At 35.8% G+C, this 465,360-nt stretch overlaps 1 protein-coding gene across 3 annotated transcripts; it reads right to left on the bottom strand.

Annotated features, from left to right (window-relative positions):
• Positions 1–39,623: 39,623 nt before the first annotated feature.
• Kank (KN motif and ankyrin repeat domain-containing protein 2 kank) lies at positions 39,624–407,000 on the bottom strand. Of its 3 annotated transcripts, none has more exons than XM_081762311.1 (14): positions 406,732–407,000; positions 292,677–292,769; positions 256,162–256,439; positions 241,457–241,649; positions 213,538–213,734; positions 163,080–163,160; positions 138,726–138,939; positions 94,019–95,522; positions 74,586–74,795; positions 73,195–73,318; positions 65,109–65,219; positions 60,255–60,467; positions 55,843–56,043; positions 39,624–50,058 (listed from the first exon to the last, which is right to left on the bottom strand). In XM_081762311.1, the coding sequence occupies exons 2-14, from the start codon at positions 292,729–292,731 to the stop codon at positions 49,834–49,836; spliced, it is 3,606 nt and encodes a 1,201-aa protein (XP_081618437.1). In that variant the 5' UTR covers positions 292,732–292,769; positions 406,732–407,000; the 3' UTR covers positions 39,624–49,833. The 3 variants fall into 3 exon arrangements, with proteins under 3 accessions (XP_081618437.1, XP_081618438.1, XP_081618439.1); XM_081762312.1 differs by having other exon boundaries at positions 406,736–407,000; XM_081762313.1 differs by lacking the exons at positions 213,538–213,734; positions 241,457–241,649; positions 256,162–256,439; positions 292,677–292,769; positions 406,732–407,000 and adding an exon at positions 187,833–188,033.
• Between the last annotated feature and the right edge of the window lie 58,360 nt (positions 407,001–465,360).

Below are 465,360 nucleotides of genomic sequence, written 5' to 3'. Positions count from 1 at the left end.
CATTCTGGGAGAAGAAATGAACTGCGAAATGTAAGTCGGAAATTGAATATTACCGATAACATAGAAGTTAGTTTTCAGTTTAACGTCCCACGATTATGCCCTTGAGGCTGAGGGAGACGAATGACTAAAGCAAGTGAATGATGATGGAAGAATTGGTGGAATGAGATTGTGGGAGGAAACGGGAGTACCACGAGAAAATACACGGACATAATTTTGTCCACCACAAACTTACTTGGCTGGGGATGGAACCAGTGACCCAACTCACCAGCGATAAGCGCTCTACTATTGAGCTACTGTGACCACAAAAATTATTTATTTTTTATCCTATATATACACAGTACTTTAATTTCCGATAATATAATGTTCCCTTTTTGCTTATTGAAGGGAGCATAGCACTATTCAGCTTCTTCGGCATTTATGTGCTATTCGTCTGTTTCACGATAACTATCGTGAAAATTGTCGAACCTTAATGAAACTTTCTATATTCACTCCTTTAACTTACAGAAATAATCATTTGGTTAGGGGTTGCAATCCATAAAGTATAACGGGGAAAAACGAGGTAAAATCAGTGGCAAATTAACGCATCATGCGCCCCAAAGCAACTTTTGACCGGATATCTTTTACCGTTCATTTCACTTAACCCGTGATAAGTTGTCCACTAATAAAACCATCCCAGCATATCTTTGATAGTTTTGCTACAGCCACAGACTGTTTTACGGTACATTTACTCTTCAGTAAAATTTATATTTTTGGCCAGTAGTTTGTAGACGACGTCACAAAACACTTTCTGACTTGTGTTGGGAGCAAACTACAAAGACGTTTTGACATAAAATTTAGGTCTTTTGCTGATTTGACTGCTAGAAGAATCGTCCCTGGGATGCAGCGGAAAGTTCTCCGCCGATCGAGCTGAAATTTAGTACACACATGGAGACTAAGAAGTGCTAGGTCTAAAAGAATGCTACTAAATATAGATTAAGGGGATGGTTAATAAAAAAAAATCTTATACATAAGTGGCGCCACCTACATGTGTGATATAGTAAAATGTTAAACTTTTTTTTTTACTGAATTAACCCTTTCAGGATTTTTGGTAACTTTTGTTACCATGGCGTAGTATCGTCTTTGACCGCTTATTTAGGTTCTATAACAGGTATTTAAGCCGCTTTTTATTAGTGAAGTCAAGGATGGACCAAAAAACACCCCAGATGCGTTTTGGAAATGCATGGTCAACTTGACGGCGCTAAGTGGATGCGAAGGGGTGTGACTTTTTAGTTTTTCCTTAAGGCAATTTTTTTTTAATACGCTTTTAGTTTTCATGAAATCAGATTGGAACTTTGCATACGGATTGTGCGTACCTTTGGGTATTTTTCAAATTTTTCTGAGATTCCTTCGTGAAACCGGGCCGGACCCGAGGGGCACAAGTGTTCCGAGGGGGTGATTTTTCAGAAAAAATTCCGGTTTTTCCCAATTTTTCCAGTTCAGGTATATTATACGGACATGTGAGTGGTACCATTCGAAAGGACTCGTTATACCAAAGAAAATATCATGACTCTAGGTTAACTAGTAATGACGCAGTGATTTTCTATAATATGTGTATATATGTGTGTATATATAGATAGAGACTAAATTCCGAATTTCAACAATTTTTTCTGCCTTTTGTTTTCAAGATATAAAATTGAAATTTTGTACACGTATTATGTATATAACATCGTATCTTTGAAAATAAATGTCCGATCCCTATGTCAACCCAAGCCTGAGACAGAGGGACAAAGTGTTTTGATGGGATTTTCAAAAAAAAAAAAAAAAAAAAAAAAAACTTCCGGGTTCTTCCCTAATTTTTAGTTCAAGTGTATGATACGGACATGTGAGGGGTACCGTTGGAAAAGACTCCTTATACTGAAAAAAATGGCGTTTGAACCAAGTCAAATAGAAATGACGCAGCACATTTTGAAGTATATTTATATATGTATGGCCATTTTCTTCATAGGTACATACATACAGGGTGGCCCAAAAATAGGTATATAGTTCCGTACTGATCAACTCATTCCTTTTTATATTATTTCTTTTTGTTATCCATCAGGTAGACTTAATGTCTAATGTCTTTTTGCTTATATCTTAAGCCCAGAGCAACCGAAGTAAATAAACATATAAACTAGAATGTTATTCTTGATCAATCCTGTATATGAAAAAAAAAGGTCACCTTCAGACTTTCAAAAATTTCTCTCGACCTCAGTTTTCAAGATACAAGAATGAAATTTTGCACACGTATTATCTGCATAACAATGTATGTTCCCTAAAAAAATCAGATCCCTACGTGACCACAGTCTCGGGTCAGAGGGGTCACTATTTTTTTAAAAAATCGAAAAATCTCATGTTTTTCCCTTCAATTTTCCAATTTCTGATGTACAATATGGACAAGTAAGTGGTACCGTTGACAAGTATAATTTATCCTGAAAAAATAGAGGTATGAACCATGATGCTACGATACACAGTAAGGAACCAGTAGCTATTTGAATGAAAGTCTAAAATTTACCTAAAAAAACGGAAATCCTACAAGGGGTAAACGATATACAGGTTAGTATGGTTCATGCCTATATTGACCTATAGCCTACAGGGTGGATCATTTATCTTAATACGCTTTTGAAACTTTTAAACTTATACAAAAAAAAAAAAAAAAAAAGATGAAGTTTTGTAGCATGAAATATCAGTAAGCGGACATTGTTTAACATACTTTCGATACTACTAGGTTAACAGTGTTGTTTGATTTGATTTTGATTTTTAGTTTAGCGTTCCTTTCAACCGTAAAGCTATATGAGACGTGGGCTTACAACTTAACGTGGAATCCGAATCACATGAGCTCACCCCAAAAATGTAAGCTGGGTCTAACAGGGTTGCCAACACAACGTAAAGTTACTTTTTTTTCGAATGCCACTATTTCAAGTTATTACATATTCCAAATATGCATGCTAAATGAAAACTTACAACATAAGATTTATTATTCAGTGTTGCAAAATTAGGACGCCACTGCCAGAGTTGGCGTGGGTCAATGAAAACTTGACCCACGACCCACCATGACCCACCACCCACGGTGACCCACTCTGACCCACCACCCACGGTGACCCACTCTGACCCACCACCCACCGTGACCCACCACCCACCATGAACCACTCTCATCCACTATGACCTACTCTGACTAACCAAAATCCATCGTCATCAACTCTGAACACGATTCACGGCCTCTTCTGTACTGACTAAAGAGTTTACACTTGTAATAAAACATGACTGTGAAATTGTCACTAATCGGAGTTTGAATTTCTAGTCAATCGCTCAAGCACCGCTCTGTCATAATAACGGTGGATCTGATCTTTATGATATAAAATGGTAAAGTGTTTGTTCGTGAGGAAATTGAAACAGTTCGAGGTGAGGGAAAATTAGTGTGTGTGTAAAATATACTTGCACTAAGAGAGTATTCTTGCAAGCGTTCACGGCCTCTTCTGTAGAATTCAACTTTCCATGGTAGATTGCATATGTTCTATCTCCGAACAAGGTGAAACACGTGCAATTTACTATGGAAAGTTGAATTCTAATTTTTATTACACGAAATAATTTGAACGCATGACTCTTAGCATGCAAGATTGCATAGAAAATTGCATCGCATAAAGTGGGTTTTAGGGACTTTTAGCTTAACAAACTTCTTTTATCTCATTGGTCTTTTTTATCTGATTTATTTGAGAAATCAGGAGAAAGAAAGTTTTCAACTTTTCTACTCAAGGAAAGTAAGACATCAATTTTTGTAAAGATCAATTTACGCGAAGTACGAATAGTTTTTGATACAAATTAATTATTTCGTAAGAGCTAAATATGAACATTAGGCTAATACTTTTAATGTGAATATTAACATTTACGAAATGATTTCTTTCATTTTTAACTTTTACCATCGCTACTCACAATTTCGGGTATACTAATTGAACATTTACCTTTCTTGTTGTTAGTTAGTCATTGGTGCAGACCCTTTCATCTGAATGCATAACTAGCCTTCATATTACAGCTTTGTATGAAAATGTACATATTCTGTTGGCTTGTATCAATGTAATTGTTTAAAGAAAGTAACATGCTTTTACATCAGAATTTCACAACATTGATAATATATTGGTGATTAATACAATTTCTCAACAAACCAATTTTAAATGTTTTTCACTCACACAATTCATTTATCACCTTTGCATAAAATTTTGATTAGTAGAGTTAGAACTAACCTTCATACGTAGGTTCCAATGCTTAGTATTTAACTGATAGACACCTTTATTTAGTTAGTTATTCAAATAAGTGTCGCAGGACAAGAAAAGAGTAGCGCGTACATGTGAATAATTATAAGATATTATGTAAAGTTTGCACCTCTATTCGATTTGCTCTCGTTGTACATTTTGACAAGTTATGCAAATAATGCTTGATAAAACTTTCATTTAAAAAAACAGCAGTAGCATCGTGATTATAGAAGTTACAAAAAACATTAAACAGTAATCCCTTGTTCTAAGAAATTTTTTGCTGTTTACAGCATGCAGCATCATGCAACATCAATAATGCATATTTTTACATAACACGGGCAGCAGCATAATAATTGTACATTTATATATCTGAAGATAAAAGAATATTAAACACTATTTTGTAACAAATTATATAAGATACTAAACGGTACCACAATAATATCTGCCTACCAGCTATAACATCATAGTATTAAACTGTCATTACAAATTACTAGAATTTTGTGGTGTTATGAAAAAACTTTATTGAATTTCGACTGGTTGAGTTTAAACTTGAATGACTAAATTTGAATTTAGTTTTATTTTTAGGCAACTAAGGCTAAAAATAAAGATAAAACTGTCGCGCGAGAGGCGTAGGTGTAAAGATGTAGAAAGGCAGAGTCCTGGCCGTACAGCTTTATATGTAACTTTTGAATAGTTCGTTATAGTTAGTTCTGATGAGACGATCCATGACCTCAGTGCTTTCTTTTCCCATATTATCTCTACTTTATTCATTAATAAAAGTTAAGGAAATTTTTCTCTTATTTTGATTTTTCGCCATGCCATTTTGATTTTTCTTTTTCCGTAATTAAAATATATTTTTAGTATCTATATTTGCAAGTAACAAGCTCACAAGCCAAGCTTTGATTTCGGCGCGATAAATTCGGTGCTTTGAGTACGTCATGTAAATTCGCTTTTATCCCTTGTAGGGTATTATTTCAGATTGTTTAATACAAAAGTGTCTTATTTTCAAAAGGACACTGCTTCATAGCGTATGCTATGCTATGGCATACTGAAATGCCACGAAAACTATACTCTAGTGTTCACGTCATGTTACATATGCACATCAAGCTTTAGTCAACGAAATGATCTATTTATTCACAAAACGGAAACACCTGACTTAGCAAAATAATATTCTGTGCACTATTGCAGATTATCACAAATTAAAATGCCAAGCCATCAACCAACTATCAAGAAAAAAAATCTAGCAACAAAGCACGGACGTCGGTGGGTTGGGAATCATGTTCCTCTTTAGATTATTGACAAATAATTTCTACTTCCCTCCAGGAAGCAGGGGTGTGGGGCCACCGGAAATACTGGTCAAAATTTTTTTCAAATATTTCAGACTATCGTATCCCTTTAATTAATGAAAATCGTATTTTCTTTTAAATGATTCTCTGCCCCTCCTTCAGGTACTTATACTTAACAATGGCCATACAATCAAAAGATATGCAGTTCAATTTCTTGTTAGGGTTGCCTCGTATAAATGGAAAAGGTACAGTCGGTATTCATTTAAAAAGGAATACACAAAGTGGTTTATAAAAAAGGTGTTTCTTGGTAGATAAACCAAACTAAAGGGAAGAACTAGCTCGAATTTCTGTTTTCCGATTTCTGCAACAAACAAAATCACGGAATTTACACCGAATCACTTATGATTGAGACTTTATGGATAACCAGACAAAGTTCCAAATCTTATGCGCAATCGTTCACAGTGAACGGATCTAGAGAATGAAACAAACCAGTTGCCGTGGACCAAAACTCCTTCCTTCAGCACAGCGGAATCAATATCCAGTTTCAAAGCTAAGCTTTGCGCACACCTCTCAGTTCGGGGTAACAGCAAAAATTATTTTTTCAATAATAAGTTCCGGAATGTTTCGAAATTCCGGAATGTTCCGAAATTCCGGAATGTTCCGAAATTCCGGAACGTTTCGAAATTCCGGAATGTTCCGAAATTCCGGAACGTTTCCAAATTCCGGAATGTTCCGAAATTCCGGAACGTGTCGAAATTCCGGAACGTTTCGAAATTCCGGAACGTTTCGAAATTCCGGAACGTTTCGAAATTCCGAAATTCCGGAACGTTTCGAAATTCCGGAATTCCGGAACGTCTTGAAACTGTGTTCCGATTCCGGAATTGGAATTTCCGTTCCGAAAAATTCCGGAATTCCGGAATTAGGAACAGCCCTAGTATATGTGCGCACGTTGCAAGTGTCTTGTGGTATTTAGGCCATGCACGACATTTACAGAATATTAGATATCCCGATGACTAATTGCTAAGTACCACATTAGATGCTGCAAACCGAAATGATGAAAATAATGAACAGATAATTGATGAATTATTTTAACACCGTTCAGCATTAATATATCTGTAGTGGGTTTTGGTAAAGGGCAAGGTTGCAGAATAATTCTACGTGGTGGATAAAGTACCAAGGAATGTTGCGTACTTAAACAGCGATCTAAAAACACTCTAGTCTACTACGATTTGTGGCTTCGACGTTTCTATCCACCATATTGGATCTGCAACATTGAATTCAAGAATTTTGACCTCAGATTCGTAACCAACGACCCAAAATAACCTAGTAAACAGCTATTTGTGGCTACATTCAGGAGTTTCGTGTTTTTGATGCGCCATATTGATCCTCTATCTTCAATTCTAGAACTCCCACCTCAGATTCGTAATCTGCGATACGTGAAACCCATTATATCGTCGGTGAGACCAAAACTGTAGGTATTTCAACACATACGCGCACTATAAACTACAGTAATATGGAACATCCGTAAGGTAATTCGCGGGGGGGGATATGTGGGGACAAAGGGCGGTGTCAAGTGGGGTAGTTTGATAGTCTAACATGTGGTTGTTTGCGGTCCTTGTTGAGTTGATTAAAGCAACAAATTGTTTTACATGCTGAAATCAGTTCAATCCCCCCCAGCTACTTGGAGGCGGTTTTGGGGGGAAGGAGTGGATTTCGGTCTTTGTGTCCTTTGAGACTCTTGATCCACATGTTAAGAACTATCAACCAGCGAAGTTTCAACAACATTAGCCGAAAGCCACTTTCCATAAGAAAAGTGCGAGGTCCTTTAATTTTTGTAATTACACATGAAGGTTTGATGCAATTACGAAGTTTCCTCTCCCGTCTAGAAAGCGAAAGAGAACGTGGTTCCTGGAAAGTGTTCAGAGGTGAATGGGAATTTCTCTCCTTCTTCCCCTTCAATTACCACACTGCTGTTTGCCATGTGCCAAATTACGATGAATTTCAATTAAATTATCATAGTATAATTATTTCCTTGTTGAATTATCAATACTTTTCAGTAGAAAAAAGAATGAAATTTGAAAGTTCCAAATCAAGGTAAGTAGACCAACGTAAAGAAAAAAAAAGTGTAAAATTTTCCATATAATTATGCTTACAATCCAAACTTAAAATTTCCGTGTAATTAAGCTTACAGTACAAATTTTATGCCTATTTTAGTCACAAGATTTTGGGTTGATTGCCCTGTGCTGTAAGTGCTGCATATAATAAACATAAGCTTCAGCAATTATTATAGTAGAAAGCAATGGATATATGAAGCCAAGCACTGTAATTTTTTGTTTCTGATTTTTTTCTTAAATAACATCGATCGTTTTCGATCATTTTTACAAACCAACTCACTACCAATTTTCCATATATAAATGCCCCCTCCATAAAAGAGAATTTAAAAATATGCTATTACACATTTTGTTTATTTTCAATAAAGAGTTAATACACTGAATTTCAGCTCAGTAAGTTTAAAGGCTTGCGAGATACTATTTTTTTTCGCAAAAATTCGGATCCTCACCCTCCTTAGGATATGTAGCTATTATAATGAAAGCAATACAACATCCCAATTTGGATTAAGGCCTAACTACATAACTACATAACATTTGACTTTGTAATTCGGCCGTGATGATCAGGCACATATAGTTACATTCATTTTTTTATATAATAATTTATATATTACAGTGATTCAAAAATGTATTTTTCCAATAGTTAGCTCCTCTAAAAACTCACAGATCTCGAAAGCCAAGTAGTAGTATAAGTCTTATTGTTATTCTTACAATTAAAAATATCAATATCCAAAAGCGCCTGAAGTTCTTTTTTCACTTGGTTAGATATACTCACCTCTGGTAAGTAGACAGAAACAAGTGGAAAAGGAAGGGAAATGAAGGTCTTGGAAGTAAAACGAAGATAAATTTACCAGTCTTCAGAAGATACTGTCTACAATGCAGTGAGCAGAGAGGGTCGGTAGATCATACTGAGTCGGTGGGTCGCAGTGGGTCACGGTGGGTGGTGGGTCACAGTGGATCATGGTGGGTGGTGGGTCACAGTGGGTCATGGTGGGTGGTGGGTCACAGTGGGTCACATGCCGTTGACCCACGACCCACTGTCCCACTCAGAAAACATGACCCACTGACCCACTGACCCACTCCAACTCTGGCCACTGCATCACAAACATTCAGGTTTTGATGGATTTTACAATAGTAATAACGGAAGTGAAACAGATCGGGCAATATATATCCAAAGTACTTTAATGTCTAATACTATGTTTATGATATGACGGATTTCGAATGAATAGAAACAAAATCACGAAAGATTTAAAATCTGGCTTTAGTTTAAAAGCCTTTATTTCGAATAACTGCTTAAGTAAGTACTTCATCCAATTATATAGATGATTTGCAATATAAGTGAAAATTACAATACCACTTACAGCAATTTGATATCTCAATCTGTTCTGGAGCTTAGCAAAGTTTGCAACACTGCTTAAAATTATATAATTCCGAGAACTTATTGTAATTACGCCCAAAAAAGGGATTGTTGTAACGTCATAGGAGCAAAGTAAGTCAGAAAGTGTTCTAAAAAGTTCTCACAAATACTCAATTTTAAACAATATATCATCATCATCATCATAGCTATTCTGCCCTTATTGGCAGGTCACTTGCCGCAGCTGAGAAGCTTCCATGATCCACCGTCTTCCACTAACCTCTTCGTCTTCACATATGATCTTTCTGTTGTTATATCGTCCATTAATTGTAGTCTCATTCGCTCTCGTTCTCTCTTTCCTGCCACCATACCCTCTAGCACGTCCCTCATGATACAAGTTCTTCTATGGCAATGTCCTTTAACCAGTTTCTCTCCCTCTTCTCAATAATACCAAAAGTGTTATTTTCTCCCCAACCATTTCTAATAACCTCTCATTCGTCTTCCGCTCGACCCAAAAACTCTTTCCATTTTTCTGCACACCCACAGTTCGAACGCTTCCAGTCTTTTCTCATAATTTTTACGTAATGTCCATGTTTCCGCCCCATACGGTACAACACTCCACAAGAAGCGTTTCATAAGTCTTTTTCTCAACTCGTTATTCCAGGTCCTACAAAACAAACTTTTCTTCCACATAAAGACTTCTTTCTCGATTCCTATCTTTGCTTTTATTTCACGTTCGCACTTCATGTTATTACTAAAAATGCTACCCAGATATCGAAAACTATTCACTTGTTCTATTTCCCCCCCTTCCAATCTTATATTTGACACAGACCGCCTCGTTCCAATCACCATGGTTTTTGTTTTTCTAACATTTATTTTCATCCCATATTCTCCAAAGCCCTTCCTCAAATTTTCTAACATCCTATTAATTTTCTTTTCCGATTCTGCAACAAGCGCCATATCGTCTGCAAATCTTATACATCTAATCTCCTGTGATATTTATGTCTATTAAAAACCATCTATACAATTGAATGTAATATTCATTTAGACACGTTTTCGAAATAAATCTTTTTGAAAGTCAAATTTTCAATTCCTCTAACTGTATTTCTATCTGTTTGAAATATGTCATATGATGACCATAGAATTCGACATCAAGGTACTTTGGGTGTGTGTCACCCTGTTTGTGTCAGAGATGGAGTGGGTCAGTGGGACGTGGGTCAAGATTTGTGAGTGGGTCAGTGGGTCGTGGGTAAACAGGACGTGGCCCACTGCGACCCACCACCTACCGTGACGCACTCTGACCCACTCGGACCTACTGACCCAGTCTGCTCAGTGCATTGTAGACAGCATCTTCTGAACACTGGTGAATTTCTCTACCTTTTACTTTCGAGGCCTCCTTTTTTTCTTTCTTTTTCATTTGTTTCTTACCTAAGATGAGTAGATCTAAGGGAAAAAAAGAACTTCAGGCACTTTTGAATATTGATATTTGTAATTGGAATAATACAATAGGACTTACTACTTGGCTTTCGAGGCCCAGCCTGTGGGTTTTTAGAAGAATTGACTACTGAAAAAATATATTTTTGAATTACCTGTAATATATGAATTAATATGTAGAAAATTGAATGTAATTATAAGTGCATGATCGTCACGGCCAAATGGCAAAACCAATTGAAATAGCTTTTGGTATAGGCTATAGTTAGGCCCTATCCCAACTGGGATATCATCATATCGCTTCATTTTAGACATCGGATTTTTATGCACTTAAAATTCATGATATATATGTATATAACTGTGTTGTTAAATGTGCTAAAATATGCACTTAATGTTCACTAACAATGCAAAAAGTTACTATTAAAAAAAAAAAAAAACATGCCGGAAAGTTGTAACAAAGTTTTGTGTGTGAAAAATATCGTCGAAAGTGTGGTTTACATTGCAGGGTCTTCTCTTCATATATACTAGGGCCCCCAGACGTCCCAATTTAGCTTGGAAAGTCCCGAATTTACGTTATTTGTCCGCCAAAAATGTTCAAAATCTTCAAATGTTGCGATTTCCCTTTGAAACATAATATTCCATATATATATATATATATATATATATATATATATATATATATATATATATATATATTAGGGTGGTCCTTAAAAAATAATTTATGAAATGTTATACCCTTACCTTATCATTTTATTCTCTGTGATGAAAACCGTCCACACGCAAAATTTAAGAAAGGTTGGAAAATTTTAAACCGTGCCGCACAGACCTTGAAATTTATCATTACTGTCCAATATTACGCATCGGTGAAATAAGACGAAATGCGCTGCCTACAATAGAATGGAAAATAATCTTACTGTGGTATTTATTTGAAGCTATAAGAAAACAATATTGTGTAATGTGTAATGACTGCATTGTTCAATGTTCATTATTGACCCATCTTATCCCGTCGAGGCCTCTTCGCGTCCGGAAACTTGAGCCAGTGTTCTTCCACAACTTGCAGCACGTATTGTTTTAGCTCTTCATCCTTTGTAAGTATGCAGTTGAACTCTTGCATCAACGCAACTCCCCTTTCCGCGAAGTTGTTCACAACTTTTAGCTTTTGTACGAACTCTACCAGCATTATAGTCAGGTCTGGTTTCCCATTCCGAATGCCAGAAAATCGCTTGGAACCTCCAAAATTGCTTGAACCATCTGTCTTTTCAACAAGACAGTTATACTCGGATCAAAGAACGCGGGAGAGACCAGTACTTCACTTTAGTACCACATGTGACGGGAGAAGGCTGTGACCGCTGCTTTAGAAATATGCTTATCCTCATATGAAATAAGTTGCTTCAAAAGCGAGAGATCATTGGAAGGAGCAGCTGCAGCAAGAGGGGCCTGGAACCATGAGCAAATGTACACTCTGACGGAAAGCAAAGCAACTCTCTGCATAGCCGTGAGCTCTCTCTTATTCATAGAGAACTGAGAGCGGAAAAGCCAAATTTTGATAGCGTATATTACTCTCACCATCCACCTTGCCTGGTGGAGTGCTCACGGCTTATACAACCGTATCCCTCTATGAGGAGTACCTCCCAGGTATATTATTGCCAGTTTAAGCATCTCCCGACAGTCGTCACGAGGTAGGGTGTTGATTAGCTGATTCTGGCAAAAATCAATTATGAGTTCTTTCTCATTAACTTCTTCCTCGATCGGTAGATAAGCTTCATAATTTATATTCTTCCACGCCTGCTGGAAACGTTGGAAGATTGCGATGTTGAGGCCTGATGAGTACTTATGACATTCGATGAAGACCGCACTTGCGATGATCTTCATGATGTGGTGTCTGCATGTTAAATGGAGTAACTCCCTTCCTAACTTACTTTCTCTCAGAGTGCTAGCTCCGCTCTTTTTTACAGTATTGCTGACGGTTGTATCAAAGCACAATCCTCGTACTTTGTCAATTAAATTCCACTCTTTCAAGCATCCTATCACTGCATTTGCCATAGCTAAGTCAAACCCTGTACCGGAAGGAATACTAGGAGCACCGAGTAACTTGTTTACTTCTCCCCCAGACACAAGCACTGCAATGCGGTCAATTTTAACGTTGCCAGTTACAGCTGGTAAGATCTTTCCATCAAAGTATACAATGAGGGGGATATCCGGGGAGAAAGATTCTTTCACAACGTCAGCTGTTGTTTAGCGATTGTGCATACTCTTCCTGCGTATTGTGCTTCGATTAAGTGCCAGTTCGTCGACGTCTTGGCCAAGGCTGGAAGCAGCAGCAGACAGAATATGGACAGCATCGCGACCACTCACTTTCGTACGGTCCAAGGCAGCTGCCAAAGCCGGTGTAACAACGGATTTCGTCCCTGGTTTCTTTCTTTCGGTTCGAAAAGCGCTGTTCCTTTCTCCTCATCGTCGTCTTCAGTACTGCTATTGGAGGAATCTAGTTCAGCTAAGGCGTTCATCCCCTTACTATTTTCTTCCTCTTTCTGTTTCCTTTCTCTCAACCGTTGGTAATTTGCTTCTCTTCCTTTCTTTCGGTCTTCCTAGTCAGCCAACTTCTTGTCAATTCCCGCCATGTACCCTCTCCTTCCTTCCTCTCTCTGGGCCATCAGAAACTCTCTATCCTCTTCAATTCTAATCATTTGAAAGGCATTTGCATGTGCAATATCAAATCCGTTTTCAAGTCTGTTTCCATTTTTACCTTTGATGCCAATCGTTGGGATTTGCTTTTCTGAAGAGTTCGCCACTTCTCATACTCCTTCTGAACCTTCGAGATTATGTTATATGATACCTTGGTGGGTATTCGATCCATCTTCCAGAATTTCAGCACCTCGTTGACCACATAGGTGTAAGCGTCTCTCAGCATATGGCCGTCTTTTCGAATTAGAAAAAACAAACGTCGAAGGACATCGCCTTTGGAAGGAAGTTTCTTACCACCAATCGAGCTAATTGGTTTCCCGATTAGCCAAACCTCCGTATTTGTCCGCGTGCTTGTGCTTGGTCCTGCTGTTGGTTCCTTGGTGGGAATTTCAATATTGTATAAAAGATCACTAACTCAGCTTCCCAATTATATGTAATGTAAACGTTTATTTTACACGATTAAACCTTTTACCACTACGACAAAATTATAAGGAAACCCTTCTAATACTAAAACAAGAACAACCACTTTGCTGCCATGAGTATTACCGGTAACAGTCATTTCGAAATCACTAATTAATATACAATGAGTATCACCGGTGATACTCAAGCAACATTAGGATATACACCCTTTTTATGTTCGATATGCAATCACAGTTTCAGTCGTATCAAGATTGGTTCCTGAATAATCTATTCTACATGTAACGTGGCTGCCTTCTATCGTCATTTTTTTTTCGAAATTTCGGGATTTGCTTACCTATTATTTGCTTTCTTTTATTATCTGCTTCTGGGCCAATGCTAACATTTTAGCGCGAATAAATGGAGGGAACAAGTGTTTTAAGCGGTGTTTTTCTGTCAATTAGGTTATAAATAACACGATTCTACAAAAGTGTCCAGTGTTCACAAGTAGTAGAAAATGGATCGATCTGGCTCAACATCGCTCAACTCAGGAGCCCCTGGGAAATTGAGCACCTTACACCGTGAACCCACGGTCTTTTACGACCTCCATTTTAGGGGTGAATTTATTCCCTTTTATGAGCACTTTTTAGGGGGTGTACTCGTTCCCTTTTATGAGCACTTTTTAAGGGTGAACTCGTTCCCTTTTATGAGCATATTTTCCAACCCCTACGAACACATAGCAAAGCAGATAATACATAAGACTACGGACACAGCACAGCTAATAAAAGAGTATGGTATATTTTCCAACCCCTATTTGAACATAGCACAGCTAATATAAGAGTATGGATTATTTTTCAACCCTTATTTTACGTGAACCCACGGTCTTTTACGACCTCCATTTTAGGGGTGTACTCGTTCTCTTTTATGAGCATATTTTCCAACCCCTACGAAAATATAGCAGAACATCAGACTATGTAACATAACAGAACTAGTAAAAGAGTATGATTTATTTTTCCACCCTTAATTGAACATAGCGCATCAGACAGAGACTACGAAACATAGCAGGGGTGAACTCGTTCCCTTTTATGAGCACATTTTCCAACCCCTATTTTAATTACGAACACACAGCAGATACATAAGACTCGTTCCACCCCTATTTGAACATAACGAACATAGCAGAGAATAGAGGTGTACTCGTTACCTTTCATGAGCATATTTTTCAACCCCTATTTGAACTATGAACACATAGCAGAGCTACACACAGCAGAGCGGCTCACCCCTATTTGAACATATAAGGGGTGTACGAACACACACACACACACACACAGCAGAACATAGCAGGTGTGTATTCATTCCAACCCCTATTTGAACATAGCAGAGAATAGGGGTGTACTCGTTCCCTTTTTTGAGCATATTTTCCAACCCCTATTTGAACATAGCAGAAATTATATAAGACTACGGGGGTGTATTCAACCCCTATTTTAACATAACGAACATAGCAGAGAATATAGGTGTATTCGTTTCGGATTCCACCCTATTTGAACTTCGTTCCCTTTTATGAGCATATTTTTCAACCCCTACGAACACATAAGACTACGAAACATAGCAGGAGTGTTCTCGTTTCAACCCTCTATAGCAAAGATTCTTTTAAGAAGTGAACTTGTTGTACCCTCTATTTGAACATAGCAGAGATTATTTAAAGATTGCAAAGGAATGCAAAACTTCCGTGTTTTATTATCAGTTACATAATAACTTCCGTCATATGTGGATAATTCTCATTACGTCATTCATCCGGATTTTAAAAACATTGACCTAGTTTTCTCTTTAACGGACAATATTGATTTAATAGTATAACTTGTCATTCAACGATAGGATTAAAAAAAGGGGAAACCCCGACCGTGACTTGATGATATCATCTCTATTGCGCAATATTACGCAATGCAATCACACAGATATATGTCGATCGCTCGCGGTATAACTTGTCATTCAACGATAGGATTTAAAAAGGGAGAAACCCCGACCGTGACTTGATGATATAATCTCTATTGCGAAATATTACGCAATGCAATCAATCACAAAGGTATATGTTGATCGCTCGCGATTTGTCTTGTCATTTAAACCTTGACCGTGACTCGGTGACATCATCCCTATTGCGCAATATTGCGCAATGCAAATTACAAAGGTATAAAAGACTGATCGAGAAGTTCTTGTTAATCAGTTCCTTGTTGGTGTTTCAGGTGTAAAGTTCTGATTTTTTGTGTGTGTTTATATTAGTGTGGTTTTGTTTTTAGGTAAGACATCTTATAACAATAATATCATATTATAAAAACTCACTTTTGAATTATTATAGTAACATTGCGTTATTTTTTAAAAAAATGGCAACGAAAAAGGTTAAACCAAATACTATCAATTCACCAACTGATACTCTATTTAATAATAATTTGAAAAAAAATCATTTTAAAATGTGATACTGTTTTAAATGAGAATAGTGGATGCTTTTTAAATAATAAAAAAAGACTGTTTAGATATATTAAAACAGGAACAAACTAATACATCTTTTAAAGTAAATTTTTCTTTGGCTACAACTTTTGTAAAACCAGTAGATTTAGAAACATGTAGATTCTTTGTAAATAGTGGTAACGAAATTATTTTACCGAGTACAGATGTGAATGTCATAATTGAAAAACTATTTAATAAAATTTTAGTTGAACAAGAAAACAGAGCAATTAAGAAATCAGGGTGGTCTTTATGTTCTGAACCAAACCATCTCTTAGAAATTAAAATCAGTAAATATGATCCCCTGTCAGCATCATCTTATATAAAATTGCCTCAATGGATTTTATCTAAAAAGGATTGTGTTTTAAATATTCAAAATAACGATAATAGATGTTTTATGTATTGCATTCTAGCTGCATTGTATCCCGCAAAAGATAATCCACTGCGTGTAAATAATTACATACAATATATTAATACTTTATTACCGTTATTTGAAAAAACGAATATAAAATTCCCTGTTGAAGTAGCACACATAAGCAAATTTGAACATATGTATAATTCCGTATTTACTAAGGAACAAATTTCTATTAATATATATGGCATTGATTATGATAATGAAACAATTTTTCCGTTTCGTATAAGCGAAAACACAGCTGTAGATAAACGTATAGATTTACTGTATTGTGAAGAAAATTTCAATAGTCATTATTGTCTTATAAAAAATCTCAATGCGTTATTCAAAAGTCATAAAGAAAACACTTATGTAAAATTGCCTCAATGGATTTTTTCTAAAAAAAGTGTTTTAAATATTCAAAATAACGATAATAGATGTTTTATGTATAGCATTCTAGCTGCATTATATCCCGCAAAAGATAATCCACTGCGTGTAAATAATTACATACAATATATTAATACTTTATTACCGTTATTTGAAAAAACGAATATAAAATTCCCCGTTGAAGTAGCACACACAAGCATATTTGAACATATGTATAATTCCGTATTTACTAAGGAACAAATTTCTATTAATATATATGGCATTAATTATGATAATGAAACATTTTTCCGTTACGTATAAGCGAAAACACAGGTGTATTTAAACATATAGATTTATTATATTTAAACTCTCATTATTGTTTAATTACAAATTTAAATGGTTTAGTTAGACATCAATTAGATATTTATCAAACATTTATTTGTAGACGATGTTTAGTATCTTTTTATAACAAATCAAAATTAGATGAACATGAGAAATTATGTAAAGAACACACTCCAACCAAAATTAACATGCCAAAACAAGGAGATGTTTTAAAATTTCGAAATATGATATTGTTATTACAGAATGATGTGATAATAGTTGCAGATTTTGAAAGTTTATTAAAACCTATAAATAAACAATTGGATATAATACAATACAATTTCAGGAACATATATAATGCAGTTTTGGTTATATTGTGTGTTGGAGTAACAAATATATGAAATCAGATCTAGTTATTTATCGGGGCAAAATGTATCGATTAAGTTTTGGCTCCTATGGAGAATGAATTAAGAAAAATAATAAACATATTAGATCAACAAAAACCAATAATACCATTAAATAGTTCTCAGTTACAGGAGTATAATCTATCCACTGAATGCTCTGTTTGCGATAGTAAATATATGAGTAACAATAGAAAAGTTAAACATCATAACCATTTAACTGGTGAATATATTGCCACGGTGTGCAATAATTGCAATTTGCAAATTAAACGTCAGAGTAATTTTATCCCTGTATTCTTCCATAATTTATCTGCCTATGATGCACATTTATTTGTGAAAGAACTAGGTTGCACACCTGGCAATATATCTGTAATTGCTGAAAGCACTGAGAAATACATCACATTCTCCAAACATTTTAATTTTAATGGTAGACCTATCGAGTTACGTTTTGTAGACTTATTTAAATTTCTTCCGTACAGTCTCGAAAATTTGGTGTCAAAATTAAAACCTGAGCAATTCGTATATACAAAACAATATTTTTCCGATGATAAGTTCCCTTTAATTCTCCGTAAGGGAATTTATCCTTATGGATACATAACAAATTTAGATACATTTAAAGAAACTGAATTACCTGGAAGAGAGGCGTTTAGTAGAAAATTGAATGGAACACAAAGTTCCGAGACCGACTATCAATTTGTAAAACTGATTTGGCGTGTGTTTAAGTGTCAAAATTTAGGGGACTACCATGATCTATATTTAAAATGTGATGTACTTCTCACAGCAGATGTATTGGAAAATTTTCGAAAGACGTGTTTAAATGCTTTTTGTATTGATCCAATTAATTGTTTTACTGCACCTGGTTTGGCATGCCAAACCATGTTATATAAAACAAAAATTGAACTTGAACTTTTATCAGATATCAATATGTATATGTTTGTAGAAAAATCGATTCGCGGAGGCATCACACAAGCTGTATTAAGGTATGCCAAAGCTAATAATCCTTACATACATGATTTTGATGCGGAAAAAGAAAAATCTTATTTACTGTATATTGACATGAACAATCTGTACGGACTATCAATGATTGACTATTTACCATATGGTGGTTTTCGGTGGGAGGATAAAATTGACAATTGGCAAGACAAGAATAAAATTATCAATTGGCCCACTGATAGTGAATGTTTTTTTTCTAGAAGTGGACTTAGAGTATCCAAATTATTTACACGAATACCATTCTGATTTTCCGTGTGCTCCCACTAATGAAGTTCCACCGAATGGTAAATACTCAAAATTACTATTAACACTTAAATCGAAATCGAATTATATCTTGGATTATAGAGTATTACAATTTTATCTAAAACAAGGTTTAATATTGGTAAAAGTACATAAAATATTATGGTTTCGTCAATCTAAATGGCTTGCATCTTATATACAAGAAAATACTCAGCGTCGTGCAAATGCCACAATTGAATTTGAAAAAGATTTCTATAAGTTATTAAATAATTCTGTATACGGAAAGACAATGGAGAATGTACGAAAACGCATTGATATAAAATTAATTAACAATGAAAAAAGTGTAAAAAATTAGTAGCGCAAGATCAGTTTCAAAATTGGGTAAAATTAGGAGATAATCTTGCATTATTCCATATGTTAAAAAAATCTGTAACTCTAAATAAACCGATCTATGTAGGAGCTACAGTTTTAGAATTATCAAAATTAGCAATGTATGAATTCCATTACAATATAATGAAACCTCGATATGGAGATAAGATTAGAATTACTTACATGGATACTGACTCTTTCATTTACTACATTAAAACCGACGATATTTATAAAGATATAAAAGACATGAACGAATATTTTGATACTTATAATTATGCGGAAAATCATGCTTTATATAACACAAAATATAAACACGTTTTGGGTAAAATGAAAGATGAACTAAGTGGAGTTCCTATCATTGAATATGTTGGTTTACGAGCAAAAAATTATGCAATAAAACTGATGAAAATAAAGAATTGAAAAATGTAAAGGGATCAAGAAAAATGTAGTTAAAGAACAAATTACGTTTGACAATTATAAATCATGTCTATTTCAAAACGAAACGATTCATAAAACTCAATTTGAATTTAAAAGCAAATATCACAATATAACAAGAAATCAGGTAACAAAATTAGCGCTAGATCCGTATGATGACAAAAGAAAAATTTTAAATTGTAATATAGATACTGTTCCTTGGGGGTATCATAATAAAGATTCAACATGTGAGATTTGTATATTGTAAATATAATATTTTAGTTTTTGTATATATAGTATTGATAAACAAAAATATGTCACAATCAGTTCGAGAACAAATAGTTGCAGAATTACATAAAGGTGCAAGACGAAACTATCCTCGAATACCCGTTATAACGAAAGGGATTCATGATTTATGGCAAGCTGATTTAGTTGAAATGAATAGTGGAAAATTGAAAGGTCTAGCAAACATTAATCGAAATTTCAAATATTTATTAACTGTGATAGACACATTCTCTAAATATGCTTGAGCTATTCCTGTGAAAAATAAAACTGGGAAAGAAATTACACAAGCATTTATAACAGTACTGAGGAAAGCAAACAAAAGCCCTAAATTTTTACAAACTGACAGGGGTCGAGAATTTTATAATTCAGAGTTTCAGAAGGCGATGAACCAAAATAACATTAAACATTATTCCACGTAAAGTGATGTGAAAGCAAGTATTATTGAAAGATTTAATAGAACATTACGTAATTTAATGTGGAGACAATTTACACTGCAAGGAAATTATAAATGGATTGGCATTCTGCCGGAATTACTAAATAAATATAATAATACTATTCATTCCACTATTAAAATGAAACCTATCGACGCTATTAAAAAAGCAAATGAAAAACATCTATTGACAAACATCTATTGCAAAAAATTTTCTGTGATAAAAAGAAAAAGTAAATTTAAGATAGGTGAATATGTAAGAATTAGTAAACTTAAGCGTCCTGGTTTTGATAGAGGTTTCACACGCAATTGGAGTACAGAAATTTTTTGAATTGCTAAAGTTTTCTTCACTAATCCTCCAACATATCACTTAGTAGACTCAAATAATAAACCTATTGAAAAAAGATTTTACGGACACGAATTACAATTAACGAAATTTCCAAAAACATATTTAATTGAAAAAGTTTTGCGAAAGAAAAATAATAAGGCCTATGTGAAATGGTTAGGTCTGCCAAAAAGTGAAAATTCTTGGATTGATTTAAAACATACTATATTGTAAAAAAAAAGTCAAAAATTTATAGGTGAGCATGTCGTCACAAGTATTTCTTGTAGATTTTATAATTTCAAAAGGTGAATTTTATATTTTAAATTCTAGCAACACTGTAAATTTTCGTTGCTTAGTTAAATTGTCATCATCATCATCATCATCACGAGGTCTATCAGTATCACAAGTAAAAAGTATACTAAATCAAATTTGTTCTCCCACAAACGCTGTTTTTTTATGTAAAGGAGAAAAGAAAGCAAAATATTTAAAAACGCTATTTAAAATAAATGTAATATACCTGTAATAGAGAGAAAAAATATGGAATGGAAAATTCTTTTTACATGTATGGTAGCAGGTCCTACAGGCTGTGGAAAATCATATTTTGTTAAAACATTTCTTGACCATTATAGTAAGTTATTTAAAAATATTGTATGGTGTTATGGTGAATGGCAGCCGTTGTATGATACTCTTTCAAGCTGCACGTTTAAAGAAGGTTTACCTCAAAATAATGAATTTCAAGCACACGAAGGTCCACATCTTGTAATTATTGATGATTTAATGCGTGAGTGTGACCATCGGATTGTAGATATTTTTTACTAAAGGTAGCCATCATAGAAATATAAGTGTAATATTTATAACACAGAATATTTTTCATCAACAAAAAGGAATGCGGGATATTTCGTTAAATTGCCATTATATTGTTTGTTTTAAAAATCCTAGAGACCAAGTTCAAATTAATTATCTCGCACGACAATTGTATCCAGGTAATACAAAATTTATTCAAGAAGCATATCAAGATGCAATCGAATTGCACATGGTTATTTACTTTTTGATTTAAAAAAATACTCCTGATGAGCAGCGAGTTCGAACAAATATCTTTCCAACAGATTCTTTTAATTATGTTTATGTTCCTGTAAAAAAATAATTGCAATATGGTTTATATTCTAACAACTATTTGTGCTTTAATAGCCGTAAAAATGATTAGTAAGGAAAATGCACATTTGTTAAAACTTTTAGCAAAGTCAAAACCGAAAGCTCGTAAGGCAATTTTACAAAATGCAGATCCTGATTTAATTCGCTCTATTTGTGAATGTTCCTATAACGTATTACAGGGAAATGTTCCATTAAATGAAACAGAGATAAATAAGCTAAAAATATAAAAAGGAACTGAGATATTTGGTGAAAAAAGGTCCGTCATTAAAACAAAAGAAAAAACGAATAATTATACAAAAATGTGGTTTTCTTACTGCATTGCTTGCACCTATTTTAGGAGGTATACTATCTAGTTTAATTAAATAATTATGCAAAACGCACAAAAACTTATTTTAATCTCATCAGAAAAATTACATCATCATCAAACGATATCTAATCTTGATGATGAAATGAAAGAAATTTTAAATAATAAAAGTTTAAATCCAGAAGAAAAATGGATAAGATATAGAGAAGTTTTACAAAAATATTTAAATATAATTCAAAAACCGGCAGCAGTTACAACAACAGCAACTACTACTACTACTACTATTGATAAAGAGGAGGAGGAAGAAGAAGGAGAGGAGGAGGAGGATGATGATGAAATAATATCTACTCTCCCTGAAATTTGTAAACGTAAAGCAAGACCTTCATTACGTAAATTGAAACAAAATCCTAATATTCAATGGGACGATAATGGAAATGTTAATATTAATAATAAATTAATTCCAGGTGCAAATATAGTGGATTTGATATCCGATTTTGTTAGATGTCATAAGAAAAATATTTCAGTTGCCGGTTGGAAATCCTTTGCTACATTATTAGCAAAAGCTAATATACCCTTAGAGTACATTGGTAATCCTCAACGAATAGATTATATTAGACAACTAACAGAAGATGAAGAGGACGAAGAGGATGGTCCTCCACCCCGTAAACGCAAGTGGTGTACTTATAAGCAATAATAATAATATTCTATTGTTATCTATTGATATTTTTAAGTATATAGAAAGAAAGATGAATGATCCGTACTTTAATTATTACACGCATCAAGCAGGAGGTGGTTATAACGTGTATAAAGGTACAGCATATCAAGAAGGTTATGGCATTGGTAGTTTTCTAGGAGGTTTATTCTGTACTGTATTTCCTTTATTAAAACAAGGTGCAAAAACTGTTGGTAAAGAGTTGATACGTACAGGAATTAATGTAGCAGGAGATGTACTAGATAATAATAGACCTATTGAAGAGTCTTTACAAAATCGGTGGCAAGAAGCTAAACAAATTTAAAAAACAAAGCTCAAAATAAATTAAATCAGGTGTTGGAAAGATCTGGAAGAAAAAGAAAGAAAGTTCATTTTAGTGGTGGTCTGAAACGAATAAAAAGATCCCAAGATATTTTTGATTGATTATGGAGCAAAGTGATAGTTTTTATCTCACACTTCCTAGCAATAGTTCTATGGAATATTTTCCTCAAAATACTCTTGCTTGTTATACTACTAAATTATATAATACTATTGTACTGGGGAAGGGAGTGTGGGAAACAGCTGTTGTTGAAATACATTACACAAGTTCATTTCAGAATGTTTCCAAATATACAAATAATATTTATTACCGTATCATGAATACAAAAAACTGGAACATAACTCAAATCTTACCAGGCCACTATTATCATGTTGATGATATTCTATCTCAAATTAATCATAAAAGTGATATATTAAATTTACAATTAAAAGTCAAAGCATCTGTAAAACGAATTGAGGTTAATAGAGTAATAAAAGATCAAGAGAAGCATATAGAAGTACGCCTATCTCCTGAACTAGCCAGAATACTAGGGTTTGATCATATTCAACAGGAAGATATTGCAGTTGTTCATCATGCTCGTTATCCACCTGATTTATGAAAAGCGCTACCTACACTTATGTATATTTACAGTGATATTGTAGAACCACAAATGGTAGGTGACACCATAGCTCCATTGTTACGTATTATAAATACAAATATTACAGAGCATGGTATTAATAATGTACATATTTTTGACAATCCTCATTATGTGCCCGTGCAACGTAAACAATTTGATCAAATTATTATTGATTTAAGAGATAGTACAGGTAATCCACTTAGTTTCCAATATGGCAGTGTATGTGTAAAATTACATTTTCGTAGACGTAATACAGTATTGTAAATTTTACCATGTGTGAATATTAATAGTAAGAAAAAGAGAAAAATACAGTGTAAGTGTATGAAATCAGAATTAGATTTATTTGCTGGTTTACCCACTCAAACCAGTATTATAGGTAATAAAATAGTTCCATATAAGCCTGTGTCTTCAATATCTGATAATGCACCAATAGAAGTTGTTGTCCCCGGTCATGGGGATGACTATATAGACTTACCGCACACAATGTTTTATGTTAAAGGTAAAATTACTAAATCAGATGGTTCTAATTTAACTTCTGCCGATAAGAAAATTGGGCCTGTAAATAATTTTCTCAATGCAATGTTCAGTGAAGTGCAATTATATTTAAATAATCAACTTATTTCCAACTCTTCACATACATATCCATATCGATCGTATATTGAAAAACTACTAAATTAGAATGCTGAAGCTATATAAACGTATCTTCAAACATCAATGTGGTTTAAAGATACTGCAGGGCATATGGACAGTGTGGCCGATAGTAATGTAGGATTTAAACAACGTTTTCTTCTCACTACTTTAAGTCAGTCATTTGAATTATTGGGTTATATTCATGCTGATATTTTCAATCAGGAGAAATTTTTACTGAATGATGTACAACTGCGTATTAAACTAATTCCAGCTAAACCTACATTTTGTCTAATGGGTGACGCAGATGCTGATGGAAAAGTTGTAATTACAGATGCAACATTGCTTGTAAAAGAGGTTGATGTATCACCAGCAGTTAAAATAGCACAAAATAAAGTATTACAAAATCCTAAATTTAGAATAAAATATCCTATAACAAAAGTGCAGGTGAAGACAGAAACTCTGCCACAAGGAATTATGGATAGTACACTTCCAGATCTGTTTTCAGGCATAGTGCCTAAACGTATTATTATTGGGTTTGTTAGTAATACTGCTTTTAATGGTACTTATCAAACAAATCCATTCAATTTTCAACATTTTAGTATGTCGTTTTTTACACTGTATGTTGATGGAACGCCGGTCCCATCCAAACCATTACAACCGGATTTTGATAATAAGCTATATATACAAGCATATTCTACGTTATTTACAGGTTCAGGTATTTATTATTCTAATCAAGGTAATGATATTTCACTTGATGAATATAATAATTGTTATACTCTACTGGTGTATGATTTAACTCCTGATTCTAGTGCTAGTGCTTCATTTCATACTAGTCCACAACGGCAAGGAAGTGTACGTTTAGAGGTTCATTTTAAAGAAGCACTGCCATCTCCTGTAACAGCAATTATTTATGGTGAATTCTCTTCAGAATTAGAAATTGATTTCCAGAGAAAAATATAGATTAATTAAATAAAATGTTAAATACAATTGAACTTTATGAAGCATTACAACAAAATTTGCCTAAAGATCATTTTAGTGGTGTATATGCTGCAGATGAGTTGCCTTTGTTTATTCATACATTTCCAGCCGCCATAATTGTAAATACTGATTCTAATGATAAGCCTGGTGAACATTGGGTTGCTGTTTATATATCTAATATGTGTGTGGGAGAGTATTTCGATAGCTATGGTATACCTCCCTATATACAACATCATATAAGGTTTTTAAAACGAAACTGTCTGTATTATACATGGAATAATAGACGTATTCAAGGTGATTTATCTCAATTTTGTGGACATTACTGTTTTTTTTTATATCTAGCATGTCGTGCATCTGGTTATTCACTGCACGATTTTTTAAACAAATTCTCACTTACTACTATTGATGCTAATGATATTATGCTTTATTCATTTATGAGAGTATGATGATGTTATTTTTTTAAACTCCGCCATTGCCGGTCCCAAGCCCTGGATGAGAAAGGAGGAGGGTTGGGGGTTGCTACCCCCGTAAAAGAAAATGATCTCTGTTATGTTCAAAGAGAGGTTAGAACAAGTTCACCTCCGTAGTCTTATGTTCTGCTATGTATTTGGAATTTCTGCTATGTTAAAATAAGGGTTGGAATGAATACACCCCTGCTATGTTCAAATAGGGGTTGGAAAATATGCTCATAAAAGGGAACGAGTTCACCCCTAAAATGGAGGTCATAAAAAGGGACGAGTTTACCCTGCTATGTTAAAATAGGAGTGGAAAGAATTTGCTATGTTCTGCCATGTTCAAAGGGAACGAATCTAAATCTATGCTATGTTCCAATAGGGGTGGAACGAATCTTATGTATTCTCTGCTATGTTAAAATAAGGGTTGGAAAATAAGTCATTCTATTTTACTAGTTCTGCTATGTTAAAATAAGGGTTGAAAAATATGCTCATAAAAGGGAACGAGTACACCCCTATTTTCTGCTATGTTCGTTATGTTAAAATAAGGGATGGAAACGATTTCACCCTTTAATCTTCACTATGTTTCGTAGTCTCTGTCTGCTGTGTGTTACGTAGTCTGATGCTAAAATAGGGGTTGAAAAATATGCTCATAAAAGGGAACGAGTTCACCCTTAAAAAGTGCTCATAAAAGAGAACGAGTACCCCCCTAAAAGTGCTCATAAAAGGGAATAAATTCACCCCTAAAATGGAGGTCGTAAAAGACCGTGGGTTCACGGTGTAAGGTGTCCAATTTCCCAGGGGCTCCTGAGTTGAGCGATGTTGAGCCAGATCGATCCATTTTCTACTACTTTCACATACCCATCTAAATCTCAGAAGGACTTCCCAATTTCAGGGTCGATGCGGCACGGTTTAAAATTGTGTAAAGATGTTAAAATTTCGTTTCTTTACGTTTTTCATAAGAGAGAACATTTTTAGGGGGTAAGATTCGCAATAATTTAACAAGAAAAAATTTGTTGTATATAAGGACCACCCTAATATATATATATATATATATATATATATATATATATATATATATATATATATATATATATATATATATATATATATATATATATATATATTATCCCGAACTCAGACTCGGGACTGTTGACCTAGTTTAAATTAGTTCTTACATTTCAGCAAGCACCAAATCCGTAATTATAAATTTGTAATGAAATTTCATAGTGTGTTCCAGTTTTCTAGTTTAGAAACGTCACAGCCATGCATAGTGTCATTCTATTTTCTACTGTCCTCACAAGGGACCCTGTTCTGGTGTCACACGAAATGTGGAACGAGACTAGTCAATCGATTTGTGTTAGTGAACAAGAAAATTTATAGGCGGGAAAAACCCTCGATCGCAACCGTTCCATACTCATGGGGGGGGGGGGACTGACAACCAAGCCCGTATTTAGATAAATACTGTTCTGTGCTTGAGCACAGGGCGGCAATTTTTTTTTATTTTTAAAAAATAATATGAAATATCTACGTTTTACGTCCCACGGTTATGCCGGAGAGGCTAAAGGAGACGATGATGATGAGGATGAATGAAATGGTGGAATGAAGAAAGGGAGGAAAAGAGAGAACCACGAGAAAACCCACGTATACGGTGTTTGTCCACCACAAAGCTCACTTGGCGCGAGCTGCGATCGAACCAAGGACCCCCTGCACCAGAAGAGGTGAATGCTCTACTACTGAGCCACAGCGGCCCTCAGGATTTTTTTTAAAGATTTACAATAAAGTAATATTAAAACTAGCAACCGCGAGAAAATATGTTAATGTGTTTAATTCGCTCTAATTAGAGTAGTTACTAATTAGCTAGCTTATCTGATTAAATTTAAAAAGTCACCCTCTCCCTCCCGCACTCAAAGGGGTGAGAATGAACTTTAACATAATGAAAACTGATACCGTTAAACTCAGCGATCTCGAAAACTATGAATTCAACACTAATATATGTGGTTTTCGATTAGTTTTAAAACCTCACCCCTTCCTTGCGGAGTGGGGTATGATCTTGAAGTTGAATTGGACTAAAACTTTCACTATTCATCTCAGCGACCCCAAAACTATGAATTCAACTCTAATATTGGTCGTTATCGGGGGCATGGGGCCGGAAAATTATTCAGAGCACAGGGGCGCACAATATATAAATACGGGTCTGCTGGCAATAAACACATTGTGGATAGTGAGATGAAATATGGAGCGAAATATGCATAGAAACTCAGTTAAACATATACTACAATGTGACATTACATTCGACAATACTCTGACAAGTGAGGGAAGAGGCGTAGCACGTAACGACAGAGGAGGACAGCGAGTAAGCGTAGGAGAAGAGTTCCATAAAAGATATGAACACATACGAGCCGACTTGAGGTGAATAGCATTGTAGTATATCATGGACATGGTCAAGTACATGAGTGGAGAGTAGAAAGGCAAGGGGACAACGCCCTCCCCACCTTTCTGAACTGATCTTTCAATGTAGAGTGGTGCATTGGACTTTCTCTGCCTCCCCTCCACTGCCAGCATTCAAATGCGGTCCGTCGTCCCTGCCACTGTAGCATCAAAGTACCAGCACTAATCAATTACAGTGAATGTAAAAAGTATTCATACACCTCGGAAAATTATAACATGTAACTTATCACGGTGGACAAACACCACTTGAACTGAAAATTTGTATTTTATTTCTTCAACTGTAGGAAACATAACACAAAAATACACTGATATGAAACAAATTAGGACTGTAGTAAACAAAGAAGCAGCTATTCGTGCAGGAAATTCAAAAAGATAGTGAAAAGAAAGAAATACCAATCAACAAAAAGTATTCATACATTTCACTTTGTGTCTTTGTTTTCGTCACATTGGGCCACTTTAGTACTTCGTAGGATATCCTTTCGATGCTATAATAGCTTTAATACGCTTTGGCATTGACGTTACTAAAGCCTTGGTCTTTGATGAGGGAATTTTCTGCCATTTCTCTTGCAGAGCATTTTGCAAGTCTTGTTTATTTGAAATCGGTCGTTTTCTAATCTGTTTGTCAAAGGTGGTCCCATAGATGCTCAGTCGGATTAATGTCGGAGGATTGGGGAGGTGTTAGTATACTTTGGCGTATTGTACAAGATTCAAAGGCATGTGTTTAAAGCGAAATGCTTTGGATCGTTGTCCTGCATGAATATGAAGTTTTGTCTAATGCCCATTTGTTCAGCAGATGAATGGAGATTCGATTTTAAAATATCAATGTACTGATAATGGTTCATCGTACTGATGATGGTACCATCTATAAAGTGCATGGACCCTACACCAGATGCACTCGTGCACCCCCAAACCATAATAGAACCACCACTATGTTTCACTGTAGGTTTCAGGTTTTGTTTTCGAAACTGTATTCTTTTGCCTCCACACCATGGTTTGTCCATCCGATGGAAAAATGTTGAATTTGCTTTCATTCGTAAAAATTACACGGTTCCAGAATTCTTGTGGTGTATTTCGGTGTGCTTTGGCAAATGTTAACCTTTTCTTCCTATTGACTTCACTCGCAAAATATTTTCTTCGGGCTACCCGACCATGAAAGCCACGCTTTCTCAAGTAATTGCGAATCGTAGAATGTGAGACATGCACTTTAAGATTATTATAAAGTTCACTTGCAAGCTCTGGCATACTCAGCCGCGGATGCTTTCTTATTTTTCGAACTATCAATGACAGACAACGCGCATTTACTGTTACCGGACGACCTGTTATATATGCATTTTTCAACGTTTTTCTTTGTCCCATTCTACGTTGAATAGTCCCTGTAGGCCTACCACCAATGCTTGCGATTTCAGAAAGTGACTTACACTGGTTATGCAGACGAACTATAATTCTTCGTTCCTCTTCTGTAGTTTCACGACCTTTATGCCCCATACTGCCGCACTTTCAAACTCCGCGATAATGTTGTGATCTTCAATGCACTCCAAGGGAACGTAGAACAAACTAGAGTACCCTTACAGGCCTGTCATTCGTTTCTGTACGCGGAGAGTGAGGTATTCCTGTGAGAGTTGTGGTACTGTATGAATACTTTTTGCACATGAATTTTCAGACTTTTCCATTTTTTGTCTCTGTAAACCAAGGTCAAAATAGCATTTGTTGTTTATACTTCCCCAAGTCTTCCTTTCCCGAACACCTTTTTCAAATTGCCTAGTGAGTTGGATCTACATATCATGGAAGCGGGACAAGATCACATTTTTTACAAAAATATTGCCTGTATGAATACTTTTTACATTCACTGTAAGTCATCAAATATAATAAATCACAAACGATAGTCAGCCTAGAGATGATGCTCTCTCATTAAATGTTATCACAGCTAGCTATGTACACTCATGTCCAAAATTATTGTCGCATTGAATATAATTTGATAACGAATTCTTTCGGTATTTATTATAATGTTAGTGTGTGTATAATCGGCAAAGGCATGTATTTGGCAAATTTCATGTCAAAAGAGCAGTAAATAACAACAATAAAACTAAAATAAAACTTTCTTGTCCATTTAGCAACATTTTGTTTTACTCACTCTAATTTTCGTATTTATATATTTTTCCTATGAAATTCACCACAAATACACATTTCCCGATTATACACATAGTATCAGTATTAAAAGTACACTGCAAAATCATTATCAAATTATATATTATTACAAGAAGACAGTTATAGATATGCGACAATCATTTTGGACGTGAGTGTATATGTGCACAGTTGTATTATTTATCTGCAGTATATTGTGCTTCTTTGGTGCTTTGCAGTGCATTCACACAGGAGCATATATTGTTGCCTTACTTTTATACCATCATCATCATTATAAACCGTCGTCGATCCATTGCTGGATGAAGGTCTCTCCAATACTTCTCCACAACCATATATCGTGAGCAGTCCATAATGTTGCACTACATTTCTTTGTACCTCATATTTTTAGTCATACTTCTCGATCATTCTTTTTCTTGTTCAACGTATACTTGCAACCAGGCACGTGGCAAGTCAGGACTTTAGGGAGAAGGGAGGATCCTAGCAATGTTGGGATACACAGACAGTATCACGTGCGACAAACATATGAAAATGAGTGCTTACATTATACAACAGTCTATACACATCGGACGTTACGAGGGGAGGGGGTTCGGACCCTACAGATAATCCCCTCCATAACTCTCTTTCTTCCATTTTTGCTTCACGGTGTAGTCTACAGGCTGTCTATAGTTTTTGGTTGATTACTTGACCATGTATTATTACTGTAGCATTCCCCTGATGTATTGCTTCTTCGTTTTCCTCAATTATATGACCATTTTTACTTGCGCTTACCCACCCCCTCCTATGTCGTTATGTGCTACGCCTCTGCCCTCACTTGTCAGAATATTGTCGAATGTAATGTCACATTATAGTATATGTTTAACTGTGCTTCTATGCATATTTTCATCGAACTTTTTCCATATTTCGTCTTACTATCCACAGCGTAATTTATTGCCAGTGCCAGTGCCTGTACCGCTTCCAAAGAGACGGTTACCATCACATGTCTTCTTTCAAAGACTTTTGTTCGCCTGCGTGAAACAGCATCTCTACTACCCAGTAGTGGGGACCGTGGAAGACCCCGAACTGTCCGCACTGTGTAATTTGAGGAGGTAGTAACGGACTGCCCTAGCACCAGCACACGTGCCATTGCTCTCCCGACACATCGAGCATACAAATATACTTCGCGTTCTGCAGGAGGAGAGAATGCACCCATTCAAGTTGCAGAAGGTGAACGACATATTGCCTACAGACTTTCTCTTGCATATGGCATTTTGCAAATGGCATGTAAAATAAACGCATACCAACCCGCAGTTCCATACATTAGTTTTGTGGACCGATGAGGCTATGTTCACCAAGGATGGCGTGTTCAATTGGCACAACAGCCACGCCTGGGATACAGAACATCAGAACACCATTGTTGTTCAACATCATCATCATAGGTTCGCTGTGAACATGTGGTGTGGCATAATATGTAACCATTTGCTAGGACCTTACATGTTGCCCCATCGTTTGTGTGATGCGATGCAGTGTTTAAGGTGAGCTGGTATGAGCAGGTTATGCATCCGAAAGTTAGAAAATAGGCCGGTATGACATACCGGTAGAAATAATTGCTTTAAATTGTAATTTGCGTGTACAAAAAATGTACCTTGTACGCATGTTTAATCCTGAGCCGTATGTTGTCTTGGTTACGAAAAGAAAGGCGTAGTGCAGACTACAGAACTGTCAACTGACATCTTCTAAGATGTCACAACGAGAAAAGAAGGAATATGGACCTTATAAGAAACTGTGGCAGATACTATGACTTAAGGTTCAGAAGCCAGATTGATAAAAATAGTTTAAATATTCTAATCGTGTTCTAAAGTAGGCCTATGTACAGTCCGCAACAAAAAAACCTGCAACATGAGCATGTAAGTTTATTGCGAAAGGATGAAGTCTTTTGCTCCAAAATAAGTGTGTATTGGACGACGCCGAGGTTTCTCCTGGCGTGATTCGTGCCACTTAGACGTTATGTTGATTTCCTGGGCTGTTAGGCGTAGTTTCACAATATACTTATATGCTCTTTTTTTTCTTTTTTTTTTTTTTTTTTTGCTGCGGACTGTACAATGTGTTTTGTATATTTTTAGAGGTCCACACTTATATAGAAAGTATCAGAATTTTGCACTTTGAGCTGACAGAAAATTCAGTTTTCATGTAAACCGGCTACACAAAACATTTTTCTGTTCATTGGATTTGTATTATGTGCTGGTAATTATTTATCGAATACTGTGATGATTAGCATAATTCAAAGTTTTCATATTATTGAATGAAATACAATACAATACAATACAATACAATGAAATACAACGGAAAACAATATTCATTGATTTATAAATATTTATTTCTATTAGGCTGATGATAGTGGGGAACATAAACATTTACATATTAGTCCTCACTCACTCACTCTCTATCTTACTTTCTATAGATTTTTTAATTCGAAAATGGTGCAAAAATGTCAGGAGTAGAGATGCTGTTTAGGGTTCTGTCAAAATCATTGCTAGGGATGGGCACTAGTCGAGCTAAAACTCGACTCAAATTCGAGTCGGATCAAACGTAATTTTCTCGAGTCGAGTTTGATATATGGCTCGCTCGTTCAGCTCGTTTCGAAATCATAACCTGATTAGCCTGGAAAGCGACAGCCATGAGAAATGTAAGCAGTAATATGGAATACTTTTAGTGTTGTTCACGACAGGGGACACTGCTCACATCTCGTCTCGTCTCCATAACGAGACAACAATAGCTTTTTATAATGAGACAGCCTCAAATGTTGTGAGCATCAATATAAGTATATACTGTAGTTCTTACCATCAAAGCTGAGACCTGCACGGTTGAATTTTGAGCCCAAGTAGAAGCTGAACCAGGTTGTGATGTCAACCGGTTCGGCTTGATTCACCTGAGCGAACAGCTCGAACCAGCTCGGTTTGGATGAGCCATTGGCTCGGCTCAATTGAGCAGATGGCTTGAGCAGGCTCGGTTGGGATGCGCCATCGATTCGGCTCAATTGTACAGATGGCTTGAACCGACTTGGTTATAATGAGCCACCAATTCGCTTCGACTCGGTTTGGGCAAGCCATCGGCTCGAACTGGCTCGGTTGAAATGAGTCCATCGGCTCGATTTTACTCGGCCTGATAGTGCGAGTCGGCTCGGTTGGTGTGAACAATCAGCTCGGTTAGGTTCTGCTCAGGTGGGCCAGAGCTCGAGCCGGCTCGGTTGGAATAAGCCATCGGCTCGAGCCGGCTCTGTTGGGTGAATTGTTGGATCGGCTCGCATCTCAGTTCGGCTCGATAGTGAATGAGCTGTGAGCCGAGCCGTTGACAACCCTAAACCCGGGCCGAGCAGTTTTAAACATGTTTGGCCTGCACCCTATAACTTTTAATAATTTCAGGCTCGAGCCCGAGTACTTGCTTCTCCGGAACTCAAATCCAGAAACACGTGAATGATGTCCTTTCCTCCTAGACTTCAGGACTACCGATGTCGGCAGTCAACTCGTTTTTAGTATTCAGATACGAACCGCCTATCTTTCATGTTTATACACGGTGTAATAATAATAATAATAATAATAATAATAATAATAATAATTGTAGAGTAGAAAATTGTATCATTGATAATAGAATATTTATATTGTCCATGTAGGATACCTGAAGAGAGTACTTAAAACTACACACATATTTGGCTCGTTTTGACTCGACTCGACTCGAAACTCGTGTGAGTTGGAGGAAATTTTTCGAGCCGAATTCTCGAGTCGAGCTCAAATATCTGTTTCGAGTCGAGTTTCTAAGAAAACTCGCTCATGTATATCCCTAATTTCTGCTCTAAGTGGTCATATTTGTTCCATACCTTCACCTCGTCTGATGTCACTTTCAGCGCTGGTCCGATGTATCGTGTCTTTCTACGTGATATACTGCCGGAACTCTTAGAGAATGTACCACTGGAAACTCGACGTAACATGTGGTTTCAACATGATGGTGCCCTCGCACTTTTTGACCAAGGAGCTAGGGCCTTTCTTGCCTATGCGTTTGGCGATAGTTGGATTGGCAGAGGTGGATCTGCACCGTGGCCACCTCGACTCCTCGACCTCACACCGATGGATTTCTTTCTGTGAGGAGAAACGAAACGATTGGTGTATGACACCCCGGTGACAACTGAAGATGATCTCCTTTCTCGTGTGATTGCAGCTGCAGGGGAAATGCCAGATGTTTTTCCTCGTACCAGAAACTCCTTACTTCGCCGATGTCATATCTGTATGGACATCAATGACGGACAATTTCAACAACGTCTGTGAGGTGCGTACGTGCTCAAGACACATTAGTGGTGTTTATGTATTTCTGGATTGAACTGTGGAATGTTTGTTCATGGGGAATATGTTCCACCGTAACACTGTTGTTTCTTGCTTCCCATGTCTGATACTCCAATCGCATTTGTGGTTCTTCCATACTCAGTAGTAGGCCTAATGACCAGCCTCGATTGTCTGTGGTTTGGAATGCTTGCGGCTTGACACTTTTGTCACAAACATAGATGAAGCTGTAGTGCACTGCACTGGGTCATACGTTAGCTATTACGCCTTACTATTGTGCCTACTACTGTTAACCTGTCACTGTGTGCATATTTCCAACATTTTCCTCCATCATTTATCTGATGATTTCACCTATCCTTTGGTGAGTTCTCTGCGCACAAGTGTTTACAGCATTATTTTCTTCAGGTACGACTTTCTCTGTTTTTCTTTTATCTACCTATGATATGTTCATTCCTTCTCGCCCTACTGCTACTTTCTGTCATTACGAACCGACTTTCTCATGGCTTTCGCTCGCAAACGATTTCGGTAAAACTCACGAGCGTTCTTTGGCATTCGCTGTCTCCTTCCTTGCTACCATGAAATGTGTCTGTAATAAATAGAATTAATCTTTTCAATTAAATTGTAAGTTTAAAAACTTTCAGGACATCAGGTCCAAATGAATAGCGTTTACCTATTTAATTCACAAAATAGATAAATTTCAATGGATATATGAGACACAGATCTATAGTTTGTCACCTTGAGTCCCAGATTTTTTTAGTGTAGCATCCATTTCAGCAGCAAAGCTATATGAGATGTGAACCTACAGCTTAACGTGTGATCCGAACCATATGAGTTCCCGCTTGGAATCGAATGCGGGTTTCCCATGCCAAAGACACTTGTGCTAACTGCTTAGTCACGAGGGAACTCTTTAGTCCAAGATGAGTCTTCCACTTAAAAAAGCGAGAATCGTAATCGCTTTTTACGACCGAGGAATACAGTCTTGCTGACAAATGCAGTGGGAGCTTCGAAGAGTCGATTTTCTCTGTATGTGTATCTTTCCTGGACATAGTGGAAAGAAAACAAACATTCTGGTTGATGAACTAACGGTTAATTAACTAACTTTGGTTAATATCATTCATCTTATGTGCATAAGAAGAGGGAAAATCTAGATGAAACTAATGAAAATTTTCAATGAGGATTGCATCCAGAATTATCAAAATAACGAAACTCTGAAAGCATCCACCTCTTCAATCATACAAAAAAGAGCACCTTTATTACTTTATATCATTTGTTTACTAGACATTTTCTTGTGTTAACATACTTTATAACAATTTGAAGGATGACTCTACAATGCACTGACAAGGGACCTTGTTCTGGTGCCACACGAAATGTAGAACGAGACTATGGTCAATCGATTTGTGTTAGCGAACCAAAAAATCCAGACGGGGAAAACCCTCGATTGCAACCGTTCCGTACTTATGGGGGGAGGGGCAGAGTAGGGGCACTGGCAATACAATACGCTGTGGATAGTAAGACGAAATATGGAAAAAGTTCGATGAAAATATGCATAGAAGCGCAGTTAAACATATACTATAATGTGACATTACATTCGACAATATTCTGACAATTGACGGCAGAGGCGTAGCACATAATAACATAGGACGGGATGAGTAAGCGCAAGTAAAAATGGTCATATAATTGAGGAAAACGAAGCAGCAAGACATCAGGGGAATGCTACAGTAATAATACATGGTCAAGTAATCAACCAAAAACTATAGACAGCCTGTAGACTACACCGTGAAGCAAAAATGGAAGAAAGAGAGTTATGGAGGGGATTATCTGTAGGGTCCGAACCCCCTCCCCTCGTAACGTCCGATGTGTATAGACTGTTTTGGAATCCATCGTAAGAATGACAAAGAAACAACCACTGCTCTTCAAGCTTTCTCCGAAAGTGGGGAAACTATTTTCAATGGTTACTTTTTGGTATGTTAGACTCGTGGTTTCCACCCGATGTATCGCAACTCCACAGCCCCACAGGATGTTTCGCGAAATTTTAGAATCTAAAAATCATGGAACATTTAATAATTGGTTAAAAACAATTTGGAGACAGTCTCAGTCAACGCCTCTATCTGCAGCAACAATGCTTTGTACTACCAGTCACTACTTCATAGATTTTTAGGCCGGCTATATACTATGAGATAAATCCTAGGAAATACCTTAGGACAAATGTTACGAAATGTCTCGTAGGAAATCCTACCCTTTTGTGCCATACACGTGAAGATTTTTCCTGTTTCACATCCTCCAAGAAGTGCCAGGTCTCACAATGCATACTCCTTGTATGCACTAATAAGTGCGCAAATAGCATCTCTGCTGGCGAGCAGAAAACAAATTTGTTTTCACTTTATCTCACCTGATGTCGCTTAAATTGAAATCTTATGAATTTTCTTTCCGGAATAGTGTGCGCTCTAAACAAGAGAAATCTCATAAGATCGTTCAGAACATAAGAAATGACATGCGATCAGATGCCATACACGTTGAGATTTTGACTGTCGGAAAAATCTTAAGATATTTCCTAGGATTTATCTCATAGCGTATAGCAAACCTTATAGTCTTACACTACTATGATTTATAATATTACTAACAAAAAGTCTAGTAAGAGTATCGTGATATCGTGGGCCTTCAGTAAAGTGTCGCCAGTTAAAAAAAGGTTGGGAACCATGTTAGACTTCTATGTTGCTTCTAAAGTATGATAATGATAATCCATAAATTAATGTGTATACTATTTTGTTACGTTGAAGCTGCATTTTCCTAGCAATCTCACTATCAGGGGACATAAGCTCTGAATACTTGGACATCTTTAGCATCAGTGAGAACTGATATATGTCATTACACTTTGAATGCACAACAGTAACTCTGCTTTTATAATGTATCTTTTACTAAGAATCCTTGTAAACTACTTTCTTTCGTCTCCGAACTCGTACCCACTTCCATCGTAGAATCCACATTTGAGCACGCAATATTACTAGACAAATTCGTTATTTCACAATTTCTGAAAGTGCCTTATGCCTATTCACAGACGAAAGCTCGTTGATTAACATTTATATTTTACACTAAATCAGTATATTAACGTCACACAAACGAGATAGTAATTACTGAGTTAATGATGTAATTACAAAAGGAATGTGAATAAGAGAGGAAACGGGAAAACTCCCCCTACCCGATGTTTATTTACCAAACCAATATGTCGCAACCATGGTTTGAACGCAGGAACTATGGCGCCAGAAATGGACGCTCTACCGACACCACCACCGAATTTGTGTTTTAGTATCAACGTGCAAATTATTTCAAACCTGCATAACATCTGAAGCACGATCGATCCCTTGGATCAATTTCCTTCATTCAATGTAACAAGTGATAATGAACCGTCAGCAAGAAGGAACATATTTACTTTCCTAGTTTCAAAACCCAAGGATTTTCATGAGAAACAGAATAGAACACCAATTTATGAACATGATGGAGATTTTGTTTCTTACATTAAAAGTATGAGGACGTCAGCATTCAACTAGGAATTGTATATCATGAAACATCATTACTAATCCAGTGTACTGGATACAAATGAATATTATTTTAAGATTATAATTAAAGATTCTTCCCATCGTGATTGTGTGTTTATTGTGAATATTAATTACAGTTACTTCTTGGAGAATTTTACAGAAAATAAATTACAAAATCTTTTATTTGCTTTCCTGAAAATATGTTGTTTTAAGAGCCCAACTTAAAATAAATAAAAAATAAAAGAAAGAAAGTCACCTTATGTGCAGGGAAATTTATGACAGTAGAGTACCGAAAACTCGTCCTAATGTTGACCGAAGGGTAGCAGAGTTTGTGAGAATGCCGGGTTATCGGGAATGGGGTTAAAAAAAGAATAAGTACGAGTATTTCCTCAGAAAATACAGTACTGTACTTTGGTATGTATTGGTTGCTTGAGAATACAACAGACAATAAGCTTCCCATTACCCTTAAACAAAGGAAAAGTTCGTACTTTATGAAGGCATAGAGTCTTTACTATACACGAAAATGAAAATTAATTGAATACACACTGTACGGTAGTTTACCTGTTAAGACAGACCTCAAGAAAATACTTGAACGGGTCTGAGCTCGGGGTTTTTCGCCCTGCCAGGGTGTGGCCGAGTTATCCGGACTGCCAGGTTATCGAGTGCCGAGTTTTAGGGGGACTACTGTAACACCTATCAGTACTTCTCCTTCAAGTTTTAGTCTATTTTCTGGTCTGGTTTGTTCTAATATAAGATAATTTTACTGTGGCATGAAGGTTGCAAATGCAAGTAAATGTGCTTTCATTTTGTTCTTTGAGATCTCCAAGTCTTTTGGAAATAACCTCTCAACCTCCTATGCAAAAGGCGGGTAGGATGAATCACATGCTACCAGAAAACAGAATATTTTCAAATAATATTGCTTTTATCCTGCTGATTTCGATGGACTTTCCAGAAATAACTCTTTAGTTTTGACTGCAAAAACGGTAACCTGACAAAAGACATGTTTTGAGGACACTCGGATTGGTAATGAAACAATTAACAAAATCGCGTAAAGCTGATCGTTAATCATTTGTAGTCCATATTCGTAGTTATGCTATTGCCTCTACTTTCATTACTTTTTAAATCGCTTTACATTAAAAATAAAAATCATGTATGAAATTTGCGACTTAATATTACTGTAATTTCCTGTATGGTATTTATTTATTTATTTTAATCTACAACAAAATTATCATATGCATACTGCAATATAATCGTTCAATTTCCGTCCCTGCCTGTGGTAAAAATGCAAGAAAAATAAGTCAGATTTAAAGGGAATTCCTAAGGATCTAGGGTAATTCTTTTAGACAGCTCCTGGAAGACAGTTTAGCATTTTGTGAACAGAAGTGCACAAGGATTAGCAGCACATATTACCAAGGGAACACCAGAAATAATAGCACATATTGAAAAGGAAACACTAGAAATAAAATAAAACTACTTTTCTGTTATTGTGACAGGTTATATTTCCCTCTCTTACAGCTATTACCTGTTATTAGATATGTTAGCACCCCTTCAGCTACATACCTGAACGAACAGTTACAATATTGTCTGGTAAAATTAACTATATCTCTATGGACATTACAAATATAAATACAGGTCAATTGAACATCAGAAGGACAAGGCACGAACATCTGATCATTCCTTTTATCACACAATTTCACCATTTAAACAGACGCAATTTGCTTTCCCGTCCAATATCTACCATTCGTGGTCAACAGCTGAGGAGAGAGAGCCAATTACTCAGTTTCACTACAAAAATAGTTATTTCTATATATACATGCATATACTTAAATAGCTTCTATCACGCAATCCACTAGTTTTACTCTTTCTCTTAACAATTTCAAAATTTCAGTGTGGAAACATCGGAAGCACGTTTTGATATGAACTTTCTAACATATGGTTGCCAGAAAGTACTACTCTTTCCTCTTATCGCCTTTTCAAATTATAATCAAGTAACTGCAAATATTAACTTTAAAACAATATTTCTTCTTTGCTTATCTGTTTTCACTTTTCTGAATATGTAATGCATCATATAACACAATAATGGTAACACATTTTTAGTGCAGGTAACTCTACCTTGCTTTAAAAAACTCCACACACACATATATACAAAAACCAAAACCTGACAATATATTTAGATTACAACATAAATGTTCAGAAAATAATTAATTAAAAAAAAAAATTGCATTCTATTGAACAGGCCATATAGTTTTATATTATAACCTTTGCTGTGGCACATATTTACTCTTTCGTAACACATCATTTTCCCCACACTAGAATTACTTTTTAATAATGTTCTTAATTTCAAGTATTAGGTAATATAATCGAAACACAAGTGGCCTCTGTTCTTCTTAGTTGAGAAACCACCTGCCAACTACAGCCATCTGTATGTCACAATACAGGCTGAGTGGCATAAAGACAATACTAAAGTACTTAGAATGTGAAAGTGCATACTACAATAACATTAATATTCACAAAATACATAGAACGAGTCGATTATTTTTAGATACAACTTGAATTTCCACTTTGAAGAAGACACAACTGTTAACCTTGTAGTTTTACACATTTGTTGTTTACTTTGTTATGTAAATACTCGCAGTACACCCTGACCATCAATAATGCTTATAATTTGGACTAGAATTATCTGGTTTGAAGTTCATCTTGCAAAATAACGCCCTTAAAATGGAAATGCCATGGTGCAACAGTCAACTGAAACTGTGTCGGATGTGTTGTTGAGACGAAGTACTCCAGCAATCAATTTTCCTTGTTTGCTGTCCTAAACTGTTTACGAAACTTCCTGCACTTATGACTGTAGTCGTCCATAAGCAGGAAATTAACTCAACTGTGGTTACAAGTAAAAGAGCATGTTTACCTCATATATTCGTTCTACTGCAAATAACTTTAAATAAAAATTGACTCATTCGAGTAGTTTATTATTCGGAAAAAATAAATGAAATAATAATAAACAATAGTAATAATAACCGAGAGTTATTGAAAAATTTGCTCAAATTACTTATTCGTTCTACAATTATTGACAGGAACTTAAATTGGGTGTGTAGGTTTTTCCTGGCGATTCCAAAATTGCCATTCTTCGTTATTTATGTGTATAACCATTAAAATTATTCACCACATCACAGTAACTGACACCTCAATACAGGAGCTGAGTTACGATGTAAGATGCCATTAAAAGCATACACCTTGTAGTATAGTATGCACTTCCACAAAATAGATAACTGGAATTAAAACGTTCTTTAGTTAATAATGACACAATCCACGTGATACACAAGAATAACAACATACTCTTCATATGGTACAAGTTTTACAATTTCAATGATTTCTTTTACTTATATCACGTTCTATTTCTAGCATTTTAATAGTAATTAAATACTTCGAAATGGTATTATTTTCTACGTATGGAATGTGCAAAGTGGCAGTGATTATGAAGAATAATTACCAAGACAATATTAACTTGATTGTTAAAAATAGTTACAACAGTACCTAATGATTGTTAACGTATGTAGACTTTAAAAAAAAAAAGTGACGGCTACGATGTAGTACATAAAAACACCCAGACATACTATCGATATCTTGCGTACCTCCTGGTACAACAATTGAATAGATATGAAGATACATCTCACATCATGAACAACAAAAGATATGAAAGTATACGTTCCTTCGTATTACGCACTATTCGAGTTGAAGTCCTGTACACCACTGAATAGCCAACTAAGGGATCTTTTTGTCCATTCTATTTAAATTCTCACTTCACAGTTAATTGTCAGTATTACGAAAAACATAACAGATCATTGTGTGCACTAGATTAAAATATTATTCTGTCTAAAATATACGTTACGTATCAATTATATACTTGTTACCAACCGAAATTGCAATACGTGTTAATTCATGTATTTGCTGTTCTTGTTGCCTTTATTTTATTTACATCTGTGCTTCTGTCTGAAACAAGCATCATGCTACATACAATGTTCGTACATTATGAAGAATTTTGAAGTCCATTGAGTTCACCAGTAAAATAATTGCAAGGAGCACTGCATGTAGTGGTGATGCAGAAGTATACCCACGTGTACTTATAACATTAGATCTTAGGATAGGAAGATTTATCATTATTATTATTATTATTATTTTACACCGCGGTTTATTATTTACTTGTTATCTTTCATTATGCTATTTTATTTATTATTGCTCTGGGAGGCACGCACTAATGCCAATGGGAAGTTTTACTTGCTGTAATGGATACGGTTTTGTTCCAAAGTATCTCGTGAGAAGCAGAAAGAAAAATGTTTCTTTATACTACTAAGGTATGGTAGCACTTTGTACCAACAGTTTCCTTTTCGCTTCTCTTATAGACAATATCTACAAAAGCGACTTCTTAAAGTTAAGATTTTATTAAACTGTACACTCACTTTTGCTCTACATACTACTTTTTTCAATATCGAACCGTAAAATAAAATAAGACTTTCGTAGCTACAAATAAATAGGACTATAGCTTCAAATAGTTACAGATTGTGTCAATAATAATAATTTCAACAAAAAGTTTTCAAATCACGGACTGAACGTCGAACAAGATTTCATCACTCGTAGTAAAAGATCGTTGACAAAACTTGATCAAGGTCTAGTGGTCTGGACTTCTTTTTCTACCACAATATCACAATATGTAGTCAGAAACTGAAAAAAAGGCAATTATGAAAATGTGAATTTAATTTCTTGTTGCACTTTCGGTAAAAAATTTTTCTCTAGTAGATCGATCGTTTAAGATGTCTTTTGTTTCTGACAGAATATTTATATATTTTACTTTATATGTACGAGCTCAATCCAATCAAACTTTTCAAACAAAATGAACAGCCTCTTACAAGATTTTCTGTTCCTTAGTATTTTCTACGATTTTATTGTCACTTTCGTGACTGATATATAAAAATAAGCTCGCAAAAATTTTTCGTAAAACATAGTTTTCGTTTTATATGCTGATGTTGATTTTCTTTTAAAATTTTCAGGTCGTTCTGATTAAACCAGCACAGATTAATGCAAGTATGATATCAGTACTTGATGCATCATTTTATATACTTTACGTTGCCACCAGAAAGCAACAATGATGCAAATTATTACAGTACATTTTTTTTCTTTCATAATCACAGTCTATACTACTCGACTAGACATGTATCTACATTTAATATTCGCTAGAAATTCTCTGAAACACATCTATCACCAGGTAAACTTGTACAAAAACGGTTATTATATAGATGCATGGACCTACACACGAACATGCACTCAACTTATTTCTTTCTTTCTTTACACATATAGGCCTTCCAAACAATATGATTGACACCCAAAGGTAGAGAATGTTTTATACATTTCAAACTGATTATCATAACTTAAAAAAGAAATAAAAGGGCTTCCGAAAAAAGGATCACAGTATTGTTCGACAAGTACGAAAATAGAGGAGTTTTTTAATGTAGGGTAGTCGGAAGTCTACTGGAACAGGCTTTGATAAGGAAAACTAGTTTTAAAAAAATCACAGGTTCTGGCATTCAAATTGTTCATTTTAGACTTGACTGCAAGATTCATTCAGTGTATCTAATCTCAATGCACGATCATCATAATTCTACACTATACTGTTTTAAAGACATTCCGACTTTCTACAGTTAACTGAAAATACGTACTTCCACTTATGCTCAAATCGATTTTAATTTCATTTTAAGTGTTGATTTTAATTATACGTTAACACTTTTTGATAGCTCATACAGTCAGCAAATAGTTGCGCCCTTCTTATGAAAACATTAATTGGAATAACTTCATACAACGACAATTGCAAATCTATTTGGAATTTCAGTCTAATATGCCATTTGAGATATGCACGAAAAAAATTACAAGTTGTTCATCGGGAAACTTACACACGAAATTTTGGTTCTGGCAATAAGATTATAGTTGCATGATCTCCCTGATCTAGTTTTTCATATTACTTTATATTGTAACGGAGTATTGCAAATTAAATGCGATAAACGAAACTGATAACTGCTTCACAAATGAAGTTACTCTGAATGCTATTCGCAAATAGATTATTGAAGTTATGTGTGCGAATTACTCAAGGCTAGAAAAATCTACATAAGAAAAATAACATCTCATTTTTTTAGTTTTTAATAATGACTAAGATTACGATTTTTTTCAGTTTAACGTCCAACGATTATACACGAAGGCTAAGGGAGACAGAAGATTTGAAATGAAATGAAATCTTTCAGCTTGATATCCCACGGTTATGCCGGCTAGGCTAAAGAAGACGGTGATGATGATAAATGAATGAAATTGTGGAATGAGGAAAGTGGGGGGGAGGAAACAGGAGAACCCCGAGAAAACCCACGCACACGGTGTTTGCCCAACACAAAGCTCACTTGGCGCGAGCTGGGATCGATCCAATGACCCCATGCACCAGAAATGAACGCTCTACCACTGAGCCACCGCGGTCCTGACAGAAGATTTGTATGCTGTTATCGACAAACACCGTATGCGTGGATTTCTTGGGGTTCTTCGTTTCCTTCCCCTTTCGTCACTCCACCATTACCATCCATATCGTCATCGTCTCCCATAGCCTCCGTGCATAATCATGGAACGTTAAACTCTAAAAATATCGTATGAGAGTGTATATTTACTCTGCATAAATTTTGACGCTTTTGCATCTTACATTGCACTTCAAACATTTTTTTTCTTTCTTTTATTTTAGAAATACAAGCTTTCCAACCGGTTTTCAAATCTATATACATGCTTCATCCATTTCAAGTGTGACGCATAGGATTTTTATTATTTCGCTACCAGAACATTAAACAAACCTTCCCCCATATTTGCTACACCTTTTGCGATACACGCTTAAATAATAGGATGATGACTCACGATAAGTTTATGTGTTAAAAAATTAAAGCGTTGGCTATGAGATGTATGACACAAACTCCGTTCCATCTAAGGAAATTACCTTGTAAATAGTTTTTCTATATCGATTTTTCTGTACTGCCTCTCAGGTAATATTGTTCTTTGAGAAGCAAATTAAAACATATTTATACCTCTACTTTTCACTTTTAGTAATATGGACGGAACTTATTGTGCCGACTGTACATTCTTTAAGCTTCTAATCAAACTAACAGCAAAACTCACTCATGGGAACAAGAGTATTTCTTTTAATTGACAGTTATTACACACACACACACACACACACACATATATATATATATATATATATATATATAAAAACACAAATATTCGTTACATAACTGAAATTGAGTAAGTAAACCAAAGTTAATAAATGTCTCGAATCCAATAAATCTTGCAATAAATGAAACAAATTTATTCAATGTTTTCTTTCTTCCTTACTATTCGGTCAGGAACACAGATAAACAAGATTTTTTAAGTTCTCGTGTAATGAACAATAAGAAATAAATGTATCAAAATACAATTAAATCTAAGAAGGGAAAGAGATAGATGTCTCTTGACATACATGAATAATGGAAGATATAAATATCTACAAAATGCTGTCATAGACGTGCACGCGGTGAGATATCGTTACCAGCATTTATGGAAACTTTAAAATGGAGATGAAGTCTCATGGTCCCTTACTATAAATCATGTTTTAATTCTTTTCACATTAACTTTAAACTACAAAGTTCCTATTGACGTTCTGCATATGATAATGTCAATTCGTCCATTTGTTTACATGTTGCTATACTTTTACTTTTTACCAAGAGGTAGTAGCCTAAAAGGAAACTTTATGATTACACTGGGAAGACATCAAAACCTTTACTATGCTAGAGATTCAGTCCCATTTTTGTTTCACTTTTAACGAACATCTTCAAAAAGTAGTTCAAGAATCAACCTAATGTTTATGAGATTTTGATACACACAGTCACAGTAAAATGACAAACACTTCTAGTCACACAACACTCATTACAAAACCGTTCTTTGATACAGGAATGTATGATATAAAGGTGTACTGTTTTAAATACGAGGGTAGTACGGAGTACGTGTGTGTCTGACGCTCTGCGTCTTTAAGCACCTAGAAATAGGTGACATTTGGTTCCCATTATCAAGAACTTGATGATTCACGTTTCTACAGTAAACGTTAATCAACTGCACCTTACAACACAATGTTTCCTCTATTAAGCAATCCGTAGTATATTTATAAAATTGACATATTCAATCTGGTCTGTGAAAATAAAATATAAATCATTCAAATTCTGGTATTCATCAGGTACAGTTCCTCAAATATTTCCTTGTAGTACTCGTAATTTAACTCAAATTGAACTCACAAGGAAAACACTACATATATGAAATATGTAAAAATCTTGATCAGACACAGTAGATGATATAATTAACACAAATACATGCTGTAACATATACATAATTCCTCGTACTGATTTTATCAATAATAGATTTACTTATTTCATCTGAAGTGTTCTAATTTCCCACAAATTATATTTACTTAATTTGGTTAAAGTAATAGACTAACAACCTGAAATACCGAGTTCAATATAAAGAAAGAAAGAAAGGAAAGAAAGGGAAAAAACAGATACACTGTACATTATTTTGCATATGCTAATTTTCCACACAAGTTCCAACACAAAGTATAATTTATATTAAAGAGTGCTCCACTGTTTTCCTCTTGTCAATATCAAGCTTATCACTTTTCGTTTCATATAAAGTTATCTAATATGTTGTTTATCTTCAAAAAAGATAATATGTCTTCCTGGAAACAAGTCTACGAACATTGTCAACCTAAACTGAGATCGGCTGACCGAATTCGATCCATTTAATATGTTAACTAGAGGATTATTTAGGATACAAAAATACGAATATAAGTTTTGTTTGATGGATACAGAAATTTTAACACACGAGTTTTAATTGAACAAGATCACCTTTCTCAGTCAAGCGCTTTATAATTTATTCATATAGCCTTTCTTTCTATTTATGAGTAATTTTTGTGTACTTTGGATATAAATATATTAAAGAACGCATTTATCTCACAACTACCCTTTCTCTTTCGAGAGCACAATACCACAGAGACCTAACCACACGTCATAAACCATCAGGAAGGTTTAATGTAGGAATCTTTGTCTACATATTAATTACTATTCTGTAATATGCATTAACTAAAAAATCATTTCTCCAATCTAAAAACACTGCATATACTATCTTAGTCTGTCATTCTCATGATGATTTAAATAGCCAAAGATATATTATTAGAATATATTTTGTTACATGTATTGTAAAATATGGAGAGAAAAAATCTCGAACTCAGACGATTTTATGTGACGGTGTTCAATTTGAAGAAATGATGATACAAGATTTATAATCTCTCTCCTCAAATGACAGATACAATCTTTACCTATTACATCAATGTTATATAACGCACTACACACACATTGCGAGTGATATGTGTTCAAGTAATAAAGAATAGAATGTTTTACACTTCTTTAGCGACTCGCTTCGATGATTTAATACTTATCTTAACGATTTAATTTAAATAGAATACAAACTCTAAACAATTTAAATTTCGCATTTATAGATTGACTCTCAAATTTCCAGCACCTTGTTTAGCGCACAGTAATGACTACAGCAATATCGCATCTAAGGAAATCCTGGCGCCCCATGATTCACAAAATGGGAAAATTGACCTGCTTGAAAAAACAGATATAGTGAACATTTCCGCTAACATTCTGATATGAAATTACGTAATATTGAAAAAGAGGAAAAGAGTTTAGCACTTACGATAATATTACAACCATGATCAGTACAGACTAACATAGAAAACAATCAATCCAATACCATTTAATTACGAAGCATTAGATGATAATACCTTTAAAGTATATACAAAATTCTCTTCATATGTACTTCTTCATAAGGCATATTTATCTTTATGTAGGCCAACTGTCATTTCTTTGCACTCTTTTGATGATATTTTTATTGGAAAGATGGTAATTGCATTTCTTTTTTATTCACTTATTGTCATTGTGATAATGCTAATACCTATATTTGTAATATAAATTTATCATCATCTTAATAGCTAAAAGTTTATTTTTTCGCGGTGACTAGTTTTTGTACGGTACTATATATATAAAAAAAAGTATTAAGTTATTCTTCTAAACCAAAGTCCAGTCATTTCGAGACATAGGAGAAAAATACACACGTATCATACTCATAAATTATGAGTACATATAAAACATATACAATGCAATTTTAGTGATGTCAGATTGTTGTTAATTTTTGTATTAATTTGTTATTCTTATTTACTTTTTCGTCTATACGGGTTCCAACTTGTTACTGTTACATTGTTTTTACCATCAAGACCGAAAATGTGCTCAACAAAGAGTTTTATATACAATTTTACCGTCACATCAGACTGCAGTAAAAAAATGCAAAATTTAGAGTCAAGTTGTTGAGATATAATTAAGCAAATTAATACTTGTCCCAAACACAAATAACAGGGTTCATACGAACTTGCAAGCAAGGAAATAAAGTTTCAAAAATTCTTCGAACCATTTGTTTCTATTTATCAAACTGGGTGTGGTTTGATTATTCATCGGCTCATACAACCATTACCACACAATTATTGTCTTAGAAAATGTGAATATATTAGCTGGTTTAGCTCTTATGGTAATTTTGTTATTAATAACGGAGGGTACATAAAACGTAAATATTGTGTATTGAGTAGATACTGTAATGGAATATTTCGGAAACAAATTACAAATATATTTCGAATTTGTTGTCCAGCTTTTCCTGCCTCTGAAAAAGTGAACAAGCGAGTACGGAAAGATGATCTTAAGAGCGGCGAGTCTTAATGTTAATAATATTAGCAGATTTCAAATATTAAGCTAATATTTCGCAGTTTCTTATGCTCGTTGTATTTTTCTGCGAATCAAATACTACAGCCAGAAATGATACCTTGCACATCGGGAACAAGGATGGCCACAAACAGATAATTATGTGGTTACAAAAACCTCTTTCAGTAGCTTTATATCATTATTCATCTTGAGAGAACAGTAACAAATACAGGCGTATATTTTTTACCTCTCTCAAAACTACTACTACTACTACTACTAAAAAATATGTTTTGATATTTTGGAACATATTGTACTTCGTTAGAACTGATATTGCATGCACTGAAACATATTTCAATTCTTTCTTTGTAACACTCGTATGAACCCTATAATAACAGCATATTGAAAAACTATTACTGCAACCTAAGACTGGTTCTACTCAAAACAAATTTTAGTAATGTTATACATTGATTTATCTCCATCTTTTATGAGCACACTTCTGTCTAAAACTTGACAACAGAAGATACAACTGGAAGACCCTGTTAGAGAAAGGTATCATACTTGTGCACTCTTGTTTTAAGTACATTAACAGGTGCAAATACAATCCTGGCATTTATAATGTATTATTTCTGTATAACCAAAAAAATTGATTATTTAAAATAGCTTATCCCTATTTCACTACGATTACTTTTAAAAATGTAAGTATAAATTCCCATCAAAAGATTTCGAATGCATTCATAAATAAATAGCAATACGTTGCTATTGAAACTTCATACACACTGACTTCGTTTTCACTGCACTACAAACACACACACACACACACATCTCTTCTTTCAATTATAATGACTGGTCTTGTCTGGATCTAATAGGACTTGGCGAAGTTGGTGTTCGTGGTGGTGGAGTGACTGCAGACCTAAAAGTGGGTGTTGTGTTTCTTGATCGTCTGAGCCTTAATGATCCATACGGTGAACTTCCCCTGGAGAAATGTTCATGAGCATAAAGAAGAACACCAACATCTCGATGACCAGCTTCCATAGCGATATTTAATGCTGTACTTCCATCCTAAAAAAACAATGATAATAATTAGCATACGGTATACATTATATGAGCATATACAGAGAAGACAAAAAATATGCGGTAACAAGCAGTGGCACAAATCTGTCTTCATTTTTTTTTTTTAAGCGATGTTCGAAATAATTATGAAGTTGAAAAACAATGCTGTTGAGGATCAGGGGAACACAGTTGAGGCTTATTTTTGTCGGGACATCAATTTAAATCTCACTTTCCTTTGTGACAATCGGGCACAAGTCATCACATTTCTCTTCAAAAAAAAAAAAAAAAAAAAAAATCAAATCGGATTATTGGGGGGGACGTTCCTCCCAGTTCCAAGATTGGAGGGGACATGTCCCCCTCAAACCCCCGGGATTTGCGCCAGTGGTAACAAGTATAAACTGTATGGTCAACAATAAGACAAAAATGAAAGGAAATTCGTCAGCTTTACACCCCATGGGTATGCCGTGTCGGCTAAAGGAGGCAGTGATGAGCATGAATGAATTGCTGGAATGAGGAAAGTGGGAACAAACAGGAGAACTGCGAGAAAACCAGTATACACGATGTGTATTTACCATGAAGTCCATTTGACGCTAGCTGGGATCGAACCAGGGACTACACGCACCAGAGGTGAATGCTCTACCACTGGGCCACGGTTACCCAACAATAAGGTAGAGTAAACGAATATATTTAAACAGTTAAATGTAACAAATATAAACTATTAATACATAAATGAGCAAATCAGCAATACATAATAAAATAACGGTATTCAGCGTAAAAGAAGGTTGCCACCTCACATGGAAGGAACACCAAATCAAGGTGAAAGTGAACACCAGAATAATACTAATATTTTCTCGATTTAGTCAGAGTTACTTTCAATGGCAAAATATTACTTTAGTTTGCTGAAATCGGGCTTACTATAAAAAATGTCAGAATGACCAGACTGACAAACACTCAAATGCACATTTTCTTACGCTAGGTTTCAAATTTTCGACTTGGTTTGTACAACATAGCAACTAATTTCACTGGGTCCGTTTCACCAAGTCAGTTTGTCGAATTAAACAGGTCATCAATTTAATTGTACCCACAGAGAATCAAAACCGCTACCCGTATCTGATCACGAGTCAACAGATCTTGTGCTATGGTCGCAGAATAGACTGGAATAGTGATGTTGTCATTTCCTCTTCGTTACCATGGTGATCGCCATGTTTTTTTCTAAACAAATGCATGAACCGATAGAGATACTATGAAGTATACTGTTAATAAGACCACAGAGTTATAATTTTAGAATATTCTGAGTACAAAGTAAAGTTGTTAGGAAAAAATACAGATTAAGAATATGGGTCTACTATTTAGAAAATTTACGATGAAATTTAGCAATTAACGAAGTAACACATAAGGAACCTTTTTCTACAGTAATCTGTGATGTTTTTAATACTGACGGTACAATACTGTTTTGCAAGGCATGTGAGGTAAAAGTGGCAGCATAGAAAAGAGAGACTGTACAGAAGCATATCAGAAGCGAAAAACATTTACGCGCAGTTGAAAACAAGCATAAAACCAAGTGTTCGCAGTTGTTACTTGTGAAGAGTGCTTCGAATAGTAAAGGCAAATCCTCAGTTTTCAAAAGAGTTGTGTGAAGTTTTAGTGTCTTCAAATATTCCTCTTTGGAAACTCAACAATGTGAAATCGCGGGATTTCCTGGAACGTCATACAGGTCGTTCCATTCCAAACGAAACGAATCTTAGGAAAAATGACATGCCAAAGTGTAACGAGGACACAATAAGAAAAATAAGAGGGGAACTTTGGACTCAAGAAAATTTTTGTTTCTTATAGACAGACTAGTGATGTGAAGGAACACTATATAGTCAATATTATTGTTTGGGCAATGAAAACCGACAAACCTAGCAAAATATTTTTGATAACTGGTGAAGTGTTGGAATCTGTCAACTATTTTACAATATGTAGACTTTTCGATAAATCGATATCCCTACTTAGGCCTGAAGGTATCCAACATGACCATGTTGTTTTTGTAACAGATGCTGCTCCGTATACAGGGTGTTAACGAACTATACCAACAAACTAAGAGGTGATTTCTTACATCAAAATAAGAGAAAAAGTTCATATGGACCTATGGTGAAAAGTGCATAGTTTCAGAGCTAAGACTGTACAAAATCGCGAAAAAGCCAAATTTCAAGAGGTCCTATTTCGAATTCGAGAAACTGTGGATGGTGGTCCTTATCAGCGTAAAGAAAATCACGCATGCGCATTCCGAAATTGCATATTTCATTAATGTTCAATGGGTGTACAGAATACTCCATGCAGGGTAAAATTCCCAGACATGTCATCAACCGAATTTTGAGATATACTCTCATTTTATGATTGGTCCAAAGTAGGCAAACGATAAGCCTTGATATCATTGAACATGGAATTATTTGGCGCGATGTCGGAAGTGTTAAAGATCGTCAGCAGCACGGTTTCTCGTACTCGCGGAAACACATGCTGCAATGTTTTCCTCCACGCTTATAAATGAAGGAAACTTGAAATATACCGTGGCGAAATACATCGTATCACACGTTATTCCGAAAACAAAGAAACATGGAGCTGCCGGTTCCTAACACTTTCGACTTCCCTCCGAAGCACTAGATGTCCATTATTGTCAAGGCTTACCTCCTGCTACTTTGGACCCTCCTTGAAATCAGGGTATATCTGAGGGTTCTATTGAGAGGATATCTGAGAATTACACCCTGTAGGGAATAACCTGTACACCTATTGAAAATTGACGAAATATGCACTTTTGGATTGTGTACGTATGCGTGGCTTCCTTTACGCTGATAAGGACCGCCATCCGCAGTTTCTGGAATTCGAAATAGGGCCTCTCGATATTTGGCTTCTTCGCGATTTTGGACAGCCCTAGCTCTGAAACTATGCACTTTTCGCAATAGGTCCATATGAACTTTTTCTCTTATTTTGATGTGAGGAATCAGATCTTACAGTTTGTCGGTATAGTTCATTAACACCTTGTATAATTAAGGCTGCTAATTCAATAAAATCGTAACAATGTTTACAGTTATCTATTGCAATGCTGAATAAGGTATGAGCTAAATTTTCTGACGATTACGAAGTTCCTGCATTAGTTTGTTGTATCATAGCTTATAAAATGTTTTTATGTTACTTAACCGGATATAGGCCTATATATATATATCTGCAATTCAAATATGAAATGCTTAGCTATTTAGTAAATTGGTCAAAGTTTACTTTTAATGTTATTGCTTTGTTTTTTAAACCAAAGACACAAATGATTAATGGACTGCAACTGAAACAAAACTTTTGAAAATGAGTGAGAAATGGTAATTAAAATCCAATAGATATTCAAAAAATGTCAATGTTTTAATGAAATAAACGTTTAAAAAACTGCAAGTTTTGTGAATTTTAGGGTCATTTTACAGGAATTTTAGTGTCATTTTATAGGTCAGATTTTAGAAAATTTTAGGTCAAAAAAATCCGGGCCCTGGATATTAGGGTTGAAAGACGTAAAAGACTTGTTAAATATAAATTTACATTTACATTCTTCAGAAAAATAAACACACTGCTGAACAAGACTGCACTTATTTAATATAAAAACACATTTACACGTGACGTTTCGATCTTCTAGCCAAGATCCTCATCAGACGTACACTGCGGTGTACGTGTACGTCTGATGAGGATCTTGGCTAGAAGATCGAAACGTCACGTGTAAATGTGTTTTTATATTAAATAAGTGCAGTCTTGTTCAGCAGTGTGTTTATTTTTCTGATTTTATTCGCAAGACGTTGACTATGATTGTGTGTCAGTTTACATTCTTCACATGAGGTTTATTGGAGTGTCACGTATGAACAGATCTACCTCACAAAACGCAGGTATCGTTTCATATAGTTGGGAAATTTTAGAATAAGATATTGGTTATATGTTGATGTAAAAGGTAAGTACTTCTCAATAGTTTTCATTACATTTTGAAAGATGAGACTCGGCGCCAAGGTCAGTCACTTTTCTAGAGTAAGAAGAAGAAGAAGAAGAAGAAAAAGAAGAAGAAGAACAACAACATATACATTCTACGTTATTACTAATCATATTTCATAATAACAAACATTTAGTTTACGAGTCTTTTGACCCATGTTCATCTTTCTAGATATACTACTATCTAAGTTCTGCTAGTGTTAAATCGTTTGGCTTCTTAACCCCTATGCATTTTTTTAAACCGTACACTTTAATTACTTTCCATTCTATAGCTACTATATAAGTTGATCGGGAACCTGCGATTCCGTAGCTCCTAGATTAGGCCCTGCCCATATCTCATACATGTAAGCGAATTTTTGAATTCTGTTTCTAGCAATATATAGCAGGATCAACTACCTCGACCGAGTTCGTTAATGGAGTCAATCCGTGACGTATAACAGACATGTTTTACGTTATGTGGAACATCAATTTTGTATTAGTAAAATTGGCTGACTGGGAGAATTTACTGTGCATTGGAATAATTTTTGTGGAGTGAACAGCTTTCTCTCGCTTTTCTTTATTCGTTTAAGAGAATAAGCATTGTTCTCACTTATCTCTAACACTGTGAGAATGTCGGACTTCAACAGGTCCCAGGTTAGTCGCTGCAAGGTTGAACAGTAATAGCCAATAGTGGTGCGCCTGCAGATGACGCATGAATACAAACTACATCATTTAAGGTAGTGAAGTTTTCTATTTCGCATTTTCTAGCAGAAACACTCTGGGTCCAAGATTGTGTGCAGGCCGATAAGCTCTTCTATGTACCATTTCATAAACCTTATCACCGCCCATGGTCCACATTAGCAGTCCCGAATGGGCAACAAAGGTTTCTTTGCCTCCCCTATATTACTATTTTTTATTTATTTATTTTTTTTTTTTTTCGTTTCTAAAATGCACTTCCGAAAACTCGAATAATAAACGAATTCAAAATAATAAAGTTTAATTTAATAACAATGTAAAATTCTTCCCTTTAGTTTTTAATTAGATATTAAATGTGTAGATCTATATGTGGAAATAATTTATCCGTAAATGATCTTCGATTTAAAGTATGTATTAATATATCTTCAATAATGTAATTATACCCATCACTGAAGTCACGCACGTCGCAAAATACACAGAAAAAAAAAATGTCCCCTTTAGGAAGACGTTTACCAAGGCTCATCAGTGGTTATACTACGGGCAGCATCAGTGCCTAGCTAACCGAACTTGCAAGCTAACACGTGGGCAGCCCTATTGTAGCAGAGAAAAGTTGCTTCGGATTGCAAACTTCTTGGTAGAAAGAGGAAGAGGTCTAGCACCCCAAAGATTGAGAAAGGAAAGAATCTGCGTTTACATTTTTAGTTCGAAGGATTTCTAGTTTTTCCAAGAAGAAGTTTACTCTTTCAACAACTTAAAAAATTATATGTAGTGTTTACAGCGCTTATACTAACGCCTCATTCATGGACTCATTATTAAAGAATCAGTAGATTAATATTAAATACAGAGCAACATCAACATTCCATTTAGTAAACAGCAAACCTACAGTCTCAATTTCTCTTCTGCAGGTCTGTATCTAATTCTTGATATTAATAACTAATAACAAAAGGTGGTCACGTACTAACAAACATTATCCTACGAACCACTAAGCTACTGCATTAACTATGAAGAAAATGAATAACTTTTGTAAAATATACATCTTATTCAATATTCAAAATTAGTAAGTAAAGCATCTCTTGACTAAAAGAAAAACTGAACAATAAACTGAGTTAGCGAGTGTAAACTTACGTAATCCACTATTGAAGCATCGCAATCTGGTTGAGCCAATAAGTGTTTCACTATTTCAACATGTCCATGTTCTGCAGCACACATTAGAGCAGTACTACCATCTTCGTCTTGAATATTTATGTCCGCCCCTGCTTCTAACAGAAGTTTCACCATGTCGAGACGACCATGCGACACAGCCAACATCAGAGCAGTTTGTCCATGCTGAAAAAAATTGACAAGTAATATATAAATTTCATTCCAAAGCAATGACAATAACCTTAAACAACTGTCATATTTTCCGAACTTTACATTACTAAGTTTCTAAAAGTAGTAAAATACTCTTTCTCCCAATTTGAGATTACCACTGCTCCCTTATAGAATTCTTAATATGAAACAACTAAAAGTAAACAAATTCGTCTGCTCCCGCAGACTTTCTCAAGGATAGGTAGATTATTGTTATTAGTATTATTAGTGCTCTGTATGACAAGAGTCAACAGGAAATTATAAACGCTCATGTTCCAAGGAAGTAAACTTGAATTAGCAACTCGAACGTCTGACAACCACCAGCCTAAAATGGCAAACTACTCGATTACATCAACAGGGTAAAAAGAAGAAAAACATTAAAAAAAAGTATGGCTTAATGCACAAACATCACGACTTATAAAATCATAACTTGCCTATTTAATTTCTTTTGACTTATGGACTAAGAACAAGGGATGGCAAGTATACACTAAAAAGAAAATATGTTTAATTCGACACCTGAATATGTAACTATGAGAGAGACATTTGGATTTAGAAATATTTAAATACGCATTGTTCCTTCATTGCTGTGAGCCGAACTTGTAATTTGAATTTTTCGTTCTCTCATTATGAAATTTAACCCAAACTAACTTCCTACTACATAAAAAATAAACAAAAAGTCAGGAAGGCAAATTAGTTTCGTGAAAGTATGTCAGTTAAAAAAGAAATTTAACAATACAAAAATGCAATAAAATCTGACTAAGAAGGAATTTTTATAATAAAGAAACTTCCAATTCCTAGAAATCTTATGTCATTTACATATAGACACAACCAAGAATCTTGGCAAATACAAGAACAATTCTGTCTCCACTACATTCTAATTTTATATTTTTTACATCCTAAATTTGACTGTATATTATACTGATGCTCTGAAAACTCTCAAACAGAAATACTGTTCTCAGCTTGTGAATTGTACGCATTATGACAGCCCACAAACAGCTACTAATGTCCTTGTCTTTTTGTGCCTCTGAAAGTGTAGTAAAATACACTTAATCCACGTTAATGAGAGGAAAAAATGAGGTTATCACGACCTTATTACAATTTAATTCATAAAGCAGATGTTTTGATTTGCAAAACTGATCATTTCTCAATTTAAAAAATAAATAATGATAACATGGTTTTGATACAGAAAATTTTTAAGCTATATCAAATACTATACCATAAGACGAAGTCAGATGTGAAATCAGAAGGTGCCCATCACGTCAGGATTGAAAGTTGTGGGTTACAAAGAATATAGTATTTGTACGATTTGAAAAGTAAGAGTGGGCATTTGGTATAGCAATAATCTGGAATGGGTGCAAAATCCACGTTGACAATTGTGGACCTGGGTGCAATAGTTGTATAACCAACATCCACATTTCTAGGTCTGTATCATAAATAAATAAATAAATAAAATGTACGGATAACCGCATTAAACTTTCTCGCTCCGGTTGTGCTGGAGTTATTAATGAAACATTTTCTTGTGAAACATAAACAAAATGATAAAGCGTTTTCGGAAAATTTCGCTCAAAAGAAAACCCACCCCCAAAAGTAAATTATCCCCTGTAAATTAGGTTTATTAATGAGATATTTTTATATAACACTAGCAGCGTTCACCCCGCTTCGCTGCGGTCACCCCGGAACGCAATAAACTTTGTTACTTAGATAATTTTTACTTTTTCGCTTTCAAGTGATATGATAAAAACCATAGAAGATTGCAGTAAATGTTAACATTATATCGCCTGTCATTTATGTTAACCCGCCCCGCTTCGCTGCGGTCACCCCCGAACGCAATAAACTTTGTTACTTAGATAATTTTTACTTTTTCGCTTTCAAGTGATATGATAAAAACCATTATAACGCCTGTCATGTATGTTAACCCGCCGAGTGACACGGTCATGCGGGTTGCATATAAATACGTTTATTTTTATACCTATGATGAACTAACAAAGGATTTGTACGTAATGGACACCTGAATGGTCAATTATCTCAAGACACTGGTAATTGAAAATTAAAGTGATATGATAAAAACCATCTAGGGTCCAAATCCTAATAACCCCCCAAAAATAAAAGAAATTGGTTCAGCCGTATTAGCGTGATGAGCGGACAAAGGATTTGTACGTTCTCTTTTATATATATAGATAATAAAATCGTAGAACTCATATTTCATTAAACTGTCAACAAACTCACCCTAAGAGTAAAGTACCCTTTGCGGGCATTTTCATCGAAGTTACTTATGCAAGATTGTAGAAATATTAATGAAATATTTATTTATGAAATATGAAGAAAAAATCGCCTGAGTCGTTTTTGAGAAAGTAGTCTGGAAACAAACTCACCCAATGAGTAAATTACTGCGGGGAAATTTATTCGTAAGGAGTAATTTACGCAACATTATAGTTATTAATGAAATAGTAACAATATTCTAAGCAGATACTTCATTTGCCGATGCGTCGTTACATTCCCGCACAATGTAAGAACTACTAGACGTTCGTGCCTATTTGCCAACCTCCTCTCCGGTGTCATTGGTAGATATGGATCACTAGATCTTTGCACTTAGAACGACGCCATGTTTCAGGCATTGCTAAGGTTCCGATCTTGTCTACGCATGACTCTCCTCCATTTGAACAGCATTAAAATATTGTTAACAATTTCTAACGGTACACGTAACACAGCACTGATAGCGTGCTGACTTGCAACACACTCCAAATGCGCAGTTATGCGACTTCGACTAAACTGTCAGCTCTCCAAGAGCCACGCTGCCACTTATACCCAAGTACATCAGTTATACGCCGTTCACAATCGGTGTTTGTAAGAAATCGTACTGACATGCAGGTGTCTTAGTTACTTGTTAGGATACTATACAGTGGGCCAATGAGTAGATATAAAATTTAATTTTGTTTTATTTTCTGGTAGACAACTACTAGCATATATTATATACACTACTGGTTCCAATAAGGAACAAGAAAGGCGCACAAATTGACTCCGCCATCGTTTAGGTTCCATCATTTTCATCCGTTGATCGCTGACGTACTTGACAAATGTTTCCGTACAACACAGCTCTTTCCTAGGTAAATCCGTTCCATTTTATTCCTTGATATTTCTATTCTTTTTCTTCGTGTTTTTATCCTCCGTGATCAAGACTGTAGGGGAGTGTCGAAAGCTCGGAAGTATAAAGAAAATTCAGGAATTACACAAATCTGTAAGCAGAATGACATTTACTACGAGTAGTAGTAGACGTGTGCAGCTTCACACGGGAAGAATAATATTTATGCACAATAAACAAGGAAGCAGAATAAATGATGACAAGGCGGTGCCTCTGTCAATATCCGGGCTTGCTGACATCCACGTTCATTGCTAAACTTGAACTTAAATGCCATCGGGACAGTCATCGATCAGATTAGCAATCGCGAAACCTATGGACTCCACACCAATCTCAGTCATTTCGGGCAGTGTATTTTTCACTTCTTCTCACCCCCACAAGCCGATGGGACCGAACTTGGACTTGAACGGATTGGGAATGTAAACTGTTCATCTCAGTGACCTCAAAAACTAAGTGTTCGACACTAATATCAGTAGTTTTTGATTATTTTTACCTGTCACCCTCTTCCTTCCACTAGGGGTGCAAGAAGTGTTTTACCTCCCAGAATCCCCCCCCTTCCCCAGATTGTAAGTCATACGTATATATTCACTGTTTCTAAAAATGAGTTTACATTCCGAGTTCTATGTTCCTAACATGAGGAGCTCCTGATATACTCTACTTTTAGCATATATTTTAAACCAACTCTTCCTTTTTGAAGACCCCTCCACCTTCCTTCGAATATGCATCAAAAAATTCTAAATAGCCTCTGGTCTCTTCGATACAGTTACTTAGAAGTATGTCAAGTAAATGATGTGGATTTGTATACCGGACAGACATAGAAACAAACAAACACTCATTCACTTTCATATGTACGATTTATCTAATTATGAGAATTTTTGTGTATTCAATTATTATAAGTCATGTTCACTCTAAAACAGTCTAAAAGAGAATTCAGACTCTTCTTAGGGGTCTATTGAATACTAGCAATCTTTCAATTGCGCTAAGTTTACCATAGCCTAACTCGCGACCAATCTTACCGAAACCTTGATTCAATTCAGTGCATTTTGGAACTTACTTGTTTTGCTCGTACATTTACGTCTGCCAACTGAAATAGACGACGGACAACTTGTCTGTCCGTCTCGGATCGAACTTGAGCTAAGGATACCAACATTACACAAGTGTATCCAGCCTGGTTGGGTCTATTTATATTGCAAACTTTGGAATCCAGAAGTATAGACACAACATCAAAATTTCCATGTGACACTGCATAATGCATTGCCGTATTTCCCTAAAAGAATAAAAGAAAAGAGATTTAAAAATTAATAAATATTAGCTATTATTTGGATATGATTATTCCTAACCTATAAACAGGGTAAGTTACATACAAGCATACGGAACGAATTCTACAACCACTCACTCACATTCATAAGATCATTCTCCCTGACCGTAAAAACTTCTCAAAACAAATTAGCCTGTAAAATAAAAATATTCCCTACTTCAATAGTTTCACTTTTGGTTGGCTGATTTAGAGTTCCGTTCAGCATCAAGACTATATGAAACGTGGACCTACAGCTTAACGTGGGATCTGAACCACATCAGCTCCAATAAGGAATCGGGACGTATGCTAACCATAATATATGGACATATATGTGTGGTTCGGACCCCACGTTAAGCTCCAGATCCACGTCTCATATAGCCTCGGTGCTAAACGGGACGCTAACTGCAAATCAACCAATCAAAAAATGAAGAGATTTGAAATTGGGAATATTTTTTATTGAATATCACAGTGTATGGAACAATATTAAGAAAAACAGAAAAATCTGATCGTCTGGATGGGACAAAACACGAAAAAATGGTACGAAAAATTGTCGCTGCCTGCTTAGTTGAGGCCAGGCGAAGCAATTAACTTAGAAACTGATCGTGACACTAAAAGCGACAATTGAAGTCAGTATCTACCACCACCGACCACATATCAGATTTTTCTTGCTTTCCCAACAACACTTTCAAACAATGGTTTCCGAAACAATAAAATGAATAGAAAAGTATGGGAGCAGAAAAAAGTTTATCCCAAAACGAAGGTCACATGCCCGACCAGGATTTCACACGAGGACCAGCGCTCCCAAGCGGTAAAAATTTCTTTTTCTGAGCTGCTGGGATCCATAACTTGTTGAATACATCGTTCACAACTAGTTATGAGTATTTAGAAACTTAACACAATACAAGTGAAATTATGGGCAAAAATATGAGACTTCACATTTTAAAGCATGCCTCACAGAGGAATGGGAACAAAGAATCCTGTACATGTTTCATGGTATTCAGAATTGAAATAGCGTGTTTTTAATTTTCACAATTCAGGACATTTTGACAAAAATTTCACATTTATTCAACATCTTAATATTTTGTTTCATATGCCTAAACTGAATTTCTAACTTGAACTCAGTGACCTTGAATCAGCTTCAGATTAAACACAGTTTCCCTCTCTATGGAGAAAGGATTTTTTTCTTTTCTTTTCTTTTCTTATCAGAACAGATTGGTTGTGAAAATTTGGGTTAAATCGGTTTTTTTTTTTTTTTAAGGGACAGTCCAATCCGCCAACCGCACACTTTTACTCTTTTTCTAAAATCACTGTTACATGAACTCACTTGAGCGGATTCCATGAGTAGTGGTTTATTTCGCTATGGGTTACCCAGACAATCAGGTAATAGTAAGTTATTGAAAAGGATCTTATGAAAGTGCACCACAGAGAACACACAACTGTAAATGATTTTTCTTTATGACTTGAAACTGAGTAATTCTGGGCGAAGATGAACATTCTGCACAGCAAAGCATTAACAGTGAATTTCGGCCAGGAATGGTGAACGAACTTACAATCTGCCGTTTGTGAAATTTCGTTCCGGTGACAGTGTAGCAAAACGAGATCCGTGGGTACTGACCAATATCATGTTAGGACGAGCTTCTTAGGAACATCGAGGAAGCGGACCCGCGGTAAAATATTTGTACAATTGAAGATGAGTTAGGCATAAACCATGTCACTGTCGTTCGGGCTCCGTGCAATTGGCAAGGTGAAACAGTTGGACTTATGGTACAACATGAGTTGACAACGGGCAACAAAAATTGCCGTGTGAAGATGCGAAGTTCACTAAGTGTACGCAATAACCAGGAAAGTTTATTACATCGGATTGTCACTTTTGATTAAAAATGGATCTATGACTATCGTAAAGTCAGGACAGTTTCCAAAACACCTAAATGATATTGATCATAGGGTGAGTTATGTTTGGGTTGATTCATCATGTCTTTCTCCGTCAAAGCGTAATCATCACTGCGGATTGTTATAGTGCTGAACACTATGAAATGCACAGTAACATTGCCTACAAGCATTCAGAAACTGTCAAAAGACATGGTATCATGTTGGATGATAGTGCACGCGTAAATGTAGTTCAAAGGACGTTGCAGACTCTTCATGAATTGAAGTATAAAATTCTTCCTCATCCACCGTATTGTCCTAACATCTCTCCCACTGACTACCATCTCTTCTCTTATAATTGGGCGGTGTAACAAGCATTCTTCACATCATAGTTTTCTTTCGCCACGGAGTTTAATCGTTGGCTGAGTGCTGCTAAAAATGTGTGGGTGCAGACGAGGATTACACACTTTTCCCATTATAGTTTTTGATTAACGAGGTATTGTAGTTTTTACTCCTTTCGCCTTTGAAATTCACTTTTTCAAAGATTTTATTATTGAAATAAATGACGTATACCTATGTGTATTTTTCCCCCCAAAATATCAATGAGTACGTAACATATAAATGTAAGGTGATTTATACATATGTGTAAATTCATATTAAATATATATATATCATAAATTTCACATTTTTCGTATTTTCTTCATACTTCGCCTCTCTCTAGTTATAAGTAATATACAAGTTGACCAGAAAATGAAGAAAGCATTCTCACTATTCTTTGGTAGATAATTTGTTTTTCATACACACTTCAAGATTCTTTTGTTCCAAATGTAAATCATTATATACAGGGTGTTTCAAGACAACGCAGACAACGTTTGGGAGGTGATTCCTGATACCAAGATAAGACAAAAAGTATAGACTAACCTGGGTGCACAAATGCTTCCTTTCGGAGCCGCTCCTACAAAAATTGTTGCGGAAGTACCGCAGGATTCTGATTTTTTTTTTTTTTTTTTATAGGGTACATATTAGTTCCTAAGTGAAGTCTCGAACCGACTACGTTAGGTCCCATAGTTTTGGAGCTATGGACTTTTAAAGTTAATTTTTCGTGTTTTCGGCAGCCTATAACTCCGAACGGAAGCATTTGTGCACCCAAGTTGGTCTATACTTTTTGCTTTATCTTTGTGTCAGGAATCACATCCCAAACGTTGTCGGTGTTGTTTTGAAACAACCTGTATATAGTACTATGTATAATATATAGTAAATATGCATTGTAGTTCACCACAATTATTGCATCTGCATCAGAAAGACATTAAAAGTTCTGTCGGAGATAATAAATACTTCCTGTGTAACTATTTTCTTTCTTTCTTTCTTTCATAACGGGTAATCTGAAAATAATCTTGATTAATCGACAGAACACTAATTGGTTCATTCGTTCAGGAATTACTTATGAAAGAAAGTTGATTAAGGTAAACGGATCTGGACCGGACTGTACGAGTCCGTTTCCAAAGAATTAAGAAAGAAAGAAAGAAAGAAAAAACTGTATTATATACATAACAGATTGTAATCAAAATAATGGAAACATCTGAAATTCGCAATATTTAAGATATATGAGGTAGTAATTCTGAGGATACACGTGCAGTGTTTAATCATTGTTAATAGTGTATTCAAGCGGAAAGACGATGGTGGTACAAAATGGAAGACCATTCTGTTTTAAAGAGGTCAAATCGTAGACTGAGGTTACTTGTCTCAAGACCTAAGATGGTCAATGTGTTAGGTGTATCGCCAGAAGTGTCCAAGGTAATAACTCATGGCAAAATATTGATGGAAAGTAATAATGGACGGAAGAAAAGCTCCAGTGAGAGGGATTCCCGAGCACTGAAGAGAATTATAACCAAGGATCGTAGAGCGAATGTGGAAAATCTGGCCGCGAAATTCAATCAGCACCTTTAACAGCCCATTGGAAAGATCACAGTACGACTTGCGAGTTGCAAAATCCAAAGATAAGCGCTCGGAAATACCATTGTTAAATCAAGTTCTAAGAAAGCGGAGAAATAATAATAATAATCCAGGTAAAATATTGACACGTAAACTCTGACAATACGTTACTGAAGAGATGAAGAAAAGTAACGCAACATTGTTACATAGGATTCTACATCTATAATAACACTATCCATGGCTTTGGATTGGATATTATTATTAAAAAAAAAAAAAAAAAAAAAAAAAAAAAAAAAAAAAAAGACCAAAGCTTAAAAACACACTGTATTTTAAAACTACTATGTGTTACAGTTTCGGATATCTACCATATCCTTCATCAGACACCATAGAACATAAATGAAGATACAGACATATATATATATATATATATATATATATATATATATATATATATATATATATGTAGTCATCCTTATGAACAAAGTCTAAATTATATTAGCTGAAGCCTTCAGCCAATCCCGTAGGTCCCCTCTTATAGTGTGTATATAGCGTCTGATGAAAGATATGGTATATATCGGAAACTGTAACACATAATAGTTTTAAAATACAGTGTGTTTTTAACCTTTGGTCAGTATTTCTTTTGTTACAGGATTCCACTTATAAATTAAAATATAGTTTCTAAATAAATAAATATTGTAAAAAAATAAAGTTGCAGAACTGAACTAATTTTAACTAATTTAAAAATATATTTCTCATAATCACGTTACATACGAAAGACAATTCTTAGCAATATTTCCAAGATAAAATACTTACACTAACATCAGTCATGTTAACAACATACTCCAAAAGTTGGAACGATATGCCTTCAAAGAAGTCCAAGTAATCCTCAACATCCAAAGGATTAGCTGAAACTGTGCTTGAAATCTAAAAAAAAAAATAAGCAACTAATTAATGACTGTAATGGAAGATACATTGATTCAATAGTTAACCTACATGCAAAACTCAGAAACAGTTTTCAAAAGTGTTTTCAGTTTCGATGCTTTTGATAAAAGCATGTGTAGGACAGAAGTACACACTTTTCCTGAGACCAAACATATACACAAATTCCAAAAAGTTACGAAAAAAAAAAAAAAAAAAACTGGCCTGCTTACTACCATGAAGGTATTAGGTTACGAAGGAAAAAAGCAGCGAGGAAAGAATGGATCATAAAGGCAATTCTGGGTTTCGTGGATAAGAGTAAGAATATTGAAGAATATCAACAAGAATGAGGCTAAGACAGTATAAAAGAATAAGAAATCAAATAATTCCAAAGTGCAAATTTGCTGAGAAGGAGTGGATACAACAACAATGTGAACACAAGAAGAAAAGGATAAAATCACAAGAAGAGCAGATGTGGCTTATAAGAAGAGTAACTTCAAAATCAACGAAGACCAAAGAACAATGTGGTAAAAGATAAAATAAAAAAAAAAAGGAAGACATAACTGAAGCTGGAGATAAAGTGAAACCATGGAAGAAATATTTAGAAAGGCTGCATGGAAGAGAGAAGCAATTAGAAGAATTAGAAAACATGGAGGAAGTAGAAGAAGAGGCGAACGGAGACTGTACACTGAGATTCGAGTACGACAAAGCATTAGGACCTAAATATCATAAAATTCGAGGCGTAGATGAGATGCCAGTTGCAATCATACAAAGTGCAAGACAGGTAGTTCAAGATAGCATTAACGAATAAGCGCAGGTGCTCCAAGACTTCCAGACGAGCAAAGACGGTGAAAATGCCAAAAACAGTAGTTGCTGAGAAACGCGAGTATCACTGAACAATAAGTTTACTTGCACATGCTTCAAAAATCTTGACAAAAATAATCTATAGAAGATTGGAATCCAAGATCCACTTTGGATTCAGAAAGAAAACCGGAACAAAGGAGGTAATACTTGCTTTAAGAGGATTACTAGAAGAAAGAATTGGAGTGGGAAGAGCTAATTTACGTAGCATTTGCGGGTCTGGAAAAAGTGAAATGAAATCTTTGTTTTACGCCCCAAAATGCAGGGTAAAGGAGACGTTAATTATGCGAATGAATGAAATGGTGGGATAAAGAAAAGTGTGAGGAAATGGGACAATCCCAAGAAAATTAGTTTGTTCATCATAAAGACCACATAGCACGAGCTGAGATCGAACCAGGGACCCAATGTGCCAGATGTGAACGCTCTACTACTTCGCCACCGTGGGCCCTCTGTGAGCCTGAAAAAAGGGTTATATGCAGAATTGAACAAAATATTAAAAATTCTGAATGAAGCAGGAATAAACTATAAGAAGCGATGAATAATATGGGCGGTGTTATGCAACCAGTCAACTCACAAAATTTAAAAAAAAAAAAAAAAAAGGAATGCAGGGTGGTTCGGACACATGTAAGGAATATATTAAAAAATCCTGGTAAAGCGTTTGCGATCGGTCTGCCATCTATGAAGAGAAAAGTCAACCCACATACGGTAATATCTTGGGGAAAAAGAAACCTATAACTGCGATTTCTTCAAAACTGACTCGTTGTGGGTTGAATGGTTGTTGCATAACACCGCCCATATATAACCTGTACAAAGAATAAAAGGCAATAATTGAAGTACGAGAGACAGAAGAAGCAGAAATTCAAAAAAAGGGTTAGACATGGATTCTCATTTTCATCAATTCTGTTTAGTCTGAAGAAGCAATAAAATAAAGCATAAGAATAACTGCTCATAGGCAGAAAATACAAACCCTTATATTTGTGGATGATATCGTATGGTTCGCAGAAAGTGAGAAAAAACAGGTTTAAGCGGTACGCAGCAGGTACTAGCAGCAAATTCAACAAACATCAAAAGGAACAAAACAAAAGTTATGAGATGTGTTATATAATTAGAAAATGAAGACCACCTGGTAGAAGAAGTGCAGAATTCTGTTACTTTGGAAGTAAAACAAAGAGCGATAACAGGTTTCTAAATATTTTTCAGTGGTAAAATCCCAAATATCTCCGGCGAAGAAGCCATTTCAAGAAGAACCGAAACCTCTAACCCGAAGCATCGAGACAAAACAGTAGAAATGGCTGATGAAAGCATACATGTAGAGTACGGCATTGTATGGATGTGAGACATGGGCACTAGGAGAAAAGATAAAACGAAGAATGGAATACTTTGAAATGTAGTGCTATAGGAGAATCATGAAGATTAGATGGACGAGCAAAATATCAAATGAGAGAGTATCGGAAATGGTAGGAGAAAAAAAGGAGTATTTGAAAAAGACAAGATAGATGGACACATTATGAGATATGTGGCCCGTTTTTTCCTCACATTTTCATTTCACCACTTATGCGATAATCAATTATCCACTTTCATTAAACCTTCGCCTCCTTTAGTCCAGTGGTCCCCAACCGGTGTATCACGCAGTCCCATAGGGTGTGTCGTGAAATTTTAGAATTTAAAAGTCATGAACGACTTAATAATTAGTTAGAATCAATCTGGAGACCGACAGCATTAATCACAAACTCAAGCGGCAGCAGTAATGCTCTGTACTACACAGTCATTACTTTGTAGAAACATTTAGTCTTACACTAATATAATTTGTATTATTTGAAAAAAATAAATAAATAAAATAAGTGTGTCTCGATGCCGTGGACATACAGTAAAGTATCTTGTCAGTTAAAAAAAAAAAAAAAAAAAAAAAAAAAAAAAAAAAAAAAAAAAAAAAATTGGGAACCGTTGCTTTAAGGTATAAAGGTATAATCGTGGCACGATCAAGATTTTTATTTTATTTTTATCACATTGTTGGCTGATTTGCAGATTAGCGTCCCAGTAAATCGAGGCTATATGGAATGACCTACAGGTTAACGTGGAATCCGAAGCACATGAGCTCTCACTGATAATCGAAGCCGGATCTTCCGTCTTCCACGCTGTATGCTAATCATATAGCCACGACGGTGTTTTTATAACATTTATATACACAAATTGAACTAATTACAGAAATGCTAATACTCTCCAATGTCCCAAAATCAGAATAATCGGCGATAACCATTACGATAAAAGTAGTGAAGTCACTAAATCTAACTGCTAATTAGGAGGATGAAAATATGTAATGTTATGGAACTCACCTACAAGCACTATGGATATGAAAAATGGTAATTACACTATCAACAATCTATCTAACACTTGGTTGCTGTAAGGTCAATAGCAGAATATTTAGGGTTACCGTAATCTGAAATGCAAAAACGAGGACACACTTCCATCTGGCTAGCTTGTTATATAAATATTAGCTTTCGACAGAAGAACGATAAACTTCATCTTCCCTTTTTAAATTTGCTTTTAAAACATTATGAAAAACAAGAATTTTAGGAATAATCAAAAAAAAAAAAAAAAAATCAAAAGATTGCGATCTTGGCCAATAATTAGTTTTGGGATCAGGGGCCACAAAGGTTTCGACCAGCTCCTAAATCAGGTTTTCGTATGTTTTACGGAAAGAGCACATCATACTGAGTAATATTGTTAGCTTTGTTTAGGCTACACTATGGGTGATATCAATAAAACGGAGAAGTTACTCATTACGCCCAATTTTGAAGTAGTTACTCGCATTGGTATCAATAAAAAGAGAACTGAGCACTAGTCGTCTCGGCTGACCTCGGAGAAGCCCCGCCCTTTTGAAGTAACCACACCTCTATTCTCGAGCCGAGTAACTACTCCGCGTTTGATATCAATAAAAATCAAAGACTCCTCTGTGATGCTAGTAACTTCTCCAAATTTGTGGAGCAAGCTAAATAGGTGACTCCGTGCGAAATATGGCAGAGTATATGATTGTTTTACTACGTAGAAAAACTTATAAACTGCATAGAAATGTTGGAAATGGAGATTACAAAAAGCATTATAAGTTTATGAAAGAAAATGTAGTGATTAGCACAACATTTTTTAAGGAGAATCAACCGAAATTCGGGGTGGTGGACTACGTAATGATGAAAAGATGCGGGTTTTCTTCAAGGGCGCCGATCCTGTGGAGGCCCGGGCCCCCCAAAGCTCATGTGGGCCCCCTATTGTATTTATGAATATACAATATTTGGCATAATTAGAGTGCAATTTGTCTTAAAATCCTGATATATATATATATATATATATATATATATATATATATATATATATATACCTTCTGCATCTGAATGCCCTCTCCCCCAAATTTACAGAGACATCGGTGACCTTGGTTTTCTTGCGTTACGTGAGTGATCCGGGATTCCAGGTCGGAATGTCGGGATTCTGGTGTGGCTCAAAGTACTGTCTATGACTACCTGAAAATGGATTGTTTCCGGAAGTGTGCGTAATATACAAACAGCAAAGGCAGAGTGGCAAGAACAATATACATTTCCGGGTGCTATCGGAGCACTTGACTATATACAAGTGGCATTAAAGAAACCTAGTATTTTGGAGAGTAATACGTTAATAGGAAGAGCTATTTCGTGGCTAAGCGGTTAGCGTACATGGCATAGGAGACCCGCGTTCGATTCCCGGCAGGAGCTCATGTGGTTTGGATTTCACGTTAATCAGTGGGTTCTGTCTCATATAGGCACGCTACTGAAAAGGACGTTAAACTAATAATCAACTCAACTCAACGTTGATAGAAAGGGTGTATACATGAGAATGTATTTTGTTTATGTCAAGGCGAAAGGGGACACGTATGGTGTGAAAAACGCAATCAGATGGACGTGATTTATGACGTGGGTGGCTGGACTTTTTTAAAAAGAAAACAAAGGAGGCAAGTGTCTGATTTCGTTCTTAAAGCCAAACAATCTACAAAGACCTTGGACAACACGTGATATGCGCTTGTCGTGTTAATCTTGATATTGCTGGATTCCAATCAACATCCATCAGCTCAAATAGGTTCATTCCCATGGTTTCAGTATTACTTTCTTCTTTCCCGTTTTTTTTTTTTTTTTTTTTATTTTTCTTCTTTTTTATTTTTGTTTTATTCTCGCTCGAATATTAAAGATTCTCTTTTGAATTTGTGTCTCAGTCGTAGATGTATTTGATATTTCGTTGCATTTCACTGTAATTACCTTCAAAGTTTCGGCTTTCTTTCGTTTACTTTCTGGTAGCTGTGACTTTGAAAGTACCACTGGAACTCTTTTACAATATCCACAAATGCACTTTGAAGCTACCGTTGCTACTTGCCCGTTTCATGGCTTTTAAGATACTACGCCATAGGTTAAAAACAACGAAATTGCGCGATGAATGGGAGAAATGAGTAATCACTTCTTTTATTGATACGACTCAGTGCTACGTGCAGAGGAAGCGCGAGTAAACGTTCATAAATCTGGAGCAGACTAGACCTGAGTAGTGGCTTGTTTTATTGATACGAAATTGAGGGAGGAGATTACTCCAGGCGTAGTTACTCCGATTCTCGAGCAGGACTTCTCAGGAGTAGTTACTTATTTTTATTGATATCACCCTATATGTAGTTCTCAAAATATGGGGCGTACAAGAAAATGTTTGATTCTATGAAATATATTGAATTTTTTAGATCAGGGGTCACAAAATTTTTGAACGGTTCTTAAATCGAGTTTTCGTATTTGTTACGGAATAAGCACATCATACTAAGTAAATTGTTAGTTTTGGTGTGGCTACGCTATATGTAGTGCTCGAGATATAAGACCTACAAGAAAATTTTTACCTGAAATATATTGGGTCTTTTGATCCAATAATTGAAATGTATGGAAAACACTAAAATAAAAGTACTTACCTAGCATCATGCTGACTCTACCAATTCGTATTTTTTTAGTAGATCTGATCATCTGTGACAATTCTTTCTTTGAATATAAATACCCAGACATAAATACCCAGTGCTGTATTTACATGTGAAAGGTTTGAAATTGAATTGACAACACACTTGAGCTTAGAAAATTAGGACAAATCAGGGTGTTTCGGAAAATGTATGAGGACAGAAATGTTTATTCTCAAAATGCGGACATGCACATGAATGCTGATATATTGTAACCTAAGAATAGTACATTTTGGCACATACAATAATAAGAATTATAATATAAATAAATAAATAAATAAATAAATAAATAAAAATAAAATCCCAAAGAAGCATTTACTTATAAAAACATCATTAACAGTGAAAGAAATGAAAAACTATCACTCGGATATATATAGGTTCTTAGTCCAATCTTAATTTGGAATAGGTAGCTGCACGAAAACGCACCACCGAGGATTAGCCTATTAACAGCGACGTGCTAAGTTTCAAATTCGCATTATTATATTTTTTTGAAAAAGCCGCAAGGTAATAGTTAGAAAAAACAGCTCTCAAGAGATTAATAGGTTAAAAAATAATTCACAATTCTTTAAGTGCAGCCGAAGCCACGCTAGAGAACTCGCCCTATATCCAGCCGAATTCTGAGGAACGAACAACGAATTGATTATTGCCATAGTACCGAGGTCCCTACAATTTTTTCTCACAATTATTTCCCATATTCCATTGTTATTATTTGTTTCCAGTGTTACATGCCTATCCGAAACTTTTTTAATAATAAACTGTAACTGTACTACACTATTACAACACTATCATACAACTTATCCTCATAGTCTACCTTATAGTTCAGAATTATGATTCTAATCGCATATAGAAATGAATGAAGGTCTTTAATCGGATCCCTCTTTCAGAATGTAGATCACCCATCACACATAAGATCGGTGAATAAAGTGCTGTATTTACTTATGCCTAGGAAACCTTAATTTATAAACTAGCTGAACCCGCGCTCTCTACACAGCGCATCATTCACATAATGAGCATGAATCTCCATGTCATTCCTCACAACATCTATACGTGTTCCTTCACAGTGAAAGACGTCTTGATAAAAATCGGCGTGGGGTACCATTAAGAGGAAAATTTTTAGTTTTTTTTTTCCCCAATATCTCGCACCGTTTGTAAGATTGAGCCTACTTCCTGTTGGAGTTTCTAATTCATGTATGATCAGTGTTTTTCTTTCTTCTTGCATGCAGTATGTAATAAGCAAATACATTACTTACACAATTAATTATAACTAGCTGAACCTACGCTATCTACTCAGCTAATCGTTCTATTATGACCATGAATCTCCTTCCCACTGTGCATGTCTCCTTACTCACTCAAGTAAAGGATAGGAGACTCACAAAGGAAGTGAATAGCTGTGTATAGATGTTGGAGTGAGTTTGTAGCAAATTTGTTGAAGTAACACGATATCAAGTGGAAATATTTTTTCTAATAAACCCATATCTGTCCGAGTACGCCTCATTGCGTCTCTTGAAGCCTCTGAAGTCGTCAACATGCAATAGCTTTTGCCATTCAGATTTAAGCAAAGCGCCTGGAATGTCCGTCAACCCGCCATACGTAACTTCTCTACTGGTTGCCTAATACCGTAGTTTCGGCCTGCAATAAGGTTAATCTAATGGGTTAAAAACGAACCCTAAAATGATGACTAGAACCATAACGACACTTTTGTTTTATTTTTATTTTTATTTATTTATTTTTTTTTTTTATTTTTATTTATTTGAAAATTTGAATGAGAACTGGACAATCTACACAAAATTGGAATTGACCAGTGGAAACGGTACGTTTCTAGCACGCACTTGTGGTTTTGGAGTTTTCATTGTCGAAAGGATTGCAGACAAACATATAAACTGTTCTTTGGATACAAACATATAAATCTAGCGTTTTAATATACAGATGTGCAATGAAAATTAAAAATGCGAGATTGCGTTGGACTCATTGAATTCGCACCTAAGGGATGTGGTGTAACGAAAATAGGTTGATTCTTCCAATATTCTCATACAATAAATATATAGTTGGTAATCAGAAATTCATTCACCTATGATAATATCCTCATAGTGCACACAAAATATTAAAGACGTTACTACTTACTTTAAACCATTCCTTCTGAATTATATTTGTTGCACTGTCCAGCTGAACTGTTCTACTGGAAGATTTTTGAAGAGAATCATTCAGAACCTTCAATGCTGCTTTCATCTCCTTGGTTGGTTGAGCCCTAAAAAGATAAAAATTATACTCAATCACTAAATGTATTTAGCTACGATTCACAGTCCTAGTAGCATTTGATTTACTTCATCATTCGTTTACAAAGGTAAGCAAGGAATATACACAGTGGTGTGAAAACAAGAAGCAACACGTACTAATTATGCTATTTCACTTCACATGATTTTCACCACCGTAAACTACAAATTTTATACAATTGATCATTCGGTATCACTTGATATTCGGGTCTCACAGTGCTGAGTATTCATTCAATGATCGTCCGAAGATTGTATAAATGTTTTGAAGTAAACGTGAAAAATATTCCTTTAGCATTCCCACAGAAATGCGCCACACACTGTGTGATGGATTAGGGAAGTACATTGCTAATTACACAACTCAATTTGTTAGCTTCTTCAGAAGCAACGCCTTGTTTTTAAGGCCGCCTATGTATGCGGAAAAACACATTACTTGCTGGAATATTTGCTCCTTAAAATCCAAATATGAAGACTGTCAATGCAAAGCAGTCGAAAATGTGCAAGAAAATGAAAGATTATAATTAATGGTTATGACTATTGTAATGCAAACAGAATAATCAGCAAATATTCCTTTCGACAGAAAACTGAAAACATGAACTTCCTTTTTTCCAAATCAATCTCTGAATAAAATTCATCCTTGTGTATTATGATTTCAGGATGAAGTACGGGTTTCCGATTTTTGAGGAACATATATATATATAACATTTTGAACAAGATCGTTCTATCAGTTTTCGAAAATAGTTAAGTTTCAATTTTAGAAGAATTTAAACAAGTAACTGAAATATTTTGTACAAACTCCTTGGTTCCAACTTAATAAATACTATTCACCCAAGCTTTGCACAGGTGTCTATTTAACTTCATCTAATTTCACCACTACAATATTTTCACTTCTATGTTTACTTGTACATAAAACAAGCTCTATCAAGCTAAATTTCAATCTAAAAGAATACTATCAATCGTTTCATAGGATTATACTAATAAGAAACTCAAAAAAGAAAGACAAATATCCAATTCATCTGTTCATTATTACTATACTGCAATATATACTTTAAAAAGCTGTAAAGACATTGTCCATCACTTGAAATTACTAATTTCATTATCTTTCAGAAGTTTATTATGTTTACAACACAAAATTTACATTCTTACTAACGGAGCATTTAGAATACTTAATTTCATAAGAGAAGATACTTTCAAAGTGACTATATAATCTACTCATCGTACCAAACAAAGGCAAGAAATACATACTTTTTCCGCGTTTCTTCGTGAATAGGTTGGAATAGAGCCGCTTCCGGTAGATGATGTGTATTTGGAATTTCATCATCTGAATGTTCTGCTCGTTCTGCATTCCCGTTGTAGGAACCTCCATCGGAGTCAGCATCTGATGCAGGGCCTGACCCTGCTGGAGACTTTTTGCTTTCAGTTGAAACTTCAGCTTCCTTTCTAGGTTCCTCATGTCTGAAACAACAAAGACAGAATATTTGAAACTAATAATAATAATGAAACTGAATTGTGTGTTTACTCAAGTATCTAGAAGCAGAATTTCTTGATGATCTCATTCAGTCATTTGGTCTTGATGAGTGAAGATCGTACGCTACTTAGAATGACTAACAAGACAGTGCCTGTGAAATAATTCAATGTGGCAACCCTGCCCACATCAAACTATTGAAGAATGTCTGCCACAACAACTTGTCCCTCCTCTTTCAAGGAAGGTACGGAGTAACACACATCAACAGGCAGCGCCAGCAAGGGCACACTTGAAATAGAAAGGCTCTAGCATGTGCGCCTTTGGTACACAAACTCCCGATTCGATTCCGGGATCAGGCTTGAAATTTGAACGTCTTATGGCGATTCGGATTCCACCTTAAACTATAGGTCCACGTCTCATATAGCCAGCCTCGGTACTGAAAAGAGACTCTTCCTCGCTCAAACTAAGAAACAACTAGTCGCACCTTTATTGTAATGTTCCACTATTAAAAACATCAACTTGATTGATATTCTGGGTTTACTTATATACACACATAAAATTAAGTATATTAAGGAAAGAAAGGTACTGCTACACGAAAGCAGAAATGGTTCCATTGTGTGCACAGCCCATATTTTTTACTCTATCGGCAACTTCGGAACCAATGAGCCATCTATAGTTACTCTATTCCTGTAGACGACAGGGAATTATTCAAACTCAAAGAAACTGAACTCAATGAGTCCGCTCCGAACTCACTAACAAAGAAATCTGGCCACTGCACATCAAACTGAGAGTTTGATTGTGGAAACTAGTCTGAAAATACAGTTGTTTTCACGCTTGCGTTATAACTTGCTAGCACGAAACGATACTACATTTTTGTTGCTATTCTCTCCACAACTTCCTATGAATAGTGCTTTTATTCTATTAATTTTCTTCAATATACAAAGGCATCCTTTCAATCGAGAAATAAAGATAAACATTACTGTGGATGCACTGGACTGTTTTCGAAATTGACAAGAAGAAAATTTCTAGCACTAACCTAGAACAGCTTATAAACAATGTCAAATCTAAGATAAATGTACGCAGATGAATACATTGATTATTTTCAGCGTATTGTAGTGAATACGTAACTTTAAAAACAAAATAAATAATAAAAATAAATGTTTTATTGACCTGAACATCATTTGCTACGTTTCGAGAATTCCTATATACAGGGTGTTTCAAAACAACGCCGACAATGTTTTGGAGGTGATTCCTGACACCAAGATAAGACAAAAAGTATAGACCAACCTAGGTGCACAAATGCTTCCTTTCGGAGTTATAGGCTGCCGAAAACATGAAAAAATGAACTTTAAAGGTCCATAGCTCCAAAACTATGGGACCTACCGTTGTCGGCTGAAGACTTTACTTAGGAACTACTATGTGCGCTATCCAAAAATACATATTTCAGAATCCTAAGGTATTCACGCAACAATTTTTATAGAGATAGTTTGGCTACAGGCATATAATTTGAAGTACTCACCAACTACCTCTATAAAAATTGCTGCAAAAGTATCATTACCCTCCGATACGATACAACCTTGTGGTCGAAGTTGTGATGATGTTCTAGATTAACGTTGGGCTTATTTTACAGATCATACATTAGATTGGTTTATTTGGAGTTTGTTTCTTTACAGCACAGAAGACTATATAACGCATGGAAAGAGATTTTGTCATCGGATTTGAATCTAAATGCTCTCACCGACAATGAAACGCGAGTCTGCTCGAAGACGAAAATGTTAATTATTTAGCCTCGACAACAACTTAGCTTTCAAACCTTGGTTTCAATTAAATAAGCACAATATTTTCACACAGTCTCTCTCGGAAGTGAATTACATTGACACAGCTCCAAATAATAATGTTTCTCCGATAAAAATGGCTCTTAAAAGCTTGCAGTTCGTAGTAACTTCACTTTCAATTTAATAATCTATATTCCATGTATGGATGCACTTGAGGACAAACGCAAATCCCAATACACATTAAAATTATAGCTCTCCCCGCAGGTCTAACGGTTAGCGCACACGCCTTCGGCTCATGGGGTCTGGGATTCGATTCCTGCTTTGAAAGCCTTGAAGAATGAAAGCATAACACACGCGTTAGACACCAGATCAGCAGCCAGGACCCATACTATACGAAAAAATCACGATATGAATTTACAAACGTTTTTAGGGAGACAGCATAGCATAAAACTGATATAGCATAAAACCAATTCATCCGCGAGATGCATCGAGAACAAAACATTTACATTAAAGTAATTCATTTAATGAAAAAAAAAAAAAAAAAAAAAAAAAAAAGATGTTTGGTTGTTATATTAGAATTATAAAATGATTGCATATTGTATCATCTGAATCGCTCCGAAACCGATGAAGTGCAACAGATTTTTTGAATAAATTGACTAAACTAGAATTCCGCCACAAAAGTAATAAAACTGAAACAGTTGTTCACTTTTATTTCATTGATTAATCATATAGTGCCGTGCAGTTTAAGAATCAGCTTGCCAATATATGAAATATGTATACTCTTTTCATCATCAAACGGACTTCGACTTACAATTTTCATTACTTATAATTCAAATAATTCAACAGATACAGAAATCGTGTGCTACTATATAGTGACTACAAATACACAGTTTCATTACACAATTTGCTATAACACATCAAAAACTATTCTCTACGAATGATTTTCCACCTTTACTATAGTAGTGTAATTCTCATGGAGGATTACATAGTAACGATGCTTATATTGTGTACGGTACTTTTACATTATCGTTTAAAGACATGTCCTCTGCATACGTTCCTTAGAAAATAGCCCTTTTTCTCTGAAGTAATAGACTCAAACTTTTATACTTTCCAAATCTTCGCAAACCTATTTTATCATGCAATACTATTTACATACAAGTAATATATGTATGTATGGATGCATTTGTATAGTTACAGAAATAAAGTTATTGGTGCTGATTAAAAATATAGGGGTTCGTTCTTGCAAAATTTACAGGAAAAATGTGTTTAGAAAGAGCGACGTTTAAGGATCTTATTTGTGTAGGTCACAAACATGTGACTCATATATCAACATTGTTAGAGCACTGAAAAGCTGTTTTTCCCGTAAACACTTTCAAATACCTAGGATCAAGATTAACAGACCAAAACCATATTCACGAAGAAATTAAATGTCAACTAAAAGCAAAGAATTCGTGTTATTATTCAATTCAAAATCTTTGTCGTCGCGAATTCTGTCGAGGAATTGGAAGTCTAAAGTATATAAGAAGATAATAATGCCTGTTATTCTATATGGTTGCGAAACATAATCGCTTACTCTGCGGAAAAAAAAAAAAAAAAAAAAAAAAAAACGTAGACTGAAAATATCTGAGAACAAAACCCTGAAGCGAATATTTGGGCCCAAGAGGAACGTGGATGGGGAATGACGGAAACTTCATAACGACGAAAATACATAATTTCTATTGTTTACCAAACACTGTTAGTGTCATCAAGTCTAGGAGGCTCAGGTGGGCAGGTCATGTAGCCAGAATGGAAGAAAGTAGGAATGCTTTCAAAGTTTTGACTGGAAATCCAATCGGAAAACGACCATTAGGAAGACCTAGGCGCAGATAAGAGGACAATATCATATGAATCTCGTAGAAATAAAAATACAAAGTAGAAACTAGATCCAGTTGGCTAAGGACAGAAGTCAATGGAGAACTTTCGTGAACACGGCATTGAACCTCCGGGTTTCCATAGGCCACGGCGTTACATACTTATACATTGACATTAGTTTTTATTTCAGACTTCACAATGGCTACAACCAAGATGATTCATTGACGGAAGATCCTCTGTCGACCATTATATTTCCATGGAAGAATGACAAGACCAAATTTTATTATCTTTCAAAATATTGCATTCTTCATTTCCAGCAAGAAACTTGCTGTAAAGCAGCGTCAAGTTCTAATCCGTTAGGACCTCCCGAAGTTGTTCTGAGTTTAGACTGAAAACAGATGTATAATTTCCCAGAATTTTCAGCAAGTGCATCATGTATAATGTCAAATGTTTGAAGTTCGTCTAGAAAAAGATACTTAAAAAGTTAGGATCTAGCGGCAATTGTAAAAGTTCCAATTTTTATTGCTCCCTGGTTTCTCTTCCTACTTGTACGAGAAAACGTCAGCCAGTAAATCCAATGTCTATATTTTTGCTCAAAATAAGATTTTCTGCTTATGTCACACCAACAGTACATAGCCCTATAACTATAGATTTCAGCAGTCCGGTTTCATACATCGAATCATGACACCGCTCTATTTTACAAAAAACCTTTGTGAACCCTGTGATACAAGTAAACTTTCCGGAGTTACTGAATAGGTAGTGCAAGCAACGTAGTAGGTTACAAACATTCCAATTCACCGATTCATCGCACCATCATAGGATAAATTCATAATGGCTTCACGTTACAGATATTTTTGTAGTTTATAAGTTATGTATTTCCTCATTTATCAAAACTAAAGCGTCCGCAGAAACTTCAAATTTTCCCCTAACTTTCAATCGGTTTCCCTAGCATTCAATGAACATCTTTCATTTCATTGACTTTCACTGATTTTCCCCTACTTTCCAGTTTGTCGGAATCCTGATTTAACAATATAAGAAAGATAAATTTACGTTTATACACTGAGTATTATAGCACACATATCATTATAATAAACTAAAACTGGTAATATAAGTAGAAATATTTTGCAGGAAGTAAAATCCTAAAAATAAGTTACGAATAACAACGCAGACAATGTTGATTTCAATGGTAGTCATACTGGCGAATAAACTACCAAATAAACATGACCCAAATGAAAGTTAATCTGCATTTCAGACTATGACTTCCACAAGCATACGGATTTTTATACTAGAAAACATTCTGTTGTGCAGCCGATGTCATACCCGGCAGCCAAATTGAGGTTTGATCTTGTGAGCTGATTTCAGGTAAACCAACCCACTTACTGCAACGCTGTCAACACAATGACATAGAAGTCCGCTTCAACACACGTGCTGTATTTTCTTAGTGACACGAGTACTTTTGTTAGCGTGTCGCAAGATTTGTTTGGTCAAGTTAATTTCTTATCGAAGTTTTCGCAATATTGCGCCTTGCTGACATCGGTTCATGTCAAATGTCGATTTCGCTGTCGCGGAGTATGATGACGTATTTACATCTCAGCAAAGACCCGGTATAATGTGGAAATTGTGGGTGCTTAAAATATATATGTAGAGAGACTATACTCCTAATGTATGTTCATTATTTTTTCTCAGTCTATGTAAGGATTACATGAAAAGGTTGTTTTAAATGACCTCAAAGACCGTGTCACATGTAGTGAATGTATCGACTAGTTTATACGGAAATGTTGATTTATGCCCACGTCCACTGTTGTTAACACGACTGCTCGCCACAGACGCACCTATGGTGCCACTACGACAGCTTACCAAGCTTCAGCCTGCCCTTACCGAATATATATTATTCTTGCTTGCAGTTAGCACCTAACACAGTTTAGTGTATCTTTTCTGGTTAAACAATCTTTTTTTTTTCTTTCTTTTAACGGTATACCAGTATGTAGGCTTATTATCAATCTCTACACAATTATTGGAGTTTGCGCTAACAAAAGAACACTGTAAAAGTCATTACAGTATTATTGAAGCAAGAATATAGATAAGAAATAATTTGAAATTGATCTCCATATTCTTAATCCACACGCACTTTTTGTCCTGATAAATACTATTTTTCTCTGCTCTCTGTGACTGCTATCGAATTCTCAATTTCCCACACTCACTGACGGGTCACAAGGAATTCCTCTTGTGCAAGTATCTTAGTGTATACTTTAAGGCATTTTGGGACAAATTTTCCAGAAATCGGTGATCATTACGCTTACACCGTACTAAAGAATGTATGTACCGAGGAAAAGGAAGTCGCACATAAAATAAAAGTTTTGGAGGTACCGGTACTATTTTTTTTTAATTTTATTTTATTTACCGTACGGATCTACATATTTGTAAAATTTACAGGAAAAATTTGTAATAATACTGTACATTAATACACCCATGTGTACGTAATTGAAATATATTGTGTTCTTACCTGTGAGATGCGTACCTACGTAGAAATAAATTAATCAAAATCTAACCTGTTACGCACGTATTCTTCCATACGGTAGCCATTAATCACAGTACACAAAATGAAGTGAAATATCTGAAGTAGTGTGCTAACTCATGACGCGAAACTATACAAGTGTCGAGAGTTAAAAGAGATCCACATATCTATAAAATTTACGCTAGTAATGCATTATGTTATTGTGGAAAAGAAATGATCAAGCACTAAAAACATGGCAGAATATTACCTATAATGTTCTTAGTAACGTACAAATACATAATCTGATACGTACGGTAAGTGTTTTTATGCCATATACAATCTGTTGCGCTATCCTTGTTTATGCATATGCCTGCCATCGCTGACGCGCCTGCTCTCTATGGATGCCCCCCTACGTTACCGCAGTTTTCCTACTGCGCTCTACCTTCGCTCGGTTGGATAGCATTCGGCCTTTTTAGTGGTCACCTAGCACAGGTTGGTTAGTATATTTTCAAGCCTACACTCCTAAAATGATAACGATACAGTCGACTCACTGGAAACTAAGTATACACATAAGCAATGAATTTATTTATGGACCCACACAATAAATCTACACTTTGCTCTAAAGGCATAGTAATTTGCATTGGTAACTTACTTAATCTAGGCAAGTAAAGTACCTTCGAAAGTGTATATAATTAAGTTGTTATTCGATACTTCGTGCAAGTGTTTCCCTTATAGAGAATTATAAGTTAAAGATGCACATATTATTTTATGTAATTTCTACCTTACTATTTTAGTTAGATGCTCAGCGTGGATAGATTAACAGTTCAAGGCAAATACAATTAAATTGTTCGGATTACAAGTGATTAGACTACGTGATGAACCATGTAAACACATCACAGTAATCGGAAACACCATAATCTAATAGACGATGAACTAACCGATAAGTTTACAAAAGTACACGTATCAATTAGAATGAAAAAATCCTTTATATTTGAATGAGAGATGGAAAATAAAAATAAACCAACCCAAGCCTAACTATACCTTTAATACTAAAAGCTAATGTTCCAAAAATCATTTTAATGCCTATATGACAAGTTCAAATGATATAATTAACATTCACGATAAGATAAACTTCGGATATCTTTTAGTTTCTCCCCCAATCTTGCACATATAAAATCTCCAGTGTTATTCACTTCACAAAATACAGCTAAGCGAGCGAAGGGGGTTTGAAGTCCCGCAGAGCCAGTTGTTTTCTATCTTTATCACAATTTACACAAAAGCAAGGTACTCGGTTCTCGAGCCATGAAACGAGTTGGGGGAGATTCTAAATGTCATCCTAAACTTATTCCAACGAAAACTAACCTATAACAAATTAAAGTAGCTACTAATTGGTATTCACCATTCATTTATATTATATATTATATATATATATATATATATATATATATATATATATATATATATATATATATATATATATATATATATATATAGTAAACATCAACATGAAAGCAGAAAAAAATTAAATCTGTTCGTTGACATTCCAAAACATTCTTGATTTGCAATTCCTGTTTCACGAATAAATCTGCTCTTACTTCTATGTTAGGTATTTCATAACATGTAAAATTATTACAGATGATTTAGTAAATCAGTACCGCACAATATTATTCATATAATTTATCACAAAAATAAATCAATTAAATACGACGCAAACCAACCAATGCAACATTTCCAAAAATTAGTAGCAAATGAGCTGATTAATGAATTGTATAGGGACTAGGTTATATGATGACTAGAATCAGAACTGTTTAAACCCAAAAAGAACTTTGAAAGAACTTCCAATGAGGAAAAAGTAACTCAATTTAAAACGTAAAGATATCAAAACCCGGAAGCAACTAGCAATATCAAAAAGAAAACATTGTAATATTTACCGGCACTTGTTATATTTACCTCGCTTTATTTAGTGATTCTGAAACACCTAAATCTTCTTGAAGATCACACTTAGGCCGATCATATACACGGATACTTCCTTCGGAGAATCTCGCCTGACAAGCTGTACTTTCTTCATTGACTATTACAGCCTGACAGTCAAAGCTAGCATTCCCATGACTTGCTGTCAACATTCGTAAGTATGCAAACGGTACTAAGTGATCGTTGCAATTGGAATTTCTCGGTTCTCAGTGTTAATGAAATCTACACGTCAAAATACCCAATTCCTCCTACACCACAAACTACTACTCGTTGCTGTTATTTACGAACACGAACATCAACAAACTCTTCCCTGCGCTGTCGCGCTGTCGTTGCTTCTCTGTTTAAACATTGTTGCCAACTGCACTACATTGACCGAAACAAACTAATTCCTCTGACTCATCAACGTGACAGGATACCGAATCCTTTCCCTGAATTCAAGTCGCATTTCCTTAGAAGTGGCAAGTTGTGTGCTGGTACGTTAAACTGGTTATTGTTTACATCGTTTAAAAAGTTCTTGACTAAATAAATTAACTTGAAATGAATTTACATTTAGATAGACTGAATGAATAAACACACAGCGGATGAAACAGCCCCCCCCCCCCGATTATGCCGGTTATGCTAAAGGAGACGCTGATGATGAGTAATGAATGAAATGGTGGAATGAAGAAAGTGGGAGGAAACGGGAGAACGCCGAGAAGACCCACGCACACGGTGTCAAGACGAAGAGAATAGCCGAGGACTAAAATATATCGAAGTTTCTCAGTTGGAGTAGGTGACCTGCCAATAATGACAGAATAGCTATGATGATATGGTTAGCAATATTGGCCAAAAAAGAGAGAAAAAATTAAAACAATAATATTGATTAATCAAACCAGGTTTAAAGAAATCTTCAAATTTCGAGTTTACTGCTGCTTTAACGGAAATAGATCCTGCGCTTCATTCCTATACACTGATAATTTTTTTTTTTCAGTCCTGAAGTGTTTCTCTTTTTTATTTTTATTGACACTTTATTCTTCGATTATTGCATAATTTGCATAACCCACAGGGATGCTCCCCACTTCTCGCAAAAACTTCGAAATACGCATGAAATTCACTTTTTGCGCTCGCCACTTCAGGTTTTTATTTTGCAGATCAGGAACGTATACAGGAGTGGGTCCTGGATGTCCGGACCCCCCCCCCCCCGAAATGTCTACTTTCGTGTAAATTTAGATTAATTTTAGGGGAAATTTTAGGAATTTTAATATAAAATACCCTCATATTGAGTTTGCACCCCCCGAAATAAATTCCTGCGTACGCTACTGTTGCAGATTTCTTCTTACTGGACGTTTGTGGCGTTTTGCCAGCAGACTGTCTGAGGCAAAGCAGTCCAAATCCCTCTTTTGCTATAATTATCCCATGACGAGTCAACAAACGTTACCAGATCGAAGGTCAAAGATTTAAGTTTATTCCAAATAATACACATACGTAGAATAGTGTCTGATTTCCCGATAAGTAGCAAATCCTCATTAATTAAAAACGCACGGATGCATCGTAATCCAGCACCAATGACACATTTCTTTGTGAGCAACATGCTTTGATTAGAATGACACCTGTGTTGCTTGAAAACGAGTAATAACTACAGAATACGACATACTGTAACTTTATGCTACAGGGGCACATAGACTCACACGGGTTGCATAAACTACTGGAAAAACACTCACTCCAGTTGTATTTCCATTGAAGCCAAGAAATTCAAGTGAAAGATGTGATGACTTTCCCCCTTTTTTTATATATTCTATAAAGAAAATTCAAGTAGTACCGGTATTTGTGCGACTCTTGCCCAAGAGTCTTGGTTTTAGTCTTGCATTGGGATACCTGATCTTGGTCTTGCATGCAAGACTCTTGCAAAAACTGCAAGACCAATACTCTTACGCTCATCACTAATTAGAAGCGAAATTTTCGAAAACGCTGAAATGTGTATTCTCTTACTTTTATTCAGAAGTGTGATTAACTGGATTTCACATCTCAAACTTAAGTGATCACTACCGGTACTTTGTGAAAAAATAAAGGAGCATTTCAATGTTACGGAAATTGGCCATTTTTTCTTCTTAGAAGCACAATATTCAGAAACGCTGAAATTCGTGCTTTCTTACTTTTAATTTCAAGAATAAACCGAATTTCAGGTCCATAACTTTACCAAGTTCTCACACTTTACACTTTCTAATTAAACAAAGGGAAAATTAACTCATTTCCCTCTTTATGAGCGAAAATTTCAAGAACTCTTAAACACGTTTTCCCTTATTTTTTTCTCATCATCTCTGTCAAGTTTCATCTCTTTAACTTCAGTGATTCGTGAGATATACTATTTCTGTGTGTGTGGTGGGGAGGAATCAATCCTCTTTACCCCTTAGGATAAGTATTTCCCCCCCCCCAAAAAAAAATCCTTGTAACATACTTTCGCGACAGGAGGAGTATTGTGTCCAAATTTCAGGTTTCTACCTATAGTAGTATGACCTGAGCAATAATGAATCAGTCACTTCTACTCTTTGATATAATGGTATAGATTGTTGCGAGAGCTTTTACAGAAACTCTCAGATATGGACACAATCTTTACTTATCCTTAACGTTTTAGTACGAGCATCCTCATAACGGACAGGTGATGATCCTCAGCTCAACGCATTTAATACAGAAAATACTTTCCACAATTTGAAAACAAATGGAGGGTATACGTAACTTGTTTTTGGGAGGGGGTTGGAAATTAACGCAAAAGATATTGTAATAAATCCGTAAACAAAACGGTTCTTTCCTTTATTGCTATAACTCATGCTCTGGCACTTCCACGAGATTGTTCGCAAAAGATAGTTTACTGGAGGCGAGTTTGTAAAATACGACTTGTGCGATTTTGTTGATATATTAAAAATATATATTTTATTAGTAATCCTAACATACTGCATAAGATATTTCTCATGGGAAAAAAGCTACAAGGAATATTTTACTTTTAGGGGTGAGTTTTCTCTGCGTAAAGTTTTCCGCAAACGCCTTATTCTTTTCTTATGTCACAAGAAAATTCAATTTATAACCGCAGCGCATGATTTAGTTTACAGGATTGGAGAGACGAAGTTCAATATGGTGACCTGTACGGTTTATTCCATTCAAAGAAATTGTGAAAAAAAAAATCTTTTTTTAAAAAATATGAACAGCTATTGAAAAATTCCCTATACTACCAGTGCCAGGCCGAATTTCCCTGAAAGTTTGAGCTTTATATCCCCATTATCGTATCAAAAGGGCTTACATCTGTTTGAAAGGTAATCGAATGAATACGTCTATTTGTCATGCGTCATTCGTAGAAGAAATGTGAGCCTATATTGATTTATCTGGAATTTAACGTCTCTTTCAGCACCAAGGCTTTATGAGATTGAAACCTACAGTTTAACTTGGGATCCGAACCCCATGAGCTCCCACTGGGACCAAACTCGGATCTCCCAAACCTAAGACGCGTACAGCCACGAAGCAGCTCTAACGAACGAAGAAAACTTCGGACGCGTTTGAGCCATTTACCCAATCAGTATCGGCCCTCATATTAACGCAGGTGAAGTTGCCAGTTTTATGTGCATTTGGTACCTTTCTATAACAAAATGGATAACCTTTATAATATTAAAATTCATGACACAAATGTATCCAATTTTCAAATGCTTGCAATGATTGTTTTTATAGTTTTATTTTGTGGTTCTTCTATCTGGGACTGAACTCTTGAACTTACGATATAGCTTTGAACTTTTTCTCTTCTGTAACGAATCGAAATATCATTTAATCAACGTAAGAAAAATGAATGTTCAATAATTCTACACAACGAACTATCGAGATGCTTTTTTTATTGTAATGATTTGAAATCGTTATTTTAAAGTGAAAATCATTGTCTATTGCATGTAAGTAGAAACTACAATGTTAGAGCGCACAAGAAAAAATATGGCCACTGAACCTAAGCTAACAAGAATAATTACAATACATATTTTTGAAAATAAAGGACTCAGTAATATATATATATATATATATATATATATATATATATATATATATATATATATATAGAGAGAGAGAGAGAGAGAGAGAGAGAGAGACTTAAAACCTGTATATTTTAATCTAGTGTTTTCACGTTTGTGTCAACTCAATTATAGGTTTGCTTTGGGATTTTAAAACCACAGTTCTAATAATATATAATTGACTTGTCTCTATCCATGATTGAGTTCATATTCTTTCACGATTAAATTATGGAAGAAAAATATGTGAATATGGGGGATCTGCGTTTTCAAGAAAACCCACGCCTAGTGTGGACATGACCTGATATACAACAACTCTTGCCAAATTTAGAGTTCTAGCTCTTGTGTGTTCCTAAAAAGAGTAGTAATTGTCGAATCAAGCAAGCTCTTCAGTTGATGACCTTGATCCTTAATTAAATACGTCTAAAGATGTGAATTACAGTGCATTTATTCAATAGCGAGGCATTATACATAGATACAGTATGGATTCTTTGCTCTTTGCAGTCCACTAACATACGCAGACAGAAAATGAAAAATGAACAATCAGAAATCATGCTCCCACATGAATGGATTTTATACACATAATATATAGTTTGTATACTGGATATAATTATACATACAGGGCCCTACATTTATGAACAGATTGACAGTTTGTTGTTACAAAAAGAAGAAGAAATCAGTAGTTTACCCTTCTTCAGCATCAATGCAGACCTGTATTCTTGCATGGAGACATGGAGATTGTAGTCTAAATGCTGTCATTCTGGGAAAACGTATTCTACGATTCTTCAAACTAGGGATACAACTGACTGATTGACAGGGTTTACAGATCGGACCAAATGCCGTCTAATCAAAATGCCACACATGGTAAATCGGGTATAGATATTGTAATCGCGCTGGTCAGCTGAAATGAATAATGCCGTGGAGAGAGTGTTGTGTAACATGAACGGTTGGTGGGTGAGAATTGTCCTGTTAAAAGAGAATATTTCCCTAGTGGTTCAGGAATGGCAACAGAGAGGCTTAGGCCATAGATGCAGTTCCATTTGTCAAAGTTTCCTGTAAGCAGTGGCGTGGCGTGACACTTTGATATTGTTACCGATTGTTGATACTACAAGTATATCTAGTTTTTCAATATCAGAAAATCTAGTACTTTTTTCTTTCCCCGTATCAACTATTTCAAATTATAGGCATTGCATTTAGCATACTCATTTTCAAAAATTTTTTAGCGGGTGGGGTCAAATCTCACTTTATTTACCATGATCTTTTTGAAAGGTGTGGCTTTTCAGGTTCTTCCATTTTTCACTAAATATAATCGAAACTCTCTCTCAATGATCTTAGATATTCTTCAGTCATCAATTTTCTTTCTGCAGTAACTTACATCATGAATTTTCTTTTGTACGATATTGAACAAGATTTTTTATCTTGATCCTACAACAAAAAACTGTTCAAGTAAAAAACTGAAGTTAAAACTTCGAAAGGTTTGATAGAATTTTGCTGCACGAACTCTGGTTTGAGAATCCAATTCGTCGATGTTTTCGTCATGGATTTAAAGTCCTAACAGTTCATCTTTAAAGCTACAAAGCACATCATTTATCCTATTTTTATAGTTCCACCTTGAGTTTGAGGCTCTTGGGGTACTTTTGTTGACTACATAATCCAAAGCATCTGTTATTTTTAAAGACTTCGAGAAAAAAGAAGCAAGTCACGACACAGTTAAAAAAAACAAAAAAAAAAAACTTACATACTTTTGTACAGTCAACGGACTTTTCTAAAACTAAATGAAACCTATGGGCATAACAATGAAAAAATTGACTTCTGTTTATCTTTGTTTAACAAGAGGTTGCTGCAGTTGCCTACCTTACCAACCATAACCGAAACCCCGTCGTATGCTTGAGCAACATGTTTTCCGTATTGAAAATTAGTCAGACTTCAAACACAATTTGGGACAGTCAAACTACGGTATGATGAAGACGATCGCACAGTTCTTTTTCAACATATCAAATTGCATCAAAGTGCAAATTCAACTAGTAGGTTAGAGGCTAGAGCTGGAAATTTGCTGAATAGAAATTATTCTATACTAAATTAAAAACAAAATATATCCAACTTAATTAGCATAAATCCTAAATAATAATAAATATACGAATTAGAAGGAGCGCCGCGAAACATCTTTACTTCTCTCCAATTATCAGTACTATTCCCCCTTGATCTTGAAAAAGTTCACATATAGCACAATGTGCTTCATCTTTGGGCATTCCTGTATATTTAATGACACACTTCAGAGATTGACAATGTCTTTGCTCTTTCAGGAACGTGACAGCTACCATTTAACTTTTTTCTACCGTTTAAACAGAAATAAAATCTCAATAATAATAATAATAATAATAATAATAATAATAATAATAATAATAATAATAATAATAATAATAATAATAATAGTAATAATAATAATAATTGTTATTATTATTATTATTATTATTATTATTTCTCATAGACCAAATTAAGTCAATAAAAACATTATTTTGAACCAAAGCAAACATATATTAAATTTGTTTGTTAGATTATCTTTTGGAATATATTCTTCTTGTTCTCTGTTGGTATATTATTCAAATTTAAAGATAACGTATTAACATACAAAGTCATACGAAAACGATATTTTAGCATATAAATTATACACATCGAGACATACAGTCTCACAGCAGCATGAGTTCAATGCTACTACTATGAAAAACCTGCGACTTATATTTGTCTGAAATTGTATCATGTTAAGACAATGAAATAACCTTACAAATATGGAAATTACAGCGAAGTTTCCGTCCATGGAATGGGAAAGCAAACGAAACAGTATAGTAGAATCATAGCCAGCTCGATCATCTATAGCGAGAGGAGAGCGAGTAGAATACACATGCTGATGATATTCTAGATTCTCCTTGTCTTGACAGGGAACGTTCCTACTTTTTTCCTGATCCACTCAGCCGAACGGTAACATAAGGGCCAATCCGAAAGTCCAAATACGAGCGCGCATGATGCTTCTGGCTGGCATGCTGAAAGGTGCTTCTGGAGTGAATGACTGCTATCGGGGTTTGCGTTACCTCTGAAATCTGCGGTATCAACAATAGTATGTTCCTATTTGGTGCTCGCATATTGCGTTCATTCACATTGTAAATGCGGCGTAGGCCATTCGAACTTAAAAAAAAAAAAAAAAAGAAAAAGAAAAAGAAAGAAAGAAAGAAAGAAAAGGAAAATAGTAAAAATCTTTCCATGTTGATGATGAAATTTAGAGACATATGAAAACAATGGAAAACTGTCGTATTTTTACTGTTACCGCCGGTAACAGCGGTAATATGCACTAATTACATGCCCCTGCCTGTATGGATACCAGAGGCAAACTATTTTTTGTAGTCTGTAACCACCTGTATCATGTTGCCTGGTAATGCTGCTATTCCGTATGTATACTGTGGGTGATGCTGCTAACCCAGTTGACTGCGCACTCAAAAATGACGACGTCACTAGATCACGAAGTCTAGTCCCGGGGTAGGACAGCCTCTCTTCACTAAACAACGACTCGTAATTTCTCTCCATTTGCTTCTTTCGTGACACCATTCGAGAGGGCACGCACGGTGGCGAGACGTCGTGATCATACTTCTGTGTCCGGTAGACGGTTGTATATCATATTAGCTGACAACTAGGTAGGACACTGGCCCAAATCCCTGATGTGACCACCATTCGATCTGCAATGACAGCTCGTCTGATACAGATGTCTAAGCGGGTATCCGCATACTGCTGTTGTCGGAAATGTCCGACGTATGTGTGAACTTTCCTCGAATTAATAATGTGAATATTGATGCATAGCGTGCACACTTTCGTGCAATGCACTGAGTGGTTCTAAGGAACGCTAACCCGCCCTTCAGCAGGATGACAATACACCTTTGCTCAAATACCATTTAATGCACAATGAGCTTGCCTAGGCTTGTTCTGGCCAGGGGCGGATCCAGGACTGACTTCTGGGGGGGGTTGTCACACTGCTACTTAGAGCTATTTTTAAGAGCTTCAAACTCTGGGATGGGTTTTATTTATATATATAAAATAAGAAAGTTTTCTCTTCTGGGTGAAAGTTTTCTCTCTGAATCCGCCACTGGTTCTGGCATTCTACAATCTTCACAACTAATTTGACACACAGTACGGATCTAGTAACATTTGCACCACTTCATTGGCACGTCACCAACTGCTGGAAAGTTTTTCACGAACAGTGTTTGTTAGTATTTACAACGCAATGCTACTGATCATCACAGTGCCTACGCGAATATTGTGTTCCTATGTCACTTTCTTCTAAGTGTTAATTCTTTATTACCAGAATATGTTTTGGTGGCTCCTGACAATCATGTAAAGTAAGCCGAATTTCATTGCCTCATACACATGAAATATACATGAAATATTTAGTTTAGCAGAGAGGCGGCTCGTGAGAGAAGCCAAACTCGTAAAAAATACTTTTTCGCTTAAAACTAAAAGGAGAAAACTTAATGTACTAATTGTTGTATAAACAATTAATTCATTAGATAACCGTTTTTTCTTTAGTAGCATTGGTAGAAAACTATCAAAGACAGATTTTCCAAATTTACCTCTCCCTATAGTAACATAACCCAACATTGTTTTTTGTCTGATACCGTATGCTTAATCACGCTTTGACACCATCTATTTCGATTTATCTAAAACCTTCGATTCCATTAACTATCCTTCTCTCATTTTGCAAAATCTTCAATACAATTCGGTATTCATGGGTTACTTTTATCTCTATTGACTAGCTATCTACAAGGTCGCACCAAGAGAGTGGTCATGGCGGAATCGATTTCTAACTCTCTGCCTGTAACATCCGGAGTACCACAGGGAAGTGTGCTTGGACCGCTTTTATTCATATTGTCCATGGATGACGTAGCTAGTCGCTTCAACTCAACCTGCAGCAGAATCTTGTTATTTGCAGACGACTGTAAAATCTTCAGGGAAGTGAACAGTACAGAAGACTGATTTACTTCAAAATGGCATAGATATTTTGTTTCTTGGGATAAGACATAAGAAGTTTAAACTCAGATTTAAACTTCTTCCTGGCAACAGAATGTTTCAGAGTACCTCGAACACATGCGATATCAAAACATCATGTTACGAACAATAATATTCAACTACCTAACACTCGTCATAAAATCAGTGATCTCATATATCTGTACAAGCTCACACGTGGAAAACTCAGGTCCGAAACGCTACTCTAAGAATTGTGTTTCCAAATTTCATTCAAACAAACACGTCACACATATTTTTCATATAGTACAATCTAGACTGTCAATAGTTCAACATTCTCTGTTCTACATGCTTCCTAATGTATACAACGAAATGTCACATACACCCATAGATATATTTGAATCTTAAGCTCCATATAACTCTGCACTACGAAGTCATTTTAATGGATAAATGCTAGTCAGCTATTGCCAACCTTTCTTGTTATTACTTAGATATATTATTATTAATGCCTTATGTTATCATCTCTTAGATTTCTTAGATATTTCAGTGTAAAATGGTGTTCAACTTTATCTGGAATTATGCTATTAAATAAATAAAATTAAAAAAAATAATCTTAAGGGATATCGAGATAAGGCCATCTTATTATAACAATTGTAACCCCCACCCCTTTTTCTTCTCTTCTAAGCGAAACATTAAAAAAAAGGTTTAACACGTTTTTAATTATTGTAAATTAAAAGGCCAATATCAATTCTGATGCCTAAGAATTTCAAAATATGACCATCTTATTTTAGCAACTGTAACTCCGACTCTTTTTTTTTTTTTTTTTTTTTTGTTATTATTCTCATTTTCTTCCCTTGTAGGGGAAATCTAAAATAGGAATTTCTTTATCATAAATGAAAAGTCTTCAAGATATGGTCATGTTATTTGAACAATTACAACTCCCACCCTTCTTCTTCCGTTCTTAGACAAAGATCAAAAACTATTGAAACACGACTTTATTTTAAATTAAAAGCCTAAACAACAATTTTCATGCCTCTAACCTTAAGGGATTCAATATATGGTCATTCTCTGCTCTTCGTTTTTCCTTTGTAGGTGAAGTATCAAAAAACGCTGAAACACATCTTTAATTATTTTAAATGAAAAATTTAAATACCCAATTGCATGTCCCTAACCTTAATGAGTTTTGAGATATATCCATACGATTATTACAATTGTAACCCCACCCTTTTCCTTCTCGCCCCCTTCTCTTTCCTTCTAGGTCAAATATCGAAAACCGCTGAAAGGAGTATCTAATTATTTTAAATCAGAAATACATATACCGAATTCCATTTCTCTATAACATTCAGATATTCCGAGATATGGACATTTTAAAATAATAACTGCCACCCCTATTTCCCCTCTAACTGTCAAACTTCCAAAAATCCTTCCTTACAAGCCCTTTACATCACAAATCCTATGCCCTGTCCAAATTTCAAGTTTCTAGCTTAAGCAGTTTAGTCTCGGCGTTGATCAGTCAATCAGTCAGGACTTCTTTTATATATAAAGATATAAAATACCATTTATGCCTATTTTTCAATGACCCTTTAGCTCACTGCTTTCAGAAGCATAATATAAAAACTACGTTTAGATTTAGCCAATTTGATCATGCGAGTTTAAAAACTGGGTCTCTTATGACAAGCTGCTGCTAATTGATTTATATGCACACATCATAACAACGCATTTAGTTCTTTGCTGCTACAAAAGAAAAGTCATACATAAAACAGAAAATTTGAAGTCTTACTTTAAAATTACCAAGAAGCATAATACTTTCAAATCATGTATAACTCGAAACTTTTGCGACGAAAGTTCAACATTCTTCTATGGTTTTCGTGTATTACGTCATTTAATTAAACTCTAAGAACTGAAATTGCTCTGCTGATCTCGTCAGTTTCTTCAAGGTTTATATAATTTAAAAATTGTCTATATACGACCCTGAAGAAGTTGATTACAAGATCAGCAAAACGTTCTCAGTTCTTAAGTTTTAAAGTATCTAACGTAATACCTAAATTTCATAGAATTTGAAATCATGCATTAAGTTAATAAGTATAGCTCTGAGTACTTACTTTTGAGTTGCTTCGCTGATAGTTTCTGCTGAAATCTTCGTGTACGTTTCTTGTCTGACAAATCGCCTTTTTTCAGTTGGTGACTTGGCTGAGATTTGAGACGTATGGGAATGAGAAGCTGATGGGGAAGTGGCCATAGTAGGTCGAGGTATACGAGAGGGTTGCAAGTGGCTTGGAGAACCTTCACTTTTGCCCTTAATAATATCTTTAGCCATTGTATGAATGGTCCGATTACATTTGTCACAAATTGTTACTCGACGATTTGGATCAGTGGGTGAAGGTGGGACACTACTCCCAGAGGCGGATACTCGGGTTGGAGATGCTGGTTCTTTAACCAAAACTTCGACATCTTTGACTCTGATGTTATGTCCTACTGCTGCATCAACTAACTTTCTTTTCATTGTGTTCACACTAACGTCTCTCAATTTAACTGAAAAATCTGAAGTATCTGTGGCCTTCGTTCCCGTAACTACTGTTCGTAGTGTGTCAACTGTTCCACAGGCTACTGTTCGTGTTCTCGGTTTAAGTGGAGATTTCGAATATTCGAATGATTTGCTTCTCGTCATTCCTTGAGGTTGTGGTAAGAGAGAATCGCTAGATACAGCCCTCACACTGTGATACCCTACACCTACAGTCCGCTTTTTTACATTACATTTGTCGCAAAGTACGTCATTAATGCTACACTCAGCAACTGCTACTTCGCGTGATCTTGCTTTAGCTTCACACCCAACATCGCAACACCTCGGCTTTACATTTACAGCACTATCCACACGTTTAATTTTTGCCACTTCAACGACACCTGCTTGAATTCCAGCATCTTTTCTCTCCACTATTTGTAGTACAGGCATTGTAGGAAAACTTTGTTCTTGGACTGAAACTTGAATACCAAAATCGAGTCGTTTTGGTTTAGCAAGGTTGACAGATCTCTGATATGAGGATATAGCTTCATTAATACTTGTTTCGAGTTCACGCGAGGAATATAGTGAGTTCATACGGAGATCAGTATTAATGGATGCGTGCCTATTTATTGTTCTCTCTGTATTTGTGGAATTGTCAAAAGTAAGTGCAGGAGGAGCAGCTTGTGGTTGACTCAGTCTTGCCAATAAGGGTGAAGATTTCACAAAATCTGCATATGAATTGTCACGACAAGGAACAGATACTTCTGGAATAATAGACTCAATCTTAACACCACTGAACTGCAATTTATTTTCACTATTTCTCGATTTCAAGGAAGATTGTATCAATTTTTGATCCACCATAGTTCCAAGAGATCTTAGTTTAGGACTTAGGTGCGTTATCCCTATATCACGAGTCAAAACACAACATCCTACTCCCACATCTCTAGTTGGGGTTTTTCTATTAAGGACAAGTCCGTTCTTCTGGTTACCACTCACAGGAAGAGACTGGCTTCTCTCGGTTTTCTGAGCATCTGAATAAGAATTCGATCGTCCTCGAACATCAAATTCCTGAGTTGGAGATGTCAAGGAACGTAAATTTATCTTATCTAGAAAAAGAAAAGGAAAACATAATAAATAGCATGAATTACACAAGGAAGTATTAAAGAAACAGGAATTAATTAAATAATGTATTTTAAATGTTAGTGCGGCTATTCATGGTTTGATCTAAAAACTGTATCACCATCAGCTTCAATGAGCACATGCTAAAGACAATACTCCATTAAAATAGCTAATAGCGGCAATGTCACTATCGATGTCATCTTTTACGTTTTCACAGGGTGTATGAATTTTGAAAAAGGTCCAGTGCTCGAAATGATGGGTATGCGTGGGTATAGCACTCCCTCACCTCAGGAGAATTATGATCAGCATACTTCTACCCCTGATTTTTTTTCGCGTTCGCCATCACATGAAAACTGTTCCGTTATAACAAGGATGTGTGCTTACTCTGAACTGTACTAAAACATACCGCTTCCTTAAATTTTCCAGTTCAAGCATTGAGAGGGTCCATCGACGAAGCAGCATGAGAATAAATGGAAGTTTCTTGGTCGCTAATCTCTGCGTCCGAAGTATATATTACCCTCCCCTTTCCTTCCCACCCGACAAGAGCTTTTGAAAATGACAGTACCACGACGATCAGCTCCTTCCTTTAAGACTAGTTACACTATGATACGTACTAGTAACGGTGATGAGATTAAGTGTTGTTACCTTTAACATGAGGGTAAAGTGTAATAAGTTAGTTATACCAGGATTCTAACAACGGATTTGTTATCCTTACGGAATTCTCGAATTGCATGGGCACATTATATTCACTTGGTACTGATAAAAGCCATTCTTGCACTATCAGATTTACTGTTTATTTCGTTTATTTAGGTCTTGTAATTTTTGGTAAACTGCTACACGTACCACCTTTTTTTCTGAACATAGAGACTCGTACTCACAAATAAATCATCTTTAACGGTCACCTACAACAATATTTACACATCATCTATCTTGGAAGTTAAAGTTGCTGCTGGTGTGTGTACGGAGTTGAAATTGTGTGGTCCTGGGTATAAGTGAAGGATGCCAAAGAAAAAGATCTACAAATTATCTTCTGAAACAGTGGGCTTAAGGTGATGAGACTTTAACAATTCAAAGAGAAAATGCATTTTGCAAAGTGTGTGCTATATAAGTAAGTAATCTTTCTTAGTTTATTGGATTACTAATTTTTGTTTAGTTTAGAAAACAATCGCGAAAAGCGAGATTATTATTAGGATATACAGTGGAACTTGGATAATTCTAAGTTGAAGAGATCACTAAAAATATTCGAATTATTCAAAAATTCAGATAAGAACAGCTACATAATTTTGGTCTAGTTTTAGACCCATTACACTGAAAAGATCATCATTTAAATAAATAAATATTTACTGAGTGAAGCAGTGACGTAAAATAGTTAAACACTATTTAAGCAAATTAAATTAAAATTAAAATACTGTATCGCAACATTTACATTAAATGAAAGTAATACATACACAAAATGGAATGTACTTTTTCATGTGGAAAATTAGTTTTACGAAAAATTGTAAAATTTATGGCTCAGGAACCCAGGAATATTGACTTCTTTATACTGAAAATGCAAACGATATTTTCCACTTGGTATTCCTATTTAGAGTAATTTATTAGCGACCTATTGCTCCAGAGACTTCGAATTAAAGAAGATTAACTTCGAATTATCCACGAGTTTTTTTACACACTGATTTAATAAATAAATTAAGAGACTAGTGAAAAACTTCTATTCTAAATCAACGCCAACAATCATCACTCACTTCGTCCCTACGCATGTAGTAGTTACATACAGAGTATTACTAAACTATACAAACAAACTGTATGATGTTATTTTTCATATCAAAATAAGAAAAAAGTTCATGTGGGAAAAAGTACAGTCTCGAAGCTAGGGAAGAACAAATGCCTGAAAAAATATATCGCAGCACGCATTATTCCGAACACGAGGAACCCGTGGTGCTGGTCGCCGACGCATTCCATGTTTACATGAGTCAAGGCATATCTTTTTGCCTACTTGGACCCACCACCAAGTTCAACCGTATATGGACATTTCGTCGGAAGCATGTCTGGGAATTATGCCCTGTGAGAATCCCTTGCGCCCATTGCACAATGCTGAAGAATGTTTTTTGGATTGCGTATATATGGCTTCCATTATGTTGATATGGATCGCCAAACATCGATTCCTCGTACACAAAACAGTGTTTGTTGCAATGTATTTTTCAGTGTTTTGGGACGGCCCTAGGTCTAAAGCTATGCACTTTCCCCCATAGATCCATATTACTTCTCTCTTATTTTGATGTGAGGAATTACATCTTCAGTTTATCAGTATAGTTCCCTAGTTCCCTGTATATTAGATTACATAATATTTTACATATTTCATTTTATTTGTTTTCTATTCGACATAGGAGTTGTGGTGTTTACGGCTAGTACAAACAAAATGATTGTTGTACTAAATATATAAATGCCGTCTTTTTCAAAATTTTAAACAGAATTCTATAAAATAAAGTCTACTTTTTTCCCTCATAAATTAATCAAAATTTCTTAAGTTCTTTTCTTATTCAAGTTAGTAGGAAATACTTGAACAATTATATTCTTTTATACCGAGTGTTTCAGATAAAACGTTCAGTGGTCATAGATTGCAAACGGTTGGAGATAAAAGGATGATGCAAAAAATGAGATGGGTAAACGACAAGAGACGCATGAAATGAAGGGCTCTCTGTTCGCCCAACAACACTCGTATCATGGAATCTTAAAATCATCCGTAAATTTCGAGTGGTATGATATGTAATTTGATACTTGTACACTTGTGTCCAAAATGATTGTCGCATATCTATAACTGTCTTCTTGTAAGAATATAATTTGATAAAGATTTTGCAGGGTACTTTTAGTACTGATACTATGTGTAGAATCTGGAAATATATATTTGTGGTAAATTTCATAGGAAAAGAATTATAAATGCGAAAATTAGAATAAGTAAAACAAAATGTTCCTAAATGGACAAGAAAGTTTTATTTTCGTTTTATAATTCTTATTTACTGCTCGTTTTACATGGAATTTTCCACATACATATCTTTGCCTATTATACACATACTAACATTATAAGAAATACCGGGCAAATTCGTTATCAAATTATATTCCTACAACGCATTTATAGACATGCGAGAATAATTTTGGACATGACTGTACATCATTGAAAAGATCAAGAAAAAATAAATAAAAATTTGGTTTATCGTGAGAGTCTCCGTTTACAAAATGAACACTACTTAACTGTCGTTCTATCACACTGTGTAAGAATTCACAGTTAAATGGAGACCATTTCATAAACAGTGCTCACATGAACAGCTTTTTACCACGAAAGTGGTGTGCTCTTCCATAAGATTTTCAATTATGTATCAAACTACATACATTGATACTTAAAAACTTTTCGGATGACCCATTGAACCCCATAATAAGAGTCCCCATTGATGTACCCTCAATTATATTCTCCTATCTCACTTTTTGTTTTATTCTTTTACCTCTATCGTTTGTAGTTAATAAGCACTCCACGTTTTGTCTGAAAGACCCGGTGCAAAGCTACCTATTACGGGTTTTGAAAGGAAAGTCTATTTTTCATACAAACCTATATAAAAGTGGACCTGCTTGCAAGAAACGAATGTATAAAATATTCGTTACATTTTTCCTTTAATTGATGCAAAGATTTTACTCTTGTGGTTTGAATCTCGCCTAACGCATTGAATTTACTCTTTGCGATACACGGAAGAACTCTACTTGGTTCTCTTCTCGTTACGTCATGTATAGCAAATTTCGTCTTTGTTTATATGCATGTTGTTTAGTTATGTTTTACATCCAGTTTTTTGCTTAAGTAATTATAGTTGACTATTTATTTCCACGTAATCTTAGTTGACAGCTTCGCACATTAAAATACAAGGCCGGTAGCAGACCATGAAAAACTGATTGTGCACTACAATATGTTCATGAGAGGAGCTTATACGTGTTAAATTCTTTACATGCACAAACAAAGGAATACGTTTTGTTAACGGAGACAATACATTATTAATTCCGAATTTTCTTCTAAGACCAAAGAAATCCTATTGAATAGTTTTAACTTGAAAGTAAGAAATTAAAAGATACAGTGGAGATTCAAGTTAAATAATAATAATAATAATAATAATAATAATAATAATAATAATAATAATAATAATAATAATAATAATAATAATAATAATTATTATTATTATTATTATTATTATTATTATTATTATTATTATTATTATTACCGTTGTGCAATATAACCCATTTTACCAGTGGCTGATTCAATTATTCTTACAATGAACGCAAATAACTAACAAATTTCGAACAATTCAACATTTCAGCATTAAATAAGTCATTAGATATTCATTTCTAAAATCATTAGATATTTTATTATTGTATGTCAATTACTGTAATTTTTCAGTAATGAGATGTACGCGCAATATAATATCTGTTGGAAAACTTGTTAGCTTTCTTTTAATATGGTATGTTCCTCTTGTATAGTAAATATGTTAATGGAATGGTGCATACAATTTACCGTAAAAATGTGTACTAGAAATGCATCCAACACACACTTTCTTTTTCTTTTCACGTTATCAAAAATAATATATTTAAACTATATTTATTGGTCACTGTTGTATTAAAAGGAGGTCGTGGTTGAGCCATTCTCCTTTAGAGTATTTAACACACGGAAGCAACAAAAAACGGAACTTGAAAAATGTAATGCAGTGCTTACAAAATGCTATGAAACAAAATAATCAGCATTATGGGGCGCTGATTTCTGCAGATAAATTTATAATCTACAATATCACGAAGCCATTGATTCTGAATAATAGACAGATGTGTCTCTCAAATTCTCATACGATGTTATTTGCTTAATAGCTGTTTAATCCTATTTCAACTTAAAATATTTTGTGGTCTCCTCTCGAAGTTAAAATTCAATTTCAAGTGTAGATATAACTTCCCTGCTCAGGAAGTGTGGACAAATTATTAGCGAATACTACATCTGAAGTTGCAGAAGGGGTCAGACAAAAGCAAGTATGTCCAACGAGCGGGACGGAGAGAGAGCTTGAATGAAGTATGCAAAGTTTACGAAGGGGGTGCCAGGTAAATGAGATTAGGAACCACTTCGTAGAGTGAAGTAAAATTAAGTACCGGTATACTAAAAAGTATACCCAGGTTATTCCTTCTACCATTAGTTCAGTTGCACGGAAAAGACTAAACTGAAAGCAAACATTCAGAAAACAACATAAATGGAACATACACAATCACAGTGGCACAAGTAAATTCTTTCGATACATATAAAATACGTATTATACAAATACTATTTTTCTTTCTTTTCTTTTCTTTTTTTATTTCTTTGTTTTACTAGTATGTGCTTTTAAGAATGGTATTAATATGAGATGAGACTATACATAGTCTCGGTCTCGAGTGCCAAGTCTCGATCTCGTCTCGAAAGTCTCGAAATATTCGTATTGTGTATTTTTTAAAAAAATGTATAGGTATTGTGATCTTACAGCCTATCGCTTCTTACAGCCTATTTTTTTCACTTTTTAACTGTATCTGTCGAATTATTGTAGGTTGTGTACATCTTCTTCGTTGACTAAGTGGCTTAAAGTTAATACTTCCTATGTACGTATTCGCAGGTAAAATTCCCAGTGGGTGTTTAAAGCCTTAGATGAAACCTGAATAATGTCTCATATAGTCTAGGTTCTGGAAAGCAACATTAAACGATAATCAATAAAATACACAATACTAGTTTGTTTTATGCCTATTCAATAGCTGTCAGTCAACACCACATAAAATAGAAGAAAAGATGTGTTACTTTGCGAAGCGAATTAATGCTCAACGAAATGCAAGATAAGGGTACCTAGGTATAAATGCTTCAGTCATTCATAGTAGACAGTATTCTGAGGGTTGAAATTTAGTTTCTTGATTCTATTTTCAGTGACGTAACTAAGGAAGGGCAAAGGGGGCTTGTACCCTGGGCGCCGGATAGGTAAATATAATAAAATACATCAGAAACTTAACAGGACAACAACGACTCACCATCATTAGGATCATATCCATAGAGCGTAAGTTAGCTTCAAAGCTATCTTTTGAGAACATTGTAAAAATCTCTGCATCCAAAAGAGCCTGCTTTTTATGTTTTCATTTAACTTACACCGTTTTAAGAGATTTGCAAAATGTCCGAGTATAATACTCGGACAACAGCTTGACTGTCATATATAATATTCTATTCTAAAGCAATAGACTGTTGATTCATTCTACACATATGCACATCCCGATATATATATATTTTTAAATGATATTGTGATTTACAGTTATTATGAAACGACTATAAGAATATGTAAAGCATGCTACTCTCAGATTATTTGGCAACCAAATACAAATCAGTTTGGTGTTTTATCTTGTACTAAAAATTAAATTATGTGCTGCAATTTTGAAATCAAGCTTTACCACTTGAAGAAAAATTGGAGCAGAAGAACTACTATGTGATGCCAATATCAGGTGTAGTCGGGGAGCGTTTAAGTTTGGTTGGGCAAGGGGGCCGCTAAGGCGAGTTCTTGCCCCCAGGAGACAACTATCCTAGTTGCGTCGCTATCTATTCTGCATATTATACAAAAACGAATCTGAGTTTGTGTGCGACCGAATCACGTAATAACTACAACAACAATGAAAATTATACGACCGATATTAGTGTCCATCCATAGCTTTCAGGGCTAATGAGATGAATACCGACACTTTCGATGTCCTTTATGTACAAATTCAGCCACTATTGACATGGAGCGTAGGAAGAGAATGACATTACGGATTTTTATCGTTACGCTTTCATTGAAATGCGTATCCAAAGGAGGGAGTGGTTCAAATCCTATCCAGAAACCTATTCTCTCCGTAAGAACAAGGGACATTTTAATGCAGTTCATTTTCTTCTATCAAAAGAACTTACTTTAAATACACAACTCAAATACGAATTAATATGTAATTTTAAAGGTTGCGTCAGAATAACCACGTAGTATACAACGTTATTCGTATACACAATAAGCTAAAAAGTATTTATTTTTGCCAAACAAACAGTACTCTCTCGGTAAAACTAGAAACTAGATGGTAAGACGTCTACCTACGAACAAGACAGCCCGATTTGGATCCTCAACAGGACAGAATTTATTATCCCGTTACCCTGGCTGAAATTTTATCTCAGAGTTCCTTCCAATCTTTGGAAAATGAGTAACTGGCGAAACTCGGAGCTAAAGGCTGCTGGAGCGTGGCGTTGACCCCATCACCTCATCTCAATACCTACTAAAATACAAACATGTCTTCAACAGTTGACAATTTCATGTTCTGCCAAACTCGGTCATAGCGTTAAGAAATACAGGTTTTATTGACTATTTGGTATTCTACCTTAGATGTTGCATGTTTAATATTTATATAGAATGAGTCTGCGTCATTTATATGTACAGTATATTGAGAGATCGGATTTCGTCTGCACGTGCACGGAAAGAAAAACAAATAATTGGGTGAAGTAATTTCTACATTTTGTGACTGAAATTTTGGAAGTTTCTCCGGGGGGAATGAATTTTCTTCGGGGGGGGGGCGATTCCCCCCGGGCTATCCCCTGAATTCATCCCTGCCCACACCAAAGGCGCGTATGCTGACTGTTTAACTACGAGGGAGTTCCTGAGTTTGGTTGAGATCAGATTAGTTTCATTGATCATGTATGATACATTGTGATTATTTACTTTGAAAAAGGAAGAAAAAAAAACTTAAGAACAAAAGTAGCAGACACACAGTTTTCTTTCTTTTTTCTTTTCTTTTATTTTAATGGAAGCCTATCTAGATGGAAGAAAGTACGTCGAAACAAGGAGATAGAAGAGAACGGGATGAAAGCGCGACCTTTCTGCTCTAGTGCATGTGAAACCTCGGAAAACGTGGGAAGTAACAATGAAAAGCAAGGAAGGGAGTACACACTTTTAAAAGCAAGTCCACAAAAGGAAATAAATGTAAACCAGTAAGAAGTCTCTATGTCCAGCACCAGCAATAAAAATAAGTTACTTTGGATAATTTATTATTTAAAATCTAGCAAGAAAATTAATTAATTGCCAAACCAGAAGGAAAAGCACAATACAAAATTTATTATCTGAACATGAAGAAGATCGTAGGGTAAAATACACTTAAAGGCAATGATTTTACGACAATGTATACATGTTTACAACATTTTTTCCTTTTTGACATTGATACTATGTGATCAATCGTTAAGTTTTACATTCCACGCTTATGCCGCTTAAGCTAAGGTAGACGGTGAGGATAAGAAATGAATGCAATGGTGGAATGAAGAAAGTGAGAGAACCCCGAGAAAACCCGTGCGCATGGTGTTTCTCCACCACAAAGTTTACTTGGTGCGAGCTGGGATCGAACCAAGGACCCTATAAACCAGAGGTGAACGCTCTACCACTGAACCACCGGAGCCCCTGATGCTACATGGGTATTGAACCTGTAGTTTAATATGAAACTCCAAGCACACGTCCGTCTGTCACATTTTCTTTACTAAAATGGTACACATTCACACTAGTTTCGCACACAGACACAGATTTGCATACACAGTGTCTAGCATAATTATTCGGACAGTTTTAACGAGATACATCTAACAGTTAGTGACAAAGAAATGAAAAAAAAAATTGCACACAACAGTACATTAAAAAAAAGAAGCAGTATCTGTAGACCTTAAAAACACAATGAGATGGTTAGTTCCTGTCTGCGGTACGAATATAATTAATCGCAATTGAAGCCATATTAAAATTTCTGCCAGCAAAATTATTCGTACAATGCGAAACCTATTAAAATTATACGTACGAATACTTCGAAAGGAGTGTTGGGTTGAGGGTGATGTTAGTCACTGCAGTCATTCGCTGTTGTAGAGATAGGGCAGGTTTGTATTACGCACGAGCAAGGGTTGAAAAGGGAAGAGCACGATGCTTGAACAAATGTAATTAGCAATTTATCATCATGAGAACGGGAAAAGCTGCAGAAAATTCGAAGATTTGCTGCAAATAATAATAATAATAATAATAATAATAATAATAATAATAATAATAATAATAATTGGTCTAGGAATTAATTCGTGTGGTTGGTACGCACACATTGAAGCTGTAGTACAAACACAAAATACATAAATACCTTAAGAAAAATATTGTCCATCGCTAGCCACCACTTTCGCCCATCTGTCAGGCAATGTACGGATTCCGTGGCGAAAGAAGTCCTCATCCTTGGAAGCGATCCAGTCAGAGACCCATGTTTCGATATCTTCTGAAGAAGTAAACCGCTGTCCAATCAAATCGTTGTTCATGCAATCGCACAAGTAGTAGTCCGAAGGAGCAACGTCTGGTGAATACGGCGGGTGGGGTAAAACTTCCCATCCGACATTTTCTAAATAGGTTTTGACCGGTTTTGCGACATGTGGGCGAGCGTTATCATGTTGAACAATAAGTTTATCATGTCTGTTCTCCCATTCTGGTCGTGTTCTGGCCAGAGCTTGCTTCAAACGCATTAATTGTCGTCGATAACGTTCTCCATTTATAGTTTCACCCGGTTGCAGCAGCTCATAGTACACCACACCTTTCATATCCCACCATATGCACAGCATAACCTTTGCACAGTGAATATCTCGTTTTGGTTGTGATGGACCTGGTTCACCTGGTTTCACCCAGGCCTTTTTTCGTTTAGGGTTCTCGTAATGGATCCACTTCTCATTACCCGTAATAATTCGATGCAGAAACCCCTTTCTGCTCTGTCGTTGAAGCAGCAATTCGCAAATGGTTTTTCGTCTTTCAACGTCTCTGTCTTTCAATTCATGTGGAACCCAATGTGACATCTTTTGAATCATTCCCATGGCTTTCAAGCGTTTGGAGACTGTTGTTTGATCAACGCCTAATGCTGCTGCAAGTTGTTCCTGCGTTTGACACGAATCCTGCTCGAGCAATGCTGTCAATTCTTCGTCTTGAAATTTTTTTGGCTGTCCAGCTCGCTCTTGGTCTGCCAAGCCGAAATCACCACTTCTAAACCGTGCAAACCACTTCTGACACGTTCGCTCAGCTAGAGCATGGTCACCATACACTTCCACCAAAATACGATGACTTTCAGTCGCACTTTTCTGCATGTTAAAGTAATGCAGCAGGACACCCCGCAAAAACACTTTATCAGGCACAAATTGCGCCATGTTCACTTAACTACAAACTGGTGTTGTTGACGCTTTAATCCACTGCCCTATACTACGAACGATACGCGATGACAGGGGTTTGCAACACATGTGTGGATACACGGAACTGTGGGACGCTCCGTTCGTTGCGCCATCTCTTGTCCACCCGCACGAATTAATTCCTAGACCAAATAATAATAATAATAATAATAATAATAATAATAATAATAATAATAATAATAATAATAATAATAATAATAATAATATAAAAACACGACTGTAGGCTACACGAAATTATCAAGCGATACAAAATTGAAGACAGAATTGATTTCATTCCTAGCACACGACACCCAGGATCAGTTTTAAAGAGAGAAGAATCGGCAATAGTCCGAAAGGTGCAAAACGATCCACGTAGAAATGCTCAAAAAATCGCCGCTGAGATGAATGCCGTTTAAATCCAAGTTCTGTCCCCGTTAGTAGCCCTTAGGAGGAATGGTAACATGAGGAAAAGTAACCAAAAAAGAATCCATAGTTCTTGATGTTGCTGAGGTCAAAATAATTAAAATCACGATAACGTTAAACGGGGTTGGATGGTTTAAACCAAAGTATTTACACCAGCTGTTAAAAAAAAAAAAAAAAAAAAAAAAACTGGTTTAAACCAAAAAGCGAAAAATGTTCGTAAAAGTGTGTGTTTGTAAAATCTTGATGGACACACAATTGTGGGTTATCACGTTTCAATCCCGTATATTATTCGTATTATATTCAGACCTAAATTCCCCATTCATTACTCAAAGGGATTATACTACAAAAGCAACTTTTATTTTTTGTATAAGTTTATGAATGTTTCTTATGGGATTTTTTTATAGTTTATTATTATTATTATGCAGTTGCAATGAAAGAAAAAAATTAAATATTGTTTCGTTCTAATAATATTTACTATTGATAAAATACATCGAAATGCCGTACTTTGGGAGGGGGTGTCATACAAATCGCACGAGATGCATTTATTGAAATCAGAAGTATCTTTGATATCTATTTATGTATAAATGGGTCAAAATGGACTCAAATAATTCTTATCTTTATTCACTTTTCGTACTGATACGCCAATTAAGTCGTTGTATTTCTTTAACTTGGACTAATAAAAATCGTAGTGAACTAACTTGGACTAAATTAGTTCTTCTGTACTCTGCAGTATTTTGAAACTGTCCATATGTAAATCTGTATAATGGTTTCACTTGTTCAAATATTTATCATTTTGTCCTTCTGAAATGACTCTTGACAATTATACTAACAAGTATGTAAAGATCAGTATAGCGTATCTTTGTCAGGAGTCCTTCGTCAGTGAGTCGGCAGAAGTATCGCAGTTGTGGCCAATTAGTCCCGGTTTCGAGTCCAAATGAAGGGCAATTTCCCTCGGATGTAAGCTGAGAAGCGGTTGGATTCCGCTTTAAGCGTTATGTAACCCCTTCCACCATAACCCGGTTGTTGCATAATAAACTTATTTCTGTCCATATGTGATATAAATACATAGAGCAAATTACTTAAACCAAAAAACCTGTTTTTTTTTTTTTTTTTTTTTTAAATAAAAACCATGGTTTTTGCCAATCCTGGTGTTAAAGTCCACGTTTTGCCCCGATCGGCATGGAAGTGAGAAGAGGTGAAAAATAAAGTATCTCAAATGACTCAGATTAGTGTCCAATCCATATTTTGGGTTCGTCAAGCTATTAGGTTACAATCGTGATGACATTTAATTCCAAGTTTAAAGCATGAACGAACATGCTAGAGGGATTGGGTACTTACAGGGACAATGACAAAGGCGTTACTCGAACTTGGATGTATGTGTATGAGTATATTCCAGCGTAACCCTATACATCAGGATCAACTTTAACCAAACTTGGTTGACATACGACTGTCAATCTGAAAAAGAAAATACTGTGGTAGTAAGACACCCCACGGGGTGGGAGTTGGGAGGAGTGACATGTAAAAAAAATGCAAAACGACTGATATTCGTGTTCAATCCATAGTTTCTGGTGTCGCTGAAATGAACAGTGAGGTTTCCAATGTCATTTAAGTCCAAGTTCTTCCCCATCGGCAGGAGTGGGGGGGGGGGTGAAAAATGAAATGTTACAAATGAGATCTATGTCGTATTCATAGTTTCCGGGACGGGTAAACGTCTGATACGTCTCAAATAACTTTTGCTGGACAAACACCGTGTGCGTGTGTCTTCTCGGGGTTCTCCCGTTTCCTCCCACTTTCTTCATTACACCATTTCATTCATTTCTCATAATCACAGTCTCCTTTATCCTAATCCGCATAATATGGGACGTAAAACTCAAAGATTTCATTTCATTTTTTCAAATAACTTTTGGAAGGTAGTTAGTACCCACTTCAAGCTAGATTCTTTATTCATATCAATTTGATTGAAGGTGAATTTTTTGTGGGTAGGGTATTTCCATATTTGTGCCAAAAGCACAGTATATTCTGCATTTTATCATTAATTTTAATTTAAATAAATATTCTAAGGGGAAGGGAATTCAATTATTTGAAACCTATTATTCCCGTGCGAGGAAAAAGCATTCCAGCTAGCTGAGAAATAAAATAACCTTCATACAGTTTTCAACAAAAGTTAATGTGTAATTAGTCAATTTTACCTAAACTAGTGATTCATTCCTCGTGTTATTTTATTTATTTACAAATTAGGATTATTCCTTTTAAAATAGCTATAAAAGTACTTTCTCTGATAAATTCAATGAGAGTGGCTTAAATCTGCTTCTATGGATATAAGTGCTGGAAATTAATCCTATACATCTCCAGTCGGAGCTGGTGGCGTGGTCCTGTAATCCAGCTATCTGAAGCAAGATAGTGTGGTGGGGAACGGCCTACAATGTGAGAATTGATTTTGCGTGATTGTGCATCCGTGAGCTGCACCAGTTTCATATCCCGGTCGTGGTCCAGAGCCTACGTTAATAGTAGGTCCCGTCCTTTATAACCTCGTGTTGTATAAGGACGCAAAGCACAAAAAAACTGAAACTCATATACTGGTATACCAATGTTTGAATTTTGAGAAATTTTATAGCTTTGGTTTGCCTTTACAGGAAAGAAAGTGAAGTTCCATACATGAACATCAAATCACCAAGAAAGTCGTATTGCAAAAGAAGCACTCACGAGTTTTAGAACAACATATGAAGGATGTTCGATGGTGTTGCTGCCTGTTACAATTATCAGCCACAGGAAACGAACGACAAGTACTTCCGCTTCTGATTGTGGCGTTGTCACGGATCAAGAACGAGACATTGCATTTAACTTCTCTATTTGCAATTAAGTTAACGCTCCTCGCAGACATACAAACAGCTGGCGACTAGAATCCTACACGAAATCACTTTATTTTGTTTGTTTTTTGTTTAATTTAGAACTTTACAAAACTTTTACAACTTTAATACAGACTTCAAATGTAATATTATGAGTGTTGAGTGCATTTGCACTACCAACATAATTTTGCAATAGGCGAATTCTGAATTCAAGTTTCGCTTACATGATCTTTTCAGATTCCATATGAAAATTCCATTGTGAGAGATTGTTACGCGAACCTTGAAAAAACGAAACTTAATGTCACCGTCCTGCTAGTGTTAAAGAATAAATTCAATTTTAAATTAATATTCACTCGTTATAAGTTTATTTCTTTTTCATTATTTTTGAATTAATATTAGTACAGTGAAACCTTCCTTAATGGACGAATTTTTGTTTAGTCCTGGCAAAAATATGTGCACTATTATGGGACAGGACCCTCCCTTTAATCGACACGGGCAGTCTTTCCCCCCTTACCCGACACGGTTTTAGTAATCTCTTCATAACGGACAAGAATTATTCTCAGTTTACTCATATTTACCAGAGACAGAACTTCCTTCATTTCGAAAATAAATGCGAGACAGTACAATAGACAGAAAACCTCTTCCCACAAAATGACATAAATCACAGATGTGGTGGACCATTGCACAGAAAACCTGCAAGCTGAACTTGAAATTCTTCCTGTGTCTGTCCACAATAAATTGCTTTAGAAAACCACGAATGAGTAAAAACTCTCGAGGATTCTATGCAGAATTTACTCGTCTTTCCCCTGTTGTCTGCATCTTCCCTTGCAACTTTAAATATAAAGAAACAAACGTCGTTAATTTTACGATAAAATTTCAACGAGAAATATGTTACCACTTACCCTATTCCGAAAATCCACAAGCAATTCGATTGATTGATTTGTTGTGGTTTAATAGGACGTCATTAACCCAGCAATTCGAACACGTAAGTCTGTATTTAGATACTAAGTTTGTAAGCTATATTTACACTTATAACGAATATACTTAAAGAATCTATATACTACATACATCATGAGCTGTGAGTAATCCAAAATTGTGCAATCTCTCTGTAACGGATATCTCTCAGTACCGAACGAAGAATCACGTTTCTTTGTTGTCTGTTACTCAGAGGCTTCACTCGAGTAGTTTTAGTATAGAACATTGTCTTTCATTTTAAATAAGAATACAGTTCTGTTCCTACACAATATTTAACTTTTAATTAAACAATCTACGAACACAAAATGAAAACCCAATATTGTTAATGTTTTAACAGTTTCTATTCGTATCAAGAGTCTAACATCGGTGATCGTTTATTACAGGAATTAGAAATAATCTCTTTATCTTCATATTGCATTATCAGTCTCACTATCAAACAAGCAGCGTTCAAAACTTAAAATCTAAAAACAATATGATACCAACCTGGTGATACCAATTCTTCCATAATTGCACTGCCTGTTTCTAATGAGATTACATCTGTCTTTTAACTGGATTGTATTATTATTTAACATTTCGATGGACATTTCTCTTTTTTTATATATCTTCCACGATTTCTCAAATCTCTACGTATCAAACCATAATAAGTTTTCTTTTGTGAGTATACAGCCTTTAAAGAGGACTATCCAGAGGCTTAATCACAAAAAGGAAAATTTTGCTACTAATTTACCTAGCAATCTAATGTTGTATACACAATATCTTTACAGAAAATACGTTTGCTTGCTATCATCATGGTTTTATGTTAAAATTCTCTACTAACTTTTAACACACTTCTGAGCTATTCAATATAAATTCAGTAAACTTTGATAACAAAAGCAATAAAAAAGGAAGCCGTTACATTGTGTCGTATCACTGCCAAGTTTACACTTTTATGTATACTGACATTTCGTTGACATTGTTCAAGACATGCACTGTAACACAAATCCGTTATATTCATGAGTTCTTCATAGAAACAAACATTTTATTTCATTTGTTTCTACAGCACACAGAAAACAATTCATTTAATATTTTTATCTTCTTGAATACACTTGAAACCTACGCAACAAACAAACAAATTTAATATAAAATTATGTTTTGATTCTGAAGAGGATACTAAAATGTTGGCATTTGCCTCCCACTCCAGTTGCAACTTTTTCGTTTTGCACCAGTGTGCCAAGTCCTATTAACAATTTTTATTCGTCAAGGTCTCATCCAATAAACAAAGTGATACCAATGTTATAGAAAGACCAGTTATTCAATTCCAAAATTTCTCATTCTTTTTCTTTTCTTTTAAATGATTGATAACTAACAATCGTATTATCAATCTTTCCTTGATTTCTTTTTAGTTTTAGCGCCTCTTTCAGCAGCGAGACTAAATGATACATGGACTTACAGCTCATGTGGTTCAGATTCCACATACGCTGTAAGTCCATGATCATATAGGCTCGCTGCTGTCACAAAATCATCTCGTCAGTTCTTGAAATGTACGATCTAAGGATATAATGTAATTCAAATTAACATTTGAACTGTTCACTAACAGAAAAAAAAAGGTTTTACTTGAGATTTTTTAAACATTTGATTTGTTAAGAAGTACGTATAGTACCAGATCCAAGAATATTAATGCTATATTAACTTTTGATGCAAAGTAAGTTGATAAGGATTGCTCTTCAAAATGTATGCGACTTCCCTCTCCCGGATTGATAAAAGCGCCAGTATCAGCCCCACTATGTTTTATTAGTTTTAACTTTACATACTTTCTTGTGGCTACTTTCAAATATGATATATGCAAGAATACTGATGTGTGTAGTTGTATCCCAGCAGTTCCATACATGTTGAAGTTGATTACGGGCTTAAACTGCAATATTATCATTTTAAAGAAACCATACTTAAGGGAAAAGAAGAAAAAAATATCATTGTGCCCCTTCGTGAGCGAGAGGTTAACACGTGAGCTTTCTTCGTGCGTGGTCCCGCGTTAAGTTTTCGGTGTACTATTTTTTCGATTATCTGGTTCGATCATTAGACACAAACATCAAGTGACAATTCGAATTCCCCTTTAAACAGTAGATTTCGTTTCATATAGCCTCGGCGCAGAACAGGAACGTTAAACTGTAATCCCTTAATCATTCTGTACATACTTAACAGTAATCTTTGTTTGGTTTGTGATATTCCGTGCTTAACCTATTGTGTGTATAAATAATGCATCACTAGATATAAAACTAGGTTTCTACAGGCTCTGATAGTAAGATGCAACATCCACAATTTTTTGTGATAGACTTATATTTTCCCAACCAAACACCAACTCTGCTTGGTTCTATAACGAGAAATGATCAAATAATCACCTTGGAGTAAGAAGTACAAAGCAACTCATTTCATTAACTTTTTGTAGGAGTGATCAAACACAGGAATGAGATACAAAGCTTGTCAATTAAATTCTAGAGAGGAAAGGAAGCAACCTGAGACTTAAACCAAAGTTATTAAAATTTTGTACATAAAAACAGTATAATTTATGAAAGAACAAAGAAGAATGGTAACTTAGTGGTAGAGTTCTCACGTCTGGTGTGAGGAAACCATGGTTTGATCCACGGCTAAGCGAGTTTGTGGTCGGGTGTCTGTGAGTTTTCTCGGGGTTCTACCGTTTCCTCCTACATTCTCCTTCCACCATTATTTCACAATAATCATCCGTTTTCAATGCCTTTCATTATAGAACAACAACATGCTTTAAAAGTGGACGTTGAGTGATCGCGTTAGAATCATTGAGAGACTTTAAATATAGATATCGTTTTAGTGGGGAACATACCAGGAGAATTGAAGGATTACGTCATGAACGTAGAGTGGGATGGTCACCGTTACTTCTTATGGCTTAATATCGTTACCCACTGTTTATAAGTACTCAGGAACTATGAGAATGAAACAAAAGAGATTACAATAATAATAATAAAATTGTTTAAAAATAAAACACATCAAAATTACGTAAAGATAGTACTAAGGACACGCACTTAATAACAAAAAATATCATCTCCCCTAACTCACGACAAACTGACAATTTTATGGCGTTCCCAATTCATGTATTTGAGAAGTCGCAGCAAGACCTACAATGTTCTCTCACCATTTAGCCTGCACACTTGGTGCTCCTGAAACCGTTGCTTCACGGTTTCCTGATGTACCGTATCGAGTGACGTAGCTTCGGCACACGCTATGAAGAACTGTTCGAACGCAGCCAAAGGATTAGAACGCAATAGCAAAACCAAATACAACATAGCACAAATCCGGACAAAAGAAAGTGAAACGAAGCAAAAGTAAATTTGTGCTTCAGGACCTTACTAAAATAATAATTTAGTTGTAAAAAAAAAAAAAAAAATATTGTGCGTTATTAGAAAGATCAGGCGAAGTTGAGGAAAAAATAAATTTGTCAAAATATCAATAAAAGAAACCAAGGAAAGGGATGCATGATTATTTCAATACTTGTGAAACTGATTGCAATTGTTTTATAAAGCTGTACTTGTTCTTCTTCTTCTTCTACTACTACTTCTACTACTACTACTACTACTACTACTACTACTACTACTAATAATAATAATAATAATAATAATAATAATAATAATAATAATAATAGTAATAATAATAATAAGATGGTTATGATAATGGCAGTTTTTATAATTAGCTTAACTCTCAAAATGAATATCCGGGTTCGATTTCCGGTGGGAGCTCATGTGATTCGGATTAGGATTTAGGAATTTAGATTTCTGGGCATTCGGCATCTAAGGTCATTTAGCCCGTCATGTACGTCCCTCGGTGAGCACACTATCCGGGGAAAGGGGAGGAAGAAAGAATTGGGGAAGGAAGGAAGAGGCCTGAGACCTATAAGTTAGGTACCATCCCGGCATTTGCCTGGTGTGAATGAGAAAAACCAGGAAAACCTAATTCAGGATGGTTGGCCTGAAAAAGCTTTCTATACTTTTCGACCGAGTGCCCCCACCGGGAATCGAACCCGGGACCGCTCGCTTATTTGGTTCGGATTTTACGTTAATCAGTAGGTCCCGTCTCATATAGCCTCGCTGCTGAAAGGGAAGTTAAACTCAAAATCAACTCAACTTTCAAAATGAATAAAAGAAAAGCATGTAGCCCTCAAAAGACCTGCAAAGTATGATTAGCTTGATGAGATAAGAACGCCCAGAGTTATACGCGTATTTCATGAATTCGCTTATTATTAACTGGGTTCCGTATTGAAGGCACTATGAATAAAAACTAGGAAGGAAATGTGCAATAAGTCTGTTAGAGTCTACAAGCACAATTTCAGCATTTGCCTGATGGAGCGAAAAAATCTCTCTTAAGAAGCCAAATATTGGGTTGCGGAAGTAAAACGAGTGATTTTCCGATTCCTCCAGTGGCAAACTTGCACATCAGTTATAAGAGGATCATCTTTAATTAATTTAGTTTATATTTTTGATGTAATATTTTTAATACATAACAATGTAAAAAAAAACTATCAAACGTTTTACATTATCAAACACAAATAAATATATTCAACACACTGCATAAAATATAGAGGATCCACCCAATGTATAGCCATAACCAAATTTTTTAAAGAGTTTTATATTTCCCGTAGATACGTGGTTTAGACACGTAGGCTCGCATGAAAAAAAAAATAAGAATACCTGGTTTTGCTTTGATAAACAATTCTGAACTACATTTGATTAAAATATTATTAAACTGTGTTACAGTTTTGGAATTGTACCAACGTCTTCCTTACATGCACTTGTGTCAGGTTTTGTTTACTAAAATTCTGTCTATGAACAAAAGTATAATGTTTTGAAGAAGAAATTTGTCTTCCTTTCTTTGTTGTATCTTCAAATACCTCTGCACTCTCAGGGCTCATAGTGGTCTGGTATCTTCCAAATAGTTGAAAAGTGACCATAATCTCATCGAAAAATAACTTTAAACCTTGATGCCAAACTTGGGAATAAATTGAATTTTACATTTTTTTTTTCAACCAAACTAGGGCCGGCTGGTTCATAGCTGACATACGTAATGTTTTAACATGTAAAGATTTAAAATTATTTTACTTTTATTTGTCAACTAATAATAATAATAATAATAATAATAATAATAATAATAATAATAATAATAATAATAATAATAATAATAATAATAATAAAATGGGTTACTTGTATTTAGAGGTTCATTATTAATTACATACTTTTCACGGTTTTGTATTTCAACTTTCATCTGGATGGGGTAAGGCCAAATTTCTATATTTTAATTATGTCCAATAATACAAAATTAAAGCAATTAATACACAGCATCTAGATTACCATTAACTGGTAATAAAATTTTATCTCATACGATTGGTTTATTACAAATTTTGTCTTGGTACCATATGATCGGTAAACATAGGTATAGCTTCAACTAACATTTTGCATACAGCGAAAACTAAACTGTAAAAAAGTAATATACTAAGTATGTTAGTCTCCTTTAACACAATAAGATCAAAGCAAATAATGTGGATTATGTTTATACCCTCATTATGAACTTTTAAAATAAATTACAAATGTTAACTGAAAACGCAGTTACATACAAAATGAAATAAAAAAAAGCAGCAACAAGAACGTATACTCATAGATTTTCATATTTTCACATATATTTAGTCTATGTGAAATGGAAAAAAAGGTATAAAAACATTCTTCTTTTTCCCCTTTAATTTTACAATATTTTTTTCTTAGAAAACTGCCAATGCGAAACATAAATCGCACGAAAAAATGACTACCCCCAAAAAAGTAACTATTAGTGACAAACTTGAAAAAAAAGTAATTTTTAGTGGTCAACTTAAAAAAAACAACTTTTAGTAAAAAACAACTTCTAGTAAAAAAAAGTGACTCGCTATGAGCTCTGTACTCTTATAAAATTCAGACACAGAGAAACAGAACTTTATAGAGAAACAGAGAAGAGAAAAATCACAATATTTTCCTAGATTTTAATAATGAAGACTAATATTCTTGTGTCAGTCAGTTCCAATGATAACTAGAGAACATGACAAACATAGTGAAATTAGGTCACGAACATCTCAGCAAGACGGGTTCTTCGTCTGTTTAAAATTGTTCAAAGATCTCCTACCTATATTTTCAATATTTCTCACTTTTGCAGAATTCAGAGAGTAATTTCTTGGTGCAATACTATTTGATTTTTTTTTAAAAAAAAGGATGCTTAAGGATCAAAATGTGTTCCGGTCACGTGTGATTTAATAATTCAACCACGTCTTCCTGTGCTGGATAAACTAGAACAGTGTGAGCTATACAGATTATGTGGATAACACTGCAATTGTCAAGTATAAACTGTAGGAAGAGGACGAAATAACGGAAAGTCTTCACAATTAGTGCATTGAAAACTCAGCTGTCTTTTGGTTCAAAAAAAAAAAAAAAAAAAAAAAACTATATCACATTACCAGATGAAATAGAAAGAGGATTTACATCAAAATTCAAGAAATATAAAAGGAACGTAGAACTCAAATGACTTGGAAATTTACTGGATAAGAAAACATATCTGATCATGTGACTAAACTATGCGAGAAAGCACAAACACGACCATAAATAAACTTTACTATCTCCAGTAATGTATACTGCATATCCTGACGTTCATTACAAGAAAATAATTATACTGTTCACTATGTGATATTAGGTCATCATCTGGGGGACACAGACTTCTAGAAAATATAAATAGAAAGTGAATACAATACAAAGGGGGACAATCAATACGCATGACCGGTGCTATGTCTACTATGTCGGTAGAAACATTGCAGATAATAACCAGAGAAGAATCAATGCTATCCAACTATCGAAGCTTAAAAAATTGGAGAAAAAAAACAACATGATTAGAGCAAGATAAATAATTAAGTACAGATCAAATGGAGAGCAAGATATGGAAATTTATTACGTAACCCTGTACCAGAGTTGTTATCAAGTACTCAACCCAGATAGAAGATTGGTGCAATTTCTAAGTGGGCATGGGTAATTTGTAATACACCTAAAGTGATTTACACATGATGAATAATGAAAACTGTAGTTCTGGATAACACGAACAAAAATCGAACACCTGATTTTCGAATGTCAAACTGTATTTAACCAAGCTCACTTCAAGAACAACCCAAGCAACTTAAGAAAAATACGAGAAATGTTAGAAGAGAAAATGCTTGAATAATAATAATAATAATAATAATAATAATAATAATAATAATAATAATAATAATAATAATAATAATAATAATAATAAACACTTGTTCAAGAGCGCAGCACGCAAAAATTAACTAATTTCGAAAAACACAAGTACGATTATTTGTAGATAATGTACCAAATTTCACATAAGTAAATCCCCACGCTAAGCGGGTTTGCATATCCAGGCTCCTAACTATGAAAATATTTACGATCACTCCAACCTCAATCATTTCACAGATTCAACCTGTTGTATATAAGTTATTAGGACATAAAATTGAATGTAATTTATACGAAAAACCCTTTTATGCATTGCAAGATCTGTAACGTCCAAATATTCACCACAAACTTATAGTTGTATCGACATAAACAAACAAACAAAATTAAAAAAAGTGTGGAGCAGGAAACCACTTTACACAAAAGTCAAAAGAGGTTATTGAAGGCATACGAACTGGTCGAGCGGTTTGGGTGACTAGTCTGTCAATCAGAAGTTTATGTGTTCAAACCCTGTAGAAAATATTCGTTTTGTTTTTTTTTTTTCTTAAAAGTGTGTTCCTATTTTCATCAGAGGACTGAGAACATTTCTTTGAATAAATCTTTGGAAACTACTTTTCTCTCAAATTCGATTAGAAGCGAACATTATATGAATTGCAAATCTAACATCCACAGCTGAGAACAAAATATTAAGTATGTTCAATATGTCATTATTATCCTTTGATTTGTAGTGAAAAACTAATTATAAGCATTGACAATTTCAGAAGATTCTCCCCCGGTAATGGTCAAGATATGAATGAGAAAAAACTGATAAAACATTATTAGTCCATTTGAGCATGATCGAAGATAACTTATGGCCACGAAGGGGAAATTTATGTCGACAGGATCTCAAATTCTCCGACAGGTCATGCCCTGAAATCTTCACTGTTTGAAAGGTATCCTTAACAAATAGAATATTATATTTATTTCTCCTTCTACGTTTTGAAATGGAAAAATCATAATTTTAAATAGAATTATAATACGATAAGCATAAAGATTTATACAACTAATGAAGTAAATATCCTTGTGTAAGTTATCGATTTCTATTCGGATTAAAACTCGAATATTCGTTTGCATCACATTTTAAAGTAAATCCTCTCTATATATAGTTCCTACTGGAAAGCATGTTTAACTCCAATTACTTAATCAATATTTTTAATAATATATTTTTATTGTAATACTCTTACTATTCAATGTTGTATGCACTTAATTTCCCAAAGCAAAACCTCACAAATGTATAATTGACTAGTAAATATTATCAAATAAATTATCATTTAGTTTACGTAAACATTGCATCGCCTGATTTGAAACTTCGTATTTTAAATAATAATAATAATAATAATAATAATAATAATAATAATAATAATAATAATAATAATAATAATAATAATAGTAGTAGTAGTAGTAAAATCATAGCCATATCTTTATCAGAATTTCAGGCTTAGTCAATAAATGAATTCAACATAGTCTCTATTCGAAGCTCTATTTAATCGAATCAGATAGAAATACGAAGAGGAACTTCGAGAACAGGTAAAAAAAATGTTACTTTGGTGGGTTTGAAAGTAACTTTTAAGTTTTTTTTTTTTTTTTTTACAATTACAGACAAATGCCTTGGACACTATTTTCTTTTCTTTAAGTTAACTGATTCACCGAACGTATCTGACATCAGTGGCGGCGATAAGGGGCCCGCAGACCCCGCGGCGCGGGGGGCCCCGGACCTGAGGGGGCCCCTACAAAGTACCCTCACCAACGTACCTTTTACACGTCATTTACCCTATAATTTTAATGCATTTTGAAAGTGTTTCCCTATATCTATAACTAATTCTAACATTTTCACTAAATTAAATAATGAAGTAATCATTAAAATTAAATAATAAAGTATGAGTGTGAACATGAATGTCAGGTTGATCTTTGCGATTTTCCAAAGATTTTGTTTTCCAGTGTAACATTTGTATATTGAAATGTTTTGTAGGTAGAGACAAATAGCGGTCCGGGCGTGTCTTTTCTCTTTCACTAATTTTATTATAAAATTTCCAAGTACAATGTCTTTAATTTTCAAAGAGTAATTAATAGTGCATTTTCTCCTAATTGACCAGATGAAGGAGATTAGTGTTTTGCGTATGCCTCCTTCAGCTCACGGCAGCGTTCAGAACACTTGCGATGTTATATGTGAGATTTATGGAAAAACCCCTCACCTCATGGCAGCCTTGCGAGGTTTTTAGTTGTATTTAGGATTCCTAGTCCACTGCGACATAGGGCTTAGGAAAGGTGTACCCCTAGTCCAGTGAGACCTCGTAGCAGGTAATGGTTAGTCGGTCAGTGGTCAAACTGATGCCGGGTTCCTCCGTGGTCCCTCTTTTATTTGTTCTCTTCGGGTGGTTCGTCCTCTTTCGGATTCTTTCATGTGGTCCGTCTCCTTTCGATTTCCTTCGTGTCTTCCTCTTTATGCCTCTTTCACATTATCCGGCGATTTGCCGGATCCGGTTCCGGCTGTTTGCCGGATCCGGTTTCGGCCCCTTTCATATTATCCGGCGTTTTGCCGTGGATGAAAAATATGCGAGCAGGGTTGCTGTGCAACTGAAGAAACAAAACTCAGTGACTCTTGTCGTGTTGTGGTGGTTGTAATGGACAGACGCAAAATGTGTTTTCTACTCGCCTTGTTAAGACACAGGCAGAAAAAAAAGTCAGAGACACATATGGGTTCACCCTTTTTTTAGAGAAGCGGTACTTGAAGGAGATTTTTCTATACTGTTTCCACAATTAAGGGAAGACGAAGTAAAATTCTTTAATTACTTTCGTATGTCTATCGCATCTTTTGATGAGTTGTTGGATCGCGTACGGACCCAGCTGCAGAGGCAGAATTCAAAATTTAGGAACTGTATTCAACCTCCAGAAATGTTGGCTGTAACATTAAGATAAGATAATTTGTATTTTTCATACACATAGATAACGTTAAATTTAATGTAATTGAATAGATGGTTGAAGAAAGGATCTGAGTCAATTTTGTATAGTCATAAGATATTGAACAAAAACCATGTTAAAACATTTCACTACAATATACGAGACGAAACACTCAACACAAGAAGTTAATTCCTTTATCAATAGTACCTTACATATATTCGCAGCTGAATTTCCAAGGTGATGGATCCAGGTCCTTTCTGTAATCAATAGAATAGTGTAGCCAGTGACGGATCTAGCCTGGGGCCAGGGGGGCCTAGGCCCCCCTGTTTTTTGAGTGACAATAATAATTTAACATATTATATATTTTTGTAAGTTTATAGTAAACTCATGATATATCTATGATAGCCTGGGTTCTGGCAGCCCCCCATGTTTTCCCTTCTAGATCCGCCACTGAATTTAGACTAAATTAGTAATAAAAATAATAATGTATGGCTAGGCAGAGTATAATATTTCTATAACATTTTTGCCGGGGCCCCTTTTTCCTTGTGATAATTTCGAATTCTAAGGAGGAGGGGAATAATTTCACGCCAAAAAGTCCTTTTTTTTTCAAAGACCATTGAAAAGGGGACTTTTTTCTTAGGTCTACTAATTCAAAACTTTGGAACCAATTCATCCAATTTGTTTTAATTCTAAATTTTTGATTTTGTTATTTTATTATTATTTTTTTTTAGATCATAATTTTCTCCCAAAATTCGTATTTTTGAGTTAAAAATGTTAGGCTCGGCCATTTTGGATTACTCCTGAGGGCAAAATAAGTTTCCAATCGAAAAAAAAAAGTCCAAACTTGTTGAAAGTAAGCAAATACTACAGGATCCTCAGATTCGACCGTAAATTGACCTGCAAAAGACAGATTGGAAAGACGGGTAGCAACCTCCTTTTTTTTCTTTTTTTTTTAATTTTTGAATATTTTCTTAGAAAGACCTTTTAACACATTTTAGGTCATATTTTTCCCCCTACAATTAATATTTTTGAGTCAGGACCGATTATCACGACCAAGTCACGATGAAGGGGGTTATAAATTAAAGTTTTAAATCCAAATCAAATATTTTGTCTTAAATACAGTCTCTCTTTCAATTCAGTACGCGAATAACTTTCGACGAACATTTGTTGTGTTAAAAGAATTGTGAAGATATAAGTTAATGTTAAATTGTTTCACTTCAATAAAACGAGGGGACCGTGGTGGGTAAGTGGCAGAGGATTCACCTCTGGTGCAGGGGTGCTTGGTTCGATCCCAGCTTGCGCCAAGTGAACTTTGTGTTGGACAAGTAACGTTTGTGTGGGTTTTCTCGGGGTTCTCCCATTTTCTCCCACAGAACCATAGGACGTAATACAAAATTTAGAACCTTATTACTAGAAAACTTAATCCAGTAGTTATATGTTTTTTTTATGTATTTGAAACTACATCTTGATTGTGTGTTGTCATTTCATTCAAAGCTAATGTAAAATTAGTTCTTCAGTTCTAGTACTTCCTTTGCCAGTATAATACTAGTGGAATTCTTCTTACGACAAATAATAGGTATGACCAAATTTAGTGTGTGGTTCTAAAGATTTTCCGAAACCTGGAGTTTTTCCGAAATCCGAATATTTTTTGTCATCATCCTTCTTCTTCTTCTTCTCCTTCTTCTTCTTCTTCTTCTTCTTCTTCTTATTATTATTATTATTATACTATTTCGTGTTTATTCTTTTGTTTTAAGCGTTCCGACTATTGACTCGAGTCTCTTTAAAGCACTGCTCTAGTCTCTGAATTCAGAGGACTATTCAAGAAATTACAGCCAGATAATTATAAAATATATAAAATACGGTATATTTATCAAATATCACATCATGAATTCTCTCTTGCTTTGCGTAGCAAAATAGTACATAAATATATAGCAAAAGACTGTATTGCTGAAATATTTGATAGTGTATATTTCAATTTTGGGTCACCACAAATTTATAGAAGGTCATTTGTCCAGTGCTACACGGACATCTCCCAATCTTCTATTACATAGAAAAATAATAATTTATATTGATTTCGACACTTCGGTAGTATTGGTAGTTTTCAATTAATTTTACATGTCATCTTTCCCCATATATTGTATATACAGATTTGGTTAATTACTCCAGATGTACTGGGCTAGAACATAACCACATACACAAACACACTTCACATAACACACAAAACCACACGCTCCCATATTATAGCAGCCACTTTCTGCTCTTTCCTGGCAACACTTGCTTCCTCCCCCAACACCCATCCGGTAGTTTGCCGCGTATATGTGAAGAGCGCCATTGCTTGTAATGTTCCGCTTGGCTATACACGGCGATTTGCCGCGCCGGATTCTAGCAGGGAGATCCGGCTGTTTTTGCTCGCCGGATGAATGTCCGGTGACCGCCGCACATATGTGAAAAGCTTCATTGCTTGCAATGTCTTTCTACCTCGTCCGGCAATTCGCCGGAACCGGATCCGGCAAATCGCCGGATAATGTGAAAGGGACATTAGTGTATCGTCTGCTTTTGTAAATAATGGCACGTGTCATTATACATGTTCTTTTGTTGTAATGTGGGAATCCTTACAATATTAATCTATTATGCCATATTTTCGTTATCGTGTATCTTAGACTACAATTACCGTGTATCACAATAAATTATCGCGTATTTCAATAAATTATTGTGTTCGCTGGAAATATCTACCAAGAAAACAATTCGAGACATTGCAACTTGTTTATTGAAGAAGACAATTGCTTCTTGAGTAGTTTGCCGGACTTGACTACCGACTTACAGCTGTACCGCACACTTCCTGTCACAACTGCTGCAGCAGACAGAAGTTTTTCAAAATTAAAAATTATCAGGAATTATTTACGGAGCACCGTAACAGAAAGTAGATTGCGTGCGGTTGCCATTTTGAGCATCGAACATAGAAAAAGAAAAAGACGAATAAAATTATAGACAAATTCTTGCTCCTGAAGAACCGAAAGTAATCGAGTAAACAGTTCTTAAAAATTGTGTTCTATTTCATCCCAAGTGAAATATAATGATAATGATGCTTACAATATCTCTCCTTAGTTTTATTATGTGTGTTTTGTGTTTCAGTGTGGGGCCATTCCATCGTCACGGGCATGACATTTACACTACATTTTTGATGCTTTAAAGTTGTATATTTCTAAAAGTACAGCATAAATGCTGTCAATTGTATGATATATAAGCAGTACAGACTTAGGAGTATATGTAGCTGATGTTTTCAGTATTTTTTTCTGTTTATAGTAGAAAATATTAATTCCTAAACGTCTGTCACGGGTGGGGACAAAAAAGAGAAGTGACTTTCAACACACCAAGTGAATGTTACAAAACTCTGTGAATTCTTAAATTTTTTAACAAACTTCACATAAGAGAATTTTGCCAAATATTTATATTAATGAATAAACTAAACTTTACTGTGTCACGGGCAGGACACCGTGTGAATCAACACACAAAATCTCAATAAGAATGATTTCAAAAATGAAATAAAATCGAAAATAAGTCAATTTCTGTTGTTCTCTTATAGAACACAAATAATTATATTTACTTTACTTGAGGCTCGCTTTTATCACATAAAAATAATAATAATACGTTGTACCTTATTTCTCACCACCTACACTTTAGGAAATTGTTTGATTTGCCCATTTACACCCACCTTGTAGGGAAATTCGTACAAAACACTGTCTAAGAGTATACAAAATAGGAGCTGGTATCCAGTGCCCGTGACGTGGAAAATCAGCGCCCGGAGCGAGAGTATACGACGCGTCGCGACGGCGCCCCCGTAAATATAAGTAAGGTCGACAGACCAGCCGCAAAGCGTCTCCATGGTTGGCGCGACGCGTAAGAAAATTTTCAAAAATAAACCCTGCTTTTCCTTGATTTTGAGGACTTTTTAATACTGTTTTCCTTCCATTTTATATATATATATATATATATATATATATATATATATATATATATATATATATATTATTTTTTCCTCCTGAATTTTGCGCCCCCTTACTTTGACGCCCGGGGAAATCACCCCGCTTGCCCCTTTTCCCCAAGGCACAGCACTGCTAGTATCACAGGTATTATATGATCGAAATGCACGTAAGACACATCTTCAACAGTCATGAAAACTTTATCGCAATCGCTTACGGTTTTCATACGAATTTCCTTGACTTCTTCGTCCTCTTCCACTGGACTTTGTGCGATAGTTGCATGTATATGTTTTCTTTTTCTCTCCACTAGAGAAAAATTCCATCAACAAAAATGTTTCTTGTGTTATATCTTCAACAGCTGGTCTAACACAAGACTTGTTAATATGCAAAACTAAGTCGTCGCTCAGGATAGCTTCATGGCTTTCGGAATCATCATTTTCAGAATCTGAATAAAAGTCTGTTAGAAATTTAAAGATTTTACACGGACGAAGCTCTGATTTAAAAGTTCGACGAACTACCAAATTTTCGCTGTCAAATTGCAGCAAAAACTGTTTTGATTGGGGACATTCATTTGACAAGAGCATTTTCCCGTCTTTTATTCAAAGTGTTTTTTTTTTTTTTTTTTCAATTTCTGCTGATGATAATAATAAAACAGATATATTTTGAAACGAAGAGCTTAAAGCTGCTACGAAATCAGCAGCACTTTCTACAATTACTTTATTTTGTTTCACAAAGTTCCATACTGACCTTTTTGTACGTACTCCAATCCCATCCATTTCTCCCTTGAAACGAACAAAAAGGTGACGCCAATGATAATATTTATATGACATTTATTGTAAGTTAGAACATCATACTGACAGTAGTAGATAATCCTCTATTTAAGTAAATAATGTTCATGCTTAGAAAACGTTATTTTAGTACACATGGAATCATTTTCTATCATGAATAACCAATGTACACAAACTATCCCACCAGAGGCATGCCCACTGTCACGGGCAGGACAAGTTTTCAAATTGAAATAAATCGAAATATATTATTAGCATTAGTCCAAAATTTGGTAAATGTGAAGTACACGTGCAAATTGTTACTTCTACTAAGTACGAACCACATTCTCAAATTCGGTAATTCAGTACAAGAACTTCTGGTAGTTTTCTGTCACGGGCAGGACACTCAAGTTGACGTTTATATCTTTAATGATATTATAAACAATTTTTATCCTGTAAACACTTTTTCAACTGCAGCTTGTAGCAAAAAGAAGCATCTTGAATAGCTCGAAGTTACTTCAGCCAAACATGCACAATATACCGTAAAATGTTGCCGAGAACAAGAATAAAATATTTCCTCGCAGCTGACTAGTTACAAACTCCCAACTCAGACTTAAAATTTTACGTGAATTCAAAGTATAAATAAGTTATTTGTGAAAAAGAAAATTTCGTTCTATTTACTTCATATATACGTAAAAATGCATTGGTTTTGACAGTTTTCGAAAATTTGGGTTCAGGCTCACTTTCGCGTGGAATGGCCCTGTGACGATACAAGAAGAGTTTCCATTCCGTTTTATTCTAGGCAATGAAAGTACTATATTTTACGCTAGTACACAAAAATATTCTACATTAATTTTTCCTCTGTGTGGAATGTAGTTACAATATAACCGGATAACCGAAACCCGAATTATCCAAAATCGTAAATCCAAAAAAACATGTACTGTACTGCACGGGAATAATCTAGAGGACGGGGGCGCGCTTGGCTATGGCGCATCACTTCCTAGTTTTCCTCACGACACTGGGCTGATGCCGAAAATTTGGAGTACTCCAGCGGAGGAATGAACCCGGGATTACGTGAATATGAATTCAGCGCTCTAACCACTAGATTATGGAGCTCCTTAAATTTAATAAAGAACGTAAGTGTAGCCTACAAAGAGAGTTTTCTAGTTATTTGATCTTCAAAACATTTCAGATAAACAAAAAATACTGTAGTAAAGGCCCGGTAATAGATATCAATGACTTAACAAACAAACAAATAAATAGCCTATATCCGAAATAATCCCCCTACTTTAGTTCGGTTAACCCTGGTTATACTGTATTATTATTATTATTATTCGTAGTAGTTGTAATCATAGTGGTAATACTGTTAACAATGTAAAATGGTACAGCGGTGGACACTTCTAAATGGTACAGCCATATGGAGATTTACGGCTAAAGTGTACCATTTAGAAGTGTCCACCGCTGTACAATAGTACGCATATAGAAATTGTAAAAGAAGTTCGAGTAACACATGGCCTTTTGTTCAGTTTTTGCGGGGGGGCCCCGAAGCCAGTATCGCCGCCACTGTCTGACATATGAGTAACTTGTCTCTATTCGGTTATACGCGTTTTACAATCTTTTCCATTAACCTTGAACGACAAGAACACGAACACAAAAACATCCACGTAGGTATGACAGTTAAAATTCCTAACTTCCCCCACGGGGAATCGAACCCGGAACCACATACACCTGAGGCACACGTGCTAGCCACTAGACCAGCGGGAAGAACAAATAAAATGTATTTTGTACTGTCTGAAGTTTATAGCTATTTCACCCTGTTGTAGTATGTCTATTGATTTTTTAATGTTTACCGTATTCGTTACTTTGAGGAATGATATATATTATTGATATAGGTTTTCTTACATATTCGGCCATAAATATTATATAAATTATCAGAATTATTCATGATCTTCCATGGAAATTCACTGGTGCATGCGCAGTAGAAACAGAAGAACACAATTTTCTGATGTTGGTCAGAACGCAAATTTCTAACAGGCTGTCTGAATTCCTTGGTGGAAAGCAGTAGTTCCCAACCTAGGGACCTGCAGCTTCCTCCTGAGTAAGCATGAAGAGCGAGTAAGGTGGCGAAAGCTACTGGCATAAAAGAATTGTGTAATAAGTAAATAAAGCACTACTTATTATGACTTTCAAATTCAGCTTGACAATTTTATAATTGCCGTTTTACAAAAACATCATATTGCACTAGGAGGGTATGCAAAAGTTTTGCTGGAAATAAATATAAATTCCTGGGATGATGATGATGATGATGATTATTATTATTATTATTATTATTATTGGTCTCCTACTTCTTGGCCAAGATGTGAAATATTCACTACCTTCTTCATACCGCTAAATCAATTTCTTCACTGTTTTCTCGTCACAGCTCATACCCCTAGCTATCTGAATGGCAATTTGTCTAATTGTTGCTCGACCTATGATTTTCCCTCGCATAGTAACAGATAGTTTTCTACAGCTTTTAGAGCGAGGTATTTTGACAACCTGTAGAAATTTGCATTGTGATTCGTATTAGCAATGACAGTAAAGTGGATATTTCTGTTCCTACTGTGCATCATCAGTATCATTATATCAGAAGTATTCCGCCATTACCAGCGGGTCACTTACCGCAGCTGAGAAGCTGCCATGCTCCACGATCTTCTGTTAACCTCTCCATCTTCACATACGATTTTTCTGTTTTGATATCGCCAATAGCCTAATTCTGTTTCTATATAGTCTAATTCGTCCTCTCCCTCTCTTCCCTGCCACCATACCCCTCAAAATACTATTTCCTCCATCCTAAAGGCTCTTTTCGCCATTTCTATCCTTGCTTTTATTTCACGTTCGCATGTCAAATCATCACTAGTAATAGTACTCAGATATCGAAAACTAATCACTTGTTGTTTTTTCCCGCTCCTACTTCTATATTTCACACCGATCGCTTCGTTTCAATCACCATGGATTTTGTCTTTCTAACATTTATTTTCATCCCATATTCTTCACAAGCCTTTCTCAAGTTTTCTACATCTTATTAATTTTCTTTTTAGATTCTACAACAACAACCATATCAACCCCAAACCGTATACACCTCACCATTCTATCTTCTACGGAAATTCCATCTTCATTATGTAGACTCGTTTTCGTTATCTCTTCTAAATAGTTATTAAATAAAATATAATCGGCGGAATATAGCCCTATAATCTCTGTTGAACTCATCTTCCAATTACACTGTCTGTCTACTGCGCATGCACCAGTGAATTTCCATGGAAGATCATGAATAATTCTGATAATTTATATAATATTTATGGCCGAATATGTAATAAAACCTATATCAATAATATATATCATTCCTCAAAGTAACGAATACGGTAAACATTAAAAAATCAATAAACATACTACAACAGGGTGAAATAGCTATAAACTTCAGACACTACAAAATACATTTTATTTGCTCTTCCCGCTGGTCTAGTGGCTAGCACGTGTGCCTCAGGTGTATGTGGTCCCGGGTTCGATTCCCCGTGGGGGAGGTTAGGAGTTTTAACTGTCATATCTATGTGGATGTTCTTGTCGTTCAAGGTTAATGGAAAAGATTGTAAAACGTGTATAACCGAGTAGAATATAGAGACAAGTTACTCATATGTCAGATACGTTCGGTGAATCAGTTAACTTAAAGAAAAGAAAAAAGTGTCCAAGGCATTTATTTGTCTGTAATTTGCAAAAAAAAAAAAAAAAAAAAAAACTAACTCTTAAAAGTTACATCCAAACCCACCAAAGTAACATTTTTCTTTTATCTGTTCTCGAAGTTCCTCTTCGTATTTCTATCTGATTCGATTAAATAGAGCTTCGAATAGAGACTATGTTGAATTCATTTATTGACTAAGCCTGAAATTCTGATAAAGATATGGCTATGATTTTATTACTACTACTACTACTACTATTATTATTATTATTATTATTATTATTATTATTATTATTATTATTATTATTATTATTATTATTATTATTATTACTATTATTACTATTATTATTATTATTATTATTTAAAATACGAAGTTTCAAATCAGGCGATGCAATGTTTACGTAAACTAAATGATAATTTATTTGATAATATTTACTAGTCAATTATACATTTGTGAGGTTTTGCTTTGGGAAATTAAGTGCATACAACATTGAATAGTAAGAGTATTACAATAAAAATATATTATTAAAAATATTGATTAAGTAATTGGAGTTAAACATGCTTTCCAGTAGGAACTATATATAGAGAGGATTTACTTTAAAGTGTGATGCAAACGAATATTCGAGTTTTAATCCGAATAGAAATCGATAACTTACACAAGGATATTTACTTCATTAGTTGTATAAATCTTTATGCTTATCGTATTATAATTCTATTTAAAATTATGATTTTTCCATTTCAAAACGTAGAAGGAGAAATAAATATAATATTCTATTTGTTAAGGAAACCTTTCAAACAATGATAATTTCAGGTCATGACCCGTCGGAGTATTTGAGACCCTGTCGACATAAATTTCCCCTTCGTGGCCATAAGTTATTTTCGATCATGCTCAAAGTAGACTAATAATGTTTTATCAGTTTTTTCTCATTCATATCTTGACCATTACCGGGGAGAATCTTCTGAAATCGTCAATGCTTATAATTACTTTTTAATTACAAATCAAAGGATAATAATGACATATTGAACATACTTAATATTTTGTTCTCAGCTGTGGATTTTAGATTAGCAATTCATATAATGTTCGCTTCTAATCGAATTTGAGAGAAAAGTAATTTCCAAAGATTTATTCAAAGAAATGTTCTCAGTCCTCTGATGAAAATAGGAACACACTTTTAAGAAAAAAACAAAACGAATATTTTCTACAGGGTTTGAACACATAAACTTCTGATTGACAGACTAGTCACCCAAACCGCTCGACCAGTTCGTATGCCTTCAATAACCTCTTTTGACTTTTGTGTTGTAAAGTGGTTTCCTGCTCCACACTTTTTTGTTTTGTTTATGTCGATACAACTATAAGTTTGTGGTGAATATTTGGACGTTACAGATCTTGCAATGCATAAAAGGGTTTTTCGTATAAATTACATTCAATTTTATGTCCTAATAACTTTTATACAACAGGTTGAATCTGTGAAATGATTGGGGTTGGAGTGATCGTAAATATTTTCATAGTTAGGAGCCTGGATATGCAAACCCGCTCAGCGTGGGGATTTACTTCTGTGAAATTTGGTACACTATTCAACCAGAACCAATTTTGTGAAAATTCCTTTGATGAAGAAATCCAATTAGGAAAAATTGAATCATTTCAGGTTTTGTATATACACATTTAAGTGGATGAAAATGTAAATATAGTGTAAATGCTTTTATTTTGCATAGAAGTGGTAAAACCAGACAACTAGGGAGCTACGAATAAAAAAGAAAAAAGAAAAATTCATGAAACACCAGAGACTGAAATAACGAACGAAACACAACTTTATTAAAAGATCTTACAAAGGAAACTGATGTAACACTTTTCCTCTCTCCTTTGTATGTATTGTTGTTATATTTTTAAAAAAAATGATAAAGGAAGAAGGGAAAAGCTGGTAACTCGAGTACGAATTAAACAAATCAAGCGCTGCTCCAATAGCTCTTGCCGTTACTACTGCTGAGGATTCTGTTAGCGAAAGTGTGGGAAGAAGGCAATAACTGGAGATTTAGAAGAGTAAGGAGCTATTCACATAAACCATCATCCACCGACATTTTAACGCCAGCAAAATTCACTTCAATGTATTTTGAAAATTCTATCGGCCGCCAACTGTGACTAAGTCACATTTACATTGCGTAGAAGAGAATATAATTTGCAGTGAGTGAGTACGTGCAAAGAATGAAGACAATGTTGCCGGATCTGAAAATTTCCATACATAAAGTTGGATTTTTCTAGAAATTTGACCCTGGTATAATTGACAATGGGTTTTACTTTTAAAAAGTATTTTTAACTTAAGCGAGCTAACTTATCATGAAATAACAACTATTCCGAATTTTCTGATTGTACTAAAAATCCCGTTTCCGAGGTTCGGAATCGAGCAAGTAGTATGCAACTGTTGGATTTTTTTTTTAATGTAATAATGGTTTAACTAACATGCGTATCTTCGAAGCATATGTTCTCAGTTCGAATATCGATGAATGCACTTTATGGTTTTAATTCAGCATTATGAGACAGTTCGAAATCTACTCACAGGGTTTTAACTTCATTACTAAAAGACATGTATATAGAAATATACTATTCATTAGCAGTCTATATAGACCTCAAACTCCAGAGAATGACCATTTCGGCCTAAAATGACGTCCCTGCCATAGTAATACTCTTCAAGGCACGTAAAAAATTAACTAGCTATGTAATTATAAAATATGATGAATGTTAAATATTTGATTTTAGCAATACGTTTGTCCTACTTGATTGGAAACCATGTAGGACATGGAACAAAAGACGAAACATTCTTCTGTATTTTGTCACTGCACGTAATGACGTGGCGGCAACAGAAACTGTGCTATATATTTGTGTTCATACTGATAAAAATTATTCGAATTTTGGTACTTGATTTCATGCACAGGTGTTACTAACAAGGGAAACTTCCGAAAATGATAGTTGCAGTGAAACATATGGCCTATGCCAATTGAAAGAGCTGTAACAGAGATGAGCATTCCCAAAAAATTAGCTGCCCATAGCAATAGGCTCAAGAAATATAAGGAGTGGAAGTTCGGGAAACAGCAAGGTTGGACAATGGGGAAAAGTGCAAATTCCACAAAAAAGAGGGGGCACGGCAAAATACAATGCTGAGAAGTGATGTATAGAAAGAGACTTGCCACAATAGGGAACAAATGGAGGCCACCAGTAGGGTTAACAGTGTTGCCAACTGCAATAAAAAGTACATGTTTTGCAAAGAGCACTATATGAATTGAGTGCAATATTCAGTATCATGTAGAACATAAGATATGCGTGTATGATCAGTGGTACAATCTAACAAAAGAAAATAGGAAAAACAGAAGTACGAAAAATACGGAAAAGACGAAGTTGGCCATAATGCGCCATATTTGATCACGAGCTGTGCATTTTAAAATCAACAAAACAAGAAGCACCGACTATGCACGAAACCGACGTACCTAGAGTCGAAAAGAAAAAAGAGTTCAAAAGTTGGCAGCACTGGCCTGAACATCCAGACAAGTCTAATATAGTTAGGCCACTCGCTTCACAAAAAGAAAATTCCGGCAAGAGACATCACTCGGAATGCATCAATGCTAGAGTGATTGAGGCAATGCCAAGTCGGGGAACATGAAATGGTTGGGTTGAGCCAACAACCTATAATAGAAGTAAACATTATGTCATGGTTGAGTCGTATGTGGGAATATACAGGATGTCCCGCCAAACTTTGTGACCTGAAAGATTTGAGAAACGAACAAAAATGTGACAGATCCAGTTGTGCAGGAATGTACCAATGTCAGGGGATGATAAAAGTCTGTGAGAAGGAAGTGCCCCCAGGATCCCCATCATAGGGCCCCAGGAGCCAACTTCAAACTTTCAAATTGCAACAGGGACCGAGTGGTACCTCTCTCGATAGATCATGGAATGTGCAACAACACATATAGGAAACATTTGCTATATGAAGCATGTTTTTCAAAATGGCCGCCACAAATATATGTTGTGTTTTAACATGGCATCGAACATTGTGATCTCAAATTGCTGCGAAGTGAAAAGAGATGTTGCAAATCCAATTGCACAGGAATGTACTCATGTCGAGGGCCAAGAAAACTTTGTAAGAAGCAAGTCCCCAGGGTCCCCATCATAAGGCTCGAGGGGTCAACCGCAACATTTCAAATGGGAACAGGGGGCGGATGATATTTCTCTGGATAGATACAACACCGCCTATAAGAAACATTTGCCATATGAAGCACGGGTTTCAAAATGGCAGCCAAAAATGCACGTTGTTCTTGTCACCGAGCAGATATTTTTGGCGGCCATTTTGAAATCCCATATAGTAAATATTCCTGATATGCGTTGTTGCATATACCATGATTTATCGAGAGAAATATAACTCGACCGATGGTGCTATTTGAAAGTTTGAAGTTGGCTCCTGGGACCCTATGATGGGGGACTTGTGGGCACTTGCGTCTCACAGAAGTTTCTCGCCCGCTTACATGGGTACATTCCTGCACAACTGGATGTGTCAAATTTTTTTCGCTTTGAAACTATTTCAGTCGCAGAGTTAGGTGGGACACTCTGGATACATCATATAGGCGGCGATAGTACTGCAGACAGCAACACACAGCAGATCAAGCCTTTGATTATGTTTGCTTTCTACTGGTGTGGATATGTGATAGAAAGACCACCAAAGGTTCCGACACCTCTAGAGTACTGTTTCGAGACATTCACAGGCGATCATTGTACCATGTATGACGGATTGGCAGTATTCATCTGTGCTCACTGCAAATGTATCTTCTGTTTGGACCATTGTCTCATCGAACAATTGCACGTACAATGTGGACGAGCATCTACAAATGATGCGAAGGCTAATGCCTCTTGCCGAAATTTTCTTTTTGTGAAGCGACTGGCCTAACTATATTAGAATTGTCTGGATTTTCATGGCCAGTGCTGGCAACTTTGGAACTCTTTTTTCTTTTCGACTCTAGGTACGTCGGTTTTCTGCATAGTTGGTGCTTCTTGTTTTGTTCATTCTAATATGCACAGCTCGTGATCAAATGTGGCGCATTATGGCCAACTTCGTCTTTTCCGTATTTTTCGTACTTCTGTTTTTTCTATTCTCTTTTGTTAGATTGTACCACTGATTATACACGTCATATCTTATGTTCTACATGACACTGAATATTGCACTCACTACACTCTTTGCAAAACATGTACTTTTCATTGCAGTTGGCAACACTGTTAACCCTACTGGTGGCCTCCATTTGTTCCCTATTGTAACAAGTCTCTTTCTATACATCACTTGTCAGCATTGTATTTTGCCGTGCCCCCCCTTTTTTGCGGAATTTGCACTTTTCCCCATTGTCCAACCTTACTGTTTCCCGAACTTCCACCCCTTATATTTCTTGAACCTATTGCTATGGGCAGCTAATTTTTTGGGAATGCTCATCTCTGTTACAGCTCTTTCAATTGGCATAGGCCACATCTTTCACTGCAACTATCATTTTCGGAAGGTTCCCTTGTAAGTAATTTGAATACGAAACGCCAACAGCCACTTTCAGTTCGTAATATTTTGTCGAGTGACCAAAATGGATAAAGAGAAGAAAGCTCAATACAGAGTAAAAAATGTCTTTATAATATGTCGCACAGAGATTATTGTAATGAACCACTAAACGATAAATTTTGGTAACAAATATGACAAGAATTAGGACTATCAGGTAACATTATCAGCATAAATACTTGTATATCAAAGCACAAAATACATATTGTATGTATCTGATTCAGAACACACCGATTTTTAGTCTATAAGGGAAAGGGCATTCGGGGATGCGGTAGCTCAGTGGTAAAGTCCTCATTTCTGGTGCTTGGAGTTTCTGATTTAATATCAATTCGCACTAAGTAAGTTTTGTGGTGGACACAGGGCCGGATTTGTCATTAAGACCGGGCCTAGGGGTGTAACGTTCGTAAAAGCACGTCTTGGACAAAAACGTAATAATCAATAATAATAATAATAAAGATTAAAACGCCGTCCAATTGGCTTCAATAATTGGTATTGGAGTCGAACTATTGTGCTGCTGGTACTCGGCGCGCTACTGCGCATGTGCACCTCACAACAAGCTATCACCATTAATATGATATTAAAATTCATTAAATGTGTACAAAAACGTAGAAGCAAAAGTATGCATAAACTAACTTTATTTTTTTAAAAAAATCTATCGTGTTAAAACTTTGTACGTCGGGATGGGAGGCGACCTAGGAACGGCCAAACAATAAATCCAGCTCTGATTGTGTGCGTGGGTTTTCTCCGAGTTTTCCCGTTTCCTCCCACTTTCTTCACTCTAGCATTTTGTTCCTTACCAACACTACCGTCTCCCTTAATCTTGGAGCATAACCATGGCACGTTAAACTAAACACGTGGGTTTCGTTTAATGTGAAGCTACAGTAGAATTCCATACTATGCGAATTCAATACTCAAAGTAGCACATTTATAACTATTGCTTGCAAAAGAGTAATAAGATCAAAGACAGAGCCTGTTCTTTGAACGCTGAATCCATATCGAAAAGTCGCAACTCGATATGCCTCACTGTTTTTGTCCTACGACGATAAAGGTTGAAACAGGAAATCGCTAATTTGAACCACTTCCGGTTTGAACAGATTGTTAAGGAAGGAGAGAAGATAGAGCCTATTCTTGGGAAGCTGAATTGAATGTATAAATTTGCATCTTGATATCTCTTACGGTTTCTTTCTCTACGATCAGTATTGAAATCGAATGGTTAATTTGAACAAATTCTGGTTGGAATAGAGGGCTAATGAAGAAGGCAAAACACTCCTGGGTGGGAAATTGAATCAATTCTAAAACACCGCAACTGAATATTTGTGACCATTTTTATTCTATGGAAATCAGTATTGAAACCAGATGTAGTATAAATTTCAATCATTTCCTGTTTTGGTAATGTTGCAGGTTGTGATTTTATGTTGAGTTGGCACACTCAATCGTTTGCGGAAAATCGCTTGTCGCTATCTAATACCTTTTTGTTCAATAGTGAAAAGTGTTTAAATTGGAAATTGTTTATTTGAACAATTTCCGGTGTAAATAGGGGGTTAGTTGAGGAGATGGATCCTCTTCTTGGGGCGGTGAATCAATTGCAACAACAGCATCTTGATATCTCTTAGCGTTTTTGCTCTACGAAAACCAGTATTGAAACTGGAAGTAGTTGCAAATTTCCACAACTTCCAGATTTGGTAGTATTCGGGACAGTCATAATATATGGCCTTGAGACGCTGAATCGTTTCAAAAAAGAAAAGAAAAAGAAAATCTAACTATCTGTTACCGTTTTTGTTTTATTTCAGTGAACGTTGAAACTGAAAATGGCTAATTCGAGCTACTTCTGTTTTGAATAGAGAGTTAACCTAGGTGATAGAGCCTATCCTTTGGAAGTTCAATCTAAAAAAGTATCTCGATATGTTTGACAGTTTTTCATTCGATACCTGTCGACAGACAGACGGAAGGACAAAGTCGTTTTATATGACTTCCGACACTTATGCATAGCATAGTTTTGAACACAGAAATAAATAAATAAATAAATAATAAAGATTTTAGGTTCATGAAATAGTCTTCAAATAGTGACATTTTAGTATGTTTAATTATACACTATGTTATTATATTACAGCATGTAAGTATTTTTTACATATTAACGCCTAAATTAGGCTATCTTTCAGAATATTCTTCCGGAAGGGTGTGCGGATACTGCAACTGGAACACACTCGGTGATTTTAATGTTAAGCATTGTAATTTATCTCAGATCCAGGAAGGATGTGAGCATATGCCTGAAAGAGCCACTGCTCATAATAATTTTAAAAAAGTATTCTTCTCACGAAAACATTTCTGAGTTTTTCTTTTTCTTCTCATTCTTCAATTTATACATAAATTTTGGAAAGAAATAATAAAATAAGCAAAAAAACCAATTACATTTCTGATATTTAAATACAATTGCTTCAATGTTGTTCATCCGACTCTACATGACCGTCACTAAAGAAAGGAAAGGGGAAGATTCGTTGACTTTATAGTTGACAGTTGTAGGTTGTTTTGCTTTATTATTTATTTATTTATTTATTTTTACTTTTTCACTGAAAATTATCAAATGTATTATTTTCCTACTTCCATCTTTAAGAGTATTTATTATAATAGGGTTTACAAGGGCTTTCCATGATTACAAGAATTTTCGCTCGCATTTATGAAATGAAGATGAAATCTTCTAGTTTTACGTCCCAAGATTACGCCGGTTAGGCTAAAGGAAATGATTATGAAAATGAATGAAATGGTGGAGTGAAGAAAGTGGGGAAAATGGAAGAACCTTCCATTAACGAAACGGTAGGAGTTTCAGTATTTTACTTCCATTTAGGAAGTTTATTTTCACCTCTGTTCGTTATAGCTTTAGTCGGTCGAATGCGGCTGGTTAACATTCTTGATTCGCATTTAGGCTCGAATCGCATGGCCAACCGTATTGATTGGGCCCGCTACTTCCAACTACAACTTTGAATGCTAATAACGATTATGTTAATAATGATAAATACTCCGGATAATTATCTTTTATTCTAAAAATGCTACCTGCCCACAAAGTAGTTTCTGTACGGTTATGAAGTTTACATTTTAATATCTTAAAATTATATTTTGAGTTGAGTTGATTTTAGTTTAGCGTCCCTTTCAGCAGCTAGGCTATATGAAACGTGGACCTACTGATTAACGTGGAATCCGAACCACATGAGCTCCCGCCGGGAATTGAACCCGGGTCTCCCACGACAAAGGCGCGTACGCTAACCGATTAGCCACGAGGGAGCTCAAAATTAAATTTTCATCTAATAGACTGGTAGATCTAGGAGCGTCATTTGGGAAGAGCGGGATTCTGTTGCCCCTGAATTTCAAAGTACATACATTTTAATCGTGTGTATACTAATATAGTAATAAAAGAACGAAATCCTTATGTTGGTGGGGCATCTTGCTGCCCCTAGCAAAATCTGAAATGACGCTCCTGATTTGATCTTATCGTAATGTAATTCACAACAAATATGACACCTTGTTTATAATGTAAAGTATTATTCTGGATTATTATGCTGTCTTAAAATCAGTAGCATCATTTCAGATTTGCCAGGGGGAGAGGCAGGACTGCCCACCGACAAAAACTTTCACGTTTTTATCAGTGTATTAATATGCATTTAAAAAAAAACAAGTGTTTCTCAAACTCAGGGAGGCAATTACCCTCTTGTAGCACTCAAATGACGTCTTATGCTTAAAATAACGTTCAAGTGATTAACACAAAAGGAAAAAAATACACCTGTAACATTTCTTTTAAATGCCTAACAGCCATGATAATCATGTCTTTGTTTATAGAAGTCTTTTATTTCGTAGAAGTATTTTTTTATTTTGCAACTGACAATTTTATCGGTGCGGGTGCAGAGCCTCTAATAGGAGCAGAAGAAAGCGCCCGTAAGTCACTAAGAAAGTAAAAAGGGAAGGAAGAGAGGAAAGTTATTATAAACAAATAACCACAACATTATGTCTGTGTTTTTTTTTGGGGGGGGGGGTACTCTCTTTTCCTCCTACAATCTCATTCTATCAATTCTTCCATCATCATTCACCCTCCTTCATCATTCGTCTCCCTTAGCCTCAAAGGCATAATTGTGAGGTGTTAAACTGAAATATTTCATTTCATAAACAAATAAACAAAAGCAACTATTTTGTGAAACAATTTCTGTTGTTGAGATCTTTCCCACTGTCATAAGAGTTAGCGGTAAACTACTCAACAATAAAATGTAGGAAAAAAATATATATCCTATCTACTAAATATTATTTTGCGAATACTAGAAAACTGATTTTTCCCTGATACTTGCAATATTTTGGACAGTACATAAACGTGGAAGGCGGAAGTAATGACCACTGTTAACAATGAAAATACATCGTGTAAATACAGACTGAACTAAAATAAATGATCCGTTATGAAATTACACATTCAATATTACTACCCTAACAGATTTATTGACTCGAATCAAGAAATCTGTATCACTTACTTTTATTGTTTGTAGTAGTTGGTTGCGGGATGTCGAAGTCCGATATGCATGCTGATTTCTTCTGCCCTCGAGGTGTGGCAACTTCATCTCCTAACTCTGATTGTTTCGTATTTTCCTGAAGATCGCTTATGTTTTTCTTGTTCTTGTTGGTTTGATTCGCTTTCATCTGCAAAAGCAGTAGCCTCTTTTCTTCTTTGAGAACTGACAACTGAACCTAGAAAAGAGAAGAGAGGTTGAGCACAGCAGAATCTCTGAAGAACAAACATTTCTTGTGTCCAACATACTGTATATACTCTACAGACAACAGGCTGTATGACTATTTTTGTAAAGACTAACGCTTCTTGAAATTTCAATTCACTTTTGCTTTCTATGAACAAGAAGTTTTGAGAGAGTATTTTGCCCTACATATATTAAAACTGTTGTATGCATAATAATATACAGAATACCTAATTATGTGATAGAAATAAAATACTATAGCTGTCATTAGTAAAGCAAAGTAACCTGCGGTTTTTCGTTAGGAGGCACAGTATTACACCAGGGTGGTGCTTTGTCTTACGTATTGTCCCATTATTTGCCAATGATTTTCAAGCACACTATCACAAAGCTCCGCTCGTTTTCTAAAGTATAGTCTTTACACCTATCATTTATTTTCAACACAGGGGCCACGGTGGCTCAGTGGTAGAGCGTTTGATCCCAGCCCCCGCCAAGTGAACTTTGTGGTGAAAAAACACCGTGTGCGTGGGTTTTCTCGGGGTTCTCCCGTTTCCTCCCACTTTCTTCATTTCACCATTTCATTCATTTCTCATCACCGTCTCCTTTAGCCTAACCGGCATAACCGTAAAACTCAAAGATTTCATTTCATTTTTTATTTTCAACACAGTATAATTTCTTAGAACTGATCAGCATTATCAAAGAATACTATTGCAATAAAATTGATTTGTGTGATCTATTGTCAATGCCCTAACCTTCGTATCCTGACTACACCACTGGAATCATAACGGAATAACCATTAACAAAAAAAATCACTATCCCAAAGAAACTATTCTTAACTAATAGAATGAATGAGTTGGAAAACAAAACACATTCCAGGATTATATTTCACTTTCCACGTGTTTCCGCAAATCTCAACATAGAGGACCTAAAATTAAGGAGTGTTTACTGTTGCTCAAAAGGAGTGTCAGTACTTATAAACAACAAAATAACTATCTCACTTTAGTTTGTATATTTTGTGGAATGTGTACTTTTCTCTACGAAGTCATTCAATCATGTTTATTAAAAATCTCAGCTTCTTGAATATGGAGATAAGAATGTGAGGTATTTTGCTATTACAGGATGACTGGCAAGTTTCTCACAGTAATTTTTTCAAGAAATTTTCACAATCAGGACAGAGATTGCATCTCACTTGCTGCTTTGTAGACTTCCAAACTATGTTATGCATAAATGTGGGAATCTTAAAGATGGCTATATCCGTCCATCTTTCTGTCTGCCAACAGGTATCAGAGCCAAAACGGTACGATATATCGAGAAGCGATTTTAGCAATCGATTTAGCGTTCCAACAATAGGTGCCATCTCCTCCGTTAGCTTTCCATTCAAACTGGAAGTGTATAAAATTAACAATTTCCGGTTTCAACGTTTATTGCCATAGAGCAAACGGTAATAAATAGCGATAAGTGGTTTTTGAAATCGATTCAGCGTCAAAAGAAGTTATCGTCTGCAATACTCTACAAAAACTGGAAGCAGTTGAAATTTGCTATTACTTTCGGCTTGAATGCTGATTTTTATAGCTTTGATACATCAAAAAATTGCTTTCTGCAATCGATTCAGCATCCTAAGAATAGGTTCCATCTTCTCCGTTAACTTTATATTCAAACTGAAAGTGCTAGAAATCAACCATTTCCGGTCACAATGTTGTTTCCTCACAGAACACAAACCTTAATAGATGTCAAGAAGCAGTTTTTCTGCAATCCATTAGCATCTCAAGAGAACATATCACTACCCACAACACTCGACAGAAACTAGAAGTCCATGAAAATTACTACTTCTGGTACTAAAATACTTCTGGTTTCAGTATTGATTTCCATAGAGCAAAAGATGTAAAAGATATTGACAAGCCGTTTTTGCAGTCTACTCAGCGTCCCAAGAATAAGTTTTATCGCCTTCATTAATCCTGTATTCGAAACAGAAGTAGTATCAATCAACCATTTAACAGTTATATACTTTCCGGCCGGTCTAGGAAGCTAAATAAAAAAATTCTGAGACAATGTGGTGACCAAATGTGACTAACTCAAATATGTATGGCATGGCATAATTATTTCATGAGCTGTAGTTTCTTTCTTAGTACACATATAGTTGAACTTACTGTTTTATATTCAGCCCACCACGTTTGAGAGATTACTCTTCAATGGAAACGCATTTAAGAACACCCATCAGAATTTGAAGCAAAGTTGAAACGTAAGCAGCAGCTCATGGCAGATGATAAGTGATCTCAGCATTGCGTCCGACCGTAGGATACCCCAATTTTCTATACAGAGCGTTCGAAAACATACAGTGCTCATATTAAACAGCTGTTCGGTTAGATAGCCGGTAGTGCAGACGTTGAATGTTTGTCTATGTAATGACATCCCATGCTTAGCCTAGACCTTAGTCTAGCTCAGGGATGGTTGTTTCCGTGTTCCGAGCTCCGGTACTATGCAGTTTCATGTCTCATGCATGCTCAGCAGAATTTAGATCCAACAGGCCGTGGCAGGGCACAATGGGCTGGTATGACAACACGGATGGAAGTATGTTATCCTGCTAGAAGACAGAGTGTTGCTAAGTGTCCATATAAGAACGGGGGACAAGAGTGATGACGTCATGAATATATAACGCATTAGTCATACTCCTTTGAAGATCTGGAAAGAGGAATAGCTTACTGCCACATACTAGTACGCAATCTGGGGGTGCTATGTGGCGAATTCAAACACCACTTTGGATTTTTGCGTTCAACTTCATGTTTACATACATACACATGACGATCACTGTATCAAAGTCAGAAGTGACTTACATTATTATAAAGGTAACCAAGAAAGTTATGTTGCTCTTTGTTGAGATTTGTGTTAAATTGGCCCTCACACCGTGAGTTGAATGCAAATGGTGATAAGGCGAAGGTCAGTTGTTGTTGTGGGTATATCCAACGTAGTACCTGGTTGTGGCAGTTCAGTTACACCGTGAACTTGCGTAAGGACAGAGTGAACATGGGACCTCCACAGAGCGTCATAAATGTGTATCTGCTGTAGAAGTTCAAACTGGAGTCAAACGCCGCTGCAGCGGGGCGGAAGATATGCCAGGTCAAGGATGTTATAAAATAGAGGATCTGCCCATACGTATTTTCATCCTATGAACTCAATAAAGCCAAAAAATTAACAGAGAATCGTCTGAGTCGGCACGCCTGATTGGCTACCCTCGTTTTCGTCAATGATTGTAGACTGGAAACATTAAGAACTTAGTGGCACGGAGGGGGTGGAATGGGTGTAGGGAAACTGTGATGTATGGTTCACGATTTTGTTGCATGGGCAGATCCTCTATTTTATAACATCCCTGTCCCAAGCCTTTGGTGAGGGTGTCGTGACTACGCGGACAGTTCTAACAAGTTTAAGGGAGGTGACAAAACACTTGAAGAAGCACCACGTGCCGGAAGACCAATACGCGTACAAAAGGAAGATCTTCAGGCAGCAATTGAAGCGAACAGTAGCCAGACATGTAAGGAACTGGAACTGCGATTCAGTATGAGTGGAGAAACAATTCGGCAGCACCTCCATCAACTCGGGAAGAACTACAAGTTGGGTCGATGTGTCCACATGATTTAACTCTGGGCCAGAAGGCAACGCGAGCAGACACCTGTGTTTGTTTGCGGTCTCGTCTGAGGAAGGACCCATTTCTGCACACGGTGTTGACATGTAATGAGAAATGGGTCCCGTACAAAGCTCCACGGGCAGTCATCATTGATTAGTATCCCATGAACCAGTTCCGAAACAGCCGGAACCAGCACTGCACCAGAAGAATTTCCTCCTATGTGTTTGGTGAACTGCTCGCAGCATCGTGCATTGGGAATCGCTACCAGCTGGTCAGAGCATCAATGCAGCTCTATACTGTCAGCAGCTGAGCCGTGTTCAAGAAAACTCAAAACTCTGGAGTAAGCGCTTCTGAATCGCAAAGTGGTCCTCCTGTTACAAGACAATGCTAAGCCCCACGTGGCTAGGATACCCAGGATACTATTCTACACCTTGGATGCGAAACACTATTGCGTCCGCCATACTCTCCGGACATTGCACCGTCCGATTATCGCCTGCTCCATTCCTTGAACAATAACCTCAGAGGACGCCAGTTCAAATCCCTAGTAGGGGTGCAAAATGCAATTGATACTTTCTTCGCTTCACGGCCCACCAAGTTCTACCGCGATTGAATCCATGGCCTTCCAGAACGTTGGCAGAAGGTCGTCGATACTGATGGGGACTTTTTTGATCTTCCAACTACGTCGTTGGTGACATATCAATGTTCGAAAGTAGTGGATGAAAAAGCGACAGAACTTTCTCGGTTACTTTTATAAAAACTACTTACCTCCATCCAATTTTCCACCGATGCCACCGAAGACGTTATATGCAATGAACAATGCCAGGTGTAACCATGTAAGAGGAACGCTAAAACATGGTCTTGCCTTCAATAATCGATTGTTCAGTATTCATACACTCAGATGGAGGGTCATAGTAACTTTTGAACGTACTTGTGGTTTGAATCCTACATGTTAGGGGGAGAACAAGATCCTCCTCTGCATGTGTTTCATGATGCGTCAAGGAGGACTGGGAGATACCTCTGCTGTGGAGGATTTCTGCTTCGCGTCGTTTATATCACCAATAAATAGAGGAACGCTGGTTCAATGGTACAACGCTCACCTATGAGGGATTTGATCCCAGGTCGTGAGAGTTTGAGGTGCATAATATCGTGTTCATGGATTACTTCGGGTACTCCAATTTTCCCGCATGGTCTTATTTCAACAACTCTTTTATAATGATTTACTTTCATTGATCTTCCATCTCCTTTAGCCTAAAGACCACAAGCGTGAAATGTTAAAGCTTTCGTTTCACTTTTACCAAAATAAACCACTCGCGAGAATAATAATTCTACGGAACAACCACTCGTTTTTTTGCAGCTCCCCTATGTGGGCATAGTCAAGTTGTTTGCTCGTTTACTGAAATTTTAGATGCTATATGATACGTGGACCTACAGTTTAAGGTAGAGTCTAAGTGATTATAATGCGTTCAATGCTATCCCGCCAGGAATCAGATCTAGGAATCTGTGTACCAAAGGCACGCGCACGAGCAGAGGGCTAAGAAAATTGCTTTCTTACATAATAGGCGTTTTCTAATTGATCTAATATTACAGACACAGACAGTGATTCACACATAAACTGTGCACTAGCCATGTTGTCTGGCGACCTTCAAACTACCCTCTATGGTGGCCAGTGTGTTGGGATCTACAAGCGAAAGTGATTCATGGATCATGGCGGCAGGTTATGTAATGCCAATTTCGATCGCATTGAACGATGCATTCGTTTTCTTAAATATTTTCGCATATACAGAATGTCATGTTCGTAACAACCCGACTACTCACACCTGTTTGAAAAGCTCTGGTTTTTGTCTATAAGTTAATTTAAATCAAATATAAATCTTCTTATGCCAGGTAAAGCATATTTTAACTCAACATATTAAGACTTTCTAAGCAGCATTGCAACATAGAACTCTAACAAGATTAATGAATGACCAGGATTTCTTAAAAACACTGCACATAATACAAATCAAACACATCAATTCCTTGAAATCGAATTGATAAGCTGTGTGCTCATATCGTAAATACAGAACCGCTAAAACTAAGAGCTTTTAAATTCTTTCTATTCCAATCTCCACTTTATAGAATAACCATCACGTCAGCCATTACTTCTCCAATCTTGAAAATCACATGCTCACACATGTTAACGAAGATAAACAACATGCTAACAAGAGTACACTTTCTTTTACCACATATTATACAGCACTAGCAAATGTGCGAGTGTAGTTAACACTGTACATTGAAAACTTATTTTGTGGATACAATTCTGCAAAAGAACTTCCTTTTTACCAGAAGATACAAGAAGTCATCAAAGAAACATCTGATTACTACAATAAGTTCATTATTTATGTTTAACGAAAAAAATCTAAATATGTAACATACTTCAATCCACAAATCTTCAGCTGAACAAAATGATATGCGTGAGTGTGAGAGCTCTCATGTAGTTTACGAGAAAATGGAGGAAAAACTTGTAAATCTAAAAAATGGTGTTGTGCAAGAACCATGTTACTTATCGAGGTGCAACGTACTAAAATATACCCTTATTAAGCTCTTCATTACGATACTAGAAAGATAACATATAGTATCGTTAATGAGATTTGGCCTAAAATTGTCATTAACTAACATGTTTAAGTAACATATGTTCCAAATATAAGGTATATATCAGTCGACAGCTCACATCGAGCTAAATTAGATAAGGGTAAATTCGTTAGCGTAGGTTTTCGGAAAATAAAAAGAAAACTTATGTGGTGCTAAAAGGTAAGTTACTTGTTGCCAATAATAATTGGCAGCTTTTTTATTACATGAAATTATTTTATATTTATGTATCCTACTGGATATATAGCAAAATATGCTGTTAACTAGCAGATTGTTGTCTGTCATATCCTAACAGTTACACACGCACTTTCTTCGCACAAACTACTTGTAAATAAATAGGCTTCATCATAAACAATAAATGTATTCATATGCGAACACGCTTGACACTCATCGCGCAGGTGTTCAAAATCAAAATACAATGCAAGCATATGTTGAGGAAACTGTTGAAAACACGGAAAGATCCTATTACACCTGACGTTTACTATACTATGACTGGAAATTTCCAACAAGATTTTCATTAAAATCAAGTCATTAACACTAAACTAATATTAACATTACCTAGTTAGTTTAATCCCCTAAGCTTCTGGTTTAAACTCCAACGTAGCAAGTGAACAACACAAATGAATAATTATGAAGCATGGTGCAATAACATGAGGAAGGCTGCCTGATTTGAACTCCACATAGCGTGGTTTCATACTAGATTTATCTTCCTGTTTTTCCAAGCTAAATACTGGGAAACAATCGTATATTGAAACCGTAAACTTAACATTTCAATCGAATTTTTACAGTACATGTGGGAGAAAAACGGCTAATCTCATCACAAACCACCAATGAGGAAATTACTACTTTGGCACATGAACCTTTTCTGTCTTAGTATTTGACCCGCAAGACAAGACCACTCAAATAGCTTCGAAACAGGATAGTAAGGATTTAAAGAGATTAAAGCTGACAAACTATTTAGAATTTTATGCAAAAATGAAAATAATTTAGATTTCTTCAAATTGCCTTAGTTGATTTATTTTCTCGTTGATTATTATTATTTTAATTATTCAGGCTCATAATACCATTTTCTTCCAAACAAACGGCAAGATGACTTTCACAATTTCCCAAAAATGCAAAAATAAAAGTTTTAACAAATTATACTGACTAACTAAAGAGGAAACAGCCAGAAGTTGATGTTATTGTTGATTGGAGATATGTTAGTGCAAAGGCGCAGAGGCTGATTAGTTTGTACCGGAACAATTTGCTAACAGCCAGACTATCTGTTAAACAGGACTTCAGAAAGCAGCAAAACTGTGCACACACGTGTATCAATCCCTCAGACGTTCGTTGTTTGATTTGAAGTTTAGCGCCCCGATTAGCTCCGAGGCTATATGAGACACGTACAACGATCTCAACGTGGAATACGAACCATATTATCTTCCACCCAGAATAGACTCCAAGTATTCCTTCTCTAACCATATCGTGACTGAAAAAGTTCCCTCAGCTGTCGTTGAGTTGATTTTGAGTTTAACTTCCCTTTCAGCAGCGAGGCTATATGAGACGGGACCTACTGATTAACGTGGAATTCGAATCAAATGATCTCAAACCCGTCTCTCCCACGCCAAAGGCCACGAAGGAGCCGTTTGGACACGAAGGAGCTCCCTCAGCTATTGTATAGCAAAGTAAAGGTATTGTGCACAATACCGCCAAAAAAGGCTTTTGGAATGACACGTCATGGCTTCTTCCCATAAGCCTTTCTCGCATAGTAGAATAGTGTGGGAGGAATGGTTTTATGGTAGGATGGGCTAATGTTAGTATTATAATTACACGTTATGGAGAACATCATCCTCCACAATTTACATCATCAATGAAATCACATCGAAACAGGGTGTCAATGAAACTCACAAGACCTGTGCTACGGAAGATTCGGGATATGGTGACCCGTGAGAGTCCATTCCCACATGTTATGCCCGAAGGATCACATGTGGTCCAATCAACAATCAATCGTGCAATTCATCACAAATTGTGCCTGTAAACTGTCCACAAGACCATCATGCACACGTTAACAGGACAACATACTTTGGAGCAAAAGAGCAAGGACAGAAGGCTGTACGAACGCCACCTTGCTGATGACCGCTGAACATAACTTGTGACATTGGACGAAATATGGATCTACCTAAACGATTGTGGAAAATTTCAGATCATCTACACAGGTGTTCATGAAATAGACAGATGTAACTTCGTGCATCAATGCAAAGAAAGTTTCTTGAATTTTTTAATGGTTGTTACTGGCTTTTGCTACAGACGGAAGCTTAATATTCGTAAAATCGTACAAGCTGTCAAAATCAATGCTGTTTATTACTAAGAACAGTAATATTCTCAGTTTACACAGACGAAACACCAGCGTTATATGGCGACGACACTTATCGTGTGGAACTGTAGGACAACGATTCAAATTACACTGTCAAAATATCTCTGGTTTTCTACCAACGTAAGGCAGCTGCAACTGGTATCCATGCTATTCCGTTCGAGGATATTCTTGTGAAGAATCTAGACACTAGTCCCACTGAGCACTGCCTTCCGACTTCTCAAGCGGAATCTTTCATCATATCGGGCTCACACGCTAAATGGCATCTGGATAATCTGCACGCAAGTCTGGGAAAATATACCCCTGATAAAGTTGCAACAAAGTCTGTTGCAGTGGAAACTGCAATGAAGTGAAATGGTTCGTACCAGTGACTGTCTCATCAAGCACGATTGATGGGGGCGTGGTGGAATAGCTTAGGTAAGCAGTAACCTCAATTTGTTCCAATGGAAACGACTCACCCTCTATAATTGTGCTAAATCTGATAGTTATGAGCAATTAATTATTGAGAGATTGCAAAACGCCTAAAATTCGGCATTTGAATGTATAACTTTGTATCTATAGATCGAAAAGGAATTTAATGACTCCACACATACTACGGACACTTTATTAAAATGACATTGGACCATATTTGGCCTTTAGTACAGCTTGTATTCATCGCAGAATTAAGATATGAACCTTGTAAATTATATCCAGACGTATGAGTGTAGGCAAAGGGGTAAGTGTCCCTCCATAAATTCCAGTAGATACTCAATTTTTAATTATTTTAATATAAGACCTATTTAAAACGATTTATCAAAATCAATTAACGAATATTTATTTCTTCCTTAAAATATTCAACTATTCAACCTCATTTGTTATATCTACACGTGTGATGGAAGGGAAGATGAATAGTATGAATGTTTAGATTGGAAAGAAATTTAATATTTTTGTTTTAACACAACAACATACACGATTGAATAAAAGCACCACTTCTGTGCTAGCTGATGAATCCGCCCATGTAGAAGGAATAAAGCAGCTGCTGATAGGTATCCGTCTTGTTGATAATTGCGGTAGTAATGCTTACATGCGGGAAGAATTTCTTGGATTTACACCGCTTAATGAGCTGGAAGCTACAATATAGCAACCACGATTACTTGATTTCTAATTGAAGTTGGTGTCGATATGAACAAATTAGTTGGTTGGAATAAGACGGCTGTTCAGTTCAGACTGGTAAAGAAAGTGGAGCTCAAAGACTATTTAGAGATCAATACCCAAAAACTAATTTTTCATTGCAGTTACATAACCAAAATTTAGTGGTAAGGGATCTTAACAGCGTTCCAAAAGTAAGGAACTTGTGAGAAAATTCCCTTCGAAGGAAGTTGCCAACTATACCCTTTGCTTTGCGAAGCTAGGTGCATTCATGGTGCAAGTCAGTTCGACTATTTACTGAGAACATTATTTCTATTTATTACTGAAGCTCTTCGATTTTTGTCAGTGACAGGGGTAGAAAATGTACGGTGATTACAATTTGTATGGTATTCATACGATAATTTCGATGTCTTTACGATGTACGGCTAAAACGTTGCTACCGTACGGTAAAATACAGTAATTTTGTAGTCGCAAATTTGGTACATGATTTACATTTAAATCTAAAATGATTGTTTTATTATTCTACACAGCGCATCATTCACATATGAGCATGAATCTCCTTGTCATTCCTCACAACATCTGTACATATCCCTTTAGAGACACAAGGGGTAACATAAAGGGGGGATTTTTTCGATTATTTTTTTCAATATCTCGTACCGTTTGCAAGGTTGAGCCTACTTCTGGTTGAAGTTTCCAATTCATGTATGGTCAGTGTTTTCTGTCTTCTTGCATGCAGTATGTAATAAGGAAATACATCACACATACAATTAATTATAATATCAGTAATATATAATGTTCATTGTGCAAAACACTCCAAACAATAAAGATTCATCTTAGACTGGAGAAATGGTTATCCTTCGTTTTCAATTATGTGGTCATGAAACAAACGCCTGAGAGATATGCAACTCGTGTACACAAGTATGTTGTTTTGGAATGTATAACCTGTAGGATATGATATTTTTTTAAAAAAATCAACACTTCCAGTGTACGTCTAAAAAATATAACAAAGAAATAACGGTGGCCTTTTTTTTTCTTTAAGAAAAACACTCAATTAGAACTGGACAATCTACACAAAATTTGGAATCGACCAGCGAAAACGGTACGCTTCTAGCACTTCTGGTTTTCTAGACCTCATTGTCGAAAGGATTGGAGACACATATAAACCTATCATTTTAATATATAGACTAGCTGAAACTGCGATCTTTACACAGCGCATCATTCACATATAAGCATGAATCTCCTTGTTATTCCTCACATCTGTACATGTCCCTTTGCAGACACAAGTGAAAGACGTCTTGATAAAAATCGGCAAGAGATACCGTAAAGGGGAGACTTTTTTTGATTACTTTTTCAATATCTCGCACCGTTTGCAAGATTTGAGCCTACTTCCGGTTGCAGTTTTAAATTCATGCATGATCAGTGTTTTTTTTTTTTTTTCATTCAGTATGTAATAAGCAAATACATAAACTAACTAACCCTATGGCCTATGGAACCCGGAGGTTCAATGCCGCATTTATAAAAACTCTTCACTGACGTCTATCCTTAGCCAATTGGATCCAGTGTCTACTTTGTATTCCCATTTCTGCGAGATTCATCTTAATATTTTACTCCCATCTGCGCCTACGTCTTCCTAATGGTCGTTTTCCGGCTGGTCTTCCAGTTAAGATTTTGAAAGCGTTCCTTCTTTCTTCCATCCTGGCTACATGGCCTGCCCACCTGAGCCTCCTAGATTTGATGACCCTGACAATGTTTGGTAAACCGTATAAATTATGAAGTTACTCGTTATGAAGTTTTCGCCATTCCCTCTTCCCGTTTCTCTTGGGTCCGAATGTTCGTCTCAGGATCTTGTTCTCAAATACTTTCAATCTATGTTCTTCCTTTCGAGTAAGTGACCATGTTTCGCAACCATACAGAACAACAGGCATGATTATTGTTTCATATATTTTAAAATAAACTAATACATTACACATACAATCAATTATAATGCCAGTGATATACGGTGTTCATTCGGCAAAACACTCCAAACAATAAAGATTCAACTTAGACTGGAAAAATGGTTATCCTTCGTTATTCATTATAATTTGGCCATGAAAACGCCTGAGAGATATGCAACCCCCATATACTATTATGTGGTGTTAAAATGTATAATGGGTAGGATATGATGCTTTAGTTTTTTTTTTTTTTATTTCAACACTTCCAATGTACCCGTAAAAATGTAATAAAGAAATAATGGCCATGTTTTTAAATATTCAATTAGAACTGAACAATCTACGCAAAATTTACAATCAATCAGTGAAAACGTCATCTTTCTAGAGCCTGAAATTTCCGAGACCTCGCTGTCGAAAGGATTGGCCACAATCATATACGCCCACAAACGTGTAGTTTAAAAGAACTCCAAAGATGTTGGCACAATTCATTTGCATTTATTCTGGAGAAGGTTTATTAAAATGGAAAGGCTTTGAACAATAATTTAAAAGGATGAAAAATACGTCATTAAATAATTTATTTAAAGCACACATACTTTAAAATATTTGTCTTTGTTATAAACGTGAAGTCCCAAATAACCGTAAGTGAAAGGTGTAAAATCGAAAGTTAGAGGTTGGAGCTGATGCGCTTTTATTCCTATTGTAGCATTTTAATAGACAGACTAGCTGAACCTGCGCTCTCCACACAGCGCATCATTCGCATATGAGCTTAGTTGAGTTGATTTTTAGTTTAACTGCGAGTTTAGTCCCTTTTCAGCAGCGAGGCTATATGAGACGAGGACCTACTGATTAACGTGGAATCCGAACCACATGAGCTCCCGCCGGGAATCGAACCCGGGCCTTCCACGCCAAAGGCGCATACGCTAACCTCTTAGCCACGGAGGAGCTCTCGCATATGAGCATAAATCTCCTCATTCCTCACAACATATGTACATGTCCCTTTACAGACACAAGTGAAAGACGTCTTGATAAAAAAAAAATCAGCAAGGAGTATCACAATGAGGAGATTTTTTCGATTATTTTTTCTCAATATCTCGCACCGTTTGCAAGATTTGAGCCTACTTCCGGTTGGAGTTTCTAATTCATGTATGACCAGTGTTTTCTTTCTTCTTGCATGCAGTATGTAATAAGCAAATACATTACATATACAATTAATTATAATGTCAGTTATAAATGGTGTTCATTGGGTAAAACACTCAAAAAATAAAGATTTATCTTAGACTCGAGAAATGGTTACCCTTCCTTTTTCATTTGGCCATGAAAGAAACGCCTGAGACATATACAACCCCAATATACAACAATGTGGTGTCGGAATGTATAAAGCATAGGATATGATGCTTTAGTTTTTTTTTTTTTTTGTTTTTAATTTTAACGCGTCCAGTGTACCCTAAAAAATGTAATAAAGAAATAATCACCATGTTTTTTTTAAATATTCAATTAGAACTGGACAATCTACGCAAAATCTCCAACCGATCAGTGAAAACGTCATCTTTCTAGAGCCTGTAGTTTTCGAGATCTCATTGTCGAAAGGATTGACCGCAAACATATAAACGTCCTCAACATATAGTTTAAAAGAACTCGGAAGATGGAAGCACAATTCACATGCATTGATTTTAGAGAAGGCTTATTAAAATACAAAGGGTTTGAACAATAATTTTATATCATAAACTTTATGAAAAAGATATAGTTAACTAATTTAGACTATTTAAAGTACAAATACTTAAAATGTTTGTCTCTGTTAAACGTGAAATCTCACATAAGCGTAAATGAAAGATTTGAAAGCTTAAGTTATAGGTTAAAGCTCAGGCGCTTTTAATTGCTGTTGTAGCATTTTAATAGATAGATTATTATTTCTCAGGTAAAGAGAGAAAGGCAAAATCATAAGCAGAAACATACTACGATGACTCATCAAGGAGTAATGGTTCAAAATGTCTCACGTGTGCTAAAATAATAATACACTTATCATTGAAAAAAAATGAATAGTAGCCCAGATTTATATGACTGGGAAGTGCTTTCCACAATCCAACTAACATTTTCTGCTACAACATGCAACGTGTAACGATTATGCAGCACTCTCCGTCATATAAAACTTTGACTTCAATCAACTATGGACGATGAACCATTGAATAGACTACATCTCCTGACTGTTCCCCGTGAACAATTAACCCTTAGCACACCAAGCGGAGTCCTCTAGGGACTCCAGAGGGTGGTATTTGGCGATACAGCTGCAACTATAAGAACCAATTTATTTACGATTTTTATGTGCCCTGCATCCTTTTGGGATAGGGGGTGCGGTGGCTCAGTGGTACAGCGTTGGGATCCCTGGTTCGACCCCAGCTCGCGCCGTGTGCACTTTATGATGATGGACAAGAATCGTGCTCGTGGGTTTGTCGGGGTTCTCCCGTTTCCTTTCACTTTCTTTATTCCACCATTTCATTCATTTCTGATAATCACCGTCTCCTTTAGCCTAACCGGCATAACCGTGGGACGTAATATCTAAAGATTTCATTTTTTCATTTTGGGATATCTGCTACATAATTAGATCAATGATACGTTCGTTAAAAAAAGAAAGAAGTTGAGAAATTAAAATAATACTTGGGGTCCCTAGACCACAGCTTGGTAAACAACGTTGACGATTTAGGCTTGGTGCGTTAAGGGTTAAACACCAGGATAAAGACTTCTGTGGATGAAGTCATTTAAAAAATCGCTTTGCAGATCGCCGCCATCAGCTGCCGTTCCCAACAGTGAAGAAGGACAGCTAAGTAAAAACTACATTTATGCTCTCATAATAAATTATTTATTTCAGTTTGGTTAACATTGTCAGAGAATTTAAAATACTGTGCTTATTTAATATCATAAAACATTAACTTGTTAAGAAATAAGCCTGATCGTCTTTGTTTCTACATATATTACAAATAAACGACTGTAACCAAGTTTGAAATGGTCTGGTTTAGTCCTCTTAATAGCCTAACATAAATGTAACCGATATCACATATTTTCCCCCACCCCCATCATTCTCTGAGAGAAATCCTGCTGACATCTATGTTCAGACGAAGACGGACCATTATTCATGCAGTGGAACATAAGTTGCGTCAGAAATTTGGTCTATTGCAACTGATACACCACAATTATCTTGGTTTGTGTGTGCACTGCGTGAAATATGTTCCCATTATCATCTTGCAACTGTTGTCGATGATTCCAAAGGGAACAAATACCTTACACGAAAAGCCTAAAATGTATTTCAAGTATTTTTTTTTAATCCTTCGTGTTCACGAAATTTATACTTCTGATTCTGATTATGATGATGTAACTGTAAATACGGAAAACCAGCTCTATATTCCTGTTAACAGGTTTTCAGACATAGCTTAAGGAATTGTTTTATTGTAAGATTTAATGGAAGAAAGACAGGAAAACGAAATTATCTGGGAATATATAAACGTGTTGTTGAAGGAGACGACGTTGAGATTCAATTCTTGAATCAAACACGTAAAAGGAAGTTCTTTGTTTACCCTTAATGAGATTTTTTTTTTTTGTTTCTTTGTATATCTAAACCATAAAGTAGGCAGTGTTCAAGAATTTAAAATTGAAAGAAACAAGTTTTCTTGTTTTCTTAAGAGTTTGAGAAGTAGTAGTAGAGAGAATACTATAAATCAATTCTACGCATTTGACCTAGCTTTTCGTTCAATTCCTTAGAAGGTTCTACGTATCGTAACACAATAATGTTTCTGTATCTATCCACAATCATTAAGAAGTTTGATTTGCATCTTGTTCTTAAGACTAGCAAGAATTTTGTATGAGAGTAACGTTTATATTTTTATTTAAACACAAGTTCTGAGAAATAATAATTAAATAGTGGTACAAATCGATAATTCTCTCATGATTTGGAATATTATAAACTGTTAAGATATTTTGTTTCTCAAGTGAATAAAAATAATTATAAAAGGAACCTTTGTTTTCAAGAGAAGTGCTCAGAATGTTTCTGATCTTGAATGTATATCGCCCCAGAAAGCAGAAAGGTGCTAAGCGCCACTTTCCTTGATTTCCAACTGTAAGTGCATATCCTGACTACACATTTCGTGTTTAATGTTGTGTAGTAGAAGACAAGTGGCAAGAGATAATATCAAAGGTCTGCAGTGAAAACTGAATTCTAGAAGAAAGAAAGGATCAGAATTAATTAGTGTTTCTTTTGTTTTTATGCTCTCCTGAGAAATTTGCATTTTGGCGCTTAGCACCTTTCCGCTTTCTGGGGGTGATATGTTGTAAGGATTTCTTCCCTTCTCGGCTAATCCCACCTCGCCTAACGATTTATCAGTCACTGATGTCTCCAAGATAAGAATATCCACCATGTTAGACGATATGGGAATTCCCATCTTGCTTAAAATGATGGTAACATGCAAGGAGGAAATTTCTGCACTAAAGAGGGAATTCCCGTACTAGCATTTTAAACAGGCATTTCAATCAATATTGGCAATCTCTGTCAACTACAACATAAATATATAATAAGTACTATATAACAAGAAAGCATAATGCGGAAGGCCATTTAGTGACTTTAGTACACTTTTGGATTGTTTTGGGAATACTGGAAGGTGATTGGCAGACATGAGTTAATCAGAAACAGGATCGATATATACACGGTATTTCAAACAACACAGACAACGTTTGGGAGCTGATTACTGACACCAAGATAAGACAAAAAGTATAGACCAACGTGGGTACACAAGTGCTTCTTTCCTGCGCTATCACCAGTCGAAAATCTATCGGAAAAATGCAAAACAGCCATAACTCGAGAACAAAATGTCGGATCAAAGTCAGAGGAAAGGGAATGTCTTATTTTTAGCCGTAGCTTCAATTAATGCACAATTTGGTGTGTTACAGAAGAGCGGCGCAAGGGTCACCCCAAAGAAATTGAAGAATTCCTGGGATATTTTATCAAACGTTAACTGAGACAAATTGACTACAATTAAATACGATGCCTCAACTAACAAAAGTCTTAGAGCGTGGTCCAAGTTACAAGAACATCGTTAGAATTCGAAAAAGGAAAGATACGCATATTTGATTGATCTACTTTGTCTCAGTACAGAATTGGCCATCGAGGAAGAACTGAAATTATATGAAGTCTATAACGTTTAAATTTTATGCCTTCTGGGTTAATGAAGACAGAGGGGATCACTCATTGCTATGTGGATAGCGATCTTGGCATGGGAGACCGGCTCTGATTCCCGGCGGGAGCGCAATTGTTCGGATCTCAAATTAATCCATCGCTCCATGTCTTACATAACTTTGCTACCAAAGGGGTGCTAAACTCAAATTCGATCCAATAATAGAGACAGATAATAGATGGAGGCTAATTATTGGGAAATAATTCGTGAAATGATAATTTAGGAGAAAGCAGGATAATCCCAAGAAAACTTATGGGTACGATGGTATGCACCAAAAACTTTTATAATCTGATATGGAACGAGGCCCACTTCACAGCAGAAGTAAGCGCTGTATTACTAAGCCATGGTGCCCCTACTTTCGAGGAAGAACTATGATTCTGACAGATGTATCGGTCTGGTAAAAAATTGTATGTAAACCAATATACAAGAAGTACAAACAGTCCGAATGTGGAACTAGTAGAGTTTCCATCGTTCGGAAACGGTTAAGTACGTTTTTCTACGTCAGTTATTCTTAACTGGTTGCCTGCGTCTCTGAGGAATTTGTGGAGGAGAGGGGGGGGGCACGGTGACTCAGTGGTAAACAGTTTGCCTCTGGTATGTGGGGTCACTGGTTCGATTCCCAGCGAAGTAACTTTTTGATTGACACCATCGTATCGTGTGTGGGTTTTCTCGGGATACTCCGATTTCCTTCCACATTCTCATTCCACCGTATATTCTATCATCATTCACTTGCCTTAGTAATTGTCTCCCTTAGCCTAAAGAGCATAATTGTGGATCGTTAAACTGAAATACTTCACTGCTTACAGTTTGTCGATGGATCACCTTTAAGATTTTTTTAATACGTTGTACTATTGTTGCTATTATTTGTAAGGGAGAAAGAGTCTATGAGGCTCATAATTTTCGGAATGCTGAGAACTGCAGTTGTAAGTTGATTATAACTAATGCTAAAGGTACGAACTAAATTCCATTTGTGAGTCTTCTAGCGTTATTAATCGTATTATGGACAAGAAACAGTTCAGACAATTTTCCATTTGGATGAACGGGGAAAATAATTATACAGTGACTGAGTAAAAAGGCTCATAGCCAGGTAAAAAAAAAAAAATGTGGCAGGATAGTGCATCGAAAAATAGCACAGGTTACTTCAATTCATCTTCGATAAGGTCTAGACATTAATATGTGAGGACATGTATTCAGCATTCTTCATATTACGATTTTTCACATTACGATTAAATAAGTGTTTCAAGGTCATTTATACAAGACCTATATAGTCAACAGGTGAACTAACTTGCATTGGTTATTTAGTAAGTAACTATTTCTTAACCTATAACATATTCAGTGAAAAGTATTTTCATTTCGGATGAAATTGATACAGGAACTCACTGAAAGCTTCTTAACAATGACGACATCAGTATTAATTAATTGCGTGGGGGTAAGCGGAAGGACAGAAAAAATTGGGATACAGCAAATGTTTATACACGAAAAGGGTAATATTATATTACTTCAGTTATATCATAATACAATTTGTCACCGGGACGGACGCTTGTGCTCTTATTTCCCTCTAGTAGTGTCACTGATTCTTAACTTTTACATAATTCGGGATATCGCAAACAAATTAGGGCATGAAATGTGGAAGGGCAACGCAAACGAAACGTGTGTATGAAACGTCTACTAGGAGAACTTATGAGTAAGGCGGAAAAGACTGTCAGGTAGCATATATAGAGTTAGAAGTTCGTATGATAGTAAGTTCAATAGTGAATTCGTTCATGAATGTAAATGCACTATGAATATATTCTAAAATTATAAAAAAATGAAAGAAAAAGAAAGATGCGAGAAAGACTAAAGTAATGGATTGGTTATAAAATACAACGCATTCTTAATAATTACATTTACAAAAGCTGTGCTCTTTCATGCAACATACATATTTCAGTATTTTCCAAAAACGATAAGTCATACACTTAGAGAATATGTCTATCGGAAGGGCAGTATCCCTCGGGAAATATATTCTGCTCTGAGGCGAACTAAATTAATCAAACATGTGTTTCTCTTCTTTTTTATGAATTCTAACAGCGTTCTTGTAACTTGGATATTTTTTTTCGTTGACGTAACGTATACTTGATTTTAGCTAATTTTCCACAGTCAACTTATGATAAAATATCCCACAAATTCTTCAGTTTCTTTGATCACTCTTGCGTCGCCCCTGCACCCCATCGAATTTTACATTAATGGACTCTACGGCTAAAATTAATCGGTACTGCCCTTCCGATAGACATATTCTCCACGGAAGGGCAGTACCTCTCGGGAAATATATTCTGCTCTGAGGCGAACTAAATTAATCAAACATGTGTTTCTCTTCTTTTTTATGAATTCTAACAGCGTTCTTCTAACTTGGATATTTTTTTTTGTTGACGTAACGTATACTTGATTTTAGCTAATTTTCCACAGTCAACTTATGATAAAATATCCCACAAATTCTTCAGTTTCTTTGATCACTCTTGCGTCGCCCCTGCACCCCATCGAATTTTACATTAATGGACTGTACGGTTAAAATTAATAAACTTTTCCTGTTACTAGACTTCGATCCGAAATTTTGTTCTCGAGTTATGGCTGTTTTTGCATTTTCCCTACAGATTTTCGGCTGGTCATAGCGCCAAAAGAAGGGATTTGTGCACCAGGTTTGTCTATACTTTTGTCTTATCTTAGTGTCAGGAACTAGATCCCATACATTGTCGGTGTTGTTTTGAAATATCTTGTATACTTTTAATGAATTGTGCTGCTGATATATGAAAATAGCAGATACTATTTATGAGATTGTTCTAAACATGGCTGTGACTTACTTGTAGTGTATACGCGGTACAAAGTTAACCGAATAGAAAACAGAGATTTCAAAAATTGATTGAAATATATTGAAACTATGTTCTTGATTTTATTATGCACGAAAGACTAACACATAGAGTATTTCTTTTCTGAAATGCGCGTATGATTTCACAATTTCTCAGTGTTGGTGGTTAAAATACTAGTATAAGAAGTCCCTCTTTAGTACAGAAATTCCCTCATTGCTACTTACCGCCATTTTACGCGAGATGGGATTAAGCAAGATGGGAATTCCCATCTCGCGCCAAAATGGCGGACATTCTTATCTTGGAGATATCAGTGTCTGATAAATCGTTAGGCAAGATGGGATTTGGCGAGATGGGAGGACACCGTTATAAGTGTATGCCTTTACTAAAACAATGACTAGTTTTTGGAAGCATATTAAACGTTATTGGAAAAGTATATTATTTTCTATATTTATAGAAATGTATTGTGTGGAACAGGTGTTGCACTATATATTATTCACTTGACATCGTATCTTTTATTGTATTGCTTTTTTTTCATTCTGAAGAAATTTTCGAATAAAATGTTAAATTTGTATATTTATTGTCCTGAACTGCAAACTATCCTTTCGGTCACGGCATCGCATTTCAGTCACACTGTGTTAATTTTGGCAACAAGTGATAAAAATGTCAAGCTACAATAAAAATGAGTCACTGAATTTTAAACCTTGTGATAGTATAGAAATAAATATACAATATACTTGAATAATATTACTATAATAAAAAATCGAAGCTTTAAATTATATCCAAAACTACATTTTGTCCAAAAAATAATAAAGATGAAGTTTTAATACATTCTTTAAAAAAGAACAATTTTAATTTATTTTAATCTTGTATGAAGACTTTTTAGAGCAACATGTGTATTTGTGAAGGATGGCAAAAATTTACAAAAAGTATACACAATTGAAATATACAAAAATAGTATAGTATTTGAAACAAATACCCCTTGTTGGAATCTGATTTTATGACTGTGTTAAATTTACTAATCAGACATGTCTATTTACAATTACATTAGTAAATTGTGTTTACGTTCCATTAGTTTATGGTAATTATTTTTTACTGTTTATTACAAAATTATTTATTTTGTTGTGTTCCTTACAAAATATATACAAATATTATTTAAAAAGTAGTTAACAAGGAACCAAGACAACATGATAAACCATCAATTACCGTTAAGTTCATTTTTCTAGTCACTGCCTTAACCTAGATTTTTGGGTAATTCAAATTCTGGTCACACTGTAATTTCTATGGATGACAACACTGAAAATTCTTTTGATTCATATTTTCGGGTGCGGAATAACATCTATCATTGTGGTAAGTTACATTTCATTATCTCTTTTCACTTACAAAAAGTGGGCAGAAGAAAAATGGTTATTTTTATTTTTTTATTTTTTATTTTATTTTATTTATTTATTTTTTTTTTACATTTTTAGTAGTTCGCCCCCTTAGGGAAAATAAGTTAATGATTTACTATTTGATTAACAAATGGAGCTACATTGGTGCATTTAGTATGCTGTAAGAAAGACTGTACGGATATTCTGCAATATTTAGCGCATAAATTTACCCAAGGTTTAAACTTTCTTAATAGTACACAATGCAAACAATTCCTTCTTGTTTAACTCTACAGAACAAATAATTCATTCATGCAGCATCTTACGCACAACAGTGTTAAACGAATTTAATTTGCATTTATCCTTTGTTTGATATTCTGTGCTTTTTTACACTTTCCTTTCATTTGCCTTTTGTAACTATGTCAAGAACTTCAATCTTTTAGTCATCTGAAAGCTACCTCAAATTTAGTGATGCATAAAACACACAAAAATGGTTAGGCAGGCCTATATCGTTGGGTAATTCATAATGTCAACTTGTCTAAGGTCAGGATCTTTTTAGATTACATGGGTATTCGGCATCCTTCACACAGAACTTACGAAACGGGCAAAAAAATTAAGATAAGTCCGAAACCGATTCTGTATCAAATGCATCCTTATGCTTTTGCGATAGCCTTGCGTCCTCGTGACCGTTTTTTTTCCTCACACGCATACTCTAATACTAATACAAAGAGTTCCACTGAAAGAAAAAATAAACGAAATCAAAATCGCAGAAAAGAATACGAGAAACACAGAAGTAAAAGGAAAAGGGAAAATGTCTAACGAAGCCAAAAGTATAAAGGCCAAGGAAGAACTGTCATAAATATAGAGGTAAAATTTAAAGTAAAAATATTCACTAATGCTAAATTAAAAATTTTAAATACTGTTGAAACAAATCCTATGTTGTATAAAAGTTGGCGTTTTAATATTGCATTATTATCCAGTACAGTTGCCAAAGTACTGTACTGTACATAGGTAATTTTTACTAGAATCATATACTTATTTGCTTTGGTGATAAAATCCAAATTACATTTCTTCAATCAAATTATTGAACGAATTTTAACGCAAGATGTTTAATACATTTTAAACGCTGATAAATTTCTATATCCCTCGGTTCCTAGTGTTTTATTTACTTTTATTTCTTACTTTACATGCTATTAAAATATAGTATCTGCAGCAGGTAAGTCTCCCTATACCTGGTTCACACTGCATCTGCTTTACATTTAAGAGGCTTGTTAACTCCAAGCTCACACTCTGATGGCCGATAACTCAGAAATCGAAGGTTTCCACTTGACCAAATTTGAAATGGTGGTAGACCATGACGAGCTCTGTAGGAATTCGAAATAGCGTGATGTGCACTCTCAAATTTGGGATTTGGACTTAGTCAAAATCAATAACTTTTGGTTTTAATGTTGATCCCTATACAGTAAAAATGGTAATAGATATAGAAAAAAAAAGTATTTTCTGCAATTGATTAAAAATCCCAAGAATACATTTCATCTCTATCCTCATGTCTCTAATAAAACTGGAGTGGTAAAAATCCACTATGACTTCCGGTTTCAATAATGCTCTACATAGAGCAAAAATTGTAAGTCCGGTTTTAACGTTGATCATAAGAAAGTGAAAACGGTACCAGATAGCGAGAGACGGTTTTCTGCAATCGATTAAGCGTCCCAAGAATATATTCCATCTCTACTCTAAATCTCTCTATTGAAACTGAAAGTGTTAGAAATCTACTACCACTTCCAGTTTCAATATTAATTAAGAAAATATCACACAATAAAAAACAAACCCCTTCACGTGATGTACGCGTGGCACTGTTACTTGTTAAAATTATATATTCAAGAACATAACTCTTCACAGAAAATTATGTACTAGCCATATTACATTGATCTTCAATAATTTGGTTAACCATTCTTTCATTAAAAACAAAATTACTGATAGAATACAATATACTTTAAGAATCTTAAAATAATACATAACTTTTCATATTATTTAAAATGAAAGGTCATATCGCTCCACTTGCACCTAATCGTGTTCAGCGTAATCAATATTCTAGAAACAACGACTGAACGATCTCAAGCATGTATTGAATGTCGATCATAAAAATGTTACCAATTTCACTAGCAAAAAACAATTTAGAAAATTACATGCTTCAAAGAGCATGAGCTAGGCATATCCTGTTCTGTTTCAATTAGTCATAATGAATCCAGCTTTGTAAAGTTAAAGATATACATGAATGAGACTATAGATGAAAACAATGAAGCCACATGTAAAATTATTCAGCCAATTACGGAATCTACTGATTCGGCACGAATCACTATTCACCTCAGGTTCCATTCTTCTCAGCTGATTCGTAATGAAACTTTTTTTTTAAAAAAAACTTTGTCTTTTGTTTCAAGATAAGGTTAAACTGCTTTTCCCGATGTTTTTTTCTTTTTTCTTTATCTATTCACAGAAGATTCACATATGAACGCAAACTTTCCTCTCTGTAGCTCATTTTATACGTCAACGATCAGCACGATTATATACTGATATTCATCTGTAGACTTTAATTAACTTTACCACGTGAGCTCGTTGAATCTCCTCTGAGAAAATCTTGTAGAAAACAAGAAAAGGACAAGCTTCTTCCCTACTCTAGTGGCTAGTGCATACGCAATTCGCGTATGGGGTTTCGGGTTCGATTATTGGTGCAAGAGCACTGAACGCATTATATTGATTCGGATTCAAATTGTAGGTCTATGTCTTATATAGCTTCGGTGCTCAAAGGCGCACTAAATTTCAACAAACTGGGAAAGGACAACTGACAGAACAAGAAACTTGTGATAAATTAATTTCAAACTCACCATCAACCCAGTACTACAACCTAACTTATTTGGTTCGAATTTCCTCTTTATCAAAATCTTCTTAAACCTCTCTTGCAAAACTAGCTCTTGTTTATCTAGCAAGTTGTCATAATTTGCGCAGAAAAGAAGGAAGAGGAAAAGCAAACAAATGTCCATGACAACAAAATGAAAATTAAGCTGTGTACTTACTTGCAATATAGGAATCTGTTTTACTTTTTCCTCCATCTCTTTCATCTTTTCTAGGCTCACGGCCATCTGCTCACGAATATTCTGCAAATAGATAAAAAGCAAAACTGTATTAGTAACATAGCATTTTCTCCTTCAGTTCTTCATAAGAATTCTTCCCTAAATTGTGGAATATTATTTTACGGTAAGATTGCAAAACTCGAACAAGCTGAAGTGAGCTGTACATTCTATTCATAGGTATCCATTTCATATAAAACAAGCTATTATTTACCGTCACCCGATAAAGCAATAATTTCCAATAAATTTTAGTGCTATGCTGTACAAAATCTAACTTTAATCTCTATGTCTGTCTCAAGATTATCCGGAATTATCTAAGAAAAGATAAGTACTGTGGGTGCCCCTAAGAAAGGAAACTATGTCTTCTTTGTTCATTCTCAAAAAGAAGTACTAAATAGTGTAGATATTTACTACTTTAAAAGTTATAACTGCTGAGAATACAGCCCAATTTGACTGAATGACTCAAAGCAGTGGTTCCCAAACGGTATATTCCGAAATTTTAGAATTTATTTTATTTTACTTTATTTATATTTAACTAGAACCCATTTTGGGACACTGTACTAGCCAATGCCTCTAAAGACAGCAATACCCAGTAAAAAAGAGAGTACTACTTTAGAGAAACTTATTTATCAGTGACGTACGATAGGGGGTTTCGGGATTTAAACCCCCTTAACCACGATATGGAAACAAATGTTTACTACATTAATATATATAGGGTACACCACTTATCTTGATGTGCATTTATATATATATATATATATATATATATATATATATATATATATATATATATATATAGATAGATAGATAGATAGATAGATAGATAGATAGATAGATAGATAGATAGATAGATAGATATAGATATAGATATAGATATATAGGGTGTTATAGTGCGTCCAGTAAGAGAACGTCTCTGACAGGTGGCAGTGACATTGCCACTACTCGCGTGTCAAGGTTTTTTTCGGTGCAACTGTAGTGGCAATTTAATTAATGGTATAAGACAGTGTGATCGTGCTTGGTAACACTGGTATCAAAGTAGGGGCTGCAATGTCCCACCGCATGTGGTAAGAAACGTCAGAGACCATCTCTTGTTGGCCGTGCTATAATGAACTATACCGACAAACTGTAACAGCTGATTCCTTACATCAAAATAAGGGAAAAATTCAAATGGACCTTTGGGGAAAAATGTATAGTTTCAGAGCTAGGGCTGTCCAAAATCGCGATAAACCCAAATTTCAACAGGCTATATTTCGAGTTCCAGAAACTGTGGATGGTGGTTCTTATCAGCATAAATGAAGTCATGCATGTGCAATACGAAAAGGCATATTTCATTAATGTTCAATGGGTGTACAGAGTATTCCGTGCGGGGCGAAATTCCCAGACATGCCTTCAACCGAATTTTGAGATATTCTCTGATTTTATGATTGGTCCAAAGTAGGCAAACGATAAGCCTTGATAGCAGTGAACATGGAATTATTTGGCGCGATGTCCGAAGTGTTAAGGATCGTCAATAGCACGTTCTCTCTTACTCGGGAAACGCATGCTGCAATGTTTTCTTTCACGCTTATAAATGAAGGAAACATGAAATATACCGTGACGAAATACATCGCATCACGTGTTATTCCGAACACGAAAAAAACACGGAATTGCCGGTTCTTAATACTTCCGACTTCCCTCCGAAGCAATGGGTGTCCACTGTTGTCAAGGCTTACCTCCTGCCTACTTTGGACCCTCCTTGAAATCAAGGTATATCTGAAAACTCCATTGAGAGCACATCTGAAATTGCACCCTGTAGGAAATACCCTGTACACCTATTGAAAATTGACGAAATATGGACTTTTGGATTGTGTATGCGTGGCTTCCTTTACGCTGATAAGAACCACTATCCCCGGAACTCGAAATAGAGCCTTTTGAAATTTGGCTTTTTTGCGATTTTGGACATCCCTAGCTTTGAAACTATACACTTTTCGCCATAGGTCCATATAAACTTTTTCTCTTATTTTGTTGTGAGGAATCAGTTCTGGCAGTTTGTCGGTATAGTTCATTAACACCATATATATATATATATATATATATATATATATATATATATATATATATATATATATATATATATATATATATATATATATATATATATATATATATATATATATAGAGAGAGAGAGAGAGAGAGAGAGAGAGAGAGAGTATATGGATAGGTAGGTAGATACGTATAACTCTCTTATGAAAGAAACGATACAAGATAGACAAAAGCATTTTTTTTTTTTTACTGGATACCACAAGTGGCAAGTAGGGACCTACACAGCATCCTAATACAATGTGGTGTGACGAAATTAGGTAGCACTGCAGGTATCCTGGAAACGAATTATCCAAGATGGATGGTTGTCAAAAAGCATTGGAAAGATATTAACCCAGCAATGGATCGACAATTGTTGATAATAGTATGTATGCATTTCAAATATAAATAACCCTCATGACTACACTCATGTTAACCCAGTTCTCATTCTTGATATCTGAGCATTTGAGATTAAGAAATAAACGCTTATACCTTGTTCTGAGAGATCATATCAGGACCTTTGTAGAGAAAGGGCGAATTCTGAAATCGGGGTATTGGGAAATCAAGCTGATATTTTTGCAAGTACATTAAGATAGCAAAGGTGAATCGGTGTTTATCTTGAAACTGTAAGAAAACTAAGGCCGAACCAGGGCAAAAAGCGGTATCTGTGTTGCCCAGACCCGTCCGATGCGAGAAAAAAATTCTATTTTTCTGTTTCACCTTTTTTCTTCCAAGGTCCTGATATGTTTACCCCTGTGGCTGTAAGAATTTCTAAAACAGAGATGATTGAACTAAATTAGACTGTTCCTGAGCATAACTGGGCAAAATTTACTGTTATGTCTGGGTGTAACAAATAGTTCTGCTAACTGAAAATATTTTAACAACCGGTTCTAGCAAACCGGTGCGAACCGGCTGAATAGCAGCACTGAGTACCATCATCATATGACATATTTCGTAAAAGTACAAACAAAGTAACGAGGAATTGAAAATTTGACTTCTTTCAAAGGCAATCATTTCGAAAAAATGTTTGGATAAGTATTACATCCAATAGATGGTTTTCAATAAACATAAAGATCATAATGTCATTTACAGCAACTTCTTATCTCAAACCGCTTTGGAGAAAAAAATATTTGATAGGTTGTTTAAAATGGCGTAGTTATGGTCACTTTTTAAAACAAATTTGATTTATTTTGCTGTTATAATATTACAGCAATAATATCCAGGAGGTTTAATTACACAAGTTCTCGGAATTACACAAGTTTAAGCAGAGTTGCAAATACAATACCATAAGACGGGGTTACTTTGCACATCAGGGGTAACTTTGCACAAAATGTGAAGAGTTGCACAGTCCTCCGTAAGTAAAACCGTGAACTGTAAAGAGAAAGTTTCAATAGTCACCGTAAGATAGAACATCTTTGTGTTTTGGATGTAATGTTGGCGGTTAGAGAATTTCTATTTCAAATCTGCCCCTGCTGGTGCTGCTGTCGATATGTGATTTCCCGTATCTCCCTCGAAAGAGAAGTGACAAGTTGCTTCGGCCGAGATCTTCCAATTATTGGGTGCGGAAGCGTTACCACAATTAATTATTTCACGGACTTCGCTGTGCTCTGTCTTATTAGCCACTCTACCCTACGATCTTAACTCGCCAAAGTATAGTTCGCATATTTTCCGAGGGCACAGGTGGAATAGACAGGCTTTAACATGAGTAATCCCATAGGGTTTGTTGTTGTAGAGGAATAGAAAGCAGTCATTATAAAGGCCGACAAAATTTGAAAGATATCAGCTACAAAAACTTCCGTCAAAGTTAAGTCAGTTTCGTAGAATACTACTGTGCATAATGGCACTTTGAAGCAATAGTTAAAATTGAAGTGTGAAACGTTTTAAAGTCATAAAAAATTAAACTGGGAGAAGGCGGTTTCAGCCTCTAATATGGGTTACTTTGAACATGTCCTTAGATAGGAAATTACTATTGCCGATGCCTCCTGCCTTCTAATTTTATCAATATTTGTAGACTGCATGTAGTTATTTCTAGGAAGTGAAATGTATAAATACTGAAAGAAAACATTACACTGAAACATTATGTTCGTATGTTGAACATACCTTTTTTTGTACGTTGTGCAAAGTATCCCCGCCTATGGGATAACTTTGTTCCAAAGTTTATATTTCAATAACTATGGTCATACTCATGGGCGGCGATTAGGGGGGGCAAGAGGGGGCAGTTGCCCCCCCACTTTTTTGAAGTGACGCCCTAATTTATATAGTTTTATTTGGAAATGTAAACAGATTGTTCACACAATTTGGAGAAAAAAAGCTGACTTTTCCCTGACTTTCCATGACGAAAGTTCCAGATTTCCCTGAATAACATAAAAATAAGGAAAAAAGAAAGAAATCCCAACCTCTACACTCCCAATATTTGGCCTTGTTCTCTTCCGCTTCTGTTTCTTTCTTTTTTCAATTTTCTTTCCAAACGAATGTAAATTTACAAACATGTGCATTAGGCCGATATTGATTAGGCCTACATATTGTATTACACAAATTGTAAAGTTACAAACGAAATTGTGCAGTATAAAGAGTACTTAAGATATTGAAAAAAATACACATTATAATACCAATTACAATATTATAATATTGCCTATAGTAATAAACAGTTCGTACATGATTTTACTGATTATTAAAAAAACATACACACACATTATGTAACACATACTTTTGCTGGTGCAGTTGTTAAATGCAACCCATTTAGAAATTTTTGTTTTCATCCTTTCTCGCATAGTTTTCTTCTCATTGATCTGAATATCCTTCTTGTTGTCTCCGCAGTTTAATTTTCTTTTCTTCTTCCTCCAACACCTTTAGTTGTTGCTGAATCTTCCGTTTCTCCCTCCTCTTCTCGTCTCCAGCATTTATTTCTCTTTTCTTTTCCAAATACACCTGATATTGTCTCTTTGAACTTCTCACTGAATTTGTCATACCTCTTGTAATTATTAATCTTGATGGTCCACCTATTCTCATCACAGAATCATATATGATCCATTGAGCCACCAGAGATTCTTCTTGTAAGTTCCCAACAATGAGAATTTTATTTATTGTGAAACCACTTTAAAAAAATGCGTTTCCGTGAAAGAAGATAAAAGACAATTTCATAACTGACCATAAGTCAACGAAGTTCTTCCCATTTCTTAAGACTAAGTAAAAAACTCATCAAGTCCAATACCATCCGTGTCATTGGGTATAAATTCATACAAGTGTTCTTTAAATTCTTCAGTCTGAGCTTTCACTGTAGAGCTGGAGATACTATTTCTTCGCGTTCTCAGCCACTTGTCCAGATATCCTTTTGGCACCATGCAATTCTTCTAAAACAGCGTCTATCCTTTTGAGTAAATATGCCAGGATGCAGTTGTTCCTCGCAGAAAATTAGTTTCAACAACTATATCAGAGAACACTGACTCCCTCAACATCATCATTGAGAACACGAGATTTTGCATCCATTAACAGTAAAGAAATTAACCCTATTTCATAAATTCAGTAATTGAACAATGGACCTAAATCGATTTTTCCCTGGCCAATCTGCCATTTCCCTGACTTCACCTAATGCATTTTTACTTCCTGACCTTTCCCTGACTTTCACTTATTTTCCAGAATGTGCATCCTGGTAAAGGTTTTGTATGTATTACTGTTTCATAGAAAAAATGGTGCCATATATTTGCCGTTGCGTGAGTACGTATTGGTTATTTGTCTTCGCGTGGAGTTAAGAAAACTACAGGAATTGCGTTTTGATTGCAATTCAAAGCAATTAATATTGCAGCATATGCTTGCAGTACTTACTGTATTTCATTTTCTAAGAGTAAAAACATTCATTTAATGGCATGTGTGGAATTAAAAGTATAAGTAGTTCATTAATTCCTAGTTTCAATATAATTTCTGCAAAACAAGCGTCATTATTCATTACTATGATTAATATTATCCCTTTTATTTATTTGTTTTGCAAATTTATTAAATAATCTAATCACAATTTTCCACACAGATTTTTAAGATGTTCATGAGCAAGAACTCAAATCTCTTCTTACACTTTCGTTGTTCAAGAGTATAAAGGATTAATACCTACGTGTATTGCTTTTATGAATTTACTTAATAAAATAGAAATACGATATGCGGTATTTTAAGTGAAAAAATAATATCCTATTAGTTATACAACCTTTCATGAAACAGTGTTAAAAACAATCAGGAAATGTAATATTGATATACAATTGTTCAGATCATATCTTGCCCCCCACTTTTAACGTCCAACCGCCGCCACTGGTCATACTGAATGTTTATTAATGCACTTGCACGAATGTTTTCCTTATATATTCATTATAAAATATCTAGGTATTATATGTTTAAAATACAGTGTTCTAACTCAGAGCTGTCCAAATGGCGGCCCGCGGGCCGCATGCGGCCCGCCAAACCGTTTTCTGCGGCCCACAATACTCTCACGACATACGATTGTTATTACTGATAATATTTTCATTATGTTCATTCTTTTAATGTTTCCACTCTTCTTTCGAAATAATAAAGCATCCATTTAGCGCTTCTGTACAACAAAAAGGCCCGGACATCCAAGGCAACACTGGAGTCGGTAATGTAGCTATACGCAAAGCATCGTTGCTGAAAGGAACGATTACTTCAATTAACCAAACCAAATCAATTAATCATGAAAATGGTAAAGAATCGCTCCAGAAGCTGCCTTGGAGATTCTTCTCTTTTACATCTTCTGCGGCTCGCAACAACAGGATTGCATGTAGATATCCCAGCCTTTGTAAACTCTCCTAGTCACCCTCATTTATCACATTGAATGTAATTTTTCAAATACACATTTATATGTTTCTTTTGTATAATAATAATAATAATAATAATAATAATAGTATTATTATTATTATTATTATTAGCTGCGGCCCTCCACCTTGCTAGCAAAGACGGTTATGGCCCTCAGGCTCATTATAATTGGACACCACTGTTCTAAATCATTACGTTCGTAAGTTATGTGCAATTTTCTTTAAAATTCTTTAAATCTGGTGCAAAGTAACACCGTCTTACGGTATTTTGAGATTTCAAGTTGCTGTAAATGTCATTATTTATCTTCACATCTATTGAAAACCATTTATGCAATTGAATGAGGAACTTATCTACGAAGTTTTTCGAAATAAAGGTTTTTGAAAAAAGTCAAAAATCCGTCATATCATAGTATTAAACACTAAAGTACTAAGGATATGCATTGCCCCGTCCGTTTAACTTGCGTTAGTTACTGCTACAGAGACTACCAAAATCTCGGTTTTTGTGATACTGTAGGGCCTTACATCGTAAAATTGAATAATACATCTGACATTGTACGTTTTCATTTTAATATGTAGATTTGAAATATGCAATAACCTGATGTAGTGCTATTTGAATATATATATATATATATATATATATATATATATATATATATATATATATATATATATATATATATAACTTTGTGTTGGGGTGTCAGCACTGTTAATCTGGTGGTATCACAGAATAGTACAACATTATTCCCTTGCTTGTATTTGCCTGATACAGTTTTTTGTCTATTAGTTTAAAAGTTACAAGGCGAACCTGTATATAATAATACAGGAACCTGCATAAATGGTCCACCATGTATACAGAAATCTTGCGCGTCTTAAAAGGATATAAGATTGAGTGATTGAACCCCCCTTGATGAAACTGCATACACCAGTGACTATTGTAATTTATATTAACAAAAGAATCAAAAAGGTTGGAAACAACTGACCTAAATAATAACTTGGTGGAAAGAATAGTTTAAGGGAGCACGGTGGCTCAGTAGTAGAATGCTCGGGTATGGTGGGAGGGGTCCCTGGTTCGACCCACGTCTTTTAAGTTTGTGATTAACAACATCGTTTCATTGTTCTCTCCCGCTTCCTCCTACATTCCAATTCCACCAATTATTAACTCGCAATAATCATCCGTGTCTCATTCAGTCCATAACACGTAACCATGAGACGTAAAACTTAATAAAGAAGTATAGTTTATACACAAACAGAACAAGCTTTTTTCCTTAAAGGTCCAAGACCTTCAGATGACCTTGTTCAAAAGAAAACAAGACCAATCTTCTTGTGTCTCGTGGTGACAAAGTGCCTGAACCTTTGTAACGGTGCCAACACTTCACTCATTGACAGTCAGCACTACGTGGCGCTAGTGACCTTTTCAGAATTTAATTTCTGAAAAAAAAAGTTGGTTTAGCCCATAAATTTACTATTTTATAAACTCGCGTTATTATCAACAACTATGAATATTGAGCTTATCTGACGTTAGGGAAAACAGGAACGAATTCAAAGTATCCATACTTTTATACGAGACAGTGTTTCGGGCCCCCGAGAAGTCTGACTGGTTAGAAGTTCTTCAAGAAACCTAGTCCTGCGATCATCCTGGCTGAACATACGCGGTTTGAATCCCGTATTTCAAGACCTATTTGGGCCACCATGGCTCAGAGGTAAGAGCGCTAATCTCTGGCGAGTGAGGTCCCTGGTTTGAACCCTGGACAAGTTAGTTTGTAGTGGATAACATTGTATCCGTGAATTTTATCGGGGTCCTCTCTTATCTCCCACATTCTCACTCCACTGATTATTCCATCATCACTCAATTGCCTTAGATCGAATTCCGAAATAAATTACTTTACAGTGAAACTAAGGAAAATCCCGTTTCTGTTCTGTTATTTCGATTATGGAAGAATGCAACGAGACTCAAATGTATGTACATCACAATATGAAAATGAGTGTTTCATGCAGAGGATAATTAGGGAAAATCCCGTGTTGAACGGGTAGCGGGGAAATCCAGACATTGGGTTTTTAAATCGTTACTTATTCCAACGGAGAAATCACCATCAACATTTAAGATGAAAATTCTTTTGTGTGCGCATCTTTATTTGTTTGTTCCGAGATAATAGGGACATATTTAGAGAGGTCCGATCCCCTCTCCGAAACTTTTTTTTTTTAGATTTTGTAATTTTAGGTGAAATTTAGGTATTTTATATGTATTTCGTGCCGCAAGCTAGTTCCATTTTTCCTTAAATATGCCCCTGCCAAATGTCAGTAACTCTGAAAAGTATCATGTTGATAAACATTGCTGTACTTTTTCTTTAATGCTTAAGAAACATTGTTTGGGATAGAAATAGATTAACGATTGGGGGTTAATTCAAACTTCAACCAGATGCTTTCACTTAAATGGCATAATTAACATCTAATACTAATTCCTAATGTTTATTCTTCAGTTTGCGACTTGTATTATACCAGGAGAAAGATTTGATTTAAAGCAAAAGATCGATTTAAATGAAAAAAAAAATCAAAAATGCTTTTTTTTTTTAAAAAAAAAAGCGCATAATCGCACAACGGAAGTGCATGTCCCTCATTTTATAGAAAATAAACCGAAGACGACTGAAGTAAAAAAAAAAAAAAAGAAGAAGAAAGAAAAGAGTTTGTGGCTACGACATTTCATCTTTGTGAAGTTTATAACTTTTGATCACATAAGCCACGAATGATCATTCCCCCTTCAAGGTATGACGCATACCTGCACTAATATTAGTGGCATGTTCGTCACAAGACAATAACTGCTCTTAAGCTTCCTCATTTTGGTACCTTAAATACTCCCTTCTTCAGGGCACATATTTATTAAAATAAATTATTCTTGTCTTTTTCACTCTCCTTCTAATTTCAATGACGTATTTTGCGTCATGCCCTTCCTTGTAGTGGTTATCCTTATTTGGATAACAATATATTCTGTATGCAGATAAGAAACTTAAATAATAATAATAAAAAAATGATATCCTCCATCTTCCGCTTAAAGCAATAAGTGAAATAATTTTTTTTCCAAATCACAGTTCAAGGAAAACTGACTAGTAAATTCAAACAGTAATCACTTTAGTTTACTTTTTGTTTTAATACTTTTACAGTACACGCTCTATTACATTTCTATCTCGTTCAACACTGAAAAAATCTTATTTGGTCTTTTCAAATGAACTCTTTTGAGATCCACTACATAGTATTTTGTCTTTCATGTCCAAATGAGTAAAACTATGAAAGCACGCAAGCTTAATAAATCTACGTAACGCATGGGTGATCTCCGTGGAGTTTCTAACAATGACCGTGGTAGTAGCAAAGATCTGAGGTAAAGAAAGCAAATGTGTTCATAAAAAGAAGTATATATATATTAAAAAAGGACTTTATGTTATACTGAGAAGTACAAAAACCACAATTTGTTTCAGGGACTAGTTATTGATTTATAGTAGCAAATTGTAATTTCTTAAAGGTTCATCTATATCGTGCATTCCCAATCTGTGCTTACAAGCACTGTGCCTGTCTTTATTTCAAAAGAGAAAATAATCGGTGGTCTCCTATGATAAAAAAAAAAAAAAAAAAAAAAAAAATGTGATCATCAGCGATTCCGACATTGACAATTTTACATGTATCAAGTAACTTTGACGATGTTAGTATTAAAAGAAAATCAGATTCTGCTTCTGGAATGTCCTCACGAAATAAATGAAATCTTCAAACTCTGAAGCCTATGTTCTATACATACGTAGGTTTACATGAAGCGAATTTAAGTGAACGAAGATAACTCTTACTGACGGTGAGTATCGAGTCCGGGACCCACTCATACAGAAAACATGCATGTTAGCCATTTGGTCATAAGAAAACATATGAGTGCCTCTCAGTAAAAATATATTTTAAACAAAATATGAAACGAATTGACATTGACAGGAAGACATGTTACTCCGATGTCACATCCTGGGTATTCCCGATACTTTTTTTCTGTAGCAACACCCTAGTTAGAGAGAATATTCATTGTAGAGTCTCAGTGAAATACTCACAGAGTGGCAACAGAGTAACAACTCTTCCTCTAAATGCAAATTCGTTTCTGATTTTGCTCCAGCAATAGCTTCCTTGGATATAAATTTATTAACAAGCAAATCTCTTTACTAAAACAAAATATTCAACATTAAAACAAAATCCTTCACACACATCTTGATCCGCTAAACCAAGAAATAACGAATAAGACATGAGTATTAACAACGTATGAGAAATATAACTTTTATTAACGAAATTTACTTTTACAACTACTTTAACGTCTCCCTAACATAGACTCTGAAATAGTGTATTTCATACAAAAGCAAACCATGTAAGAGGCGTTAACAGTTTTTGGTGATAAAATAAAATTAACAGTTAACAGCAATTAACAGTAGTTAGTATTACTTATCGAACAAGTTGAATGAATTGTTTCATTGAAAACTAGTAAATGTGCCTGTTACTTTAACAGAAGAGATAAAAGGTTAATAAAAATCAGATGAGAAATGAACATATTTCTGGTTATAATATACTAGTTACAGCAAATTCAAAATTCACTAGAGTTCCGAATCTATGGAATTTCCCTAAATGGGATTTTCCATGATCAAGAACGATTCAAGTTGGATTCTTGTAGCCAGAATCCATAGTTTCACCCCCCTTTACAAAAATTGCGAGGCTTAACATTTACTTCCTTCTTAGTCTGAGATGAATTTTCCCCACAACGCGGTTTTTAAATCATTTTTACCCAAGACAAGACCAAGTTGAATCATTTTCTCAAACCTGGGAAAGTACGTTTACTTAATTCCTTGGAATTCGTTAGCATTCACAAAATGAGTTTTCTCTAATTCATTCGTAAATATAATTTCCCAAAGTACACATCTATTTAAACCAAATTTCCATTAAATAATTAAATGGTGCGAGAAACACGGGTTACATCCCTGGCAAGAGTTTATGTGGCTTGGAAGGTACGTTAAGCTGTAGCTCTCATAGGCCTCCATGGTCAAACGGGGCGATAAATTCCAAAGAACCAGTGGAAGATTAAACCCAATTGCCGGAAACTGTTAAGCAAAACATTTGAGCCACATGAAATGTTTTCTTTAATGACTTTTCACCAAGGTGATATCTATTTAACTCGTTTTCTCGCTCCTGGATACTCAAGATTCGCCTCATTCCAGTCTATTTCCCATCAAATTGATTTTCTCGAATACGCTCTTATATGACTTTCTTTCTTGATGTGCAAGCTAAATAGCTTTCTCGCACCTGAAAATAATATACCTGTATATATTGCTGTTTGTAAAAATTGCAACACTAGGAAGACACGCAAGAGTAGACTCAAATTTGTACCACAGATTCGTTATGTGACTATAAAAAAATTATCACAATCACGAAAGTGTACAATGCTTCTAAACCTGATAAACCAAAACGACGAAACTTCTATGTATTGCAATCACAGTTTCTATACATGGTGACATGGAATCAAACAGCAATTGGATGTAAGCATATTCCTAAAGAATTGCCTGCTACGCTGCTTCTATGTGAGCTTACAATCCATACTGTTTAATAAAGGAAAACGAACTAGGTACCGTCGATATCCTCCAACACATATTCAATGGGCGATGTGTCAAGTGAACATGCTGGCAGGGGAAACATCAGTACCAGTCGTTCCTCGAAGTAGTTCGCAAATTCCGGAATGCATGTGGACGGGCTTTTTTCTGATGAAATACATAAAATCCAGTGTTGTCTAAAGGAAGGGTATAACTTTGGCCTCTTGAATATTCTTGTAGCAGTCACTTGTGAGACTGGACTCAATTCGTACGAATTTTGATCGCGTGTTGTACCGAACAGTGCCACACACAAGCACATATGCCGTCCGACATTCGACGGCTGCAGATTGCACTCACTACAATTGCGCCTAACGTGTATGTAGCCATCACTATAAGATAGGTTGATGCACGTCTATCAAAGCGAAATGCCAGCGACAGTGTATTGTAGACTGTGTCCATTGTGTACTGTGTCCATTGTAGACTGATATTTATACTTCTGGGTCAATGGAGGCTGATGTATACGTGCCGGAAGTTCAACGTTCAAGAGACCGTTAAACCGTCGACGGTGACAAGTATACACAAATCACTGTTGTACTAGCACTGTTGTGGTTGACGTTCTATCACGCTCACGTGACTAGCACTCCTGATCATTACTGAATACGTTATCTGCTCTCCATTCTTTACATGCATGCATCATCAGTATGACAACAAACAGTGTACTTGCATTAAAAGCCGCTTAGTGTAATCCGAAACTGCGATCCCGTTCGAATGTAGTCTTGTGTCTTGTATAATACATACCTTGCCATTAATAGGAATAATGGTCACTGCCTGTTTGCCGACGTTCCACTCCCTTTCGTGGTACTGTTCAGTTACCAATTCAAGGGCGCAGATAGGCTGCGTATGCGCCATCCAATTGAGGTTTTAATCTTTCATACCTCATACCCTGCAGTACAAATCCTGTCGGTTTTGATAGATTAATATCATTCCTTCTCGGTGCTGAATTTTTTACACACAGCAGTGTATTTTCCGTTCGATGGAAACGGTTACGCAAACTAAGACGGACAATTCTCCACGGAGCGACGGTTATTTTGTTACTCTTGTTACTTAAAGATCAAGCAAACTAACTTTGTTGAAACTGAAAACTGTAGACAGATTCATACAACCTGAATATTGTTAAGTTAAAAACCAACTGTTTCACTTGTATTTTATCTGGACAATATTTTTGTTTCTCCCGTTCCCTAGGATTCAATTCGTTCAAATGAATTAGGTGTTCATATTTTGTGAAACACAAATACTCCAAGTTCTTCCCACTAGCCCAACGGCTGGCGCATTCAACTTTTGTGCACGTGGTCTCCGATTCGATTCCGTCGGGAGAGCATTAAAAAAGATAAACGCATTAGAGTGGTTCGGATTCCACCTTAAACTTTGGGTCCACGTCTCAGAAAGCCTTAGTGCTCAAAAGGGATGCAAAATTTAAAAAATAACAAAGCTACCGTATCACATAACGTGTTCTTACGTCTGAAAGTTCAAACATTATGTTTGGGAGATCTAAAGAAGAACCGCAATATCCATCCGGTTCGGCTCGGATACGCCATCGGTTCGAGCCAGCTCGATTAGGTAAACGGTTGGCTCGGGTCATTTCTCGGTTCGGCTCCATAGTGAATGAGCTGTGAGCCGAGCCGCTCGAGCCGTTGACAACCATAAACCCAGGCCGAGCAGTATTGAACATCTTTGGCCGGCGTCCTATACCTTTAACACTTTTGACTCGAGCCGGAATACTTACTTCTCCGGAACTCAAATCCATAACCGCGTGACCGATGTCCTTGCCTCCTGAAGACTTTTCGAAGACCCAGATCTACAGTCAACTAGTTTTCAGTATTCAGATACAAACCGCTTATCTTTCATGGTTATACAGTGTTGTAATAATAATAATAATAATAATAATAATAATAATAATAATAATTTAAGAAGAAGTGGTAATAACATTGATAATTATATTGTCTAGGTAGGATACTTGAAAAGAGTACTTGGAACTACACACAGGTTTTAGCTCGAATTGGCTCGTTTTGGCTCGACTCGTTTGGGTTGCAGTGGCTCACGGTGGGTGGTGGGTCGCAGTAGGTCACATGCTGTCGACCCACGACCCAGTGATCCACTCCGAAAACTTGACCCACTGACCAACTCTATCTCTGGTACGAAGTGTGACATGGCGAGAGGTAAAAATGGTCAAAAACAGGGTTATGTAATACGTGAACTGTCCCTAACTTAATTAGCACGTTTGTATTTTATGAAACAAAAAGCCCTCCTCTTGTAATATTCAGAGACTTTTAAGATATGTCCAGGTGGTCAAAGGACATTTTCAAGTATCGTACAGGTCAAATTTTTAAATGCCCTTTCTTAGCAATCTTCTAATAATTGCGGATAACGCACCAAATTACTTTATTCTGTAGAAAGTTAGTACAGAAGATGCAAGTGAATGATATGAATCAAATAGTTATATTTTATGAAGCAAGAAGCCCTTGTACGCTGAATATCAACCTTACATCCAACGGTTCAAAAGAACCATCCATTAACTGTAAAATTTCTCCACTTTTTCCACTCATTCATGGCGGACTTCTGAAACTCGTGCAAGTAAATGAGTTATTCACAAACCATGTATCAAAAATTATCATATAGCAAATTTAATAGCTGTATGTAAAGTGTTTCAAGAGAAACGCTTAACAGTAGTATAAAATCTATTTAATCTTGGAATTTATCAAAGTTTTGTTTATCTATTAATTATCAAGTATCGAAAGAGACCTTCTGTACAAAATTTCAAATTCCAAGGCACGACATATTTGGAGTGACACGGCTACCCTTCCTTTTACGAGTGGAACTTCGCAAAATCTAGTCTTACTCGTAGCCTAATGTTTAAGGAAAATATTCGTATAGAATTTCAGGTTGATGCGTCTAACGATATTGTAGATTTAGAAAATGGCGAAGACACGTTCAACCCCTATTTGCTCCGTGAACAGAATATTTGATCTTATCCTGTCTATAACATACAATTCAAGTGAAAGTTTCGTACAAACAGTGGAACTTTCTACGCTCAATGGTTTGGGAGAATTTGTGATCACTAAGTCGGGATATATATAGCTATACAGTGCATCATTTCTGAAAACGCTGAACTTAGTAGTGTCGCCGAGAAATCAGAATTAATTGTGGGATTCTTCAACGAGAGCCATTCGCAAGCGATGACAAAATGACCACCTTACGTTTTCTATATGTAATTAAGCATTCAATTTAAAATTAATATTTTAGAGATAGAATATACCTACATGTCAATCTCCTTATGCTAGTCACCGAAGAATGCGGCCAGTAAGATGGTGTACGTCCCATCCCAATTAGTGCAACTCTTCAACTGAGTATGTGGTAATAAGTTAACACCGAAAATGTTATAGTCCCGCCGGGAATCAGACCAAGGATAACGAGGGGGCAAAATACGTGAGTGCACTACAATTACGGTATTAAATAATAATAATAATAATAATAATAATAATAATAATAATAATAATAATAATAATAATAATAATAATAATCCTGTTATCAGAGTCTACGAAAGACCAGAGATTGCCATTTTGCAATTGGGGCTCACTCGAGCTCAGGCTCATATCTCGAATGAGACTCAAGCTCGCTAATTTCAATCAGGCTCATAACTAGGCTCGTACTCGCTTGAATTCTTGATTTGTTATTCTCGATACTGCCTGCCCTAGGTCGATGTCAGTGTAATTAACCTCACTGGACTCAATAGGGCTTGCACATTCTCGTGGCTCGCTCTACTATTCATATTGAAGATCGAGTTTGCTCAGAGTCAGACTCTAGCTTGCTATCACTTTATAGGCCTCGCGATCCCATATTTCGCGCTCAAATATTCAACCCAAGAGCAGTGTAAATAATAAACTACTATGGCGCGAAACCACGCAAAGTGGGGGCGCCCGACACTTCCAAGGGGACCCTTCACCCTATCCTCCTAATAGGTCGAATCAACATGCTCTTCAGTTTCGTATTAGTCGACAATGCTCTTCCACCCTCCCCTTTTTTCGCCTATCTTTGGAAGCAGCGTTGCCATTCCTAGCATAATTATGCCAAACCTAGCATCTTTTCGAACGCTCTAGCACCTAGCATCTTGCTATTAGCATAATTTTAAAATCTAGCATATTTCAGCTACCATTGTTATTTCCTTGCGTTGGAGCGTTGATAGTTGAATGACCGAAGGCGAATTACTCTAGTGTCAAAGCTTCCTACAGTAGAAGAAACTTTAAAAATTAATTTGCGGAAAGGAAGCAATAAAACGATAAAAGAGAACAAACGCATCTTTCTTATTGCAACCAGAAGGGTCCCTACTCTACGAGCTTCTAAGGGCTGCTTGCGAAAAAAAAAAATCTTCCTCATTCTATGTGACGGTCACTTTCTATGAGACTCCCTGACGCCTCCCAAGTCGTGTTGTTTGAGAGGAATCTTGTTAGCCCCTTACTTTTCAATTGAGCCTTACAGTTAAATGAAAGACATGGTTACAGTCTTATTGAGGCCACATCCTGTTGATGGTTGAAATATCTCCTACCCCAATCCCACTTTTAGTTTTGGGATGCGGTACTCTTTTTAAAATTCCTCTTAACTGAAATGAACAAAGTTGTTGTTTCTTTCCATCTTCCCCCTCCCTCCCACTCTTTCTCTTTTATTACTATTGAGGTCTTATATTCAATGTCTTCAATTTCAAAGTTAGCAGGTTAGTGCTGGCTGAAAGAAGTTGTTCGTGTGCTCTTTGCGGTTGTTATTTCATCGTGTGTTAGTTTTTCGTGTGTTAATTATCATATTCTCACGTTCACAGTTTGTGAGTTAACGTTACGACACAATGAGTGATGAACGGAAAAGGAAAGCGTGTGATGGTACTCCAGAGAAGCGAAAAAAAGCGCGAGGAGATTCAAACCGAAAGTGGGAAACATTCGAAGCGACTTGATCTTCAGCAAATTGATCCTATGGATGAAAGACTTTTTCAACCCTTAATGAACGTTTATGTTGGAGTGGAAGTACACAATCAACTAGGGACAGTGCTCAAAAGCCATGAAAATATTAATGATTTCAAGCGAAGGTGCAGGGATTTCTACATTGCAGCCTGCTTAGAAATTAAAAAGAGATTCGATTTTGGGGACGAAATTCTTTCAAAATTATCATGGCTAACTCCCGGTATCGCGCTGAAGATAGATCAGTCACGACCATTATCTATTACGCCTCTTCTATCTAAACTTCCTCGTATAGTTGATGCTAATGATCTTGATCTGCAGCAAAAACTAGACGATCAATGGCGAAAGCTGCCGTATTCTAATCTTCCCGAAGACATGATTTCTTCTGATGTGGATAATTTTTGGCTAACCATTCAAAATAGTGAGGATTTGCTTGGAGAGCGTGAATTTGAAGAATTAGGAAAATTTGCTCTTGACGTACCTATATTTCCTCATTCCAGTGCTTCATGTGAACGGATTTTTTCGAAAATAAATTTGATGAAGACGAAAACAAGAAACAAACTAATCACGTCGACAATAAACGGTCTTGTTTTGACATCGGAGTGCGTAAAACAAACTGGTTGTAATAAATTCCAACCAACAGAACAAATGCTGGCCTCAATGACAAAAGCTTCATTGTATGCCCCTTCGACTTCATCTGCAATTCCGGAGGAGGAAGTGGAAGATATTGAATTTGAAGTCGAGTTTTGAAAATCTGAACAGTTGTGTAAATATTTGTGTAGATATGTGAATGTGTGTGTATATATACTGTATATATATGTATGCCTATGTTATGTGTTGTATAGACTATAGACTAAGCAAGTTTTCATATTTGGTTTTCATCATATATCGAGGACTCCAATCAAGGTTTTTATTTTTAGGTAAGCAAACTATTTTGTTTAAGTACGTTAAATCAATTTACTTTACAAAATAAATTTTGCACAGTAATAATAATAATAATAATAATAATAATAATAATAATAATAATAATAATAATAATAATAATAATAATAAAAATAAATTTCACATTATTATTATTATTATTATTATTATTATTATTATTATTATTATTATTATTATTATTATTATTTGAAAATATTAAGCCTAGCATAATTTTCTAGTAAATAGCATAATTCTGAGCAACAACTAGCATAATATTCCGTGAAATAGTTGGCAACGCTGTTTGGAAGGCTTGACGTGTAGGTCAAGCACCGCGAACAAAAAGGAGGGAAAGTCGGTTCGGTATGCTTTTATAGGCTATATATTTTTCTTCGGCGGGAAATATGTCATTTACGTCTAGCTTTTCAGAACTTATTACCAAGTATTTGTTGTTTTTGACGCTCCCCGTTTCTGTCAGTTGTGCGGAGAGGCCGTTCTCAACTTGATATTTATATAAAACAATGTGAGAAGGACGATGGGCCAAAATAGATTAAGTAATCTAGCACTGTTCTCAATAAATGCGGATGAAGCTGAAAAAATGGATGTACGGGAGTTACTAAAGGATTTTGTTGACAGGAAAGCAAGATGGAAACCATTCAATTAATTCCTGGTACTCTTCATGAAGACTGACATCACTAACTGCAAGAGTTAAGCCCATCTTCCATTCTGAAACTTATTGAATAAATTAAATGTATAACAAAGTGGTTTCCATTTATGAATATTTAGGCCTAGTAATTGCATGCATTAACTCATTATTCACAGATACAGGGAAGTATGGTTATTTATTATGTTATCTATCATTCCACAAAAAATGTTAATTGGGTCCTGGGTATTCTCTTGCAGCAGGGGGAACCATAAAAACGTAGTTACGCCACTGCTCAAGAGTCGAGCTCTCGAGTTTGGGGAAGGCAAGGCTAACAAAACAGCTTATTGGTTGGCTTATGTGTGGTCAGCACGTAGTTCCCATCGCTGTTATTTCTATACGAGGACTTTTTTTTTTTTTTTTTTTTTTTTTACATAGAAGTAAATCCAACCTTATGAATTAAATCCATGCTATTACAATTAGGAATTATATTTCTAAGCATTAATGGAATATAAGGCCGCTACATATGAGGGATGACGAAACGTGGAATTGGGAAAGGAAGGAAGCGGAAAACGACCATTATGTTAAGTACAATTCCGGATTTGCCTTGTGTGGATGACGGAACACCTTAGAAAAAAAAAAAACTCACCCCGACGATAGCTGGCCTGAGAAAGCTTTTACGGTCTTTCGACTGAGCGTTTCCACCAAGAATCAAACCCGAGGCTTAAATCTCGAAAATTACAAAACATATATCACTTTTCTGCCATTTTCTGATTTTTCACTCCGCTAGTTGGTCATACTGAGATCTACATGCTGGAAACATGTGATTACGGCTTAATTCAAAATGCTCTATACAGTAGTACATTATTGTTTTTACCAGTGCAATGAAAGTGTTTTAAATTTAATTCAAAAGTTTGTAATTTTTGTTACTATAGAAAATATCGTAGACTCGCATTGAAACAGCTATTGCATCAATACTGTTCATTGGAAAGTCATGGTTTATAGTTCGTTCTCTTCAGCATTAAAGAAGCTTTCCAGAGGTGCTATGCATTGGCGCCCATAACGTATCTGAACAGGGAAAATTCCCTCCAGAAATTTCTTCCATGAACTTTGAACCCCTCTGGAGTGGCCCGGGTGAAAGCAGACAATCGGAATGTATCTCGAAAAATACTATAGGGGATAAGAAATGTGTGTAGCAAGTTTTGTATAGATAAGCAGAATAGATATGAGGGGAAAGCGTGTATTGGTATACAAGTCTATGATTATTTTTTTTATATACTGACAGAGTTAGTGGGCCCCACGGACTTACTCTGCTATCCATGGCACCTATTTTTTTGTGCATTAACATATCTTTGTTATGTTTATCGAATGGACTAGGTTTGATTCCGATGTCCGGATGGCAGATTTATGTCCGTTGCTTGCATGAAAGATTAGAAAATTGTTTGCCTTCTAGGAATCGAATACAGAACCACTCTAACCATTACCTACTCAGTAGCGATAATAATAATAATAATAATAATAATAATAATAATAATAATAATAATAAGAAGAAGAAGAAGAAGAAGAAGTGAATTTCGTTTCGCAGTGTGATACTACGGTAGACTTCCAAACTATCGTAATTCAATACTCAAACTTCAAGTAGTACATCTATAACTACTGTTTGCAATAGACTAGTGAGATCAAAGATAGAACCTTTTTCTCGGTCGCTAAATATATATCAAAAAGCCATTATATGCTGTCTCTTACGGTATTTGCTCTATGAAGATTAACATTAAAGCTGGAAGCATTCGTTTATGTCTATCACTTCCGATTGCAATAAAAAGAAAAAAAAGAGATAAAACTTATTTTTGGTACTAAATTCATAGCAAAAATCTGATTCTCGTTGACCATTTGTTTTATGCATTATGCGATGTGTTGTAACCGAAAAACCATAGATTATCACAGCATTTACCGATTTTCAACAGATAGATAAAAATCGAGACAAAACTGGGACGCTGTATCTGTATATTAAAAAGAAAAAAAAAGAAAAAAAAACTGTTTTAGCTCTATGGAAATAAGCAGTGTGCGAATTAGATAATCTATGTTCGGGGGGATAAAATTAGGCCAAAGGACATAGTCTGAAGGTTCAAATTTCAAAATGAGACAATAAATGCCTTACCCCCATATATATATATATATATATATATATATATATATATATATATATATATGTGTGTGTGTGTGTGTGTGTGTGTGTGACATCTGTAATAAATAAGAGATTTATTAATTTAATAAATCTACCGACAATAACTATGCACATATATATTGTCTGACATACACACACCCCACTAAACCTTTCTGAACGTGTTTTAATGTTGTACTCTTGTTCCCGTAGCTCTCTAAGGTTTATTTAGTTAATAATTCGCATCGAGCGATGATCACAAGCATATGTTAATTTTTCCACTCATATTGAAAGCTTCCACTTTGCATTAATACCTACAGGTTGCGGAAAGAAACCTACTTCAGTCTTGTGAAAACCACTAAAATTATTAGTTAAACCGGACATTTATTTATTTTTTTTTTAAAGAAAATCTAGATATTAGCCTATCAAATAAGAAATGGATTGTTGCTGGTCCCGATTTCTCACATCAAGGTCAAATCGAAGGCCAAATGTTTAAAATCTCTCAATTCAAATTTCGAGCTTGTGCTTCTACTTCCCGCTAAAGCTGTGCTCATCACGACTTTTTTTCTCCAAATATCGATTCCGTGATGGGCACAGGAAGTCAACACTTAAAAATTACTTTACTGTTAGGTTGAAGATGAGTTGATTCACTATGGGCTACGTTATTCAAATAAAGTAAAACATTACACTGAAGTTTTTCAGACAACATTAATTGCGTGGACAACAAACTGGACAGCGAAAAGATGGAAAAATGAAGGGTTAACTTAAAAAAAAAAAAAAAAAAAAAACGCTTCAGTTTAAATGCTTATACAGACACGGACAATGACACGGAGAACCAGTCGTATTAACAAATGCTGAAACAAATCTTGAATTATTCGCTTATTCACCTAAAAATCACCTTCATTAACATGTCTGGTCACTAGGAGCGTATCCCCCAGCGTGTACGTTAACATATACTTACGAGAGTATACCTATATCTCAGATTTTGAGTACAGTTTCAAAAGTTCATTTCCGTAAACTGTAAAAGCAGTGATTACTATGCTAATTATCACAAATTAAATGCAACTTTTGAGTTGCATACACACAACCTACTAGGGAATGAAGACCATGTGCTAACAAAGAGTACACTGGAAAATGAAATAACATGTTATAACAAAAATTAAAATAAGATGATAATCGATACAAATATAGAGGATGAATATGACATATCCGAACTTCGCCAAGTATGGTAGAAGAAGCTATTTGTTTACTTCTTCTTGGCCAACCGCTAATAACATTTATAAATCTATATGTGGCTTTGTTATAAGCAATTAGTACATTCAAATTCACAAACGATGTCGAACTGAAGGGTACGAAGGTACACTTGCAAGTAACAACCGTAGTCATAATAATATAGTTCTACTAAACAACGTTGAAAATAGGGGGTAATTAGGTGGTAAGTAGAAATGACCAAAACTGAACAGTTTACATCGATCATTTCGAAATACAGCTAGAAGATTAAATTTACAAGAAATAACAAAAATCAGTGAAATTTGGAGTTATACTAAGCATAGTTTGAGGGGGAAAGCGAGCATCCCTGGTGGGGATACTTCAGCTGACTTCTTTGGGGGGGAACAAAATGTAATTGAGGGGGAAAATCCCCCTCATCCCCCCCGGTAATTCGCACCCTGGAAATAAGTACTGAAATAGGAAGTAAAAGCAAATTTAATCAACTTCTGGTTTTAGTAGTGTTATGGATCATGACAATATGTTTTCTTTCGGCGCTGAATCGACTGCAGAAAATAGACTGACGCTATCTATTACCGTTTCGGTTAACGTTGGAAAACGTTGAAACCAGGAATGGGTAATTTCAATCACAACCGATTTGAATAAGAGGTTAATGGAGAAGATGGTCTTATTTTTGGGACGTTGAATCGATTGTCAGAAAACCGCTTCTCAATATCTCTTACCACTCTGATATCTGCCGTCGACAGACAGACAGACATAGCCGTTCAAAAAGACTTCCAACACTTATGCAGAGCATAGTTTGGAGGTATAATAATAATAATAATAATAATAATAATAATAATAATAATAATAATAATAATAATAATAATAATAATAATTATTATTATTATTATTATTATTATTATTATTATTATTATTATTATTGTTATTTACAGTTCAAAACATACACATACTTTCCTATTCATGAGATGAACAGAATTTAAAACTCGTATCACATTATGGTTACAACTTGGAAAGTTACGTATTTATCGTCAGTTCACAAATTTGGTATTATGTCTGGTACTATAGCCGTGTCACCCGAATTGGCGTATGGCATCAGCCAATAAGCTTGCAGTGCCCTGTAACTAAACAGGAATCTAATCATTCATACTTGTCCATAAATATGAACAAAATCAATTATGAATGATTAGATTCCTCCCTGAAGGTTTAGTTACAGGGCACTGCAAGCTTATTGGCTGATGCCACACGCCATTTCGAAGAAAATTAAATGAAACGAAATTTTTGAGTTTTACGTCCCACGTTTATGCCGGCTAGGCTAAAGGAGACGGTGATGATGAGTAATGAATGAAATGGTGGAATGAAGAAAATAGGAAAGCCCGAGGAAACCCACGCACACAGTGTTTTATCCACCACAAAATTCACTTGGCAGGAACAGGGTTTGAACCCGGGACCCCAAGCACCTGAGGTGAACGCTCTACCACTGAGCCACCGCGGCCCCATAGCAATCAGAGTGACGTGGACTATAATGTATGTGAACTATATTAATAATGAAATTCTTCTTTATGTATTGTCCAATTCTGTTCTTATAGGCCTACTATCAACATTAATAAACAAAAAAAAAAACAAAAATAACTGTGAGGAAACTTTACAAATGCAATTGTTGATAAGGAACGTTTTTCATCCGACATGATCTGAGTCATATATCATAGGAATAAAATAACTAGTAGCGCTGGTTATATATCTTAAAAGCAAGAGGTCCCCCTATGGAATTGGACGAAAACCCCCAAATTTACCATTAAATTTCAGTTTGGTTACACAATTTTCAATGAAAAAATGACCCCCCAATAGGCTATACTCATGAGCACAACTTGCACCGTAAAACTCGTCTGTGCGTAACCCTGTTTGAAAAAGATGAACAACTTACAATACTGGTTTGACATCAAGAAAAAAGATACTTCAGTCTTGGAAACACTGAATATTGGTACCGGTAATAGTGCTGTCATTAAAAACAAAATACTGATACACATTAGGAGCATCCTATGATTTTTCGCTATGTTATCCTTTTATCTAAGATGTGTGGCTATATTAAAATTATGGACAATATGTTCTTCGTTTAAAGGAAAGAACTTCCGTAGGTAAATAGCTAAGATACGATCCAAAACAACATTAGTGAATATATGCAAACTTCAAATATAAATGTAAATAGTAAATAATATATATATATAATAGTAAATAATAATGTATATAATAGTAAATATAAAAGTAAATAAATGTAAATATGCAACCTACCTTTCCGCAAAACAAGTGTCCATTTCTAGAACTCCAACTATTTCGTCTCATGATATAGCTTCTCACTACACTTCACTAACGTATGTTTTTACACTCCTTCACCCTTCGTCGATTCTGAACAATATGACAACTTCTGAAGCAGAGAGTGGTGCGTGCTAGATTGAATCCGCACCCTGAGGGCACATCTCACCTGACAGTGGCACCTTGCTAGTTCGCGTTATCTGCCAATTCCAAGAATTGGCGATATTTATATTCAGAAGTTCTGAGAAAAGTCCCACCCCTACATGTTTCAAGCGCAGAACAAAAGGGTAGTTCGACAACAGGTTTCACTTTGAGCGTTCTGAGACGGGTATTTGACAACTTTTAATAAATACGCCGTCTTTTGCATAAGTAAGATGTCTGACCAGATTATGAAAAAAGTAAACCTTTTAAAAACGAACATCGTGTGATATCCCAAGAAAATGGAACGAAGTAAAATGTTTCAGTTTAACGTCCCACGTTATACATGTTAGGCTAAGTGAGACGGATGATTTAGGCATATTAATGATGATGGAAGAATTGGTGGAATGAGAAAGTGGGAGGAAACGGGAGTAACCCGAGAAAACTCACGGACAAGATGTTGCTTACCGCAAACTTACTAGTCCGGGAATCGAACCAGATACCCCACGCACCAGAGGTAAGCCCTCAACCACTTAACTACCCTGCCCCTCTTTGATACGTATCATAAAGAGTACAAACATAAATCTACTATATAATTCCTTTCACTTTCTGTATTTCAATATTCATTACGATTATTTCTACCTAACACATTAATATTATACACTCAAAACTGAGTGCCCTCTCCGCTGGTACAGAGTCTAGCGCGCGCGCCTTTGATGTACGGAATCCCGGGTTCTTCTCCCAGTAGGGGAATCTTGAAAAATTTGAACCTATTACAGGGGGTTCGGATTCCACCTTAAACACGTCTCACATATAACCTCCGTGCTGAAAATACGCTGAACTCTAATGCAACCAGTCGAGAGAATGTTAACCTCTGGTAGGCCTATGTGCTGTTTAAGTTTGTTTCCGGGTATGGTTCTAATCTCCCTATACTGCGTAATTCTGAATGAGTAACGAAATACGGCTCGCGTTTGGTTAATTAATACCTATCGAAGATAGGAAACACAACTGTGTATTTGATGCATTTAGGACCAAACAAATTTCCAGATAAAAACAAAACCCATCTATTTGCTTTTGTGATTTTGCAGGAGGGTGCCTAATCTGTGTTTTGTCTAGAGGAACAAATTACTTTAAAATGCACCTAATTATACGAGTGATGGGATAGTGCCTTTAAATGAAGATACTGATCCATTTTCTTAAAAAAAAAACTTTTACCACTCTAATTGCTGTCAACATTGTAAAATAGCTTCACAACTGTACTAATACTGTGCTAATAAATAAATAAATAAATCTTATTAAAGAGCAGATTATAAGTCAGACACTGTTCAGCAAGACGATTGATTTTAAGTTACAGGAGAAAAAAACTGACATTGACTTATATCAAATATTATTCGACTTCGAAAATATGTTACGCTTAAGTATGAAAAGTGTTATTGAACAACTATATCCGTCTCTGTCTGTCTGTCGACAAGTGTCAGAGCAAAAAGGTAAAAAAAAAAAACCCAGCGAAAAGCAGTCTTTTGAGATCGATTTAGCGCTCCAAAAACTGCTTTCATCTTCTCCTCTAAGTCTCTATTTAAGCCAAAATTGGTAGTAACGTTTCCGATTTTAACGTTGACCGTCATAGAGCAAAAACGGTAATAGCTAGCGAACAGTGGAGCTTTACAAAAATAGATTGTATTTACACTTATATATCTACTAAACCCAGAAGTGACAAATACTATAAATACTATATACAACTTCCGGTTTCAATACTAGTCTTTATAGAGCAAATATGGCATGTTATAATGAGACATGTTTAGCGTCCAAACAGTAAGTTTTATCTGGACCTTTATCCCTCTATTCAGATCGGAAGAGATGCAAAACTACATTTTCTGTTTTAACACTGTTATAGTGAGAAAACGGTAACATACCCTATAGCAAGAAAAATTTTGGTATGAATTCAGTATTACATGGATAGATTCCATCTCTGATTTTCTCTTTCTTTCTTTTACAACCAGAAGTGGTACAAATCTACTACCAGTTCTAGTCCACATACAGCACAAACATTAATAAATGACGACTTTTTTCATATAGATTTAGCGTCCCATGAAGAAGTTTCATCTCAGTTCTCATTAGATTTCCAAACTATGTTATGAATAACTCTCAGAAGTCTTATATAAAACGGCTTTGTCTGTCCGTCTGTCGACAGTTATCAAAGCAAAAACAGTTAAGATATCAAGATGCGTTTTTTTTTCAATCGATTCAGCGTCCCAACAATTCGTTCCATCTCCTCTGGTTCAGGCACGTAGCCAGGATTTCGTGAAGGGGGGGGTCCGTGACTTGAAATATTGTGGTCATCACAAAAGGGTCTCGATCATTCTAAACTATTTTACTGGATCATATATTCGTTCGTTTAGCCAGGATTTCGTAACGGGGGGGGGGGGGGAAGTGATATGAAATTCTGAAGGCCCAGAAGCTCGATCAATCTAAATTACTTTACTATCAACATATATTGGATTGTTAGCACAATAAAATGAGGATATGTTGGCAAGTATTTTAATAACAAACTATGAAGAAATTTCGAGCAAAATAATAATAAAAAAAAAAGTATTCAAAAAGATTTTACAATATTTACGTCCTTCTCCTGTTTATTCAAATATAACAATTTTCCTTTCGTTATGACCTCAATTATTATAAAAAGTACATACTCAATACTGTCTTGTAAACTATCTTCTAATATACCGTCAAATGGGGTGAATAGAAACACATTTTTGGCTATATGAGTATATAAGTCTCGTGATGTTAAAGATTTCGCGTATGAGATTATTCTAAAAGAAAGGTCTTAATATGCTAATGAAGTTCAGTAAACGTCATATTAATTTATCAACTCCAGTTTTCTTCACCTTGATTTTTCTGAATGTTTCTATTCCCCCCTACCCATGGGGTGAATAGAAACAATGACTTTATTTTCATTGTTGTTTCTTTTATACTATTGGAAAGGTAAAAAGAAACAGCGTATTTGTTGAACCGAACTATTTATTTGATACCTGCAAGATATTAGTTCAATAAGACCAGTATTACATAAGTTACAAACTTATAAAACAATACAATGCACAATATAGGTATAAACGACCATACAGTTTTGATGATATTTGAATAAGATTTAAACCACTGAAATCACCAGGGAAACTTATCATGAGTTGAGTTGATTTTGAGGTTTACGTCCCGTTCAGCAGCGAGGCTATATGAGACGTGGACCTACTGATTAACGTGGAATTAGAACCACATGAGCTCCCGCCGGGAATCGAACCCGGGTCTCCCACGCCAAAGGCGCGTACGCTAACCGCTTAACCACGAAGGGGCCCGAAAGTTATCATATAGTTAAAGCGTGCTGATGAACTCCTAATAAAACCCAACAGTTTCGTTCTGAAAATTTCATTGTTTATGTGCTCTCTTATAAAACACTCCCACATATCCATCATGTTCCCATTTTCGCACTTGGGTACTGAATAGTCTCATCGAGTTTTAGCTTCTCACAAACCTTTACCACAGCAAAATCACCAGCTTTAGAAAACCATCATCTAGTTCGTGATCGTCTGGAATGTTGTCTTCTGGAGTGTTGTCTTTCTCCTCTTCCGACAATACAAAGGTAGGTTGAGTTTCGTTGTGATTTAATGAAAATGTATCATTTTCAGAAAACAAACCAAAACTCTTACCAGAAACATCTATTCGTACTCTCTTCTTCCCTTATTTCATTTTTTCATCTTCTCTCATGCTCTTGAGAAGATCCATAAGGGAACGGTTTACAGTCTGAGATGAATTTTGCTGTTCTGTTTCTTCTCGTTCATTGTCTTTTTATGGCAGCATCCTCAGTATTTGGTCTCGACAAAGGGGAAAAATTCCACACTTTTCAAATCCAGCCCTGATATTTTCCTCCTTCAGTTTCACACATTTTTTTTTTCCAGAAGACTTGGAAATTTGTTCTTAGAGATGGTTGATACATTCCTATCAGGTCTTTTTTTCTGCTCCTCAAGAATTTTCCACTCCTCAAGAAGTGTTTCTATTCACCCCACTAATTAAAAATCATAACAATAACCCAGTAAAGTTAAATTTTGATTAAAAATAATTTACAAAAGGAAAACTTTTACTATGAACGTCAGTAAATGAAACAACAAACTACAAAATAGGCATATGTTCAAATGCAACAAATATGAAAATGTCATACTTACCAAGAAAGTTTAAGGAGCGCTAAAATACCGTGTAAGATTTCAGTAACAAATTAATGCTACTGCCGTCTACCTCAGTGTTCCCAACTCAGTAAAACATTTTGTCTCTGCCCTGAACACTTTAGCCGTATAAGACTATGTTAAGAAATTTAAGTTTTCTTCATTAATTTATCGTCCAGATAAATCCAAAACTTATCTGGGAGTTTTGTTTCTATTCACCCCCATGTTTCTATTCACCCCATTTGACGGTAAATAAAATAAAGAGTTTGTGTGTTTGTCTGTCTGTGTGCGGCCTGGGGACCAGACGAGTGTACCGAGAGTTACCAAATTTCGGATAGGGATACCTTGGCCCAGGCCTCAGTTTTTTTTTTAATTTCGAAACAGAGGGGTCTCAGGGGGGCGTTTACCGGAACCGGTTTGGGAACCAAACAAATTGACCGAGAGTTACCAAATTTTAGTCACGAATACCTTGGTCCAGGCTCCAGACCAGAGTTAAACGTTTTTCTCGAAATTCGAACCAGGCGGGGTCTCAGGGGGCGTTTACCGGGACATGTAAAAGTAGTAGAAAATGACCGATATTTATTTATTTAACAATTACCAATACAGCTCAGAGGCCATTTTACACTGGATATCCAACAACATTAACAATGGAAAGGATTTAGGAAGGTATCGGCCAGGGCCTGTTTAGTAGGTGCCATCCCGGCATTTGCCTGGTAAGACTGAGAGAAACCCTGGAAAATCTCACTCAGGATGGATTCGAAGCCACGACCTCCCGAATGCGAAGCCAACGCTCTACCACTTGAGCTATTTGTGTCGAATTCATATTTTCGCGGTCGCTGAAATCAATGGTGAAACTCGGATCGCATTAACTTCCAAATTCACGCTATTCGGCTCCGGGCCTTGGGTCACCGGAGGGGGTGAGATACCAAGACATATAAAAGTAATCCAAAATTACCGATATTAGTGTCAAATCCATAGTTTTCGCGGTCGCTGAAATCAATGGTGACACTTCCATTAGCGATGACTTGCAAATTTAGTTACAATTGTATACGGGCCAGGAGTCAGCGGGGGGTGGATACCGAGACATGTAAAAATAGCCCAAAATGACCGATATTAGTATCAAATCCATAGTTTTCGCCGTCGCTGAGATCCATGGTGATACTCCCACAGGCGTTGACTTTCAAATACAGCCCCTGTGCGAAGCATGTGTATGTTCAACTAGTTTTACAATATATACGTTCCTTTCTCTGTTGAATCAAATGCTAACCGAACTTTCTTTCAACGTAAATTTTTGTTTTTATTATTCCGTGAACTATTGTCGGTTCCAAATGACAGGTTAAAGGAGCAATAGAAAATTGTCCTTGAAATAACATGTTTGATACTGCAAGGATGCGATGACGAAAAATTATGATTTAAAATGTCCACCCTGTTACACAACGGCACTTATGCTTTCGAAAGCTTGAAATCTCCCTGACTAGTAGCAGAAATTCTGAGAATTCCATAACTTTTCTTGAAATTTCAAATTCCCTGACTCTTCCAGAATATCTCGCTTACCTCGTCACCATATTGCAAGTAATACAAATCTCCTCATAAGAAAGAGTAAGCAAAAGCTTCCTGTAGTTTTCTTTTTAATTTTTAACGCTGATCCTTCTTTTCGTCATTTCATTATGTTTTATCCTTCCTTAATTTTTTTCATTTCTGGTCTCGAAGGGGGGGGTCCGGACCCCCCGGACCCCCCCCCTTGGCTACGTACCTGTCTGGTTGCTCTCTGTCCAAAGCAGAAGTGGTTCAAATTAGTCCTTTCCAGTTTGCACGTTTATTGCCAAAGAATAAAAACGATAACAAATATGACAAGCACTTTTCACAAACAATTCAGAGTCTCAAGGCAAGGAGCCATGATTACCCCGAACACTCTAGGAAGAACTTAAATGGCTCAAATTTCATGTTATTTCCGGTTTCAACACTGATTTCCCCAGAGCATATACAGTAAGAGATATCGAAATGCGATTTTTAACAATCAATTCACTGTCTCAAGAATAGGTTCCATCTTCCTCATTAACCCCCTAATTAAACTGGAAGTGGTTGAAATTAGCCATTTCTGGTTTCAACACTTATTGCAACAGAACAAAAATGGTAATAGATAACGGCAAGTGATTCTCTACAATTGATTCAGTGTCTTAAGAATGAACATCATAACAACCTGCAACACTTTCGGTTTCAATACTGATTTTCATAGAGCAAAAATAGTACGAGATCTTGAAAAAAGTATTTTGCAATTGATTCAGCGTCCCAAGAATAGGTTTCATATCCTCCGTTAACCCTTTGTTCAAACCTGAAGTAGTCCAAATTAACCATTTCCGGTTTCAACATATATCGCCATAGAACAATAAGATACCAGATAGCGACAAGTAGTTTTCTGCAAACGATTCAGGGTCTTAAAAGAATACATGATCGCGACACACTATAGAACAAGAAGTTCTTGAAACAGTGTGTCCAGGTTTAGCCCCAATTTCGTCTCCCCATGAATTACCAGAACATGATTCCAATCGATAGCTTCCGATGCGTAGAACACGACTGTGAAGGAACCATAGTGGTCAGATGCACCGTTCCTGAGATATCGTGTGCCAAAAGTGTGGGATGCCACGAGATGGCGGTATCGACGTGGTACTTTAGTTTATGAAACTCAATAGAAACATCCTCAATCATCGTAAGCATTTTCAATGCGAAGGGACACGTTGGACTATCGATGACGGGGCACAACAAACTCATAGTTGTGACTGTAAGAAAAGTTTCAAATAAAGGTGGCCACGTGTGAACATGCTACTGTACGTGCTCCAAACTCGCAACAACGAGGTTGAACAGCGAGTTTAATACGATACGGAGTTATATCTGTAACCACTATTACGTGATAGCTTCACACTTTATACAAATCACCTCCCGCTGGAGTCACTCCTCTCGCTCGGAGCGAGAGAAGAGTGACTCCAGCGGGCGGTGATACAAATAGCCTCGAGGTGTTTCGCAGCTGCGCCTCGATACTGGCGCTTCTCGTGGCATCCCACACTTTGGAACGCGATAACGCAGGAACGGGGCATCTGACCACTCTGGTTCCTTCAGAGTCGTGTTCTATTCATCGACGCTATCACTTGCACTCAAGTACGAGCAAATTCGGTGCTTCAGGTTTCATCTTAAAGTAAGAGTCCATGTACCAAATAGCCTCGGTGCTGAAAAAGACACTAAGACTTACACAAACCAACCTGAGATAACAAAACATTTGGATTAATTTATCACTAAGGCAGGTCTATTTCATCACTAAGGCAGGCGCTCATACAGAAATATTTGTTGGGAGAGGTCCAAGCTTTGAAGGGGGGTCCAATACTACAAGCCACTACGTCTATCTAGTATTGAACGAGTGTTATTCTACACCCAAAAATACGATAAGTAATTGTAAAATCCTTCCACCTATATTTTCAGAAAAAAACGTGGTAGAACTGGATTGTTTTTATAATTAAGAGAAAGAATACAGACGAAGTGTAAGATCAAACTTTCATGCTACATCAATTATTTCCCTGTTAAATAAGTACAGTTTTATTGAGAAAGTGTACAAATGTATGTTGAGTTAGGAATTTTGGGGTCAGTCTGGACCCGGTGGAACTCCCTCGTGGATGTGTCCCTGCACTGAGGCTATAAAAGACGTGATCTACTGCTTAAAGTGAAACCACAATCATTATTCAGGCTTGTACCCGAGGCAAAGATCACTACTAGGAATGGAACCCAGCATCACACGTACCGAAAATATGCGTATAAGCCACTTGGTCAGAAAGGCGCAAAACAAACTGAAAGTGAGGGAGATTAAACTTGTTTTAGAGATAGATCTAACTTTCTCCGTGAAAGATCAGAGCTGTGTTTGGAGTACGTATGTAGCTAACATTGAAGTGAAATATCTTGCAAAAATCTAAGCTTACAAAACGCGTAATGAAAGCTTCCTGGGATGTGCTACTTACGATAACGCTGCAACAAAATGTACTGTCGGAGAAATAATCAGAAGAACAATGGAAGGAGGAGCTAAGAACAACACAATTATTTCCACATGAATCTCTCGAGGTGCAGCATCAGAATCACCTCTGTGAACTGTGTGTACTTTTCACGCAGGACATAGCTTGTTTCCGCAGATGAATGCAAGAAGGCAGCAAACACAATGAAAAAAAAAGCGCTAAATAACTAGAAGAAGCTTCATTGTCTCCAGAAAAAATACATGGACTTTCATTTTTTTTAAAGGATGACAGTGTCACAGGAAACGAATGATACAATAAAGAATCATACCATCTTATATAGCACTTAAGACTGAACGGCTCATTCATATTCTCAAAATGGAATGAAATTTAGATCCACAATAAAAGGAAAATTGTAGCATAAAATTGTTCTAATTTGTTTTAAAGAACAATTTACTGCTCCATATATTCCAGTCTTGTCTTGCCCCGGCCCTGGAATCACGTCCAAATCCGCATGCAGATAATCAAGAGTTCTTTACGTAACTTCCAGGATACAAATGGGAACACAAAACGTGCTCCAGAAAAGTCTATTACTGTATTTGGAATGGGACTGCACCACGAGTTAAAGTTTTTTTTTTTTTTAAAAAAAAAGGCATACGTTGAGAAAAATGGAAATTGGTTTTGGTTCTGAGTTACGACCTTCAAAGTATTGCAGTAGACAACATCCTATTTATGGGTTTCCCCGGGTACTCCCATTTCCTCCCACATTCTCATTCCACAAAGTCTTCCATCATAATTCAGTGTCTAAATCATCCGTCTCGCTTACAGGACGTTAAATTGAAATATTTATTTTTTTCCTTTAGATTATAAAAAGGTGTACAGTAACGTAAACTCTCTGTTGCTGCAACCCACAAAGACTATGAAAGGCTGAATGGCTTTTAGTTCAATGATATGTGATCAGCACTTCGTTCACATCACTGTTATTATTATTTTTTACTTTCTAGAGCAGTGTTCCTACTCACTTAATTTTAGTGCCTCTTCAATTGTCCCACAATACAGAAACAAGGCTAACAAAAATAATCAGTGTGAATCGAACCCGGGACCACAAGTGTTGATCACTAACTTGTGTTGTATACAAGACATGTCTCGTCACTTCGATTCGATTCTAGTCTCAAAGGCGTTACGAAAATCGATACAAGTACTAAATTTGGAAATGTATGACGAGATGAGGTGGAAATTTTCGTCTCGTGAGCAACACTGCCATTGACCACACAGGAGCGCAGGGCCCTCTATAAGCAGGTATAAAACTGATATTCGGAAGTTACATTTTTCATGATTCCTTTGGTTGTTTGTTTTATTTATCGAAAACATTTTAGTTATAGCCAGAAGGCCATTTTATGCTGAAACATTAAACACGATTAATAAGAAAAAAAATGTGGAAGTCATCTTGGGCTACTACAGTACAGGCACTCTCCCACACCTCTTCACGAGACTGACAAGGAGACTTACGGAAGTGTCACTCACCGATTTGAATGAAACTTTGCGTACTTGTAGAACATCGAAAAATAATCGACACGTTTTTTTTTTTTTCGGCAATGGTGAAGATTTAAGGGTAGAAACCACCCTTTGAACGTTACGGGTGGTCTCCAAGCATAGACAGTAAACAACCATTTAATATAGAAGAAAGCACACTGCCAGGGGCGTTTTAGGACAGATGATTCAGAATCTAACGTCAAAATTACAAAATTCAAAATTGCGGATCCAATATAGTGATTACAACTACAAAATATCTTCTGCTTTGAAATTCTCTGCAGTTAGCCAAGAACAATTATAGTTAGCAGGGGTTACTACGAAGGCTGCAGACCGATTTGAAATCCCTCTCTATTGATTTGAAACCTCTTTATTTTAATGGAATGCTTGATTAAAGTGAGTATCTGCACTCCCTATTCGGGATCCTTATGTATAATGAATCCCCTCGCCTCTCACTATGTCAGAATTTCACATATCCTCAATTGTTATAATTATGACTTTATTGAAAAAACGCTCCACAGTAGAGATATTTCGTAAAAAAAAAGTCACAAACATTAGAAAATGCTTCACAGTAATGACATTTCGTTAAAAAAAGGAAATATTGGCATAACGATGCATAAACATTGTTTACACCAAGCTCACCTTATTACAGCAATAACTGTGACAAATCGCAAAATGCAACACAACCTTCTTCCAAATAACTGTTTTTGTACCACGCATATCTAATAAGATTTCCAAATCTGGGAGAAGAAAACTGATTATGAATAAGTGATCTGGATCTAAATTATATTATTACGGAGATGTAAATTTATGTTTTAGTTGTAGAGGACAATATCAGTAAAATGTCTCAAGAAGTTTTTCTACGACCTAAAGACGAACACACAAAGAGGCTGAATCCTACCAGTTGTTAGTGCTGAATGGTTTCTATTTTGAGGTACTCTTTTGTTCGTAGAATAGGTTGAAAAGTTGATTAATTGTGATCATTCCACGAATCTAATAACAAAATGAAAAAATGAAATGAAATTTTTACGTCCTACGATTATGCCAGCTAGGCTAAAGTAGACGGTGATGATGAGAAATGAATGAAATGGAGAAATGAAGAAAGTGGGAGGAAACGGGAGAGCCCCGAGGAAACCCGCACACAGTGTTTGTCCACCACAAATTTCACATGGCGAGAGCTGGGATCGTACGCAGGACAACATGCACCAGAGGTGAATGCTCTGCCACTGTGCTACCGCGGCCCCCAATAACAAAATGGACTTTGTATTACACGCTCGGAAAAAGAGCTCTTGAAACCATGATCTCACAAGACCTGGTGTTAATTTTCCGGAATTTGATGCTTTCACAAGGATATTTTCAGATTAAAAGAGGTTGTTTTGGACTATAGGGCCAAATGTTCCATTCTTTTCCTGCAAAATAATTAACAACGGTGATAGCAAAACACCATTTTCAGAAATTAAAGGCTGTATGGTGTAGCTGTGAGTCACAGATTTATTGACTGTGCCGCACTTTCTACTGTTTGTGTGTCTGTAAACGCTACAGTGAGAGATGCAGAGACTCACTTTAATCAAGCATCCCATTAAAATGAGTACAGAAAGGGGTTTCAAATTGGTCTGCAACCTCCTCGCAGTAATCTCTGCCACCTACAGTTGTTCTTAGCTAACTACAGAGAATTTCAAACCAGAAGACATTTTGTAATTGTAATTGTGTTGGATCTGTCATTTTGAATTTTGTAATTTTGACGTCAAATTCTGAATCAGCTGTTCTAAAACCCCCTCTGGCCGTATATTTTCTTCTAAATTAAATGATTGTTTTCGGTCTATACTTAGAGACCACCCCCAACGTTCAAAGGGTGAATTCTACCCTTAAATTTTCACCATTGCCGAAACAAAATAATAATAATAATAATAATAATAATAATAATAATAATAATAATAATAATAATAATAATAATAATAATAATACAATATGTGTCGATTATTTTTCGATGTTCTACAAGTGTGCAAAGTTTCATTCAAATCGGTGAGTGACACTTCCGTAAGTCTCCTTGTGAGAAAAATTTGGAAAATTTTAACCATTCATCTCTGTCTACTTGATAATAAATACCCGTTAAGATATTTCAACAATATTACAGTAATTTATATAACAACGTGAATATTGCAGAAAAAAATCTGGTGAAAGAAATGTTTTAAATTCTTGTTAGGGCCAATAGCATTTCTCAGAGAAAATTATAGTTTTAAAACAAAAGCAGACATGAATGGCGTGGCGCGTAGCTTTGAGTTCAGATCAAACTCGTGAGTGCTCCAAGAAATCACGCATGTATCATTAGGGTTGCACATCATTACCAACCAACACTCCAAACAATGATCTACTCATGAGTTATCGGTCTTCCTTCATTACAAATTTGGAATTTACTTTCAGATGTCGTGTGAAACCAATTGACCCGTTCAATGTATCCATTTACTTTATACGCACTGCAGGATGTTAAGAACATTCAGACAAATTTCAGATGACTTCTTTAAACAAGTGGATCAAACACTTTCCAATCAACGAAGTGGAAAGCACTTCATTGCTAATCTACAGACATGGGAATCTTTGTCATTACCGGAATTTCAGATCTGTACAGGGAGATTTCAATACACCGGGGTGAAATTAGTACTAAGAAAAAACTAGCAACCAATGTTGAGCAAGATCAAAGATATGCGACAGTGGGATTTTGTAGTTCTGCGGGAAATCCCCCCACCCCCTGTCCAAAGACTTGTGAGATCATCACTGGTTGTCACTCAGATTTTATAACACTTTCAATTTCAAAATAAATGTATCTACTGACACCACATTTAGCGCTACAGAAATGGTACTTGTAACATCAATTCAAATCACAAGTTTTTGATAACACAATGCTCCAGAAGCAATATATAGGGCGTGCCATTTATCTTGATTCCCCCTTGTAACTTACACTAATGAACAAAAACTAATGAAAGATTGCATCACGTAAGCATCGGCAGGGGGCATTGTTTGTCACATTGTATAACACCATAAAGTTAACAATTGTTGCAAACCCAACATAAAGTCGTATTTTTTTTCATATAGGTTGTTACATATTTCAAATTTCATGAAACACTGAAATTTGCAGTTAAATTTATTGTTAAGTATTGCAAACTAAGGACGCCACAGCAACACAAACATCCAAATTTTGATGACTTCTATAGCAGTAATAACAGAAGTAAGACAGGCGGGGCAATAAACTTCCAAAGTACTTTAGTGTCTAATACTGTGATCATGATATGGCAGATTTCGAATGAATACGAACAAAGTTATAGGAGTTTGAAAATTTGACTTCTATTTCAAAAAACTGTGCAGATAAGTATCTCATCATATTGCATTGATGGTTTTCAATAGATATGAATAGTACACTACCGTTTGCAGCGATTTGATATCTTAAACCGTTATGGAGATATGGTAAAAACTGTTAAAGTTTGCAACACTGACTAAAATTATGTCATTTAGAGAACGTGTTGTAATTACAACTACTAAAAAGTATTGTTGTACTGTTATAGACGCTAAGTAAAGCAAAAATTGTTTTAAAAATTCTCACAAATAAACCATTTTAAGCAATACAATAAATTCTACCATTTTTATAATATCTTCCGAATGGTTTAGATATAAAACTGCTACAAACGGCTTTATGATCTTCATGTCTAGGTCTCTGCACCAAATAGTTTTTACCATAAACTACTCATACTTGAAAGACATGCCTTTCGTATCGCCCACAAGATTAAATTGCCCAGTCCTACACAATACCTTTACAGTCTTATCGCATTTCCTGTACAGTACCATATAGAGAAACTCAAGATAATCTATATCACTAGACGTTACGAAGATCATCATCCTCTCTTGTTGGATACGATACATTATTTAGCAATTCACCCTGCACCTTCTCGTTTTATGCACACACCCTTGTCACTATTATTCACACTGTACTGCTACAGTCTTCCACTGAATCACACTGATTTTCACCTACTTCACGATTTTCATACTAATCTTCATTGCCCACTCATATTCCCATCTTATAGTGCACAGTGATACTCCCTTTAACAAACATGGGCTTCCCTCTGTCTCCATTATAGCCTAAAGTAACCCCTAGGCAAGAAGATGGTTTCATTTGTGCTCTTTCATAACCTACGTGTTGACTTGATTTGCACCTCATCTTAGGTATGTTCCAAAACCGGTTAACCGTTTTCGGTCCGGTTTTTAGTTTAAACCGAATCCGCGGGGTTTGACTTCTAACCGGTTCGGTTCGGTTTGGGAACGGTTCAGTTCGGTACGGTTTGGGAAAGGTTAGGTTCAGTACTGCTTGTAGAATGGTTCGGTTTAAGAACTGTTGGGCCCTTTTCGGAGGACTGTTTTGTTTGGTTTCAGTTCAGTATTCGAAACCGAAGGAAATGCAATTTGCGTTATTAGGAACCATTCACCCAGAGATTATAATAAGGCTGAATGTTATGTTTTTCTGTATAACTTTATTCAGATTAAAATTATTTCGATATTACTGAAACAATTGAGGGTTCGTACTGTGTGGATACTTTTACTGATGTTTGGAAATTGAAATAAAGCTCTTAATATCAGTTGGAAGACAACTTTACGGCATGGGCGGATTTAGGACAGATACGCTGGAAGGGGAGGGGGCAATTACTTCAAAGGTGGATGCTTCCAGCAGAAGCTACGTTTAGAATAAAATATTAAACTTATCCTGAAATGACTGGGGGAGCACACTTTACGCATGTAAGGGAAATATATCACGGTACTATATTATCAGGTAACCAAGGAAGTTCGTGTTGTTTCAGAGAACAGTTACATTTGTCGCATTACTGTGGTCAAATTGATTCTGATGACGTTATATGTTTACATTCGTTTCAAACTTTATTTAATAGAGAGTTGTTCAGTGCAACGCACGTTTCACTATCGGCTTGTTAGGAAGCACGATCTTCGAAAGAACATGTTCTTGGAAAGGGAGATTTTGAGGGAGATTTTATTTAACAATCACCAGATACAGCTCAGAGGCCATTTTATACTGGATACTAACAACAACAAAACAATGAAAAGGATTTGGTAAGGTATCGGCCAGGGCCTGTTTAGTAGGTACCATCCCGGCATTTGCCTGGTAGGACTGAGGAAAACCCCAGTCAGGATGGTCGGCAGCGGGAATCGTCGGCTGAATGCGAAGCAAACGCTCTACCACTTGAGCTACTTCGCTCGGTTTTGCTTTCGAGTACAAATTAGGAAACAAAGATGCAGAGGCCGCTAGAAGAATATGCTTTGAGTTTAGAGGGACGTGGGTCAGTGAGTGAAAGGACTGTTTAAAAGTGGTTCAGCTGTTTTTCTTCCGAGTTGAGTTGATTTGGAGTTTAACGTCCCTTTCAGCAGTGAGGCTATATGAGATGTGGAATCCTTACTGATTAACGTGGAACCCGAACCATACGAGCTCCCGCCGGAATCAAACTCGAGTCACCCACCCCAAAGGGACGTACGCTAACCGCTTAGCCACGAAGGCGCTCTGCTTTTCTTCCGAGACAAGAACATTGAAGACAAGCATCTTGTTGGTCGTCCATCCACCGTCGACAAAGTCCAGCTGGAAGAGGAAATCAAGCAGAACCCTCATCAAGCTTTAGAGGAGCTGGCACACAGGATTGTAGTATCTAACGAAACCTTTCAATCATATCTTCATAACGTTGGGATGTCACGAAAGCTAAGCAAATGAGCTCCTCATGTCCTGTCCGAGGGAAACGTGCTCAACGGTTAAACGTCTGCTTGTCATTGCTGTCGCACCATAATAAAGCCTATTTCCTTGATCAAATCCTGAACATAATTGGGCGACTTCTGATTCGGTCTCATTGGCTGCTAAACCGGACATTTAACAAAAGAAGGTAATGCTATGTGTTTGGTGGACCAGCGCTGGCACAGTCCACTATGGATATCTAGAAAGCGGAAAAAAAAACATAACAGCCGAAGTCTACTTGTCACAATTGCAAGGAGGTTCAGCTGCACTGTTCCAGAAGCAGCCAACACTGGTCAGCAGAAGATGAGTTCTCCTCCACGATCTTGCCAAATCCCATCTTGAAAAAGCATCTAAAAAAGGTTATCAAAACATTGGGCTGGGAAATTCCACCTCATCCACCTTATTTTTCGGACATCGCCCCATCAGACTATTACCTGTTTTTCGCCATGGATAACCACCTGCGGAAACAGCAGTTCCGAAAACTCGACGATGCCACACAGGCTGTGTCACAATTTTTGAACTCCAGAAAAAAAAGATTTTAAAAAATCATTAATTAATAAGCTTGTGTCTCATTGGGAACATGTCATTGGAGGCAATAGTGATTATTTCGAAGAATACAATGGGTGTTTAAGATTTTTTGTGTGTTGTGTTTGATGAGTGACGAAAACCGCACGAACTTCCTTGGTTACAAGTTACATAAATGATACAAAGGAAAGCAAGGATGTCATTTTGAGTAAAGACTGGCTCGTTTCTTATATATTGCTGTATTATAATGAGAATCATATACACACGATAATCGACTGAGGTAGTTGGGAACTATTTTATTTTAATATAAAGTTAACCAAGAAAATTCTTTCACTTTTTTTCGAGCTCCTCCTTGGCTAAGCGGTTAGCGTACGCGCCTTTGGCGTGGGAGACCCGGGTTCGACTCCCGGCGGGAGCTCATGTGATTTGGATTCCACGTTAATCAGTAGGTCCACGTCTCATATAGCCTTGCTGCTGAACGGGACGTTAAACTCAAAATCAACTCAACTCAACCACCCACAACCTTCGATTCGGTTCGGTTTGGGAAAGGTTCGGTTCGGTTTGGAAACGATTCGGTTTCGGTTAACCGTTCCAAACCGGTTTAAGTGGCAAACCGAAACCGCGGTTTACATTTTCAGGAACCGTTCACCCCTACGTCATCTCATTTCTCATCTCCATTGTCACACGACTTATTCCTACATCCAAGCCTTTACCTGATATAAATACGTATATGCCGCTAGCATTATTTTCACATCATTATAATTTTTCTTTCATTTGAACACCCTTGCTTGATAATTATGAATAATACATTGTTCCTTTGTAGATATGTATATTGTGTGCTTTTCTGATTATATGTACAGATGATGATCAGAAAAATGGAAACACCTGAACGAAATTGCAACTTACCAGATTAATATGGTGTCGGGCCACCTTTCGCCTTCAGAACAGCCTTGATGCGACGTGGGATGGAGGCATAGAGGTCGTGAATGGTAGCAAGTGGAATTTTACACAATTTCTAGTGCAGGGCATCGGCCAGTTCTGTGAGAGAGGATGGAGGTGGAAATCGTCGCCGGAGTCGTGTTTCCAAGACCGACAACAGATGTTCAATTATGTTGAGATCTGGGGATTGGGCGGGCCAGGGGAGGTGTTGAACTTCATCTCGATCTTCTCAAACCACGCTGCAACGACGCCAGCTGTGTGAATGGGCGCATTATCGTCCTGGAAGATGGCGTCATTGTCCGGGAACAACATCCGGACCATAGGATGCAAGTGGTCTCCTAAAATTGCGACATAATCGTTGGCAGTGATTCGTCCGCTAAGTGTGACCACAGAACCCAATGAAAACCATGATATGGCAGCCCACAACATCACCGCGCCATGTTTCACAGTTGAGCGGAGATACTGCAGATCATAAGCTTCTTTGGGCGTTCTCCACACATAAACACGGCCCGTGGTTGGGAATAGGGTGAAGGATGACTCATCCGACCATATCACACGTTTCCAGTCCTCAACGGTCCAAGTTGCATGGTCGCGGCTCCATTTGCGGCGTGCGAAAGCGTTATGGTCCCTGATGAGCGGTTTGGCCCGTGCAACACGACCCCGTAAGTTCATGTCATGTAATTCGCGGCGGACTGTGATTGTCGAAACAGGGTGGGGGATGTGCTGGTTGAGTTCCTCCGTCACTTGCTCCGCAGTGGCACGACGGTTCTGCGTGACAATGCGCTTTAATACCCGGCGTGACCTGTCACTCATGATTTTCTTCCGCTTCCCCGATGTGGTTTTCCCGTGTGTTGTGTAGGCCGTCATCACCTTCGACACTGTCCCACGCGACACACCTAACACAGTAGCCACTGCCGTCACACTCATTCCACATAACCGCGCACCAACAATTTGCCCTCTTTGAAAATCTGAGAGGTCTCCCATTTTACACTACCTCCGTCTGCTGCAGCCACTGGACACTGGTGTTCCACTGCGCCTGACGTAGTATGGAGACCGACCTAACACACCACCAGCAGCGGTCCGGCGCTGCCGGCGCCACGACACCACTGCCAACCCATACATCTGACGTGTTGCCAACTGCAGGTGTTTCCATTTTTCAGATCACCATCTGTATCTGTTACACCTTATTTTGTAATAATTTTGTTAGTTTGTTTCTCCTGTTCCATCCAACATCCTCTGGTTTTTGTCTATATGTTTAAATAAAGATTTTCTGCTTTATACCACCCCTTAGACCAAGCATTATCCTTGATCCAATTGTTCCGATTTCCCTTACCTAAAAGAGAGCATAACCCTTTAACAGGGTGCTAGCCTTTAAGGCTAGCTACTAATATATATATATATATATATATATATATATATATATATATATATATATATATATATATATATATATATATATATATATATCATGTCTATTGAAAATAGTGTATGTAATTGACGTAATACTTATCTAAACACTATCTCGAAACAAATTCCTTTGAAAAAGTCACATTTTCAATTTCTTGCAACTTTGTTTCTACTTGTTTAAAATACATTATTTAATGACTGTAGTATTTGAGACATTAAGGTGTTTTGGATATACATTACTCTATCCGTCTCACTTGCGTTATTACTGTTGTAGAATCCTGCAAATATTGATTATTTCTCTATGTTTGTGGTACTGTAGCGTTCTAATTTTGCAACACTGCATGACAAAAGTGGTAATGTCTGTTTTTGTTTTACACATACATTTAAAAATATAATAAACTGACGTAGTGTCATTAAAAAAAAAAATACAACTTTATGTTACATTGGCAACATTGTTAAATTGTGGGATCACAGAGTATGCCAAACAATGTCGTTCTGCCGATATTTGGATGGTACAAAATTCTAGCGGTTTTGCCCATTAGTTTAAAATATACCTGTTTATTTAACTAATGTTAGGATACAAGGTATATTAGTTTCCATGACCCTTTATTAAATTATTTAAATATGAATTGAATGCAAAATATTTTTTTGAACTAAAAGAAAGATTAACTGGAACCATCACCACTGTCAATTTAATTTTAGTAGTGATTTCTAAAACTGCCTCAACTAAATGTTAAACCTCACGAGATTCAGGAACATTCTACACACAATCTTGAATTCAATTATAATATTATATCAATAGCAGTAGCGTAGCCAGGATGTGTGTTTGGGAGGGGGCTAAGTGCTGTTATAGGTACGCTCATGTCCAAAATTATTGTCGCATGTCTATAAATATGTTGTTGTAGGAATATAATTTGATAACGAATTCGTCCGGTATTTCTTATAATGTTGGTATGTGTATAATCGGCAAACACATGTATGTGGCAAATTTCATGTCAAAAGAGCTGCAAATAAGAACAATAAAACAAAAATAAAACTTTCTCATTCATTTAGCAACATTTTGTTTTATTAATTCTAATTTTCGTATTTATAATTTTTTTCAAATGAAATTTACCACAAATATACATTTCCCGATTACACATATAGTATTAGTATTAAAAGTACCCTGCAAAATCATTATCAAATTATATTCTTACAAGAGGACAGTTATAGATATGCGACAATCATTTTGGACATGAGTGTACATATAGAGAAATTACAAAACAAAAATTTATAAACATAAAAATATATAAAAAAAATTACAAACATCAAAGTACCAAAGTACATTGTCGGACCTCTTTGGGGGGGGGGCTCTGGGTCCCCTTCCCTACGCCACTGATCAATAGTAATATTCGTATTAAGAAATGCAAACAAACTTTAGTTCAGAAAAGTAACTTGTTAGAAGTTCCGTTCATGTTTGAATAATATATATGAAAAACTGTTTTCTTTCGATACGTTGATTTGTTCTGAAATGAATTATTCAAAAAAAAAAAAAAAAAAAAAGTGAGAAACAGAAAACGGTTTCACAGCAGCTTATGTATCCTTATATATATCACTTAAAAATTTGAGAAAGCGATCGTTACAATTTTCAGAAAGTAAGATGTCCTCTAACTCTGACATTCAAAAACGAATTAAAGCAGTTTTTTTTTTAAATGACACACTTATGTTAATGTTTGGTCTAGAAGAAGCCCGTTGATTGAGAATGTTCTAGTAGGACTATGAAATTAACCTTAAACTTCTCTCTGTAATCAACATACACACGATTTATCTCACTAATTAACGTTTATTCCTGTTCTTTTCAACTTTCACGTTCGTACTAGCAAATGCCACCACTTGTTACTATGGGTATATTTTGCGTTCGTCATTCTGCACCTTTCATATATAACTCGTTTGAACTAGAAGCTTTACGCGAAATTCGAACGCCTCGAATGGATATCTCAAAAACCAGTTTCATCCTTTTTCTTCAATTCTAGGTCAAATACCACAAAACCATGAAAAACATGTTTAATTATTATACATGAGTTTATTTATTTTAAATGAGAAGTCGAAATACCAAATTTAAGGTCTAAAACTTTACAATATTTTGAGATATGGACATCTTAATATAATAATCCGATCCCCTTCCACATACAATTAAAAAAAAAATCTTTTCTTAGTGGTACCTTACGTCACAACTCTTCCGTAGCCCTCCCCTTTGGTACATATTCCAGGTTTGATTTTCGGTGAGAGAGCACACAAATTTAATTTCACAATCATCCCCTTTCATTGATCATCCATCTCCTTTATCTTTGAGAGCATAAACATGGAACGACACAATAATAAAAAACTACGTATTGTCCAAGTTTTAAATTTCTAATTAACTAACTAACTCTATGGCCTATGGAACCCGGAGGTTCAATGCCGCGTTCACAAAAGCTCTCCACTGACTTCTATCCTTAGCCAACTGGATCCAGCTTCTACTTTGTATTCCTATCTCCGCGAGATCCATCTTCATATTGTCCTCCCATCTGCGCCTAGGTCTTCCTAATGGTCGTTTTCCGATTGAACTTCCAGTTCAACTTTGAAAGCGTTCCTATTTTTTTTTAGCATTCTGGCTACATGGCCTGCCCACCTGAGCCTTTTGAACTGAATAATAACACGAATTCCCTGCTTTTAATCGACATTCAATTTCTTCGTGAATGTGGTTTTGGTCTGTTAATATTGATCCCAGATATTGAAAGTGTCCACTTCATTAAAAGTATTATTTTCCACAATTTGCAGTAGTACGATCCCGACGAACTTCCATGTATCTCAGGTTTCTCCCACTTTCATAATTCCGCTATTATCATCCATTTCATCATCACAGTCTCCTTTAGCTTTGGTACATAAATGTGGGACGTTAAGCTCAAAAAGAAGTTGTTGGAAACTGCCAAATCAGCATATACTAATGAAGACTGTTAAACATCAATTAGTCTTATGTAGTTCATGAAATATATATTAATCGGAATGGACAATTATTTAAGTACTGTTATTATAAAACGGTAACAGTAAAAAAAAAAAAAAAGTTTTAAAAGTTAACATACAGTATTTTTAAATGGGAAAATACATTATGTATTCTGCGTGTTTAGAAATATGCTTTTTTAAAACTCGTCTCCTGTATTTAGAGTGGAGAAATATGGTAACTCTAATATTCCATATTTTTTTTAAATAAATAAATTTCGCAACACACACTATGGGACTGCGCGACACGCAAGCATGTCGCGACACACCGGTTGTGAACCACTGCCACAGTATGACAGACACAAAATGCGACCAACCACTTCTACATAGTTTACTGATTTCGTTTGGTTGAAAAACACACTGCTAATTTAATTTAAATGTCAATGAAAAATAGTTGTTAGGTATGAAAATTAGTTTCTTTTACGTAACGTTGTTTGAAATTCAACTTGCACCGTTTCCTTTTATTTATTTACTCATTTTGATACGCCCATTGAACAAATAGTTAAATATTGCAGAGTAACTAGAACGTTACAAGGTAATGTAGGTAATTCTTCTCTGAAGTTGAAAGTTTCATTGCTAAACTAGCTTTGATATATATATATATATATATATATATATATATATATATATATATATAATATATATATATTCGTAAAGGTGCAACAAGTTTGTGGAATCCTATTTTTAAGAGGAAAATGTTTAACGCAACCTTCGAAGTACTGTCCTCATAGGACAACGAAACAAATGAGAAGAAAATAAGCAAATAAATATGCTATGTGAATGATAAGTTACGAAAGTGATAACAGTTTTATTATTTCACAATGCTAGATGATTTCTAGTTTTAAATAACCATGTTTTAATTTTCTTCTCATTACAACTACAATGTAGCTTTACACTTGCTTTTTTCAACTTCACTGAGCAAGAAGCATCTTCCACATTATCTAGTTCAATCCACAATAAGAGTAACTTTCCCTATCACGAAAAAAAATCACCCTTCACTGACTTTAAGCAAATCTTTGCAGTACTGCATCTACATACAAACGTCTCATCATGTATTTTCTTATGCCTCAAATTAACGTTCAGTAATAAGTTTGTCCTATTAACTCAGAACCAAAAGGCCTGCACACCATGATATTTCATATGCTTACTAAACGAGCCAAACGTATGCCAAGTTTGATCTAGATTGGGCCGTTGTAATTGAAAAATCAAACGAAATACAATCAAAAGATTTACTTAATGCTGTCTCAAAACTTAAATATTGCCAGGATCTGAAGATTTTTATATAGACTTCTGTACACATTCATAAACTTAACACTGATAAAACTCGAAAAACTCAATAAAAATACTCCATTGCATTTAGCAATTTTATCTATAGAAAGTAATATACACTTTACGAAGAGAGTGGGGTGCCATTTTTTCTTTTATTATGCTAATATGAACATTCTTATTCTTATACGGTAACAGACCAGTTATTGAGCTATAGTTATTTTTCCGATATATTACTTTACTCCTTACAAATATGCATTCAAATCTGAGCTCCTCCGTTGCTATATGGTTAACACCAAGCATGCACACAGGGCTGTCTTGTGAGTGGGGCAAGTAAGAGGTTACTCCAGGTCCCACACCATAGGAAAAAAGAGTTACCCTTTTCAGAAGGAGTTGCAAATGTACTATTCCTAAATCATTCTTAGGATTCAAAGTTCTGTATTAGAGATATTGTAAGATTTTTATGACTTTATACTATTAATGTTACAAAATGAAAAATGATATCTAAAAGTCGAATTTGGAGCAAACAATATAGTCTTGCTAAATACAAAATTCTCATCTACATCATTGGCCCAGAATTTACTTTGGCCTCACAGTCCGCAAATCGATGGGAGAGTCCTGTGTTAACATACACCCTTTCTGCGCAGAAGACCGGTCTCGATTGTCGGTGGGAGTTATACTGTTCACGTATTATACAGGGTGGCTTAAAAGTAGATATATGGTCCCGTACTGGTCAACTCATTGCTTTTTGCATCATTTCTTCTTGTTATCCATCAGGTATACTTAGTTTCTTTATTATTTGTTCTTAATGACTTTTTACTTATATCTTAAGCTTGAAACAGCCAAAGCAAATAAACCTATAAGCTAGAATGTTATACTTGATCAATGGAGGGGTGTATACCTACTTTTGAGCCACCCTGTATATTTCCATTCCTAAACGGGACGTTACATTCCAAAACAACGAAGCAACTTGATCAGATATACACATCTACTGTTTCTTCAAATTACTTGATTTAGTTGTTTTCATGACAATGTACGTACATTAATTTCTTTAAGGAAGTCCATGACACAGTCATGTAGACATTTCAGAATTGAATAGTTAATAGAGATTGTACCGAGATTGAGACGGAGATTTTATACATCGAAACGAGATCGAAAATCAACATATCGAGACTTATCCCAGACGAGACCAAGACCGAGGCAGACACATATCTCAAGACAAAACAAATTTCAGTTTCGAAAGTTTTAGCCTCGTCTCAAACATTAACATAAGTTACTGAAATTACATTTTCTAAACTGATAATTCATTATATCTTATATGTAAGATAGGGAAAAGATTGCTCTTGGATGGTCACAGTGTAAATGTAAACACGGGAAAGGGGAGTGCTGGCAAATGCCATCACTGGTACATAGGATATGCAAAATGTTTTAAACCGCAAATAATTTTGAATTGAGATTCAATATATTTTGTTCCCATTCCAGTCATTTGAATGATTCAAAGACAATGTTGCCAAAATGTTACGAAAAAAATGTAAAGCAAGCATATAATGCTTCAATTCCACAAAATTATTGTTCTACACAATTTTGAAATGTTCGTCCGAAATATATGTTTTAATTTCTTCTTGTTTTTATGGAACTGTTTGTGTACATACTATTTTTATTCTGAAACCAAGGATAAAACGTTAAGATTGGCAGAGAGTAGCAGCAGAAAATTCAGAATAAGATAGGGTAAGAACATGGATAGAGGAAAAGCATAAGATTAAACCAGAGAATTGGTTAGAGTTATCAAGATGTAAAGTAATGTAAATTGGTTGGTTGATTGAATCGGAATTTGGTGTCTTTTTCAGCACCGAAGCTATATGCGATGTAGAAGGTGGAATCCAAACCACCGTAATGTATTCAAATTTTTCAATGCTTTCTTACCGGGAATTGAATCTCTAGCCTCGTGTAACCACGGCGCGTACGCGAAATCGCCACAAAATTTGAACCCGGGATCTCCCACAATTGAGCAGCATGGCTGATTACCGTTCACAATATGTTTGCATTTAATTATTGTTTTGAAAGTTACAATAAACACAGCGCGTACCACTGAAAATGCTCCCAGCAGCCGCCGTTTTTTTACGTCTTTTTTTCTAGGTGAGTACTTCCGTGTTCAATTTGTCTCAACAGTACACACGACTCTAATCCCAGGTTTAATTGTTGAGTATATTATATAGCATTGTTGATGGAAAGAGACAGACGTCAGAGATTGTGTTAAACGTTTTCTTTGCAATAACTGCTTTTAGTACCGGCACGTTAAAAAATTAAGTTTGCAGTTGTTTTGTTCGAGTTAAGTATAAAATTGGAGTTGAAGAAACCTTCAAGTTACAAATTCAATATTAACAATCAAACATTTTCAAAATAAATTTAAAGCGGGGTCACCGCATCATCCTAACTTCATCGAGAGCAAACATGAGACATTATATATATATATATATATATATATATATATATATATATATATATATATATATATATATATATATATATATAGAGAGAGAGAGAGAGAGAGAGAGAGAGAGAGAGAGAATAATATGATATAATATTTGTGTTAGATTTTTATTATTATATTGATAGCTTCAATCGTAAGATCAAAATCGTCCACATAAACAAACCATTAACCAAAGACAATCGCATTTGCTTCATGAAACTATTTGAGAGTAATCACTGTACCATTTCAATAAATATACAGTAAATAGCATCGCTGTGCCACTAAGAACTGTACAGTAACATGTACCCTATATTAACGAAATTGCTAACCCTACTTTGTTGTCCTAAACAGATAAATCTATCTTAACAATTTATGACAAAAATGTCAGTTCGTTAACTAAGGACAAATTAAAACAAAATACCTGTAGGGCTCCTGTGCTGAGTCCGGAGGCAGCGCTTCCAATACTCGCGACATCAGAATCTTGGCCCACTGCTGCAGAATCCACACCGTGATGTATGCTTGGGTGCACAGTCACAACAAGACTAGAGACGGTCGACATGCTTGACACCGACGAGTTCGAGTCAGTTCGTTGAAGGGGAATTGGCAGAGAGGCGCCATCTGAAGGAAAACAAATGAAACGGTTCCCTTTGAGAAAATTGCTTAAGGTCACATTCGAACACCAGGTATAGATACCGAAAGATCTATTTCTACCTTATCGCTGTAGTATCAACATAAGGTGAAATACAATTTACTCACACGCTGCACAACACATAAAACTTAGAAAACAAACTGTTCGTGAGGGATGATTTTCAAGTCAAGAAAGAAACTCCTTCAAGCTAGAAGAATCTACTTTTTGATTGAGTTGCTTTGCGTGAGTCCCACAGGCGCTTACGGAAACGAGTTTTCGTGTAAACGAACCACGTGATTCGGAAGGATGTGCCAATTCTTTTCATATTCTTTGTAAATTGGTAGCACAGTAGCTTCAAACACGTGCGTTTTGCCTACATGCACATACAGAAGTAACAATACAAGAAGAAATGGAAGTTAAGTTGTGTGCAACTTCTACAACAGCCCAGAAGAGGTCAGTACTCGCGCATTCAAGCGATGAATCCTCAAGAAATAAGGATACTTTAGTTGTAACTTAACGGTTGCTATTTAAAGCGTTATTTACTAACAGTTTGTAGATACTCGGAAGGAAAAATAGTATTTCCAGAGGATGTATATATATAAATAACTGTAAGAATGGAGATTTCCTGAGGGCAATGAAGCTCAGCAGAATTTCCCATGGCGTAAAGAAACGTTTGGCGTCAATAAATATATTTGAAGGAAAATGGAAACATTTATTTGGTAGGAGATAGAGCATGAAAATTTGTTATATTCCCATTATATCGATGATTACACACGCACATTTTATATTAAAGGAGAGAGATAATAATATATGAATTTAAAAGTTTCTGACTTCTAATTTAATATAATTATCTGGTAACTTATTCACCATACTTTTTGTTCCATACAGTAAGATAAATAGACAGTATTTTCGAAACAAGTAAAATAATTACATAAATTTCTGGTTTGCTACTGTGTACATTGCTTTAAATTTTATGAATACTATAATGAAAAAAAAAAAAAACTGAAACAAGAAATGACTTTTCTCCATGTTGGAAGTTCTAAAGACAACGGGTCTTATGCAGAGTCGTTTCGACGTATGATTAGCGTCATAATAAAGGCCTGACTACTGCAGGAAACATAAGTTAGTCGAACTCTTTGGAATGGCACTAATCACGCGCCATAACGACGCTACATAAGGACCAATATTGAGCTCCAAGGATGCTATCCGTCACACACAGTATGTTCTGAAGCCTCAAAGTTTACCAATGTTAGAAATTACGTAAAAATAGTTGGCCACCCTTAATTGCTAGCTTAAGCATAGAGTTTGCTCCCAGAGGGCGCCAAGACCTTGTAGATACTCTATGATATTAGGTGTAACTCTTAATTTCATCAAATTTCTCTCTTTAAACACACACACACATTTTTTTTATTTTTCTACTAAAATGAAAAGAGATGTAACTTAATAAGATAAATTAATTATCGTTGCGAAAAAAAAGTTTCGTAATTCCTAAGTAGTGAACACTTTAGTGCTGTAATATTAGAATTTTTGGTAGGTATACACCCGACCGTTTAAAAAAAAAAAAAAAAACAGCCGTATATTCACTCCCGTATATGTTTGTTCTTTAGTAAATTTAAGATGAGTATAGGATGAACTTTAACAGTATTAGATTTGTATACACCGCATACGCCCCATTACACTTGTTTAGCAGTAAGCTCGTTAGCAGATAGGAAAGAAGAGAAGTCATTTATAACGTGGCTGAAGAAGTAAAATAAAAACAAGGTGACACTGCTCGGGAAATCCCTCTTCCCTATCAGATAACATATCCAGTTTGGATGTGAATTACCTTATCTTTCGTAACAAAAAAAAAAAAAAAAAACTCCAATTCCTCAAGATCCAGAAGTGAATAGCAACGTTTAAACTTTACCTTTTCTTTTCTTTATTTTTTTTAAAAGTAGAAGGTCAAGAATCTGCAATGGCTAAGGGGAATTAACAGAGCTAGTTTACTTCCTGATAATCACTTTCTATGCAACTACTTAACAAAGGTATTTGCCTCTATTTTCACAAATTAGGCATAATTCTGATTGTTTTTTAATGTATATTGCATATCTAGGATTACGATTAGGAATGAGATTTCTGGGCTGTCGGAGTCTATGGTCATTTAGCCCGTCACGTATTTGAGGGATGACGTCCCTTGGCAAGCACACTATCCAATGAAAGGAAAGGAAGAAAGGATTGGGTACCATCCTGGCATTTGCCCGGAAATCCAGGAAACCCAATGAGGAAAACCCAGGAGAAACCTTACTCAAGATGGCTGCCCTGAAAAAGCTGTTACAATTTTTCGACCGAGTGTCCCCACCGGGAATCAAACCCGGGACCGCTCGCACCAAAGGCGAGAGCGTTAGCGACTATACCACGCAGATCCTAGTTCGATATCCAGTTCGAGTACGTCTGGTTCAGATAGCACGTCAACAGAGATCTACATGACGAACAACACATACAGACAGCGACTCAAATACAGTAGTTGTCACCCGGGGCAAGAACTCGCCTTAGCGCCTCCCTGACCAACCAAACCAAAACACTGCCCTAAATATTTGCCCAATTTATTGTCCAGTTCAGAGATCGGAACACATATTCTAGTACGTGTGTATCTATCATATCCACTTCTTTCTCCCGTTGTTTTTGTACAGCAAAATAAGTGAATGTTCGCACAAGCTTTCTTATGGATGTTATCTGTAACTTTTATATAAACTTATTTGAAACCACTTGAATTAAGTGTGCTAAAAACCGCGGAAGTTTTCACTGAATCGAAAGCTTTCTCACAGTCAATGACCGCAGCACCCAAGGCAGGGAGTAATCTACACCCCCCAACACCCCCCTAACACCCAACCAAATTTCTTTACACACACTCCTGGATGGAAAAGGAATACTCCCCTCAAATCCAATTGTATCAATCAGCATCATATAGGTTATTATTACATCAAGTCAAAGAAGGTTTAGCGTTTAGGAAAGGAGGCACTAATTTATTTATTTATTTCACTTCAAAATACGAAGCGACCTCGTTCTCACGTACGGCTTCGAGGACCACATGACCTCATTGTTTCGAGCGTGTTTCCACCAAAACAATTGACAAAACAGACCCACTACATCTACCCTCCTGTGCTTCGCGGTCGTTTCCGAGAAAAGAGATTGATGGACAGATGCAGGTGACTGAAATTGGCAACGTCTTGAGCGGTCATTCACCTAGCTCCTCCTCAATAAGGAAAAATGTGACAAAATAGTAATAAGCCTATACCAGACCAGATTCAGTTGGTAAGTGGAGAATCAACAGACTGAAGTTAGAAGGATGTAGTCAAAATGTTTTTAGAAATGAAGAGATCGATCGAGGTAAGAATTCTATACAGGGTGACCCAAAAGTATACAGTCCCGTACTGATCAGCTCACTATATTTTATATCATTTCTTATTGTTATCAAACTGGTAGACATAATTTCTTCATTATTTGTTCTTAACGTCGTTTTATTTATAACTTATGCCTGGAACAATCGGAGCAAAATAAATCCATAAACTACAATATTATACTTGATCAATGCAGATGTGTGTACCTACTTTTGGGCAACTCTGTATATTTTAGACTGAGTATAGTGTTATTCAGGAACGAATTTGTCGCTAGCTTAATTTTTTGTATAGTATATTTTTATTTACGTAAATTCATTGAGCGGATTATTAAAATTACATTAAAAAAGACAAAACAGAAAGATACAGCATTTTTGTGAATTGAAAAACTGGATTTCTGGAAACAATTAAATCAATGAATAATTTTCTTCTTCAAGATATTCAAAGACAATAACGTAGCCAGGAAGGGGCAGGAGCGGATATTAAAAAATCAAATATTACAACCAGTAGCGGATCTAGGCCAGGGCCGGGGAGCCTAGGCCCCCAGTTTATTCAGTGACAAGACATACCTATCATAGTCTGGGTACCCGCTGCCCCCCAATTTTTACCTTCTAGATCCGCCACAGATTGCAACAACTAACGTTAACAACAGGGTTAGAATATTAAAATAATGAAATTGCAACTACAAGTATGTACAGTACTAATTACTAAACGAATGTGATTTCAGCATGGGACGAGGGAATTTTTTTTTCAATTAATATTTTGGAAAAAAAAATCGCCCACTAAAACTTGCTGGGGGTGAATAAATTGAAATAATGGCAGAATTTTGCAAAATAATTTATATATAATCAATTTATATGTAATTACTGGGTAAAATAGTGGTGGTTAATTCCTAATACAGTGAAACCTCTCTTAACGGCAGGGTTCATATGTTTAAAACAAAATGTTTAAAACAAGTGTTTAAAACATGTTTAAAACGAGGGCTGTTGTTTTATTCAGTTTGTTTTAAACGTTTTAAACAAAATGTTTTAAACGTGTTTTTTTTTTCGATGGTGGTTGGACATGTTTAAAACAACTAAAATATCAGATTGAAGAAGCTAATTTAATTTTCTAACAAACAACCCATCCTCCGCAGGATTTGTGCATGGAGTAAATTACAAGCAGAGTTATATTCTTATTATAACAGCAATTACTGAACGAAATTCTACACATCAATGTGCGTATAACTAAACCAACAGAAATTCAAATGAAGTATTTCAACATTTCTTAATTTCCAAGAACAACGGAGGTTAAACACACTATACACTATTCTAAGATCCAAATTCACAAATTTAAAACTTGGGTATTTTTTTATCACTATCATTTACATAATAATGAACAATTCTCACATCATAAGTTAGAATAAATGCTCTGACAAATACAATACAACTCATAGAAAAGAGCAGTGACTACCCTACAAGGAGCAAATGACATATTTTAACTAAACAGTTTTCAAGATACATCTTTATCTGCAACATGGGTAGCTAATAATGATTAATGTCTACGGCATAACAACACAATTAACTCTAGACGCCCGCCAGGGATTTTAACAAAATGGTAGACTCTACGTTCGGGGCTCTGGTAACCTCCCTAATTATCACAGGGTCTTGAATTATACACCATTGGAAAGCTTATAGACCACAAATTCCAATGAGGTAATATTCGGAAATTCCCGCCGTATTCGTAAAAAAGAACAGACATAAAAAATCATTAAAAATATGAAAATATTGACTTTGCGGGCCCCTGGCAACTCTTGCAGCCACCCTACGCTGACAAAATGATGAATGTGTAGGCCACATACTTGTGACAATAATGTAAGAAATGGTAGCCATTGCTGCCATTGCGTAATGAATTCGTTTTATGTAGGAAATATTTAAAAAAAATATATGCGCAGAAAACATTCATTGAATTAGACATTCTCTCCCCTCCACCACTAGTACCACGTCCATATGCAAATCATTTTTGCTGCTCACATCATGTATACGAACAAGAATTATGCATCTAGACCACTTCAGTGAAATATATCTTGTGTTATATGGGACCGTCCCGAAAATAAATGTAAATTAGCCAAATTTGACCCCCTCTTCCTCTGTAAACAACAAGTACACATACAGGTTACTATCATGTAGGGGACTACCTCATTGCTTCACACACCAATTTTTATGGATGTACCACAAAGGGGGAAGGAATACCCGCCAAAACCTGATGAAAAACTTTGATGAAGAATTAAAAAACGAACTTCATCCTCCCTTTCTCGGCCGTACATACGTACCCCCTATATACATAAAATGCAACTGACGGAAAGCTTCATCCCTCAAAAATACTTTGGTACCAAATCATCTTTCTAGCTTAATTAGAGGCTGAGCTATTGATGTTTGTTGTAAAAATAAATGTAATTTACGTCAAAAAACTTAAACTCCAAAAAATGGCTAACTTTGCCCCCTCCCTTCTCCCCCATATAAGCAAGAAGTACAAATACACGATATTACCATGTAGTGGCCTACTTCATTGCTTCACGTAACAATTTTTATGAATCTATCCCCCAGGAGGGAAAATGGCCCCCCAAAAATTTTTTTCAAAAAAAAAAAAAAAAAAGAGCACGATATTTACCCTCCTCCCATATACATAAAATGCATACCAGCAAAGCTGCATCTTTCAGGAATAAATTGGTACTAAAACCATCTTCCAGCCTTAATTTGAGGTTTAAGACTGAGCCATTGAGGTTTAAAGCCCTGACACAGCAGTTTCGTCAATGGGAGTTTAAAGATTAAGAATGCAGACGACCAGTAGAACGTAACACAAAGAAACAAAACTACATAATCCGTGAACGGAGATCGGGAAAACCCCGATTTCTTTCTCCGGAATTGAACATTTGGGCGGATCGAGATTAGGGAAGTTCCCGAAATTTGATCTAGCGGTTGAATATAGATGGCAAGCAATACCTAAGAGTGTAAAAATGTGATATATATGCGTATTTAGATTATTGTTTTAAACAAAATAAACATTTTAAACATGTTTTTTTGTTTAAAACAAAGTACTTTGTTTTAAACGTTTAAAACGTTTTAAACAAAAAAAAGCATGTTTTAATAATAAAAAACGTTCTTTTTTTCTAAAAAAACACGTTTTTTTTAACCCTGTTTAACGGGCATCTCTCAATAGTGGTCACCTTCATAAGAAGACAAACTTTCTTATTCTTCCATGCCACAAATATGTGTGGTGTGGTGTTATGAGAGAGAACCCTTCCTTTTAGGGACACCTCTCATTTACTGACAAATAATCGTGTTCCACCGATGTCCATTTCCCTCAAACAGGCACTTCCCCGATACCGTCTCCGTACCTTGCAATGTCTTCGGAAAGTTGTTAAAGCTCTATGACAAAACATTTTCTTTTCCACTTTGGTTGCAGGAATTTGCTACAATGAAAACTACACTGCCGGGTTATCTTTCGGGCCCATGGCCGTCACATCGAACCAATCGGTAGTGGAGAAAGGGGACTTACTAGCCAGCTAAGTGACTCAAAGTTTTTTTTTTTTTAATAACATTTTTTAAATTACAGGGAGAAGACTTAAGTCTATAGGTCTGTAATTTTGTAAATCTTAATGTCCTTTTTCATGCACTACCTACTATCCATTTCATAAAGATAGGCCCCTGACTTCGCGGTGCTGCCGTGACGTCCAGTCAAAACTTATATTGCATTGTCGTACCTCGTTGGAATTGCTGGAATGTTGTCTTTTTAATACTTAAGACATAAAAATTTTCTTTGTACTATGTAGTGAGAAAAAAATAAAAATTAATGAAAAAGTGCGTATTTTTTCGTACTTTTTTGGTAGATCAATGTTTATAGAGCTATATCTCAGAAAAGAGATCACGTGAAATAATTTCCTGTGTACAATATGTAGATGCATCCATTAACTGTAAGTTGTGAAAAGTTCAATTTTCATCACTTGATATTTTTTGTGTAATTAAAACAAATGTGCGAAGCTCTGATCTCCTTTACCATGATAGGTAGAGAAACGTACAAAATACTGTTCGAAAATTTGGAAGTCTAGTGTTCCAAATATTTGGAACTATTAACAAAAAAGGGTTTAGTTGGTAGAGTATTTATTTTTTAAAAAAATATGTTTACTTCAACATGTTCTCTGCGTTAAGCGGTGAGCCATGTTGCAACCCAATCTTTAAATTCCCCGCGCTTATATGAAGAAACAGCATACAGTAAATGGAAGTGCGGCAACGCTGTCGTGCAGTGTTGTCGCGTTCAGGAAGCTTGTAGCGCGAAGCCTACTTCATAAGAATGTAATAGGAAAAAGTATTTATTATAACCTTTCACAACATCATAAAAACATTAATGCATGTACACTCATGTCTAAAATTATTGTCGCATGTCTATAAATATGTTATTGTAGGAATATAATTTGATAACGAATTCGCCTGGTATTTCTTATAATGTTATAATGTGTATAATCGGCAAAGAGATGTAGGCTATGTGGAAAATTTCATGTCAAAAGAGCAGTAAATAAGAACAATAAAACGAAACTAAAATTTTCTTATCCATTTAGCAACATTTTGTTTTACTCATGCTAATTTTCGTATTCTTTTCCTATGAAATTTACCACAAATATACATTTCCCGACTCTACATATAGTATCAGTATTAAAAGTACCCTGCAAAATCATTATCAAATTATATTCTTACAAGAAGACAGTTATAGATATGCGACAATAATTTTGGACATGAGTGTACACATCTCAATGTAATCGAAATAAAACTTTGAAGTAACACATCCAAAAACTCATCTCTTAATCTATTTACTTCATTCACTTTCGTCATGACTTTGTTGACTCATCGCTGCTCCTGCTATCTTCCCTAATATTTATAAACAATTGCTCCATTTCTACCTCAAGATCTTCACACTCTCCAGCTTACGAACATGTTAAAGGTTAAAAAGAAATGTGCCTTGGCAATCACGTGTTCACCCAAGTTCTGCGATCAATTCCCTTGCCGAATGTACAGTAACACAGAATGGGTCCTTTGTTTTCTTTCAACGAAAGAAAACAATGCAATGAGTAGGTGACGAGGGCTGTATTTGTGTCTAATCACGTCGCACTGATTAAGTCTTCAATACTTCCCTTCGGTTCGTAGGCGTCAAAAACTTACACACGCATTCATATCATATGGGTTCATTGCAATGAGACGGACGAACGGGCATTTATATTTTCGTGAGTATATCTTGTGCTTTTTGATTAAAAAAAAAGTGGATATTCCTTCACGAGCGGCGGTATTACAAAAAGAAGATTGATTGATTGATTGTTGAGTTTTACGTCCCGTTCAGCAGCGAGGCTATATGAGACGTGGACCTACTGATTAACGTGGAATCCGAACCACATGAGCTCCCGCCGGGAATTGAACCCGGGTATCCCGCGTCAAAGGCGCGCATGCTAACCGCTTAGCCACGAAAGAGCTCTACAAAAAGAAGAGGCAAAATGTTTAGCGATAATGAAATTGCAGAACTGATTAATGACTCTGACTCAGACGGTTATGAGTTAGTAATTAATAGTAAGGACATTGATTATTCTGTGCTCAGTGGCGTATCCGGGAGTGAACAAGATAGTAACTCTGTTTCAAGTAAACCTGAGGATTTTCTGTGAATTGTAAACTCAATATTACATATCAACTAAGGTTGTATCATATAATAAACTTTGTGCGTGTTTTTGTTTCTGTGCAAGTGTATTTTGTACTGCGTGCAATAAGTGAAGAACTGACAAAAATCAACAAATTTTCGAGGACCATCACATGCAAATCCAAACAAGATAAGAGTTCGCTTTTCTAATTTTGAACACTTGGTACATTTACTGTATATCCTGTTAATTTCTAAGAAATTGGTTTAAAATCTGTGGAGACATTACATTTTTAAAATATCTCTAAAAAGTGACGGACAGTGCGTAACAAGTTTAAATACCCGTCCGGCTGAGAGTGTATACGCGTCAGGAAAATGTGGCAACGTAGCACTCCGTATAAACTGCGATAGCGAAGGGCGCAAAGCAGAGAAAATCATAATGTCATATTTGTGATTGTTTATCTTTTAAAACAAGTCAAAACAGTTTGGTTGAAAAAGCTACTTTAAGATCTTTCTAAAAGTTTTTTCAGATTGTGAATACACCGCCGCAATTCAGAGATAAAGATGTCTCACTTTTTGCTGAATAACAAGAAAATTACTACGTGTTGAGTAATGAAATTTTCAGAACTTGCAGATAATATATGCATCTACATATCTTGCACAGGAAATTATTTCATGTTAACTCCTTTCCGAGATATAGTCCTACAAACATTGATTTACCAAAAAAATACGAAAAAATACGCACTTTTTCATTAATTTCTATTTTTTTCTCATTATACAGTACAAAGAAAATTTGTATGTCTTAAGTATTAAAAAGACAACATTCCAACAATTCCAACGAGGTACGACAATGCAGTATAAGTTTTGACTGGACGTCACAGCAGCACCTCGAAGTCAGGGGCCTATCTTTATGAAATGGATAGTAGGTAATATAACTATGGACTTCTAGGGAATCGAAAACTAAGTTGACATTAAGTGCAAAACTTAGTTTATCGATTTCTTCACCTTCTTTCTTTAGTATGTCGAATGTAAGTCCTTTACTATCTATGTCCATTTTCTTCCTTTGTCTTCCTAGTCTCATGTATCTTACGTCGTATGCTATCTCTTCTTGCAGCTAACTTTGTTTCCTCTTCATCTTAACTTTTTTAATTGTGGTTTCCTTCTTGAATTTAAGTTGTTGGAGAACAGTTGGATCTCCTCCTGTATTTCTTCGTGCTTTAATTGTGTCATCTTTTTTTCCAGTGTCTTCATCAATTTCTGCCTATTTTTTAGACTCTACTTTGCCGTCCTAAGGGCCATGTTGTGTTTATTTTTTTATTTTTTTCCTTTTTGCTCACTGGGTTTCTCTTGAATTTTCATTAATGCATTTCCAAATCTCTTTGTAAAGTTCTTCATATTATTTTACATGTCGCAATGTCATTATTAATTTTGATGACTTTTCTCCATCAGACAGCATGTTTCTTCGGAGATTTTCTTCTCACTCCTCTACGTCATAAAATTTGGTACTTCTGTAGCTGTATCTACTAAAATTTCTCGATCTTCTTCTGAATCACCACATTTTCCTTGTGTGTGGCAATGCGGTTCTTCAGGTCCAGTTAAAATACATTACGCTGTTTTGAAGAATATTTCTTTCTACACGTTTCTGTCATTCTAAAAGCTTTCTTCTGTTGAGCTTGATCCTCAGACGCAGTGATTTATCTACACCCCTCTAACACCCTCCCAGCACCTCTTTAAATTTTCGGACACCCCCGGAAATAAAATCCTTACACCCCTCCAACTAGTGGGATGCAATATTAAAAAATTCATTCTCGTTCTGCCTAAAGCCCTCCAGGACTTTGTAGAAAATATTTTAATCGATTTTATTTTTAAGCAGAACGGGAATTTCCGTTCTACCTAATCTTTGGAGGCAGGAAATTCTATACGAGATTTTTTTTTTAAGGGAAATGCAGCATCGAAAAGCTTGACTCCTAGCGTGTTTGTATGCAGATTGGAACTCATGTATAAAATGGCTGTAATAACGAGGGCAGGAACTAAATCCAAGAGGTCAAAATGCAAGAAAAATTCTGACGAGGACAAAATCACAGGAGTATTTATTGGATGTACCAGTGCACACCCTATATGATTATGTTTTCCTTTCAATTCTCATATATTCCAAAATGTTATCTATATATTTTTTAACTGAAATAACTTTTTCTTTCGTTTAAAATGCTGAAAGATCAATAAAACGTAAAAATGTTATAATAAAAGAGCAGATAGGCTTTAATTGCTTTCACACATACCCATATGAACAGTTCTGGGTGTTCCTATTAATTATATCTTTAATAAACTTGAAACACGTTTAGCATATTACATATGACCATGCATTTTAATTGCGAAAAGTAACTAAGATGCTATTTGATTTTTAAAAAATTGTTCTTGTGTGGTAGCATATAGCAGTCTTTTATATTGAGTAATGAATAAATATTTATTTTAATTCTGAAATACTGATCAAGATTTTTTTTTTTAAAGCAAAGATCAAAATGTGAAATATATATACAGTACTTACTGTAACAGTCTTACGTCTTTTATTGGGTTTTCAGCATTTTTTAAAATGTTATTTCCGTAAAGTGAAGAATTTCAGATAACATTTTAGATGCATAACAGTTGAAGAAAAATAATCATTCCTTTATTAATCTGCGCCTATGATTCTATAGCTTGAATTTAGTCCGTTTCGTCTGAATTTTCCTTGGTGCTTGTCCTCTTGATTTTTATCCTGCAATCGTAAAAATCTGTTTGGTAATTCTAACAGAGGTTGTAAAAAAATAACTATTTCTTCAAGTTTCATCATGAATTTTAGACGTTATTCTTCTCGTTCTTCTCGGAAAAATTACGATGATATTCTTTATCAGCAGTTATTCACATCTACTTTGGTAAAGATGAATGTGATTTTCTTAAAATATCTTCGGGCAAATGGAAAATTGATTGACAGTTGCAAGAAAGTCGTTTGACATTGTAACTGAAACGAACATAAAATAAACTTAATTCAATATAATATCAAATTATTTCACATCAAGATTTTATTTACTTTTTCAATAGTTCATCTCTAACATGCTAAGAGTCGCAGTACATAAAATTTGCCACAGTTCACATCCTCAAGGCATGTTTGGCCTTATATTAAGTAAACCATGCAAGAGAATGCATAAGGCGACTATTAAGAAAAATGTTAATGTTCTACATCACAACTCCTTTTTCGGCATTTCCTTATCAGCTGATTTGCCCTATATACATAATTCTATATTATATGCAATATGTACTTCTATTTTCATATTTATATTGTCAATGTAAATAACAGCAATACAAAATATCAATATCAATACTGAAATATTTGCATGCTTTTTGTAGTTTCAATCAAATCAAAAGATAAGATAATCGGCGATAAGGGCCGTCTTACGCAACCTTTTGCATTGCTTGCTTAATATGTGGCCAAACTTGTCTTGAGGATGTGAACTGTGGCACCTTTTACGCACTAAGAGCAGTGGCGGTTTTAGCGGGTAGACCGGGTAGGCACGGGCCTACCCAAAGCTTTGAAAAATGTATAAACACTAAAAGATAAAATAAAGAGTAAATATATTTTCCACTTTTTATATTAATGGTAAATAATTATTTAATAAACAGCATCAACCACTACTGTAAAAGTAATTTCCTACTGTCATTAATCAATCAAATGTGCATATGTATCCATACGCGAGGGAGCAGGCCTACCCAGAATTAAAATTCTAAAACCACCTCTGACCGCAAGCCTTAGCATGTTGGAGGTGAACTACTGGAAAACTGAATAAAATTTTGTTATTGCAACTGAATCAATCAATTTTCCATTTCTCTGCAGTTAGTTTTTTTTTTTAATCACATTCATTTGTACTGAAGTAGATGTGAATAACACTGTTAATAACACAACTGTATCTAGTCATTTTTCCTAGAACAAGTAGAATAACATCTAAAATTTGATAAAACTTGAAGAAATAGTTATTCTTCTTACAGAATCTGTTACAATTATTAAAGAAAAAATCTCTTGAGGAAATCTTTCCCTGGACAGAATTTCTCGTCTCGAAAGATTAGGCAGAACGAGAATTCCCATTCTGCCTAAACCCATTTAAAATATTTTTTACAAAGTGCTTTAGGGCCTTTAGGCAGAACGGGAAGACCCCATTAAACACTTACTATTTTGGTTCTTAAAATATTTTGAATTCTTGTTTTTAAGTGCCAATATAATAAAACAACTTACTTTCGACAAGATAAATTTTCAAGCAAAGCACACAACGCAAGGTTGAATGGAAATCAATCTTTGCACGGCTGTGATCGTCACAACAACGTTTGATCAATCGATTGCCAACGACTTCATCTCGACTTCACACAAAGCATGAGAAAGTCGACGCTAATTTGCTCTGGCTGAGGAAGGAAATCCAATGCAATCGTTCGTTGCATCAATGAATTTTAGTTAAAAAAAAAAAAACTAATTAAAAAGACGATAATAGTATACGACCTTAATTCAAGATTGCACACCTACCAGATTTTTTGAACACCCTCAAAAGTTCAAAATACTGCATAAATCACTGCTCAGACGAGTTTACACCTTACCATTAGATGATCACTTTCTGTGTTCAACCTGTTCAGAACACTGCAGTCTTTAATCATATATGTTCTATTCAGCATGATGTAGCTAATATTCCTTCCTTGCTCTTCCACTTAGGTGTCCACATATGTATTTTTGTGGCGCTTTTTTTTTAAATTCAAAACGTACACCTTCTCGGGTTTGAGAAATTTTACTGAAAGGTTTCCATGTTTGCTTCGTTCACCACATTTATAATTTTCCATAGAATTTTCACTTGGCTCTTTTAGACCTTCATTTGATTTTCCCTGAAAAGTCTATGATAAGAACACCATATTATACGAGTTCAAGCGAAATAATCCTATTTAGAACAAACTTTGCTTGGTGGTAGACCTTGAAAAGCTTGCGATGTGTAAATCTTTGGTTCCTAACTTGTACGTAAAATAGAAATCAAATTTTTAGGTTATATGTAAGTTTCACTAGTTGTCCGATTCTGGTGTTGCAATATTCTGTGATAAATCTTCGCGTAATGTTTTTCTGTTATAAAACTAAGATCTTAGCGGGAAAAATCCTCTTTCAAATAGCATGTGGGATATGCACTAAACCAAATGCAGTTTGTAACTCTGGGAGAGTTAGTCATAAGTTTTGGCACTCAAATATAGATACTACCTCCAAGAGTGGACACCGTAGTCTAGTGGTTAGAGCGTTGGACTCATGTCCGCGTGGTCCCAGGTTCGATTCCCGGCCGGCACTTTCCAATTTTCGGTGTCCACCCAGCGTTGTGAGGCAAAGTGGGGAATCACATGAAAGCAAGAATCACGGCACTAGGTCTAGAAAGTTCCTGATGCACCTGCTAGGAACAGGGCGTCGCAACGCGCTGACCACGCGCTCGCCGCTAGGCTAGAGGTAGTTTAGCCGGTCGCTACCAGATGACGCTGAAGCAGGCTTAGGCCCACAAAATAGGCTGTTAAGCCAAGTGTTTTATTATTATTATTATTATTATTATTATTATTATTATTATTATTATTATTATTATTATTATTATTATTATTATTATTATTATTATCTACCTCCAAGAAGTAGTTCTTTAGTTTCACGTTGATAAGAAATTCAATTATCACGGTCTTGCCAGACTGATTTTCTGCAATAGAATAGATATATATTATTCAATTCAATTAGTTCTTGTTCTTACCTTGTTACTTTGCTTAATTCAATGTAGATTCTCTGTAGTTCCTCTTCAAGCCCCTGAAATTTTGCTTTTGAGGAGAGATATTTTGTATCCATCTCGTCGCTGTAGCTTTTCTTCCGTCCACTATTACTCTTTGCTGATGTTGTTTTCCTATGAATTATGTCGCCCATCGTCACCTTGGACATCAACGCGAGACCACCTTAAATACAGTTATCTCAGCTAACAGCGCACCCACAATTTGGTCTCATTGAAACTCAGAGGCGTTTCCCATTAAGCATCACCATCATCTGCTCACTTCAACATACACCTCCATTCTACTCCGTCGGACACACTTCAACCGATCACCTAACACACACTAACGCTGCACACACATAATCAGTATTACCATCTCGTAATGCATCTACGTGTATTAATTACTTTGATAACAATCTGTACGTAATCGGATTTACATATGATATCGGTATTGAAAAGGTCGTAAAATCTTAAGCGCACACAAGATTTTTTATTTATTTATTTATTTTTTATTTATTTTAGGTTATCCAGCATAACATTAAATGTATTTTAAGTATAGGCCTAGGTACGATAAATTTAATAAATAATGAACAGAATTTGTTCCGAACGGACAATACATATCGAATTAAGAACAAAAAACAGAAGACAAAAACGATAGGCAGTGTTAGTATATGTTGATTTCAGTGTTTGATAGAATTGTGTTTGTGTAGAAGCAAGGATTACCTCCCAGATGTGTACATTCCCAGATGCGTACATGTCAAAATCCTTCCCAGATGCGTAAAAGTGCCATGGACGATGACATGACATATTTTGATATTGATAAGAGTTTTCCAACTTCCGTACATGTTTAATACCTGACACCGTTTCTGTGTATTTTTAATAAAGTTTGAGCAGAGGAGGATATGAAATTGCATGCTGAAGGAAATACGAAAAGAAGCATTCATACTTTCCATACTGTTGTAAGTTTTTTTTCTTTTTTTTTCGACTCAACTCTTCACGTTGAATTCAAATTCGACCAATGTATCCCCGAAATGTGTGCGATATAAATTCACAAATCACATCAAAGAGATATAGAAGTCGGCTTTTATAAAGAGTCTGTATACCGTATATATATATACAGTTTATGACAACTTATGAATATATGAAACTGCAACCAAATATCATCTAACATCTTTTGAAACATCAAAACTACCAATTTTTTTTTTTTTTTTTTTTTTTTTTTTTTTGTCAAGCTGCATATATACTTTCTTCTTTTACCTTGCAAGTTGAGATACTTTCTGTCGTAAGCATAGTCACTTGTCCTGGCTTCTAACTTGAGAAAAAGGACTAATTCGATGACTTGAGGATTTTGCTTGTTTAGCAGAGTGTTTAATCTGTTATACCAATCCTCTGTGGTATTATTTGTTCTATGGTGTTTTTCATGACAGTTCCACATGCTTGTTGGGACTGTAGAACTTTTTGCTACTGGTCAATGAAATATCCATAGAACTGCTCAAGCTTAAGGAATGTCTTCTTGAATAAACAGTTAACCACTGTCGACCATTTCTAACGGAAGAAAAGATAATGACGCAAGCATTCGAACTTGAAGTCTTATATACTATCATCATTGGTTTTGTAGCCTGTAACCAAAACCAAATCCTGTATCTTAAGCCAAAGACACTGGCTAAAGTGAAAATCGCACCTACTTATGGAAGCTGAAGGGAAAATTGTCCTAAAAGAATTCATTACTGTTACCTTGAAGCCTACCATTACAACTTCAGTATTCCAATTCACGAATTTAACCTTTCATATATATGCTTTCCCTTGTTCGGGAGAAGGCTAAAAATCACTGGAATCACATTAGTTTCCTCTATTGAACTTCCAATATCTGCATGAATTACAAAAATTTGGGAGAAAAGTTTGTTGTAGCTCTTAAACGTGCCGTCAATAGTCTACAAAACGAAACTATTCAAGGATTCTTATTCGCTGTGGCTGCTACTCGAAACGAAACCTTTAGATTCCATATCCCCCCTCTGCTCAAAAACTAACAAAAATTCACAGAAATAGTGCCAGTTATTGAACTTGTACGGAAATGGGAATTCTTATCTCGCTTTTAAATCATGACATTTCTTTGCATCTGGCACTTGTACGCATCTGGGAAGGATTTTGACATGTACGGAAATGGGAATGTACGCAAGTGGGAGGACACCAGAAGCAAGAAGAATTGATTTATTTTCTTTCCCATAGTACCTACTTGCGTTGCTCTTGTCAATTTATTTAAGAAAGTATGAAATACTGTATATGGTATTTTAACTGAAAAAAATCTATTCTATTAATTATACAACCTTTCATCAAACAAAGTGTTAGGAACAACCAGGAAATCTAGCATTGATACGGTACACAAATATTCAGATAATGTCTTGCTCCCCCCCACTTTTAACGTCCAATCGCCGCTGCTGTATGTATGTAATAGAGACTAGTAAATGCAATGTAACTTTCAAAGTACGTTATCACTCTATCTTACACAGTGCGTTCAATAAGTTCCGGCGTTACTTCGAAACAAAATACTTAACGGTGTCAGAAAAAATATTATCACGTTAATTTTCTACATACATCCCTTCCCACGCAATACACTTGCACGGCTGGTTATAAAGGCTCTGGAACATTGTAAGAAAATGTGTCCACTTGTATGATGTTCAATACCGACATCATATTTGCTTGAATCGATGCAACATCCTTAGAACTTCCCCCCCTTTCCTTGAGGGAAGATTTGTGCTTAGGACCAAATCAGGTGAAAATGGGGTTGTTGAAGAACTGTGACCCTTCCTTTGGCCCAAAACTGACGCACAAGAAAACTGGTATGGGCCAGAGCATAGTCAGCCACATGAACAACAATGTCTATTTCCGTCCTGCATCATCTTGTACATTTTAGTCGCGAGTTTATCACGTATGAAACACAATTTGATTGCAACACGCTGCTGCATTCTCTCAACACTGACAATTAATTAAGAAGCATGAACATGACAGCAAATGTAACAGCATTCCAGTGGAGAACTATCCTAAGGCATTCCAAAGCCTCTACGATAGGTTCCGTGAGTGTATGGCAAGGGAACAGATGTATGTAGAAAGCTAAAGGTGTATTTTTTTTTTCTGGCATCGTTAAGTATTGTATTTTAAGATAGCCAAGGAACTTATTGAACGCTGTGTAATCAATGTAAAGAAGATGAATTATTTGAATATTTAAGCATCGTGGAAACAAATAACAACAACAAAGTCAACGATGAAATGAAAAATAAATTAGCAGTATGAAGTGCATGTTGCTACACCTAGATATCATATAATCATCGTGACTAATATCACGATATTACGATCTATAAAAGCACAATTCTGTCCGTCCTATTACATGGCCATGAAAGATGGTTGCCGATGTAAAGAAGAACAAACACTAATGGCTTTCGGAAACAAACTTTCAGGAAGCTTAGAGAAAATGCCTTCAATCATGATAATACTGTACTTTGAAAGGAGGATTATACAAAGCAGGGTCTGAGGGAGATGCAGAGAAAGTTATCCAAATTGGATTGGCTCGAGAAACGTAAAATCCAATAGAAAATTTTTGTTTCTGAGGTAATAACCCTTGTGGTCGTTAAGCCATAGAGCAACTTATCGATATTTTAATAAAATAATCGTTGAGATGTAGTTTTACAAAATAGTTAGTGTGCAAGAATGTATAAATGTAATATCTATTCTTGATCAATCATTTCCTCAAAATTATGCTTTACTCCGCATTATCACTTATTAGTAGAAGCAGTAGTATTTTATGTAAATGAAAGTTATAATTTGCAGTCATATCAGCAAAATCAACATCTAATAGTCTTAGAAGAAAATGATGTATTTGTGCTGTGTAGTTGTTTTATGGTAAAGGCCTACAGAGGGAAAAATAAAACTTTTCGACACGTGTGTATCTATGGCGGTAAAGATTGAAAAGTGTAATAATTTGTTGTGTCAGCTTTTCTATATTAGACACTGCATTGACACCTTCAGCTAGTGTTAAGCAATGTCCTTTAGTGCACATACATATATATGAGTTCAAGAAAAATCACAATTAACAACGCCGGAAATTAAAGTTGGGTGTCTAGAATACGAAATGTGTATCTAATTCCACCATATTCTGTTCTTTGGTCCAAATGATTCCTAGATATTGAATTTAAACTTAAAAAAAAAAGAGTGATCCACGTATATTACTGTTTACAAAATATACAAAATAAGCACATTCACATCTAGATTTGAGATCTTAGTTTCCACCCAGTAGCTTCCTTACATGGTTAACGTTCTGGAATTTGGTGTGGGAGACTTGGGTACAATCTTCGATGGATGTACTGTACATATATGGTTCTGATTTTGTATTAAGTTACAAATCCATGTTTCATATAGCCTTGTTACTGTAAAGGGATATCAAACTTCCAGTAAGCATAGATCTGTAACAAACGTTTAGCTAAACATCAAAATAACATTAGCTTAAATAAAAATAAAATCCGACTTCACACAGATTGGTAATAATAAGTGTTTTTGTCAGATATAATTTTTAAGTTAGCGCACTTCGAAAGATAGAATGGGCAGTATTCAGCGGTAACTTATTACAGAACAATGCATTATTATTATTATTATTATTATTATTATTATTATTATTATTATTATTATTATTATTATTATTATTATTATTATTATTATTATTACAGTTATAATTATATACCTATTTTTGCCAGTCCATCCATTATAGTTCCACTGACCTTTGGAAAGGATACATTTCCCTATAACAAACACAATTATCACTAGAAAACAGCAAAATAATTTTGCTTATGAACAACACACACGTTCATGCACACGTGACGTCAAACTTTAGAATTAAATCCATATGTTCCATAGTACACAGTCGTGGTGTCATTTCGCACACCTACTACAAATGAATTTGTTCACCTCCAAGTGCACGTCAATCTCGATTATAAATGTGCTGATATGGTTTGGTAGATGCGTGAGTGTTCGATAAGCAAAGCCGGCGAAGGGGAGAGAGACGAGATAGTTGCTAACAAAGCAATGAAAATCGCTATCGCATATCTGACTCAGGAGGTTTACCCTAATAAAAGGATCAATCAAGAAAAATCCTAATTTATGAGCATGAACGTTCCTTTTGCTTCCAATGAAATTGCAATTGTCGTAGTAACTCTATTATTATTATTATTATTATTATTATTATTATTATTATTATTATTATTATTATTATTATTATTATTATTATTATTATTATTTAATAATTTGTAAACCATTTACAGCAAAATTCTGGTAGAAAAATGATATACAGGGTGTCCCGCAATTCTTATGACAGTGTTTTAATATTAGCTAGCTGAACCTGCGCTCTCTACACAGCGCATCATTCTCATATGAGCGTGAATCTCCTTGTCATTCCTCACAACATGTGTATATGTCCCTTTACAGACACAAGTGAAAGACGTCTTGATTAAAAAAAAATGGCAAGGGGTACTATAAAGGGAAGATATTTTCGATTATTTTTTTCAATATCTCATACCGTTTGCAAGATTTGAGCCTACTTCCAGTTAGAGTTTCTAATTCATGTATGATCGAATGTTTTCTTTCTTCTTGCATGCAATATGTATTAAGCAAATATGTTACACACAATTAATTTTAATGTGAGCGATAGATGGTGTTTATTGGGCAAAACACTCTAAACAATAAATATTCTTTATACACTGGAGAAATGGTTATCCTTCGTTTTCCATTATCATTTGGGCATGTAACAAACACCTGAGAGATATACTACTCCCGTATACAATTAGGCGCTGTTGCGATGTATAACTCGTAGGATACGGTGCTTTATTTATTTTAGAAATTTCAACACTTCTAGTGTACCCATCAAAAGAAATGTTTTTAAATATTCAATTAGAACTGAACAATCTACATAAAATTTGCAATCGATCAGGGAAAACGGCAGATTTCTAGCACTTGTGGTTTTCGAGATCTCATTGTCGAAAGGATTGCGGACAAACATATAAACCTAGCATTTTAATATACAGACTAGCTGAATCTGTGCTCTCTACACATCGTATCATTCACATGAGCATGAACCTCCTTGTCATTCCTCACAACATCTGTACATGTTCCTTTACAGACACACGTGAAAGATGTCTTGATAAAAATCTGCAAGGGGCAGGGGAAATGAAGGGGAAATATTTTTGATGATTTTTTTCAATATCTCGCACCGTTTGCAAGATTTGAACCTACTTCCGGTTGGAGTTTCTAATTCATATATGATCAGTGCTTTCTTTCTTCTTGCATGCATTATGTAATAAGCAAATACATTACACACACAATGAATTATAATGTCAGTGAAATATTGTGTGAGTTGGACAAAACACCCCAAACAATAATATTTATTTTAGACTGGAGAAGTGGTTACCCTTCGTTTTTGTTATAATTTGGCCATGAAACAAACGCCTGAGAGATATGCACTCATATATGCAACTCATGTTGTGTTGGAATGTATAACCCGCAGGATATGATGTTTTACTTTTTTAAAAGAAATCAACAATTCCAGTGTACCCCTAGAAATGTAATAGAGAAATAACGGCCAAGTTTTTAAATATTCAATTAAAACAGGACAATCTACACAAAATTTGGAATGGACCAGTGAAAACGGCACGTTTTTAGCACTTGTGTTTTTTGAGATCTCATTGTCGAAAGGATTGGAGACAAACATATAAACTTATCTTTGGAGACAAACATATAAACCTAGCATTTTTTAAATATAGATTCTACTTTAATATTGGGGGCCGCGGTGGCTCAGTGGTAGAGCGTTCACCTCTGGTGCTTGGGGTCCCGGGTTCGATCCCAGCCCCCGCCAACTGAACTTTGTGGTGGACAAACACTGTGTGCGTGGGTTTACTCGGGGTTCTCCCGCTTTCTTCATTTCACCATTTCATTCATTGCTCATTGTCACCGTCTCCTTTAGTCTAACCGGCATAACCGGTGGACGTAAAACTCAAATATTTCATTTCATTTCTACTTTAACATTAAATACTCTTCCCTTTCCAGCTCATTTTGACCGATCTTTATTTGCACACATATGCGGGAATCCACTACTTCTTTTGGGAAATCCCTTGTGCAATTGTTCTGGAGGGTTTGATTTTGATATTGTTGGATACTACGCCTGAACTTCCTGTGTGCAATTCTACACCGACTGTGTCAAGGTCATTCGTCTTTGTGCTATAGCGTGTCGAAGTTCCGTGTCGTCAAATTTCCCACGCTCATAACTCGTAAACGACGCCGTGTTCGACTTTCTGTCCATATAGTTTGTTGTTTGTTTTGATCTCTACTTTCAACTCCCAAACGCTGTCACAGTAATTACGGGACACCCTGTATATTCATGTACAGAAAATTGAGCGTTATTTGCGTAATAGAAAAGCTGTGGTTCATTGCTTATTTTATTATTATTATTATTATTATTATTATTATTATTATTATTATTATTATTATTATTATTATTATTATTATTATTATTATTATTATTATTATTATTATTACTGTCGAAGGTATACAAGACGAAACAGAACCCATTGGAAACACTTCTTTTTGTACTAGAACTAGCACTGCTGTGTCGCTTAATGTGGCTGGCTAGAACTGCTAACCATGTTTTCGTACATGTTTTGTTTAAGAGTTGCTTACTGTGTGAAGTTATGCCGACTAGTGCAGGTGTTGAGATGAATTGCAAATTAACAAAGGAATAACGTGTTTTCGTGCTACAAGCTTGGTGGAAACACAACAAAAACAAAATTGGTGACAGCAAACTTCAGATTTCTAGATGTGGAACCACCATTACGTCAAGCCATGAGAGACCTGAACCAACTGGTTATTCTTTGAAAACTGGATATTTTTCTGGATATTCTCAGGAAAAAAGACCATATTCACCAAAACTTGTATTTTTTTATACTAATGTTAACATGTAATGCTTACTTAAATCTTCTGGGGGGATTAGTCCTGATATTTGATTGGCTACAACTGCCAGAGTGGTAATTATGTAAAGATCTCAATGAATACATACACCATATTGTGTTAAAATCCAATATTATTTATAAATATTATCATAGAACATATAATTGTTTTACCAGAGGGGGATAAGTTTACTCTTTAGTTCTCGATTAATTTTAAATCCAAGTAGAGGGAATGATCCAAGTAGTGAAGGGCCTTAAAATGTATTCGCTATATTTCATGAAAATCTAATACCTTTACGAAATATATCTTGGATCATTTTTTTTTTTAATCTGACGAGGAAAAGAGGAAGTAATTCATACCACATTAAGGGGCTGACTGCACTGCTTATTCTTGACTAGCTTTAATCCCAAGCACAGAAAAGAATCAATAAAAATATACAACATATTGTATCGAAACTAAATTAGTTTTATTTAAGTTATCGAGAAACTAATAAATCGGTAGGGGACAGTTACACGGCTACTTTATTATTTAATGATTCCAACTCCATGCAGTGTTAACGATTGTGTAGCTTTAAAAAAAATACCACATATTACACTAAAATCAAACAGCTTTAACGGAAATGATCGTGGAACGTATTTTTAAAATTCAGTGGGCACGGTGGCTCAGCAGTTAAGAGTCTACCTCTGGAGGGCGGGTTCCTGGTTCGATCCCCGGTCATGTAATTTTGTGGTGGAGAACATTGTGTCAGTAGATTTTCTCGGAGTACTTCCGTTTCCTCCCAGATTATCATTCCACCGATTTTTCCATCATCATTGACTTGACTTAATCATCCGTCTTCCTTAGCCTAACGGCATAATCATGGAACGTTAAACTAAAGGATTTCATTTCATTTTTAAATTGGAGGGCAGAAGTAATCGATATGACATGAAGGAGCTGAATTCGTCGCTCATGCTTGACTGGTTTTAACCCCAAGCAATGGAGATCACGGAAAGGGTCAAAGAAAATATCCATTTTGTTGCGTCAGAACCGAGAAACTTTTAAAAAAAATATCGTAGAATTATAAAAGAAATCGCGGAGGAGGGGATAGGAGTGTAAATCCACAACTTTGTTCTTTGCTGATTTTAATTCCCTGTAGAAGAGAATTTAGGATTTAAATTTCTGGGCTTTCGGCATCTATGGCCATTTAGCCCGTCACGTTTGAGGGATGACGTCCCTAGGCGAGCATACAATCCGGGGAAAGGGAAAGAAGAAATGATTGGGAAAGGAAGGAAGCGGCGTGGGACCTACATGTTAGGTACCACCCAGGCATTTGCCTGGTGTGAATGAAGAAAACCCAGGAAAACCTCATTCAGGATGGCTGGCCTGAAAAGCTTTTTACACTTTTTCGACCGAGTGCCCCACCGGGAATCGAACCCAGGACTCCCTGCAGAAGAGATGATCGGGAAGCCCCAAAATCTCGAACATTTTAAAACTAAGATTATCGTGGAGTGTATTTTTGAAATAGGCGGGGAGATTTCCACTTTCATTCTTGGCAAGTTTTAACCCTCCCTATGCCAAAAATAAAATGTGAATTAAGTTTCGTCATAATATAAAAATTTTCAAATAGCTTATATTGGAAAATTTTGTTGCATGTACAGTAAATGGGGTATCGTGTATGTGAACAGACAGACGAGAAGACGCACAAATGCCAATAGAGTCGAATAATAGAAGCTTCGCTAACACTCGCTTCAAAGTAGTGATTCAGGCAGGTGATATGATGGGTGAATATAATTCCACAAGTAAAGAAGTTCGTAGCAAAATAATAGTAATAGTAATAGTAATAGTAATAGTAATAGTAATAATAATAATAATAATAATAATAATAATAATAATAATAATAATAATAATAATAATAATAATAATAATAATAATAATAACAATATAATAATAATAACAATAATAATAATAATAACAATATAATAATAATAATAATAATAATAATAATAATAATAATAATAATAATAATAATAATAATAATAATAATAATAATAATAATAATAATAATAATGCAATGACACGAGAATACGTCAAAAATAGCACAGGTAACTCAATTCATATTTGATAAAAGTATAAACGTTAATCTGTCAGGATATTTACTGAACTCCCCTCGTAGTAGTGCATTTCACATTATGATATACAGTACTCAGCAAGTGTTTTAAGATCAATTCTACAAGACGTGTACGTATGTGTAGTCAATAATAGTGAACTAAGTTATGACTAGTGCTACCTGTTTTGTTGGGTCACAATAAACGTTTTTTAACCTGTAAAACATTCGGTGAAAAATATTTTAAGTTACAAGAAATTGATAGAGAAACTCACGAAAGGATTATTAACTTTTACATAATCCAGAGCACCGCAAACGTACTAGGGTACAAACAGTAGTAGGACACGCGAAAGAAGCGTGGCTATGAGTCATAAGATAGGGCAAGTGGGGAAAAGACAGTCAGGAAACAAATGCAAGAGAAGGTAAAAATGCCGTATAATGAACACCGAATGTTTCAGGATCAGATGAAAGAAGTGTTCGACAAAAGCCTTATGAACTCAGAAAACAAAATTTTATATACGATTCTAAAGTACTATGCTTAGCATCAGAATCGTATGTCCGTAGATGAGATGTGGAATTAGTGTTCATGTTCGCTGATACATGTGAGCGGATAATGTATATACAAACACAAATATCTTAACATTATAAAAGTACTTGAAGAAAAGTTTGAAAAAATTATTCGCCTAATACGTTTACATTTTTAACAAGACGGGAAAAATCGAAACATCACGGGTGTCTCTGGTGGGGGGACAGGGGAACGCGTCCCCCCACATATTTCAGTACTAGATAAATGGATCAATGCTGAAAGTATTTAGATCTATGTGAAAGAAGTAGAAACATAGGCAGAACAAATTAAAGTTATGCCTGTTCTTCAACATTAGTTTAATGTGATTACAATATCCGCTTGACGTGTCACTTTCAAAGAAGGATTTTTCTTTTAAAGTTACACTTCTTGGTTAGTCAAAGTAGTCTCGGCTGCAGACACACAATTTTTTCATTGCTTAACCAGCAACAATTGGTTTTCATGACAAACGGAGACTGGAGAAGGGAAGGAAAGGATGTATAGAAAGTTTATCTGCGGATTAAGAAGGGAAATTTACAAAGACAGTGAAATATACAATAGAAGCGAAGGTGACAAGAGGGATTTAAAAAGATAGAGAAATTTGAATCTTAAATATGAGAGTAAATTTAGTGCGAATACTGTAGAAGGGCAGCAAGTGACAATATAGAAACTAAAGATAGAAATGAGTGTTTAATGAGCGAATTGAGTTTGAGGAAAATGGAAAGAATACATTGAGGAACTGCATGACAGCAAGAATAAATTGGAAAACGAAGTAAACGAGGATGGTTTATTGGACAAGTTCAAAAACATACAGCGAAATGAAAAACAAAAAGGTGTATAATATACCTTTTGAGTTTATTAAGAATACAGAAGATGAATGAAAATCAAAAATTCGAAATTCGCAATCAAATCAAATGTCATCGTAAGACTTCTTACAAAGAGTTAAGATTTCGTTAGCTAGAAAATTTGAGATATATATATGAGGACTATAAAACTACACTGCTGCAAATGCATTTAAGAACACTAAGCAGGAAATTACCTAAGAATCATATATATAAACTTAATTTTTTTTCGGCAAGTAGGTCTAGTCTACCAGTGATGGAGGAAAATTATGAAGAATTGTGTTGCTAAAGGTAGAAAGAGCTAATGCCATTAGTAAAGTAGATTCTAGTTCACTCGTAATATTGACGTAACTTTAGTTCGGGTCTACTAGCATAATAGTCGTCCCCGTCCCTCCACCCCAATTTTAACATGCCAGAGACGCCCCTTCAAAACATACATATCATATTCTTAGGCCTCTATGTTAGAAGTACTTTACCCCCTTTCACAACTATTATTTTACTTATTTTATTTTCTTTCTTTTCTTCATGTTGTCAAACTATCTGAATAGCTTTGTTGCAACTGTTTGTGTTTAATGCTAAATCTATTGCTTATTTGTTATATTTCGACGAGCAAATCTGTGTTTGTGTCACAAATAATACTGGGCATTATATGGTGTATATTTAAGCACATAGCTTATTGCTGAGAATTGGAGGAAATTGAATCTGTGCAGAGATGTTTTGTTTTTGGTGTATTCTAAATAATAGGCATAAGCGAAGTTGAGGCTATCGCTATTAGATGAAATTTGAGAGTTATGAGTAAATATTAAAGTGGAAATAATAAAGAATTGAGAGGTGGTTACATGTTTATGTTTACAAAGTTTGCATTTTAGCAAGTTAGAAACTTAAAGTACTTTTTTATTAGTATGGCTGAATTATTCATTTTGGTTTGGCATTTTTTGTTGTGCGTGATTAAGTAGTATACGATTAGTTATTCGATGGGATATATGCCATACTTGTGTTTTTGTAACTAGAATGATATAATATACTAATTATTAAATATATTTATTTGACCGTTTTTAATATAAATACTTAAAATTTTGTGTCCAATCACTTTTGATAGTCACTGTTGATGAATCAGTAACACTCAGGCTGCAGTATTGTGGTATTCCTATACCTATTGGTTATGATAGGACATAGTCCTAGCAACAACTATTAGATAATTTGGAGGACTACGTGTCTCCAATGAGTCAAAGGTAAAACTGAAGGTGGTGAGATGTATCAGAACAATTCAGAACTAATACAAACATCAATATAGGACAGTTTCGTTGGCATGAACGTATGTCATTCTTCTGCCACGATCACTAGATTCACTCTATCTGAATATTATTAAGCAACTATCGAATTCTTCTCTGTAACCTTAGCTTAATAGAAGTCACATAGATTTTATTACTTACCATGCTTAGATAAAGGAGTGAAGGTTACTGCGTGATGTAGTTGTGAATCTGATTGGAATAAATCGTCTTTCTTTTTGCGTGACCGCTGAAAAGTCTCTTCGAAATCTTGAACTGCTTTGTGAAGGGCGTCTCTGATAATAGCATTCGTTTTGCCAGGATCAGGAGCGGAGGTGGCAGTACTTTCTTGAGGGACCTGTGAAGAAATAACAACATTGAGATAAAGCATTGGTGCAGTACAATATATATATATATTTTTTAATCCAGTCCAACTGAATTAATTCTTATTTAACGTTTAAGAACACTTAATGATTGATATGTCTGTATCTGTGATTCCTTTAGTACCTAGGTATATTTTTCATCAAAATGGAGTTGCAATAAATAAGTAAATATACTTAAGTGCCAAAAGTCCTGGGATAACGGTAGGAAACTAGTTGTTTTCACGGAAACATCGCGGTACACCAGTCGAAAGGCACGAAGCAGTTTCAGTACAGCCAGCTAGACTTCTGTGAGTGGAGTGAAAAGTTATGTATTGTGGTGATGGCAATCTGACGAGAATTATCGGCGTTTGAGACGAATGGGGCACTCGATTTCAGAAATCGTCCATATAATGAACATTTCTCGCTCCACAGTGTCAAATATGAATCATGAGTACTGCATTTGGAGGCGTTACGACCTATCAGCGACAACACAGTAGCGCTTGCGTGCCCTGAATGACCGCGACCGGCGACATTTGGGCAGACTCGTCCGGGCAAACAGACAAGCAACAGCGCGTGAACTAATGACATGAATCAATCAATAACAGAACATCACAGCAACTTACCTCAGAGGCCAGTGCAAAATAACTTGACCTACATGGGGTATTGCAGCCCGTTACTAACTGCTGACAATCGGCAGCAGCGACTCACATGGGCTCGTAATCATTCGGATTTGCTTTAGATGACCTGCAACTTGTAGCGTGGAGATGAATCACGTTTCTAGTTGATACTCGTGGATGGTAGTGTAAGGTTGCGGCGTATACTCAAGTTGTCAACAAATCACTCTCCAAACTGGTGCTAGCTCCATAATGGTTTGGGACATGTTTAGCCTACATGGTAACCCCCTGGTTTACTTGGACTGAACATTGATCGTTCATTGATATGATCAGCTGATTGGTGAGAATCTCCAGTCCTTTGCGGACTTCGTGTATCTTGCTAAAAATGGGACATTCCAGGACAACAATGCATCATGACACAGGGTCATAACGGTGTGTAACTGATATGAGGAACATTCTAGCCACTTCAAACGTACGACTTTGCTCCCTAGATCTCCGGATATGAACTCTATCGAATACATATGGGATATCATTGAACGGGCTATTCGTGTCCAGAATCCTTCATTTGTAACAACCACCGAATTGTGGACGGCAGTTGAGGCTACGGGGCTGGATATTTTTTCAGCGTATTGTCAGGAACTTGTTAAGTCCCCGTCACACGGACTTGCTACACTTTGCAGTGCTCAAGAAGGTCCAATACGTTATTACGCAGATATCCCATGATGACCACTAACTCCTGTCAGACCGCTGGACCGATTTTGATGAATTTCGATATATGACTTTTCCCATGTTAGTTTCATTAAAATGTGTATCCTAAGGGGGAGCAGGAGAGAGATCAAAATGTATGCGAAAAATTTAGTATCTCACGATCCTCTCAACTTAAGAAGATAAACTTGGTACACTATTCACTAAGACAATAGGACACGTATCGCAGTGTTTTCGAAAATTTCCGTTTAAGGGAGGGGGACAAGGGAGGAATCTATATTTATAAAATGAAGTCCTCCTAAACGATGGACCGATTTGATGATTTATGGTACATGACCGGACCGTGGCCTATCCTAAGTTTTATCATGTTATTTTACTTAAAATACGCATCCTGAGGGCAGAACAGGACGTTCAAAATATTCCTTTGTAAAAGTAAAAAAATAAAAAAAATCAATTTTAAAAACCGAAAACCAAAAGTCGACTTTCAAATTCAAAAAAACATAAATCGATTTTGAAAACCGAAAATCGATATTGAAAACCCCAAAATCGAAAATCGATTTCAAAATCGAAAGTGAAAACCGATTTTGAAAGTCGGAACCGAAAATTGGTTTGAAAATCAAAAATCAATTTTTTAAACCGGAACCTAAACCCAGCTTCGAAAAGCGAAAATCGATTTTGTTTTGATATTTCATCTTTTTCAAAATTTCATTTTCAATTTTCGAAAAAATAAATGGTTTGGACAGCCTAGTAGTCACACTTCAAAATCTGTTTAAGTGCTCGAACATTTACGAGGAGTGACTGAAAAGTTTTGAGCCTAACATAGAAAATGAGAATCTAGAGTAATTATATGTATTAGAATAGTAAAACCCTTGATATTAATGAGTATCAAGCTCAGGTCAGTCATCAAGTATCTGCAATTAAAAGGAATGCCGGAGTCTGAGATCGACCAGGATTTGATCAATACCGTAGGTGAATCTGCCCCTTCATATGCCACCAACAAGAGATGGGTGCAGAAATTCAAGCGTGGTAAGCAGAGTGTTCAAGATAAGTCTGTCTTCGCATTCTTCAGTCTCCCTTCTGGGAGACCATCAAGTGCTACCACCACGAAAAACATTGGTCTGGTACTTGATATGATCATGGAAGATCGCCGATTGTCAACTCGACAGACAGAAGACAGACTGGGCATATCACAGGAGAGAGCAGATCATATTCTGAAGAATGAGCTTGGTTTATCTAACGTTTCTGCTCGATGGATCCCACATCTTCTGACTCTCGAACAAAAACGCACTTGGTGCCTCCAATCCGTGGACAATTTGAAACTGCTAGAACATGATGTGGACCATTTTCTCTGTCGACTCATCACTATGGATGAGTGTTGGGTACACCATTACTAGCCAGAAACAAAACAACAATCCAAACAATGGAAGCACAACTCCTTCTTTTCCCCTCCGCTGGGAAAGTGATGGCCTCTGCTTTTGGGATTCCCAAGGTGTGATATTCATTGATTACCTGCAAAGGGGCCATACCATCACAGAACAATACTATAGTAACGTTTAAAAAAAACTTCGAGTGCAAATTCAAGAAAAAAGGCCACAAATGATGTCCAGAGGCGTTTCCTATCATCATCACAATGCTCCTGACCATACATCAGCAGTTGCCAGGGCCACTATTCACTAATGCGGCTTAGAATTCGTACCTCATCCATCATATTCTCCAGATCTGGCCCTCTCAGACTTCCACTTGTTTCCTAATTTAAAAAAAAGTATCTAGCAGGACGACGTTTCGCAAGTGATAATGACGTTATGACAGTCGTGGAGGAGTTTCTGTGGTCACAACCTAAGGATTTTTTTTTTCTACTTGGATAAAAGCACTGCAGCACCGTTGAAGCAAGTGCATTGCTGTCCAAGGGAATTGTGTTGAAAAATAAAGGCATTACCAAATCTGTACTTCTTATAATTTCCTCAATTCTCAAAACTTTTCAGTCACTCCTCGTAAATCTGAAAATATACACTGAATTTACAATTTATTTGTAAGGAAAGTGATGACGTACTAGCTACGGTATTCCGTTGTAGTACGAAATGTCACTAGTTTGATCCCAGAACATATAGGGAGTTCCCAATGGACAAACAAAAATCACATCAATTAGTTTCTGTTCTCTCTTATTAGTCATTATTTCGCCAATTTTTTCGTCTTCATTATCGTTTATTGTAGCCTAGAGGTGAAATCTTCTAACGCTAAAGATATATTTTATTCCGCATAAAATTTACATCTATATAAAATATTATGAAGTAATTCTAGAACTGGGGCGTGTAACTTATACAATAAAACTAATCACTCAGTATGTCACACTTATTATACCAAGTGCCTACATCCACAACTTTCGAAATAATTTCAAAGAAACATATTTCATCAATTGCTCTTTGAACAGCAGAAATTTAAATAAGAAACAGAGAAAAGTACATATCCACCAACTGAAGGGAAAGCGGAAGAATGGTCCCATTCTCTTGCACTAGCCGTGAGAATATCTACCATACAATTATACCTGCATATTGGCTGGATTAGAGTTTAGCCTTCCTTTCAGCCAAGGCTACATGAGACATGGACCTACAGTTTTACATGGAATCCGAATCACATGGGCTACCATCGGAAATCAAACCCAGGTTTTCTGAACCGAAGACGCATATCATAACCATATAGTCACAAAGAAGCACTTTACCTGCATATTTTTAACATAAAAATGAAAATTTTTCAGTTGCAAGTATCACAGGTTATCATTAGTACTGTACACACGAGTGTTGCTGTCAAGTGTTTATTACCTGCTCGTTTAGTCTACGCATTAAAAATTGCGCATTTTGTGTAATTCAGATAAATCAGGCATATCTCAGAAAGGAAGCGAAACCCTCCTAAGTTGATGTTCTGATTCCTCTGAGAAAATCGGAAATGAATATATATTAGCATTATATTGACTCATATTTCTAAAATGTTAGGAATCCTTCTAAGTTTTGAAATAAACATTTTATTTTTGTAACACTCTCATTGGAAAACGTCTGTATTAAACACTGAAGTAAATTATTTAGAACAGACATATCACTTTTTTCAACATTTCAATGTAAGTAATATATATTACAGGGGTGCCCACAAGGGGGGGGCTATGACGCAAACTGCGTCATTGAAATATTTGGGGGGGTTAAAAATCTATATAAATATGTTTGAGAGGATGTAAAAATTAATCGAAAATATTTTTTTTTCATGGAAGAACACCTACGGATAGGCAATTGAGGGGGGGTGCGTCATGGACATTAGGGGGGGTGGGCACCACTGTATATTACATAGATCAAATATAATCATCATAATAAACACTCGTTTTATTTTTAATACAAGGGAATATGTATCTCTTTAAAACTTGTGCACAAGGTATTAGAGTTTGTAAGTAAATCGAGTGCCACAGGTTGCAGCCGTAGATATTCAACTCCACTAGAAAGCAGCAAAAAGAGACTTTTCATAATATCTCCTAAGGGCACCACCAGCGCACCTTCCAACATGCGTGTGTGGGACTTCAGCAGGTGCCCTTCGAATTAGTTTGTGGATAACGCCAGATGTTTTCACATATGCTAATCCAGAACACAAAGCTTTATTATTATTATTATTATTATTATCATTATTATTATTATTATTATTATTATTATTATTATTATTATTATTATTATTATTATTATTATTATTAGCCGAAAGAAAATCGTACTTTTTCCACTCAAAGATTACTTCTGATTTTCTGATATCAATGTATATCTTTCACTAATACTAAACTAAAGTGCCTGGTATTATAATCCACGAAGGGACGCCAGATGGATTATTGTCCAATATGTGGATAGCACATAGACTTCATCGACAGTTATTAACTGCTTTTTAGGTCAAAAATTTGCTATCTCCTAAGTTCAAGTAGTTCCTGAACTGGCTCAAGATACTACACCAAAATAAAAGCAGTATATTCCAGCTACCTGAGTTAACTGTAGTGAATGCACACAATTTTATGCATAAAACTAGTAATAGTTTGCTATGGTATTCTATCTTTAGCAGGTTAGCTAGCGGCACTGGCGAATATATGGGGAGGACAGGGCAACCGCTCCTGAAAGGCTATACTTTTATAGGTTTATATGTAAAAATGTTGCTTTATTTTATTCTGATCAGATGTAAACTCCTTATTTCCAACCTACATTAATCGTCCAAGGAAAGATCCGCCCTCCTCCAAACGCACTTTCTGGATCCGCTAGTGGCTAGCGGTAATTTTCATTCCGACAACGAGCGATCGCCGTAATCCTCTAATGTCATCTATGGAATCCAACAGTGCACTAGTCCAAGCACTGACCAGATTCATAATTGCTTGAATCAGGTATCTCATGCAAACTAATGAGCAAGCATCGTTAAAGCGTTTAATAATATTTTACTAATAATACTGGATAAAATAAACTGTAGTCTGTATTACTCGATGTCTGCAATATTTTCAAAAATATGAAGAAATAAGTATAGTTTTGGTGAATACTCTTAAGTTATAGCTTCAAGTACTAATTGTTTCTCTTCGTTAGCAAAACCGTTTTGAACCAATGTTTGTTCTTTTTGTGTTACAAGTACATTTGCTTTAAGAAATTAATTTCTTAAGTCCGGTTACTTTTCTATTAAACACATTTTGTGCATATTATGTAATCATGACTTTTAAAAGAATATTATATATATATATATATATATATATATATATATATATATATATATATATATATATATATATATATATACAGAATAGATAGAGACTTCTGACATGTTAAATATTATTGCTTGACTCATTTTGAGATGTAAGTAAATTTTCAGTGTTAATTTCGAATTAAGTCATTTGCAAAGTTTCAGATACAGCTGTTAAGGCGCAAACTATTTTAGGTGGCAAAATTAACACTGACAAGTAGGGAAGTATACTTGGAAAGAAGTCGGCCAGTGCTAATTTTTTGAAATGTTTGAGAGGATAAGGGAATAATCTGGGTGGAAAAGTTGGTCGCGGGATTTGAGGGAGGGACCTCCCAATCACGAAAAAAAACAAAAAAAAGCTGACTATTTAGCCACACTCGGTTGGCAATGAAGGATTAGGTGACTGAGTGGGAAAGCGCTCATGTATGGTGCAGATTTGTTAATTCGATTGCTGGTTCACTATATGCTCTTTATAATGGGCAAATTATGTGCAAGCAGGCGTTATTTCCTTGTCATCTAATTCTATTGCTACATTATACTACTATTTACTTCACTTCTCATTTGGTTGCGAGTGTCGTACTATCTTGTCTCCTTATGGTCAGGTGGCTAAAGCGCGTCATTTCCGTGTTCACGGACCCTGGTTCGATTCCGAGTGTGGGCACTTGTCTCAGATGCAAACTCGAGTAGTGGTATGATCCCACTTTAAAGAGTAGGTTTCGTCGCATATAACCTTGATGGGTCAACCATCTCCGAAAACTATAAAAAATTGAGTGTGATGAACCGTGTGCATGAAAAGGTCAATAACATCATTCACGTTGTCGTATGTACAGTGTACAAGTGTTCCTGAATGGCGGCCATCCTTGTTGGCGGTGGAGAGCCAATTTTGCATTTTCAAGCGTTTACGAAAACTACAGTTGCCCAGGAGGAGTGACTGAGGTATACGAAAAATATAAACTTTTGCGTCTAAATAAATACACAAGGTTGCAAACCAGTACATGAAATCATCAGAAAAACTAGAGAAAATTACACTCATAAACGGGCTATATTTCGGAATGGTATGTGTGGGGGTTTCACAAGTTTTTTGCTGAATACTATTGCATGTAAAGAGTCTGCAGAAATATCCATAGCTATGATACTACTGACACCGTAGATTTATGGGGGTCCGAAAGTGTAAGTTTGTGATTTTGATGCCATTTTTGGGGCGTAATATCTCAGGAGGGCAAAGTGCTGAAAATTGCTGCTTATGCCACAGTCATTCTGTATGTGAATAAACTATTGCAAAAAAATCATGACTGATATTACATGGAGAAAAAAGTGAGGACATGCTAAAAACGCGAAGAAAGTACCTGCGCGACGATGGTCTTAGCCCGGAAAAATTTAAATGTTTGGATATGTTTCATGCTAGATCTCTAAAACTACGCAAGGTGCAGCAGTTAGGCCCGCTTTTGTTTGTGTTCATTTCTGGAAAAGCTTCCGAGTGGCGTTTGTTCCATCTTTCTAGCTCCATTGCCACGTCTATATGGTAAGGGGCTTAACTCTCCTTGCCCACACGACACCCATCGTCGAACTGGACCGCGGTATGAAAGCACTTAATGTATCAGCAAAGTGATATTGAAATCCAATCCAAGTTACAGGAGTTATGTTCACAAAGTTGCGTTACATCTATCCTAACTACTATAAAACTACATGAACTGACATAAAATAAAAGGGTACTTCCGGTTGACGTGGAAAGGCGAAATTTAGCATGATTGTAGCTTTCAAGTACTAATCCAAAAAAAACCGCCAAAAGTTAATATTTTTAGTTTTCAAAGTATCTATTGGGGGAATTAAGTAATTCCCATGTTATTTAAATCGGTGTTTTCTTGTGATACAAAAATTACTTTTTAGATAATTGAAATACGAAAAGAAACTTGGTATTTGGTAGAATTGTATGTTTTAGAGGTTCAAAGCCGTAGGCCGAGCAAACATGGGGGTCTGGGGGCGGATTTCCCACATAGCCAAAGACTAGTCTATCCTATATAAGGCAACCTTGTGAACATATTAACTGGAATTTGATTTCAATATCACTTTGCTGATACATTAAGTGCTTTCATACCGCGGTCCAGTTCGACGATGGGTGTCATGGATGCAAGGGGGAGCTAACCCCCTTACCATATAGACGTGGCAATGATCATGGAGCTAGAAAGATGGAACAAACGCCACTCGGAAGCTTTTCCATAACTGAACACAAACAAAAGCAGGCCTAATTGCTGCATCATGCATAGTTTTTCAGATTTAGCATGAAACATATCCAAATATTTAAATTTTTCCGGGCTACGACCATCGTCACGCAGATGCTTTCTTCGCGTTTTTAGCATGTCCTCACTTTTTCCCCATGTAATATCAGTCATGATTTTTTTTGCAATAGTTTATTCACATACAGAATGACTTTGTGGCATAAGCAGCAATTTTCTGCACTTTGCCCTCCTGAGATATTACGCCCCAAAAATGGCATCAAAATCACAAACTTACATTTTCGGACCCCCATAAATCTACGGTGTCAGTAGTATCATAGCTATGGATATTTCTGCAGACTCTTTACATGCAATAGTATTCAGCACAAAACTTATGAAACCCCCACTACATTCCATTCCAAAATATAGCCCGTTTATGAGTGTAATTTTCTCTAGTTTTTCTGACGATTTCATGTACTGATTTGCAACCCTGCATATTTATTTAGACGCAAAAGTTTATATTTTTCGTGTACTTCAGTCTCTCCTCTAAACATTAGTTTGTGTTTTGTGTTTGTCTGATTTGTACATCCTGAGCAACTGCAGTTTTCGTAAACGCTTGAAAATGCAAAAACTGGCTCTCCACCGACAACAAAGATGGCCACCATTCAGGAACACTTGTACATACGACAACGTGAATAATGTTATTGGCCTTCTCATACACAATCATCACACACAAATTTTTATAATTTTGGGAGAAGGTCGAGCAACAGCCTCTGGACCACTTCGTATGAATTGACCCTGATGCTAAAAAGAGAATCCCAATCAATGAAATTCAAAAGGTACCATTCACGTTCCTTCAAGTCTAGAACAGTCACTTCCAACTGGACGATGCACGAGAACGCTTTTATAAACAAGAACCGCCGCAAAAAACACATCGAGTAATGGTAGGAAAAGTGTATACTGTAGTAGGAGAAGGGAATAAGCAAGTGGTGGTGGTCTACGTGTAATCGTTGATCCACGTTTAAGTATTGTATGCCTGAAAAACCATCAACTACGTTATTGATGTTCTTGTTTTCATGTCACCGCTACTCTTTATCAATTCCACGTTTATTGCATGAATCTTCTCGTCTCTGTGTGGTTTACTGCGAAGGGAAGTAGCAAACTGTGACGTGATGGAGCATTCAGTTGGAGTGACTGGTCTACAAAGTATGATTATCTTACAAAGCCTACTACATTATTATTAAATGCACAATACGAATCTACAATAAATTCCTGAATCATGGAGAATTAAAGCACAGTATTGCAGAACTTACACAACCTAGGTACATGTGTAACTTTCGATAAGATTGATCTGAGTTTAAAGTTCCTTTTGAGCACGGACGCTATCTGACACGAAATCTACTGTTTAGAATGGAATCTAAACTACTATTCTGATTCGCATCCGATGTAACTATTCCCAACGAGAATCGAACATGAGGCAACACGCACAAGAAGCATGTGACCACTTGGCTACGATAAAGGTACATGTGTAATTTTCGAACAGTAAGTGGTGAACACATGAATTCTTCCCTGACATTAGCATTTTGTGTGTAGAGATTTTTAAAACAATCAAGAATATGTGTTTCTCCGTAGACTTTCAGTGTGAAAAGAAAATGGTCAAGCGAAAAAAAATCTTAATTAAAATAACGTGCTAGTATAGAATTGCCTTCGATAATTTTCAATATTGGTACTAGAGCGTGTAGTTATCATATTGAAAACGGAATAGCAGATCATCGCTCACTACTGACCATTTATTGGCTTATTAACTACCTACCCCTCTAGAACTATATACAAGGTGGACCATGTATCATTACGATTTCATTGAAATAAATATTCTAGGGGTGGAAAGGATTCAAATATTCCTCATAAACCTATCCTACCAGTGCGAAGAACGGGCATTTCAACTAGAATATACGTGAGTTCCTTAGGATTCTGAAAGATACGTTTTCGGATAGCGCACATATTAGTTCCTGAGTGAAGTCGTGACTACGGTAGGCGCCATAATTTTGGAGCTATAGACCTTTAAAGTTCATTTTTTCACCTTTTTTCATTTTTTCCCCTTTTTGGCACCCTCTAATTCTGAAAGGAAGCATTTGTGCACCTAGGTTGGTGTATATTTTTTGTCTCGTCTTGGTGTAAGGAATCACCTCCTAAACGTTGTCGGTGTTGTTTTAAAACACACACACACACACACACACACACACACACATATATATATATATATATATATATATATATATATATATATATATATATATATATATATATATATATATATATATATATATATATATATATGCTATATGAATGCACTGATTTTGATGAATTTTGGTAAATGAGTGGATTAAACTTAGGTTATGCTTCTGTTATGTTACTTTGGTTAGAATGTTTATTCTTAAAGGGAACAAAGCGCCGAAATTTATGCGTAAAATTGAGTATCTCACGCTCTTATCAACTTAATTGCATATAAACTTGATACATGTATGATTAAGAATCTTAAAGAAAATACTGTTGGGGTAAGATACACCTAGAATTTATCAGGTCAGAAAAGGGGAAATGTAAATCAACCGATATTATTGTCTAATCACAATTTTCAGATCGCTGTGAGGAATAGTTACGCACCCGATGCCGTTTAGGTTTAGCCTTCATTAGCCCCGTAGGGTCAGGAAAAGATGACATGAAAAAGTAATCGAAAATGATTTATATTAGTGTGATTTTTCGGAGCCGCTTATGTGATTCGGGTCCTGCTGACATTTGAATTCAAGTCTAGGCCAAAATAAAAGGAGCATGTCAGCTGGCTCAGGAATCTTCGTTATTTATTTATTTATTTCACTCTTATTGAAAGGCGTTGCTCTTTCTTATTTATTTATTTCACTAATTTCCTTTACTGTGCATAAATCTTATTTTCCCGTGCGAAAAACAGTCGTTTCACCTAGCGGCGGCTAAGTCTTCCTTCACCCCTTCACCGACTTTGAATGTTTTGGTTACTGTACATGATTAAATCATGTCCTAACTTAGATTTTTATCATGTTGCCTTGATTAAAATGCACATCCTAATAAGGGAAGTGAAGGTCAATAGGCCTATATGCAAAGAAACGAATATCTTACGAGCCCGTCAAGTTAGCAAAATGAAACTCGGTATATAATCCAACACTGGATTCTGCTTGTTTCGGCGATGCCTGTTTCACTGAATGCCTTAAACTACGAAATTATTGCATATCTATGCAGTCGACCTCGTTTGACAAAACAGGAATTCTTGTTTGGTCAAATCTTGTTTTGAGGGGAACACTGTGGTTCACTGGCAGAGCACTTACCTCTGGTGCGTGGGGTTTCTGATTCTATCCCCGGCTAAGTAAGTTTGTGGTGGACGACATGGTGTGAATGGGATTTCTCGGAGTCCTCCGGTTTTCTCTAACTTTCTCATTCCACCAATTCTTCCATCATCATTCACTTGCCTTAGTCGTCGTCTCTCTCAGCCGCTAATGGGCAAAAACGTGGGACGTTAAATTGAAAGATTTCATTTCATTTTCGTTTCGAATCCTGTTTCGCTAAAACTTGTTAAAAAATAGCTTACGTTTAGAAATGCATTTTTCTCATTTAACAGGGAGCGCGGTGGCTCAGTGGTAGAGCGGTCACCTCCGGTGCTTGGGGTCCCTGGTTCGATCTCAGCTCGTGCCGTGTGGACTTTTTGGTGGACAAATATCGTGCTCCTGGGTTTTCTAGAGGTTCTTCCGTTTCCTCCCATTTTCTTCATTCCACCATTTCATTCATTTCTCATCACCGCCGTCTCTTTTAGCATAAACGTGGGACATAAAACTGAAAGATTTCATTTCATTTCTCAATTAACACGTTTGCTACGGCAGTGTAAAACTGATTTGGATATTAGTGCTATACGAGTCACCGTGTGTCTCGTTGAAGGTTTGTCCGTCGGTGCTAGTAATGTTAAAAATCTGTACAAACGAAAATATCACAAACGCACACGGGTAGTACAATGCATAGAACAGCACCGCACTGAAGTATCGCACGAGCCACCGGTGACTCGTAACGCAGCGAACGTGTAAAGTCTCCATTTTTGATAGTTTCCAATGTTACCAATTTTCATGGAAAGCCATTCTTACCGTCGTCGAGCAAAACACTCCACTTATACGTTAGTACGGGATACATATCATTACACTCATATTACTGTGTTACACAACTACAAACTTCATTCAAAAAAACCTGGCTGTATGTTGCGTATTTGCACGACATTGTATCGTTGTATAATACCGCTGTAGATGGCACAGTATACGGTAACTTAATTGCATAGAATATTGCTCTATTACAAGCAGATGAGGGTCGGACGTGTCGCACGTCTCATGAAATGTTAACAAATTAAAATAACGTTTAGAAATTTGAGGGGGAGCAGAAAAGAAAAAAAAAACAAGAATTTTGTAAGAACTGCAAGGAACAACCCAAAACTGTTAGAGGATGAAATATTGTAATAATAATAAGAGCACATTAGTGATTACTCGTCATGTTTCAAAATACAAGACAAAATGTGACAATTTGTGTTTGGACCAAACCGGAAAGCACTTTTAATACCTATGTTGAGGTAACTGCTAATCAAAGTAGTGTTGCCAGATACAAGCACGTTATTTTCATTCAAATGGGGTCATGACAACACATGTACTGACCCTCTAACATTGACAGTATTGACATCAAATATCATAATTTCGAGAAAACAAAGAAAACTACACTTTTACGTGATATATTATTAATATGGCAATAAATGACAATCAACGAATGAACATGTCCCTTTTTCGATACAGTTAAGTTACGCACGTTGAAACCTGGATTGCAAAACTTTCGAAATTCTCTGTAGTTAGGTATAGTAAGTGAATGCAATGTTCCTACCACAGAGATGCAATTTCCCTCGGTATATTTGAGACTGGAATAGTTGCAAGAATATTTACAAATTAAACACTCTGAGGAAATAACTTTATCAGCTTCAATAAAGATTTCCTTATAATGAGTTTTCCTTCTTCTTTCTTTATTTCTTTTTTTACAATATATTTTTCCATCCACTAACTTTCTTTACCTTAATCATTTCATGCAAGAGTCTGCCTGACAGTCTGCTTAAAACCAATTAACAATTGAAAGACAATTAGTGACTCTGTTAATACTTTTAAAAATGAAATTGTTAATAATTCAAATGCAGCCATCCAATTTTACAATCTCGTTCACCTTTCTTTTATTGTGCAATTCTCCTTTCTAGAGACCTGCTCTTCAAAATTTCAATACAAGTAATCGTTCTCATTAGCCTGAGCATTTTTTTTTTTAAACTTTTAACTTCTCTCCTGTCGCATTTTCTCCTCAAGAGTTTGAACGAGGTTGTAATCACGCGAACATTTTTTTCTTTTAATAATCAATGAATGAATTGCTTCATTAAAACAATTATAACTATAAACTATCACCTCTAACTAATCGTGTAGGTAATAATTACACCTAAAGTATGTTGCACCTATTCATATATTCAGTTTTAACAAGTATGTTTTTTTAATGTAAATAGTAAATGTAACAGTAAACGTTTCTTAACATGAATTACCACAAAATTGTTTGATCTAATCAATACCTACAATAAGAACGACATATTATTGTAAGGTTACTAGCCGATTCCATGATTCAGTGAACTAAGGCTCTTGGATTTAACTCAAAGTGAAGAAGTTCAAGATTTGATTCTCACAAATACCGGTAATTTAATTTACATTATTGAATGTAACAAGGACAAAATTTAACAATGACACGATTCTTGGGGGAGGGGGTGGGGTGATGTGCTTGTACGTTTTAAGTTCATCATGTAAGAATTGCTGAAGTTTATACCTGTCGTTTTCTACAAACATTGATTCAATGAGTGAACAACAAAGAATATGTTCTGAGAACATAACATGGACATCATTCTTCGTTTAAAGTACAGCTTTTCACCTATGACTTTCTAACGCTTAAGTTAAAGTGAGCTTATACCATGGAGTTGAGGTTATTTAGTCTAAAGATAGATTAGGCGTGAAAAATTGTAAGTTGAGTTTTTATTTCTTTCTTTTAGCGCTCTCTTTAATATGTCTCTGGCAATCGCAGTCATGTTAAATGACCTTCCAAGGTCGTGCAAGGAACAGTACGTGACACAATTTGTAAATATTTACAGGCGTTTAAATGCATGAAAATCTTACCTGCGGTAGTTGTTGCTCCAAGTGCCATACTGTAGGACTTGTGAGGCCCAAAAGAACTTCCATGGACTGTCGCTGACGACGTCGCTCACGTCGCATTTGTTTACTAGGAGAATCTCTGGATCCTTTGGCCAGGGATTCGCAGTATCGAACGAAGTCCAGATCAATGTGGTATCCATAGGGGCAACAATGGCAGGGATTCCTCTGTGATGTCTTAGAAGAAGGTGGCCCCTTACCTTCTTCACCTCTTGGTCCACAATCATTGTTATGGATCACGTGACCTAAAAAAGAACAAATACTATTGTAAAATTAATCGTGAAATGTTTTACAATATAGAGTCAAGTACCTGGTGATATAAGGACCGCTTGGATGCCAACTGGTGTAACTCCGAAGTTGAAATTTTTCAGAAGAGAACTGTGAAGTTCAATATCTCATGAAAAATTCATATTTCTTTTATGGTTGAAACCAAAAATATAATTATGAAGTTTATTTTCTAATACTGATAATGAATAACGTTCTCTTGATCTGATTTACATGAGATATTGAAGTTCAAAAGAACTCTTCTGGAAAATTTCCACTTTAAAATCAGACCATTTGGCATCTAAGTGGTCTATATGATTACGTAGCTTCATCTATAATGTAATAAAACCCAATAATTCAATGATCAAGAATTGGCGGCTCCTATAATATTCTCTCTCCCTGAAAGTTTTGTGAAGCTTCACCTCTATTTTCCGTTTTTGGCAGCTTATAAATTTGTAAGAACACATTTTCGACCCCATGCTTATTATACATTTTTCTGCTTTTCTAAAAGGTATTTCTGTAGACGTAAGATGGCTATTTCTGTAGTTGACATTACTTTAGCACCCGGTACATATACCTAGATATATCTTCTATTGTACTAAGAGACTGTTTTTTTTTTAATATTCCTGATTTGATATTTAACGTCCCTTTCAGCAGCGAGCCTATATGAGACGTGGACCTACAGCTTAGCATAAGATCCAAATCATATGAGCTTCCGCCGAGAATCGAATCCGAGTCTCCCATGCCAAAGGAGCGTACGTTGATCGCTTAGCTTTCTTTTAAATAAATTTGGATTGTTTTCCACTCCAGATTATTTGTTCGCTAACGTACACTCGTGTCCAAAATGATTGTCGCATATCTATAACTGTCTTCTTGTAAGAATATAATTTGATAATGATTTTGCAGGGTACTTCTATTACTGATACTATGTGTATAATTGGGAAATGTATATTTGTGGTAAATTTCATAGGAAAATAATTATAAATACGAAATTTATAATGAGTAAAATAAAATATTGCTAAATGGACAAGAAAATTTTATTTTCGTTTTATAGTTCTTATTTACTGGTATTTTAACACGAAATTTGCCACATATATACATGTCTTTGTTGATTATACACATACTAACATTATAAGAAATACCAGGCGAATTCATCAAATTATATTTCTACAACAACGTATTTATAGACATGTGATAATAATTTTGAACATGAGTGTACATACTTAAGAAGTTTTAAACCTCAGTTAACTAAATCTATAATCATAACAAGTGTGTTTCGTTTCACAGTGTACAACAACGGTTTACTTCCAAACTATACAAGCACTCAAATTTAAAGTAGTACATCTATAACTATCAGTTGCACATAAGGAATAACATCAAAGATAGAATCTCTTTCTCGGACGCTGAATCAATATCGAAAGGCCATTAGTCCTACTCACTATCCAGTCCTGTTTTTGTTTTAATGCGACAAATGTTCAAACGCAAAATTGCCAAATTGAACCAATTCTGGTTTGAATAGAGGATTAACGGAGAAGATGAAACCTATCCTTGGGACATTGAATCGATTAAAAGAAAGTTTCTTGATGTCTCATATTTTTTGCTCTATGTAATTCAAATTAGAGACAGTGTGTCGGTTGCAGAAAACTGTTTGTTGCTATATATTACCATTTCTGTTCCTTGGTGATAAATGCTGAAACCGGAAATGCTTGATCTAAAGCAATTCCGGTTTGCAAAGACGGTTTACGGAGAAAATGGAACCTATATATTTGGAAGCCTAATCGATTGCAAAAATCCGCACCTCAATATCTCTTACGGTTCTTATTCTATGGAAATAAACAGTCAAACCGGAAGTAGTAACGCATTTTAATCACTTCCGGCTTTGGTAGAGTGCACTGGGTTGTAATAACATGTATTCTTCAGAACCTGAATCGATTGCGAAAATCCGTTTGACGTTATCTATTACCATTCTTACTCTGTGAGGATAAATGTTCAAACAGGAAATTGTCAATTTAAAAAAAGAAAATTCCGTGTTGTGTTCAGGGTTAACGTATGGGATCGGACAGTTTCTTGAAATGCTCAATCGATTGCGAAACCGGCATCTTGATATCTCTTTCCGTTTTCGCTTTACTGAAATCAGCATTGAAATGAAATGAAATGAAATCTTTAGTTTTACGTCCCACAATTATGCCGGTTAGGCTAAAGGAGACGGTGATGATGAGAGATGAGTGAAATATTGGAATGAAGAAAGTGGGAGGAAACGGGAGAACCCCGAGAAAACCCACGAGCACGGTGTTTGTCCACCACAAAGTCCACACGGCGCGAGCTGGGATCGAACCAGGGACCCAAAGCACCGGAGGTGAACGCTCTACCACTGAGCCACCGCGCCCCCCTGAAATAAGCATTGAAAATGGAAGCAATAGTAAATTTGAACCACTTCCGATTTAAGTAGAGTGTTGTAAATGATCATGATATGTTCTAATAACATAGAGACACTAAATCATTTGCGGAAAAACCGCTTCCCGCTATCTGCTACCGTTTCCGTTCTATAGTGTTAAAAGTTGAAACCGGAAATGGATAATTTGACCCCTTTTCGGTTTGAATAGGGGGTTAACGGAGAAGATGGAGCCTACACCTGGGACACCGACTCGATTGTAGAAATCCTCATATCGATATCTCTCGTCTTTTTTGCTGTGACACCTGTCGTCACACGGACGGACAAAGACATTCTATAAAACTTTCGAAACTTATGCATAGCATAGTTTGGACGTATAATAATAATAATAATAATAATAATAATAATAATAATAATAATAATAATAATAATAATAATAATAATAATAATAAACTAGTAACATGCACGAATGTTTGAAAATATTTTGCAGAATTCACAATCAATATTAATTCCCTTAACTTTATATGAATGTCACGTTCGTTGGAACACGTGCAAATAAAACTCGACGAACGTAATTTCACAGCTTCATATTATTTTTTTTAAGAATGTAATTGCCTTTTGAGAAGACGAGGGGGAGACGTTGAAAACTAATTTTTTATGCCACACTCTATTTGTGGAACACTATTAACACCATTGTTTGCAAAGTTAGTATACATTGTGTAAGCATTAGATAAAGGAATACAAGATACGGTTAGCACTTATCAGCATTGTGGATTCCATTAATAGTTCGGTCTGAAGAGCTGTTGTAATATTCAGATTGGAAATGTTCAACTTTGATCTTTAATAATAATAATAATAATAATAATAATAATAATAATAATAATAATAATAATAATAATAATAATAATAATAATAATAATAAAAGAGTTGAAATAGTTATATTGATGGTGCGTCACCAGAAATTTCACTTGCCAGGAGGAAATCGCATGAAATATTAGCCGTTAAGGAATCAATTTCATATTTCAAGCCAGTATCTTAAGAAAAAAACATACATTTAGTGCTTGTGTAAGAAATAATGCTCATACATATTCACATAAAATACCAAATTTTTTTCAACGCTTAAAAAGTTCGTTACTGAATTGTCTATGTCTGTATGTCTGCCTGTCCGTTTGTCTGTTATTTGCGATTTTTTTTTTCAATTTTGAACTCCGCATTCGATAGAGCATCAAAAACTACCTGAGAAAGTGATTAAATTTTTCGCGTCATTCTTATCGTTCCCGAGATATTGGCCAAAAATGGCCCATTTCTAGAGATTTAAGGAGCCATATCTTGGGAACCCTAAGTTATAGAGACATCATATTGGTGTTAATCAATACCTAAGAGGATGGTAAATATTTGGTACCAAAATATTAACCATCCTATTAGGTATTGATTAACACCATCATCTCTCTATGACTTATTATTCCCGTGATATTGGCCAAAAAAGTTCGAATTTCGGGAGATTTAAGGAGCCATATCTCGGGAACTGTAAGTCGTAGAGAGATAATATTTGCCGAATTTTTGTGAGAAACAGAACAAGGTGTGGGTAAAAGATTTACTATCACATCTAGGAACAATCACAGTTATCCATCCCGCTCCGTCTCTCCATTCTTTCAAAGTTCGTTCTGGCAATGCTCTTGGAGCATTCTCAACTGGTTTCATATCTATATTCACTTTATTTGATTCCAAATGTTCAATAATTCTAACGTTTGACCTTCTACAGTGAGCTGTAAGCCAAATGATCTAGCATGTCATAAACCATTTTATTACTGTTACAGTTTGCTCCATTGTTTGTTTTGTTATAGTCTGTTCTATGATATTTATAATTTCACTTTTTTTCTATATACCATACTATGCACACTCATGTCCAAAATGATTGTCGCATATCTATCACTGTCTTCTTGTAAGAATATAATTTGATAATGATTTTGCAGGGTACTTTTAATACTGATACTACGTGTATAATCGGGAAATGTATATTTGTGATAAATTTAATAGGAAAATAATACGAAAATTAGAATGAGTAAAACAAAATGTTGCTAAATGGACAAGAAAGTTTTATTTTCGTTTTATTGCTCTTATTTACTGTTCTTTTGGCATGAAATTTACCACATACATGTCTTTGTCAACTATAAACATACTAATATTATAAGAAATAGTGGGCGAATTCGTTATCAGATTATATTCCTACAACATATTTATAGACATGCGACAATAATTTTGGACATGAGTGTACTTATTTTGATTATTTTGTTTGCTTCCTGTGTTTAAAAGTGTATTCTTCTACATGTGTATATCTGCTTTAATGTTTTCAAGAGTTATATCTATATAATTCTAATATTTTTTGCTAATAATATATGTGAAGCTGAACACCAATTTGTGTTGATCCTCAGTTTCTATGTTCTCTTTATGTTTGCATGCTTTATGTTGTACACTGACCAGCCAAAATATTATGACCACCCGCTACGTTTTGAATGGAGTCGCTGGGTTGATGTAAGAGGCACGAGGCACAGCAGAATCGCTTGCTAGACGGTGACAGGGATCTTACTTGATCAATCAGTGTGATGTTAGGGCATAAAATGGGGAAGGCCGGCGAAATATTAGTTTCAAAAGGGCCAGATTGTGATGGCCAGACGGCTGGGAACGTGCATCTCGGAAACAGTGCTACTTGAGTGTTCGCGGACTGCCGTGATTAGTGTCTTCGAAAGATGGTAAAGGAACGGTGAAACGAGGACCAAAGTACACGAAGTGGGGTTCTCATATCTCATTAAAAATGTCGGACGTCGTAGACTGTCAACATTGGTACAACACGAAAGGGCGCAAACTGTTACACAATTAGCAGCATTATTTAACAGTGAACAAAGAACGCTACACACAGTACACAGTTTACCGCACGCTATTAATATGGACTTCCGCACTCGACGTCCCATAATTGTATCAATATTAACCACATGACGTCATCGATAACGACTAGAATGGGCACGTACAATGAACAGTCCAACAATAGTACAACGTTGCATGATCCGATGAATCGGGATACTGCCTTCATCACATTACTGGCAGGGTCAGAATCTGTCTTCTTCCAGGAGAACATCTGCTCGGTACGTGCACAGTAGGATGACTGGCCAGTGCCGTCTCCATTATGATTTGATGAACCCTCATGGACATTCGTTGGCCTGGTATTGTGTGTGTGGAGGCATCATAATGGTTCCTAGCAATTGGCAGATCATGTCGATCATATAAGCCTATATCTTTCATGTAGACCATATTTCCAGCTGGCAATGACATATTTTAGCAGGGCAACGTTCCTCGTCACAAGGCGGATGTTATGCTGTAATGGTTCGAGAAGCACATTTGCAAATTTCAGTTGCTGCAATGACCCCCAAACTCACCCGATCTTAACCCAATTGAACACTTTAATGTGTCACTGAACATCAGAAACGAGCTCATCTACACCTAACGCGGAATTTACAGGAATTGAATAACTTGTACCAAGCCTGTACAGTATGTGTACAGGTGTACAGTGCGCCCTGCCTCCAGCCACCTACCAAGGTTTCACTGCTTCCATGCCAAACCGCGTTGCTGCTGCCCTACGAGTCAAAAGTGGACATACCAGGTGTTAGGTAGATGGTCATATTTTTCTGGATTTGGATTCTAAAATGCAGTCTAGGTCTTTGTGACTAGATGTGTACCATGCAAATGTCCGCAGAGGACATTGTTTAGCATACTCTGTAATACCATAAGATTAACAATATTGCCAACCTAATGAAGTTGTATTTTATTTCTCAAATGGCCCTATGTCAGGTTATTACAAATTTCAAATCTACATGTTAAACGTAAACTTACAATGTTACATTTATTATTCAGTATTGCAAGCTAAAGATGATGCTTTATCAAAAACATCCAAATATTGGTAGCCTTTACAGCAGCAATAACCCAAGTGAGACAGATGGGGCACTGCACATCCAAAGTTAGAATTGTTTTTCTATCGTTTCACTTTGATTGAGAAACGTAGGGGAGGGGAGGAGAGATATATATATATACAGAAATCAATACAAATAAAATTAAAAATGACTATGTTCGTCAGTTAATAATTCTTGAATCACCAGACCGATCTGAATCAAATTTTCGACATGGATGAGGTTTGAGCCTGGAAAGCTTTTTATCATTTCACTTTGACGGTAGAACTTAGGGGAGGGGAGGAATATAAAAATGAATAAAACTTAATAACTCTTCAACCACCAGACCTCTCTTTCAAACTTTCAACATAGATAGGTTTCGGGTCTGGAACGATTTTTATCAGTTCAGTTTGACGGTGTAACGTAAGGGAGGAAGATGGGAGATATATATATGTAAAAAAAAAAAAAAAAAAAAAAAAAAAAAAAGATGATGATGATGAAAGTGACTGTCTTTGTGACTTCATCACTCTTGAATAACCCGACCCATCTCAATCAACTTTTCAGCATAGATGAGATTCGTACCTGACATGGTTTTTATCATATCACTTTGACGGTTCAACTTAAGGGATGGGGAGAAAAGGGGGAGATATATAAAAATAAACAAAACTTAATAACTCTTGAACTACCTGACCGATCTCGATCAAATATAGATGAAGTTTGTGTGGAGAAAGTTTTATATATATATATATATATATATATATAATTTCACTTTGACGGTAAAACCTGGGGAAGGGGAGAGGAGGGGAATTTTATATTTATAAAACTTAATAACTCTTGCACCACCCAACCGATCTTGATCACATTTTCAACATAGATAAGGTTCGGGCCAGGGATAATTATTATTATATCACTTTGACGGTGCAACTTAGGGGAAGAGGATTGGGAGGGGGAGAGGCATTTAAAAATGATCAAAAATGACCTATATTGGTGACGAATGTATAGTTTTCGGTGTCAATGAGATGAACAGTGACACATCCGTTCCCGTTTAAATCAAAATTCGCCACCACAACTTAGGGGAGGGGAGAATAGAGGTATAGGAATGACCGAAAATGACCAATATTATTGTCGAATCCATAGTTTTCGGGGTTTCTGAGTTGAACAGTGACACTTCCAATCCCGTTTAGTTCAAATTCAGCCCTGCAACTTGGGAGAAATACATAAAAATAATTTTAAAAATGACCAATAATAGAGTCGAATTCATAGTTTCGATTTCACTGAGATGAACTGTGACATGTCCGATCCCGTTTCGATCCAAATTCAGCACAGTAACTTGGGGTAGGGAGAGGAAGGATATATATACAGGGTGTCCAATATACAATACAACCCGGAGTTTGGGATAGTAGAACTTTTGAACCTGAAGTGACACACAAATAATGGTTATACCAAAATGAAGCCTCGTTCATGCATATATTTTTAAACTAGGAAGCAACGATTGAAGTACATTAGGAGCCACACAGTGTTGCCAAATGTAACCAAAGGTGTAAATCAATCTTTTTGCAAAACATGTAAATTGACTCATAACTCATACGTATGGATGTTCTGTCATAATTTTTAGTTTGTTTAGTTGGAGTAGCTTGGAAATTATGGAGTAGAAGAAAGAATTTCTCATTTCCACCGATAACTAATCGGATGAGGCCTCTGTAAGGAGTAACTAGGGAAATCGTAGTTTTCATAAATTAACACTCTGACTTGACAACCCTGCTGACGTTTCAGTGCATCAAAAGATGCGTTAAGAATCTGTCTACATTATGCAACTCCTGAAAGCAATGAAAAACAAACTTTGAAATTATCATGATAACATTTTTACTTACATGCAACCGGCAACACAGCTATTCATTTATATGTGGCTATTTAAAGCAAGAGGTATACAAGAACAATCCTCAAACTATTCAAGACCTGGAAAAGAACATTCGCAGTGCCATTGAGAACATTAACACTTCTAATCTTCGTAAAGTTACTGCCAACCTGGTGAAACGTGTGAACCAGTGTTTGAATCAAAACAGGGGACACTCGGAGCATCCGATGTAGAGCTGGTAACTCATTTCTGATAGTAGCAGTGTTGCCGGACACATGTAAGTAAAAATGTTATCATGATAATTTCAAAGTTTGTTTTCCATTGTTTTCAGGAATTGCATAATGTAGACAGATCCTTAACACATCTTTTGATGTACTGAAACATCAGGATAGTTGCCAATTCAGAGTGTTAATTTATGAAAACTACGATTTCACTAGTTCCCCCTTACAGAGGCCTCATCCGATTAGTTATCGGTGGAAACGAAAAATTCTTTTTACTGCTCCGTAGTTTCCAAGCCACTCCAGCTAAACAAACTGAAAATTAACGACAGAACATCCATGCGTATGGGTTATGAGTCAATTTACATGTTTTGCAGAAAAAAAAATTGATTTACACCTTCGGTTACATCTGGCAACACTGTGGTTCCTAGTGTACTTCAATCGTTTCTTCTTAGTTTGAAAATATATGCATGAACAAGGCTTCATTTTGGTATAACCATTATTTGTGTATCTCTTCAGGTTCAAAAGTTCTACTATCCCAAATTTCAGGTTGCATTGTATATTAGACACTATATATATGATCGAAAATGACAAACATACGTGTCCAATCCATGGTTTTCGAGGTTGCTGAGATGAACAGTGTCACTTCCGATGCCATGCCTCACATCAGGGAGGAGATGTAAAGAAATCGTCGAAAATGATCGATATTAGTGCCGAATCCATAGTTTTCCGCGTTGCTGTGATGAACAGTGACACCTCCGATGCCGTTCAAATCTAAATTCAACCACGCAACATGGGGGATAGAGAGAGAGAGAGAGAGAGAGAGAGAGAGAAATGATCGAAAATGGCCAATATTGGTGTCGAATCCATGGTTTTAGAGATGAACAGTAACACCTCCGATGCCATGGCCCATAATATGAGGGAAGAGATGTAAAAAAAATCGTCGAAAAAGATTGATATTAGTGCTGCAGCCATAGTTTTCGGGGTTGCTGTAATGAACATTGACAATTCCGATGCCGTTCAAATCTAAATTCAACCACACATAGGGGAGGAGGAGGGGAGAGAAAAATAAAAATGATCGAAGATGACCGATATCAGAGAGCGCTTTAGTAATAGTTAAAAAGCGACTGACTAACGGAAGATATTTCTATTTTTTTTCTTAATTTAACCCAGCGAAGCGGGTAATTGATGCTAGTACTATGATATGACAAATTTCGAATGAGTACGAACGAAGGTATAAGACACTGAAAACTTTTATTTATTTATTTATTTTTTTTTTTTTCAAAAGCCTTCATTTCTCTTCCAATTGCATAGATGGTTTCCAATAGATATGAAGATCTGTCCAGTTGTTTTGGATATTATTACATACATTACGACATACTTCAAGGCATATATACAGAGATGGTTTGAAAAACTTGAACATTCATCTTTCCTTGGAACATTTTCTGCTCTTGCTTTTAGGTAGTACCCTAATAAAACAAAGAACTACACAAAGATACGAGGGCCATTCAGAAAGTAACCTCTGGTTAAAAAAGAAACACGAAAGTAAATAAAAACTTATCACATAATCTGAAAACTACTTTTTAACTCTTATTTTTCAACATAGTTATAAACATCCAAGCACTTATCATACATCTGCACTAGCTTCGAAACTCCGTCAGCATAAAAATCTCCCACCTTTGCCTTAAGACAGCCTGTGACCTCATCGTTCACCTCATAATCACCAAAGAGGATCCAAGCCATTTTTTGGAAATTCATCGGAAACCTTCGATATTGTGAAACGTTGATTTTCACGAACTTTCCCATCAATTTGCTGAACGAGTTCTTCACTGATGGCCTGCAACTCCTGCATTCGTCGTGAATATTTATTCGTCCACTTTTAAATGAACGAACCCATTCACGAAGAACTCCTTTACTCATCACACTTGGACTATATACGGCATAAAGTCCCTGCTGAATAGCTGCTGCCGAATATTGTTTTGCCGTCAGAAAAAGTATAACAATTCGTACCTAGCACCTGACCGGGTTTTCTATTGCAGTACGCAATTCAAGACGCTATAAAAGCGGAACTAGTAATCACACAACCTTCACTCTACCACGGTTGATGCAGACTGATCCACCACGTACGTCTATGCAAAATGGCAGGCAAGCATGATCTTGAGTTATTTGAGATGAAGAAATGGGCAACTGCCCTTGCCTTCCCCTTGTGGTTTTCCTGACTTATGGTATTGGGTTATTTGTTGGTTAACGGAGCCACAACTTTCGCTAGCTCACTGCTGTTCGTTGGTGGTTACGGTGGACGAGACATCCTGTAGAGGTGCCGCCGGGGTTCCTGCGTCCCAATGTTCGTGATATGAGGATATACAGACTTTCTGATCTGGAGCCAGAAGGAAGTGACCTGTTGGTATCGGATCACTGCCAGGAGTGATAATTGGAGATCTTCATGTAGCTAAGCTACCCTGGTGTCCCTTGAGTGTCCTGAGATTGAGCTTGCAGCCTTGTTCTGGAGGACTTTCAGTGGGCGGAGGTATGTGTGTGGGACATGGCCCCATGCTTGATGTGCGTACATCAGAATAGATCTGATGCACGTCTTGTAGACGCGTGTCTTTTTTTTTAGATCGAGTTGTGCATTCAGGAAGAGCGGGAGAAGGGATAGGAGGTGTTGGTTTGCTTTCTTGGCGGTTGAGGTGATGTGAGGGAAAGTGATAACTTCTTGTCGAGGATGACCCCAATATATTTTGCTTGGATACTGAATTAGAGCGGGGTTTCTTGAAGGGAGAGGTTGAAGGGACGCTGATTCCTTTTTGTGTGAAGTCCACCAGGGTGGTCTTTGCGGAGTTGATTTTGATTCTCCAATTCCTGGACCAGTTGGCAATCAGGTTGATGTGGCGATGCAGGTAGAGCTCTGCAAATCGATGGCTGGAGTGGATTGCGAACAGTGCGGTGTCATCTGCGTAGATGGCTATGGTGATGTTCGCCGTTTGCGGGATATCGCTGGTACAGATGTTATATAGCAGCAGGAGAGACAGGAACCCTGCGGAATGCCAGCGCTGATCCTTCGTGTGGTGCTGAAGTAGCCTGCATGGTTGACTTGGAAGCTTCTGTTGTGGAGGTAGGTGTACAGTAACTTCACGAGGTATGCAGGAATCCCAGTCTGCAGCAGCTTATGAATCAGGCCTTCGTGCCACACCTTGTCAAAGGTATTCTCGATGTCCAAGAAGAGGCCCAGTGTGTGTCCACGTTCGTGAAAGCGATAGATGATTTCGTCCACGACTGTGGTACCGTGTCCTGGTCGGAAGCCAAACAGATGATGTGGAATGAAGTTGCGTTCCTGGATTTGTGGCTACAATCGTCTGAGTATGAGTCTCTCCATCTGCTTGCTCAAGTGAGAGGGCAGACTGATGTGTCGGTGATATTTTAGTTCTAAACTATTGCCTGTGGTCTTGGGTATCAGGATCACATTGTCTTCCTTCCGGACTGGCGGAAAGTGGTCCGTGATGAAAATGGTGTTTGCCAGTCGGCACAGTAGCACAATCACTTTGCGTGACACACACTTCATGACTTCGAGTGGAATATGGTCTGGGCCTGCAGCTCGGTGAATCGGGAAGCATTTCACTATTGTTTCCACTTCTGTAGGGCGAACTAGGTCTTGGTGTAGAAAGGGAGTGTCCCGGTGCAGAGTTCGGAGGGATTGTTCAACTGCTTCCATCGTGTCGTCGTCAGGTTGAAGATCATTCACATGGAATGTGCCCTCGAGGTAGTCGGCTAGAAGTGTGGCTTGTTCAGTCGGGCTGTGGGCCTCTGAAGGGGTGGGAGCGTGTTGTGCCAGCAGGCTGAGATAGGTTTCTGATTAGGGACGAAAAGTCACGGGAGGGCCTGTCCATTTCCTGGAGGATCGTGTTCCACTGTTGAATGCGTCTGCGGAGGATCCTTTTCTTAACCAAAATTGTTAGGGAATTGCAGAGATGTTTGTGCTCGGGGTGACGTGCTCTTTGCCAGAGTTTTCTGGCTCATCTCTTGAGACGGACAAGGGCTGCGGTGAGGAACTCGTTTGGGTCACCCGGTAGCTGGGGGTGAGGTGGTTGCTGGTTGTCACCCTGAGGGCTCTTTGGATATGTGTGGTTTGGGTGGCCACAGCTAAGTCGATGTCTGCAGGGGAGTGGAGAGGGAGCCGGGGGCCCAACATCTGTGCAAGCAGGTCCATATACTTGTCCCAGTTCGTTTGCTGTTTACGTGGGAGGTGGCGTGCAGGAACGTAGGTACGGAGGGACGCTGTGAACATGAATGTGAACGTGGTTCGATCGTAGTTCTGGGATGGTTGTGGGGCCTTCTGGTATGGCGATGTTTGCACTGAGTACCATGTCCAAGTTGTCGGGGAGGACTCCGTTCCTCGGAAAGTGAGTGGGCTCCGTGGAGGCGGAAGGCAAAAAGTCGACGCCACGAAGAGCTTGGTTGAAGATGCGTCCGTTTCTGTTGGTGGTGTGGGAGTTCCAGTTGGGAAGTTTCCTGTTCAGGTTCCCTCCCACCAGAACCCTGTGTCCCAGTCGCCGGAGTAGAGTGAGATCAGGCGGATAGAGGGGGCCATAGTACGGCTTGTACGCAGAAATTAGTTGGAGTGGACTATCTGGTAAGTGAATAGTGATTCTGGTGGCTTCCAAGGATGTCATTACCGGTAGTTGGAGAGGTTCATGTGCGATGCGAGATTTTATAATGACTGCCGTTTCAACAAGGGCCCTTGGCGGTCAGTGCGGTGTACGGTGTAGTTTCTGATGCTAAAGAGCTTGTCTGGTTTCAAATGAGTTTCACTGACGAAGGCCACGTCAACTTTCTCCCTACTCAGAAAGTCTGTCTGTTCCTCACGCTGTTCCAGGATACCGGCTGCGTTCCAGCACGCCACGACGATGTTGCGGATTGGGACGAATTTGGAGCGTGTCACCATCCAACAGGTAAGCTGCTACTTCAGAATAGTGGTGAGTTTTGTGACAGGATCGGTGGCTGCTACGATCTTCCTGAGACCTTGTTTCAATTTATTGATGATTGATTGGATGTTGAGACGTTTGAAGATGTCCAGGATCTCTTTGAGCAATGCTGCTAATGAGGGTTCTTCGGAGGCACTGGTTTGTTGTGGCGGGGCGGCAGGAGCTTCTTCGCTTGGGATGTACTTGAGGGTGGTCTCTTGACGTTTCACTGTTGAGATGGGAGCTGGTGCTTCTGCCTCGGAGTGCTCTGGTTGCGACGAGGACTTGATTGGCGGGGGCAATAGGGGGTGGCTGGTTTTGGCGGTGGGGTGGTGACTGCGGCAGGTGTGTTGATCTTGTCCGGTTGGGTGGATGAATGGCTGGATGGTTCAGTTTCTTGAACGTGGTTGGTGGTTGAGTTTCATCAGCAGGAGTCTCTGTGCTGGGAGAGCGTTGGAAAGATGGTAGCGCTGGCTCCACTAGTTTATGCTCAGTGACCAATCGGAGGTTACTTTCCGAACGTGCTTTGTATCTAAAAGGATAAAGAATGAATACGCACTTCATTTGCTAGGATCCTACCTACTAACATAGATATATCGTATGTTGATTAGTTGGTTAATTTGGAGTATAGCGTCCCGTTCAACACCGAAGCTATTAACTCAACGTGGGATCTAAATCTCATGAGCTCCCACTGGGAATTGAACCCAAGTCTCCCGCACCAAGGGCGCGTACGCTCAATGCATAGCAACGAAGGAGTTCAGCTTTTGACAGAGAACGGAGTGCTTTTGATAAAGAACGGGTTGCTTTTGATAAGGAGAACGGGGACCGTAACATATTTCTGGGAGGGGGCGCGGTGACTCAGTTGTAGGGCATCACTTCCGGTGCTTGGGGTCCCTGGTTCGATCTCATCTCGCGCGGTGTGGACTTCTGCCCTGTCGCGACAAAACGCTGTAACTTTGGCGGAGCAGTTTTGAGAAAAAACAGCCGTAAAGTCGCCACAGACCGGCTAATTCCCTACTTACATCGAAATTCTCTTTGGTATATTTTTAAAAGTATTTGACTCAGCTCAATGCTGGGCCTGGTAAACATAAATATCGGTGGCGGGAAATTCAAAAATGCTTATAGCGACAAAACAATGTAACGCAAGTTACAGCGTTTTGTCGCGACACGGCAGACTTTGTGGTGCACAAACACCGTGCTCGTGGGTTTTCTCGGGGTTCTCCCGTTTCCTCCAACTTTCTTCATTCCACCATTTCATTCATTTCTCATAATCACCGTCTCCTTTAGCCTAACTGGCATAATCGTGGGTCGTAAAACTCAAAGATTTCATCTCATTTTTATATTTCTGGGAGTGCAAGTTGATTAAAAAATAATTTCGTCTCCCATATCCTAACAAATGCCTAATTAACACACTATCGTGAAATTATTCGTAGAATAATATCTTCAAATGTTATCTTTGAAGGCTTTAGCAAACAACCATGTCAGAATATGAACACTTGAGAAAATTGTGACATAGGTTCGAGATAAAGAGATGACATCTTTCACATGCAATAGGGATTATTATGATAATTTGTCAAATTTATCTACAGCTTTCCCGTCGAACAAAAATCTACAAATGAAATGAAAATTTATGCTACGCGATTATGCCGACTAGGCTAAAGGAGACGGTGATGATGAGAAATGAATGAAAATGGGGAATGAATAAAATGAGAGGAAACGGCAGAATCCCGAGAAAACCCACGCACGCGATGTTTGTCCATCACTAAGCAAACTTGGCACGAACAGGAAGCGACCTAGGGACTCCATGCACCAGAGGTGAAAGCACTGGCACTGGGACACCGCTGTCCCAAAAAGTCAACAAATAAGGGGTCTAAACAAGAAGAGAAAAAGTTCAGTTTCTCTATAGATTACGTACTAGGTACAATTATAGTTGAATTTAACGTGCTGTTCTTTTTTCTTTTCTTACATTTTTTTTCTTTTTCAAAGAAAAGCTGCCACTAATAAATCTCTTAAAAGAATATCTATTCAAAATGGAATGACTGTAATTCATGTGTAAACATTTGAACAATCTATTATATGTGGTTACTATGCAGTTTTCATGATGATTTTTTTTTTTTTTTTTTTTTTTTAACGATATGAAACACTTGTACTTCTTCCATTGAACTTATGAACATTGTTATGTACCCAATACACCACGAAATCGAGATTCCGAAGAGACTCCTTGCTGAGATCTTGCTTAAAACTGGCAGGTCTGTCATGACTTGTCACAATCAACATGATTCACATCCGCTTCAAACAATGAAAGCAATTCCTTTTGAGTTGCATACACTTCGTTCGTAACATTTGTTAATCTGTCCCTCTCGTAATATTGATATTTGCATGGTTTAAAATCTACTTATAAAGCAGTGTAAGATTTGAAAGAATAATATAGGCGTTTTATTTAAATTGTATCGCATTGCAGTTTGCTATACAAAATCCCAGAAATGCGATGCATCTATGATCATAATTTATTACAAAAATGAGCGACTTTTACGACAAAAAAAGCATATTATCATCGTCTTTATTTAGGATAGAACTGTTCTCTTTTGATATTACATGCATAGAGTTAAAGATCAGTCATTAATCCACTTGGAAACCCGACGCTACCCTTTAGGTGTCTGTTAAGCTCTCAAGAACACATTTTAGTTCAGACTACATACAAAACTATTGGAAACAGGTGTAGAATTGACAACAAAAATCATATCCTCTTGAACGCTTTATTATGTCTGCAAAGAAAGTGGCTCAATGGACTATCGAAATCCAAAACCTCGAGCGTACTTTTCGGAAACAAGATTACTAGTTAAAACATAGGACCATAATAATACTTTTTATACCCTCCTATTTCTTCATATTTGGTTCATAACATTGCTCATAAATAAATATTCGTTTTGATGTTTTTTTTTTTACTCTTTTTGATACGGTCTATTTTTTATTGAGATGACCGTCTTGAAACGTTTTAAAAAATGAAAACAAGTGAGTTTCGTTTCACACGATATGGACACTGAATCCATATCGAAAGGCCATTAGACCTACTCGCTATCCCTTACTATTTTTGTTCTAATGCGATAAATGTTGAAACCAAAAATCGCTAATTTGAATCTCTTGTGGTTTGAATATAGGATTACCAGACGAGATGGAGCCTATTCTTGGGAATTGAAAAAAAAAAAAAAACGATACCTCTTATGATTCTTTTGTTCTACGAAATTCAGATTAGAAACAGAAAGTACTAGCAAATTTTAACCACATCCGATCTCCGTAGAGTCTTTCGGGTTGTGACGACATATACTACTTTTGAGACACTGCGTCTGTTGCAGAAAACTGTTCGTCGCTATATATTACCATTTCTGTTCTATGATGATAACTGTTGAAACCGGAAATGGTTGATTTGAAGCAATTCCGATTTACATTGACTGTTTACGGAGAGTATAGAACATATTATTTGGAAGCCTAATCGATTGCAAAAAGCCGCATCACCATATCTCTTACCGTTCTTGTTCTATGGAAATCAGTATTGAAACCGGAAATTGTAGTAAATTTTAACCACTACCGATTTTGATAGAGTGCAACGGGTTGTGATAATATATTCTCTTGAGAGCCCCTTCGTGGTTAAATGTAGGGATGAGCACGAGTCGAGCTAAAACTCGACTCGACTCGAAACTCGAAGTGAATTCGAGTCGAGTTCCGAGCCGAGTCAAAGGTAATTTTCTCGAGTAGAGTTCCGAACCGAGTCACTGTTTTGAGGTCGAGTTTGAAAAATAGCTCGCTCCTTTAGCTCGGTTTGAAATCATTGCCTGATTAGACTGGAAAGCGAAAGCTATGAGAAATGTAAGCAGTAATGTGGAATATTTTTAGTGTTGCTCACGAGGTGAGAGACTATTCGCATCTCGCCTCCTCTCGATTAACAAGACGACAATGAATTTTATTAACGAGACAGCCTTAAATATCGTGAGCACTAACATTATATACTGTAGTTCTCACCACCAATGCTGAGACCTACACGGTGAGCCATCGTCTCGAGCCTGCTCAGTTGGGGTGAGTCATCAGCTCGGTTTGTTTCGGCTCGTGTCGATTTGGGTGGGTGAGCTGTTGGCTCGGCTCGATAGGGAATGAGCTGTGAGCCGGGCCGCTCGAGCGGTTGAGAACCCTAAACCCGAACCAAGCAGTTTTGAACATGAACGTGTGGCTGGCGCCCTCTAACTTTTAACGATTTTTGGTTCGAGACCGGATACTTGCTCCTGCGGAACACAAACCAAGAGCCTCGTGAACCTTGCCTCCTAGATTTTACGACTACTGAGGCCAGCAGTCAACTATTTTTTTTTAAGTATTCAGATACAAACCACCTATCTTTCATGTTTATACACGGTGTTAATAATAATAATAATAATAATAATAATAATAATAATAATAATAATAATAATAATAATAATAATAATAATAATAATAATAATAATAATGTTATAGTAGTAATGCTATAGTAGTAGTAGTAATAATTATATTGTCTATGTAGGATACTTGAGGAAAGTACTTGAAACTACACACAGCATTTGGCTCGACTCGAATCGAAACTCGAGTCAAATTCGAATCGCGCTGGATGAAATTTTTCTAACCGAGTTTTCGAGTCGAGCTCAAAGATGTCTGTTTCGAGTCGAGTCGAGTTTCAATGAAAACTCGCTCGAACTCGTTCGTGCCCATCCCTAGCTAAGTGGTTAGCGTACGCGTTTTTGGCGTGGGAGACCCGGTTTCGATTCGCGGCGGGAGCTCAGTGGTTCGAATTCCACGTAAATCAGTAGGTCCACGTCTCATATAGTCTCGCCACCTCTCTCATATAGTCTCATATAAACTCAAAACCAACTCAACTCAATATATTCTCTTGAGAACTTCAATCGATTGTAGAAACCTGTTTGTCGCTATCTATAAGCATTTTTTATCTATGGGGATAAATATTGATATGGCAAATGGTTAATTTGAAACACTTCCGGTTTGAATATAGTGTTAGCTGAGAAGATGGAGCCTGTTGCTAGGAAGCTGAATTGGCTGAAAAAAAAAAAACTGTTGAAACCGCTTCGCGCTATCTGTTACATTCTCCTTTCTATAACAGTAAATGTTGAAACCAAAAAATTTGATTTGAAACACTTCCGGGTTGAATAGAAGGTTGAAAGAGAAGATGGAATATATTTCTGGGAAACTGAATTGATTTTTTTAAAAAAAAAGCTCCATCTCGATATTTTCTTCCGTATTTGCTTTACTGAAATCAGTGTTGAAACTGGAAGTAATAATAAATTTGAATCACTTTTCATTTTGGTAGAGTGTTGTAGATAATATGTTGTCTTGAGATACTGAGTCGTTCGCAAGAAAAACGGCTTTGCGCTATCTGTTACCGTTCCGTTCTACAGCGGCAAAAGTTGAAACCGGAAATGGTTAGTTTGTACCATTTTCTGTTCGAATAGAGGGTCAACGAAGGAAATGAAGCCTATACTTGGGATAATGAATCGACTGAAAAAAAAAAAACGCAACTCGATATAGGCCCTATCTTTACCGTTTCTGTTCTAATACCTGTCAACAGACAGACAGACGGACAAGCCCGTTCTATAAGACTTTCGAAACATATACATAGCATAGTTTAGGAGTCTAAAAAATATAATGAACTAAATTCGAGTAGGAAATAAACGTTTGTGCGAAATAGAGCTTTTCCTTATGGTAAAAATGAAGGGTTAGATCGTGGACTCTATAATTCCAATCCCCTATATTTTCAAGTCATTAGTATTCAAGACTTTAAAAAAAATAAAAATAAAAATAAATTAATATGGCACATTCAAAACAAGCTACTACCTTAAACAATCTATCGAATATCGAAGTCAGAACTATTTTACTAAAGAAAATAATTCCTGTTTTTTTCCTTACTTTGGTTTTCATGATGATACATGTTTGTGATACATAGAAGTGTTTATTATTTTATGTAAAAGAATAAAATAAACAACAACAACAACAACAACTACTACTACTACTACTACTACTACTATTACTACTACTACTACTACTACTACTACTACTACTACTACTACTACTACTACTACTACTACTACTACTACTAATAATAATAATAATAATAATAATAATAATAATAATAATAATAATAATAATAATAATAATAATAATAATGCTTTCGTTCCCTGCTGAAAATGCTATACAAAATTTATAAATTGCAATGCAAATTTATTTTCGCAGTTCCTCTCACTTCCTTCATTCCACCATTTCAATCATTTCTCATCATCCCCGCTTCTTTTAGCTTAGCCGGCATGAACGTGGGACGTAAAATTTAAAGATTTCAATTTCCAATAGTAAACTTATAATAATGCTATAATTTTCTATGTATCAAGTTTTTCGTAAGCCTCGATCCATTTTATGTGTTAGTGAACTGTACCACAGAAGGAAAAAATGCAGTCTATAATCATTCCGAGATATCAGTAAACATATTTTTAAGAAGTCTTGGGTCATTGAAGTCTGTCCAATAGCTTCTGGAATTTTCTGAGGCTATATGCGACGTCAATCTAGAGCTTAAAATGAAATCCAAACCATCATGTTGCGTTCAAATTTCAAAGCTCTCCCACTGAGAATCAACAGCAGGACTCCGTGCAACAAAGATACGAGCCCTAGCTAGCCCTACTGGACAAGCGATGAAGACTCAGTGAAAACTTCGGTCTCAAAGGGAGCCTAAAGCACAGGAAATCAATATTCTGAAACTTCGAAGTAGTTGAATTGTTGGTCTAGTAGGTAGAGACCTGCACGGGCCGAATTTTTCGGCCCGAGTCCAATCCAGCCCGAACGTACCTAGGCCCGGCCCTGCCCGGGCCCAAAAAGTTTTGGAGATTTTCGGCCCGACCCCGGCCCGGCCCGATAAGTTTTTTTTAATTCTTGGCCCAAGCCCGGCCCGGGCGGGCCCGATAAATTTTAAAAGTTTTTGGCCCGACCCTGGCCTGATAATTTTTTTAAAAAATTAGCTCGAACCCAATCTTTCTCAAAATTTAGTACTAAATATGACCTAACCCTCAAAAACATTTTCTAAACTCTGGTTCACAACCTGACAATTGCCTCCCGAATGGTACCATTGCCTCCTAGAACTTTGCCTGTCATCGAGAGAACAAAAACTCCATTCCCTTAACAAAAATCTAACTTAATTGATTTTTAGCATAAAGTGAAGATGGCAATATTGTTTAGCGACAGGCAAAAAATTCCCACCCCTTCTTATTATATTTTGAGTTCAGTGAATGTCAAGGTCAGAGCTCAATTTACCGCATAATGCCTGCAATCCTCTATAGTGAAAGTGGAGCCGCTAAGCAACACAAACTGTAAATAGCTATTGCATTCTTTGTAATATTTTCACGGACACACTTCTTCAACAATTGGCTTTATTCCAATTATCGTTTAACGAAAGTCAATAATTATTAAAGAATTGCAATTGATCGGCCCCAGCCCGGCCCGACCTGAAGAGAAATCAGTGTCAGCCAGCCCAAGTCCGGCCCGCCCCCCCCCCCCAAAAAAAAAACAGTGTCGGCCCGCCCAAGCCTGGCCCGGCCCAAAGAAATAGCAGAGTCGGCCCGCCCAAGCCCGGCCCGTGCAGGTCTCTACTAGTAGGTCAGCGTTCCATTTAAAAAAAAATAGCTTTGAATTCTGCAAGAGAGTTCCTCTAAGTTGGATATTTTATGGTTAGATTTGTGTGGCTCAAATTTTCCTATACTGTTTGATAAATGCACAAAATATCTACTCATACTGAACATGTATTTATTTTGCTTGCTCCGGAATTATATCTTGGAACTGCCACGATTAAGATTGGATATGCAGCATTATGTTCCCTAATGCTCGTGCATCATTTGACTGAAACACCAAGACAGCAAAGATAATGTTGTAGTTCTCAATTTTGATACCAGAAGGCACTGATGTACTAACGCGCGTCAACATTTAAGCAACGCTCACGCCTTCTGGTGTAGTGAGCAAGTACTATAACAGGATTAATACATCAACAAAATTGTATCTTTATGAGACAATACGTATTAATACTTCACTCAATGCTTAAAATTCGAGTTGAAATTTAAGTACGTAAATACCTTCCGGTTATGATGTAATTTTAAGTAATCTTTCTTAAAGTACTGCTGATCTCATTTTGTATTTATTATTCAATACACAGCATGTATCCATTACATGGCGCATTTCTTCAAAAATAAATTTTATGCACATCGATTATGGACATTTTACTATTCATGTATCATGTTTCCTTTAATCTGTTTAGAAAATTCTTATTAGATAAACATAGTGTACGTTAATCAGCAAAGTGTCAAGTGTACAGTTATTCACACAGAGGTAGGGTGACCATAATTTCAAACTACAAGCGGGGGAAAAGCAAACCATTATTTTGGAATAAATTAATAATTTTACAGTCAACCTGTACTCCAAAATGAAAATGTGAAAACAAGATAGTGTGCATTGTGTAGTTGCAGTGGCGTATCTGAAGTTAACAGCGCCCATGTCAAGCGCTGAAATTGCTCCTCCCTATCTTCCTTATCCCATATTCTTGCCTCTCTTTATATATTATTTTAATTATATCTTTTCCTTCCTACTTCTTTGTTAGAATGATTGTGATTCCACTGTGGAGAACAATCGAAATTTCATTATTCAAAATATATTGTTCAGTTTAACGTAATCTTTTTAAAAATCCAAAAATTTTAGATAACTGGAGAAACTATAACATCATCGACTTCCAAGTATGATTATATATATATATATATATATATATATATATATATATATATATATATATATATATATATACACAGTGAAACCTGTCTTTAGCGGAATCGAGCGGGACTTGCAAAAATTTCCGTTAAAGTCAGGTTTCCGCTTAGTGGAGGTAGACCTTTCCTTTCTTTCTTTTTTTTAATACATGCTTATAAGGGGCATACTGAGGAAATATATTGCTGTACGTACATTGTTCGATTACAGTACTTCTTTATTCTACGAATAAACACACACACACACAAAATGAATACAAAATATGCTATGCACACGTTTTCTTTATTTTTCTAATAGCCAAGCAGGGTTTTCTGTGTACATTGCTGCTTGGCTGCTTGACTTTTCGCATACACTTTAGCCTGAGAAATTATACTAAATGAATCAGAATCATTTTTTCGTAAGGCAAATTTTTGCAGTTCCTTTAAACTTCTGAGAGAATCTTGATATGTATTTATTCTACACTCTTCTTGGAACTCGGTATCGTATTCTTCTTCTTCCTCTATCTCGTTTTCTTCTTTCTGACATTCCGTATGATTCTTGATTAAGCTGCGGGGATTAAGGACAATTTGTGGGGGTGAATATGAGTAGTGGTTGGGGAAGGTCAACACTGTCCAGAAATATTTAACAAAAGAACGAACATTTTATCGCAGACAGTGTAATGTATATGTCTCACAAAATGTCTAAACATCTTCTAAACGCTGTAGTCCGGAACTCAGAATTTTCCGTTAAATTTTTATTTTTCTTTCCGTTGTCCGCGTAACACAGTTTCCGCTTAATGAAGGGAATTTTACACGTTTTGTTCTCCAAAATTCATGGGACCGTGAAATATTTCCGTTTAAGACAGTTTTCCGTTTAATAAAGGGTCCGTTGAAGACAGGTTTTACTATATATATATATATATATATATATATATATATATATATATATATATATATATATATATATATATATATATATATTCCCTCGTACACAAATTACTTTTTTTTTTCTTGTCGTAAGTGCTGTTAACTTGAATATAAAACCCTCAAAGTTTATATTCTTCAACTTCTTTCCTCTGAACACTACTGTCAATAGAGGATGATCACACAGCCTGTCTTGACCCACGGATGCTCATAAGCATGAAAGAATTAATTTTGATGTGGTGAATGATCTACCACAGATGACAATGGAAACAGTAATGATTAGCATTGTTTTGGGCAGTGATTCATTGATTGGAGACCTTATCTCCTATGCTCTCGAGACGCTCTTCACGCTTTGACATTTTCGTAGCGTCAGTTGAGAGCAACACTTGCAATCCAAAATTTATTCACGTTAACACCTGTGCATCAATATAATTCATGTAGGTTATGCTCCGTTCAGGCTTCTGCAATCATTTTCTCGTCGCTGTCTGCATCGCAACATAGTATGCTCGCGTTCAAAAGGAGTCTGAAATTTCTAATCAGCATCTTGCAATGAAATATAACTTTCATCTAATTCCATGGAACCACATTCAAGCAATTCCTTAATTACTTTTTCTCTTTCTTGTTTAGTGGTTAGGGTGGCCAGGAAGCAATGATAAAAATCCAGACACATTGACTTAGAAAGTCAGACTTTATGAATTTGTAAAGCTTTTCCCCACATATGACAATTCTTTAATTGCGTTTAGGCATCTTGGGCTCAAGCAATCTGGGAAAGCTATATTTAAAATAGCTACATTTACATGTTAAAATTCTCACCTCCATGATATTTCTTTGCCACATCTCTAGCTTTGGCTTTATGTTTGTTTCCATGTATTTGCTAATATCACATTTTCCGCGGTTCGACACATCTATATCACTTCTGCAATACGTACAAACTGCCTAATTCAAAACTTTTGCACATTTTTCACGCATTGAAATTCTTCCGCCCACGCACTAGAACACACTTGATTTTCGCTTCGGCATATTCTTAAAAAAAAACACTAACAATCCCAGTGAAAATACTTATCACTGCCTTAACAACACAAACGCAGAACTTCATCTCAGTTTCTACAGATCTTTCGCTGTCAACTCCTACGCAGTCCAAGGTGAATATGACACGGTCATACTTCTTTTCTAAAACAATTGAAAGCTTATGAAGCAGACAGATCTTTATAACTGATACGGCTTGGCCGGGGTTGAAAATCTAATGATTTTGCTATCGAATTTTGGAAGTCTAAATTTTTCTTACTTTACAACTTACAAAAATGTGCTGATCTTAGTTTTCAAATTCTGAAATGTTTGAGACTGGTGCCAACGAGCCATCAGAATAATGGAAAGTTCAAGATTTCTGATGAGACAACTGAAAAGCAGGACAAATGACGTCCGGCTCGACTACTAAGCTGGACACGGGGCAGGACCTCCAAACACCGGACTGTCCGGCCTAAAGCAGGACATCTGGCCACTCTATTAGTGGTTATTCCGTCATTCTTCAACTGATTTCATTTGATTTTGAGTTTACCGTCCCTTTAAGCACCAAGGCTATATGAGATGTAAACCTACAGTTTCATATGTGATACGAACCACATAAGCTCCCGCCGGGAATCGAATCCGGGTCTTCCACGCAAAATGCACGTACACTAACCGCTTAGCTACAAGAGAACTCCCGTCATTCTTCGAGATTTCACCGGGTACAATTTTCTTTCTTTTTCGGACATAGTTCAAATCTTTCATCCAAATATCCAGATACTAGATATTAGGTGCACAGATACTAGTTTCTCATTCGGTATTTAAAATATATATATATATATATCTTTTAGACCTCTGAAATCCAGGACGGCATAATTGAAGTTCAAGAGAGGTTACAGAATCCTAACATGTACTCAGTCGGTTGGAGTGAGTTTCTTGTTCAAAAATCCCAACAAAGTTAGAAATTTATAATTCCGGCCTGATTTGGCTGGTTGGTTGCTTTGGAAGTTTAACGTTCTGATCAGCAGCGAGGTCATGAGATGTGGACCTACAGCTTAGTTTGGAATTCGAGCCACATGTTCTCCTACCAGGAATTGAACTCGGATCTCCCACACTGAAGGCGTATACGCTAACCAGAAAACCAAGAAGGATTTTTCAAGCTGTTTTTGTCTAATTCTTCTGCACCACTTTTCGTTCCAGTGCTCCCTCGCTCATCATCTATCATGACTTCTACCTTTACACTCTACCTAATCTTAGACTCGCATTTTAAAGCCGTAGAAACAGTAGTTTTCCGTTTTTAGTCAGCATTTTATTGAACCAAAAAAAATCTAGTAGGCCCCGATGGTTCCGCTAAAAAAATTATATCAATCTGTCCTTTTTGCTGCATACATACTTGTCGAGTTAAATTATTGATTTTCACGGTTTATAAATTCATATTATTCTCCTCCAATTCTTCGATTAACGCCATTGAGGCCGGCAATCTCTTATACTAATTTCATCAGCCTCTGGGTGCCTATAATTTAAAAAAAAAAAACTAACGTATGCTATTATTAGGTATACCTGAAAATCAATTTCTACATACCCCTTACTACATTTGATATCTCCTCTCGGTTCACCTGATCAGAATTGAAGTCAAATATTAAGCCAAAATACTAGGCGTAACGGATGGCAAAAAAGACAGACAGACAGACACACACAGAGAGAGAGAGAGAGAGAGAGAGAGAGAGAAAGAGAGAGAGAGAGAAACTCTACTCCTGGGATATCCTGACAAAACGTACCACTTGAATTTTCGCGACAAAGCGTACCACTTTTGATTACCTGTCATGGACTAATTAAAACATTTCAGATATTTAATCCGCGACAAAACGTGCCACTTCAAGGAAAAAATTGACCTTGAAATGTCAGGCATTTACTTCGAGGAAATCTGACATTGTAAACAGGGTCGGTGGTGGTCATTAAAATCTACTTTCACGAAAGGTTTCCGTGGGGAGAAAATAGGTCTCCTCGCTTGCTGATTGGCTAGTCTTATCATGTGGTAGTTTGGCTGTTCTACTGCGCTCAAAGGCTCACAAACCCGCGCACTAACATTATTCATTACGACTTGGAGCTCATGTGGAATATTTAGTTTGGAGCGTAAAAAGGAAATGGAGATAAATGTTACAAACAAGGGCTGTTCGTGTGCTCATTTCGAGTGGTATGCACATAGGAAAAAGAGACAAGCGAAAGATTGTACAATCATGTGGACTTACCAAAGACAACAATCTTGTAAGTGTTGCGTTTTTATAAGATCAATAGACAATGAAGTGGTTAGTGGCCCATCAAGTGACCACGTTTCTGGAGCTCCGAACGATGCTCAGCTGGATGTGAAAACCGTATAGTATAAGAGGCGAAAAAAAGGGTTCGAGAAGACACGTTAATTACGAGAGTTTACAATGGCACACTAAGCAACTTACATGACAAAGGCCAGTGTAATTTTTATATTATACATCTGTACTTCAAAATAGTATTATATTCACTTTTAGTATTATAATCACTGCTGCATAGAGAAGCAGCTCACATTAAAGCCACTGTCGTACATATTAAAAGTTATAAAAAATGTGATCGTATTTAATAATCGAAGCTTTGAATAATAGATGATGATGTGTTCAAGGTCGATTCAATGTGAAGTGTTTATCTATGCAGCTCCTGTGCATAAATCTAGTGTCTATCTATGCACGCTCGTTGCCTTGTAATCAAGGGGTCCCGGGTTAGAATCTATTTCGAACATATCGTCGGTAAAGGCGCGTACCATTAAACTGTTGGTCCTGTCCTTAAGACGTAATATCATCCCATGGAAGGTGTTCTGCCCGAAAGCTGGTGTTTGACCCGAAGGTCCCTGCGCAAGGTTAACCCTTTGATTACAAGGCGACGAGCGTAACCACTCATCCACGGGGATGTTACAGTTCTCTCGTAGTCTCATATTTTATTCTTCTTTTTAGGGTAGGACTTTGTGGTCGAAATGCCAAGACAAGACTCAATGAGAAGAACTTTACAGAGGCAGAGATGTGCGGTACAAGGAAATGCAAAAGAGCCTAACAACTAAAGAAGTGGTGTTAGAAGAAGAAACACTCAAGATGCTTGACAGTATTTCTTTTCTGTTAGCTGACGACGGAGAACAAAATATAATTAAATTTTTTGTAGTGATAAGGGCAAAGACGACTTGAAACGCTTTAATAACTTTTTCATGGATGTACTTTCAAGTGCTCTAGTAAACAGTTTTCTCATATTTACAGTATTTATGCAGATTTTGGCAGTACGTATGAAGAAACCAAGAACAATCCGGTAGTGTTTGCTTTATTACTCAATAAGAATAAAGAGGCATATATCCGTTTGTTTCGACTCATCCTTCAGTCTGTTCCGGAGTGGAAACCAAGAAATAGTGAACATGGATTTTGAATCGTCGGCCATATCTGCGCTTCGCCAAGTATTTCCTTCGACAGAAATCAGTGGGTGCTCCTTCCATTTAAGAAATGCCTTTGGCGGAAAGTTCAGGAGATAGGACTTTCGGTGGAGTGTCGACAGAATGAGGAAATCCGTTTGCATATACGCATGTGTGCGGCTCTGGCCGTTTTAAAACCAGAGGAAGTGTATGATGGCTGGTTGGAAATACACTCGGAAACCCCAGAATCAACGAAGCTAACTCTTTTCTTCGATTACTTTGTATATAATTGGTTGGAAAACTAGGACATTCCAGTAACAATGTGGAACTGAAATAATAAACGACACCGAACTACAAATGCCGAAGAGGGTTGGAACAACTGGTTGAACACACTCTTAGGAAGACCAAACCCGCGCGTTAAAGACGTCATTATTTGTTTGAGAGAAGACGCCGAGAGATCACACTGTGCATTTTTGAGGTCAGAGTTAAAGATTCGAAGTTCCAAGAGGAAGAAGTACATAAAGTATTATGAACGTCTTGAAAAGACAGTGAAGCGCCATTATGAAGAAAATGGAAGTTTGAGATCTTGCTTAAAGGCAATAACAATCTTCTGAAATGACAACAGAGAAAAACATTCTCGCTGCTGATGTAAATAAAATGAAAAGCAAAAATACACACAAAAAGAGAAAAGAAAATAAAAAGGAGAAAATGTTGGCAACAGCTTAGCCGCAGCTGATTTTAATCACGCCAAAGTAGCTATATTTATACGTTATATAGTTATTTTGCCAGTCCAAAGCCTGGATAAAGTGTGATGGAAATAATCAAATATTCAAATAGTGCATGTGCAAGATTCTTGCTGGTCTTGGTCTGGCGAGAATCTTGCAGGTATGGTCTAGGTGTTGCGAGAATCTTGTAGGCATGGTGTTGGTCTTGTATCCCTTAGTCTTAGTCTTGGTCTTGCATCGGTACTTTTCTCACCACCATTCTGTTCAACTTTTAACCTTATTTTGGCCGGTATATATATACTTATATACCGTCCTATCAAGTGGTAAGTTTTGACGTCTGTCATTATTTGAGAAGACTCTTCGCAAGTAGCCCTCCAGCAAGTAGTACGTATTGTCGCTCGTCATTATTTAAAGTGTTTTTAGAAAACCCTTCGCAAGCAGCCATCAGAGTAAGTGGTACGTTTTGTCGGTGGTACGTTAAACTCAAAATCAACTCAATTGCAGTAAAAAAGATTCGTCGTGAGTATTGTTTCTATACACCCTCTTTGCTGGTCTAGTGACCAGGTAAGTCTCTGCATTAAAGAACTATCGGTTCACTCCCATATGGTCTCGCTGCTAATAAAAGGATAACAAACTTCAGTTTTTCTGCTCCTGGCGCTGTGGTGATCTGATGCAAAGCAAACAGAACCACGTGTTGATATAATGTTACTATATTCATATAGTATGTTTGCCTCTTAATCGTGTTTCTACTGGTTTTCCGCCATTTTTGAAAACACTGTCCCGGATGTTGACTGGTGAGCTCTAGTGCAGTGAAGAAGTGACACAGTAATACGGTGTTGTTTTCCGCTGTTGACATATTTGTTCAGATACATTATGTAAAACTACTGAAAACACATCACGCGGTTTGCACATTGAAATTTTACGAATGCCTGGATTTGTTTAAATATTTCTTTCTACTGTGTTTGACTGTAGCTTCAGTGTATAAGACTATAATTAGATGGCCAACATATTTGGCAATCACGCAGAAAACAACACCGAAAATTCTACACTTGTGTTAATTTAACACACAGGCTATGTGTCATTTCAACTACCGGCATTTAACACACAACTCCAAATGGAGAGTGAGTTGTTCTAACCACCTGTTTGTGTTATATTTTAACACAATTGTGTTAACACATAGGCATGTCGTTGAAATAACACAACGATTTTTTACAGTGTAAGAAAAATTTAAAGTAAATCACAATTTAAAGAAAACAAACTGGTAATAGAGAAATAATTTACTATATGCATTGTTCTACAAATAAGGCTACAGTTTGTTACAATTTTGATACCATTATGACTAGACATCGGATTTTTATACAAATGCATATTTTGTGTACTTATATTCATCTCTGCTCAACTTGGTACGGGTTTCTAAAAACAATAATACAGCTCAAATTTGAAGTTTTATAGTGCATATAAGTACGTTTTCCAAAGATTAGAGCATAGATTAGTGCTTAAGAGTATATTCAGCATATTCTGTAAGTTTCTGTTTCACATGTATACTTATATCATGGAATAAATCCAACTTTAGTTTGTATTTTCGATGCATGTTTATGCAACAGGACGGCTTTTTTATTTTGAGTTTAGCGTCTCGTTCAGCAGAGAGGCTACATGAAATATGAACCTACAGTTTAACGTGGTATTCGAATCAGATGAGCTCCCGCCGGGAATCGAACTCGGGTCTCCCATTCCAAAGGCGCGTACGCTAACCGCTTAGCAACGAAGGAACTTAGGACGGCTTTTTGCGTCGGAGGACGGAAGTATGCCTAGATTATGGAGGACTAATAATGTTAGCAACTAATGAGCAGAGCAAATACGCTTACAATTTCCAAGACGTTAAGAGAAATCTAATAATGATACAGACTTATTTTGAGATCATGTCTATATCAATTCAGAACCAAGAGACGCGACGAACGCTTCTCAGTGAACGCTTAGATCTACTCAGTGAATGCTTGATGAAGCTCGGCACGAGCTCAGTCAGTTCCTGGTAAATTCGGGCGCTGTGTGGAAATGAAATTAGTGAATGTTATTGCCAGAAACTCCTACTACAAAACAATTGAAGATATGGGACAATATCTTCAAGGGTTAGATTTCAGTTTGTCTGAAAATAGAGATGATAAACTTGCCTCTCCCGATAAATATTCTCCAGTAACATCTATTGATGCCAACAGGTCATTTTCTGGCTACAAATGTCACAACCAGTAATGAGCAAATGCAAGACCAAGACCAAGACCGGGGTGGTCTTGGTCTTGGTCTTGGTCTTGCACTGGAACATTTGGTCTTGGTCTTGCACACCCAGTCTTGGTCTTGCTTGCAAGAGTCTTGCAAATCTTACTTTTAAGAAATCTTATGCTTTCATAGGTAAATTTTACTCTGGATGTAAGGAATAATAAATTCTACAATGTGCGAATAGTAACTACTTATGAGATAAATCATAACGTTTCGTATTTTTAAAAATATTTTTTAACAGATCCAATACTCCACTGGTTTCCAAACTGGAGAGGTTACTCCTGAGACGTATGAAAGAAAATCAAGACGACATAGATTACTGAAATACCATGAGTTTCAAAATTAATTTTACACTCTAAAGGCATCATTTTTTCTTTTCAACCACGATTAGCTAATCTTTGTATTGAACAAACTTCCAATTAAATATTGAAATTTTGTTTCACTTATTCCAATATATACTCTGTGGGGCAGAAACATGGACATTGCACAAAAGCGATGAAAAGCTGAAGGTTTCCGAAACACGGGCGTGGAGAAAAAAAGAAAAGAATTAGCTTGGTTGAACGGTAAACGAATGAGAATGTGTTAGAAATAGTAGCAGTAGAAAACAAAAGAAGAATTTTAGATGTAATTAAGAAGAGGAAGAGAAATTGGTTGGGACATTGGCTGAGGAGGAACTGTATTATGGGGGACTTGCTAGAGGGTATGGTGAAAAGAAAAAGAGGGGGCGGAGACTAGTTGAAGGAATGTAAGAAAGAAAATTGCTACGTCAAGACGAAGAGACTAGCTGAAGACAACCGTACATCGAAGCTTCTCAGTTGCAGCAAGTGACCTGCCAATAATGGCAGAATAGCTATGATGATGATGATGATATGTAACATCCCACGTTATGCACCGAGGCTAACGGAGACGGTGGTGATCAGAAATGAATGAAATGGTGGAATGAAGAAAGTGGGAGGAAACGGGACAACCCCGAGAAAACCCACGCACACGGTATTTGCCCACCACAAACTCACATGGTTCAAATTGGGATCGAACTAGGCACCCCATTCACCAGAGGTGAACGCTTTACCATTGAGCCACCGCATCTGAAATAACTGAAGGGTGAAAATCAAATCCCTCTTTTGTTATATTTATCCCAGGAAGAGCCGACAAACTTTACCAGCTCGAAGGTCAAAGGTTTAAATTTACTCGAGATAACACACTTGTAGAATAGTGTCTGATTTCCCGATAAGTAATCGACATTGTTTAAAAACGTAAAAATGCATCGTAATCCAGCACTAATGACACATTTCTTTGTGTGCAATAAGCTTTGATTAGAATGACGCCTGTGTGGCTTGAAAACGAGTAATAACTACAGGAAACGCGAATAACCGATTCAGAAAATTACATACTGTAGCTATATGCTACAGGGGCACATCGACTTACACGGACTGCATAAGGTACTGGGAACAGATTCACTCCAGCGACATTTTTACTGAAGCCAAGAAATTCAGGTGAAAGATGTTATGATTTTTCCCCTTCTTTTTTACATTCTATAAAAAAATCAAGTAATACCGCTACTTGTGCAAGAGTCTAGGTCTTGCACCCTTTGGTCTTGGTCTTGGTCTTGCATCGGGATTCCTTTTCTTGGTCTTGCATGCAAGACTTGCACAAACTGCAAGACCAAGACTCTTGCGCTCATCACAACCGACACCAAAACAATGAAAAGAATCGTTTTGTATTATATAAGGTTAATTACGTGAAAAAGTAAATACTTAAAAATGATTTTTTTGTACAGTGGAAACGTGTATAAAAGTGAGGCCCAAATTATTTCGTGTAAAGTAAATGCACTCTAAAATACAACTGTGAAGAAACACTGTGTTTATTTTAATCTCATATCATTATGTTTATTTTAGTCTCATAATCTGTATGTGTTTTAAAAAGTTAAGAATATATAAACTGTAACTGTCGTAAAAACAAATTTTGAAGAGAAGTCCCTGATAGGTAAAGTCATATCACCCCAAAGGTAAAGATTTCGATGTTATATTTCACCTACAAAACTTCGTCACAATTTTGCTGCATGTCTGAAAATACTCTCTTTTGTTGCATTGTTAGTGCATATTTTAACAGATTTAAAAGCATAGTTACATGCATATTTCATGAGTTTTAAGTGCATAAAATTCCGATGTCTAATTATGACACATAGTTGTTCGAACTTATCTCACAGAAAGATAGAAAATAATAATAAAAAGAGCTTCGTGATTAAATATGTTAGTAGCGTTCTTGGCATCTATTTGAGCCTTCCCAATCGTCAAAAACGATAGGAAAGAAAACATCAAGACAACAACTGCAAGTGTAAACAACCAAAGCAAGAGAGAAATGAGTTTTCCTCATTCCTAGGGTGTCTTCATTTATTCACGTATTTTTAAAAATACAAGATTATAGTTATATAAGCCAGTCTGTCATTGAGTTTGAGATATTTATAGGTACCATAATTATTATGTGTTTATTATCCGAGTTATGATAAATACATGTTGTCCTCATACGCGATTATACAAAAAATTTAACACTAGGAATATGCCCAAGGTAGAATAATATATTCTTTGATTTCAGTGATACGCCGAACTACATAAAATAAATAACTTAACGTGATGAAACAATTTATAAGATATCAAAATGATTATAATTGTAAATGTTGAGTTTTCTCCAGTGTATATCACATTGTGCAGCAGAACATCGACTTCATATACATATTTGCATTTGTTTATCAGATTAGCTCAGATGAATTGTATTACTAGAAAATAAACAGATCCGCAAGTAAAGGACAATAATATTATATTAAAGTGATAATATTTTCTTCAAGAGGTTAAAATTAGCATTTTCTCATAACTATCGGAGATCCGAAGGAGTGGTGGACGACATAAAGGGGTTTCTAATACTTACTTCTAGGGAACTATAATAGTGCCCAAGTAAAAGTCGACGATCATGATATATGCTTATTCAGAGGGGTGTGGTTATGATACTTAATTAGTGTTGTCCACAAGACGAGATTAGGTAGGATTTTATTGATGAGGAACGACACAAGAAAGAGATCTTTCAATACAAAGGCTACACTTTTCAGGACGAGAAAGTATTTTGACGATACATTTTTTGAGACGAGACCGCCTCAAATCGCGTCTCGTGGACAACACTAATGGTATGAGAGTTTTTAGGAGAATATTAAATCATAAAATTAATGTACTAATCTATTGCCTCATATGAGCTCCAAACGAGTGTTTATTACAAGAGTTTATAGCAGCGTTTCCCAACCTTTTTCAACTTGCGGCACACCACGAGTGTAACTTGAATTCTCACGTCACACTCATAGATATATTATTATTATTAGTTTATTCGTAAATATAAATTACCGTGGTATTTTTTTTATGCTGATCTCACAGGGAAGAAAGCTCGATAGCTGGTTTTCTCTCCATGGTAAATCATTATGCTTATTTTTCATTCTAATTTAAAAAATATAGAGCAATTGCAAAGAAATACAGGACTCAGACTTTTAAAAATACACTTTCTTTTTCGAAAACTGTATCCAACCTTTCACTAAGGAGGAAGATCACTAAATAACGAACAAACTAATCTCTTGTACTTTAATAACACAAATGTAGGTAATTTGTACACATGTTTGCTTTACCGAAAAGGATGAATGATATTTTAATATTTCAAGTTACAAAATATTCTACAACAATAAAAAAACAATAATGGTCATAACAATGATAACAAATACTTTTTCAACGTTAAAAATGTACAGAAAAGTAACACAGTATGAAACATTAACATCGTTGATCTACGTTACAATTTTTAAATATTTTATGAAGGTTCAATAATATTAGTATGTAACAATTTTTCAATAATATCTATTGAAGGTTTCACTTATTTAATAATAATAGTATATGAAGCTTAAAATTTTTCAAAAATAAGTAAAACAAGTTGGTGCACGAAGCAAAATTAATGTGCAACTAGAGCTTGATGTTCTTTCATAATCTTCTTCAATTGTGGACTGATAGTTGTTAAACACACTCTCATGCAAAGGCGCCGATTTCTCTGTAAATTTGGGGGGGGGGGCATTCAGATGCTGGAGGTATATATATGAGGATTTTAAGACAAATTGCATTCAAATTATACCAAATATTGTATATTCATAAATAAAATAGGGGCGCCCACATGAGCTTAGCCCCCCCAGAATCGGCGCCCTTGCCCTCATGTCGTGTTCCGGAGTTAACAGTTGTGACCCGTTCTTACACTTGATTGTGTTCATTGCAGAAAATCCTGCTTTACTTAAGTAGGATGTAGAAAAGGGAATATGAACTTTGTAGAAATAGCTGGATATTCTCTCCGGAGAGAAATCCAGAATGATGCCTTGTCTTGTTGTAAGTGCTGGAGCTTCAAACCTCGGTCATTCTTCACATCGACCAATTCACTTTTTTCCTGTACATTTAATTCTGCTGACTGTAGGACAGAAGGTGCAAAGGAGTCCCTCACCCAATCGAATGAATTAAACTGAAGCGTAGGAAAATACCTGTTAACATTGGTGCACAACAAAGACAGTGTGTCTGAAAAGATTAGAGGTCTGCGTGGATGCGGATATCCGCATCAAAACGGGTATCTGCGGATATATATTTCTTTTCTGTGCGGATAGCGGATAAAGTTGCAGATATGATTCCTTACTTTTTTCCCTATCTAAAAAACGCTATGAAATTTGTGGTGGTGGTGGAAAGAGCATTAAGAAACGTTTGTTTTGAATTAGAAATTTTAAAATCGGTTGAGAAATAACTACAATCAAAATAAGGGTGTTTGAAGCTTGTGACTCAGTGACAGCAAAAAAGGAAGAAATGACAGGAGAGAGTTGTCCTTTTATTGCTCTTTTCAATAGCTATTTAAAATGTATTTTTAAAAATTTTCGAAATCACGACTATTATAGAATATGTAAGTTGTATATATTTGCTACCTTATTATCTGCGGATGCGGATAGGAGATTGCGGATGCGGGTGCGGATAGAGATGTTGCGGATGCGGATGCAATATTTTATATCCGCGCAGAACTCTAGAAATGAATGTTGAGAGGTTTGTGTCAATTTTACAGCACTTTGTAATCTCAAATGTCACACTTGTTTTGTTTTCTAATTCTGACCTCTCAAAATGAGAGTTTTTCCCTAAATGAGCAAATTTTGTCACTTAAGGTTAGGATATTTTCCTTTTTTCCCCTGCATGCATTTATTCAGCGTATTCAATGTTTGGAATATGTCGGTAAGAAAAGTATTGCACCAAGAATCATCAGTAAGGAAATCGACATTTTCACTTTCTTTTGACAGAAAGAATAGAAGAAGTTCTTTAAGCGCATAAAAGCTTGATAATACACGACTACGAGACAACCACCTCGATTTCGTCCCGGTACACCAGCGGCCCATTCGCGGCACACCAGTGTGCCACGGCACATCGGTTGGGAAACGCTGGTTTATAGATAAAGGGTAAATCTTAGAAAAGTGGTGGTACCTCGATTCTCTGTGTACCATCACATGACTAAAATCAATGAACTTCATTTTACCCATCATTCTTGACCTCACGCACTCAGCTCCTCTCAAAAATGATATATAACGGTTTATCAGAGTGAGCGACTTTAACCATTGACAGTAATGACTTATAAATATAGTAGAAAATAAATGTAACTAAATTAATTGCTCAATACATACCTGTTCCGTTGCCATTGTGAAGATTTGTAGTATCCGCATTCTGAAGTTTAGGCATGACTTAGATTGTATTAGACGTCCCCCATTACTTTTCACCTGCGAATACAAAATATCAAAATCGTCAAAATATAATTTTACACGGACTGTACATATCGTAAATTAGGAAGGGGGGAGGTATAATGCAATGTACATCATGGAAATTATTTGGAATCTACAAAAATAGCTCAAACATTTACTAGTTTAACCCTGAAAGAACGAAGGGTTTGCGCATTTCATTGTAAATCCTTTTTAAAAATGTCCCATGCAATATTCTACTTAAATGAGATTGTATTATGAGTTTGTGAAAACTGATAACTGCTACGTCAAGATGAAAACAATAGAAGATTAATATCTGAACTTGTAGTGGGAAGTAATCTTCCAGTAATGGCAAAATACTTATGATCATGATGGCATCTTGATTAAATCCCAAAGCTTCTCTGTGGAATTTATCTTTCGCGAGCCTTATTAGAAACACAACGAAATGAAAGCCGAAGCTAAAATGGTAACAACTAGCGTTACAATGTGTAAAATCCAACAAATAAATGATACACATGTCCGTCCACAGAGTGCGGCAAAGGTAGGGATAATTGCCCTCTCCTGGATTTAAGAAGGTGTTCAGTTCTTCGAAGTATATGTAAAAACATATTAGATTTGCTTATTGAACTCTGTACAATGTAATATTTTATATTAAATATTATTAAATATTATAGCACTACAGTATATTTACTGTAGTTAATGTGCGTAAATAATATTTGTTTGCACACGCATGCGTCAAGTTGTGTGTGTATTTGCGATTGGGCTTGTGTGTTGGGTCTTACCACATCCTCCGTTGAAAAAAAAAATTCCGTGGGTGTCGCTAATGGTACCGTTCTTAATATGAATTCAACACAAACGAAGATTATCATAAACAGGGTAATATTATCACTAACGAGTTTTTTTTTTTAAATGAGCAACAAATTAAAAACTAACGAAGCCACTCATTTTTGTTAAAACTTGCGTTTTAATAAATTGGCTAATAACGGTATTAATTGGCAATGATGTGTGCTAAGTAAAAAGTAGTATTTGACGATCATCATGATCACGTGAGCAACTTGTCTGGAACCTTGAATTCTAGTGCCATGTATTATTACTTAGTTTCCCAGCAATAAGGTACAAAATAAAGGTATAATAGAATCAGTTACAACTAATGAAAGAAAAGAAAATACACTTTTGCTGAAATGTTACTTTAAAATAGCTTTTTCTTTTTTAAAAAAAAAAAAAAAACAATAGCCAGAATAGCCATATACGAGGAGTTAGGAGTTATATCTGATTATAAAGCATGTAAAGTCAAACTCTAAATGCTGCAAATTTGATCGCAAACATGCTGTTACAACCTACAGAAAAGCATCTGGGAGAACCTCTGCTATTTCTTTTTCTTTCCTTTCTTTTAAATAACACTATTGCTACAAGCATAGTGTGATCTAATGTCCGATTAAGTTTAGCACTCTGATTATAGTGTTAGGCTCATATCCGTAGCTAAAAATGTAATAAAAATTGCCAAAGACTATAATTTTAATTCAGTAAGACCAAAAGTGTAATTTCTGAAAATACACCGAGTAGAACGACCACCTGGAGAACAAGTCATGTGAATTTCTTTCACGTATTCAACGCCAGTGATCATTCAATATTCCCCAGCGGCACTCTAGTATTTTAAACGATGACGGAGTAAAGGCGACATTCTTTCGTCTTAGCCTTTCTGAACAAAATATCCGCAATACAATAAAATGAATTGCACCTTCTCTTCACTTGTGAAGTGATCTCAAGGCAAAAGTAACTTCGCTTCATTTAGTTCTAGTTATTGCCACATGGGCGCGGGCTTGTTCTGCCACTTTCTTCAAAGTTGCCAGAGCTTATATTTTTATCAACGCTCGTCAACTTCTATAACTTGGAGAAGCTTATAGAACTTATACCAACTTATATAACGCTCAGTACTCATAGTGGATAAGCTCCAGATCCCTGACGAAATGAAATTAAATCTTGAGAACGTTCCGTAATGTATCCTTTGCGCTAAACAAGACAATAAAAGTGAATGAGAAAATCACGTACATGAACGTTCAAACCTACAAATTTACGTAAACTGGGATAAAACCAGGGACTTCTCGCACCAGAGGTGTGCACTCTGCCATTGAGCTACCGTGTTCCATAAGTAGGCCTAGCGATCGAGTTACATATTAGATAGCTTAAAATTAATATATTTCGGGTGGTGCGTTTGAGGTCAGAAAAATTTTCACTAGAAAATGGATGTCATTCATGGCAAAGCATGGTTTTCAAAATTGTCTTTTCTTGGGAAAATTACATGAAATAATGATACAAAAGATGTAATGTACAACTCTCAACTTCACATTTAATTATTTATGTTTGTTGGTAGCTATGATTCTGAGAAGGTAGCCAGCCAGCTGGCATTTTCGGGCAATCTCAGGCACTAAAATTACTTCCACCTAAGAAGAGGGGCATTGGTTTGACATAACTTCATAATTTATCAGAATAGTAGTTTAAGTTGTCGTTGCCTCTTTATCCTATCGAACACTACCATGAAAATTATAATTAAAAATAGACCAGAGAAAGGCAAAAGGTACATAATTAGGACCCAAATATTTTAAAGAGAGTATTGCTTTAAAGTAATCAAACTTATGAAATAAATCCTGTTAACTGATAATAGAGTTAATCAGACCAATGTGTTTAATATATTATCTTGTGTTACAAACACGTACTTAGTAGTGAAAATTTTAAAGCATTAAATGAAATGACACATTTCAGTTTAAATATTATCTGGACTAAGAAGACGGATCAAACAACAGAAGGGGCAAATGATGGAACAAATTGAGACCGAGAAATTGGAAGTAAACAATAACTGCAGGATCGCTCACAGACATGGCGCGGTCTACCATAAACTCACATGAGCTGAGATCGAACCAGGAGCGAGTATTCCTCCATTAATGGCTTCAGTCAATATCTGCGTATTGTGTACTTACCACGTGATTTTGTTTATTAGCTAGTATGTTCTGAACAGATTTTAAAATAGTAAACTTAATACGATTGTTACAGATTATTCTGGTGTAATTTTGATGGATTTTCACAGTTATTCTAAACGTCGAAATAAGATTTTGGCACGACACTTTACTTCTTTTATGATACTTTCAATAATAATGTACGCTAATAGTTAATCCATACCAGAAACACACAAAATGATTTAACATTGAATAGGAATATTTCAAGGGCTGATTCCTTGGGCCATGGAACGGAAAACATTTATAAAAATGTAAGTCGCCCGATGTATGATTGAAGCGATGCAAAGTCTAACGAAGACGTTTGACAATAGAAAGAACAATTGTTTAGCGTATATCAAAACATAAGTAAAAAACAATGAAAGAACCAAGATTTTGAAAATCACGGAAGAAATGCCAAGTACAGAAGCCGACATCAATAAATTAATCAAATAGAAATGGAAAACTGAGTGGGAGAATTCATTAAATGGACAAAGAACAAGAAACATTATTTTAAACATCATAAAAATCAAAGAAGAAAGAGGAACAGCAAGCAGTGGATTAATTAAATATATTTCTGGAAATGGATGATACAAATCTCATCTAAGAAAAATTAATATAATTAACGACGACAAATGTACATGTAAAGAAGTACAAACACCAAAGCATTATCATGTGTCTTCTGAAATTGCAATAAGTGTATAACAAATAATAAAAATATATCAGAAACGAATTAAAAACGGACACTAATACAAACTATAATAAATGATAAAATGAAATTAGAAAAATTGCGAACAGTCGCAAGACACGTATCAAGAAATTCATGGAAAGAGAGAAAAGTTGAGAGAAGAAGAAATTAACAAGGCTCACATTTGAAAATGTAATCAGACAGAAATAAAACAATAAATACAATGAAATCTAACAGAATCAAAAACTAAGTTCTGATGGCTATTCCAGAAGTTATAAACTTCATGTCCCTTTCTTTTAATGCATTAGGTTTAGTGTTTCGGTATCTTGCTTAGTGCTTAGTGTTGCAGTGTTTTGAAAGTGATACATGGGATTCAAGAGTGAAATGATAAAATAAGATTTTACAAAACTGATGATAGAACTTATCGACAAAAAAAAAAAAAAAAAAGTTCTAGTGTTGATTTCCACAACAACTAAAGCGAACTTGGAAATCTGGCAGTCCGATTGCCGTTTGGAGAGCTCCTCCTTGGGTGGTGGTGAAATGTATAAAAATATATTAACATAACATCAAAAACTATAGTATTAACACAGGAGAGGTAACTAACAAAATTCGTTTAGATAAAAATCGGATGAGAAACAATGAGACCAGATAATATTAAATTTAAAGTATTTACTAATTATTTTCTTATTCTCTTTTCAGCTTATATTTTTACAGGTTCTGCAAATGCAGAAGCTAACACAAAAGACTGTGATTTTATTTATGTTAAAACAATGTCTGGATTACATACGCGCATACTTACTGAATTGTTAAGTTCCGATAAATTACTACATATTTTCACTACTTTTCTGGTAATTTTTCTCCGTCTTGTAACATACTTTTATATATAGAAAATGTTCTTTCTGTCCGATAAGTTGTTAGAGGACAATGTTTCAACCATGAAACATCATTTCCTAAAGAATTGGAAAATTCTTGGTTCGTTGTTCCTTGAAGCACTTCATTTACACCTGATTTAATTTTTCGATCCGAATTATTTTTTGCAACAATTGACTCTGACTTTTGCACAAATGCTTTCCAACTATCCCTGCAGAAATTTGGTTGCTACTGATCAGAACAGTTCCTATATATACGTTGGAAAGTTCTAAGCCACATTCTTTCAATTATGTTATTCGTTAGCAGTACTTGGAGCTCTACAGGTAAACGTATCCTTCCAAAAAATTTTAAGGGTAAAAGTGGTCTTAGAAAACACACATCTTGAATTTTTGTAGAGGTACCTTTGCCCATATATACACATCACCAATTTTCGACAATGACCTGCGACCTTCCAAAAAAAAAAAAAAAAAAAAAAACAAGCGGGTACATGATGGCCAAAATTTTATGGCCTTTGACCCTAAAAAGTATCTGATCTTACAGAGGAACACACATTTCGGCTCCAGGATATGAGTCCAACACTCAACTAAAGATATATCACATTGACTTGACACCTAGTCTTCTCTTCCGAGCGCTGCTATCGGCTGAAGGAATTCCACTCCCTTTCGCTAAGGATCTCTCGCTTAGCAACAACTGAACCCTTATTGGCTCAACGCGTGGGTGTGTCGAGGGTGTGAGCTTTAGTTTGCATTTTTGCCACGGCTCAAGACATTTTGGCAGCGCTATAGTAAATAAATAAATAAATAAATAAATAAATAAATAAATAAATACACATATGAAGGATAATATGTCTTTTCTCTGGACGTATTTTGTTTTGTTTAACACAGTTTTTACAGAATCATCTTCCCTATCAATTGATAAAATTTCTTCGAAAACTGCTGCTTGAAAACGAATAATTTGGAAGACTTTTTTCTTAGGAGGGGAAATCACGATCTCAAATATGATGCACACACCACAGAACAATTTTGGGAACTGGCTTCATTCGCTGGATGAAAAAATGTTGCTGCTGTTAAAGTGAGTCACACCTGCCGACCAATACGTAGGTAACAAGTACTGTTTGCAGTCAACATATAATTCATGCACCCTTTTCACTCTTCACATAACTCCCGAAATTCAACAGAGATATTTTAATTAATAAAGAATTAATGTAAACTTCTAATCCAAGTTATCGACTAACTAAACTCAAGGTTTTTCTCTACACGAACTAACTCTAGTGAATGAAGTTTTGAAAAGGGGCTAACATAGTAATTTTATAAAAAATGCATCTCCATGCAGTGATGGTAGAAATAAGGGGTGGCTTTAGGTTTTGATTTTGTGTAGGCCCGCTCCCTCGCTTATGGATACATATACATATTTGATTGATTAATGACAGTAGGAAATTACTTTTACAGTAGTGGTTGATGCTTTTTGATAAATAATTATCTACCATTAATATAAATAGGGGAAAATATATTTACTCTTTATTATATCTTTTAGAGTTCATACATTAAAAAAAATGGTTAGGCCCGTGCCTACCCAGCCTACTCGCTAAAGCTGCCACTTCAACCTCTCAAATACGTATCATAAGCATTATAAAGCTTGACTATTTCATCTGCAAATCAGCTGTAATGGATATGTATCAAGACAGAATATCGATATTGCATTAGGAAAAGAACATACAAATACACAAAAGTCCGAAGCTTATACATTGCACTTTGTCGTGATTTGGAACTTTCAGGATGTGGTGTTTAATAAAAGGACTTTGTATATTCACATTTTTAAAACTGAAACTGAACATTGAGAAGAGAATGCTTTTCCATAAAATGGAACATCTTTCAGAAAATATGAAATATATTTAGAAAAAAAAAAACTCCTCAAAATAAAAAAGAACATTTTTTCTAAATTTAATTGAAGAATCTTACATACTAAAATTGTGAATCTTTAAAATTTGAAGTTGAAAGAGCACAACTGACCAGTCCACTATGCGCTGAAATAATGTTGAAATTATTGTTTTAAATTTTGATTGTCGTTGAGTCGACTTCAAGCATTAAAGTTTTCAATTTGCAATCCAAGATAAATGATAAAGGGTTTTTGGTGTGTAATGTTCTTTGTTTGCACGCACGATTGCCTTATCTAATTTCCGATGTATTAACACGTTCATCTTGCATGTGCGGAATTAAGAAAACAATCATGGGTGAAAAACCAAATGCAGCGTAAGTATCTCCGCAAAAACTGCATATAACATACGTGTTTAATAGCTTTTCGTTAATCATACAAAGAACAAAGTAATTTCGCTTGAAGAATGCGCCCTTTCATCCCAAATTTCGTTTTCAATAAAAATATGTTATTTAAGTTTATACAGGGTGTTTCAAAACAACACCGACAACGTTTGGGAGATGATTTCTGACACCAAGATAAAATAAAAAAGTATAGACCAACCTGGGTGCACAAATTCTTCCTTTCGGGGTCATAGGCTTACGGAAACATGAAAAAATGAACTTTAAAAGTCCATAGCTCCAAAACTGTGCGACTGACCGTAGTCGGGTCAAGACATCACTTAAGAACTAGTATGTGTCCTATCCAAATATGTATGATTCAGGATCCTGCGGTACATCCGTAACAATTTTTATAGAGGTAGTTGGTGAGTATTTCAAATTATATGCCCGTAGCAAAACTCCTTCAATAGAAATTATGTGACTATCTTAAGATTCTGGAATATTGATTTTTGGATAGGGCACATGCTAGATCCTAAGTGGTATTGACCCGACTACAGTATATCCCACAGTTTTGAAACTATGGACCTTTAAATTCATTTTTTTTCATGTTTTCGGCAGCCTATAACTCCGAAAGGAAGAATTTGTGCACCCAGGTTGGTCTATACTTGTTTTGTCTTATCTTGGTGTCAGAAATCATCTCTCAAACGTTGTCGGTGTTGTTTTGAAACACCCTGTATATGAGAGCAAATCTTTAGATCAATCTACTATTGAAAACTGTTTCTTCGTGAAAAGGTATTAGTTTCTACCTGTGCGAGACAAAAGCCAATTTATAGGGCGTTTATTGACAATGTTTTAGCCATTAATTTGTGACAATCCTTCAGTTTCGTACATTCATATGATTGTACAATTATTTAAAACAAACGGCTGAATAAAACATTTTAGTGATTTCTCGTTGAAATAAGAGAAAGAGAAGGAGAGAGAATGAGAGAACACAACAAAATTCTTGTTGTGACCTTGTCGTGTGTTGTTTTTATTCTATTTTTGATGTTTCTTTACAAATACCTGGCAACTCTGATCCCCGCCCAAAATTGAGTAATATTAGTATGTTGCTTAGCACACTCAAGAGAAAAGAAAAGAAAAAGATATGAACACATGAAGCTTAAAGTAATAAGAATACAGTCCCGCCCACTTCATACTACCTCAGCAAAAGAAAACCACCTTTGACAATGCTTTACTATTAGCACTATGATGCTAACATACAAACAATACTTGGCAACACTGCATTTTACTCTGTAACATCCCGCCCACCATTCTGCGGTCCAATTTGGTCACTTCTTTCACTTTAATCGTGCGGTGTACTTGTTTTTCAAATACAGAAGTCCAAGTTCAAAGCCAAACGTACCGTAAATAGTCAAGAATTATTCAAGTTGTAGTCTCTCATTGCAGTTGTGTTTTCTTTCTTTCTTCAGTAAGGTTGTCTCGATTAACTTCGATTTTTCATCACTTTATTAGAGCACACACATTAACAAGTTTTACAACTTTTGTTAGCCATTCAAGTACAACGAATGCATATATTTTTAAATGCAAATCTTATAAATAAACTAAGTTCTGACTAAGGAATCAACACCCAGCCCAAAACTGCTTAAGTTAAAAACTTGAAATTCGGACAATACATATAATTTGTGACGTAGGATACCACTAAGGAAGAAGTTTCAGAAATTTGATGAGAAAGGGGTGGGGGAATTATTATTAATTATTTTTCCTGTTGGCAGGCAGGTTCTAGGACTTTTTTTTTGTTCGGGCCTGGGAATATTTCTTCCACATTTCTCGATCTTCAGCTTCCTTTTTAACTCCCAATATTTTCTTGGTTGTATGTAGAAGATAATTTCTTTGCAATATGTGTCCAATCGAATTGGACTTCCTACGAAAGATGCTGGCTAAAAACGTCTTCTTCTCTCCTACTCGTTTTTAAACAACTTCGTTTGTTATTCTCTCGGCCCATGTTATCTTCATCTTCCTCCAACACCTCATTTCGATGCTCCCTAAATATTTTCTGCTCTAACTTTCGTAATATCCAAGCCTCTAAACCATACAATCCAGTACTCCATATATATAGCACTTGACCAACTTCTTCCTTAGGCCAGTTTTAGACGAAAGCATTTATCGTAGCATTTCTCGTAGCAGATGTGCTGCCAAAAATCTCGTATAATATTCTATGGCATGAAAAGTATATTGTGCTTTTACATGGTAGCATTTTGATAAGCATTTTGTCGTGACGTAGCAAACAAATCACTGGAGAAGAGCGCAATTGTGGCTCAAAAAATAAAAACATATATTTCAGTCACTATTTCTTCTAAAGCCCGTTTTCGCATATGGTTATTATGATACAAAGGACTTTTAACGGTGCAGTTATACTATACAGATCCATAGATTTTAAAATTTAAAGAAGAAATTTCTAATGTTTTAATAGAGTAGTGTATAAGTAATGAAAATATGGTGTATAGTATTTATGTGGAAATATAGAAATTAAAGTCGAACCTGAAATGCACGTAATTTTCAATAAGCTACCATAAAATTTTGGCAGGTCTGTAACTTCCCCATTTTGTATCGAAAACAGAACCCAACCATCCCCATCGGGGCTTCTAACCCATTCCCACTACTTACTGCTTCTCCTACTACTAGTACTACTACTACTATTATTCTTACTACTACTACTACTACTACTACTGCTTACTACTACTACTTACTCCTCCTCCTCTTCCTCTTACTACTACTACTACTACTACTTATACTATGGATCCGTATAGTAAAACTACACGTTACCACCTGTTAAAGTGAACCTGCTCCGGAGAATGCAAGAGCACACCAATAAATGACACGAGAAAGTTTTTTAAAATTGAATTTCTGTATGTATCCGTATAGTGAAACTGCGCGCTTTAACTTTGTACAAACAAGGATGTTCCTCATATTTTTTTAATCAACATAATAATAGTATCCCTACTCTAACTTTTTCTTTACTACAATTCAATTTCCCACACATCGCTTCCTTTTAACACACCACGGCGCTGCAATCGGAGCAGAAATGCTGGGGAAAATGCTACGAAATAGAGCAGGTTCTATCGACAAGAAATGCCATAGGATATGCCATGGCATGGGAAATGCTATAGCATTTGCTACTTTACACGGTAGGATATCGATGATACGAATTTTGCTACGAGAAATGCTACGATAAATGCTTCCGTCTAAAACTAGCCTTAGTCCAATATGGGTGGCAATTAATATATTGAAGTATCTAGGACAGTCGAATTAGGATTCTTATACATGGCGCTCGTGGACATTAGTAGTAATGAATTTTTCTCTTCACAAGATTGTTATAATAGTGGTCCTAATCAACGTACGTCTTGAATGACGCGCCTTGTGCTAACTCCGCCATCTTGGCAAATAGCGGACGATTACGAATCTTCATTCGGTTTTCGGCTAATTTCTCAAAAACGGTTTATCTTAGAAATAAATGAACTAGACCAATCTGAAAGTGCAGAAAATTTCCTATTAGATAGAGCTTTTATATTTCTCGCGAAAAGTAAGCCTTCTCGAAAAAATATGGCCACTTTTTGGATCAAATTATAAATTAGTTAAAAAAAAAAAAGAATTGTCACTTTTGCAGGATTACTGAAATGTTTTGGGGATTAATTGTTCATTATTCAAATCTTAAACTGAAGTCCATATTTTTAGAAACCCAAAGAATGATTGCAGACCATGGATAGCTCAAAATCTACATTAGGCTGTCATTAGAATCCCTTGAACCTACTGAAAATATGCGAATAAAAAAATTTCACAGGGATGTAGTCTAGGGCTTACGAGCAATGGTCGTCCAAGATATATATGCTTTTTCATCCAACTGAATCAGATAACCCGATGACTGATTTTAGTGACGTGCTTTGGATATGTGGTAAGTGGCTAAATTACTCCCGGGCTGTCATCTTTAGATAACGGAACATATACTTTATGAAGTTACCAAAGTTCAATTTCTACCATTCGTGCATGTGCCAACAAGCAATTACGACACCGTAAACAGTGTTCTTCACTACGCTTCCAAAGTGCCCCAAGAAACAAAGTAAAAACATTGTTTTGTGACGTTCGATCAGCCACTATACACAAAAGCATCCAATATCGTAACTTCCTCTTCAGATTTATCTAACATCACGATGCAACTTGGAGGTTTCCGTATGTTAACGTCTCTCATGGGCGCCATTGGACACATCATATCAGCCAGCGGTTTTAAGGCGTTATGGGTCAATGTTTATGCTACAAATTCAATTGATAAAATGATGTCTGATCATCACTACGCAAGGGCTGTTCGAGCTAATTTGTTAACACAAAGAGCATTGGCACATATTTTACTGAACCGGATAAACATTTCCGATGAGATGAAAATAGAAATATCAAACATTGCTAAAGAAGGTATCAATGGATCAGGTACTTACGAATCCATTAATGGTTCTGCAGTAGTTAAGAATTTTTTAAACGAATTTCAAAATTGCCTTGCATCGACAGCTGAAAATTGACCAAATGCAAATCTTTGGATACAATACTTACATATGGTGACTATTCTAAAGAGGCGGAAAGGGTGAATGATTGGGAGCTACATTTGATATGTGTGAAACAAATGATGCCGTTCTTTCACGCTGATGGCTACTTAGCATGTCAATTTTTGTCAAATGTACTTTCAACATGAGCATTCTTCATACGAAGTTAAGCGAAGTGAAGATGGAAAATTCATGAGAAGTTTTGCAGTCAGAACAAATTGTGGACTGGGCTGTGGACCGATATGACTATTGAACAGACGCTTATGAGAACCATAAAAACTGTTGGAGGTCTCAGTAGAGGAAGAGAAGTGTCAGAAAGTGTTGTGCCAAAGTGGATACAAGGCGCGCCAGTATCATCTGGGACGACTGAGAGCTTCGAGGAATTTTGAAATGTAAGGCCGGTCACAGTGACCCAGCATGTTGAACTCGGAAATACAAAAATGGAAAACGACGATCAAGATACGAAGATATTTTTGAGCTGGCTTGAAATACACTACCCATTTGTGAAACGCAAGGAATTATTATTCTTATCGACAGGTGTCAGTGCAGATGGTACCTTCGGCAGTGAGTACCTTCGTAAAGCCAGGAAGAGGAAAACTACCCAATAAAACGTACTCGACCACGCAACTAAAGGAGAAGCACCTTAACTTCAAAGAACGCTTCCTGTTCGCTCATGTTGTAAGTGGTTCTGATTCTGACATTACTTCAGCCTTCTTTTACAAAGGAAAGATTAAGACAATTGCTCTACTAAGCAAGTGAGAAGACATTCGAGATGTTGTATCTTCAATAATCCTGATGCTACCAAGAATGAGATTTGTGAAGAAGAAGAAAAGTTCGTTCTTGGATTATACGGAACTGACAAACCAGATAAATGTCTTTATGACTACTCTACAGGTATAAATGTTTTAACAGAGAAATTGTAAAAAGGAAAATCGAAGAGAAGTTGGATAGTCTTCCTCCGACTTCGAAAGCAACCTCCATGCACATGTTTAGAGTTTTCCATCAAGGGGTTATGGAGAAGGAAACAACAATTTAATCCAGAAGAATGGGAATGGAAAGCTCATGGAAATATTCTTCTACCTAACCCAATGACTCAAGCACCGGCACCTGACAAATTAATGTAACTAATGTCATGCCTCTGCATAAAAAAAACTGAAGGTGGATGTTTATGCAAAAAAGTACGCACGATATGCATTGATCTATGCGCTTACTGCAGCGGCATGGGATATAGTAATCAACATGCAATAAAAATAATGGATGATGAGAATGAAGATTAAAATTAGAATGAAGATTACATTAGTCGATTAGGCCTCCAGGGAACACCACGTAAAAAGAGCGGGCCAATTGGCCTTTTCTCCCAATATGGTAAAGGTGATGTGGAAATAGGCCTTACAAATATCGTAAGTAATATCTGCGCTTGCGATTTATAAATCACGAAGCGGAAAACATATCTTTATTAGCATTGACTCTTTGATCAGTTAAGGAAGGGAACAATCCTCTGCGCTCAAACACTCAAGAAATATTCTACAATTCATCTTTTATAATAAAAAGTCGATCAGAGATTAATAATAGTCAATTATCCCATTATAAAAATATAATATTCCGATAAAAGAGAGAATTTTCGGCTGATTTATAATTTCAAGACAGAAAAACTGACCACAATTTCTAGAGAGTCGTGAGTATTGAAGAAAAATATGAAAGTTCTATTTACTAGAAAATTTGTTGATGAAACATTTGATAGAAAAATGTTGATGAGGACCACAATTACAACAATATTGTGAAGAGAAAATTTCATTACTTACGAGCAAGGGATAAAATCACAAATATATCGAGGGGTATCGAGACCACACATCACCTCTCAAGAAATACAGTGTGGATGGTGATAGAAAAATGTAAAAGCCTTTTGAGAGAAATGTTAAAGCTCTAACCGGAAATTTTCTGCTCTTTCAAATTGGTCTAGTTCTTTTTTTTTTCTAAAATTAACCATTTTTAAGAAATTAGCAGAAAATCGAATGAAGATGTGTGATAGTCCGCCATTTTCTGAGATGGCGGAGTTAGCACAAGGAGGATCATTCAGGACTTTTAGTATGTTGATTAGGACCATTGTTACAGCAATCCTGTGAATGGAAAAATTCATTGCCAATTATGTTCACGAGAGGTACCTAATTCGACTGGTCTAATCCATCTCGTAATTTCTGAAGCAGGGACGTACGCAGGGGTGGATCCTGGGGATCCGGACCCCCGAAATTTCGACTTTTGTGTAAATTTAGCCTAATTTTAGGGGCCATTTTAGGAATTTTAATATAAAATACCCTCATATTGAGTTTAGACCCCTCCCGAAATAACTTCCTGCGTATGCTACTGTTCTGAAGGTTAGACACATGCAATTTCGTATATGGACTTCTAATTTAAAATAATTAGACATATTTTAGTGTTAATACGGAGTTTGAAAACAACACTGACAACGTTTGGGAGGTGATTACTGACAGCAAGATAAGGCAAAAAGCATAGACCAACCTGGGTGCACAAATGCTTCCTTTCGAAGTTATAGACTGCCGAAAACATGAAATACTGAACTTTAAATGTCCATAGCTCCAAAACCATGGTATCTACCGTAGTCGGGTCAAGACTTCACTTAGGAACTATTACGTGCGCTATCCAAAAATGCATGTTTCAGAATCCTAAGATACTAACTCAACAATTTGTATAGATGGATTTTGGCAACGGGTATATAATTTGAAGTACCCAAAAAATACTTCTACAAAAATTGATGCGGAAGTACCACAGGATTCTGAAACTCAAATATTTGGATAGGGCACATGCTAGTTCCTGAGTGAAGTCTTGACCCGACTGCGATAGGTCCCATAGTTTTAGAGCTATGGACCTTTAAAGTTCATTTTATCATGTTTTCGACAGCCTATAGCTCCGAAAGGAAGCATTTGTGCACCCAGGTTGGTCTATACTTTTTGTCTTATCTTGGTGTCAGGAATAACCTCCCAGACGTTGTCGGTGTTGTTTTGAAACACCCTATATATATATATATGATCTAGAAGGAAAAATAGGGATGGGAAGAAAGTATGAGAGTTTCTGTTTTTTTTATTTTTATTTTTTAGCCACTCTCCAAAACTGTTCAACCATTTTCGATATATTTTTATAAATGAGAACTACATTTCTTTCGTCTACTTATAAGTTATCCTACATATTGTCATGTTTTGAACCCCTGGAACTGATCAATAATTCAAAAAGGTGGCAGCAGATGTACTAAAGGCTTAATACTATATAATAGTTTTACTACACGTTCCTTTCCAACTATATCTATAGCTAATTGTAAAAATGAAATTGATGTTGTATGTCTCATCATCACGGGAAGAAGGCCGAGTCACTTCAAATGAATTTTTGAAGATAATTAGCATTATCCTCTATTCGGGTTTTTATCATGTTACTTTTATCAAAATGCGTATCCTAAGGGCATCCAGAAAGCCAGAAAAATTTTCAACAGTCAAGGTATGACAATGTGTAATGATCTCATACGAATATTTTCTACGCAAAAATAACTTAATTTCTTATTTGCACCAGGATGCCGGCGATTAGATCCTTCTCTGAATTCGACACTAAATTACAGTCCTAGAATGCTTGTGCGAGACATCGCAATTCAGGGTGAGTAAAATATAACAGCTTTTTCATGTTCAATCAACTTGTGCATATAAAAAAATACCAACAGGTGAATTAAAACAAAAAGCAAATCTCCCTTTCGCACAGAAATTCAATGCGAACTCTCTGTATCGTAAAAAAAAATCCTTGCCATACATATCAATAATGAATTATTAACATCCTGACTCTTCCTAATTATTTAGAATTTTGATTATTTACGTGTTGCGAGGATCTCAATAGATTTATGGAAAAGCTTTAAATTCGATTCCTCCTCAGGATACTGTAATGATAAAAATCCGTAAGATATACTACTTTGCCATAAATTTTATAACATTATCTTATAGAATACACCCTTTAAACACAGGGGCACGATACAAACAAAGTTTGACATAGGCAATAAATAATTATGTTCCAAAAGAGTAATTTCAAATGGAACACCTGATTCGCCGACCTCTAAACTATGAATTCGACACTAACCTCTGTCCTTTTGGATATTTTATTTCCATCCTTTTTTATCTCCATGCCGATGAGAGCTTAACTTGGACCTAAACTGAATTGGAAGTGTCACTATTCATCTCAGTGGCCCTGAAACTATGGATTTGATACTAGTATCGGACGTTATCCATTAGTTTTACAAGTAAGTCCCTCTCCAGCCCAGCCCTAGGGTTGATAGTGATGTATTACCCTCGACTAAATTTGAGCTTAAATATCATTTGGACTGTCACAAAACAGCTTAGTGACACCCGAAAGGTATGAATTCGACGCTTATGTTAGTTGTTTTCCATAATTTTTACATGTTACCCCTCTTTCCATTCCAGTGAGGGATGCTAATGGGGCTGGACTTGGAGTTAAACAGCATCGGAATGTCACTATTCATCTTCACGTTCGTTTCCTTTCACCATTTGTTCAAAGTGTCTTCCACGACGTCAGGGTTGTACGATGGATAGACAAGGTGCTCCCAAACTGAGAACGCAAGATGTTTTTGCATTGCCCCGTCGAGTGTGGTCTAGCTTTGTCGCTCGAAAGGAGAATGTCAGAAGTCAGAAGGTCAAGTCGCTTCCTGCGAATTCTACACTTCAGTCATGTCAGTGTCTGAAAATACTGCTGAATATTTATGGTTCGAACCAGGGCCGTACTGCAACCCAGCCCTCCACCAGGAAGGCACTTTCTAGGGGACCCACACGTATGTACTGTTCACTCCCAAACAATAAAAGGGGTCCGAGTGTCATTCAGATCGAGTTTTCATTGTTTTTGCTCCAGGAATCCATAACCAAGGGGGGTCCAAAATTTTAAAAAATCACTGACAACATTTTCATCATGAAGTTTAAAGAACATGACATGAGTCACTGTTATACAATTCATGCACCCGTTTGCACATGTTCAGAGGAAGTTTTTTATGGATCCCCTTATATTTTCCCGCACCAAGGCCCCCAATGGTCTTAATCTGCCCTTGAATATTACCAAAATTATAACGCTGATTGGGAAATTAGAAACCTTTCAAAAGTTTAATTACGAAAAATATGAAAGGCTCTTTTCGCAACATAATGGGCTGACAACGCTGGTCTGAAATTAGCTGACTGTTTTGTCGGATCTCGATTTACCATCCTCCGTTCTGTTACTCTCGTATGCAAGAAGTGCGTAACGTGTGCCATTTTGTACATATACCACTATTTACGATACGAGACGAGGGCCCACCAAAAAAATCACCGTCCAGGGCCCACCGGGAAATTTCCCGTTTTCCCAACTGGCCAGTACGGCTCTGGTTCGAACCTCCATACTTGCCAGACACAGGATGGGGCGCTCTATGAAATTTCATGCTACCAATGCGATAGCGCTACCTGCAGGACCTTGCTCGTATGTCCCCAATTAACGTATGAATGACTCTCGCTTTAATCTGATGTCTTGTTTGTCTCACTGCTTTACGATTTCTTGGGGGGGGTATGTGGAATGACTTTCCTTCGTGTATATACGAACTGAGTAATTGCGGCTTTTTACTCTATTCTTCTTTTCAACACATTTAATTGGTGTTTCTGCAGTATAAGCTGTTAAAAGTTAGTCCTTGACAGAGGTGTTCTTAAGCGTGAATTGTATATAAGCGGTGTCTTTAAAAAAAATTCTACATACGGCGTGAAGTGTCGCCATGATACTGCGTTTATAAATGTGTCGCCATGATACTGGATTTATAAATAATCCATTTTCGTGGAAAAAACACCATTAACATATCACGTACTTTGCCAGCTTGCTCATGGATACAATCATGTTTATTATTTAGCATATGAAGAGAGAGCTATTTCTGTACTACTCACATTATTTTTAATTCGAACAATAGAGCGATACAGTTCCATTAGTTTCTTTGACAACACAGAAATGTTCAGTACCACATTGCCCAACCCATGTTGATACATTGAAGTGCATTTCCATAACTCCAAACACGGATATTGCTTTTTCACTCAACTTCAGATACGGCATATTCCTTCGTCGCTGAAATAAACGGTAATAAAGTCTCTCAATATTTGTAGTTAAAACTAAAGTAGCACTTTTTTCCTATTTGTTGTTAAGGCCTATTGTAAAAGAATATTCATTTCAAAGAACTCTAACGAATATTCTTTTTTTTTTTTTTTTTTTTTTTTGCTTCTTTGTATGTGCTTTTACTGGTCACATTTTCAGTAGTTTGTTTCAAAAATAAACTACAACTGTTAAAATCCTTCTCATTATTATATTTATTTATTTTTCGGTTTTACGTACCGCAGTTCCGTTCTTGAGGCTAAAACATACGTTGTGAAATGAATGATAATAACCACATAAGTGGCGAAAGAACAATTCATAATATTCATAGCCTGAGTGGAAATCAAACCCGTGGAGCTCACGTAGTTAGAATTAAACATTAAGATGTAGGTCGAAGTCTAATAAAACATCGATCTTGAAAAGTAATGCTGCACTGCTTCACTTGAAAAATATCAACGAATGGGAGTAACTCCAAGTCTTAAAAAAAATAATACTATTTTAGAAAAAAAAAATATAATAAATTTTACGAATTTTCTCGTAGACAACGTATTCGTATTTTAAAATTAGAGAATGAATTCACCCATCCCTTCATTGATTTCAAGCACAAGTAGTGAGGGTGGTAGGAAACCTTAAAGAAAATACATGTTATGTTGCATCAAAATCCGGTAATTTCTGTTTACAAAAGTTAACTTGGAATTTTCTTTTAAATTGGGGCTAGGGGTAAATTAACCCTATCATTCGTCTCCAATTTTAACCACCAAACACAGGAGATGGTAAGAAACCCTAAAAGAAAATATATTTGGTATTTAATCTTAATCGAATAATTTCACAGAAGTTGTAGTGGGAAAATTATTTTATCATATTATGCAAATGAGAAAAATCGAATTTAGAGACAAATTTACCGCAATTTATCCCCGTTATCCTTGGATAATTTTCCAGAATAATTGTAAAGTTATTGACTACTTTTTATTAAAGTTGCCGTTGACTTTTTTCACATTATGTATAAAAGCAAACTTTCAATATAGGGTTTATTTTAACTTTTTTTTTTTTACCTTCTTGTTTTTGACTACCTTGAACTCCAAACAGCCGGTTTACTTCCAAACCTGAAGGAAGATTTATGCAATTCCTAATTGAAATTGAATGAATTGTACAAAAGATATCATATAATAGACAAAAATATAAACGCAAACTGAGCTAAATTATAGAAGCTTTGCTTTAATAACAAATTCATCGTCGTATCGAAAAACTTTTAGGCATTTCCTGAGCTTCAGGGTAAGAAATAAGATGCATCTCTAAACTTTTCGCGGGTTTGGGCAAAAAAAGAATAATCTAAGAGAAACGAAAGGAAACAGATAGGATAACTTCAGCTTATTTCAACTCCGACTATACTTTCAACGATTTTATTTCAGTCTAAGAGGACGCTATCTTCTTTTACAATAGAATCCAGCTGTTGGGAGAGGGGGAGAACGTCAACACGTAGTTGTTATGCACGTAAGTAATCACATGTACCTCTGTGTTGTCAATGTCGACAAACAAAGCACGTAATCAAATACCTTATGTTTACTTAAAAAAAGATATCCTTCCGGCTTTTAAGAAAACAATAGTTCTTATGTTTTACTAGAGGAGGAAAAAAGTACAAGAAGAAAATGTGATGGATGTGTCCTTTACTACTTCATATAAGTAGCTCTTACAAGCAGGAAAATCTAATGACATTTCTGTCTTCTCATTCATTCTTTTCTTCATTTTAATTTAAAATAACGTAGACCCATCATACCTCAAGTCAAATAACAAGAACGCCTTGTAAACAGTTCATAGGTCAAAATCCAGTAGCTTATCAAGCACTCATACTCTTAAACTACGACAAAATATGACACTACGTTATTCATCGTAAAGTAACGGATTTGTAGCAAAAGCAGCATAGTGTAGATTTTAAAACTATTTACTGCTCTTCTCTGTAAGCTTTGATTTAAAACTACAGTGCTTCTCTCCAAGAGTTCACTCAAGAAGTTTAAGTAACTTTCCTTACTGGATTATTAAGAGGAACTCGAAGGAATTTTTCAAAACAACAGAAACTGCTGTATAATGAAAGAATGCCGTACTTCTAAAGTATTATAAAATTTCAATTCTTGTTGTTAAGCGATTTGCTATTTCAACACACATACACACACACACGTGTGTGTGGACAGGAAGATGTTTCTAAATGACTTTGACAACGTTTGAAAGTGATTTCTGACACCAAGATAAGACAAAAGGTATAGACCAACCTGGGTGCACAAATGCTTCTTTTCTGAGTTATACACTGCCAAAAACATGAAAAATGAACTTCAAATGTCCATAGCTCCAAAACTATGGGACCTACCGCAGTCGGTTCAAAATTTCGCTTAAGAACTAATATGTGCGCTATCCAAATATCCATGTTTCAGAATCCTAAGGTACTCACACAACAATTTGTATAGATGGAGAGCTACAGGTATATAATTTGAAGTACTTACGAACTACTTCTATAAAAATTGTTGTGTGAGTATCCTAGGATTCTGAAACATGGGTATTTGGATAGGGCACATACTGGTTCCTAAGTGAAGTCTTCACCCGACTACGGTAGGTTTCATACTTTCGGAGCTATGGGCCTTTAATTTTTTTTTTTTTCATGTTTTCAGCATCTTATAACTCCGAAAGGAAGCATTTGTGCACCCAGGTTGGTCCATACTTTTTGTTTTGCCTTGGTGTCAGGAATCACTTCCTAAACGTCGGTGTTGTTTTGAAACTAACTAACTCTCTCTCTCTCTCTCTCTCTCTCTCTCTATATATATATATATATATATATATATATATATATATACAGGGGTAAAATTGTATCTAAAAAACTTGGGGGGACGGTAGGTAGCGGCATGACGCCACGCCGGTCCCAAGTCTGTACTTGCCCATAGTATTTTTTTAGGAACTGGGGGGAAACCGCATATATTTTTTCGAGGTGGGGGACTGCGTCTTCCCGCGTTTCTCCTCACTTTTACCCTCATATATATATATATATATATATATATATATATATATATATATATATATATATGAGAGAGAGAGCTTCCAGATGCTTAATACCCTTATCATGAGATGCGATTTTACCCAAGGCGTATATACTTAATAATACTTACAAGATTTTTATTTATTTATTTATTTTTCTTATTTATTAATTATTTATTTACTTATTTATTTAGAGAAGGTTATATTTCTCAATGTTCCACTTACAGTGAGAGCAGCACAGTCACAACAACAGCTTTAATTTCTTGGTTTCAAAGCAGAGGGGCAGATAAATTTTGGGGGCAGCAACTATATATAGGAGTGTATTATATGTATTATTTATTGTATACCGAAAAGGATAATTTTATATTACTTATCTTACGTTAAAAACATGTCTGGGAGGCAGGCTAAGCCACTGGTGGGGCCTCGCCCTTTTCCCTACTTCTTCTGGCATCTCACTAGACAGGGGAATTTCGAAAGAAAATTTGGCGTCCACTTTTCTTTCTTTTTCTTAATGGTTATACTTGTGTCTATAGAATCAGTATTGTAATACATTCTTTGAATTTGATTATTACTAGAGACCGGATGTTAGGCAAAATGCCTATTCTTTAATATTAAAGATATGATCAAAAATAACGTTTTAAAGTTTATGTGGGGGGGTTATAGTTTCGATTTAAGCCAATTTTATTTTGCCTATTTTGCCTATTTCGATCTTTACTGCCTAAATAATTGCTTTAGTGCCTAATGTTGCCTATTCTGTGCATTTTCTTTAAAATAAGCCTTCATTGGGAAAATATATAATTTATACAACACAAATAATATACACGTATATACTTATAATAAGTGTTTGTAAGTACAAGCACGTGCTACGTTACAATGTACATACAGGGTGAACTTCAAAGATGTGCACATACTTCGGGAAGTGATTAATGACATCAAAAGAAGACAGAAAGTCCCCTTGTATTTTGTCGAATTCTGTGTCGTGTACGAGTGACAGTGGTGCCAATTGGAATCAAAAATCGAATCTTGACAATTGGAACGGAACAGATAGATGTGCACATGCGTTGGGAGGTGATTCATAGCATGAAAAGAAGACAAAAAGTCCTGTTGCATGTTGTGAAGTTTCTCGTCGTGTACGAGTGACAGGGGTGCCAACTTGGAATCGAAAATCGTGCACATACTTCGACAGACGATTCGTGACATGTAAAGAAGACAAAAAGTTCTCCTGAATGTCAGGAAACACTTCATTCATTCGAGTTGAAATCGACTACGAGTAAAATCAACCAAGATTCTACTCGTCAGAGCAGTGATTAGGACTGCTACTACTACTAATACTACTACTAATAATAATAATAATAATAATAAGATTAATAATAATAATAATAATAATAATAATAATAATAATAATAATAATAATAATAATAATAATAATAATAATAAAGCATTATCTACTATTATTTTGCTACTGTTTTTAACATGGAGAGCTCTAACATTAATGCAAAACCTTAAATCGTACTTGATTTACTCATAATGAAAGGAATGCAAGTAGGAAAACACGATCTTCCTGACCAGTGATCATAGTGATGCAGCATTTCAAACATCGTTGAGACACTTTTGGCGTTGGCTCTATAGTTCTTTTATTCCTCTTTTGTCCATGTGTAACGAAGCATATCGGAAGAACAAAAGACATCTACTTTAAATCTTGCAATCGGGGACTGAGATTGTGAAAGCACGAATCTTCTCTGTAAATTCCAAATTGGATTCTTCATATCAGTTATTGTGACTTTTTTCTTTTTTGTTCTTTCCGAAATCAACTATTTTTTGCACTAACAAACTAAATGAAGTTGAGCTGACAAGCTATCTGGAGCAAAGATAATGTCAAACGTTTTATGTTAAGAAACACATACGAGTGTCATTACAAGCCAACTTTTAGATGCCATCATTCAAGAGATTTACAAATAATGTATCAATAAATGAAAATAAAAGTTCTCAATACGAAAATTTTATCAGTTATCAAAATTTATATGACAACAAACAGTATGCTAAAAGATTGTCAGGTATTTCCTGGACAAATAGACGATCAAAGTAATATTACACTTCACAATATTACAGTTGCAGTGGCTCAGTAGTAGAGCGTTCATATTTGGTGCATGGTGAACTCAGGTCCTTGGTTCGATCCCAGCTTGCGTCAAGTGAGGTTTGTGGTGGACAAACACCGTGTGCGTGGTTTCTTGGTGTACTCCCGTTTCCTTCCACTTTCTTCATTCCACCATTTCATTCATTTTTCTTCATCACCGTCTCCTTTAGCCTAGCTGTCATAAGCGTGGGACGTAAAACTCAAAGATTTAATTTCATTTTTTAATGGATGTCGAAGAGGCCATATATGAAGCAGAATTCTAAGGGTAAATGCATGCCGAAGTTACATCGCGATCGAGGTCAAGGTTTAAGTCACGGTCGCACCCTCGATACTGGCATAAACCCATGCATTCAAATGAGTAACCGAATGCCGAAGAAGTACGCTAGATCGTGACCTAGAGGTCGACAGCGAGGGTGAATTAGTGGTCGCGATTATGAACAACTGAGTTTTTTTTTTACATCAATGTTCAGTGGAAGCATCGCTGTGGCTCGTGCTCTCATTGGCTCTTCCTGACGCGCTGCACGGAATAAAGTCTTCAGTTGTTTAGAATTTCGTCTGCAGTGGATTGTGTGTGTCTACGTTCGAGAGGTTTTGCTGCACTATTATATTTGATTATGAAAGACTAATGAGGAATGTTCCAGCAATATGGAATAAGAAACACAAACAAGATCATAATAGGCACGTTTTAAATAGAGAATGGAAGAAAATAGCAACTGAAATGGGAATGTCAGATAAGCTATTTATTTGAGAATTATACTGTAGCTTATTATTGTATAAGGCAGTGGCGGTCACAGGGAGGGGGCTTCCGCGCTGAAGTCCGTAAATTGTTGAATTTTTAAAGAAAAAAAAAGAAGCTACTGTTAATCATATCTATGCTTAAAAACTACACCACCACCCCCAATTCCGAGATTAATAAAAAAAGGTTTCTTCTGAATTCGTAATTGATATAAGGTAAAGAAATACCTGTAAAGGCTGACACGTATCCATAGAGAGGAAACATCAAATAATGGAATTTCAGTGCCGAAACTTCATTTGCTACAGTTAATACTCCCTACTCTCGAAACCTGCAGATATACCTAATTTATTCATTTATTAAATTTTAATGGGAAACGATTTCTCGCCTGAGTGCTGAAAGAGGGAATTTCTTCACAGAAAATTGAATAAAAGGTAAAAATCTTTGATTTAGAGTATTGATAGAGATGAACAAGAGAAGAGTATACTCAAGTATTTTTGCAGGGAGCACGGTGGCTCAGTGGTAGAGCGTTCACCTCCGGTGCTTGGGGTCCCTGGTTCGATCCCAGCTCGCGCCGTATGGACTTTGTGGTCAACAAACACCGTGCTCGTGGGTTTTCACAGGGTTCTCCCGTTTCCTCCCACTTTTTTCATTCCACCATTTCATTCATTACTTACCATCACCGTGGGACGTAAAACTTAAATATTTCATTTCATTTCATTTTTTCAAATATTTTTGCGTAACAAGAGACTTTGGCATTTCTCATGTCTCGTCTCGCGTCCATCCCTATTTATAAACTGTTTGTTCCTTTCAATTTCAAAATGTGGTTTTGCAGTAATTTTTATGCACTGATGGAATAATTTCATATGCGTCATAGCAATGTTTCTTCTTAGACTGAGAACTTAACAGCGAGGGTGCGACCTCCTCGCTATGTGCGCCCCTCATCCATCGCAACCTAGATATCGAGGTAGCGACCGCGACTTAAACCTCGACCTCGATCGTGATGTAACTTCGGCATGCATCTACCCTAAGAGAGACTCGATCAAAGATGCGTAAATTCGTGAGTTCGACTTCTTACTTATATGAGGTTGTATATCGCACAGTTATCACAGATTTTAAACATTTCAGAATTCATGAAACTTCGAAAACATTTTTAAACTCTGTAACCTAGGACCGACAATATTTTATGTGCTCAGTGGCGTACGTGAGGAGGGCTTTTTAGGTTTTAACTCATTTTTGAGCAAGATATGCAAAAATAAGCACATACCATATTAAGATAAGCTATATAAACACCTAAAATTATATGAACCTGAGAGGTTGAATTTTGTTTACAAAACTTCGCGTACATTACTGGCCAGTCTGATGAGGTTCATAACGAAACTCATGAGGCACAAAGCGTCACGGATGTAGACACGAAGCGTCAAGAACATTTTTACACAATGACTGTGGTAACCATAATACTGAGTAATTCGTGATATCAATATATTTATGAAATAGATTACATTTCGTTGCTAGTTAACACGAACATTTAAAGATTTTACAACTGATTTGAATATTTCTATTGTTTTAAATCATTATTAACATATGGTGAATTAACATTTTACTTGTAGCTACAGGTGGTTACTTTTTTGGTTGAAGAAAAAAGTTGACCCCATCGGGAATCGAACCCCTGACTCTTGGCATGTGAGTCACAGATGCTACTGATTCTGCCATGCCGTCACTTGATAAACTTGCGCCACGTGCGACACATGCGACAAGTCGAAAACTTTAAGACGCTTTTTCTCTGCTATATTAGGCCATTGCGCTCTCCCAGTTTGTAATATGAACACTTTAAATGTGCACTATCACCTTGCAAAAAACGGTCCCGAAGTTCATTTACCAAATTCTGCTTTCTCCTTGTTATTCTGACGGACATAAGCATGGGACGTTAAGCTGAAATTTTAGTCTTTGATACAATATGAGTCAATTTGTGTGTGCGCAAAAAGCGGAATAAATCTATACCACTTCACTCGAGTTGAGTGTGTCAGCACCGCTACAAAGCTTAAGCTCCGCTCTATTTCCTCTTCTTCTGCAGTCCCGTCTGCTGAACCAGCAGTCTTTTTTTGTCACAAAAAATGTGTGATTACATTGTACGTAAAGGCAAGCGTTTAAAGTTTTGCTCTGTGAGACAGATGATTGCTAAAAAGAGCCAAGACAGAACACGCGAAAAAAGTAACATCAAACATCGTGATTAACCTATACACTGCTGCGAAATCTCTCATATACATCAATCAGGGTTGAAAGCTCTATAATAAAATAACTCTTTCTTCTTTGGTCGTTACTTTTTCGTATAAAGGAATGTGTCCATATTTTTTTACTGGATTATTTTTCTTCTTATTAATTGGAAAAGCACGTGACTGTGACTACATTATGCAACCTCCCCTGCTAATAAATCTGAAGTGCCAATGTGATTTTATGCGAGTTCGATGTTACTTACTTCCTCAAGATCCTTCTACTACAATTTTAGCTTTGCATTCTGAACAAAGATGTCAATGTAATGACATAAAAGAGAAGCAGCGATTTGCTCTAAATTTAATTGAGAGATAAAAAAATGACAATTTTCTTGTCAGAAATTTTCACTTGAGAGGACCTTACGTAAGTATCTTCTTCCATTAATTTTGAAATCATTGTCTGCATGCATCTTATTCCATTTTATTTCGTGTAATTGATTTAGAATTAGATTGGAGAAAGAGATTGTACTAATGCTTAAGAAAAATTTTAAAGATTTATGATAGGATTCACAAAACCATAAATCATGTATTTACAATTATTGTGTTAGAAACTATTTTTGAAAAAGTAATTGGCGTAGAGCAAATAAGTTGTGTATATTATTTATCTCATTATATGTATATGCGGATAGAAATGTTACGGGTTCGATATTTGAAATTCGTGCAGATTTCTAATATTCCAACCTTCTGTTTCAATTTTGGCAATTATGACCTAACATGCAACTTCTTTCATCTCATACTATTTATAATATAGAATCCTAGTCATCTAGATCCTATTTCAAGAATTCTTTGCTCTCATTATACGTAGGGTCATCTACCAAACAAATACCCTTCTCTTTTCCAAGTTCACATGTAATATATGAAGTGTTCTGTGCACAAGGGAATCAAGTCTTTCTTTTTTTTCGCACATATTTCATTGTTAAAATCTCTACCTGAAGCTTTCTTCAGAGCATAAAGGATTCATGCCAAGATTTTGTAAATAACCGTTATCATATAAAGAAAGCGATAATTTGTCCATGTACTTAAGCATAGCATACAAACTTTGTCTCTCTTTTTCTCCAGCTTTGGTTCGATCCTAGTTCGCGCCAAGTGAGCTTTGTGGGGACAAACACTGTGAGTGGGTGTTCTCGTTTTTTTTTCGTTTCCTCTCACTTTCTTCATACAACCGTTTCATTCATTTCTCATCATCATCGTCTGCTTTAACCTGTCCAGCATAATCGTGGGACATAAAGCTGAAAGATTTCATTTTATTTCAGTTTCCAACTTTGGTAATTGGACTTGACTCCCTTGTGCGCTGAATGCCCCACATGAAACGCTTACACATTCTCATTCCATCAATTCTTCAATCATTCACTTGCCTTAATCATCCGTCTCCGTTAGGGATGCGCACGAGACGAGTCGAGACAGGATTTTATAGACAAAATTCGAGTCGAGACACGGCTCTTCCAATAGAAAAGTATACATTTTTCGAGTCGAGACATCACTTTTACAGCATATTTTCGAGACGAGACACCCACAAATGTTGTCTCGTACGCATCCCTAGTCTCCGTTAGCCTAAAGGGCATAATCGTGGGATGCTAAACTGAAAGGTTTCATTTCATTTTCATTTTTTGTTTCTTAACGACTTCTTTTCGCGTGTTTCAGGTAACTTATTGATTTGAAAGGATTCACTGGGAGCTACTTTTTGCATATGCAAAAATAACGCAATGTACATCAAATTATCTAATGAAGCCTAGGAGACTTACAAGGGAACATATTATATTGATAGTAGTGTTGCCCAATCAAACAATGTGCAATCGATAGAACAGTGAAGAAAACTGAGAAAATCAAAGTTTTACGAGCCGACAACCAGAAACACACGAGATACAGAGGGAAGAAGGATCTAGAATCATGTGAAGATAGCAATGCAAAAGATACACTTATACAGAAAGAACTTCAAAATGATTAAAACAATCAAAATGGCATTTGCACAACAGTATAGTAACTAAACATTGTACCCACAGACATGTTCAAGAACATCAAATGTAATCCAGTGTTGACAACTGAGCACAAAATGAAGCTTCGATAAATGGCACGGAACACAAATTATAACATCTAGAAAATCTAATTATGACTAGAACCATATCTGTAAAGTCTTGATGTAGATGGTTGCCAACGTTTCAGGATAGATATATATGAATTCCTATATAGATCTTGGATGCAGAAGAATACATACAGTACACGATTCGAACTAGTTGAAACCAAAATATGAGACCACAAACAAGAATATAATCACTGAAGTAGAAAAATAAGGCACAGTGTCGAAACAGTTTTTCTCAAGTTGAAAATCAGAACAGTATCAAGCAGAACACACAAAACTGAAATGATATATGCGCTTGGATTGACAATTGATTAGCAGGCTCACTTTTCTGACGCACGTAATATTGTCTCACTGTACTCCTCTACATCCTAGATTCATATAAAGTAGGAACTCATATAGGCCTATCTTCAAACATTGGCAACACTGTACATCACGACTTCACAGGTATGATTCTACTCATAATTAAATTTTCTAGATGTTATAATTTGTGTCCCGTGTCATTTAACAAAACTTCATTTTGTGCTCAGTTGGCAACACTGCATTACATATGACGTTATTGAGCATGTCTGCGGGTAGAATATTTGGTTGCTATACTGTTGTGCAAATGCCATTTTGATTACTTTAATCATTTTGAAGTTCTTTCTGTTTTAGTGTATTTTTTGCGTTGCTATCTTCACATGATTCTAGATCCTTCTTTCCTCTGTATCTCCTGTGTTTCTGGGCGTCGGCCCGTGAAACTTTGGATATCTCACTTTTCTTCACTCCTCTATGGATTGCACATTGTTTGATTGGGCAACGCTACTATCAATATAAGATGTTCCCTTGTTAGACAAGCGGAGAAACTAAGGAAAAGCAAAATTTTCTTACTTACAGTATCTTGTAGAAGACCTAACTTGTGTGTTGCATTTCAACCTGGTAGCCAACTGTTTCTTTTATTCTACTGTATACCTCACATTGAACGTTTGCGTTATCGCAGCCAGCAATGTTCAACTGGCACGAAGCAGTTCCAAGGCGTAGCCGCTTTATTACAAATAGGAAAGAGAAATGCATTTCACAGTTTTGATTTACAATAACAACAGCTAGGTATTTTTATATGCTTCTTTTTTATGTCTTGGACAAGAACAAGATATGAAAGTACACTTTTATGGTTTAAGATAAACTCGATCCTCAGTTGCGTTTATTGACAAGCAGAATATTAACACCTGTCATGTTTTCTTGCTTGTAGCGTATCATATTCTGCTTGGGTCTCAGGAATGCGATTAGGAAGGATTTTTTCTTACACAGCACGGCCATAAGTTATGTCAGTATTTTGAACTGTATCTATGAAATAAATATACACTAACCCAGTAATATACGTGTATTCTCAAAGTATAAACAAATGTTGCAGATTGAATGTACCCTTATTCGAAATGAGCCTCGTGTACAGCAACACAACAGCAAAAACGTTGAGGCAATTCATCTAAATCTGCACGAATCGTGTTTAATGAAATTTGATTGACTGCTGATTTAATGAATTTATTTAACATCTCAATATTGCGGTGAAATTTCTAACGCGTTACCGTCTCAAGATTTTGCTACAGAAAATAATCGAACATATTGAGGTCCGGACTTCAGTTAGACCAGATATAGTATTTATAAATACGAAATCTTCATATGTCACTGTATTCAGTACGTTGCGTACAAACTTCTATTTGTAATAAGTCCAACACCAAGAAATAATTACAGGAATGTGTTTAAACTCATAGGATTTGTACAACAAGGTATGACGCACATCTTTTTTTTTTTTTTTTTTTTTTTTTTTTTTTTTTACAATTTTGACGGAATGACATATGTATGTGCCCAGTACCATCCTTGGATCGAAGTCCGAAATAGTACCGCAACAGTGTGCAGTGTGCAATATAAATATATTACTGAGTTCGAGCAGGGCCGTATGTTCGGAATACCCTAAGGCGGCCTTATGTATTACAAGACCGCGCATATAGGGTATGTCGGCATGACACAGATACACGTTAGGAACCAATGAACAGAAGATAATCTTGCGCTGCTGAACGCTGAGCTGGCGCCATATATGCCTTTGTGTCATCTTCTATTGACCTAAAACCACAATTCTCAACCCTCAAACGCTTCAGAATACAATGACCGTGGTCGTGTTTTTAGGCAAATTCTGCTTCAACCTGTCCCACAGTAATAGTTGCATACGCATTAGATGCAATAACGATGAGGGTGATATGCCAGCGTGCACTCTCGAACTTCATATTCGATAGTGAGGGTTACATTGTGTACAAGATGCTATTTCGGCTGCTACATATTGAGAGCTATCCTACTAAATCAGAGAACATCTGGACACCAAGATTACACTCTTTCTTCAGATAACTCTGAGGGACATATTTCAACAGAACAACGCTCAACATATACCCTAAAATGTGTAATATCTTCATGGAACGACATGTATCTTGCCCTGTACACACACTTTACATATTGCACATCGTTCATTTGAGGGATATAGTGGGATATAGATACAACTTGTTTTTAACAGTCTGTAGGAAACCGTGCCGATGTCTTAAGAACTCACACACACGTAGTGGCAGGCAATTGCTCAAACAATATTTGTAATGCGTTACGATTCGATGCATTACGTATAGAGGCTACAATTACAGCATGTAGATGCTTCACACCACAGTGGTTTATAAATTTTAGAGATACAATCCTGAAATTTTATTCTATTGCATTCTTGAGTTCTATGTCCTTTAATCCAAAGGAAAAGGTGACAATGGACGAGGAAATGAATCGTAAAAAGTCAATATACAATATCCATGCCCTGAATAGGATTCAAAACAGCGATAGATCTTGAGATCGCCAACATAATGCATTAGACCATGTCAGCCGGCAATTCTCAAATTGTAATCGTTTCCATATCCTAATAATTTCCATTCCATAACAGTACTTCTGAATATGACAAACGCGAAAAGAACTCTCCACTCTAATTACGTTTGTTGTATTCAGGAATCACTGCCGGATCCAAGGCTAGTCTTACCGCGCCCCCCAAAAAACTATTTTTCTGTAGGACTATATATAATATATTGTAATGCCTTATTTTGATTTACTGTAAAACTCCTTACTTCAAATCTACACTAACAGTCCATGAGGCAATCCGCCCACTCTAAAAGACCCTTCTGGATCTGTTACTGTCGGGAATACTGTTTCTATTCTGTACCTATATCACTGCCGGTCTCGCTGTGGTATTATACCTAGGTATATCTGCACACTGCTTTTTATGAATCAACGGCAAGGAAGACAGGAGCTCCCTCTAGGTACATGGTTCGAATCCCATGTTTAATTCGCATCTCAGGTAACTTAGTTGCGGAAAGGGGGCAAAACACCAACCCTATCAACAACCATGGAAGACACATGCGAATCGAAAAAAATATATGCACCACAAATTCATTACAAGACTATAAATTACATAATGTGTGTGTTGTTCAGGAATCAGGAGAACAAATAAGAGGGATATGCACAACAGCAAATCTGAAGAAAAAATACAAAACACAAGATTGGAATAGTTTTACCATGTTATGATAAGGGAAAAAAACATGAAAACTATATAGAAGAAGTAAACATGGTGGAAATCGACAGAAAACGAAAAGGAAAACCTAAGAAGTTGTAAGGGTAGTATCAGGCAGTGACATCAGAGGAAAGAATCCCGATGTGAACTGGATATACATACCTATCTGGAGAAAGTTCAACAAATCTCAGAATGTGTATAAAATACGGAAATGCTGATTTATTATTATTAGTAATAATAATAATAATAAATAATCTGTTACTGTTTATATAGAACATATCAATGTGCTCCTAACTTTTCATATGTAAACAAAAATTTACGCATAAAAATATGCTTATTGAAAGTACAACATCTCCACATTTAATAAAAGGTACGAGCTACCACACTAAACTCTCTCGCTCCAATTCCTTAAACTAAATTGTTTTATGTTGCATTCATTTTAATGGAATATTTTCTTGTGAAAAACGAACAAATTTATAAAGCGTTTCCGGAAAATTCACCCAAAGAAAACTCATCCTCAAAAGTAAACTCCGTCTTATAGATTTTTCCATAAGAAATTACTTATGCCATGTGTTAGGAATATTAATGAAATATATGTTTATAAAATAACAAAAGAACCGCATAAGTGATATTTTACAAAATTGTCAATAAAATAAATAAAATAAAAAATAACCCAGAGAGTGAATTACTTCTTGCGGATACTCTCATGGAAATGATTTATCCAACATTGCATGAATAAGAACGAAATATTTATTTATGAAATATGAGCAAAATAGTCTGAATCATCTTTGAGAAAATAAGTCTAAAAACAAACTCACTCCCAAGAGTAAACTACATCTTGGGATTTTTTTGTATGAAATAATTTACGCGATATTATAATTAATAATGAAATATTTATTTATAAAATATGAACAAAATTTCCTCACTTTTTTTTTTAGATAATCGTCCGAAAAGAACACACCCAATAATAAACTATACGCATCGCATTTTTTCAGCATAAATGAGTTATACCATATTGACAGGTTATTGATGAAGTATGAACAAAATCAACTGAGTCGTTTTTGAGAAAGCAGTCTGGAAAGCAACTCATCAAGAGTAAACCGTGTCTTATGATTTTTTTCCTAAGGAATAATTACACAACATTATAGAGTTACTAATGAAAAATATATTTATAAAATACCAGCAAAATAGCTTTTTTTTTTTTTTTTTTTTTTAGAAAATCGTACAAAAAAAATCACCCCAAGAGTAAATAGATCACCCTCATAGACCTTTCAGAACAAGTAACTTATGCCATTTTGTCATATTATTAATTAAATATTTATTTATGATATACGAACCAAATCGCCTTAGTCGATTAGAGAAAATCGTTTGAAAAATTCAGAACTAAGAATAAACTATTCCTCGTACATTTTTCAGCACAAATGAGTTATGCCATATTGTCAGGTTATTGATGAAATATTTATTTATGACGTATGAACAAAATCGCCGGAGTTATTTTCAAGAAACTCGTCCGAAACAAAAGCAAGCCCCAAGAATAAACTACCCTTTCACGGTTATTCCTAGGGAAATGACTTATACCACAGGTTGGGGTTGTTAAGCAAATATAGATTCATGAAATATAAGCAAAGTTGTTAGAGCCGTTTTTGAGAAGTACGCGATTTGTGATGTTAACCTTAAGTAAACACTCATGTTTTTAAGGGTTTCGAATTCCCCACTGGAGGATCACTTTTTGGTTCAGAAACGCTAACGGTAGGGCCTCTAGATGATGGTATATACATCAGAACGAATTGACAAACATTTGTCGAAAAATCTCTTTTTACTTTCGAGTGACAAAACAAGAAACTATAGTGATTGTGGGAAAAAAATGGATTCGAAAATTCAACGGATTTACACGTTTCATCGCCCACACAAACCGGAAAAGCGACTTTTCGACGTTTATCCGTCTATTCTTCCGTTCGTCCTGATATACACTCGCCTAGAGGCTATACCGTTCGGTGTACCTCAACCAAATTTTAAGCGTAAGGTTTTCATGTAATTCTCGTGGGGGGAATTTCAAGTTTTCTTCCTATCCCTAAAGTTAGGGGTAGGTTACTAAAAGTTGTAAATCAAAAATTGTGATATTTTTTAAACGGCTCTAACGATTTTGTTTATATTTTATAAACCAAATTTTCAATTTTCCATAATGTAGTATAAGTCATCTATCCGGCAAAATCGAGAAGGGGTGGTTTACACTTAAGGATGAGTTCTTTTATGAGTTTATGATTTACTAAAAAAGAGAGTCAAGCGATTTTGATTATATTTCACAAATACATATTTCGTTAATAACCTGACAATATAGCAATAGTCCTGAAAAATATACGAGGAATAGTTTACGTATTCTTGCTGGTGAGATTGTTTCGGACATTTTTTTTAAACGACTCTGGTGATTTTGTTCATATTCCACAAATATTTCATTAATAGTCTGGCTATACAGCATAACTCATCTGTCATGAAATATACGAGGATAGTTTATTCTTGAGGATGAATTTTTTCGGCCGATTTTCTCAAAAACGACTCAAGCAATTTTGTCCCTTTTTCATAAATAATTATTTTATCAATAACTCATGATGTTGTGTAAATTGCTTACGAAAAATTCAAAAGGAACAATTCATTCTTGGGAGCGAGTTCCTTCTCAGATTACTTTTTCAAAAACGACTCAGGCGATTTTCCTTAAATTTCATAGATAAATATTTTATTAACATTGTTATAATGTTGCGTATATCACTTCTAATAAGAAGATACACATGGGGTAATTCACTCTTGGACTGAAGTTTTAAACAATTTTGTGAAATACGACTTCTGGAATTTTGCTATTTTAAGTAGAAACATTCCATTAATGACCCTAACATGTGGAATAAGTCATTTTCCTATCGAAAAATCTACAACGGATATTTCACTTTCAAGAGTGTTTTCTTTGGGCAAAATTTTGTTCGTAGCTCACAAGAAAATATTCCATTAATAATTGCATCCCAACATGATTTAGTTTAAATTGGAGCAAGAAAGTTTAGTGCGGTGACCCTTACCTTTCATTCGGTATTTATGGCCCACGAAACGCGCACATCCGTTGAAATCCATAATTCGATTTGTTTTACATCAACCTTACTTTCCTCTCTCCTTTTGTTACTCGAAAGTAAAAATAACTTTGTTGGTATCTACAAACCATGAAACGTATACATCTTTTGAAACCTCGAATTCCATTTTTTTCACGATTACCATATTTTATTGCCTTCTTTCGTCGCTTGAAAGTAAAAAGGGAAATTTTGAAATTTGGGTTGCATAGCTTTTGAGAACTAATCGAATAAAGAAAACTTGCTTGCATATAAACATGAACTAAATGTCACGATAAATCTTAGTAAAACATATTGAGGTCGAATAAAGTAGAAATCTCTGACAGAGAAGAACACAACTTATGTTGGAAGGTAGAACGAATTGATCTAATTTAAAGAAAAGTGTTGTTTCTAAAGCGATACGATCTTGTAAATTACTTTCATTCACATGAAATATTCATCACATATGCCACATCCATAGTCTTCCATATTCAACAGCAGCAAGAATTTGAATAGATTCAATCAAGGAATAAACAAGTTATTTTTGAATCTTTCGATGGTACATGTAGAGGTCATATCAGTATTGTAAATTTAAGACGCAATTCACGTTTATGAGTTGAATGGCTGTCGAAGCTATTTATTGTATTTAAAACTCGTCACTAAACTATTCGTATTAACCCGTTTCGTGTGGAAGATCCGGTTTCGATTCCAGCTTTGTATCTCATGTTAAACTAAGTACATATATTTATGTAACCTCAGTGATAAAAAGGTACGTACGTCAAACTCATATCAAATTAAAAGAGGCTAAAATAGAAACCCGTTATATCGCCGGTGTTGGAGATCGTAACATACACCCGCGTTGTAACTTTACCGCGACATAATAAAATATATTATATGGTGGTTAAAATAAACGTTCACAATTTTATTAACATAACTTCGTTTTTGAAGGTATCACTTCAGACAAGGAGTCATCAATTTTACTATCCTCCCCAACTCAAGCTTTTTCCTTTGTAGCCCGACGTCAGTTTTGACACAAGACACAAAAATATGCAATTTTCCATCACTTTTCATACAGCTCTATGTTGTACCTTCTGCTGTTCCACATTCGGGAAATATACTCACTTCCAATACGTCACTTTTAACCATCCTCCTCTCAATTATGTTTAACTTTTCTTACATTATAGGTATTTTTTCCTTAATATTTGAAGCAATTGCTACCTCCACTGATATCCAGACAAGAACAATCACACTAGAAAAAAATAGAAACTGCAGCTTTTATTTTTTCAGGATGAAGATGAAAGTGGGTTCTTAATACAACAATTGTTAATGACAAAAATATTGGTAATTCGAACTAGAGTGCACATATAAATAAAGTTTAGCCTTTGGAGAGTATATTTGTACCCACAATACTACCGATTCCGCGATGTTTTGAAGCGAGATATGACGGGTTTCTAATCTATTTATTTCTATCAACTCATACATTTGTAAATTTATTTATTTATTTATTTTTTAAAGGAAGTCTTGTTTAAGAAAATCAGTTAGTTACATCAATATCTGTAAATATGCTACGTGCTCAGCGCAGATGTGACAATTTTTTACTTCAATCTCACAGCATCTGGTAAGACTTTAGCCCATACCATACAGTTGTCTTCTTACCCTCACTCCCTAAGCCTAGAATCACTGATGGGTCTATCAACTTTATCATGCTTTAACTGACAACATATAACACCTTGGTCTCAAACTTATTAGTAATAATGAGGATAGGTGAAGTTGAGCCTGAATCTCGAATTTATAGGATAGTCCACATACATACTAATCAAATTTTTCAGGAGTATGAGATCTAGCAGCCAGGATCCTCTGCTATACATTTGATAGTAAAGAGTTTTCACCGATTACACCTCGTCTCTCTTCATGTCAATCTCATTCAAACTCAATTTCCTGCTATCAGTATTTTGTAGCCCTTCAACTTCAGAGTATTTTAAAGCCTCAACAATATGTAATAACAACAATCACAGTGAATAAGAATGAGGCCAAATGTTATGAGGTTATTCCAACATAATAACGTTCTTATATTAATACTATATTCGTGGTTACGACCAAAGTAAGACGGGAGTTGGTTTTTCGTTTAGTTGAAAAGTGTTTAGTTATGGAAGTTCAGTCAAAGAAATCAACATTTAACATCATTGCACGAATGATGCAACTATTTTAATGCCACCTATCTTCACCAAATCTTAAGAGTAATATTTGATTCTAAGTTGCCACTCACCTACTACGATTATATTGAAACAATGTATACACAATTCCTGGTTTTATTACGAGATCTCGTAAAGAGTTTTAAAATGGCTGATATTTTTATACCATAAAAATTTGTGTCATTATCAGAGAGTTATTAATCGACATGTTCAACCCATCGACTGTTACATCGACTGTTCGACTGTAAATAACTCATAACTACTGAGTTCTTGTACACTTCAAATCTCTATTCATAATTTTCAATCTCAGCTCAAACAGTTTCATAATTGATCCTTGCCCCTGATCCATTTGCTTAGTGGTTCACCTAACTGCGTTTAGGCAGACCAGTTCGACAAAAATACTTTCGAAACTCATATTTCAGTTAGTGAGCTTGAACCTAGAATATGAGACTTTTGTTTCCATGCCGACCATTACTGCAAAAAGATACAATCAAAACTCCCCATATAACTCTTAAAAATTGGTCTCAGTTTGGCCTTCTTGTCTTCCAGACCACACATGAGAGAAACTTTTCTTGTAAATAACGAATTCTCGTCTTGCATTGTTGAATGATCAGCACACAAAGACTTCACACGAGACAACAAATGCATTTACGGCTCCACCACTGCCATTGATACCAATTGAAGAATTCAGTTTTCTTCACCTGTAGTTAATATAAAGTTGTTAGGGAAAGTTTCGTGTAAGTATTGTATCTAATTGAAATATTCCAAGTTTTCCTAGGAAGCGGAAATTCAATTACACACTTTGCCGTGAATTCATTTCTGTTGTTGTTTTTTTTTTTTTTTTTTTTTGGTCAGAAACTGGTCCCAACTTGTTCATGAATTATGCTATGTTTCTTCTTCCATTCATTTTGTTTAGATAATGAATTATACATAATCATATCTTCTACAAATCTTCCCACTGTTTGTACGTAATATAAAAATGGCATATCATTAGCATAAATATTCAGTTATGACTGACACGTCTCTGGCTGTGAATTCAGGAGCGTCCGTACACTTCAGTCATAACAATTACCGTCTTTACTGTTGTTTGTCAGTTGCAATATTCGTTCACCTTCTTTTTCGCCATCCTCCATACCTTCCATCAAATCCCTAAAGGATATTTTATTCTTAAATAATGTTATGACCACTTTGTTTTTCACTTTTTAACTATCTCCGTTAATGCTCTTTTTTCCCTAAGTTTTGCTTAAAATTTCTTATTGGCTTTTCATTCTCTACATCTATTTTCTCCCATTAGATACTCACACTTCAACGGCTTCTAGGTGTTTTTCGCCGCTCTGTAGCATTATGAAGTTTTTGCTCCACATAGTAGTATACTTAACACAAAAGTTTTTGTAAGTATTCAACTACCCATAAAACACACCTTTCCTCTTCCTCGAAACTTCTTTTGTCATCTTTATCCTTGTTATTCCATTAATAAATCAAACTTTTACTAATGAAATAATACTGCCTAGACAAACACCAAAACAAAAACAAACAAAAAAAAAGCTAGTTACCGAGCTCTCCACTTCTATAGCAAGAAGTGAGTAACAAATATTACAAGTCTCCCATCAAATATTAGTTCTTCTCCCAAGAATACTATATTCGGTCATGTCAAGATTCAGAGGCGTAAAGAAACAGGTAAAGAAAACCAGACTCTCTCAGCACGGCCTCAACGTTACTATGAAATTTTAGCATTACTAAGAAATAGGCTAAAAGTTTATAAAGTCTCTGCCATTTTTCCTACGTCTTCCCTCATAAGCAAAGTTTCGGCTACGCTACTGGCAGCAATCAATTTAACTACACATTTGTTTGAATTTAAGTTTAATTATAAATTTGTTTAAATGATTCGAGCGACGCTATGAGATAACTGAATTCTAATCCGTTCTCGGATGCGGGCGCACAGTTGAGCCTCTCCAGGATGTGTTGGCATTACAGTGTTTACCAAATGAAGTAAAGGCAGTGAGGAAGATAGTCTTATACAAGAAGTTGTGAACTCTGGTAAAAATAAATAAATAAATAAAATTAAAATCGATGGGATTCTCGGTGCTGACCACAGGTACCCGAATTTAAATCTACAACGTAGGGCTTCGGAGTTTCATGAGAGGTAGTTCCGACTTATTTATTTATTTAAAAAAAAAATGGTTTCCTAAAAAAAGACATCGCATGCCAAGTTATGTAGCTCTAATACCCGATATTTCTTTTTATAACAAAATTTACATTTTCTTCAATTTAGTTTTACATATACATGTGTCCTACTATATTGTTTTTTTATTTTTTTTATTTATTATTATTATTATTATTATTATTATTATTATTATTATTATTATTATTATTATTATTATTATTATTATTATTATTATTATTATTATTTGTTTCTAAATTACCATTTTATGTAACGAACAGAGAAGCTGCTGAGCGAATAGAACATAATTGAAATCGTCTTGCCTTCTTCACACAAATATGTGCACATATTCCAGCAGCCGCCCATACGACGCCAGTAGTTGGTTTCTGGGATTACCTGCTAAAAGAAACTAACACGCGAGGCCCTGGAACACGAGGTTGGAAGACACAACACGTAAAAATTATTTCAGTTATCTTATTTTCCACAAAAATCCATATATTAACATGCTATTATGAAAACAGCTTCCCTAACTAAGCTAGATCTCAATAATGAGAAATGTAGACAGTTTTTTTCTTTCTTTCAAAGAGAATTAACGTAAGACGGTTTCCGTTTCCAGGTGTTTCTGGTTATGAAACTCTGAACTCATAATGTCACAAGCATGAAGTTAAAAAACGGGACACAGAGAGAGAGAGAGAGACTGTCGACGACATTATTCTGGTTTCTGACAAGTGAAACAAGAAAACCTGGGAACATTAAGTCAGGATAATTTGTTTTGGGAATAAACTTCATCCGCCTTATACAGAATCGTTTTGACATATGATTAGTGTCGTACTAAAGGCCTGACTACTGCAGGAAACTTATGTTAGTCGAACCCTTTAGCATGTCACTAATAACACGTCAAAACGACTCTGCATAAGACCCCATAAGTCTTTGTTAAATAGTCAAAACTTATTTGTACAACTTATTGAAAGTACAAATATAGGCCTAAAAGGAATATGAAACTAAAAATCAATGTAATTGAAATTCAGTATATAAATAAAATATATTTATATCAGCCAAATATAGCTAATATAACCAATAAATCTACAAAACAAGAAGTTACATAGTGAAAAGTTTCAATACGGAAGTAAAAAAAAAAAAAAAAAAAAAAAAGATGCATTCGGAATTTTAAAGAAAATTATTTAATTTGAGAATAAAAATACACAGGAACTAAGGCGTGCTATACACTACGAGATAAATCCTAGGAAATATCTTAGAATTTATCTTCGGAAAAATGTTATGACATACCTTGTAGGAAATCCTGCCATTTTGTGCCATACACCTGAGGAGTTTTGCTGTCTGACCGAATGACGTTTTTCAATATTATGAAATAGTTCTATTTACTAAAATACAAGATTGATGAATTCTTATGCTAACTACACTGCACATCCTACTAATATTAATACCAGGCGGCATATTGTTAAATTGGATACCACTAAAAGAGCATAAAAATTAGAAGGTGCTGGCGTACTTTTGGCGCACCACATTTTAGATTTGTAAGTAAAATTCAATACTTTGCATGAAAGGACATAATTAAAAAGAACAAATTTCTGCAAGCAATAGAATTAAATGCAAAGTAATACACCTATATTTCACATTTAAAAGTATAGGTTTACTAGTGTAAAATCATTAGAAGTGTTTTAGTACGGACAAAATAAATGCGGGACAATGTTTAGCGGAAGAGTTCCAGCTATTTTTGTCTAAGAAATGTTACAATTTCGATGGTTTATGTTCACATTAGTTTAGTGTAGGTTATTTACGGTTAAGTTATGTTAGATTATATTAGTATAGGGGTCCGGGTTTATTTTCAAAAAAATTATATAATTTCGCTTTTTCCTATTAATATTAGGTTAGTTTAGATTCATTAGCTTAGTTTTGCTTAGTATATGTTAGGTCTAAGTACTTGCATATTCAATTTCTCCTGTATCTTTTTTTATTATTTTTTACGTTCTCCTGGACCCCTTCTGCGAAACATTAACCTAAGTGAGTGCATATAAAAGATGACTGGTGATACTATTTTCCACCACTGGTGTATTTCTGCACAGTTAACAGAAGCTGTAATTTATGTCTACAAGTGGAACGCTGCTAACATGATACCATGACAAATGATATTCAAACTCGTATCATTGCCAAAATCCACTCATTTTCACTACATTTGCTGACGTGCCTGCTTTCTTCGGACGCGCCCCTCACTAAATTCGTGGTCCCGTTTCATTCTGCCTGACTCGGTTAGATAGCATTTAATGCTTTTCAGTGGCCTCCTAGCACATGTTGTTTTGTGTTTTGCAGTATAGTTTTTATGCTATACATCCGAACATCGTATTTATAGACAGAGCGTAAAGGAATTGTACTTTTTCAATAATTGTTTTTGATGTTCGCTGATGACACCAAAAACCAACAATGTTCGCTGACGATACAAGTATAGCGCTTACTGATACACTGATAGGGAAATGGAAGCCAGTATCAGACAAACCTTAGATGAATTGAACTCGTGGATTGAGGATAACAAATTAAAATTAAACATTGATAAAACGACAGTAATGCACTTCCATCATTCTCGAAACATTAACGTAAATAATCCAGTCATTCACATTAAAAATAAAAATATAAAGCTGTAAATGAAACTAAATTTTTAGGACTTCGCGTAAATGACACACTGACGTGGGATAAGCACATTAACACACTGCAAAGGAAACTTTGTAAAGTACACTATGCATTAAAAAGCGTGAAAACTGCATTAACATACCAACACTTAAAATAATTTACCATTGTCAATTTGAAACGCTACTTTCATATGAGATAGTACACTGGGGAACCTCAACGCAAAGTGAGATAATATTCAAAATACAAAAAAGAGTAATACGAACAATAAAAGGTACTAAATCAAGAACTTCACGTAGAAAAATATTCAGAACTAAAAATTCTTCCTCTGCCTTGTCTCTACATATTACGGATTGCAATTTTCATAAACAAACATCTCAAATCGACATTCAAGTACAATAGTGACGTACATACTTACAATACAAGAAAGAAAAGATATTTTGCTATTCCTACACACAGTACAACACTTTACCAAAAAAGCCTAAGTATCAGGAATATTAATCTACAACAAATTACCTAGCATTATAAAATACTCCAAATCAGATAAAATTTTCAAAGAAAGACTAACACGATACCTATTGTCACATTGCTTTTATTCTCTTTCTGAATACTTTGAACGTTCAAAAGAAACTTGTAAAGCCACAATTAAATGAAAAGCTAGCAACTATAGTTATCATAATAAAGTGGACAACTGTAAACAATACAACAAGTAGATATGTAAATAAGAATAGTAATATGTATGTATAGTGATATGTATTAGCAATATGTAAGTGAACTGTGTATACATATAGTTTGTGTACTGTGCAGTGGCGAAGCGTATTCCCACAAGTACGGAGGCTAGGCCCGATAAACTAATATTCCCATTCAGCTCCACTACAAATATTTTGAAATGCAGTTCATATTTTCGTCTGTCTGGGATTTGCACCGGGGGGGGGGGGGGTGAGAAGAATTTCCTCCTCACTTGCTGTTTTCATTTCCTGCATATTTGAAAATGGAGCAAGAGAAAAAGAAAGTAAATTCTTATTGTTAGCTGTCAAATTTCTTGGATAAGTATTTGTTACTTGCATCTCCCACTTTAAAGTAAGTACAGTACTGCAGCTAATTAATGCATCATGTGATAATGACTTCATTAGAAATATTAATGCTCAGAAGGAACTTCATTTGAACCGACACAAGAAACACTCACCGAAATATTGTCGCATATGTTTATTGCTTTATATATATATTGCAGAATTTTCACATTTCCAGGAATTAAGTTAGCAAAGCCCCTCCCGAAACAAGCAAAGACCCTCGAAACAAAATCGTAAATATCCCACTGATTCTATGAAATGGAAAACTCCACTAAAATTACACACAAATATTATTTTAACCTGTACGGTAACGCTTGGTAAATTTATACATATGTTTAATGTATCAGACATATTTTACAAGCTATTATAGACCACACCCCATGTAGGGAAGAAAAACAGCTACTCTGAGTAACTCCCGAGAGTATATATACTAAATTAAACAAGTTATCACTAATATAAATACATAATTCTACACAGAAATTTCTTACTCTGTGTTAAGGAGATCATTTTATAACATATTAGCATTGAAAGATGCTTTTAACGCTAAAAGTGAACTCCCAGAGGCAAGCCTTCACACCTTCCCAAGAATGGTGCAATCTCCAGCAATAATAGCTTCGCTTCCTGAGCAGTGTAACCCGTAAGCCTGTCTAGCGAGCTGGTGAAGCTCAGACGGAAGGGACTCCAAGTGTTTCCAACCTACTATTTTTTTAGAGAAAAAACCGAAACGTTGATATATTTACTTTATTTTATAAGAAATCAAAAGATAAAGAAAATATACAGTAGAAAACAGGGTAGGCCCGGACTCAGAGCCTCAAAGTACGCTTCGCCACTGGTACTGTGTATCAAACATCTGGTTATTTTACAAAACCTCACCTTACAGAAGATGTATGTGTACTAGTAATAAGATGTACGGTGTATGATGTATAAGATGTATTAGATGGATAAGATGATCTTTGTTATTCATATAGAAATATTGACATGTTCTATACCACATGTACAATTGTACACCACTGTAGTCGATTGAACACAAAATAAATAAATAAATAGATGATCCCCTTGAATTTTATATGTGCTATATGAGATATTTTCATGTTGCTCAGCGCAAATCATTTAGGAAATAATACTAATAAGGAAATCATTGACAAATTATATTTTTTCAACAATTATTTTGAGTGGTGCACCAAAAGTAAATCTGCGCTATCAGAAGATAAATTAGCTTGTTTGTTTTCACTTTTTCTCACCTGATGTCACTTAAATAGAAATCTTAACGAATTTTCTATTCGAAATAGAGCGTGCTCTAAACAATAAAAATCTCATAGGATCGTTCAGAACACAGGAAATGACACGCGATCTGATGCCGTACACGTTGAGATTTTGACTCTAGAAAAAATCGTAAGAGATTTCCTAGGATCTATCCTATAGTGTATAGCGGGGCCTAATTAGTGGAAAGAACATTTTGAACCTTACGAACATCAGGTATGATATCATAAAGGGAGCAAAACTAGAAAGCAGCCTTGGTTATAGAAGAAATTTTGCAAACTAAGGGAAAGAAAAGTGTAGAAACAAAGTTGCATTGGAAAAGGGAAACCAGTGTATGAAAGGTTGAAGGTGAATTAAAAAGAGAAACCAGCGAAACTAGGTAAGCACACAATAGACATAAAGGTGATCAGTTACATAAAAAGAATTGGAAAATTTCAATAGCGTAGATGAAGGTAAATTCAATGTAAACACAAAGGAAGAAAGGATATCTACTATTATTTACAGACTAAGTGTAGGAAAACCTTTATTGAATGAACGAAGTTTGAGGTAGATGGAATGGTATTGTGAAGACACACTGAATTTCATTGTTGAAAAGAAACACAAAGTAAAGACAATGGCAAAGGATATGTCTCCTAAGAGCTTTAAAGAAACGGAGAACAGAACAACTGAGGTAAATAAAACGCCTATTGAGAATTAAAAATTTAGGGGAAGAAGAAAACTATATTCAAAATTTATAATCAAACGACGAGAGAGTCACCATAGGACTTCTTAGAGATTGTTAAAATTCCATTAGCTAAAGATTGAGGGCTATACAACTATTAGCTTCATATTGCATGAAATCAATATTCAACTTTAAACACTAAATATATGAACAAACAAATGACAAAGTTGAGAAAGAAAGGTCTTGATTTAAGAAGAGAGTCTCTAGACATAGAACTATCTTACATTGAGTAATAGGGGAAAGTATTTTGGACAGAAGGAAAGAAGTGTATCTGATGGAGGTCGATTCGGAAAGGCTTTTTAACTTTATGAACGAAGTAATTCTTATGGAAGTACTAACAAAGTCTGGAATAAAAAGAAAAATTAAAAACTTCGAAGAAATTTTACATAAAAATTGCCATTAATTAAGAGTTATAAAAGGTCACTGAGGATAGTACAAATAGAAGTTCTCAACAAAAATATTGCCTCTCATCGACATCATTCAATATTTAATTAAAATAGAAGTTCAAGAAGGGTTTGAGTAGTGAAGAGTTTCTTTCGGTAAGATGTAGAAAGGCTAGCGTATTTATTCTGCAGATGAGAGCGGTTGATGCGGAAGCTGAATCAAAAATTAACGTGGTATTAGGAAACATGTAGAGAAGTTGTGGGGGAAAATGTACATGAAAATAGATACAAAAATGCCGAAAAAAATGGTAGTTGTAATCATGAAGTTGTGAGTTATAGAAATCTAAGAAGAAAAAGTAGAACAAGCGTATTTTTTTGCGGGAGAGGGGGTGGTAATTCCTGGGTAGTACTAGAAATGAAGGTTTGAAGTATGAACGGAAAATACAACGCTAAATCAGAAGATTTTCCAGGATATGAAGATCTAGTTGTTCTTGGTCTTTATTGAAATCTTTCCCAAACACTTCATGATGTTTACGCAGATTTACTTAGAAATATAATCATTCTATATTATCTTCCGTCTCTTTCAATTTTAACATGCCACAGACACCCATAATTCTTTTCAGTTACGATTACTGATACTCTATGAGATTTGAGTTTTAGTTACTGTTGCTGTGTACGGTTTTGTTATGTCTATTGAATCCACATACTCACCTTTCTCGTGACGGTATGTCCTGTATCCACACAAATTTCACGGTTGCACCCTTAAACGAAGCTTACCCAGGGACGCTTGACCACATGTTTTTTATTCTGTTGTTCAGGCTCCATTACCTGAGTACTACATAAAGTGCTTTCTCGCGGTATTACTCTGTGGATGGAACCGGCGGTTTTGCTGAGCCCCACATACCTAATCCCGCTGAAATCGCAATTGTTTGTATGTAAACTCCTGCCGCACAAACCCCGTGAATGTTATCGACGTTCCATCTCTATGATACCATTTCTACTAACGGTAGCTTGCATATCATCAAAAATGGAAACGGTCATGTACTTCTACACTAATCTTTGTAAGCTAGTAGCGCTGAGCATTCGTGCACTGCAGTCTTCTTGTGTTAGTGTTGTGTTGAGCGATAGTGAGCTGTATGCGATCTGGTATAGTTACTGCAATATAGGTTCGGATGTGAAATAAACCAGATGATGGTATTAAAAAATGGGAGGCCTCTCCGAATTCTACTACGGTAAATGGTTGGAGCGCAGTGACTTGGAGTCAATGTACCCAACACTGCTAACTTTATCAAGAGCAATGGAGTATAAGATGATGTCGGTATACATAAGTAAAGCCAAGAAATCATCAGGAAAGAGAAATAGTGAATGGAAACCAGACCTACACATTTTACATGATCAGCTGCATTTTATAGTACAGATGTTCCCTACCGACTCATAGGCGGCGCCACAGTGGGTGCAATAGATGCAGCTGCACCCACATTAACTTCGATTTTCAGATTTCCTACAATAATCATTTCTATTTTGCATATTTCTTGTTTCCCATGTTTGGATATATGTATTTGAGGGACATCTTAAGTCTCTCATAAGTTACTCGCTATCATACCGTGTTTCTTTAGGTTTTTAAAGTAAAACTTAGGGATTATTTTTGATACTTTAAGGCTCAATAGTACAGAGCGTTTGGCAACAATGCTAAGATGTGTTGCCCATCCTAGCCTGCATCCACATTACCAAAATCCTAGCACCGCCTATGCGCCAACTCACACAACCAGACCTGACCAGACGAGATTTAAGGAATATGAGAATTAATTCCAACATCTTTCCAGGCACGCTCAATCCCATTTGATACATATTGAACATATACGAGACGCATGTTAAAAAAAAGAAAAGAAAGAAAGAACTGATATTCTGGAAACTCGTCAAAGTGTTTCCAGAAGTGTTTGTGCATCGAAAACAGTGCATAGAATTGTGACTGATAAGTTGGGTTATCAGAAACTGTGAGCAAGGAGGGTGTCAAAAATGCTGACAGACGCTCACAAAGAGCAAAGAATGACAGATGCACGTGATTTTTTTTAGCCGATGGGAGAAGATGGGGATGACCTCTTTTCTCACATAGTGACACAGGATGAAGCGTGGATATCGTACACCACTGGGCAGTAGAAATAGCAGTTAATCCAATCGTGGCATTCTGGTTCTCCTAAAGCGAAGAAATCCAAACAAACACTATCAGTCCACAAATTCATGGTAAATCGTATTTTGGGATCAAAAGGGTGTAATTTTTGTGGAATTCTTGGAACCAGGACGAACAATTACAACAGATATGTATTGTCAAAATCTGAGACGTGCAATCCAAACTCGGCGTAGAAAAATGCTACACTCTGGGATTCTTCTGATCCATCACAGCGCCTGCTCACACACAACTGCTCATACTGTTGACACAATCCAAAAATTTCGATGGGAATTATTCTCTCTCTCTCTCTCTCTCTCTCTCTGTTACCGCCTCGGCCTTGACCCCAGGAATTTTCTTCTTTTTCTTCGCCTGAAAAGTGGGTTGCATCGTAGCGTTTTCAACGATAGTGAAGTACACAAGCCATCAGGTCTGGACTGGCTCTACTCTCCAGCACCAGATTATTACGCAGAGAGTATACGGAAACTTGTACCACTCTGCCAGAAATGTCTGAAGGATCATTATGGTGACTACGTCGATAACAGCCAACGTAGTACTTGTATAAATCACTATAAATTTCTTCTATCATTTTCTTTCTTTTTGTTAACATCGGATTTTATTTATTTGTTTTACATGCACCTGGTACGATCAGTTTAGACCAGTTTTCACTGGTCTAAAAAATCATTACTTGATCATCGCCGCCGCAACGGGGTTTTCCACTGTATGAATTTGGGATGGCCCCGGAATATTTACTTCCCGGAATCCGGAAAATAAAATCAGAAATATTTCGGATTTCGGAAAAATTTGTTAGAAAATTTCGGAAAAATTCCGGAATTTAGAAAAAATCCGGAATTCAGATAAAATCCGAATTTCGGAAATGTTCCAGATTTTTCGAATTCCGGAATTTTTCCGAAATCCAGAATTTTCTAAATTCCGGAATAGTTCCAAATTCAGTTTTTTCCTGAATTCCAGATTTTTTTCCGAAATCTGCAAAGTGAAATTTCCGATTCCGCAAAATTTTGGCCATCCCTAGTATGAGTATTGGTGAACTATATTCTTTAGAGGATTCAGTAGCTATGTGCCTCACTTAAGTGATCAATACAAGCTATACTGCTGTAAGTTGCATTTTGTTGTTTCCATTATTTTGAAAATTATGAATCATCAAATGGAATACTTACCTGATTCATGTATTTTTTCTTTTTCTTCCTTTTTTTGAGAAAATAGAAACAACTTTTGCCGTGCAAGCGAGTGGCATTTTACAGTCGATTCTCGAACCATCTGGCAATGAGATTTTATAAGAGGCGTTTATCAGTGCAAACATATCAACAGCCATGAATATCATCACATGTTTTCAATTTTGACTAAGGCGAGTCTTGCATTTGACTCATATTGTGTAGAAAATTATTCTTCGTTAGAATTATTTACATAACTATGCAATGAATCAGCTTTCAATTTGTTAACGCATGAACTTTGCCAGTAAACATAGTGATCACCCTAGTTTAATAAGTTTATACATTACTGGCTGTGAAAAACCTTTTTTTCAGTCGATGCTGCAGGTGTTTGTGTACCGTCCGTGAAACAAAAGCAGGGCCTATTGACATTTTCCAGCAACCACCAGGGCACCATTTAATCAACTTATGATGTCACTGCAGACTTACATTGTGACATCATTAGTCATCTCGCCCTTTCTCCCCACTCTGCGCTGCGGAAAGAGGTCGCCAACGGTGACAGAGAAAGTGAAGAATAACATGTTTGCAACTCAGCATTTTTTTTTCTCTTGTAAATATCAACACGATGCTCAAAGAGAAAGGGTGGCTCAGATTGCACAGGAAGAGCAAACACTTGTAATATTTTCTTTCAATGCTTGAGTTATTAAGCAGATACGTACACGATTTTATTTTTCATTAAAATACTACACGGATAATATTTTTTATTTTTTTTATCATACACTATATTTGTTACTACAATTAAAATTTAAAACAAAACTATGTTCAATAGATTAGTCATGAGACACGCCCAAAAGTTGTCATAAATGACGCATACAACTTCTTACATTTTTTTTTCTGGAGTTGTTATTCGCAAGCTTTCGGCCCGCTGCACACAGTTAAATTGCACTTTGAATTGCACTAAACAATGAAATCTAATTATTTACATTTAAGAATGCTATTTTTATTAACTTTTTGACTTTGCCCACCAATCACTTCAAACGTGTACCAAGTTCGGCTCGTTCAGAGCACAAGGGAATCAAGTCAGCTTTTTGATCACTTTGATCATATTTCATATTTAAGATCTTGAAAGCTTTAGGGCTTGAACGATTCTCGTTCAGAAAATTAACAGTTGCGCATCCAGAAATTTTTGCTGGGAGGAGTCCAAGCTTCGAGGGGAAGTTCAATACTACAAACCACTATCTCTATGTTGTATTGCACGGGTATTATTCTGCACCCGAAAAGACGATAAGTAATTGTAAAATAATTCCACCTATATTTTCAGGGAAAAAATCGTAGGACTAAATTGTTTTTATACGTAAGAGAAAGAGTAGAGATGAAGTGGAAGATCAAATTTTCATGCTACATTAATAATTTCCCTTTACAAATTTGTTGAGTTAGGAAGTTCCAAAGGGTACGGACTAGTGATGGGCAAATTCCTGGGAAGATATTTTTCGGAAAGATTCCCCAAAATGGGAATATTCGGGCAATTTATGTACAAACACAAACAAAATTATGATATCAAAGTTATTTTTTGTCACAGTTGTCTCCAGAGGATTCTTTAAAATGTATATTCTTAACGGTATTGTGTTATTTTATTAATATTTTATTATGTTTAGAGAGTACGCATAAATGTACATTTACTTACAATATGTTTTATGCGAATAAATATGTTGAACAAAAAAAATAATGGTATAGGAAATCCGGATAATTTTACATCGATGAACAGTTTAAATTTATATGTAAGTGGATATTCTAAACTTGACCCTACTGCTATTATAAATATTAATTTTTTAAATGTTATAAACAAATTAGGTTGGGTAACTGCCAGAAAACACATGTCTCACCATTTTATCGATATTTGCGCATACATATTTGTGTTTAAATAATTGCAAGATACTGACTCATCTTTATAATTTTGCACGTAACATTGCCACACACGACCTTTCTTCCTACCCATTTCTCGAAATTTCTTGCGTTAATTCACGTGTAAGAGAAGTTCGAGTACCTGTTCAGAAATTTGAGTCAGAGACAGCAGAAAGACCAACGTCTGTTACTAAAAGTGGTTCGGGGTGTATTGATAGTACTTCATCTTTATTTCTACATCATTTCTAGATTACAAACTGGTTCCTTTTCATCATTTGTAAATTAGTATTTTGCTACTTTTTTAGTGCAAACGGAAATGGGACTTTAAAAATAATATTATTAATTATATAAAGTACTTATTATATTAACGAATTTTAATTATTTTAACCTCCAAATTATTTGAAACCTAGAAGTAAATGATAATAAATTACAATAAAGTAATTAGTCATATGGTTCTTATAATATGGAACATAAAGTAAATAAATTCCCTCTCGGGAGTTAACATACCAAGGGGAAAAACGGAATATTCCCATTTTTCCCTTCCCACCGGAAATATCCCCACTGCCCATCACTAGTCCGGACCCGATGAACTCTCTGTGGGTGCGTCCCTGAACTCTTATATATAATCTAAAATACAGTGTAGATGTTTTGACGTACTTCGATGTACAGCAGATCATACAAGCTTTATTTCTTTTCCTCCCAACTTTGATAACTGGATTTGATTCCTTTTGTGTTCTGAGCGCTCTGTTTAATATGTATTTATTCAAAACACCTTGTTATAACAACATTATGTTGATTTAAATAATTGAATAGCAAGCGATAGCGCAGGTAGCGACATTTATTAGCGTGACTGTTTATTATTAAGATTAGCGTGACACACAGACTGACGGACTGATATGTCTATGCTTTATTATTAGGACTGAAAATATCCCGGAAACTAAAAAAAAAAAAAAAAAAATGACCACAAACTCCCATAACCTGGGATCAAAAAATTACAAATATTTCTAACTAAAGTGAACAGGGGCGTCCCGAAGGTGTCTTCTGGACTCGAACCCCCGCAGAAAGCTTCCTAACTCAACATACATGTGTACACTTTCTCAATAAAACTACCTAGGTATACCTGTTTAGCAGAGGATTTATTCATGTAGCATGAAAATTTGATCCTACACTTTATCTGAACTCCTTCATTTATATATATATATATATATATATATATATATATATATATATATATATATATATATATATATATATATATATATATATTAAAAAAATCTAGTTCTACCACTTTTTTCTGCAAATATAGGTGGAAGTATTTTACAATTACTTATTGTCTTTTCAGGTACAGAATAACACCCGTTCAAATCTACGTAGACGTAGTGGCTTGCAGTGCTGGACCCCTTCCCCCCAAAGCCTGGACTTTCTCCAATAAAAAGTTCTAGGTGCGCGCCTGGAAGTGAACACTGTACTCTAGGCGCTTTTTAAAAAATCACAGTACGTAAACCTGTCTTTGTAAAGCTTAATTGATCAGTGGGCATCGGTGATCGGTTGATTTTATCACTTCATAATCAAAAGTTATGGGTTCCAATCTCATGGATGATGATCGTGACTGCTTTCCAAGTCTCGTGGTCTAACTATTTTAAATAAATTGTTTTTTATCCCTCCATAGTTAATAAATCAATGAGTGAAAATAAATAAATAAAATTTTGGTCAGAATTGAGACAAGTTCATAAATGATAACTACGCGCAAAAAGTTTCCGTCGCAAAGAGAACTAAGCAAAATATTGTTACTTGCCACAGATATAATTCTTAATAGTTACACTTTTCTTAAGAAGCTTATGGGTTCAGCCAACTTTAAACTCCTTTTTTTTTCGAAGACAAAATTTGTACCATTATAGTTTATACCCATTCAAACACACTTCCAGGTGCTTCCAGAAGTATTACAGAACTTCTTAATAACTGTTCTGTATCTGTTAAACACGTGATAAAAGGCAACATTAAGCTGGGTTGTCACTTTACAATAATCTTGTAGCTGTCATTTAAAAATCTTGTAGCGCTATCTTTCTATTTAATGTTTACAGTTTACACATTACAGCTTTCTGAAAGCAAGAAAGATAACTCCACCCATGCAGCACTGTACTCTAGTGGACAAATAGTGAACCTCCCCATTAAAAACGTGTATTTTGGCTCGCTTCCCCTCCACGTCGAAAAGAATCCGTTGTTTCGGAAGTGGCAAAACTGATTTTTTTCTTTATATCAGCGGGAGGGCGATAGCAGGTAGCAAGCAAGACGACCCAGAAAGTTGCACATGGTTTGACTCCTTGCAAGATGAAAAAATGTCCTTTTCAATGTTGTATGTCTCTTTCAAGACTATGTTTACATGGAGAAATATTATAAGGTTGCAAGATTTTTTTTTTATGACAGCTACAAGATTCGTTTAAAGTGACAACCCAGCTTAAGCTAAATCTTTTTTTTTTTTTTTTTTTTTTTTTTTTTTTTTTTTAGCATACTGAATCTAGTAAAGTATTCAAGGCTGTAGGGTAAGATCAGTTAAAACAATTCTATCACACTGTAGGGTAGTGCCATTAAAATTATTCGAATATATGTTATTCGATTTTTTTATATATCTTATATGAGTATTAGAAGATGAGTTTTCAATATTATGACAATTATTCTTTACTCGAATAAATGTTCATTCTCCTCATAATTGTTCGTTATCCGAATAATTATGGAGGCAATTAGTTGAAGTACATATTTCATTCGAGTAAACAATATTTAATGAATACATTCTTCGAATAATAAATTATTCGTATTGTGACAACAGAACTACAGAGTAGAGAATTTGCTAGCTCAATTCGTTTTTGTATCTCCTCTTTCCCCATCTTCACCATAGACTCCTCTTGTTTAAGTGTTGGCGTTTCTGATTATTTATCTCTTGTTGTGTTTTCTTATTTTCTTTAAAACAAAAGTAATATAGTCCTACAAGGTACGACTACTTTACCCGAAAAAGCCGAAGTAGCAAGTACTATCGTCCTCCTCGTTCATAGCAAGGACACCCGTGACGTCACTGCATGTCTTGTACATCTGCTTAGGCATGTGATGTGTAAATCAGTTATGCGTGTCTGATGTTTTGTGTTCCGCGTACAGCATACAAGCTTCTGAATTAACATGTGAAGACTACACACACATAAAAAAAAAGTACGAGTGGTTTTTATATTAAATTTAGTCAGTGAGTTCCATAAATTACCACTATTTACGAGAAAAGGAGAAAAAGAAGCCAGGTGAGAAGGGGGAACCATATCCTTGATGTGTGATTTTTCAAAAAACTCAGCAAACACCGTCTCAATCTTTAGGGATTGACCGTTTGAGGACAATGCCCTCGCATCTTAACGATTCTAAAAAGAATCATTTGCAGCAGAGACAATGCTTTCAAGTCAGCTACACTCATTTTCAGGTTTCCAATTCGTTCCGTCAGCCTACGCAGAAACATATCAACAACCATTCTTCGGCGTCTGTTTCTTTTGTCAGATTAGGTTTTACAGCATCAGCTAATTTAACCGATGAAAGTTCTTTAGTTCAAGACAGGAGCTAGACACGAACAAAATAGCAATTCAACAAATAAAATGCTGGATTAAAACGTTAGTTGTTAAGTGCACTGTAGCTGAAGTAATACAAACAGACGGTCAAGGTGAAATGCGTGGAATAAATGACAAGATACGCCCCCACAAAACTGAAATAAGACTCGGATCGGGCAAGGCTGCTTCAGTGTTTCTAACGTTTTTTCATAAGCATTTACAACCCACTGAAATAGTATACATTCCTCACAAACAATGGGAACCACCTACTCCTACAGAGTCTGCTTCTCAAAGCAACTCTGCGCCAGCCGCGAGCAAAGAAAATGTTCTCAAAATTGTTATTTTCCTCCCTCATTTCATTCTTTTAAAAAAAGTCACACGAACAGCATATATCGTACGCAACCTAACAGAACTCATTTGATCTTGACCGAACTCGGCATGGAAGTAAATTTTAATTTGCTTTGTACGCATGTGAAATAAGTTTCTCTTCAAATTTTTGGGCCCCAAGTTATGAGTAATCAAATTTAGGATCTCGAAGTCGACTTTATTTTCCAGACTAACTGCTATTTAGAAAAAAAAAATAATGAAGGACGACTTTCTGCAATCGAGAAACTCATTTTCTCGTAAGCGGACTGTGTTTGACCATCAATGGATGCAAAATTCTATTTCTCATTATACCTTTGCACTAAAGTGGTTCAGGGGTTCACTCAGCCTATGCCTTTACCCATAAACAAAATACATTTATTTAATTACAACATTATTAATTCCCTAATAATAAGCATAATTAGGAACAGGAACCTATCCTAGTAAAGTAGTCTAATAAACAGTTTATTGCTCGAGAAGGTCGCGAACCCATAGCAACTAGAAAAAAATAAATAATAATAAAATAAACTAATGAACTTTAATGTTGCTCGTTGTTGATGACAATCAAATGGTCAGCGATCATATAAACATCTCTAAACGTGATTTCCATTTCCAAAGCATTTAACAGTCCTCCCTGCGACCGCGTCTTTGATGCACGGGTTTCTGAGTTGAAAGCCTTAAAAGTTGAACGCATTATCGTGGTTTGGATTCCACTTTAAACTATGGGTCCACCTCTCGTATAACTCCGATGCTGAAAATGGACGCTAACTTCCAACCAAAACATTTAACAAAATTATTTCAATGTGTGTTCCAAAATTATTGAATCAAAAATTTTCTGGAATTATTTAAAGTTAATATCTGATTATGAACAAGGTGAGGACACTGTAAGGTTTAATTTAACCTAAAAATGTAGAAATTCTCAAAATATACGATATCAGAGGGAAAATTTCACAAAACATGTGAACTCGTTGATTTCAGTTTCAATGCTTGTTATGCACATAATAGTATTAAAAATATTTCTTTTCTAATTGTGGCCCCCCGTAGCGTAGTCGCTAACGCTCTCGCCTGCGAGTGCGAGCGGTCCCGGGTTCGATTTCCGGTGAGGACACTAGGTCGAAAAAGTGTAACACGCTTTTTCAGGCCAGCCACCCTGAATGAGATTTTCCTGGGTTTTCCTCATTCACACCAGACAAATGCCGGGATGGTACTTAACTTATAGGTCCCAGGCCGCCTCCTTCCTTCCCCAATTTTTCCTCCCATCCCTTTCCCCGGAAAGTGTGCTCGCCGAGGGACGTCATCCCTCAAATCGTGAAGGGCTAAGTGGCCTTAGATGCCGAAAGCCCAGAAATCTAAATCCTAATCCTAATCTTTTCTAATTACCTTTTCTACTTTTTTTTATCAGTTTCATTGATTAGAAGTATTTCTTTCACTCTAGTGTTTGCAGTTCCAAGTTTTAGGTATTTAAGCTACTTGTTTAGAAAATAAAATGACAATCACCACGGCAACGAAAAGGATGTGCCGTCACACAGGCACGTAGCCAGGATTGCGTGAAGGGGAGGGAGAATCCGTGACATGTAATACTGTGGTCATCACACCAGGGCCTCGAACATTCTAAACAATTTTATTGGAACATATATTGGTTCGTTTAGCCAGGATTTCGTAACGGGAATGGGGGCGTGACATGAAATTCTGAAGACCCAGGAGCTCGATCAATCTAAACTACTTTACTATCAACATATATCGGTTTGTGAGGATATGTTGGTAAGTATTTTAATGAACTATGAAGAAATCTCGAGTAAAAAAAAAAAAACGTATTGAAAAAGATTATACAATATTTACATCCTTCCACTGTTTATTCAAATATAACAATTTTCCTTTCATTATGACCTCAACTATTATAAAAAGTACATATTTACTATTATAAAAAGTACATACTCGATAATGTCGTAAAATATTTTGTAATATCTGCGTTCCTTTTTCTGTTGAATCAAATGTTAACAGAACTTTCTTTCCACATATATTTTTGTTTTTATTATTCCCTCAACTACTGCCTGTTTCAAATGACAGGCTAAAGGAGCAGTAGAAAATTGTTTTTGAAATAACATGTTTGATATTGCAAGGATGCGATGACGAAAAATTATGATAAAAAATGTCCTCGCTGTTATACATCGGCACTATGCTTTCGGAAGCTTGAAATCTCCCTGACTAGTAGCAGAAATTCTGAGAATTCCGCAACTTTTCTAGACATTTCAAATTCCCTGACTCCTCCAGGATATATCGCTCACCTCGCAACCGTATATTGCAAGTAGACTAATACAAATTTCCTAACCATATATTGCAAGTAGACTAATACAAATTTCCTCATAAGAAAGAGTAACTAAAAGCTTCCTGTAGTTTATTTTTAACGCTGATCCTTCTTCTTCTCATTTCATTTTGTTTCATCCTTCCTTAATTTTTTTCATTTCTGGTCTCGAAAGGGGGGGGGCGGCCCCCCGGACCCTCTGGCTACGTACCTGCGTCACACTATTTCAGTCTATTAACAAGTGTTAGTCTAGCCTAGGGCATGAGACTACTTGACTAAGCATATTAGGAAGGTACTGTTCATAAAGAATGGATATGGAAGGAAACATAAATGTACCAGTGTTGTTAAATGAAGATAAGCATAGAGAGTTGATTCACTGTCCACCATATGGAGATTACTTCTGTTCGTCTGCAAGGTCACGAAAGGAACGAAGAAATAACCCAAACAACGCTATTTTTCAATAACAAGCCCACTCACACTTTTTTGTGAATTTACGTGAATAGCAGACAATGAGGTGCATCAAAAATGCAGAAAGTGAGTCAGATAGTATCTGCAAAATGCTATTACATCAACTAATAATTGTCTTCAGGACCATTTGGATGCCCACCAACTATGATATCATGACTTGCACACCCACATTTCTAGTTTATAAGAAATAATTTGGAAACAATTTATTTAATAGCATTTTGCAGGGTTACCTGGTTTACTTGCTACATTATTGATATTCTTTATTGTTTATGCATGAAGACACCGAGCCTAGTGGTTAGAGCGTTGGACTTACGTCAGCGTGGTCCCGGGTTCGGTTCCCGGCCGGTGCTTTCCAATTTCCGTCGTCCATCGAGCGTCGGAGGCAAACTGAGAGTCGCGTGAATAAAAGACGTTACAGCCACTAAGTCTAGAAAGCTCCTGATCAGTGATACTAGTTTGAAGGAAATTTCCCGCGGAGTAGGGAGAATTAGCTAAGAATTTTTTTTAAGGTGGGAAAAAGGCAGATTTTACGAATATGAGATAAAATGTAGGGAAATTTAGCTTTTCAACAAATATTATGTTACTAAGCACTGAGACAGTATGACGAAAGACGGTGGCATTCTTTCCAGAATCCCACACACAAAGTAACATTTTTTTTTTTTTTTTTAATTTCCACAAGCCTTCCGCGTCCTGGCTTGAGGATGTCATTATACAAGAAATCATTGAAGTAATAACAGACGATCAAAAGCACAAATATATGTTACGGAGATAAGAGCAGTGTAATAATCCATATGCAATAATGCTCTCTTTAAACAATTTTATATATACTGAACGAAAATTTACTGAAAGTTTATTTAAAAAGGGAATTTTTGAGCATTCCTGAGGGAAATTTTAACTTGAGGACCTAGCATCACTGCTCCTGATACGTCTGTTACAGACAGGGCAATGCAGCGTGCTGACCACGTGTTCGTCGCTAGGCTGGGCGTAATTCGTTGGCTAACAGATGGCGTTGGAGTGGCTCAGGCCAACCAAAATGGCTGTTACGCCAAGTGGTTTGGTGATTTGATTTATTGTCCATAACTTATTCACTAAATTAAAAAAAATAAATATGAATGGTCTTATCGAAGAGCCTTAAGTGGATATTGTAAAAATAATTTGCATAGGTACTAAGCCGGTGTAAAGTGGCCAGTTCATTGCCCTTATGATTCAAAATAGTATATGAAAAACTGGGAATTTAGAGGTCTGGAATAAACAAATAGATAGACAATTGGGACTAGCTCTACCTGTACGCAAAAGGTGAACAGTAATGACTAGTATACATTATCGAGATACTCAGTTTCACAACTTCCGATTTACATACAATGTCAGAAGTGAGATCAATGACAGATAGTTATAACAGACTTCGTAATACGTTATTTCTGGAGAATTGAATTTGCCTTGCAGCCTTCGAAACTGACAATTATTCGTAAGCACTTGCTAATTCTTGTGGCTCCACGACCAACTGCTTTACAAATCATCTCATTGTGAAAATACAAGCTTTAATCTCATTACCTAGCAGTGATCATGTACTAACATGTAACCAAGAAAATTATCATCCCCCTGGCGATATACAATGCATTTACGAGTATGCTCAATAGCAATAAAGTTAGCCGCAAGGAGTGCTTGTTGATCACTGCATGTCAATCTGGCTACACGAAACACAATTCGCATTGTGCATTCACTGCACGAACTTTGGATACAAAAACGTTAAATAGAAGATGGCTTCTGTTACCATGCAAAAGACATGCTTCACAACTATGCACGCGAAGTCGGAGTATAACAACTACTCTTAATGGCGAGTGTTTAAATAAATTTTATGGTACAATGAGAGAACTTCTCGGAAGATAATTCAGTATAGCATATCTACATTTTGTCACTTCTAATGTCTTTTTATCACTTCTGACATATTATCTACATTAAGACGCAGGTTATTAAACAAAGGATGTGTGTATATTTATCTTATTTAAATTTTTAATTTCCATTCACCCTTAGCAGCTACCTTGAAATTTGACAACAATGCGGTTTAAAAGGTAACTGTTCCACATAGACGAAGAATCGCATCTACACTCAGCGGTTTGCTAGCCAATCATATTGGAATTCATTCGTTCACTGTATTACCGAGATTGACTGTCTGCATTGCTAATGATCATTTAAAATTAACAGTACTAAATACTCTTTCAAAGCCTGCCGGAACCATGCACTTCAGTGCACTTGGGTTAATATGTGATATAGGAAAGGGTTAGGCTCATAGAAGCTGTCTCCACCCCACAATCCAATAAATTACAATAATATATCAGCATTTCTAAGGAATAATAAATCTTATTGCCACCATAAAGGGAAAATTATCTGTTACGCCTCGCCATTTTCCATTAACATACATTTTGGCTATGCTATTGGACTTACCAAATAAGAAATTTAACGAATCAGATTAATACAGTTAAACCCAATCAGTTAAAAAAAGAAAAAACTTCCAGTTTCTTTTCAATATTCTATATTTCCACCAATTCAGATTACTCAGTTCAACAACAACGAAAATGTTAATTTCAACGAAGGTGGCAAATTCCCATTACTAATATGATACTGTTAACAAATATAATAAAGATGAGTTACAATAAGCTCTAGTTCTCGCTTTGCATGGAAGTGGATAAAAAGATGCATACTATTAGAAATGTGACCCTAGCTGCTGTAAATGTACACCTTATTCCAAAAAGGAATGAGAGTATTGATTATGGCTATTTTGAGACAAAAACAAAAAGTCCAGCTTCGGGTATCTTCGGAAAAAGTAAACCAAAGATGCCAGGTTCAAGTCCCAAGCCAATCTATGCAATCGGGAAAAATGTGCAGATGTATTTTTCTTATTTTAAATATAATTAAACATTTCGAAATGCTATTAAATGTAGAAAAAGGTAACATTCATTGTAAGTCAAATAACCATAAGAAAAATCATAATTTAGTATACATTCTTGGCTCATTGTAAAGCAATTAGGAACAGTTTAAATGTCTCTTTTTATTTGTTTTAGTACTTTCAAACACACCCACAATCCTTTCGACAACTAGAAAAAGAAACTAATTTAATTGTTAACAAACAGCTTTAAAAACGAAGAGTTGCGGGTAATATCGAAAGAGAGCAGAGCGGTAATCAGTACTTATTTTCGGCTCTGTTGGTAACAACTGATGTATGAAAAGCCTACATTACTTAGTTTGAAACTGATTATTGACCAATAGATAACGCACTCTTTCTATTTTGTTTTAACAGTGTTGTTATTGTGTTTCTGAATAATAACTATAACGCAGAGTGTCTACATCTGCAGTATTGGAGCCATTCACAAACTATTTTTCGTTTCATTAATTATTCAGGCCGGTATTCTGATCTGAGAGTTTATTTTGTAGTGTTGTGAATGTTATATTGACTTTGTAATTAGTTGAACTTCAAAATTGTTTACCTCAAAACAGCCATAATCAATGTGCTTATTCTTTTTGGAATAAGGTATACATTCAGAAGTTGTCATAAACTTCATATCTGTAATCATGTAGATGTATTAGGGAATCACTCATATAGTTTTTTTTTTTTTTTTTTTTAATAAATTGCTGTGGACTCAAACACCACAAGTACGTGGACCTAAATCAATGGACAGATGCCAGAAGAATGGAAGGCAAAATATTGCGCTAGAAGATAAATAAGATTCCTTTCTCTTCTATATCGTTACTCGAAAGTAAAAGGTACGGGCCACCGAACTAAACTGTCGGCTCCAATTTCTTAAACTAAATCATGTAATGTTGCAATTATAATTAAAGCATTTATTAATGAAATACGCACAAAATTTTAATACATGTTGGAAGGAAACTTGGACTAAAGAAATGTTATGTCCAAAAGTAAACTATCCCTTGTGAACACTTTCATTTAAAAAACCGCAACTTTATATAGGTTTTTAATGAAATATTTATTTATGAAAAATGAAGTAAAACACCTGAGTCGTTTCTGAAGAGGGAAAAAAGAAGTGCGAAAAGGAATTCAATCCCATGAGTTCATGTTGATTATTTTGTGACAAATGATTTGTCGTGTATTGTGAGTTTAATAATGAAACATTTATTTGGGAAATGTGAACAAAATTGGCTGCGACGTTCTTCAGAAAATCACCAGAAAAATCCGCAAGACTAAATTACCTCTTGTAGATTTTTCATGACTAACGAGTTATCTCATATTGACAGGTTATTAACGAAATATATATTTATGAATTACGAACAAAATAACCCGATTCGTTTCTGAGAAAATCACCCGGAAAATCCACCCTAAGACTAAACTACCGAACAATCCCTCACGATTTTGGTAAGGATAAGCGAGTTATGCTATAATGTCAAGTTATTAAGGAAATATGAACAAAATTACCCGAATCGTTTGAGAATCTTACCCGAAAAAACTCACTACAATGACTAAAATAACCTTTATGGATATTTTCAGAATGAATGAGTTATACTGTTTTATCAAGTTATTAATAAAATATTTATTTATGATATATGAACAAAATCGCTTGAGTTTTTTTTTCTTTTTTTTTTAGAAAATTGTTCCAAAATAACTCACCTTTTAGAGTAAACTATCACTTCTGGATGTTTACAAGAATAATGAATTATACCACAACATAGGGGTGTTAAAGAAATATTGATATATGAAATTTAAACAATATTATTAGAGCCGTTTTCGATAAAATCGCAATTCTCCATTTTTACCGCATAATTAAAAGAGCAGTTCAACAGAGATGTTGCATTTCATCAATATTATTTGGAATAGTTTAGAAGAAATAAAGAGTTATTCACATAGGGAAGAATTTACTTCTGTTGAAGACAGAAAAGGTAAATGGATTCGTTTTACCGATGGTATAATTCTCGTAGCGAAACATCAAACAACAATTAACAGAAAGTTGGAAAATTGAGGAAAAGTTGTGAAGAACATGGCATGAAAATAAATGTTTAAAATAAAAAGGTAATAATCCCAAATGTGAAAGTTGTAAGAGAAATAGCGGAATAGGTGACTAGTTCTATGTACTTAGGTAGCATCACATGTAAAAATCTAAAATATAAACAGGAAATAAAATATCTGAATAGCGAAATAACATTAGGAGGAAGATAAACGTCTTTTGTGAGGTTGTTAAACAAATTACGCAAAATATATAAAATATTTCATGTGAAGTACTAGATCTGGCGTCAGGCTACATTCTGTTTCTAAAAACCATAAGATTCATTCTGATTAAAGAATGAAATTTCGGAGGTTACCGGAGAAAATTACTGATCAATTTTTAAATACCCATTATAAGAGTTAATAATTCAATCGCCGTTCCAACCAAGAAAACGATCTTTATTACTACAAAAAGGTTGCTTCTGTAAGGCTATTGTTCTGCTAAATTAAAAACAGCATGTACATTACAGAAACATATATTTAATCATTGACAAAAGAGGAAGTAAGTCGTTAACAGTGTGATAATTTTTTTTAAATGAAACTTACACAGGTAAGTTTTGATAATTGTTATGAAAACACTTACACATATGTATACAATTTACATCAGCTTTCTGCAACTGTAGGGAATTGTTCTGCAGCATTACATTTAGAAAGAGTAATTAAAGATTCTGGCAAAGGAGATTTTTTTCTCATTTGCGTAGGGTGCAGATTACCATCTCGAAAAATATTTTATAATTTCACTCACAAGACAACTACAGAAAAACAAGCTGTAAGCATTGATTTAAAAAAGGTAAGAGAAAAACCACAGCTAACACTAAATTTCAAAAATCATTTCTGTTGACATCACAACATGAGTTTCATATTAGAAAATGCTCATCACGTTCTATTCCTTACTTATCTCTTCGACCACGAAGGCCTCTATAAAAATTTATAACACCATCATTGTTAATGGATATTAAAATACTACATTTATGTGGAAAGCACTTGTCAGGAATTAATATCTGAAAACTAATAAATGTTTATTTTTATATAAAACATTCAGCATAAGGGTTTTAATACTTTTCAAAATTTTGATGCTGCATATTCTAAAAATATCCAGAACATTTCGTGTTAATGTTCCGCCAAAATAACTGATGACTTTAATGGGTACGATGACATTTCTATTAAATAAATAAAAAAAAAATCGGATGATTTTCCCCAAGTCCACGATTTTGTTCATATTTCATGAATAAGTAGTTCATTTGTAACTTGACAATAGGCGTAACACATTTGGCCTAAAAAAATCTAGCAGTAGTAGTTTATGCTTTGGGTATGATATTTTTCGGACAATGTTCTCAATGACTCAGGCAATTTTATTCATTATCCATATATAAATATTTCGTTAATAGCCTGATATTATGATACAACTCATTTGCCTTGAAAAAATCCAACAATAGTAATTTATTCTTGTTTCTTGCTTCATTTTTTTTGACAATTTTCTCGAAAACGAATCAAGCGATATTTCATAAATAAATAAATTCATTAATATTCATATAATGTTGCATAAATCACTTGCATGAGAATATTCACAAAGGTGGTGGTTTTCTTTTTATTTTTTTGACACTTTTGCAAAATACCATTCACGTGATTTTGTTATTATTTTATAAACAAATATTTCATTAATAACCCTAACTTATAGGATAAGTTATATATAGTATGAGTTAGGATATATATATATATATATATATATATATATATATATATATATATATATATATACCAATCACAATGTTAACGACTTTTTCCCTCTTTTTGTCAATAATTAAATACGTGTTTACGGTGTACATGCTGTTTCTAATATAATGGCTTACAGAAACAACAATCTTCATAGTAATAATCACCGTTTCATTGACAGCTACAGCGATTGAATCAATAGTTCTTATATTGTGGCTTAAAAAAAAGTCTAGTGATTTCTCTACAAACCTCTAAAATTTAATTCTTTAGGTTTTTCTTAATTTAAATCATCAATCAGAATGAATCTTACATTTTTTTTTGAAAGGGAATGCAGCCTAGCGCTTGCTCCATATCAGTGATCGCCAAACCATCGATCGCGAGCTACTAATAGCTCGCAGGTCATTTTCAGTAGATCGCGTTAAAGCTCCGGTTGGATAACCTAGATTTTTCCACTAATTTCTCCATAAACAAATATAAGATATTTTAAAAAAGAAGTTGGTAATTCCTTTGTTTGGTAGTTCACAGTAGGACTTAAAAACGGTACGATAGCTCGGAAGCTTCATAAATTTGGCGACCACTGCTCTATATTGTACTGTAAGAGACAGTAATGGGGAAATTAAGAAGTGCAATGAGAAATGATTGAAGATGTTCAAAATGTTGGCTTGTAGAAGAAAGAAGAAAATAACTGGGTATCACTGTTAGCAGAATTTGAGAAAGAAGAACAATGCTAGAATACAATAATTAGGTAGAGAAAATGAAACTTGCTAGTAGATTATTTGAAATGTCATTGTCTTATTTGATATGCGATAGAATATATGGTAAGGTAGTAAAAGAAGCAGGGAAAGATATTAAACTGATGGGAGATAAAAAAAAAGGCCAATGCTTACCCCAAACACACACACACACACACACACACACACACACACACACACACACAAAAGGACAATAGAACATGGATGTTTTTACCTTACTGCTAGTGGCTTTGAAAAATGGCAAAATACAAATCATGCCGATTCAAATAAATTTTTGATTAAGATGTTGAATGTTCATACGTATAACACTGATAATAAGATTTGCTATCTATGTGGGAATTAGCATGCGTGATTTCTCTGTGACCTTACAAAAACACATTGACATTCTTTAAACGGTTGATCCATTGTTAATATGTAAGAAAGTGAGAATTTCTGCGTCAAACTTGATAGCAAACTGCGGATATAAGTTACTAAATACTACATAATTTCTGGAATGTTTCTACCGACGATAAAAAATGGCTTACTGAATATAAAAGCATAATGTTTATAGCAGACGCAATGATCTATTGCAGTGGTTCGTAATCAGATGTGTCGCGCAATTTAAAATGCGTCACGAAAATTTAGAATTTAAAAATAATGATCCATATTTAATAATTAGTTGAGATTAATTTTGAGACGTACTGCATCAGTCAACGCTTCTAGCAGCAGCAACAATGCTCACAAGGCAGGGTACCCAGTTGTAACACGCCGATTGTGATAAGATTGTACAGACATAAAGAACATCGAAAAAGGAGCGACACGTATATTTTATTTTGGCCAACAATCACATTGAAAGGGTCAAATAGGGGCATAAAAAATGGGGTCAAAATGAGATTATGTGGAATATAGTGAGAACGAGAAGAGATATCGGAAAAGTTTAAATGTACGAAATACTACCCATAGTCGACGCAATTCAATGAGGTAGAACGCACCCATGAGAAGAGAGTAGAACATGCGAAAATGGACCAATCACGCGTACAACAATGTCACAATGTGTTACGAAAATGAGCGAAAAGGGTTATGAGGAGCAGGAATAAAGAAGAAACGAAAACAGAAAATACGGTTTTTGCTTTGGGTGCATATGTTGCCCGTATACGAAAGAGACGCAGATTTATCTCAATGCCCGAAGATGAGATAACACGCAGGATGCAAACGCCGTTCATATAGACAGCCAGCGAGACAGCACTGCGCGGTGGGTTGCATATATCGCGTAATGAGAACAGCAATGAGATGGATGTTGGAAACGAAAATGTGTGTAGGCAGTAGTAACACAGAAACAAAATTGTTACTATTACTGTTGTGTTGTACGCGTATTTTCGTAGTAATATCATGTTGATACTTATGTGTGGTACTGATATTAATGTTGCTGTTTATCTTACGTATGTGGACCACCTGCTATTACATTCTTCTGTGCTATGAATTTTTTGTTCCCATTACCCGATATTTGCAACCCACTGCGTAGTAGTGTCTCGCTGGCTGCCTATACGAAAGGCGTTTGCATACTTCCTGCGTGTTATATGGGTGATGTATGCACCCAAAGCAAAAACACGTAATTTTTGTTTTCGTTTCTTCTTTCTTCCTGCTCCTTATCACCCTTTTCGCTCATTTCCGTAACACATTGTGACAATGTTGTACACGTGATTGGTCCATTTCCGGATGTTCTGCTGTCTTCTCATGGGTGCGTTCTACCTCATTGAATTGCGTCGACTATGGGTAGTATTTCGTACATTTAAACTTTTCCGATATCTCTTCTCGTTCTCGCTATATTCCACATAACCTCATTTTGACCCCATTTTTATGCATCGTGGGACGTAAAACTCAAAGTTTCATTTTCATTTCCTTTCAATACGTTTGTTGGCCGATATAAAAAAAAATACGTGTTGCTTCTTTTTTCAATGTTTTTTATGTCTGTGCAGTCTTATCACAATCGGTGTGTTACACCTGGGTACCTTGCCTTGTCAGTACTATATTCTCAGTACTTTTAAAAAAATAGTGATGGATACTAAAACCGGTTTTAAAGCTTTTTTATCGAAACCAATTTCGGTTTTCTATTTTAAAAAATCGGTTTCGGTTTGCAAACCGAAAACCGGTTTGATTTACTATCAAACCCGATTTCGGTGAAAAACTGAACCGAATTTGAAAAATTGCAATGTCGTTTTTTCAGTTTCCGTGTTTTATAAAACCGATTTTACCTATCCGTAATAAAAACATAAGTTTGCACTGTTATAATTTATATTATTGATAAAAAATCAACAGTGTGTCATTTTGTCGTGGAAGTTAAATAAGTTGTATCGCCAGTTAAAAAAGCTTGGGAACCTTTGGTCTATAGATATTCCCTGCAATGTCAATAATTTTCATAAAGGTAACATATGATGTAAAGGACTGGTACTTTCACAACGTAAATCACTCTAAAGCAGGAAGAAAAACCGGACATTCTATTAACTAAACAATTCGTGCTTATGAAACCGGTCCCACACGCAAGAGGACTCTTACATCTAAACAAATCGAATCTGACGAGGAGAAAACACACGCACAGAGACGCCTTACACAGCTAATAATAATAATAATAATAATAATAATAATAATAATAATAATAATAATAATAATAATAATAATAATAATAATAATAATAATAATAATAATAGTAGTAGTAGTAGTAGTAGTAAGCCGAAATGAACCACACGCAGAAGCTCCCAGCCTGCAAAACTATGGAATAGTCAACAGCCTCTGTTGTCGAAATGGGCCTGTCCCTAGCCTGATTATTAGCCCACTAAATTTGGTTTATGTCCGGCCAGTAGTCACCAAAAAATAAAGTATCACATACAATGTAAGCCAAGCCAAGCCTGTTTCTAGCCCAGCCAACTACCAAATATAGTAAATTTATTCCTTTGGCCATGGGCTATTTGTCAACAAAATTTGGTTTGCATCCGGACAGTAGTTACCAACAAATGAAGCACTACATACAAGGTGAGTCCAGCCTATCCGAGGCTGTCTCTGGATGATCCCAGCCATCAAATATAGTATTCTTATTCACTTGGCCATGGGCTATTTGTCCAGCAAGTTTGGTTTAGTTACTGAGAAATAAAGTACAACATACAATGCAAGTCGAACCTATCTGAGGCTGTATCTGGACGACCCTAACTACCTAATATAGCATTTTTATTCACTTTTCCATGGGCTACTTGCCCATCCAATTTGGTTTAGATCCGACCAGCGTAAAATAAAGTACTACATACACAAATATACATATATCTTTAGTGAAACTACAAGTTCCCGTATGATTACGCTGGGAGCTAATAAAGACCTTTGGTATTTTTGTAACTTGATATTTCCGAAACAGCTTCTTTTTAATAATTACATTTTGTAATATTGTAAGTAATTAACGTTCATTTCATGTTTCTCGAACAGTTCAATCTGCAACTAGAAGGCAACTTTACAACGAGAACATTAACAATAAGAAAGAAGATGGGAATTTTGCGAAAGCTCTCACAGTTTTCCCATATATATATATATATATATATATATATATATATATATATATATATATATATATATATATATATATATATATATTAGCTAAAATGCCCGTTCTTCGCACGGAGAGAATATATTTATGGAAAATATTTAAATCCCTTCCCCCTTAGGATTCACATCTCAATGAGAATACAATTATAAAAACCCACAAGATATTCTATTTTTGGCATAAATTTTGAACTATTCTACCCCTTAAAATACACCCGTTAATCAATGTGACAAAATAAACATCTTGAGGCAGAAATTAACTATGCTCAAGGGTTCATATCAAACGGGCACGCAGTTTTCCGTGATGCTATTACGAACAACAGACCATGTCTATTCTAATGTGGTGAAATTTTTAAGAACTCTGAAGCATGTTTTCCCTTATTTTCATATGAGCATTTATACCGAATTTCACATCTTCAATTTAGGCAAATCCTCTCGTTGGACACGCTTTTATTTAAAAAAAGGGATTCTGTAATTTGGTTATTACAGAAATGATCCAACTTTTTTTCACCTTAGAAATAGAATTTTTCAAACGCTGGAACATGTTTTCCCTTATTTTTAATGAATAGTTCATGTGTCGAGTTTCAATTCTCTGACACCTCAATTTACCTTACTTAGAATGAGTATTTCCAAAAATCGTTCCTCTTCCCATACCTTCGTGATGAAAAGACTTTTCTTCATATTTCACGTTTATATATTTAGCAGTGTGGCTTGGGCGGTGACAAGTCACCCACTTCTACTATTTTATATGATAGTGTGAAGAATATATCTTTTGGGGAAAGTGAGCTTATGTCCACCCTGTAAATGTATCTATAATTCCATTAAATAATTGACTTAAAGCAACAATTCAAGAAAAACTAATTGCAAACTTTTCTCTAACCAGTGGGGCCGCAGTAGCTCAGTGATAATGAGTTCACCTCTGGTGCATGGGGTCACTGGTTAGATACCAGCTCGTGCCAAGTGAACTTTATGGTGGACAAACACCGTGTGCGTGGGTTTCTCGGGGCTCTCCCACTTTCTTCACTCCACCATTTCATTCATTTTTCATCTTCACCGTCTCCTTTAACCTTGCCAGCATAACCATGGAACGTAAAACTGAACGATTTCATTTCATTCCTTCTCTAACCGGTGTATCTAATGAATCATGATACTTAATGTGTTGACTCAACTTGATCGAGCCGGTTAGCTTCTCACCTCGCAATCAAGATATTCCAGGTCCCAGGCTTGAATCTCGCGACCAGACATCCTGACTGTTCTCACACTGAGCATGTGCTAGAATTATACCTTTCATACAAGTATATTATATATATATATATATATATATATATATATATATATATATATATATATATATATATATATATATATATATATAGGGTGTTTCAAAACAACACCAACAACGATTGGGAAGTGATTCCTGACACAAAGATGAGACAAAAAGTATAGACAAACCTGGGTGAAGAAATGTTTCCTTTCGGAGTTATAGGCTGCCGAAAATACGAAAAAAATTAAATTTAAAGATTCATAGCTTCAAAACTATGGGACCTACCGCAGTCGGGTCAAGACTTCACTTAGGAACTAGTATGTGTCCTATCCAAATAGCCATGTTTCAGAACCCTGCGATACTTCCGCAACAATTTTTATAGAGATAGTTGTGAGTATTTCAAATTATATGCCCGCAGCCAAAGCCCGTCTATAAAAGCTCCGGAAGTACCACAGGATTCGGAAACATGAATATTTGGGTAGAGCACATATTATTTCCTACACTGTAAAGAATGAGATGTTAAAACAACACAAAATGACTACAACTCTAGCGTGTTACTTGTGTGTTAATTCAGCACCGAGCACATCGACTTCCGAGCATATCAGAAATAACTTGTTACTACCTGAGAGAATTTGCATTGGTATTTATCGTTTAATATGAGCAAAGCTTTCCGAAATATATTTGGCGCTTACGCCAAATAACGAATAATGTTCTATATTTTCTGTAATCGGTCACAATAATATTGCTATAAACCTGTGAATCGTCTGACAACAGTTACATAAGCAATAAATAGTTCTGTCATCTTCCATTCATATATGCTAAGACACAAGAATAACAGATAAAGAAAATAGATGGAAGCACAGCTATCTGTGTAACTGTTTTCAGATGATTCACAAGTTTACAACAATATTATTGTGACCGATTACAGGAAACACAGAATGTTATTAGTTACTTGCCATTTTCATCCCACCTCGCAAACACACAAAAGTCCATCGCAATTCATCACTTCTTTCATTACAAATCAATAACGTACCAATACATCCTTCTAAAACTGTCACTTATCTTGGCATCATTTTCGACCGTCACCTCACGTGGACACCTCACCTTAACTCTGTTAAAACTAAGGCATATAATAGACTTAATTTACTCAAAAGCCTAACCGGAACTACTTGGAGTCTCTCTTCTCAGCTTATCCTTAATACATATAAAGTCTTCCTTCGCCCAGTGCTTACATATGTTTCTCCAGCCTGGATATCAGCATCACCATCCTACTATGCCAAGCTCGCAGTTTTCGAACGACACGTCTTTCACATCGCCTACACTGTGCAACATGAAATCTGTCCTTTACATGAAAATATGTTTTTCTTATGTATTTTTGCATGAGAAAATCGAATCTGTAATTACTTATTAAGTATCACATACCAATTTTGTGAAAAATTGAAAAGTTGAAATTTTGCATTGTGAGAAACCGTATTTTTACGGACGGTGATGAAATATGGTTAATGATTGGTTTGGTAATTAAATTTAGCATACTTTTTCAGCAGCGAAGCTGTATGAGACGTAATTCTACAGTTTAAGGTGGAATTCTAACCATCGTTTCGTTCAATGTTCTCCTACCGGGAATCGAACCGACATCGCATGCACCGAAGGCACGCGTGCTATCCAGTAGACCAGCAGGGAGGGCAAAAATGTGCTTAAGATAAAAATTGGTGCATATGTAGTATACCTTAAAATATACTCTCATTTAAAAATCATCCAAGCGACAATTTTTCCTTTTTTATAGAAGGAATAATTATGCTGTTTAAAGAGGGGTTTTCCTCATCCCCCAAATTTCTCCTACCCATACGAGTCTTTTTCTGTATTACAATAAGAAGCACTAGTTTCTCATATTTCTCCTCACTCTTTATCTTTATTTCAGGTAGTAGTCCATTAATATCTAGTAATAAACGAGTTCAGATTTGTGTTGCCTAAATCAGATTTGTGTTGCCTATATATATAATGGTTTACGAATTCATACATTCCTAATCCTCCGTTATTTTTTTTTAAAAAAAAGCTCCATTTCAGAATGCTTGATTTGAAAAACCAAAAATAATAACAGAACACTACCATTGTATATGCGAGTGATATATGATAAGAGATAATATAGGTTCCTTGCAAGGAATATGGAAATCTTCCTGACGACGTGTAACCAGGGGCGTCATTTAGGGGGCAGGAGTTTGAGGAGTTTGAGGCCCCCCAAGAGTTTGAGGAACGCATATACTTTAATTAATTGTATACTAATATACTAGTACAAAACATAAAAATCTTATGTCGGTTGTGCTCTCCCCTCCCCAAGCGAAGTCTGAAATGACGCCCCTGCGTGTGACCAAATCAGTTTGAAGCTGAATGTAGATGAGATGAAAGAGATCGCATTCACGGGAACAATGGAAACGCTATAATCAATAATAATCATCCACATCCACAGGAAGTGTAGATGAATGGTGAGTGACTTTAGTTTTTACTGTGTGCTCCATTTCCAGTTCTTGATTGATATTCAAGAAATAAAAGTGGGCATATACAAAATGAAGAATTTTCTTCATCGTATTGTATGGGTGTGAAAACTAGGCGTTTAGTTTGCAGAGACGAGAAGAGGTTGAATGGCTCTTGAAACCAGTTCTGAGGAAAATATGTATAAGAAAACAAACAAATATGAACGCAGAATTCAGGAATACCTGTTATACATTACCAAATGCTTATATATAGTATGAACAATATATAATTATATAGACCAGCCTCTGGCTAGCGGTGGGCTCCGCCCCCATAACCCCGCGATTGATCGGCATACGGCCCCGTTTCTCTTATGTATCAATCTTTGCATCAAGAGTGCATTTGCTCTTAATATTTCCTGAATTTGGCCCAGATGGGGACTTCGCCCCCCGATCCCTACAGTTACTCAGCCAACGGCCTCGCAGCTATTAATCCCACAATTCTACCAAATTTCAAGTTTATTTTCGTATTTCAACTACCGAAATGATAAGATTTTGAATCCCAAGAAAACGTCCATTTAAATAACATGGGAATTCCTTCATCTCCCTTTAGATCCTTAAAAACTAAAAATATTCACTTTCGGCAATTTTCCTATTAGTTAGTCCCGGAAAGCTACAATCATCCCAAATTTCAACTTTCCACGTCAACCGGAAGTACCCCTTTATTTTATGTCAGTTCATGTAGTTTTATATATAGTTAGGATGAGGATGTCTAAAAGAAGTTTGAAACACGTTGTTCCAATGGAAAATGTGTACTGAAGCTTATTGCTAGTTCGGAAGCTTTGGGAAAGAGATAATTTGGTAGATTAACTGGAAGAGGGGAGAAAGATATAAACTTCATGACCAATATTGATAGGATTGATTTGGCACGGGATGAGATCCAACGACAAGATATTCTTTTTCTGTGTCAACGAACATTTATATTTCTTAAGCCATGGAGTTGGTTATTTTCAGTTAGTCCAAGATCCTGGAGCCAGGATGACACATAAGTTCTACAGATAACTTCAATTTAGCTACTTTTAATGACTAATTTGCAATTTTGTTCCGAGTGGAAGTCATCTGTTTCGTGTAAACATATACGGCTAGTGCAATATGTCTCAGGCAGAAAGATGTAAAAGATGTGGAAGTTGTTTCGAAAAATAGAACCTTTAATGACAAGCATTCAAAATTTATCGTAGTAGTTTGGTCCAATCACTTTATATTAATAAAAGGTAAGAAGAACAAAACAGTCCGCAGATATAAAGATGAATTAAGTAGCTGATATGGAAAATCAACATAATTCCAAGACATGAAATATATATATATATATATATATATATATATATATATATATATATATATATATATATATATATATATATATATATATATTTCATGGTGCTTACATTTCTTTTCTAATCATTAAATATTATTTTAAAAGTTTCAACTCCATACTTTGCTTCCATCTAGAAATTCGTTTTATAATTCCAAATTCACTTCTGTGTTTCTTGCAATTACAAGATAAATGTTCTTTGGAGTACCAGTGATCTTAGCGTCTCGTCAACTCTACATAGCTTGGTTATTGAAGCACATAAACTAAAAACGTGAAAATATATCTAATAATGGCATGAAAAGAAATGAAAATAGTACATTTCCATGTATTAAAAAATGAAATTATAAACACAGTTTTCTCTAATAAAGTCAAGAAACATTTGCACAGTCATTGATAACAGAAAAAGGATGCTTAACATACAAACTGTTCCATACATATAGATTTTTTTTTCTTTTTAAAATCTATGGTCCATGGCCAAGTTTCTGACGGATCCTTGTCTCAGATTTTACAAACCTAGCATTTTTCAAGACAATGTGCAGTAAATGATAGCTGAATTCAATATAAGAAACCATAGTGTCAATGTTATGACAGTTGCGAAGAATATGAAAGTAAAAACCCATTATCTTTTTTAATTAAATAAAACACTATCAACGTCTTACAAACAGATACACTTTTGACCCCTGTCTGTTGATGTCAAGAAAAACAAACTCTACTCAAAGTTATTATTGTAAGCACAAGTAAACCATTCGTTCTCTTTAAGAGATGATGTTCGGCAAATTTTGATGACATTCAACTTTTCACATTACATTCTAATTGATGTTTTTAAAGTCGCTACCGGCAGTCTTATCACGAAAACTAATACTGTCTACCTATGCACGAAAGTTGAAAGTACTCATTTAAATGTTATTTTTTATTCTTTATTTTCGCTTTTCTTCTTAAAGAAGAGACATAGGGAGAGCGGAGTCTCGTTAATTGCGACAAAAGTTTATTTCCCTTGAAAACTATATTGACAACAGTGATAAAAACAATCGTGGATAAATCGAACAGTTAAGCCTTCTGCTTGGACAATTCCAAGTAATGCCGTACAATGATTTTTAGTATTAGAGAGATTACAAACAGGAAAATGCAGTTTCAATTGGTTTTCAGTTATCCAGAGGCAGCCATAGGAAAGACTGACATAAAACAATCTATCTGATGATGATGAAGATGATGAAAATGAGATCGGCTATAAAGTAAAGAAACAGTATGTGCCAACCTCATCTGAAGCTTTCGAAATGGTTGAAACTTTCAAATCTATTGAATACCAATCAACTGTCACTACTAACATATTTCACACAATAAATAAAATTAAAAAATATGTTGACGTGTAGAAACTATCAAATCGAAACAAATGAAGAACACTAACTTCTTTAATCGAGAACTAATAACGGTTTTTACTTATATGTGTGGTTGCGTGTGTTAATTCAGTGTATTTGGTTCTGTATTTAAGTATATTTTTCATGGTACATGTGGCTTCATTTATATGCGAATAAATGTCGTTTGTTTGTTAAGGGTACTGTATCACGCATTTAACCTGTTTCTTTAAAGGTAAAATCCACTACATATTAACTTTTTCATATTAGGTACAGTAGTTTTGTTCGCTTGATTTAAGGTTTAACACAGTATATTTTTGGACAATTCGGTTTTTCACGTGTCCCCTTGGACTTCGAATTTTAAAAAATCCGATATATATATATATATATATATATATATATATATATATATATATATATATATATATATATACACCACAAGTCATCACAGTATCTTTTTCTGTAATTTGTGATCAATTACGGACTCTACAATAGCACAGACATTGTTTTCTTGTATCTTAGACAGACAAACTCAATTGTACAATCAAGACATATTGACTGATAATGTAAAATAATCGTACCTTCTCAACTGAATCGTGAATTAGGTCATACTAAGAGTTATTAATTCAATCTCTGTCTATAAAGACAAAATCGGAATAGCTGTTTTCAAGAAACGTCGAAAAAGAATTTATCCTCACCAGTAACCTACAGTATTCTATAAATATTTTCAACAAAAAATATAAATAACTAATATTGTTATATTTTAGAATTGTTAACGAAATATTTATTAATATGAACAAAATTGTTTGAAGCATTCCCTCCCCCTTCACTCCAAAAAAATATAAATCTAGATTTTCCCGAAATAAAAACTTCCTCTATTACGATATGAGATTATTAACGAAATATTTAATCATGAAACACGAATTAAATTGTTACAGCCACTTTCAAGAAAATTACAATTTTCATTTTTTACCCTCCGGTAAAATCCTTTTACTTCTGGATGCAAAGAAAAAATATGAAATCCCATAACAATCTTCAATTTAAAATTTTTCTTGATATGTTGAATGGTTTGGTATGTAAATATATGCACATAAGGACGACAATCCGAAACTCACTTTTTGAGAATCTGTCATGAAACTTGTAAATCGTTTAAATTACAAGACGGTTAGTTAATTGACTAACAGCAAAACGTGCGATGCAAACTATATGAACACGTGCACAAAGATCTCCGCTTATATTGTAAGTGTCACTCTTTCTCAAACATCTCTGTTTTCTTTGACTAACGAAGTAAGCAAGAAATCATTAGCTTACTTTTTATGTGGGAACTAAATATTAACCCAAAAAAAATCTGGAATTGTTAATATTTTGATAGTTGCTTTTATTTCAAACTGTGGATGTAACACAAGAAAAGTACAATTCAACTTCAATTATAGTCGAATGTCTAAAACTCCGTCAAGATCTACATCGACGTGTCATGTAACCTCGATGCTAAAGAAGAAAAGGAAATATAAAAATGGAAAACAAAAACAAAAAGAACTTGACTGTAGAGAAGCAAAAACGGTCAGCCTTTTAGGATGGTTTTGTTTCATAAGAAGCATGAAAAAAACGGAATGTTCGTGTTTTCTTTCTTTTTATGACTTTCTTATTCAAGTACCAGTTTTGTTTCACTGCAGTGGATTCTACAATTAAGAAACCGCCTTTACAGCATTCAGCACTTCCGAGTCGTATGTTCAAATCAGGGACTCTCTGTCTTGCTCTCGTTTTTTTTTTAAACTGACATTGAATTGGTTGCCAGCAGGTACGAATTATGCAACTCACCATATCACAGGTATCGTTTTGTTTGCTTAATGACCTTATCAAGTGTCTGAAAGCTATATATTTTAACGTATTTTACTAATTGACTAAATTGAGAAGAAAAAGTATCATAAATCAAGAAACATATACACACTCATTTTAGTTTTTTGTATAAAATTTTACTTACATATCGTCCTCTGATCAAAAAAAAAAAAAAAAAAAAAAACTATCTTGAGCTTCAGGTATTCTATTAAAACCTAATACGAGATCAGTTACAAAATTAAAGCCATAAACTGCTATTTTGTGTAACGTTAGTTTAACATGGTAGTAAATCTTCAGTCTTAACAAATAACCTTCTTTCTTTACTGTATCTTGTCAAAATGTTTAAAACATAAGAAACTTGTAGATAGTGTTTCAATTTCTCCCCTCGAACGTCCTCAATAAATGTAGTTTATTAACAATTTTTAAATTATAATTTCGTTCACGAAATCTACTACATTTTCAGAACAGTTATTGTTGACACTATTAAGCTATTTACTAAACAATTTTGTCGTTGAGCATTAATCAAATAGGTGCACAAACAATTCGTTGGGAAAGGAAATTCGCCGCGTCCACCATTTTGCAATATTTCTTACTTGTCGAATGACCGATTCTGTTTGATTCTTAAATTTTTCAGGATTTGTTTCTTCAAAATACAGTAATTAAATGTTCTTTCGTCTTATAATAGGAAAAGAAAGGAGGGTACTGTCATTTCTCCAGTAAAATTTAAAAATGCTCAAAATTTCACATGAAACCACCTTTTTTTGACTTCTTGCATCTCGATGTTACACACAAGCCAACCAATCATGAGCTCTTTCGTGGCTAAGCAGTTACCGTACGCGCCTTTGTCGTGGGAAACCCGGGTTCGATTCCTTGCGGGAGCTTATGTGGTTCGTATACCACATTAATAAGTAAATTCCCGTCTACTATAGTCTCGCTGCTGAAAGGGACATTAAACTCAAAATCAATAACTCAACAAACCAACCAATCGAATTCTCATTACCTCGAAGTAGTTCTGTATTTCCAGCGGAGGTATACTTTAATATTAATATTCTTCCCCTTAACTGGATGTTCTATTGATTTTTTTTTTTTTTTGATATCTCTAAAAATACTTCATATCATGGATGTCAAAGGTTCACCAATATGTCAATTTCCTCAAAACACACGTTTTCCTTTTAATGTTTTGGCCACCTTTTTGTCCTATACTCACTGACAACCTTCTGTCAAAGATAAAATTTTCAGTGCCATAAACATTTTTGGCAATCTGAGAAACAAGTTGAACAAGAATAGAAGGCGAAAAATACTGGCAGACTGCTTTCAAATAGTATAAATGGTGGGTGTCAATACATTTTTTATTTTTGTCCCGTTGTTAATAAATTAAGGAAGAATTATTTGTGTCTAATAAATTCATTTTGAAAATTAAGTATTTGTGGTTATACTTTTGTTTTCACAAGAAAATTTACACAGTGATTATGTCGCTTTTATCATAATTAATATGTGGCTGAGGAAGTACCGTAGTAGTAGCCGTAAAGGTGGTAGTAATATTAAAAACTCAAATATTACTTTATTTATGATTGGCTGATTGTTCTGCAATGGAATCATATGACATTTTTTTATTTCTTATATCTCCAATTTTCTACATGTCGAACCATTTTGAATTTTCGAAGCACTTCAAGATATCAAAGATGGACTGCATTTATGGACTCCTAGTCTCAAAAGAGTGTCTCATTTATTTTGTTGCAACTCCCAATCATTTATTTTGCTTGTCTGATATCGCTTTACCAAAACTACTCCTGTGTTAGTATATTAGACCACAACTCTTTCAAGAAGCTCATCTTAGAAGGCAAAGAATGGATCTTCAACTTTCTTACCATGCTCGACTAATATCAGGTGTAGCATCAGCTTTCTTTACACGATCGATTAATATCAGGTGTAACATTAACTGTCTTACCACGCTCACGCTAATATCAGGTGTACCAAAGATCTAAGAACAAAGCAGATGAATTCAAAACCACACTTTTAATGAAGTTAAAAATGTGAGTAATCTTTTTCTCTATAGACGGTACTGTGTGCCATTATAATTAGACAAATTAGTTTTAAAAAACTTAATTTTTACTTTAGTTACTAACAAATAACATTCCCGAGTTGTAGATTGATATACTTCCCTGTAACAATTCGAGAGAATCACAACTTCAAGGTTGAGAATAACCGCTAGAATCTTATTGCTTTCTTCTATCTTCTTTTCTTGTATTTTTCTTACACATATTGTAGTTTAAACTTTCAATATTTATAGTATTTTTAATGTTATACGAGAATGATTGTAGCATTGTAAATAATAGTAGTTGTGTGTAGTTGTTTTGCGTATACAATTCTAAAAATTACCTCTTTCTTTCTTTTTTTAATCACTTATATAGAACAATGAACCGAAGGTCAAATTCTGAAAGGGAATAAACGTATTTATGACATACTTGAACTTGCGTAACGTCTTTCGGTTAAGTGTTTGCAATTTTAATGTGATAGTTAACGTTTTATTTCTCAGTCACAATCTTGCCATTGTTATGTCGTACCATCACTCCAGCCAATTATTCTGGTGCCTTCAATAATGGATTTACAACTTGAAATGAGTGTATTGTAAAACAAAAAGAAATAAAGGATGAAATAAAAAGTGTGAGAAAATAATAAAAAGAGAATTAGAAAGACTTTTGTTTATTTATTTTTCTAACTTCCCTTTATTTAAACAATTTTGTAATGTTATTGGATGTGGATTAGATTATTTCTCCAAAAAGTAAGGAAAACGTATAAAACTCATCAGTCGGAGAAACTACATTATAAGTAGTAGAGGCAATTTTCTGCCTTAATTACCGAGAACAAGACAAAATACACAAATACGAAGATTGAGATTGTCAAAAGTACTAAAATAAAATATTTGCTAAATGTTCTTTCTGCTACTTTATAAACTGATGCGTAGAAATGCAAACGCATTGTGAAATAACTGAAAGAATGATGAAATGAAAGAAAACAATGTGTGTTTCTGAAATAACGATAATAGTTCTTCACTTCTGAATCAGTAAAGTAGAAGTGGGTGCTTTATCACTGAGCCACCATGTCCGTAAAAAGAATACCTTATCTCTGTCACAAAGTAATAAATAAATACTTCTATCAACACTGAACTCTGCCGCCTTTCTGATGTTTCATAAATTATTAAGCCCGTACCACAGTGTTCTAAATTAAAGATATGAATATTCGGGGAAAAATCGAGTCAGATTTGTTCACCGATCTTCTGACCTAAGAAAACAGGACGAAACCAGATAAGTTTACATGTTCGCTTCTTATACGTATTAAATTGTTTATTTATTTATTTTGCACTTACCCGTGAGAAAGTGCGTAGCGACAACAAGTTCACGCTAGTCTTTCCTATCAAGATAGTTATAACAATTGATTTGTTATTTATTTGGTCAATTTTAATTTATATTTTGAGGAGCCAAAAGGGATAAATAAAATGCAAGAAGTCAATAATTTAAATATTAGGTAAAGGCTGTTAGAAACGTATTTGCGAAGAAAAAACGTCACCTAATACTATTTTAGCTTCTTTCAGTTATCAACTCTTCAATGGAAATACCCTGTTTAGCAAGTACACCGGTCGTGAATATCGCTTTCTTGAACAGTTTGAAGTTTCCAAAAACATTGGAGCCGGATAACTTCCAAACCACTACGTGTAGAGCTAAGGCAACATGTTTCTATCTAAGATCTGCTCTATCTAATAATGTATACTTCAGAATCATTTACTGGTGGCACAGGAGATTTCGTCAAAATTGTGACTATCGGAAATAATGTGAATTAAAAGCAAGTGCAAATGAGCATGTGTCTCTCGAGTAGCTACCAGGAAGCAATAATAAATTTTCAGATTATTTCCATGGAGGTTTAATTTTAATTCTACTCCAAAATATGAGTTAAGGATAGTTTACTGGAGAATGGAGAATCTAAAACAGTAAATGTCTTTTTTTTTTTTTAATGTTCTAATTATCAGTTTATACGTCATAAATAAAAATTTCATTTAACAACTCTAAATGCTGCATAATTCATTTTTCTCACAAAATTTTAGAGGAAGTAGTTTACTGATATATGTGCGTGTTTTTTTTTTAATTCGAAGATTTTCTCGAAAATAGCTCGAGTGATTTACTTGATATTTTGTGAATAAACTTTATTGGAAATTATATTTGTGCAAAATAATCACTAACGCATATATTTCTGAACAGGAAGCAATTACTATTTAAGCAGTTTAGCATTATTGGGTTCTGTGTTAAAGATTCCACAATGAAATCTGTTTGTTTTCTGAAGTTTAGCTTTCCTTTTCAACACCAAAGCTATATGAGAAGTGGACCTACAGCATAAGGTGGAATCCGAATCATAATGATTTCAAATTTTCAAGGCTCTTCCTTACGGAATCGAGTCCAAGATCTTGTGCAGCAAGAGCGCGCGCCTAGCCACTATACCACCAGAGATAACTTGGAAATTTTATTTTTTCCTCCGAAATACAGAAAATGCTAAGGTAGTACACCGGATTACAGTTGTCACTTTCTTGCGCTGATTTCCTGCTTACTGCTAAAGATTGTATTGGACTAAACTTTCACATTTACAAAAGTCCATCTAAATCAACTTTAAATATTTGTCTAATAAGAACCAGAATGTTTTCTTTATACATATTTTTCCTTTAGTGCGTACATGTATTTAAGAAATGAAAAAAAAAATGCATTATGCGAAAGTCAACAAATGGTTTAAAATTTGTTCTTGCACAACCACAAAGTTCGTGACAAAATTACATATGAGCTCTAGTTCCCTTATCCGCGTAAAATGCCGACATACAAAAGAGACTAATAATAGGAAACTTTAATAATAACTATAGTAATATTCTGCTCCACGTCCTTTAATAGTCAATTATTTCAGCTTGCTGACATCAGTATTTCAATGATTGAGCACATAACCCAAGGAAAAAGCTGACCTCGGAGCAGCGTACAACAACTGCTTAAATCAAACCATATGGAAGCTGTCCAAAGAATGCAATCCTTACGTAAAAGCAGTCTTAAGCCGGTCTAACCAAAGCTGCTAATGTGTGTCCCAAATAGGAGGTGCTTAGGTAAGAACAAGAATGTGGACATCATCACACACGCACACCTGTTTAAACGAAGAAGGTAACTATGGACACATCTATCACAGTCAGGAGAAGTCTTGGTTATGCATTGAGGCATAATGGTTGAGTTTCACGTAAGAAGATATATTTACGTTGTAGCTTCAGAGAAGTTCATGTGGAACTAACCACCTCCTACTGACTTATTCATTTTTTTTTTTTTTTTTTTTACTTTTTATTATTTATGTGTTCGTATCACTGACACTGAAATTTCACAGGAAATTTTAGCGTGGTTTTCCTACATAAGAATTCTAACAACACATGATTTTCGAAAACAAGTTTAGTTCCTGATTCGATCATGTATTATAATAATATACGAATATCTAAGACAGAAACGTGTACAAGACTACACGAGTACACTCGAAAGTGAAAACTATGTTAAGCTAATTTTAAAGGTGAGTACACTATCTTATCCAGAAAAAAAAAATCAAGAGGGGATGTCTATAAAAGAAGAATCGCTATTGGATGCGTTTAAATAGAAAAGGAGAGAAAAAAGTATGAACGTAAAAAAAAAAAAAAAAAAAAGATCGAACTCAAGATTTCGACGGATTTCATTGCCCCTATGTACCAAAACAATTATCTTTGAACATCTTGTTCGTACGTTCATTCATCCTATGCAAACATGTTCACTTGCTTAGAATAGTATCCGCACGTTTTTATATAAGGCTCTCTACGGATGTTTTTTTTTATATCCCAAAATTAGGGGTAGTTTGGTAAAGAGTATTTTTTTAAAAAAATGCTATTTTCTTGAAAACGCCCTAACAATTTTATTTATATTTCATATATCAATATTCTAATAACGATCCTATACTGTGGTATATAAGTCACGTTTCTAGAAAGATCTATGAGGGATAGTTTATTCTTGAACGATTTCCTCTAAAAGACTTAGGTGATTTTGTCCATGATTCATAAATAAATATTTCGTTAATAACCTGACAATATCGAGTATCTCAAACTGCAAAGGAACAGTCTCAAACTAGTACATAAAAAAAACTAAACTATAATCCCGTGTGTAACGGGCTATACGTGCGTAATATTTGGATTGAACACTGATCTTGAAAGTTCAACAATCAAGTGGAGAAAAAAAAAAGACTTTTATTTTCTAAAAACCAAATGATATTACTTCTTTTGAACACTCTTGAAAACTACTTCAAATTCCATGCTGTTACATCTTGACCTAGCAATGTGTATCGTTTTTATCACTTTGTCTAACGTAAGTAGATTTTCAATACACTTCAAATCTAGCTTTACTTTTCACGATTCCTAGCAGTTTCAATTATATTTCTCAAAATCACAGAAAATTAAACAACTTACAGTTCCCATTTTATGATAATCCAAAAGGCCTTTTGCAAAATTTCCCAACAATAATCAAGGGTTTCAATTAAATTGTACATACATACAAAAAAGTTTAAAAAAATAATAATAAGCATGCACTTCTATTTCAGAAACTTGGTATTGTGCCATTATTCATAGTTATCATTATAGTAAGTGAAGGCATATTTTATTCGTTTATTTGAAGCATTTCTTCGACGCCTACGAGTAGCCTAAATATGCTATTTACACAAGTAGGCAAACTTTTAACACCATTATGATTGTTCAGTTTTTAAAACATGCTCAAACTTACACTACTAATCTAATATATAAAAGAGTAAGTGATTTTGTTTGTGGTCGAATTACGGAAAAACGGCTGAACCGTTTGAAGTGAATTATGACAATAGTTAATAATTACTTCGAACTGGGATTTTATGATGTTACTTTGGTTAAAGGGTGTATTCTGAGGAGAGTAGAGAGGGTTCAAAAATTTATGCCAAAAATACAGCATCTCACGAACCTATAAAGTTCGAAAGATAAAACTCGATATATAAACTCGCAAGAAATAAGGAATTTATGCCCCAGTGTTTTCAAAAATTCCCGTTGTAAGGGGAAAGAGGAGAATTTTCCATAATTCCTTTCTTCACATTGAAAACGACGTTGCCTATTGTTTGCGATCGCATCGTGGGGAAATGCTCACAGTTTGAAATGAATTTTGGAACATACTTCAACCCAAGCTTTATAGTGCTACTTTGATCAAAGAGCGTATCCTAAGGGGGGTAGAGGGTTTTTTTAATTTATCCAAAAATACTGTATCTCACAAGCTCGTCTAGCTAGGAAGATGAAATTCAATATGTTGACTCCTCAATAAAAACAACAGGGCGCTTGTCTTAGTGTTTCTTTTTTTTAATTTCCGTTTTAAGGCGGACAGGGAGCATTTTCTATAGTTTATTTCTCCACATTGAAAGTAGCGTTGGCTGTTGTTTGTTAACACATCACAGAAAAATGGTTCAACAGTTTGAAATGAATTTTGGAAGATAGTACCTACCTTCAGCTGAGTTTTTCCCATGTCACTTTCATTAAAGGGTGCACCCGGTTATAGAAAGGTTAAAAAATATCCCTAAAATATAATATTTTATGAGTTGTTATCATTATATTTTAATTGAAATACATGTTCAAAGGGGGAAGGATGTTCAAATAATCTGCATGAATCTATTTTCATAGTGCGAAGAACAGGCATTTCAGCTAGTTCGCCATAAAGCCAAAATATTGTTCCAGGTTTTCCTGTTATATTGAAAATCATTAAAAGAGTGAGATTGCGATTATTAATGTTTCTAATCATTTAAGCATACTATAGAATAATACCATAGGCTATAATCTCTGTACCTGTATTATTCGTTTATTTTAAAATGAGTAAATATCCACCAAGTTTAACATGAGACCTACACTACATGTAATACCGGAAAAGAAACTATTGTTTCCATCACTAATGGAAGAATACTACCTATTTAGCCATGAAATAATTCGATCTGTTGCATCTATTCAATTTTGACTCATCCTATCATCTGTGATATAGCACAAATTAGATATAAGTTTATTCCAACTTCGAAAAAAATATTAATGCACTAACCTACTAAATGGGGAGACAAATCAAGTTTGAAAGCGATGACAATACAGCAGTGACATGAATACATACAAAGTTTGTATTTTGTACCTAAAATCATATCTGTTCTAGCTTCGAAGCATTTCCCGGAAATATTATCTCTCTCTTCTTATCGTACTTTGTCGTATACCTATCAGCATGAAAATGGGGTCGGAAAATAATAATAATGAAGCACCACCACATTATTTTAGTTCATATGATGAACGGCAATGTGGCAGAACATAATGGTACATCATACTGAAAAGCACTCTGTTAATCATTAACAATAGGGAACAAAGAAATTAGATACAATTTCCGCAAATACAATTAGATACAATTTATTGCACAGTGTTATAGTGATACGGATTTTTCATGGAACGATATACTACCATGCTTAACTTTTATCTACAAAAGTTTCACTTAGTGCGTTCGATATCATATTACTTAAAAACTCACGAGGCACTAAAATTGTATTTACGTGTACGATACATTTCATAAATACGTCACAATCTGCGTGGCTAAGCGGTTAGCGTACGCGTCTTTGACGTGGGAGACCCAAGTTCGAATTCCGGCGGGAGTTCATGTGGTTCGAATTCCACCTTAAGCTGTAGGTTCATGTCTCATATAGCCTCGCTGCTGAAAAGGACGCTAAACTAAAAATCAAATCAAATACGTCGCCTTCTCTCGGCCGAGTTGTAAACACGGGTGCTTTCACCATGTGTGGTCTCGTCTTCGATTCAGAGTGGGGGTGTTTGCCTCGAAGCTTTATGAACAGCACACCAAAGCATATTCCAGTAGGATCTCCTGCGTATATGAAGTCAAATATGACCATAAAATTCCCCAGATATTCACATTATTTTTAGTCAATTTTCCACATAAAACCGAACTAAGGCACACACAAATCGTAGCAAGACATCTTGAGAGACCAGGAATAATGAACGGAAATAAAAATTGTGTGAGGGCGATCGCTGAATATCAAACGGGGTCGTTACAAAGAGCAGTAGAGCAAATTCTGTAAAACTAACTGTAGAACTCAATCGGCCTCTGGAACAAACTGTTTCTACCGGTACAAATCCGACATGAGTGGCATGACCTCAAAATTCGCGGTCGGGTTGAGATTTCGAAACTTTTGATTATAGTCGCCAAGACAGTAACGTAAACAAGATGGTGTTGAGAAAACAAAGCACGCACCACCGACAGTAATATAGTTCGATGACTGATTTTTTCATTTGTTCCCAACAACCGGCCAGGTTGATGTATTTGAACACCCCAAGAGACGTTAACTCCAGACTACCTAGTTTCAACCGCTAAACACTGCAGCGGATATGTGCTTGTGTGGTGCGCAACTTCATGATATTCCATTGGTCTTATTATTAATCTCAAAGTACTAAATTATTTCCAGTGATTATATGGGCATATTATGTGACCAAATGCATCCTATGGTACAGGTGTTTCTTAACAACCACACAATCTTTCAGATGACAATTCTCCAATACACAGCGGGGACCTGTTCAGGACTGTTTGAGGAATATCAGACCTCAATTCTCTCATGACCCGCGCAATCTCCCGGCTTGCATATTAGGCCTATATTGTCAATCTTATAGTAGCGAATTCAGTACAGATTTCCTCCTTTACTGTCGGCTCAGCTGTCTCTCGCATTACATGAAGAATTGTCCTCAATTTTCTAGAAAAGATTCATGGGTTATATTTCTTACTTTTGATGCGAATGCAAGCCGCATTAGAAGCAAAATATGGTTCAAAGTCATGTTAATAAATCAATTTGAATTTTGTTAAGTTATGTCCATTATTTTGATAACTACCTGAATATATGTTTCGCGTAAAGGAAGATTTTACCCTTAAGAAGGCAATGAAGTTATTTTAAATTAATCAGACGCTAAGAACATAGAACTTCTCTATATTGTTACCGATCAAATCGCTCAGAAAGAACGACAGAAGTTACGCTGAAACTCGTAATGAGAAACCGCAATTTAACATTCCGCAGAAGGCGAACGTCACTTAATACTTTTCATGGTTTTTCCTCAGTCCTACCACACAAATACGAACATAGTGCCTTTAATATATAAGCTCTGAGTGAATTTCTTCCAACATTAATGTTTTCAGTATAAAATAAACTTCCACTCTACAACAATGTAGCCAATAAAACATTGAGAATGCGAAGGTAATATTTGTAATATAAGGCTCATACAATTGATTGAAAAGAGGTTTTGTTCGTTGAAATGCATGTGCGAATAGTTCAAAAGACCACCCAAGATTATATTTAGTTCTTGTTTCAAGCGCACCTACTTGAACTTATTGCAGGTTGGAAGGATGTTCATATTCTCACATAAAACAATTACAGAGACAGAGTTAATTTGTAGTATGTAAATGCAAATAAGGCCAAAAATTCCTACTACTTTCAAGTAAAATTACAGAAGGAGCCATTTCCTGAAGAAATTCACGTGAAAAGCTTCTCACACTACAGCAAGCACACGCTTCAATGCGTACTAAATGAAGCAAGACCAAGGTAGCTTTTGCACGCTGACAAGCTAGACACGAAAGAATACTAACCAACCTCATGACGTCAGCTAACCTTTCAGTCTATAGTTTTCATACACACGCACCAGAAACACAGACTTTATCCCTTCTCAATCACACAAATGTACAAGATGTTCATGTCAGTTGTTTGAAAGGTGCTTTTTAGGAGCTAATTAGCAGCTATAGTGATCTCATTCTTTAGGTCACTTCCGGGATCTCTACGCACAGAGGTAATTACAATTTTCGTTTCTAAACTTTACGATGATAAATTGCACTTTATGAGCAAAGTATAATTTCGTTAAGTTAAAGTACAACCCAAACGATAGGGTTTTAACTAAAGTTGTATTTTTTAAGACAAATTGTATTGCACCTGTTTCCCTTTGCTTCAAAGTGAATATTATGGAAAATCATTAGTCAACAAATAAATGAAAAGAACAATAAAATTCGAATTCCAGAAAATTAGTAATTTAATTGCACATAAACGGGCCAGAAGACGCCGATTTAGTACCATCCTTATATAAATCAAGTTTTTTAAAAATAACCCATTTTCCAAAATACCCAATGTCTTACAATACCAAATAAATACTTAACACCAAGAACCCTGTAAAACCATGCTCGTGTCCACGCATTGCCACTTTAATATCAATGGGATCTTAGATCTTATCAATCTCCTCGCATAACAAAATTATTAACATTATATACGCCTCAGAGTTAATTAAAATACGTTAGCAATAAAAATTGCAATCAATAATTCAAGATAAAATACTTTTTCAATATATATATATATATATATATATATATATATATATATATATATATATATAGTTTAACGGTCCATGTTATGCTCTGAGGCTGCGGGAGACAGTGATGATAATAATGAACAAAATTGTAAAATGAACCAAGTGAGCGAAAATTGACAAACTACGAGGAAACCCAGGCGCGTGGTGTTTGTCCGTCACAAAGACCACTTGACGCGAGCTCGCGTCGAACCAGGGGCCCCACACACCAGAGGCGAGTGCTCTATCACTGAGAGATGCCTGCTTTTGTCACAGTCTGCGACATTTGCTAAGGACAAGTAGAGGAACTAACCGCAACTTCACTTCTAATTTTAAGGCTTGTTATTTTGAGGCAAGAATGAGAATGGTCAAAATGCATCACTTCATACGATAACTTTTGCAGAACCAACAGAGAATTTGATATCATATATTAAACACTGAACATTTAGTGTTTACAGAAAAATTCTAATTAAGAAAAATGGGAACAAACATATTCTTCATCTCTGACAATACTGACGTGACTGCTGTTCTCTACCTCACTTTCTTGGTTATGTCACAACTGCTACAAAAATAAAAGTTTAAAATATTACCTTTTGAAGTATTATCTCTGGAGTATTAGTTTCATTGATACTGGGCAATTATTTTTATTTTTATTAACATGCAAGTGGAAGTTTATTTCTGTAAGAAAATCATTATGCAGTGAAACCGTTTAACTTGGACACCCGCTAAGGGGTGAAATGAACCATATGGGTAATACCCTTGTCATGCTACAATCATGCCGTCGGCACCTTCATACTGCACTAGACGGCCGTCATCGGTCTGTCTACTTCACATCTTCCTGTCATAGGAAAGAAGGAAAAACAGGTCATTTCTCCAAGTTTCCAATAGAAACGGAACAACTGTTGAGAAAGGGGCAGTTAGTTGAGTTCAAGTATGGCTCATGGAGTGGTCTTCAGAGCAATGCCGCATGACCCTAGCCAATAATGGAAGGTACACTGCCATGGATGTAGTCGAGGGTGCACGGCGGTACACGCCGTATACCCTCTGCTTAATCTTAGACATTAGAGTGTACCTTCTGCTTCAAAGCGTGTGGTACTTCCTACTTTTGTTTTATTTATATTTATTTATTTATTTAATCGGGCCATGACTCTAGTGATAAAGTGATTATATCGCCTTTTTCCCCTTATATTCTTAACAGGTGTTCAAATATTCCTGCATGATATTTTAGGGGTTAGCAATGATTTTGATGAGAAAAAATCCATTTTTCTAATTACCCTGTTTTTTATGTTTTTCTAAACTAAAATAGAGTTAAATTTGGGCAACTTTATCTTGGACAAGCCTCTAACTTGGACAGTCTTCGAGGGAATCACAAGCCTCAAAGTTACAGGGCTTTCACTATATGTCTTAAGTAGAGTGGTCTACGTTCTCGTTTACAATGTTCTCAAGGTAATACAGACAATTGTACTTCTGACATAATGTTAACACACTCACATTTTTTATCATAACTTCGATAGTTTTAACACTCGAAATTCAAATGATTTCAAGTTGTGGCTCCTGACGGAAGTCACATAAAAAAAAAATCTTGTCGTCAGAAGCTATGGCAAGAAAGCTTCATAGAACTTCAGAAAGCTGTATACAACAATTAGTAAAAAAGATAAATTTTCTTCCCTTAGCCTGTAGTGATGAAATTTAAATTTTACCAATGTGACTAAACTCAACAGCCACCACAGATATTTAGATTATATACATATATACTCGGCAAGCTTCCAAGTACAAGCTGCATTATCAGTGGGAGTGACGAACAGTTTATCTCATGTTTGCATTATTGCGCAACCCACTTGTGCAGATACAGCATGTCTCTTAATAATCCATTCCAGTCTGTTTTCAATTACCCAAATATAGTATATACCGGTACTTGCTTACCCTATCATTTTATTTACCATAGGCCAGTCCTTCCCACACATTCTTGGTTTACGGCGCCCTTAATCTCTTCGACGGTGTCTCAAGTCAGAATACAGTCTACCTAAAACAAAGACACACTCGCATACAGATATGTACGCGCGTATGAGTTTTAAGTGGAACTTTTTTAATATTTTGCGGTAACATTATAAAATGAAATCTTTGAGTTCTACGTCTCACGATTATGCCGGCGAGGCTAAAGAAGACGGTGATGATGAGAAATGAATGACATGGAGGAATGAATAAAGTGGGAGGGAACGAGAGAACCTCGAGAAAATCCATGCGCACGGTGCTTGTCTACCACAAAGCTCACTTAGCGGTAGCCGGGATCGAACCCGGGACCCCATGCACCAGAGGTGAACTCTACCATTGAACCACCGCGGCCCCGGCTCCCTTATAAGTCAACCGATGTGCACAGTTTATGAAGTCCTGTTAAAGGCTGTAATTTAGATCAGTAACAATTCCCAGATTTTGACAATTTTGACAAGATAGTTTTATTTTCCTTTAGAAAAAAAAACTTAGCTTGCAATGCGGCTCTAAAACAATTTCCTCAATACTCGGTGACTTTGGTGTTTTATCAACGAAATTTTCTTAATAAAGCGAGGAAAAAATTAGACTACATGTGTAAATTTTCAAAACTACCGGTACGTGTATAATTATGCACATTGTAAAACGGTGTAGTATATATGGAATTAACTAGTTTTATTACATAGTTGGTTATAATAATTGTCCTTAATATCAATGCAATCAACGACCTTTTCAGTCAGGTAGAATAACCAGCTGAATGTTAAATACTTTATGTCATCACTTTAAGACCCCGGCTATTTGTAGCGATCGCAAAGCGCATTTATTGCTCATGCGTAAGTTTGAAATACGCTGACCATGTATTTAAATCTGAGCGGCTAAACATGAACGCGAAAGCAATAAAATTGCTGAGAAAACGCCGGCTCCAGCGTATTTGGTGCGGGTCGGAACAATAGACGCCTGCTGTTTAAAAGATTTCAAAAGGAATGACAGAAAGGAAAGACGTGTTGCCAGGCAAGGGGATTGTAGCAAGAAACAGCTGCTTGGAAGACGCTTTGTGCAGAGATTGGAACTCTGCTATTATAATGTATGTGTGTGTATAACAAAAGAAAATTCACAAAAATAGAAGGAAATTCCGAAAAATTAGCTAATCACAGAAAAATCTATGTAACACAATAGGGTGATTTCTCGTGATACACTTGATTGACAGTTTGTTGGTGCCATGGTAATCTATAAGCAAAATATTTGGCTTTAGGCAAAAGATGAAACAATGAAATAACTTGAATTTGAGCCTCTATCTCAAAAGCTCGAACTCCACCCCCAAACAGATAACCACAAGTGTAATCACAAAGAGAAATTTTCAGTTGTGTTTGAAAACGTGTCCTGTGTACATATCCAGTCATGGTTAGTGTGTTTAACACAGAGGCGTTTATAATCGAAATACAAAATAGGCCATGCCTATATGATTTAAGAGATCCGAACTACATGAATCGTGACTTAAAAATAAAAATGTGGAGAGAAGTGGCTGCGATATTTGTTCCAGACTGGGAGGGAATGGAACGGAATTCTCAGAATGAAGAAGGTAAGAATATTCTTATTTTATGATTTCATTTAATACTGTTAAGTAGAGCTACATCGAGCCAAATTGATGTTCACTATGAATAATAATAATAATAATAATAATAATAATAATAATAATAATAATAATAATAATAATAAATACTTTGTTAAAGTTGTGCCAACTTCCAATATACCTAATATATACCAAACCTTAAGGCGCAACAGTCCGAAAGGGCCAGGGTCGCCTATGCGTTATTTTATGGGGTGGATGATGGAACAATTGCCCTTAGATGGTCTAAGCCATAGATGTGTGCACAGTAGAAAGGCGGAAAATGCCACCTCTAATAGTTTGGTACTTAGGTATATCGAAAATGTTTTAAACAGCAAAGACCATAATTTTAAATTGGGATTAAATACATCTTATTCTCTTTCCAGTGTTTGAAATGACCGAAAAACTACGTTGCCAAATTATTTCGAAACTTAGTTTTGTAAAACAAACACATAATGTTTCAGTTTCCAGACATTTCTTTCCATGCAGCTTAGAAATATTCCTGGGAAAGATATGTTTATTTTATTTTATTTATTTATTTTAACTGTAACTGCTCGTGTTTTATCAACTTTGTTCTGAAACTGAAAATAAGGTTCTAAAATTGGTAGAGAGTAGGAATTTCAGAAGAAGCCAAAATCATGAAAGGGAAAAAAATTAAAAGATTAAACCAGAGAATTGGTTAAAAATATCATGATGTAAATTTTATACTTGGTGGCTTGGAATTTAGCGGTCCTTTCAGCACCGAAGCTATACAAGATGTAAACCTACAGTTTAAGGTGGAATCTAAACTACCTTTATGCGCTGAAACTTTTCAATTATTTCCCACAGGATTCGAATCCGTAACCCCATTCTCCAAAGGCACGTGCATAGCTAGTAAAGTATAAAGTAGTGTAAATGGAATTTATTGATTGTGGTCTAATATTTGTTTTCGATACAGAGGATATCTTAAAAAAAAATGCCTCTTGCTTCGTCTCTTTCGACTATATCAGCGAGGCTACATCAGACGTGAACTACAGCTAAACGTGGGACCCTAACCACATAACCTCCTGCCTAGAATCGAATCCAGGTCTACCACTTCTGGCGCGGGAAATGAAAAGAAAAGACCTGGAAACCCTGACTGGCTCATAGTATGATTTACAACTTTGGTGAAACTAAAATTACCGTATAGCCATTTAGGCCGCGTTCACTATGGGGGGTAACGCTTTGTCGACTAGCCTAGTACTACGATTCCTATAACTACGACCTTCATATGAGGAAGGCTACTGAATATTGTCAAAAATACACTGAAAACTCTATTAAAGAAACATACCAAGGCATTTTGTTACACAGGTGCACGAAAGCCATGTGGTTATGGATATTCTTCCTTCGAGGTCATTTGTCTCTCCATTAACTTTCACAGAGCATGTGGTTCTCCTTGTCGATGGAAGGTTAAATAAGGACATTCGTTCACAGTGGGCGGAGGCATTCATAGAAAAGTGGACCTCTATTTTGGAAATATAACAACTGCAATATAATATGCAGTGAAGACTAATAAATAAGTAGGAAGCACACCAGAAAGGAAAGATGCTGGTGATGCTGGTAGAAATACAATTTCCAGCACTGCTACGTTGCCGTCTGTTGGATGAATTTTACATAAAGAGCAAATAGTTATTGTGCAATATCTCACACAACGTACGAGTCGTGTCACACAGCAGAAGTAGAAAACACCCACGTTCATGACTCCGCTAAAAGTAATTTGTCTGAACCATAATGGATTACACTGTAAGGAAACAGCAATACAACCAAAGCAAAGCAGAAGGTAATGTTCGAAGAAAAAGGTATTTCACAACCACATACTGTATGTTAAATAATTTATTAATTTAATATAATGAAGAGCGGTCGTTAAAATAGATGTTATGGGGAAACAACTGAATCAAGAAATTTTGTTTAAAAATTCACAATTACTTAAAAGTGAACAAAAATATCCCAAAAATAACTCCAGGAGTAAGTGGTACATTTAAAATTGGCTTTTTCCTGCCATAGCTGTAAACACAATTACTGATCTTAGAGTATGCATTTTTCAGTCAGTTATATGGTCATTATAGCCTTTGTTCTGTTTATCTCATTTGCGTTTACGTCCTACATTAAATTTCGTAGGTTAATGGAAAGACTCTCACTCAAAGTGAAATTGAGGACTATACATACCAAACATTAGCTTCTTAATTATTTGACTACCTGGAAGCTTCAATTGCGGTTTTGTCTGCTATGGAAGAAACACAGTCGCTCACATTAATATTCGGTTTTCACAATATGGTGTTTGATGACTCCTATCTCACACATACCTTGTAATTAAACGTAAATACGTGGCATACGCTCAAAACAATAGTGTATGACCCTGAATCATAATACAAAATAAATAAATAAATAAATAAATGAGAATGAAACTCTCTTGTGTTAAATGTAAAACAAAAGCAGAAAGAAACAGTTCACTATTTGTTGCTGATGACCTCACATTAATATTCGGTTTCACACTTCAATATTTGACAGTATTTGACAGTGTGCTTCGAAATAGGTTCCTACTGTCTTTGTTCATAAGATTCCACAATTCTTCTGTCAGTCTTCTTCGTACCACTGCTTTGGGTCTGACTGGAATTTTCAGGATCCTGTCGTTGAGAGTTTCCCATACACATTTGGTTGGGTTTAGGTCTGGTGGCAGAGAAGTTGAAGCACCTTAAAACTCTTGTATAAAAGTCACAGTAACATATCCGCTGTTGTACACCTCGGATCATTGTACTGTTAACACAAAGCATACTTTATCTACATTGCCTCAATTCTTGTTGCACATTGTAGCAAATAATGTGTAGATATTGATATTTACCCACACGACCATCTTTAAACGCAATTCCCCCTCCCTCGTGGTGACCCCACTTGACTTAATTCCCAACCACATTTACCAGCATGCACCCTCATACCATTACATGGTTTACAGAGGGATTAGTAAAGGAATACTAACCTATCATTGCTCCGTCTCCACAATATTTAACTGACATCAAGCAAGACTATCGCGACCGGATCTGAACGATAATCTATAGCATGGAAGTGGAATTCTTGCCGTCAACATCCAAGTATGTGCTATGCCTCGCTCAGAGCATAGTACTATTGACTAGCAGACACTTATATAAATTCACACTTTATTGAATTCTATTAAACATGCTTAAGTTTGATTTATGAGATTTCATTGATAACATTCCCAAATTAGAGTCTATAATAGAATTAAGTAAATCTTATATTCCAATAGCATATGTCACAATCCATAAAACTGGAAGAAATTGGGGAAAATTTGCCAAAAAATTTTTTCTTTCAAATTTGGGTGTACATATTGGGGAGACAGGTCCAGATATATATATGTGAAAAGAATTTCGACAAATACTACGTATCACAGTCTAAATATTTTCCAAGTTTCATTGAAGTATAGTTACTAGCTATGAAAATACAAACAGAGGGATTTTGAACAATGTACGTAATGAAAATTTGAAAGATAAAAAAAAAAAAAAAAAAAAAAAAAAAGAATTTACTTAAGATCTTTCTCGTACTCAAATTAACTTAGTGTCATTGTTTGCACGTATTAAAAATATAACTTCTGGAATACATCTTGGTTTGTGTTACTTCTTAAATGAGTTCTCGTTTGGGTATTGAATGCAAAGTTTTACTGCTGGATTACCTCTAAATGTTGAGTTTCCATTACTTAATGGTAGTTCATATTGACTCATTATTAGTGACTCGATTGCCATGATAAGCAAAGTGGAAGCAGAAAAAATCAAATTTCTATCATGTTAATTCAACAATTCTATATTAGCTTCAGATAATATAGTCAGCTCAGTTTCAGACCTGTTGAGTTTCTTCATAAAAGAGGTACAAATTCTGGTGAATATTAAGAATTTAAAAAATCCAAGAGAATAAGGATTGTAAGTTATAACGACTGTGCGTCGGCCCACATCTGACAGTCCCATTTCCTACAAATCAAGGAACACATAGACTCAACAATTCATGAATGGGTAGTTCGTTATCGTGTCGCTGCAAACAAATTCTAAATTATATTGATTTCTGCATAAAAATTGAGAATAAAGTGATACCACATAAGCATTCTCTACCATTGCATCAGCGTACACTCAAGATTAATTGTCATTAAGGTTGTATTAAATTGCAACATCAAAACAATTACAACTAGTTTCCCTGACTTTTATAATGTGTGGTATTTCTGCTCAGTGTGTGCACACAAGCAACATATAGTCTATTTTCTCTTCTAATATTCCAAAGTACCCCCAAAAGTTAGCGTACATTGAAAAATGCGAGTAGTGTTTATTTCACAGTTCTCAAGATATTATGAGGCACGTAAATAAAGGTAGGTTGTTAATTAACGAATTTATTTTCTGCTATTGTATGTAAACATGAATGGATTTGCTACTGTATGTAACATTTTTAACCAGGATTAATGATCAATATAGTTAATTACTAAATGAGAAATTGCATGATTTAGTTGCTTAACCTCTAAAGAATCTTAAGATTTTCCAGTTTACTTTGAAATCAAGAAAACGACTATATCATCCTCATTGAGTTATTGTGTGTTTTGCTGCCAAGTTGTTTATTCTAAGAGAACCATAGGAAATGTCATCACGCTAATGAATCAATATATTTTTTTTAAAAAAGTCTCGGATCTGGCACGAGATTTAATTCGTCGAAAATAGACCGTCGAATGTGGAACGCAATCGCGGTTCGTAGTGTAGTAAATCAGAGATTCAAATATATAAAGAAAAGAAATAAATAAAGAGATACCAATTCCAGACTTTTCTCAAATAATAATAATAATAATAATAATAATAATAATAATAATAATAATAATAATAATAATAATAATAATAATTAACAAAATGAAATTTCTAGTTTAACGTCCAACGGTCATGCCCTTTAGACTAAAGGAGACTGAGGATTAATGAAACTGAATGATTATGAAATAATTTGTTGGAATGAGAATGTCGGAGGAAGCAGAACCGGAACAAAATCCACAGACACGAAGTTGTTCACCACATCAGAGATGACATAGATCAATGAAAAGTTGACCCATGACCACAGACGCACCACCCACTGTGACCCGCTCTGACCCTCGACCCACCGTGATCCACTCTGGCTGACCATGACTCACTCCGACTCACTACCCACCAAAACCCATCGTCATCAACCCTGACACAAGATCCACGCCCTCCATTGACAAAAGAGTTTACAGTTGTAATAAAGTAAAAAAAGGGTGTGAAATTAGTACTAATCGTAATTTGAATTTCTAAGATCAATCGCGCAAGCACCGCTCTGTTACAACCACCGGTGGATCTGACCTCCACGATATAAAATGGTAAAGTATTTGTCACGGGCTATATCACAAAAAATTTCAATTTAATTATCATATATAACTATTTACTTGTTGAATTACATATACTTTTCAAGTGGAAAATAGGATGAAATTTAAAAGTCTCAAATCAAGGTAAAGTAGGCCTACGTAAAAAAAAAAAAGAATGTAAAATTCGACTGTCTCGAAAGCCAGTAGTAAGCTGTAAATCACTCACCTAATGTTCCCTTTTAAAACAATTTATGTAGTAGCAATTAAACATGCGATAGATAACACTTGATATTATTAACCAGAGAGAAAGAACAAGGACCCTGAATCTTAAATTACTTTCGGTTATTCACTACATCAGTTTCATAAACCGAGAAGCTTCTATTGATTGAAGGAATCGGAAAGCCAATTGGATCTCTTATAAACAACATTCATTCACTCACTCATTCATGGAGACTGATGCTCAATAAACAAAATTTTGTGGGTAACTTCACTTAAAACTGTTCGCGATGAGTTCACAAAGTTTACTTCTAATCTCTACACCCATTTATCAAGTAGGCGTTTAATTAATTTCTTTGACAGTGCGACCTTGGTTTCCTTTTCAAAGTTAAATTGATTTTCCACCTTCTGGTTTATTTACACAACTGTTACATTAGGACGTTGTACCAAATGCTACAATGGAGTTATCTACTCGGTACTTAACGCTCCTAATATCGCTGTGCAAAAAAACGGATATACAGCGACATACATACTACTCCGTGGTTGTCTTCTCTTCTAGTTCAGCTAATTTTAACTTGTAACCGTATGAAGTATCTAATCATCGCAACCAGGGCATACTTCCGTTGATACATTAGGTTTTGTCTAAATGTTTTGCCTGAATACAGGTTATATCTAGTCCATTAATCCAGCGTAGTTATGCAAGACCATTGAGCCAGTAAAGTAAATAGGGTGGTTATCTTCTTTCCCCCATGATCCCAAAGATGGACAACCGGAAATTAGGGGCTCCACGAAGTGCTTGAGAAATAAGGTAAGAAATACGATAGAAGACTGGAGTAATTATAATGTCAATTGTATAATGTCAGTTAATATTCGTTTCACACAAGGTTCTAAAAACAAATCTTTGACAAAGTTTGAGTTTAAAATATTGCAAATATGAGTTAATTACTAACAGTAAGTATGATCATGTAATGCAAATACTCACGCTCTCTCCTTATATTAAATAACTATCTCGTGGCTAAGCGGTTAGTGTACGCGCCTTTGTCATGTGAAACTCGAGTTCGATTTCTGGCAGGAGCTCATGTGGTTTTGATTCCACGTTAAGCTGTAGGTCCACATCACATATAGCCTATAAGGGACCCTAAACTGAAATCAAAATGAAAAAAATTCTTATATTAAACTTGATAACTCCTATAGAGTGCACGGTGGTCAGTGGTACAGCTCTTATCTTTGGTCCGAGAGGTCTCTGGTTCGACCAAAGGGGATGTGAGTTTGGGGTGGGCAGCAGCATGTCCGTGAGTTTTATCAAGATTCCCCCGTTTCCTTCCAAAGTTCAATCACACTAGTTCTTTCATAATCATTCACTTTCATTAATCATGCATCTGTGTCTTTCGCCTACACGCCGTAATCGTGTAAAACTGAAATATCTCATTTCATTTATTAAAGGCTTATTATATGCAGTGGCGGATTAACGCTAGGCACAGTAGGCACGTGCCTAGGGCGTCAGCGCTGAAGGGGCGCCCAAGAAAAAAAATATTTTTTTAAAAAATCAGTTATCGAGAAATCGGTCTTTGCTTACAAAAATAACTTGATAGGCTTATTTTGTAATTTTAGAATAAAGCACTAATCTAATGTTGCACTTGCACTTTATTTTTTTTAAAAGCGCTGTGCAGCTTTGGTGGCAACAGGCAGGGTCGGATTAAGGGAGCTATAGCCCCGGGCCTCCACTCTGACCAAAATCTCAACTGGCTACTTTAAAAAATAACAAAGATATAATCATCATCATAAAATAAAATATGACCAAAAATATGAAACATATTCCCTTCACTTTCTTACTGTACTTTCACAGAAATCTATTAGGTGAAGTCATCAGGTGCCACATATTTTCTCTCGTCCCGTGCCTCCAGATGGTTTAATCCAGCCCTGTCAATAATGCTCTGATTTCATTTGCTGAAGCGCCCACCTTTGTACGCACATCGTATTCGCTACCTTTCTGTTCTCTAGCAGATTAAAGAACTAAACAGAGGTCGCTGTCAACTTGGATTTTTAAAGAAATTGTGGAAGAGTTGAAAGAAGGCAAGTATTACTCCATCATTGTTGATTTCACATCTGATATTGCACACACAGATGAGCTCAGTTTCATGATTCGCTTTGTTCTTTGAAATGGTGAAACAACAGAAAGGTTTATTAGGTTTATTGTGCACCCATAATTGTAAATCTTGGACTTGATATAAAATACTGTAAGGTTCAAAGCTACGATAATGCAAACATGTCAGAAGCTTACGCTGGATTACAGTCAAGAATAAAGATGTTAGTCCTTTGGCAGAATACATACCCTGTTTTGCGCATTCCCTAAATCTTGTAGGAACTTGTGCCGCTCAGTCTTCTCGTGACGCTATTTCGTTTTTTCTTTTACTGCAGAACCTATCTAACTTCAGACAGAAGCGGGGCAATTCTGCTAGAACATTTGAAGCCAGGACCAACTGTTCTGAAAAACTTATCACCAACTCGTTGGTCAGCAAGGGCAGATGCGTGTAAAGCACTTTCCACAAGCTACAGTGAAATTTGTGTAGCTCTGGAGCAAATTACAAGTGACAAGAATGAAACACCACAAACTCGTGGTGATGCTGATTATTACTGGCGAAAACTGCAACAGTTATAGTCAGTACTGATGTGTACTATCTGGGTAAAGATCATAGAGCGATTCGATGCAGCCAATAAAAAACTAAAGCAACAAATATTGATATGAGAGAAGCAGCAGAAGTAATTGCAGGATTGGAAGCATATTTGCAAATTGTTCTTATTGCGAATTCGATGCATGCGAAAAAGCAGCAGTTAACGTAAGTGGGTCTCACGAATATCTGCATAACAAAGGATAGAAAAAAGTAGGAAAACTGCTTCCAATAAAAAAAAACAGAGGAGAACTCGTGTTTACATGAAGAGAACGATTTCGTATGGAGACATTTAACGCAATTGTGGATTTCCTCATCTCCGAACTGTGCAGATGGAAAAAGGCGTACAACAGGAATGATAAATGGAAACTAATTTACCCGCAAAACTGGATGCTGTTAAACCATCCGAGCAACAGCGAATGTATTGGTTCTCTATTACAAAGATGACTTAAATGACAGTTTTTCAAATGAATGTATTCATTTCAAAGTGTGTGGTGTAGCCATCAAAATTGCATTTGGAATGCTGAAGTATATTCGAAAAAAAAAAAAAAACTCGAAACCATATTTCCCAATGTAGATAGCTATTTGCCTATGAATATTCGTATATGTGCCAACTTCTAACTGTTCAGGGGAAAGATCTTTTTCCGTATTAAAACGCGTTAAGAATCATTTTCGGTCCAGAATGTACAACAAAAAACTTTCAGCTCTTAGTAAAATGTGTATTGAAAGCGAACTGTTAAGAAAGAAAGATTTTTAACCCGTTACGATATTATTTGCAGACGCTAAAGCCAGAAAGAAAAGATTTACTCTGTAACAAATATCGTACCATTTCCAGTAACTGTTGATGTTTAAAGATAAAAAGATAGTATTACCGTCCAAATTATGACATGTAAAGATGCAGTCTATAACCACACGTAAAGATTCAAAGCGTCATAAATGTTTGTTTTATATAATGTAATGAACGGAGTATTTGTATACTGGTATGTATATATATTTTAAACATCAGTTGTGCTGGTATTTTATGAGAAGTGCAAAGGGGAGGAGAGCAGTTTTCTTCCTGTAAAACTAGTGGAGACCATCCTTGAATCATTTTATGACTTCCTTTTATATTAATACAATAATAAGCTTATTATAAAAGGAAAACGTCTCAATTTGTGAGTAACGATAATTCCTAGTATTTAACACACCGCTCCGCTACGTGCACTGCCTGTATTAAGCCAATAGATGTTGCTAGCGTGCAGACAATTCACAGAACTAAAACTACTGTGACAATTTAATTGCAACACAAAAGCTGTATTGTTTCAATTTAATTATTTCAAAATAGAAGAAGGCAGCACCCATATTTAGATTTGAGTACTAATATTTGCGTAATAACAAGTTAGTTGTTAGTGGACAAACTGGAAAAAAAAAGTTAATTGTAAACACGATTTTAACTTATAGGGGAAAAATGGACAGTTCGATAGTATGGGCAGAGCTAAGGTTTTCATTGTACTATTCATACCAAAATTAATCTATCACTGAATTTGTTAGTTGACAACATTGTGTGGAGCAGTTCAAAGTTGGACGCAAATAAGCACGACGGTTGTGATATTGTACTGCGATATTTTAGACGACAAAAGCAAGTATTTGTCGTTATTTGCATTGTACATTTTGTTGTTCATAAATTTCAGTATCATGGATAAAAGGAATTCACGCATTATACCCTTTCCAGTACAAAGATAAGCTCATTTATGGTAATCTATAGATATTATATTACACAGAAAGGATGGAGCTGTACGATTACGTTCTAACTGCAGTGTTGCCAATTATTAAAAAATAAATCTTTCAGTTTTACGTCCCACACTTATGCCAGCTAGACTAAATAAGACGGTGATGATAAATGAATGAAATGTTGGAATGAAGAAAGTGTAAAGAAACGGGAGAACTTAGAGAAAACCCACGCATCAGTTTTTGTCCAAAACAAAGTTCATTTGGTGTGAGTGGGAATGGAAACAAGGACCCCACGCACCAGAGGTGAACGCTGTACCACTGACCTACTTTAGCCGATTGCAAATTATTAAATATGGTCATTCCTCATAATATGGACACAGTAATTTTGTATGAAGTGAGCAGATATAATGAACATGTGCTGAGAATTATCAGATTAACAAAGCAACATTTTTTTTTATCATAAAAGAGAATTTATTTTTAAATATTGTGGTACAAGTAGTAGTGTTACGTGAAGGAACTTAGTTGTATGGTGTGATATTTTCTCAATTATAGATTTACACCACTTCTGGTTTTAGAAGAGAGATTACGGTAGATACGGAATATATTGTTGGGAAGCGTAATTGATTACAGAAAACTGCTTCTCTGTATTACCCTATAGCGATCACCGTTAAAACTGGAATTAGTTGATTTCCGGCTTTAACAGAAATATTACAGTGGAGACGGAATATATTTTAGGATGCTTAATTAATTACAAAAAAAAAAAAAAAAAAAAAACTCGCTGTCGAAAATTTTATTTTATTAAAGTTTAGCCTCCCTTTTCAGTACCAAAGATCAATCAGACTCAGACCTACAACCTAATGTGGACTCTGAACCCCCTTTATGCATTTAATGCTCTTCCATCGGGAAACAAACTAGGGATCCCAAGCATTAAAGGCGCGCGCATTAGCCGCTAGACCAGCGAAGAAAGCAGTAACAGAAAATACATGAGAAAAAATCAGCTTTTAACAGAACTTTACAACTGAATTAATTGTCTTTAATGTGATCGTACTTGCCATGAGATCCATAAATGTTAACAGATACCGGTATTTCAAAGGAGTGATAGATGCCTGTAGTTGAATTAAATTAATGACGATTTATCAACTACGGTGTTCATATTCTAAGTATTAAGAATATCATTATTTAGTTACGATATACTAGACCCCAGAGTATCTAATTCATCAGAAGAAATTCATAATAAACAGTCTTCTGTCACTAACAAACCAGTAAAAAAATAATCGTCTTTGGAAGTATCAAGAATTCCGACTCGACACTTTCGACTGATGTCGTCCGTAATAGAATATTAACCTCGTGAGCAAGTACGTGAATCTTGTCATCAGAGGTAAACTTAGAGTCACTAAGTAAATGAGTAAATTTCAAAGCCTTGTAGGTCATTTTTCTAGTGAATTCAGAAATAAACCTGTAACAACTTTCCATTTCAGTTATTCTTAGAGTACATTCTACTCAGAGCACTTTATGAGAATACGAGGATCGTACAATAAATAATTATCCTGATCGACTTCCAGTAGGGGTAGGGGAAATATTTAACGTTTCTGATGTTGACAAGTTGTACATCTGTTTCCAATTTTGAGAGAACAAAGATTCCACAACACTATACAGTGTTTTCCTCACAATAAACTGATTTTCCAACTGAAAGATGTGTGGTTATATCAGGAAGTTGGAATACACTTGTGATTGTATCTAGCTTTCTACACGATTCCCATACCTCATCACTTAAGCAGTCTCAGAACGGAAGAACATTTGCATTGTTTTAGCGACAAAACTGAGATCTTTCAATGATTGTTGTGGCTTTCTTTATCCTGTTTCTGTACTGGAGCTATATAAGACGGGAATCTAAAATTTAACGTATGATCTGTATCACATGAGCACTCACGACCACGAGGTCTAAATTCGGGTGTTTCGCACAATAGGAAGAACTCTGCCCATTAAGCTACAAGTAAGACTGCATAGTTTTGAAGGTAATAACTTTAGTTCAAATGCATCAGAAGTCTTTCTGACTATTTCAGTTCTACCAGACAACTGTCACAAGTATTCCTTTAATAAGAAGTTACGAAGTATGCTTTCCATGGAAATAAATTCTCCACCGAGGATCACTTCCTGGACCCTGCAGACAATGTACATAGAATTAAAAGGTTCAATTTCTGAATTTTATTCATATCTTTTTCAGATTCCCAAACATGAATTAAATGTTTAGAAAACTAAATTAAGCTTCCTGGTGTTAAAGCATTAAGGACGACTATTACTGACCAGAGGGCTTTGAGATGGGTAATATATAGTCAGCACATTTCCTCCCTTGCCGTTATCTCTGGCTTTGTACTTGTAGACCGGGGAATGTTATCTCTTAATTCAGGTAACTTCCCACCCAATTGCCTCAAAATGGAGGGACAACACCAAAAACCCTGTTTCAATACGGGAAAATTTAACCCAAAACTATATGTAATGTAGGTACTGGCTAACCATACGACTACACAGGAACGGGTTAAACTAATATTTGGAGCAGCTTTCTCAAATAAACCTTTGAAACCATGGGTACTCTTAAAATCTACAATTTCGATAAACATGAAATGTGAATCTAGGGAAATGGCCAGTATTCGGGTAAATCTATATATTAAAACGCTAGGTTTATATGTTTGTGGTGAAAAAAGTTTATATGTGTGTGACCAATCTGAATATTAAAGTCTATGTTTATATGTTTGTGGCCAGTTCTTTTTGACAATGAGATCTCGAAAAGCACAAGGGCTAGAAACGTGCCGTTTTCGTTTGTCAATTCCAAATTTTGTGTAGATATGCTAGTTCTAATTCAAATTTTCAAAAGAAAAAAAAACTTGTCTTTATTTTTCTATTCCACATTTTAGGCGTCGTTTCGAACCTATTAGTAGTTTAATATTGCCACTAGGACGTTAAGGTTGATACCCTCGTGAAAGGCAACCAGTAGAGAATCTATGTATAGCGGGTTGATGGACATTTCAGGCGCTTTGCTTTAATCTGAATGGCAAAACATATTGCAAGCTGGCAAGTTCGAAGGTTTGTAAACACACAAAAAGGCGTACTCGAACATGGAATTATAAGAAAGAATATTTGCATTTATGTATTTATCTATATAGCAATTCCCTTTGAGAGTCTTCCTGTCCTTTACTTGTGTCTGTAAAGGGACTTGTACAGATATACCGAAAAGTGGGAAGGTGATTCACACTGAAATCAGAATTGGGGCCGCGGTGGCTCAGTAGTAGAGCGTTCACCTCTGGTGCATGGGGTCCCGGGTTCAAACCCTGCTCCCGCCAAGTGAACTTTGTGGTGGACAAACACCGTGTGCGTGGGTTTTCTCGGAGTTCTCCCGTTTCCTCCCACTTTCTTCATTCCACCATTTCATTCATTTCTCATAATCACCGTCTCCTTTAGCCTAACCGGCATAACCGTGGGACGTAAAACTCAAAGATTTCATTTCATTTCATTTTTTCAAATCAGAATTGTGTGCTGTAGCGCAGGTTCAGCTAGTAGGATATCAAAATGGTAGACAAATATTACAAGGTACGTAGTTTACACAACTGCATAGCCTGATTATATTTTCTCTATCAAAAAACTTTGTAATATTTCTAAAATAGGATAAAAGCAAGACCAATGGAATTGGCAAATAATACAGAAATTCAATGAATCATAAACACACGAAACTGTACGCTTTCCTGGCATACTTTTTTTTTTTTAAATTTTGATTTAATGCTCCACATATATGCTCCAACGCTAAAGGACAGGGTGATGATGGAAATGAATGAAATAGTGGAATGAAGAGAGTGGGAGGAAATTAGAGAACCCACAAGTACCGTGTTCGTCCACCACAGAACCTACAGTATTTGTTGCGACTTGCGAGGTGGGCCTAAATTGTTTATCGTTGCAGTTATGCCTATGGAGAAAATGATGTTACCAAAAAATTTAGGAAACCATTTACAAAACTAACCATGAAAATAAAAACTAATGAATAGCCAAGTGGACAGTACATATATTTCCCGTACTCGTCAGCCTCAGTTTGATCCCCTGCAGCATAGATGCAATTCGTTCGTTCCTTGAGAGTATATTGTTATAACATACTCTCAAAGAGCCAGCAACATTGATATATAAGATGAGAACATGCAAACCATATTAATACTACTATAAGTCGTGGGTACCATCAACATTGACTGTTGTACCTCCAGTAATACACGTACAACAGGTTGAGAAACCCTGTTTTAGATAAAAATAGCTGATGGGAAACAATCCCTGTTTTCCACGGTTTCCCCACCCTCCTCACTGGGAATCAAACTTACTTGTTAGCCAGATTTCACATTAAACTACACAAATCCTTATCAATTTAATGGAAACACTTGGAGCTGGAAACATGTCAGAAGCCTGGGTTAGCGCCGCCCCGGGCTGTTGATGGTGGTGTGTTAAGGAAGACTCCGTGCTGTGTGAAGAGCAGTATGCATGGAACTGAGCAGACGGCGATAATGTAAAATGAGCGACCTCTCTTATTTACAGAGAGCAAATTGTTGCCGCTCGGTCATGTGATGCAAGCGTGACGAAAGTGGGAAATGTGTCGGGTGTATCGCGAGGGACAGTGTCCAAGGTGATGATGGCCTACAAAACTCATGACAAAACCACGTCGGCCAAGAGGACCAGTGGTTGGAAGTAAACATAGGTCCTGAAAACATTAACGCAGATTATCACGCAGAACCATCATACGACTACGGTGTATGTGACGGAGGATCACAAGCAGCACCTCACACAGTCTATGTTAAACATCATAGTCTTCCGCCACTTACATGACATGGGGTCGGGTTGCACAGGTGAAATTGCTGGCCATCACGGTTAGCATGACGCCAATAGCGCCGCGAATATGCATTACGGACCTCTGATGATTGAAAACGTGGGATATGGTCGAATGAGTCATCCTTCACTTCAAACTATGGATCTTGTTTATGTGTGGCGGACGCTTAAAGAAAAGTTTGATCCTCTGTGGTTTCACCCAATTGTGAAACATGGTAGCGGCTCTGTGATGCTGTGGGTCGCAATATCCTAGTTCTCAATGCGTGATTATCGGTCGAGTCGATGCCTGTGATTGTCGTAGTGATGAGCAACTGCAAGACCAAGACCAAGACCGGGGTGGTCTTGGTCTTGGTCTTGGTCTTGCACACCCAGTCTTGGTCTTGGTCTTGCACTGGAACCTTCGGTCTTGGTCTTGGTCTTGGTCTTGCACACCCAGTCTTGGTCTTGGTCTTGGTCTTGCACACCCAGTCTTGGTCTTGCTTGCAAGAGTCTTGCAAGTTTTGCTTTTAAGAAATCTTATGTTTTTCATAGGTAAATTTTACTCTGGATATAAGGGATAATAAATTCTACAATGCTCCAATAGTAACGGAAATACAATATATGTTTTTAAATGTAACATAGTTTATCTTCGTGTAAGTATGATAATAGTGTACAACATAAGTGATGACCTTTATTTTTTTATTGGGTGCCCACGCTTCGCTAATCTTTTTATATTTTTTAACAGATCCAACACTCCACAGGTTCCGAAACTGGGGAGGCTACCCCTGAGACGAACGAAAGAAAATCAAAACGGTACAGATAATTGAAATACCATGAAATGCAAAATTATTTTTACACTCTAAAGGCGTCAGATTTTTCTTTTCAACCACATTAGCTAATCTTTGTGTTAAACAAACTTATAATTAAATATTGAGATTTTGTTTTACTGATTCCAATGGTGCAGAAACATGGACATTACGCAAAAGCGATGGAAAAAATTACAGACTTTCGAAACCTGGGCATGGAGAAAAATGGAGAGAATTAGCTGTGTTGAACGGAAAACGAATGAGAAGGTGTTAGAAATATTAGCAGTAGGAGAAAAAAGAAGAATTTTAGATATTGATAAGAGGAGAAAGAGGAACTGGTTGGGATATTGGCTGTGGAGGACGTGCTAGAGGGTATGGTGAAAGGAAAGAGAGAGAGGGAGAAAAGAAAATTGTAGTTGAAGGAAGATATTAAGAAAATTGCTACATTAAGACGAAGAGACTAGCTGAGGACCACCGTACATCGAGGTTTCTCAGTTGCAGCAAGCAACCAGCCGATAATGGCAGAATAGCTTTGATGATTATTATGATGATATGTTTAGCATATCGACAAAAAAGAGAGAAAAAATAAAATAATTATTATAATCAAAACTTAATATTTTAGAATAATTTAAGTGAAAACTAAAAACGACTCATCTGTCTGTCTGTCTGTCTATGTCTTTTCTATAAACTCAATTTGTATAAATACTTTTGACCTATATTAGAAATACAAAATAACGACATCAAACTACAAGTTATTTAAAATAACTGTATAAAATCAGTCTCACTTGTGAATATGGATTACTAGCATCAATTACCCACTTCGTTGGGTTAAATTTTAAATAATAATAATAATAATAATATGTTTCGTTAATCAGTCACTTTTCATTATTACTAAGCGCTTTCTGATATCGGTCATTTTCGATTATTTTTATATTTCTCTTCCCTCCTCCTCCCCAAGTTGCGGGGCTGAATTTGGGTTTAAACGGCATCAGAAACATCACTGTTCATCTTAGAGACACCGAAAACTATGGATTCGGCACTAATATCGGTCATTTTCAATACATTTATATATCTCCTCCTCCCCCATGTTGCAAGGCACGGCATCGGAAGTGTCACTGTTCATCTCAATGACCTCGAAAACCATGAATTTGACATTGATAATAATGGTCATTTTCAATAATTTTTATATATCTCCTCCTTCCCCCTTCCCCAAGTTGCGGTGCTGAATTTGCATTTAAACGGGATCGGAAGTATCACTGTTCACTTTCGTGACCCCAAAAACTATGAATTCGACACTAATATTAATTTTCGATCATTTTTAGATATCTCTCCTCCCACCGCAAAGCTACGGGGCTAAATTTGGATTTAAACAGCATCGAAAGTGTCATTGTTTATCTCAGCGACCCTGAAAACTATAGACTCCACTCTAATATCGGTCATTTTCGATCATTTTTAAATATCTCTCCTCTCCCCGGCTCCTAAGCTCCATCGTCAAAGTGATATGACAGAAACCATCTCAGGTCCGAACTTCATCTATGTTGAAAATGTGATCGAGATCGGTTGGGTGGTTCAAGAGTTATTAAGTTTTATTTATTTTTGTACACTTCCTCTCCCCTCCTCCTATCCTTAGTTCTACTATCAAAGTGATATGATACAAAACACCCCAAGTCTGAACCTCATCTATGTTGAAAATTTCATTAAGATCGATTGGCTGGTTCAAGAGTGATGAAGTCACAAAGACAGTCACTTATACTTTTATTTTTTTACATATATCTCCCTTCTCCCCATCCCCTATGTTGCACCGTCAAAGTAAAATGAGAAAAATCGTGAAAGGTCTGAGCTTCATCTATGTTGAAAATTTGATCGAGATCGGTCGGGTGTTTCAAGAGTTACTATTAAGTTTCATTTATTTTTATATATACCTCCCCCTCCCCTCCTCCTCCCCTAGGTTCTACCATCAAAATGAAACTATAAAAAACTTTCCAGTTAGGCACCTCATACCTGTTAAAAATTTGATTAACGTCGGTCTGGTGGTTCAAGAATTATTAAGTCACAAACTTAGTCCCTTTTATTTTTATTTATTTTGATTTTTGTATACCTCCCCCTCCTCCTCCTCCCATACGTTGCTCCTTCAAAGTGAACTGATAAATAACATTCCAGGCCCAAACCTGATCTATATTGAAAATTTGATCGATCTCGAGCTGGTGGTTCAAGAGTGTTCAAGAGATTGGGAGTCACAAGCATAGTCACTTTCAATTTTATAATATAGATTTACTGTTGTAGTGTAATGTTATATCGCTCAATCCCCGATGTGCCGTATACCTAAGGAGGCTAAAAATTATATTAATAAACAATTATTCAACGTATAAGCATCTGCCCATGAAATCAAACTTGCGGTCACATGCACTAAGTTTTTGTCAATGTCGTGAAAATGTTATTTCGATATTAATTTTATGAGCACACATTAAAAATTTACAACGGATGCTTGAGTCTCATAGCCAATGCCATACTCATGTAGTCAGCACCTATGGCGTACGGAATTACCGATGTTCAATACTACATTTCTCTTCAGTTTTGGAAGAAGAACAGCACTAGTATGCTTTGAAATGAAATGAAGTATCTAGTTTAACGTCCCACAGTAATGCACCAACGCTAAGGGAGACAGTGATGATGAAAAAAGACTGAAATGGTGGAATGAAGAAAGTAGGAGGAAATGGAAAAAACCTAAGAAAACCCACGCACACGATGTTTGTCCACCAAAATAGCTTACATGGCGCAAGATGACACCTGTGTGGCTTGAAAACGAGCAATATCTACAGAAAACGCGAACAACCAATTCAGGAAACGATATACTGTAGCTATATGCTACAGGGGCAGATCGACTCACACGGATTGCATAACACTACTGGTAACACATTCACTCTAGTGTCACTTTTACTGAAGTCAAAAAATTCAAGTAAAAGATGTAATGAATTTTCTCCTTTTTTACATTGTATAAAAAAAATTCAAGTAGTACCAGTACTTGTGCAAGACTCTTGCGCAAGAGTCTTGGTCTTGGTCTTGGTCTTGCAGGTATGGTCTTGGTCTTGGTCTTGTTCTTGCACACCTTGGTCTTGGTCTTGGTCTTGCACCGCTATTCGTGGTCTTGGTCTTGGTCTTGGTCTTGGTCTTGCATGCAAGACTCTTGCAAAAACTGCAAGACCAAGACTCTTGCGCTCATCACTAGATTGTCGTCAGTTTGGGGAATTATATGTATCATGTGGTCCAACATTGTTCCAAGGTAATGACGCCATATGATGATAATGTAGAAATTCACACAGCTGGAGTTGTTGCGGCGTAGTTTGAGGAAGATTGAGATGAAGTTAAACACGTCCCTTGGTCTGTCCAATCCCCGGACCTAAACATAATTGAGCATCTGTGGTCCATTTTGAAGACACGAATCCGGCGCAGATTTCCTCTTCTATCCTATCTTACTGAACCGAGTGTTGCACTAATATGCCACAACCCAAGGGAGCAGAAATTCTCCAGAACAACCAGTTTACAACTCCACTTGCACAAAGTCATACAAATTGTACAGTAAGTGTTCGACGGCGTCCGTCTGGTGTTGCAAACAATTTTGGTCCTACACTGGATCCACACACATTACACTAGTACGACAACTTTCAAATGACTAACCACGATAAAACTTTCCTCTACGGTGGTCGGTGGTAATTAATATTTAAATTAATATTAGCGTGAACTCTATAGACATATTCATTGTGTAACGCAAACTTCGTTCGAATCGGACGTAATATACGGAATGTACCTAAATGCTTCAATCAGTGCAGATGCTTAAAAATTTGTTGAAAATATGGTAGCTATTAGAAAATTAAGTTTGTCATTAATTGGACGACATCTAACAAGGAAACTGAAACAAAATAAACATCTAACAAGTGCATAAACCGATTCAAAAGTCCGTTATTTATATAACGTATGTCAAGATGATATGATTTACAATAAATATATTTTAAAGTAAAAAAAAATGTCGTTATTTATTTAATTTTATTTAATATTTACCTATGTGTGTTTTCCCCGGTGGCTTGGTTTGTATTGCTATTATTACTCAGCGATAGTGTCATAGCAATAACATTTGTTTGAGTGTTGAAATTTAGCATCTCTTTTCAGCACCTACGCATTGTGAGACGTGGGCTTACAGTTTAAGGTAGAACCAAAACCACAGTGATACGTTCTTTTTTTTTTTCAACCATCAGGAAACAAATCTGTGACTACGTACACCAAAGTCACGTGCGGTAGCTACTAAACCAGCGGGGAGGAGTAGCATTAACTATTATTGTCATTACGCATTACTATTATTGGCGATATACCAACATTAATGACATGTAAGTCAATAATTTATCTTCCATCAAGACATTTTTTTGCACCTCCCACATTTTCATCTACCATCAAGATGAGGTCTCTGTAGACTCGATTTTTTTTTAATTTGACAATAACAGAGAAAGATAGGACACTACCGAAATTTGTAGAAGTATTATAAGTACGTACGTCTTACTATGAAAGTCTCCAAAAAAGTACTACAAAATTAAGTGCTCAGTGTCTTCTGAGAAACTCTCTCTCTCCCTAAATTAACACCATGAATTAAACATGTAGTTGTTATATAACCATAAATAATATACAGATTGAAACGAAGCCGGATTTTAAATATATTTTCGTCATTTATTTTTTTTAATGTAGGCACACTGAAACCACAAAAAAAGCAAAAAAAAAAAAAAAAAAAAACATAATTGGCTGACATGGGAATACACCCAAGTACAGTACAATCCCTTATTAGAAATCTACTACTTGAATTTTGTAGGGTACGTTGGCTCAGTCCTATAGAGCGATCAGTTCTTTACATACGGTCAGAAGATCGCGAGTGAACGCCTTTCTATGTATCCAGAGTATCATTACTTCAACGTGTGATTACATTACTGAATTCCTTTGCTGGTGGCTACTTCACGAAATTCTATCAATTTATCATTTACATTTACTCACATTTTGTGCACGACACTTTCGAACACATTTCAACCGTTGTCACTATATACAGTGTGACCCGCAATTATGTATATGATGTTTGAATGACTGTAGTAGTTGTAATTCTGGACAAAAAGTTTCGATATGGCAACACTATGTAGCCTGACAGTGGAGATAACGGTCGCTACAGTGATGGAGCACTGACAGCAAGATGGAGCACCGCCACGCTATGTTATACCATTGCGAGATTGCCTGAACGAAACTTTTCCGAACCGATGAAACGGTCAACTGCGTCTGTGGAGTGGCCATCTCGATCTCCCGATTTTGCACCACCTGACTTTACCTTATGGGGTGTTTTAAAGGGCAAAATCATCAACACATACGCAGTTTGGGCGTATTATGGGAAGGTATCAGAAGAGTTCCACAAGATACCAGTACGGGTGTGTCAAGCTCCTTGTGACAACGTTGCTCTTTGTCTCCAGGCATGTGTCGATTTGTATGGTGCATTGATGGACATGCCATGGGGAACAGAGATTAAAATTATTGTAAGGAAGGGTATGAGACTAATGTTGCTAGTTTATTTACCAAAGTCTTTGAAAATCTTTTAAGTTTTACGTCCCATGATTATGTCGGGTAGGCTAAAGGAGACGATGATGATGAGAAATGGATGAAGAAGGTGGGAGGAAACGGAAGAACACCGAAAAAACTCACGCACACAGTGTTTGCCCACCATGCAGTCTTTGAAACATCATACATATAATTATGGGCCACCCTATATATATAAATTCCAAACCTAATAGTCTAACTTCAAATCAAGCCGGTAGTTATTGGCTGGAAGAGGCTGAGCTCCCATCCCCTGTTACCACCTTTAGTTCCTCCCTGAAACTTTCAGTTGTTTTAGATAAATATGTGTTCAATAATAAGCAGCCAAAAATGCGGACTCAAGACGGTCCCCTCCAATGTTATCTTACCACTTGTATCAGTGTTCTAGCCACATGTCTGCTTCAAATTGCTCATATACAAGGAAACAATCCGTCACAAACATACATTCTAGAATAAAACAGTTACTTATATTCCATTGATAATACTGTCCTCTATTTATCTTATATTATTGGGAAAATCCAAATCTTGGCGCGAGCGAGATGTGGTTATGGGTGTTGGATAATTATTTCTGCAATCTCAAGTTACTGCTATTAGTCTCAGTTTATAATTCTTATGACAAAAGTTTTGCAGTAATATGTTCAAAAATCAAAACAACCGATATATATATATATATATATATATATATATATATATATATATATATATATATATATATATATATATATATATATATATATATATACTTCCGTTGTTTTGATATTTGATTTTTGATCTACAATGCTCAAGTTATTCTTCTTTTGTTCTTTATCTGACAAGTACTGCCTTCCAACCATGCGGATCGCATCTTGAGAAACTGGTCCCACCCCTGCAAGTGGCATAGCTTGCCAGGAAATCGTAACACCTCAAAACCATTAAACAATTACAGCTAATCAAAAGCATTTTCGTACAACCTTTTCAACACTTCAGTGCGCACGAAAGCATTACGAAAAGCACGGAACAACTCAGGACTTTCTTCTCAAAGACTTAAGATAACGACTCAAAACAAATAAATACTAGGTATCGTATGATTTTATTTTACGTAGAAGATATACACTTAAGTTGTAACGTAATATTGTAAATAATGTATCATGGACAATTAGAAAAGTTAAAAATTAACAAAGGAAGAGGGAAATAATCATTGACGATTAAAAAAAAAAAAAGAACTAAGGAAGAGCAATTTGACTTGAAACTTTATCTCCGTTTAAGTGGAAATGCAGTCTCGAGAGCCTATTGAGATTATGTTTATCAGAAGTTATCTCGGTTTCTGTGGAAATGTTCACATATTAACAGCTGATATTCTGAAAGTAAACAATTTCTCTTTATAAACTCCAATGAATAGGCTTCGTAAAATCATCTTTAATATTTTAACATGAAATACAATATTTCTGATATAATTAGATTATAGGATAACATAACCAAAGCTAAACAATCAACCAACATAGCAGGTGTTGAAAATTCGATGAGTCAGTATACTTATCTTATGTCGCTATAAATAATCGCAGAGAGAAAGAAAGAATTTTAGTGAGGTGCGCGTGTTTGAAGTTTCGAAAGGAAAGAATATTTTTTTAAATTACATTCTTAAAGTTTAGAAACTCACCTACTTGTTGATATTGTCTGCATGTGTTCGCAGCACAGGAGTCAATTGAGCTCCGATAACCTCCGTAAACACTGACAAAACCACAAACCGCGACATTGTACTGCACAAGCACGAGACAACTGCTTTTCCATCGTCGTAGTTACATCATAATCCCGACCAGTGCACCATCTCTATTTCAACTACTCAACGAACAACCGCAAGGCGAGCGCAAAATGAAGCACCAACTAACTAGCAAGCAACCGTACTCCCGAGTGCCGTGCCGTGTTTCACTTTCTCTCTTCGGAGACTGGACGACTCGCTTGAGGAGAGGGATGAGAGGCGAGGATTAGGTAAAAAGAATGGGGATAAAACGACTTCTCTAGTCTCTCTCTACCTGCCCAACCTGCGCGCCAAAGGCCTTGAACTCACTTTTACAACGTCTTCACAAACAGAATTTAAAAAGGTCCCTTGCATCTTCCGATAACAAAAAAGCTATCAAACACTTAAGTACATGTTGTGTTGTTCCCTTCCTTAAAACCAACGGTGGATCTATCTACAGGGAGAAGAAAACACCTACGCTTTTGAGTCTACTGCATGCATTGTTTCCTTCCAATTTCATAAACCAAACCGGAATGTTTTTAAAATTCTTTAACGGAACTCCCACTTGTTGGGTGTGCTCTTTCTTTCACAACCGCTTTATTCTGTTCAAGTAACGTTGTTTTTATTAGACAAGCTCTTTCATTTACCACAACTAAATCTTCAAAATATCTTCGTTACTAATTTTTCCTTTTTATTGATGTTATTTTCATATCTACGTAGAACTATAAAATAGAATCAGCATCTGAAAAATGAACAGCCGAAGCACTTGCTGCGGATTCAGGCAATTTTTATTTTATTTTGTTTGTTTCTTTTCCTTACATCTTGCCACTTCGTTTTTTCTGTAAACAAATTCACGTGTTTTGAAAGGTTGAATTATCTTGCTGATGAGGTGATTAAAATCATCAGGGGTGCCAATCCCCTCCCCCAAGGACTTGAGCACAACCTCCAAATTACCCATTGTTGATTCAAAATTTGCATGTCCCCTCCCAAATTTACTGTTCAACTTCTCAATTGTACCTTTTAACCCCTTAAATATATCTTTTTCTAGTTTGATTGTACACTTCTGGTTACAAAAATGGGACTACGTTCCAGAGACTACGCCCAAAAAGTTGAACTTAGATCCTTACGTCCTTCGGATATCCTTACAAGATAATATACATTTTCCTCAATTCTGTTACAAAACAATGTGAATATTCTCTAATAGAAATAAATCATCTGGAGTTTGCCTTCAAGTAAATATTCAGGTAGCATGCAGAAAACAATCATAAAATATAAGAAAAAAAAGAAAGAAAGAAAGAAAGAAAAGGTAAAAGTAAAAACTGGTATACTACATAATACGAGACTAAAATCTGTGGAAGTGTACCGTCAAGAGAATAGCAACAGAATCAAATGTTAAGAAAAAAACTAACGGGCATGCGCTGTTGGTCTAGTGCCTAACAAAATGGATTGGGTTAAAATGTTTGAATCTTTGCTATAGGAAAGCCTTGTTTTGTAAATAAAGAATATACAGTTTACTGATAAACATCATGTTTGAATGCAAGAAATTTATAAATATATATATCGCAGCTATATAGTATTGTAGATTGGAACATATATATATTAAACAAAATTAAAAGTCCTTCTCCTCTTGTCTCTAACGTTTACTCTGGTTTGCGAGACCAATATTCGATTCCCGGCGGGAGCTCATGTGGCTCAAATTTCACGTTAAATAATATGTCCAGAAGGCTGCAGAGCCTTAACTTCGCCACTTCAAAAAAGTCATAAATAAATAAATAAATAACCCCCAATACAGCACAGGCTAATGTTTGCTCTTGAACAGAAAACAATATGGAAAGATGTTTATCCTAGAAACTAATACTTTAGTAATTCGCACAAACAAGGGTGTCATTTCTGGAGGGCAGGCGGGCAATTACCCCGCTGAGATTGAGATGTATATACATTTTAATCATTTTGTATAATAATATACTAATGGAAAACGTGAAGCTGTGTATATCGGAGAGTCATGCCTCCCACCCCCCAGCCCAAGCAAAACTTGAAATGATTACTGCAAGTAATATGTATAATTGTGTAGGAAAATATATGGTCGCTAAATTTTATCAATACTAACAAAAATGTCCTCTCAGCCTATAGAAAGATGTAATAAATACAAAATCGGAAATTTCAATTTTGTAGAAATTGTCTTTCTTTTCCCCTTCAAATATGGATTTTTTTTTTTAAATGCTCAATCACATACCTTTCAATGAATATATTGTGTACTGCAGGACACACTTCCAACTTAAGCAAATCCCAATATTGGTCACTTTCGGAATTAAAAAAAAATCCCCTTTTCTTCCTCAGAGAGTAGTTACCCAATAGTACTTCCTTATTTTTAATTAAGAGTTTATGTACAGAATTTCATACCTCCAACTTGAGCATGCTTAAATTGGTCATTTTCTGAATAAACAAAAGGAAATTTTGAATATTATAGAAATGACTTACCCTCCATCCTTAGAAGCGGATTTTTCAGAAACACTGAAAACATATCTCCTTATCTATCTATCTATTAAAATGCTACGATTGCAATAAAAGCGCTTTTTTTTTTTTTAATATGTTATACCGCAGACGATAACGTCGTCTCTTCGGGAGTGATTCAGATAGACATTGGTTATGATTTAGCACATATATGGGCTATGAGGTTTAACAACAATAATAAAGTAAGTCACTTTATTCATACACAGGTGAATTATTATTGTTGTTGTAAAACATTGATGGTACAAACTAGAAACACAGATATGAATGTGGAATATTAACATGTAGTATGGAGGACAGACAGATAGCAGATAACAGTGATCAGATGTAAGGATTGTGAATTTTAGAAAGAGATGTTTATTTAATGAGCGGAGCGAATGATGAGATGAAGTGCTTAGACGCCACAGTACACAGGGAAGAGTTAGTATTCACAAATGAGCTTATCTTCTGTGTTGGGGCTACTCAACACTGATGATAGACACGGAGGAAGCCCTTGTTAGATGGAGTCACTGTGCAGACGATGGGTAGATGTGCGGATTGAATTCTGATGGATGATAAATGTCGAAGAAATGATGGTCAGGGTGCTCTGGATGCGTCCGGCTATAGATGGAGAGGAGATGTCGCAGTGGAGGATAGTAATAAGTAGGTGAGGCGAAAGGTCGACTATCAATGTGTATGGTGTCCATAAGTGTATGGTGCTGTGTTCTCCATTTCTTGTCTATGTAGCGAGAGCGAAGGTCTTCCAGATGTCGAGTGATGTGCGGGAATGTTAGTTGTTCGTATAAGAGACGTGTCGGTCTAGGTAATCTGATTCGAAATGCGAGACGTAAAGCATGGCGTTCTATAATACGTAGGCGCTCGTAGAAATCATCACTCGCACTAACCCAGGCAGTGTGACCGTGAGTGAGACATGGGCGAAGAAATGCCTTGTACGTGTTTAGAACAGTATCGGTATGCAAACCCCAGGTAGTACCGACGAGCCGCTTCAGGAGATTTAAACGATTTTGCGCTTTCTCCTTGATGGAAAGAAGGTGAGGTTTCCAAGATAACTTGGCGTCGAAGGTTACCCCCAGATATTTAGCAGTAGTGCTAGGGTGGATGGGTACACCGTCTACATTAATGTTAAGTAATGATGGATTGCGGCGTACTCGACTGCGTCTCTTGTGTGGAATGATGACGAGAGCCTGGGTCTTAGTACAATTTAATTTCAACTTCCATCTACTGCACCAGTTGGTAAAAGCATCTATGGCTTTTTGCAGAGAGATGTTGATTTGGTGCATAGTTTTGCCACAAGCCAGCAGTGCGGTATCGTCTGCAAATGTGAAGGTATAAATAGGCTCAGGCATTACAGGCAGGTCACTGACGTACAAGATATATAATAGTGGCGATAAGGCTGAACCTTGCGGGACACTGGTGTAAGGAAAAATAGGGAAAGATAAACTGTCGTTGATGGAGATGTATGCAAGACGATTCGTAAGAAAGTGGTACACCATACGTACATATGCGGCAGGAAGATTGAAGAAGTGTAACTTATACACAAGACCATTATGCCACACGCGATCAAAGGCCTTTTCAAGATCGAATAAAAGTAGGCATGAGGGTGCAGTTCTATTATAATGGTTCGTAAGAATAGTGCTAAGTCGTAAGAGGTTATCAAGGAGACTATGCTCAGGACGGAAGCCAGCTTGATGTTTGGGTAACAGATCATGTATTAGCAAATGCCTATGAAGTCTGCGGACTACGATGCGCTCAAAGATTTTGCCGAGTGTGGACGTGAGCTGAATTGGCCTATAAGAAACTGGATCCGTTTTATCTTTGTGGGGTTTCAGAAACATTAGTACTTTAGAGACTTTCCAATTAGGTGGATAGTAGCCGGTTCTGAGAACAAAATTGTAAAGCGCTGCCAAAATATGTAGCAAAATAGCAGGACCTTCTTTAATATGGCGGTAGGTTATACCATCAAACCCAGGCGCAGTGTTTTTCTTGTGACGTATCACGTCTGTAATATCCAATGGCGTTATTGGCGCCGTTAAAGGATGCTGGTCATCCATAGTATGGTCTACGTTAATTTGAAGATATCTATTATGAGGATTGGTATATCTGTCAATGCGTCTGTAAAGTGTCGACCTATCTCGAAAAGAAGTTTCTGGTGTAAAGGTGGTCTGAAGAACATGGGCAAAGGCATCCGCTTTCGTAGAGTCCGTTGTAAGGGCAGTATTCTTGTCTAGTAGAGGATACTGAGAGGTGCTGGTTTTCCCTATTAGCCGATTGAAATGTTTCCAATACTTAGTTGGATGACTTTCCTCTGCTAAAGCGTTAACTGTCTTTATCCAGTTGCGTTTTTTGTATGCTCGGATGTAATTTTGAACCATACGAAGGTACTGACGATGAAGTCGCAGTGTGACATCGTTACGGCTGTGTAGGTATTCCTTATACGCTTTCCGAGCTAGAGATATGAGCGAGAGATATTGAGGTGGTAGTTTAGGGCGGTAAAGATTACCTGTGGTTACAGGAATGTGGTTTGCACCGCTGTTTTGAATGCTTTGCGTAAGGCGATCTAAAGTAGTGTCAAACGTAGGAATGTTAGATGGAAGTTCAATATCTGCTAGTGTGTCATGTATATCCTGCCGGTAGTCTAGCCAATTAGCACGGTCAAAATTTGGCCGGGAACGGAGAAATTCCTGAGGTGGTTTTGATCGATTAGGAAAAATTATGTCTACCTTTATAGGATCATGGTCGCTACCAATAGAATCGAGGACACTGATATCAAGGTATGGTACTATACTAGAGGAGGCAATCACCACATCAGGAGTTGTATTAGAGGATGGACGAGTCGCTCTAGGCAGTGGACAAATTTCGCCGTTCGTGTGAGTGTTAATGAAATCGGAGAAAGAGCGTTTTTCGGGAGCACTTCTGCTATGATAGTTAATGTCAGCCATGACGATATAGGAGCGGAAATTATTATCCAGGTAAGTGAAGAACGAAGTGGGTATGCGAACATGTGGTCGGATATATATGGTTGCTACAGTGATAGGTCGTGAGTTGAAATAAATGGTGACAATATTGTGCTCCGGTAAAGATTCAGCAAATCTATGATTAATAGTTTTGCTGGGTAACTTATGTTGAGTGCCGATAGCTGTTCCGCCATTAGCTCGCTGACCCGGGGGTCCATCGTGGCGTATGAATTGATAGCCAGGAAAATAAACAGATTGTTTGGGAGTCAGGAAGGTTTCGTTCAGGAGAAAACTATGAACCTTGTGCTCATTTAATAAAGCAGTAAGTAGGTCTTTCCTGGTACAGAGTGACTGTATATTGAGGTAAAGAAACGTAATGAAACCCGTATCCATGATATATGACAGTTAAACTTCGGTTGTGAGAGGATAGATTCGAAAATGTACTGTCTGTCCGGAATAGGTTGCTTTGACATCTAGGTTGTAGAGTAGTTTAGTTGCATAGACAACTTGGTGGATTATGTGAGTCCGTAAGAAAGGATGTATATTCTGGAGAGCTAGACTAAAGAAGCGGATCATGTCTTCAACTGTAACTGGTTCTCTGAGAGAATTATGCGGAGGCACTGGTGTATCTGGTGTACGTAAAGGCACCACCAGTTCGGGTTTAGTGGGCTCAGGTTGAGGTTTGGCCTTACATTTATAGCTGTAAGTAGGATGCGCATCATGGCAGGTATTGCAATTTGGTGGCGCTGCTCCATTAGGACAGTCTTTAGTCAAATGATTTTGGCCGCAGTAACCACATTTAGAAGTGTTCGGACAGTTAGGTGTCTGATGCTGGTTGTAAACCTGGCACTTTTCACAGCGAATCGGAAGAGGTGGAGGTGTGCGAGATGGTTCTACTTTATGCCGGCGTTTAAATATGTAGGCCCCATATTGTAATAAATGGTCAATAGCTTGCTGTTCGTTTGTCAAAACTCTAACTAGATAGGTCGGACCAGTATTGTTGCGTATACGAATACATTTTTGGATCTTGACGCCTTCAGCAGTAAACTCTTCTTCCACTTCCGAGTCAGTTATCTCGGGATCGACACCTTTGATGACGACAGATAACAGCGGTGGTTTTCTTGGTGGTGGAACTTGCGTCTGACGTTTCGGTTGCAAGATAGTAATATTTGCATTCTTGCCAAAGATCTCAAATGAAGCCTTGTTACGAACGTGGCGATGAAAATCTGGGTTCTTGGACTTGAGAATGACACCATTGTTAGTAAAACGAATCTCGGCTATCTCCAATCGTGGCACGTATTTAACAAGCTGTTGAAAAATATGCTTTGAATTTTTGAACTTTGTATCAAAGTTTGTCAGAAGGAAATTATAAATTTGATCCCGAGATGGAGTTGGTAGAGGGTCCGAGCTAGTTGAAGGTTGGAAGTCCATACGCAAGTCCTGGTCATCAGCAGTGTTAACATTGGCCACTTCAGGAGCAGACCCCGACCGGGGACGCTTATCAACCGACTTATCCGAAGTATCCGATTCCCGCCTAGTGCGCCTACATTGATCCCTAGGCTGGGGGACCACAGGTGGTAGTTTGTGCATCGGGCCAGCGGCCCTACAAAAGTGATGAATATGAATGTAAATGTACAGATGATGCTTAGAACCGGCTAACAAGAAATGAAGTGAGATGAGATGAGATGAAATCAAAAATACAGGTTTGAACCCTCCAAAAGGCGCAGAATCCTTTTGTCCACCCTGTAAAAAGCGTATTTGCACCGATCTCAGAAATACGTATTACAATACTTCGTCATCGGTAGGTGCAATAAGTACTTTAAGACAGGTTAGGCTAACCCAGAGAAGATTGAATAAAAGCGCTTTTTTTTTTTTTTTTTTTTTTTTTTTTTTTGCTAGCCGCGCACGACTAGCCCCGCCCAAAGGGTCATACCCTTTATTAGGGGATGAGGAATTAAGGAAATCTCGGGTGAGGAGAAAGATAGATGGGCTAAGTTAGGTTTAATTAATTTATTAAATCTTTATTTTATTTCAAAATCATAATAACATTAGGGGGGAAGCATCAATTTTCAGCTCTGGTACTGACTGGAGGAGCTGCAGGACATCATGGCCTTTAACCATGATCATACTATTAGGTGATGATGAGATGAGGATGAAGTGCAGAAGACGTCACAACACAAGGTATTTGGTTAGTTGGACAAATGCTGATTATCTTCTGATCCAGGGCTACTCTGGATCGTGATGAAGACAGTGGGAGGCCTGTTGAGACAGTAGGACTACTGTGCAGTAGATGGGAAAATGTAAGGTGAATCGAGATGAGTGATGAAATCGGAAACAAGAGGAAGATCAATGCTGTCAGGTGGCAGTGAATAATGATATAGTGAGAAAAGCAGAGACAACGGTGTATGACGAAGGAGTTCTCGTTTTGGGAAAGTGGCGTCGGCGTGCATGGTGTCAAAAAGTAAGGGGTGGTGGTTCTGGAAGCGTTGAGAAATATACCGTAGGCGGAGTGTTTCAAGGTGGTAGAGAATATGTGGAAATGGAGTACGGTCATACAGATCTCGAGTAGGGCTGGGAAGACGGATACGAAAGGCAAGTCGGAGTGCGTGGCGTTCTAGAATTTGAAGGCGTTTATAGAAAGAAGAGGGAGCGTCGATCCAAGCTGTAAAGCCGTAGGTAAGGACTGGTCGGAGGAAGGATTTATAAGTATTAAGAAGAGTGACAGCAGAAAGACCCCAAGTAGTGCCCGTAAGGCGGCGAAGAAGGTTAAGGCGTGAGTAAGCCTTGGTACAGATGTACTTGAGGTATGGAGTCCATTTAAGATGTTGGTCGAAAGTAATGCCTAAATACGTGACTGTTTTGCTGATAGTGACAGGAGTATGGGATATACGGAGATGGAGATTGGTAGGATTGCGATGAACACGGGAGCGCTTTCCAGGTGGTAAGAAAATAATCGCTTGCGTTTTAGCGGCATTGATGGTAAGACGCCATTGCTGACACCAAGAAAGAAATGAATCTATGGCAGGTTGGAGAGAAGAATTAATGCGTTGAATCGTATTCCCTGTGGCTAAAAAGGCAGTGTCATCTGCATATTGAAAGAGGGTAACGTTCGGGGGGAGTGCGGGAAAGTCTGCGACATATAGAAGGTAGAGCAGGGGGGATAGGGCTGACCCTTGGGGGACTCCGGAATGAAGGAAGATAGGATAGGAAAGGTGATTATTAATTGATATATAGCTAAGTCTGCAGGAGAGAAATTGATAGATAAGGCGAATATAACAGTAGGGCAGGTGAAAGGAGAAAAGTTTATAGAGGAGGCCAAGATGCCAGACTTTATCAAAAGCTTTCTCGAGGTCAAATAAGATGAGGCAGAAAGGTTTGGATGTGTTAAACTGATTAGTGATGAAAGTAGAAAGGCGGAGGAGTTGATCGGAAATGCTAAATGAAGGACGAAAACCTGCTTGATGGAGAGGGAGTAAATTATATGCTGAAAGATGGGTGTGAAGGCGAGTGACGAGGATACGTTCGAGAATCTTGCTAAACACAAGGGTGAGTTGGATAGGGCGGTATGAAGAGACAGATTGTGGGGGTTTGCCAGGTTTGAGAAACATTAAGGTAGTAGAAGTTTTCCAAGGTAGAGGATAGAAGCCAGTGCGAAGAATGAAAGTAAAAATGATAGAGAGAAGGTAAAGCAAGACATATGGACCTTCCTTGATGTGGCGGTACGTGATTTTGTCTATGCCAGGAGCAGTGTTCTTCTTTCGGGAGATGGTCTGCTGGATATCAGAAACGGTGATAGGAGCTGTAAGTGGATTGTGAGGAGGTAATGGATGATCGGGGTGAGGTTGAAGATCGGGTGACGAAAGATCTAAAGTGTCAGTGGGATGTCGGCGAAATACTGGATCTGGTGCAGAAGGAGTGAATATATCCTGGAGGTAGGTGGCAAAAGCGTTGGCTTTAGCAGTATCGTCGGGAAGAGGTAGTGCATCATCTAGAAGTGGATAGGAAGTACGTGTGGATTTGCCGGTAAGCTGATGAAAACGCTTCCAGAATTTGGTGGGGTGGGAGTTATCAGAGAGAGAATTGCAAGTTTTGATCCAATTTCGGCGTTTGTAAGCTACTAGGTAATTATGGACAGTACGTTGGTATTGACGATGGAGCCTAAGGGATTCGGGATTGCCGGTACGGGTGAAATCACGATAGAGTTGTCTAGAACGCCTGATTAAAGGAAGGTATTGAGGCGGGAGGGGCGGTTTGTGTGGATGAATGGTAGACTGAGGTATGTATTTCGTAGATGCAAGATGAATGGTGTCGGTGATTGTGTCAAGAGTTGTATAAAGTTCAGTTTCGGTTGTCGGGGGCAGAAGAGGTTCGAGAGCTATATCAATGTGGGAGCGGTAACTAACCCAATCGGCCTTGTCGAAACGAGGGGTGGTGCGAGCGGGAAGAGATTGATAATTGACAGGAGTGCGTTGCAGGAGCAGAGACAGTTTAATGGGAACATGATCGCTTCCAAGCGGATCTAAGACTGAGATCGTGCAACGGTGAGAGAGATTGGATGATGTGATCACCACGTCAGGTGTGGTATTACTGACAGGGCGAGTTGGTTTCGGAAGAGTATGAATAAACCCAGTAGTATGAGTGGTAATGTAAGTTCGAAAATCCTGCTGTTGTTGGGCTGAGCGGCTATGAAAGTTGATATCGGCCATAATTATGAAAGAGCGGAAATTTCCAGAGATGAAGTGAAAAAAGTCGTGCGGAATGGGATGGCCAGGGCGAACATAGAGAGTAGCGACAGTGACAGATATATTTCTAAAATAGAGAGTGAGAATGAGATGCTCAGGGAGATTGGCAACAGCAGAAGTATGTTGTCGGAAAGGAATGCTGGGAGGAAAGCCAATGGCAACCCCACCATTTGCACGGCGTGCCGGGAGTGCATTATCATGGCGAACTATCTGATAGCCAGAGATGCGGGGATGGAGACGTGGAGTCAGATAAGTTTCGTTGAGGAGAAACGTACTAACATGTTCTTCTCGGAGCAGTTGTTCAAAGAGAGGTTGGTGTTGGCACAAGGAACGAATATTCAAAAATAGAAAGTTCAATTCCATGATGAAGGCAATGAAAGATTTGAGTTTCTGGTGGGGATACCTAAAATGGTTACACTGCCGTCTGGAGCACATCAGAGTGAAAATATACAGTTGGACCGGAATAGGTTGCTTGGAAGTCGACGTTAAGGATGGTTTTAGCTGTTTGTTGAACCTGTTGTAAGATGTGATGTCGAAGGAAAGGGTGGATATTCTGAAGAGTAACAGTAATGAAAGACAGGAATTGATTAATAGAGATTGGTTGGTATACAGATGATGGCGGAGGAACAGTAGTATCTTGAGTCCCGTGAGGACGCAGAGGGACAACGAGTTCTGGCTTGAAAGGTTCGGCTGTGGGTCTGGCTTTGCATTTGTAACTGTATGTGGGATGTTCATGAGAACCACAGGTACTACAGAGTGGAGGTTGCTGAAGATTCGTGCAGGTTTTGGTACTATGAGGTCCGGAGCAGAAACCGCACTTGGGTGTGTTCGGGCACTGAGAAGTATGGTGCGAGTTGTACGTTTGACAGGTTTCACATCTGATAGGGAGGGGTGCCGGAGACTTAGATGGTTCAACCCTGTGTCGTTTGCGATAAATATAGGCTCCGTGCGAGAGAAGATTGTCAATAGTTGTTGAGGAATTTGTAAGTACACGGACCATGTAGGTGTTCCCAGAAGCGTTTTTAATGCGGATGCACTTAAGAATAGAGTGCCCGTCGAGTTTGAGTTCCTCTGCAATCTCGTCGTCTGTGTAGTCAGGTGGAACTCCTCTAATGACAACAGACAGTGCTGGTGAACGTCGAGGTGGTGGTGGTTGTTTGGTGCGAGAGGGAGCCAGCTTAGTAAGATTTGCGTTTCTGCCAAAGACTTCATATGAGTGGGTGTTAAGAAGTGAAGCAGCCAGATTTGAATCAGGAGACTTAATGATGATGCCCTTACGGGTCGAGACGATTTGGGTGATTTGTGAACGAGGAACGTATTTGGTGAGACGAAGGTAAAGCTGTTTGAGATCTTGATATTTCGGGTCGTAATTAGAAAGTAGGAAGGAAGTAGTTGCTGGAGTATGTAGGTTACTGACTGAAGATCGATTTTGCGAACGAGGTAGTGATGGAAAGTCTGTATCCATGTTGAAGTGACCAGAAGTGGTTGATGAAGATGATTCACTAAGTGTGTGATGACGTTTAGCTCGTGGTGAAAGAGACTGGGGGTCCTCTTTAGAATGAGGCGATCGTGAACGCTCAGGACTTGGATTAGAACGGCGTTCCTTTCTCTTATCCACCTTAGTGGATACAACAGAAGTGTCTACATCAACAGATGTTCGTCCTGTAGAAGACATAGCGAGAGCAAACACAAAGATGATACAACAAATATGGGTATCAGGTTGTAGGTTAAAGACCACCCATTCGGATAGTGGTCTAGGTGAGGAAATGCCCCAGTCTAAACGTGTCGCAACAAGCTACCCTTGGCTAAGGTAAGTCTGATAGCTGTTGCTCACCGAATATCTGACGAGCAAGTCCCAGGATCGAGGACAGGTATACAAAAAACAGCCGTGCTGACGTTTGGTACGTCACAGCTGATGGTGTCGATATGCCTATCGACCTGAAAGATGTAAAAGCGCCCCAGTTCCAACCTGTAACTTCGGCTTTCAAATCTTTCATTTACGGTTATATGTGATTTCACCTTTAACAAAGACAAATATTGTAAATGTGTGTACTTTAAATAAATTACTTAAATACATCTTTTTCATAAAGTTTATGTCTCAAAAGTATTGTTCAAAGCCTTTGTATTTTAATAAGCCTTCTCCAAAATCAATGCAAATGCACTGTCCTGCCATCTTTGGAGTACTTTTAGACTATATGTTGTGGACGTTTATGTGATTGTGGCCAATCCTTTCGACAATGAAATCTCGGAAACTAGAGGCTCTAGAAAGTTGACATTCTCATTGATCGATTGCAAATTTTGCGTAGATTGTCCAGTTCTAATTGAATATTTAGAAAACATGGTAATTATTTATTTATTACATTTTTACGGGTACACGGGAAGTGTTGAAATTAAAGAAAAAAGGAAACTAAAGCATCATATCATATGCATTATACGTTCCAACACCACATAGTTATATATTGGAGTTGTATATGTCTCAGGCGTTTGTTTCATGGTCAAATAATAATGATAAAGGAAGGATAACCATTTCTCCAGTCTAAGATGAATCTTTTTTTTTTTTTTGGATTGTTTTGCACAATGAACAACATATATAACTGACATTATAATTAATTGTGTATGTAATGTATTTACTTATTACATACTGCATGCAAGAAGAAAGAATACACTTATCATACATGAATTAGAAACTTCAACCAAAAGTAGGCTCAAATCTTGCAAACGGTCCGAGATATTGAAAAAATAATCAAAAGAATCTCTCTTTTATAGTGTCCTTTGCCGATTTTTACCACGACGTCTTTAACTTTTGTCTGTAAAGGGAGATGTACAGATGTTGTGAGGAATGGCAAGGAGATTCATGCTCATATGCGAATGATGCGCAGTGTAGAGAGCGCAAGTTCAGCTAGACTATATATTAAAATGCTAGGTTTATATTTTTGTCTCCAATCTTTCGACAATGAGATCTCGAAAACCACAAGTGCTAGAAACGTGACATTTTCACTGGTCGATTCCAAGTTCTGTGTAGATTGTCCAGTTCTAGTTGAATATTAAAAAACATGGCTGCAATTTATTTATTACATTTTGAGGGGTACAAGGAAACGTTGATTTAAAAAATCATCATACCCTGAGAGTTATACATTCCAACACCACATACTTGTATACAGGAGTTGGATATCTCCCAGGCGATTGTTTCGTAGCCACATAATTAAAAACGAAACATAACCATTTCTTCAGGCTAAGATGAATCTTTATTGTTTGGAATGTTTTGTCCAATGAACGCCATATATCACTTACATTATATTTAATTGTGTATGTAATGTATTTGCTTATTACATGCTGCGTGCAAGAAGAAAAAAAAAACACTGATCATACATGAATTAGAAACTCCAACCGGAAGTAGGCTCAAATCTTGCAAACGGTACGATATATTGAAAAAAATTCCCTTTATGGTACCCCTTGCCAATTTTTATCAAGACGTCCTTCACTTGTTTCTGTAAAGGAACTGTAGAGATGTTGTGAGGAATGACAAGGAGATTCATGATCATATGTGAATAATGATCTGTGTGGAGAGCGCAGGTTCAGCGAGTTTTTAAAATTAAAATTACATTCACCAAATTTCATACCTCCATGTATGTAGCCAATTTTTGACAGTGAGTTTTTGGGAACTATAGGCTCTAGAAAGATGCCGTTTTCATTAATCGATTGTAAATTTTGTGTAATTTTTTTCAGTTCTAATTGATTTTTTTGAAAAAAGCATGGCCATAATTTCTTTATTACATTTTTAGGGGTACACTGGAAGCGTTGAAATTTTGAAAAAGGAAACGCATCATATCTTAAGGGTTATACATTCCAACACCACATATTTATATATAGGGATTTTATATCTCTTAGGCGTTTGTGTCATGGCCAAATGATAATGAGAAACTAAGAATAACTATTTCTCCAGTCTAAGATCAATCTTTATTGTTTGGACTGTTTTGCTCAATGAACTCCATATATCACTGACATTATAATTAATTTGTATACAATGTATTTACTTATTACATACTGCATGCAAGAAGAAGGAAAACACTGATCATATATGAATTAGAAACTCCAACCACAGGCTCAAATCTTGCAAACGGTACGAAATATTAAAATAAATCTCCCCTTGATGATACCCCTTGACGATTTTTATCAAGACGTCCTTCACTTGTTTTTGTAAAGGAACATGTATAGATGTTGTGAGGAATGACAAGAAGATTCATGCTCATATGTGAATGATGCGTTGTGTAGAGAGCGCAGGTTCAGCTAGTAATACTTAAAAATCTTTTCTGGTCAAATGAGTTAACACATCACTGTTTCAGTGATTCTCAAACTGTCTGCTACGGGTTATGTCAGTGGTAGTGCATTCACCTCCGGTGAGATAGTTCAGTGATTCTACCCCGAGTCATGCGAGTTTGTGTTGGACAACATCTTGTCCATGAGTTTTTCCAAGGTTCTTCCAATATCTCCCACATTCTCATTCCACCAGTTCTATAATAGCCATTTACTCTTGTTAATCACCCGTGACGATAATCATCCTTTACTAACCAATCATGATGTTTTATCAATATCTTGGATCAAAGTCTGCAATAGTTGTTTGCTATATAATCCTGAGGACATAAGTTATTGAATGAACTTCGCTTGCAACTGCTGGATCAGTCGAAGGGATCAATTGAACATTTTTTTATTTTAAATTGTAGAAAGTATTTTCTGTGTTAAATAGTAGGAGCTGAGAATAATTAATGTCTGTTAAGAAGAGATTATTAAATTCCCCTTTATAGAATACCGTCCGTGTCTGTAACTGTAACTGTTCGTAAAAGGGAGGGCTCTTTTCCATACAAAAAAAAAAAAAAAATCTGTCATTATGGAGATGTTCTCTCAGAGAGGTTTAAACTATTACAGATGTAAACAAAGAAATCTCTGTAGGTCAACAGATATGTCTTATAAATTGCATTCTGTTGTTTGCAGAGTGAAGACTTTAATTTATAAAAAAATCAGGAACATTTTTATTTTAGACCTTTCAATTTATAGGCCAAACATAGAATGGTACATTGGTTTCGGTTCTTTTCCTGTAATGAAAAAGTTTAAAAGGAAGTTAATTATGAAATGTGTTTTACGTACTTCTGTAAGTATAAATGAAGTAAAAGTGGCAGTATAAACAAATGGAAGCAGCTTTAGAGTAATTCATATCCTTGACAACACATTATATACAGTAAAACCTCTGGAAGACGACTACCGAAAATTTAAACTAAAACCTGTCGTCTAGAGGGATTTGGCTTCTGTTTCAGAATAATTTTATTTTTGAGGTGGATTTGCTTCCTCTTGATATTAACACTGTACAATATACTTTCAATTTTGTACAGGAAAGAAGAAAGAAAGACTTCTATAGAAATTATGCTTAGTTTCTCATAAGCTCGCAGAATACTTTACTAATCTGATCACAATTATAGTAATAAGTAAAATCAAGACAAAAAGATCTTTTCAAAATCAGGACAAGAGAAAAGGACCCCGCCAAAGTTGGTTCCATTTTTTTAAATGTGTCAATCGGTTTCTGAAATTTTTTCGAATTGAAAGGTTGAACGTGAACACACTTTTGTTTTGTCACAGTGAAACTTTCGTATGAAGAGCAGATTTGATGGCCGAGTTGCCACATTACTTTCGGACATTGGAGACTATATTTAAGTGAAAATACGCTTTTCATGTGAAACCTAGGGTATACTCAGGACCGGATTAACCCACCTGGAGGCCTGGGGCTAGAAAAAGTATGTGGACCCTGTTGATTTCTCCTAATACATTTCTGTGGAAGTACAGTAGGAAAATTAAGGGAATATGTTTCATATTTTTGGTCATATTTTATCTTATGATGATGATTGTATCTTGTATGATTCTTTTTAGACAGTCAGTTGAGATTTTGAACAGAGTGGAGGACCCTGTCCACCTGGGACGGGAGGCCCCTAAGACCCCCCTTAAATCCGGCCCTGGGAATACCAAATATTATCTATAGCATATGTAGAGTATGCAAACTACCAGTTTCGTAAGCTAAGGTCATAATCATTGTTTCATTCTGTATGTAAAATTCTGGTTACAACATACGCATTTGTTGTAAAGTGGTCACCTGAAGAGGGTAAAACACTGCTTTCCTGGCAAAAATAGATGGTCAAAACACAACGGTATAGCCATAAGGGTGAAAATGGGGTCCTTCTGTTACACGTTGATTAATCTTGTATAATACTTAGGCCTACAGTAAATGAAGAATGTTCATAACAGAAAATTATATATTTTTTTAAAAATATAAACCATGTCAACGTGTTAAAATAATTAAAACAACTGAGATTAATCATCCACTCTGTACTCTCATTTGCCTAACTGGATACCCAGTTGCGAATCTATTACTATACTGTTGCATACCAGTATACGAGTTGTATCTTACTTTTCTTCGATTTTTTCGCAAAGTATAACAAATGAACTTTCATAAACAATTTTTACTTCCTTATGAATAGTTTGTTCGTTGGTACCTTTGATTATAACTTCACGCACTGTCAGGACCCATGCGTCTATAATATAGCATACTAAAATATAATAATAATAATAATAATAATAATAATAATAATAATAATAATAATAATAATAATAATTATTATTATTATTATTATTATTATTATTATTATTATTATTATTATTATTATTATTATTATTGTGTTATGTTTGTTTAGTTTGTAAAAACCTGGCTCTCCTCAAAAACGCATGTTTCTCTCGAACAACTTGGTGGCTACGCCACTATCGTGAGGAGAGGTGATCGTCAGAAAGAGGTTCTAATAATTTCTTCAATATGAATATAATTCCGTTCCAGTAAAAATCCGTTATGATGAGATACATTTGACTATAAAAAGTATTCCTCCAGCAATTTTTCTCTGGATTAAACCTAATTTTGTGATTGCGAAAGTATTTCATCGTTAACAAGTAAGATGTTTATATACTTGAGCATACAGCTCACAATATTTTCTTTTCACATTCATGGTTAGGACAAAACAAACGGAGACAGAAACTTATTCTGCAACTACAGAATCAAATAAATATCTCAGTACGATTTTAAACTTTAAAAATGTAGAAACAACTTTACGGCATAGAAAAACATTTTGAATATTTCAAAATCTACAAGAAAGAAAAAATCTACAGAAATACATGTATCATTATGTCTGAGAAAACAAGATTTGATACTTTACGGTTACGTAATTCTTTTTCTTTTTTCTTTTTTTTTAAGTTAACGAGTGTGCGACCATTAGTATTCATTCCAGATTCTCAAAACACTTGATTTCTATGCGTTAATCAACAGTCATGGTCAGATTCAAGACGAGGCTGGAATATTGAAAAATATTATCATATTTGAATATAGTTCTACATCAGTGAAGGAGAACACAATGAGCTTAAGACATGAACTAAGATAATTTTAGGCAAGTACTATTAGTAGATTTTTTAAAATTACAACAATTAATTTTAAAAAAATATTCTTATAAAGAAAAAAAACTTAAAATTAGACCTTGAAAACGTTATTGATAGGTTTTGAATCTCATCTCGATTTTTTTCAACAACTAAATATTCCTATAGAAATTATTAACATAGTTCAATTTGCTTCTGATAAATTGCCCTTATGCTTCTCGTATGTGTGATTCTAAGTTCAATTGACTTGCTTCCGGTGGGAATTTAGTGAACTCAACTGAACAAATATTATTTATGCTCCATCACCATGATTCTGGATTTGTATTCTATTGGAAACTACAGAAATTTTAATTGAGTAAAAGATGAAGTAATACCCGTATACAAGTATGTAATAATAGTAATAAAAATGCTTCAATATAATGAAAGATGCATTATGATGTATATACCTTGCCCTGATTTCTGCTCACATCATGTTCTCTCGGGTTAAAATAAATAGAGATCTGACTGCAATTTCACATGACAATGACAATATACTTAATTTAGATCCAAAGTTAAATTACAGCTGAACAGTTTATGAAGTTTTTCGGCTGAAAAGATAACTTTAAAAAACTTCATAACGACAATCGCAGCTACTTTCTCCTGATACTTAAGGAACAAGAGGACGAAGTTATACTAAGTTCTCAAGAATTTTACTGAAAGCAAAGTTCGTGAAATAAGTACTTTGATCAAGAGCTAAATTCAACTATCCTATTTGATTTTCAAGTGACATAATTAGATTAATTAATAGCAAATTGTATCACCATAGGAAATGGAAACAGGGTTCTTGGGACGCACTGTATCACTACAATAAATTAAAGAATTGAGAGCTCTTTCGAAAAAAAGAAATTTCCAAGGCATACAATGCATACTTAAACAACTGTGAGGCCAATATTATAAGTAATCCTAATACTTTCTGGACGTACGTTAAGAATAAAAAGAGTAATTCGGGAAGTAATTTGTTTCACTCTAATGATCAAACTTTGAGTGTCGATGCTGCTATTGCAAATGCATTTATGGCAAATTTTCAAGTGACACACAATAAATCAAGCTATAATCTTATTCCTATGGAGCAATACAATAATTCGGAAATTCTGGATAAATTAAATATTAACTTTATAGACATCGATGATGTTGAGAATGCTATTAAAAAACTTAAACCACGTTCATCTTGTGGGCCGGATAAAATACCACTGTATATCATTAAAGGCTGCTCAGAAATACTGAAATATCCCCTACAGGTTATTTTTAACAAGTCATTAGCTTTTTCTACGTTTCCTATGAAATGGAAGATTGGTGACGTATATCCCATACCCAAAACAGGTTGTCCTACTGACCAAATAAAAAATTATCGACCGGTAACACTGCTATCTGCCCCATCTAAGGTATTTGAAATTATTATATACGAAAAATTTACTCACATGTACGGTCAGTAATATCTCCCTTTGAACATGGTTTCATGCCAAAGAGGTCAACTGTAAGTAATCTCTCAGAACTTACACATTTTATAGCTAATCAAGTTGATAAAAAGGAACAAGTAGATGTAATTTATACAGATTTCTCCAAGGCGTTAGACGTAATTAATCACGATATACTTTTAAGCAAATTTGTGACATTCAATTTTTCACAAAACCTTCAACAATTTATAGCGCCCTATCTTTGCCAACGCAAACATCGAGTTCGATACAAAAATATTTTAACTGAGGAATATGTCGTAGACTCTGGTGTGCCTCAGGGATCGAACTTGGGACCTCTATTATTTATATTATTTGTTAATGATTTACCACCTGTAATAACATCCTCCCACAAACTATTGTTTGCTGACGATTTAAAAATCTATGTAGTATCTTCACGGAATTAGACGCTATTTCTTTGCCAAGCGACATAAATTATATTCTCCAATGGTGTGAATCAAACAAATTGCTGTTAAATATTAAAAAATGTAAAGTAGTATCATACACCAGGAAAATGAACTATGTCCGCAATGTATATACTATTAACCAAACACCAATTGAGAGAGTAGATTATATAACTGATCTTGGAGTCACTCTGTAGTCAAACCTATCATTCGGTAGTCATGTCAACAGAGTAGTTGGTGAGGCCTTTAGGAACCTTGGCTTTGTGATGAGATTAGGAAGTGATTTTTCTAACACCAATGTCCTCAAAACACTATACATTGCCTATGTAAGGTCTAAGGTGGAATATGCAGCGATAATATGGGGTTCTGATAGTAAGAAATATACAAATAAAATCGAAAATATTCAAAATAAATTTGTGCGCTTTTTAACATATAAAGAAACAGGGATATATCCGAAATTTGAGAAGTATGAAGATCTTCGAAGCAAATATTCATTACAATCACTTGAAAGCAGGAGGACTCACTTCATTTTATCTTCCTTACACAAAATAATTCATAGTACAGTAGATTCAGAATATTTATTATCAGAAATCAAACTTCACGTCCCACGTAGAGCAACCAGACCCCATAATAGCATATTCCATCTCTGCGCAAAGGACTAATGCATTTGATGTATCGTCTGTCAGAAAAAAAGTGTTTATTGCAGTAGCGTAGCCAGGATGTGTGTTTGGGGGTGCCCAAGTGCTGTTTCAGATACATATAGAAAAATTACAAACCAAAAAATATATAAACATAAAAATATATAAAAAATTACAAACATCAAAGTACCAAAGTACATTGTCGGACCTCTTTGGGGGGGGGGGCCGGCCCCTCCGCCCCCCCTTCCCTACGCCACTGGTTTATTGTATAATAAGGTGTCAGAAAAGCACCCAGAGATAGACATTTTTAGCTATAGCAAGAATTTTACTCTAAATAAATAAGGTGTAGATCATGTAATATGTATTTTAAAGTATTTTGCTATCGTATTATTTTGTAATCATATGTGTATTTTAAATTATATTATCATGATGGAAAACTGTAATTAGGCATCCGCCTGTTGTTTTCTGAAATAAATAAATAAATAAATACCCTATCTTTATTGAGAACTTTCGGTGGCATGGTGGTTCAGTGGTAGAGCGTTTATGTTTGGTGCATGAGGTCCCTGGTTTTATATCCAGCCAACTAAGTTTGTGGCGGACGACATAATGTCCGTGTGTTTTCTCGGGATGTTTCCATTTTCTCCCACACTTTGATTTCACCAATTATTCCATCATCACTCACTAGCCTTAACCATCTGTCTCCCTTAGCCTAAAGGGAATAATTGTGAGAACGGTAAACTCAAATATTTCATGTTTTGAAAACTTTTTTTTGTGTTCATTGCAAATACCGAAGAATTCATGTATAAGAAAAAACGATTTCTACATGGAAAATAGATTAAAATAAAATCAGAGCCGGTTGTAGGAATAACATCAAGTAAACTACAAATATATATGTTTATATTAAGAATAACTCGAGGTGATTGGTGATATGACAAAGTTAGTAATAATGGTAGGAAAGCTAATGTGATAACATCTAATATCGTATAGTAGTTACTCTGTGTTGAAGGACTTGAAAGAAATTCAGATGCTAAGGTAAGCTTATCGCCATCCCAATCCAGTTGTCATCATTTTTTCCTTCTACAAGTACTCGTTCTCCCACGTAATATGAAAACTTATACTTCTACATCTGCTCCACGCTTTCCTCTTTTGTAACTATATAATTACGTGAAGTTTGTATGACTTTGACATCTTGTATTTTTCAATAGTTAATTTGGGCACACATGTTTTCGATTTCTTTAATTTTTAGTATTCTTCAGCTAAATATCAAGATTTGTAATCTTAGTTTAGTATTTCTTTCGTTTAAAGTTTTCTATTGTTAGACAAAATGTTGGGAATTAAGCATACCATAGTTGAAGCTTTCCAAATTTGAATCATTGCTGCATAGCTAATCATAGGTTCTGGGGAATAAGGAAAACAAACACATGTAATTTCCAGCTAAGAATTAAAACATAAGTTTGCTGGTTACTTATTTTATGTGGATGTAAAACCAAAGAACTACCCTACAAAAAATAACAGGGATTGAATGTTTTAAGAAAGAGTATTGAAGAAATAATTTGATGCAAAAATAGACAAGCAAACGAATAAATGAAAAAAGTTAAATCATCGAAACATTACAACAGATCAACTAACATCAAGCGAATAATGAGATTGAGATGTCTAAGATAGATGGAACGCATTGCTTGAATGGAAAATTAAGTTGTCTATTCAAGAGTATCATACTTTATTTTTCTTCTGTGGAGATAAATCAAGAAGGCGTTCTTCAATGGGAAAATATAAGGCACATTTATAGACGTGCATAAATTTTTCGAGCCCGCAAAGAATGCCAGTAACTGGGAGTATACATACAAGTAACTGAATGTAGCGAATGCTCATCACTTTTTCATGGCCGTGAAATGATAGAACGAAGATTTATATTTCTAAAAGTTTGTTAACACTAAAATGAAAACCAAAATGCAGTTGTCACAGTGGAAGCATAAATTTTTCGAGGCTAACTAAGCAAGAGTTGGCAATGGCGTACTAAGTGTCGACGACATGTCGCTCTTGCATAAACGAACAACTGTCTCTCATGTAGTTAAACAATATTTATCCGACTTACGCCGCCACTTCTAGATCACAACGACGCTTTTTTTAAGTCACAATGACAAGCATAAAGGAACGATTTTCTCGCTTTGAGTTTGAAATTGCAGACGATTTTGTTGCAACAAACATTGTAACGCAGAAAATGGTCTTTAATCGCTTAGAGAAGAAATAAATTGTTTTAGTATGTAATATTATCGAGTTATTTGAATTCACTCGTATCGAGAAGCTTGTTGTCTTGCGTGTTATAAAAAGCACTACTAGTATGCTCAAGAGCTGTTGAGTATCGGTTAAGTTTGAATATTGGTGTAATTACGAGAGATTCAGATTCTACGATAAACGATATGTGATTCAAATAGCTTGAGGTTTTTAATTTGGCGAAAGAATTCCTTGTATGCAAGGAAGTAGTACTTAACGTTTATTGGTGCCTGCACCAACCAGATAACTTCATAAATGTTCATTGAGTTGAGTTGATTTTTAGTATAACGTTCCATTCAGCAGCGAGGTTATATGAGACCTAGACCTACTGATTAACATGGAATCCGAACCACATGAGCTCCCGTCGGGAATCAAACCACGATCTCCCATGCCAAAGGCGCGTCACTAACCGCTTAGCCACGATGGAGAGCTCTGTCATAAATGTTCGTAAATATTAGATTTCGCGCATGAAGCATGGTCCACATTTGATAATATGCGTAAATAATTAACAGTTTTAGGCAGATGTTTTTTTTTTTTTTTTTAATATACTAGTATAATCTCCTGCGTGTTACAACGGACAACACTTTTCAACTCCTCCTCTTCCCGCGTTCAATTCCTCTTACTCTTCAGTTTTCAATGCAAGTGAATAACAAACAAACATACACAAATAACTAAATCCCTCATTTCCCAAAGGATACGCAACTCCAGGAACTTTGTCTTAGTTACAGGCTGGGGTGCAAGGATAACTTTTCTACAAAATTTCAAGATTCTATGTCTAATAGATTTGGAGACCTGACAAAAATCATCCAAACCCTGATATTGCTCTTTAGGGGGTACATTTGAAAAGAAGTCCCATTTTATCTACAGCTCAAACTGCAAAGAAATCATCTGTACAAAATTTCAAGTTTCTACACCTAGTAGTTTCTGAGATCTGTTAATGAGTGAATCAGTGTGGTGAGTCAATTATTTACTTATGTACATTTAACTACATATATATATTGATTGGTTGGTTTTCTTCTAAAGACTTATAATTGAAACAAATAAAATCAGATTAGGTCGAAAATAACGGGGAAAAAATCGTTAATCAAACTAACATAAGTATTGTGGAAGAGAGATAAATTCTGCTCTGAGGGTTCCAAAAGGACTTTAACTCTTCCTTCTTTGCACCAGCCGAGTACAGAAGTTGATTCTTATCTCTCCACTTTGTATTAGGTTGGTGCGAATGAAATGTCATCTCCAAGTGCTTAATTTACAAACCCACACACAAAAATGCACTACCTTGCAATTAGAATAGTCGCCGTCACCAACAACATATTCTAGCCATCACTGGGCTAGTGATTGGATTCCGTCACGAAAGAAGTTTAAAGTCTGTGATGCAAAGACCGCATGTTCTAGCGCCCGATCATCAGGGAGGCCTTCTCTCCCAAGACATTATCGAGATACCAGACGAAATGTCCGGAGAAGGAGAATATTGTGGATGAAGAAGGGTTTCATATTACATCTCATGGAAAGTCTGCAACGTCCTTTGAGCGACATTTGATTGTGTGTTGTCGTGCAGCATTAGGACAGCATGTCTTTTGTAAATTTCTGTATGCTTGCGGTAAAGTTGCGGTGCATTTCATGGAGTTCAGCACTATAACGATCCGCAGTAATAGCCTCGAGTCGACGGAGAAAGAGATGATAGATCAACCTCACCATACTAGCAAGATCTACGAGATTTGGAAACCGTTCTGATTTCTGATCAAGATCTAACACTATTTTGATAATTTGCGAGTGTCATTTTTCATCAAAATGGTTATTTCTTACACTTAGAGAACTATACTTTCAGACGGCGATTATTATTAGCCGATGTCAATTCATGCAACATTCATAAATCCAACTTCTCTTACTAATTGTACGGAGATACCGAATGAAAGTGATAAGATGTGTCCTTAACTCTTCTGCAATTGCATGAACTTTTCCGACGGTCCCCTTCCACGATATTCCTGAGGAGTTTGTCCGAACACAATGTTGGTCGGTGTCCACTGGGGTTATTTTCCAATGTTGTGTCATTGGAACGAAATCTGACAAACCAAAGACGGATGGTGTGTTCATTCGCCATTCATGTCTCAAATGCATTGTTAATAACCCATGCGACTTGCTGTGCAGAATGTCCTAGTTTCAATTCGTAAAATGAATAATTAAATGAACACTTGCAATTGTATATTCTTAATGGTACACTTTTCATATAACCATGTTCAACAACGCGCTGCCTCCTGACTGTCTGAGTCACTCATCTTGCTTGCTGGACGTGTGCAGAGCTTGTGACGTTAGACATAGTCTATCCCATGTTATGTTGCCAAGATGAGTTTTCTGTCAGGCATCAAAGCGGACTTTTCATTCGCATCAACGTAATAAAAAGCTGTGCAAACACATAAACGAACAGTTTGTGAGTTGATATAAATGTATAAATTGGGAAAACATATACACTTCCTGGAAGGAGAAAACATGAATTCCATTAATCCATAAACCAAACACTCAAAAATATTAAACAAAGGGCAGCAATGAAATGCTTTAGCAGTGTAGCTGAAACTTCGTTTCTTGGCAGATTCCAAGAGATTGCATGACTATTTCGTTCACTTGATATAACAGCTCACAACTGAGAAGTTATTGATGAAAGCAGTCAGTTTAGAGATGCCTAATATTTGTTACTGAATTAACATTGAAAAATTACTTCAAAATGTAACTTTTCTTTACTTTCATTAACAGTATACATTTTTACTAGAATAATCGATGATTTTCTTACATTTTCTCATCGGCAAAAAAAAAAAAAAAAAAAAAAAAAAAAAACTACAAGGCGAGACAGAACTTATCCAACAGAAGCAGATACACTTTTCCAGATATGAGAATACTTTTTCGTCACCTTTTCAGGACAAAATAGTCTCAAATCTGATCTCGTGGGGAACACTAAAGAAAAGGAGTAGGACTGTACATTAATAATATATTAATTACTAAATGGTAGTGTTCTCTGTGACTACTATTAGACTATTAATTTGTTTAGAAATGTGACTTGTTTGTACTCGCAAGTTATTTAATAGTAACAAGAAATGTAGGGCTCAAATTTGAATGTTTCTTGATCAATTTAGCGGGAGTTATCTGTTTTGGATAACTTCTTTTCTGTCTTGTGTTTGGAGTCAATCACCAAGGTTGTATTACAAAAGACCTGCAGCTGATGTAGAAAAAAATCACATGCACTACCACCTGGGATTGAACCCAGGTTTCCCGTACCAAAAGCAAGAATGCTAACTATTTAATGTATACAAAGCATAAAGCGGTAATAGAAGAAAGAAAAACGAACAGAACTCAGCCAAATATCAGAGCTAACCAAACCAAGTAAGAGTATTCTTTGTAAAATCTCCTTTGAGTATATAAATACACTTGCAGGTGTTCCAAATTAATGAATACAGTTTTTAAAACTAATTACAGCAGATAGGTATTCAATTTTTGTGGTGTTGTATATGCATATATATATATATATACATATTTGTTAACAATAAATATGGACTACCTTCTACAGGATGACACGCCATCGTACTTTCATCCTGATATGAGAGATTTGGGTCCCAGGTTCGATCCCAACTTGCAGCAAATGGGATTTGTGGTGGACAAACACCATATGGATAAGTTTTCTAGGATGGATTTCCTCTCACTTAGTTCATTCCACCATTTCATTCGTTTTCATCATCCTCGTCTCATTTAGCCTAACCGTCATAACTGTGGGACGTAAAAGTGAAAGGTTTCATTTCCATGTGGATTTCTCGATCGCATATTCCCTGAGAGATGGATGGGGCAAGAAGGGAGCGCTACGGAGTACCCAATTAAATCTCCGAATTTAGCATCCCACACTTCTTTCTTTGAGAAACTATAAACAACGCAGTATACGACGAAAACGCTCAAACACTGGAAGATCCGAGGGAGAAAAATTCAATTAGCTAGTGGTGATACTAAATGATTAATAACAACACAATCGCTAGATTACTCTTGTTCTACTTTACTGTCGACTGTGATTTGCGGCAAAAATATTTAAACATTTATTTCCTCAAGATACAAACACTACAGAAAAGTGCACCTATCCGCTTTAACTAGTCAGATATTATGTTTTAATGAGTATATATAATGAATCACATTGTCCTAACATACAGTGGTAGTACTCCGACTAACTTCGCCTACAGATCAAACATACTAAATAACTTATACATCGCTGGTATTTTACGTTTAAGGTCATCAGTCAACATTCAATTCCTGGACCGTTTTCCAGTGAGAGGAAAAATCGAATCTAGTTCAAGAGGTGGAGAAGCAGTTGCACATGATTAAAACATTTGCATAAATTGACACTGCACAGTCAAACAAAGGGAAGGAAACCATCGTATGTTCACGCGGATGCACTACTTGGAAACGGCAGCAGGATTTGAAGAAAAACACGTTAAGACTACAGATTGTAAACCCGTGGGTGATAAACGTGGGTGTCGGTGGCTTGAAAAATGAGGTAGAAGCACAACTCGTGGTAAAGAAGAAAACCTAGATTCTTCTGAGTTGTTTCATATGCAAACTTCTAAGATGCGACTTCCTTCAGACCATTTTCCTCCCACCTCATCAGGTAAAATATATATATATAATACCAACGGACCTGCTAACAAAGGTGCAAAATTTATATTATCAACTTGCAAGGAGCTCTTTATGAAAAGCTCCAAAAGAGTATATACGTTAGAGGTCATCTTTCTTATGTACAGTACCAAATTCATGTGGTTACTCCTGTCTTACTATCATTAGGATCTTTCGCCTACTTCTTTATTAAATTCTCGTGTTTTATACATGCTATACTATTTGCTTTTGTGTACAATCTTTATTAGTTTTACAGATTTTACTATAAAAGAAAAAAATACTTATTTTGGTGATTAGAATCTATCAGTGAATTATCTAGTAGTATTTCACAATAACAACGCTGTAAATGCTTATTTCATATTTTCTTAAAAACAGGGTTGAAAAAAAAACATGTTTTAAAAAAACAAACAAAAAAACTTTTTTTATGTTTAAAATATTATTTGTTTAAAACGTTTTTAACGTTTAAAACAAAGTACTTTGTTTTAAACAAAAAAACATGTTTAAAATATTTATTTTGTTTAAAACAATAATCTAAATAGGCATATATATTACATTCTTACACTCTTAGGTACTGCTTGCCATCTATATTCAACCGCTAGATCAAATTTCGGGAACTTCCCTAATATAATCTCGATCCGCCCAAATGTTCAATTCTGGAGAAAGGAATCGGGATTTTCCCGATCTTCGTTCACATAATATGTAGTTAATTTATTTGTGTTACGTTCTACTGGTCGTCTGCATTCTTAATCTTTAAACTCCCATTGACGCAACTGCTGTGTCAGGGCATTAAACCTCAATGGCTCAGTCTTAAACCTCAAATTAAGGCTGGAAGATGGTTTTGATACCAATTTATTCCTGAAAGATGCAGCTTTGCTGGTGTGCATTTTATGTATGTGGGAGGAGGGTAAGTATCGTTTTTTTTTGTTTGTTTTTTCAACAGTTTTTTGGGGCCATCCACCCTCTTGGGGGATAGATTCATAGAAATTGTTACGTGAAGCAATGAAGTAGGCCACTACATGGTAATAGCATGTATTTGTACTTCTTGCTTATATGGGGGAGCAGGGAGGGGGAAAAGTTAGCCAATTTTTGGAGTTTAAGTTTTTTGACGTAAATTACATTTATTATTACAACAAACATCAATAGCTCAGTCCTTAATTAAGCTAGAGAGATGATTTGGTACCAAAGTATTTTTGAGGGATAAAGCTTTCCGTCAGTTGCATTTTATGTATATAGGGGGTACGTATGTACGGCCGAGAGAGGGAGGATGAAGTTTTTTTTCATCAATTTTTTTCATAAGGTTTTGGCGGGTATCTCTCCCCCCTTTGTGGTACATCCATAAAAATTGGTATGTGAAGCAATGAAGTAGTCCCCTACATGATAGTAACCTGTATGTATACTTGTTGTTTATAGAGGAAGAGGGGGTCAAATTTGGTTAATTTACATTTATTTTCGGGACGGTTGCATATAACACAAGATATATTTCACTGAAGTGGTCTAGAAGCATAATTCTTGTTCGTATACATGATGTGTGCAGCAAAAATGATTTGCATATGGACATGGTACTATAGTGGGGGAGGGGAGAGAATGTCTAATTCAATGAATGTTTTTCTGCGCATTTTTTTTTAAAAAATAATTCCTACATAAAACGAATTCATTACGCAATGGCAGCAATCGCTGCCATTTCTTATATTATTGTCACAAGTATGTGGCCTACACATTAGCATCATTTTGTCAGCGTAGGGTGGCTGCAAGGGTTGCCAGGGCCCCGCAAAGTCAATATTTTTATATTTTTAATGATTTTTTTATGTCTGTTCTTTTTCTATGAATACGGCGGGAATTTCACGAATGTTACCTCGTTGGAATTTGTGGTCTATAGGCTTTCCAATGGTGTATAACTCATGACTCTGTGATAATTAGGGGGGTCACCAGAGCTCCGAACGTGAGAGTCTACCATTTTGTTAAAATCCCTGGCAGGCGTCTAGAGTTAATTGTGTTGTTATGCCGTAGACACTAATCATTATTAGCTGTCCATGTTGCAGATAGAGATGTATCTTGAAAACTGTTTAGTTAAAATGCTATTTGCTCCTTGTAGGCTAGCCACTGCTCTTTTCTATGAGTTGTATTGTATTTGTCAGAGCATTTCTTCTAGCTTATGACGTGAGAACTGTCATTATTATGGAAATGATAGTGATCAAAAAATACCCTAGTTTTGAATTTGTGAATTTGGATCTTAGAATAGTGTATAGTGTGTTTAACCTCCGTTATTCTTGGAAATTAAGAAATGTTCAAATACTTCACTTGAATTTCTGTTGGTTTAGTTATACGCACAGTGATGTGCAGGATTTCGTTCGGTAATTGCTGTTATAATAAGAATATAACTCTGCTTGTAATTTACTCCATGCACAAATCCTGCGGAGGATGGGTTGTTTGTTAGAAAATTAAATTAGCTTCTTCAATCTGATATTTTACTTGTTTTAAACATGTCCAACCAGCATCGAAAAAATAACACGTTTAAAACAATTTGTTTAAAACGTTTAAAACAAACTGAATAAAACAACAGCCCTCGTTTTAAACATGTTTTAAACACTTGTTTTAAATATTTTGTTTTAAACACATCAACCCTGCTTAAAAATAATACCAAGAATCGATCTAGGAAAGGTCTTTAAAAATTATGAAAATGTAATAATCAAACTATATTTTATTTAAGTTCTATATTCGTTGGAAGGAAGAAGTAATTAGTAAAAGTCTGAGCGACACCATGAAGTAATAAAAGTAAGAATAGTGTAAAGATCATTCTTCTGCGCCACTCTGCTCACACTGAATTTTCTAAGAGTCAACATCAAGTATTTTTTCCAGTGTTGATAATTAGCCAAATTGTCTTATTGTATGAGATATTCAGGTTGTGTATCTCAAAATATATAATATACAAATTTTATGGTTGGATGTTGAAATTTCAACTAGGAGAAGAATTACACAAAGATCCGTCTTAGAAAATTTCAATTTCCTGGACCAAGAATAGGTTCATCACCTTTTCCGTCCTCTTAGATCTCGAATTACTGAAATTTCTCTCTTATCTGTAGCCTAGAGTTTGAAGAAAACATTTTTAGAAAATTTCAATTACCTACGCCCAACTATTTGGAAATCTGCTGAACAACAAAGCAACAACAGGAGCAACAACTGAACAACAACAGGAGCTCAGGGAGCTATATGGGAAGGAAATGGAGCAGTAAGGCCGGAAATTTACGGTCTTTATGGGGAAGGTAATAAAAATAACCAACTATGAACAGAGTTTTCCGTTAACAATCTGATAATATAAGCAATTGAACGGGTTGTATTTGTACTAACTTATAGACTTTCTTTTATTACTCTTATGGGTCGGTGGTAATAAGAGAAACCACCGACCCTGAATTGGTATTGATCTAGATGTACATGCTGTAATAGGAGAAATGAATTATGATATAAAAGACAGTTTTTACGAAGAAGTAGAACAGATATTTCACCAACTCCCGCAGTATCATATGAAAATTCTATTAAGGGATTTGAATAGGGAATATTTTCAAACCAGTTATAGGGAATGAAAGTCTGAATAAGGAAAGTAATGACAAAGGCGTTAGACTCGTGAACTTTGCAACATTCAAAAACATTATCGTCAAGAGTACAAAATTTCGACATCACGAAGTTCATAAAAGTACTTGGATCTCACTAAATAGTGAACACATAAAATTGATCATGTTTTAATAAATAGAAGAAAACAATCTAACATAATTCATGTTCAGTTCCTCAGGGGAGTTGACTTTGACACTAACCACTATCTGGTAGCAGCGATAATAGGAGAGATTATCGTTAAATAAAGGAAATATTCAACATCTGAAAACGGAGAGATTTAATTTCTTTTTTTAAAAAATAGACCAGAGCCAGGTGATGGAGGAATGTCAAATTGAACTATCGAAAAGATTATCCGTTTTAGAAGGTTCGCAGCTGTAGCGTAACTACCTTTTTATGCCCCTCCCGCAAGAGAATACCCAGGGTCCCCACCTTAACATTTTCTTTGTGGAATGATAGATAAGTAGATAATGACGAACCCCTCGCCATGAAAGGAAAGCGCGTCTTGTAAAATTAATAGTTTTCTCTTGCAATTACATAATATCATGTAGGTGAAAGTAGGTGAGGATTTTCCTAATTGCTTGTAAGGTGAATGACCTGTATCACGTGACTTTTAAAAATTGGATCGTATTATTATTTATTTGTTTCGTATTATTTATAATAATTCTCGTTGTTAAATTTGATTGTGATTATGTTAAAAAAATGGGCAATATGACCCCGTTGGCAAAACCAGAATGAGATCATTTTTTTAAGAGATCGTCTCCTTTGGAAACTCGTTGTTAAATATGATTGCTCAATATGGTTGCGTTGTTAAAAATTTGCGGCGGAAAAAGGAATTCTTAATTGGATCGTATTTTTTAATCTCTCGTAATAATTTACTCGATAAGCACTTAAAGTGTGAACATAAAAAAAAAATAAAATAAAATTAATTTCGAACCCAGCTTATTTATCGGATCGTTTCTTATTTTTCGCTTTTTTATGAAAACTCTGTACAATCTTTGATTCTGATCGAACAAAATTAATTAGCAAGGAATAAACTTTGTTCATGTCGGGCACATTTTCTTTATTCTTTCGTAATATTTAAAATATTACTTGTTGATAATAATCTCCAAGACGTCACTAACTTTGTGAGGTGGAAAATATTACTCGTTCCCTTCTTGTGGAAGCTCTTGATACTGCTACATATACTGAATAGTGGGATACGGAGTACTTTGTTAATACGTCTATTTCTGGCGAACTCAAGGAACTGACTAAGCTTTTTGCGCGCTTTTGGAAACTGGTTGCGTGGAAGTGAAAGTTGCAAGTATAGGGTAATGATCTTATTGAAACATGACGTGATGCCGACGAGCATTAGAAAACAATATTGGCGCCGTGAAGTGTGAACACGAGATTACCTTGTGGGTATGAAAATTGTTTAAATACAGGTCATAGGGAAAATATATATAGACACATCATGCAGTCAGTCCTTTGAGAAAGAGGAATCTTGCGATGTTGAGACTAAAGCATCATTTGATGCTGAAAAACAAATATACGAATCATCATCAGATAAAGAATTTGATATTGATGCAATAGAATCACCCGCGCTAACAGTTTCAGACACACCACCAGCATCTCTGCCTGTACTATCAAGATCAACGAGATTTTGGAGTTTAGACTCTTGTTGCAGTAGTCAAAAAGTGGACCGTGAATGTATAAAGAAGGCAATTAAAAATGGGATTTCAACGATCATTAATATGCGACAGTTGTAGAAGAGGATCTTATCGTGATTATACTCATGATTCTATAAATGTACAATGGGCCACATAAATTCTTGAGGAGGTAGACAACAAAACAAACGCCCACTCCAAGACTAATTACGGCTGGTAGAGTAGCTGGAACAGCAGCATAAGGTTGCCCCACCTGTTAAAAGAACAAATCGTAAAGAGTTTTTGTGCAGGACTGAGGCTAAACGCTAGCTGACGAAATGACAAAACGGAGTCTTTGGATACTTGTACTCACAGTACCCAGCACAGTACCAGAAAAAATATATACGGACAACAGAGGCGCCGATAAGAAGATAACAATCGGGGGACTAAAATCATCTTATAATTAAATCAAATGAGGGATTAGATAAACAAGTTAACTTACTTCAAATGACTATACATATTTGCGTATCAAATAATATACAGATAGATTATGCGGTATAAGCCCTATCTATTAGTTTATTTTTTTAAGTAAACACAAATCCTTGCACTGAGTTTTGAAACTATTAACAGTAATTCTATCTGCAAATCAATTAAAGTATGGATGGATCATTCGGGGGAAGAACCCAGGCACCAATGAAAATTTTGGGTACTAACAGGGTCTGAGCTCCTAGGTTTCGGCACCACTAATTGACACCTAATACTACTTCGAAAGAAGAACTTGTCCGATTTAGTTATTCGTTAAATGACTTTTGATAATGCTAATTATTGTTATTCAGTAATTTATTTGTAAATATTAAAAATTCAAAATTCGATAACACTCAAACGAGTTTCAGAACTTATCCGTACTAAGCGTATTTTCCCCTAGGTTGCATATATAACTGAGGATTGCAGAATTATATAAAATTTGTAAAAAGAACCCGGACCGCGGGATTAGCAAACCACAACGATAACCGCTCATCTAAAGCGTTACTGATTTTGGCTCCCTAAATAAAGATACTTTTCTGTTCGCTCGAAAGCGTAGCCTGTTAATAATCAAATTGATTGCCAAAACACAGGAATATGTAACTGAGGACTCGCAGGGCAATACATCACTGTATTCACTAAATTATCAACATTACAGATTTTTTAAAAACAAATTGCAACACTCCCTTAGGGATAATCCTACATCTCGAATATACTCCTAAACAAAATAAAGACGAACCAATTACCGCGTTATAATCGTGGCTCAGTGGTCAAGGCGCTCGACCAGTAATCTGAAGGTACTCGGATGGGATCCACGAAGGGCAAGTCACGTGTCTTTTACTTTAGAATTTCAGGTGACGATTGATCGGCGATGACACATGTGTTCGTCTTATCTTCACATATTTGAATACTCGGATGTTTCAATATTTGAACTATCAAATCGTCAGGAATAATAATAGTAATAATAATCTAATAATAAATATTATTATCTCAAAGAAGATTAAAAAATTAGGAGCTTATTATCGCTCAGGTCATACCATTACAAACAGAAACGTGACATTTGGCAAAAATATTTCGCTTTTGATTAGTGTTGCCCACGAGAAGAGGAATTTATCATCTCGTTTCTAAAACAAAACAAACAAAATCGAGACGAGAATTAACATTTTACATTCAAGACGGAACAATGCTAACTCAAATTAAGGTCTTGCTTTCTAGATGACAATCGTGACGAGACGAAAGGTATCGTTTACATTTCTCGTCTTATCTCCATCCTAGAAATATATATGTTCATTCTTTAAGTAACAATTGCTTTGTAGACAGTATCTTACATGTTAAGTTGTTATTATGTATTTCGGAATTCAAGTGTTTTTTTACCAAAGCGTTTATAATTACTTCTGCATATCCTAAAAGTTAGTTTATTATATGCCCTAATGTTCAGTGATATTCAGTTATTTCTGTTACAGTTATTCTCCTTAAACGTACCGTACAATACCTTCTACATGAAGCTTTAGTGGAACGAATACGTTTAAAATTTTGGTAGTTGCAGATGTGTGTTCTGGAGGTCCGGACACCCTCCCGAAATGCCGACTTATCTTTAAGTTTTGTTTAATTTTAGGGCAAATTAAAAAAATAATACCGTTATTATACTACTATTATTACTGACGTTTGGTGAATTTAAGGCTTGACCATGTTCCAAACAGGTTAAATGCTTTCTTGTAAAAAGGAATGGTTTCTATTTTCAAATTTCGATTGAAAGGATATATGGGAAGTGTTGGAAATGACGAACAAAAATATTATTATTTCTAGCAGTAGGAGTAATACTGGAAGACGTTCGGAACAATTGCTAGAAAACGATATCATTTAGACGTATTTATGACTCATACTAGGCCTCAAGGATGACCCTTATGTATTCATGAATTGTTTGCCACACACGTTACGTTCTCAGACAGTACGAATCAAGTGACGTCATGTTGTTAGTATTTCTCCTGTGAAGAAAGCCATTTCGACCCGAACTTGTATGATCGAAGCAAATTGAGTATTTTTCATTTTATTACGTATAAAAAGTATGAATATTGTAGTTGATAAAAATTCCTTAACTACCTCAGCGGGAATCGAACCCAAGACTCCTAAATTACGAAACGAATGCTCATGTCATTACCCTAACACTACTCTGTTAAGTAAGTCTGTCAAAAAATAGACTTTCAAAATGCAAGGACATGAAGAAGAAACTGGATTAAGTGTAGTTCGCATCCTTAACTGGAACCTCGTGCGTCAGACCACTTTTTTTCTGATTCACCGAAAATATCACCGTAACTTGTCTCTATTATACTTGGTAATACTAGTTTTACAGTTATTTCCAGTAACCCCGAACGACTGGGACACGAACACAGATACATAGAGGACATGTACAAATTCAAGGGATCCCCCACCGGGAATCGAACCAGAACCGCAAGCACTGAACTATGTGAGTGTGGGGTACCTGGGCGTTCCCAAGACAAGTAAGCTTGAGATGGACCACTTCGTGCTAGTGGGTTTTCTTGGGACTTTCGCATTCCACCAATTCGTCCATCATAATTCACTTGTTTTAATCATGTCTCCCTTAACCTAATAGGCACACTCGTGGGACACTAAATGCAAAGATTTCATTTTCAATCGGTTAAGAGAAACCAAACCGATCGGAAAAACAGTTCTATTTTTTATTGCACATTAACTTGTTCTCTCAAAAATATATATAGAGAAAAACATGGTTAATTCCATTCAAAAATGCAACAGCTGATTCATAATACCCTAACCAAAAACGAAACTGTACATATCTTTCGGAACTTTTGCAAAATATGTATGGATATTCTGAAAAGTAGCAATATAGTGTATGTTTTCAAACAAACCTAAACGAAATTACGGTTCGTTTTCTGAAATAAAAGATACATTTCATTTCAACCTTAAACCGAACACAAACCAGCTATCTGGATTGCTACAAAAAACAATAACACTCATCCGTAATGTTAGTATAGTCGTCTAGAACATTATTTTTGGTAAGGCTTCTCTTTTGGTGGGCAAGAGGCGTAAAAAGGTAGTGGGTGTCGTGCTACCAAATCCCAAATTGGGAACGCCAGTAAGCGTCATCTTAATCACAAATGTCACAGAATTAATGCTCCGATGCTTCTTGCTTGTGCCAGTGAATGATACGGGGCTACAACCTCCTAAAAATCAAATTGAAAAATCACCATGAATATCCTTAACAGGGACCACCAGAAGAAGGTATTTTTTAAATCAATTGGTTTGAAATTCGGTGTTAGGGGTCGTCCACATATTACTTAACGCGAAACGGAGAGGGGTTTCGGCCTTGCGTTAGGAAATATGAGTAAAGGGGAGTTGTTTACGTCTTCGTTATGTAACGCATGTTTTTAGCTGTATTTTTTTTATTCTCAGGTTTTTATGCAATCTTATAAACCATAATTGTATTCAGTTTTTTTTCTTTTTTATGAAAAATTGCGATATAAATTGAACTATTCAGAAGGGACTCGAAGACGCTACTAGATACCAGCATGACTGGTGGCAAACCCTAATTGTATTTACAATACAATAAAATTCCGTTTTCTGGCTATCGCAGCATTGTATTTACGGCAAACGTTTTTCTGGAGTTAGTTGTTAGTGATCGTAATCACCTCTTGAAAACGCCCTCGCGTTCCCGCTCGTATCGCAATTTCTGAGAATATTATTTAAAACTTGTGATTTCGATTACTACCCACACTATTGTTTTAAGGGGTTTTGCATTTGAAACAGAATACACTTTTTCGTGAAAGAATATTTTCCGCGATGGAACAATCCACGATTTGCAGAGCAAAATAAGATATTAAATCCTAATTCGTCGGATATTCATCTCGTACTGAATTTTCTTGACTTTTGGATTTGAATATTTCTGGAGAAATCGAATTTATTTGCCTTCTGGTACTGATTTAGGAGAAGAAAATTTTGAAAAGGGATAAACTGGAGTTAAAAGTCAAAAGAAGATGCACGAAAGCTTGTTGACAAACAGAGGTGCCCACTTTGGAGTAACTTAACTCAAACCCACGCTCACGACATCTTTCCGACCTCACGCTCCCTTGACGTCACACTCACATCATCTCGACATCACGCTCACTCGAACTCACGCTCTCACAGCATCTTTCGACATCACGCTCACTCGACCTCACGCTCACATCATTCCAACATCACGCTTAATCGACCTCACGCTCACATCATCACTTCGACATCACACTCACTCGACCTCACGCTCACATCCCCAAACCAACATCACGCTCACTCGACTTCACACTCACAACATCATTTTGGCATCACGCTCACTCGCCCTGACGTTCACATCGTCGACCTAACATCATACTCAGTCGACCTCAAACTCACATTTCGACATCACGCTCACATGACCAAACGCTCATATCGTCATCACATTCCGCTCACTCAACCTCACGCTCACAACATCTTTTGGACATCACGCTCACTCGAACTCACCTCACAATAATCCGACATCACACTCACTCAAACTCACGTTGAACTCATTTCGGCCTCACCTTCACTTAACCTTTAAATACATCATCATTGGGACTTTTGACTCTCAAGAAGTAATTTTCACGCTTTCAAGTTTCAGTGCAGCAGATAGCCCATTTGTACGGATGATAAATGTATTCTTGAATTTGGTTTACGAGAAGATTGTCGACTATATTTCAGAAATTTCTTTTGCAGACTCATATTAATTTGGAATACACATATTTCTTTACTTTATCGTATGGAGTACAAAAATTTAAAGAAAATAACTTTGATATTGAATTTCGTTTTCAAGTTTGCATTGCATAATTTCTATTTCAAGTGTAAACTACATGATATTGAATTTCAAAGTCAATGTCGCTGTTATAACCTGAAATTACCTTAGCTACGAATTTATTTTTTCATAAACTTATTTATCATTCTTAATTGTTTGTAAGTTTCAAATTCCCAAAGGTGATCATTAGTGTTGCTTTGAGATTAAAAATAAGATTGTCCCCTGTCGTAATTTTGGTATCATTAGATTAATTACCCCGTTGAGGACAAAGCGAATCAATGCTCTTCAACGCCACACACATAACTTATAGATGGCAGAAAAACCGCATTGAATCGCATCATAATGCAAATGATAAACTGGAAATTTTCATTTATCGTCCATTCTTCATCGTCTTCTTCTTCTTCTTAGATCGCTGTATTCCCCATAGAAAATTTCACTGACAAATATTGATAAATTATTAGTAATGTGGGTATTATTTCATAGGTTACTCGTAGCTATAAGGTTGATGTACAGGTTTTGATACGGAAGACCAGGTTCGGATTTCACGTCAAGCTGCAGATTTATGAAGTGGTGGATCTAACCTGGTGCTGGGGGGCTTAAGCCCCCAGTTTTCAGAGAGACGAAAATAATTTAAGCTATTATTTATATATTTTTGAAAGTTCATAGTAAGCTCATGATACGCCTATCATAGTCTGTATTCTTGCGCCCCTCCCCCAGTTTTTACATCCGCCATTGGATCTATGTTTCGCAATATGATCAAAGATGTTTATAAAGAATGTACGTGGTGGGGGAGAGACGACACACGACACTTAAAAGCAATGTCTGGTGGTCTACAGTTACTTCGAGTATAATATATTCTGAACTAATGTTATATACACCAGCTGACTGAGAGAGAAGTTTGACCTGGAAATTGTCTTGTAAGTATGTTGCTACATCACCGCCGCGCTTATCTTCTCTATTGCATGTAAAGAGATGAAAACCTGATAAATGAACGAGGTTGTTTGAGCGGGAATCCTGTAGCCAAGACTCAGAAATAAGTACTACATCCATATGTTTAAAGGAGGACAAAAAATTTTCAATTTCCACGAAATATGAAAGAAGGCTTTGCGCGTTGAAATGAATAAGGTTTTCTTCAACAAGCTCTAATCTTTGGTCATAAAGGATTGTTTCCAAAGGGGAGGGAGGAAGGTCATTGTCACTTTCTATCAGGGTGGAAATGTTAAACTTACTGTAACAGAAATCAAGGTTACCATATTTAAGTTTGCGAATGTGTCACTCATTATCATATGCCCAGAAATAAGAAGATACTATGTAATGTAATTCACTTGATACCGGAATTTCTTCCTTATTCATATATTCAAGGCAATCGATAGTTCTGCTTACCAGCAGTGGCGGCTTTAGCGGGTAGGCACGGGCCTACTCAAAAATTGTGAAAAATATATAAACGCTAAAATATACAATAAAGAGAAAATATATTTTTCACTATTTAAATTAATTTCAGATAATTACCTAACAAATAACTTTTACCACTACTGTAAAAGTAATTTCCTTCTGTCATTAATCAATCAAATGTATATATATATATATATATATATATATATATATATATATATATATATATATATATATATATATATCCATAAGCGAAGGAGTGGTCCTACCCAACATCACACATCACTAGCTGTACAATATAAGGAGGTGGAGTATATATAGAAATTGAAATGGTTATTGTTATATATGTTAAATGCACTGAATTATGAAATTGATTCACAAGATTAGCAACAAACCAGGAAATAAACTGAATAGAAACATATTGCAAAAAAGTGTTCACAATTATTCATAGGACATCGTGTCGTTTGCCAAGACACGATTTTGGCGTTGTTTGGCAAGTAGTGAAAATTTAGTTTCATCATCATCAAAAGGATGCCGTCCTTTAATAAGATAAGAGTAATCTAGTGTGGATAAGGATGATACGTAGTATGTTTCACAACCAGGAAACTGATGCAAGAGGCTGATGAAATTGTGTGAGAAGGTTTTTTCTCCTGGAGGTAGTTGAATGACCTTTGTGGTCAAAGCATAGCCCCTGCTTTCCAGGGCCACAGTGGATGACCCCCAGCTTATGTAATTGTTTAAAATATGGCCCCTCCATGGATGACCCTCATGCTCCATGACCCTCCCATACGAACAGTCTGTGAGAAATTTAAAATATGGCCCCTGCCTCAGCTATATAGAGGAATTATATTCCGAGACATTTAAAAGCTCCTTGTTAAGATAACATATTATGATGATTATGATATAATAGAGTGCCCCTGGGCCCTCCAGGGACTGCTAACACCTATACAGAGGAATTTATGATTAATTAAGGACCCTGCAGGACCCATACGAACAGTGTGTGAGAAGTTATAAATATGGCAAGACATACTCATTGTTAAATGTTGTTAAAGATGGGAAGGACAACTTTATTCATGCAGAACATATTTCTTTATTCATTCGTAATATGTAAAATATTACTCGTTGGTAACAATCTGAAAGACGTCGTATACGGAGTAGCTACATATACAGAGCGTTGTTCTTGTACATCCGTCTCCGATGAACTGAAGGAACGAACTGAAGTTTTCGCGCGCTTTTGGAACCCGGGTGAAATGACCATAGCACCTTTAGATAAATTCGTTGACCGTTGACACATGACTAAACAACATGTGACCACGCAATGGTGAGTAATCCTGAACGTTGACACATGAGTAAACATCATATGACCATTAGAGAAATCTGTTGATTTCACATGATGTGAGAACGTGATGGGTATGAAAATACTTTAAATACAGGTTATAAGAGACAAAATATATATATAAAGATACATCATGCAGTCGTATGAGAAGAAGGAACACTGCGATAGAAATATTGAACCATCAGCATCTGATGCTGAAACAAAATTATATGAATCATCTCCAGATGAAGAATTTGATATTGTCGCAATATATTCACCAGTGCTAACAGTTTCAGAAACTCCGGCATCATCACCATCATCATCATCAAGATTTTGGAGTTTAGACTGTTCTTGTAGGCAAAATGTGGACCGAGAATGTATAAAGAAAGCTATTGAAAAATCGGAATTCAACTACACGTTAATATGTGATGGCTGTAGAGAAGGATCGTACCATGTTTATGCTCATGATTGTATGAATGTACCCCCAAAATCATTGGAAATCCGTGCCTGGAGTGTTATAGCAAGTCCTAGTGTTGAAGAAGATGTATTTTATTTGTATCCCAACACCCACATTATTGGAATGTTAAAAAGGAAAAATTTTATGAAGCATATTTGGAATTATAAAATGATACAGACTATTACCCAGATTTACTAGAGGTTCTATTAAGAAAAGACAGACGGAAATCGGACATTGCAGAGTGAAAAATGTATCCCAATAGTGCTAGTGTTTCATGTGTGTTATGTAATGCTGAAAATATTAATGTGAATTGTGTATTAAAAACAATAAAGGTATACTTACGTGATAATAATCCAATTGAATGTATGGAATGCACATTAAATATTCATGATTGTACTCGTCTTCATAATACTGGATCATTTGCAGCGAAGTATTTATCTCTTGATAAAACTCTTGTTAAACTTTTTGAAGTGTATGAACAGGAACATAGTGAAATCTCATTTATATGTTTTGTGCGTAAAACTTGTGGTCTTTTAAAAATACAGAATTTGTTGGTCAAATTATACCATTATTCATTCAGCGCACAAATGAAATTTCACCATGCGTAAGTCAATATATTATTGATATTCAAGTTTTTAAATTGTCTGATAACGAATTTATTATTCGTGAGTTTTGTCTAAGCGCAAGTGATGATACAGTAAATTTCCATTGCTTGGTAAAATCACGAATATAATATAATTTATTGTCATTAGGTTGTCAGAAACAAATTGATTGTTTAACATTAAATTTACACGGTTTGAACTGGGATAATAAAACTTGATATACTGTATTATTCATACGCAACCTTGTATATGAATTATGCTTAAAGAATTCAACCTTTCATTGTAAAGGTTTAAAGAAATCCCTTTGGATTAAGAGAATATTTGCATTAGATAATGTTATTGATTTAGAAACAAAACATTGTTCAGCATTAAATGATTTGTGTGGAAATACAGTTAATGAATTTTGTTCTTTTCACAGAAATGTTGTAAAGAAATCAGGATGTGCATATCGTAATGCACAACAATTAAATTACTGGTGGAAATATGAAAGACCAACAGCATTAACTAATGCATTATCAAGATTGTAATGAGGAATTGTAAATTAAAAGCATGAATATAGTTTAAAAAATTATAAAAATAATGATAAAAGTTATATACAATAATAAAAAAAATTTAAAAAAATATTTGTGTTTTCTTTTTAAAATTTTGTTTACGTGGTTATAAACAATATCATTCTTTTTCAAATTTTTGTTGTTAAACAATTTTAAACACTTTTCAAATGATTGAGTGCGAATAATATGATGCAAAAAATATAAAACAAAATATCCACACAACACAGAATCATCGTCCTGATATTGTTCACTGTTTGTAAAATAAATTTGAGTATTTTTAATAAAAAGTTTTTTATTTCCTTGGCAATGTCTATAGCAAGACTGTCAAAGTAGAAGCCATGTTTTTTCTCAATAATGTACACTGCGACCCAGTGGGAACCACTTGAATCGAATGTATCAAGATTAATTACAAGTGCTGCAGGTGGTTCTACCATTACAGGAAGTTTGTCAATAGGATAAAGTCCAGTAACACTTGCACCAGTCACTTTATCAATCACTAAAACTTTTAACAATTAGCCACAATACATGATGATTATTTTTTCTTAATTATAGTAGGTATGTAATTATCACTGTTTTTCACATGTAAAACATAATCATACACTTGTACATATTCACTATATAGTAATGCTTCATGAACACTGCACCTATATTGTCCAAAACGATGTTTATTATGTCACACTTGTGAACGTCAAAACTTAATGCGGTATATTAAATACTTTGGACAGTCTATTTCTTCCAAATTTGTAACATTTCTTTGCAGAATTTCTTCAAGAAACCACTTTCTAGTTATTCCATATGTGTAAATACTGGTAGTATTTAAGCAATATGATTGATGTATATCCTTAAGAAGTGTGTATTCTACATCGCCTTCGTGCCAGGTAATGCCATATACATTTTCACTTTAATATTTGTTTGTACTTATGATTGCCTCAGAAACTTATTTAATGGATATTGTGCTTTAGATATCCAATTTTGTAAAAACGGAACGTCAAGAATTACAATTGCTAGTTCCTTTACAATAAATTCGTCATCATTATTATGGAGTGCGGAGAAGTGTATAACAACCCTCATTCTACTCAACTGAATAAATTAGAAGGTGTTATCAGTATAAATATTTCTATCTTTGTCTACTTGTGCTAACGAATCAAATTGAGCATACACAATACATGTAAGCGGTTCAGTTAAAGTTTCTGAAAATTATGCTTTTTAATTTACAGGAGAATCACGAACTACATCCCAAGTTTTATCATCTAAAGTTCCAGTTGGAGATAGAATAAAAGCATACAGGGCATATCCATTAGGATAATCTTCAAGACTAACAGTATGTGAATAATTTTGATAATATATACCAGTACCTGATATCAGAGTATAGTAACTTAGAAGGTATAAATCATTATTAAAATCAGTAGTAAGGGGGTTGGGAGGGAATGATTTTGAGCCTACATGAAATTGCAGTTTGTTAACGTTAAAGTTCCGGAACTCATAGGGATAAAGATGTGATTTCCCAATGAAGGCTGTGTTGGAAATGAAACCAATAACCAGGCCTTTAGGAACATTACCCAGAAAGAGATTATCAAGGTTATATGACGACTTGTGCAGGAATAGTATAAGATCTTGTTTCTACTCTTGTGAGAGGTAACTTGGCCGTTTCTGAAACCATTCGCGTATTTAATTGCATAGCTAAATCAGCAGCGACATCAATGCGTCGTACATGAAGAATAACTTCCTTAAGTGCAACTTTAAAACTTGTATTTTCAGGAGACATTAAAGAAAAGTTATCTTTACTACGATGTAATTTTACACGTAAACTTACTTTATTATAAATAGGAAGCATACTATCTAAACTCACAATATAAGTATGAAGACGTCCGTACATTTCAAAAGATTTACTACTTTTTATTTTATTGGCACGCTTTTCAAAACCAACATTTGTATTATCAATTTTGTTAAAATGTTTTGCAGTATCTTTGTGCCACATGGCACATGCTAAATGAGTTTGAGAAGCATCATAAGAATAATTTAATAATGGTTCAATGTATGCACGATAAGGATAAGTTCCTGATAAGAACTAATTAATTTATCATTTAACGAAATATCAATCTGACTAAATAATGAATGTAAGAAATTAATTACTGGTGCAACAATATCATCATTAGTTAAATTTGTGCCATCAGCTTTTGTAATTTTAGAACGTACATAAAGATATAGATATGCAGGATGAATGAATTCTCCTGTTTCTACAGGAATAACAAATTCAATAGGTCCTTCTGATGTTAATGTAGAAATAGGTCGATATTCAGCATTTATAGTTGCTTCAATAGCTGTTTGTCTCATTGGTATCGAAAAGAAATCAAATTTATTGGTACAACGTTCAGAACTATCGGAATTTAGGAGCGACAATATGAAAAGACATCGTTTATATTTTTACGTTTTGTTGGTGGTCCAAAATTTACAATTACAGGAGCCTTTCTTTTGCGTGACCGTCTCTTACCACTACCAGTTAGCAACTATCCAATTTTATTAATAGCTTTTGCCTTTAAACTATCACCAGCTTCTTTTACTCGTGCACGAACCGATTCTTTAAATAGTCTATTTTCCAATACATCACCCGCAACTTGTATACCGGTTTGTAATGCTTGACGCCCTACAGTTTTTGCAGCTTGTTTAAGAAATGGTAAAGCAAACCGGAATAAGCCTTTAAAGAAACTACCTATACCATGTCCCCTTTGATACACAGGTCCTGTAATATACGGTATTCCACGTCCATGATGTAAAGTAACACGTCCAGATCTCATCTTTATTATTTTACAGATGCAAAAGAGCGTTTAAAATGAAACGTTCCGGTCAGTGTTTCAGATCGGAATGGCAAATTTCGCCCTGAGTGATCTTTTAATCGTATTTCAATTGTGTTAAAACAAAATTTTGCAAGAGGCATATAATGAATATCTTCAAAGGTAATTGTCCGAACTTTTCCATATTTAATATCAGAAATTATTGCTATACGTAATAATGGAGCTTTTGTATCACCTAAAAATTGATATTGTATAATGTCAGTATAAATAAAAATTTGATGTGGATATCAAATATCTACGTATGGTTGCTTGAATCCACGACGTTCTTTTACAAGATCTGATTTTTCAGAAAAACCTAATTGTAGAGCTAATGTAGGTGACAATGTAACAGATTCTACACGTTGATCGCATTCAACACGTACAATATTTGAAAAGCTAAATCGTATAAATATTGATAATGTATTTAATTCATCTATTAAATGATGAATGGATGGATAATATCCAACAACAACTTTACTTTTCATAGGGTCTGCATTTTTAAATTTGTATCATACAACATTTTCACCTTCGGTGACGTTGTAACATGTTAATGGAATATGTACTTCACTTAACTCCACATACCAAACGCATTCTGATAATCGTATATTATTTTTTAACTGATTAATAAAATATGTTGGACTATTTGTAGGATATACATTTGTACTAGCATTTGAAATTAATGTAATGTAAAAACTATCATCAATACTTTCAGAAATCATTTTCGTATAAAGTGAAGTGTCAAGTTTGAAATCCCGAAACGAAATTGTAATTTTAAACCGTGTTCATCATTTAAGTTAACTTCTATTGTATCAAAATATTTCTTTTCAACTTTTACGTAATGCGGTGTATGAAACACAAAAGATTTTACATGACCGTGTTGTACAATATATACACTAAGTTTTCGAACTATCGCCCCAATATTTTGTTGTTGTTTTACAATATCAACACATCTATTAATTGTATTCGGAATATTATAATCTAAATTACATGGAAATTTAACGACATTTTATCGACATTTCTAACTTTTGTGTATACTACATTTTTAATATCATGCGTATTTTCATTAATAAATTCAAAAAAATATGTTGTAATCCCAGTGTAATACCAATCGAACATTGAACTTCTAATTTTAAAGAATGTTTAATCACAATTTGGTTTTTATTTTGTAAATAATGTAACATACGCACATTTTCAGGGATTATCTGAAGAATAGATTCAATTGAGGAATAATATCCCGGTGTTACTCGAACATAATGACGTTCAACTTTATCATCGATAACAGTACTAATTATTATTTCTTCATTTTCACCATTATAAAAACTCCACGGAATATTCATTTGTGTTAATGCAATACCCCATTCCCCATCACTTAAATCAATAGGTTGTGCTACTTTAACGCGAAATGAATATGATGTATAATTATGAAAAAAGTTACTACCGGCATTTGAAGGAAGAGTAAAGTAAAAGTCATGTGTAAGGTTTGAATTCATCTTGCACACTGAATAGAATCTGATCTAATCCACGAATTCATACTTGACGGATATCCCAACCATTTTACATACATCCACCCATTTTTACGTTTTAACACTTTTTCAATTAGATAAATTTACTTTGAAATTATAATTACTTTTTGTAATTCTTGTGCATAAAATATTCCTTTAATTTCTTTTCCATTCGAATCTTTTAATTTATAAGTCACAGGATTAGGTATAATACATTTATGTACAATAAATATTTCTTGTGACCATTTAGGTAAATATCCTTTTTCCAATATACGTTTATACTTACTAACACGAACATAATCACCCGGACTAAATTTACAACTTGTATTATTTTTATTTACTGTATTTCCGTATAATGTTTCCCACACTTAATTCACATTGGATTCATTTACTTCTGCAGGTGCAATTTTAATACTTGAATGATATGAATGATTATAATTATTGACAATTTAATCTAAGACATTAATATAACGATAAGTATTCTTTGCAGTAAAATAACGATACCATTTTTCTTTTAATGTTCTTATAAAACGTTCTGCTAAAGCATATTTAATTTCAGAATGAACTCTATAATGATTAATTTAATATTCTTTAAACAATTGTTTTACATGACGATTATAAAATTCTGTACCTAAATCGGTTTGTACATTAAACACAGGTAACTAGATTTTTTTAAAAAAAATTTATTGCTTTTTCCATTTCAGGACTTTTCTTTGTTTTTAAGGGGACACAATATGCATAACGTGAAAAGTATCAATACAACATAATATATACTTATAATTATTATTATACTTTGCAATATTTTGCATATCTGCTAAATCCATTTGTAATGTTTCATTAGGTGCACTAACATAATACTTGATAACTTTACGAACTGGTGCATGCAATGTATATGCACCTTGAGAAGCTAACCAATTTTTAATTTTTTTTTAGATAATTTTGTTTTACGAGGTAATGTTTGTATACACGATAAAGAATTAGGATTTGAATAATCATAATATATTTTTGATAATTATTTTCATTTTTACATACTATATTCTTTCAATGTTTAAATAAATTAGATACAGCTTTAGTACTCGATGATTTTCTTATTTTACGAATACGTTGTCTTTTACTAGTACTACTACTACTACTAATATTCAGTTTTGATGCTGGTGTGCTAATAACTTCTTTAGGAACATTAAGATCTTCTAATAAATTTTTAAATTCATGAATTCCTATAGGGTTTCTTGAATATTTTTGTACGAACAACATCATTTGAGTTAAAATAAATAATTAATGACTTTCAATAGAAAAGGATAATATAAAATACAAGTTCACACTCATAAAGTGCTCTTATGGATTTGCATGGGAAATTTTTACAACGAGCTTCTAATGAAGCGATCCAACATAAAACCATTCATACAATTTCACATTTACTCGTTCGTGGGCCTATAACCGTAATTTACAGTTGCACGCTTTCGTATGTGTATATCGTCAGTCACGTCATTATCGTCAACACGTTTACGTTTTTTATTGAACTCACGGCGTGTCTTAGTCTCTCTACAGCTAAAGATACGTTACCCTGGATTACTCACTATACTATTTGGGATTTCTATTACTGTGGACTCTAATTGTCCAGACACTAATTTATAGAAACTCTCAAAGTGAATTTTCTGTTAAAGTTAAAGTTTAATTTCATTTAGTGTTATCCCCCTAATTTTGAGTATGTGCCGAACATTCCCTTTGGCATTAATTAGCCTATAGGGATAATTTATTAGGCCTAAACCATAGAAGGTTGTAAACTTCCAACCTTCTTGAATTTCATCTGTTAGATCACCCAAATAATTTCCAAGTGGTAACAAAGGTCCCTCGTCTTTCTTCTGTATGTACATAATACTGTCAGTGTCACAGGAGATGGCTCTGTCTGGTCCTACAGTCGTCAGTAGTTTGTAAAGTTCAACTCTAGCCCACGAAGTAATAAAGGCGGCTAGTATAACATTGGAACACTGAAGCGGAGCATTTTCTTCTTCAATGTTTCTGTAAGTGATAATTAAATGATCATCATTAATTGGGACCACACTTTGAATTTCCTCCCGCAACGTACGGAATAATTGGAAAAAATAAGTCTTTCGGGGGCAAGATAGTGCATTTTACTACACCATGAATACTTTCCTCATCTGTATGTATGTATGTATGTACGTATGTATGTTAGGCGATTTAACAGGCATAGGTTTACGTGACATTACATATGGATATAACGAGGTAATATTGGCGTATGCAATTTGCATTTTATCCGTACAATTGACGTAAGGTTGGAACACTTCAGTGCGTCCGCCATTATAACAGTTCTTGGGAATAAGGAAATCAGGCAGGTTACTACAACGTTCTTCAATAAACCTTTGTACGTCCTTATCCGTCTTTACCTTCTCATCCCAAGAACATTCCCAGATTTCATATACGTTTATACCTAAACTTTTCATGTACTTCCGGCGGAGCATTGTTTGTTCATATCGTTTTTCCATCGTATTGTGTGAGTCTTGAGCATCATGCAAAATGGCGTCATGGCTGTAAGAGTAACAACGCGGGCACGAATGCCAGTAACAACCCATGAAGTCGAAGGCAGCGTTGAGTCCTTCATGCCATCCATCGACTTGGTACCTACCAATATATTTTCCCCTCCTCTCCTAGCATGCTGGATTTCTATCCTTAATTGTTTTTCCATATACATAAGCCATTTCATTGTTTTTTTACTATACTTTGTCTTATGATGGAAACCCAACGCGGGAATTACGAGGATAGTATTCTCAGGTAAGTACAAATTACGATATATACGCATCGCAAGACTTGCAATGGTGGATGATGTGATGAAACATTGCAAACCATTCGTTTTCTATTCGATAATGTCACTAAATTTGACGATCGTTTCTGCTAGAGTTCTAGCACCATTTTCGCAATAAACAAGGATTTCCTTTTCGAGGTTAAACTCCTCGCCACTTAGCGTACGTTCTTGGTGCCAGGCAATTCTTCTTTTTCTTCGGTGCTTCGTCCTTCAGGGTCACAGAATTCAATTGGGGATAGGGACAAACATAATTTTGATTTTCTTCGGTATTAAATAAGTATAGGAAATCTCCCTTTCGTAAATTTCCGCGCAGGCCTAAAGTTTTCGGGAGTCTACTTAGTTTAAATCCAAAGAACAAAAACGTATCTTTAAAAAAATACGGTTTCCAATGTTAATATTTAAAATTTTCTGACCCTGAATAAGCACATTAGGAATAATATGCTGCTCTTCTATTAGATTTCTAAGGCAGAAAAGACCATCATATCTGCTACCATTGTGCGCCACACAAACTATATATCTACAGTCGGGTCGGTCTACAAGTACGTGATTAATAAACTCAGTCATTGTCTTAAAAGAAAACGAACGATTTCCATTATTATCACCACATGTCTTACGGGGCTCATCAATGCCTTTACTCATGGAATTGTAACAAATATGCTTACAGCAAACCAGCACTACTTCATGTTCTCTTTCACTGCGCGCATTTGGTGCCTTTAACATCGTTTCTACATCATAAGCAATGTGCATAAACCTATTAGTATGTACAGGGTTTTGTCGTTGCACAAAACATGTATGGATGATGTCTACAGGCTTACGACATGTTGAACAAAAATGCCATAATCTGATTTTCGACGCCTGTTATCAAAGATGACACCACAATTATTGCAGAACTTAACATTATCACAAACAGATCTTTTCGCTTTATTACGCTTCACATGATTCTCAAAACAGACACCCTCAGCAAACTCTTAATTCCAAGCATCACATTTAATTTTCTTACTCGTATAATCTCGCACGTGTTTGCATTCGCAACGAGAACACTGAGTTTCACACTTACGTTTATATGCTAACCCATTATAGCCTTGCAAACAATGATAGCAATACTTCAATTTGCCAAAAAAACTTTTAATATACGGAATGGGTTCAAAATGACCAACACTGTCACCTCTCTTATAGTAAATAAAAATCTTATTTCCTGCATAGTCTCATGGGTAACGTACTATATATTCCCGGTTATTTTTTTCAATTTCCTCATAAACCACAATTTGATACTCTCCAATCAAATATGATTGGAACATCTCAATGTCTTTAAAATCACAATCCCCCTTCTCCTTAACGTCAACGCCTGCCATCTTGCAGAGAACTTCTGCTTTAAGAACCCATGTATCATAATCACGTTATCTTAACTTGTACAAACTTTGGCTACTTGCAGTGTGTTTTGTAATCCACCACACAATTACCATGGGAAGACAATACATATTATTGTTTTCTATGCGTATTAAACGCTTTTCCAAATAATCTTGATGTTTGGAATATTTTTCAACAGCACTTGCTGCGTTTCTTCCTTCCCCATGCATATTCTCAGCCAAGTGGAACCGAAAAAGTACTTCTTGCCCCAAAAGGAAATCCTCATTTTAATTTAAAACTCGTTCAATTGAAAAAAGAACAGTTCGAGCAGAAAAATCGTGTTCTTCTAAATTGGACATACACAGATTTGTTATTTCTATTATTACTACCATCTATGTACAGTCCAATATAATCTGTGGGGCGAGCGTCAGATAACACATGTTCTAACGCAAAATTAAATAAACTTTCAATATAGGCCTCTAGATTATCAATACGTCTTTCATTATTAACAGGTCTAACCACGAATTCATGGCCCGTAAGATGAAACTTACGAAACCTTTTTCTGCTTTCTCTTACAACTTCGAAATTACTATTGCTCTGATTTTCCCCGTCATTATTACTATCACTATTACTACCACTTGCTTTACTACTATTATTACTAGTACGTTTAGTACTATTTGTTCTATTATCGTTATTGCTCCCATATCCAGCCAATATTGGATCAGAAGCTTATGAAGGTCCAGGTTGAGCAATAAATTGGCTCCCATAACCATGATCATCCTGTACACAAAGTTTAGGCTGGGGGTTGTATACAGAATTTTGTCCCTGAACGTCTTGCGTGGGATAACCAGAGCATTGTTCGTATTTTCTGCCAATCTCCTCATTTCTTCTTCTCCAACGAAATTTAGATCTACCCCATCTAAACATGCCAAGTCTTTCATTACTTAATAAACGTAAGTTAGTATTATTATCACTCAAGTTATGACTTTCTTGAAGGGTCAAGGCTATGGGTGTTTCAGATGGAGTTAAACATTCATTCGAAACTAACCGCGAGACAAAATCAAAAAAGTTGGATAGCTCAGCATCTTTTATTCTATCTCTTTGTCATTCTCCGCACGCCATTAAGTACATAAATCTGTCTTGAGCACAATCGTAAGATTTTTTAGTACAGAAGAATAAACACGCAAACAAATCTAAAATATCGGCACTGCTTACGCAGTGGTGTAATAATAAAGTGTCATTACCTTCAAAGGCACGAAGAGCGCGCAGTACGGCGTCGCAGCTCTCTGACCCACGGTGTCCTAGTCTTTGCAATTCCATAATCGCCTTCCACGTGCTAAAGACGCGGAGGTAATCATTGAGACCACGCAACACTTCTTGCAGGTAGATTTCGTCAACCATATTTAGCTCTCCACTTGGGAAAAAGAAGTCCATCTGAAAGAAATAAGACGAGAAAAACTATTTTGAGTTATCAAGTTCACTTTAATATATGAGTTTCAGAAAAAGAGAAAAATACAAATCAATGATTTTAAATCTTCAGTTCAATCATATTGATATGCAAAGAGAGTGTCATCAAATATTAATATGTTACAAAGAAACTAATCATTAATTTTAAGCTATAGTAAGATTATAATGATATGGAAAAGGAATATTCACTTTCGATAATTTCAAAATATCCACAAAATCTCTCTCTGTTCTTTAATATTGATTGAATAATAAAGTATAGTAAGTAAAAAATATAAAATACACATCTTTTTTATCCTTAGTCGTTCTTCAGAAAATTGAACTCCAAAATCGGGGAAGATGGTGGGCGTACCTCGCTACTTTTTACAGGATCTTCTTCTGCTACTGCAGGTTTTTTATTTATCGTCCAAAATTAGCACACTGTAAAACGGGTATAATATATTTAGACTTTTACTAAATTCTATGCTTTAGATTCACTAGTACTAATAATATTTATTTTAAAATAAATCAAGGATAGACAAGAGTTGTATTCACTACGTTACGTCTGACGGCGTACAATAAAATGATATCAAAAAGAATGTAACGTGTTTATATATATACATCATTGCCTCACAATTACCGACAAGTTCATACATGTTTTCACGCAACCCTCTAGTAAGTGCTGCCCCTAACGGTCAATTGCAGAAGTACACTCTAGCACATGTAGGAGGTGGTTCATGTCTTGCAGTGTCCTCATTCCATAAGGGTTTTAATACATTCTATACTCTATGGGACCCCACAACAAATAATTTGTCAGATTAGAGGCTCATGCATTGCATTGCCATCATTCCATAAGGGTTTTAATATAGTCTATAGTGACATGCGCCCCCCACAACAAATAATTTATTCTCAGACTAAGCATTCGTTCATCCCTAATTGTATACAAAATATGTCAAAAGATTCCCATTCTTCCCTAACTTGTCTATGACTAATTCATATTTAACAAATCTTGTTTAGTAAGGAACTAATATGTCGCTAACTTGTCTGTGACTAATCTATAATTAATAAATCGTGTTTAGTAACGAACTAATATGACGCTAACTTGTCTGTGATTAAGTCATGATTAACAAAGTCTTGCTTACTAAAATCAATTAAGATGGGTTGCATTGTAGTTTGCGTAAACCATTGCAAATACAAAGTGTTACTGGACTGTATTGCATTGCAGTTTGCGTACAAACTACCCTAAACCCCTATAAGTTACATTTCAATTTGCCTAAACCAGCGCAAATTTCTAGAAGCTACATTACAAATTTGCGTAAAGCAGCGCAAATCCATATAGGATGCACGGCATTGTAAAATTGCGTATAAACTAACCTAAATCCCTATAGGTTACATTTCAATTTGCCTAAACCGGCGCAAATTTCTAAAGGCTACATTACAAATTTGCGTAAAGCATCCTAAATTCAAAGCGGTTGCATTGTAATCTTGCGTATATACTAACCTAAATCTCTATATGTTACATTTCAATTTGCCTAAACCTGCGCAAATCTCTAGAGGCTACATTACAAATTTGCGTAAAGCGTCCTAAATCCAAAGCGGTTACATTGTAAACTTGCGTAAAGCAGCGGAAATCCATATAGGAAGTCTACTGCATATATATTTATAATTAAAAATAAATCAAGGCAGAAAAAATACTACACATTCACATTACAATCGTGATTTTAAACGCAAAGTCTAATTCTAAACCTCTACAATTGTAATTTTAAACGAAAGCACAGAATATTCACTATTCACTAGTGCACAGTTTGTACTGGTTTGCGTCAACGCATTTCATTTATTTTCATTTACTTTTTTACAAACTAGGCAAGACATTTCTGCACTTGTAATTAAAGTATACCAAAAACCATTCCCATTCCATAATAATTTGTAATTTACTAATCTCTCTGAATCAAAAAATTCTTCCATTACCATTCTGTAACTAGACACAAATTACTCAAGATTTACTACCACTGCTGTCACCCTAGCAGGTAAAATTGTAAAATTATGACTCAATACCGCGTGTGTAATTAAATGTTTGATGGTTTGTGGACAATAAGTGTAATAATGTGTTTTATTAAGGTGTTCTTCGTTTTTACCTCATTAATGGTATTCCTGTGTTCCACAAAAAGCAAAGGAAGAAATATTATCGTTGAGTACAAAAAATTTTTAGAAACGTAGAATAGTGAAATAAACCGAATCTGTGTTTCATATATTTGTACTTTTCGGCTTCACTAGCGTTAAAATTAAGCGAATCAATTCCGTCTCAGATTACGGGCTTGTTTCAAATTATGGTTGGTGTCGGCACTTATGTCTTAAATCATTCCTTGATCGCAGCCTGTATGTGTGTTAAAAAATTACCAATAACCCGTACATCTCGAAATAGTACAAATTACTGCTTTCTTAAATTATGTATGTGGACAAACACCGTGTGCGTGGGTTTTCTCGGGGTTCTCCCGTTTCCTCCCATTTTCTTCATTCCACCATTTCATTCATTACTCATCATCACCGTCTCCTTTAGCCTAACCGGCATAACCGTGGGACGTAAAACTCAAAGATTTCATTTCATTTTATTTAAATTATGTATGTATTCACTAATAAAAAATTATTTCTTACTTTTTAATCAACTTAAAACATTAAAATCCGCAGTCAAATACATGATGCAAACATTGCTTGGCTTAAAACGTTTGAGTCAAAATAAAAATAACAATCTGTAAGAAGCATAGCAACTAAAATTGCTGAGCGAGCGCACAGGAATGTGGGCGGACTACCATTTAAGTTGTACAATTATTTCGCGCAAGCATGTATAATTAATGCTGGTAGCTTTACACTGTTGCCGAGCGAGCGCACAGAAATGTGGGCGGGCTACCATTTAAGTTGTACAACATTTTCGCGCAGGTAAAGGTTACGTTCAGCGTAGCTGTTCTGAGTTTGCATAGCAAACGCTTTATTTACAAGTACGCAAATACAATTTGCTCCGACTAATTTATTTGGAGAATATAAAAATAAAAGATATGATTTCAAGCGCGCGCAAGTAAAGGCATTTAATTTAAACGGTTAGGTTAGGTTCAGCGCAGCTGTACAGAGTATGTATAACATACGATCCGTAAAATAAGTTGCCAAGCAGCCGTGTGGGCAAGTAAATCAACAGAAACATTAGGATAGAATAAAACCGTGGACAACCTGTGCTAACTGCACCCGTGGATTTTTTTCTATTATCACTGTGTAAGCGTCTGCGCAACTAAATCAATAATGAATAAAACCATAAACAACTTGTGTTAGCCTGTCCTGTCTATTTATTATGCAGTATTCCCGGGGGCGCGTCAACAATAGTAAGTAGAGTACTGCCTTGCAATACGAAAACATGTCAATTTTTAATATTGATTTACGAAGGCGCGTCAGCGACTGACGGTACGCGACTCTCTCGCAAAACGAAACAATAAATTATTTCCGCGTAGTAGTAAAGTTCGCCGCGTAGCTGTTCTTAGGACTTTCCAATTTTAACACGGAACTTCTAATGAAGTAATTGAACAAAAATACAAAATAAGTTGCTCCGGCCATTAGGATAGTTTAAAAGTAACATACGATCCAACTAAAGTTAAAAACGATTTTCAAAACGTTCACAAATAAATTAACAGACAAATCCTGACTAAAACATATATTAGCTAATAAATCATAGCGTTACAGTTTCGGCAAATTAACTTTGCCTTCATCAGGCACATTATGAAATACAATTTCTAAGGTTCCAGCTTATATACTTCTTAAAACGAGAGGAGGTCATTCCATGAACCTATCATATTCGTCCTTTCCTTTAACAATTTTTAATTAATACATATGCAACTTTTAATGATCAACTTTCTCTTAAGAGCTAAACTTTTAATTGACACACCTGTGTATGAATAACTTTCGCTTTTGAAAAACATAAACTTTTAATTGTCTATTCGCTGTTCAATACACCTGTTTTTACCTCTTTTTCTTCTGTTTTATCCAATATCTTTCTCCATACATCATGTATATTAAGTCCGCTACTCCAATTCTTAAGTTTCTCGCTTCCTTCCTTTCTTATCCATTCTGCCTCTTTCCATTTTCTTATAATGTTTCTTATCTTCTTTTCCAGCCCCTCTACGCCTTCCCAGTCTATTTCATGTCCTGTCTCCCCTACATGTATATATATAGCGTTACTTTCTCTCTTCAATCGATCGTCGTCACTGTGCTGTTTAATCCTTTCTTATAACCTCTGTCCTGTTTCTCCTATATAAATCATATAACATTCTTTGCATTTAATCCTATATACAACACCTTCATCACTTATTTGAATCTCTGTTATCTTCCTTTTCCTCGTTCGCAACGCATCTAACATTCTTCTGCTACCTTTTCTGAACGTTCTTACTCCTCCGTTTCTCAATAAGTTTCTAAAACTTCCGTTTTTTTCTCCTATGCTCTCTATTCCGAACCATCTTTTCTTTTCTTCTTCTCTATCTTCTCTCACTTTCTTCTGCCTTCTCCCCTCTTCTTTCTTGCAATTTTCTTCAATCTATCCTCACTATATCTATTCTGCATTAATAAACTGTGAAATTGCTCCATGTTTTCTTTTCTCTTCTCGTCATCAGTGTCTATCATTTTTATCCTTCTCTCCATGTTTCTAATAAAGTTCCTTTTAGTTCCTTCATCTACATAATTCTTCTATGGAGCTCCTCCGTGGCTAAGCGGTTAGCCTACGCGCTTTTGGCGCGGGAGACCCGGGTTCGATACCCGGCGGGAGCTCATGTGGTTCGGATGCCTCGTTAAGCAGTAGGTCCACGTCTAATATAGTCTCGCTGCTGAACGGGACGTTAAACTGAAAGTCAACTCAACTCAACTCACTTCTTCTATGGTAATAAACACCTGCTGAACATTGTTTCCTATACCATGTTGTTTCGAATCTCCCTCCTACTTTCCTTATTGTCATATCTAAAAAGTTTATTTTCCCCTCTTCCTCTAATTCTACCTCCAGGCTTATTCCTTTTTCTTTATCTTCTATCCTTCCCACAAATTGCTCGAACTGTCTCTTCGTTCCGTTCCAAATGCCTAAACAATCATCCACATGCCTGCAAAACATAATCAGTGTTTCGCCTCCTTCCTCTTTAGCTTTCTGTTCCCATTTATTCATCACAATTTCTGATAACACTGGGCTTAGTTTCGATCCTATACTTAGTCCTTCTTTTATTTTCACTAATTTTTCTCCTATTGTACACACACTGTTCTCCCATATCAGTTTTAATGGTTTTATCACTTTCTCTTTCTTCCATTTCCTTATTGTTCTATTCTCCATTTCTCCTTCCTGTACCTTCAAAATATAATCTCTCCTTAAGCAGGGAAACATTGCTTTGACATCTACGCTAAACATCAGTGTTCTTTCATTTCTTCTTCCTACTTTCTCTATCATCCTCTTGACTCCTTCTGTATTCTTAACTCTATTACTTACTTGTTCCCCACTTATTTCCTCTGCTATTGTTTTTATTTCTTTTTCTAATGGTTGAAAGATATTCTTTCTGCAATCCATTACTGGTCTCAACTTTACCTCTTTTATGTGTATCTTCGGGAATCCATTCATATCCGGATTTCTCCCTTTTTTGTCTGTTAACTTTCTAAAGCCTGCCTTCTTCGCATTCTTTAATATCTCATCTTTTACTTCTTTCATCTTTCTCTCACCTGTCACCTCTTATGTCTCGTCGCATAATTCATCTAATTTCTCTTTGTACCAATTTTCTTTCATCACTACTACTGCTCCTCCTTTATCGGCTTGTTGTATAACAATATCTTTCCTTCGCCTTAAGCTCTTCAATCCTTCTTTCTCTTCTTTTGTAAGATTTCCTATTTGCTTGTTCATATTCTGCCTCACTATAGCAGAAGCTTTTCTTCTTATCTTGTTCCTTTCTCTTTCTTCTTTTATGTCCATAATTGCTTGTTCCACTGAAAAAACTAATTCTCTTGTATCCGTCTTTTCTTGACGTCAATATATCCGTGACGTCAATATACCGTGATTCCAGCTCTTTTTCTAAAGGAATTTTAGTTCGTTTAGTCAATGCAAAAGGATGTCTCTGCACAGTTGACGTTACAAAAAGAACACGCGAAAACTTCAGTTCATGTCTTGAGTTCATCGGAGACGGATGTACGAGAACAACGTTCTGTATATGTAGCTACTCCGTATACGACGTCTTTCAGATTATTACCAACGAGTAATATATTTTGCATATTACGAATGAATAAAGAAATATGTTCCGCATGAATAAAGTTGTTCCTCCCATCTTTAACAACATTTAATAATGAGTATGGCTTGCCATACGAAATAATAAGATTTAGGAGTTTACCTAGTAAAGGGTTCTCGGGTTCGATTCCTGTGTCCATATATGGGTTGTCATTTTTTCTATAGGTGGTCCCTGAAGAATCCTGTGTTCGATTCTTCGAATAGGTGTTAGAGCATTTGCATTCGCAGCCGGCAAAACCGGAGCCGGCTCCGACAATGTCGGTTCCGGCGCTGCTTTTCACACACATCCCGGTAATGCCGGTGCCGAAAGGTAGTTTGAGTTTGAACGTGAA

The sequence above is a fragment of the Thermobia domestica genome, chromosome 6 (genome assembly GCF_964235325.1).
Source record: "Thermobia domestica chromosome 6, izTheDome1.hap1.1, whole genome shotgun sequence".
NCBI classification, from domain to species: Eukaryota; Metazoa; Arthropoda; class Insecta; order Zygentoma; family Lepismatidae; genus Thermobia; species Thermobia domestica.
This window is presented reverse-complemented; position numbering and strand designations above follow the sequence as displayed.

Excerpts from the sequence above, each read along its gene's own strand:
- Kank (XM_081762311.1), bottom strand. The coding sequence starts at position 292,731 with ATGCCTAAACTTCAGAATGCGGATACTACAAATCTTCACAATGGCAAC. Across the intron at positions 95,523-138,725 it reads AACTACTACAAACAATAAAA|ATAAGATAAATTTACGTTCC; the intron begins GTAAGTGATACA and ends TTCTTTTTCTAG. Across the intron at positions 74,796-94,018 it reads ATCAGCGAAGCAACTCAAAA|ACATGAGGAACCTAGAAAGG; the intron begins GTAAGTACTCAG and ends TTGTTGTTTCAG.